Genomic DNA, 568824 nt, shown 5'->3' on the forward strand with positions numbered 1-568824 from the left:
CGACGTTGAGATTGCGGCATCTGATGTGCAGATGGCGCTGATCACCACATATTCATTTGTTGGGTTTGTGCCCGACTGTAAACGTTTCCAGTAAAATTTAACTGTAAATCATCTATGTTTTGTTCATAAGGCACTAATTATTGATTGCAGGTCAAATTTTTTTTTTATCAATTGCTTTGTACCTAACATTGAAGCTAAGGTCAGACTGTTGAGACGTTATTAGCAGGATTCTTTCTTTCACCCGAAATATAAAAGACGAGCGGTTTTTAAGCAACGTTAATTTATTCTTTGAGGCTAAAAATTTAGTCACTTAGCTCGGGGATACGTGAAAGAATGGCTCAAGACCGTAACCTTTGCTGCAACCGGAAATATTCGTGCAAATCGGGACGACTTGGCCCGATCGTTATCTGCAGTTGTCCACACGACTCCACTTCAATAGCGTCCTTTAGCACGATTGGAATCAATCCAGTGCAAAAATACACTGTTTTTGGTACTCGGGTTACAAGTGTTACAAGTGTTTGCTACTCGGGTTACCTACCTTGGGCGAGCGAATACGTAAAGCCAGGCTGTCGTTCATCATGGGACTTCTCGACGGCCGTATTGACTCTCCGTCACTACAGGCTGCCATCAACCTGTACGTTCCTGCCAGGCCGCTCCAGACTCGGGCAATGTTGGTTCTCGATCATCGTAGAACGCAATTTGGCTCCTCTGGCCCCATTCCTACTCATGTGCCGTGCTTTTAACGCCGCCAGCGCTAAATGATCGTGATTCTGGTTGCTAAATTCTGTCCCATAGTGAACATTTTTATGTTTTATGTTAGTTCATCTATTGTAAAATATTGGTAAAATGGTTCGAGAGGGCATTACTGTCCATCGACAGACAAAAAAACATAAACATAAACATTAGAGTCAACGGTTGAACCAACTGTAACAGATTTTGTATTCATTTATAACATTTTCTACCATCGAGCGAGATTTGCGTATCTCATGTTGACGAATGAGAGGAATATTAATCGTAATATTTATAAAATTTGCAATCTCGGGTTGTATATGCAACTGGAGAGTGACCTGTTTTGTCTAAATGTTATCAGCGATTTAAAAAATATGTTGCTTCATTTCAATGCAGATAGGCTCTTCTTCATTTGCTCGACATATTTAAAAGTAAGCCACCGTAGCAGCTTTGACTCAGTATCACTCTCTACTAGCAGAGAGGTTGGGACTTGATCGTCATGACCGCTGAAACAGTTATAGTTCTGTTAATGACGGTGTTATTTTCAATAGCCAAAGTGAGTGGTGTCGACCGAAATGTCCGAGATACAACATTTTCCGGATTTGCGTTTGAGCAGATAATTACTGTTGGATGCATTACAAGCGGGGCACTCAGGTGCGCTCTCCGCGAGAGCGATCTCTCGTCGGCTGACGAGCACGAGTGCCCACCGTCTCGGTACCGATGGAGATCGATCTCTCGGTACCGATCGGCAACGAGAGGGAACGTAGGGAGAGGTCGAGAGAGAGAGAGATTAGAAGACATTATCGCGTATCAATGTAATAGTCGTAATAGGAATAAATATAATATAATACAATAGAACACAAAAGTGGCGACGAGGAAAAGAGTTTGTTTTTTTTATGATTTTAACGAATTTTAACGTGTTACGTGCTTAAGGAACATTTGTATTTTATTTATTTGTTTCCGTATTATCGTGTTCGTATTGTGCGCGTGTTTTATAAAATCGGTTCACCACGTCGAAAACGTCGGAGGATGGAGACTAGTGATATGAACATTGGTGATACATTCTTGTTATAACTCGTGGAAGGAAGACACATGTGTTTCGTTCGTAGTTCAGACACAGAGTGCCGTTTATTCTCACTGACAGCTGTTTGCTACCCAACTAGCAGTTTCTGTCGATGGACAGCTGTCAGACGTATATGACAACTCTCTCCTCCTAACAATATAAAGTGATTACTTGCTAAAGTGTGAAAGACAATTCATATTTATATTCTAAATTAAAGTAATAATCCCTAATCACGGTATCGAATTGGTGGTTGTCGAGTTCTTGTTGATCTCCTAACTTGAGTTTGAGATTCTTCTCCACAAGCTAAATCTTCATTGATATTATCAGATCTAACCATCTCCGTTTCTGAATCATGAGGGAGTTGAAACTCTTCCATCCTATCTGGCAGATAAACTGATTCATCTATCCAAGGTTCTATGTTTTGGTTACTACTATGGTGGATTGATATTTCTTCAGGACCAGATCTCATTTGGTTTATGTGCCTTTTCCACGTCCTTCCATCGTCTAATCGTATTTCGTAATGCAGTTTTCCTAGCTTCTTTGTAATCGTTCCAAATTTCCACTTTTCGGTCTGGGAAAGGAAATCTCTTGCTGCTACTCTTTCGTTTACTGCAAATGATCTTGTCGTTTTGTGTACTACTTCGGGATTGGATTTCTTTTCGATTTTTGGTACCATAACATCAAGCCGAGACCGTATCTGTCTGTTTAACATTAACCGCGAGGGACTTTCCCCTGTGCTTGGATGAGTTGTTTTCCTGTACGCTAGCAGTATGTTTTGTAACTTTTTTGGAATTTCAGATTTATGGCATTGCATAGTTTTAATTTTATCTTTAATTGTTTGTACATATCTTTCTGCCTGACCATTTGTTGCGGGATGGTAAGGAGCTCCTGTTTTATGGGTTATTCCGTTAGATTTTAAGAATGTTTGGAATTTTTCTGACATGAATTGTGTACCTCTATCGGTCACTAAAATTGATGGCAAGCCAAAAGTGGCAAAAATTTCTCGCATTTTGTCTATAGTAGTGTCTGTATTCATATCCGGTGTTATTTTTACTTCAGGCCATTTGCTGTACGCATCTACTAGAATAAGAAAATATATACCCATAAATGGCCCAGCGTAATCCGCATGTACTCTTTCAAAAACTGATTGTGGACGCTTCCATACATGAGTTGGTACTTTAGGAGGATCTTTTCTTACTTTTGCACAAGAAACACAGTTTTTGATAATCTTTCTATGTCGTTATCCATATTTTTCCACCAACAATAAGATCTAGCAAGAGATTTCATGCGTGATATGCCGAAATGGCCTTCATGAAGTTCGTCTAAGACTCGATTTCGTAATTGAGGTGGAACGTAGACCCTAGCGCCTCTCATAAGACATCCCTTTTGAAGAGAAAATTGTGTCTGGTCGATTCCAAAACGATCGTTAATGGATACTGTTTTCCCTGAATTTAATCCGTCTATTAGTAATTGAACATTTATGTCTTTGCTAGTCTCTTTACTAAGTTCTTCTACTGATACGGGAAGATTTTCTATTTGATTTAGTTCAATTTCATCGGGTTCTTCTGTATCCTCCAGCTGAATGTCTCGGATTGGCAATCGTGACATTCCGTCAGCATTTCCGTGTTCTTTTGATGGTCGATATCTAATCTCAAAATTGAATGATTCTAGAAATACAGCGTAATGTTGCATGCGAGTTGCTGATAGCGTTGGCAAACCTTTCTGTGGTGATAGAATTTGAGAAACTGGCTTGTTATCGGTTATTAAGATAAATTTTCTTCCATAAAGATATCGGTAAAACTTTTTAACTCCGAAAATAATCGCATATGCTTCTTTATCCACCTGAGTATATCTTTGTTGGGTTGGTGATAGTGTTTGAGATGCGTATTGAATTGGATATTCTTTGCCATCTGGATAGATGTGACTTAAAACGGCGCCAACTCCGTAGGGCGAAGCATCTACTGCTAGAGCTATTGGTAAGCTAGGATCGTAGTGTACCAAGATCCGTTCAGATTGCATTTCCTTTTGATCCATTCAAATGCGTCCTGGCAACCTTCATGCCATTCGAAAGGAATTTCGTTTTTAAGTAAATTATTTATGGGATAGATCTTTTCACTTAAATTTGGGATAAATCTCGCGTAATAATTCACAAGGCCTACAAAAGCTCTTACCTCATCTTTGTTCCTTGGTTTTGGCATTAGTTGAATGGCAGTAATTTTCTCCTTCATTTTGTGAATACCGTACTTGTCGATCCTGTATCCACAGTATTCTATGCAATCTGCAAGGAAATTACATTTGCTTTCATTCACTCTCATATTATGGTCTTGAAATCGTTTTAAAACAGTGCGCAGTCTTTCCACATGGGTCTTGTCATCAGGAGCTGTTATTTTGACATCATCTAAAAATACAGAAACGCCTGGAATTCCTTGGAGAATCTGTGTGATTTCTCTTTGGAATATGGCTGGGGCAGAAGCAACCCCGTACATTAACCGTGTTGGTCTGAATAGTCCCATGTGAGTGTTCAGTGTTAAAAATTCCTGATGTTCAGGTTTAACTGTCATCTGTAAATATGCCTGCGCTAAATCTATTTTCGAGAATTTTTCTCCCCCAGCCATGTTAGCAAAAAGCTCCTCTATTGTGGGCAAAGGAAACTCGTCTATTACCAAGTTTTTGTTCACCGTTAATTTATAATCTCCACACAATCGTACACGGTTTCCTGATTTTTTTACGGGTACTATTGGTGTAGCCCATTCACTGCGATTGACTTTTATTAAAATTCCTTGATTTACTAAATCGTTAATTTCTTTCTCGACACTTTCTTTTAATGCAAATGGTATAGTACGATTTTTTAGAAATATTGGCAACGCATTTTCTTTTAGGGTAAGAGATGCTTGAATATTTGAAATCTCTCCTAATGACTTACGAAAGACTACCTCGAATTCTTCTTTTAATTTTTTTATCACTTCTTGATTAGTATTAGAATGGGTGACAATTTGATTTACGTACGAGTTCCCCTTACTTAATAATTTGTTCCAATCAAATTTCAAATCTCGCATCCATGTTCTTCCTACAATAGGTCCTCTTTTAGACTCTACCACAAATAGTGTTAATTTTGTTTTAGCATTTTCCACTATAACACTAATTGTACCAAATAACTTTATAGATCCTCCACAATAGCTTTGTAATTTTATATCTGATTCTCTAATAGGGATATCTTTAAACCATCTTTGTTTGTCGTTCATACTGATAATAGAAAACGGGGATCCTGAATCTACTTCAAATTGAATTTTAGTATTATTGACTTTTAGTGTTATGTATATTTTTGCGGTATGGTTTGCATTTTGGTATAAATTGTTGATCAAAATTGAGTTTACCTCTTCGTTCTCCTCGCTGTCTTGATGTTGTTCATCAATTAACCTCACACTTTTGCTTCTATTGTTCGTGCGACAGACGCGCTGCAAATGTCCAATTTTCCCGCACTTTTTGCAGACGGTTCTTTTGTGCTTGCATACATATGCAAAATGTGATTCTCCACATCTATAACACTCGACGTTTTTCTTCGTTGTGTTGCTCACGATGTTTACTTCTTTCACTTCAGCACCTCTGCTATTCAGCACTTCAGCACTTCTGCTATTCAGCACTTCAGCGCCATCTCCGGCGGCTTCCATGGCTAAAGCAATTTGCTTAGCTTTTTCCAGTGTTAGATTTCTTTCTTCAATCAGCCGGTTGCGTATTCTTGGATTCCGTACACCAAAAACTAGCTGGTTCCTGAGCGCCTTTGTCAAATATTGCCCGAAATCACAATTAGCCGCCACTTTTTGCAAAGCCGTGATGAACTCCGTTACAGTTTCGCCTTCAGTCTGAAGTCGTTGACGAAACTTCCATAGTTCCACCATTTCGAGGGGTTTCGGGTCGAACAGCTCATCCAAACACTTCACTATTTGTTCGTATGTTTTGTCTTCTGGTTCTTCCGGAGAAATATGATCACACAATAAATTGTATGATTCAACACCCATGTAATGCAGAAGCATGGCTTTTTTATTATTCGATTTAACCTCAAATACCGACATTGCTCCTTCGAAGCGTTTTCACCCAGCGGGCCCATTGCATGAGCCCTTTGTTAAAAGGTTCCATATCGAATTTTGCCATTGTGGTGCGTTGTTCACTCTGTGCGATGTTCTGCTTTGTACCACTGCTTGTTGGTTTCTCTTCGATCATGACACTGTCTCCACTTATACCCGATTGTTTCAGCTTTTCTTTAACTGCGTAGCGCTAGCGTTCCAGGGTTCTCAGAATTTGTCACTCGTGGCTTGGTGTTATAACTCGTGGAAGGAAGACACATGTGTTTCGTTCGTAGTTCAGACACAGAGTGCCGTTTATTCTCTCGTAATATTACAGAATTCCGGTACGAGAAAGATGCAGGAATCACATTTAAACAATGGTATTCGAGGTATGCGGACTTGTTTCAGAACGACGCAGCAAGAATCGATGACCCTGCCAAAGTTCGACTGATGTTGCGGAAACTGGGTACGGCCGAGCACGATCGTTTTTATCTTTTATCCTGCCCCGTCGTCCGTCCGATTTTTCATTCAATGAAACGGTAGAGAAGCTATCAGCGCTTTTCGACGACCAGGAGACACTGCTCAGCAAACGCTTTAAATGCCTTCAGATGACCAAGAAGCGGACAGAGGATCACTTGGTCTACGCATGCCGCATCAACAAATCTTCAGTGGATTTCGAGCTTGGCAAGCTCAGCGAAGAAGATTTTAAATGCTTGTTGTTTGTGTGCGGCCTGAGGGACGAGGACGAAGCTGATCTGAGAACGCGACTCCTGGCTCGTATTGAAGATCGAACCTGCACAACCCTTCAGCAGCTGTCCACCGAGTGTCACCGTTTAGAGAATCTAAAGAGGGATAGCGCGATGATCGAGGGTCCTTTGCCGGAGCGAGTATTAACTGTCAACACTAAAGCGGATCGCCAACTACAGAGTTTTTCCGGCACAGGCATTCCTAAGAATCCATGTTGGCTATGCGGAGACCGTCACTGGATGCGAGAATGTACCTACCACACACACCGATGTGAAATGTGCTCGCGAATCGGTCATAAAGAGGGTCATTGCAAAACAGCAGTCCGTCGCACGCCAAATAAGCGTTTCATCCAGCACGTAAGAACGCAAATGATCTCAGTAAACGTCCGTAATGTACAGCAACGGCGTAAATTCGTGCCAGTTGTGATAAACGGCACTCCAATCCAACTGCAGCTTGACACGGCATCAGACATCACAATGATCGACCGGAAAACTTGGCAGCACGTAGGTAGTCCTAAACTAATACCCTCGCCGATGATTACTCACACAGCATCGGGGGCTAACCTAACACTGGACGGGTATTTTATGGGTAGCGTTAGTGTTGCCGACCAAACCAAGATTGTCCAGATTTTCGTCACTTCAGCATGCCTGCTTCTTCTTGGTTTGGATCTGATAGACATTTTTTCACTATGGTCATCTCCCATTGATACATTCTGCTCCCAGCCCGAAGACGTATGTACCACAAATTTTGGCAATATAGATCCACCGTCACGTCTGAAACACACGCACGCCAAGCCAGCAAAAATTGCGTGATCGCAAGCTCGGAAACAGACGTCAAGTCAATAATGGTCAATACGCAAGAGATAATGCTTATTAATTTTGCGGAGGTAAAAGGGAAACAGAAAAGGATCCGTTACTACAGATGGTCGAACATTACATTCGCAAAGGATGGCCTGAAAACAGAACGTATACAGGCGAACTGGCACGATATTATGATAGAAAAGATCGCTTGTCAATCGGCGGTGGATGTCTTCTTTTCAGCGGAAGGATGGTAGTGCCCAGAGCACTGCAACAACGCTGTCTTCAACAATTGCATAATGCACACTCAGACATCATCAGCATAAAGGCCTTAGCTCGCAGTTATTTCTATTGGCCATCCCTAGATGTAGACATCGATAACTGGGTAAAAACATGTTGTACATTCCAAGGAGCTGCCAAACCGCCGCTTTCAAAAGATACTGCTGTGTGTACAGCCAACCGCCTGAGACAGTTTTGTTCATCTGATCCGGTTTTCGCTAAACAATACACGCGCAATGGGTGGATCTGGGTAGCTGGCACAATGGTCAAACGCATCGGGACTGTTATGTACACCGTCAAGACGTTTGAAAAGAGGATTACACGCAGCCACGTTAATCAGTTGCGCGATCGTCGCAACCGTCAGCAACATCACCAACATCCTGTTAAACCGGTTAATACAAATTTCCCTCTTAATGTACTTATAGATACGGCACCAAACTGCACTCCTGGGTTACCGTCTAGCCCGCTACTGCAAATACCAGCATTGGTCAGCAATACCGATGACGCCACAACCGAGCCTAGTCGCGCTCCTGGCTTATCGTCTGATCATCAATCGCAGACTTCGGTATCAGTCAGCAGCCCGGATACCGCCACAGCCAAGCCTAGCCGCACTCCTGGCCTATCGTCTGACCATCTACTGCAAACTTCAGTATCGGTCATTAATCCGGATGCCACCTCCAGCCGTGGCGCTGCCGCTTCATACGTTGCGAATCCAGCAATCCTGGTGCAATTTTAAGACAGGAACCACACCGGTCTTCTAGTCTTAGAAGACCGCTCAGTAGGTTCAGTGTTTATAGATGTTGTTCATAAAGAAGGGGAGATGTTGGATGCATTACAAGCGGGGCACTCAGGTGCGCTCTCCGCGAGAGCGATCTCTCGTCGGCTGACGAGCACGAGTGCCCACCGTCTCGGTACCGATGGAGATCGATCTCTCGGTACCGATCGGCAACGAGAGGGAACGTAGGGAGAGGTCGAGAGAGAGATTAGAAGACATTAGGGGGCATTCGGGTCCGCGACGCGTTCGGAGCAACAGCTCACCATCCTCCCGCGTATCAATGTAATAGTCGTAATAGGAATAAATATAATATAATACAATAGAACACAAAAATTACGAAGCTAGAACATTTGCAAGACAAGTTGAACGAAATGGAAGCTGCCATGAAGCATAATCGAGAAAAGCAATTCTGGCTTGGGCTGGAGTATTTGCATCACGTGACGTCAGCACGAAAGCACGAGTTGCTGGTGGAGCTGAAGGACTTCGATGGCAACTACATTTGCGCACGGTATGATGAGTTCGCGATCGGGAGTGAGGAGGATCAATATGCGTTAACGAAGCTGGGATCGTACACAGGAACGGCCAATGACTCCTTGATAGCCCACAAGGGCATGAAGTTCTCGGCGAAGGATCGGGACAATGATATATGGCCAGTTGGAAACTGTGCTATCAATTATAAAGGAGCATGGTGGCACAAACGATGCTACGATTCAAATCTTAATGGTCTCTTTAGGAATAGTGTGAATGCGGAAAATATTGTTTGGGCCAAGTACATACTAAGATTAGGATGGGCATTCTCAAGAATGTCGATTCGCGAGACATAATGATAGATCATTTTCATCAAATTTAAAAAAAGAGGGTGGAGGGGGGGGGATATGTGGTACAATTGCGAACTCGCACAACATTGCGACTTTCCCAAACTAGATCAAAGCGGTTGTCAAAAATTACACAAAAAGAAGGGTTTCTCGGATTTTTTTAGCATATTTTGCCATATTGTTCACACTAGTGAGCATGACACTCATGAATTTAATTAAAGCAAGTGTTGTATCTTAGCAAAATCGAATATCGTATCTGTTCTAACTATCCGGTGGAACTCAATAAGCCTCTGCGGTGATCGTTACGTCATTAAGAAGGAGAAGAAAAAATGAAACACAAAAACCAACTCCAAGGACAAATAATTTTACACCAGGGAACGGCAAACTTTGCGACCAAAAGCCAATTTCTACAAAAATGGAATGTAGAATTCCATGTGAAGAGCTAAATAGAGAAGCCAAGAATAAAAATGTGTGAAATTTCTATGAAATATATAAAGCGTAATCTTCCTGTCAAAAGATTATAAGTTTGTATGGCTGAAATGCAGTTTACGCTTCGTGTGACTTCCACGTCACACATAATTAGTGTGACATTAGAGTGATTTTGTCACACATAGTTGTGATTATTACATTAGAGCAATAATAAGTGTCTGACTTGCATTAATTTCCCTGGCATTCGTTTTCAACAACGTTGTCGGTTGTTTCGTTATGAGCGCAAAGACAATTTTTGTTCATCATTGGTAGCTAATGTAAGATTGACAAATGGCACGGCGATACGATGGCATATTTCCCATTACTATATACACTGCAACACTTGCTTGATCGTGTACGTTCTGCATGGGAGTGATAAGCTCTAACGACCGAGAGAGAAACGGTCATTGATCTAAGACAGGGGTCTCCAAACTTTTCAGTTTGCGGGCCGCATTGCTTCACAAATAACATTGTTAAGGACCATTTTGACGTTAACTTCAGAACGATTGTAAGTTCAAATCTTGTTTTGTTTAGAAAATACGAACAGAATAAATCAAATTTATACAGTTGAATCTTTTATTGAATCTTGATATTTGTCTTTCTGTAAGTAAAAAAATAAGTTTCATTAATTGGTAACAAAAGCTACTTATTTGAACCTTTACTAAGTCATCGCGGGCTGCATTACAGGCTCTTGAAGGCCGCATGCGGCAGGTGGTCCTTAGTTTGGAGATCCCTGATCCCTGATATCCACTAGTTCAACATGCATAACTCGAAAGTGTTCGTGTTTTTTTGTGTTCGCCTTCCTTACCATAACGGAAGTCAGTGGTATTGAAGAAGAAATTTCAGATACAACTATCGTCGTTATTGTGTTTGATGTGATAATAACGCAGCTCGAATTACTGGAGTACAAGCTGATCGAGATGGATTTAACACGAACTAATACAGTGCTGGGTATTCGAAATAGGTCACTTCTATTTCGATGGCTCTTCCTACCATGAAGGATTTCATCATTTTCTCCGTTATTTTCATGTAAAAGTTTATGTTGGATGCTTATTTCACATTCCATTTCAGTTCAGAAATAACAATTCAATACAAAAAAAATGCGTACTGAGGAGGATATTTGAAATAACGGTTATCAAAGCATATTGTCATAACAAAAAAAAACGTTATAATTCATGGCACATTTCAAATATTCTGATTGGAAAACATGAAGTTGTAAAACCTCGAATTTTACCAATTTGAATTAAACGTTCAAGTTATAACAAAGGCACAAAATCGCAAAGTAGAAGAATAAACAGAAGGCTGAAGGTGTTGTCAGTACAACGATCCGTAAACGAATGATCTTTATTTTGACATTCAGATTATCGCACAGTTGTCACGGTGATGGTCATATTCTGATCCGGCATATTGGGCACTATGGTCTTATCAGGGGTCAAATCTCCAGGATATTACAAAGTTAAATTATATTAACTGACTAGTGTATAATAAAACATTATAGAAAAATTCATGAAAAAACAGGAATTTGTGATTAAATATTGACTCATCATTCGTGTTATCCGGGTCCAGTCCCGATGAGCCAGGATAAACGGCGCTCCACTATAGAGAAATTTCACATCGGAATTCATCTAAAATTAGCCAGAATTTCGCCATTCGTCTAATTTGCGTTATGCTTTGCGTTGATTGCGTTTCGAAACCAGCAGATAACAAGCTAAACAAAGAAGTCTGAAAAGAGTGTGGAATTCTTTCGCAAAAAGATTGCACATGCATCGTGCTCCTTTCCTCGAATAGGTCAAACTTTAATTGCGACAGGCCACTGATACGTCTGCTACCAGCTGACGTTTTTTATGGTTATTGGAGGGCTTTGCTGGTTTGTTTTGATTTATAATTTTACGCAAGCGATAGGTAACATGAATGGAAACGGCAAAATTTCGAATTACGAGTAACATTATTGACCTTTAGCATAGGGAATTCCATAAACAATCACGAAAAGAAAGGTTGTTTATTAAACCCAAGCATCTGTATCAAGTTCAACTTGTTACAGTACTAAGGGTCATTATCAGTACTCGTTTGACTAATCCTCCTTTTTTATACAGCCAAAAATTTGCCATTTTGTTGAACAAAAAGGCTGTCAATGGGGATCGGCTGGGGTTGAATTCCTGTATGATTTTGTTTAAGGATTTTTTCTTTTATGTTGATGCGAGGTACAATACTGATAAACACTTCTTTCCATGATTTGTTTTCTTGTTTTGCTGCCTTTCTTGGACAGTATAAAAAGAAGCTGAATCAACTGTTGGCCAGAGTCATTCTATAGTAATCGTAGCGATAGGGGCTTGAGCAAAATGTACGTTTTGAAGGTTATTGTACCGTTACTGCTGATGTTGTTTCTTTCGCATACAGGCCGAAGCGACGATCATCATAACGCCATAGATAGGTTCCTCCCAGGGTTTGCATACGAGATGATTGCAAACAAATTGGAGTACATGCAGGACAAACTGAACGAAATGGAATCCACTATAAAGGAGGATCGGAAGCTCATCGATCAGCAAACTGACGCAATTCACGCAAATCACGCACAGATGAAGGAGGACATGCAATTGCTTGTTCGGAAGTTCATCGATGCGCAAACTCAGTCCAACAAAGCGCTCATTGAGGCAGCCAACGCTAACCAAGCAAAGATGAAGGAGGAGATTCAACTGCTCGCTCGCAAGTATATTGATCAACAGACTGAGACATTTGAAACTAATAACGCACAGATGCGGGAGGAGATTCAGCAGCTCGCTTCAAAGAAAGATCTTGCACGATTTATGACCATTTCCGGCTTGAACCTTCACAGTATTTCGTTTGAATCATGCAAAGAAAATATATTGAAGCGATCAGGTCAATATCTAATACAACCTACTGAGAACAATAAACCATTTCGAGGATATTGTGAGCAGACTGCTTTCGGAGGAGGTTGGTTAGTGTTCCAGTATCGTTACGATGGATCGGTGGACTTTTACCGCAACTGGGCCGAGTATCGGAATGGGTTTGGCAGCATGGATGGAGAGTTCTGGCTAGGGTTGGAGCATTTACATCGCATAACATCGGCACGAAAGCACGAGCTGCTGGTAGAACTGAAAGACTTTGAAGGAAACTACATGTACGCACGGTATGATGAGTTCGAGATCGGGAGTGAAGAGGAGCAATATCCGTTAGCAAAGCTCGGATCGTACACAGGAACGGCAGGAGACTCATTGTATGGCCACAAGGGCATGAAGTTTACGACGAAGGATCGGGACAACGACTTGGCAAGATCAAACTGCGCTAGTAACTGGAAGGGAGCATGGTGGTACAACGCATGTCACGGTGCAAATCTTAACGGACTGTACAGGAACAGTGTGAACGGAGAAAATATTGTTTGGAATGCTTACAAAAGGTACTGGGGTTTGGCATACTCAAGAATAATGATTCGCGAGATCTAACGAGTACTTTAATTTTAATAAATAAAAATTAATTCAGCACAATCGTTTAGTTCTTGATCATAGGGATTGGATCAGGTATTGACGTATCACATAAGATCGACATAGCCCAATTGCATCTGACAACAGTTTACAGTTGTTGCTGCTAAATGCTACTTTTGAATAATTTCTAGTAATTTTTATCGGTAATTCATTAATTCAGCCGGTCTCGTAGTACAGTCGTCAACTCGTACGACTTAACAACATGCCCGTCATGGGTTCAATCCCCAAATAGACCGAGCCGCCATACGTAGGACTGACTATCCTGCTATGGGGGGAATCAATTAGTCACTGAAAGCTAAACCCACAAGTGGGTACAGGCAGGCCTTGACCGACATCGGTTGTTGAGCCAAAGAAGAAGAAGAAGAATTCATTAATTCATACTCATTATGTATTAGTGTAGAACAGCATTTTTAACCGGTGTGGTATAAACATAACAAGTCAATAAACATTTAACCATAACCTGGTTGTTACAGGTGGAACGGGTACAGCGGGTGAAATGTAATTCGTATCAACCTAAAAAATAAAAACAAAATAGACAACAAAAATAGACAAACGTCTATATATAAGTGCGAGGGTTTCATACGGCGGGTTCCATTTTGCTTGACAAGACCATTTTGTGATAATAAAAGTTTATTTGGTTTTTGAAGCTCACGTATAACAGTCGTATCATCCAGCTAGGCGTGAATGATATATTACAATACAATTAAGATTTGTATTTTGGCTCGAGTTGGTTACAATGTATTGTATAGTGAAGTGTGATACAAAAACAGGCAAGCAGTACTTACTGCTGTAGATTATTTCATCCAAAGTAACGGTATTAGCCTCATTCTTATCTCCCCCTAGACAAATTACTCAAATTCTGATTTAGCAAGTTAGTAGATTTGATTTTGATGATTCACAATTTTCATTGTCTTCCAAAATTGATAGATTTTAGCTTTCTTACTGATAATCGTTACATAAACATTTATGAAGATTCCCTAACTAGCTGAACTTAAATATTTTTTGCAGTGGCAACGACTTTTCTAATGAAAATAATGCACTACCGAAAATTAATTTAGTTAAAATACACGATCTCATATCGATTCTTCGACGACTGTTTTGACTTACATCTTGATTTGGGACATTTACAAATACAGTCATATCTCGGGAAGTGTTTAGCGTGTATAACGATCTCCTTGATGAATTATTCAATATTTTTGAAAAAAGGGGGTTTGTTTTTTATTTCACAAAATTCTCAAACAACTTTGGTCATGTTACCAATCTGTTTCAAATGAAATTAAGTTGTTTGTGTTTCTAATACAAGCAAGTTATTAATTAACGTTCGTTTTCATGAGGTATTTTATTAAATTTAGTTTTTGATCTCATACTTTTATGGTTCTTTTTTTATTACCTTTAATCATCTATTCAAAGAACCAGTGAGATCAACTGATTTCTCAAGTTTCAAACCTCATTCATTTTCCTTTTGTTTTTCCTTAGCAATTGAATTCGCATCTCAGGAGTACGAAAAAGTTGCTATCCGTGTAAAACGATCCCCTAAATTGGATTTTGATAATTTTTCCTGAATGGGTGTCTTTAGGTTAATTTTCTCTGTCAATTGCAACAGTGTTGGGAGTTTTGTGGACTTATGTAGCGCAGAAAGTAAAGTATACACATATATAGCTTAAAGTATACACATTAAGCGAATGATATTATAGACCAGAAACCGCACAGAGCGGGACAATTTATCTTCTTTGGTTGGAATTCAACACGCAAATACCGTGCAAAGTAAGATCGCAAAAAATAGTTCTGGTGCTTGCAGATCGAACCGCACAATAATTGATGGTGTAGGCGTGTTTCTGCTTTGCTGGGCCACTATAAAAGCAAGCTGCATCAGCAGAATGAGCTCACTATTATTCTGTGCAAACATTCACGCTATTTCTGGATAATGATGTACGATACCAAAGTGATTGTAGGTATGGTGTTAGCGTTGTCTGCAGTATTGAGCAAAATATATCAGTTTTATCGTTTGCTGGATCCGCGTTGGAAATGGTAACAAATAAGATGGTATATCTGCAGCATAAAAACTTAGAATCTGCGGTACAGGAGCATCGAAATGTACATCGGTCGAAATCTGCCACACATCTGCCACAAAACTTCGATGGAGAGTTAATCGATTCGAAACTGTCTGAGGATATTGGGGTCATAAACCTGTTTGGGTAAACGCTGACAACACGCTGCAAACTTGGCTGGGTTAAATGCTTAATAAGCAAACAGCAAACAATGCATTCGAACAGATGGGGAAGGAAACGATAACAGAAACGAGAACCATGTATATATGTAATGTAATGTTTGTAGCCGAATTCATTTCAAGAAGGCCACTTGCGGTCCATTAAATTTGTATCAATAAATCAGTCGTGCCGGCGAACTCGTTCGATTAGAAACATTCGTCGCTCGTGAGTGGACAGGGTTGTACCACTAGGTTGGCCAGTACAAAATCTATACGGTTTTTTAATTTTTATCTAGAGGGCTATGAAATGAGTGAAAATGAGCGTCGCGGCGAACGTTCCGAGGAACGAACGAGTTCGCCGGTATGGCTGAATAACAAATAACAAATTTCAAAACCTATTTAATGACGATCACACCCTGTTCAAGGTAAATCTATTCTTATATTTTCGCAGTATCTCGTTTCTATTGTGCAAGGAAAATCCATCGAATCGCACAGGAGAGTTCCTGAGTTCCTACCTAAAATGATGAACCTATTCTATTCTTCGGATATTGTAGCAAGCCGCCTTTGGAGGAGTATGGCTAATGATCCAGTATCGTTACGACGGATCGGGGGACTTTATCACAACTGGATGGAGTATCGGAATGGGTTTGGCAGCATGAACGAATAGTTTTGGCTCGAGCTGGAGCACTTATGTTACATCGGTTGACATCATTGCGAAAGTACAAGCTGCTGATGGAGCTGACATTGATGGAAACTACAAGTACGCACGGTATGATGAGATTGCGATCGGCAGTGAGGAGCATCGATATTGACTCACAAAGTTGGAATCGTACACAGGAACAGCAGGTGATTCATTGAGCCTCCATAAAGGCATGATGTTTACGACGAAGGATCGGGACAATGTCAGGTGGAAACTGTGCTATGTTCTATCAGGATGCATGGTGGTACAGCAAATACCAGGATGCAAATCTGAACGGACTGTATAGGAACAATGTGAATGCCGAATATATAGTCAAATATATACCAAAGTTAGGATTGGCATACACAAGAATGATACGCGAGACATAAGGTCTGTTGCTCTGCAATTTGTTAGTAATATTCGAAGAAATACAAATAAATGCATTAGTAACAGATGTGAAGTAAAGACCAAGCTTTTTTTTCGGAATTCCAGGGAATGCTGCACACTGCACTGCATTTATCATTGTGAATTTTTATTTCAGCATTTTTTGCACAATCCCCATGATCTGCTTCATAATGTTCTCGTTTAATACTTTTTTTTCCATATTATCGCTTATGCCTTGTTAACTAATAACAGTATGTTTTCTTTTTTTTTGCTCAAATTTCCTTTTCTTATTTTTCATGTGTTCCTCTCTCTCTCTCTCTCTCTCTCTCTCTCTCTCTCTCTCTTTCTCTCTCTCTTTCTCTCTCTCTCTCTTTCTCGCTTTATCTCTCTTTTACTTTCTCTCTATGAGTTTTGTTCTTTTTTTTACGCATATTTTCGTCTTCTTGTCCCTCATTATGGGTCTTTTAATATCATTTGTGTGTCGTTTCTGTCAGCCAAATTAGACGAATGTATTGGAGTGATTAAACACCCCTTCTTGTTTAGCACTTTCATCTTCATCTGATTAGCATTTGCACGTCTTAAAATGCAGATCAAGAATATTATCTTTACAGAGCAGAAGAAGCATCATCGTTTCGGTTTGTCGTTTCTTCTACTGTAACCTGTAACACATGGCATCGCGCACCGTCGCAAAAAGGATATACACTGTTCAGCTTGGGGAAGATTAGGAATGCTCCGCAAAATGACCCTCTCCTGGTTGAGGTTAGGTGTACAGATTATCAGCGCGAACCTTAAGCGAACGGGCTACGGCTTAGCTTATTATAGTATTGGGTTTTTTTTTTACTATTTTGTTTGTCTCTAGCATCAGAAGGAAAAACTTAACAAACATGACCGCTCGGTGTGGCCCTCTTCGATCGTACTCACTTTGGCCATTACGCAAAGTTGCATTATTTTTACAGTTTTTTTTGCTGGCTGCTTTAGTTCTATCGGTTTTTACTTCTCTTCCCCGTCTTATAGCGATTTGTATGCGTTCGCTTCATCTGTTACTGCTTTGGTTGGTTTATTCGTTACACGTTTTGCATATTACTTACTGGTTGGTTGACCACATTTTATGAAGCATTCTAACCATTGACTGGAGCTCATTTCGGTTTTAGCTTTGTATCGTTTTTTTTTACTTCGGTTGCGTTTACTAATTATGATTTTTTGGTTTTATCGTTCCATTACCGTACGATGTGAAGCTCTTGTGTTTCCTTCGTAAAAACACAATTATATCAACAAGCAGTTTATCTTCATTTTGTTACATTTTTAATAAGAGCTATCAAATGAAACCGAGAGAAAAAGAGAAAGAGAGAGAGAGGGAGAGAGCTTGCAAAACTTCCACAAGTGTTTAAAAAAATGAAAAAAAAAACATCTATTGCTATTATTCGAAAAGGAAAAACATAACATGATAATACGGTAAAACAAAAAAGAGAGAAATGCTAAGTTTTACTTGCTTCTTGCGTCACCTTCCCTTACCATGAAAGCGCTTTGTATATCCGGGCAAATACTTGGTAGCTTGGTTTATCTTGCTTTATGTTCGTCGTATTCACTTCTTTGCTATTTAGCTTTTCCCGTCTCTTTGTTATAATATCAATAGTTTTACATGAGTATATGCAATATATTTATATATGTTTGTGTGTGTGTGTGTTTAGTGAGTGAGTGCTTGCAGTTTTTTCTGTTTCCGCTTCGTTTTACTCTTCGTTTTCCCTTTTCACTTTCGCGTACAGTTCGGTAAAAGGTTTTTTTAAATAAGTTTTTGTCTACTTTAGCTTTTACGTAGCGTTTGTTTGTTCTTTTCATTTGTCTTGAATGAGTTTCTTTTCTTTTTCTTGAATATTTAACAATGACAGCTCGGTTTCTAGGTGGTTTTGTGTGAGTGTATTTTTTTCACTAGTTTTAATGCCATGTTTTGTTACGAGTATGATGCGTTTTTGTTGAATGATTCAGTTTTCTTTCGTTCTGCTTAGCCTTCTTTTCTGGAGATAGCTATCGTTTGTCATTTTTAAGTGATATTTTTTTTTTTAATCTTTACATAGAATGTTGTTTTATACACAAAACATACGACACTGTCTCTGTTGGTTCAAAGCACCACGGCTCGGCAATGGCGCAACTTTGTATGAGTAAGAGCGATGCTTTCGTTTGGGTAATATTAGTTATACGCATGATTATACGGAAACAGCCAGACGATTGCGCACACGTATGATAAGGATGATGAAGGGTTGCGTGGCTTCTGCTTAGCCCAGATTGATTGCTTCTCTTATTACCAAAGCAAAGTGCTTTTCATCTTACTTTAAGATTTTCATCCTTTCATCCTTTGGCTTACCATTCCCAATCCTTAACGCCAACAATCAGCAGCAAACGTTTAAACCGTTGGGCTTTTTTGACCTTTTTTGAAAAGGAAAGTTTTAGAGAAGATGCTACAAATATAGGGGTGGTTTTAGGTTCACTTCTTGTTTGAATATGTGTTGATTACGAGTGTGCTGTTGTTGTTGTGGGTTTACCGTTTTCGACACACCACTTACCACAGACCGGTTTGCCGGTGATTTTCGGTGTGACTTGTTATGTTTCTGTATTTGATTATGGTATGGTGGTGATGTTGGGTTTTTACACTTTTCTTTTCATGTTTTGTGTTTTCAAAGTTGTGTGTTTCTGTTTTCAAAGTCTGAAAATAGCTGTCTCTTATTTGCCACTGATTGCGCTCCTGCTTTTCGGCACGGTTGTACCATGCTTCATTACTCTATCGTTCTTTCCGCTTTCTTGTCACACACGTTCGTGTTCGGTTTTGTCGTACTTGATTTGTTGTGTTGTACAGCGATTAATAAATAGGTATAAATAATGATCAACGATTATGTACATCGTAAGAAGCGTTTGCCTCACTGTTCACTGTGGGCTTACACAGCACTGTCATCGAAGTGCTGCTTGCGTTTGCTAGTTAGTTTGTGTACTTTTACACTCACTGCTTTCCACACATCCATTTCTCATTCTTCTTTTGTTGCTTTCTACAATTTGCCTCTTCGCCTTCTTTCATTTAATTTGCATCTATGAAGCTTTCTGTTTTATCTTTCGCTCGTTTTTAAATATGTATATATATATAGGACTGTATATAATCTTCTTTTTTTCCTTACATTTTCCGCTCGTCTCATAAGACTTTCATTGCAGAGTGCGTTGTCCCGTATGGTTTAAACTGCAAGCGAGCAGTGCTTGCCAATTGTCGACTGGCGTGGACGCAGCTCGGTTCAAAGTGATGCAAAGCAGCCTCAAAACGAAGTCAATACAGTCTGCATCCATGCATGAAATAACGTTCGACCATTCCATTGATTCGTCGTGCTTGTTTCGTGGGCTCATTTAGCAGATTAGTGTTATCTTTCCGATTCGGACGACACGATTACCGTGCAGCGTGGCGGGAAGTGTTTATGTGCGAAGGAATTGCAAAGATGCCCCTTCCGAACCCAGCCGAGGGACCTAGTACTTCAAATAAATCGAAACATATCGCCCGCTTTGCTATCACGCGTTTTGCTCAGTTCTTAAGAAGCGAAGCTCTCGTTCCTATCCATGCTACTTAAACGTGGCCAAGTACCAAGGGACTATTTGCGCCACGCTTTAACACTGAAGCTGAAGACATCTAAGTTAAACGGTTCCACTAAAGGGTAAAACAATTTGCGTAACAAAGTGCCTCAAACAGACTATACCAAACGGTGAGTGGTTCAATTTGTCTGTTTGAGGAATATGATCACTTTTGTTCAAGCAACTCCGATTGCTGCTCCGATTTCCCGTCGGGCGATCGCTACCATCTCCTTATCACTCATCAGTCGAGATTTTACCGTTTCGCTGTGTACCTTTTTACTATTTCTTTCCTATTTTTTGCTGATTGAATGGGTACAACGCTATAACAACGGGTTTCTTCCTATCGCTTTTGCTACGCATCTGGTTTCTTTTGTACACAGCATTTACAACCACTCCCCGAAAGATAAAAAAAGTAAAATGGCACTAAAATACAAATGTTTTCCCCCCCCTTTTTTGCTAGCAAAGCTTCTACTCCCGATCGTTATAGATCGTTTATAGATTAAAATAAAACATGTTCACTAAACAAACAGCCAATCGTGTGGACGCAGTACCGTACTACGGCAAGCAGATACGTGTGCTAGACGATCTAATTTCAGCTAAGTTTGACCGAAAGCTGCGCAGTAAAAAGCTCTAGCAATAATTGTACACTACTTTATGATTTCAATATCTGTTTACTTCTTCTGTCTGCAATGAAGTTTTCTAAACACATTATCATCTTCTGTTTTTTACTCACTCACTCACTCATTTGCCCGAATTCTACCGACGTATCGCACGAACGTTCTGCCAATTGTTAACTAATTTTTGTGTGTTTTTTTCTTTTACTTTTGTTTTAGTTGTAAAATTTAAGATTTCTTGTAACAATTTTAACAGCCCATTTTGTTTGTTTGTTCATCTGCTTAAGTTTTGTTTGACCCAATGAAATGGCTAGCGATGGATAATGCGTTTTATGGTTTTGTTTTGTTCGATTTAAATGTGTTCATTTGTTTCTTTAACTCTGTAATTTCTAAATTGCAAGTACTTTTTTTTCTTTCCAAGTACTCTTTTTTTGTTTTCTGTTTCTTGAGTTACACTTACAAACAGACATACAGTTTCGGGGTGTAGTTTTCAAGGGTGTACCTTCCAGCATTAATGTTTTTTAGACTCATACCATTTTCTTTTGCGTCGAAAGAACAACAATGACATTTCGTATGCATGTGTTGGGTGTGTTTTGGGATGTGATTTGTTTTGCAGTAAAAGTGTGTGAACATTTTTGTGTCTGAGATTTGTTGTGAGGTGACGTGTGCAACCGTGTGTGTATGTGTGTGTAGTGAAGTGTGTGTGTGTGATTTCTTGAGAGTGTATTTGTGTGTAGGTGAGTTGGTACTGTGAAAGCATTCGGGTGACATTGATAGCAGCAGTGGGAGCGATTTGGGGTTTGGTACTCCGGGCCATTTTTTTTCTTGTATGTATTGCATTCTACCTTGGCGTCTTAACCACACTAGACAGACAAAATCTACATCGCATTTTGCTGATTGTACAACAACAATAAGCACCATTTGAGATTTTGCTAGCTTACTGATCGAAAGCCATCCTCTGCAACATAGACACTCGCATACACACATATACGGATACAGAATGGCGGACATGCGGCATGGGGAGTATGAATGATGGCGCCATGTGTTGTACTAAAACTGGAACCCGTTGGGAGGGATGAAATGACAAGGAAGGGGTGGTGGGGTTGGTGTGTTTTTTATCTGTTTTTTTTCGGGGAGATGGTGGAATAGCATCAATCCAGTTATCTTTGGCACTCAGGTCAAGACCGGGTCCATTTCGGGTCTGAAGGCTCAGTAAATAGTGCGACATGGACGCTTGGTATCGATTTAGTACACATCCAGCTATTACACAGTTTGCAAAGCGCTGAGTTCAAAGCAAAAGTATCGGTCAGCTTAAAAAAGAAGGACGTGAGTAGTTATTTGACATCATTCCCTTGAAAATCGGTTTCCTTGACTTCAAGAGATGCCTCTGCTGTACTCTTTTTCGACCTTTTACTACGACTAAGATCGTGTTGTAAATGCAAGTCACCGCGTTGCGTTTATAATGCGTGTTTGTGTGGTTGATTACACCTACATTTTCGTAACCCTCCTGCAATGTCTCTCCGCGATGCCTTTTTTGTGGAATCGTACAAGACAACTGTTTGCTGCTCGAGCAAGAAACTGCTGGCTATGGTTTTCTGCTCCAGCAGTGGTAGTTGTAGTAGTAGTTGTTGGTATTAAGTAGTATGGGTAGTAGTTTATGCTTGCATTATTATTGATCAACTTCAATTCATCGTTTCATCCCTGACGGCTAGAATATCTCTGAATTACCGCGAATAAAGAACGTTGTTTCTCTTTCTCCTTTCCTTTGCTGATTAGAATCTCCTTTTATCATTGTTCGATGCATTTGTGTGCATATATGTGAGTGTGAGTGCTTTTGATTTTCGTGTTTCGCTAGTAAATGCGAGCAGAAGGTTTCACTGAGGGGCAGCAGAGAAAAGAGAAAAGAAAGGATGAAGCGTTCGGAGGTGCGCTAGAGTCGCTACGCAAACAAAACTAAAACATATTAGCAGCAAGATATTTTGCAATCTAATAAACATAAAAAAATAACATACAACCCTAAACGAGAACGGGGAACATATCTTATCATGCGAGCGTAACTTTAGTCAGTTCGGGTACGTCTAGCGTAGAAATTGCGGTGAGGGCTTGCGATAGCGGGCAAACAAATCGCATCTATAATTGTAGCTGGCAGTGAACTGTTGTAACCTAAGCAGGATAACAAACTCTACAAGCATTGTGTAGCAAAGAAACAGACAGTGTGAACGAAACTGAAGCTGAACTACTGCAAGTATCCCTGACAGAGGAGTTGGCTGGAGCTGAGTGAAACGGACCATTTCAGTGCGTGGACTTGGTGGGTCGTCTGATTTGTCTTAAAGCTCAGTGCGGATTCTTCAAAATGTTGTAAATAAAATAGTTAAATAATGAGTAAAAAGCATAGTAAAATTATGACCGTGCGGGAAAGCTTAGTAGACCCAGCGTCCACTTTATAGCTGCTGTCAAACGGAATAAAATAGAACAAGCGCCTTGGGCAAGCGTGACAAAGGGAGTGTCAAAGCCTTGCAGAACAGCGTGCAGGTAGTATGGTGGAAGCAGACGTTGGTATTGGTGGTGATGATTGGTGATGGTTGTGAAAAAACGGACGTTTCAAAAAGGAGACAATCCAATTTTGGAAACGGAAGAAACGAAAACGTATGATATGCGAGATCGTCTTCACTTCAGCTTATCAGCGGTAAGGTCGATCCCTTTTTCTGGTACTTCAGAATTATCCGGATCGCTAGCCGGCAGGGAAAGCAAATGCTATGCTTCTAAAAATATTAATGCTGTTGGTTTCGGCTCTAGGTTTGATTTCTTTGCTTCCACTACTAGAAAGGTGATGTCGTTCTTGTCGCGCGCCGCAAAACACTCCGCTATCAGTCGAGCGACGTCCTGAAACGATCGCCAAAGGGGAAAAGAGGAAATTTTGATTTAGTAATTCCAACGTTGGCTGGAAAGATGATGAGACCTACCTGATGATGCATTCCCTCCACCTTATTCCCGTCGACCTCCAGGATCAGCTGGCCTACCTCCAGTCCACCGGCATCGTACGCTGCTCCATGTTCCTGTAAGACGGAGAGGGCAGAAGGTTTGGGTTTTGAGAGCAAGCTTATCAACAACCACAGTATAAGGAGCCTTCACGTACGTGGATGTTAATGATGCGTGGTAGCGGATGTTTCGTATTTGCGCCGCCCTCGATGGCGATGCCGAGGATTGGCTTCGACTTTTTAACGGTTATATGAAGATTTCCTCTATGATCAGGTACTATATGTGGTGGTTGATCTTGATTCTGTTCCAGCGACGATCCGTTCTGGTCCAAAGGCAGCCGTTGCATTGACTGGATACCGTTGTAGGCGAATTTGGCAAAGGAAGGTTGGAACGGGAGGTGAGGAATAAAATTAAATTAAAACAATTTATTACGAAAAAAAAACACGAAAAGGACATATAAACATTTGTGCCAAAATTGCATCGATATGGATTATGGAGTACGATAAGCGGATGGACATGAGGAGTGACAGGGTTTCTCCCCGTGCCAGAGAGTAACCAGCTCGTTTCGAATAAATACACTTAAATGTTGTAAGAAGGTTATAAATATATGAAATGCGGTATAGAACAAACAATAATACTCCAGAACGTTATCATACGTTATCATTATGAATCGTGCTTTATATTTACTTAAGGAAATTAGATAATAAGAGTGAGATATTGTTGTTTAGTACATAAAAATGTTATTACTAATAATAAAGAAGTTATTTAAACTTGACAAAAAACAAGAATTAGAATTATAGTATTTTTCAAATTGTTGCTACTGCGATGAAGCACTAGAAATGGTGTTCTTTAGTACGGGAATGCTACTATCAGTCACTACTTTAGTACGCATACAAGTTCTAAAAGCCGAGTAGATGGACTTTGTGGGAAGTGTTATACCCGTTCTTCTACAGTTCTTTTAGGTATATGTGGTGAAATAGCCTTGAAGCGCAATTATAATTCTATGAGTGTTTGTATACTTTTAGAAGACAGTTTATTACGATTGCATTTTCTGCAATGTGTACGGTTTTTAAATTTAAAGGATAGCAATGCTACAGCTCAACGGTATGAAAGCACAATGTTTGTACTAATATCTACTTGTTATACATTTTAGTAAAGCACTACTACAGGACTACAGTAAGCCGTATCTGGTGATTTGTAGCCTTTGTGTTGATGTCTGTCACTGGGCGTGTATGTGAGTGTGTGTTTGTATGTATGTTTGGTTTCTGTGTTAACTTGTGGTTTTCTTATTTCCACCGTCGATTTTTTCATAGTAGCGTTATCAACAAATGCTGCTACCGAGGTCATTGCTTAGCGAAGGACTAGAGTTAGCGATCGAATGAGCAACGTTTCACATCCTAGCAGAACTGACAAACACGCACACATCGAAATACAGCCACACTAAAGACCTAATAGTAGCAACAGGAATATAACTTTCTATCTGCCTCGGTGAACAACTGACACAGCTAATGCCTGTTCGGCTACGCGCAACATGAACGAAACATACACGAGTACAACAAGGTGCAAACATGATCGGTAGTTGTAGACTGCTGGGATAGCTACCCAGGGCTACGATTAACGTTTACGACTTCTATAGTGGTGAGTGAAAGAAGAGTGTATGGTTGTGTGGAAAATAGTTTTCCATTCGCTTGGGTAACGTAGCATCATTTTCGCAGCATTTACGCTACGAAGCGTCGGTAAGGCACGTACGTACGGAGGTCGGCACAATAACGGCACACAGTACAGCAAGACACACAGATCTATTTACCTGATGCCGTCTGACACCCGGATCGGTTCCTAACAGTGTTCCTGCGCCTGCTCCGTCCTCATCATTCAAATCAAAACTTCTAGACAACTTTATCGACAATTCCTGGAGCGACGTGTGTGTTTGTTGTTGTTGTGTGTTTGGTTTAGACCGCCGGACGGCATTTGTTTGATTCGTTTTATTATTTCAGGAAAAAAGTTGGAAAGAAAGGAAAAAAGAAAAGAATTGCACAAAAATGAAAAACAACTGTTCGTGTACGGAGGTAAATAGTAAAACGCAACACAAAGCAGTGACGGCTTTTTTCTTTAAAAAATCATATTTTAAGAACAAAATAGCGATGAAAACTATAAATATAAAACTCTGCTCTCGGACAACTGTAAAGCATAGGCAAACTAGAAGCATATAATGAACAACAAATGAACAAAGAACCAACAAACGACGATCCGAAACAAATGAACATTCAACCTGTCACATACAAAAACAAAAGCAGAGAGCAGAACATGAAATAAAAGATGAAAAACAATGATAAACAAAATTAAATAAAAGCAAAACAGAAGAAACAACACTGTAACATAATGGTAAACAAATACAATAAAAAAATATACTAGACAGTAACAAACGATAAGCAAACTACACTAATTTGCGATTGACTCATGGAGAGGGACGTTACGAGTCTTATGGCTATTAGTTTTAATACTGGTATATTTCTTTATTGGTTTGTTGTTTCGTTCTCCAATGTCTAGAATAGTTCATTTAGAAAAAATAATCCTCTTTGTGCTTTTCCTTCTTTAATTACTTCATACTCTACTGAACTAATGTTTCATGGTGTCAATGTTTTCTGTTGGTGTATTTGTACAGAATATACACTATCAGCGGATTGATAGTATAAATACTTAGCAGTTTTCTTCATTGGAATGTGATTAGTTTTCCTTTGCTTGGTTTCGTTTCAATCCTTGATACTATGAGAAAGGTGCCCCATGCTTGCAATGTAGTGCAGAAAAGAATACACTTGAATACAATGGTGGTAGCAAGTGGGAAAGTTGGCCATATTAGGTAATCGAGTTGAAAGGGAAGTAAGAAGAAACCAAAAACAAAAAAAGACGGTGTATAAATATAAAGATGGTGTTTTGGGATGACGATTTTGACTCACGATTGCTCGTCATGAAAGTGTCCATTTATATAAATATAGAATTTTTTTCTTATTACAGATTTCGATTGAGATTGCTTCTGTGCAATTTGGTTGCAGCATAATTCAATACAGCTTTTCAAACAATGCTACGCAGTGAAAGTAATTCAAAACATTGAACGAAACGCATGCAGTGTGCGATAAAAAAGAGAGAAAATCTATGCTCTAGCTAACTACACATCGAACTCGAGAGGCCACTTCATTCCTACGGCGAATAAGTTAGTATAGAAATAAAAAAAAAAGAAAACTGTGAATGTGAAAATCAAAGATACAAATCAACTACAAAGTAGTATAATAGAGTTAAATCAATGAATTAAATAATGTATAAGATGTGGTAAGTGTTTCTTTAGTACTTTTATAAGAAAACTGTCGAAGAAAATACGAATAAAAACGGGAACGGCAAATCAACCGATAGGCAGATTCGTATAACAACATAGAAAACTGTCATACATACTTATAAAAATGGACACAATTCGTGCTTCGTAATACTGATTTATGAAGGTGCATCTAAGGAATGCAACCGTTAGAGGCGCAAATTAAACGCAAGATGAAACACACATAACAGTACAGAAGGGAGGTGAAAATGGTTGGATTTAGTTGTTGTGGTTTTGATTATTCAAACTTTTGAAATTGATAGTGCTTTTATTTCGATCATTGCAGTAATGACAGTTAAAACTGGTTAATGCGATAGTCAAATAATATAGAAACAATCAATTTTTCAATCCACTGAGTATTTAGAAACATAATTATCGTGGAAAATAACAAATGGGTAGTTAAGAGAATATGAAAGTGAAACAAAACATTATACATAACTAAAAAAGTGATATAATTGCAAGAGAAAGACAAACAAGACGAACAACTTTGATCGAAATAGAGCAATATTTGTGATTTTGAAGTGATTCAAAGAGGTCGAGAGAATCAATCAAAAATGAGACAATAAAAACAACAAAACAAAAGAACACAACCAGTTCTCAAAGAGGGGATCCCAGGACCCAGGAAAGAAAAAAAGAAAATCAACGCAAGAAATGTAACAGGAGATTTAGAAGTTTAAAGTATGTTAGAGGTTGCACTTACGAGAGGTCTTCCCCAGTACCAAGATTTGACTCGTTGCGTTAAACCACCTAAATGTGATCGTATTCCATCTAAGTAGCTTCCCTGTAAGTTGGCGGGCGAATTTATTAAAAATAAATCATGTCCATACCATGAGGCTACCACAGAACGGATGTGACCGGCGACAAATGGCGAAACGGACGGCGAAACTGCACTTTGTTTGTTTTGATTAAGATTCCCTTTTTGCAAACTGATTTCATCTGACCAATCAATCAATCTTGTTTTTTATATAAAGATATGTTGTGTTGAACGACAATCAAATGAATGAAAAAATCTACAAGATTCTTACGTACTAATCGATTCTATCGAAGAAATGTAAAGAAAGTACCCGTGGAAATGAGTTTACTATAGATTTTGAGCTAATTATTGGTAAAAAAAGACTATCATACCTTAACAGTTATAATAATACTAGGTTATAAATTTAGAAACGTTCTAGCTGATGTATACATATTGCGTCTGGATTCTTACACCACGAGCCTATGTTGTGATCGCTAATTACTTAACGTACTTTAACGTTAAGAAAAGCCTAATTAATAAAAGTGTTCAAATTTTGACGAAAAAGGTAACTATGGTTTCGATCTACAACGTATGAACTCTCTAAATATGTCTCGGATGTATAAAGGAAAAGGTACGCTGAGTTTGGTTTTATATTAACAACACATTTGAATGATGAGAGGTATATATAGAGAGAGAAAGAAGATGGCACCAGTACACAACGTAAAACGGCAAACGGAAAAGGATGCGGGGGGACGAAACTTACCTGATCCTATGCGGATGCATTGCAGGTTGAAATAGAAGTTAATAATTACATTGCACAAGTTTAGATCGTTCGATCCACACTTACCGAGTCGTAATCTGCCCTAGATAGCTGAGTCTCGCTTCCTCTCCTGGGTCGTGTAGGATCATTGTAGTCCTGCTCGGTTGTAAGCACAGCGGTCATCGGTACACCAAAGCGTACAAGAAGAGAAACACAAAAGAAAAGACATCGTTTTATCAGTAAACTGGTGAACAATGTTCCAATACGGTCATTCATACTGCAAGAGACACACCGTCCCGGCAGTGTGAGAAGCGCATGAGTGATAAAGACAACGAGAAAAAAAAAAGAAATCCGTGTAGACAATAACTCAACAAGTGATGTGAAAATTGATTGTGAAGGCGACATATTTGGATCACAGACTTTGCAAAACAAAACGATTTGCCGAAGAGAGAGACAGAGAGAGAGATAGAAAGAGAGAAATACATAGATAAGAAAAGGGTGTCGTGACGTGTCATGTCGGGTGTCAACAATGATTCACAGACATCGCCGATCAGATGCATAAACGGGACGTACGGCAAGGGACGATAACGATGGCGAGAAATGGCTAGTGTATGGGCTAGTGTTGTTTTCTATTGGTGTGTTGTTGGCGTGTTGTTTGTTGGTTTACGTTTCGGCAGATTGTTTTGTTGTAGAGATTTTTGTTGTTTGTTTGATAAATTGTTAGCTACAGACACACTTAGAGTCGCTACACTAGAGTTATAATTATTTGATTAGATCATTTAGAGAGCGTTTCTATAAACTAGTACTGGTACGGGAGGAAAGTAAGGTATAACGTACAGCTCTGACGTCATTGGTGAGCTAGAAAACAGGGACACTGAGAGCTCTGGGAATGTGTTTTTGTGTGTGGGAAGATAATCGATACTTGTGAAATAGTAGACTTGTATAACATAATTTGGAATAGTTTGCAAATTGTTGTAAGTTTTGAGAACAAATTAAAAATTCAAATTACTTGATTGAAAAAAAAAACTAGAAAGCATAAGAAAACAATGAAAAGTTTATAAATGAGAGTAAACTGAGGTAGAAGAATAGAGAGAAAAACTAACAATATGGAAAAATCAGTTCCTACCCTTCCCTGACAGAGTGCATATCGAAATTCAGATGGAACGCAAACAAAACCGAAAAAGGGCTAACTAAAACGAGTAGTTAAACGAAAGAAGAGAGAAAGAGAGAGAAAGAGAGAAAAAAAGAAGAACAAATGCAATTAAAAGAACAACACAATCACCTTATTCTTCAACTGTTTAACGACGTCGCTAGACGAGGAGGATATTTTGTGGCGGTTCAGATGATGCAGGCCACCGAGGGCCGCCGACGGGCCGCCGGCAAAGTTCAGCCGGTTGGGCGTGACCGTGAGAGGATTATGCGGAATGTCGGCCAACGATGCGTTCAAGTGACGGGACGAGGCGTGATGGTGTAGGATCGGTCCTGCCGACATCGGCCGGTACGGTAGCGGCGCGGGCGGGCTGTATGCAAAAACCCCGCAAAAACCCCGTGTCATACGCCCCCAAGAGATATTGGAATGAGCCCCATCCCACCCCGCCACCCCGGCCCAAGACATTTGCATTTCAATGTGTCCGAGTGTGGGTTTCCGAAATGAAAAGAAACACGCGTGTGTTTGGAGTTAAAAATGAGGTGGGGGGGGGGGGGGAATAGAGAGAAATCAAAACAAAACAAAAAAAAAGAAAACAGTAGAATCACAAACATACACGCACACCCATACCCGCACGCCATTGAAATGCATCAAGTTGAGGGAATGAAGGGAAAAAGAGAAAAGAAAGAAAGAAAGAAGAACACGCGTTAAGTTACTGCGGATATGCTGGAACCCCCCCACACCATCATCACCACCACCGCCGCAATGGTTCCATTTCAAAATCGTGATCGTGTGTGTACCGATTGCGAATGTCCGGCATCGTCGATGCCAATCCGAGGCCAGAGTCTTCTGCGGGACTGCGACCGGTCGCTTCTATTACTTCCAGATCCGTTTCAGACACCTGGAAAAGTGGGGCGATTGGATGGAAAGGATGGGGACATTCGTTCACTTAAGTGGTTACGTACGTACGCGAGGACGCGTTAAAGTGTTGGCTCTGTTTTTTTTCAATGCAAATACTATTACCCGTCCACCCCGTTCTGTTGGAGGTGGACGTTCGGTTATGAGGATAGCAAAGATGTCTAGCACTACTACTTGGTACAGGCTACGAGCGGCAGGCGCGCAAGTGTATCTTAACTGTGTACTAACGAGCGAGCGAGCGAGCGAGCAAGAGATATGTATATAGAGAGAAGAATAGAGATAGTGTACATGTGTGTATGAGTGTGATTCTACGCTAGAATTAAAAGTGACTGTTTTAATTCTAGGATTGGCTAGAGATAAATAAACAAGAGAACCTTCAAACTGCAAACTGACAGCTACTTCTATCTGGCTAGTAGAAGTGGAATGAAAAGAAAAAAAAGCAGACTAGTAAACAAGAGCAGCTAACTACGAGAGGTTTTTCAAGAAAGGAACAAGCAAGAGGCGTAAGAAATATGGTACAATATGGAGGGCAAATCTATGAGGCTTTAGAGAAAAAGAAAAAAAAAATCATCCACTAATTGCTACGGCGATCAAGGACTGTGTCGCAGGGGTGGAGTGTATGCGTCAGAACAGGCCTGTTCTGATAAAGGTGTTAGAGGAGAAAAATTATACGGAGAAAATAGTACTAAGGGAAATTATGAGCTAAGTGTTGAGGGACGATACCACAAGTGGGACGATTGTACTGTGTTAACCGTCATGTGTACGACCGCCTACTCGGGTATGTTTCGCATCTTTATTCCAAAATAACTTTGGATTAAGAAGTTGTATCGACTTCAAATTTAAAAAATGCCTCAGAAAAGACGTTTTAAAACCATGTGCAAACAATACAAAAATATCAAAAATGTTTTTTTTTTAAATTATTTAAGTTTATATACCCTTCACAAGTAAAACCGGCTACCCGGGTACTCCGTACATTTTGTATGGAAGAATGATGTTTTTCGTTCTAAGCGTATATCTTTTGAATTACTTGTTAGATTTGAATGAAAACTGTCTTATAGGTTCATAATAATGCTTTATAACATATCGTAGATTTTATAACATAGATTTTTAAAAATCCAATCAATATTTTTTTCAATAAAAATGTGCTGTAACTCCGACACTCCAACCGGCCTTGCCGCATGTTTTGGTGGATGCTTAAGTCTTTTTCTTTTCTTTCAAATGTTGCATTGCAGTTACATTTTATTGCTTGTTGTGTAACAATACATTGAAAATAACACTGAATTCATCTTGTTTAAAAAGATACCAACCACTATAAGCAAACGAAATAGAATTCGCTGGCTGACAGTTAACACACACATTCATACTTTTGTTATAAAGTTACTGCCGAATAGTGCTGGGCGTTTCGGAGCGCACCAATGGTTCCGAAGCTGGCTCCACACACACGGCTCCGGAGCCGGATCCGCACCAACAGCCCCGGAACCGGCGGTGAATATACGGCTCCGGACCAACGGTTCTGGACTAACGTTTCAATAGAGACGGCATTGTATGATAGCGTAAAAAACGAATCTATCTTCTCGCAAGTGTAGAAGCTAACACCGGATGTGATAGTGTGATTGTTGAACAATGTTCAAAACTTATCGATTTTTTCATGTATAGATTCTTTTCAACATTATTTACTCAGCTATTTATGGATCTTCCCGATTGAAACTTTATTGAAAAGGATTTTTTGGTGCAATCTGTTCAAACCGGCTCCGTTGGTGCGACGCTGGAGTGGAGTCAGCTTTGGAGCCGTGGGTGCGGAGCCGAAATTGTCTAGAGCCGGTCGGAGCCGGTTTTTTTTTTAAATATGATAAGCATATTTTATAGATCGTCAACATATATTTTCATTCAAATCTAACAAATGTTTCAAAAGATATACGCTTTTAACCACGAAAAACATCATTCTTCCATACAAAATGCATGGCGTACCCGGGTAGGCGGTTGTACGGTTACGTAAAGTTTTTTGGTCGTACACAAGACGGTTAAAGGGGAGCATTGGTTTCGAGACAATAAATGATCTGAAGTCGTATAAGATTTAGAAGAAAGTGAAAATCAAAATTGTGAATGATTTTTAAAGAGTTCTCCCAAATAAATTCATATCAGAAAAACTGAGATAGTAGCGTCCTCTATCGGCGAGTAGCGTAATCCTCAATATGAAATATTTCACCGATTTGTTTGATTTTGTCATGCGTCTTTTTTTCCACAAAAAATCATCAAATTTAATAGAAAATATTTCAAAAGAATTCACGAGATCCAAAACCACGATATGACGTTCATTAAATAATAGTATTAGCTATACTCTTGAAGATATACAACAACCGTCCATAAATAGAAAGCCTTACGAGTGTTGACCGATCGTCCAATTATCAAAATTTTCCATGACTCACACAATGACCCAGGGCATTGCACCAAACAAAACTGCTCTGGTCATTTTGCCATGTCAATAAACTTCTGAGCGATCGAAACATCTAAATACCGCTCAGTTTAATTTAACTTTTAATGTAGGCGCACAACATGATTGATTTCACATACAAGCAGGCCCAGCTCGTCAGCGTCGCGTCAATATTATCAAGAAAACATTATCAAAAAATCAACCACCCCGAACGGTGTCATCAGCCCACGGTCCACGGCCCATCGGGAACAAACACGCAGCCGCCCATTCTGTGCGCCCATCACTGTTGGATGTTGTTTTTTCCCTTCCCGATTGGCCACTGGGACGCGCCATTTGCTTTGTTTCGTTGCGGCCCGTAGAATGCGATAAGCGATCGGTGTTGTTGTTTTTGGGATGGATGCATCATCTACCGCCGGCCGACCGACCCATAAGCGCCGTTGATAAGTACAACTTGTTCGAGCATGTGCATGTGCATCCGGAAGGGATGCGGCGTCGAGCCCCGAAACATGGTGGGTACTGGCGCCACCAACGCTACATGACGGTGGCCGCCGGTACCGCCTGCCAGTCCGAGCGAGAGATTACAAGTAATCCTTCCATAAATAATCGCTCAGCAAATAAAGCGCGATGCGCGCTGCGTCGGGACCCGGGTGCAACACGTTGCCCGTGGGTGGTGTAATTTATGGTACAGGACCGCGCCTTCGGCTGTTTGAATATTGATGAGCATTATCGGACGGCGTGTGGATGGCGTGAGTGTGTGTGAGGGGTGGGTTTTTATGTTCATATTGAGATTTAAATTGAAAGAAAGTATGTGACGCATAAAGTTGCATTTGGTGTACTAAAGAGCTAATCAATGGCATGATTTATATCAGTTTACATAAAACGTATTAAATATATAAATATATATATATATATATTTATATATTTAATATATATTATATATATATATATAATATAATAATATAATATATATATATATATATATATATATACAAATACATAAAGAACCTATATTATCTATATAATGTGTACGATATTTGATCGATCTTTGAATTATTGAATTAACTTTGATCTACCAAAACACAATTCCAACATCACAAAGAAAAGACGTGAATTGCACCATTGTGATAAATTTAACAAATTCTAGCTCCGCCATTTTCTTCTATACAATCCACCCCTTCCCTTACTACACGCTGCTTCAGGGGTGATAAAAAACTACCACAAAAAAACTTCCTTTTCAAAGCAGAGGGGAACCGAACCTCTCCAAAAGCAAACGGCACCTTCTCATTCGACGAAACTTTCTCCCAATCCACATCGAGAGAATTCATGTTTTTTTTCCCTTTGTTTACCTTTTTGTTAGAAAAGGGGAACTACTGGCTGCGGTAGATTTTTTATGTTTACGCTTACGCAATCGGGCCAATGCGTGCGCGTTTACGTTTCCATGGAGTACATAAAGCCTGAAAAAAATGCTCAACTTCTCCTCCTTGACTACAGGCAACAGCAGCAGGGCAGCAGCATCAGTCGGGCACGCTTCCTGGCAACGATTCAAACTCACGGCAACGAGCCCCGCTTACTATGTATAAAAGTAAAAAAAGAACTGCTTCTCCGACCCTTCTCCATCCCGATAGCAGCTCGCACGTGGAAAGGGGCGCCGTACACACACTCACACACCGTAGCACCAAAACACTGGAAGGATAATGTGCGACCATAAATAAATGTAGATGGTTGGTAGTGTTGGGGTGTGTATTTTTTTTTCTTCTGTGGGTTCGTTCCATCCATCCATTTCGTTCTGTTCTGCGCTACTCCCTTCCAGAACCGACGCACGGCTGCGAGTGCGTACAGATGTCCCCTTTTTCGGATGGCGATTGAAGCGCTCACACGAAGGGCTGCTGTAGGGGAAGCAAGGGGCAACCGTTTCTACCGACCGTGTGCGATACAGTACGTGTGCGTGTGTTTTTTGTGCCTAGTTTTGTTCGTTCATTTCCTCCTTTTTTCGTACTCTCATCGCTTATTTATTCCGCCTCCTTCCCGAACGCGCCATTGCGTGCGCCTGTGTCTATTCTATCCCCCGTTGGCGCGCCGTGCTCCAGTTTGTTTGTGGCGAGAGATTGCGCGAGAGAGAAAGCGAGAGAGCGCAACCGATAATGGCGGCCGCTAGCGAGGTGCGCCGCCATGAGGGGGAGCTTTTTTTCTCGTAACAACCTCCCTCCCAACGCAACCAAACAAAAATAGCAAATGGCGCCATTCGGCAAACAGTGCGGACTCCATCATAAAATTGAGGGGAGCCTAGAATTTTCGCACGGGAAAGGGAAGTTACTTTTTCTGAGTTCTTTTCGAATCTTTTTCTTTTTCATTGATTGGATTATTTTATGTCGAGTTTTAGCTTTATTTTTCCTTTGCTTTGTATGTTTATATTGTTGGCGATAAATAACGCATAAATGAAATAAATAATGCATCACCATGGCGACAGGAATAGAGAGTGGAAACGTGTTATGAAGGAAGCACATGGTTTTGAACCAGAATACGAAGATATGTTATAATTTTATGTTGTTTACTGATAATTATTAAATTGAATCATTTCAAGGCATTATTTAAGATTGTTGGTTAAAAAAATCGGTGATAATAGTCGTTGATCTAGGGGTTAGTTTGAATGTTAATAATAAAATAGTTTAATAAAATGTCGTAGCACAAATATACAAGCTAATTGTATATAAATAAATAAATAAATAAATAAAATTTCTTTCCTATTAAACACAAATCTAACATTATCACATAAAATTACACTTGATTCTAGCATTAAATTCTACCTAAAGCCAAAGAAAACTGCTCTGTTCCCCATGCCTTCGGTTATTCGCCCAGCCTAACAATGGGGGAGGAAAAAAACCGCTTCCTTACGGGTCGTTTACTCCGTCGAAGACTATCCCCAGAATTTTGCTGATTGCTCCGGCTTGGTTAGACGATTTCCTTTCTGGATTTTCTCTGCTTCTTTTGCTACCACTAGCGGGGTATGAGTTTTCCCTTGACGCAAGTGTGCAATGTGCGAAGAAAATAAAAAGCCCCGAGGGAGTATTCTGTGGCGGCGGTTACGAGTGGCGAGGCAAATGTCTATCCACTCTTCTTTTCACGGGTACAGCACACAAAAACAAGGAAGAAAAAGGCCCACTGGGTGGTTAGTGGGATGGGGGCGCACTTTGATGCTGTTTTTTTTCTTTCATGCAGCCAAAATATTCTCTCCATTTTTCCGTTGATCATAGCGATATGTATTAAAGCACGTGTGTTAGTGTATGTGAAAGTTGTTTACTTTCATTTCCCATTTCTTTGACTATTTCCTCATTCTTCTTTGCTTCCGAACGCTCCGCTGCAGTGCGTTATCTGCGTTTGTTTAATCGGGTTTGATTACAGTGAAATGAAGCTGACCAGCTTCCAGCTATTGGGAAGGGCCTAATAGCCAACACCACTGCGAGGGTGAAATTATGAGTGTAAATAATCCACACATCTCCCACAAACACACACTCACGCGTGTTTCTGATCGGAAACCATCATCATCGTCAACATCATCATGAGAAAAAAAGCATCAGTTTCGTACGGGAAAGCACGTAAAATCGTGCCCCATCACGACAGCTACGGGACTCACAAATGCCGGCCACTTTAAAAACCGGGATTGTAGTGCTGCCACACAAGTGTGTTGTTTTTACACGCTGACAAAATATATTTATTTTCATTAATTTGTCTCTCGCCGGGCTCGCTAGGCGCGGCAAAGCCCGTAATGCGCCTCCTAAAAACCATCCGGGTGTCCAGGGCGGTGTCGTTAAAGTGCATTTTAAAAGCAATTAAAGCCCAGTAGCCGCAGGCGCACTTTTGCGTAGAGCAGCTGGGTCCGAACAATAACAAGCGGACCTTAGCGACACAGACACACGCACCCGGTCGGGCGGGCACCCGGGCCCGTTGGACGTGCGCGTCACACATTGGTTTTTTTCGGGCGAGACTTACACGGCGATCGAAATGAGCAATCGCTTTAGCGAATAATTATGTCTTTAGGAAGTGTGAGCATTTGCATGAGGCTGATTATGCTAATAATGATCGTAAACATTCTTAAAAGTGAATGATGTTGTTTGTGACGGAATTGGTTTAATACAAAAATGATTATTTATCAAGTGTGTCCGGCATTTGCTGTTGCTGGTAATGTCTTTAAAAGTGTTTAAAATGAGCACTTGGAAGGAAATTTATTTTGTTTTATTTATTTTTAAGCTGACGTACATTAATGTCTAATCGGAAAATTTATACAGGTATTCCTCGATATAAGAGCTATTACTGCGGACCGGAGGCAATAGCATATCTCGAATATTAGCGTAAGTCGAATTTCGAGGTTTTCAGTCAAATTATAGTTAAGTTTCGTGTAATTTTGTTTGAAGTGGTAGGTTTTAGCCACTAAATTAGTTATTTGATCTGATTTCAACTGAAGATTACAATTGTTTACCTTTTAAAATGATTTTTAAAATTCGAAATAAAGATAATTTTTTTTGCATTTTTCATATGATACGTCAAATCAGTTCAAATTGCCCAAAGAACTGTCAAATTAAGAAAATAGCGTATAGCGTAATTGCGTATATAGAATAAGACGCATATCGTAGAATATCTGTATCTAATTAATGGAGCACATATTCAGGACTTAAACATGAAATATGACGCATTAATTATTAAATGAAAAAAATAAATATTAAATTTGACTTGCAATTTGGCGCAAGCAAGGCGATTCGTCAATTAATTGTCATCCTTTTAAAAACATATGTTGTAGACAAAAATCCTAGCATGGCACCAATAATGCTGTTCAATTGGCTTTTAATAGACACGTTGACACGTGTTCACGTATGTATAGTACTTCCAGTGTATTAAGGATTTATCAAATATTTGATCGTTAATTATTAATACGGTGAACCTTTTCATTATTTTATTATCACTATATAGTTATTTTTGCTTTTTAACGTTATAGAAAGCATTGATAGTATGGTTTGCGTCTTCGTTAGAACAATCTGATAATATTGCACGCATAACATGAAAGTAAGCGATGAAATACTTTATTCAAATAAAAGTTTCATGTTAAGCTTTCATTAATACTTCATTGTGTTAAGAAACACGAAACAGACAAACATACATTATTTCCTTGCAAAATACTTTTAGAAGAAAATAAAAACTTAATTCATATTTCATATTACTTATTTCATAAGACAGGAAAAAAAAGACATATCAATAGCTGCCAAATAGCAGATAAATGAATAAAGCAATATGAATGTATCAAAATAGCAGAGCAATTAAGCTAATATTTAGGGCAGCAATGCTTCTAGTTGAAAACATGCTGCTTTATTGTTTTGCAATAAAACAATCATCAATATTCACTTAAAATTCATCCATCGCATTTGCCGCTTGCTAGACACTTAATGCTTCATAAAGTACGTAACTCGTTCCTCGAGTTGCTTACGAAATCGAACCGGCTAAACCACCGAAACGGAGAAAGTTGCCACCTTGCCTATAGAGAGAAGAGCAGCAGCGTCCATCCAACCCTCAACCACCCAAAACCACGGTAAGTGATTAGGAGGTGGCGTACGCAGAAAGGTGAAAAACGGGAACAGGGTTAGTGCACACAAACACGGACGAAACAAAAAAAAGCATAAGCCCTGAATCAGTATCACGGTAGCACCAAGTGCACCCCTTTGCCCCATATGTTGTCTTGCTAGACGCACTTTCGATTTCAAATACACACACACATACTTTTCCACGGAAGACAAAAATCAATTTTCCTTCTTGTGACCTTCCCTGGGCAAGACATGCTTCTTGGGTCGTTCTCCGTTCACGCCGAATCGTTCCCCCGTGCTCAGTCTGTCTCGCTTCACTTCCGAAACTTTACCTCTGGAAAAGCCCTACCCAGGCCCTGCCCGACCCAAGGACGGTTACTATGGACACGGCGAGAGCCACGGAAGCGAGAGATAGAAATAGATCAACGTAGGGCACGAGACAGAGAGAGTGAGAGCGAACGGCAGAGCTCAGCAACTTGCGAGCAGGCGTGAAAGAGAGCGCGTTGGAATAGGGAAGAGGAAAAAAAAAGGTTCTGTTTTCTTCTGTTTCACCCTCACGCAGTGCGTTGTAGCTACCCCTAGGGATGCATGGGATGGTTGGTAGTACTGGCAGGTCCCAAAAAATCTCAGATCAGTTTTTAAATCGCCAGTGTGCAGTGTGGTAGTCCTTCTGGAAAGCCTGCTGGTCCCGAACGGAGTTTTGTCAAGTCGTAAGCGTATGTGTTTTGTACGAGTTCGAGTGTACGTACGCGGAACGTTTTCGGAGCAGAGCAGCAATACATTGCAGGCCAAAAGTCCCGGTTGTTACGAAAGTGTTCAGTTGCAGGAGTCGTTTAAAGACGGTGAAACGTTACACTGTTGTGCTTGTGATTGAAATATGCTACAAATCGAATCGAAGAAAGATTGTGTTTAACAAAGTCAAACATCTTCCTGGAATGTTTAAGTGATTTGCAAAGTGTTGTAAAAAAAAGAAACTGAAAGTGAAGAGACACAAAAACGAGAGACACAATTTCGTCACGGACCCGTCCCCGTCCCCGTGATGCTGTAGTCGGCCTGTGGTCAGCAGCAGGACATTGTCGAACCTTTTGGTCTACATTTTCTTCGCCACATTTGCATCGTGCAACCATTCAGGTAAGAATGTCACACAGAACACACAGAAACCCAATCGGTTGGAGGTCGAATCTCACTTTTACAACACAAACTCATGCCGGCACAAACGTACGAGCCCGAAAGATGATTGACCTACTTCCACGCCCCCCCGTCCCTGCATCCTTTGGCATTCGAAGGACAACTCTTTTGTCCTTAAGATTTTACAGCGCAACATTGGGCCCCCGCAGTACGGTGGGATGGTGCAATTAGGAATTGGCAAACTTTATGATGGCTTCCCAAACTTTGACTTTTCAAAGCTTTCCTCTCCATTGGCACTCTCCTGTTGTTGGGTAGGTAGGTGACTCAGGGACATCGTCGAGTCTACCCGTTCGTACATGGTCTGAGAAAGTACCCTCGGTACTTTGGGTGAGGCGTATACAAATCGGGGGCGGTTCTTTGGCCAACCGAACGGAGTGGGAAAGTCAAATTCGGGGGTCAGCTTTCGTTTCGGGGTCTCGTTTGCTTTCGGCCCGAGGGTACGGCTGTAAAATCGATTCAAATTTAGAGAGGGAAAAAGGGGAAGCTTGTAAAAAAATAAAACTTAAAAATAACACATCTCCAGCATCCCATGGTGATTTTGGGAACGTGGACTTGTGCTTGGGACGGTTACAATGCTTGCGAGGGAAAGTGCATTGTTGTCACAATTGTTGCCATCGACCTTACCCTTTACACCGAAACGGGGCGCACCATTTGGGGCGATGGCAAAAGGGTCGCAAAGGTTCGCTCTTCGTTCTTGCTACGATCGTAAAGTCGAATGTTTGTTTACGAGCCGTGAGGAAAGTGTTTAGATTTTCGGGATATTTGTGACGTGGGTGACGCATAGAATGGGAAACAATCGCTTCCTCTACGCGTATTTTCAAAGAACGAAAGGGCACATGTGGAAATGGCTGGAACGGGGAAATGAAATGGCCGTTTGTTGCATTGTAAAAACCGACAAAAACGGGGTAGAACCCAGTGTTGTATAGGGTGTAATTGAAATTTTAATGTTAAAAACAGACGATAATGTTTGGGAATTATTAAAACTGCAAAGCCTCACATGAAAATGCTTCAAGTTAACAAAAAGTTATTTTTTTGTTGAAAATATGCAATGTTTCATCATAGTATTTAAATAATTGAATACATTTCATTGGAATAGCTTGAGAATATTCTTAGAATACAGTAAATTAATTCCATTTTTCCTTGAAGTATACACTCATTATGTGATGCTTCTCGGCGACGGTACATAATGAAAAGGCTCCCCCTCAAAATATAACGACAAACAATAGAACGTTATAACGTTCTGTGGAGGAGGATGAGGCAAAAAAAAGCTAAAACCACAAAGAAATATTCTGGATTACGAGAACCCTCCCAAATAAACAGAAAAGAGAAGAAGGAAGAAAAAAAACGAACACACAAACCTTCTTCTGTCGCAACACACAAAACGCAACTTTCCTGCCATGCCGGGTGGGTTATCGATTTTCCAAACCCACCAACCATGCATTGAGCGTTGTGAGAGGAGGCAAAAAACGGCAGGAAAAAAAGGAATAAAAGATTTCGCAAAAATCCTCCAAGACAAAGGACGAACGTACGCATTTTCCACCCCAACGAAGGAGAAGGTAAAAGGGGGAAGGGTGGTGTAGGAGTAGAAGAAAGAAGAAAAACTCCTTCACGCAAGAGAGGACAAACAAAGCCGGCAAAATGGGAAAAATGCTGCTCGGTTGTTGTGTTTTGGTTTCGGTTTCCATTTCAAGGGAAATTGTTCGTCGCTAATGGAAGAAGAGGAAGAAGTAGCCCCCAAAAAAACTCTCTACTCTCGTACTAAACGAGCACAGATACATTCTTGCAAGCAACACACACACATACTCAAACACTAGGAGAAGCCGGAAAATAGTAAAACACACAGCGCGTTCAATTATCGTTTTTCGGGATAGAATAGGGGGGAGGCTTGTGGGAGAGATCGTTCCCAAATGCAGGGAAATAAAAAGCTGCGATGAAAATAAAAATAATCACCCACACACATACATGCGCATGAGTGTGAGCAGCAGCACATTTTGCCCCCTTTTTGTCTTCTCGGGACATTTAATTTGGCTGTGGGGAGGACTTCTCACCCTCGCAAACACATATACTTTTCACCGACCCTCTATCTCTATGTGTGTGTGCGTGTTTATATACCGAGGGTGTAGCAACAAAAAACCCTGTGTGGCATCGGTGTGTGAGTGAATCGCACTCGTGAGGGGAGAAAGTGAAACACACAACCATCCATTACGGTTACTAAAGGGCTTGCCTACTCACACAAATACGTACACCGTTTTAAGGGGAGGATAAAACGAAAAAAACATGAACACAGCATGGCATGTTTTACTGATGGTTTTGTTTCTTTTATCCTTTCGGTCTGTTTTGCAGAATGCAGAACTTTGACTCCGTAATGGCGATGGCGGCAGCAACACAACAACAGTCACAGCAGCAGCAGCAGCAGCAAACAGCAGATCAACAGCAGCAAACGGCAACGCCGAACGGTTGGTTCGATTTAACGATCAAATCCGAACCACTCGACTACCATCCGCATCATCATCATCCGCTGCAGCAGCATCACCATCATCACCTGCACCATCATCGCCCGGGCGGAGTGCAGCAGGACACGACGACGCACCTCGCGAGCGATTCACACTCCAACCCAACCTCCCCGCAGAGCGTGGACAGTATGGATTCGCTCAGTGGCAAGAGTGGATTTTTTGAGGCAAAGGGAGCGAACAGTCTCATGTCGGGCGGCTACAACCCGCTCGGCTTTAATCCACTCACACCGCCAGGCTATTCGGGGCTGTTGATTCCACCACCGCCGGCACAGCTCGCCGCTCAGCAGCAGCAGCAGCACCAACAGCACCAGCAACGCCTAGCAACACCCAACCGAATGTACGGCAATGGTACGGGCAAGGTGGAGCTGCCAACCTCCCTAACGCCGACCCACACCCCACCGATGGACGTGACGCCACCAAAGTCCCCCAAGGAGTCGCTCGAAACACCCACCAAAGAGGAGGACGCCGGCTCGGACTGTGAGGATGGCTCGTACGATGGCAGCGAGGACGAGGACGGCATCCGCAAGCCGAAGGTGAACTCGCACGGTCAGGTGAAGAAGTTCCGCTGCAAGCAGTGCGAGTTTGTCGCGGTAACGAAGCTCAGCTTCTGGGAGCATACGCGCAGCCACATCAAGCCGGAAAAGATGCTCACCTGCCCAAAGTGTCCGTTCGTGACGGAGTACAAGCACCATCTCGAGTACCATCTGCGCAACCACCAGCGCTCCAAGCCGTTCCAGTGTCCGAAGTGTAGCTACAGCTGCGTCAACAAATCGATGCTGAACTCGCACATGAAGTCGCACTCGAACGTGTTCCAGTACCGGTGTGCGGATTGTAACTACGCCACCAAGTACTGCCACTCGCTCAAGCTGCATCTGCGCAAGTACGCGCACAAGCCGGACGTGGTGCTGAACCTGGACGGTACACCGAACCCGCTACCGATCATCGATGTGTACGGGACGCGTCGTGGACCGAAAGCGAAACCGCAGAAGAACGCCGATAAGCATCTGCTCAAGCAAGAACAGGCTCAGCAGGAGCAGCAATCTCAACCACTCAAACAGCAAGAATTGATCAACTCCGGAGATCAATCGCCCGCCCCACTAACGCCACTAAGTCAGCAGGGCATGGCAACGGCACCGACGACTCCGTTCACCCCTCCCGGAAGTGGCCAAACGAATGGGCTGATGCGCAACCTCTTCCCGCACCAGCTCTTCCCGAACCCGCTCGCGCACATGTTCAAGAGTGCGGCGGCCAACGGCAGTCTGCCACTGTTCCCGTACCTGAACCTCAACTTCCAGATGTTTGCCGACCAGCAGGCCGGTTTGCAGCAGCAGCAGCAGCAGCAACTCTCCCCCCGCACCTTCCAGCAGAACCTGATGAACCAGCTGGCGGGCGAAAAGCTGAACGGCAGTGCAACGAGCAGCGGCTCCGACCAGGACAACGATCTTTCGGTGCGGACCAGCTCCAGCGGCTCCACACTGGGCGAGGAGCTGCTGAAGCACATTACGGCGGCGGCGGCTGACAGTTCGGCAGCGGTGGGGCGCAATGCGCTCCCTCAGGAGGACAGTGAGTCGGAGACGACCCAGGCTGCACCGCTGCAGGCATCATTCGATGAGTTCCCGGCATCGGTATCGTCCAATCCGCGGACACCTTCGACCACCGGTAAGGGTGAACGGAGTCGCCGTAAGGGACGTGCCTTTAAGCTGGAGCGGCTTACAGAACCGGCCACTTCGTCGGGTGGCTCAAACGAAATGGACACTCACTACGAGCACGCTGAGGAAGCGGCGGTCAGTACACCGGTGACAGTAGCTGTCGCTCGTGAATCCCCTGCGCCGCCCAAGGAACGTTCACTCGAGTGCAAGTACTGCGACATTGCGTTCCGGGACGATGTGCTGTACACGATCCACATGGGCTATCACGGGTACGACGACGTGTTCAAGTGCAACATGTGCGGCGAGAAGAGTGACGATCGCATCGGCTTCTTCCTGCACATTGCCCGCAAGGCGCACTGATCCGCTGATAGGGGACGCCCGAGATGGTGGCGGCGTACCGAATCGGGGATGAATGCGCATGCGGGACACACTACCTGATAAGTATTTATTTATTGTAAGAGGGACAGGCGAAGACAACGTGTTGGTTGACTCTTATTTCCCGATGAGTTTGTATATGCATACATAAATAATTTCGCAATGGCAGAAGCTAGTCGGCAGAGAACGTTTGCAGAACGTTTGTGGGAAGAAGAGACAGTTTGGGTTTTAGTGGTTTGTCTGTAAAAAAGCAACGCAATTTGGTCCATTTACACACAAACTAAAGCACCCGAAAACAATCCAAAGACTGAGCAGAGGAAAAAGGAAGGCAAAATGCATGTAGAAAGCAAGAAGATAGAGAAAGAGACAGTAATGCAGGAAGTAAAAAGTTACTATAGTAAGTAAGACGGCACAGTACGAGCAAAAGAATCAAAGATATTCGTAGGATGAGATGGTTCGTTCGAAGCTCCTCGGATTTTTGCCCACCCCGTTTTTTGCCTCGCTAGTGGTTAAGAGATTGTTACGAACTTCTTAGCGCGTAGAACATTAGGATTATTTATACTGGTTGACGGTGCACACAATAAAGAACACTAAATTCATCTAAATTTTCGGGCCTTATGTTTTCTTTTTGAAAATAAACTTTTGGTATAACTTTCTCCATCACACAGAAAGCTACAGCTTTTTCTCAGTTTTCTGTAGTTGAATCCAAGGAGACATTGCAAAAGCTTTTGTTAAGTTGTTCGTTAAATTTTACTTCCACTCCTCTTCAAGAAAAAAGCATCCATTAAAAAAAACTGAAAATTGAAATCATTTTCCTCATTTCCATTAATTCCTGTAAAGATCTTTAACGTCCTTTAAAGTTCCTAGTATGTTTCGTAAGGTTAGTTGCTCTAAAAACGATCTTTACAGCGATCTTTACAGCTAATTAGCACCACGCTCAAGTAGAACGCTTATGATGTCAATCGGGGTGTCTTCCGATTGGGATCATCATTCTTCACCTTTCTGCTCGTCATTCTTCACCTTCACCCCGAAAAGATCCTTCGACCTTTCGGGCCCCCTTCAAATTGGAATCGATTTCATCGCAATACAAGGGCACCTCTTAAGAAACGGTCCGCCACGTGCCCTTGGTTCCTAACCGCAAGATAACATCTAGGAGTTCCCTTCCGATCTTACGATCATCCACAAGCTCAAGACAGCAGGGCATGAAGCAGTGTTCGAGAGCTACGGTAAGGTCCTGGTGCTAAGGGTGCCTAGGGTCTTGGCCGGAAGTTTGCTAGTTTCGTTCCCTTCTGAAACTGAAAAAAAACACACATTCCTTCCCTTGCGTATGATTCCCGGCACGTGCGGTGGAATGTTTCGGTGGATAAATCTTAACCGAGAATGGGGGAACGCTTTCCGGGGAAGTTAATTGAAATTTTTCCGTAAATTTAAATGCCAATCTGCGCAAGATGTGGAAAGTGAAGAAATTGTGCTGCCTAGGATGTAGATTAGGCTAATGGTGGTGCTGCGCACGCGGTGGTGCAAAACAGACGGTCTAACGAGGGTCATGACAGGACGCGGATGATTGATCAATCGATTGCATTGCTGTGCTGTACTGTGCTGTGTATTCCCTGTGCTCTTCTACAACGGTTGGGGGATCATTCAAATTGAATTCTAAATTATAGCGCGTGCGCTCTGTCAGCTCCGATAGCCGGAGTCGTTAATATTCGTCGGTATGGCACTAGGGGGAGCGATAGAGAGAAATGAGAATACTTCTTTCCACTTAAGTTTTTGATTTTCTTTTATCTTTTTAGGAAGATATTTCATTTAGGGAGTCACAGAATCCGGTTCGAAGGACCAAATGGAGGACGCTTTAAACGGGAAGGCAAACGAAAATTCTAATTTCTCGCTCATTACTTATCCAGATCAGGCCGATATGCTGCAGCCCGCTGACAGAGTTTGACAGTTTTTTTAATGACCTACAAGGACACGTATCGAATCACGCTACTGTTGAGACGTGAATTTCGCACTCTTATTGGGTTGCCAAACAAAAATACACACAACATGAAAAAATTACCAAAAAATAGTGTACGTCTCAATTCCAATGGAGAGTGGACGACAATAGGTGGAAAAATGGTGTCGCCGAATGCGTAATGCGATTACTGCCGAGTGCAGCGAATAGGATTAAGCCCGACCCGGTCTTCAGTGGCACGTTCGAGAAGAGCTAAAGCTTCGCCCTTCGGGTTCGTGGATTGCCCTTTGGCCTCTTTCGGCTAGAGCCACGGCAGCAGCGACGACGGCAGCTTGCCACACAAGTCCGCACTCGGCACGCAACGTAACTGACCCTTAACGGGGACGGCTTGTCGAGCCAAATGGGAGAAAATGTGTAAAGGAACACAGGAAAAAAACACAACAATCTTGAAGTATGGCATGAACACATTTGCGTTGCAACGAGCGTATCGGAAGGATAATGAGCACCGAAGACAACCCCCAAACAGACGCAAGATTAAGTTGCGAGTGGCAGCGGAGCAGAGCATAAAAAAGAACACACCACAAGGTACCGCGCAAGATGGACGATAAATCTTTACTTCGCGCTTGCCGGTTACCGCTAGAGGGTCAGCTGGAACCACTAGGAAGTACTGAATGTAACCGAACGTAACACGTGCCTAATCCTATTAACGCCGATCGTGGATCGCAAGAGATCTAAATAGGCGTGGAGAAATGATCCTTGTTTATGCCAAACGAAGCCAAAAAAACAGCACGCTCCGCGATCTTCTAGCTTGAACGTCATAACTCATTTATCTGTTGCTGTGTTTATCGAATGGTTTATTTCACGTTTTGTTTTGGCATGCGCGTACAAATCCAACATTCTCTCTTTGGGGAAAGGAAGCTAATGTGCCAGTAAAGAGCTGACCGGTGGCAGTACTTCAAAAGAGGATTGATTAAAAAGGGCAAAAGGACGCAGCCTCAAACCGCACAGCTGACGGTGGCGCTTTCCTGTTTTGTTTTTTCTTCGGGGAAATGAATCAATTGTTGGCTAGGGATGGCTGCCTCAGTCCAACCCACATCTTTTTTGCGGTAAAACCGAACATGAAAAACCGACCCTCAGAGATCAGTCGATCGATCCGAACGTTGTGGGTGAGTGAATATTTTACTGTACACATTCCTTCTCCTGTCTCCTGTTCGAATGAGAAATGATTGCAACGTCCCATCTGTTGAGGACACAGCATTCTGCACTCTTTTCGGTGGTGCGTTTGGGTTTCACGTTTTAACACACAATTGCTCTGTGGACTGTTTTTCGCTTTTCTGTAACATAAAAGGGTGCAACAGTACGAGTGACCTCACCAGCATGAATAAATAAATATGATCGATGATGCCTGAACGAATCTGCGAGTGCGGGAGCAATCGAAACCAATCAACACCTTCAGGTTCACAAACCAACGACACAAAAAAGGCAAAAGGGTTCATTACAAAAGGGTTTTAGGATGTTTGCTCAACAGCAACAGCGCACCATTTGCACCGTAACGAGTGAAACGGTTGGAAGAGTTTTTCGAAAAAGGATGGCTGGCTTTTGCACCGTGCATGTGCAAAGGGGCTTGATTACTGGGCCACTGCGCTCAAGTACAGGAAAAATGGTTACTTTTTGCACCTTTCGAGGTTTTTTTTTTCAGTTCAGCTCTCGTGAAGATGCATCTGCAAAACGCACAGTTGAGTGTCATGCTGGTGCTTGCAACTGTTGTTGAGGGTGAAGAATGTGTGCAAAAGGTGTTTCGGTTCTTTCAAAATACTTGCATATGTTCATATTTTTATGACATTCCTTGATTTTGTGTATCGCACTAAAGGATTTTCAAAGTGAAAAACGCTGTGACAGAGATTGGAGATAATTATTGCTCTTTTGGTACGCAGACGACGAACCTGAAGCGTTGGATGAACGGTTAGAAAGCGAGTTAAATAAAAAACACGTAAAAGAGGACTACAGCAATGAAGAAAAACATATTTTACTTAAATACTTAAACTGTAAAAAATCCCATAAAAAGTAATCGCTATCGAAAAAAATCTGATATAACATTCTTTCCGTATTGCCTATACAAAGTAATAAAAGACTAAGAGAAGTAATACAATATGCTATACGATGTTTGTTCCTTATTTTACCTAAAAGGCCTATTTTAAAAGTTCCATTTCCAAATATAATTTCGCTTAGGAAACATAATTAACACACACATCCCAATGTCCTAGCCAGTATGATACAGCTACATCGCTGGTCAAGCATTTGTCGTCATAATGTCCTAAAATCCCTTGCTTGAGCTCTACAGCTCTACAATGTACAATGTCCATTTTACAGCTCTGTCGAAAGCGAAATCGTTGGAGAGCGAAAAACAAGCGCAAAACAGAACCGAACATCGGTACGTTTGTTTGCGACGTAAACGAGGCGCGCCGTTATAAAAATCCCAACCACCGCCAGCTGTCCGTTGGCTTTGGGACCGTTCCAAGGGTGAGGATGGACGTCCGGGAGGTGTGGTGTAGAGAACGAGTGAGCAAGAATGGAAACGAAAATCGGACACCCGATCGGATGTGTTGCTGCTGGTGGCTGTCGCTGCCATGACCAGGATCCTTTCGCTGCTGTCTCTTCCGTTCTCCCGTCCCTCACGCGATCGTACCGTGCACGAGCGCAACCACAGGCCAGGACGACACGGTGGCCACAGCCGAAGAGCCGTTGGACTTGGGAGATTCTCTTTTTAGGTACGGATGCTTCCAGCGAGCTCCAGCGTTCTTCTCGCTTTTGCCCTTTTAATAACGCATTTATTATTATTTTTTTTCTCTCTCCGGTGCCGCGCACCCTCCAGGGAGACGGGGAAGCTGCACGCAGCAAAACGATCGTCCAGGACCGGCGCACACACACGCGGCAGGAAAAAAAGAAGTAGAAAAAGGTATTTTTTCCTCTCCTCTCGGGTGACACATATTTTGTGCGGCGTTGTGCACCGATGCACATTGGATGGGTATGTTTGTGTGTATGCGCTTCATGCACATGTGCCACTATTCATCGCTAAACCGCTGCCAGCCTGCAAGGCACTTCCCTTGCACGGTGTGCCGCGTGCCATCGTTTTTATTTATAGAAAAACTGTATATGTACGGAAAACCGCCTGCACGGAATCAGTTGCAAGAAAGCAAAAACGAACAAACAAAAAAAGGGAAGGAAAACACAAAGTATTTCCCTATAGGGACACACGCTTTTCCGGCCGCCGAAGACGCCGTCGTCGCCGTAGGGACGACTGTTTCGCTCATTAAACCCAATAACTGAAGTCAATGAGGTCCGGGCGGGTGATGAGTCCCAGTTCCACCGCGCACCAGTTCCAAAGGACGATCTTCGGAGACGATCGACGGAGTCGAGTGTGAAATTAGTTTCGACATTTCCTTATTATTTTTTCCCACTTCCTAGGAAAAACCCCGTTTGCGCGTCGCGCCGCGACGATCCTTTTCGTCTTGAGGATGCGTATTTGTTCATCTGGCGCGTGCACACGTACATCCCAGACAGAATGTATATGGCTTTGCCTAATGAGGTGAAGTGTAAGGATTTGTCGAAAGATCGACCAGATGGACGGTAGATGCACCACGGAAAAGGCTGCGAACGCGTGTGGGATTGAATTACCACTCGTGAAGGGTACGCGAACGGTTTGCTTCTGTAAGATACAGCTTCGACATCATCGATCATGGCTCGTCTCGATGAAATGCTCATTTGCCAGTTACACCGTACCGATCTGTTTCGTCTGGCGTGTGTATAATGGTTTTACACTCACTACCAGTGCACCATGAAAACAAATTCATTACCTTCAAACAATCAATTAAAGTAAACCATCTACCTTTTCTGGTGGTTGAAAGTTTTGAAATCGTTCAACTCAAAAATCAACTTTCTGTACACGCCCCCAGAAAGTGACGCCATTTTGCGCTCACTGTCAGACCCCATCGTTTACCCTTCTGCGATAAACAGAACGGGGTACAGAAGGGGTTCCTTCTCCTATTAAAAAGGGGCTACCTGTGCGTCATGAGTCAACCTGCTGCGAACAATAAAACATGGTTTAACTTGTTGATTTCTGTTCCACGTAACGCCCCAATTTAATTCTACGAAATAAGAGAAAGAGCCCAAAAAAAACAGGACTTAACAAATTGCCTGGAGGGTAGGAGAAGTTAATAAAAACGCTATATTGAAAGCATCAAAAGTCAAAATCGTGTTAACAGAGGGGGAAAATGAAAAAAAGGGAGAGAACAAAAAACCTCTACCCTTACCAAAAAAATTAAAACACTCAATAACAAATCAACAGCGGTGCGAAGCACTTCATCGTGTTAGCTCATATTACCGAAACCCCACTTTTTTCACGTGATCACGCTGAGTGCGTGTATAAAAAAAGGGTCTCACGCATTCCCCTCTAAGTATGACTTTACACAAACCGACCCCGGTACCTAATGAAAATCAATCTAAAACTAAAAAAAAAAAACTACCTTATTAACCCACACTTGATCTATTATGACCTCCCAGGGTGGTTGATGTGTGTCTCGTGGCACTCTTTTTTTTAGCGCTATCGATCGCAGGATCAATGCGTAACGCCCCGTTAAAGCGATGACACGGAAAAACAAACAACACACGCAACACCAGGAGGGGTTGTTTTTTATACTCGCGAGATGAAATTTACCTATAAAAAATCAAGCACAAATCACCAACAAGACGGTAAGTGGTGTGGAATTGAGGTTTTCTGAGGTTAAACCGCCATAGCTTTGCTGCCCCTGTAGCTAGAGGGATCAGATGCATTTTTTGTATGGTATGGTTTTGTTCCCTTTTTTGGTTTCATTCGTTTTTTCTCCCCCTTGTATGTCTCTCGTTCGGGAGGATTACTTCCGATGCACATGCACACACGCCTCACGGATTACGGATATGGGCGTTTGAGGAGGGTGTTTTTCGCGTTTTTAAGGTACTTTTTCTCTCTTTTGTGGTTTTCGGTCCAAGGGGAAAAAAAGAAATTGGATCGTTTTTTTTTGCCTTGTTCCTTGGTCCCTGGTATTGCTTATGCTGAATGAGTATTGTGTTGAGGTGGTGTGTGGTTTGGTTTCTATGATTCGGTTTGAACGATCCTTTGACAAGGCAATGGAATCGATGAAGATGCACTGCACAACAATGGTGGCTGAAAATTGAGATGCACATGTGCAACGGAAGAAAGGTGCACTAATGAGGTGAAAGAGATCTGCTAGAGGTGTTCTTTTGCAATGGAAAGGTATCGATCGAAATGTAAGATAGCTTTACAGTTTGTGGAATTTATTTATATACAGCACCTACCACAACTATATGGACAGTCGTTTTTTTCGCGATTACAATAACAACAGTGAAGGTATGAGTTGTGCAGAATACTATTTCATATCTTCGTATATTTTTTAAAATTTTTAAAAACATTTTTACACAACTTATTACGAAAAAACAATCTTATGGTCGTTTCAAAAGTATAAAGACATTTCGAAAATCAGGTTTTTTGTGCGTTTGAAATCGTTTAAAAATATCAATAACAATTTCAAGGAAGGTTTTGCAAAAAATATTTTTTTATGATTTTTGAATATTGTTTTATAACTTTTTTTAGTTTTTTTGAGTATAATTATTAAAATATAGTTTTTAAAAATATGAAAAATAATTTAAAAAAAAAGTTGTGTCTGTAATGCTTGTAATGATTTTGATTATGCACACCAAAGTATGGAGGATAACTGTACTAGTATTGGGCAGGTTAGTGCAGCAGTTTCACAGAAACTGCGCGTACACTTACAATTTTTATTATTTTTCATGAAAATGACGTTATTTTGAGCGATAAACTATCGTTTTATGTTGTGCTTTTTCTTATTTTCCGATTTAAATGTATTATTTAGAGATTTCGGCATATTTTCGGCAGCATTTAAAGTGAATAATTACTAGTTTTTCGTGATTCTAAAATTCCAAACGGGCTAGAATAAATTCGGCAACCATATCATATTTCATGAAAACCATAGTTTCATTATTTTACTGCTCAAGTAAAGGCAAAATCTCTATTTAAAAAAATATGTGACGAGACAATTTTCTACGCGTTTTTACATGATTTCATGATTTTAGTAACTCTGCCGAAAACAGGTACACTGCCAAAAGCTGGTACAGTTACTCTATAAAGATTTTCAAAAATGATTTTTAAATTGCCATGGGAACCTTATCAATTTAGTGAATAACAGCTCAAAACTGATTCGATCAAACAAAACCGACACAAAAAGCTCAACAACAGGTTTTTAGCAAACCTCAAATGTTTGCTGCTGTTACATAGATAGTTAAGGAATGTAATCCTAACCTGATATTGTTTTCCTTCCATCACCCACTTCACCATCGATGTTCTCTTCGACCGCTACAAAGACGCCCGTAAATGATGTGGAGGAAGTGCAGACAAATACGATATTGATTCGAAATGAGCCTTCCGTAATACTCTTTCCACATAGTACTAAACCGTTTAAGTCTCGAAAGCTTGTATAAGCCGGTATGTCCGCGTAGGACGTTACGCCAAGGAAGTTACAACAAGCAACAAAATCATTTCTGATGTACAAAAGCGAATTGATGGTTGCCGTGGAATTGAGTTGAGAGTCTCAAAATTAGTTAACAAATCAGATGATTTTATCAAATCCCTTATTACCAGCACACTTTTCGAAAGCACACTCTTGGAAATGCTATTAACCAAATTACACTGCAATTATGGCTAGAATTTCCTTTGTCTCAAAGTATGCGCCAACAATTTGATTCCAAGAATCACTTAGTATTTAACCACTTAGAACCACACAGGCACCATGCTGTCATTTGATGTCTCTAAACCACTAATGGTGCGGTCCCGTGGTACAGAGGTCACAGAGATCGACTCAATAACATGTCCGTCATGGGTTCAAGCCTGGAATGGATCGTCCCACCGAAGCAAGGATTGAATATCCGGCTGCGTGGTAATGGATTAAGTCTCGAATGCTTGTATAGACCGGAGTATCCGCGTAAGACGTTACGCGAAATAGAAGAAGAGGAGGAAGAAGAAGAAGGTACCAATACATGACTGTGATAGATTTTGAAACTGTTCAAAATAGGTGCATTAAACAGGAGCTGTTAATTTATAAAAAATAAATTTGTTGATATGTATGAGTTGCCTAATGAAGGTCATACGTCGTTTGAAACTTATAAACCAACAGTCACCAATAGAACTCTAAAATGACATACAACACCTAAGCCTAGTTATGCATCAAAGTCTTCTAGATATATATGCCATATTTCATTTAAAAAAACATATTTCATTAAAAAACCTGAACAGGAAGCATAGTGACCCAAACACTGTGCCATCCTACAAAGCGGATTGGGTGTGTTTTGTACGAAACTGCTCAAGTCCTATCACACTATAGTTCAATAAAAAGGTTCATTTTATAGCACCTACATGCGGATTACAGCAATCATTTTTTCCCCCTAGTTATGCCATGATCTATGCCTCCAAAATAATCATGACCATTGATCGCACGATCACGATCGTTAAAGCGAAGGATTTCTCGTGTTAATTTCCGGTATCAGTTACCACCATCATCGAAAGGACGTGCCATTTACAGTGTCTTGACCGATTTCCAAGGACAACAAAAAGAGAGAGAGAAAAAAACTTCTCACTTTTCTACCAGTGTTCCATCTGTGTGTTTTATTACCATTCTCCCCCTGAGCTGTTGTTTGTATTTCCTGCACAAAAAGTGTGCACTGTAAAAAATAGAAAAGGCTATGTTGGGCACCTTAACCCGACACACAAAAGATGCGGCAAAGATGTTTTTGGAAGGAAGTTTTGCAGCTCTTTTTCCTTCTTTTTTTCTCTCTCTAGAATGTACAATTATGGGTCTGATTGTGGCAACGATTTTATCAGATGTGTTTTTTTTCTCTCCTGTATCTATCCACACACTGTTCCTCTACCTTTTATTGTTCATTGGACATTGTTTCCCCGAAACTCCTTTCCCGAACATTGCCAACCAGTTTTAGCAATAAATTGAGAAGGAAAAGAGAAAGAAACAAAAAAAATGCAATCCACAATTAGGTGGAAGTAAGCTGGAAAGATGATCTATAAATAATCGAGCCATCTTCAGGGCTTACAAGCTTGACCTTCCCGCTTCAACTCGGCCCGGTCTGGTCAATCTGGCGCAAGCTGAATCAACGCACTGTGCATTTTTCTCCCTTTTCCCTCACTGCCGTATTCTATTGGAAAAGATCCTTTTTTTTGTTGCTTCTTCGATGGACAGAGTTTGCACCGGGCGCAAGCAAAACCGTACAGCACACAACAGGACATCAGGACATCCCCTCGGGTCATCGATTGTCTCATCGGCGCGTTTAAAGAGCAGAATGTCCCAGCCGTCTGGACGCACCTCAATCGGAACTGCATCGGGCACCGTTGCACCGAAACGAAATGTACAGCTTTCAGCTGCTGACCGTTGGCGCGCGGATGGCTGCATATGTTTGTGTCTCTGCACGCACGGGGACGGATTGAAAACAAAAAAGGGACTGTCCAGCACTCTGTCTGGGCTGTCTGATAATTGTCCTCGAGTTGTCGCAGAAATTCTGTCGTTTTTTTTACCTCAGTCACACTCAAAACCCCGTTCGTTCGATTTTCGTACCCCCACGGGCATGGAGATCGATGGTGCCATTAATTGCACATCTCTGTTGCGAGACTCCGGGCATAAAGTTAAAGACCAAAAAAACAAATGATCAGACAACGCTAATCCTTTCATGCAGACAGGCCGAGCTTAAAGATGACCCGGGAGTCTCAAACCGATGGGCGTTATATCACAACAAATCCAAGGCCAGATGACAACGATACCATTGCCAGCTACTGGACAGTGAGTGTGTGTTAAAAATGTCAAATTAAAAGTTATTCTGACTCAGGTCAGTGAGAGAAAGAACAAAACCAAAAAAGAAGGGAAGCCCTCAAAGCTTGGTGTACGATTTTTACGATCTTTACCTTGAGAAAAGGCAATCCTTTTTCCGCCCTAATCCCACCCTAATCACCGAAACCGTGCAATGCTGCAAAAGGATGCTGCAGGCAAATTCCGTCCGCCGGTTAACCCCTCGTGAAACCTGGGATCTCCCCCGGCATCGGTTCTCAAAATCGCACCAATCGACCGACGCAGGGGTAAAACAAGAAAATAAATAAATACATAAAATAAAACAGTTAATTCTTTCGGCACCAATTCAATGCACTCCCTTTTTTCACCATACGCTAATGCCGTTAAGGGATGGGCTCCGCAAGTCTCCGGAAGGCTTCGGAGACCGTTAACGAACGACATCCAAAGGTGTCGCTGTCTCGCCAGTGTCGGAAAACAAACACACACTAACACCCTGACGGGTCGCAGCAAGGTAAGAGATAACAATGCAAGACAACAATTAACAGGGGCAGTAAAACAAAAATCACATCACCTATCGCCTGCCAACGGGTAGTACGGGGCACACGTTGCTTTTACCTACTGATAATGAGCATACACATCAAATCAATCGAACAAACGGGAAAGTGGTACCTGTTTTTTTCAACTTTTGCAGAGAGATTTTTTCCTCGTCACAGCCTCAAAACCTAACCTGCTCGAACAGCCCCCAAAAACGGTGACTTTTGTTGCTGCTGTTAATTGCCAACGCCGTTTGGTTACATTGTTTTATTGGACTAGTTGTTGACTTTTCAGAATTCGTGACGGAATGACTTTACTAGGGTAGGGAGGGTGGCGGGTGCAGGGAAATTAAGGAAAGAGTTTCAAAGGGCGTAGTTTGGGCGGGTTTGATGAAAGGAAAAGGTTACCTAGAAGCGTCCATTGAATCTATTCTATTGGGGTTTTATTGGAGTTTTTTGTGCTATGCATTTGAGAAGAGTGACTTCAGTGCTGCATAGGACGGTTGCTTGAGAATTAGTAAATTTCTTTGGGAAAGACATTATTTTTGTGGAAAACAAAATCCTTGAAAAGTGTATTGAAAAGGGAAAGTGATTTTATTTTAAAATGATTGGGTTCAATAAAAATCTTTGCATGTTAAGAAGGCTCGTTGCTTACGGAGAGACAATTTATGGTTAAAGACTTCCTAAGATCCTCTTTTGCCTTATTTTACTTATTGTAAGCCATAATTCAAACCAAAATTACCAAAAAAGCTAAACATAGCTTCTCTTATGCCCAGATGCTATTGAAAACCTTATTCCATTCCACATCTCTTTCCGTTCCTAGCAAACATTTTGTCGGAAGACAATGCTCTTGAGTTAAATGTCAACCAAACGAGACGACACTACCTTAGACAAGTATTCACTTCTACCGGACCACCGGAACTCCGATTTCACCCACTAGAACATGTGATCGTGTCCAGCTGTGTTTACGTTATCCTTTCACGGTTCATTCTCGACACTCTCACACACACACACACGCGCTCCACAACCCCTTCCACAAACAAAGCGGCCATATTTGATGCAAACACGCGCCTCTGTTTGGACTGCTGCAAACTGAAGGAGAACGATTGCTACGTCTGTAGGTCCTCGAACCGGGAAAAAGTTTTCCACCACATCCAAACCAGAAAGGCCGGCTGAAAGGTTTCACGCGAACGGCGGTTGACGAGCGCGTGCGCTTGCGTTTGGTTTAGCGTTTCAGCCAAAAAGCGCGAAGAAATCATCCTCAGAGCAGTAAAGGCAAGTAATTTGAGCCGAATATACATCGAATGGTTGGCAGCTTTTGGGTCGGTCCGATCGGAAGCAGGGTTTAAATTTTACATTCAACCGTATTTTCTCGTTCCTAAGCATCGTTCCGAATGTGACGCATAAACAAGGCACATTGAGGGTGGCTCGAAGTCTTGGTTCCTGTACATTTCTCTATTGCTTCTATGCATCTCCTTTCTCTTCCGTTGTTACTTCCGCAAAGAAACACGAACGGTGATTGTTTTGTGCCCGTTTGTACGCGAGCCCAGCGATTGTTGCTAGCGAAATAATGAGGGATGGATGAGTTTTTGTTCCTGGGCCTCCTCCTTCTCAAGAGCAAGCCGTCTTTCTAATGCCAATTCATTGATTCAGTACTAACAAAAAAAAAGGAAATAATTGTCAATGCAACGAGAAGAGAGAGAGAGAGAGAGAGAATAACCACTGTAGAATTGTCCAGACATTCAATGCAAGCTTTTTTTTGCATTTCTTTGCACTTTTTTCAGGTTTGGCGCTGGCTGTACGAAATCTGCAACAATGTATACATTATTATGACGTTTATGCTTCTTGCATTGCACAAAAACGAAGAGACGGATCACAAACCTACTGGATCCGCTGGATTTTCTTTCGAGCGGAAGAAAAAACCCAAATCTCCGAATGAAAGAGTCCTTCAACACGAGCCAAAAAGAAGCATGGTAGACGAGACAGCCGGGCCGATCGCCCGGGAGCACCCGCAGCGATCCGGAGAGGACTTTGGGTCAGCTTAGTAACCAAAGATGCTCAATTTCAAAGACATTATGACCCCGGTCACCTTTCACTTCAGCGGTTCAGGGGGGAGATCAGACCCCGAGTAAAGATCATTACTCTTCGGTGACGCTGCGCAAAGAAGGAATTGCGCAAAAGACAGCTTAGGTAGGACCGGGGTCGGAGCAAAAGGTGCGCAAATGCAGTTTTGCGCACGAGTCACTCTTGAACCGAGGGAAGGAATGGATGATGTTTTTTCTTTTTCTTTTTGTGCCCGAGCCCGCCTTTTTGGTTGGCAGGATTGATGGTTTTTTTGTTTGGCTTGCGCAAGACCAGGGCCACCAAGACGAGCGATCCTGAGCGGGCCCAATCTTGATCGAACAATCGACCGCCTCGACAATAGCGATCTAATTTATCGAATCAGTGTCTCGTGGCTGACTTTTTGATAGCGATACGGTATGTATGTGCGTGTGTTGATTTTTTTTTGTTGTTGTCCGTTGTTGCCCGTTGTTAGCTCGAGTTAGTCTCGAGAGCTTTTTAGCCACGGTTGCCGCCACCGTTTTATGATTAATGATCGCGACCAGTTGCCGTTTGTTTGTTTTGTAGAACGATCCAAGAGCATGCGGGAGTTGAGAGCAGGAAGAAGGTTTTTTTTATCTTTTTTTCTGCTTCGAATTTGAGTTTGGCTAATTGAAACTACGCAGTTTGTGCGGTTTTGGTGTGCTAGGAAAAATCGAAAATTCATGACAGGCACTGTTTCCTGCTTTACTGGTGCCATGTGTTGGCTCTCGGCGGTGCCTACAGTAAAGGACGTATATTTGTTGCATATTTGTCATGGCGGTGGTGGAGGCTGGCGTATCGAAACGATGACTTGCACCGGCATGACTCATCTGAAAGCTTCTCGAGGCCGTTTTGCTAGTTAAATAGTGTTTAAATGGTGCTCAGAGATGAGGGCATATGTTACGACGTTGCGAGACCAATGATAAACAACAATAATAAATATTTGTTTTAAAATCATTTTTAATTCGTTTCATGTTGTTTAAATCGAAACTCTAGGATCAATACAAAAGCTTAAACATTTTGTTAGTCAAACAAGATATTATGTAGTGTTTTTAATAAAGTTTTTTTTAACTATTTGCAAAACACTTTTAAGTAATTCCTTTTAAAATAACGTTTTGCATAGAAAACGAATTAAATAAACGCATATTTTTGAAGACAGAATTGCAGAAAACATTCTTCAATGTTTATCACATTAAAGTAAGCATGAAAAAATAATTCTGGTATCGTCAAAATTACCGACTACACTATGTGCAGTACGAATAAAACAATAAATAATCTAGCTCGTCATTTCCTGGAGGGTAAAAGTTAAGCAAATATGCAAGAAATCATTTTAAACCATGTTCAACTATCTATTCATCTCCACTCTTCTCCGAACGAGATGACCCCTTTTCGCCAGATATGACTACTCAGGCTATTATAACATACTTTTACATCAAAAGAAAGATAAACGTATAACAATGGAGGCCTTATTTTTGTTTAAGAGTCTACAGTCTTAACGAACAGGTTAATACGTCCAAGATACGGGTAACCGACCATACGATGAGTACTGATGTAGCATATCTACTATACAAAACATACCAGAATTAAGAGAAACACGGAACATACAATATAAATTAGAAACCCACTTTCCCAAACACACCAAGAGCATAGCGTAAATTGGAACAGTTTAGGCATCATAACCTAAAGCAGGAACAGTTTATGCATTATAACTCAAAGCAGGAAAGTATATACATCTAAAAACCCAAAACATGAACTTAGTTACAAGAAGTATCGTTCTTGTCAACAAAAGACAACCGGAACTAGCTTAGAGAAATATAAAATAACTTTTAAACATACATCCCGGAATCAAATGTACGAAATCCATAACTTCTATTAAGTATACATATACTCAATATATAGTATACCATGGCAAGATTCGTTCGGACTGTCAGGTTAGGACTATACTTTTCCTACATCAATCGACTTCTCATTTAAAGAGTTATGTCCTCCTATCCAAGGTAAGACTTCTAGACTCCACCGTTTCCAGGAAGGGAAATCTCTTAAGAGTTTCTACGATCGCGTGAACGATCAAGTGCCGATAAGTTCGCATCGAAACAGTATCCATCTCAGTTTTGACTATTTCGGCTAGACCATGACCTTCCTTACCGATTATTGAAGGCCACCCTGGCCAGCGCGAGGTCAAAGTTACTACATAGCGACCGTATCCATTATCAAAGTTATGTAGTTAGTAGTATATGGTCTTTGTTATGCACAATGTAAGTTTTGTTAAAACGCCCTATTTTCAACAAGTAATTAGGCTTTCTGGTGCCGGTTTGGCGATACAGTAATCAACTCGTACGACTTAACAATATGTCCGTCATGGGTTCAAGCCCCGAATAGACCGTGCCCCCATAAGTAGGATTGACTATCCTGCTATGTGTAATCAGTAAGTCTCTGAAAGCCAAACCACATTAGTGGAACATACAGGCCCACAATGGTTGTTGAGCCAAAGAAGGAAGAAAAATGAGATATTAAGAGCCATTTCTGGTATATCGGTATATAATTTACCACAATAGGCATATACGTCCAACTGTCCTCTAAAAATATCCAGGCCGAAAACCAAAAACTGGAGTAACACATTTTGTTTAGCAGTGGCATTAATATATATAAGAATTGAATAATTGATTTATGTATCTTTATGTTTTTTTTTTTTATAGCTGCGTTTATTTTTCCTACTTCCTAAATTTGCTCGATACATGTTTTGAAAGTTTTTTCGTGATAGAAAGAAGTGTAAACATTGTGTTTATTTTTTATTGGCTTTAAGTGCTAGTTGAAATGTCTGCCTACTATCGAATAATCTTATTATTTTAAGGTATCAAGTTAAGCACAGCTAGAAAGCTAAGTGGTTTTTTTAACTTTGAAGTTTCTTTAAAAAAAAATCGTAGCATTGATTCAAAATGTATATAGATGGTTATATTTGAAAACAACTGGTACTAATAAAAATATGAAGCAAAGTATAGAAAGAGCTATGCAAATACATGAATATCGAATTATATGAAAATTTCATAAATTCCATGTAGGTCAACCATTAACATCTGCACTTTTGCAAATGTTGTACTTTGCCACAGTGAAAGAAATCACACTCCATGGCTTCTGAATATAATAAAAACCACCGCAATGCTTGTCCACCGCCAATCTTCATCAATGAATGCAATCGTAATTACAAAGCTTAGCGAAGAAAAAAAAAGAAATCGAGCCCAAAATCAGATTACATTCGGCTAACGTGCCGGATTAGTTGACCCTTCGCAATGAATTCGGCCGTTCGATCGAAATGTCTTGCGCGCCATTGCGCACCGCCGTTCGCCATTGGCGCCATTCCCGTCCAGCCGTTACGCACCGCTGACCAATCAATCGCCATTTCACACGCGCGCACCAATAATGCGCGCTGACCATCATTGCGCCAACATTGCAACGCTCGGCATGGGTTCCTCTGTAATCCCCGGGATGCGTGAATGATTGCAATTGTAATAACAAAAATTTTCAAGACGATTCTTTCGCATGCATTCAGGCCGTGCGGAATTGGCCGTGCCCCTTCTTTTCTAGGAACTGTGCGCTGGCCGAAAAATGCATTTCAAGCGACGAACCGTTTTGATAAATGGTTAGCTAAAGTGTTTGGAGGAAAAATGCAACATTTTTCCTAAAGCCGTTTCTACAGCAGCGTCTGACCCCTCGGTTCGGCTGACCGGGTTGGTAATTATTGTGCCCCTGTGATTTTCTTCCGGCAGCGGCAGCGTTTTCTTTTGTTCCGGCTCGCCCAACCGAAATGGTACAGTTAAAAATGGAGCATTTATTTGAGCGATTTTTCAGCGCGCCTAGTCTGCCGAAAAACCCCGAAACTGTCATCGGAAGGTTATTTATTTGCATGTTTTCATTGCGAACTTTGTCACCCCAGTGCCCTTTCGGGGCCGTCCCCGGGCTTAATGGTCCGAGACCGCCCGACCGGGCCTATTGTTTCGCCCTGACCTGACCTGACCCTCTCGCGCGCTGTGGTCGCCCGGGTCGGGTGAAAAACTTTAAAACCATGCCCCGTTCTGTAACGTTTCCCATGGTTAGGGTGGCGATGTACTCTACTCCCTTCCTTCAGGGATGCTGCTGCTGCTCGAAAAACATGGAAAAAAGGCTTTCCCGCTTTAACCTTTAACGGTCAACGAGGGCAATGCGTGAATGCGCTTGACCCCTGCGAGGTTTTTCGCGCTCGTACGCAACCCTGCCAAGCTGGGCAATGGTGCCGTAATTGTGACGAATTCTCCCGGCTTTTCGGAAAAGAATGTCGGTGACCTTTTTTCGGTTTAGCGTGCTGACCCCTGAGGAAGTGTCGCAGCCGACGGGCTGGGAAAAGCTTAGCAACCACAACGGTCAACCGGTGGGCGGGAAGGAAGGGCAGACGGACGGGAAGGAAAAAGGAACGATTTATGATGCACGGAATGAAGAATTTATATTTGCAATTGGCTTTAATTGGATCGTTTGCATCTTTGCCATGCCGTTTCGCTTTTGTGTTTTTGGCGTTTGGCGCCCCGAAACATTACGAATAGTGAGTGAAAAATGAAGGACAATAAACATTTTTACGAGCGAAATATATCATTCGCATTGATTTTGGATACGTAGGGATGAGCTTTAAAATATATCCTTCGTCCTAGATATTCGAATATGATTGCATATTTATAGCGGAAGGACACAATAGAACGTTTCCGTTCATAGAAGGTTGCCAAGACATGTGAAAGCCTGCACTGTAACAAGCAATTGCAGCGTTGTCCGAAGCCAATTCTAATTCTAATTATAATATTTATCTAAAATGATAAAACTGGGAAAAATAATCGCAAAACGTTGCATAAACTCCTCAAAACAAATTTAATAATTCAAAATGATTCTTCTGCTCATTCTCAAACCAGGTCAGCCATGTTGTTTTCTTTGAATTGAAATATTTCACGGTGAAAAGCGTCCTCTAGCGGCAGCTAGTGGTGCTAACAGCATTGATGTGGAGGCACAGTGGGATCTGTGCAGAACAAATAATTATTTGATTTTGAGGCTGTATACATTTTTTAAAATTACTTTCTGAGTGGATAAATTATAAATATATTTTGTAGTTTTTTTTTAATTCAAAACGCAGCTTGTATATAATTTTTTCAAAGTTATTTTAACTTTGGGTGTTTAATTTCCTATTTTGATCATCTTTTAAATACTTTTTAAACAACATTTTAAGATTATTCCCGGAAATTGCAAATTCATCCAGTGAAAAGAGCAATTTCACGTACGCCAAGATGGTTGCCATCATCTTGCATTAAACGACACTCCCTCCACCGGATCGCGAGCTCTTATGGGAACGTGTCGTGCGAAATACCTTCAGAATGGCATTATAACGCAAAAAAAAAACCCCGGCCTAACTTGTCGGTCGGTCGGGAAGTGCTTAATGAAATACTTTCGAACAAGTCGCAACGCCCGTGGGACAAATATGCAGCTTGCCAGATCGGCCTCCACTGCACCGAAGGACTTTGAAGGTGAAGGAAGTGACACAAAGCATCTAAAGAGGAGGGGGAAACGGGATAAAGAAGCTTCACCCATTCATTCAGTACTCGTTCCTCTACCAGCAGTGCAAAGCCCACACGACACCGTTTGCCAAATGCACACTGCACACGTTAAGAAACTTTCAGCCCCGGTTGCATTCTCGTGGCGTTGGGAAAGGGAAGGCAAGCGACAAACCCCCACCCCGTAATAGGATTGGAGCGTGTACAGGACGGTTTGAAGGACGAACGTTACGAAGTTGAGGTAAAGTTTGATCAAAAGTTTCGGCTTGCAAAAGATGTCGTTGTTCCGATTTCGCCTCTTTTGCTTAGTATCCATCTTCCCTCCCAGTCTTTTCTTATGGAAAGAATGTTCTCTTTAAAAGGGAAATGGCTGTCAATTCGCTTCACTGCCGGAAATTTCATCCACCGCAACAGGGAGTGCCATTGAAAACGGCAACCAAATTACAATACTTTTTCACGTGGGGCAAAGATAGGAAATAGGAAAGGCTTACAGTGTCCTTGCCGGGGGAAGTTGTCACTGAAAGCGATCCAAATGGTACATTTCGGGAGTAAATAAATCAGCTCCCATTAAAATGAATTTTCTCCAGTTGTTCACATATGAAAGGGGAAAGAAAAAGTGCTCCTACAAACAGGTCGCTATGGCTAATCTGAGAAGCAACGGCGTACGGGAGCAGCTGCAAACAAAACCATCGAAAATTAGCTGTTTACATTTAAACTGGTAGAACGGCTTTCTAGCTGCATTTGTTCACATAGACACCAGGAGGAGCGAGAAGTAGATCTCCATTCAGAATGTGTTTCCTTTTTGTCTTTGCAAACCACACAAACATGGACAGCGTTAGCTTTTCTATGTTGACTCCTCGCTTTCGGTGAACAGTAGTTGGCTGCAGTTTGTAGCAAAAGTTAGGCGAAGGTGAATTTTTCCAACTCGAAAACAACTTAAGCCATATACATCGTACCACACAGCCCAGGCAGGCAATAAACTTTTTTATCCTCCTTCCGAACATACCGTTCCGTACCGTACGACTCCTTTAATCTATTCAAAGTGAACAGAGGGACAGTTTTTTTGTATTCTTTGGTAACGCTGCATAGAGCCAGCACTATCAGGCGGTGAGCATACTACTGCTGGCGGAGTGGATTATAAGAAAACCAATTACCACCGGATGGTGGGTTTGGTTGGGTTCTTTTTCTTTGCCACTTTTCCATATATTTAAAGGTAACGTGCTCGCTAGGTTGAACAATTCTCGCTGTACGAAATGTATGCCGATTCCCCCTTACCGATTCAGCAGTTTCCGCTGCACTTACCCTGTACACACACAAGCTGGGAAGGAAACGGTGGAAGCAGCCGGCGGCTTTAGCGAGTAATTTGTGATGGTTTAAAAAACACTTCACTCCACCCGGTAGATGGAAACTGGGACAAAGTTCCCAATCCAACAAGACCAACAATCCCGTAACATATTCAGCTTCGGTGGTGGTATGTTGTGTGCAGCTTTTTATCTTCAAGGACACCTCTATTAAGCTGCGCCTTAGATGGTGCCACAGCAGCGAAGAGGAAGGCCACGTGTGTGCAAGGCAAAAAACTTTATCTCACATCGTTACTTAAAGAACACTCCCCCTGCACGGGCATCAGCAACGGGCATCTTGCGGGATGGCATCGCTATCGGTCCGTTGCGATCGGTGCTGGCGTACCAAGACCAACTGGCCCGGAATCTTATTACGAGATACGAGATAATTAGATTAGGATACCTCTCTAAGTAGCATCATTCTGCCGGTGATTGGTGACCGCTACTGGTGTGACACTGCCCTCCGGGGGCCACCAGACCGGCTACTGGTAGCATAATGTTATTTCTTAATATCGCTGGGACGGGCAAGATTTATGCGGGCACTAAGCTGCATCCGCCAGCATATACACGGTGTCGTTTGGAAAGTTCCGAGGAAAGTTGCATTTAGGTTTATAATGCGTATGGGGATGATACTTAAGCACATGAGATGAGTTTTGTTACTCAAGCAGGGCACACACACAAAAAATGCAAAGTTTTCAAACACAAATGGATCAGTGACGCGTGCGTGTCTGTGTTCTGCTGAGTAAAATAAGCTTTAACTGCATTGATGGACAGGATGCACTGATAGTGTCGTGACAAGCATTCGATGTTCTGCTCCACTGATCCATAAGTTCAGAACCAATACGGGTAACAACTGATTGTGATTGTTTCAACAGTTATTTTTTATGAATCAAATGGACAATCAATCAAATTGGACAATTATCATTTACTTATTCAATATGTATATGTAAAATAAAAAAAATTAAAAAAGGATGTAGTTATACAAATTACATGAGAACAAACATGAAAATAGTAGAAGAAATACAAAAAATCATTCGATAATGAACCAAATTTGTTCTCCAATTGGATTATTGCCACATCAGATAAAAAATACTATTCAACCAATATTTGAACAATTTACAGGGTTTTACAAGGCATTTTGTAATGTTACCTGTTATATTTTATCGCTCACTTCGCAGCACTTTTCAAATGCTGATTATTGGTGATTAAAACGAGTTAAAGATCAAATTACTCCATAGGGATGTTAAAATTTAATTTGGGCGGGATAAATTTAACATTGCACCACTCCAAGTACGCACTAGAAGTCAAAGTAAATATTCTGAGCGACAAAATATGCAGCGCACATTGCAAAATGGCTTGTAAAATTCTGTATAACATATTGGCTTTAACTACACAGGACATTGTTCTGAACAGTTATTTCTAAAAATTATGTTTGATTACAGCAACGATGGCATAATGTCAATTGAGTTGTTTTATAATAATTGAACCTTTTTTTCGACTGCAGAATATTTGTCATACTGATATAAACATTATTGTATCATATTTCTTTTATCTTTGGAGTACTTGATGTATACAATTCTATGCATTCTACACGCTGCAGCTAGTTTGCATCGCCAGTCACTAAGTGTTTGCTACGTCTGGAGTGCCTTACGTTGCAATATCTCTAAAAATGGTGTACAAATGTACGTGTACTATCGAAAGTGTATGCAAGTGTCGCTAGAATTGGTTGGGTGTGTGTCTGTGTTGCGTGTGTACTTTAAACCGACGTGAAAGTGTAAAAGCTACTTCCTGTGTGTGTTTATGTGTGAATGTGTAGTAACACGTGTGCAGGTAAAGGTGAAGCTGTCTATCGCTTGTACCCAGTGTGGAATTCGCCGAAATAATCGCAATGCTAATGAACGATCCAAAGCGGTGGCTTAGAATCAGAAACGCACCCCTTTTTCTATTTCTCCAGCATCCTATGATGGGAGAGAGGAGTGTGTATGTGTGAGTGTATACCGAGAGCCGAAAGGATTAAAAGCCAACGTCCAAAGTCAAAATGTTGCCGCTCAACCGGAAACTACCGGAAAGCCCCGGAACATTTGCAAACCGTGCCGCCGCTGCTCGCGCGCGTACGCCTTCCTGTTGAATGCACCGTGTAAGAACAATTTATCTTTTCGATGGCGGTGTCGTATGGATTAAATTTGGAATTTGTCCCCGCTCGAAAACGTTTCGGTAATCGCAGGCGATTAAAATCTTGAAATTCCACAGCTGGCAACAAGTAACGGCGCTGTGTTGGTGAGAGGTGAGTGGTGGAAAGCGTTACTGTCGCCCTTTCTGTTTCATTGAGGCTTCATTGAGGGAAGGAGAGGCGTTTTAGATTTGCTAGCAGAGTAGTAAGTACGGTACAAATGACATAAAGCCGTTGGAAGAAGAAGGAGAACGAACAGAAAGAACGAAATAGAAGTGAAAAGTGACCGAGTGTATGGACAAACAGCCATAAACAAAACGGAAGTGACAAGTGTGCAGAGAAGTGTGCAGTGGCACCGTGTTTAGGTGAGTGTGTGTTTACGTGTTTGTGTGCGCGTGTCTGAGTGAGGCCGTGTGCTAAGATTCATTCTTTACTGTTTCAGCAATTATCACACTGCACTGCGTTTTGGAGGGTTTTTTTGTGACGCCGTAAAAGCTTCAAATCAGAATCGTGTTAGCTGGTGTATCAAATTAAGTATCAAACAGCGCAGCCTCCTATCAATACAGGCTTGAACGAGTTAAGGGCAAAAGCAACATACAGATACAGAAAAAAGGGATAGACAGAGACAGAGAGAGAGCGAGAGAGAGAGAGACAGAGCCGAGAGCAAATATGAATTGTCGCGTAAGCCGATTCACAGTAATTAGTTGCAGTAATTAGTGAAACAGTAAAACTCGTTCGAGTGAGTGGCGCGATAAATCGATAAGTTGATCAAAAAAGAGTAGATGAAAGTAAGGAAGGAAATTAAAGTACTGAGTTTTGTAAAAGAAATAGAGGAAAAAAGGTGTCCCTCTTCTGCACGGACTTACCGGTATATCGTGTGAATGAGGTAAATGATCTCCTTTTCGCTGTGGTGTTGGAAACGGTGTGAGCAGAAACGGTGGAAGTTAGAGCCTCAGGTCGTTTCGAAGGAACGGAGAAACTACTTACCCTATGCCTATCTAGTGGATCACCGTAGACGTCTCTACCTCTCCTATATACAAGTTCATCGTAACGCGTTCTGTCCTCGGGGAAAATTAATTCCCTTATTTCGGTCACTAACGTATGCTGTGTGTGATGAAAAGGTAAGTGGCAACGTGCCGTTGCGATTAGGAGAAGAATGGCCTCCCACCCTGCTTTGCTTGAAGCTTCCGCGACAACACTTACCTTTTCGGGTGTATCTAACATTTCTAATAAAACAGATACGAAGGCCTCTATGGTCATTCCTCTAGCACCATATTCCGCTATATAATATGATAGGTTAGCAAAATGATGACGAGGTAATAAGGATCTGGCTTTTTCTTCAACCATCGCTGACACCGGACATTTCCTGCGCGTTCTGAAAGGAAAGCAGCACACGCAGTGAAGAAGCAGGCGTTCGCCAACCGTTTTGGAAGTTGAAACCAGCGATCTTACCTGACACCGGTCGGGCTGTAGGCGTCCCACGGTTCCGGCTCAACGGTGGTACACGAGTGTGGCACTTTCCCAACGTCACGGACCAGCAGCGACATTCGTTTGTGGAACTTAAATTGACTAACAGCCTCGTCATGGGTAACCTCCATGAATGATTGACCATTCACTTCTAAGATTTGATCGCCGACCTGCGGAGTGGAGAGGAGCAGAGTAGAAGGGTCAAAGAAAACAGTCAAGCTCCGAGAGGGCAGCGGAAACTCACCATCAGTCCTGCCCGGTCGGCAACACTGTCCTTGTCGACGCCGGTAATAAAAATTCCTAACCCGTACTCGACCCCGCCCCGTATCATCAGTCCGAGCGACTGGCCGGGCTCTATCAGTAGGTCGACTCTTCGGACTCTGCAGGCGAGGTTTTCGGTTTTTGTTTTATTTTCATTAGTGCCGATTATTTTACGATCGTGCGCGCCACCGACGATTTCCGATCAAAAGAGCGAAACGGGGCAAGAATGTGGAATAAAAGAGCGAGAGAGAAAGAGAGAGAGATAGAGGGTGAGAGAGAAGGCAGGCGATAAATTTTAATTCCGGTGCGATTGCAGTGGCACGATGCAACAATTCCCTGCCGAGACCGAGAACCTCCCTCATTCCCCCCATACAAACACACACACACACATAAATTCCTTGGGGTCGGAGAGGGATACGGCACACTGTGCTGTGAATAGAAAATTACTTCCTTGGGCGCATAATTCGGAAGGCGGCTAGGGAGTATGTATGACCCACATGGATGGCGCACACTCGGGGCGCTATAAATCGTTCGCACTGACAGGGACATGTAATGTTTAATCTTCTTTTCCGGGGAGCGTTTTTTGGGTGGAAAATTGGAAATAATGCACCCGGAGTGTTTGTGCGACGAATTGAAATTCATTACGAATCCTTGCAATTTGCACGAGGCAAATAAATTCAATTTTAGAATGTTCGTACTTTTTTGCAAGCAAGGCCAGTGAATAGAGGTCACTAGAATGTGGAAATGAAAGGTTGTTTTCTGACACTTTCTAGAAGGTAACTATTATTCTAACAGCAAAGTCAAACATCTCAAAATTGTCTAATCGATTACAAATATTTAAATGGTACAATCTGGTTTAGTGTGCTTTTGGAGCATGTTAAACATGCAATTAACAATGACCAAACTTATAGGCCTGGAGAGAAGGCCTAGGTAGTTGTGCTACAAAATCCTTAAAATGGTATTTATTCATATGAATAAGCTTTAAGCTGACACTTAATGAAGATAAGATACTTTAGTTAATGTATAGAGTATTGTTCTGTCATTTGGTTTCCACATAGTGTTAGTTGGGTAAAGAAGTTGGAATTTGTTTCATTCCAGGTTTACAAGACTAGCAATCAATTTTCCACCTTTGAGAGGAGTTAGTGTTATGCCATGCTATAGGGACCGTTGCCTGTTACTAGGTCCAAACGCATGAACATCGTCGTTTACGCATGAACATCGTCACAAAGTTAATAATTTATTTTTTTGTCAGCAAAATTGTTAAATAATAAATTGAATGTACCATCCGTGCTAGGAAAGCTTAACATTTATACACCTGCTACAATCTTTCCATGCAAACTATATGGAACTAACGATCCTGTATTATCAATAGCAAGACAATGTAGCGACTGGATTGATCATTTTGACTTTAACCTTTCGACAGATTCGTATAAGACGAGCTTTTACTACTTTTAAAGTCGTTGATCTGAGGATTAGTTCGAATTTAATTATAGTATAGTTAAATAAGTTGTCGTAGCGCAGTTTCATAAGCTGGACGAGTGCTTGAATAAATTAAATATAAATTATAGATTATAGACTATTGTTTTTATAAATAAAACATACTTTCATATTTCTATTACGTAAACTTGATTTAACAAATCATTTAAAAAAATAATTAAAAATATTAAAACATACTTTCATATTTCTATTACGTAAACTTGGTTTAAAAAAATATTTAAAAGATTAAAATATACTTGGTAGTTATTCTTCATGATGTTTCCAGTTAAAATTTTTGAAAAGAGCAATGCGAATAGCCTTTGACAGTCAAATGCGACAGTGAAATAAATAATAAACATTCTTTTTTGAGTTACAATTGGGAATAATTATAACGGATTGCTTTGTTGGTTATAGTAGATCTTTACCGATTTTTTACACCTGAACTTATGATTGTGTTTGTACATTTGTTGCAAAAATTAAAGAAAAAATAAATAAAACTGTACATAAAATCATGAATTGTTTCGTGTGCTCTCTATTCGCAGCAAAACAAATGAAAAAGTTTAATTTATATCTTTTAAAAAAATAAACAAAAAAACATACAAACGCTGAATAGAAATGCAATTAATTTACGGAATTTTCCATTCCCCCGAAGAAGGTCGTGTGCTATATCTAAGTTCATGAATTAAAAATTAAACTCAATGCATTCCATGCGCTTCTTAGCGCATCCTTTTTGCCACCAATGCCACCCAATCTATCCTCTCCCACTGCTCTCTATGGGTCAGAAACGAGCAGCCACCATCCGTAATTAGACCACGAACCGCAAGCCGCCCGTAGTCGTAGCGCACTGCTGCCCGATCATAATTCATATTTGATGTTTTTGTCGTCCCCCCCCTTCAAACCCCATCCAACTTACCTATCACGGCGTTCCGGTCGTCGGCCCCCGTACTCGTACGGTGGTGAGGCGGGCCGGCCCTGCCGGTCCATCCAGGAGCAGGTTTGGCGGTTCGGCGGCGGCGGATACATGCCGGGCGGCGGCGGTACAAGATCGCCCGCCACGCGGCTGCCCCCGGGGACGCCCGGAGGTGGCCCGAACCCGTGCAGTGGGGCGGACGAGTTGAGCATCGAGGCGGCGGACGGCGGTGCCCTTACCGTCATGCTGATTTGCCGCGACGATTTCAGAATCTGCACACATCTCTGGTTTGGTGAGAAAAAAAGTATGGCAATAGGAGAGAGACAGACGTCTAGTTGAGAGGAGGAGACTAAGGAAGGAAGTGGAGAGAGGGGGGGGGGGTAATAGCAAGATAACAGAGGTTGGGGGAGGGGGAGGTAGGGTAACAAAGGACACATAGCTAACCCATAGCGGTGAAAAAGAAAAGAGAGACAGTGGAGGAAGCAAGACACATTTCGGGAAAGAAAGCAAGCGGCAAAACATCGATAAACTAGCGTGTGGTGCATGACAAAACGGGGAGGGAGGTAAGAATAAAAATCGAGGAGTGAGTAAAACACACACCCTCATAGACAGTATATATCCTTAAAATGGGAGCAAGTGGTCATTTTTCTCGGAACGTGAATGCACTGGAGAAAATTTTCAATCTTCTCAAAGGGAACTGATGGAGTGGAAAGAGAGCTTTGAATGTAATACATTTTTATGTAACGAGCCACAACAGAGCTGCTACAAGCACAGCGTGTGGGCACTTTGCATAGCCACTGTTGTCGCGCTCAATCGTAAATCTGTCTGGCATTCGTGCTGCGTGACAGGCATATTCCATTTGCTTAACGGCCAGCTACTGGCCACTGAACCAGTTGTCGATCAGTGTTGCACAAGATGCATGTTAAAACAAATAAATGTGGAGGAGGATGTTTTCAAACCAGATCTGCTTGTTTAATACGTGTGAGTGTGTCCAGAACATAGGCGACTTTAGTTTTAAATTACCGTACCTTTAATCATCTGTGGAGATGTTAGAAATTGATTGTAAATGGTTTCAATACCTCGTGTTCTTTTCTAACTTTACCAACGATACTGTAGAAAGTAACAAATTAAATGAACTTAAATGATGAAAAGAGAAAATTGCGCTATAAAATAAGTCTATAGAATTAAAAAGACTTTACGTAATCCATCGATCGTCAAAAGTGATGTTTATGTTGATTGATGTTGTTTTAAGACAGTGCGTAAAATAACTTTACTGTTGATAAGGTTTTATTGCAATGTATCCTCTTCAATTTCATTATTTTGTAATTTTATTTGTTAGTTTTTTTTCCACAATAATTTTACAGCGACAATCCTACATACATAATCCTATTTTTGGCGACAAAAAGGCACAATATGGTTTTATTGCCGAAAAACTAATATTATTACGCACTGTGTTTGAAGTAAATTCTTAATAGACTAAATTGAGTTATAAATATTATTCAAACGAGCAAACAAAACATTTAAAAATGTCATTATTCAATAGCGAAAATTGTACCTATTGTTTCTTCTATCTATTCCGTGAGGTGCTTGTGTCATTTACTCCCTTTTTCTGTGAGCGACCAGGCGTCTCCATCAAGTATGCAAAGTTGGCATCAAATGGTGTGCTGGCGGTGTCTTGGCAAGTCGTATTCGACAAACACAGCTCCTTTTACTTCACTACTACTATTCTATGCAAGAATAACTTTAAAGTTTTTAGGAAAAAGAACATTGAACTAAAAAACAACAAACAAAAAACAACTCTTCAACTCTCAGCTCAATTTCATTTAGCCTGTGCTTAATTAATGATAATTTTTAGTCTAACTGTTTTGCAAATCGTTTTCATCATGCACATAGTTTTGAGAAGAATGCAAAACGCTTCACCGACGGGTGTTTGGCCTCATAAAAACCAATCGAGTCTATCGGCACATCCTGCCGGATTGGGTTTGTCGTTTGGCGTGTGTTTGTCTTTTGCCGCTCAAGATACGCTCAAGTTGGTCAAACGATACTCGGCCACCAATTTGAATTTTATATCACACAATGTACCTCTGCCACTGCTCTTTTTTTTTAACAGCAAACTTTTCTCCAGCAAGCACCCACCACCCTACACTAAAAGTGTAATTTTACACTCCTCCGCTCTCGGGTCTGTCGATTATCCTCCACCCTAAAACCGAACGAATTCGCAAGTCACCCGGGCGTAAGCCGAGTAAAGTTGTAATTTATGCAGCGCTGCAGTGTCACTTTCGCCCTGTCTTTCGGAGCAGCGAGAGCGAGAGGGAGTTTGGCTTTGGTGGGGTTGGAATCATTACTGTCGCTTCTTATATTACAGATTTGTATGACGCGCGCGATGGTATGGCATCGCTTCACCGTGCACTGCTTCACCGTGCGCGTTCGCGGTGGTTTGTTCGTTTTAAAGGGAGGCACAGTTTGTTTTTTTTTTCTTCCTTTTTGTGCAAGCAGAAGTTTGCTACCATTAGCCGGTGATGCCAAGGAGATACTTCTTTGCAGCTTTACGCCATCTCGACAAGCTCATTTTTCACCCGGGCAAACCTCCTTCCTCTGCTCGGTTTGTGCAACTGTTTATCTTTTCCCTCGATGCAAAACAATAATCCACCGCAACATCCACCACGGCTGCTTCCTTGTTGATGGGTGTGAGATTCTACCCATCTCCTTTCCGCCATGGCGGTATTTCCTCCCGAGCGAGAGAGAAAAAAAAAACACAACCAACTGCTTTATGCGCTTCCCTCGAATGGGGATGGGACGAAATTCCACTTTGTGGTCATGCAAACGAAGTTAGCTAATAACTTTCCACGGCACAAAAGAACCGAGCGGGGAGAACAGTGGACTATGGACAAACATTTGTCCAGACCGGACTTTGGCGTTGGAGAGGCGGGCAGAGTGCAGAAATGCAGGAGATTAAAACTTTTTCCAAGTTTTTATCCGAAGCCAGGGCCACGCCGTGGTACATTAGTGCTTGAAGCTTTGGCTTTTTCGGGTGTTTGTAGGTCAACGATGAAGCGCATCATTTATGTAAGAAAACTATTTTCTTCTTTTTGGTGGAGAGTTCATAAAACACTGTTATACCTCATTATCAAAAAAAGTTCGAAAAACCCTGAATTTCTACCCAAAAATTACAGTTAAAAGGAAGATTTTCAAAAGTACAAGTGTAAGCATTACATACAAAACATTCAAAATAAAAGCATACAAAACACCACACAGCTACTGGGAATGGTTCACATTACTCAAAGCAGTAAACACACTTGAAAGCAGGCAGCAAGAAAGTGACAGAGACAGAGACAGAAAGTCTATTGCCAATCTTTTTTTCTTCTTTAAGTTAATCTTTATCATTGTATTTAGTGGTATGGTTTAGATGCGATGTAATGTTTTGAATTGTTTTTGTGAGGTTCGATTTGGAGTTAGATGTGAGGTTTTTAGAATTTTGAATTGAACCTTTTTCCAAATTTAAGACAGCAACATTGCAGGAAATGGCTTTCAAAGCGTCTTTGAAAAGTGAAGAAAAGCGGAGAGTGAATGTGATGTAATACGATTTTTTTTTCAATATTTACAGAAGTAGTCTCGTATTTTTTTCTTTTTCGTTTGGCTCCATTCATATGCAATCAAAGCATAATTCGATTCCTTGGGCGTATTTGTATGTACCCCTTTTTCCACTCTTGCTTACACTCTTTCTCTCCGTAGTTTTCTCTTCACTTTCCAACAGCTTGTGCTGGAATATTTCATACTTCATTCCGAATGGGAAACACAACTTGCATGCTCGACGAAAAAAGGCACCGAATGGGGAGGACCGTTTGCCGCACGGGAAGCGGACCGCTCCATTTTGCCAATAGTAAAACCAATCAATGCGGAACCGAATAATGGGTCGGTAGGATGTGTTGGTGGATGTGAATATTTGTAAGGGAAGAATGTAACGGAAGAGTTGAAAAAAAAAACGAGAAAGAGAGAGAAAAAAAAGGTTCACAACCAAACCATTCCTTACCTTAAGCGCTTCTTCGTGGTTGATGGAGGTGAACGGTGTACCGTTCACCTCGAGTATCGTGTCACCAGGCCTCAGTCCAGCACGTTCCGCGACCGATCCTTCCTCGATTCGGGAAATGTAAACACCGACTCCTGCGGAAGGAAGCAGAGCAGCTGAGAACGTGGGTACTCGCGAATATCGTGTGTGCCGGCCGGGTATTTGGGCATCAAGAAGGTAAATGGAGATGGAGGAAAAAGAAGGAGAGAGTAGAGGGGCGAGAAGCGATAAAAAATATTTCATCCATCCCTGGTACGGTTGTACGTGCTCCTTCTTATGTGTTTACTTTTTATAGCTGAATTGAACGGGCCGGTTGCAAACGGTTGTGCCGGTTTTGGGTGTAGTTGGAAGGCAAAACTAATTTTACGACAGCCCAATTTTGGCCCCCTTTACCGGTTAGTGAAGATGGACGGGTTTAGGGGGGTGCCGTGAGCAGCCCCCGTTTTTACTTTTCATCCTTCCCTGCGATAGGGGAAAACTGCAATTGCAATCGAAGCACTTCCCGAAACGTAGCTCCATTTACCAATGGTTGAGATGGTCCCGCCCGAAGGTGATACGTGCCTTTTACGGACAAAGTTTTTACTGTGTGTGCCTGTGTTTGTCAGCTGGGCCTGTCAGCGTTGGCAAACACAAGCGTACGGTCTGGTGCCAACAGAATCATTACGTACTGCCTAGCACGACATTCAAATGAAACTGAAATTTAATAATCTGACCTTACCCCGCTTGAGCAACAACGGTAGAAAAGGTCTTATTCATTTGCTCGAGGTCAGTGAATTCCTTGCTAAGTGGGACCATGCATGTCGCAGTGTCCGAAAAATATGCTCAAAAACTGAAGCAGTCCCCTCCCCCCCATGGGGCGAGAAATTGTTTCGGTTTCAAATTGGTGCTCTTTGTGGTGGCGATTGACCGGAGCTTTCGTGACTGGCAGCATTTTGTCAGCATCGCAGGCCGATGTATTGATTCACCCTGACCATTACCCTGACCACAGTATCGCAGGTAAAAGGGCGTGTTGGTAGTTGAAGGTTTGCCACTGGAAAGAGAATATGCCGTCCATGCCGCATTGCTAGCCCCGTTTTTGTTTGGCTGCCGTTGTACGTGCAAATTTCGTGTATGCGGAGATATGTTCAATTTCCATTTCGAACAAATGCCTGTTGCTTAAGATTTTACATTTTATGGACACTTGGAATTATTTTACGATGTAATGGTTGTGTAATGTTCAAAACGCCACCTTAAAGAACAACGGAACATTTCAATCTGCGCAATATTACATGAAAACATTAATTTTAAACCATTGATTGCATACTATAAGCGCCTCACTGTTTGACTTTCATTTGGCTGTTCAAACAAAGAGGACGAGAAAATTGCATCCTGCACCACTGTGCGATCATTGTGCGCATCTGTCGTCCATCGCCCATTGGCCCAGAATGAATGGGGCAGCGTTCTGTTCGCTATACTTTGCCCTCAACGAAGCAAAAAAAAACCCCGAGCTTGAAATCTGTATTAAATTGTCAATCATTTTCACACATTCAGGTGAACGTGTCCGTGTTGTCCCATTTTGGTGCGGCACGGTGCGGACGCTGTGCTCGATGCGGACAAATTGAAATTAGATTCACAAAACATGCTTCCTGATGGACTCTATGACTGTGGCTCGATAAGCCATCCGCGGGACTGTTTGGTTGGAAGCGAGAGAGGCTTGCAGAGAAAGTGTAGGGAGCAAAAACAACACAGCGACGTAAATGGAAAAAACCACTGCAACAATGCATGCTGCACGGTGCTGTACACCTGGATGCGGTTTAGCATTCACTGTACGGTTGGACCGGTGCCAAACCGGTCACTGCCTGGTTGTTTGGTTTAGATAGATGTTTTTTACTTATTTTGTTGTTGCTCGCAATCTACATTTTCTCACACACTGGCTTAAACTGGACTGTGACTGTGATACTGAGCTATGGTTTGTTCTTCAGCATTTGACTACTTACCGGAATCTTTACCACCCTTGACGCATATCCCGAACCCATGGCTGCTGTCCGTTTGTTGATCACGTGACATGCTCACGGTTCGGGTTGTAAGCTGATGTATGTTCGGTATGCTACGATCTCGGTCGCGGTCGCGATAAATCTATCGAGAAAGGAGAGGGATTATTTAATTTGTTTTATGTAAAGAGAAAAAGCGTTTACAACCCTTCACGTCAAGGTTTATTCTACTGTGAGGAAAACGGCATTATTTAGAAGAGCAACACTTCATATTGGTTTATAACCACCGTATATACGGATAGGTCCCATGGTGTCACTCGTAGCGCTTGGGCTAATTCGTCCAAGGAAGTATGATCGAATCGCATTCTGACTCGTTCGAAATCAAAATTGTCAGTGATCTTTATCTTTCCTTTCTCGTGGCATGATTTTTATTAAGTACATTAACCTTTACAAGAAGAATTTGAACATGAAAAAACATATTTTTCATTGACCTCCTCCGCAGTGCTGCGTAATGTTATAATAATCACGTGATAACCGAAAAAACAACGAACATACCCGTGGTCCGTGGTAGCTTGATGTTCTGTTCATTGCTGATACTCAATGAAAGTGCGTCATGACAAAACCGTACGCGATTGCTCGAGTCAAAGCTGATACTCTGGCTGACAAGCTGATCATAATCATGATTTTTTTTGGCTGTGAACAGTGCTGCCAAATGCCACTGTTTCAGTCACCAACATTCATGAATGAAACGAAGCTCAAATCAGCTCACGTACACAACTAGATGATCCGAGGTGAGACTGGAACAGTTGGTGCAGCAAGCACATGCTTGGTGATATTTTGTTTAGCACCCAACTCTTGGTCACTCACTTTGTCACGATATTTTCTTTCTGCGATAATCACGACATTCTTGGAATATACTTGGCGTGTGCAACACTGTCGGGTCAAAAAGAGTGAGAAAACATGCTCATTTTGTTGCTTGGAACCACTCTCACGCATCGCATATCTCTCATGACTATCGTGATAATAACCGACAGAAAATTTCGCGACCAAGTGATTGAAGTGTTGCACAAAATCTCACCAAGCATGTGATGGTCGCAACAACTGTTTGAGTCTCACCTTTGATCATCACAGTAGAGCTCGTGACGCTGACATGATTATGTTTCATTCGGAATTTGTCATGACTATGTCAGTGACATTTTACAGAACTGATCACAGCAGAAAAAAGGTTATGAAAAAGTGACTAATCAAGCGTTGATTGCTATAATGTCACCAAGATGATTATCACAATTGAGTACGTTACGCTGACAAAGATTTTGTTTCAGTCAGATTTTTGTATGACATTCACAGTGACATTTTGCAGCACTGCTCTTGCGTGTTACATAACTTTTGTTATTCAACTACTTCCTTTATGTAACACAATTCGGCGCGCCCTAGTTGGAGCTGGCGCGTCTATTTAATAAATCAATTGAAATCAAAGTTAATATTAATACTCATAAAATTTTACGCTCGCGCGCTCACAATCAATAAAACCCGTTCGCGATGCCTGCTGACACGCTTCCTTACCAAACGTCATAAATATGCTAATAGACACTGTCATTAATCTCCAATTCCAATTAAAACACAATTCTTTCTGCTAAATCATGACGCGCCAGTGCTTTGTTCGTCCAACTTTCATCGATAGATCTATTTCTTTATCTATATATCTTTCTCTCTCTTTCGTGAAAGAAACCTTGACAGTGGGTCGTCGTGAACGTGGTCGCACTTGCTACTTACTTGATGGGTGGTGGAAGGCGGACTGCTGGCGGGACTGCGACGGCCTCGGTCACGTGTACCGTTACTATGATAACTAGTAGGAACTGAAGAAGACGAACTAGTTGTATTAAACATTCTTATGACCTGCTCTGGTGATATAGGCCGCTTCTTACCATTATGTCTGGTAGAATTTGGAACTGTGCCTAATTTTGTAAAGGTTGGAAGAAGTTGGAAGTTTTCAAGCAAACAGTACAGAGAGAAAAGACAGAGAGAGAGAGAGACAGCGGGGGGGGGGCACATTGGAAGGAAGGACCAAGACACAAAACGTCCCAGGACGATAGACAGAAAGAGAGAGATAGAGAGAGAGCGATAGACACGAAGGTAGAGAGAGAAAGGTAGATAGAGCGGGAGTGTGTGCTTTTGGGGCGTTTGGGGTTTTAGACAGGAAAATTCAGTCAAGAAAGGGACATAAGAAAACACACAGAGAGAAAGAGAGGGCAATAGAAACGCACACGCTGGGACGGTGAACGGGGACGGAGGGAGAGTTCAAGGTTGCCAAATTAGCCAGCAATGCACACCAGCACAATGGCCGAGCGAGCAGTGGCGTTTCCACGCAGAATTGGAAAACTTTCCGCGCTCGGCCATTTTCTTTACGACCGAACTGGAGGTCAGCATTTCCTGGGTGCGGGTGTAGGGGAGGGCTTAACAAATTTGGACGATATTTACTCACGGGGGAAAAAAAGGTTGGGAAAATACAAACCATGATTTCTACAAACACACATACAGACAGACGCAGACACTTGGTCAACAGAAAAAGCTAGAGCTGATAATGGAAACATACACAGACAGAATGGAAACTTCGACGTCGAAGTCGATCACATGGGAAAATGGAAGGCTCACAGGGAAAACACTAAAATTGAAATGTTTCAAACTGAAGAGGATGAGCGAAAAAACAAGAAAAATGCGGAACTGTTTTCCAAAGAAAACTCGCATCCCATTGTGTAATGTGGGAAAAGCTTAAAAGGAAAATGTAAATGGCGCCATTTTTGGCGTCATTGAAAGAAATGAAAGAATTCTGTCGTCAGTAGTAAACGACGGGGAACACTAATATAACACAGACACATACACTAGACACATACACATTCATAGACAAAACGTAACGTAAAGTGCACACTTAGGAGATTTACTGCGAACGAAAGGATTTCGTGCTTTATCGAGAGCCATCGAAACGCGCTAAGTGTGTGCAAGTTTCCCGCGGAAGGAAAAGAGTGTATGGAGGAAAACTGGGTAAAACATTCAAGGTTCAGGCGCAGAAAAACAACAAAGACACCGGTTGCACCAACGTTGGGGAGAAGTGTTCAAATCGAACCGAAACTGATCAGTGTAGAAAGGGAAGAACGGAGACCTAGTGAATAGTGGTGGCTCTGTGTGGGTGTGTGTTTCTTTGTCTTTCTGTAGTTTGTCGTGGAGAAGGATTTGGTTTAATTTACGAGGTTCATTTGATTTCGTTTCAATTGGCCAGCACAATTGACAGCAAGGAGTAAATACAGGAGAGATCGCTCAGTTGCGTGATTCAGCTCAGAGCTAATGAGTTAGAATGGTGATCTAAATCTTTAATTGAAACTGAAAGAGTTAGCTAAAGCGAAAAATGTATAACCTCTTTCAGCATGATATCTTAAATGAATCCCAACTTCATTAATGAATTGCAAAAGAGTTACTAGTCGGTTGAATCACTCATTAAGATTAAGCTCTCAAATGAATGATTTGGGTCACGAATTTGGGTGAGTTATTTGTTGCTGCGAGTTTAAATATTATTTTTTAATCATCGATACGAGTCATTTGATCTATTTTTAAGAAGGTTGGCTACGAGCATAAAATCTCCTAATGGGTTGTAACTCTCACAAGAGTAACTACATTCTCGGGTTATAAATGAGTTATAGAAAGCTCTCTGTGATGATATAATTCAACTTCTGCCTTGCAAAGATTTAGGTCACTCATTCTACCTCCATATGCTGATTGCCAGTAAGGAGCCAGCCTGAGCCGAAGCTGAGTAGCATGATAGCTTAAAAAGAGAAAGCAGGAAGTCCGGGTGTTGGAAGTGGAAAAAGCGAAAGTAGATAGTAGAAACTGCCAAGCAGTGGGGAGTAGTTCGGGACACAGGGGAAGGCGTAGTGTGTGTTTGAGCTTTGTGTTTCTTCGTTACTGCTTTTGTTCCCTATTTTCTTTGAATGCATTCGGTGATGCACACATTTTTGGCTATCGAAATTATCTCGCTGCGTATAGTCTCGCAGCAATTTACTTCCGGTTGACCCATAGACATAATGGCAAGCAGAAGAACCAGGACCAGGCTGCATCGTATATAATAGTTGTGTTTTATTTCAAAAGGAATGAGCAAAACGATCAACTAGATGGTTGCTGGCTGCTACTGGAGAAAGGAGCGTAACAACTTACTAGACTAGACTAGGGGTGACTAGACTAGATAAGGAGGGAGGGGGGGAGATGATGGCAAACAGCAAACCGGAGCGATACAGGCGGTTCTGCGTCTACTCTACTTGAGCAGAAGTGTTCGAGAATGCAGTGAACGATGAGGCTAGCAGGATACAACGACTACTGATCACACACAACTACGACTAGGTTGGAATAGTAGACAAAGAAGAGTCAATGAAAGATTAAACGAGAAGATAAATAACAGTAGATTTGAGACCGAGTAGAAACAGATGGATGGCATAAAATGTCAAGTTGATCATGCTTTGTGGTGAAGATATACTTAGAGTCTCTCCTTTGGAATAAAAATGAGTAGATAGAACTTTAATCTTAATTCATTCTAGAAACAACTCGATTTTAAGGTGTTTATAGAGAGATGATGGCTCTTCTAGGCATGCCATAAGAAAAAGATAAGATAAATACAAGAGTCAAATAAAGACAGCAAAAGAGAGTAAACGAAGGATTGGAACGAGTGGATTATAATTCGAAACAAGATAAGTTAGCCTGAGCGATGTACTACAGAGAGATAGAGAAAGAGTGAATAACAGAGCAGTTAGGACAACTAATGGCGGACACTACAACACTATCAGCACTACGGTGACATTTGGACGGACTTTGACGGGAGCGTGGACGCTTGATAGCGCAATAGATAGAAAGGGCGGATTCTGTCCAGGGCGGGGCACACTGATTGAAATCTTGGGAGGACTGGTTAGACGGGCGGGGCAGGGTCTGGACAAACTGGGTCTGGGGGTGGATCATAATGGGGTATGAGTGAAGAGTGTGAAGTGGTTTTAGTAGAAGTCGTTTGCTTTACCTGCACCAGTTGAAACACCTAAGCTAGCTGACTCTAAATAACTACTTCTACTTGGCAAAGAACCTCCTTTGGAAGGGACACCGGCCGTGTTATAATAATAATGAGGAGAGTGTGGTCTTTCTCTTTCTACTATTGTATATGAAGTACCGGGTGGTGAATAATATAAACCTGAGCGTCCGCGTAGCGAGCTTGTGCTGTTGCCGATGCGCGTACTGCCGTACGGGCCGATCACGTCCTCGGCCTCGAAGCTGTTGGAGCGTACGTGCCCACCGGCCACCAGACCGCTCGCGTGGCCGCCGGCCCCGTGCCCGACGCCGTGGATGCTGCCGGTCGGGACGCTGCCGACGCTGCCGACACCGAGCGCCGAGCCGGCCGACACGCCACCGACCGCACCGGCCGTCGAGTGGTGGTAGATTGAGTTGACTGGCGGCGAGGCCACTTGCTGGTAGCCGCTCCGGGAGCTCCATCGGGACGGGCCTAGATCGCACAGCTCGGCGTAGTCGTTCCCGGCACCCATTGCTAGGGGGTCTCCGCCACCGGGGGCGCCCCCTAACCGCATTTCCAAACACCTGCCAAAAAGGGAACGAAGCGTGGGGTTAGTATGAGATTGGTACGTGCGTTGGATGGGTATGATTTATGCGATGATCAGGATCATGTTGCAGGCACGGCTGAATCTTGCTCTGTCTTTGGAGATTGAATTTGAGCTTGCTTCTAGAGATTATAAGCCAAGCGTTGGTTTGTTGGAGAAATGTCTTAACCTTTGAACCTCTGGAGAGATGTTGTACGACCAGTTTTGAATCATAAAGAAGTCGTATTTGAGTAAATATATTGTAAATGCAATGCTAAAGTATATGAATACTGGTATCAACAGACTTGATTCATGTTCAAATTAAAATACAAAGAAGTCTCTGATTTTGACGATCCTGTTATTGTACATACATAATTGTGTCCCTTAAACTGATATGTCTTCCTATGACTAATATATCTATGTTGCTTATGCCATACATGTACTTCTTCTTCTTCATTGGCACAACAACCGTTGTCGGTCAAGGCCTGCCTGTACCCACCCACTAGTGAAGTGAGCTTGTCTTTCAGTGACTTATTGTTACCATAGCAGGATGGTCAGTCCTGCGTATGGGGGCATGGTCTATTCGGGACTTGAACCCATGACGGGCATGCTATTGAGTCGTTCGAGTTGACGACTGTACCACGGGACCGCCCATACATGTACAGTTAACAGAAATACAGTCGTTGCCACCTAATTTTGGCTCTAAGTCATCGATTATTGATAGTACGCATAAATTTTTAGCTATTTTTGACAGTGCGCATTTTTGACTCTATCGCACGTATTTTTGTCTGTAAATCATCAATGGGGTCCTTTCCGTTTTAAGTTCGTAGGCTGAAATGTCAGCCTGTCAACTGTTTGTATTGTATAGCAGTTTTCGAGCAGCTATCTAATAATCTAATGGGTATAATATACAGGTGGGCTTATCTCAAGGTGCATGAATTTAGAAGGCTGATTTCACTTCTGCTTCTGAATGAGGATTTTAAGAGTGTTTTTTTTTTGTATTCGTCATGCTTCCAGAAAGTTGGTTTAAACAAAACTTTTCACCCATACTGTCAAAATTGATGTTCAAATTTGGTTATAAAAAAACATACTATGAGACCACCTGGACCACATACATCACCAGATCTCATTAATGCACCTTGGGATAAATGTAAACACCACCTTGTTTTGCCATTATTTTGTAGCAAGTACTCGAATCTAATTCTAGCTTTGAGGCTAGAATAATCTAGACTGAAAATTGAAGGCTAATTTTGTGTGTGGTTTTATATGGAGTATTTACATGATTATTAAAACTTTCAATATTGGCCAAACAAATGTTTTATTTCAAATTCAATCAATGATATTATTAACTACCTAACTTAATTGTAATAGTTTCGGAACACACAGTTTTAGAAATTACATTAAAATTTGTAAATAAGGCGATTGACTCACAGTGTAAAATTGATGTCTTAAAGACAAAAATTGATGCGCACTGTCAAAAATGTATGCCTTTGAGGCAAAAATTGTGACACGCTGTCAAAAATTAGTGCCTTCTAGACAAAAATAGGTGAGTTAGAGTCAAAATTTAGTGGCAACCACTTTAATATATTTTAAAGACAAAGGATCATATTGTTAACACTTGCTTTCTGGATTATTTACCTTAGAATGGTGTTACTGTGTGCAAATATTTTCAGCAAATTTCTTTCCCAATAAAAATCGATACTACTAAATCATCACATTTCGAGAACGTTACACCGACGTGCTGATCAACCTTCAAATCGGTTTTTCTTGTAACTTGATATTTCTAATGCTGCCGACCAGCTCCATTCCTTTTCCTTTTTTGCTTCACCAACAACAGCACAAAAAGAAAAGAAACCCCATCGAAGCCCTGTTTACGCTAGAGGCTTCTTGTGGCTTTAGACTGCTCGCAATACTATTACGGTTAGGCTCACACCCGGTAGGTGGAGACCGTGCCGCACAAGTGCGTAAAACGTGGCAGAGTTTTATTAAAATTACCTAACGCTTTTACGACCACGGTCAACGTAAAGTCGTTTGGCAAGCCGTCGTCTCGTGGCGGTCGTGGTGGTGGATTCGTGTTTTTACGTCTGCCCGAAAATGTATCGCGAAAGACCTGCGCGATTACTCAAACGTGACCAATTCGCCTGTTCGAACAGTAAGGAAGTGGATCAAAACCACACGCCTGCGGAAGCTAGAACAACGAAGCCAATTACATTATTGGAGGGTTTTTTTCCTTTTGCTGCTACTTCTTTTTCGTACGTTCGAGCTCATTTCGCTGTGCTGTACACTTTATTCGTTTCGCACGATATCGAAAGTTTCAGGGAACGGAAAATGGTAAAAAGAAAACCAGTGGGTGTCTTCTTGCATAACGTGCAGGATAAGTGAAGGTATTGGATGACGTTAAAGAAGCATTAAATTGAACCAACCCGAGCACCAAACCGAGCTGATCGATTAATCGTTGCGTGAAGAGACATTACAATTGCTTTGTAAGGACGTGGGTGAGTTAGTTGTCTGGAAAATGGAACTGCTCGAAATGTTTCCGGTCCAGTAAATAAGCTTCATTCCACTCAGGGAAATATGCTACATTTCTAGTGCACAGTACAATAAACCATTTTTCATCAAAGTGAGTAATACCGGGGATAAGCACACTTCCACATTGTGTCGGCAAACAAATAGTACTGGTGCTGCAGCGATGCATGTAATAAGTGCAGCTGGTAGCAGTTCAAGCAAGCTTTATAGTTCATAAATCATTTGCAAAAAGTAAACCATTGCGCAACCGCAAATAAATTCATTTTCCAGAACAATCGTACAGTGTGTCCTGGGCAAGAGACGGGGAAACAACGGTGCGCCGATCGATACGTTGTTTGAATTTGGTGAACGTTTTATCGCGAATGAGCATTGTTTGGGGAAAAGTTCAATTATGGTTCATAAAAAGAGGGCATTTGAAAGTTAATGCGTAGTTCATAAATGGGATAAATCGCAGTTAAAATCATACATTTTGTTTAAAAAAAAGACAAAATATTAATCATCAACAATTGTTCGCATACTTATAGGCACAAAATGTTCAAATATACGTCAAAACTGTATTTATATATTCTTTCCTTCAGTCAGTCAGTCTGTATTATTCAATGACACATAATTATAGGGAATAATGTTATTACAAAAGCTCAATATTTCATGTTTTATGATGCCTTCACGATGCTTTTTTTGTGACAGGCAGCTGTGTCATTGTGGTTTATCAAGAGTTAGGCGATGCGCTGCTAAAGTACACACAAAAAAAAACATGCACAAACATATAGGCAATCAACTGTCAGTGCAAAACCAAACAAAACGCTTCCCGGTCAACATGCGTCAACGTTTGCACAGATTGTACACACTGCACCACGGCACCGCCCCCGGGACAGCTGATCGGGTGCCAAATGGGGTAGAGTGAATTTAATTAATTTTTCATCGTACCATCAATCCCGTACCACGGGTTCGCGTCCCATTCCTGCCCCCGAGTGGAGGGGAAAAACTGGTTCCGGCTAGATTTCGGCGGTTGCCTACCAATGGGCTAGGCTGCCTGCCGGTGATGTGAAATTGGCACATGACATGGCTGCACGCATAATCAATGCGCGATGCTCCCGATGGAGCACCGTACGCTGGGGAGCAATCTGGGCACCCGAGCTGGCCACCGGGTAGTATTCTGTTAGGGAATTAAAGGTCCGCGAGAGGAACGGTTATAAATTATCTAATAAGTGGCCCCGCACAAATGGGAAGCTTAAAGCTGACTTATGTAACTGTATGTAAAAGTATAGGTAAAAGGTATTTTCATTTGAAATTAATTGAGACGAAATTATGCCTCCAGAGGTAACATGAACACGTACACGTGGTAATAATAATTGATCATGTAAATAAAATCTCATGCGAAGTACTAAATACGTTATTCTGTCTAGATGTTTGCATACTTTTAGGCGATTTGTTATATCTTATCTCTTAAGTTTGCATACTTTCAGGCGTTTTCCTTTAACTATCGCCCATAGTTTTTAGTGAAGTTTTTAAAATGCTAACGATGATACTACAGTTTACGTTAAACGACAGCCACTTGCATCTCTCAATAACATAAAGAATCATGGACAATGTGATTTTTTTCTTATTTTCTTCTGGTTCCCTCCCTTCAACGAACCGTAAATTTGACTCTCTCGCACAGCTGCGACCAACAGGTTTTGGTAAAGAGCAAGCATCTTATAGAATTGAGTCACAATCAAAAGAAAGGACGCGGAAAGGATGCATGATAGCTTTCTCCCTTCCGCCCAGTGGACAATCATTTTTTTTTTGTTCGAGTGTATGCGTGCTTGACGACTAAATTACATGCAGCTGTGGCTTTTTCGTCCTCAAGTGCTCTCAGCTATAGCTTTAACTGTGTGCTCAGCACTGTTCAGCGGAAGCTGCTTTTGTTGCTTCCAGACAGTGAGCAATTGGGAGATAGTATGTCGCATGGAGCTGTTGCTTTTTATTGTTAGCCTGGCCTGTTTGTTGCAGAACTGTGCAGGATAACACCAACAAAAAGCGAACTTCAAGCCTTATAGTAAAAGGGGAAACCACAAAGGATTTAAAGAGCTTCGCATACAGAAAGTGCCGTGAGTGTATGTCGAGGATGACAAATGCTTTTTGACTGTTGCGTTTATTAACTGGCAGTTTGCATCGAAAATGAAATTAATCGTACCATCAAAAACAATTTCAATTTCAGTGTAATTCATGTTCTATGTACAAGGAACGGTATGTACTGGGCGTAACACCGAGCAAGGTGCGCTAGAGTTACGAGTAAAAACACAAATATCTCAAATCCATCAATTCAAACAAGTCGATAGGAAACAGGCTCGCTTGATCAATCATCCACCGACGGGTATCATTTATTCAAATTTCTACCATTTATCCTTCAAATCAGCAGACGCCGATCGGTTCGCGCTGCAAGCAAACGGGAAGGGAGGAACAAAAAACGAGCACGAAAACTTTGCACCGGAAATGATGGTAAGCAGCGAGCGGAAATGAGTGTGGAAATTTTCTGCCTGAACGAAATCAATTTATTTGCTCTTTTCCCAGTTCCGTTAAGTTTGCCGCACCAGCTGAGCCGTGCTAATCTACCATCCATCTTGCCTGCATCTTTTGGTGGTTTCTGTTCCATTCAGACTCACACACCCACACACACACACACATGGTCCGATAAAGCAAATGCTTATCAAGCCATCAGTATCGGGGCAGGGTTTTTTTGGCGCAGCAGCACAATTTTCTCACATTGACGTGTGATTTCCCCCTGCCGTACGGTTCCGAGCGCGATTCCGTTTCTTAATCGACAAAAAAGTGGGAAAAGTTGGAACCATTAGCGATGGTGGTTCGAAGTGCAGCGAGGGAAGTGCCGCGGGTTTGACAGCGAGCCAACACAGCCGCGTCGGTAACGAGCGAGCGCTCGATGTACGGTACACACCTGCATGCTCTGCAGTTGCGATTGCATGCATCCATTTCATTTCCTTCATTAATAGTGCACATCGTCGTTTGAAGTTTGTATGTGTGTGTTAGTATTGGCATTTTCACATTACCAGAATGGTGGAAGTGCTTTCGGGGTATATGGGAAGGATGGGTTTCCTTACAAATGCAAACGGGGAATCTGACTATGCTGTGATAAGAGGGCAGTCTTTGGGCTACGTTTGGAGTTGATTGAACATCATGTTGGCGTAGTCTTTTGAATGTGTCTTAATACACTACATCAAATAGGACCTGAATGAAAAAAGCTGGATAAATTTGTTGAAAGTTGAATCATAACATAAGTATGCATGATTATTTTGAATGAGAATGCTAGATTACTAAAGACTTCAGCTAATTTTAGAGATGTTGTCTTAGAATAAAGATGCTCTCTGAACAGAAAAAGCTCTTCAAAATTAAATTTGCTTTTTCAAGAGATTTCAAGTGATGACACTTTACGGTTGAAGATAGTACTTAAAATAAAAGATGATAGACCTGTTCGCCAGTGGCGGATCAAGGGTATCGGGGGCCCTAGGCGGAACGACGAGTTGAGGCCCTCTGTAAATGGTAAATGTTGTTTAGGGGGGGGTAGCGGCACTAAAGTTGCTGTTGGAAGATTGAACAGTAAACTTGAAATGCCGTCGGGGCCCCCTTCGATCATCAGTCGCAAACTCTTCAATTTTTGCTGACGGGGGGGGGGTCCAAATGATTCATCGGGGCCCCCTTCGATCATCAGTCGCAAACTCTAAATTTTTTCCTGACGGGGGGGGGGGGGTGCAAATGATTCGCCAACCTCGGGGCCCCATCGGCCATCCTTCCGGGGGCCCTTGCCGCTAGTACTCTGTCCATACGGCATACTATAGAATGGCGATCTACGGGGCCCCTAAATCGGTGGGGCCCCAGGCGACCGCCTAGTCCGCCTACCGTTAGATCCGCCGCTGCTGTTCGCTTCGAATCTAATCACGTACTACAGGCCGTGAAATAAGCAATTTTCAACACAGACAATGGATTTTGGCATCAAACGAAATGTATTTTATTGACATTTCATTGAAAAATATACAAATAATAATGAAATGTTCATGTACAGATGAATAAAATGACTTAGTAGACAGTTAGCTAGAATCCTTCGATGCCTCACGTAAGATACCGCACATAACTTCCATGCTGTACATAACTTTACCATTTCGACTCTTCCCGACTGTAATGACAGCCGGTTAGTTCTTTACACAGCCACGGGCCCTGGATAGTAGGATCAAAATTCATTTGTGAAGGCATATTATTTTTTTAATTTATTTATTACCAGGACAATCCGATTTGACCGTATTTCTATTCATAAAGGCGTGTGTGAGTTAGTTGTTTCATTGGTAATGCAAGTCCGTGTATTGTGCCTTTACCTGCCAATGATTTTTGATTACTTTAATTTGCCGGCAAATTTATCAGAAAAATAGTAATTATGACATTGGAGATATTGGATCATGCTTTCACAATATGATATGTTTAACCAGAGACCTCAATTTTAAAGAAGTTTCGAATGGTTTCTTCCATGTCGGACTTTCCCAGTATTTGTGCAACTTTTTTATGCAACACTGTAATTTTAACGTTCTAACTATTGAACATAAGCAAGTACATGTAAAAACTGTTGCGATATTGTATAATTTGCTCCAATATTATTATTATTATTATTATTTAATCTTCAACGGGCCGTATGGCCTAATTAATATGTAATAGTTCATTAAAAAAGAAAAAAATACATAACAAAAACAAGTTTTGCATTGCAATTCTCTGCGGCCACAGCAAAAGCCGGAGACGTTCTTTGAAGCACTGAGTCGAGATGTCGAAGTCGAAGCAATCCGAGACAGTATTGATATCTGCACAGTATCTGCACAGGACTTTATTTAATTTCAAATCTTTAGGTGAGGGTAAAAAATCTTTATGTGAGGAAAGGATCTTGTGATAAAAAGAACTATATACGATTAAATAGGCCTTATCAAAATGAAAGGAGCTGTTTGACTGAATTGAAGAAGCTCTTTGAGATTTTAGATGCTTTTTTATTAAATGATTCTTTTCCATGGTGTTCGAGATCATACAGGGTTATGATGTCTTTATCTTTTTCTGAATTATACGTTCTACTCTTACAGCTTATAAAAACTGTTTGCAGTTAAAGATATTTTTCGTGGTAAGTTTGAAGGTGCTCTCGAAGAGCTGATAAGCTATTTGAGTTTATCGTAGCTCTTTCAGATCTAATTTGGATAAAATGCAGGGTTTTCAGAGTCAATTTCCAATGTCTACAACATTTTTCATCGATTGCGAGATGTGTCAATAGCTGTCAAATGTTGTATTTGCATCACAAAAATGTTTTATTTCTTATACATGATTTTCAACACGTCTCAAGCTGAATGGAGTTAAAATACACCATTTGACTGCTGTTGAAAAGCATCTTGGAGGCGGTGAATTCAGGGGTTTTTAAGTCAATTTCGAATGTAAACATTGTTTTTGATCACGTAAAACAAGTTATTCCGCATCACTCTGATATTTCATTGTCATCATAATAATTTTAAATTTTTTCAGCATGATTTTCAACACTTCACCAGTCAACGGGTGTTGAGATTCGACTTCAAGCCTCGATACAAAAACAATGGAAGCATCTTGTAGAAGTGTTGAATATCATGCTGAAGAAATTAGAAATTATTATGATGAAAATAAAATGTCAGAACCATGTGGAACGATGAACATTTTGCACGCGGTAAATCACAATGTTTGTATTCGAAACTGACTTGGAAAACCCTGTAACAGTTGTTGAGGCAGTGCAACGCTTTTTTAATTACAATGTATTATGTGAGCGTACGACTAACAAATATGAACTATGGGAATTATAATGGTCTTCAAGATTCTAGCTCTTTGTGGTGAAAGAAGCTCTATCAAAATCAGGATAGCACTTTATACAACTCTTTCAAATCATAAGACACATAAGATCTTGGTTTGTGTGATGTGTTTATCGTGCAAAATGTTTTTTTTTTTTTGTAATAAATACAGTGAAACATTTTAAGAGGAATGTGAATATGATTAATGCCTGCCGATTCAACCTGCACGATCAAGCAAAACTAATACCATTGCCAAATTGCTCCATACTCAAACTAAAAAAATTAGCTTAACGCATCGCCGAAACCACGACAGAGGGGCCACCAAAGCTCTCTACCACGCATCATCAAAACACGCAATCATACCGGGCCGCGCTCGGAAACTCCTGTCGGAAATGAAACAATCTTTCCCATCCGAAACAGGGAATAACAAAGAAAAACAACCCCGTGCACACAAACACACATGCTGTACATAACAACAGGTTATCGAAAGGCGGTGAGGTTGCAGTTTTGTATTGGTTGGATGGTTCCCGCGAACTAGGGCCGCGAAACCCTGGTGTACACGTTATTGGCACGAGAGCACGAGACTGCTGCAGTTTTGCGAATGTTTCAACTCATCGTCCATTTTTTTCTCAGTCCCGTTGGGTTGGATGGTTGATGTGTGTTTTTTTGTTGTTGTTGTTGCTTCCTTTACTTCACCACCGCACGAGGTGAACCGCGGCTAGAACCCATCATTAGTTGCGGGTGTGCGTGGCAGGCAGTGTGTGGCCGCTGCCGCTTGTTTTATAGCTTTCTTTTTGCCTCAAAGTCCTCGGTCCTCCCTTAGCTGCGGAAAGATGCGGTACTTGTACACTGCAGCGCATTCGTTGTTTTGCGTACCGCATCGTAAAGGGAGGAGAGGATGAGGTAGTACCTGGCGATGGGCGATACTTCTGTTCCACCCCGCCCACACCCGGTCGAGTGCTGCTGGACGCGCGTGTTATTGAATTTCCTTTCCAATTTCCACACATCATAAATTTCAATTAATAGCGTCTGCATAGGGCAGCACATTTTGCCGCAACATCGTTGACCCAGTGTGCGAAGGTGCCTTTTTGTACCCCTCTCTTCAATTCCCCCACCACCCCTCTTGGCCCAGGTGAGACGGTGGGTTGTTGTCGAAAGGACTAATCACCGGAGGGGTCCTTCATTGGCGTGTAAGTGGAGAAGTTCTCGTTACACGCTACAACCTCCCCCGGTTCGTCGCCTGGTGCAGAAACGAGCGGCACGAAGTCTACTTTTTCGCATCGAACAAACGCTTGTTACAGAGAGGGTAGAGCACACACACACACACACACACACACACACACACACACACACACACACACACACACACAAGAGAGTTGCATGAATTCACTAAAGATCGAAACAATGTACATGCTCCGATCAAGAAGATGTCGGTGAGCATCCTGTCGTCGCTAACCTGTATTGAACGGGAACTGCTTACCATGAAGATGAGGGTGGAAAGGATCGAAAAGGCGTCTATGAAACCCAAGGCAGGCCTTACAACTACACCGATCTCGGGGAAGAGAAACAGGAAGGTGAGAACACCAGAGGAAGCAGAGGAGGTAAAACGGGCAAAGAACGATGCCCCAAATTGTAACCAGATAGCCCCAGAACCTATTGAAGAGCAGGAGAAATCAGAGAGTAGCGAGTTATGGAGCACGGTGGTCAGCAAAAAGGCCAAACGTAAGGCTACAATAGATTCGGCCACAGATGTTGGTCAAGGTAGACCTGGTGCACCAAATGGTCCAACTAAACTGACCTCATGGCGACCGAAAACGGAGGCGATCCTGGTCGAGACAAACGAAGTGTCTACACACAAGGACATACTTCGAAAACTGAAGACTGATCCCGAGCTACAGCCGTTTGGCAAACAAGTCGCACGAGTTAGAAGTACCAAAAATGGAGGTTTACTCTTTGAGCTAAAGAAGAACGATGGTACCTACAGTGAAGATTATTCCGAAAAAATCCAAAAGGCCATCGGAGAATCCGGAAAAGTAAAAACCCTTGGGCAAATGGAGACTGTCGAAATTCGCTATATCGATGAAGAGACAGAGGCAGATGATGTCGAACGAGAAGTGCGAAATCAATTTGCCTGCACCGAAGGCTGTAAATTGGAAGTAAGAATGAAATCTTCTTACTCGGGTATGCAGACTGCCATCGTTAAACTTCCAGCAAAGCTAGTGCCGGCGATGACAGCAGCAGGGAAAATACAAATAGGCTGGTCAGTCTGCCCAGTGCGGGTCAGCACTCCGAGCAGAAAATGCTACCGCTGCTGGCAAACGGGCCACATCTCACAGGACTGCAAGGGTCCAGACAGGAGTAAATGCTGCCTGCGCTGCGGAGATGAAGGTCACTTCGCTTCTGCGTGCCAAAAAACTCCTCGATGTGTGTTCTGTCCAGCTGGTTTCAACGCGCATCATTCGAGTGGAGCATTCTGCCCAGTGACGAAAAAAACAACATCATGGAAGTAGTCCAGATAAATCTGAACCACTGTGAAACAGCCCAGGACCTCCTGAGCCAGGTACTGATTGAAGAGGAGGCAGATATTGCTATTATATCAGAGCCTTACAGGGCTCCAATCGGATCTACGAATTGGGTGGCTGATAAAACTGGCGCAGCAGCAATTTGGGCGGTGCGAAGATATCCCATTCAGCGGGTTGTTTCAAAAACGTTCGAGGGCTTCTGCATAGCCGAAGTTAACGGAGTATTCTTTGCCAGCTGCTATGCACCTCCTAGCTGGGAACCAGAAAAATTTAGTGAAATGCTTAACAATCTATGTGCAGCACTGGAGGGATGCAGTCCTTTGGTGATTGCCGGCGACTTTAATGCCTGGGCTGTCGAATGGGGGAGTAAACGGACAAATAACAGAGGAGAGGCAGTGCTCGAAACTTTTGCCCAACTTAATGTAGTTCTGGGAAACGTCGGCTCAACCGCTACCTATAGCAGAAACGAAAGGACATCTATGATAGATATTACGTTCTGTAGCCCATCTCTGGCCTGGCACCTACACTGGCGCGTCAGCGATACTTTTACAGGCAGCGATCATCGTGTGATACGGTATGCTGTCAACAAGGGGCAAATGAGTAAACTAACTTTGGCGACGACAACGGATATAAGAGGTTGGAAAACACAGAGCTTTTGCGAAGACCGGTTTGTAGAGGCCCTGAATTTCGGTGACTTTGGAGACGTTGCAAATCCTTCTCAGCTCGTGTCTGCACTGAGCCGAGCGTGTGACGTCACAATGCCTAGAAGGAAAACACCAATAAACACCAGACCACCGGAATACTGGTGGAATTCTTCGATCAAGAAGCACCGAGCTGAGTGCATTGCTGCTCGTAGGAAACTACAACGCGAGAGTAATCCTTCTAACAGAGAGCTACTGAAAATTATCTACGTCAAGCTAAGATCAGATCTTAAAAGGGAGATAAAGTTGAGCAAAAGAAAAATATTCCTTGAGCTACGCGACGAAATAGCTCGGAAGCCTTGGGGATTGGCTTTTGAAACTCTTATGGACAAAAGAAGACCCAAGGAGCCTGTGGAAAGATGCCCCGTGAAGCTTCTCCAGATAATCCAGCAGCTGTTTCCTACCCATGGCCCTCCGCTACTGAATTCGATTATCGACTCGCCAGAATCCACCTCTGTGCCTATTACGACCACAGAGATTGAAAAACTCGCAGATCGCCTCAAGTGTGGAAAAGCCCCCGGCCCAGATGGTATCCCCGCTGAAGCAGTCAAAGTGGCCATGAGGATGTTCCCTAGGGTGTTCCAAAAAGTTTTCCACAACATACTTACGACAGGACAGTTTCCATCAGTGTGGAAGAAGCAGTTGTTAGTCCTGATACCAAAGCCAGGGAAGACTCCAGGGAATTTATCAGCCCTAAGACCACTGGGACTGATCGACGTACTGGCCAAAGCACTGGAAATGGTAATTCTCGATCGCTTGACACCATATACAGAAGGAGAACACGGCTTATCAGATCGTCAGTTCGGTTTCCGCAAGAAGCGCTCCACGGTTGATGCGATACAGGCGGTACTGGTGAAGGGTGATGCTGCCTTTCAACGGAAGCGATGTGGGGCTCGTTACTGCGCGATCATCACCATCGATGTGAAGAACGCCTTCAACTCTGCTAGCTGGGAGGAAATAGCAAAAGCTCTAGAGCGCATGAAAATCCCCTTGCATTTGTGTCGGCTACTGAGAAGCTATCTCAGCGGGCGCGTTCTACAGTATAGCACGGAAGAGGGAACAAAAATAGCTACCATCTCTGCTGGCGTACCGCAAGGATCAGTACTTGGCCCCACCTTGTGGAACATTATGTACAACGGAGTATTAACCCTGGCCCTACCCACAGGAGCTGAGGTCATCGGGTTTGCAGACGATATTGCACTGACTGTCGTAGGAAATAGTGTAGAGGAGGTCGAGTTGCTGTCTACGGATGCTGTCGGCAGGATTGACTATTGGATGCGAGAAATGAAGTTGGAAATAGCACACGCCAAAACGGAATTTATTCTCATAAGTAGCCACAAGGAGGTTCAAAAAGCGCACATAATGGTAGGCACTAAGCAAATAGAATCTATAAGAAGCCTCAAATACCTTGGAGTTATCATAGATGACAGATTAAAGTTCCGAAAGCACCTTGAGGAAGTTTGCATAAAGGCCACAAAAACTGCAAACGCGTTGGCTAAATTTACACCCAACATAGGTGGTCCAAGCAGCACAATAAGACGCTTACATGCCAACGTAGCCATTTCTAATATAAGGTATGCAGCACCAGTATGGGCACACATACTAAGAAATAAACAGAACCAGTACGCTATAAATAAGGTGCACCGAAAAATGGCCATACGCGTTGCTAGCGCGTACCGTACCATCTCATATGAAGCAGTATGCGTAATTGCGAGTATGATGCCCCTTTGCATCACCCTAGAGGAGGACTCCGTAAATTTCCAGAGCTCACGCGCGGCAGATACTCGTGCTATATCCCCAAAGGAGGCAAATGAGGAGTCCATGCGAAGATGGCAGGCGGCTTGGAATAACGCTTGTAATGGGAGATGGACCTTCACGCTAATCCCCGATGTAGCAATGTGGATAAACCGGAAACATGGTGACGTGGATTATTTTGTCACGCAGATGCTCTCTGGCCACGGGTGTTTCAGGAGCTACCTCCACAAATTCCGGCACGCTTCTTCACCTCGATGCCCAGTATGTAAGGACAATGACGAGACTGCGGAACATGTAATGTTCTACTGTCCACGTTTCCTAGAGGAGCGCCAGCTGCTTGACACGAAGTGCAGAACCGCCGTAAGACAGACCAACCTAGTGCAGCTGATGCTACATAGCGAAGAGTTGTGGGAAGCTGCAACAACATGTATGAGACTGATCCTGACAAGGCTGGACCAGCTGTGGAGAGGAGATCAGGACCTGGGACGCGTGTGAACGTGGTACGGTTTGGAGTGTTTTGTATGTGTGCCCCATGGAGCAGTATGCGAAGTGTGAAGTGCTTGGTGTATTGATTGTGAGCTCTATTGCTGTGTGATGTTTGATAGTACTTTTGATCTGTCTCGCGAACTCTGGTTCATTGTGCAATAGCGAGGATGCAATGCTAATGCATAAGCCCTTCCCCAAGAAGCATACCGAAAGGTGAACCCATGGGGAAGGGTATATGTCCCAAGGAGGGGGTTTACTGGGTAAGAATCCCATGTCAACACCCGTGCGACAACGGGAGTCTTTCGAAAATTCCCCCTCCTTGTAAAAACAAAAAAAAAAAAAAAAAAAAACACACACACACACACACACACACACACACACACACACACACACACACACACACACACACACACACACACACACACACACACACACACACACACGCAAAAAACGGAACCAAAATCGTGTCAAATTGGAAGATTGAGCACTGTGGCTAGAAATGGATGGAGCAGGTGGAGAGAAATTCTTCTAAAAAGTGCCAATAAACTACCCCAAAAAAACCCTTTGGAAGGTGTCGCATTTGTGGCACACCATTCACGTTAACAGTGTCCGATAGACCGCGCACATAACCGAATAGCGCAGTAAAGAGAGCATTCAATCAATTTTATGTCGCAGAGGTAAATAGATTGTGTTCCGTTTCGATAGCACTTACGTTAACTGGAATGCTTGTCAAGCAATCGTTCTATGGGCAACTGGTCTCAATGACTGTCATACCCTAACGATGTCCAAACACATGGTAATACCGAAACCTGATTCAGCATCGAGCAGGGCTTTTGAAGGACACATTATTCAACGAAGAAAAAAATGCAAAATTAAATAAACACTTCAAAACACGTCCCCTCAAATGGACTTCCCTATTCATGGCTCACATTAAATAGGCAAATTAAATCGCTATTGATTATTTATGAACCTTTTTATGCGACACGGCGTCAAGGATGGATTGATCAATACTTTTTCGTTTACACTTGATTGGCTATAATTATTTAAAAAAAAGAAACCAAAACGATGCAGCTAAATCCCCTTGGAGAAGAAAGGAAGAGACAAAAATATATTCTACAACATAGCCAAAATTTGCCAACGTGCAAGTAGTATGACGCCAGCACCGCCAGAACCTCCGTTCGTTTCCCGTTTCTGTCCCAATACCTTGTGGCTCTATAGTGTCGTGAACCTTTCCTGGCTGGCTCACGTGAGGGCTGGAACGTTTCCCACTCCAGCAAAAAGTCATTCCAACAGCCTTAGGTGACTCGACACCTTCCCCAATGTGTATGTGTGTGTGTGTGTGAGTCCAGGTCTATAAACATCCGGACACTATCCGTAGGTCTGTCCCGTGGTTTCGCTCGGCTCTTCTCTCTTTTTTTTGGCACCGAATGCTTCGCATCTCGTGCCACAGGGGCTAGGAATAACCGACAAGGGATATGATAAATTTGTTGGCGGCAGGTGCCCGCGTTTTTGCACAACACGAGCCTGGGTGTTGACACACCTGTCAGTGGAGTGTATTTTATTTCATTTTTTTAGTTGAAACATCAGCTCCAGCCAACCCCTTTTTTTTACGCCACCACTGCGATGCCACGTCCGCCAAATGACGTGACCTAACAGAAGCTCTCGCCCAATCGGAGGGGTGGGGGGGAGGGAGGCGATGGGAATGTTTTGCGGGCCGCGAACATTATCTAGCACAGATAATTTGCAGACATCGGCTCGGATCTGTGTCAACTGTGGCGGTTGTCGTGGGATCGTTTCGATGGCACTGATTTAGAGGAACAACGCCGTCCCTGGTATAAAGCTTTTAGAGAAAACGATTCCGGGCAAACACCATGTGTTTGGAAATAATGCAGAACTTGAGGTGCGTTTTAAATATTTAAACAAGCATTTTTGTGCAAAACTGTTTATTTTTTACTATACTTATTGTCGATTTTTCTAGAGTGAACCCAAATTGGCACTCCTACTTGCGGTTCTACTATTTTTACAATGTTGCCGTGTCTGCGTGTAATAGATAGTGGCCGCAGCATATTGCCCTACCGGCCACTCACACACTCACACCGGTGTACGCCATAAATTGTATTGTGGTTTCTAATTGTCCTACCCTCTCCTTTTTTTGTCCGTAAGGTAAAACACCTTTCGGAAGCCCTACCGGCGGACCGCTTGAAACCCGCATTCGCCTGACCCCAAAACCCCACACAGCCGGCAAAGCTGCTGCGTGCGTGGTACCAAACGCAACGGAACGCAAACGCTACCATGAGTGTGACATATGGCATTAGTGCACGTCTATATTTGCGAAGGCACTCCAAGTACATGCGACAGTATGCAGAGTTGGTTTTAGCACATCGCACCGACCGAAAAAGGGACTCCCATAAACTGGTATGAAATGCTACTGTAGTAGGGTTAAAAAAACTCACACACACACACATACACACACACACACACACACACACTCCAAACTGGGAAGTAAAATAGACAGCCCAGAGTAGCTACACCGGTGCTACAGCTAGACGCAAGAATTTGTATATCTGTGTGTGCGTTTGTGTTACGAAATATTTATGGAAAAATCGATGCTACCAGGCGCTGTGTGCCAGCGTTTGTGTGCGCTTCTGATTCAACATCAACCAAAAAGGAGTTTTTTTTCCGGACGGGCAAAATTACTCCCGCCCGTTACGCAAGAAGTCGGCTGCCAACAGCCACCGAAAACAAAAAAAAAAACAACAAGGCTCCGTGAAAAATCCCCAAACGGCACTACCGACCGCCACTGGCTGCGCTGACGTGCGTAAGCTGATCCGGTGCCGGTGTCGCGTGTGCGTTGAGTGCGATGAGGTTCGTTTTTGCTCCTTTGCGTTTGCCTTTGCGTTTGTGTGTCAGATGTCACCAGTCGATTCCACCGTGGGCGATAATAATATGACTAAGGCTGACGTTTTTTCGTGGGCTGTCGTCTCTACCACAGCTAACAAAACGCGTGACCACATCTCGTTGTGCCTGCAGTTGAAAGTGTGTACACGCAATGGCGGAAAAGTGCCACCTCACCGCGTGCAAAGGTGATGAACGTTTGGGAAACGGAAAGGGAAAAATGACGAGAGGAAGTCGAGCACTTGGCATTGAAGGCCAAATGAGTTCGTTGTGTGAACTGTGTTTTGAAAAGAGCTTACAGTCTCCAAATTCTGAATGTGTCTCCTATTCAATAATTGAATCAATTAATGAACTATGCTTTGGACAGTTTTGAAGCCAACAACGGTTGCTAGATTATTTCATCTATCCTTAGAGATCAGCCCTTATTCTTGAAAAATAGCGACTGCTATAAGACATACAGCTATGAGAATTCAATATCAATTAGATTGAAGAGACAATTAATAAGCTTCTAAAGCTTGTTTGTTTCATTTGTTTTGCTCAACTCATCAATCTTAGAAAAAAGCATGACAAAACATGTGTTTTATTATTCTGCATTGTTTAATTCCTTTGGTGTAGCTTATATTTGATTTTGAAAACAATCAGAACTAGATTATCTAGCAAAGAATAGATAAAAATTGATCATAGTTTTACGAGTAAAGTTACAGCACAGTTCTTTTTATGTAATCTCTTTCACAATGTATTGTTGGGAACGATTTAGCGATTAATGCTATACCGATTCCTACGACTGTCGTCCTTTTATTACTTAAGGTTGACCTAAAACATTAGACCTGATCGCGAATGAAAGTGGATAATTTTTACCCGATTGGATAATATGCTCGAATCTCCGGATAGGATATGTTTTCCACCGTTGGGTAGTTTTCTCTAACGGTGGATAGCTTTTTCCTTTGCAAGTGGCGACTCAGTGGCGAATCAACAAAAGAAATTACCCTAGACAGTATCGAACTGTAGGCTATCTAGGTGGAGCGGGAAAACGGTGGTTACGTGAGCAAGGGTGCCTTTGGTGACCACCAGCCTCAGTTAACATACAATGCAATAAAATTATTACGTGAAAATTATAAAATATGATGTTGACGATAGCAGAGTATTCGAAGTGAATTTGAGTTAATGACCAAAAATAATCATTGTGTGACCCGATTTGCACGAGGCTCAGGTTAGTAACGTGCGAGTCCGGACCTTTCCGGAGCCATCCGCAAGCAACACGGTCTCTTTCAGGTCGGCCAGCAGTAGCTTCTATAGGTGCAACAATTCCGGTAGATGCAAACTTCATTCCTTTCAACTGGCAAACAGAATGGATAGCAAAGATTCCAATTGCAAAAACACAAACAGATCAGTCAGGAATTTTGCTAACCGGGTAATAATTAGCTATACCATCGAATGTTGATTTTTGTTCGCGATCAGGCCCATTACCTCATTTAGCAGAAAAAGTATTGTTTAGTTCAGGACGAACGTCCTTGAAGACCGTATTGGTTAAGGAAAACTCCTTTGGAAGCTCAAACATATTCCAACATAAATCCTGCAGCTTGGGCCCAATTACTACATTTCTTACGAAAATAACGATGAGTTAATCGTAAATTCTGTTTGATGAATTAATTACAATAAAGTACGTTTCCATAAGCCATATTTTTGTTGGCGATTTTTTCCCGAATTTTTCAATCTTTATGCGTTCACACACCACACATCTATTTTGGATAAAATTATCATTATTTTACAAAATAGTTCGAAAAATACGGGTTCTTGTTGCAAGAAATGCACATTAGCTTGGGATTGAGAACAATCGAAAAAATATGTTCAATCACGAAAAACAAGGAACAGGTATTCCCCGTTACACGCTTTTATTGTGGACCGGAGGCAATAGTGTATCTCTAATATAAGCGTATGTCGAATTTCGAGGTTTTCAATACAAACATAGCTTATTTTTGCATAAGTTTGCTTGAGGTGGTTGAATGTAGCTACTAAATTAGTTAATTTATCTGATTTCAACTAAATGTTACAATTTTGTAGGGGAAGGTAGGTAAAGACGGACACGTTAAGGAAAATGGTCAAAATCTAAGGATATATAGTTGCACCTATGAAACCATGAAAATATGCATACATTATCTTACACTCATGTTTTATCAGAAAATGTGTTGAAACTTTTGAGTTTCCATCGATTTTTGCGTTTTTTTCATGAATGAAAAACATGATTTATTTCGTGCAGTTTTGAAATGTTCTGGTAAGACGGACACCTGATATGGGAAAGATGGACACCATGAAGGGTAAGATGGACACCTGTAGAAAAGGTTAGAAAGTGAAGAGTTTTACAGTATTTTAACAAATTCTATCGCTTTCCACGTCCTGGTACGTTTATAAACCAATTCTTGGCCTATTGCAACGACGATTCATTCAGCCGTGAATTTAGGAATTGTTAGCATCGCTTCTAATAGAACGTAGAATGCAGAATCTAAGGCATCTTTTTTTAATATCGGGCACTAACAGTGGAGGTTGCACCAGCTTACAGAACAACAATTTAAAACTTCGCTATAGGAAATTATTCCGTGGAATGTCAGCGACCACAGCATATTTGAGGGACTTGTTAATAGGTCCAGCCATTTCTTACATTGAAGATTGAACTTTTTGTTATCTGTTAACCCATAGAATCTCTCATCTATTCCTGAATGATTTGATATCTGCACTTTATCTTTTTTTTTATAAAGTTGTCCAAGTCGTAACAAAATATTGGATTTCGTGAAGAACCTCATCAGCGTCAAGCGAGTAATATCAGAATGCATGACTGCTATTTTGACCGGTGTTTCCTTTCTTGCTTATTTATTATCTTTTCTAGTTGCGTAATGGTTTATATCTTCAAAATACCCTTATTTAAGGTGTTTGAAGAAATATTTTTTATCACCAATTGATATAAGAAGTAAAATAACTCAACAAATTCGGTGTCCATCTTTCCCTATGACAAAGTGTCCGTCTTTCCCGCTGTGGTGCCAGGATGTTTAAACCATCAGAAAACAAGATTTTGTATTGCTTTCATTCTCGTTCTTTCGCTAGTTTTTTGCTTTACCATCATGACAAATCGTTCATGTAATAAATGCAAGATACAGAGCTAAAGATCCGCAATAATCAAATTAGATCCACAAAGGTGCGCACGATTGAAAATTTGTTTTGTTCTTGAATTTAACCAATTTCGCTTATCTTCTTCTTCTTCTTCTTTGGCTCAACAACCGATGTCGGTCAAGGCCTGCCTGTACCCACTTGTGGGCTTTGGCTTTCAGTGACTAATTGATTCCCTCCCATAGCAGGATAGTCAATCCTACGTATGGCGGCGCGGTCTATTTGGGGATTGAACCCATGACGAGCATGTTGTTAAGTCGTACGAGTTGACGACTGTACTACGAGACCGGCTCAATTCTTATATTACAATTTCGCTTATATTACACGAAAAATGTTCTCAAATGTGTTGTTTTACCTTCAGTTTGGATTCTACATTGTTGAATTACACGAAAATTACCTTTTTCATGCATTTATGAGAAGTGTCCATCTTATCCGCAGTGTCCGTCTTTACCACCTTCCCCTACATTTTAAAATTTTACAGCTCTTTCTGATCAATCAGTTCTACTGATTGAAAAATCAATTATCTTTGCAAAGTAAATTATATAAGTAAGTAAGTAAGTTAAATATGCTCTAAGTCTAGAGATTTTTGTTGTTTGAGAGACCTTATATTATATAAAATCCTTAGCTTCAATCGGAAGACCTCATACAAAAAATAATTGCAACTTTTCGTCCAGTTCCTTGAGTATTGGCTTATGATGGTTGGTTATGTAAGATTAATATCAAACGTTTTAACGATTCAACTATGTTCTAGATACAGCAGCTCGTTGAAGTAAGCTTTTTAATTGCGATAAAGATGATGATGTTTTAATCTCTGCAAGAACAACTCTCCTAATTTTTAAATATTTTCTACGCGAAACAAATAATAATCGTTCTATTACTGAGCAGTAGTGTACGGAAGTTGTTGTGTTCAATGGCAATGTAAAATTTAAAAATGCTGTAAAAAAATCTCCCCATTGACACACATTTGCTTAATTAATTATCTTCTACTCACGCGATAATTACCTTTTCTGTTAACGTTATCCGAAATATGAAGCACAACGGTTGAGTAGAGAATATTCCATCGCTTCACCGCATCAGGTCATGCTTCAAATTGGGGAAGGGGTGTTGTTGTGGGTAAGTAGTGGTGCAGGGGTGGAAGGGAGCCACACTAAGAAGGTTCTGACATCATTGGAAGCTAATTAACAACAACGTACGAGACACGACACTTTATCATTTTTTTCCCGCTGGCTCACACTGATTGCTTGCACCACTTTCACTCACAGCAAACAGAACACAACAACGGAGCTGCTGCTGCCCTTTTTATTTAAATACCTTCACGCTACCCTCTTTTCACCAGCTGCCAATTTTTGCCTTCACGTTCAAATAGCACCACACACAGACACTCTGCACGCTCGACAACAAGGGAAAGGTGCAATCACATTATTTTATTTCCACACACTATCGCACATAGGGTTTTGAGAACCGCTTGACTCTTGCCGCTGGCTAATCGATTTGCAACACCGTACCATTTTGCACTCTCTAGGATAGGATCACATCATAAGCCAGCACACACACACACTACCGCACACGAACTGCCACTTGTTTAGTTTTGCAATATTGCACTGCCATTACATTTCACTATCGCGATCATTCAACACAACATTCACCATTTGTGCGAAACGCGTATCAGCAACTGCACAGAAATGGATGAGATTTATTATCAGTGGGAATGGTGGGAGCCACAATTTAATATCATTCGCGATACGGGCTGACGTCTTCTTCCTGTGCCCCCTCCCTCCTGAAAAGCACACAATTGCACACGTTGAATATTTAAACGAGACGGAGAGCGCAAGGATCCGAGCTGCTGCACGTAACAGCTGACGTAAAATACTGCTCTCCCGGAAAACTCCCCTCGGAAGCTGCAAAGAATTCTGCAATGAAATTCCCCACACAGTGTACGTGACGGTGGTGATGGTGGTGGTTGATGAATAAATAAGGAGTGAAAGGAGTGTTTCCTTGCTGCATTGCACACCCTTGAAAACTGCAACCCTTCGGCACAACATCATCGATGCCGAAGGCGAAAGCGATAGCCTAGAAGATAACGGTGTGCATCCTGTTCACACGAGTGCGCTTATCATCGCAACGAATTCATCGCTTGATTGAAGCGCGGCAACGGAAGCGAAGAAGGAAGTGAAAATAGCAACAGAAAACAGAACAATCGGAGATGTCCGCCCAGCCCACCTCCTTGTAGCAGCGCTGCCTTTCCGTTTTTCTTCTTGCCCGCTCGCTAATCGACGCTGTGTCCTCACGTTTGTTGGGACGTTACGAGTCCGCACAGTTTCTCCCCACAGTCTTGTTTCACTTTCTGGCTCATTGACACAGTTTTTGCACGCTCCCGGGGTATGCAGTTTGCCGTCGTCTGCAAGATTCCGGGGTCTGTTCGTAACCTTCAGCAGAGAAAAACATCTTCCACTCCACACAAAGGCACAAGGCGCGTCAGCAGAAATTCGACGTCCCTGAACCGGATGCTGCTGCTGTTGCTGCCACACCACACCGACACACTGGCTTGACTAACACACACACATACAGACACAAACACAAAAGGATACTGCTCGGTGTTCCTTGCTGCCTGGCCTTGAGATGCATCGCGTTGTCCGAGCGCTGGAAAAACGGTGTCATCCCGCGCACAGCTCTCGCAGCGAAGCGACGACGAAGCAGAACGCCTCCTCCGTGACCTCTAGCACAAACAAGGTGAGCATGGTGCGTGCGTGCGTGCGTGTCTCTGCGTCTAATTATACTATCCAAACCTCCGAAAGGGTGTTAACTGGGTTGGGGAGATCAAAGCGATGGAATCAAAGCGGGTGGTACATCAAACGAAGCTTCCTCACCGGGGCGGAAAATGGTTTGGTTTGGTTGGGTTGAGTTGACGGTCTAAAGATCCCGTGCGCCATTCGGCAGAACATGTGTGTCCCGAGCAATGTGTCACGGACACGTTGTGAGCTTACCAGGACCAAAAGATGGTAAACAAGGCAAGGTAATAATGCGTAATGCGTGAGCCTGGTGTACTGAACTGTGCGTGTACGTCATCGTTTTGCTCCCCCTTTTAACAGGCACGTCATTTGCAAAGCAAGGCAAGGCAAGAAGAGAACCAAAAAAAACACACACACACACAACAAACTCGTTGCTCGCGAACTAATCCGGACGACCCGTGTGCTGACGTTCAACTTTCTACACTAAACATGTCAGTTTTTCATGACGCGTTGCCGTCTCCGAAGACTCCCAAAACGTACGCTCTCACCCACTCTCGGTACCGCTCGCGCTCTCACACTGCTTGCCGCTCGCAAGGATTTGTGTATCTTCTGGCCTGTGTCATCCGTGGGTATTCCCATGTTTCGATAGAGGAACTGCCAGAAAAAAAAATTACTCACACACACGCACAAGACACACGAGAACTGTCAAAAAACCCGTCCCGTTTGAAACGCCTGCGCCCTGTACGTATCGCTCAGCCACCCTCTCTTGCTCCGTTTTGGGGGAGAATGGGGAAAAAACGTACGACCCGTTACGTACGAGCTTTTCCTCTGGTGTTCCACTCGCTGGAAAAAGCCTGCTCCGGAGCGTACTCTTTCGCTCTCCCTTTCTCTTTGATGCTCTCTTCGGGAAAGCTGCGTTTGGACGGCTGCTCATGACGTTTTGGAGCGCTGTGGACCGAGCATGCACGCTGGCATACAGCCAGCCAGGCAGGCAGGTCAGAGTCGGTCCCATCTTAGCGCCCGTGACTGCTTCCTTCACATTAAAGCTTATTAAAGCAAAGCACGATACCGACACACCGAAGGGCATTGTTTGAGACCGAGCTGCAACTGTATCAAAATTTAAGTAATGATTATTGGATCGGTTTAGATTACCGGGCGGGCGCTGGTGCGCGCGTAGGAGGGTTGTATTGTAGGTTTAGCGTGAAAAATCGGTGCAGTAAATCTTGGCCTAATGCTCGCACGTGAAGTCTCAGAGAGAAGGGGAACAACGCGCGAAGCATGTAATCTAAATTAAGCCTCAAAAGGAACCTTGTTCAGCGTGGTTCATGTTACTTTGTGGTGAGAAAGGCTAGGAATACATCTTTACAGGTACAAGGTAGTGAAGTTGAAGCAGTAATATATTACTCGAATCTGTGGTATAAACATGAACCAATTAGGAAGCTCAATAGAAGATTATAAGACGATGTTCTTCAAGATTTGGGCATTAAAGTTTGATTTTATTGAAAGAAGTCTGCTTGAAGATCCAATATGTTGCTATCCAAAGAAATGTAGCAAGTGCACCTCAGATACTCATCATCTCTGTACAATTGATTCTATCGAAAGTTGAGTTCAATAAATAAACTCTTCTTCAAACTAGCCTTTAATGCAATCTTCAGTGTCTTCAAATTCTATAAGACTTAGTTACAGCTAGGGCCTTAATAGCTTAAAAGTCAATCATATGAATCAATAACACAGATCTAAAAGTAATTTGATCTCAAGATTTAGGTATTGTTAGGTCTGAACTATATGACCTAAGATTCTTATGCTATAAAGTAAAATATTCATATATTCTTGCAATCGTATCCTTCGTATTACATTCGATTATTTTATGTCTCCAAAGAGATGATCGAGCAATATTCTGAAATTGTTTAAAATTTCCATAATTCAATAATTACGTCCCAACACATACACTAATTAACTTTAGTACTTCAACCTTTGCACAGCATCTTGGATTTTGTGGATTCCTCAAAATAACTAGAAAGAGTACTGGGTGGAATGTGGCACTGATTTTGGTATTCTGGACGGCAGACGATTTTTATTGAGATTGGTAGAGAGAATTGATTTCTGAACATTTTCGATGATCGGTAGGTCTCACCGACTATCAAACAAAGATTTGGCAGAATACACTTGAACAAAGACCGGCAGTAATTTCTGGAGCTTCGAATCACCTACCTTAGAGGGCTAGATTTTGATCAGAGTGAGAATCAAGACAGTAAATTCAAAGGTGCCCCTATTCTGTTACTAGTTACTCGAGTATAGTTACTCCTATTCTGAAATAGGACAAAATTATTTTATCCCAAAATTCAAACTCCTATTTAGACGGCATACTCTTCCAAAGCTTAAAATCAAAATCATCGAGCTAGAAGGACTTGGTAGCTACTTCAACTCTAGTCACACCATTAGACTCATCGATACGCTGCTGTGTCTCACGAGGAGGACCAATCATTCGCATGGCATATCGAAAAAGCTTGGTACTTAATTTGCTTGATATAATATTACTCTGTCTAAAATTTCATGTCTTCAGTCAAGGCTCTAATAGGACTTTAACTGTCTCAAACATTATAAGCGCGCTATTTCACTACGTAATGTCCTGTTTGAATTAATTTACATGAGATTTTAAAAATCAAAGCTTAAAGATGGTGATTTACTCTACGATTTGAAGAATCCCCGTCCAAGAACCACCAAAGTTGACACATTGAATTCATCAGACGTAGGTAGCTTGCTTGCCTTTGCAAACATGCCTTCGATTGCCTTCACATCCTGGTACTAATCAATTTACACGCCGATAAGTCAAGCGGGTGATGAAAATCGCCCTTTTCCCGCCATATCCTCCGGATCCCTGCATGCAGCTCCACGACACACGACGGGCGAGACAAATGTCTTCCAATCATCGCAGATCGATCGAATAAATAAAGCCAAATTCATGCAAATGCGGCGCGAAAACCGTTCATCACGGCTCGCTGATTTCCGGAACCGGGCAAACGATAACAACAAACATAGCTAGAGGGGCAAAAAGAAGAGAGATAGATAGAGAGAGAGGGAGAGAGCAGGCGTACACATCCTTGATTAAATTTCATCACGTTTTATCACACGGTTGTGCGGTAGCGCTCTGGCCCAACGGAGAAGAGATCACTGTGCACACCCCACGTCGTACAAGGCCGAATTAATCCTTCCGAAATGATGGGGCTCATTTGGGGCCGGCGTGACGCATTGGACCGGCGTTACAATCGCGGAGTTTTGTTTCGTTCGACCCGGCCCTGATCAATCATCGCACGTACATCCGGTAGAACACGTCGCTGCCGGGCGTATGGCTGTGTCTGCCCATTTTCCGGCAGGTTTCCGCTTTCCCTGGCTCCCTGGATAGACATATGGAAAGCGGAACAATTTTCCCATAATGGTGTTCGTTCCGTTTCTCTCTTCCGTCGCCTGATAGGATGGGTAATGGGTGTTGCGGCGCTCGTTCTAGGGAACGGCGGCCTGGGATGGTCCAAGGGGTGAACAGTCCAAAATCGTCCAAACACAACCACGGATGGTCTTTCACTGCACAAGCTTTCAGCACTGTCCCACCACTCCGGCGTTCCCTTGTTGCGGAGGTGATGGTAAAAGTTGTGTGTGTCCTAATTTTGCACAGTTTCTCGCTTCTCGTTCTTGTGCCCGGCGGCCGTTGTAGCGAACGGAAACGGATGTAGCAGCCTATGGACATCTCTCTTCCAGGGTAGATTGGGTGGAAAAGTCACAGAAGCACAAAAAAAGGATTGCAATAGAGGCATTTCAACTCCAAAATGGAAAAAAATGGAAAGAATCCAAAACGTACTGAGATAGGATCGTTGTACCGAAAATGAAAATTCGTATGCAGGGCACGGCTATGATGTTGAACTTTTGTAGGCTCTCAATGCTCCATACGCGAAGCCACATAGCCATAGAGTCCCAGGACTGCTACTCCCACTGGTTTATGTATCGTTCTTCGTTTTTATTTTTCTTGTGAAAAACGATCATTCCCTTCCGTTGCGACCTTGCCAGCAGTTTCCATGCCCAATGGCGGCAGACGACAGCATTTGGCAAAAAAAAAGTTGGTGGTAGAAAAGCGGATGCTTCAGAACGATATCAGTTCTAGAAAAAAAATGGGAGAAAAGATGCATCGAGCAATCTGTAGTGGGACGTGCAGTGGTAGTACTAGTAGTAGTAGTAGTGTGCCACATGCCACAGTACCGTAGCGGTCCCGGAATGGATCGAATCTTCCGACGGTGGCCGCTTTGATTCCGTACTGTATCGTCAGGGCATAAAACCGCGTAAGGAGAGCTAATTTATATGCTCCATCTTTGGGGGCTTTTAGGTCTCTGGTGGTTTTCTAATTTATTTTCGTTTTTTTGTGGACATTGCTGTACGTACGATAGTTTGCATGTTTCTGATTGTTCGGAACGGTGTCCTACAGCTAGCAAAGATCAAAATCCTGTGGGAGTTCCTATCGGAGACTTCGATTGGAGGTTGGTTTTGAAATAGAACTAGAGAAGGAATCTCGGGGCGGTTTGCTAGTTGTGAAATTGGCTAATCGTGGCCATGACAAACATGGCTTTTAGCAAATTTTCATTGCGTTTTGGCACTCTCCATCCCGTACCATTACGAAATGTGATAAGGCATCATTTGAGCGATTCGATTAGGAGCAGGTATTTCCCAGACCCACAAGCTAATTAGTGTTCAATAGTTTTAGTGGCATCAGTTGCAAAACTCTGGATCATTCTGATGCTAAAAGCAGAAGAAGTTCTTTTACCTTATATCCTAAGCACTTAACGAGCCTCACTTATGTTCAAACGAATATAAAAGCTCGAAGCAAGGCTATTCATCATCAGAATCAGATACATGATTAGATATGAAACCAGTGATTTAGTACTCATATACTAAACGTCTGATCTTGTGGTACAGTTGTCAAATCTTACGGCTTAACAACATGCCCGTCATGGGTTCATGCCCCAAATGGTCCGTGCCCCCATATGTAGGACTGACTATCCAACTTTGGGTAAATCAATAAGTCACTGAAAGCCCACTAGTGGGGTACATTCAGGCCTTGATCGTCAACGGTTGTTGTGCCATAAAAGAAGAAGAAGATACTGAGCGTCAAAAATCGTATCCGCAGAGATGGATTTCACTTTTCATACATGTACATACATTTTATAAGAACTATAGGAATTTTTTATCAGCCCCAGTCTTGTATTCAAATCATGATTAAACTGACGCGCAACTAACTATCCACAGGCGAGAGTGATGAAAGGGTTATTCAATCAAACAACAGATAGCCAAGCAGATGTCACTGGCTAAGGCAGGTCTAGACCACATTAGGTTGTTCCGCCAAAGAATAACATTGCGCAGGAGAAGACATTCATGGAAAGCACATCCAATCACTTGCTGATGGAAATAAGATACAAATTGACTATTACGAGCTATGTCAGACTACCGATAAATAATGGGCAATTGGATGTCTCATTGGAGGATGAAATTGAACAAAAGATTTGAGATTCTATTAGAATCCATTTCATTTAAATAAAGGCCGTTTGTAGTTTAATTTGGAATATGATGTTGAACGAAATCTTGAACATGATTAGAAAAATAAGCCATGAATCAACTGGCAGTAGAGTCTAGGATATGTCTTGAGCATCTACAGCCATTGAATATTGCAAAATAATGGCAATAAAAATGTACTAAATTTCACAGGAACCAAGCTTGTCAAGCGAGCTACCTAAGCTTGGATAAATAAATAAGACTGACATGCTTTATTACCTGACTTGTTCAACCATAATAACATCAATAGTGCTTAATTAAGACCTCCCTGTCTCAAACTTCTAGCAAACCTCGCGTTTGAAGCTTTTCGAGTTATTCCAAAACTTCGACTCCCCCCCCCCCCTGTTCCATTACGAATTGTGATGAAATACGAAAAATCAAAATCAACCTTGGAGATTTACAATTCAAAGGAATTGAACTCCACAAGCAACCTTACCATTTTATCAAAACAAAGCCCCGTTCCCTTTTTTGCCACGTGGAAAACATGTACCAGCTAATTAGCCAAATCCCAATTAAGAGCTGCGAAAATGTCTTGTTCCTTTCCAAACGTAATAGTATTCCACCCACACTCGCACAAAGCTTCGGATCAATCGGTTGAAACAGTAGGAGGACAAAGAACAAAAAACACACAAAAAAGCTTCATAAAAATACGCGAAAGAAAATCGATTCCGTTTGTGGAGCCTTCAAGAAAGCAAAGAAAGAAAAAAACAACTACACAGTAAACCATCAAACGTGGTTCTCTCGCACGGCGCACGCAAAGATCCCCGCAACCGGCCGCACGGATAAAAGGTTCACACAATCAACCGGCCAACAACCCTCCGCGGAAGTATGCGGAAGACCGTGGCGGAGAGCGCATTGCCACAATGCGTCCATCCACCCCCCCCCCAACTCCCTCCCCCCCCTTACTAGACCCGGACTACGGCGATTAAAGGTCGGCTTTTCACACCAGGCACCAGTGCAGGCCGTTTCCTCACCGACTTGCCAACGCACACACACGCGCACTGATCCCTTGAATCCACGTGTCCGACAGCACCGTGGCTCGCACTAATTGTCGCGTGGAGCAATTAAATCATGCACGAGAAAAGGGGAAGCACCAGAGTTGAGTCAGTCAGGTGGGTCGGTGGGCTGCTGCAGCAGGTTTACTAAACGGAGCTACTTAGTTTTATTGAGCGCTTTGTGTGTGTGTGTGTCGCTATGTGGGTAAAGAAGACTAGTAATCACCACCAACACTTTCGAAAAGAGACACGTACATTACACACTGAAGCCAGATACATTCACCCTCGCACACATACACATATAAGTGAGCATAGTAAGCAGCGGACCCGTCAGGACATTAGGCGAGAAAAATTGACGGGACAGGAGAGCCTTCCCACGGCTCCAGACATCGGTCGTCGGTGTGTCGAGACTTCGCGGGAACACACACCGCACAACAGTGCGCGCCAGCTCGTCTTCATTCCATTACACACGCACACTCACACACAACAACACACACACATCGTCAGTTGGAACACAGGGAGGCGCCAACGCACACTACCAACCCAGTCACCGTCATCAGTAGTAGGCGCTGGTTTAGTAGACCTCTTCTGCGCTTTCTCTCTCCCTCTCTCCCTCTCTCTCTTTCTCTTGCTCTCTACGTATTCTACCGTATATTCTATCAACACACACAGCCACGATTACACGTAACACATATTCCCTCAAACAGACTCACAAACACATACACTCGTACGCCCTTTACAACGTCACACACCCACAGATGGAACGCGCACCCCTGGAACACCCTGTGTGTACTAGCTACTGCTTCTACTGCTGCTGCTGCCACCTTGCCCTACTTCCTTTTCGCACACACACACACAGGCTAGGTGAAAGCACAATTTTCACTTTTCCTTTTCAGCTGCCAATTTCCAGCCGTTGAATCACACACACACACACACACACACACACACACACACACACACACACAAGGGGCGCCAAACAAAAAATCAAAAAAGCAGCAGCTCGACTTACGATTTTGGCGTGTGGCCCCTTATTTCTTTCCCACGTCGCGATGTTTATGCTGCACGGTTCCTCTGTGCGTGTGTGTGTGTGTGTGGATGGGGCAAAGTCACGGCTTCCAGAACTCCAGGCTCACACCCACATTTTTCAATGCACACACACACACACACACACAGCTCCGTTTTGACAGCGAACAACGTCCGATGTGGCGCCCTTAAAGGGGTGGCAGGTGAAGAGCGAAGGGACATGAGGGGAAGGGAAGAGGTACGTTTCCTTTGTGAGGGCAGCAAAAGGGACACGGCTTTCAAAGTCAAACCCCGTCGAACGCGACGCACGCCTGGGAGAGGGCTGGAAACAGGAAAGCATGCGGGTCGAGCAGGAATTTGTTATGTTACAACCTTTTCACCACACAAGCTCCCGTCATTTGTGTGTGTGTTCTGATCGACCTTATCTATGCTGAGGATGGGATGGGAGGGGAGGAGAATGACGTCCTGTAAGCTGTTCGCCCCATAATCGCCAAGTATCCTGGATCGATTCGTATGGTTCGTGTGCACCTTATCTCAATCCGTTTTGAAGTAACCTTTCTACGGTGCGGGAATGGAAGTCACCCACTCCCTCATTCAAACGCACGCATTCACACACACACACACACACACACACACACACACACACACACACACACACACACACACACACACACACACACGCACACAAATGGACACTATGGCCAGCTCGGACCTTCGCTTGACACGGTCGCACTGAGCTGTGGCACTGATTGGTGGCACTTTAGATTAGCTGCTGGCAGATTTTCACCTTTTACCTCCCGTCCAGGGTTGAAGTCCGCACACACTATCGGAATGCGTGCAAAAGGTTGCAGTGGCAGAGACGGCTTGTAAAGGCCACTTTACCCCGCTCAATTTCACCGTGAAAAAACTGAAACCCTGCGCGAGGGTGTGTACACGCGTATTGAAGCACCAGCAGAACGATAGGAAGGTTATTGCCACCTCATTCACGGCTCCCACTCGGGGTGGTAGCTAGGCATACACTGCTGTTACTACTTCAGCTGCTGCTGCTGCTGCTGCTATCTATGTTTACTACGATTGTTCTGGTCATAGTGCAGGATCCATTTTCCACCTCAACATTATAAACACTTCTTGCTACAACAAACACGGGGTGGAATTGATTTTATTGTCCCTTACACCACTGTGCTGGGCTGTGTAACACAGAAAATAGGGTGAAGGGAGGGTGGGTGGGTGGGTGGTGAAAATGCGTGCGAACCGTACCCGTCGTATGCTTTACTGCGAACGTTTCACCTCGAACTGAAATTCATCATGGCTACTACTGGCCGCTGCGAGTAATGGGGGAGAGTTTTGCGTTCGCCTGTTAGTGTCCGAAGCGCGAGAGAGCCAAAAGAGCGTGTGAGAGAGAGAAAGAGTGCGAGTGAGAGCGCACGCTGGAAAAGCTTTCCCAGCGCAAACTTTTCGGACAGGTTTGCCAGTGTACGCGGCACACGAGGAAAATGTGTGCTTCATTCGTGAGGAGAAAAATCTTCATGTGTGAGAGAGAAGGAGGAAGAAATGGTGAGAAAATGTCAAACTGGAAGGGAAGCTTTCCGCTCCCACGGTGCGAAAGGGATAGCAATTTGATGAGGGATAATTTGATTGGCAGGAGAAAGCTCCTGAAGCGCGCTTTCGCAATGCATGGAGATGAAAAACATCGAAAAGCGTGTTCGAAAGTTTACTTCCGAAAGGGAAAATTCATCGTCATTAATGTCAACGTTGAAGTTTTATTTATAAAAACATCACCAACGAACGTTTTGAAGGACAGCAGACTCAATTTAATTGACTAAATGTTCAGTTGAAGGTTTAAACACATTCTACACCGTCTGTCCTGGTGGAACAATGGTGACTAAAATACTTGAAACTTTAATTATAAATCAATGCTTCAATCACGCCACAAACACTTGAACAGAAAATCAACCGTATCGCAGAACGGAGGATTTGAATAGTCCCGTTTAGCAGCGCAATCTTTTCGCTTGAAATCGATAAACCTGCTCGAGGCTACTGTACTACAGTTTCAATTGTGTGAGGGATTACTCGGTGCTCTTAGCGTGGGATAACCTCCGTAAACAGTTCGGAAGCACGTGCCGCATTGGAGCAATGCAAACGCTGATGTGTTGGGCGCTAAATCATCGTTTGGATATCGTTTTGGAGTTCATTAAATGATTAGTTTTTGATTATTCAATGTTAATTTATAAACGTCTATATCTCAATACAATAGTACGCACAGTGAGTTGAGAAAATTGCAGCAGTTTTAGTATTTGGTCCCGTTGTGTACTAAAACTGGCAACACTGCTGATAAGAGGATTGTTTGCTCTCTTCTTCAAAATCCGTACACTTCAATTGGTTGTGAAGTTAGCTATACCTAGACTGCCTTGGGCTCATTCACTCAGTCGAAGTTTGCAGCTCGAGCCGTTCGTACTCAGCTCAAAGCTTGAAAATGATGCTGCTATCCTTAGCTCTCCCAACCGTGCTGATCTGCTTCCAACTCTTCCACCCATCTAAAGGTAAGCTCTGTTGATGTGAAAGTCTAATATAATGACCCCAAAATTAATATAATTAAACCATAATTGTTACTCCATTCGCTGGATTCCAGCTGCCGTAACGCAATGTTTGGTGTGTGATTCTAGTGCACCGGGCTGTGCCGACGGTTCGATGCAGTACGCCCGTAACTGCACCATGGGAAGTGAGGCTTGCTTTACAAGCGTGACCAACGGTGAGGCAATCTAAAGTGCTTGCAATCTAAAGAGTATTTTATAGCTTGCTTATTAAAAGCTTGTCATATATTACAGGAGTGTTATTACGCGGATGCTTATCACAATTGAGGGAAGAACACTTAAAGTGTAGCGAAAAGGAAGGTGGTACGTGCGTTAGCTGCGTAGGGAATCGGTGCAACACTGTATCCTGGGCACGGTGTGCACACTGTGACGATGCTGGAACGGAAAGTTGTACCGTTAGGCAGCTCGTTAGCTTCTGTCCACGGTTTCGTGCCACGGATAGGTGTTATGAGATAGTGGAAAATGTGCAAGTACCTGTTTCAAGGGCGATTTCTAAAGGTTGTGAGTCAACGTTGTTATATGGCGGTATTTTGTGTAATGAAACAAATAACTGTAGAATCGCAGACAAACACAGTATTAGTTGTGCAGGCCCATCTACTGAAGCTACTACAATTCAGTGTTTAGTCTGTTCGTCAGATGACGATTCTAATCAAGATTGTACAAAAGGTACATTACCCGCTCAGGACTGTCCCCAGGAAGGAGATGTATGTTTTTCAAGACTCAATGGTAAGTTATTAAGTGTATCGAAACATCATCGAACTGTCACTAAAGAATATGAATGTGTTGTTCAGGAAATATCTTAGAGAGAAACTGCCTCTCTACACTCCTTGCGGAAGAACAAGCTATCTGCACTGCAACTGAAGATCGTTCGTGCATTACGTGCAGTGAACCTGGTTGTAATACAGATCACTTACAGCAATGCTTCCAGTGCAAGAAGTCAATCAATGTAGAGTGCATTGATATAGTCATCAGTGGTAAGCTGGAGTCTTCCTTTTGTCCTCAGTTTCTACCCAATGCTCGTTGCTTTGGGCGCATTGTTGAGGATGAGTTTGAGCGTGGATGTAGCGCAGAGTCTGATGATGTTTGTGCGGGAAACAATCGCTGCCTTGCCTGTGCTGAGGATGGATGTAATGTAGAATCAGAGTCGCATCTGAACAATGTGGCTAAATGTTTCCGGTGTACTTCCGTGGAAGGAGCTAATGAAGCATGTGATGAAGGTGCACTCGAAGCGGAGGAATGTGATCAGCTTCAGGATGATTGTTTTACGCGTGTTCAAGGTAATGTTCATCGAATTGAATGTATGAATGGTTTGAAACGACACCTTCTTTTCTAGGTGGTACACTCGAACGAAACTGTTTATCAACTCTTCCAGAGGTAGAGCAGCAAAAGTGTCGCGATGAAGATGATACCACTTGTTACGCTTGTGAAGATCATGACTGTAATCATTTTCCAAGACTTAGATGCTATCGGTGCTCTAGCTTGGAAGATCCTCGCTGTAATAACCAAGCAGAGAGTGATCTTAACTACGAATTCTGCGACACTTACAAACCAGACGATCACTGCTACGCTAGAATAGTAGACGATCATGTTGAGCGAGGCTGCCGAGTTGATTTACAAGACCATGTGGGCGACGTGTGTGCGGGAAATCCGTTCTGTTACGCTTGCTATAGAAGTGGCTGTAACGGTTTGGAGGAGGATACGCTGAAAAACATGGCCCGGTGTCTTACTTGCAGCACAGATCGTGATGGGGAAGAGTGTGGGAAAGCTGCAATGGAGGCAGAGCTGTGTGAACAGTTGGATGACGTTTGCTTCACGAGAGTAAAGGGTAAGTGGTAGCAGTTGGTGAAGGAAGGAAGATTTTCGTAACATTATTTGAGGTTTGTATTTAATAGATAACATTCTTGAAAGAGGATGTCTTACGACCTTGGAAGTAGACGAACAGAATGAGTGTCGTGATGCGTCTAATGGAGCATGTGTTACATGCCAATCACCTGCCTGCAACACTCAAAACTGGCTCAAGTGCTTGTCCTGTAAAAAGTCAGAAAATGTACAATGCACAGATCCAGCAACATCTTCTACAGAAGAACTTGCATCATACTGTTCTAAGTCTGACGCACAAGCGAAATGTTATGCTAGAATTACTGAAAATGATCTTGAAAGAGGTTGTTCTATGGATGTTATTAATCCCCAAGATGTTTGCAAGAGTTTTCTGGCTTGTGAGACTTGCACAACAGATAACTGCAACGCCCAACCAGAAGCATCACTGTTGAGCATTAGTTGCATTCAATGTTCATCGAAAGATACAGACAACGATTGTAACGAAGATCTTCCTGGAGCCCTACAGTGTACAGAAAAGAACGATCAATGTTTTATCCGTGTAAATGGCAAGTAGAAGAATTGAAAGGCGCTTAGTGGAGTTCCGTTTGTGAATTTCGTTCAATTTCAGATGGCATATTGACTAGAAACTGTCTGTCAACACTGGAAGACATTGAGCAGCAAAAGTGCACCAATCCATCAGAGCTCTCTTGTACAGTATGCGAACAGTCGGGATGTAATGGAAATCGCTGGACAAAGTGTCATCAGTGTGATAGCTCCACTTCCCAAACATGTGCAAACGAGCAAAGCGCAAATGATGCAGAGTTTTGTAGGCTATATAATCGGGATGAAAAATGCTATACAAAGATTGGCAAAAATCAGCAGCTCTCCCGTGGATGCCTTTCTGATGTTGGTACTGAGGAGGAACTTTGCGATGGCGCCGAGGTTTGTGTTACATGCCAGGGAGATTCTTGTAATAAGGTACCGGAAGCTTCGTTGGTGCCTAATAAATGCCAACAGTGCACATCAGCCGACGAAGGATGTGTTTCGGGTACGATAGAGAGTACACCGTGTCAACAACAGGAAGATCGGTGCTATACAACCATTAATGCTGGTAAGGTACACAACAAATCCAATAACTTCGTAGAAATTTTCATAAAAGACAACTCATTCCTCAGATAAGCAACTTGAACGTGGATGTCTTTCGTCGTTAAGTGAGGAAATGCAAAGAATTTGCGAGAATGAAACAGATCCATCATGCATCATTTGTGCTGAGGCTGTTTGTCACCAGTTACAGTGGCCTCAATGCTATCGTTGCCAAAGCGCAGATCATGAGGACAACTGCAATCAAACCCCTGGACCTGCCCTGCTGGGTTTCTGTCCAACCTACCATGAACACATATTCTGCTATGCAGCGATCGAGGATGGAATATGTAAAGTCATTTATTTCTCAGAAGAAAATGTCGAAACATGTTAATATTATCGTTATTCTTTCAGTGATACGAGACTGTACTGATGCGCAAGAAAACATCTGCGAGGATCAAAATCGCTGTGTGGTATGTCAAGATGAGGGATGTAATGATATTTCCCGTGACGTGCTCGATACCGTACAAACGTGTTGGCAGTGTCGTTCAGACGTCCAAGATTGTGATCATCCGCAACAATCCCCCTTCGAGTGTAGGGAACGTAATGATCAGTGCTTCACAATGGTAGATAGAGAATTCAATCTCCATCGTGGTTGTGTGTCCGATCTAGACCTGAACGATTGTTTGGATGGCGATCGTTGCATGATCTGTGCGGACAAAAACTGCAATGACGCTCCGTGGGCAAAGTGTTACCAGTGCAGCAATGCTACGAGTGATGAGTGCTCCGGCAAACAGGTTAACAGCGAAGGAGTGAAGTACTGTCAACAGTATGAAGAGAATGGAGGATGTTATGCCAAGCTTGAACAGATGATATGTGAGTAAAAGTGTCTAATCTTTGGCATCTAGTTACATCATTATCACACATATTTTCTCCCTTTTGTACGCTAGTTACACGAGGTTGTACCTCCGAGCTGGAAGAACTACCGTGTGATGATCCTCAGGCTTGCGTTCGCTGCCTCGGAGATGGATGCAACCATGACTCTTTGAAAGGCTACTTCAACCCAGCCGTCTGTTTGCAATGCCACTCGGACATGCACACGGGTTGTACAGATGGAACTGCTCCGGCGGTAGCCTGCGCCAATCCAGACGATCGCTGCTTCTTCCGTCGAGCTTCATCGAAAGCCATTCACCGGGGTTGTTTGTCGGAGCTTGCCGCTACCGATCAGTGGCAGTGTCAGAGTGAAACCAGCATAGCGTGTCATACGTGTGAAGAGACGGGTTGCAACTCCGCAGAGTGGAGGCGTTGTTATAAATGCAGGAATCTCGCCGACGGATCATGTAGTGCGAAGCAAACGGAACAGAACAGTACATTTCTAGAGTTCTGCATGAAGCAGGATGACAGTTGCTTCGAGGATAACAAGGAAGGAGATAGTAAGTGTAATCGGTATCAGTGTGAGATGGAAGAGGAAGTGTACTAGTGTACAATTTCTATGTTTTAGTCTATAGAGGATGTGGCAAACACTTCTGTGCTGACCAGAAAATCTGCCTCGAGTGTACAACGGATGCTTGCAATGGACATTCACAAGCTGAGCTGGAACCTAGCCAATGTTTGGTATGCGATTCGGAAAATCCATTCTGTGCGAATGGTACAGCTCCTAGTTCATATTGCGAGTACCTAGATGAGCCTTGCTATTCAATGGTTCGCGAAAGTAAGTACTTGATTGAAGATATACAGGAATTGATACGATCATTAGCGACATCTTTGACACCTTAACAGATGGCATTCTTGAGCGAGGATGTTTTTCTAATTTAACTGATTCGTACAAAAGCATGTGTATGGATATTGGCAATCGTTCCTGCATGGCGTGTAGCGGCAATTCGTGCAATCGCGATTCCTGGCTACAGTGTGTACAGTGTCGATCACTGGTGGTCGATCATTACTGCTCCAGAGAGATGAGTCCGCTAGAATCACACTTTTGCCCGCGGTTTGAGCCAAACGATCGATGCTATGCAAAAGACGTCCATGGGTTAGGTAAGATAAGTGTCGATGAGAGATCGCGTATTGTATTATCATACAAGTTTTTTGGCACCTTTCTTACAGTGCTCCGAGGGTGTCAGTCAGACTACGACTCTATGGATGATCCATGCAAAGGCTCTGAGGAAAATGATTGCTATACCTGCAGCATTGATCATTGCAATCTGAAGTCTCTCAATGCTGTTGATAGAGTCCGACAACAAGATGTGTTGGTTGTTGTAGTTATAGCAATTGCTCAACAGCTTCTTACATTCTTCTAGATTAGCCAACGTGGATGATCGTTTATTTCTAGCACTTTATTAGCAGTAACTGGATCTAGTCAACTTTATACTCTTTTCATGTGCTTTGAACACCTTTCTCATATCATGTTTGTCATAATCTATATCTAGCAATTTATGAATAAATAGTTTAGATGTCGTGGGAGCAAACAACTGTGTCGCCGTATGTCATATTCTTTTCAATGAAATCTATACACATATATGACTCAAGTACTTCGCTCTCCCGTACGCGTGGATGTAAACAGCTCTGCAAACATAAGCACTAGCTGACGCTTATCAGATAGTGCACTTGACTTTGACCGTCGGCTTTCAATTGGCGTCAAAATATTATATGGATTACCACGATTGCCCTCTCGATGACGCAGGATAAGATGCAACTGTCCAGTATAACCCGGAAACAGTATCAAGTAATATCAGTAGCTGTTCGAAACGTCGTAAGAAGACGACCTCAGAATGATAGTTCTCTTGGTTTTTTTACTCTTCGTCAAGCTTGTTACTTCTGCGGGTAAAACCATACCTTTTGTGTTTACCTTTTTTATTGATTTCTTACATTAAAAATTTAATTCAATGTTTGTTTCTCTTACCAGATGATCGGTTTTTTTGCCACACGTGTGATTCTTCAAACTACAAGGAGTGTGTCTGGACGCCTTCCACCTCTCTCACGAAAGACTGTGAAGTGGGTGATCGTGCTTGCGCAACTGTTATCCTACCCAACGGTCACACCTATCGCGGATGCTCACGGGACGAGCAATGTGTCGCCGCAGGGCAGAAGTGTGTTCTGTGTGACCGTTTCTCTGGCTGCAATGTCGATCGCTATCCATCTGATCGCCTACGGTGCAACATCTGTCAGTCAAGTCTATCAAACTCCTGTAAGCTGTTACCGTATCCGAGACAGTTTGAGAAACCCTGCATTCGGTTCGTGGCAGACGATCGTTGTGTAAGTGTGTTCGATGGTTTCAATGTGTCCTATCGAGATTGTTTGTCAGCGGTGCGCGAGGAGGACTTGCAGAAGTGTACTGAATCCGGCACGTCTGTTGAGTGTGTGGGCTGTGCAGTGGCGGATCTAACGGTAGGCGGACTAGGCGGTCGCCTGGGGCCCCGCCGATTTAGGGGCCCCGCCAATTTAGGGACCCCGTAGATCGCCATTCTATAGTATGCCGTATGGACAGAGAGGCCCCCGGAAGGATGGCCGTTGGGGCCCCGAGGCTGGCGAATCATTTGCACCACCCCCCCTCCCCCCCCCGTCAGCAAAAATTTTAGAACCTATGACTGATGATCGAAGGGGCCTCCGACGACATTTCAAGTTTACTGTTCAATATCCCAACAGCAAGTTTAGTGCCGCCCCCCCACAACCCAACAACATTTACCATTTACATGGGGCCTCAACTCATCTTTCCGCCTAGGGCCCCCGATACCCTTAATCCGCCACTGGGGCTGTGATAGATGGAATTGCAATACCGCCACAGTTCGCCAAGATGATCGATGTTTACAGTGTACCTCCAACATGACACACTGCTCCAGTGGAGCAAGAACAGCAACGGTGTGTGGTAAGCCTTCCGAAGGAAGCTGTTACTCAAGAGTGGACGAGGATGGATATTTAATTCGTGGCTGCTTGTCAGATATTCTGGAGTCAGCGTTGAAAATGAGCTGCGAAAAAGGAAACGGTGATTGTGTTGCTTGCGCTGGACCGAAATGTAATGCGCAGTTTCTTCCGAAGAACACGCTTAGTTGTGTACAGTGTGATTCCCGGGAGCAGCTCAACTGCGCTCAAGAGCAACGGGATGACCGCAGTGCGCAGTATTGCAGGCGGCATGTACAGGACGATCGTTGTTATGTACGAACCCACACCGATGGAAGTCTTCAGCGAGGCTGTCTGTCCGATTTAACGAATCAAACGTTGTGTCATGCAAGCAAAGCTTCTGAGGACTGTGAAACATGCAGTGGTAGTGACTGCAACCGATATGTGTATCCCACAAACAGACTCTCGTGTTATCAATGTAGTAGTGGGAATTCTTTAAACTGCGATGCAGAACAGCAACAGGAAGGGTTGTTGAAGTGTCGATATCATATGGAGAAGAATGGATGTTATGCCCGAGTCTATCAAGATCAAGGTGAGATCGATTCAGTACCCTGTGTGAAGAAATAAGGACCATCTTTTTTTCAGTCGTTAGAGGATGTATTTCGGATCTGGGAAACGATACGACTCCTTGCAAAGGATGGAATAGCTCAGAGTGTCACACCTGCTACAAAGATGGCTGCAACAACCGGTCAAAGCACGCTCTGCGTAACTCTGGTGAAAGTTTGAAGACGAAGAGGAGCATATTCCTTGGGTTTGTAGCACTCCTCTTATTGATAGTCTTCGGATAGGTATCAAAATACAACATTTGGGGTGTTTTTTTGGAATAGTTGTGTGTTTTCAGTTTATTAATATCCTAATAAAATACTTAGTTGCGTGTCAACGGGAGTCAAACTACGCACACGCCTTCCGCTTTCTGTTGTATAGATCCAGAAGTTCAGCTCACGTAGCTCCATTACTTTTATTATACCCTTTTCGTCCCTAAATTACCCTCCCTGGTGAGAATGAAATAGTCTCCAGACTTTTAAGCCCAGTTTTGCAAAATGCAAACCTAAGCTAATAAACACTTCCAAAAAGTCCAACTCTCAAAACGGCACCTGATAGAAGGGAGGAGTTCGTTCCACGGTCTCCTAACCTGTTAGGTAGTTATATGGGGTTTGAAACGGTTTCTACATCTGAGTTTCTTTTAATACCTTTTAGTGTTGCTGTAGCGCCCCTTTCCCACCTGTGTTTATCATCCCTTTGGGTCAATTCCGTATAGCTTACTGTTCTAAACGTTCGACATTCTAGCGCGTCTTACAGAACCTAAGATAAAATAGCCACAAACACACAATGCACATGCTGTATGTCTCTCCGTATGTGTGTGTGTTGTGGTTTGAAGGAATACTCTAACTGGATTACGGTACGGTACGCGATATAGAAAAATGGTATCGTTGGGTTAAAAACAAGCAACAAAACATGTGTCAATTCAATATTCACTAGGCGTAAGATAAATGTACAAAAGCTGCATACCACCGCGCCGACGATAACACATGAGATTCCCATCCCCTACGGACGCCCGGTAGAGCTCGGCACCGAGGAGCCACTGCCCGTCGTGTCCTTCTTCGGTCGCAGGATAAAATTAAGATTGTACGCCGTGTTGACCGCGTAGTACACGTTGGCATTGTTCGGCAGCAGTAGCTCCTTGTCGGGCAGTACCTGCGCCAGCGTGTACCGATCCGGATCACCCTCCAGGCCGAGCTTGAGCATTGCGTTTCGGATGACTTGTGGCGTTCGCTCGTTGTTCGCCAGCATGATGCTCTTGTACAGCACAATCCCATCCAGCTCGACCTGCTCCGTCTCGTACGTCACCTTGATGATGTAGAAATCGGGCGAGCTGCTCTTGAGCGGTGAGTTCTGCACCAGCTGCCCATTGATGATGGGTGCCTCGCTTAGATCGCGACCACCATTGGCACCACGGCTCGCCACAGTCCCGTTGCCTTGGGATCGGTTCGACTGGGGTGTTCGCACACTACCGACACCATTATGATTCGACCGTTGGCTGCCCGAGGTGGTGGAGTCCATTGACAGGGAAGACACACTGCTGGCCGCGGACAAGATCGACGCGTTCGGTGGCGTAGCGTCCCGATCCAGGGAGTTGTTGCGTGAACTGTAGCTGTGTGGCGAGAATCAGAGCAAGATTTAATATAAAGATCCGTTGGAAATTGATTCTCCAAGGCTCAAAAACCATCCTTACCTCGCATTAGATGTGCTGTTAATATCACAGTAAAACTGAGAGCCTGCCCCGCTGCTCGAGTTCGACGCGATCGAGTCACTCTTCTTGTGCCCTGGCGTACCGCCTCCCCCTCCGCCGATACCACCGCCCGGATGCTGGGCTGGTGGTGCTGGCGGTCGCTTCGTCATCTCCGGCGCCGGCTCCAGCGAGCAGCTGAGCGTGTGCGCCTCCCGCTCGTCCAGCACAAGCAGCGACGCAAACCATCGGTCGAACAGTGGATCATCGGGAAGATGGTACGTGTTTGCCGCACCCTGCAGCAGCTTGATCTGGGCCAGCACCTCAAACTCCTTGCGCCGCTTGTCGAAGTTAATCAGCCCGTCCTGCAGCGTGTCCGGGATGGCTGCATGGATCATGGTCAGATCGGTCAGGAACGTGCCGAGGTACGGTATCGTGCCGTGGCTGATGAGCGTGTTCTGCTTCTGGAACACCTTCTGCAGGTGCCGATCATTCTCGCCGACAGTGTCCGCGAACTTGGCCGTGCCCTCGCGCATCAACACCTCTCGCTGGGCCCACGCATTGTTGTCTTCGGAGAATATTCGTGCCAGCTCGTTGTACAGCTCCAACTAAACAGAGGAAATAAAAGCCAAGTTAAGTAACAGCCGTCAAACTGCTTGTCCCGTGCCCAGAGACGTACCTTATCCCTCGGCAGCACGGCCCACGTCTTCGACAATCGGTACACCGCGTTCGACTGCAGCCCCGAAATGATCGCTTTGAGCGAGGAAAAGTTCTTCAACAGTCGCAGCTCCTGCGCAATGTCGATCCAGGTCGAGATGAGCAGGGCCCGTTCCTGGGGCTTTAGCCGCGGCTCGATCAGTATGCTCGAGATGACGCGAAACGAGACGGCATTGAACTGCGTTACCGTGGCCAGCACCGAGCTGCACTCGTGCTTGTCCCGGTTCGACCAGATCGCGCCGAGACACTGGTGCGGTATGAGCCGCTTGAACAGCTCCATGTCCATGCGGGTCAGCTGCTCGGCAAAGTGCTTCACCGGAATGTTGGGAAAGCGGTACGAGTTGAGCAGGTGGGACGGCGGACCGCGGAATGCAGGCGTCAGGCAGAGGCCACCGAACTGGTCGGCGAAATCGTGATAATCGTTGGACCATGGCAGCGGTGGTGGTATTCTACTGTACTTATCTAACCTATGCGTAAACCTTCGGAAAAAAGTTGCAACCACAAGAACAACAACGGTTAGTAACAAGGCACCAACGGAGAGTCCTCTTTGAGTTATTTACCTATTTAAAGCTTTCATATGTATTTCCGATTTTGGCAAACGCTTTGAGGTGAATGCTAGCAATCGTTGCAGATTATCCGTGTCCCAATCCTCGGGGAACCCATCGAGCCACACGTGAAGAACAGAGACTGCCGGGAGAAAGAGGGAGAGCGCATTATAACAACCGAGATATCACAGACCTAATAGAACACCTTACCTAGAGTTTTCTTGTGCTGGTCCGACAGCGATTCGGGCTGCAGGAGGGCCGGCTCGGCGTGCAGCTTCTCGTACCGGTCGAGCAGCAGCTCGAGCACCTTCTCCGGCTGCGCGAAGGTGCGGAAGGTGTTCAGGAACACGTTCACGAACGTGCTCTCGAGCTCGCCGTCGTCGGTCGCGAGGGCATCGACCAGCCGGGACAGCGTGGCCGCCTTGACGAACCGCACGCGCACCGTTTCCCATTCCAGGTGCGATATTTCGTCATCCGAGTCTTGCTGTGTAAATGGATTGGAAATGGGATGAAAGGCGTATAAGAAATTGAGTACTATTATTTAAGCCATAATGGCGTTGGAAATTGTCACAATAAGAATGTTATTGTGCTATTAAAACACAGCAAGATGTGAGCTTTCGCATACAATGTATGGTGATTGCATACATGAAGGCGCAAAAACAACTTACAACAATAAGACATTTGTTCCGAGCCCGACGGCCAAGCCAACCGCGAAGGTTTCGGTCGTTCTGGAGCGCTTGGTAAACCGTCTGCTGCCACGGAACAGAACGTCCCGGGCAAAGGATTTCGGGAGCGTCTACGGTCCAACTCTCCTTCACCAAACTACTTTCAGTATTGGCCTACCAGGCTAGTTACCTCTTTTCCAATGTAAATTGGGAGGTCTATTCCGTGGTAGCACCGCTACTGATTTCGTTAAGCGCTGTCGAGAAGGCAATTGTATTCGCCCAAAACTTCATAAATAGATACTTTTGAACAAATCGGATAGTTTCTTGCAGTGAATAATATTTTCTACTTTACGCAGATAACAAAAACAAAGGCAATTATTTTGCATTTGACAATTGTTGTGTGAAATCAGTTGTTATTGGCTACAACAACTATTAAAATTGCTTCTTATATTTCAATTTGAGTAAAGTCAAAATGTACACAACTCAAAAGCAGAATGTATAAAGATGAGAGTTTTTATAAAATATTTACAGCGATTTCATTCTTTTAGGTGCTTAGAAATTCATGATAATTGTGCTAAGCGCCTAAATGAATGCGAAATTGTGTTTTATGAATTTTACGCACTTATGTTTCAAAAATTTAAAATATTGTGATAAAATATTTTTCATTTCAAAAAACATTAAACAGCTCCTAAGCCAATATCTTAGTTAATCAGAGGTACATGTTTGTTTCTACTGCTATATGTTTGGCACATCCTTTGTCACAATTTAAACCAATTGCAATTATTTCTAAAAAACTTGGATTGTTTATTAACGTCCTCGTTTGCAAAATGAATAAAAAATAATTGAATTATCCCCTATTAAATTCCCCACTTCATAACTTTTAGCAAACTGTTTCGTTCGTTTATGTCCCACGAGACAGTCCCATTCTGGAAAATGGTACAAAGAAGCAAACCATCGTTCGAGCATGACCAGCACAATAAACCATGTTTTGCGGCGTCACAAGAAAAAAAAAACACATACACACACACACGGAGGAAACCCGTCTGACTCATCCAACTCAACTCAATCGTACCCCGAACGGTGATAAATATTTTAAAGTCGTTTTATTGATTTTTGCTTTGACGAACGACGAACCACAAATGTTCTCTTGAACACAGCTTAGAAGCAGCCTCTACCTAACCTCAAAACAGGGGCAGGTGAGCACCGAGTAGTACGGCTACAATCATTTCAATTCTCCCACCCCATAACTGCACACTACAATCGTACTGAAATCAATTTTGTATGCAAATATTGTAGACTTGCAATCGATTTTCCGTTGTCGTCTGGGATGTGGACCGTTTCCGTCGCTTTTTTATCCTTTGCGTGCTATTCTCAAATCATTTCTATTGCTCCACTAATCTTTGCTGGACTGGAATCGTTTCCCCGTAAATGCAATTGCACTGACCGTACTGACCGGAGTGGGTCGCGTGGGCTGTTGCCGACACCGCCCTTCTCCATCCGCTCCACATTTGGTCCCATTTTCCACGTCGTACAAAACGATGTGTCACCCGTAGGGCCCGTTTAAGGGCACCGCTATTCATTCATATTCCACAGGGTACGGTACAACATCAACAACAACAACCAAACAGATGCAAGTTGCTTGTGAACCATTACAACCCATTAGGTAACACAATGTTCCGTTTCGATGTATCGGCCCCTAGGGGCGCAGGTAGTGTCCGAGTTGCATTTTTTTTTGTTGTATTGCCAAAGGGATGGAACGCGCTTATGTAATCGAGGTTTCGGGTTAATGCGAGGGTTCCCACGTTCTCGATAAGTGCAACAAACACAATGGTCAGTTTACCCTATTCGCTAGGTGTTAGGTGTCACTTTGAGGGAGGCGGCCCGGGAACTAATTCGATCGGTGTTTATATCTTAATTGCTGATCGGTGCGGTACGAAAGCCCTTGAGAGTTGTTTTGCCAATAAAGAATGCACTGGAATGGCAATTTGCTAAGCGGTTTCAAAATGGATTAAATTGTTTTTAATTTTTGTTCAATTCATTGGCAAACTTTTATACAAATTTCTTACAGAATTTGTTTTTTATACAGATTACACAAAAGTCATAGCAAAAACACTAATAATTTTCTTTCTCCCAACACACTGAACTTTAAAATGATTTACGGCAAACATTGAACTCGGCTCACCCTTGCTTGCTCACATTGAATTAGCAAAGCAATTTAAATTAACGCCCAAGAGCCGGGCAGAAGCGCCAACGCAAAACATCATTAGCATCCATTAGGGACGTCATCCGCATCCCGAGGGTCCGTGAGGGTCAAAACGCAATTTTCGCTGAGTGGTATCCGATGCTCTGCCCGCCGTCAATCACCATCGGCAGACGAGATTGGCTCGGTTTGCAATTTTTGGAATGCACTTTTCTATGGCAAATGTTCAATAGATGGTTGTGGTTTTTTGCTTCTTGTTCTTTCGCCTTTATTATGTCTCAATTGGAGGTGTGCTTTTGCTGTTGCAGCAGCAGTGCAGCTAATGCAAAAATGGTTGGGATCGATGCAGAGCAAAAGCAGATACACTGCTATGCATTGCAGAGATGCCACAAAAAGGGATGTGCTTCTGGCAAGATAAAGCACAACAACCCCATTTGGGTGTTTTTGGCAGAGCCAACCGTCTCGTTTGAGTCAAGGGAAATTCCAAAATGAAGAAAATGGGATGAAAAAGCATCACACAGCAAAAAACACACACACACTTTATGTCTGGTTGGTTGATTAGCACTCTTGTCGCCCTCAAGACCCTTCTTCCCTTTCTATAAATTTCTAACAAAAGTTTGGAGTTTTTCCCAGAAAAAGAAGTATCTAGAACGGCATCTACTTACGCTGCTGGCACTGGGTGTTGGCCGATGGTACCGGACCTTCTTAAGGTAAACCGTGTAGATGGCGTTCTCCTCGCGTTCTTCGCCCCACAATCGCCAGGTGGGCTGCTGGAAAGAAACGGTTTTGGTTTTGGGAAGAGAAGCAGAAAGAAAAACAGTTTCCATTAAATCGGTGAGTCATTTTTGTTGAAAATGATGGGAATGATATTTTGAAGAGCTGGATAATTGGAATTACATGGTTAAGAACCTACAGCGTAGCTTTTGTTTTTTGAGTATTAGATGAAGATGTTTTTTACCCATTCATTCCACTTTAGAAGATGAATCATCGCCCTTTTGATGTAATTAAAGACACCAAGTTCAAGATCACAACCTCTAATTCCTTCTTTTTTTTCCTCAATTAGAAGCATCTTTGCGATTGGCTGAGACAACGCTTTATACGTTAGCACGAACCAGCTCGCCGAGAGCTGTTAATTGGGATCTTAAAACAATGGTCTACGTGTCCGACAAGAGCACAGCGTGGTTCGCCTCTCGAACAGAGGGAAATACACAGTTCGCAGCCACATTCGACTCTTTTTTTTCTTTTTTGAATCACAATCCGTCACAGTACGTGGGCAAACGCTCATTTTGAATGAGGATGTCGCTGTCGTACCGTCCGCACTGATCCGTCTTCTCTGACAAGAAAATGAGCTAGAACTAGTAGTGAATTTTTATTGCCCTTAAAATAAAACCCTCCCTTCAATAGGAAAAAAAACACGAACAATGAATAAATGCGCGCTAACGAAAAGAAAGGAAAAGCATTTCGGAGCTGAGAAAAAAACGGCTTTAGTTGACACAACTCGCCATCCGGAATCTACGCAGCTTGGGAGCAAGCATTTTGCGCTCTACTGCGCGATGATGATTGCCGCAGCACCAGGCGGGCTCATGAATATGCGCCCGCGCGCGGTTTCAAAACTCACAACCGGCGACACCTTCTACCACGGAGGGGAACCGTCATCTAGCAAGTCACACACGTGTGTTTCTTCGTTTCACGCAAAAGCGATTTGCGTACGCGCGGGCTACCTTCTTCAGGCACATTGATTGTTTCACAGAAAGGGGCACTTCTCGGCGGATGTTGTGCTCGGCGAACCGTGACGCTCGGGTTGAGGGACGGGAGTCCAACCTTCGTAAACGTGTAATTTCTTCCAAAAGCAAGCAGGTCGCTCGAAGCATTGCCAACGAAACGTCCACCCGAACAGGGGAAAATGGAGGACGAACACGAAGAGGGACAGGGGCATACAATTCGTGCTGGAAGAATGAAAAGTCTTTTCTAGCGACGGTTCATTGTGTGTGCAATGTTACGGAGAATTAGCATCAGAAGAGGACAAGTACAGGTTCCACCGCTGGGTCCTAACAAAGGAGAAGGGAGTTAGTTTTTTTTAGAGAGAAAGAGATCTTTTTATGCCAAAAAACGAAAGAAAGGTCAAAAGTTACGGGGATACGTTCTTGAAAGGATGTGAGGATTTAAGTGAGGGCCATGTTCTAAAGAAGTAATGGTCCGTATAGGAAGATATACCTTTCATTTTTCCAAGGCCCTTAACAATAGATGGCGGTAAAAATGGATACTTGTGAGTCAGAATCATCATGAGAATGTAAACAAAGAGCTTCTGACAATCAGCCACAAGTTGAAACAGTCACTTTTTGGTGCTAAACCTTACCAGGGAGGTAACTCTTCATTAACGATTATTTGTTGACATTGCATTTTCTCTTTGTATATATGACACGAGCCTCAGAACGATCTACAATTACATCGATCAGGCAGCGTTTATGCAATATATTGCACACATTACATCACATACCATACCATTAGAACGACACTTCAACGCACACAAAGCCACAAAGTACAACCGAGTGCATTGAATGGTTCTTTAACCCCTTCGGCTATATCGTGCCTATGCTATTATACAATTCGCACCAACGTATCGTACTAACATGTACGTCTGGTTTGTCTGACTGCTTGGATAAAGCAAACAAAAACTCGACATCAACTGCGCCCGATAAGCGCGTTCTGTGCGGCAAGCTACAAAGTCTTTGCGCGTTAAGCAATCGTAGAAGAGTGTAATGCTAGTCGGAGCACCCTTTATTGCGATAGGCGACCCGTCCCAAACGCGGTGAGTCACGGAGTTCCATTTGTTGTCACAAACTCACACACGCGCAACACGCTAAATGTTCGGGGCAAAGGTTCTGCTTCCTGATGCTGGTGCCTGCGAGACTTCCAGTGTTGGATGATGACGAGATAAAGCCGTTCCTAAACGGCTTGACCAGCCAGCTGGGTGTGAAGCAGTGGTTTATTTTTGGATTCAACCCCAAAAATGTTTGTTTTGTTTTTCAGCGTTGCACGATAAGAGAAGTTCTTTGTTCTGAGGTGCCTATTTTACGACCTAAGACGATGTTGATTTATTATGTTATGAGTTGTTTTACAGAGTTTAGCGTTTTATTTGTGGAACGATTATATTGGGAGTTTACGATGTGCACTTGAGACGGTTCGGTTGTTCATTCGGTAATAGAGCAGGCTTATACAACACCGGATGCGATCGATGCTCGTGCGACCTAGGCTGATTTAAGGAAGAATTACTGTTTCGTTACACTTGTTTATGCCTCAAGAACCATAACCAGCCGCCATAAGACTACTGTGTAGGAGTCTCCCAATTTATAGAAAGATGGGTTTCTCACCTTTCCCCAATGGTTCTAGATATGCACACTACGTACAAGAGAGTATTGCCCTGGACTTCTGTCTTCCAGAATATGCTCAGATTCTTAACCTCTATTAATAAAAGTTGCGCACTCGGAGGATGATAGCTCTCAATTACGTCTTTACCAACTCATCCAGTTAATCAAATTAAGCCTTATCAACTCCACCATCTCTCTCTCTCTCTCTCTGCATGCAATGAAATACTTCCCACATTGCCCCCGCCAACAGCTTGCCATCTGTATTACCTTGACATACCACTTGGTGGTACGCTGACTCTGACCCTGCTGTTCCTTGCTGGCGGCGTACTTCCGCCCCATCAGTTTGCTGATCGTTCCCTTGCACGGACAGAAGCACCGCAGCGTCCCACCGCCACCCAGCCCAACCGGCCGTCCTTCGTCCTTCCCGCCCGCCGTACCATCCTTGCACGTGCGCTGCGGATCAACGGCCGGCACTGGCTGATGACCACCTGTTGTTGCTGCCTGTGCTGCTGCACCAGCCGCTCCTCCCCCTCCTGTCGGTGAACTTCCATCGGAGTTGTTGCTGCTGTTGTTGCTATTGTTGCGAATCTGCTGCGTACACTTGTGGGCCAGCAGTTTCGTCTTTTCCGTAATGCTCTGGAGCGTTTCGTTACTTGGGCAAAACATTGGCGCACGACATACCCTCTCCTGGAAGCAGGCGCAAACGCGATATGATCACTTAACCCCTCGCATCCAAAACACACACACAAAAAACCCACACACGCGCGTGGACGCACTTTTAACACACTTTTTTGATTGGACTGTTCCTGGCGCCGAGCGCCCTGCGATCACTTCGATTAAAAGTGTTTAAACTGTCGGGCAAATAAGCGGGTGGGTAGCTGCTGCTGCTGCTGCTGCTGGAAAGAATATGGTTCAGAACCGTTGATCAGCTAAATTGATCACGAGAGCGAAGACGTTGGGGCTTTTATTAAGCCATGTGTGCCAGAAATAGTTTCCTAAAACTCATAGTGGGCAATTGATTTAATTTCACCCAATTCGGGAGAGTTAAGAGTGATGAAATGTTCGAGCAGTTCTTAATTCATCATTCTCAACCCACTGAACAAGCACACAGACACTTGCCACTGTGAACAATGGACGTCACATACCTCGCACAATCGCGTCAGAAACTAAACTCGTGCTTAGAAAAAGGCACGAACCAAAGCCACTACGCTGCTTCCTCACGGATCAATCGATAGAATATTCTCCGGAAACACACAGACACGTGTGTGTGCCACTGCCGTCACCGGCCTCTCAATCACAATGTGCTCGTTTGTGTAGCCATAAACCACGTAAACCGAGAACTGCACGGCAACAACAACATTAAACTCAACGCGTCACATCACTTGCAGGCGTGTAACTCTGCTGGTGCTCATATGTGGTGCTAATAGGTGCGGACTGTTAGCTCATGCTCGTGCCCAAACTGTCCCCAAATGACGATGACTCAGTACGACCATCAAATTGTACCACCATTGCCCAATGCGGCAATACGGAGCAGCGGGATAATATTACCCTAAGAGCCACAAATTAACATTTATCGATCGATGGGAGGGCGACAATTGAGAAATTCTTATGAGTAAGAGCACGCGACACTTTCTCTGTCGGGTTTTATGATGGAGTGTAACGAAATGGGCCCATCCAGCGCTCTGGAACTTCTCAGCTCTCTGGCTGGTGTCGATGATGGCTTTCATAAATATTTAAATTTAATCCGGAAATAGATCGTCCAAACAGATTTCAACACTAAATAGACCTCATTACGGGATGCTGGACTGGTGTTTGTTTACCGTTACCCTTATGCTTGCGCTCCTGACGAACACGAAACACCCATCCAGTCATGGTTGAGGAAGTACAGATTCAGTACAAATTGTTTCAAAGATCTTAATTGCTACGTATTCTATTTCCAAAAGTGGAACTGAAGTAAAATATTAGAACTGGTCTTGCCGATGGTTCGATACATTTAACCTCACTTCATCAAAGTGAGGTTGCACTGTATTTATATTCAAAACACAAATAAATCGTCCAACACCTCCGGACTGGGCTGTTTGTTTATGGAGTAAACACAAATGGGATGAAGTTAGGAAGGGTTTGGCTTTCTTCCGAAGTGTTTAGCCGCTTTGATCTGTAGTTCCGTTTCATGGCAAAGGTTTTGCAAAACGACAATATGGAAAATTTTCAACCCAATCCACCTCTGACAAACTTTTCAATACTTCAATGCTTTAATATTAAACGCTCTTGGATGTTCCTGTATCCTAATCACACACTAACACACTTTATTGCACGAACCCTTCAAGCTAGATGTTATCTCTTTCCATACAGAAAAGGGCACAGGTTCACCAAGAACACCTAAAAACACTCGTTTGCCAAGCAAACGAACCGTCCCTCCCGGAGTCAAACATCACCGTACAGCGCGTCCTAGATTCGTAATTAAATTTTTCAATATCCGCCACGGCATGGTTGTAACAGACAGAATGGCAAGTCCTCTTCTCACTACCAATGCCCCCTCCTCCCCTCACAACACCTAGCTGCATCAATATGGCGTTTCTGTTTATCTCACACTGAACACTGTTTACCGAAACGCATCGAGCACCGGCTTCTAATAGGCAGAGAAAAACACATCCTTTCCCATCGAACGGCAGCAACACGACTGACAAGAGACGGAACCAACCGGCACAGCAACACTGTTGCCGAGGTCTGCATACAGGCACAGACTTAGCTGGGAGTCGTTCAACCGTACGTCTGGTGCACGGGCGATCCTTTGCAGGCAGCCGATGCATGTCAGGCAGGACCCACCGAGTGCACGGTGTGGAGTGGTCATTGTCGGAACGACGACAACAAGATCTACCTCCTCCCCGGTACTGCTTTCTTTGTTAGAAAAAGGAAGGGAATTGGGACGGCGATATGGTAGTGGTGCAGTAAACCGACGTGCTGCAATAACATGGCATTATGCTGCACAGCCCGTCCACCGTACTGTGCCCAGACAGAGAAGATTTATGGTGTGCGGAAGTGAAGTTTGCCAAAACGGACCCCGTACTGTAAAAGCGGGGACTTGTAGTGCCAGAGGGAATGGGTTTGGGAGGTTTGAGTTACCAAAGCAAATACCACCACTTGGCAGTTGGCAGTGCGTATGTTTATTTAATGATTTAGAGTTTTTTGTTGTTGATGTTCTTGTTGTGTTTTGGCAAGTAAACGCTGGAGTTTGCCAATGGATGGCATCTGCCGACATAATAATTCCTTCTGCTTATCTGTGGGTGCAGGGGTGATGTCTAATATGTCTGCCAGGCGAAGGTACATACATAATGTTGTTTGAAACAGAAAATTTATAGAAATTTTGCTTTTGGCGATATAGGCCATTATAGAGCAGGGTTTCTCGCCTTATAAGAAGCATTTGGAAGTTATTCTCAGTGGAACATGAAAGAGTTGCACAATATCTCAAAAAATTAAAACTGCAAATTTACCAATTCCAACACCAGGGATGCTGTAGTACTGTACTCTGAAACTTGTACTCATGAAAGTGCTTTAAAACGCACTAAAGTTTTTCTTCGCAAGTGTAAATAACTAACAGAAGGTAATTCTTTACATATTCCAGCATATTACAATACGCGTTATATTGTCACCAAAAATCTTTTTCAATATTGAGCTTGAGCAGTTTGTTAAAAAAGGTATATTTTTAGTGCAGTATAGTGAGGTAAACACGGAAATTATCGAGAATTGGAGCTTGTTTTTATCATAAAAATAATGAAAAACCATGATTACTTGTATACGTATGAATAAATGAAAAAATGAAAATTTTATAAGTATAAAGTTTCTTATATACTTGTGTTTTAGAATAAACGTTAGTTTTCCACTTAGTTTAATATGGATTTTTTTATCATTTTATGCTAAAGATATGAATATAACATAAATTTATTTTTGAAAATAATGCCAATGGACAACAACAATGACATCATCTTCATCCAAATTGTCCAGTTTAGCAGTAGTAAAAACATGCATTATGTATGTGTATGTAGCTTGGTAATCATTTAAAGCATCAATAACATATTAATTCAATGAATAATACTTTTCTCAGCAATTCAATAAATATTACTTTTTTACATTTTTACAAAATTATGGTTTCTTAATGCAGGGGCGCTTTTTAAACATTAATCTTAAAAAAGCCACAGTTACGGCCTATTACGGCAAATAACATAATTTCTTGCATTTGATCGCAAGTTGACAGTCTGTGCTAGTGACTTTTTTGGCACTACTGTCCTTTCGTACAGCTATCCTACTTAAAAAAAGAACTTGTTACAATCATCAAGCAGTAGTATTTATCCTTTTTGTAAAAGCCCAACTACATTGTATGATACATATTAACTTCTGTCCATGAATTGTCATATGAGTGTAATCCACTTTCGCTTGATTAAAACTATACCAAACAATACAGCGACTACCAACCATCCCAGACGACGACTCTTCTGCCTCGGTTGTGAAGCAACCCAAAAGCGGAACCATCCATTTTTCCACGTGACTTAACCCAACACAAACATCGAAACCGACAACAGCCGGGACCAGCGAGAGACGCACCCACAACCTCACGGGAACACCCAAAACGAAAAAACCTTCGCCCTCGCGGGTTAATCAACCGTCAAAAGCGTCGTGCGAGCGCCGTGGGAGTAATCTGAGACGACGTTTCCAATCAGCACCTATTAGTGCGCTACCGCTAGTAGCTAGCTTACGGGTAAAGGCCATCAAAGTGTTGCTTCCGCTTGCAAACACCCGCACCCGACCTGTGTGTGTGTGCTCGAGTATGTGTCAAGATTAATAATCGTGTTGCGTGCGTGTGTGTGTGTGTGTGTGTGTTGTGGAACCGATGCAGCTCATATGCTGGGGCACATTTCCCACTCGCTGCCAGGCGTTGGGCGGAAAATGTGGTCCATACGCGTCCGTAAGAACACTCAACCGTGGGCGTCCGTTTTCCCACGTGCCAAAACCGGCTTTCAGGTCGATATTTTTGGCAATCGGCCGCGCACATCGGTGGGTTTTTTTTCATCCTTTCATCTCCGATCTGCGCCCTTGTGAATCATTGATTCCCGAACGAACGAACGAACGCGATGATGCTCTATATATAGAGAGCGTCATCCCACCACTGTTCTTCGCTCCCCTTACGGGTAAATGCCCTCCCACTTGTGACAGGAATGTGTTTGTGTGTAAACGATGAAAAATCGTATCGGGAAAAACGCATTCCAATTGTATGACGCTGCTGACGCTGGGGAAGGCAAACAAATCCAATTTTTCCCCCGCACAGAGAACCGATCCGAAACGGTTCTCCGCGTGTGTGTAATAGTCGTTTGGAGAGGGTTTATACCAAAAGCGGAACAGCAATAACATCAAATCGAAACAGGCAAGGGAACGAATCGCAATCCGGCAAGCAACAAATGCTTCCCATAAAGAGCAATGTTGTTACCATCGCCCGTGTCTCATCTGCAACCGAAGTAGTGTTTGGGGCAGCATTTTAACTTGAACAACGCTCCGATGTAACTATGGTTTTGGTGGCAGTGTACCGCCTTGTTACTCTTTGCTTTGAGAGCTGAAACTGCGGGTTCACCGTCTGACGGTTTGCGAAAGGCTCGCTACAGGCGAAATACGGGCGCTAAAATGCAGACAGGAGGACGCACCGACGAAACATATGGCCCCCAGGCTATTAGCCCCAAAGTAGCAAGCCCCTTTTTGTTTGCACCCTCTCAACCCAACCCAGCTCGACTAAAACAACGACAACCAGTTTTGTTGTTGCCTACGTTGCCTCGCGAACCCTAAACCCTTTCCCTTTTTTGTTTGTTATTTTGCTCCACGTGGTTCGGTGTCACGCACGAGTGACAACCGTCGTAGCGGATGTTCTTTGTTTCGACGTCAGTAGCACAGACTTTATATGTGTGCATGCAAAAACCCTCGTTTTTGTTTAGATGTCGAACGAACGTGAGCATGCTTCCTGGTGGTGGGATAATTGCATTTCCAAGTAATCGTATTAGATCATTACTCCTTTTGCAGCGATATATCTTCGTGCGATACTCCTCAACGACCACTTCATTTTGGGAGACGCTCAATCTTCCTTTGACATTTGTCTCTCTGTGCGCTCTGTGTCTTAGCAACTCGTTCGCAATAAAACTGGTTTTTTGGGGAGGTTCGAGTTGGAATTTGATGCTGAAATTCCCTCCTGCTTAAAAGTCCGGTTCGGCGATAATGCGCAAAACACTCCCCGTAAAACCCCCCAGGGGGAGCCATTTTTTGTAGGGAGAAGCGAAAGTCAACCGACCGATTTCGGCTGCTTGAAAACAGGTTTGATTTTGCATATTGCCAACAGGTTGCCAAAAATAAAACGATGGCTCTCTGGATGGAGTTGCCATGTTGTTGCCACGGTGTTTCAGCTTCACCATTCAGTCTAATGAGTTAATTTATTGCTATTATTTTATATATTATCTTAAAAGGTAAAAGAAGTTGAGAAAAAGATGAAATAAAACTTTGGATTTTACGTGAATTCTTGTCTTAATTTATCGTCTGGTTTAACCTTCAAAATCATCGGCACAACTCATGCCTTTTGAGGGTGTAAAACCAAGCATCTTACAAGCACAATGAAAGCCACTCATTGTGGTAGTTACAATAAATTTAAATAATTAACTACAGACAGCACTAAAATAAACACAATCTCAATCCTCCTTTTCGCACTCGATTCATCTTCATATTGATGTCAAACAAAATGAGCATAAATTAAAACGCGTTCGTTTGCGCTAAATTTCCCCGTATTCTTCTCCATCCAGTGCTCTATTCCAGCAGTGCTATTTTCAGCATCCGGATGCAAACATCAACAATGCACTCGGTGTGTTCAGCTCGACGTCCTTCGAGTGCAACGTGGCGGAAAAATGGTTTATATTTATCAAACAACCGCCACGACCTGCCTTCATCTACCGTGGCGCAGCAGTCCAATAAGTGCTTGTGCGAGCGGGATACATGAGAAGCATGATGCAATTGACATAATGGTGGTGGTGGTGGTTGGTGGATGTGGAGGACACAGCATCATCATGGAACGTTGATATGATGTCGGAGATGTTCATGCTGCCGTGCAAAATTGATTGTATGGCCTTTGTGTGAGGGCGAGCCCCCATTTTTAATTGTCCCCGATCGCATGTCAAGGGAAGTAACCAGATACACTTGTGTGATTATAGCACGTACAAGCAGAGAGTGGTTTTGTAAATTCATATTATGATTTTTTCTAGCTATTTTCCACACTGCGCAGTCACAATTGCTTTAATTAATTTAATTTAATTAATTAATAATTTAAATCTCCCAATTGTAGCGTAAGTCAAGAAAAGGGACCAATACAGGCGCTTGTCAAGTTAAGCTCGAAAGCTACCCCAAAAGCAAACAAATACAAACCATTCACGGAATACAAAACACCTAGCTGAAGTATACATATCTACTCCAAAATCGTCAACAAAAGACATCAGCACAAAAGGAAATACAACTACATCTTCTCTGGCTCACGTTTTCACGAGTTCGCACGTGCACAGTCCACCAACCCACTTCGGGGGTACAGCCGGCGTGGCACAAGATTTCATTCAAAACCACACGCCACTCATCGAGGTTGGTTGTGCGAGGACGATAAGGATAAGCACGGGACTAAAGCGCCATCATCAGCATCATCATCATCATCATCGCTGTCCTCGTTCGTATCGTCAATAGCAGCAGCCCTTTGTGGCCGTGTCGCTTTGAGTCGAGAAAAAGGGAATGCTAAATGTATAAAAGATAATAACAGAGGGTATCCCCTGTCTCTTCGCTCCTCTTGTCAAGCGAGAGAGGACACAAAAGCAGCAGAAACAGCGTATCCCGCCACCAGTGACAGCAGTAAACCAACGCGATGTATGAGAGAGTTGGAATTTCCAGGCAGCCACTGTTGCAGGGGCATCACTCACTCAATTTCCGCTGTCAATCACAGTGCGAGAATTTACAGCAAGCAAATTATAACTCCAATCGGCGCTGTAAAATGCAAACCAGCCCAACCCAGCTCACGACAAAACACGGCCACTGGAAGTTTGCTTTCATTAATTATGCAGCCAAATGGAACGAAAGCGAGGCTCGAGCTCGAGCCCTCCGTGCGCACGCACGCGGCAATTGAGTAAGCATTATCGTACGTTAGCCGGATGGATGGACAGCGGCGGCGATTGTAATTGAGCCATAAATGTACGCCTGACTCACAACAGATTGTTTTAATTAATTACTTTGGCTCTTTTCGCTGCTGCTACTAAGCGTGCCAGAATCAGAGATAAGGTATGTAGATGTGTTTTACTTTTTTATCTTTTTTTACATAATTTCTGCAGACAATGTGCATTTTTAGCATACATCATCATTTTTAAATTTATTTTCCCTTTCAAAAGCGCCTAAAAGTATGCAATTTTTTAGCATAATCTTCCCTTTAAGCCTTTGGCAGTGGCTTAAAACTCTCGTTTATGAAATCAAAACCGGAAATCATGCTCAAAAGCACAACTAAAAAAAATCAGGAATGAAAAAAGGAAACCCAATCGTGCTGTGATTAAGATTATATTTTGCTATTTCTGCACACCCAAACCGAGCGATCCTTTAATAACCCTTGTAATCCCGATTGAAGGACGTTTTCTTCGCTCCAGCAATTTTCCCCAGCCCTTTTGTGTGACAGGCAACCCACGCGGCATCGAAACCGCAGCAATGCGATAAGCGCCGGGGGAAAGGAGGAAAAATTCTACCCCAAGCATGGTTCATTTGTACCGATATTGAGGAACCGTCGAAGAATGCTTTTCCTATCCCTTGCCGAACGTCACGAGCGGGGTGGTACGTAAGGAGGTAGAGGTTGTAGGTGTAGCGAAAATTATTTATAGCATAAAATGTGCCCATCAACCCATCGACATCACTCGAATGGTAGACCGATCGAACCGACCATTGATGCTGACCGGGAAATGTGAATTTAGATGAAGCGGCCGAATGCAGTTAGAAACAAATAGAGAGAAAAAACTGATGCGCCTAGTAACGCGGAAGTCGTCGGTGAGGCGAACTACCGACATTTAACCTGTGGCTGTGTGTGTGTGTCTTGGGGCGCCCTCTCATCCCCCCCCCCCATCTTAAATGGCGCCCTTTAACGGCAAGAGCGGCAAGGAAGAAACCCGTGAAATTGGTTACGCGCGGACGTCCTACGCGAACGATAGCACACGCCGCACCGTAATGGGATTTTAATGATAATTGGAAGAGAAAACTGCCACCACACACACACAGACAGCGAACGCCGGCAATGGTGGGTACTTTAATTTTTTTCCAGCCGTTTTTTTTTTCGAGCCTTCGGCTTTGATTTCATTTCATGGTTTCTTGACACTTTGCCCTCCGTTCGTCACACAAAAACACTGCCAGTGGCTTTCCTTTTCACTTGTCACGTGGCTTCCCTGATTGGGCGTTTGATTACTGGTGTCTTTCTGGTTCGTGTTTTCGTTACGAACGTTTTTTTTTTTTGTTATTGTCGTCGTACGAGAAGTTCCATTTCGTCCTCATGACTTCCGCGTTTTGGTGTGCAGGCAGCAAAACGGGCCACAAAAACAGACAAGGTGTGCGCGGTGTGGCTCACGTTCCGATACGTGTCGCATTCGGGTGGCAGACACTTCCTCCGCAAGTGTTGGCTTGCCATACCACAAACGACAACATGCTGCTTGCGGACGAGTCGCGAGCAGCCCACTACGCCACCATACCATAGGGTGGCGTAAAAATAAATCCCATTTGCGGGGTTGGTTTGTTTGCACGCGTTCGTGTATCACGCAAACAAGAGAGAAAGAGAGAGAGAGCGAGACACGGTAGATGCAAAAAGTTAACGCTCGTTCGCGTCTTTCGTCGTTGCCTAGCAACGGGGAAAACGCAGCAAATTGGGAGAAAGAAAGGTGTTGTTATCACGGTCACCGTGGATCTCTGTATCACCTCAACACATGTGTGTGTGTGTGATTGGCAAGGCGGAGATATTTATATAATTACGCCCTTTCTAACGCACAGGAACACCTTTTACAGAATGTTGTTTATTATGATTGGATCCGCTATCGTTTTATTTAGTTTCTTTTTTAGGTTATTCTATGCTCGAGGGTGTTTTGCTTCCCCCGCAGTTCGCAACAGTGAAACCCCTCAGCTGGCCACAATATCATGTACCGACAGCTCCACGCTGCCACAGCAAATCATAACATGCCATTTTCGCTATCGCAATTGCCGTAATCGGCATGAAATCCGAGAGGAAGTACTTATGGCAGCAGTAGCGCGCACGAGAGAGCGAGTGAGCGTGCGAACGAATGAATATTATTTAATCTCTGCCTGCCAAACAACATCCCGCCATGTCCGATAGATGCTGCGGACGTACGGACGCACTGCTTTGGACCATACGATTGCACACTTTCACCGGTATCCGCAACATTTTGCCTCTTCCTTTTGCGCCGAGAGAACAGGCACCACCGTACGTACGCATCACAACGAATACCTTCGCCCGTGCAAAGGTAATATTTAGCGAATGTTTTACACGCTTTCGTATAATTATTTAATTCACTGTGGCATTCGCCTTCCTTGACGATTTATGATTGCACCACACCACTCCTCACGCAAACCGGGTAACGGTGGAAGTTACAAGTCACATGCTAATATATGTATATATCACTAAATGCTTTTAATGTTATATTTTTATGAAAAGCACTGAAATTATTGCTACAAACAAACTCCACACAAAAGCACGAAACGGTTCGGAACTTCGAAAAGGGTTACGATTTCACACACCTCCAGACGCAGAACGCGAAACACGATCCGAACTGTCTCACGGACGACAAGCTTCTGCGCGGTTGTGAGCTGCCTGCCAAGAGCCGTGGGGCCCGAGCGGCCGAGTCGGGATGATTCGGGTTCAAGTTTGTAGCGATGTTTTTTGTTTTGCTAATCGGAATCAGAACAATTCTGCAAAAAGAGTTTATTTCTTAAGATTTTTTTAATTGTAGTGAATTTATACACTAATTTACATTTCAGAACAAAATTAGATTAGTTGATGTAGAGCATTGAAACATATATATACGCCTTTATACGCCATCGTAGATCATTCAAAAACATATTTAAAAGGACGATATTAAGTGAAGAAGTTCATCCAAATTACAAAACTTGTACTTATTTTATTATAACATAATTAGTTAAAATAAAATAATAGATTGTTGTACGTAATTTTAACCACCAACGATGCCAATGTTCAAACAATCACGCTAGTAACTTTACCGTGACGCCATCTAGTGGTGAGTAGCTATATTCACCACAAAAAACTCATCTACGAGTGACGGTCTCTTTCTTACTGCACGTATCGCTCTCTTTGTGATCGCTTTTTCTCCCTCTCTCTTGTTGAAGTAGGCAAGCTCATAGTGAGTCCGCGTCAAATGTCCGCGTGTGAAAGATGAGATGTCAGAGCATATGGTGAGAATGTGCTATATAAAGTGGTGAATAAACAGTTCGTTTTATGTTGACAGAAAAGTACGATTACTTTTATAAATATACAAAATGGAGAAAAACAAAACCAGATAGGAAAACTCTTTGTTTCTTTACTCGAAATCCAATATAAACTAAAAATTAAAAAATAAATGCCTTCATTCCTTAAATATAAATTTTCCAAATGCTTCTGCCATTTGATGCTACTTTTACAAATATTGAAACCAGATTGTATGCTTTATTTCTCCAGTTTTCGTTCACACCAATCAAAGTTTAGCTACTTCTAATAGAGCGAAGAATATTTTTTAATGATTCTTCTTTTCAATAGAAATACTTAAAAATCACTCACCCACCAAGAAGCAAATCAGTTCCGCATCTAATTTATATTTAACGATCCTCACAATCGGACCCCGGGCATGACAGACGGAAGCCCAAAATTATTATCTCCCATATGACATCACGATCTTTTGCCCTCCCCCCCCCCCCCTCACCCGAGCCCGCGTCCTACCAACAATGCCACCAGCGCGGGGTTAATCTACTGTTTTTATATTGTTTTCCAGTGCGCTCACGTGGAACGAATTCCCTCTCTCCCTCACCTCACCCTCCCCTTCTGCGCTGAAAATGCCACGGAAGCAGTCAGCTATGTGAAGGTGAGAAATAGAGAAACGCTACCGCAATACCGGGCCCGAGAAGCGTCTAAAGTCCTGCGCACGCCAAATCAAATAATCAGAATTTAGAAAATCTAACCACAAAAGCCCATCAAAGGTGCGGCCAGCATTTTAGGGCAGATTGGGCTTATACGATCACTAATAAGAAAATATACACAGCGGTGAAGGAAAGGGTCTGCTGGCGCACTGGCTTTGAATCAGCGGAAAACCAACATCGAAAGCCCCACCACAGGGGACATGGACGGTCGATACACTTGTCGCTCATGTTGGACGTTGTGAAGCCATCGTACACACACACACACACTGGGCGTTTATGCTTGACGATGCAGTGACGTCACGGTTAGGTGGGTTTCAATGAAACAGCTCTAACTGTATTGTGCGGCAAATGGGTGCAGCTCAAGCTCTAAGGTGCAGTCTGGCGGGAATGTGCTAGTGTGTGCCCTTTGTCAATGAACCTTTGTTTTTAGTAGTCCATACTTAATGTTATGGAGGGTGAAGATGAGGAAAACAATTCCTTTCTTCGCACGAATGGTTGTAGCAGAAGTGCAGCAAGTGCAGTAGTACAGCAAGGGTAGATGTTCTAATGAAGATAAGTTGAATGTTTTGAGCTTTGAGTGATGTTTCTGTGCATCTAAGGGCGACGTTTTGCGCATGAAATGTGAGGAGACTAATAAACGTAATCTTAATTTGATTACGTGAGAACCGATTTATGGGCATGATCAAACCAGCTACCTTACCAATTAATCCTTATCAGAAAAGGAATGTAATCATCCACAACAAAGTCCACACCAAATGCACCACCCATATGCCTATCCGAATCGGACGATAGAATTGAAATAAGCAAATCTTATGACAAGATCACACCAAATATCAATACGATGGCATTTTATGGGTCGTTTTTTGGTTCAGATATAGGTTAATCTGTTTATAACGACAATGCATTTGATATCGTTATCAATATAACAAATAAACAGCTTAGCACCGAACCGATTCATTCTCCATGCCGTTTAGGTCGTTGAATAGATCAATCCAGAATCTTTGGAAATTAACACTTATCCGAGGGTCTGTATTGTAGATTTATTTCAATGTAGATTGAGATACTGAATACATCATCCAAGCTTTACTGAGCGATCTAGTACAAGATCTGAATGGTTCCGTTGGAGCAAAAGTCTGTAATTGGAGGGAAAGACTATAGCCTATAGACTATATATTGAATCGATTGTCAAATCTCGTAACCTTCGACTTGTCACACAGCGACACTGTCGCCATTCCTTTCAATCTACATTAGCTACACTTTCAACCACTCCAGCCCGCTGTTTCAAAGCTCCGTGTGCAATTAGCTTTGCTGAAATGAAATTTTCCAAAAACAGCTCAACAGCATAATCGAGCGTAGGCAGAGCTAGCTGAATCATTTTCGCTCGAAGCCACAAAGTTTGTCGATCCATTTCAACCTCCTTGGCGGTGCGCGCTGCAAACACATTTCCACTGGATATTTTTGTGACCCAAATTTGGGAGGTGTTCCGATGTTTCGGGACGTTTGGTGGTATATTGAACGCGTGGTATTGTTTCTCAGTTCGGGGTTTGCAGGTGATGAAGAGGGAATGGGCGGAACTGTAATTAGAACGCACCAGCTGTTTCAACAATTACTCATCGATCGCACCGCTCGGCGTGTGGGATGAGTTGCCCCGTGGAGGGATGCTGGCTTTAGCCCAAACAATACCCGCACTGTACCGGTACGGTTTCGTTGTTCGATTTCGGCTGTGGAGTAGTAACTCTCGAATGTCCACAAATTAGCTTCCCGTGTATAGAGAGGTAGTATCAATATAAACACAAATTATAACGATTAGAGATAGAGAGAGAGGGAGAGAGGGAGCCAAATTAGCTCCCCCTCGTGCATCTTGGGAAGTGTAATTGGAGAAGCTTATTTTCGAGTGATGATTAAAATAAGTACCGGTTTGTCGATGGGATTGTTTGTTATTCTTTGGGAAGAGCTGCAGGAAGTCAGTGGGTCAAGTGGTTAATCATACTCATCAGTATAATAATGGCTTTTAAGGCACACTTATTTAATTTCCAACCAATTGTTGTCAATCGTTAATTGTGAACAAAGTTTTAATGCTTTGTACAGATGATCAATTTACACCCAAACAGCTTCCCAATAAGCTCTCTTTGGCTGGGTTGATGGTCGCTAAAATCTTTGATCTTATCCTTTTAAACCTTTAAAGCTAAAATAGTTTTACTTAACGAAACAGTCCATGAACATTGTACCAAAATGTAAGCTGATTTTCTAAACGAGGTATCTGGACAGCAAAAACCTGCATCACGAACTGTGCTTGCCGACCACTGACCGAGGCAATTGACTTCCCCTTGAGGGCAGTACCGAAACTTTCCGCACGCACAAACAAAAACGCGTGCAAACAAACAAACAAAACGCACTTTATCGAAATTTATCTAATCAAATGCTGATTTTAAAAATCATTAGCGAGCCTTCGGCGTTCACGAAATTTGCTAATGGACCTTCTTCTGCTGCTCTCCAGGCTTGGTATCATTTCGATTTTATCGTAAAAATAAGTAGCAAAGCACAATCAGGCGGACTCTACGCAACGCAATGTCTATTACAACGCATGAAGGACGGAACCATTGTGACAGTATCTATGGAACCAATGGTAAACGGAATTCATTCATTCGCGTATTTGAAGTATCACAAGCTAGTGACTCAACTTGCATGTTCAGCCAACCTGAAAGTGACGTGTTCTGTTCTTGGTGTCGACCTTCCAAACGATCGGCAGGGATACACTTTTCAGGCAACTGCATCAATCATTTCGAGTGTGATCCCGTCTGGAGGGCACGTCCAGCATGAGTGTTACTAAAACATGTCGGCACTGGACCTGGGCTAAGTTAACAAGCTCCCAAGACCCGTCAAGCGCTCGGTGTCTATCCACTGGACACGGCGCAACGCGATGATGGATGTGTGCAGCACGGCGTCCACACGCGTGCCGATACAGACCTTATCATACCGGTGCCTTCCCTTGCGATAGCAATAGATATCTGTAGACCGCATTATAAAATCAGTTGACGATCGACTGCCCCGTGCTAGTACCTTTCTAGCAGTGAATCAGGTCGTCTCCACATCATGCAAGGTGGTGTGTATCGCGCCACTCCGGAAATTGGCACAACCCGCTCTTTCTTATCAAAACTCGTATCTTCTCCAGGATCTGTATCTACCGTCTGGATCGCGCTCCTGGCGCTGGGCGTGAGCGCCATCACTGCCGAGCCGACGTGCCGTCCGACCGGCCAGTATCTGACGGCTAATCCACGGGACTGCCGGTCGTACTTCTACTGTTACGACGGCATCGCTTACTACGGTGTCTGCCAGCAGGGTTTCCGGTTCGATGAGAGCCGCCAGTCCTGTCTGCCATCAACGGTGGCCGAGTGTTTCGAGTGCCCGACGATGGGCATGGTCTCGCTGCCCCATCCAACCTCCTGCCAGAAGTTTGTGCTTTGCTTCGAGGGAGTGGCGAATGAGCGATCGTGTCCGACTGGGCTGCTGTTCAATCGCCAAATTCATCAGTGTGATCTGAGCTCTAAAGTGATCTGCTGATCTTCGACGAAAACAAACGAACGGAACCTGTTTCCATCAGCTAGTACAGTGCGCGGGCTAACAACTATGTTCTGATACGACAATAACTTCATTTTTTTCCCTTCCTCAAACACATCAAAGTGCGTTAGAATCAGTGGCCAACCTATAGTCTTTGTGACATTCCCTAACATCCCCAGTGCTCGATGGAGGTTGTTGTTGATGATTGGTGGCGGTGCTATTTAGTGTAACGGGTGCGAAATAAAACCAATAAAGCCATGAGAGAGAAAGAGAGCTTCATGCAAAACTCGGCGCGTCACTCGTAGCGTTACATTTGGTGTGCTTTGCTCGAACCGGATGTGGCGCCACTTTTGCTGGAAGGGGGAGAGGAGTTCGTCCGGCGTCAAAATTAACCACCAAAACCCTCACATCACAAACACATCAGCGCACACACGTCCGAACTTTCCCTTCCAAGCACACGCAAACCGTGTTCATTTTCTCCCGGGACCGGATCTGTGGACGATTTGCGGACCTAAACTGATCGGTACTTTGCTCAGCAGTTGATAATGCGCTTCATGTTTTGAAGCTCACTTGTTGAATTGTGATGGGCATTATTCGCGGTGTGTGTGTGTGTTTGTATGATAAGAAAAATCGTTAGGTCCGTTGGTTTCAACTGATTGGACACAAGCTCACAGTGGAGGGATTAGGAGATTGGATAGAATTCGCTACTCCACCACACGGTACATCCTTCAAAGATATGAGTTTCATGATTCCATGCTCAGATAGCAGGCCTTAACTTTATCGGAAACCCGCTCCAACATAACAAAAGTGGATCGGAGTCGATGGTGGCATGGGTTTTGTTTAATTACTATTTTTACCGGTCGCACGGGTACGTTCCAAGACCCATCCCGTGTAACTTACTTGGGTGAAAGAATTCCGGTGCAGTTACTGTTGGAATTCGGGGGTTTTTGGGAAAGTTTATCGGAACCTGTTTCGGTGCCCGTGTGTGTGTGTGTGTTTGTGCGCGCACGATGGCCTTCACATTCGATGGTACGGCACGGTAGAAAAGGGCATGTTTTGTTATGATGCACGGAGTAATAAATGGGAGGTCGGCTTTGATTAGCTTCGTAAAGGGGAGGAAAGAAATTCCACTTCTTTTACTTCAATCTCTGCGTATAGAGCTGCTGAATGAAGTTTTTATGTTGCTTTTTTCATTTTTGGAAGGTCTTCTTTGCTCCCTTTTCCATCTATTTGATAAAATAGACAACTTTTTTTCTTATGGTCTGATTTATTGCTCAGTTTTGAAACATCTCATACCTTTGCCATAAGGGTTTCTTTGTAAAACTTACCGCAAGGCCAGACGAGGTGAAATGTACAGCGAAATGAACTATTTGACTGGCAAAATATCTGTCAGATAACGCATCACAGCAACCAGCTGAGGTGCAATATAAACAAAACACGTGTACAAAAATCAAACGAAATCCATTAAATAGCTTCAATGTGTTTCGTTAATTTTCAGTAAACAGCTCATCATTTCTTCCCATTTGTAAATGTTTCGCTTAAGAAGATTCTCTTTTTAAGTGACTTTCGAAAGCAGATGTTGTATCTCTCCCAACCCGTTAGATTTACCTGTCAAATATTTTGCTTGTCAAATAGTTAATTTCGGTGTACAGGTGTCCCCTGAGATAAGACTGTATCTGTGACCGAAAAAATGTCTCAAAGCAAGGCGTAAGTTGAAAAAGTCGTATGTCGAATATCTAAAAATATAAAGCTTATAACCGAAGTTGAAGAGTTGGAATCTATGATATCGTGTATTTTATTTAAAATAATGTTCGATTATGTAGTAATTATATTTTAAAAGCCGTAAACAATATAGATATTCAAGATCGGGTAGTTGTGGAATCTTTGGAAACGTGTGTATATCGGTTATCAGCCCAGAAATTAAAAAAAATACATCAATTTCTTGTCAATGACAACTTTTGACTGTCAAAATCAAAATCGTCGTATCTGCGAATAGTCGTAACTCGAGGTGGTGGTAACTCGGGGGACGCCTGTATATTGCACCTCGTCTGGCCTTGCGGTTAGATTTTTGAATATTTTTCACCATTTTTGTTCAAACTTATAGTTCTTTATGGTAGGCATTACGTAGTCTTTCTTGTTTGTTTTAATCAATGTTGTACGTTTTATTATAGTAATAATAATAATAATCGAAATTATTATTATTATTATTTTTATTATTATTTTTATTTAAATTTTAATATTTTTTGTTTCATGGCTGTTATTATTATTATTTTTTACTGTTTTCATTAATTTTTTTTTATTACCACTATTTTTTTGTTCGATTTTTTCTAACTGTTTGTCATTATTCCCTCTGGATTTGTTTTTTAGTTTTCTTTTTTTACAAAATGGCGGTTGCAGTTCATTTATATTCAGTCTTTTTTTCTTTTTTCATCTCAACTGAATATTTTAACCCATATCGCCTCTGAAATATGTTGAACTGAGTTTTCAGTTAAGTTGTTAACTGTTAAGTCATTTCATTTCATTTCATTCTAAGACATTTATATTCTTTATTCGAGGTTCGATCACCTTTCAACGACATTGGCCCAGTAGTTCCCACGAACATCTCCAGCTCATTATGATCCATGCAGCGGTATGCAATTAAAAATTGAAAGCTCGTTTCATTAACGAGCAACCCCGTAGCATACCATTTTGCATAATGAACAACACTTTCCCCCGCGAGCGCGTGGCAAATGTGGCAAAACGTTTAAAGTGCGCCAAATATCAAATATTCATCGTACGGCCAACAAAACTGGCAGCCACCACCTGTTGGACTGGACGTTTGGATAGAGAACACAAAAGTGCGCATAGCGAGCATGGCATGTTTCCTATCACTCTGGCCAAACACTTTCACTGGTCGAATCGAAGGGAAGTACAGGTCCGTGCTGCAGCTACTGCTGCCACCTTACCCAGGGCAGCAGTGTAATCGATTCGACAATTTCGTCTATTCCAATCATGAGCTGTGTGTGTGTGTTTGCGCCCTGGAATGAAAACCGCCCCGGTTGCGGGTGGGGATCGTCAACATTCCAAGGCCATAAATAGGGACTGTATCGGTAGCATTAGAAAGTGAAACGAATGCTACATATACGATGTAGATTAAATTCAGACAACCGAGGCAAAGTGCCCGAGGTCCGAGGTAATGAGTGGTCTTGCGCTGACAAGGGCGTTTTTTAATTCAATTTTTTTCGCTCCTCTAATAAAACTCATATAATCTGGAAGTACGACGCGACTTGTGATGAAATTGAATCGAATAGACTTTTTTCTTTGCACGCACTTGACTTTAAAAAAATAATCGTATCACTCCATGAAGGCTAACAAGTACACGGTGAGGTGTCACCGTAGGGTGAAGCTTTCAGTTTCATTGCAAGAGAGGGCCACAAGCCAAAAAGCCACTACCAACCACTTACTCTCCCTCCCGTTCTACCATTAGCCGCCTACGATTGATGACATTTTGCAATCATTTTTATACAGCGTTTTGTTTTTTGCTTTTTTATTCATTTGCTGGTTCACATTCATCGAATATGAATGGGATTGAGCAAAAGCTGTGTCCCGGGTAATAAATGCAACATTTTGTAAGGTTGCATTCCCACACACACCGATGGGGAAACACACACACACTTAAAGGCAATGAACCCACGGGCAAAACGGTCTTATTAGCTGAGGCGTTTCGATGAAAATGTCACTCCCCGTACCAAAGCTACTCTAATGCAGCGCTTAGGCAGCTTAAAGGTGGCAATGAAGTGCTTAACAGTAATTTCAATCTATTACAGAAGTTTATCGTCTTTTTAATATAGTATTATTTTTATAAATCAAGGCTATATTTTATAGACCTCTACAAATCCAATCACAATATCACCAAGCTTGCGATACTTCAATCTTTTTCGGTTAAGAAGCATCGCCTGAGAACCGGGGCCGCCCCGAAAGACTCTCTCACCTTGACTTTCTTTACGCTTCACCAGCGTTCAGTGGCAATTTTTTGTTGCTGTTGCTCGCTTCCCGATGTAGGTCAGTCGCTGTTGGCCGTTTCGATCGAATGCGAATGCACGGCAAAGGGTGTACGCCGTCGGTGTGCTGGAATGCGGTAACCTCTCGCGCAACACAATCGCACTTCGGCTTCTCGCTTTCGGTTTGTACCGAAAATGAAGACGCACGGTGTGGCACCCCTCGTGCAGAAGGCGCTTTGTGCCAAAGGTACACACCATCGCGGGTGTGCGCCAAATGCCGAAGCGTTCGGTGCCATTTAGAGCGGGTTAGATTCATTTGGATTTACAAAGTATGTTGCAAAAATTCTAAGAAATGTTGGCATTTCAAGGGAAATTGTTAGATAGAAAGCTTTTGCATTCCATTTTTGCTTACTTTGTGGAGAATGGTGCTATGAAACAACGGTTTCTATTCAGTCTTAAGCATTTAATCCGTATCAACAATCAATGATAATTTAGTTCCCAAAATACTTTGAGTTTTTTCAACTGCTTCAAACAATACATTTTGTATCTAAATTCGTTTTGTCCCAAAAGATCAACATAATTTTCAATTCAGTTGCATCTCAAATGCAAACACTTTAAACACTACAAAAAGGGATTGAGCTTTGACTTCTGCACTTTGCGGCAGTAGACCATGGGAAGCATTATTTTAGGCCAGTGCTTGGACAACCTCACGCCATTCACACCGCAGTGGACAATACTGTTGTTCCAAATTTTCGTCACCCTGCTGTTTTTTGTTTTATTTCACGGTGAGAACTGAGCCCGCTCGGTTTCATCTTTTAAACGGATCATTTCTCTACCCATTTCCTCTGCCGCACTTTTCTTTAGCATCTTCATTTTTCATTCCTCCAAAAAAAAAAAAACAACACAAAACTGGCAAACTGGGCCGCCAACCTGGTGAGAGATTACTAACATTTTGCTATCCCCCTGCATCTCTTTTTCCTCTTGATATGTTGTTCCATATCCGTCCCGCGGCAAGCTCCAAAAAAGTAACCACCATTGGGCCCGGACTGGGGCTGATGTGCGACCCCGTTTCGCGTGCGGTCAGACTTTCAGCACCTTTGTCCAAGGAAGGAGGTTCGGGTACACAAAAAAAAGATCTTTAGTAGAAGAAGAAGCAACCCGATCTGCTTTCGATTGGGCATCGTAAAATGTTAAAACGTCTCGCACTCTGCGGAACGCATCTCACGGCGCCAGCAAACGCACAACAATCGGGCCCAAGGTTCACACGGTTGTCGAAAAGGCGCAACGACCCGGAGAGTGACACGTTGATTTGAGAAGGTATTTTTTGGCAGGGGTGGAAGGAGGGGAGGGAGGTCTAAAGCTTAGATAGTAACTGTGTCTAGTTGGGAACGTTGCTTCCCATTTTTCCAAAATCTGCGAGAGAGCGCAAGTGTGCGACAGAACGATCTGCGGTGTAAAATTGGTTCTGGTGGTTGTTGGGTGTCATTTTCATGCTATTATTCAATTTAAAGTAACGTTTTGCATGTCAGAGTCTTTTTGCACATGATTTTTTGGTCCCAGAGCATCTCGCCAGTAATAAAAAATGATTGCATATCACTGTTGAATAACAGCATGTCATTCTTCATGTAAGTATCAAACTTTCGATCATTTTGACCTAAAATTTATATCAAATTACTCTCTGAAACCTCAAAATACAAATAAAAGATCCAAAAATGTTAGTTATAACAAGAAGAAGAAGAATCTCTCGTAATAATTCTCGTATGACACAACAACTGCGCCTGAAATTAGGCAATTGAAAGCTAAACCTTATGACCAGCTTCAATTTTCAAAACTAGTAGCATGTCGAAACAGGTAAAAAAGTCCCAAAAAGTAAACAACATATCATTAACATTCTTCATCTTCATCAATAACCCATGCTACGCTGTTGTTTTCTATCCTTAATTACTAACAAGAACGCTAGAAGGAAACAAGGAAAATCATACCAAACTGTCCGCATCGCCGCCAGTGCCGCTCGCCGCCGTGCCGTTGCTCATTGTATCCGATCGGGTCGACGGCACGGTACGCCGGAACGGCAATCCATACTACGGCCCAGCAGAATGCACGCGCAACCGGTGTGACTGGGTGTGCTGCTATGCTCGAGACCGTTCTTCACCACGCACGACCAAACGCCGAAGGATGTGCACCGTGAGGTTTCGAATTTTGCACCAAAGACCTTCACCGTAAGGTTGTTTTTTCTTCTTTTTTCACCAACACACACATACGGACACAGACACACAAACAAGAGCACTCGTACTTGAAGACTTTAAAGTGATTCGTAATAAATCCAGCACCATAGACGGGGGGCGGCTGCACTTTCACATTTCCTTCACAATGAGATTCGTACGACCGCATCGGTGGCTCATACCGTGGAGCCTGTGTGCATTAACTAATTTTCCTTTTGCACGGCACACCCTGTTACACACACACACACGCGCACTCAGAGACCACAACAATTCGCTTATGAGCACCGAAACTAAGCTTGCCAGTACACACAAGAGCAGCAAAAACTGGTAACAACCATTTGAAGGCAGGCCAACCACTTGCATCCGAGACTGCACAGGCTGCCTGCGCCGGGCGGAACACGATCTTGTACAGCACGCAGTTGTACACCGGACGAGACAGATTCGATATCGAAATTTTCACTTTTCACTGGCACACACTCCGAAAAGCCACACTCACACGCACAAGTGAATAGTTTGCAACGAGCGTCGTCACCAGCGGAACGAAACCGTCGTGAGGATCGAAAATCTCCAACGCTCGATCGGCTTTCGCTGGCTGTTTTGTCGGATGATTTTGTGGCAGCATGTACTTGCGAAGGGGGGTTTTCCCTCGTCTTACATTACTCTCATGTTCTCTCTCCCCGTCCTTCCCTGCGCTCTCCTTTCACTTTAGGGGTAGGGACGGGTGCGTAATATTTTTCTCCTCCTCCTACTCTGGCGAGCGCTTCGTGTGGGGTTTGGGAAAATTTCTCCCAACTGCGCGTAGTACTTGCGGGAATCAAGTGGCGCGGCCAGGGAGCGAGCAGGCGAGATGATTGAACAACAAACTCTCTTTACTGCTGGGTGTATGATGTACGGCTGTGCACGATTTGTTAGCACACGATGAGCGCTGTTTCGGTGATGGTTTTTGTAGCGTAATTGTGGTTTTGCCTATTGATTATGCTGGCATGCTGTTGGCATGCTATTGGCGCTAGACCCAGCCGAAGTGGACGGAGTGGCAGTCTTGGTTATCGTGTCAAGCTTTTTGTCCGTGTTTGTTTACGGCATGAAGCGAGTTAGCACCATCTTGGGCTAAGCAGAAGCGTACACCTGAAACGGGTAGAGAAGATGGTAATGGTGATGAGAAAGTTACGCAAAACATGATACATTATGATAAACATTTTCTCTACTTTTCTTAGTATTCTGAACTTTTTATCATTTTCTTCTTTTCTTTTCTATTCTTCTTTCATGATTTTTTTCTTTCCTTTTTTATTTTTTGTTACTTTTTTAGTGTTTAGGATAAGGTAGTGGTAGGAAAAAACTAATCAATTTAAAATTATTTTCTTTAGTTTAATTTTCAGACTTTCTGTTAAATGTTTTAATCTTATTTACTTATAAGGAATCAAAGGACAAATGCAATTCTTTAACATGACTCTTCATTCGATTTTTATAAGAAACGTTTGCATTAAATAAATGGACAAAAATTGTCGGTTCTTCATGGGTTTGTGTTCCCGCACTAACAAAACGTTAATTTCACTTTCAAAATTAGTATCCTATGAGACACCAGACAAATTTTGACAGCTCTATCAGTCAAACTCTAACCGTGATGGCAAAAAAAGTGAAGCAACTTCGTTCAGAAGTGTGCCCGATCAAAAAATAGCACTCCGTAGCGTCTAAAATGAACTTCGTGTGGTAGTTTGTAGAAATTGTATAAGCCTATTCCAGCATCTACAACATCTTGGCGCTATTAGACAACAATTAAAGCATCAAAAGAAATACATCACATAAAGCCAGATCAGTGTACAAGAGCAGACAGAGTGTCAAACTACGTACAGAGCCATGGACAATAACAATATTCACGACCATTACTGTAACCACGAAGAGAGCAACCATAATCAACAGATATGCAAACGACCAGTAACCTTTTTCTCATTTGACAGGAACAACGACGAACGCGCCAATCATCAAAAGATCTTTTTGTACAAATCAGAGTTCAACAACAATTCGGACACGTACGACGTCATCCATTCGACCAGCTCAACTAGTTCCGTCTTCTTTTTTTTTATTCAATTAATGTTTACGAGTGCTTCGTGAATGAATTTCCGCATTGCAGCGTCTTTACAAAGACGCTTCGCTCGATCGAGCAACAAACAATTGCCAGCAGTAAAGAAAAAAAAAACAAACAAACTTCAAATTGTAGAAATTAAGCTACCCAGACCCGTATCATCTAGCCGCATACAGTGTGTGCCACAACAACACCACCCTCCCCAAACACACCTGGCTGAACGTGCCAAATTGACTACCCAAGTGACATTGTTTTTCCCCCCAGTGGCACGAAGCAACAGCGCCAGATAAGCGGCGGCACGTCACGATCACACTAAAAACCCCCGGCCAAACTCAGTGGGGTGAGGGAGTCAGAAGCATCTTTTAATCCCAGCATGATGTCAACATTTCAATGCATGCAAGTTGGCACTGGCCGGGCGGGTTTAACTCGGTTCGCTTGCTGAATCAAGTTTCGCTTGGAAATGGTAACATCATGATCAAATCATTTCCTAACCCATCTTCGGGGTCCATCTTGCGGGCAAACGATTACAATTGCTCTCTTCCCTCGGGGGGAGGACAGGTTTTAAGACGAACGAAGACCCCGAGGGCAAAACGTTCGATCCGTGGCGGTATTGATGCAACACCCCATCGAACGGCGGGCGGGGAGAGGGTGGTTAATTGCAAGTGACAAACTGCAGTGTGCGAGGGGAGGCCTGGATCAGCAGAAGAACGAACGTTACGTCAGGAGGGCCGCCTGAAGGCACATCCAAAGGGTAGGCACAATATTTCCTAAGCGTGTCGCGCTAGCGCTTGACGTTTAGATGTTGCTTCAAGGTGACGCTTTTTTGACTTGGTAGGGGTATCCAGTGTCGTATAAGTAATTTTATTCGCCTAATAATATTTATAGTTACAAAAAAAACACAAACTCTTCCTAAACATCTTGCTATTTCCCACTCAGCTTGTCACTCGCCTCGTGGCAGCGAGGTTGTCCCCTATCGTCGGACGAAAACGTGCCCCAGTTTGCAAGTTGACAATAAGTTCTCCTCTATAGCGCCACCCCGTCTGCCAGCCTCTACAGTGTGCTGGTGTGTGGAGCAAACGGTTATTAAGCAGCTCGGCCCCATGTGCCGAGAAGCACAATCATATTGAGGTCAGGTGAACACCGACTCCGGTTCGACCCTCCATCCTCCTCATCTCGTGGTGTGTCGTTTTTAGAATGTTTACCTCAATCCGGGCCTGTTCTAACGGGGGTTGAGTCACACTTTTTATCAACTTTTTGCTTTTCTGTTTGTATTGTTCAAAATAAATGTTTCGTTTAACGTGTAAATATTTTTTCCACACAAAAAAGGCAACTTTTTTCATAACTGTTTAAGCAATTATTTAACAAACTTCTAGAACCGTTTTGCAATCAAATCGCTCTTTGCTCGGCTATTTGTTATTTGATTTCCCCCGCTCCATCCTGTGCCGTAAGCGTAAATCGGGTTTCCAGCCGTTGCGACCGTTCAGCTCTTTCTATGCGGGTCTTCTAAACAAAAAAAAACGCCGTGCTTACTGCGCTGTGAACGTGTGGTGCACGGTGCATCGATTCGGCGATGATATAATGAAGAGCCGAAGAGCTCACCGTTGCTGCCTAAGGTCTACCAGCATTGTGGGGTTGTGCATTAGATAATGACTTATTAAACGTCGAACCAGACGGTGCCGAAGAATGCATTTCCTTAAATCAACAGCAAGCAAAAAAAAATCACGTATACACGTGAAGCTAAAGCGCGTATTGATAAAAAATGAAGAACACATACACACACACATTCTGCTGTGGGGAATTGCAAGAGCACGACCGATCATACAAATTATGCGACTTTGAAACAACACCCCGCCCGCGCCGTCTTACACATCGCATGGTGTGTCTGGCGGGGCAGCGCCTTGAACGATTTGCATATTTTCATTCTTTCCAACCCTCGGCAGTGGCAATGCCGTGAAGCACGTCCACACGAATCACAGAGACAGACACACACACACACAAACACACAGAAAACAGTCGCAGCTATAGGCTGAAGGAGAATGGAAATACCAACATAGGACAAGCCTGTTCTGTGGTGCTATTGTTCGCTTCGAGCAGCACCATCACAATTCTGTTGCGTGGAATGGACCATACATTAAACATTATTCTTCGCAGGCGCACACACACAAACACTCGTTTCAGAAAGGAGAGGGTGGTGGCAAAAAATAAACAGCCAATCCCCTTCCCCCTTACAACACAAATCACCGATCGTACGGCCAGCGAACATATTCGTCGCCAATCGCTTTTCTGCCGACGTTAAAAAAGGGAAATTCCTTTCACAAATTTCACATTCTTCAAATCTGCTTCAACACACACAGAGCATAGAAAGGGGGGGATGGTAAAGAAACACCATCGGAACGGCTAGCAACAAAACAACAACACACACCGATCAGCGATCGTGCTCACCTTCGCTCTGTCTCTCACCCACACGAACGGTCGGGGTGGATTTCTGCGACAAAAGGTTGACGTTTCCGCACAAAAAAAAACCTCTACTGAAGGGATTGAGGGTTGCGTTTTGTTTAGGGGGAGGAATGGAAAAGTGCTAACATACATTAAAAATCCACACCACGCACTATTTTCACGTTCATATTTGCTTTGCAAATAACACACACACACTCACACAGTGCGATCTGGCGCGCGTGATCGTTGCTTACTTTGAGCACCGTTGCATCCTCCTTCTGCTCACAAAATCACTTATACACGCTTGAAGTCAGATTTTCACAGTATCGTCATCGGAAATGCACTTACGTGCTGTGCTATTTTAAGGCACACGATCACACATTGAACACATATTTTGAAACAATGACAATCACAACACCTTTCCAGCACCGTATGAAGCACGAGAAGCAGTAGCTCCGGACGCGAGCGAACCGAACACTCGAAACGAAACAAATGATCTCGGACCTGCAGCCGTACGGAGGCACCACGCATCATCCCCGCAGGTCTCGTGGGGTTGTGTGCGAGAGACGTTCGTCGCTTTGGCAAGGGAGTTGAACTTTCTAGGCGCACACAAACGTCCATCCGAAAGGGTAAGTGTGTTGGTATCGCAGGGGTTGATTTCGGGAGCTAACTGAAGATCTGGTTTTTAATGTGGTATTTTTTTTTATTTAAAGGCATAAAATATGCTTTTAAAGGTGGATATGATGAGGTGAGTAAATAATTCGATTTATTTTCATGACATAAACACTGATACTTTTGTTTCTAGCTAGTGCAGATTTTATGGAACAAATCAAGTTAAAATGAAGAAAGACTATAATCCTCGATCAAGCAACGAACCCTGTACAGGTGTACGTGCCTCTACAGGTGTGTAAGTGTAGGTGTGTTTTAAATGATTTGCTGGTTAGAGCGATGATCGCGTTTCATCCGGGGGTACACAGATTAAGGGTAGAAGCACGGATAACCGAGCTGATCTCGATTCTATTTAATACTATCTAATCTAATCGAAATAAAAATTAAGAAAGGGTTATTTTGAAAGACTTAAGGCTGTAATTTATTTTTAAATATTTTTAAGATCATAACTTCCACGGTGAAATGTATGAAAAGCTTTAATATAGTTGATTTTATGAAATTATATCATTCAGTATATCACTTTCAGATCGAATCATACGCCTGAATGTAGGCAATATTGCTTACACCTTGAGTTGTTGAATTCATTGCAACAGAATTAAGGGTTGGTTTTCATGTTATAGGAAGCATTTATGCTCAACCTGTATTTGAATAATTTTTCTTGACATTTTTTCAATTATTTTATAGCTCCAAGTACTTTAATTATCGTATTATTTCAATTTATCATTAATAATGTTTAACTCCTATTAAATATCTTATGAGTGATATTATTTTTAAGGCAATTTAATGCACTCTACAGCGTAAAAACAAAATTAATAACCTTTACCATTGTGCGGTTTCTTTTGAGTTTGACAGATATCTGAAGTGTTCGTTCGGGTTCCTCCCACCACGAAACGAACCCACTGCAATTCACTTTCTTTCGTGCGCGATCGTTGCAGTGTTGGTGCTGTGTTGTTGCTGCTGGCAGCAGATTCAAGCAGCTGAAGAAGCCACCAGAGATCATCATCATCATCAGTTACCAAAACTTCAACGTACAAGCAACCAGTTGCGTAAAGCAGACGAGCAGCTTCACCGTTCGTGTGCTTAAATGTCGTGGCATTTGCTACCCTTGCGTCGTAGCGTAGGGTAATCCACTCCACACGATGGAAACACCAGTGAGTGAAGCTACGGACACGACCACAACCGCAGTGCGTAGTCGTAAGGCACAGAAAAAGGCACAGAAAGCTAGTGAAGAAAGCGCAACCGTGAACGAGCAACGATCGTCCTCGATGGAGACGGCTGTGAACGAAAGACATCACAAGCTGAAAAGCGACGAACCCATCAAACGCTCGCCTGCGGAAGCAATCAGCGAACGGAATGGCGCTTTCGAGGAAGTGGACGATCGTTTCAGCATTTCCATTCGCCTGCAGTTCAATGCTGCTACGGTGGGTCTGTTTTTGCTCTCGTTCCTGACTCGGTTCTATCGCATCACACACCCGCGGGGCGTTGTGTAAGTGTGAAATGTGTTTTCTTACAAGATCGATGATGGTGTGCCTAACAAAGCAATCTGTTTTCCAGCTTCGATGAGATACATTTCGGAAAGTTCGTATCGCTGTACCTCAAAAACATCTTCTACTTCGATCAGCATCCTCCGCTGGGGAAGTTGATGATTGCAGGCGCTGCCGGAGCAGTCGGATATAGTGGAAGCTTCGAGTTTCCAAAGATCGGCAGCGAATATGATGCGGTAAGCATAACGTGGCGTGGAATCATTGGAAAATTCGTCAAGCTTAGCTATGAGAACCAGTTTTGCGACACCGCAACGCACACACAATGGCGACACAAATGAGCAACGCGCGCGCGTCCGTCTGTGGAACTGGTTTGCGGGCTAAAACCATAACCTTCGCTATTCCATCGAAAAAGGGCGCGGTGGGGAGCTTAATCTCATGCTGTTGCTCCTCCTACCTTCTTCAATCAGTGAAGATGAAAGTGAAGACGCATCTCGGGTTACGTGCATACTGTTTACAGTAGATTTTAACAAATCTCGCTCACCTTGCAATGCTTGTGTTTGGTGCGGATAGCAAAGTTTCAGTAATGTTTGATCGAGGCCCGGATGAAAGTTCATTCGAAGTGATGATTGCTTTCGTTCGTTTCTGATGATTGGCTAAATGTCAGTGTCAATGTTTGCAGGACAAAGATCACGATCGTTTGAAGTGTGCGAATATTAGAAAGGAATGGAGAGAATCTCAAGGTCTAAGCAACACCATTAATCATCTTTTCAATCTTCAATAAATCTCTTTTCAGTCCGTTCCTATCCTTGCGCTACGCTTCGTTCCGGCATTATGTGGAAGTCTACTGGCACCGATCGTCTACTCGATTTTACGCCAGGTTAAGCTCGGTCAAGGTGTCAGCATTCTTGGTGGACTTCTTATCATTCTAGGTACTTGAAACGCTGCCAATAAGCAAGATCTTGTGGTTCAGATTTCTCACAAATGATCCTTTCCGTTCCAGACAATGCCCTCTTGACTCACTCTCGCTTTATTCTGATGGAATCGATGCTACTTTTCTTCGCGGCGCTCGGCATCCTGACCGTGCTGAAGTTCCTCCAAGCCGACCCATTCTCCGCCCGCTGGTGGACACTGGGCACGATTGCGTCCGCATCACTAACTGCAGCCGTTTGTGTGAAGTTTGTCGGCTTTTACAGCTACCTGCTGGCGATGTACATCATCGGACGACACGTCTGGATGGAGCTACCCGATCGTCGCCGTTCGAACGCTTCCATCCTGCTGAAAGTGATCACCAAATCCCTGCTCATACTGGGCGTATCGCTCGCCGTGTACATCGGCTGCTTCTATCTGCACTTCGCCACACTGTACAAGGCAGGACCGCACGATAACGTCATGACTAGCGCTTTCCAGGCATCGCTGGAGGGTGGTTTAGCATCGATCACGAAGGGACAGCCACTGCGCGTACAACACGGCTCACAGATCACACTGAAGCACACGCACGGGCGCGTCTGCTGGCTGCACTCGCACACGCACGTCTACCCGATCAAGTATAAGGATGGTCGCGGCTCGAGCCACCAGCAGCAGGTAACGTGCTACGGCTTTAAGGACGTCAACAACTGGTGGATTGTGAAGCGCCCAAACAAGGACAGCCTGATGGTAGACGACGAGCCCGACTACATCGAGCACGGGGATGTGATACAGCTGGTGCATGGTGTTACGAGTCGTGCGCTAAACTCGCACGACGTTGCCTCACCAATGTCCCCACTCTGCCAGGAAGTGTCGTGCTACATCGACTACAACATCTCGATGCCAGCCAACCTGCTGTGGCGCGTAGAGCTACTCAACGGCAAAGAGTCCAAGAACAAGTGGCACGCCATCACCTCCCAGGTGCGGCTGGTACACGTAAACACAACCGCCGCACTCAAGTACACCGGCGAACAGCTCCCAGACTGGGGTTACAATCAGTTTGAGGTGGCGGCCGATCGGCGCCAGCAGACGATCGACACGATCTGGAACGTGGAGGAGCACCGCTACACGCAGCACAAAGACAAGAAGGACGTGCTGAACAAACTGCTCGCCACCGAGATGATACCGACCGAGCCGACGAAGCTGTCGTTCTGGAACAAGTTCTCCGAGCTGCAGCTGAAGATGTTGCTGCACGCGGACAAGCTGGAGAGCCACATGTACTCGTCCGAGCCGCACGAGTGGCCCCTGATGGATAAGGGCATTGCTTACTGGATCGATGGCGACTCGAACGCGCAGGTCCATCTGCTCGGCAACCTTGTCATCTGGTACTCGGCTACGATGGCGATCGTGCTGTACGTGGCGTTCTTGGTGTTTTATCTGATTCGTAGAAGGCGTGAGATATACGACCTGGAACCAGTTGAGTGGGATCGATTCCGACTGGGTGGTGAGATTTTCCTTGCAGGATACCTCATTCACTATCTGCCGTACTTCTTCATGGAGCGCACGCTCTTCCTGTACAACTATCTGCCGGCGCTGCTGTTTAAGGTGATGTTGCTCTGCTTTGTCGTCGATCACTGTCAGCTGGCGTTGAGGAAGTTTGTGAAGCAGTCGACATTGGTGATCGGTATCTTCCGGGCAATAGTTGTAGCCTGGTTTTCCGGTGTGCTGTACTTCTTCCAGCGATATAGTGTGCTGAGCTATGGAACTACCGCTCTTTCGGCAGACGATGTATTGGAGCTGCGTCTGAAAGATACATGGGATTTGATCGTCCACAAGCCTTAGGCTCTTGTTCAACAGTTATAGTACTAATAATACTCCATTTTCGTTGCGAAAATATATTGTTACCCTAGCCGTCTTTTTAACGATCGTGTCTTTGTCTATGTTAACTCTCCCACTAAATATCACAAAACAAGGATTTTTGAAGGGAAATTTGGGAATTGGAACTGTTCGGTTTAGATCATATTGCATTTGTTGATCGGGGAACGGTGACCGTTAGCATTAAACCGTTAGCGTTAGAACCGGTTTGTTCATACCGGTTCTATAGTTACTAGAATAACCACACAACATAGGAGAACAGTTAGACCGACCCGCTAGAAACCAGACTGCAAGCTGGCATTCCACACCGGCTACGAGCAGACGAAGATGTAACGCTACACCGGCCACGAGCGGACAACGGCGACATGCGCAAGTAATGCGACACGCAGACCGATCGTGAGAACGGACCAATGCAGCCAGCAACCAGCGGCTTCGTTAGAACATTAGCTCGTTAGGTTTAGTCAGTCGAAGTCTAGAGTCAGCCAGATATAGATCATAGTTTAGCTTTAGTCAGGAGTAATCCTGTTTGTGTAAAATAAAAATCTTTTTTTTATGGCCAACCGGCCTAGATAAAGATTAACTGGCGCCCGAATAGGGACCTCTAGTGAAGTGAAAATCAAGTGACGAGTAGTGATCGCGAAAGAGCGTAATCACACCGTGCTTAGAACATCTCCCGATCGCAGATTGCAGCCGTGTGTATGAGCACCTAAGTAGCCGGTAGCAGCTAATAACTCGTTGCCGGAGGAAAGGGACAACGCCGACACACCGAGAAGGAAAAAATTCACCGGAGGCCCGAGCAACAGAAACCAACCCCGTCAGAGGAGGCGAAGCAACCAGCCCCGTAAGAAGGGTGAAGCATGAATTTATTAATGAAGTTAACAGAATCGAAATAAGAGACACACATCTTAACCACCAAGAAAAAGAGAAATTACATTTATTTCTTAACAAGTTTCAAGATTTATTCCAGCCACCCGACGAAAAGTTGCCCTTTACAACAAAGGTAGAAGCAACCATAGCCACGAATGATACGGAACCAATTTACTGTAAGTCATACCCATACCCTTTGTCCCTCAAACAGGAAGTGGAAACACAGATAAAAAAATTATTAAATAATGGTATAATTCGACCATCTAGGTCACCATATAATTCACCTGTGTGGATAGTTCCCAAAAAGGTTGACGCATCTAACGAAAAAAATATCGACTTGTGATCGATTACAGAAAAATAAACCTGAAAACTAAAAGCGATAGATATCCCTTTCCCGATACTTCAACAGTACTTGCCAATCTAGGAAATAATAAATATTTTACAACACTCGATCTAGCATCGGGATTTCACCAGATTCGTTTAGCAGAAAAAGATATCGAAAAAACCGCCTTTTCCATCAATAATGGAAAATACGAATTTTTAAGATTACCTTTCGGTCTGAAAAATGCACCTTCGATTTTTCAGAGAGTCATGGACGATGTTCTTAGAGAACATATTGGAAAAATTTGTCACGTATACATAGACGATATAATAGTCTTTGGAAAAACATTCGACGAACATCTGAAAAACTTGGAAATTGTTTTGAATACATTACGAGAAGCCAATTTTAAAATACAGCCAGACAAATCAGAGTTTTTAAGAACAGAAGTTGAATTCTTAGGATTCATTGTTTCAGAATATGGCTTGAAACCAAATGAGAAAAAGATAGAAAGTATCTTAAAATACCCCGAACCTCAAACTATTCGAGAACTAAGATCATTTTTAGGACTGTCTGGATATTACAGAAGATTTGTTAAAAATTATGCAGCTTTAGCAAAACCTTTAACAAAACTTTTAAGAGGGGAGGATGGCCAAGGCCACTGCAAAATTACAAAAAATCAATCTAAAAATTTTCCGATAAAATTAGATGATGATGCCAAACGCGCTTTCAAAACTCTTAAGGAAGTTTTATCATCCGATGATGTTTTAGCATACCCCGATTTTGATCATGATTTTATTTTAACTACCGACGCTTCTGACAAAGCAGTCGGAGCTGTTCTTCCCAGAACGTTAATGGTGTTGAAAAACCAATAACATTCATATCTAGAACACTATCAAAAACAGAAGAGAATTATGCTACAAACGAAAAAGAAATGCTTGCTATAGTTTGGGCTTTACATTCTCTACGTAATTACATTTACGGTGCAAAAATAATAATATTAACAGATCACCAACCTTTAACATATGCAATGTCACCAAAAAATAACAATGCAAAATTAAAGCGATGGAAAGCATTCATAGAGGAACATAACTATGAGCTAAGTTACAAACCTGGAAAAACCAACGTGGTAGCTGATGCTCTTTCACGCATACAAATTAACTCACTAACTCCTACACAACACTCTGCCGAAGAAGATGATCTTTCTTTTATCCCTTCTACCGAAGCTCCAATTAATGTTTTCCGAAACCAATTAATTTTTCAAAAAGGTACTATTAGTTCCTACGAGTTTGTAAACCCCTTTCCTAAGTTTAAAAGGCACACTTTCATAGAACCACAATTTTCAATCGATTTTATAAAAGACAAACTTAAGAGATTCATGATACCTGGTATAATAAATGGCATATTCACTGATGAGCCAACCATGGGGATCATTCAAGAAACCTTTAAAAATCTATTCAATATATCAACCATGAAAGCAAGATTTTCACAAACTCAAGTTCAAGACATTTGTGATCAAGAACAACAGATAGAAGAAATTCGTAAAATACATAACTTTGCTCATAGAAACGCTAAGGAAAATTCATTACAAGCTATAAAAAAATTTTATTTCCCTTCCATGAGAAACAAGATAGAACAATATGTTAAAAACTGCGAAACTTGCAAAGTAGAAAAATACGAAAGAAGACCCCCTGAATACATACCAGTTAAAACACCAATCCCAAAATATCCAGGAGAAATTGTTCATGTTGATATATTTGCGTATAATGCAAATTTTTTATTCATCTCGTCAATGGACAAATTTTCGAAATATTTGAAATTAAAACCAATTAAATCAAAATCCATAGCAGACGTTAAGGAAGTACTGCTACAATTATTATACGATTGGAATTTGCCTAGACAAATTATATTTGATAACGAATGTACATTTGTATCGAACGTCATAGAGCAGTCCATACTAAATTTAGGTGTATCAATTTTTAAGACACCAGTGAATAGATCAGAGTCAAATGGACAAGTGGAACGTTGTCACTCCACGATCAGAGAAATCGCAAGATGTACAAAAGGTTTGAATCCAGACATGAGCTTAATTACCTTAATACAACAAGCCGTGTATAAGTATAATAATACTATTCATTCTTTTACAAAAGAGACTCCCAGAAAAGTATATATTGGAGAGCAATCAGAAGAACTTTCATTTAGAGATAGATCAAAATTAAAAGAAAAAATTGAGAGTAAAATTATAAAAATATTTGAAGAAAAAAATGAAAAGATTAAAGATGATAAGTACCAAGATTACGAACCGAATCAATTTGCGTATGAAAAAAATAAAACTATGAATAAGCGTGACAGTCGTTATAAGACAGTGGTAGTTAAGGAAAATCATCCAACGTATATAATAGATTCGAACAATCGAAAAATCCACAAAATAAATTTAAGAAAAAATTAATGATATAATTATGATTTAATTAATTTTCTATTACAGAATCGCGTTTTTCACCCTATATGGTGTTCTACAAGCTAGCATAAACATTTTCGACATAACAAACAACCCATTGGCTATTGTTCCGTTAGGACAAGCAAAAATTAGGATCGGATACTTGAGGACGATTCATCCAATTGATCTTACCGAGCTAGAAGAGATAATTTCTAGAGTTTTTGAAAATAGCACAAACAGTACAGGAAAATCCCCATTGCAAAGTTTAATTAATTTGAAGCTCGAAAAACTTAACGCCACAATTTCTAAGATTAGGCCACGTAGACTTCGAACGAAAAGATGGAACAGTATAGGTACCGCCTGGAAGTGGATAGCTGGCAGTCCCGACGCAGAAGATCTAACGATAATCAACACCACCCTGAATTCGCTCATCCTACAAAACAACGAGCAGCTATTAATCAATAATGGTCTCAGCAGAAGATTCCAAGAAACAACCAATATTGCTAATCATGTTATCGACCTTCAGAATAGGATCCAAAGGGAACATCAAACTGAGATACAACAGATCATTAAGATAACAAACCTAGACGCATTACAAGCCCATATAAAAACACTCCAAGAAGCCATACTAGCCGCTAAGCATGGGATACCGAATAGCGAGCTACTATCAATAGAAGACTTAAACACCGTTGCAGAATTTCTGGCACAAAATGGCATTTACTATACATCAGTTGAAGAAATGTTAACACAAGCCACAGCACAAGTTACCATGAATTCAACACACGTGATATTTATGCTAAAGTTTCCACGTCTATCCTATGAAACTTATGAGTACAACTATATCGACTCTATCATACAAAATGATAAGAGAATCTTAATCAAGCATAACTACATAATCCGGAATCTAACCCATATGTTCGAATTACCGCAGCCCTGTATCGATCAGAGCAGCCACCAGCTTTGCGAAAGTAAAGATCTGGAAGAGCCTTCACGCTGCATACGACAACTCGTACAAGGGGAGCATACAGAATGTATGTACGAAAAGGTGTATTCAACGGGATTAGTTAAACACATTAACAATGCGAATATTCTATTGAATGATGCCACTGCCGAAATTTCATCCAACTGCAGCAATATAAACCACATTCTTAATGGATCATATCTCATACAATTTCACAACTGCAATATCTTTATTAACGGAGAACTCTTTCCCAGCACAGAAGTTTCGATAACCGGTAAACCATATATATCAACTCTTGGCCTCATCGCTAAAGAAGACGGCATCAGAGACGAACCTTCAATTGAACATCTTCGAAACATAACATTGCAGCACAGAGAGAAACTACATACCATCAGCCTGGTTAATAATTCCCTCACATGGAAACTTCATATCTTTGGGTCAATTGGGCTAACGACAATTGTTCTGATAACAATAGCAATTTTATATTTCATTACCAGTATAAGAAGAACGAAAATAAGCCTCAACATTCCAACGAACAACACCAACCGACAGGATGTCCACCACATAGAAACCTTCGTGAAAAAACCCACAACATTCCATGCTCTCGGCAGACTTTGAGGGCAAAGTCATCTAAGAAGGGAGGAGTTAGACCGACCCGCTAGAAACCAGACTGCAAGCTGGCATTCCACACCGGCTACGAGCAGACGAAGATGTAACGCTACACCGGCCACGAGCGGACAACGGCGACATGCGCAAGTAATGCGACACGCAGACCGATCGTGAGAACGGACCAATGCAGCCAGCAACCAGCGGCTTCGTTAGAACATTAGCTCGTTAGGTTTAGTCAGTCGAAGTCTAGAGTCAGCCAGATATAGATCATAGTTTAGCTTTAGTCAGGAGTAATCCTGTTTGTGTAAAATAAAAATCTTTTTTTTATGGCCAACCGGCCTAGATAAAGATTAACTGAACTTCAACCCAATGAGACATTTTGGACCTAGCTTGAACAAAAACTCGGCTGTCTTGATCTATTTTCTATACTGCACCTGCTTGCACTCATTCGCGAGCGTTGAAATATACCCTCCCGATTTCATGTTCTCGCGAATTGCCTGCTGCTGTAAGCAGCGGTGGATCTAACGGTAGGCGGACTAGGCGGTCGCCTGGGGCCCCGCCGATTTAGGGGCCCCGTAGATCGCCATTCTATAGTATGCCGTATGGACAGAGTACTAGCGACAAGGGCCCCCGGAAGGATGGCCGATGGGGCCCCGAGGTTGGCGAAACATTTGCAACCCTCCCCCCGTCAGCAAAAATTTTAGAGTTTGCGACAGATGATTTGTGAAGGACTTGATTTGCGAAGGGGGCCCCGCTGAATCAATTGCACCCCCCACCCCCGTCAGCAAAAATTGAAGAGTTTGCGACTGATGATCGAAGAGGGCCCCGACGGCTACCCCCCCCCACAACAACATTTACCTTTTACTGAGGGCCTCATCTCGTCGTTCCGCCTAGGGCCCCCGATACCCTTGATCCGCCACTGGAACGAGGGGTTAGAAGAGAAAGCACAGAGAAAAACGCTGCACATTCACGCACACATGCTTACAGCCAGTGGCGGATCAAGGGTATCGGGGGCCCTAGGTGGAACTACGAGTTGAGGCCCTCAGTAAATGGTAAATGTTGGGGGAGCCGTCGGGCCTTCGATCATCAGTCGCAAACTCTTCAATTTTTGCTGACGGGGGGTTGATTGATTCAGCGGGGCCCCCTTCGCAAATCAAATCCTTCACAAATCATCTGTCGCAAACTCTAAAATTTTTGCTGACGGGGGGTGCAAATGATTCGCCAACCTCGGGGCCCCATCGGCCATCCTTCCGGGGGCCCTTGTCGCTAGTACTCTGTCCATACGGCATACTATAGAATGGCGATCTACGGGGCCCCTAAATCGGCGGGGCCCCAGGCGACCGCCTAGTCCTCCTACCGTTAGATCCACCGCTGCCTCGTTCGTACTCCCTTCTTCCATCGATTCGATGCGCGATTCCTGATTCAACCGCGCAGTAACATTTTTAAGGTTCCGTGACAATGAGATACTGTACGAAAATATACACAACATTTTCATTTAGCATCCGTGGTCCACACAGAACGCCGATACCTCAAAAACCACCGGCAAATATCAAATGCTCCATATTGGCGGTGGTGTGATGGTGATGGTGAATGTGTCCCGCCCCCCTCTCCTCATCTTTAAACAATTATATTCAATTCACTTGCTACATCTCCTCCCTTTTCTCTTCTCCTAGAACTCATACAAATGAAATTCGAGAGAGAAGTGGGAGAGAAGGAGGAGCATCAGCTTTTTTTGCTCTCTCTCAAAAAATAAGTCCAAAATGGTCTGCCTTTGGGTACCAGTATGGGTACTGAGATAGGACCCCATCTCAGGTCCATAGTTTTACCCTTTCATCGCGTTTTGGTCGTTTGGGGAGAGGCGTACGGACCGACACGAAAGTTTTACCAAGCGATAGCAGGTCACCGAAACAACGTTGTACCTAAGGTTACCTGCTGTCGCAACAAGGATGGAGATCTGGTTAGTAACCAGCCAGAGGTCCTCTCGCGGTGGGCTCAGTACTTTGATGAATTACTCAACGACCAGTTAAACGAACAGCTAGAAGCGCCACTAGCAGATAGTGTCATGCTACTGCCACCTAGCATAGAAGAAACACGAAAGGCTATCCGTCGGCTGAAAAATAACAAGGCACCCGGAACCGACGGAATTGCGGCCGAACTGGTCAAGAATGGAGGTGCACGACTAGAAAACGAGATTCATCAAATTGTTACTGAGGTGTGGGATAGCGAATCGATGCCTTGTGATTGGAATCTCGACATCATCTACCCCGTATACAAGAAGGGAGACAGGTTGGACTGCAACAACTACAGGGGTATTACGGTGTTGAATACCGCCTATAAAACATTCTCCCTGATCCTTCAGGATCGCCTTGTCCCGCACGTCGAAGAGATAGTAGCAAACTATCAAAGAGGATTCCGAAACGGAAAATCAACCACTGATCAGATCTTCACCATGCGGCAGATCTTGGAGAAGATGACTGAATACAGACACGACACATACCATCTCTTCATTGACTTCAAAGCCGCATATGATAGTATAGCCAGGATAAAACTGTATGACGCTATGAGCTCTTTTGGAATCCCGGCCAAACTGAAAAGGCTAGTTAGAATGACTATGACCAACGTCACATGCCAGGTGAGGGTGGATGGAAAACTCTCAGGACCTTTTGCTACCACCAAGGGTCTGCGCCAGGGGGACGGGCTTGCCTGTCTCCTATTCAACTTGGCGCTAGAGAGGGCCATCCGCGACTCGAGGGTGGAGACTACGGGAACCATCTTCTATAAGTCAACCCAGATCCTGGCATATGCTGATGATATAGACATCATTGGTCTGCGGCTCTCCTGTGTAGCAGAAGCCTACCAAGGGATCGAGCAGGCGGCAGAGAGCCTCGGATTGCAGATAAACGAGGCAAAGACCAAACTAATGGTGGCAACATCAGCGGGCCTACCAACAAACAATCAGAATCTACGTAGGCGTGACGTGCAGATAGGTGAACGCACTTTTGAAGTCGTCCCACAATTCACCCATCTTAGGTCAAAGGTCAGCAACGACAACAGTATGGAAGCTGAGTTGCGCGAGGATGCTGGATGCCAACCGGTCATTCTACCGGAGCCTGAAAAATCTGTTCACCTCAAAGAACCTGACGCGACGGACGAAGCTGGGAATATATAGTACCTATATAGTACCAGTACTCACATACGCCTCTGAGACATGGACACTGTCCAAATCTGACGAAACCCTCTTAGCCGCGTTCGAGAGGAAGATGCTCAGAAGGATACTTGGCCCCGTATGTGTGGAAGGACAATGAAGGAGCCGCTATAATGACGAGCTATACGAGATGTACGGCGACCTCACTGTCGTACAGCGTATAAAGCCCGTTGAGTTTTTTTAGGCCGTCCACAAGGACAGAGGAGGCGTGGTAGGCCCAAATTGAGGTGGCAAGATGGAGTAGAGGCGTTCGCAATTAAGGCCGGGATAACGGACTGGCAGATGAAGGACTGTGAGCAATTTCGGACACTCCTGAGGCAGGCCAAGACCGCAAAGCGGTTGTAGCGCCGGATAAGTAAGTAAGTAAGTGTAATTTAATCCATACGAAATTTAAAAAAGCCAATTAAACTTGTAAGCTTTTTGATTTTGCATCAATATTTCATATGCTTTGCAACATATTTCTGATTTACTTCTTTATTTAGAAGTATAAAAAGGGAAAAATGATTAATTTTAGTAAAAACAAAAACAACAAAATGCCTTAACCTATTAATGAAAAAGGAACTGTATAGCGGGCTACTTAAGTTAAGCGTTTATATTTTAGTAGAAGAATAGTTTTACACATTCAGTAAATTGTTATTTAGTTTTGTTTTAATTGATCGAGATTCAGTCGAGATTCAGGTGCACTCATTGTTCTGGTAAGCATCATACTTTAATGCATGGTAATTTAAAGCTGGAACAGAGCGTTCAGCCACAAGGTCGACGTTTCGATAGACATCACGAGGTAACCAATTTGACGGCTATTAGTATTCCGGTAGCAAAAGCGAATCAAGTGTTGCTATCTACGGCAATTATAAAGGTTAAATCAGTAAACGGGCAATGGATTTTTTGTGAAAGCCCTATTAGATAATGGTGCACAACTCAATTTGATGACAGAAGCCCTCTGTGAACGACTTGGTTTGGCGAAAAACATAAATAGCGTACGGCTGTTTGGTGTTGGTAGGCGGAATGTTTCTACCTCGAGATCCGTATCCACATCAATTGCTGCTCGATAAGTGGAGATGGATGCAGCAGATGGATTTTGTGTTGATGCCGAGGATCACTGGATATCAACCAATTGTAGACGTAACAGCAATAAGAACCAACTTACCTAGAGATTTCGAGTTTGCCAATTTTATTTTTGATAAAATGCAAGACATAGAATTGCTATTGAGATCGGAATTTTTTGTCGATTTTTTGTCAGTCGAAGGAAACCGACCTTATATTAGAAAGGCCAAAGGACCACTACCAGCTTTAGTCAAAACTGTCTTTGGTTGGATCACCATGGGTAAAATACAGTGCATCCCTCGATGTAATATACCTGAAGCTAGCGTGTGGACTGTCAGCGATGAGTACTATTTGGCCAAACAGATAGAACGCTTTTGGGTAGTTGACGAGTTACCAGTATCAACTAAACAATCTCAAGAAGAACGTGATTGTGAGGAGCATTTTAGGCAGTATCACAAAAGAGACATAGAGGGTAGTCACTCTCATTGTGTAGCGGATTGTTAATCCAACCACATTTTAGGAATAGACTGAAATTTGGAAGCAGGACGCACTCTCAGCTGCTCAAATAGAAACAAAAGGGCCCCAATGGGAACCAAGAACCACATGGGAAACCACGGATCGGCTGGAAGTTACGCGATCTTCAAGGTGAAGTGTATGAAACGAACCAAAGAATCGTTGACACTGTGCCGAAGAATGCTTCAACGGTCACTTGACTTTCCGGTATGTGATGTGGGGCCGGATTTGCTGCTGACAGTGATGGAGCTGATGAAAACAAAAAAACAAAAAACAAAAAAAGCCCCCAAAAACATTGCCCTCTGACTTCAGACCAGTGGTATGCGCCCTCCTCCACCGGAGAGGTTTGTTTGTGTTGGCATGAGTCTCTAGTGGCTGCGTTGATCGTTGGCTTGTAAACACTTACCCCCATGTGGCGGTGGTCGTAGTGTGAGATTCAGCTCATCGTTGGCCAAGTAAGTTGTCGAAGATCAGTTTACCGGCAAATGGCGCTGAAGTGCTCGGCATGATTCGGAGAGGCTCTAGCCGCTTTCGTGCTGCATGCGTCATGCTTCTAGCGTGATTGGTACTAATCAACCACCGTCCACGTGATTCTTCGTACGCCAAACCTAAAAAAATCATACCCAATGAGGTATGATACTGCCCAAGTGCTACTGATCTTCAGGGAGGATCGGTTTAGGTAGCGCAAAGTCCATGCGATGGAGCAGGAACAACACAAACGACGAAGAAGCAAAAAAACGCATTTCTACAATTCCGCCAAAACAAAAAAAAAAAACAATGTAAATAAACTTAACTCTTGGGGGATTTGGAATGAAGTAGATGTGCGTGTTCAAAGATGACTCAGAGAACAATAAAAGCACCGTTCGCTGGCACAAGAACTTTCATTCGCTTGTGAACGGTACTCGCGAGAGGATCCTACCTCGAACTGGTACTGAGAGATGGGTGATTTAAGTGCCCTGCAGGAAGTGCTAACCAGTGGTGAAAGGATGAACTGTGTGCAAGAGTTTTATCGCGACGCTACCATCCTGATCACCGGCGGCACCGGGTTCATTGGCAAAGTGTTGCTGGAGAAGTTGTTACGCTGTTTCGGGGTGAAGACAGTGTTTTTGCTTGTCAGGGAAAAGTGCAACAAAACGGTCGATGAGCGATTGGATGAGGTGTTCGAAGATGTGGTTAGTGTAGTGTTATGTAGTACGCGCTTTGAAATTGTGATTTCAACTTGATCTTTTAATCGTTTGCCAGATATTCGACGCAATCAAATCTTCCCCACACAACGGGAAGCCTCTGTTCGCGAAAGTGATCCCGATCGAGGTAAACTTCCAATCGGATCAGGTTATCTCTTCGTCCGATCACCAGCGTTTGCTGGCGGCCCAAGTGGAGGTTAGTGGTGTGATCGTGCAATCTTCTAGAATTGTTAACTGAATTTATCTACACACTGCTCACTTTTTCTTCACAAGATTGTGTTTAATGTGATGGCATCGGTCAAGTTCAACGAAGACATCGAAACGGCTCTCGACACGAATGTGCTGTCGTCGCGCAAGTTGTTTCTGCTAGCTCAGCAGCTTCCCCACATCCGCTCGATCGTACACGTATCCACATTCTACTCCAACTGTCACCGATCGCACATCGAAGAACGCATCTACGAGGAGCTACCGTTCGGTGGGTTTGAAAACATTCTGGCCCTCTTTCGCCATCTAACGCCGAAGGAAAAAGATCAGCTGAAACCGATCATCCTTGGTCCGATGCCCAACAGCTACACGTTCAGCAAGCGCTGTGCTGAGGTGATGATACAGCAGCAGTTCAGTGGCTTACCGATCGCCATCTTCCGGCCACCGATCGTTTCTTCCGCGTACAATGAACCAACGCCCGGGTGGGTAAACAACTTTAATGGACCGGCGGGTATGGTAGTACCCGTTATACGTGGCCAAGTGTACTGGTGCTACGGTGCGGATGATGCTGCAGTGCACATGGTTCCGGTGGACTACTGTGTCAATGCGCTGCTGGCTGTTGGATGGGAGAATGGACAGCGGTAAGACCGGGTGACAATTGTAGACGCAGAATCGAACATTGATCGATGCTGGTTTTCTAGGAAGCGGATGCAGGAGTCTACCATGAGCAAGGTTGTGCCAGTGTACAACTATGCGTTTCGGGACAATGTAGTCCGCAATCGAGATATTGGAGCGTTGCTTGCGCTTGGAATTGATTCCACCTTGGGCAGGATATTTGGGTGAGTGAACAAACTCTTTCTATCAAGTTCCTTCGCACTATTATGTCATTGAGTCGATTTTTTGCAATCTCTGCATTTGTAGACGTTACACCATCCACGTGACATCATCCCTCTTCATGAGACAGCTGTTTATAAATTGGCTGCTAATTCAGGCCTACGTTTCGGACACCTTCAACAAGCTAACAGGCAAAAAGGCAAAGTAAGAACGAACAGCTCCTCTTGTCCTTCGTCTTCTTTAACCGTAATCCTCTATTCTGCTTCCATTTCAGAAACTACGACCTTATCAAACGAGTGGTAGCGCTGGAAGATTCTACCAGCTACTTCCGCTGCAACTCGTGGACTACGGAGAATGACAACATCCGCCAGTTGTGGGATCGACTGTCGGAGGACGAAAAGCGACTTCTACCCTTCGACGTGGAAACGCTCGACTGGAAGTATTACTTTCACCATTTTGTGAAAGGTGTTGCCGATGCACTGAACCGACATTGCCTAGCAAGACATCGTGCTTGTAGTCCAAAGCCTTGCTGCTGAGGAAAATGCCACCAACAGCATTAACAGTGGGAGATCTACTTTATTAGCTTTTGAATTAAGCATTTTAAAGCATTCCGCAGGACGCTACACAAGATTTTGTTACCTTCCACCCCGGAAGCACATTATTAAAGCTATGAAGCTACAATTCCTCTATCAGTGGAGTCCGTCTTGGAGGTGGTTTGGGGAACAGTGTCATCTCTTCCGGCTCCTGTTTGGTTTGCGCCTGTGCCTGCTGTTGTATCAAGCTGACTGTATCCTTCTTCAGCTGTTTGATCGCATCCGGCAGCTTGTCCTTGATAACCTTCTTCGGGCGGATCAGCTCCCGGAAGTCAATTTCCGGTACATCATTGCCCACCTCTTCGATCGTCAGACGAACAGCATTCGGTGGCGGTAGATCGGGTAGTTGACGACGCAAAGCAGATGTGCTGGTCTGTGCGACTGCATTCGTTGGTTCTATACGGAGGACATCACAGTATACCTTGTAAGCCTAGGATGTATAAAAATGTAAGATTTAAAGGACAAAAAAAAACATTGGTCGAGAAGAATCAAGCCCAAGTACCTCGCTTCGTTTGTCGGTGGAAGTTAATGCTTGCGCTTTTCTTAGAAGTGCCTTAACATTCTGCGGCTCGAAAGCCAAACATTGGTTGCAGTCAGCAATTGCCTGATCGTAGCGTTGCAATTTAATATCTAAAATAAAACCAGACAAGCGATTATAAACATCAAGGATGTTGTACGACACTTACTACAGTACAAACTAACACTACTTCAAAGTTAAGGCACTCTCAGGGATAAACCTAAACGGGTAATAAGACAAAAATACAAACGTAAGTCTCACTTACTTGCCATCGCTCTATTATTGAAGCAAGCTGCGCTCGGAAACAAATCCAAACTCTTGCCGTACTCCTCAACCGCTTCCTTAAACTCCTTGGCGCGGAAGTAATCGTTCCCCTTCTCTCGCAGCTTTCCCGCAATCACCTGCTTTTCCTGCTGTGACAGCTTCACCTCCGGCGGAAGCTCAACAATTTTCGGGTGCTCGCTGTTTTTCTGGTTGTTTAGCCGTACCATCTCACGGTGCCGCTCCTCGTCCAGATCGATCTTGAGCATTTCCGTGTCGGCATCGAACTTGTCCCACTTGTCGTAATCACAGTACTTAATCACCTTCGATTGAGGTACCTTTTCCGGTTCCCCCTCCTTAGCGAAGGGGTCAAACGTCCCTCTAATCCTTGGTACGGTAGTATCATCCGACTCGACCTGTGCCGAGCGTAACTCATCCGTCAGCGTTTTCATCCTGTACTCCCAGTCGTGCAGGTTGTTGGAGATTTCCCGCCATTGCTCCTCCGGCAGCGTGTGCTTTGTCGCTAGTGGTTGCTCCTTTCGAAGCAACCTGCTCTCGGGACGAAGCGATTTCAGACGTTCCTCGGCAAATGCGGTAAGCTGAGGGAAGTAGCCTTCCTCACCGGAGCGCAACACTTTTACGATATTTTCCACCTCCCGCCCGTTGGTGCATTGGCGAATGTACTCAAAGTCCAGATGTTCCAATAGCAGGTCGTACTTCTGCAACAGTCTTGCCGGTTTGTTCGACATTCTGGTGCGTTTGAACGTTTGAACTAAACTGAGCGTGCGAACACGGAGGAACGGCCCGAGAACGTACGGGGGCAGCTGATATGCAATGTAAGCCGTTGCCATGGCAACTTATAGCATTGGTGTACGTGTTTGTTTGGAACAAACGCGTGGTTCCTTCGTTATTGTTTGGTCGATATCAAGGCCATACACATTCGAAACGATTATTATTTTTATTTTTTCACACATAATAAACTATGTAAAACACATTAAAAATAAAATAATCCTTTTGGGTAGAAGTTTATACTTTATTCACCTACATTAAACTTGAAGCACATTTTACGACATCAAAATTATGTAAAAAATAATAACTAATGTTAGTGTTTGATACGCACTGTACTACTCCCCTTCCTCACTCCTCATCGCTACTGATAACGGCTGCTCGTCGACGCACTTTCTGAGATTTCGTTCGATTTTCTGGGCTCTGCCCTTCTGCGAGTAGCTCCGACGCGGAGGATGCGCCACCAGTTGTTTGTTGCTTGGGGGAAGCTTCCGTCTCCGAGTCATCGTCCGAGATTACAAGCCGTGTTTGCTTTGGTGCTATTGTTTCCCCCATATCGTCCCCCTGCGAGGATACACCGCCGGTTGCTTGCTTAGAGGTAGTCTCCATGTCCGATTCATCATCCGAAATAACAAGCCGCGTTTGCTTTGGCGATATTATTTTCACCTCATCGTCCGACTCAGCGAGCTGCGAAGCAGACGTTCGCTGCTTTGAAGACCTAGCTGTGCTCTGTGACTTTACGCGCTTGTTCTTTTTGCGCCGCTGTACTAGCGACACTTCCGACGTTGCATCGGACGAATCTGATCGGTTCCGTTTGGAGGTTGCAGCTGTCGGGTTTGCCGGACGATCTTCATCTGCATGATCATCTTCCGACACGATCAGCGGTGACATCGATCGCCGTTCCTCTTCGTAGTGATTGTTTTTATCCATTTCATCTTCTGAAGCAGCTGAAGGCGAAACAACGCTTCGATCTCCCACTTCCTCGTCTTCATCCGCTGCTGTCGGTGCTTCACAGAAAGCAGTTAATATTTCCATGCGCTTTTTCAACTCTTCCGGCGTCAGTTGAAACGGTATCCGATGGTAGACGAACTGGAAAGAAAGAGATCATGTTGTAAAAACCTATTATGTCAGAGATTCCCTTCATTCTCACCTGTCGGCCAGTGTCCATCACACCAAGCGACCGTAGCAAACGCTTGAATTCCGGTTTCTTCAGGGCAGCGGTTTGGTACGGTGCAATCGGAATCATCGGAACCCCTCCCTCGGTGTCTTCCGATGGATCCGAGTCTTCGTACAGACTGCGAACCTCTTCGAAGCATTCGACGATCCACCGTACGGCTTGCTTCATATCGTCGCCACGGAGTGTTTTCAGGTTTTTCTTCACGAGCGGCTCATTCAGCTGCTTGTTGATGCTTTGATTGAATTCCTCCTCCTTCTCCTCTTCCTCCTCTTCATCGGAGGAATTGCTATTCCTTTCGTCGTCCTGCGACGAACCATCGCTACCGCTCGCTCGCCGTTCCTTGTTGGCACGCCGCTTCGATGGCATTATTTCGGCCACGTCCGCAATCAATCCCAGGTAAACCATGCGCCGAGCGATGGCCGGACGGGTAAACTTCTTGTCGAACGCTTCAGCAATGCTCTTGAGCGGGTTTTTGTCCAGCCGCAGCTCCTCGTACAGCACACCGAGCTTGCCGTCTTCGTCGGCCGTCCAAGCGTTAGCCTTTTGCTGCCGGTTTGCGTTGCTCTTTTTGGTCGGCGCCTTAAAGGTAAGGCCCATCTCCTTCAGCTTTTTCATCACGCCACGCCGGGTGCGCGTTTGATCGATCAGATTTTCAAGCAGCCAGTCGATAACGTCTAAAAACAGAGCACAACAATCAATCCAAGTCCGGTAAGGAAAGTAAACAAAGGGGAGAGAATTGCCTACCCTGATCTGTTTGTGGATTTTCTTGATTTTCCATAAACAAGCGATGCAGCTCTTGTTCCTGCTCTTCGGTCCATGCTTTTTGGGAGGCTGTGCTTTTCCTGAAATCGTATCCAAAACGCATCGTAAAATTTAACTCAAAACGTTCATCGATTGGTACATACCTTCCATTGTCGTTGAACACCTCATCGTAGCCTATTTCCAGTGCGCACGCAATTCGCGACGTTTTGGCAAACAGCAGCTCGGCAAACAGCAGTCCACCATCATCCTCGGCCCCAGTCAGCACCTTCTGCTGCAGCTGACGCACGGTGTAAATCGCAAGCCGGCGAAGTTCGCGCGAATGCTCATCCTCGATCGCGTTCAGTACAGCTTGAAATATGCGTAAAAGTGACACCTGAAGGTAAAATAGCATTAGATATAGCACTTCGACAATTAAGAAAGCATTTCCTCACCTGAAACAGCATTGAGGGCATCTTATGCTCGACACAAATGCGGTAAAGCAGTGTCACGGCTGCCTTCAGACATGTGGTCTTGATCTTTTCCCAATCCGTTAGCACCGTCGTACAGGCATAAACCACGCGATGGTCTACTAGGCTGTATGAAATAGGATTTTAATTGAATTTAAGGAACATAAATTAAGGAAGAAGGTTCATCGCTACATACCGTTTGGAAAATTCTTCAAATTTAAAATCCTTTTCCTCATGCTTAACGATTTCTGTAACGTACACAATAGGAATATATAAATATTTCAGAACCAAATTCTTCCAGACACTGCTTACCTTCCTCCTCCAGTTCATCTTCTTCTTCTGAATCTTCTTGCACCTCACCATCATTATCGTCCGCATCAGTCGCTAGAAAAAGGAAAAAAACAAAAACCATTACTCAACACTATTGCAATCGATTACGGAGCGAAAAGCCTTTACCAGAAGACAAATTGGCGGCGAAAATGTCTTGAAGCGTGATCAGATCCTCATCCGGGGTGGCAGTCTCGCTGCCAAAGCAGCTGCTCGTCGTCCAAACCGATCTGTGGAGGGTGAGTTTTAAATATTAACAACATTAAACCATTGTGCAAGAAAGGAATAGAATATTTAAGAGCGTACCTTGCAGCATACAACATTTTGATTGCCTGTTCGTAGTTCTTTTTCCTCAGCAACGAATGGATACTCTTCAAACAATCTCCTCTGGAGGATGGAGAAGAAGTAAGAAAGGGAAGAGTAAATAAGTAAGAGGGGAAGAATGTTAGAAGGCATTTCATGATGGTCTAAGGGAAAAGAAATATATTTAAATATATTTATTACTTTTGCTCCTCAACAGGAACGGAAGAGGCCGAATCGAACGGCGTGGGTAGCTCCTGCTGCTTAAGTTCACCATTTTCCAGCAACGAGGCAATGGTAGGTGCTTCCTGCAGCCAGCGATTTTCGATATTTTCCTGGAAATTGGAATATTAACGAAATAATGAATTGAATTTTGGGGAAAAAGGACAATGTTGAATTACCTCTTCCTCTTCGGTTGTTTTCTTACGGGGTTGCTTTTTAGCCTTCTTGCGCTTTGCTTTCACCCGCTCCTGTACGCGCACCGTGCCCTTACAGAATCGCTGCAACATGCTAAAGAACAGATGCGCCACTTCGATGACATCTCTTAGATAAGCTCTAAAGCATATGGAAAAAAACAAATAAGCAAACTAATCGCTCATTCAGTCCTTTAACACTCACTTTGTATGTAATGCTTCCTTGAAACTCGTCAACAGGTGAAGGGTCGTTTCACGATACTCTACGACGTAGAAGATGTTGTTCTGCAGTACCGAGAGAAGCTCGGAAGCCACTGTATCCTTAATCTTTTCCAGCGCATGCATATTGTTTAGTAGCTCCCGGTAAGTCTGACGATGAAACACGAAAAACATACAAATAATACATCTTTCTTTAACGTTGCTCGGAATTTACCTGTATAGTTAGATGCAAACGCCTTGCCCAGACCGCTTTGCGTGTTTTATCCGTAGTGATGTTCTCGGTGTACGTGTCCATGCGTGTTACCGTCCAATGAAACGTGTCGATGTTTAAAGATTCACTGGAAAATGAAGTATCACGTGTTACTAAAACATTATCACAGAAAGCAACCCTACCAACCATACCTCACTAGTTCGATTTTAAACCCACTGTGCCGGTTAAACTCGAGAAAGAACCGTATGGCCCACAGCAGGTACGAATCGTCATGAAACTCCGAAACCGACGTCCCGTGCTGGCTCAGGTAGCGCCGTGCCTGGCGCACCATATTGTTGTACACGCGCAGAATCTCCATGCAGTACTCGCGCAAAAACAAGCGCACCGAAAATATGCTCTTCCGTTCGAACGTTTCCGTTTCCTTCGCGTTCCGGAACGACACCTTCTGGCGATGCTTTTCCGAGCTAAAGTCCATGCGCATTATCTTGCCCAACGACTGGTGGCAAACGGCATCACTGTCCGAGATGGATTTCACATTGTTGAACGTGTACGTGCCACGAAACCGCGAATGACGCCCAGCGGGCGGTTTCCCCAAGGCTGCTGGTGTCGTTGCTGTTGCTGCTGCTGCCGTCGGTTGACGCGCCTTTATCAGCAGCAGCTCGTCCGTCTTCTTCTCGGTGTTCGTACGCTGCAGCGTTGCATCCGCCAGATGGACGGCCGACTGTTCCCGGTAGGCAAGGCTCAGGATTTCGAGCGTGTGTATGAGGAATCGGTTTTCGTGCGGCGAACCGAGTATGTATAGTATGATGTCCAAAATGCCAGCCTGGTGCAGCGCCCACAGCAAACAGTCGTGCTGGCTGGCATCGTTGTCGAAACGCTTCTCTCTTTCCACGTTCGCCGGTACCTGCAGTACGTTCCGGATCAGCACGAGAATACGTTCGATGATGAGACCGTCCGCTTCGCTGCGCAAGGCCCAATCCTGGAAAGAGGAGAAACAAACCGTAAGAACAAGAACACCATTCATCCACGACAACACTAATCATACCGTGTGTAGAATCTTCTCGAGCCGATCGCCCAACACCGACCAGAAACTTTTCAGCGAGAACGCTTCCTTGTACTCCTCGCAGATCTCCATCAGCCGGATGAACTTCCGCTGCTCGGCCGCATCCTTGGGATAGTTGCCGTTGTACAGCAGCAGCGTGGGAAAGGATAGATTCACCAGCAGCCGGAGCAACACATCGACCACGTCCGGCTTGTCGAAGTTGCTGATGACCATCGGTATCAGATCGGTCTGCACGATACGCTTGCCGCCGATGTAGCGACGGCATTCGTGCGCCGGGCGGTCCTGCTTCAGAATCCAGATCAGGTGCTTCAGCCCCTGTACCGCTTCCGGATCCATCTTGTACACCTCGCCGTCCATCCAGCCGAGCGAGGAGCAGACGGCATCGATGTCCGCAAAGTAAGCACTCATCGCGGGAGAGTGAATAAAAGCGAATTTTCACGCTAAATGTACATAAACACAAACAATCAACACACGCACTGCACTGCACAATCGCAAGTTGGGTCGAGTTTTGTTTGAAATGCGCGGGTTTTTCATCCGGCACTGACGTTTGACGAGCTAGCGGAGCGTTTGACAGTTGTGACAGCAGGAAAAAGAACATTACGGTACGTATACACCTACCGCGAGATATATACGCCAACAATGCGCGAAATAATAACACGTTATTTTTCTTCTGTACTCTTTCTTCTTTAATTTATCATTTCTCTTCCAATTCTTCTTTTACATATTTTACTTCTTTTTCACTTACATTTTATTCCTTATCTTGTAGTTGTTATTCTTCTTATGTTTCTGGTATTGTCAGCGTTATTATAGCTCGGTTATTATGGCTATAAAATGGCTATAAATTTACCCGTCTTTGTTGGTTGGCGAATTTGTTGGTTATCAAATCGAACATGTCAAATCCCATATATTTTTCATGTTCGATTGCTGCTGGAGCGCTGCCTTAGCCAGTCTGTTAGTACAATCGACAACTCGTACGACTTAACAACATTCCCACCATGGGTTCAAGCCCCGAATGGAACGTGCCCCATACCTAGGACTCACTATCCTGCTATGGTAATAAATAAATCTCTGAAAGTCGAGCCCAATAATAATACTGACAAGCCTTGACCGACAACGGTTGTTGTGCCAAAGAAGAAGAAGAAGATAAATGACTGGTTTAGTCGATTAATTGCAGAAGAGTCGGTACAATGAATACGAAATAGTACAAGTACAACGAATTGGTCCCCAAGTGCCACAAATCCACGTTTAGAAACGGAGTCTAATAAACGGCCCAATCTCTCACCCTTACAGCAATATAGAAAGACTTCGTTTAGCAGATGATAAACGACTGATGCATTCTATAAAAAAAGCAAGAAGCTGGTGGCAACATCTGTTCCACAGTGAAGCTGTCCTCGCTTTGAGAGTTTTTTCCTTCCCTCAATATTGAAGTTACAGGGTTTCTCAAGCCAGCTCAACATCGTAACACTATTTTTCGAACACGTTAAACGATTGTCAATATCGTACATACAATTCGAATCCGTAAACTCTTTTCGATTTGGTAACACTAGGTTTTGAACGCGTAAAATCCCAACTTGAATCTGGGAAATGTATTATGGGTGACAAGACAGCCAACATACATTTTCCAGATTCGAGTTGGGATTTTACGCGTTCAAACCTAGTGTTACCAAATCTAAAAGAGTTTACGGATTCGAATTGATAGACAATCGTTAACGTGTTCGAAAAATAGTGTTACGATGTTGAGCTGGCTTGTTCTATGATGGATCGCTAGGACTGGAACGGCGATACGATTGTTTAAATTAGTGATGTGCTCGTTGGAGCGCACCCACGAGTTCGATCCGACCCCGGCTATTGTCATTTCGATTCCGACTCCGTCAAAATCCGAACCACTAGTTCCGTCCGGAGTCGCCAGGAGTCGTCCGGATTCATTCGCAGTATTCATTACGGACGACTCCAAACAACTCCGAACGACTTCGGATGACTCGGACTTCCAACGACTCCGAAGGACTTTGAACGACTCCGGACGACTCCGGACGACTCCGGACGACTCCGGAAGGCTCAGACTTCGAATGACTCCGGACGACTCCGTGCGATTCGGGACGATTCCGAACGACTTCGGATAACGCTGGGCGGACCTACTTTCCGGAGTCAATGCCGTAATTATCAGAGTCGGATTGGAGTTTACTCTGGATTTTGCCAACATTACCCATCACTAGTTTAAAGACTAAACTTCAGCGTATGGTCGTGTGGTCAGGACCATTCTTACAGGGTTTCTCAAGCCAGCTCAACATCGTAACACTATTTTTCGAACACGTTAAACGATTGTCAACATCGTACATACAATTCGAATCCGTAAACTCTTTTCGATTTGGTAACACAAGGTTTTGAACGCGTAAAATAACAACTTGAATCTGGAAAATGTATAATGGGTGACAAGACAGCCAACATACATTTTCCAGATTCGAGTTGGGATTTTACGCGTTCAAAACCTAGTGTTACCAAATCTAAAAGAGTTTACGGATTCGAATTGTATGTACGATATTGACAATCGTTTAACGTGTTCGAAAAATAGTGTTACGATGTTGAGCTGGCTTGAGAAACCCTGTATGATGGATCGCTAGGACTGGAACGGCGATACGATTGTTTAAATTAGTGATGTGCTCGTTGGAGCGCACCCACGAGTTCGATCCGACCCCGGCTATTGTCATTTCGATTCCGACTCCGTCAAAATCCGAACCACTAGTTCCGTCCGGAGTCGCCAGGAGTCGTCCGGATTCATTCGCAGTATTCATTACGGACGACTCCAAACAACTCCGAACGACTTCGGATGACTCGGACTTCCAACGACTCCGAAGGACTTTGAACGACTCCGGACGACTCCGGACGACTCCGGACGACTCCGGAAGGCTCAGACTTCGAATGACTCCGGACGACTCCGTGCGATTCGGGACGATTCCGAACGACTTCGGATAACGCTGGGCGGACCTACTTTCCGGAGTCAATGCCGTAATTATCAGAGTCGGATTGGAGTTTACTCTGGATTTTGCCAACATTACCCATCACTAGTTTAAAGACTAAACTTCAATGTAAATTATCATAACTGAGATTTGAGTAACAGTCGATGGTGTTAGCTCATGCTACCAGCGTATGGTCGTGTGGTCAGGACCATTCTTACAGGGTTTCTCAAGCCAGCTCAACATCGTAACACTATTTTTCGAACACGTTAAACGATTGTCAACATCGTACATACAATTCGAATCCGTAAACTCTTTTCGATTTGGCAACACTAGGTTTTGAACGCGTAAAATAACAACTTGAATCTGGAAAATGTATAATGGGTGACAAGACAGCCAACATACATTTTCCAGATTCGAGTTGGGATTTTACGCGTTCAAAACCTTGTGTTACCAAATCGAAAAGAGTTTACGGATTCGAATTGTAGCGTAAGTACGATGTTGAGCTGGCTTGAGAACCCCAGGATTTTGCTCAGCAAGTTATAATGATGTATCGGCGATGAATAGATTAAATAATAACGAATAGATAAAATAATAATAAAATAATAAATAATAGATAATAACGTGTCATAAAACGCCATCTATTGTGTAAACCATTGAAGCTATGGAGCTTTCGTTTTTTTCTATGGATATTTCATTTTCCAGTTGTTTAAGCTTAATCTGTGGCACTTTGGTATAGACCAGTGTTTTTCAATCTTTATTCAGCTTTCCTCCACATATAATTTAATTTACTTATCCGGCGCTTTAAGCCGATCTCGTAGTACAGTCGTCAACTCGTACGACGTAATAACATGCCCGTCATGGGTTCAATCCCCAAATAGACCGCGCCGCCATACGTAGGACTGACTATCCTGCTATGGGGGGGAATCAATTAGTCACTGAAAGCCAAGCCCACTAGTGGGTACAGGCAGGACTTGACCGACATCGGTTGTTGAGCCAAAGAAGAAGAAAAAGACTTATCCGGCGCTACAACCGCTTTGCGGTCTTCCACAACCGCTCACGGTCTCGCGCCTTCGTCTTCCAGTTCGTTATTCCGGCCTTAATGGCGGATGCCTCTACTCCATCTTGTCACTTCAATTTGGGCCTACCACGCCTCCTCTGTCCTTGTGGACGGCCTAAAAAGACTTTACGGGGCCAAGTATCCTTCTGAGCATCTTCCTCTCGAACGCGGCTAAGAGGGTTTCGTCAGGCACCTATACAGGTGCTATATAGTCCCAGCTTCGTCCGTCGCGACAGGTTCTTTGAGGTGAACGGATTTTTCAGGCTGTAGAATAACCGGTTCACAGCCAGCATCCTTGCGCGTAATTCTGCTTCCATGCTATGTCGTTGCTGACCTTTGACCCAAGATAGGTGAATTGTGGGACGACTTCAATAGTGCGTGAACCTATCTGTACCTCCCATACGTGGCAGGGACTGATTAGGCTGCAATGTACAAAAAGTTGTCCCAAACTGGCTTGAACCCATAATAAGCATTTAATTATTTTTTCATCTTATTGCTCTCCTTCTTACAGGGTTTCCCACGATTTATTGATTGGTTCCCATCAATTTTTGGTGCGTTCCCACGATTTTTTGGCCGTTTCCCAGAATTTTTTGGTCCATTTGTATTGATATCCAATCGGAAAATACCAATAAATTATGGGAACGAACCAAAAATCTATGGGATACGATCAAAAAATCGTGGGAACGCACCAAAAATCATGGGAACTGACCAATAAATCGTGGGAAACCCTGTATTGGCTTTTATATTAATTTTATTCTTCCCCATCCACTGCTCATTCAATTTTTATCATTTTGTTCTCTATATTTGTCATGTTTCCCTTCGTATCCTTCTTATTGGCGTTCTTCTTCATCTTCTTATTCCCTTTCTACTTCTTCTTGTTTTCTGTTTAATTTCTCTGATATCAAATTCCGCTGTACATATTTTATAAATGGTTGCTATACAATACTACTACTTAGAAATACTACTATAGAATGATTACCTCCAAGCTATTTAGACAAAAATGGCAACGGAATCAATTATGGCATTCAGGTAGGTAGCGTAACAGGAGATGTTTTCTATTCGATATGATTCTGAGTGTTTCAGAGCTATCTTGGATTCGGGAAGTTCTTGGGTCGGTATGGGACCGGTTTCAGGACGTCTGATATGAGTCAGGAACGGTATGTTGTTGGGATCAGTTTCTGGAATGGTATGGGTTCGGGATCAGCTCCAGGAACAATGAAAGTTTGAGATCAGTTGAAGTCCTAGAGCGTCTGATTATGTGTTCGAGGTCACTTCCAAAGCCAATAAAGGTAGAAATGATACAGATTGAATTACTCACTAGTGATGGGTCATACGACTCCACAAACGGATCGACCCGGAGTCGAGTGCGGCTTAGCCGGAATCGATTCCGACCCATGGGTGCAAAGAATTCAATAGGTTCTTACGACTTCAATAGACTCAGTAGGTTCAGCAAAGCATATGCGACTTCAACCCGTGGGTGCAATGAGTTCGGTAGGTTCATACGAGTTCAATAGGTTCATACGAGTTCAGTGGGTTTAGTAGGTTTAGTGGGCTCAAGCGAGTTCAGTTGATTCATACCAGTTCAGTAGGATTGAAAATGAAACTGCTAAAATGTTGCTTCATTTCGTTAAAAAACGTAAACTTTTCTAATTGTAAATATATTCCTCTTCTTTGGCACAATAACAATTGTCCCTCAAGGCCTGTCTGAATTCCTAGAGGGATTGGCTTTGAGTGACTGATTGATTACCCGTCGCAAAATAGTCAGTCCTACGTATTGGGGAGCACGGTCCTTTCGGGGCTGGAAGCCATGGATTCAAAATTACGACCCGCAGCGCTCCGGGTCGCATGAGGATGGCTTCGACGCGGTAGGTTCGGGTCGACCCGCCCATCACTATTACTTACCGGGAATCAATTATTGTCAATTTCTCTTTTTTTCAACCTCATATGTCTTATGACGTCATCATTCACCAGAAAGCCACCAAGAGATGCTATGCGGAAAAACCCATTGATATCTTCAATGATAACCACGACACACACACACACACACACACACTGTGATACACTCCATAGCGCAGACTTCGCAAATCAAAGCAAACCAAACCCGAAACCGGATACAAAAAAGCCTACAAAATGTTTATTTTATTCATTAATTAATTTAATCGTTATCATTTGTTGGAAAAAATCTCTGTCACTGAACTTCAGGTATCCTTAGCTCTACGTAGCTAGTGGCAAAGTTGTTTTTTGTTGGTTTTCTTATTTTTTTTGTTCTTGTTTTTGTTTTGCTTGTAATTATTATTCTATACTTTAAATGATGTTGTTGTCTTGTTGATGTTGTTGTTCCGTGTTGTTTGATGTTTTCCGTTACCGTTATGTTTGTTTGTTTGTTTGCTTGCATTACTTTTATAATTCTTTCTTTCGCGTTTATGCATGTTGTTTTTTGTTGTTGTTGCTTGATTACTATGCGTTTTAGTAAATAGTTGCTGCTTGCCCGCTGGCTGGCTCGTTTGCTGGTTGCGCAAGCGCATTTGCGGCGACGTGAATTTGCGACGTGTCTTTTATTGGCAGGACCTCTATACTTCTGCGCCATTTGCCTTATTACCTACTACCCCTATTTATCAGCATGTACTTGTGATTGCAGCTTGTATGTGTGTGTGTGTCTTTATGTGTATGTGTGGGTTTGTGTGTTCGTGTCCCATTTTCCGTCTTAAATTGAACCCTAAATAAATTGGAAGCGTACTTGGAGTTGGAAAGTTCTTCACACCTTGTTGAAGAGGTTTTTGAATATCTTCAGCGCAATAATAAACACGGAGCTCCACAGCAGGTAGAACAGGCCGCTGTTGAGCTTTTTCGTTTCCCGCACCTTCGACTCCTTCAGCTTCCGCTCCGCGATGCTGGGACTGCGCGGGCTGCGCGGCTGCACCGCGTACTTGATCACGCCCGGCACGAAGTTCCGGTAGTACTCGGTCCAGTCGATCTTCCTGATGTCGAGCGGGAACATCTCCGCCTCGAGCGGGGACATCTCGTCGCTGATCCGGCGGATGTTGTCGTTCGTCATCTTCCAGTCGTTCAGGCAGAAGAAGCGCAACACTTCGCTCAGCGTCACCATCTTGGAGAACAATCGTTGCATACTGTGCGCAGAGAGAGAGAGAGAGAGAGAGAGAGAGAGAGAGAGAGAAAGATAGAGATTAGCAAACATAGTTCCAAGGGTCAAGGGATCTTGTGCAAAAAGGCGTACATGCAAAAGGGAGGGAAGGTCACAATCATCAAACATTAAAGCACTGCACCGAGAGAGCAAATTAAATAATTGCATCTTGTAAGAGCTCTTGTAGCCCAGGCAGTTTGAGGTCTTCGCGAACAGTGTTGTTCGCTTTGGACAAACCGAAAGTAAAGATATTCAACAACAAACAAATACAACAACAGCCTTCACGCATCAGACGGCTGACATAACTTGAACCGCAGCCCATTTTTAATGCGAACGCGATGTGTGTGCTATGTAATAGGTATGTCGCGAGATATCGTGCTCCCAAAAATTAGCATCCTCGGGCGAGCGCGGGCGCGCGCGGGTCTAGCGCATTTGCCAAAACCGGATTGAACCCCCGGCAGTGATGTGTGGGGCTATGATGATTCGGCCACTAGGCCACACTACGTATCGGGACCTTCCCGGGTGGGTACACACTGTCTTTTTCTGATTTTGGGTCAAAGTGTGTTACATCATCGTAACAACGCGTCTCGGTCAGGGGCGCACGGGGGCTCAAACGGATTGCGGAGGATCGGTGTGGTGCCTTATGGACTTCCCGCGCAGATTAGAAAGAGGTCAAACGGTTGTGTGTGGCTGTTGCTTAGCCATCCATCCCGGTAAGGGTGAAATCGTAAACCTTCACAGTTATTGGTTATTGGAAAAAAATGTGGGATTGACATCATATGAGGTTAGTTAATACGTTTTTATGATGTAGGCGACGGGAATATGCGCTGTTAAAAGAGCTTAAGATCTCTTGAGAAATTGAAACACTTCAAGAGATTTCAACCAGTGTTTCCTAACCGTCCCATTCCACCGCTCAGAGACAACGTTGCGTTGCAGAGAGTAGCTAATTTCATCTCGGGTCGCCTTTAGAAAAGCAATCATAAGCCCTTCTTGTTACGTATCATTGCCCCAATCGGTTTTACTCGGAACCGGTAAAAGAACGCTGCAAGGGACGAACCTTTTCCATTGCCGCCCCTAAGCGTCAATTGCTTGGTGTTTTGCAATCGCAAACCCTACCCGGTGCAGTTCTTGAGCAGTGTGTATGGACGGTTCATCGGCACCATAGATCGGCGCTAATTATGCAATCGATTCTCCTGCAGCAGCAACAGCAGCAGCAATGCAACTCTCCCGGCTCGATTGCCTTGGGAGCACCGTGTCCGAATTTGGTGACATGGTCGTCCACCATTCACCTCGCAGCGCAACTCCAATGTGTCCGAGCAGCATATGAGTCCGAGGGCATCGTAGTCATCGTCATCATCATCAGCATCAACTCTCAAACCCTCAAGAATCTTGTCTATTGCGGTGCATTTAGTGCAAGGCGGCTCATGCAAACGCCAAACATGGTTCAATACACCGCAAATCGGGAAAGCGGTTGACCCTGGAACGGCTTGTTCTTGCCGCGCTAAGACACGATTTGTTGCGATTTGTCGCGATCGTATTACGCCAGTGTCGTGCCGAATGCCAACCCTTTCCAGCATTTAGCGGTTAGTACAAGCACCAATTTACTCATTACCTCGATCCGGTTGCCGTTGCTCAACAGCTGACAACCCGCCACACATACTGCAAACGATCGACCGATCGCAGATTGAACTTCACAAAACATTGTGCGCGTTCCCAGACTGTGACGCAAAAGGAAAGCATCAAAACAAAACTATAAATAATCTTCGTCTGAAAGTCTTTGGACCCCTTCTTGTTCTTGCATTATGTTACGAAATACTGTGCCTGTGCGTTCTGGAAGCCAGCCTCCAGACAGCTCGAGAGTCGAGCCTTCTCGTCCCGCGAAGCGAAAACAAAATACCAAACCAATTCGATCCTTTCTCGGGCCAGCCAGCATCTCGGGTTGGGTTCGCTTCATTTTTAATGAGCTTAAATGTTGCACAAACAGCGCCGGACAGTGACAAGTTGTTTGGGGATGTTGGAGGGTTCGTTGCCCTGTCAACGAGCTGCACGTGGATGAATTTTGTATCGAATCAGATTCTCCTTACAGAGATCGATCGATCCTGCAGGACAGCAAATAGGGAGGTGCCGAGGTGCTGGACCATAAAGCAGCCCATCTAACTCCGCTGGGAGTATGCAAATGAGCCGTGTGTGTGAAGCAATTTTTGTGTGTTGTGCTGTGTTGCTGTTTGTTTATTCATTTGTTGCGTTCGGAACCGTTTTTATTCCCTGTTTCGTTGCGGATTTTCTGGAACGTTTCTATTCCTGCTTGCTTCCCGTATTGCGAAACATTCTAAGCGCCTGCGAGGTATGCAATGCGATGCGTTATTCTCGAAGCAGGCAGTGGCTCTTAATCGGTTAGCGTTATTCAGGGGTATATTTTTTTGCATTATATGAATTGTTCACCACGTGGTTGGTACTGGTTAGTAGTAAAGCAGTAAGATTCATTGCAAAAAAACGGGGGGAAATAATAGCAAAGCGTCTGCACATGGTACAGATGGTGCAAATAATTTCCTTCGTAACAGAGATATTTTTTAAGTAGAGAGTAATTTGCTGAATTACCCTCTACTCCAGCTGCATTACCCAGGGGGCAAAATGCGTAATGATGGAGGTGCAGAAAAGAAATATAATAATGATGATTTGCGAAGAAACAGTTGCAATTAGCCAAACAGTGATGATAGTTTTTCTTTTCAATTTCCTTCAAGTTTCTTTTCTCGAGTGAAAATGTTTCGGATTTTAGAAGATGAAGCCTTCTGATTAGAGAATTTCAGTAATTACTCAGCAACGGTATCTCTTATCTTGTGTGTTGAAGTATACACACATAATATTATTAAGACATCTGTGCCTATTTCTATACGCTTCATTGCTTGCTGATGAAGGCCACACTCTGGCCGTAATTAACACTTTTCAATAATGAACTGTTTTTACACCTCACCAGCTTTGTTGTTCTCTTTTCCCCACTGGCAAACGTCATCATGCATAAATATGTTATCGGATCATTAAATAATCTTATAATTGGTACAAATCAAAACAGCCCAAACAGAGCAACAACAACAAAATACCTCCAAAAAATCAAGAAATGTCGGTTACGTACGCCGCAACACCCTGTGTCTCGGGCAGGCTTTTCTGTGTCAACGAAATGAAAACTCATCACCCAGATGGACTCCAAAAATTAAAAACAAAGAAGGTAAAAACGTAAAACCAAACAAAAAAGCGACGCACACACACAACCATCTACGTGCTATACGCTTGCACAAGAAGAAAGAGAAGAAAAACGGTTCGAATTGATTTAACAATCGTGAAGCCCATTTTTCTTGCTTTCTCTCTCTCTCTCGCCTTCCCTTCACCTAATAAAGCGCGTATCTTTGGCTTACGCGGCCACGAAGATGCTTCAAAAGCGGTGGCATGAAAAGCCTCAACACCGCTCCACCCGCTGAGCGTACGGAAAAATTGCAACCCCTGCAGATCTTTAGCGCTCCTTTTCTCCTCCGCCCTTGCCGATGAGTCACTCGCGAAACGGGATCGAGTTCATCGATCGCACACAGGCGCGCGCGTGCCCGTTTGATCGTTCGGTGAAAGCTTTATGAAACCCGGTGTGCAATTTGCATTACGAGCGGAATCCAACGGCGAAATGAAGAGTGGCGGCGAGGTACGCGTGTGTGTGTGCGGGCGAAACAACACAACACAACCGTTCCATTTCTCGATTTCGTTCGATGGCCTCTTCGGCGTCGAGTCTTAACCTTCCCAGTGCGAGCGTTTTGGATTATCATTCGGTACAAGTTTCCCCACCCCCGCAGGCTCCGCAGGCCGACGTCGTCCTCCGCTCGATGGTATTAATTTATGGTACACTGCGTCGAATTTTCCTTTGCCTGGCCCGTAAAACTTCTCCCCCTACCCATCCAGAGTGAGAGAGAGAGAGAAGGGGGCTCGGTTGCGTGGCGCTACTACAATCCGCTCTATTTTTGCTCTGCGCTCTGTTGCGCCGTTCCCGCATCCAACTCGAGGGGCCGCAATGTTTGCCGGCTAACCCAGTTTTGCCATTGATTAAACACAGCGAAAACCCTTCCTCAGCGCCCCTTTGCTCGCGAACAAAACCAGGAGACCACCGAAGCCAAACCGGAGCAACAAACTCTCTAGCGCGAATTTTGCGCGAAACCTTTCCAGTGTAAGTGCGGGGGGACGCACGAGCGGTGATTGTGTGCGAGGGAAAGATACAGTGGGGATCAGTTAAAGGAGGTAGGTAGGTCCGGCACACACCAGCGGGGTTGGTGTGTGCCATTTCCCCCCTCCTCCCTATTTTTGCTGCTGTACGCCATCCATCCATCACAGACAGGCCCCTTATCCTACCGGAGAGCTGGGAAGAAGAGCTGGAGAAAATAAAACCTAAAGCTCCCAAGTGTGGAGTTCCCGTTATCGCGGTGGTTATAGCGTGCCTCGGAAGCGGGAAGACCGCAGACCACAAACTGGCTGACGAGGCTTTCCCTCGGATTCCCCGCGAGCCGTCCCATAGGTGCCCCGTTATGTTGCGCTTTTCTTGCTTCAAACCTGTCAGTGCATCACAGGCACAAAACAAAACTATGTCAGGACCACTAGACCCTTGGACCAGACCTTGGCGGGGGGAATGGAAAAGCTAAGGTGCAAACTACTTACATTTTTTCCTTTCCACTGAATGTGCGGATCAGATCCAAACAGAAGGCCTGGAACATCATGATTCGCTTGCAGATTGCGTACCGCACCGGGTTGACCGTGATTGTGCCGGTGAAGTATTTTCTGGTGAGATAAGAATGAAAGAGAGAAAGAAGAGAGAGACAGTTCAACGTTGGTTCAATTCCCAGGGGGCATTTTCTTCGTTTTTTGTTTTACAAAACACTTACGCCACTAGTTTCCGGATTGGTCCGAGTCCGCTGAAGAATCCGTTGATCACCTGGTCCCAGGTCCAGAGGTTGCAGTCGTCGGTGTAGTTGTACACGGGAATGCTCTTGGTGACGCTCGACTTGCTCACGTCGTGCGCGCACACCAGCAGCGCATTGACGCAGAAGTCGACCGGTACGATGAACGGCTTCTTTTTGGGATCGAGCAGGGCGGCACTGTACAGCCCCTGGGACAGTGGCACCACCATGCCGCTCGGACCGTTGAAGTTATCGACCCATCCAGGTACGGGCTCCCGGTAGCTGGAGGTCACTGAGAGATAGAGAGAGATAGAGAGACATAGCGCCGGTCAATAATGTCGAATGTTCGTGCTTGGAAAGGTGGTTGTTAATCGGGCGCGTGAATTGAACCGCAAGGCAATGGAGAACACAATGTCCTTCACTATCAAAGACACGCGGTAGTGCCTCGTGCTGTAAAGCCACGTGAGAAGGCTGGAAAGTTACTGAATCACTTGCTTTTCATTAATCCAGTTCGAACCGACCGGTGTGGATCGCTAATTAAAGGGAAAAGCTAGTACAATGATAGTGATAAGATGTGTATCGTTCTATGCAGACTGCAGATCGCGAAAAATGGATCGGAGGAGCGTGATGCGTGTAAAACGGCTGATATTTGCGTGTTTTATCGTGTTTCGAATTAGCATATCCACATTGATCAGTAGCGTGTCGTCTTAACTAATCGTTTGTCTGAAGGAAATTGATAGCATCCTATTGTTTTGAACTGGACGAGACACCGCTTTACAATTCTAATTAGATTGTCTGGCATGTTATTATTAGTAAGGCTGACCTGATTTCCCTCTTGATTGTACGTTTTATCAATGCTACTTCTCAGCTAAATCGATAAAAAAATGATAAAGCGTGTTTTTCAATTGCTTCTCCGATCAACAATTGTTATTATGCAGATCTGTATCTTGTTCTCTTCCGTTCATTTTTCCTCATCAAACACTGCCCCCCTCCCCCCCCACAGTACCTACCTATCGGTGGCCGAAAGATGCCCACCGGCAGATGGCCGAACTTGTCGCGCACCACCACCTCGGCGCACTTTTTGCTGAACGTGTACGAGTTCGGGAAGGTGCCGAGCACGACCGGCGACAGGAACTGTTTGTGATCGTCCTGCAGCTTCGCGAACGTGCTCTTGATGTTGTCGTACCCGCCGAACCCGATGTCGTCGTAGATCTTCTCCTCGATCAGCGTCCGGTTGCAGTTCGAGTAGAACGTCGACACGTGGATGACGGACTTGATGCGCCGGGCGCCGCTGAGCAGGTTGAGCACGCGCCGCGTACACTCGACGTTCGTTTCCAGCGCCTGGTCGAGCGCCTCGTTAAAGTTGACCGAGGCGAGCAGATTGAACGCGACCTCCACCTCCTGCCGGAGCCGATCGCGCAGCGCCGGCTCCAGCCCGAGATCGTCCCGCTCGAAGTTTACCTCGACCGCCTCGATCTTGTCAAACAGGGCCTTCGCTGCCTTGGTCTCGTTCCGAACACGGTCGAATAACTGTAGGCAATAAGAGACGGGGGAAAGAACGAGAAATGAGTAAACACAGCAAGATGCCCAGATATTGGGAAAGTGATGCGATGCGGAGAAGGAACGGTGTTTGGTAGAAAAAAAAACCAAGAGGTTCTTAATGGAAAATGAGACCAAAACCTAGCGGTAGGGATTGCAGATTGCGCACAGGAGTGAGGAGCGAAACAGCATTATCTCAAGTAGAGTTTTCTGAGCTGGAGTGCCAAACTACGCGGCCCAGATTCGGGCGAGGATCGCAATGCCGCGGCCCGCGTGTTGAGCAGCGCGAGTGCGCAATAACGAAATTTTTGCTTAATTAAGCATAACGGCTCCACGGTACGCCGGCCAGGCCTAGTCACTTGTGCGCACAAACTGCTTCCCGTCGCTCATTTGCCCCACTTAACCACATCCGCGGGCGCGTGGACGCGCGTGGCCGACATCATCATCTACGTTCGCTCCTCCACTTACCATCGACTTAAGAATCTGCTCCAGCCGCATCTGTGCACTGTAGTCGCGCTTCCGGCGTATCAGCACGTATATCTTGCGCGCCTCCAGACAGCGGAGCAGCTTCTCGAGCAGCACCTTGCCGAGGAAGCCGCTCGCGCCGGTGATCAGCACGACCGAGTCCTGGTAGAACTCGATCACCTTCGAGCCGCAGGTGTCACTCATCTTCGTGCCGTTGCCGTGGCCGTTGTGAAGATGCGTCCGAACCGCTGCACCTGGCTCCTGGCGCTGCACCCTGATAGGCCCTATGGTGACGGGGTTATGGTTTTGATGTGTGCGTCGGTGTGCGGTTGGCGCTCGATCGCTCGCTCGCTCTTTGCCGGCGCGACGGCTCGTTGCTAACGAGGGACTAATGAGGCGCGAAATAGCTCACTGCCGAGCGTAATGGTGCGACAGCTGGGTTTGGAGCGGTTTGTCGCACACACTCAATCACACTGGCACACACACACACACAAACGCGCGTGCGTTCACAACCAAAGAATATTGCACATAGGGAAGGACGGGAATCACAGGGCAGGGCGTTGTATTATCCAACGATTATCATTGATAATACCGTAGGTAATAATGCACACACACGCACAAGCAACTCACACTATCTCACACACACAACCACTATTTCTTCACGGTGAAAAAGGCCTGTGAACCTGGATTCGAACCACATCAAGCACGGGGTTTGTTGTTGTTCCGCACTCGGGACACACTCACACACACTCTGCGGGACACAAAACTTGGGAAACACTGACCTGCGGTAAAGAATTCCTGTAAACAAACACAACATTTAGAATCGCAAGCGAAGGATTTCCTGCAAAAAATTAGCACACACAACAAAAAAACAGCGCCCACGGCCATCTTCACGCTTCTTATCTACTTATCGTTGTCACCCTTGGAATGAGGGGGAGAGAGGGTAATTCCCCCGTTACGCCACAAGTGTCAGGGTGTGGGCCCGCTTGGAACAGCGAAAAAGCGGAAGATTTCAATCAACATTGCTTGAACACCTCGCACCACCATCACCACCAGCAGTATAGTCCGCTCCGCTGCATCAACAGGGATGTACGGGACGTAAGTGCATCGACATGTAAACAAATGCTGCCCTTGCAACTGCCGCCCTCCTTTGATTTAGACGACGCTGCAATGGACCCGACCCGCGAGAAAGCTGCCTCAAACTGAGTGAGTGAATGAGAGAGAAGGAGAGAGTATGTGTCCAAGTGAAAGAGGTCTTCCCTGTGATTGTGTGGACCCACCCCCCTCTTACAGGGGCAACAAATCAGGCGACAACATGTCCCTTCTCCAGGGACGACTTGGGGGGCTTTATTACTCGTGACCAGGGGCACACGCTCGCACCTCTCTCTCTCTCTCTCCTCTTCTTCAAATTCTTCTGTGCACTTCTGCCCCGGTACCACATGTAGATTAATCAATTTACACCGTTTCCGTTTTTCTCCTGGCACAGGCACGCTGCGAGCTGTCAAACCGCGGAAAAGCACGTGCACGGCAGTGTGTGCGCATGTGTACCGCCGTGGCTATTTATAAGGAAGGCGAGGGAGGGGAGGGGAGGTCAATTGGTACGCCAGCACCGAAGACTGACTGGGTTGGACGGTGCCCCTAAATTGCATCAGGCATTTGAAGCTTCAAGCGGAATCAAGCGCGTTTTAAAGGGGGAGGGGGGGAGCGCGAAGGGAAGCCGCCAAGAGAATTAGCGACGACGACGAGGACGTGGTCGTGTCACACAACGCCGCATTTGTGTCGTATCAGCAGAAGAAGAAGAAGAGGAAAAAGTATAGCACACACACACACACTCCATGCGGAATGATAGCTCACATACACGCACAATCACACACACACACACCCGCGACACGGTATGACTTTCGCTGTCGCCTGCCGCGCGTCGTCGTCCGGATAAGAGATTCGCGGCGGAGCCGGAGGGAAGATAATTTTCCCTTGTTGCCTAACTTCCTGCTCCGTTCCCTGTGGGCTGGGCAGTATCGGAACGGGGACAGGCGCGGCCAGCTTCTTTCGGTCAGCCGTTTCGCTCTGTGTTTGGCTGGAGTGGCGAGTTTTGCCCATCCAACAAATCCAATCGAAGGTCCTAAAACTCAAAAGCAAAATCCAAGCAGCAAAAGCCCCGTCAAACCCATTGGACATGGTGTTCCCCCTGTTCCTGGTCATTGAAGCCCCATTCACGGAAAGACACAGGCACTCGCACAAACACACACACACACGCAGGAGTACTTTTCTTTCGTCGCCCCTTTCTTTTTTGTGCGCACACTCGGGGCCGGGCGGTCGCCCAACCTTCTCTCTGTCCCGCCATCTGGCGCTCCGCAATCGAAAACCCGCACGGACGAACTGTCACGTCGTTGCCCTTTTTTGCAGCTTTAAGGCATATACTTGCACGACATCATTCCGGGCTCCAGAAGGAGGAATGATTTTTTTGGATTGCGTTGATTGGCAAAGAGCCTGTTCCTGCATAAACGAGGCACTACCGCGTTTAGAGTTACAAACGGGAGCACGTGCTGCGTTCTGTGCCGTGACTCCGCAGGCAGACGTCGTTACTGCCTAATCTGCCTGGTTAAGGTCGTTTCGACCCTTAAACACACTCAGACACACACACACGCACGCACGGAGAGTTCCATTTAATGTCCTGATGGGCTCCCTGGCGACATACCCCTTGGTGCTGGTGATTTGCACCTCTGTCTGTCCGTTTTTTTCCGAGACCAATTTACTACCTACTCCCGTTACATCCCAACCGCCTCCTTACGCACGCGGGTGTCGTGTTCGCAGGTACTGATGGAAAGTCACGCTCTACAGTGCAGCCCAGCTGCTACGGTGGCTCGTGATGGCATAGGCCAGCGCACGACAACTACCTCCTGTGATTAGAACGATATGCACACACGTAGACACACAATCACAGCGACAGGTTCGAACTGTCTCTGGTCTCTCAGACGTCAGGTAGACCCTGATTGAGGGTTAGACAGGATAGCTTTGCCCGATCTTCCCGACTGGTTCGCTGCTCGAAGACTGCTGACCAACTGACCGACCTAAGAGCGGTCGCCCGCGAACATCCATAACATCACTGGCAGCAGGTGTGCACCACATCACCAAACCTCTCGTTTAGACTCAACAGACACGCACACACATACACAGCAGCACGCACACGCCTTCCAAACCCCTTCGCTAATGCCCGGTTTTGGCTAAACTAACTGCATCTAAACGCTCTCTATCAACGGCCGAAACCCCGTTGATTTCCCGTACTAACGGGAGATTATGCTGCTACTGCTGCTCCTCCTCCCGCAATACACACACACTGGCACGCACGCTCTCACCCTCCCTTATTATGCGCACTGCTACGCCTAGACTCTAGACATACGCCACGCCAGAATGGTGTAATTGGTAAATCACGCGAACGATTATTACTTTTGCCAGACTTGGTTGGTTGGTTTTTTCTGTGTGTGGTTCAGAATCACCTTACAGGCAACTGTTTTTTTTTTTCTATTTCCCCCGGGGTTGAACTGCACGCACGCACGCACGTCCGTACTGTTTCGCGCTACGAGTCGGAATGAACCAGCCGGACGAACCCTCTCGCGCTAGGGATGCGGCGCGCGCGAACTGCTGCTGCTAGTTTCTCAGAATGCGCAGTTGCGCCTGCACTATGAGCGAGCGTACCGATCGGGTGCACGTGGTGCTGCCGGTGGTGGTAAAATTGAAAGCGACTGGATTGAAGGGTGGTCGCATCAATCGAGCACGATAGGGCAGTAATGTGGGATAGGTTATTGCGTTAGCGATATTAGCCATGATATGATAAGATACAGAGTTTTGCGTTTTGGACTACAGTTTGGGGAGGTTTTTTGAATGCACTAAATATATTCAATTTATATGCATATTTTTTAAAACATCATATTTGTTATAATCAGTCTCAAATATATATTTATAATATTCTGTTTCATCCTTTTTTACCTCAAAATTCGTGTGTCCGGTTTCAAATTTACACACTTACGCTCGATTTCGCTCATGGATCGCTCTGGCGCTCTGACTCCCGTGCTCCCGTGTGAGATGAGACTCACCGCCCGCCGCCAAAGGGGGAGAGAAATAGGTGAGCTGAACGAAAACTTTCACCGTGAGATTCGTCCTACTTTCGCTGCGGCTATGTGTTTCCTCTCTCTCTCACACACACACACTCTCTTTCTCTTTATCTCTATTGCACTCTTTCGCCCTCTCTCTGGCGCGTTTGTCCGATTCTTCAGGTGCAATTTCTGAATCCCGTCGTCGGACCACGCGCTCACATTGTTTTCCTTCCAATGGGGTTTGCAATCGCTGAAATTGCCCTATGGAGCGAGTGGGGCGAGAGGGTTGGAGTAAGCAAGCGGAGTAGCAAGGCACATTCCACTTCGCTCCCCTTTTCCGCCGCGTGTGCGTGTGGTGATTTAAATGTCATACCGTTCGACGGTAGGCTGTCAAAAATCATCTGACACTTCCGTTATCCTTGCAGTAGGCACGCTTTATCGCACCAACACATGCAAAAAAAAAAACAAATAAATAACTGTTATTTTTTTCGTGTCCGCACAACGCCATTCATTGCGAGGTGCGTACTTGTGTGCATAATCCATAAGCATAAGCATTGGCTAATGCTGCCTGAAGGTTAAAAGCCATACCGTCAACACGACAAGTGAGACCCTACGCACGACATAGCAGGGACGTTGAACCGTAACGCGAGCGTTTGTGTGTGTGTGTGTGCATTATGCGGTTCCCCCTTCCCGTCCACCCAATTACGGCGACCCTACGGCGATGGTACGCTGGCCTGTAACTGTCCCTTTCATAGCGAATGGCTTTTAAAGAATTAAAGGGACCCATACGGTTGTTTGTCTGCTTTCCGGGTGCGTTTTGTTCTGATTGTGTGTACGATGTGCGCCCTTTCGGGAACCGAGATTTGATTAATTCAATCAGCATGCTTACCATTACAGAACGAAGCGTTTTGGGAGTAAACAGGGCACATACACACACACACACGCACGAGGCGGGCCAGTACGTCGATAGCATTAAGCAGCGAGCGCACGGGCACTAGAACTATGCCAGGAATGCATAGATGCAGTGGCGGCAGAGACGAAATTAAAACCACAACACTCAGAAATAAACAAAACGAGGAGTGCACGAAAAATACAACAAAAACAACCTTCCCCAACGCGGGAGAAAGTGAATGGAATATGAAGAGAAGATAAACAAACGAACTGGTCGATCTGGAGGCCGAATAAAAAAAGGGTTGAAAGGGAAAGGGTTGCGGCCATGAAAAACAGTCAGGCGACACGGAGCGCCTCGCTACCCTCCCATCCACCCCTGGGCAACAAGCGGCGAACCGGGTTTCGAATGCGTGTGTACGTGAGTGAGCGTCGGCGGTTCGGTAGGTCGGCTGCCCTTATCCGCTACTTGAGTCACTTCTCTCACCGCAGCAGGGGACAGAGAAAGAACGATTTCGGGCGCCTTCTCAGCGTACGCTCTTTTCCGTGTGCAGCATCACACATTAACCGTGTTGTGCCGCCCAGGGAATGTGTTCACTGCCGCCGAAATTTGGCCCACGGATGTATTATGAAATATCTACCTCCTCCCTGCTTCCTCTTCTTGCTCCTTTTTTCCCATACTCTCTTACTCTCTCTCTCTCTCTCTCTCTCTTTAATACTATCTTCCCACTTCTGCTTCTGAGCGAAAGAGAAAGGCTGCAAACACGATGTAAAGCATGGACCCCATGGAAACGCTATATACGCACAATTTACAACCCCCCCGGCCGAGGCCGAGACATTCGAGCCAAAAGGCAGGCCTGAATGCTGGAAGCTGGAAGTCGACAAAAAAAAAAAACACTCACACTCACAAACATGCATATGATCTATGCTTATGAAAACTGTGCTGTGTGTGTGGTTTTTTGGTGATGGTTTTGGCTTCTTTCACTGTTTGTTTTGGAGTTATACGCACGCCTACGCACAAAAATACAAAACGGCGATTAGGACCTTTTTTTCTCTCTCTTTTACCCCACGATGAGTACGTGCAATGGGGGGTTTGTTTTTATGCTTCAGCTGGAGGAGGGATTAAGGATATCAAATTTCCCCCACTGGTTCCCCCATCCTGCAAAAGATGTAAGCTACAGTGCTGTGCATTGTTTGTGTGTATGTGGTCATTTAGCACAATAAATATAATTTAAAATCAATTTACATTTTATTTTATTTATAATTATTCAATGAACAAGATAGATTTGATTTTTTGTGCTTGGTTCAGATAGAATATGATCAGTTTGGTATTTCGGTAGATTGGAGCTTATATTAGAGTTTTGCGTTACATGTCTAGTGACTACTTGATGGTGCAGTGAGAAGCGCTATGTCTCAGATGTCACAGGTCATGAGTTCAAATCATATTTGGATCAACATTTATAATCATCATCCCAGTGGGAGATATTGTGTTACAAAAAAAGGAATGTTAGCGCCAACTTTTAATGATGATAATGATGGTAGGCTAAATTATCAAAACTTGAGCAGATTTTGGTGTGTTGTCGCAGGTCTAAATTTGGTCCAGATATAACTGGATTAAATTTATTTATTTGCAGACACGTTCTTCCTTTATGTTCATTCATGTGATTAAACATTTAAACATTTTTAAACATATTTGTGCAAATTGATAGCTTTTTATTCATATTCCACTCAACTATTTAAGGTTCGCTCTATTTTATCCTTAATGTGAAATAATCACCCGCCAACCATTTGGAACACTAAAGGAGCCATTCCTTTTCCTTTGCCATACCCACTGAACACAACATCTCCCACCCAAGGTAGATAAAATTTGAATGAAACACTCTAGATGCATCTTTTTCGGGTGGCTCTCCGGGCAAACGGTCCATCGTCCCGGACTGACCCGTGGCGTGACTCCGTAGCGCGCCCACAAGCCCCCCTGAATCGATGAATTAATCGCATGAATGAAGTAACCGAATCGCACCGGCCCCATCGCTCTCTCCATCGGTGCCATCGGAAGATTCAGGTCAGCGGTCACTTTCGTAGCACTTCGGTGGCCCGGGCCGTTACTGTTACGGCACCGAATATGTGAGCGCGCGCTCGCGTTTGTGTGGGGATGCTTTGCGACCGTGGTAGAGGGTGGGTGCGGGACCGTGCGTGTGTGTGTGTAAATATATTTTTGGGCAGATTTTCGGACCAGCTGAACCGCGACCGCGAATCGTACGCTTTGGGGTTGGCGTACGCAAGGGGAGCATTAGAATTTACGTAACACCCGTCCGCGTCATGCCTGGCGTTGCGCTTCTCCCTGGCGCACTGCGGTCGACACGGGTACACACTTGGCTTGTGGGGTTTTTCCTTTTTGTTTTCTTTTCTATGCTGTTGTTGGCGGCGGGTCATTTATTATTATTATTTTGTGTGTGAGTGTTGTGGTAGAGTTCGGCTTTGGCGGGTTTTCAGCTTCACACGCAGTGCGGCTCAGGTTACGAAGAGATAGATTGAGCGATATGGGGACGAAATGGGACGAGCAAGAACCAGGAAGTGTACGGTAAGCATGACACAAAGATGTATTAATACATGAAGCATAGGGGGAATGAAATGAATTCAAAAAAATTAAAGCCTAAGAACTTCTGCGTTGTTCGTGCTTCGCGTTTGCGACAATCTTTACCCAATCGCAAAAGATACCGGATCATTTTTTCCCGGCCCATGTCCTTCGCTTTCCGGTATGCGGCATGATGACGTAACGGAAACGTCACGCGTCTGCCGGTTGCTGGGTGCTGGGCGGACAGAAACGGCGCGTCTGCGCGTGGCCTCCAGATGCGTTCGGCAACTTCCGTCACACACGTTGTGTGTCAATTGATGCCGGATCTTGCCGGCTGCCGGTCGATTTTGGCCAGAACTCGCCAGCATTCGCTGACCGGCCATTTAGCGCATTTCGAGTCGGGGCTGGCTGCGTGACGGCGTGGCAAAGGTGTGAACGAATGGGAGAAAGAATATGTTTTGTTTTTTCGACATTGTTTTCAGTCGTGACAGGGGTTTTGGTCCCCCGCCCGTAGTTCGTTTTGTTTGGTGATAATGGGAGGATAACGGTTCCCGAGCACAGAACGCTAAACGTACCATAATGAAAATGTTCTATTTTTCATGGTTTTTTGAGTTTGGAAATAACATCCAGCCGATTAGATAATACCTTTACCGCGCTCCATGTGTGTGGCTTGAAACGTATGAAAGGAAAACACTGACGAAGCAGCATTTGATTGAAGGCGTGTGGAGAGCCTCAAAATTAGCATTTAAATTTTAAATACGTTGAAGGTTGCTGTGCCGATGCCGAGGAATGGCGACAACCATTGGGAAAGGGTGTCCGAAATGCGACAACAGAAAACCGCTTCAACAATAACAATTGTAATGAGCCGGGTCGTAAGGTTCTGTTTGAGGCCGAACCGTGCATAACTCATCAGCCGAACGTAACGTGGCGCTCGAGCAATTGTGCGTTGACAAATGTCGTAAGGGGTCAGCCATACATTACGTACCACAAAATGAGAATATTTTAATGCAGATGCTATTATTGCCAAATGTAACGTTTTAACGCTATTTATTAATCATATAACGGTTTGGTGTAGGCCTCTCAGCATTCCTTATTTATCGGGCCATTATCAATCGATTTCTGGGGTACTACAGTTATTATTAAGCTGAATTTATAAAACAAAAATCTACTTCTAGGAATGGATCAGACCCCTAGTATTGATGTCCGTTACTGGATTGGAACAGATACTTGATCACTGAATCGGGAATGGTTCGAGATTCGTTCTTTGACCAAGACAGGTTTAACTACAGTTTTGAATTGGAAAAAAGTTGAGTATCCGACATAAAACCAGTATGTTGTTGGTATAGTTTAGTAGGTTTTAGCTCCAATGAAGTTCTTTCGCATCTAATAAAATCAGTATAGTCTGGGGTTTCCAGGATCTGTATGGCCTCACTTGCTGTTTAAGGAACGGTATATATTTTTTTCTTTTTTTTATAGAGGCTTTGAGCCAATTGGCCTCATTCGCCTCTTTAGGAACGGTATAAGTTAGGATCAATTCCAGGACTTGTATCAGTTCAAGATCAGTTCCCAGGCTAATATCGCTTGGAAATCAGTGTCAGGTTTTAGGTTCGGCACCAGTTTCAGAACTACATGGTTTGGGGATCCATTACAGTACTTGTGTAGGTTCAGATCCAATGAGATCTATTTTGATCAGCTGTAGTACCAGTATTCGTTCTGTAAAAGTTCCAAAATCAATATAGGAACAGTTTTAAAACCGATTGAAAGTAACCATTTATTAAACTCTATTAATCATAATACATAATAACGCATAAATCTATCATCATGGGTTTTCTACCAGGACTCGATTCAACTTATACCCAAAGTGAAATTTTTGAAGCATCTTGATGTTCAAGAAATCGTAACGCTGCAAGGCACCCTGTCATTTTGTACGGTTGCGTAATGTTTGGATGAGCCCCGAGTATGTCACACTATTAACAGGAAGAAAAATCACCTTTTTCTCTGTTTCTTTCTATCTCCTTGTAGTACTTGAAAATGTGAATGATCACATCTGGCAAGAGCGATAAAAATAAAGTGTAGATGGACTGGGCTGGGTGAGGTATTAGAACTTTTACGCAATGTCACGCCAAAATAAACGTAAGTATCCTGGCACACACGTCGATTGTGTGCAGTGACGCAGCTGGGGCGGGATGGTGGGTACCATGGCCATGGAAGAATTGATTGGTAGTAGTTTGCATTAATAATTTGTTAATTTATCATTGATCATTCTTGATCATTGCCGACCCGGTGACGTAAGACCTGGTGAAGAACAATGTGGGATAAGGTTATGATTTGGGGTTTTCTGAATTCTGGACCTAATGGACAGGAATTACTTGCCGAATTTCGTCCCCTGTTGATGGGTCCTATATGTGCGTAACGCTATAACTGCTCATTTGAGCTTCGCCGTTTCGCATTGATCTTCGTGCATCATATCTGGTTGAAATAAAACATACACACACACAAATTACACAATTCGCTAGCTCGCCAGGCAAATCCCATTTGTGACGGCGATGGCACATCCCTCACAGAAGCAGCCTTTGTCACAGGCCACCGCCGGTTGTTTACCGTTGCTCTGCCGGCATTGGAATGTTTCCCTCCTTTACATAGCGCCCGCTTGGTGGGTGGGAAGAAAATCCTGCTCGTGTCCTACAAAACGTTTCGCCGAATCGTGGCCGCTCACCGTCGATCTTGCAATTGACACCGACCTGACACTGATTCGTCTCGGTGTTGGCCTCCATAACCGCGCGCACACTAGCGCACCAATCAGTGGATCCCTCGCACCTCTTACACAAACTCCTCCTTCCCCATTCTGCTTGAAAACTCGATCGGATGATCGCGCAAATGATGATGCCTCCTCCCTGCCAAAGGGGTTATAGGGTGGTTTGTGTGTTGGGAGAGGGGTGGACGATTTCTTTTCATCTTTCATCCCCGCTGCAAAGCCCCGAAACTATAGCCAGCCCAGACCGGCCAGTTATGCAAGGCTGTATGGGGCGCGATTGTTGCGAATTTTTGGGGCCGCTCTCCCATGCTGGGTGTGCTTGTGTGTTTACATGCGCGCGTGTGTGTGCGTTTTCTTTTACATCTTACATTACTTATAATGATGGTTTTGTTTTATTTCTTTATCACCTTTTGGCGCTGTTGGTTTCACTTTCGCGCAAAAACCGTTTGGCCTACAATCCCTCAATGCGGTATCTTTGCTACCTTTTTCTCTCTATCTCATTAACTCTCAAACTCTATCTCCTTTTCTCACCATTTTGGGGCTGGTGTATAAAGGCTGGTGTATACATACCTTGTCGGGTCATCCGCGGCGGTTGCGTATGACGCACGTGTGCCGCCACCCGTCCAGCTTCGGCACATGTTTGCTCTCCTTTTTTTTGGTCGTGGTTATGCGTGGTACATAAATAAACACGTCACCTACAATCAGCTGCGAAGGTGCTGTGAACGAGGTGCCCCTCTCGGTCGTACCCAGAAATAGATGCGGCGAAGAAATGCGACGACGAAGCAACAACGGTGGACGAACCTAGTGCGGGATGTTTATTGTTTCGCACCAATTAATGCCTGTAACTCCGGTTCCCATCGAGAGTCGATAGTTTTCTGGCGCAAAGTGATCTTCAATTGTTTGTAGAATGCACCGAAAGTAGCGTTAATAATTAGTTTCACTTTATTTTTAACAATCTGCGCTTTTTACCGAGCGAATGCTGTAATCGATAAGGCAGTCGCTGTACTTAAGCGGATTGCTTGATTAAGTAATCCTAAGATGAGTGCTTAAAGTGAGAAATTTGCTGACGAAACAATTGATTTTTGAAGAAAAATTATTTGAACGGTCCTGGATGCGGAGAGTCACAGCTGATTGCATACATTTAGGCGCCTTTGATGAAATTGGCTGTAAATAGAGTATTTTTGCTTAACAAAAACAGATTTTTTGCTTTCCTTTTTAAAACTTACATCATAATGCGCTTCTTTCCTTGGGCAAGATGCACCGGAAGCATTCGGAACCATTAATACACGCTCGAATCAAACAAACATCGGAACCATTTTTTATCTTATCGCGTGCGATGCATTGGTCAACAGATAGGCTTACAAGCGCTGCTCGGTTACCAGTTTTGTCACGACCGTTTTTTGATGGATGGATTAGTCATTAGTCGTTTGGAAATACACGCCCGTTATCAGTGGAAGCCCTCTAAATCTATATCTAAAGAACTGTACTAGGAGGCGGACGGTTCATCGCACCTTTGGTATGATATAATGTGCCGAAATGATGTCACTGGGTCTTTAGAGTGTTGAGTTACACCTTCCACGTGCTTATCATTACCTGGGACACTCCCTCGTTAGGAGGCTTTGAAAGTATTTCGGATACACGATACAGGAAAGGAAGAGCAAGAAAAACACGTGACGCGGTATGGGCAACACTTTGAAGGTCATTTGAGTTAGCGAATAAATTATTCTACTGTTGGAATAGAGTAGTAAGTGCAGAGGCGAATTTATTCATCTCGGGGTCTTACGCGGCGCGACTAATGATTGCCAAAATGTATGCAAAGTAACGTGGTGTTTGTGACTTGATTTCTTGTTTGTTGGTAATTTTAAGATTCTCTTTACTTGGAATTATCGATAGTAACAGTTTTTTTTACATTTAATGTGGATGATTTTCTAAACAAAGACGCATTTGGTCTTTTGTTGAATGCCTCAAATATTTAGTTGAATGCAATCCTCGTTTAAATAATTCTAAACTTACCGTAACTAAGCTTTGCTACATAAACGCTAAATGAGGTGATAACTGAAATTTCTACAAAAAGTAGAGTTATAGCTCCAATTCGATTCCTCGGCAGAAAGCTCAAAATTGTTAGATTTATACATTAGTATTTTAAACACAAAACAAATCAAAAAAGAAAAAAGACAAAGTTGGAGATTGATCAGTGCCTGAGATCGAAGTGTCCCACTTAATACGAAATATGTATGATCTGTTTGTAATTTTTGTCTCATCATCAGCGGTATTGAAACATTCAGATACTTGAGATTTTTGTAAAGAAATGTCCCCACGAGGAAAACCTTCATGCTTTCATGCTCACGAGAGATATGATTGATGCTAAGTAGTGTAAGAAAACATGATGATTCTATCTAGACCTGAGAAAACTGTCTCCCGTTACGACTTTTTGTATACATATGTCAAAAAAAAAGAAGAACAAATTATAACATATATGCTATTCGCAAACAGAAGTGAACTAACAGTTGAGCTTCGACCTTGGGAGAATACAATATGTAAACTGTAAACTAGACTATAATATATTACTAGCTGTATTCAATAGTAGTAAATAAATATAAAAAAAGTCCAGGTATTGTCGAACAATGAAAAATAGACACCACAAAAGTGTCATATTGCATACCTTGTAGGCGCAACCCATCTTGGCGAAAATAATGTCGACGTAATGTTTTTTTATTTTTTCTACCCAGACTTTGCGTCTCCTGACGCCATACGCCTTTTTCAATGTAATAACAGTCTGACAATCTTCTTTTTAATGTATCCATCCTATTCAATATAAATACATGTTAATTATTCTTAATACTAAAAGCCTAATCCGTCGTATTGGCTTAACATTCAAGCTTCTTTTTCTGTATTCGCTGAAGCTCTTTTCTCTTCAGAAGATCAAACAGCCCGGCCGTATAATGTTTGTAGTACTCTACCAGGTCAATTCGATCGACATCAAACTCGAGCAATGCTTCATCCACCCTGGAAAGTAATTGCCTCATGCGCTTGACGTTATCGTTTCGTGCTGTCCACGTGTGGCAGCGAAAGTGTTCGGAGACGTCGGCCAGCGTTTTCAGACCCGTCGCCATTCTAACATTACTGCGGAAAAATCCGGATCAAACCGTAAGATATCCTATGAGCTTGAAGCGAGATCTATACGTACCATTTTGGCTTTTTCACAATTGTTAGGAAAAAGTCCGCAATGTAGGCTAGAAGGTACATCCACCAGAACGTAATGAGCGACAGAATTCGACAACGGGTTATCCGCATACGAACATTTCTAAAAATAGTTTCAATTAAACAGTTATTCTGATAATTCTTTAAAGAAAACATTCTTACCTAAACAGTCGACCACTATAGGTCGGAAGACTCGCCCCAACAAGTCCAATAAACTGCTGCCAGGAGATGAACTGCTTGTCGAAGTAAAAGTTGTACACCGGTGGCTCAGCACCCTGTCGATCGAACGATTCCAGCACACGCTTTTCCTCCTGCCGATGGCTCACGTCACAGGCGGCAGTGATCAGGCCGGCAATGCAGTAGTCCACCGGTGCCAATGCCGGACACGCAGCAGGATCCCCGTAGTACCAAAGCAGCCGTTGTTTCAGTATCGGAATGCACAATGCTGTCACACTTTGCAGGCTATCGACCCAACCGGGCATGGGCTCTCGGTAGCCGGGCGTCACAATCGGTGGGCGGAAGATACCGATCGGTAGGTCGGAGAAACGCTTCTGTATCATCACTTCCGCACACTTCTTGCTAAACGTGTAGTTGTTGGGCAGTGGGGCAATGATCGAGGGCATCAGTTTGGCCTTTTCCGCCTCCGTCAGCGGTTCCAGGATGCGTCGAATGTGGTCCCAGCCGCCGTACCGTATATCATCGTACACGCACTCTTCGATGTGGGCTCGGTCGCAGTTCGAGTAGAAGGTGGAGACGTGTACGATCGCCTTCAGAAGGCGCGCTTGCCGTAAGAAGGTGTACAACCGTACGGCACTGGTTACATTGGTGTCCAAAACGGTTTGAAACGACATGTCAAACCTTACCGTAGCCATGACATGGAAAACAATCTTGAAAGGAAAACCATTGGTAAGCAGTTCTTTAAAATCTGGAAGAAATGCTGATCATCTAACCTGTGTCTCGTTGAGTAGATCCGTTTTGTAAGGTTCCTTTACGAACTCATCCGTCGTAAAATCAGTCTCAACGGCGTCCAGCTTTGCGAACACTTTGCTGGGATGCACTTCAGACTCTCGTATCTTATCGAATATCTGCAGAACAAGAACACATCAAAGCAAATATAAGAACCAAAATGTCACAACACCGACACGAAACACATTGTAATTAATATTTTCCATTGCCATTTCGTCATGCGACAAGCGCGAGATTGCCCTTCGCTTTTCTAGCTGCAGTTAGACGCACTTCCTTTTCACTTATGCAATGAAATCTGCTCAAGGACAACGTGGCTTCAAACCGCTCAAGTCGACCGCCCATTAACTGTAAACCTGTTTGCCGTATCCTTGCCTTATCGGGTGAGGCGTACGCTTTGCGCTATTTGCGGTCAATGAACCACCACCTGTCCATTGATGGAACCGTGCAGGCTATAATTTACCGACGAAAGCAATCAGTTTTAGACACAATCGAAGCTTGTTGAAATCCCACACGACCCAACACTAATCACTGGCAATCATGGAAACGGTGGATACTAACTGGATCGGAAATCAGCTGACGCAATCGCTCGGGTACGCTGGTGCCACGCTTTTCCCGCACAAGCAGCACCACCTTCTTGACGGCCATGCTTCGGAGCAGCTTTTCCACCAGCACTTTGCCGAGAAATCCGGTACCGCCGGTAACGAGCACCACGGCGTCGCGGTAAAACTCCAAAACGTTTAACTGTTTGCTGGATTCTGTGAGAGTACTCCCTGGGATATCCATGTTGGGGTGTTTTTGTGTGGGTTAAATCACGTTAATTTTGATGTCACTCTCAGCTTGTTAGCACAAACACACAAACGGAATATAAAGCGAAGAGTTCTGAAACGCAACTGGAGAACAGTTTCCTGTGTTTCGCTTCTATATAGCTGTACGACGATATCCTTGATCGTTCTATAAGGCGCTGTTAGGTGAGACGCTAGATGCTAGATTAGCTTCCGTTTACTTCCGTCCGTTATGTTCTCGATGTCGCCAAGAGTTTCTCAATGTAAACTGGTAGAAATTCAATCAAGACAGCCCAGTGTACTCTCGCAGCCCAGCTCGAACTTGGCACATTTATCGCACGACGAAACATCTGTGCAAATGTAAACGGAAAATTTTGATAGTACACGTACGACAATGTACGTCTCGTCACACGAGTATAAATACAGTTGTGCAATAGGAATATTTAGCAAACAAAACGCCTAGTGGATTATTTTGAAAGGGAATTATAACAACAATAAACATTCGTTGTTACAAATGTAGCACAAAGCTTTATTAACTTTGTAGATTTATTGTCGTGATGTAAACAAATAGAATGTAAGAAAAAATTATAATGAATAAATATAAAAAAATAATCAAACATTATTAACCTATCATAAACAAAACATGCACAAAGACGCTCAAGCTCTGTTCGCCGCCATCGACGACTTCCGGCGATCGTTCTTCCTCATCAGCTCCATTGCAATGCCCTTGGCGTACGATTTGTGGTAGTCTCGCCAGTCGATCTGCTCGCCATCAAAGTCCAACCTCTTGGCATCGTCTCGGGATAGCAGTGACAGCATCCGCTTCACGTTGCTGTTGTCCATGGTCCACATGTGACAGCGGAAGTACTCGACCGCGTTGGAGAGTGTCGTAATGGCGGACACAATTTTCACGTTGCTAGATCGTACGGGAAGAAGAAATACGTTATTTTGGAGTTAATGCTCATTGGAATCAAAGAGACGGCTCTTACCTGCCCCGCTTGCCAAACCAGGCCAGAATTTCATCGGCAATGCGGGCCTGGAGCGTCATCAGCCAGAGCAGCATTTGGGGAAATATTTTCCAAGGACTGATGCGGCATTTGATGCGACTGTGGATCAATAGAGAGAAAGACATATTATTTTGAGAAGAAACGTATACACTCGTTAAGAGTTCGATCGTACCTTAGCCATCGATCGAGCACGTTCGGCAAACCAGAGCAGACCAGCTCCACCATATCGCCGTAAGCGAACCGGTTCTTCTCGAACGTAAAGTTATACACCGGGACCGGCTTTTCCACAGGCAGAATGGTGCACTGTCGGCGGTAGATGTCGCACGCCGCCGCCAACATCCCCGACACCGTATGATCGACCGGCGACATGAACGGCTTTACCTCCGGCTTCCCATAGTACCACATCGTCTTGCCCAGGACGACCGGCACGCACAACCCGGTGGCACCGTGGAAACAGTCCACCCAGCCCGGTTCCGGCTCCCGGTAGCTCGAGATCACGATCGGCGGCCGGAAGATCCCAATCGGCAGATGGCCAAACTCGCGGCCAACCATGGCCTCCGCACACTTTTTGCTAAACACGTACGAGTTGGGCATATTACCCAGCACCACCCGCGTCATGCGTTCCTTCTCCTCCACGCTGAGGCTCTTGAAGAATAGCTGGATGTGCTCGAGCCCTCCGTACGGTACGTCGTCGTAGATGCGCTCCTCGATGTAGGGCCGATCGCAGTTCGCGTAGAACGTCGACACGTGCACGATCGAGCGCAGTTCCGCCATCGAGCTGGCGAGGGCGTACAGCCGCTGCGCTGAGGTGACGTTGATCGCGATCGCTTCGTCCAGCACCTCGTTGAACCGGATCGAGGCCATCACGTGGAAAACGATCTGTGGTTATTAGGAGCAGGATTGAGCATGGTTAAGAATTAAACGGATTGGAAATTACACACCCACACACACACACACACACACACACACACACACACACACACACACACACACACACACACACACACACACACACACACCTGCACTTCATTACAAAGTTTCGTCTTGTCGACGTCATCCACAATGTCCTCGCGATCGAATGCGGCATCCACTGCTACGACCTTCGCGAAGCGCTCCTTCGCATCCGGTGCCGTGCTACGGATTGTGTCGAAAATCTGCAAAAAAAACGGAAAACCGATCACGCTCACGATTCACTAAAACATTTACTAAAAACTAGAACAAAGCAGGATCACACACTAACCGGTCCTTCCAACATCTGCTGGAGACGATCCGTCGCACTGACGTTCGCTTTGCGCCGGATCAGGAGAAAGATCTTCTTCACCTCAAAGCAACGCAGCAGCTTCTCGACCAACACTTTGCCGATAAAGCCGGTGCCACCGGTAACCAGCACGGTCGCGTCACGATAGAACTCGGCCACATTCAACGCACCCTCCAACACTGGTCCCGTATCGATCGTTTCCGTATTCATCGTACTGCACTTTTCACAACTGCTGTACAACCACTATTCAGGATTCTTCCCTAAAACCACAGTACAAACTTTCGAAATCTACCGATCACCGGAAGGCTGCAAAAGCACTGATCGGAGCCTCCGTTCTGGAGCGAGCCTTTATACTACCACGCACAATACGGAAATAAAGGTACGCATTGGCGCAACGCACAATCCCGCGCGCGACCCAGTCCGGCTAGTGGGTCTGTGGGGCGCAGCAACACGTTTTGTTGTTGATCGATCGGCTCCTGGGCAGAAGAATTGGCGAGATCTGTTGCAAGCGGGAGAAGCGCGGTTGCTGATTCTCACGCCCGGCATTGTTATCCCACCACGGGCTGCCCCAACGTTGCACAGCGTGTCCGCGGGTGGATCTGCGTGTGAAAAAGAGGAATTATTATTGTTTTGTTCATCGGCAGGTTGTTCCGAATGTGGTTTGCTTTGATCAGTATTCGCGAGACGTCGGTCTGATGACATTATTAGTATGGTCATGCGATCCAGCAGTTTTTAGTGTCATGGTTTGAAATCTCGTATAGAAACTTAATCTAGTCAAAATCTAGTCAGAACTATCAGCAAGGTGTTAACATCAATGAAATTTCTAGTGAAAATCTAAATCTAATAGCCAACTAATAAGTGTAGGAAAGGTTAAGTAGAAAATGTCCGTATATTATATTCACAAAGAACTTGGATCCACTGAATTGATTCGCTTCTTTAAACTATCTTGAATCTATTTTTTTTAATCAAATCTCCTTTCAATGGCAACTCTTCTTAGTAGTTATCACATCTTGGACATTCCTAGTTCAATATAAATTAACTATTATATTATGATTGGCTTGCTTGACACCTTAAGTGTCATGGATTCCTATATGATAGCTAGTTATGATTCCTAAGCGGGCATTCTTCTACTTTTTGGCTCAACAACCGTTGTCGGTCAAGGCCTGCCTGTACCATTTGTGGGCTTGGCTTTCAGTGACTTACTGATTTTCTCCCATAGCAGGATAGTCAGTCCAACGTATGGCGACACGGTCCTTTCGAGGCTTGAACCCATGACGGGCATGTTTTTAAGTCGACGACAGTCGAATTGACGACTGTATCACGAAGCGGGCATTACTGATTTCAAATATTTATTTATTGGTAAGCTAAGAAGTATGTTTATGATATTATTAAAAAAAAACGAATTATGATAAGCTCATTTTTCCATGATTGTTATATATTGAAAATATAAATTGAAAACAAGTATTCTTTCGAATATAGGGTAAATGTACCAGTATTGGGCAGGTTAGAGCAGCAGTATCACTAAAACAGCTCGTACACTTACAATGTTTATTTTTTTTTTTGAAAGTGACATTATTATGGACGATAAATTATCGTATTATGTTGTGCTATTTTTTATTTCCCGTTTCAAATGCATTTTCTAGCAATATTCAAGAAAATCTATCATAAAAACCACACATTCATTGTTTAAGTGCTTTATTTCTCTTAATAATGAAACCTGCCGATCTATTGGCTAACAGCAAATCTGCCGAAACATGTTGAACTCTGCACATTTTGTTTGATATTTTGAAAAATATGCATGGAAATGATGTGAAACTTCGTATATGAATAACGAAAACAAATGAGCATAATGTAAAAAATATGTGTTGAGACAATTTTCAACGCGTCTTTGCGTAATTATACGTTTTTAGCTACCCTGCCGAAAACAGGTACACTGCCGAATACTGGTACATTTACCATATTGAATCCACAGATACTCATACTCAGATACTTAGATATATTCTCATTATATTACCATTAATGGATATTGCCGCCCCATAGCTTACATTACGAATATTCAAACCAACCAAGGAATAGCTCATATCGCTACGAATATCCACTAAATGTTAGAATATGCTTTTCACATGATCGCCATTGTGTTTTAAGCTAGTTTTTATTGTTGAGACTGTTAGCACATTGTCCAATTTAGTTGGTTTATATATTCAATTATTCCGGCACATATTTTGACATATCACTTCGTTAGCACCTTGAAATAAAAATAAATAAACAAATGAATAAATCTTAAGTAAAAATGTAATATTCCAATCAGATTGAACAGATCACTGACCAGACTAACCTATGAGGTCCTTTTGATTTTGTTTTCTTTTGCATTTGTTTAGTAAACCTTTTAACTATTTAACAAACATGCTAATCAAAATCATTCAGCAAAGCCGTTTTAAATGCATCACAGTTACAAAAAAACGAGGAACAACATTAAAACAATAATATGTCCTACTGAGAGGCATGTGTTGTACCATTGTGATGCAATCACGCATGTTCCCTCGGTGTATCTTTAAGGGCGATGGGCGGCACAAACTAAGTGGCATAATTTATGGCCCTCCCCACTAAATACCGTCCACCGACTGGGGACCGTCCAACCAGTTATTTCCTGTACCTGTTGAACCAGTTTATCTGTTATTGCAAAACAAAATGTTTTTTGTTTTTAGCTTTTAAATAAATTTTATATTTTCAATTACATTTTTTGACACATTCTGGTTGACGCGTAACGCCTTTCTGTCGCCTTTAACTGATAAACGATAAGATCGTGATCAATCACTGACCTCCTCAATCGATGTACAGGTCACCCCGGGCATGATCAGTGTCGTCCATAGCTCCTCCGCATGCATACAGGACTTGCCCGCTGCTGCCTCGTGACACAATGGCCCGATTTGCTGTGCTGCTCTTGATCGTGTTCGCTTTTGATTTTGCTCGATCGAGCGGTAAGTATGAGGGCTTATTTCGGTTGCTTTTTTCCGCCTCAGTAAAAACCCGACCCACTCTCATATCCCGTGGATAGATTTGGTGGAGCTGACGTGCGAAACCGACCAGGACTGTGAGCCGTTTCGCAGCGCGACTGTTAACTCCACGTGCATCGAGGAGCACTGCCGGTGCACTGACCTGTCCCAGAACGGCAATGCCACCGAGTGCCGGCCGCTGGTAAGTAGCGTGACCTTGCTACTCGTATCCCTCTCGTTTATTCCCAATCAAACACCGGCTGATGCCTAGGTTTGCTGATCGATCGTACGATCTCTCCCTCTCTCTCTCTCTCCCTCTGCGTGTATCCCATTTTTCGCCCTCGCGTGAAGGTTAACCGAGTGTCGAACCACATCGGTGGTCAATGTCCGTGCCAGGTAGCGAATTCGTTCTGCCACGAGCAAACGCGCCGGTGCATCTGCAAGGACGGGTTTCTCCCGAGCCGGGAGGACAGGAAGTGCGTCTACAGTAAGTCCCGCCGGCGTACGCGTGCCACACACGCGCGCTTGGGGATGTCCCTAACCTTACTTATCGCTTGCTTTTTTCATTGGTTGTCTCGTTTCATTCGGATGCCCTTGCTTTCCTGTGCACGTCACCAGAATCGGTACAGCTGGGTGGCGAGTGCGAGAATAACGAGCAGTGCTCGAACCACGACCACTTTGCCGACTGCCGGGAACAGGTTTGCCAGTGTCAGGAACACTTTGTGCTTCACGAGGGTGCCTGCCGCTCTATCATAGGTGCGTGTAACAGTGTGATGCCACAGATCGATCAACGTCTCTTCATCTCTGCACGTGTATTGTTATTGTTTTTTGTCTTTCCTCCCCTCCTCTCTCCCAGCGGTTGCTAACCTCACGAAGCCTTGCGCAGCGGATGACGAGTGTGCGAACGGGACGGCCAACTCGGTGTGCCACGCCGGACAATGCCTGTGCGGCGTCGACTTTGTGGCAGATGCGACCAACAGTAGCTGCCTGGCGGTGGCCGCACTCGATCAACCTTGCACCGACACGAACCAGTGCATTGCCTCGCTCGGGGTCGGCTCGATCTGCTATCGGGAGCGATGCGGCTGCGATAGCAATCACTTCCAGTTCCCGCTCCCGGTGACGAACGCCACCACCGGCCAGCAGACGGTACAGAATGTTTGCGAGCGAAAAATCGGTAGGTACAAGGGGGCAAGGTGGTCATTACAGATGGTGGATGCGGGAAGAGAGAAAATGCGCTTTTTCATCAAAGTTTTAGAGATCGCTAAATCTAAGAGATGAGCTAAGGGGCGATTAATTTGTGAAGTAATAACACACTCCTACATGTGGATCTGAAATTGACGGCTGTTCTGACGCAATGTTTTGACGGTGCTGTGAAGTAATCGCTCGCTTTGTTGAAGCGATTAAAATTACATCAAACATTATCAGATGGAAGGTTTATCTGATTTCCTTTCCTTAAATTTACATTTCAGTACACGGAGACAGCTGCAATGACGACCAAAACTGCTACCAATTCCACGTCGGACCGCACGAACAGTCGATGGAATGTTACATGAACGCGTGCGTCTGTTTGACCGGATTCGTGGAAAAGAACAACATCTGCTACAAGGCTAGTAAGTAGATTACAGACATTCAAATAAGATTGTTACACAATGTTAACCCCTTTTCAGATACCGGAGTAATCATCGTACCATCAACGCTGTTATTTGTCGTCATCGGTGTCTTTTTGCGCGCAATGTCATAAAAAAGAGAGATCTTGCTGTTCTTGATGTGATATTTGTATTCTCTATTTCTTTATATTTATCTTCGTTTCATAGTTTGTTTTTCCTCAAACATTACTCCTTTAATGTCCTGGTTCACGGTCGAGTGCGGAAATAATACCACTCCGTTGCCTAGGGAAACCCAATGGAACCACCTGTTGTTTACCGCCAACAACCCCCGAAAGCCGTTCGTAAACAAAGGTCCTGAACTTCCTTCCCATGTCCACACCCTCCTTCAGGGATTTAATTTCCGTGTTGCCGTTCCGGGGACACCAGTCACTATGGTAACCGGCGAGGGACAACAAAGGCGCTTTTCTTCACAGTACCTGTCAATTGCTGAATGCAAGAACGTTACGCTGCCGAAAAAGTGTCCTAATTACGTGAAATAAATGTACAAATTACACCAAAAAAATGTCCAATCGATATAAATTCATCTACAACGCTTGTGGTAAGTGGCGGCGTGTGTGATACTTTGTGGGAAATAGCGCTTTTATCATGCCAATCCCGTGTTGCTTTCCGCCTGCAGTTGAGTTCTTCGGTGTGACGACACTGGAGAACGGTGACGTCATTAACGAGTTCCTTGACAACGAGGATGTTACCGTGCTGGCGGCCGTCACCGTGGATGGGGAGGTGCTGCTGCAGAACAGCGTCCCCGTGGAGAACCAGTACGGGTTGCTGTTTTACAAAATTCCCAACCTAGACTTTAGTGGTCACACTGGAGCGGCCAAAATTGGTCTGCTAACATTGGAGGGTGGACTGGCCAAGTCCATTTACAACTCGCTGCAGCGTGTCTTTTCGCCCTACATCCTTAAGAAGTGTGAATATCCGGCAGAGATACGGACGCTGCTGCAGAACCTGCACTCCAGCCTGGGACTTTCGCTGGGCCTGACCGAGTCGGGCATCCTTTCGCTGCACGATGAGGTTAGCTTTTGGATACACAAAACGAAGATGCTACCGACGAAATCGGATCGGGAAGCGGCCCGATCGTTCGCCACTATTTTGGAGCGCATAAGCGAACAGTTTGGGTACGAAGCGGAGAACTTTCCTGTGGACAAGAATTTTCATGAGCTTTTCATTTGATGTATTGAATTCCAGTGAAAGTGAGGCGATGAGTTTGAGCAAGCTGGACGAAATGATCGATGTGTGTCAGTCGGCGTTGGACGAGATATGGCGCCTGCCACACCATTACCCACAGAACCGGATGTGTAGTATCTTCGATATGATCTGTAGGTTTGCATGTTTTGGTGGGCATGGCAAGAGCTTCCAACGATTGTGCTTTATATTTTCAGCCGTTCGTGTCGTTACCTCCTGTACGGAACATTTGACCGAGTTGGATATGTGGGACATTGGGACGGTTTCGCTGGACGATGCGATAGGTCACGTGAAGGAAACGCTCGAATCCTGGATACAAACTTTCGATTCCTTGACACGCCTGTTCTGGCCCAACTATGAGCCCCATCCCTGGTTGGGGGAACCGTATCGTTCGAAGCTGTTGACCAAATTTCAAACAAGATACAAAGAGGTACGTACAGTGAGAAGCGTTCCTGGATTGCTCCAGTAATGATGCGACGTATGGTTTATTTCCTACAGATTTTGGATATTCGCCACGTGAAGGATCTACTGTACGCATTGTTCTTTGAAAGTGAAAAATACTTCCCGTTGGCCAATGAAGTGGCATTACCTTTTCATGGTAACAAACCTTCCCAAACTTCCTATTAGAATCAATTAAAATTCCTGGATCTTCATTTCCAGGAATAAACATCTACGATCTTACCCCGCTCGGCAACAAGCGGTGGGAAACGGCAAAAGCGAAAATGGAGCACGCCCTCGCCAAGATAGACGAAAGTGCGGCCTTCATACTGCAACAGAAGATACTGGAAACCGGTGGCAATCCCCGCCACACGGTGATGGTTTTTAATCGCTACAAAGAAATTCTAACCCGTCCCCTGATCCTGGAAACGCTCGCAGCCGAGCGCAATCAAGTGTTCCGCAGCATCGATACGATGATACGGGAGCTGCGGGAGCTGCTCACCACCACAAACTTCACAGAAAGCAACGTGACACCGATCGTGGCCGAAACGCGCTGCTACCGGGTGGTGGAGGATGAGCTGCAGCAGCTCGAATCGATCGTTGCGGCCCTGTGTCGCGATCGGGATGGGTACGCGGAAGCGCTGAAGCGCATCGGCGAGTTCAAGGAGGAAATGCGCGCCCTCGTCCGGGGTAACTTTGAAACGTGGACCGAGAACTCCATGATGGCCATACGCGATGGTGTGCTGAGGTGGGTAACACACCTTTTCTTTCTCTCTCGGATTGATGGGTAATCATTAATCAAAAAGCTTCCGCGCCCTTTGAAATTTCTCCCCCAGCTTGCGAGAAAACCAACCGGTGGTCGTGTTCGACAAATCGGACAATCAGCTCATGAAGGTTACGTTCGGGCCGAAACTGGTCACCTTCATCGATGAGGCGCGCCATTTGCAGAATCTCGGATTGAAACACACGCCGGAGATTCAGCGCAATGTATCGCATTCGATGCGGTTTGTGGCGCATGCCCGGCGGTTGCAGCAAGTGGCCACCTTTCACAACACGATCGGTGGCTTGATGGTGCCCTGCATCAGGCCGATCATGCTGAAGAATGCGATGGACTTTTCGAAGCTAGTCAAGAGCGAGTCGGTTTGCTGGAGTGAGGAAGAATCGGTCGAGCGGTACATCGACGCACTGCAGGAATCGGTCAAGCGGTTGCTGAAGGACAACAATCAGCTCACCGGACATCACGAGCAGGCACGGAAAGCGATCCTGAAGCTGATGGACACGGATCTCATCCGACAAGCGAATGTTTGGAAGGAGGAAATGCGCAACCTACGCGAGATCGTTACGAGCATGGAGCGACAGGGATATGGCAATCTGAACCCTTTCAAGCTGCACTGGGACCACCAACTGTACAAGGTGCTCGAATACCAGTACATTGTAGGTCTGCTGGATGTGCACCAGAAGCTGCCGGAGATACACGTCGATCTGATCTTTCGCCAGCAGCGCATCCAGTTCCGCCCGTCGCTGGAAGAGATTCGCTCCAAGTACTACTCGCAGGTACGCCGGTTCGTCGAAAAGCCGGTCAACTTTAAGGGCCTTTCCGAGCAGGGTGGCGCACTGTTCAAAACGATGATCGATCGCAACTATCAGCACTTCGGTGTGCTGTACGAGAAGGCAGAAATTGTGTTCCGGCAGCTGGTGGAGTTCCGGGACAGCTGGCTACCGTTTGTGGCGCTCGGGATGGTGGATCTGGAGCAGCTCTGCACGGTGCACTGTACGAGCTGGCAGCACTGGGATAACAATTTCCGTGCCTGTAAGCGGTTCAGCCAGCAGTTGGCACGGATACAGGAGCGCGAGAAGGAGATTGATTGTTTGGTGGTGAGCTATGCGCCGCTGTGCAGTGATATTGATGCGCTTAGTCGGCGGTACTGGGAAGCGTTGGCGGGGAGCTTGCGGACGTCGATTCTGGACAGCATTGCGGAAATACAGGAGTACCTGGCGTACTCGTTCGGTGTGCTGCAGAATATACCACAGGATGAGCTGGGTATTGCTGAATCGAGCGCAAAGTACGAGAAGATCGTTCACGAGCTGCCGAAGATGAGCGAGCTGATGAAGGCGCTGCAGGGAAAGGATTCTTGCTTGGCAGGATGGTGCAAGGAGCGAGTGTCGGCACTGGGCGGAATTTTGTTGCAGTGGAACCAGCTGCAGCCACTGATTGACAATCATCAGACGTTGCTGCAAGGCCGGTTGGACATTATTAAGGAGAATATATTGAGACAGATCAACGAGCTGAACGATGAGGCGGAAAAGTTCTCGATCCGGTGGGAGTCTACTATCAGAGATTTGGAGGTAAGATTAGTTGGTTAGTTTTTACGAACTGGGTGCTCCAATTTCCAATTCTGTCCGGTGCTCCAATAACTTACAGACAAACGAAAATGCTGACATGTCGCTTTTCCGTGAGCGTCAAACACAATGGAAACAGATACTCACCAAACGGGAAACGCTCAAGTAAGTTCGAGAGTTGAGATATTGAAGATTTGTTTTCTGATCATCCTCTTTCTTTCATGACAGCAAACAAACGGAAAAGTTCAACATAACCGTTCCCAAGGAGTTTAATGAGATATTTGCTAAGCTGGAACAAGACATTACGGAGCAGGGCAAGAATTGGGACATTTTCAACGAATTCCTCAACGACTACGACACCGTCGCAAACGAAGAGTGGACAATCTATCGTCGACGACCCCATCTGTTGACCGATTTTCTCGGTCGATGGGAAAAACCAACTGCTGGACAGGTTGCTGGTAGTGTGGCTAGTGCTCGCATTAACACAACTATAGAGCGCTACAAGGGTGCATTGCCGGTACTGACCACACTGCAATCGGACGCGTTAATCGAAAAGCACTGGGCCAAGCTATGCATGATGCTGTCGATCGATTCCAAATCCCAACACGACCTCTGCCTGGGTGATGTCCTGGGAGCAAGTGAAAAGTTGCAGGATCTAGCCTCCGAAATACAGGCGATCGTACGCGGTGCTGCCTCGGAGCACGTCATCCGGCAGGCCATTGTGGAGTTGGAGCAGTGGAGTGCCACAGCCATGCTCAAACTGATCGACTATACTGACTCCAAGGGTGCTGCTCTGAAGCTGATTAAAGATTACGTGGAAACGCTGAACAAAATAGGCGACAATCAGTTCCTACTTCAGTCGGCCAAGAATTCGGCCTCGTTCGAGTCATTCTCCGACCAGGCGGACGTATGGGAGGAGAAGCTGAACAATCTCGACTACATCGTGACGCACCTGAACCAGATCCAGAAGCGCTGGATCTACTTGGAGCCGATCTTTGGCGTAGGGACGCTAAAGAAGGAGGAAGCCGTGTTTCGAAGCATCGACAAAAACTTTCGCTATATCATGAAGGAGATTGCGGACGATCCGCGGGTTGTGTCGGTGAACAAGATCAACAATGTGCTGTCGATCATTGAAACGCTGCAGGGACAGATCGCACGCTGTCAGAATGCGCTGAGTGCGTACATCAAAGCGAAGCGGAATGCATTTTCGCGGTTTTACTTCTTGTCGGACGATGATCTGCTGGAGCTGCTAGGGCAGTCATCGAAGGAGAGCATCGTGCAGAAGCATATCAGGAAACTGTTTCCCGGGATATACAGGTTGGTGCTGGATGAGAGCTCTTCAAGGGTGATTGGTTTCGCTAGCGAGGAAGGAGACGAACTGCGGCTGGAGGATTCAATCACGATCCAGGGAGTTCCCGTTGAGGATTGGTTGAATGTATTGGTGGAGAAAATCAAGGACACACTAAAGACATTCCTCGCGCAATGTCTACAGCTAACCGATTCGCTTGATTCTGCCACGATCGAACGCTACCCTATGCAGATCATTTGCCTGGCCAACTCGATCTCATTCACCAAACGCACCGAAAAGGCAATCATTGGAATGCAGCTAGCGAACCTCAAGCAGCACGTGCAGAACGAAATATCCAAGTACTCGACGATGCTACAGCAGTGCGAAAATCCACTCACAGGCATCAAGCTACGATCACTTCTAATAGATCTTGTGTACCAGCAGACCACGGTCGACTACCTCCTGGCGCACAATGTAACAAACGTGAGCGACTGGTATTGGCTGCAGCAGCTCAAGTTCTATGCTGATGGCAAAGCGAACGTTACCGTTCGTATGGTGTACGCTGAGTTCCGCTATTCGTACGAATTCTTGGGGAATTACGCCAAGCTGGTGTACACATCGCTCGCTCACAACTGTTACCTCATCCTGACGCAAGCAATGCAACTCGGACTGGGTGGCAACCCATTCGGACCTGCCGGTACAGGTAAGACAGAGTGCGTCAAGTCGCTCGGTGCCATGCTCGGCCGGTTGGTACTGGTGTTTAACTGCGACGAAAACATCGATACGGCCGCCATGGCACTCATCCTTTCCGGGCTGGCACGGTGCGGTGCTTGGGGCTGTTTCGACGAGTTTAATCGACTTCAGGAAGCAACGCTATCCTCCATTTCGATGCTTATCCAACCCCTCCAACGTGCCCTGAAAGACAAGCAAGCGGAAGTGACAATGGGCGGTGAAACGCTCCCACTGGATCAACACTGTTGCGTGTTTGTGACGCTCAATCCGGCCGGGGAGGAGTACGGTGGTCGACAACAGCTCCCACTCAATCTTCAGGCACTGTTTCGCCCGATCGCTATGCAAGCTCCGAGGCCACAGCAAATCGCACGCGTCACACTGTTCGTTGAGGGTTTCAAGCATGCCGATCGCCTCGGAGTACAGATTGTGGAGTTGTTTGAGCTATCGCAGAAGATTCTCTCCCGCCAGCGGCACTACGATTGGGGACTGCGTGAGCTTAAAGCAGTACTGTTGGCCTGTGGTCGGGCATTGAAATCCATCGACGGGGAGTCACGCGAATATGCCCAAGAGGCAGCGGTAGTGGTGAACGTGATTCGAGCGAACCTTATGTGCCGACTTACAATATTCGACGCAAAACGATTCGATGTGCTGCTCACCAACGTGTTCCCGGGCGTTCCGATTGAACCGAGCGCAAACGCGGAGTTGCGGGCGAAAATTCTGGACGCATTCTCGACACTCGGCCACCAGCAGAACGACCGCCAGGTGGAGAAGTGTCTGGAGCTTCAGGCTCAACTGCAAAAACGCATGGGAGTGGTCGTGATTGGACCGCCCCAATCAGGCAAAACGACCATCATCGCGCTGCTGAAGGAGGCACTGATTGCACAAGGACAGATCATACGCATCCACACGATCTCACCGAAGTCAATGAGCCGAGTGCAGCTGCTCGGACGGCTCGATCCGGACACACGCCAGTGGACGGACGGTGTACTGACTTCGATGGCGGTGGCAGTTAATGCGGAAAGTCGTAACGTTACCTCGTGGATCATCTGCGACGGTGATGTCGATCCGGAGTGGATCGAGGCACTCAACTCGGTGCTGGACGACAATCGTCTCCTAACACTACCCTCTGGCTGGCGCATCCAGTTCGGCAGTAACGTTAACTTCATCTTTGAAACGCACGATCTTTCGACGGCATCACCGGCAACAATATCTCGCATGGGTATTATTAATCTGAACGCAGAAGATCTTCCTTATCAATTGATCGTATCAGGTTGGTTGGCAAGAAATCCACAGGGTGATCTCCTGAAGTCTTACTTCGATCAACAACTTTACCGTGCGATCGACTGGATTGAGGAGCATCACGAACGACCTGCCGGTTACTCGTTGGTTAGTCTCGCCCAGTCAGTGCTTGTTGCGATCGAAGGCATTAAAAACACGGATCAGTTCTGTGCTGATCTACTTTGCGGCTTGAATGGTGTGCTCAGCATGGCCGCAAAGAATACCCTCTCCAACCAGGTGTACGCTTGGGCAGATATTGCAATTACCGACAGTGCCGTGGCGGAGTATCACTATTACAACAGCTTCCGGGACATGATCGAGCTGTACAGTACGGATGATATAACGGGAGCGTCGATCGAAAATGGGACCTACGTCAACGTGCTCGTCCGAACTCCGCTGATGAAGCTGAACAGTGATTTGCTGAAGCATATCATCGCTTCGAAAGAACGTTACGTGGCGCTACTGGTCGGTCCGAGTGGTAATGGCAAGAGCCTGCTACTACAGACGATCGTGAGCGAGTTCAGTGGCTATCAGCTCGTTACGATCAACTGTAGCGCACAGCTAACCACTGCCAACATTCTCTACACGCTCAAGCAAAACTCACTGATCGTAACGACCGTTAAGGGAAAGGAATATCGTCCCAACTTTTCCCGCATCGTGCTGTACTTGAAGAATATCGATCTCTGCACAGTGGATGCGTGGGGTACCTGTGAAGTGGTGGAGTTGCTGTTGCAGCTTATCCATCGTCACGGGTTCTACTCCGATGGTGTGGAGTGGATAAGTGTGAGCGGTGTGCAAGTGTGTGCCTCGGTGACGGACCTTGAGAAGATCACACTCTCTCCAAGGTTCCTCTCGATCTGTCGTTTGGTGCGATTTGGACAACCAAACGAGCAGGATATGGAAAGCATCGTGCGAAGCATTCTACTCCCCGTTTATAATCAGCTGGTGAAAGGAACAACACGTCTAAAGCTACACGATCTAGTACGATCCATCATCAACGTGTACGTCAAGATCAATCAGCAATTTCCGCCCGGTGAGGCGACGCACTACCGCTTCACGCCGAAGCTTATCGAGAAGTGGATATCGGGCCTACTGTTCTACACGGAGGAAAACTTTGGAAAAGCACTGCTCTACGAGTGCTGCCGCATCTTCCGCGACCGTTTAGTTACGGCGGAGGATAGGGAGCAGTTTGAGGACATTATTCGCGATGAGTTCCGCATGCTGGAACGGCTGGAGCAAGGTGAGCTGTTTGTTCCGAAAGAAGGTGCTCAGCGAAGAGGCGATATGCAGATGATATCTGCCGAACAATGGCATAGTATGGTCGATCATAGCATTACTATTTGTAGTAAGTATTTCGCTGGTGTTGTATTTCAAGAAAAGCTGTTATCATAATTATAATCGTCTCTTCTTTAGATGCTGAAAATGTTCTCATTGACGTACCGATGAGTGTCGCCTTTTGTGAAACGATCGCCTCAATAGCTCGAGCCTTATCACGCCCGTACGCGAACCTTGTCATGATTGGACGTGCAGGTTCTGGACGTCTCCAAGCGCTCTACACGGCCTGCACCATGCTCAATGTACGGGTAGCATTCCCTCAAATGTCACGCCACTATTCTATGGGCGAGTTTATTGCAGCTCCACTGAAGCCACAAGCTGCTCTAGAGTCGTTCCAGATGTCTCTCTCGGCTTATTTCATACAGCGGCTGCGATCAAACTTTCATCTGGTGGTGATCCTGGAGTCAGAGTCACCCACCGTCCGATCGCTGTTTGAAAGCTATCCAGCATTACACCAGAAATCTGAAATGGTTTGGATACTGTCGGAAGCCGTTTCCAGGGCGGACGATCTCCGTACCTATCTGACCACCATTGGAGGAGTCGGAGATACGGTGCAAAAATCCCACCAAGAACCCAACTCACTTCTCACTCCTCTGCCCGTGTACTTTAACGATCTGATCGATGTAGACATCTCCAGCTGGAGCCGTTCCCCTCTACGGCGTATCCATTTAATCCGTTCCTATTTCCATCTGTACGGCCAGGAGAAGGCTAAAAAAGAACAGTACAAAGCAAAGATCCAGATTGGCGTGGACAAACTCTCAGAAACGCACCGAGTGGTGGAGCAGCTGAAAATCGTAGCCCAAGAAAAACAGCAAGCATTGGCAGAGAAGCGCAAACTTGCAAACCAATCGCTGGATATGATCTCCAACACGATGAGCTCGGCAAACGACAAGAAAACGGAATTGCTCGAGCTGCAGCGTCAGGCGCAAGAGAGCAGCGAAAAGCTGATTGAGCGAAAGCGTGCCATCGAGGAGGAACTCAGCCTGGTGGAGCCAACGTTGCGCGAGGCCAGCGCTGCTGTGGGTCAGATCAAAACAGAGGCCTTATCAGAAATACGTTCACTTCGAGCGCCGCCCGAGATTGTTCGCGACATACTGGAGGGTGTGCTGCGGCTGATGGGCATCCGGGATACGTCCTGGAATAGCATGAAAACGTTTCTGGCCAAGCGTGGGGTAAAGGAGGACATCCGGTCACTCGATCCTTCCCGCATCAGTCCGGAAAACTGCGCGTCCGTCGAGAAACTACTGCAGGCAAAGGCGGACTCATACGAACAGCGCAATGCCAAGCGTGCGTCGGCTGCGGCAGCTCCCCTTGCGGCGTGGGTCATAGCGAATGTAAAGTACGCGAAGGTGATGCAGAGCATTAAACCACTGGAGCGGGAGCAGAACCTGTTGAAAGAGAACCTAGACCAGGCCGAGGCGGACATGCAATCATTGTCCAGTGGGTTGGACAATGTGAACGATACCGTCCGCAGCTTGTCGGAGCAGTTGAACGTGTACACGCAAGAAGCAGCTATGCTAGAGATAAAGCTGGAGGAAGCAAAGTAGGACGTGAACATTCGATTGAATCTTGCATGTTTTTATAGCCACACAAATCTTCTCGTTACAGAAACACACTCCATACGGCCGAAATACTGGTACAAAACCTCAACAGCGAGTACACCAGCTGGAGTAGGGAGCTGGATGACTTGAACGATGCGATCACTCACCTCGATGGGCGATGCTTTATGACTGCGCTGAACATAACTCAGCTTTCGCAGATGAGTCTCGAGGAGCGAAGGTAAGCCGTTCGAACTTAATTAAGATTTGACGTTGGAAATTTAACTTCCTGTTTCTTCCTTTAAGATCCTGCATGACAAAGCTATCCGACGTAACGAACTTGCCCCCGTTCAGCTTGGACCAGCAACTGATCACCAACCAGGACAAGATCATCTGGGAAAGCATGGGCCTAACGGCAGACCAGCAGTATCGCGAAAACGCAGCAATGCTAGTTAAATTCCTCTCCCTTTCCTACTTTTCCACCCCAACCCCACTACTAATTGATCCATCCGAGTACGGTCAGCAATGGCTAACGAACTATCTCACCTATCTGAACCGTACGTACGAGCTAACGAGCCAAGGAGCGGACCGGTTCGCCTACAGTCTAGAGCTGGCAGTACGTTTCGGCAAGGTGCTGATCGTAAAAAACGTTAACGCCATCCAGGCGCCACTGCTGTCACTGTTCTGCACCGCGGTACAGAGCCACTTCAATAAGAAGCTGCTCCACGTGGGCAACAAGACGGTGGATCTGCACGACGACTTTAAGCTGATACTGATTACACAAAACGAAACGCTTGCGCTGGATGAAGAGCTGAGTGCCCAGCTGATGACACTCAGGTTTACCACGACGACCGCGGGGTTGACGGACGTGCTGACGTACAGATGGGTACAGACAAAGCAGCCTGAAATTGAGCGCAAACGTACCGAGTTGCTACAGGAGGAGGGTAAGCTCATGAAGGAGAAGCTCAACCTGCAGGATAAACTACTGCAGGAGCTTTCCTCCGCTCAGGGCGATATTTTGAAGAATGAACCACTGCTGAATACTCTGAATAGCATTAAGGGCAGTGCGGCTGCGATTGAGAAGGCTCTGGAGGAGTTTACGCACGTCCGAGACACAATCATGGAGCACTACACGCAGCGAACGGCGCTGAGTGAGCTGGCCGCTACACTTTACATGGGACTACGCCGCTTCTATGCCATGAACGTTGGGAAGTATGTTTCAATATTTCTGAGCGTGATTGATAATGACAAGCATGCGGCACAGGACGAACTGTACAAGATCCTCGTACGGAGAGTGTTTTCGCTTCTGAGTCGAAGCATCCCCAAGGACGAACAGATCATTCTAGGGCTGAATGTGTGCAAGCAAGCCTTTCCGGAGTTGCTCCCCGAGCGGGAATGGGAGTCGTTTGTGCACAACTTCACCAACCTGGACGCATCATCCAACCACGATGGACAGAGTCCCCGATGGATTAGATCTGAGCTTGCTGGTAAGGTAGTAGCCCTGCAAGCGTTACATCCAGACCTTTTTGCTCGTCTTGAGCTAGAAAATGAACCAGCCTGGAGAAAGTACACCGAAGCGGACGAAGCCATCGCCCCTGTTTCGTTGACTGAGTTCCAGCAGATACTGATCGCGCAAGTACTGCGGCCCGATTTGCTCACCAAAACCATCCACCGATCCGTGCGCAATATGCTAGGCGTGAAGAGTCTGTACAGTACCCGTCCGTCAATAAAAATTCTTGCGGAGGAGTCGACCCCAGCGGAACCTCTGCTACTGGTTACTGCCTCCGGGATGGATCCTTCGGAGGAAATCCGTGACCATGCCCGCCAATGTCCCGGCGTCGGTTTGACGAAGTACGGTGAGTTCTCGATCGGCAAGGGGCAGGAAATGGAAGCGCTCAAGATGGTGAAAGATGCAGCCAACACGGGTAGCTGGATCTGCATCAAGAACGTACATACAGTGCCACAGTTTCTGTCCACCACGTTGGATGATGCGCTGAAAACGATTTCCCTGGCAGATGGGTTCCGGCTTTGGTTAACGTCGGAATCGGATCAACACATTGGTGAGACGTTCCAGAAGAAATGCAATAAGGTGTTGTATGAACCTCCCGCCGGACTGAAGTACAAGTTAAAGCTATTGCTCGAGCAGCACTCGCAAAGCATCACCACAAAGAAGCGAGACTATAAAACGATCAAGCTGTACGTCGGGCTTTTCCTGCTGCATTCTATTATCCAGGAGAGGCGATCGTATATTCCGCAGGGTGAGTAAGGTTGTATCTTAACATCTTAACTAACTTTAATGCTTCTCTCTCTCTGCAGGTTGGAGCAAACGGTATGACTTCTCCGATGCGGATCTTCGCACCGCCATGGACATGATACAGTACGTGGAAGCAGCCGGCACGGGAAGCACGCAAAAAATTCCCTGGCCACTGGTGCAAGGGCTAAGCGAGAAGCTTAGCTACGGCGGTAGAATAGACAATGATCAGGACTTTAATCGGTTGGAATGTCTCATCAGAGAGTTCATTGATGAGAAGATCATGACCAGCCGCTGGCAGCCCATGTTCCTTAACATAACCGTGCCCAACTCCAGCCATGTGGAGGTTAGTAACGTCTGTCACGTTGGCGTACAGTATTTTACTCAACGTATCTTTCCATTTAACAGGATTATGTGAAAGCTTTCGACCAACTCCCGGATACGGACAGCCCAACACTGTACGGCATACCGGCTTCAACGAACGCTTCGCGCGATCTCATCTTTTGCCGCAATACGTTGAAAATACTGCGCTCCCAGTACTTCTCCTCGGGCACCGTTCATAACTATGACAAACGTTTACGACCCATCGTTAGTCTGTGGAACAAACTGCTGTCCACGACGAACAGCTCTTCCGCTGGCTTTATTGCCAAGCTGAACTCACTCATCGAGCGATCGCGGGACAGCACTGATCCTTGGATGATCTTTGTCGTTTCGGAGCTGACGGTGGCACGGAACCTGCACACTACCATCAACGACTGTTTCCAGGCACTGAAGATAGCGCTGAAAGATGCAGGTCTACTGAGCAGCAAGGATCGCTCACTGCTCACAACGATCTGCGACAATCAGGTGCCGATACAGTGGCGTCGCATATGGAGTGGACCAAAAACGGTTATCGAGTATCTGCGAGCGGTTTCTTTCAAAACTAACAATACAGAGCGTATGTATGGCTCGTTGCTGGAACGGCAGGCCGTGCAACAGATCGATTTTAACCATCTGTTCAACGTGGAAGCCATGCTGACGGCATTGAAGCTGAGCAGATCGAAACAGTCCACCATTTCCACTACGGAGTTGCATTTATGTGCCACATTTGGGGCGGCTGGTGCCGCAAAGAAGGGAGTAATGGTGGCTTCACTGCTGGTGAGTTACTGTTTGAAATGTTTCTCGAATTGAATTGTTATCACTTTCTTCCCTCTAAACCATGTTTTAGATTGATGGTGGCACAATGAAGCAGAACAAACTGGCCATCCAACAGTCAGCCTTACAGCAAGGGCCCGACATCAACGCAACAGGTTCGTTTGAGCTGAATTATGTACCTCGTGGGTCGGCTACCGCTAGCAAGGGGGGTACGCGAGACGACCTTCTGTCCGTACCGCTGTACAACAACATTTCGCGCGATGTGCTGCTGTGTACGATCGGGATGGAAATTGCACCGGGATTTAGCAGCACGCAACTGATATCAGCTGGTATAGCTCTTATTGTCCCCGAAAACTATCAGTAGTAATGTTTAAGTTTAGAAATTGATTTAAAAAAGGGTTATTGAAGTTCACCAAAGACAGTGTTGTAGATGCAATGCAAGGGGAAAAGGTACAGAAGGTGATTGCACCGTGAGTTTTTCAAACAGTTTAGCAGTTAGTTTCGAACTTGATTCTTACAATATGTACACTTTTTATTGCCTAGTTTCGATACTCTTGTTCTTACCTACGGCAGTACGACTTCTTTTCCCGTTTCACAGTTTGACCGCACCAAGTAAAGATTAACTTTTCACATCCTCCACCCCGCTGGTCGTCGGGTTTGTTGTTGCGCCGGCTGTGGCACCTGCTGCACCTGGCCGATCGAGATTCCGAATCATGGCAGTGGCCGGACCTTGCAGTACCTTTCGCGATAGGCGCATGTACCCGGACACGGGATCACGGCCAAAGTATTTCACCTGAATTTCTGCACCCACCTGCAATCCAAGCGCTGAGGGATGAGCAATCTGAAATGAACCAAAAAAATAGAATTAAAAGAGTTGAACGGATCATGCTGAAACGTCCGCAAGCTACCTTTCGCTGATCGAGCTGCGAGTTGTGGAGTAGTGTCGGTGGCATAGAAGGATACAGCGTCACCATCACACCCGTATCGCGCAGCTCCACTATCCGAGCCGTGTAGATGGCACCAAACTCCAGGTCCGGTATCTTTTCCGCCTTCAGCAGATTCTCCAGGTACTCCTTCGCCTCGTGCATGGCCGCTTCGGATGGGGCAAATATCCGGAAGCTCGTTTCGTCGTCCGGAGTAAGCTGTACGCCCGTTTCGAGATACAACCTCCTAAGGTTTGTGCCACCCGGTCCGAGCAGTTTCGCCCGCTGATGTGCCTCGATCACCAGCCGATCCGTTACGGGCCAACAATCTTTCCGCACGGTGCGCGACGCACCGATCGTTTCGTCCATCAGGTCGAGTATTTTAAAGCGAGCTTCCATCGATTTCTGCAGCGCTTCCATCACCACCTTCAGCGGTATGCCGGGCACCTTTATATCCGCCTGTATTGCCGTCATGCCGCGCCTCGTACCTGCCACCTTCATGTCCATATCGCCCATGTAGTCCTCGATGCCGAGCAGATCGGTCAGTATGCAGTAGTCTTGCAGGTGTTTCGTGTCGTTGTTTTCATACTTCGTTATCAACCCGATCGCTACACCGGCGGCCGCTTCCTGTACCGGCACGCCCGCATCCATCAGCGCCATCGAGCCGGCACACACGGTCGCCATCGAGCTGGACCCGTTCGATTCCAGCACCTCCGAAGTAAGCCGCACCGTGAATGGATGCTCGTTCGGGATGATCGGCACGAGCCCCTTCTCCGCCAGCGCACCGTGCCCAATCTCGCGGCGCCCGATCGGCCCAATCTTGCCCGTCTCACCCGTCGCGTACGGGGGGAACTCGTAGTGCAGGAAGAAGTTTTTCGACCGCATCCCACTGTCGAGCGAAGCGATCGGATCGAGCCGCAAAGCACTCTCGGGCGAATCGAGTGCGACGGTGCAGAATACTTGCGTCTGGCCGCGCTGAAACAGCGCCGACCCGTGCAGTGGTTTGTGCAGGTTAACCGAGCAGCTGATTTTGCGCAAATCGTCCAGCCCCCGCCCGTCGCAACGGCGCTTTTCCTCTAACAGCATCTCACGGAACACACCCTTCACGAACTTGTTGAACGTTTCCGAAATTACACCGGGGTCGGCGGCCGGGAAGCTCGACCACACTTTGTCGATCGTATCGGTGCGCGTTTTGCTGACCGCCTGGTCGCGGCTGAACTTGTCGTGCGAATAGTCACGGAAGATTTCCCTCAACCGCATCTCCGACATCGTTTGGACGGCGTTTTGAATCTCTTCGTCCACCGCCGGAAGTGGTTCCAGTGCTCGCTTGGGCTTGCCGTACATCTTTTGCAGCCGCTCGATGCCGTTGATGATCAGCTGAGCCTCCTTCGTGCCCTTCTTGATCGCCATTCGGAGTTCGTTTTCGTTCACCACGTTCCCTCGACCTTCCAGCATGACGACCAGATTCTGCCGGGTGGCCGTTACCACCAGATCCAGCGAGCTGAGCTGCATCTCTTTGCGGGTGGGGTTAATGATCGCTTCGTTGTCCACCAAACCGACACGAACGGCACCAACGGGACCGTTCCAGGGGATGTCGCTCAGCGCCAGCGCTGCCGACGCACCATTGATCGCCTGCACGTCCGGCGGGTTGGCCGAATCGATCGCAAGCATATTGCACACGATCTGTGTGTCGTAGCGAAACTCGGCGGGAAAGAGTGGCCGTATCGAGCGGTCCACCAGCCGAGCGGACAGGATTTCCTTTTCAGAGGGGCCAAGCTCACGGCGCAGAAAGTTGGTCGGGATGCGACCGGCGGCTGCCGACTTTTGCCGATAATCGACCACCAGCGGCAGGAAGGAGGCATTCTGTGATTTCTGTTTCGCCACCGCCGTCACCATAACGGCCGTATCGCCGATCGTTACGACTGAACATCCGTCCGCGAAGCGTGCATACTTCCCTGATGAGATCTTTAGTATTCTCCTGCAAAAAGTGATACGCCATTCGATTAACATGTTAGCTCAATTCCGTGCAAAATGCTGTGCTTACCCCGTGCTTAAAGCTACATCGACTTCGGGACTTTCGAGGGCGGACGTACTGAGCTGCCTCCGGGTGGCGCATCGCACGTGCGGCAGGATGTGAAACACTTTCCTTCGATACCGGCAAAGTTTTGCAATATTGTGTAACATTTTAATCGCTTCCAGCGGCCAAACGAACGTGTATAAACAAATAAAATCCCGTAACGAAATTATCTGTGCGGCGCCGCACACGGTTTTGCGAAAGCCGGCGAGGAAGCTGTCAACACGCGGATGTAAATATTATTCTTTCAAACGTCTTACGGCATCCTCCTGTCAACGCGATCAGACGTTTGAAAATGGCATTGTGATTTTTTTTATTTTTAGGAGAAAATAATGATTAAAAATTTGTATTGCCCAATTAAAAACATATTTATGCAATCATCCCGTTATAAAAAGCATATAATTTTCCATTTTTATTTTATTTCTTTCCACTGTCAGCTCGTCAAACGTCACCAGAGCACGGTGACATTTTGACAGCTGGGGGAAGATTGCAAGTTTTCTTCCCAACAAAAAACACAGCAGGGAAGGATTCCGAAACGAAAGAAGTGACTCGAGAGGCACCGTAAATTCGGTTTTTCGTCCCGAAAATGGCATCTCTGATCCTGGTCAATGGGGTGCAGCTGGCAAGTAAGTGCAGGGCGATGATGTTCCAACCGATCTGGCCGCGGGCTGGATCGATTCCGGGACACAATCCGTCGGTTTGTTATGTAATTTGTTTGACCAGGGTGGCTAATCGTATCTGCATCCTTTCACCGACACAGAACAACAAACCGGGCTGCTCGGTATCGTGTGCCTGAAGGCGAACTACAGCAGCGATGCACCACGCAAGCTGAAGACGACCAGCCTGGCGGCGATGAAGCGCGGCACGGGCGGCCGCTCGAGCTTCAACGGCATCGTCGCGACCGTGTTCGGCAGCACCGGGTTCCTCGGGCGCTACGTGTGCAACAAGCTGGGCAAAATTGGCAGTCAGGTCATCATCCCGTACCGGGCGGATCACTACGAGGCGATGCGGCTGAAGCTGGTCGGCGATCTCGGCCAGGTGCTGTTCCATCCGTACGATCTGCGCGACGAGGAAGCGATCTACAAGGCGGTGAAGTACTCGAACGTCGTCATCAATCTGGTCGGGCGCGACTGGGAGACGAAGAACTTCACGTTCAAGGATGTGCACGTGGACGGGGCCCGTCGGTTGGCCCGAATTGCGCGCGAAGCCGGCGTGGAGAAGTTTGTGCACGTGTCGAGCCTGAACGCGACGCCGAACCCGCAGCCGTTCTTCACTAAGGAGGGCAGCAAGTTCCTGGCGAGCAAGTACTACGGCGAGCTGGCGGTGCGGGAGGAGTTCCCCGATGCGATCGTGTTCCGCCCGTCGGACATCTACGGGCAGGAGGATCGGTTCCTGCGCTACTACGCGCACATCTGGCGCCGGCAGTTCCGCGCGATGCCGCTGTGGTACAAGGGCGAGCGCACGATCAAGCAGCCGGTGTACTGTTCCGATCTGGCGCAGGGTATCGTGAACGCGATCAAGGACTCGGACAGCCAGGGCCAGACGTACCAGGCGGTGGGGCCGCGCCGGTACAAGCTGTCCGCGCTGGTCGACTGGTTCCACCAGGTGATGCGCAAGGACGAGAAGTGGTGGGGATACTATCGGTACGATCTGCGCTACGATCCGACCTTCCGCATGAAGGTGCTGCTGACCGAGCTGGTGTCGCCGTCGTTCCCGATCGGCGACGTGCACACGGAGCGGGTCGAGCGGGAGTACGTGAGCGATGAGGTGGAGAAGGGCGTACCGACGCTGGAAGATTTGGGCGTTAATCTGACGTACATGGAGGATCAGGTAAATGTGGTTTAATTGGAAATTGAGTTAAAGAGCAATATTTACAGCCTTTTTGTTTCCTATGCTCGTTTTTTAGGTTCCGTGGGAACTGAGACCGTACCGTGCCGCCCTGTACTACGACGCTGAGCTGGATGAGTTCGAAAAGCCAACGCCACCACAGTACATCCAGTAGTAAGAGAAAGCTTTTGCTTCCTCTCTCTCTCCCTCCTTCTCGTCCCGGCGCTGCCCGGAAAAACGAACGATCCGAGCGCGTTTGTGCTTAGTTGTAGAGCGAGCGAACTTGTGCGCGAGTTGTGGTGCGAATTGGAGACCTTCGCCTTACCACAAGTGTAAAAAAAATCGTTAAAAAAACTAATTCAAAAATAAAGTAACAAAAAAATATATCGCCCGATTAAATTAAAAACCCACTGCCTTGAAGCGTTCCTCTTAGCGTCGTCACGTAAGTTATAAGATATTGGTTTTTTTTATTATTGGCTGAAGTTGGCTGGAGATCCATGGTTCGATATAAATACAACAGTCTCTACAAACAACATTCAGGAGTTACGAAACAGTAGTAAACAACTAAAACGAGAACTTCCGGAACCCGATGGGCCCGGAAACACAACTGCAGAGATAAACAACATCGAATGGTCAGCGTTGGCATATAATAGTATTAGTAATAGTAGTAGTAATAGTAGCGGAAATTCGCTCGTGATGTCAATGTGGAATAAGGATATCCGAAATATCCCGCGGGAAGGTATGGTGCAGTTGCTTGAGCAGCAATGTTAACGTTTAATGAGCGCCGTATACCTTCTTCTACTGCTTCAATATTGATCGCAACGTTTGATTGTTTTTCGTCATCCTTTGCCCTTTACTTTGGATTGCTTTTACACAAGCGATCGATTAAAACGTTTTCCCCCTCTTTTTGCGCGACGGAAGCAGTTACATATTTAAAACTATCAATTCATAATGGCTTTTGTCTCCGTTATGCTTGGGGCACGACACACACACGCACGAGTCAATAAAATACCGGCAAACAATACAACGAAAAACGGAACGGAACGTAACGTGGGGAGGGGGGGGGGGGAGGACCATTAACTCTACGCGTAAATCTATTTAAACCGGTAACCCGATTTTCGAATGTTAGTTTTGGCAATGGGCGCGGGGCGACAATGCGCCGGTACGCGTTCGGCGGGATCGCAGGTGCCTGTGCCTTGTCCGCGTGCCGGGTGCGGCGATGAATGGGTTTGAGCTAAATAGTGTGTTTTTTTTTGGCATCACATCATAGCCGTACGCTCACGCTAGCGCCCTTTTGCCAGCCCCGAGGACGAACACTTGCTGCCTTGTTTGCGCTTGAAACCGTTTGAACCGGCAAAAATATGCTGCAAACGACTAGGGGAGGGGGAAGGTGTGCAAAAACGGGTCCCTTACGGCGGTTTTCCGGCATCTATGTCTTTCGCTTATGATCCCGCTGCTGCTCCGGTATTTCCTCCTGCAGCTCCATTATGTGATCGACGGCGTGCGGCTTCCCGTCCTCGCCGATCTTGCACGGCTGTATCAACCCCTGCCGCTGCAGCTTATCCATCAGCTTCACCAGCTCCATCGCTTCGTACTCTTTCTGCTCCTCCGACATACCCTCCAGTGGGTTCGGTTTCGGTGGCTCGTAGCACCCAATCACCGGATTGATCGCGTGCTGTATCTGTTTGTACTCCTCCGTATCGCTATCCTCGCTGTCCGACGAGTACTGCTCGCCACCGTTGCCGGTGCGACCACCCAGCAGTCCCCGGTTAGCAAACAGACCCGCCGCATTACCGTACCCCGTGTACTTTATCATCCGGCCGACGTTCTCCTTGCACAGCACAAACAGCAACTCCGCCGACAGGTCAGCGATCTGGGTGCAGGGGCTGGTCAGCAGGGAGCAGAGATGGTTGCGCAGCTCTTTGCCCACCTCCGGACGGTCGCGCACATCACGCAACGGTGGCAGAATGATCGACCTTACGTACCGGCGATGAACGCCATCGGCCCGCACCGCCTTGATCAGCACGGTCAGTATGGGCGACAGCAGCTCGTACTGGTCCGATTTCTTTTCCGCCTTCTGGAAGTTTTTGCGCAGAAACTCTACCAGCACGTGCAGGACGTACACGTTGTTGGCCTCGAACGGGACGACGGTGGATGGGTCGGGTCCATCGCTGCCGGGGGTGGAAGCGCTGTCGAGCTTGGAGTGCAGCGACGATACCAGCTCGACGTAGCAGCTTACCGGGACGCTCGTGAGCAGGTTGACGATGTTGGAGTGTAGCAGCACAATCTTGTCCCTGTTCAGCGTGCGGTAGAAGAACAGATCGTGCAGTACGGTCACGAGCCGATGGAACTGCGTCGCTTCCTCCTCCTCCGGGACGAGATTGTCCGTCGAGCGTACTGTTAGGTTGAACAGCACCTTCAGCACCTCGTTGATTAGATCAAGATCTTTGTCCTAAAATGTGATTTAAGTAACGGAAATAGATCAAAAATCGTCGTCACAATAAATCACCGGGTAATATTTACGCTGAATTCCTTAAATATTGCCGCCTGACTCATGAACAGATCCAGCGTTTCCACCAGATACACCAGCCCGTGCAGCTGATCGCGTACTTTGGCCCGAATATCACAATTGATCGCTGTCAGCAGAAACAGTAGCTTCATGTCGAAATACTTGATATCGTACCCGTACGGTGCTTCCCTAAAATGTATTTAAATTAATTAAACTTCCTCCATTACACCTTCCATTGCATTCGTACGCACTTGTACATCTTGACGCGCCGGATGATGCCCTCGGTGGATGCATTGGTGAGACACATTTCCTGGCACTTGGTGCTTTGGAATATCATATTGCTGAGACATTTGAGGGCTTCCACCTGTACCTCCTCGCTGGCCGGCGCGTCACACCCTTCCGGCCTTCCGATGCCGGCCAGCTGCAGCAGCCCATCCAGCTGCTCCCCGCTAACCGTCTCGTTCAGGTAGGTTTTGTCGCGGGCCAGCACTTTGATTGCCATCAAACAGTCTACCCGGTGGGGCATGGCCGGGTCCGCCAGGTACTCGAACAGCTTGTTCCAGATCACCACCCACTGGCCCGTGCTGGTGAAGTGCATAAAGTTAAACACCTGGGAATTCTGTAAGACCCATGAGAGGGAAGGGAAGCATTAACGTTAGTACCGATTACGTCGCCCACAGCGTCCAGGGGGAATTGCGTGCAATGTGGCCGGGGATGACCTACCTGTTTGTTGAATTTCACCAGTGCTTCCTTCACCCGCCCGTAGTCACCGCTCAGCAGGCAGCTTAAGCTTTCCGCATCCATCGCTATTGCTTGTTGCACACGCGCACGCACTATTCTAAGTTAACTTACGACCACGTCCTGCTCGAGCCACGGTCCGTACCGGTTTGAAATGGTTAAATTGGATTATATCTACACGACGATTCCGAGGGTGCAGTACAAATTTGGGGGTGCTTCTGAACAAATCGATCGCAATCAAAACAAAAAAGCAAAACAATCTACAACGGGCTGTCAAAATCAGTGTGGCCAGATTATTTTGGCGGTTTTCGGTAGGCGCATCAAAATTTTATCGGTAGTTTTTGGTAGGTTAAAACTCGAAACTTAACTGAGTTAAAAGAAGTGAAAGCGAAAGAAGTGTTAAGCTAATGCGCAAAATGAAAGTTCCATCTCACGAGAATATGCATCCTTTATCTAGGATATGGATTATATTTGGTTCAGCGGTTACACAAATGAAGGACTTTCTAAAGTGTCGATCTGAAAATTGTATTACGCCAGGACTCCACAGAGCATAACACGGAGCGCAACATAACAACTGACAGCTGCCAAACGCTTCAGAAAACGCTTGGGAAAGGAGGCAAAGCGTTTAAATACCTGTCGGTCATCGCAGTAAGTTGGTAGTTTTTCTACGAGCAATGAGCGGCCTACTAAGGACATTCAAAACTTGTTACCATTAAAGAAGCGTTTTCTGAAGCGTTTGGCAGCTGTCAGTTGTTATGTTGCGCTCCGTGTTATGCTCTGTGGAGTCCTGGCGTTAGGAATTCTAAGCCAAATAAGGACTTAGATGCACATTTTCTTCTCAATGGGTGCAAGTTCATTTTCTCGGGGCTCCACGCGACCGCTTAGGGCCACAGCAATTCTTCATTGGATACGATTTTATTGTTGCAAACGCGACACCTTTATTTTCTGAATTTCATTTAATTCAATTTCTCTTTACGAGCGATCGCCACGACGATCACATTTTTAAACTTAACCGATCGTATATTCAAATTTAAAATGAGTAAACCGAACATTTAAACATTTTTAATTTTCAGCCCAAAACAACGGACTTCGGATCCGATCTTGGGCCGGACCCCCACCGTATGTTTCTACCTACCCTTCGCCTGAAAAATTCATTCTCTTTGTCGGTCGGGTAAGCTTTAACCACCGACAAACCGACGTGACACTTGCGTTACAAATCCACAAATCACAAATCACAAATCCACTAAACGACCACTAAACGGGTTCTAAACGACTCAAGCACTCAACCTAAACGAAATATAGAAAGACTTCGTTTAGCAGACGGCAAACGACTCATGCTTTCTGAAAATAGCAAAAAGCTGGTGGCACTATTTGTTTGTAGGATTACCTAACCAGGTGAGCTTCCTCGCTTGGAGGAGAGCTTTCTCATTTCTTCTGTACTGTTGTATGGTTTCGCATTGAAGTTATGCATCGCTAGAACTAGAACGGCGATACGATTGTTTAAATACTGAACTCCAATGGAAACCACCAGAACTGAAGCAAGTGAGATTTGAGTAATGGTCGTTAGTGTTGATACCCACGTATCTGCGGCGGTTGGGAACCCAAGTGCCACAAATCCACTAAACGACCACTAGACGGCTTCTAAACGACTCAAGTTCTCTACCTAAACAGAATATAGAAAGACTTCGTTTAGCAGACGGCAAACGACTCATGCATTCTAAAAATAGCGAAAAAGCTGGTGGCGCTCTCTGTTGGTGGGATACCCCAACCAGATGAGCTTCATCGCTTGGAGGAGAGCTTTCTCATTTCCTCTGTACTATTGTATGGTTTCGCATTGAAGTTATGCATCGCTAGAACTAGAACGGCGATACAATTGTTTAAATACTAAACTCCAACGGAAACCACCAGCACTGAAGCAAGTGAGATTTGAGTAATGGTCGTTGGTGTTGATACCCACGTATCTGACCACACGACCATTTATATAGATTTTTGCTCAGAAAGTTAGGAGGTCATGATAAGATGAAACTTGTCGAAATACATCGCAAGAAAAGGATAGCAATATAATGATGAGTTGTAATACGCCATCTACGGATCAAACCAATGAAGCTGTGGAGCTTTCATTTTTTTTTCTATGGATATTCAATTTTCCAGTCGTTTAAGCTTAATCTGTGGCGGTTGGGAAATGATGTGAAAAGTGGAGAAAATATTCTTCGTTGGAAGTTGGGGAGAAAAACAAAAAGGGCTTTTAGCAGTTACTCTTTTTGTCAGTGTAGTAAGTGAATCATTATAGAGATGGCGCTAGTGTTTAACGTATTTTCATTTGAAATAATTAGACAACTTTTGAAGCTCATTTTGTTTGAAGTCACGTCGGTTTGTCGGTGACAGCATCCTAATTGCCACAGATTAAGCTTAAACAACTGAAAAATCAAATATCTGTGATTTTCGGTAGGATAATTTGAATATCGGTAGTTTTAGGGCGGTCATCTGTGAATCGGTAGGCGTATAAAAAATCGGTAGAAATACAGATAAATCGGTATTTCTGGTCATTCTGGTCAAAACAATGTCAGTCTCGGGAGAAAGTGGTCAAATGTCAAACGCTTTGGTCAGGGGTGGCGAACATCACCAAGGAAAAAGTGGGGTATTAATAAAATGCTTTATCGGTAAAAATATGAGCCAAAATTGTAAAACAAGTTAAAACGGGGGATGCTCTAATGTATGCCAACCACAATGTAGCTTTTTGAGTCAATTTTTAGGAAATGTACATTGCAAGACAAATTTCGACTGTTGATGCAGGGGTCGTGTACCATTAATGGAGGGGGAGTTTGGCCAAACAAGCTTTTTTAAAGGAATAAATTTAAATTAATTTTACTTTCTACTGTAAGACTACTTTCAATACTCAGAACGACCATGAACTAATTAAAATATTCATTTATAGGGGAAAAGTATTGCTGGGGAATGGGAAATTGCTTAATCAATCGCTGTAAAAATCCTGCCCATGTCAAATAACAAGAAACAAAAAATCGATTAATCGTTACGATAACCACACATTGGTTTTAAATGCGCTAAACCACCCTCGGATCAACTTCCATCGGAATCCTGCAATCTTGCAATGACGTCATACGCAACAAGTTCTTCTTCAAAAAGTTCTCAAAAGTGTCTGCATCTATTACCGGGAACAGGTTCTGCAGGCTTTGGCTGTACGCAGCATGCGTCAATGAGAGAACGAGTTTTGATTTTGTTTTGCTATAGCTGTTCATGCGTATTTTACGACACTCAATACAGTGATAGAAAGAGAAGATAAGGCATAATTTCATCTATCATGCATAACAGGCTAGAGCATGTCGAGAAAGATAAGAGAGAAACCCTTTTTGCCAAGATCTTCACTCCCGCATGAATCAGCCCAATGCTTATCCTTTCCCTTTGACCATCCCTTTACAGCTGTGTGAAGAGCAGCAATATCCTACCTCACACATACATCGATACAACCTATGCGATCATAAATTCCTGTAAAAGATAAACATAAAGCACACACAACGAATGCTACGCAAAGGAGGACGCAAAAGGAGGCTTGCATAAACGGACGAAACAATTGTAGCAGAGCAGTCAGAAGTGATCGTTTGGTGTAACAACAGTACAAATAGGCTGACAAACTATTTTGGATAGCGAAATAGCAGTTCGAAAGAAGCACCATAATCTAGAAGATCAAGTATATTGAAGGTAATTCAGGTATGTTGTAATGATCATATGCCACAATTGGATAGATTAGAATCGAAGAAACTCCTGGCTTATGACGCTCTAAGAAGTTTTAGAACATCGTTTTGATGGTAGCAAAAGTCATTACTCTGAGATAATCTCATCTTAACGGTTCCGTTGCGCGATCGCCACGTGGTTGGAAACGCGCTCAAGGTACTTTAACACCCAATCGCCCGTAGATGTACTATTTTTACCTCTTTCTTGTCATAGAATCATTATTAGAAACCGGTTCAATGTTCACAAACATATCATGCATCCTTTTACAATGCATCGGTGTGTCATACCTCTGGGATAAGCGTGTAGTCATACACTTGTAGAATATGGAAATTACATAGACATCGAAATGTAACTGCGGGATCACGATTGAGGGGATGAAAGATCGCTTTTTCTAGTGCTATTTCTGGAAGCATTGTGGGAGCATCAACCATCCGCAGAATTCATTATTGAGTTTGAGTGTGTCTCTACGCATTTGTCATCTTCGTCCCAGAAAAGCCAGCGCATTAATTATGCTAAGCAAAACAAGGTGAAACACGGACAACATGGGAAGATGCTATGGTGCTATGGAAGATACTGTACAAGTGACAATGTGTGCGTGTGCCTGTGTTGGTCCGTCCTCGACATCAGCTGTATTATGTTTAGCGCAGATAGTTCCGCTTGCTCATGTGCGTGCGATGCTGCGTTCTACGAGAGCCGCCCGTGGGGTTGCCGTTATCTACTGTCGCCCCTCTTTTGCAGTAGTCTTGGCGTGTGTGTGTGTTTTTTTATAATGAGCAGATTTTTTTTTACTTCTATCGTGGTGTGCAAAGTGTTTTCGTTTTGTTGTTGTGTTTTCCTTTTCATTGAACTAGCAGCTGTAAAGCTGGAGCGAGGTGCTGCAGCAGGAAAAGTCATGTAATCGTTCGCAGTAGGAAACGCAAGAAAACTTGAGTGTGATGTATATGTGAGGTGATAGTACATGTGGAGTTAAAATGTCGGACAGCACATAATATTTTGAGAAGAACGGTAAACTGTGGCACTGAAGTAAACAGCAAACATAATGAATACCGTAGGTACAAATGGACATTTGACAAAAGGCATTTAATAGACTCACATCAATTCGATGTCTGTAAAAAAAAATAATTTGAAAAAATAATAAAAGTAATGTTCACAATGCCGGTCTCGTGATACAGTCTTCAACGCGTACAACATCACAATATGCCCGTGCCTCCATACGTAGGACTGATTATCCTGCTATGGTTAAATTAATAAGTCACTGAAAGCCAAGCTCACTAGGGGGCATAGACAGGCCTTGGCCGAAAAACGGTACAAAAGAAGAAGAAGAAGAGGAAGAAGAAAAAGAAGAAGAAGAAGAAGAAGAAGGTCCAAATGAAAAAAACATGAAAAGTAGAAATAGAGGAGAACAGAGAAAAAATACAGACGGAAAAAAGCAAAGAAAGAGCTGAAGAGAATTAAGAAAAAGAAGAAAAAAGAAGAAGAAGAAGAAGAAGAAGAAGAAGCATAAGAAGAAGAAAAACAGCAAAGCGTTAAATTTTCCATTTTTGGGTTCATTTAATTACTACATAAAAAAAACAGTCAAGAACAAGAAGAAAGTTCAAAAGGAATAAAAATCGTGAAAAGTAGAAATAGAGGAAGACAAGGACAAAGAGAAAAGGGAAAAGGACAAAGAAAGAGCGAAAAAGAATGTAAAAAAGGAATAAGCAAAATAAGAAGAAGAATAAGAAGAAAAACAACAAAGCCGTATTATTTCTATATGGTTCATTTTACAAATACCTAACAAAAAACAGTCAAAATATACTTTTTTGCATTATTACTTCTTCATCTTCTTTTGGCTCAACAACCGTTGTCGGTCAAGGCCAGCCTGTACCACTTGTGGGGTTTGGCTTTCAATGACTGTTGTTTTGTTATTAAAGTGTTTAAACTTTACAAAATTACCACCACAAACCATATGACAATGTGATCATTCTTTCCAGCCCCATCGGCCATTCGGCTCCTGGGGGGATTCGGTATCTGTATCGGAAATCAAAAATTCCTCCACACACTACTCCCAACAACCCTCCCAGCAGCGGCCCCGATTTTTTTTCCCTCGCGGGAAGGGAAGGGAAAGAAGCAGCCACCCCGTAGGGTGGGGTACAAAAAGCGCATTAGTGTGTGCGCGAAGCAGCCGCGCGCTTCACACGCGGTTCGAGCCGTCGTTGGCGATAACGGCCGCACCGAAACCGGCCGCCAGCCGGGCGATTCAGTTCGCATTCAACAAGTGACGGAAGCGGATGATCAGTGACCGGCACCGGCACCAATAGATCGGTCGCACATACACGACCACGGCATCGAACCAATAAAGCATCCCCCTAAATAACAAAAAATAAAATAGAAACAACCCCCAAAACGCGTGGGCTTGTTTCCCTGTCCCTTGTGCAAGTGTGGTTGTGTTGTGTTTTGGTTTCGAATTTAGTGTGTGCTGTAGGGTTTGTTCAGTGTGTGCCTGTGTTCCATCGAAAGCGAGTGTTAGTATTTTTAGAATCAAATGCTTATTTGTGGGGTGAAAATAAACGGTGTTGTGAAAATGATTTTTGTGCAATGTTGCCATTGGGAGGAGAATGAACCCGACGGACTGTCCAAACGTTATGGTTTATTTTAATTTCTATTAAAAACGTGTTAAGGGGTTGTACATGGATCTCAATAGTAGTCAAAATATTTTAAAAAAATCATCGGTTAAAATTTGTGTTTGGAATGAAAGAGAAGTTTACTAATTCATGATTTAAAAAATACCAATAATAGTGACAGAAAAGTGAACCAAGATTAGCACCAAAAATCGAACTTTCAATCAAATGCTCCTGTTGTGATGGGTTTTGCTGTTTCATATTCAAAAACAACAAAAACATCATTCAGAACGTCGAGAATAATACGCAATCCCATCATAATCCCGAACACTCTACCCACCTTCCCAGTTTGTATGCTTCACTGTCTCCGTGCGTCTCTCCGATAGGCCGGAGAAGGAACAGCAAACCAAAAAAAACCCTCTTACAAGTGGTTGCCTTAATCTAAAATATCGCTCCGAAGGTCTCTCGCATCTATCATAAGTTTAGCACCGGGCCTCCACTTTTTGATAAGGGCCCGCTGCCTAACAGTTGTTAAATGCGAAAAGATTGTTTATCGTGCATTGAATCGTAGGGAGTTGGAGATTCAATAGATCGGGGTTGGAAGTGGTGCAGAGAGGTGAGACTTTTAAGGGAGGTTGCAATTTATTACCGAGCACGCCCCAAACTCTTGTTACGCTGTACCGTGAAGGATGTTTTGTGATTGGAATGCAGCTCGAGCTGTGGTTAAATGGTATGAGGGCGATTGTGTTCAATTAAACTGTTACAAATCGGAAGTAGAGACTTTGGGTTTGGAGTGGGCAGGGATTGAGGTGGAAAAAAGTCTTTAATTTACAGAATTTTTAAAGAGCTTCATTGAATATTCATGGCAGTAAATGAACCTTTAGTCATTTAGTAATGCTATTTTACTTACAAAACATCAACAATTATTTGAAACAATTAATACTCTCATTAAAAGTCACTCTCCATATCATACCAAAATCACACTTCACTGAAAGAGTTAAAACGCCCTGCAAATGCGTCTCCGTTCTGCAAGAATAATCACCACGTGGTAATAAATGCGATTTTGAGTGCCAAATTTTCGGCACGTGCAATGGCCCCCAACAACCACCACCAACGCCAGATTGTTGACCGCAAAACCGGTGGCACAGAACATATTGCCCCAGTGCCTACCAGATACTTTGGTGGCCGGTGTGGGTTGGAAAAGCGTGCACACACAAGTGCCAACATTATCGCAATTACGATCGCGGGACAGCTTTGTTCCACGCTCCAACTAAACCAGAGTCCAGAGCCCGTGGGAGGATTGCGGTCGGGCAGTGCGGGAACCTACGGTCGCTTATCTAACTATCCCACGGCTCGCTATCGCGCACCGCGGTCTGGGGGTTTGATTTCCCTATCAACAGGTTAATGTATGTATGCCAGACCGGGGAAGATAAATCATCGTCGCTAATTGAGTTGCGAGTTTAGCGACTGACCGTGCGTGCGGTTTAGCGGTTTGCAATGGATTATCTGATTTGGGAGGAGGAATCTAACACGGAAGTTCGTGGCCCGAGGAAATTGAGGATACAAATGATGTGTTAAAATTATTAATTGATAAAATATTGTTGGCTAGAATTCATTGCTCCAGCAACAAGTGAAGACATCTGTGGGGATTATCTTCCTCCACCGGGGTAGCATTGTTGATTTTTAATCACGCCCTAATGCGGCTGGAGTGTCAGTTTACCGTCAATCACACTTGAAAAAACTTGTTTGAGTAACGAAAAAAACGTGTAGGAGTCGCGAAGGCGAAGGCGTGCATGGAGGCCTGTCCAAAATGTGGCCATCAACGAAATCAGGGTCCCAACTGTATTGGATAATTTATGGAAATCCGAACAGTTCCAACCTGGCAAGATTCCTCTTGGAACTGACGACTTCTTGCAGACGTGCAGCCAGGCAAGTGAAAAGAAGATGATATTCCAAAGTAAACACGATCCTCGTAGAAGACCTCCAAAAAAGTGCTTCACCTTGACCTCGTCTCTCTCTCCCCCTCTGTAGTCAGTGCTGTGTTGCATACGAGATTTCCTATCAGTGACGTGTTGTTTGATGTCTAATCGTGTTATGGGGAGAGCGTCGTTGCTTTGCGCCCGGGTGACGTGACGTGGGGCGGAGCTCAGCATTAACGATCGATAGGCGCATATGGAGTAAAAGTCATTGACACTGCTCCAATCGGTTTGAGGGGTGTAAGTTTCCAGTTTTATGCTCGGTTGGGATGGATGCCCCTGTACGTGTATGTCCCCTTTTTTGGGAATGACAATGACGCCATATGCACACCGATATGCGTGCGTAACCTTGGGTTGGCTTTTAAATTATGCCAACAGGCTACAGTATCGAACGTGATCGGGCGACCATCTTCGATTGACCTGATTCTTCGTTGGTGGATGGCTACTTATCGTAACAAAAGGCGAAAGTGTGCACGTATCATTTCACTTACGACCTTGCCGTGTGCGTGCTGCGACTGCAAGTAACTACTATGATGCTGTTGAGGTAATAAGCGACGACTGCGCATTAGTTGAATTAAGGACGAGGAGGTTTGCTGCCAACAGCCAACTATGGAGATTAGATGTAATTTACAATAGAATGTTTGTGAGCGAAGAGAAGAAATTAATTACCAGGCGAAGACGATGCAGACCATTTAAATCCAACAATAAAACTCAATGTCACAAGACAACTTTGTATGGAAGTCATATGCAAGTGTGTCAAGTAGCAACAACTTCCAGATTGCGTACTTAAGGCGGAAACAAAGAGAAAGTGTGTTTTTGCCATGATTTTTTTTTAAAGTAAGCTCCTATGAACAAAGAACACAGTCATTTATAATTTAAATAACAAAAACTCAAGCATTTTGGAGAAAAATATGTAATTGTTTTGTATTATTACTCATTTTTATGCACAAACTCACCTTCAAACACCAGCTGAAAGTGAAGGTATTTAGTATCAGCAGTTCAATTACCTACACTACCTTTCCAGCTCAGTAAACGGTGCTAATTTTTTCCTTTAAAATTATCATTTGTAACCAGCTGCTGCCGCGCGACTTCATTTGAATAAACATTTTAAACCCCTGGAGCGTACGCACGAGCCTCGTTGCCTGGAGCGATTCAAAATTTAGCATTCGCTTGTATTTTAAAATATTCTATTGCAAGAGGAAGTGAGTGGTTGTTGTTTTGTTGTGGTTGATCGTCATCTCCATCAATCGATCTACAATGGTAAACGATCGTTGGGAGAGTACAGCAAAAAAAAAAAAACGAACTAATATCATTGAACTCACGAGTAATCGAGATCACCATTAAAGCTAGCATGCTATTAAAGGGGGATGTTGGGGCAAATTGGTTCTTTCACTATCGAGCTATTATACACTTGATGGTGGATGCGACCGTGTGGCATCATTACTCGATTTTAGGGTCAAGTTGAGGCACAACGCTGCATCACTGGGCGGGGAGCCACACAACGTTTGATTGTCACATGAATTTAGGTGTTGGATGGTGTCGCTGTGTGCACGCTTGCCGGTACGATTGCTCTATAAAACGTGGCCTGAGTTTGATGAATCGTGCAGACGAAGGGGGATTGTAGCTGTTGCAGAATTTTAAACCACGAAGTGAAGTGATCCTTTTGTATGCGCGTTCGATGTGATTGTGTAATTTGTATTGATGGTGCATGAATAATGAAGCAGAAAGAATTGGGTTACAATAATCAAACGACGATCAGGATAGTTTTAACTCGGTCATGATTGAACGGTTTTCCAATCAAGTGCGTCCATGGTATCGTGACAAATGCTTGATTTATCACATACAGGTAATGTGATCGATTCCAGTGTCTAGCACGTTAACGATCTGTGTCGGTTGGGCATAATATTAGTAAATACACCCAACAAACGATTCTCCTTATCTTCCTTCCATCACGTCATCTGTGTTCTCTCCAGCTATATCTATTACAAGGGTGGTGCCTATTTGAGTAACAAGTGGCCCTCTACCTCAGTTCTCAATCTCAGCCTTTTAAAAAAATAAGATCAGTAATCGATTTGTTTCCGCAAATCCAACGGGTTTACAAAATATGTTTCTTTGCTTTTTTGCACCATTCAGCACAATGCTAGTAGCGTCTTATCAACCAAGACTTTCCCTACTTAGCGCACCGATTGGCCCGTGAGAGATTCATGTGCTCGACAGACAACAACGCGCAGTACGCTTGCTGTTGTTTTCTTTAACATTTTCACTCGTACACAAAATCTCCCGCAAACAGTTTGCTACAGAATTTTACCAGAGTCTATGCGATCGTTTGCATTGCCACCCTTGCGCCTCGCGGTTTATATTATTTCTATCTGCGAGAGTAAACATAGCGCACGACACAACAGTGATGTGAGCAGACGAGCCGAGAGACAAATCTGCTTGTCTGGCGTGATAGTGGCAGCTTCTGCTGTACCATCGCATGTGGCTCATTGTGCCTGATAAGGGTTGTATTGTGCCTTCCTGCTCCTCCTTCTGCTGGTACCACCAGCATTTGGTTTTCGGTCATAAATTAATCCACCGCGCCACAGTTACAATGATAACGGCAGGCGCAAAGACTATATTGATGGTAATTTGTTGGCAGTAAGGCTGACAGAGCCGACATGTGCTGGGCCAAGGTTCTAGATGTTGCTAATGCCAAGAGGCCGAGTGTGGGTAAAGGTGTGCGAGCCTATTGGAGCAGGTAGAAGAAGCAGTGATAAAAACAGTAGTACAGTGTGTAACGTTTACACAGTGTCTGGTGTGGTGGAGATTTTAATAACACATGCTTCTTGCCACCGCATGGCTACAGATGCATCAAGTTGGAATGAAAATTGCCTATTCACCATCACCTACCCATTCAGATGTGGCAAATACGTCTTGAAATGCTGCCTGCTACCCGCCGTCCGTTATCATATTGTCGCCGTTCACGCTCCAGCGAGCATGTCGCACACGATTAACGTAAGTGGATTGCACTCAATGGTTACGGAGAGGGGTTGGTGGGTTCCCTATCAGAGTACGTCTTCTTCTATGCCCTTTTCCCACCGCCAACAATAGGGGAAGCATTTATTCAATTGAGCTATTGTGCGAGTTCGGTTTTGCCCGCTCGCACACGACGCAGCGCCCCATTTACTGTCGATAATCGAGGCGCGCAACCCGCTAACGACCGGTATCCGTTTTGCGAGCTCGTCAAAAAATATTGCCCCATCGGTTTCCTGCACGCAAGTCACGCCGTGGTTGCCGTGTTACTGGTGGGACAAGGTTAGAAGTCGTCTGCTAAAGTCTGCTTCATTAGGCACTTACACTTGGTGAAGAATTTTTGGGGGGCGTTTTTTGGTGTGGAAAAGTTATAGCGGTGGATAATTTGTTTGTTCAGCAGTTTGGCAGTGAAAACACAGTTTTGCCAAAAACACCTCTAAAATTGATTGATAATCAACTTTGAAGTATGGCTATGCCTGATGAGCATGTATGTTTACTGCATTGTGCTGTTGTTTGTTAGGTCTATGTATTATTTGGTGTATTGCATTTAATGCTTTTTTATTCAGAAGAAAAGGCCGAGTTGAATTACTATGCAATGTTACTTAATTGGAGGTAAAGAGTATAGAAAATGGAATTGTGCAATCAGTTGTAGTGTCATTGTTTATCATGTTTTCGAGTTTTGTTTTGAATAAACGATGCTAATTGAGCAGATATTTTTGTATACTTTCTTACATCGTTATCTTCTGTCTTTTTTATGGAGTCTTGTTTCTAAAATAAAGTACAATTTGTATGGTTTTCATAGGATTGGCCAGCCTTTTTGAAGAAACGAATACTGTCAAAATGTGTTAAGTTCTTTCTAATAAAACAAGCAAGAAGTATCTATAAAAAAAGAATAAACCTTCTGGGAACGTGCAAAAAAAGTATAAAAAAGGTTTAAAATCAAACGAAAAAGAGAAGAAAAAATTATCAAATTTCAAACTGGTTTTTGGAACGCAAGTCAAACCATACAAAACTGCAAAAAAAAATCCCATCAGGAACCCTGCTGGGAAGGGCTTTTAATTTCTGCGAATGTAATCCTAAGATTTATGCAAGCTTCTCCTCACTCGTTCGATCTCAAACGGCGAAAGATGATTAAAGGGACTTTTCCACGTGAGCCTGTTGTATTACGTTTCGTTTGAATTTGGGAGAATATTTTCGGTTTTGCATGAAACGCCTTGCAACTGATCGCATGAAATCGAATTTATTAACATTCTAAGAAAAGAATAAATTTACAAAAGTAATAATGTGACTCAATGTTTTCCCCCTCTCCATCAGAATCTAATGAAGTGCCACCGGAACGGGAATATTACGTAGATCGTGTCGGTAGTTAAGCTCATAAGGTAGTGCTTAACCGAAGTGCACCACTGCCCAAAATGCCTATGAAGGAGTGGATCTACCGGTTGCAGCCCGTCCAGCTGTACATCGTGCTGGCCCTGTCGTCCGTCTACTTTCTGGTGCAGCTGTTCCTGAGCCACGTTTCCCACTCGCTGGTACTGCTGGTTGCGTCCTATCACATGCTTTGCAACATCATTGCGCTCACCGGTTGCATTCTAACGATAAAGGTGAGTTGTTTGATGCGGTCGTTATCTCGTCTTGTCAGGATAATTAGATTGTTTTAAATTGCAAAGTAAATGCGAATGCCTAAAGTTCGTTATGACATTATTGACACATTCACTTACCAGTCAAAATTTACGATGCTCAACTCCGATTCGATAACGCACCGGCACATTCCCTGTGTGTATGTGTGTGTGTGGTTGAGAAGAACGTATCAGCAATCAACGCAAAAGCCAGGCGATGGGTGGAATAATTGATGTGGTCCAATAGGCAAACCACCCGGTACCACCCGGGGCTGGTTTGGCATTTACAAGCACTGCGTTTTGCGTACACGAGGTCCGGGGGAGGGATGGCCTCACTATAATCACAATGTTAATCACAAGAAACTGCTTGAGCGATGTTTACCCCTTGAAATACGCAAAAAACGGTTAGTACATACAAACACACTTCTAACCGTGCGACTAAATTGCAGTGTGCACTCGGGAGGCATCCGTGCTCGGTGGGTTTTGCACGCTGCGCGCTTCATCCAGGCCCGCCCGCGACTTTCGCTTTCATAGCCCGCACCGCAGTGAGTGTGCAGTTTGCATGGCCGAGATGGGTTGGTGCGGGCGCGTGGCATTTGTTTGCGTTTGTCGACTCATAATTAAACGCATCGTAGCTGCGGCGTATGGCAATCATGTTCCACTCGCCGTACTACAGCAGTAAAGCTCGCGGTGCAGCGGCACAGGAAGTGGCATGTAGAAGCTGCTGCTCATCTGCACTATCCCGACGATGTTCGTATTAGCCGAAGCGATAGCGAAACTATGCACACCCCCTCCGTCCCTATTATCAGCGGACTGTCTTTGTGCAGCTTCTCATTTACGCAAGCCCTACCACGTGTTCGTCAGGGAAAGCGTGGCAAATTAGTGAGCAAGGGATGGCAAGCAAGACACGTTTTTTTGGTCCGCATCCGTATAGTACGATGAAAGATGGATTGCCATTTGCACGTTGCATAACTCACGGGCGCAGGGAATGCTTTACAATGGGCGGGAAAACTCCGCAGCTGCTCATTTATTTTGCTTTAGTTTAAATGATAATCTTTTCTTTTGCGGGTTTATTCATGCTTCACCGTTGTTTTACATTGATTGCAGCTTGTAGCTCCTCTATTCAGCTGTGACGGTGTAAAAGAGCAATCGTCTCTTTTGTTTAACGAAGCCTTGGATAGCAATCGATTGATTCGGTTTGCATTAGGGAGTTGCACTATTTCTGTCAGCTTTTTTGTATTAAATTTCAGATGAACAAGCTGAAATTACGTCAACACTTCATACAGTTCATGTATGATTGAAATGTTTCATTAATTCGTTCCAAAGACATCAGAGTAACTTGAATATTCTCGTAAGAAGAATTTACGATTTAAAGAGAAAATTTATTGTTAGTTTTATACACTACATTCATTTGATTTTTTAAATAGAAAATACGCATATATTTATCCTTCTTTTCTATTTAAAACACCGGCAATAAAGCAATATATTTTGTAGCTTACAATTGATTTGTCAAGACCGTTCTCTCCGGATTGTCCATGAATTACGTCACTCGGGAATAAACTTTATTCCATTGAAATAGAAAATTTGAAACCCTAATATTGGTGAAATATAATTGTCATAATTTAACAGTCAATTAGGTAAAGAAAACTTTTTGTTTCTAATTTAACACCCAAAACATGCAAAGTGTTCAACACGTGATTGATTAAGACAGCGATTGGTTTTCCCCATATAGGTTGCTAAACGAATATCGAAGGTCCCCTCCAAATAGTTAAGTGCCACACTTCAGCTGGCGCTTCCACACTCTCTTTGATGGTCGATTGGATCTTGATAGGCACCGCTTATCAGGAGTATGGCTATCGCTCGATAGATATAATGCTAGACAGTGTGATCGAAGCTTACGCAATGTAGATTGCGATCCCGATTACAGCATAGCAACATAGCTCCTCGACAAGCGAATATTAATTGTCTATTGTTTACCTATATACGTGCTATCCGCGATAATAGTGCTTTACGCGTTGCGTACTGTCTGGAGTGTGTTGGTTAATTGCTTTGTGTGTTTCCCTACCTTTTTTCATTCCCCAATTATTATAGAAAAGTGCCTTGCCGTCTGCACGGGAAGACGGTGCATTGAAGCAGGAGGCACGCTCCGTCTCCCAACAGCTGACGGCGGGTGATGGGAAGTTTGCGGAAGTTCCACTAGCCAGCCAAGAGTCGACCGATGACGCCAGCAAAGGTAGCTCAGAGGATGCCGGCAAGGTTGAACAGTCGGCCCTGGAGATCAAGCAGAATGTGAAGGTGAAAGCGCGACAGGCGCGCGAAAGCTCGCTGAAGAACACGTTCGGCTGGACGCGCATCGACATCCTCACGATGCTAGTGGTGTGCATTTTCATGGCGTCGTTCTGCTTTTCCACAATCATCGAGGCGCTGCAGACGCTGTCTCACATCCATCATCAGGATGCGATGCACTTCCCGGCCCACATTCTCGTGCTGGGCGCGATGGGTTTGATACTGAACGGGTTCTGCTATCTGCTGATCGGTGGATACACGTACCATCAGGGCAGCTTCCTGTACATCACGGCTAGCGGAAATGTGATCCTAGATCACGTCATCACCGGGGACGGTGTGCGAAAGGGTGATCGACGGCTTTCTGGATCACGCAAACAGGTGTCTCCTTCGCAGATGCGCGAACAATCGAAGCGACAGAGTGTTCGGGAGCTGATGAGGGATATTTGCAGTAAGTTACTGTTTGCAGAGGATCTATTAATTCAACCCATTAACTCAATGGTTTATTCTTACAGGTACTGTGATCGTCATTATCTGCTCGGTGATCGTGTACTATACTACTGAGGAAACATCCAAGTTTGTGGATCCAGCTCTTTCGATAGTGTCCTGCATCATTTTGCTCACCCTAAGCTACCCTTACAGTAAGTTCTTTTCCAAAATCATAAGAAAAATCAATACTTCTTCTAATCAAAATGTTTCACTACCTCCACCCAATAGTGAAAGAATCGGGCATGATTCTGCTGCAAACCATCCCCGATACGATCGATATAGAAATCTTCAAGAAGACGCTGCTTGATGGCTTCAAGGATATTGTCAGTGTGCATGATCTTCATATTTGGCAGCTAAGCGGAAACCAGTACGTCTCAACGGTGCACATCATCTTTGACAACCCAAAGGTAGGCTGCGTCGATCTTTTTAGGAACTACAATGTTTTTTTCTTCAAACTTGATTCTCTCTATTTGATTGCAGGTGTACTTAAAGATCCACAGTGATGTGATAGAGTTCTTCCACGAGCAGGGCATCAATCAGGTTACCATTCAGCCGGAGTTTAAGGTGACGGACGAAAAGCGTACCCTAGGCAGTGGTACGGAGTGCTGCTTGATCCAGTGCCGAACGATTGCCCAGTGCGCTAGCCGTACGTGCTGTGATACGCTGTCCCAGGAGGCGGCGGCCAAGCAGGCCTTGCTGACGGAAGTTGTCGATTTGCCGCGGGAAGAGTGTAAAGTTGAGTCGGAAGGCAAGGAGGATATACAGATGAGTTCAATGTCGGCAGTGCAATCATCCAGTGAGGTTAGTACCTCCGGCCAAGTGGCTCCAGAGCCCAACAAGTCAATGACCTGTGAAGAGAGTGAAATAACGCTGGACGATACCGCTCAAGCCACTCCAGATGATAGTCCATTAGACAATACCGCTCAAACAAAAGCTGAGAAGAGCACCGTCTCAGCCACAGTACAAATAAGCCCAGTTAAGACTGAATGCGAGCAGGTGGCGCAGGTAGACGGTGATAAGAGCACATGAAGAGGTATAGTACATACGCGCGGGAATTACAGTAGAAAAGAAGGCCAGTATACACTTGACGGTAATCTCGTCAAGAACAGTTCAATCGTATTTTAATTTGAAAACGTTTAGTAGGGTAAGTTGGCGAGTGTAGAGAGCGGAGTGTGCGAAACGTTTTGCACCAAACCGTCCGCTCATTGATCGAGCGGACTGCCATATCGCTTACTACGCTTGGTAAAGTGAGCAAAGATGTCGAATTGGTTGTGCCTTGTGAATGTATTTTAGCTGCATTTTACTTTGTTAGCGTTAAGATACATCAATACATACTGATAAATGTAGCAAAACACAAACAACGGGTACGATGAGCTTTATCTCCGGAGAAAGAAAGAAGTATATTTACAGCGGTACCGTACCGCAACCGCATTCGAGCTGTTATTGAAACATTCGAGCAATATCGTTGTGCTGCGCATTGCATACTTCCCGCTGCGCAAATTCGAGCAGTTTCCAGCGCAGAAAATGCACCAAAATCTGCGCTGGCCAGCGCAGATTTGGCTTGGTCTCCCGCGCTGTTCTTCAGCGATTTCTGCGCTGGGTCGCGCACTTCCGGCAGTTCGGACAGTTCGGACAGTTCGGGCGGCGGCGGAGCAAAAAAAAAAAAACGGTCAAAAAATTTAAAAAAATAATGGCGCCCATTTTTTCGTCCGCTTCTTCCTCTCCTCTCCCTCCTTCACCCTGGCTTGCCTTACTTGAGCTTCAGCCCGTGCCTTCCGCCGCCAGCTGATTGGGTGTTGTGGTGTATGCGTTGATACTTATATGTGCATTGCGGTTATGTATTGTTATTGGTGGGTGTTAGCATTTATTAATTAGTGTGTGACCTTGGGACGATGCGGGAGAAGCTGGATTGGGATTTAAAGTGTTATCGGTGTATTGATGGTTTATTTTATTTCGTGCCGCTGCTGATGAGACCATTCGATGCCCGTGCCAGTTGAGGGTGAAGAAGCCTATTTAAAACAAGCGTAGGAGAACGTCTAACACTAATCTAATATTTTTTAATTTGAACATGTTTGATGCTTCAACGACCTTCTAAGCATCATGTAGCACAGTGTATAGTGGCTATAATTTTTTTTAATGTGCCGAAATCTGTCTCGAGTTTTTGGGTCTCGTCACACACATGCACACAGCGCGGGGAAAGTGACCGTTCATTCTATCATCTCGCGATCCCCCACCCCACCCGGCGCTTTGAATGAGGATGCTACAAGAAAGCTGAACCAACCGTTCTACCGATAAGGTAGCCGTAATCGATCATGCGTGGAGGGGGGGGGGGGTTGGCCTAGTGGGGGGGGGAAGTGCGTGCTTGCGCGACTTCGGGGTGCGTGCTCGCGAGCGCGCTTTCGTGGGTGCGTGCTCGCGAGCGCGCTTTCGTGGGTGCGTGCTGGCGTGCGCGCTTTCATGCTAGCGGGCGCGCGTGCGTGCGTGTGTGTGCGTGCGTGCGTGCTGGCGTGCGCGCGTTCATGCATGTGTGCGCGCGCGTGTGTGTGTGTGTGTGTGTGTGTCTGTGTGTGAGTGTGTGTGTGTGTGTGTGTGTGTGTGTGTGTGTGTGTGTGTGTGTGTGTGTGTGTGTGTGCGAGTTTGCGCGCGCGTGTTTGTGTGTGTGCGTGCGTTTGGAAACCCCAAAACTATTTGATTCTGATGCGTACATTTTCTTCCGCTGCGGCTACAAAGTCCATGCATTTTCGATCTCGCTACCTGAGAGACTACACAACAATTGGCATTGGCATCTTTGCGATCGGCTCTGCTGTTGGCGGTATTAAAAAAACACGTGATCTAAGCAAACGTGCGTGTGATTTGTTGCACATTTGTTTCTAATTCCGCTAGCGGACGCAAGTGGAAACAACATTTTGAATTGAATCCATACAAAAGAGGATTCTGGATTTGTTTATTACGGTGCGCGTATGGTGCTGCACCTGTCCGTCCAGAATCTGATGGCATGTTGGTTTGGAGTAGTTATCATGACGCCGATTGACCGGCAATGCCTTGGAATGGGTTCGGATCGGTAGGTTCATGTTTTGGTCGAGAGCATTCCGTGCATTTGTCGCGCCACAGCAGTAGACCCGGCAGCACCAAAGTCAAAACAAAAACCTTCCCCGAGTGTGGACTGCCATGCTAAGTTCTTCTTATTTTTATAATTATTATTATTGGCGTACTAGCCAACGCGATCATGCCGGCCTTTTCAGGACTTGACTACCACGTAGCCGGATAGTCACCTCTTGCTACGGCGGACGGTTCATACGCGGTTAGAACCCACGACGGGAGTACTGCCACACTGTCTCCTGCTCGATGTATACGCTGCAGGCAGGGGGAAGGATGGACCTCCACGATGAAAAAAAAACACCATCATGAACCAGCGGCGGACCTAACGGTAGGCGGACTAGGCGGTCGCCGATGATCTCTACAAGTGGACAGAGTATTATGAACAAGGGCCCCCGGAAAGATGGTCGTTGGGGCTCCGTGGCTGGAGAACCATTTGCACCTCCCCCTCCCCCCATGGCGACAACAATTTTAGGGCCTGTGACTAATGATCGTAGGGGTCCCATGGCCACCCCCCGCCCCCCCCCATCCAGGATGCTGGTTTCACAATCAGGTAGCGTTCTTGATGCTGGTGGAACGGAAAGTTGATGAAAATCAGCGCCGGGCTGAACGTGTCAATGCGAATTAGAGTTCAGCGACTTGCACAGCAAACCCTCCAGCGTAAACTAGCGATTCCTTAGTCATTTTTACATTGCAGCAATTGAACTTATTGCGCTTTTTTGGTTTGATTTGTGAAAATGCAACTTCATCGCCGCAATATTTGTTAACGGCATTTTTAGGCGCCACAACAGCTCGCGAGCATTGACCACACGCGAGAAAGAGATATCGCTATGGAGGGAAAAAGCACGGACGACGACTGACAGCGATTGGCCGTCTAACACACCAACACATCCAAACCTTCGACAGGGTGCTCAGGCGAGGGGTATGAGGCGGAGCCAGGGACGGGTAGCTCGACGAGCTGCTCGACAAATTTGCCGTTGGAGAGAAAAGGAAGACATGATGAAATTCTCAGAACTCCATGATTTCTTCCGTCGCTTTGCGCAGCGGGTTTGAGGCGTTCACGGTGCATGTTTTAAAACTAGAGATTTTGCTACCAAAATTTATCCGTCGGTTTGAAGTTAAAAGTGTGAATTGCTTTTCGCGTAAAGCATCGCTAGAACGAGTGTACGGTGCATTAAAATTAATGTTTCATTGTGCAGCTGGCTGCCAACTGGCCCAAGCTGGGGGTGGAATTTATTCTACCGTTGTCTCGGTTCGGTACACAGCTACCGTCAAAAGCACTGCAAACCATGCCCAACCACTTTTCCCGGTTTGGCTGCATAATGAGCTGACTGAGCTTCTGCCGCAGACTTGATCAATTTCGTGTGTGTGTTTGTGTGTGTGTGTGTGTTTGTGTGTGTGTGTGTGAGAGAGAGAGAGAGAGAGAGAGAGAGAGAGAGAGAGAGAGGGAATAAAACTTTCCTCCAGATGCTCCACCCAGCATGTTCTGAGCGGGCGCTGGTCTAATTGCTCAATTATGTAGCGCAAAGGGCTTTTTTTACGGAAAGGGTAATTGAAAGCTTACCTTTTCGGTGCGGTATGGGTGCGCTGCGGTGATTGGAAAACATCCCGCCAACGGGCTAGAATCACCCACGGGGTGGAAAAACATGGTTTCGCTTTCGGTTTTCTACGTACGGATGGGCTGCGGCTGGGCCATATTGGGCGCTACCGTGAGGTTATTGAAGTGCCGGGCTAGCTCTGGCAGCGAGAAAACAGTCGGGTCTATAAATTGCTACCCGCTTCCACTTCACCGACGGCAGACGTGTTCTTATTTGGTGCATTTGGTGGGTGGCGGTAGAGTTTAGAACGATAGCGAAAAAGAACGCCCGGGGCTAGTGCACACGAATGCACACGCGAAGAAGCGGTGAACCCGTTAACGGTTATTGCGCTGTTTTTCGCCATCCGAAGGCAGACCGAGTGAACCCAGCTGAAAGTTGGGTGGAAGTTTATTTTTTCTCCTTGTGATGCTGTTCACCAAAAACTTCCCAAATACACCAGACAGCACAGACATACACACACGTGGTTTGACTTTTGACGCTATTGCAGCATGGACGTTCGAGATGTGATCGTTTGATGGGATGCAATTTCGCCGTCCCCCACAAACTGCAGGTGCATATGGTTTTGCCAGTGCACGTCGATTGCTTGCGATGCTGTCGGCGCCACGTTCACGGGTCACAGTGGGTACGAAGGTTCACAAACGATAGCCCATTTATGGTAACGGGGATATTAAAATAAGCTTTTATGGGTAGTGATACAGTTTGCTTTAAGCATTGCGTTGCGTTTAACCTGAACGTTGACATTTTAAAGAGCATTAGATGAACGGGATTGATAGTTGGGGTGGAGTTAATAGTCAGATGATTCGTATTTAATATAACGATGCTGTGTGACTATGGTTTGAGCATAACGCTACAGATCGGGTTTAATCAATGTGCATGGCGTAACCATACTACTATAAACTGAAAGCTTTCCCTAGAACTAAGCAAATACTAAACACAGCACTTTCTATTTGACCTACGCACAACACAGTATAGTATTAATTTACGAGCATTATTGCACTGCTGAAATGGTATAGTTCGTGGAAAACTTAATAAATCATACGTATCTGCATCAATCGGTACGCATGAATTCGAGGAAGTACATTTTCAACAGGTATGATTGAAGTATAATGCAAACAGACAGCATTCCTGCTCAACGTATCATCACAACAGAATAATTTAAATTGTGTATTGCTGTTTGTTAATGTTTGTGCGATAATATTCAACACGATTGTACGCCGCTACAATAAACAAAATCCATAGAAAAGTGATAAATTATAGACGAACCAAATGGATTAGCACGGCCAACAATAATTAACGCAACTATTCACATAAAAAATGATAAGAGGAGGACAATTTCCAACATGAAGCAACGCACAAATCGAACGTTTCTCGCACCCGTGATGATCAATTATTGCTATGAATATTCTATTGCTATTTCTCTTACACTACATTAAACACAGTGACGCACCGATATTGCACAAACGTCGATTGTATCGCAATCAATACTCAACCACAGGCTTGATGTTGAAAAAGGTAAAGGGAAAAACGATCAAAATGCTGAGCAGAATATTAAACGAACACAACAAAAAAATCCCAAATAGAAGCAAGCAGACAAAGATTAGCAAACATTACCCGCCTACCCGCACAGCAGCAACAGCATCTGCCGGATGGCAAGTCGATGAAAAGTTTAATCGAGCACTAAATTGACACCTGTATTGATCGTTCGGGGAGGGGAAGAGATCGTTAAATGGCTGCGAAACTTTTCGTGCCATTTTTGTCTCGCTGTTTTTCGCTTTTTTCCAAAGGCGGTTTTGCCTCGGTTTGCTGTGAGAAAAAAAACAGGCCAGCGCTACAGAGGCATCAGTACAATGCTGCTAAACGGTGAAAGTGAATATCGTTTCCATTTTCCCAACAAACCCCAACAAAAAAAAGAGCGCTCTCAACTCTCGTCCCTTTCCATAACCGAACTTGCGGTGTATTAATTATTCACGTCAATTTTCTCTCCAACAGTAGGCGCGCGCGCGTACCGTGGTTCTGTGTGTTGTGAGTCTGTGAGTGTGAACAGATGAAAGAAAAGCGTAGCGCGTAGTTGGGAAATTGCGCACCCGGGATGTGGACACAGGCGGCCGTTTTTCGACCATACAATCGGGGCAGGACTGACGGGCTATCCAGGCTTTCGTCCCGGGTTTGAGGATGAGATTTAATCAATTTTTCGGGGATTTCAAAAACAGTGGGGGATTTTAGCCAGGATTGGATTGCAAATTGGTGGGTGTATCGGGAGGGGGGGATTGCGTTTAAGGTTCGCGGTGATGGCGATGAAAGATCAATTAAATCGGTTCTATATAGGCCGCTTTTTTTTGGGAAAGAGAAAGGTCTGTTTCAGATGTAGCAGGTTTTAATAAATTTGTGATTTATTTTTCAGAGCTAAAACTCAATCAAGGTGAAAATTAGGGATTTATATCCTTAGGGAAGAGTTAAACAGCTAAATTAGAGTATAAGAAACAATCTAGGCATACTCCAACTCGATTGATTTAATAAATTTACTGTTACATCGAAGATCAAATTCACGGGACGTTCGCTTTGAAGAGTCTCCAGACACTCTGGCACTGATTCGATTGCGCGTTCCGGTGCAGAAATCACGGCCCAGTGACAATCAACGCCTTAATGCGATTGAAGTGAAGATCGGAACACACATCAAAACCTATCCAACCTGTCAGAAAACGGATGAAGGTGCCCAACAGGGAACATCAATCTGGGATTGGCTGTGCACACACACGCACACGGTGGCGCCTGCGTGGGCTCGCAACGAACGTGAAACGCGAAGGATTGTGAGGATTTGTTGCAGTGAGCCTTATATCACGGTAAACAGATCACGTACGACAGTTATTGTTACAGCACGGTGCCTTTACCACGGTGGTTGGAAAGACAGCCCCGATTGATTGGTTGTTGGGTAGTAATCATCCTCTCCTGCTCTCGGTGGAGTACGTACCTTCGATTCGATGAAGCACAAGTTTATGACTGCTCGTTTGTGTCAAGCTTACAATCGTGCTTAGATGTACGGAGAAGTTTAGTCCGACTTGCGGTAATGTGTAGTGGCGTATAAATGCTGCAAGATCCATCACTGATAAGCATCGGCAGCAGGTTCGGGGGTGGATTTTGTACGTCCAAAGCCACCTTCTCCCGCAGAGAAATTAGAGCACAATTGGGGTGCATAACTCAACTGCTGCCTTCCCGTACCGGCTCTGGTGGGGGAGCATTGTGTCTTTAGGCACACATTAGACGGTACAGCCATCGAGGTCCCTGTGACCTTTTGCAAGTGTCCTCGTGTAAGCTCTCCCCCTCAGGGGAGAAATTCAAATTGTTTCAGTCGATTGAAAATTTACACCGCAAAACTGGAAATGTGTTCGATTCCTGGGATTACTTGCCTGCTGGGCGTAGTACAAGAATTGCGCTCGACGTACCGACGCACCTTGAGTATACACTCCCGCACGTCGTTGAGGAATAAATAAAAGAAAAGCCCTCCCATTCCCATCGGAATCGGATTACGTATTCATGAAAACAGTCATTCGTTTTACTTTAGCTTCAAAGAAAATCCAATAAGCAGGGACAGGACCGGCAGCACTTCCAGGGACATTTGTTTTACAAGAATAACATTCACGAAACCTTACATGATTCCTTGCCGTCTGTTACTTCTATCAAACACTCTCTGTAAGCTCTTGTACGCACTCTTTAAAGCAGCCGGCCAGCTTCATCAGCTTCGTTCATTATCGTTAAGTCACCGGGCAATAAGTGACAGGGGCACGCAAAAAGAAAAACGAAGTTGAGCTGCTTTTCCGATAATTAAAAGCACGCACCAGCACAGCTTTGGTATAGGGCCCGTCAACGACAAGCTTAATGAGTGCTGCTCGGTCGAAGCTGAACGTCCTTGGACGCCTTGTGACGCGAAATTGCTGCAGAAAATCCATCACCGGTGCGAGAGTGGCGAAGAAGCAGGCGAAAAATTGAACCATAAAATGAACCGTCTTAAAACGTTTACCTATCGAAATTGGATTATTCTCTTCGTTTCTTTCGTGCGCCATTTTCAGACCAAATAACAAACGCCGGTTTTCACTTAAATTAAGGAAACAATTTCCGATTAAAGATGTATTTTGTCGGAATTATTTCGGAAACAGCTGCAATTTGTCGATGGGTGTGAAATGTGCCTATTACGATCGGGCAATGCGTTCCTTTTGCGCCATGCGTGACCTCGTTAGTGTCCCAGGGGGAAAAGAGGTGGGTGTTTCTCTCGAATAACAATAAAACACGCAAACAACCAGAATAGCATCCAGCCTAGCAGCCCATCAATAATGATAATGAACATGGAGGATTAAGGAAATATTGAGCACGCCAGATTTACCCGCATTCTGCGTGATTTTTCGCCACCCCTCGCCAGCGAAGAGAGAGAGAGAGAGAGAGAGATGCAGCGGGTTTTGTTGGGAAAACAAATTAATAATCATAGCTTTTCCGGCTCCGGGCGGTGTACGTCGAGGCTTTGGAGCTGCTTAATGAAAAAAATCAACCCGTAATTGGAAGATAATTGGCTGTTTTAGTTGAATTTGCTGTGCGCCTACCGCTGGAAGGTCGTTGATTGAAGCGGAACTTTTTTCCCGGGCGCGTTGGCGTTGAAGCTTCGAACGCGTCTTCGAATGGTGGATCAGGTCGAAACGGCACGGAACAAAATGCTTTAATGTGCTGGGAAGTGGAAGTGGTGATGGTAGTGTAATTAAGCTTTCGGTAAAGTCCTCCGGAAGGAAGCCGGAAAGCTGCTTAGTTAAGTGCTTTAATGCGGGTGGCGGTGTTTATTGAAGTGTTACGGGCGATGGGAGAAGGTAAACGATTAGCTTATTGAATCGCCTTTCATGGCGGATTAGTGTGAATGGTTTGCTTAGAAAATACTGCGCTAAATGGAATGTGTAAATTGTGTTTCAAGTGAGTCTAAGGATGGACCAATAGTCGGCCAAATTCAATCAGCAAACAGTAACAATTGCTTAACAATGCAATGATGTGTTGCGTTTTGCGGTACTATGAGAACATATGCTGTATAGATTGCATACATTTAGGCGAAATAGAAAAACAACGCCCACAGTGTATGCAAACCGCATCACAGCATGTTCTTCCTTTCTTTATTGAGAGCTTAAATAGTATCATGAAACAATGGCGAGTCCTCAGCGTGTTATGAGCGTGGAAGGATCTTCTCCCATTCTTTGTTTTGTTGTCCTAGCACCTGACAAAAACCAACAATCCTAAATAAATATTTAAAATATCTCCTTTTGTATCCAGTTCCCCTACTACCCAATTGCAGCACCCAATTGCAGCAATTCCAAATGTTCTAATATCGATTATCCTTCTATTGGAAACTCTCTCTAACACGCCGTTATCGTACCTGCAGCCACTTTAGGTTTCGATGCCTGCAACTTAAAACTTTCTCTTCCGAGCTGCGGTCAAGCTTTGCTTTTGCCCCTTTGCTCTGCCCCTCCTGCTGGGTGGTGTGGGCTTTTTTGGTTAGGTTTTGCGATGTTGTTCTACTTTTCAACACTCTCCGGACGCAACGAAGAAACCATCCCGCAAAGCAACTAAATTCTATAGAGAAACTCCTTTGTGCAAGTTGGTGATTTTTTTATTTTTATTTTTCGGGAGGGAGGAGGTGTAAAAAAACCGCAGCTAAAATAGAACCGGAGCGGCAAAACCGAACGGATATTGGATCGAGTTCCGGTTTCGATAAACTACCGGGACGACGCTCGGGGTTTTGACGGTGCTGGCGCCGGTTTGCGGTGGTGCGGGTTTTGTGTGAGCCAAAGTGTTCTTGTTTTTTGGGTGAGTTTGGAAAATCCACATACACGTACGTACACCCGCATCGCTGGCTTTACGCCTCTCGCCTATCGGAGCGCCTCGATAGCGTGGCTTATAATGGCATTCACTTTATGCTGTGCGCTTTGCACGGTTGGAAGAATGCACGGTGGGGTTAAAGGGGAAGTTTCCGTAATCCGAGCATGAAGTTTCTTCCCAAACGGTGTGAAGGTGTGTTGCGAACTGCCGGAGAGGCTTACCTGCTGGGCGAAATGGTGTTGAAAATTCGCTGTCAATACTTTGGCCGGGAAGCTGCATCTTGTTCTCGATTAATCCTTTACTTGCGGACAGCCTTGTTTGGGATTTTGAGGTGTTTTATGGACATGGAGATACTTTGTTCGTTATCTACGGACACATCAAAATATATTGGACAGCTTTCGGAGTGCATTAGTCACTTGTTTTGGCGTTGTTATTGAAGATTATTCTCTAAAAAAAAGCTTTCGAATGTTCATAGTCAGAAGTACGAAGCATCAAACTCAACTAAAAGCATTCTTCAATAATCTATAATGAGCATTTCTTTTGTACATTTTACCGATCTGTTTCAAGAAATATAGTGATCATTCGGAGAACTATATCCACTCGGTTATATCGCCTACAAAACCCGGATAAAACTATTTATAATCTGCCTCTAGACGCTCGTCGTTCAATACACGAATGGAAACAAAGAATGATCAAGCTTACCTCACTTGCATATGACTTTTCCAATAGCCGGCAGGACCTGAACAGTCCGTCTGACAACCAAACTGACAGACACTGGGGCTGGGCTGAAAGATTTTCCATTTTGTGATAAGGGTTCGATCGCCGGGTGGAACGATCGGTGGCAGCAGCAAACTTTTTAATAACTTTCTTCGGACTTCATCTCGTTGATGTGCCATTGTGTTCGATGCAGCATTGTTGCATCGATGCATGGAAAAGAGCAAACTGGATAAAGGAAACCACCGCCTGTGTGAAGGAGTGTGTGGCGTGGTAAAAACTTTCTGACTACTCGGGAAATCACCGGAAGTCACAGTGCCACTCTGGTCATTGTGGGAGCTGCGGCAGAAAGAAGTTCCACACTCTGTCCAGAAGTGGTTGCCCTTTCGTAAGTTGATCCCCCTTGTCATCGAGTCAGGACATGGAGTCAGTTTGCCGGGGCTTTTCGATTGAAAGAATGTCGATAAAACAAGTTTCAAGCTGCTGGATCCAACTTTGACGCCCTCGATGCACTTTTACTTCACCGTGCTCGGGTTGGTGGCGTACGTGCTGTACGGTTCATTTAAACTTGATGAACCGTACAGGGCAGGGCTCGGCATAAATTTGCTCCCTCTTTTCGGATGCGGATTTCGCAATCAGGTGATTTCATCCGATTGATTAAATAAGCAATACAAACAAATTATTCCCGCACTCGATGTTGCGCACAATAATTTAAAAGAAACACAGATAATTTGCAAGGAAGGCCGAAATGACATGACCATGTGAGGTAAGCGAGGTAAAATTAATTATCACCAATCGACACTGGTACCAGAGCCAACGTTTGCGAGCAGAGTGGTAGGTCAGGTGTTTGTGTTTTTCGATTATATTTGCCGATATGATGCTGCCGCTGCTGCACAGCTGCGGTTGTTGGACAATTTTCATGATTGTGATTGTAATATCATTAAAAAAAAACAACAACACCAAAAACATCAACCGCAAACCAATGCCGTTTGCTGAACGGTGCACAAAATGCAATTTGATGGCACATCGACGCGGGTCGGTTTCATGTTCAATTTCATTTGAAAGGGAGCTCGATATCGCTGTCACTGCAAAGGGAACGAAACGTATGCCACACCATAAACCATCCAACGGTGGCGGTGTATGATTGAGAAGTATTGATGCGTTATTTCGTGTGGAAAATTTATTGCAACCAAACGATGGTCTATAGCGGTGTACAGGAGCGAGTGAATGTGTGCGAATGTCACAGGATATTTGGTTTTTGTGGGTTAAAAAAAAATGGCTGAATATAATTTTAAACAGTAAAGATAGAGCGAACATATAGTATTCATTTCAGTGATGAGCGGCTTTGTTCTGGATGTTGTGCGTTGAGGGCTCAATATTAACGGCGTGACATTTGCTGTTGTTTTTTGTACCTCATGTTGGTGTGTGTGTCGCAAGTGGAACAATAATTCGTGTGATTTAATTATGGTAGCGATATTGATGTTCCGTGCTGATTTATGTGGTATGTTGTTATTAAATTGAACCTGTTCAAGCGATAATGAAAGGTTGCTGGAGAGCGCTTCAATGGATTTGTTATGAGCGTTCGGGATACTCGTGCACTGGAGACGAACCTGTAGCGCTATTACGCTGCTCAACGATGAAGTAGTTGTATGGTGTATTGGTAAGTACGTGGACGGTAACACCGTAGGTAGCGGGATCAAACCCAACAAAGAAAGGATCTCTTTGTTCTCCGAAAAGGATCTTCAAAAAGCTTTTCTCAATAGTTGTGTGTTCCCAAGTAAGAAGACGGAAAGAAAAATAATTTGAACCGAAAATGAAATGTGATGAAAAACAAATTTACGTGATTTATGAGTTAATTATTATTTACTCATCCCCAGTTACTTCTGTTTGGCGCTACCACGCTCTAACTCTCTCTGTATTATTCTACGAATAGGAATGAGCTCATTATTACCAACCCTTTTCTTGCACGCTAAAACTCTCCCACTCTGCCCCGTCATCCGCGCTAATCCGTTTTGGCAACAAATTATGCAGAATCAGTCAAGATTAAGAAACGCAGCTAATTACTCCTGTGGGAGCACTAATGAGCGGTAAGAGAAAGAGAGAGAGAGTGCGATGAAGTCCGATTATGATGCTGGCTTCCACCTGATGAGTGTCGGTGGCACCACATCGTTCTTGCCCCCTTTCGCTAGAAGTCATTCACTGCCGTTGACTGCCCATGAGTGTACTGTGCGGTGTCTGTCTGCGGCGGCTGATGGATAAAATTCAATTTTGACTTTCATCGCTGACGGCGTTGAGTTCATGTGCGAGCTTGGAACAAACTGCACCCCGGTGGGCAATTTGTGAGTGATTTAAGTTTATTTCCCATTCTCCCTCGCGCCTCAAACTTTTCGGTATCAGTCGCGCAGTTTTTGTCTACGAACTGTTCTACGGTAAGCTATCTCTAGCTTTGTTCTAACTTTTTTTCCTTCCCATCTCGTTCCAACTGGTTGGACAGTTTAGTTCCATATTTTTTTTGCTATTCCCTTTTACTCAGACCCAACTCAGTTTTAACTAGTTCTACAATTCGTGGTTTTTTGCTGAGCTGTTAAACTTTTTTCTCCTTACTAATATGTTTTCCCTATCGGTAGCGTGGCGTTTTCCCTGGTTGTTCCCACTTTTTCATTGTAATTTCATTCGATCCTACCCTCCAGCGGAACACCACCATCTAATGGATTTGGTCAGCGATAGAAGTGAGGTGAGGGGGATTTAAAAGTTTTTTTCACAGAACACATTCCCTAGAACTCAGAAAAAGCACAAACGAGCACAAACGTACGGCCATACCATAAAACACTACTAACTAGCTGGCTTTCCCCCAACGAGTTCAATCACGTGTTGGCTTTATTCTCGGGCAGAATCAGTTGTGAAACAGACATACACAAAAATTAAACATTCATAAGTGTTAATGACAAACCTTCTAAAGGGTGATTGGGGCTCTCGGTTGAGTATATATTTTTTTTCGTAGGCTTCGTTTTTCATTTTCCAACAATTTCAACTTGTTGCCTGTGTCTGACTGTTGCCACCGCTAGGGCTTTATCGATTGTGAAAAAGTGGTTTAAAAATTAATGACGAGTTAATGGGAGGCTATGGCAGGGTTTTTTGCTGTTTGCTGCTTGCTGTTTCGATTTTAAACTACTGCCTCTATCCCTCCTGTCTATCCTGTTTTTAACGATGCTATTGATAGATAAAAGTCAATAGACTGGGAGCAAAAAAATGAACTTCCATTCTACCCACACATAAAAAAAACCCATCGTTTGCTGATTGAGAAAATGGAGTCAGAAATGGGGTGAAAAAACATGGCTTAATTGCTGGATAATGTTCCGTGTACATAAAACTGGATCGATTTTAATGCTTCAATCGGGATTGCTTAAAATAGCGAAGCTTAACGCTTATCATTATTGTGAGCAAATACGGACGTTTCAGGTAGAGACTGTGCAATTTTAAGCTCTACTTGTTTATTTACTCATCAGAGTTTAAGTAGTCCAATGATTTAAGCTTCTTTGTTGTTTAATTTTGTACAATTAATACTCGTTAAGCTTTTTAATGCAAACAGACAGCAGTACAACTTCGTGTGGCACGAGTTTAAAGGGCGTATGAATAATTACTTCCCATCAGACGATCATCATCCACGCATGATGTGTGCCTCCCAGAAGGTTTGCTGGCAAATATTAGCTCGACTTCAACTCTCTTGCCCTAACAAACAGCAAATACACGCGAGAGCTAATCGTGCGTGTTGAATTAAATTACTTCAAACATAACGCTGAACCTGGATCGCTCGCAGCACGCAACGTTGCCGAGGTTCGATTAGGTTCATGTCAGAATTATGCTGTGCACTCGGGAGAACAATCGATTTCGGTACATTGTTGAGCGAACCAGCAAACGTTAATCGGCACGCTTCCGCAATATGTTATGATTTCCATTTCCACCCAAGGGTCCGGGCAGGAAGCAACGATCGCAACTACACCGGCTCATCATTGTCTGGGAGCAATTAATGGCAAACACAGCAAAAAAAGAAACCCCCGCTTGACAACAAACCACTCCACCACAGTTTCGGAAGTTGGATGGCTCACTTGGATGGAGCAGTGGTGGTGGTTCACAGGTAAGCAACAGGATGGGGATGACGATGGTTACGAAAATCAATCACACATCCCTAATGCTCACATTGTTGAAGGTGAACGTGCCAGAATTAATAATAACCCTTAGCCTACGGACCGTTTTCATCCACTGGAGTAGGGGGCTTTGTGGGAATGATGGAAGGCCGCCACTCCCCCTCCCTTCTTTACTAATGTCTGCCATGTCATGCGAGCCGGAACTCGATATGTTAAAGAATGGCCGTAGGTGGATTTGCCGCGCTCCTGTGTGCAGTGGGAATACGATTACGGGCTTGGAGTCGTTGGAAGGAGAGGGTAAGGGAAAGGGTAGAAAATTAAATAAAACTCGTACAAACATCGCATCCCTGCTGGCAGTTAAAGGACCAAATTAAGCAAAAAAGGCAAACCATGGGACGCGCTGGATCTAGCGATGGAGTCGTCTCCGTACAGTGTGCCTGACGAGTGTTGCAGTTGAGGTAGGCCTTGGTATAGAACTCAAACCCATTAATGACTATTAATCAAGTGCTTTCTGTAAGATATAATATTTGCAGGTTATATACTTAATTTCAGTGATTTAAATTACATATTACAAAAGATTTCCAACTCCATCATTTCAGTGAAATAAATGCCTAACAAGGGTTTTTCTTTTCCCTTTTCGTTTTGTCCCACGTTCCGTCCGACACTGTACTGCTTTCCTTTTGTTCTCTGCCGAAACAAAGTCGTTAGACGGTGCTACTTGACCATAACTCGTGATACTTTATTTGGCAATGTGACACATGTGACGAATCATTCCCGGGGCCACATCTAAGCAAACAGAAAAAAGAACACACACACACATTCCATACCAAAAACGCTAGCCGAATGATAAATGCTTCCCGGGATAGCCGCGGTGACACGTGATGCATGTTCCAGCAGTGTCAAGATACACATCAGCCCAGCGTGTCCGTGTAGTTTGTCTGGAAAAGCCGAAAAAGCCGACCTCGGCGTACGGAATGAAACATTCCCACCCATTCCCGGTTTGTGCGGAGGGATCATAAAAAACAATGCCTTTATGCAGCATGAAAAGAACTCGTCGCTGTAGCTACCGGGTCTTTTTGCAGCAAGAAAGACGCCTCCCTGAAACGCGGGTGCCTTTGCGCGGAATGTGTACGTAAGCGAATGCAATCGGCACATGGTTGCTATTATTTTTACGTCCTGCACAAGTTTGTGTGTTTGCGTTCGGTGGCATATTAAGGCCTTTGCGTAACACGGAAGTTGGCCTTTAATTTTCCGCCATCGTAGATAAAATAATCTCCTACTGTGGGTGGGCTATGGATGACTCCGTGTTTGAGGTATTTATGTTTGCTGCTAGTGCAGTTTTTCGCGAATAAAACTGGAACTGAAGAGGAATAAAGGGGAACAAGGGGAAGCGGAATAAGCATCGGACTCTTGCAGATGTTGCAGCATTGCTGCCCTGTAGTTGTAGTTGCCTTCAAGTGTAAGAAAAACATAGGAAAAATGGTAGTACTACAATTTCAATCTTTTTTCCTCTAAGGCAGTGGTCTCTAAGCTTTTTAGGATTACGTACCATTTCTCTTTGGCAAAAACTCTTATATTGAGGGCTAATATTTTGTAGACTTAGTTAAAAGCTTTTTGCTCAAAAATATGTTTAAAACTTTTTCTAGACATTCAAGTTGCCAAAATGTAATCTTGTTGTGGATAAAAAATTGCACGATATATTTTGTGATAATCGACAATAAGGCCGTTATAATAAACTTAATAAATGTATTGTATTAAGCTTTTCTTCGCAAATATCATTTTTTTCTTGGACCCCTTCTTTTAACACTAGGCCACACTACCACAATGCTGTGCATAAATTTGTACAGATTGAAGAGCACTGCTATAAGGAACAAATTTATGACAATGTGCATTAAATGCATCTTGAATAGAACAGTTACAATTTTAATACATTTTCATAAAAAATCGGTGTGATTTTTTGATAAAGTTTGTTATTACCTTTATCATTGATCGATCGTTTATTAAGAATCGTCATTGTTCCGTTTACACGACAGGGGCGTGAAACCCTGTTTCTGCTGCATGGGCGACATACGTTAAGGCCCGGGGACATTGTCCAATTTTTTACTCTCTAGCGCATCTGGTGCATCGGCTGACCGATAAATTTTTCGAGACAATTTGTAGCTGCTTCATAAATTTTGTTATTTTTCCATGTTCCTAATTTATATTGGACTGAAAAAGCTGTTTAATTGATAAATAAATATGTTGTGCAAGTATTTTGGCCATTTTTGCATTAAAAAACGATGAAAAAACTGCTAAAATTTGAAATCCGGTTTGACCATTCCCTCGCTAATCGAAAAAAGCTCCAATCAGCCGCCGCCAGATGCGTTAGCGAAAATCAAAATTACACTAGCGAGTACGGGCAATGTCCCCCGGCCTTTAGAATAAGATTTGTTAATGTATTAATTAAAGCGAGTGCCACGATGGAGAACTAACAGTCACTTTAGATTAAAATATTCATAATGAGCCTACCGTTTTCATTTTTAGGTTTTTTAAAGTTTCAGAAATTAGAAGTCAAATTGAATACTTACTTACACATTTGTACTTTGATTTTATTCTCAAATTGTTTTACAAGTCTTCCAAGATGCAGCACGTATGCTTTATAAGTTATTTTTACGTATACTTCCTATGTTGGGTCTTCACTTTCTTGCTGTATTTATAATACACTGTAGTAGTGTTTTCTATTAGTAGAAGAAGGGGTTTTGGTTTAACCTAATAATCCTATCTTAACCTATTTTTTAACATCTTCCTCTTCTTTTGGCTCAACAACCGTTGTCGGTCAAGGCCTGCCTGTACCACTTGTGGGCTTGGCTTTCAGTGACTTATTGATTTCCCCCCATAGCAGGATAGTCAATCCTACGTATGGCGGCACGGTTTATTTGGGGATTGAACCCATGACGGGCATGTTGTTAAGTCGTACGAGTTGACGACTGTACTACGAGACCGGCGAATTTTTTAACATAAATTACCCTAAACCTTAATTTATATTGAGGCGATTTGACGTACTGCCCTGTGTGTAGAATCTCTACATTTTTCGATTAGCTGGTCATTTGCTGCGGTATGTGATTATCGAGAGGAGCTACTCCGAAAATGGCCTAAAGATCTGAATTCCTAGAGAATCGATCCTAATTTGCTATCATACGAAAATTTATAAATAAATCGATTGCCATTTTAATATTCGAATTTATGCATTACATACCAAAATTAATGACAACAATGCAAAACATTGACACAAAAATTGAGAACACTAATCAAAAGAGAAGAGAATCAAACAATAAGAGAAGATAAGATACGATTAAAAAAAATTGGTATTCTAGAAACAACATTCAACAGTAAAGACACAGTGAAACAAAAAAGTTATTTTTGGTCCTTTTTTCAATTCTGAGTCTGTTTCAAATCATCAATTATGTCTTGGCGCGTGTTTTAGTGAGATAAAGGTAAAATTATGATCCTCATAAACCCATCGAAGTGTGAGAAATATAATAGAATCGATAAATTACACCCGATTGAAGCTCGATCGTACTGAACGAACGATTGTTTGCGGACAAGCAGTATTTGCCAATTGAACACTCATAATTTTCTCTGTCTGAGTACCTTATTAGTGGACTCCGCCCGGTTATTCCGCCTTTCCATTCCATCTTCACCTTTTCATCGTTTGCAAATCAAGAACTTACCACGCGAAAAAAACGCACTTCCTCAGCACGCTCCAATGGCAATCGTTCATCACTGTCATTTTCATCGTTCCCGTTCAGCGAACGAGCAGTTCTTTGGAAAATGAGGGGGGAAAACCGACACGAAACATTCTCCGAAAAAAACCGGCACCGGCTAGAGCAATGGGGTTGGGGAGGCAGGCATGCTCAGATAGGAATAGTATTTCGAGCATAAATAATGGCGCACTGGCGAAGATTCGACATAGTTTTCTTTGGCAGTTCCCCCACAGCGAAGATGGGGGTTTGTGGTTTTCTTGGGCGGAAAAGTTTTTCCCTTGCACGCCCCTTCCCCTAGCGAACCACCACCACAAACTGCTTGAGTGACAACAAACATCACGCCATTGTGATGGTATAATTAATTAGGTGAAAATTAGATATGCTCTGGTCATCTGTCGTGTGCAAAACCGACTGTGCGTAATACTCCGGTCACAGTAATGTCTTGACGGCTCCCGGAAGGACGTCCCCGACAGATTCCTCGGTGATTGTGAGTGACAGGTGGTTTGTTTTTTCACCATGTACGTGTGTGCATGTGTGTGTGTTGTTTCTTCTATCAGGAGCACGAGCATGCGGAAGCAAGTCCATCTTGCTGTCCATACTGTACTAGGCGGCGTGTATGGTTTGCCTCATCTTTTTGGTGGCTGACATTACAAGGCCACATCGTTGCGGTTGTCTACGGTGTATTTTCCTTTTTTCCCCTCAGCTCAGTCTAGGTTGTCGAGCAACAATGGCGTAATTTGTTAAGCTTCTTTGACGCCAGTCCATTGGGCAAAGCTACATTTTCGTATGCTTCGTTATCATTCATCGCTCATCGTGTCTCTCTCTCTTTTTATTTTCGCTGAAAGCTATCGTACGCATCAGTCCAGCAAAAGCTGCCAAAAAGAAGGAACAAAAAGTGAAGCAAACCTGTAAGCAATTCTAGGAATCACTATCCTGTTATCATCGTACACATACAGCAGATTCTTTTTGTTGTACTTTACAACAAACACTTGTGCATTTGTCTTTGAACAGACTGGACGGTGATGAATGGAGAGCTTTGGAAAGTTTCTCCGAACGCATCATCCTTCGAGCGGGAAATAATCCTATTAATAAATGGGACGTCATCGAGCCGTGATGTTGGTGATATTGATAGGAGGAATACAAGCGATTTATATCGTTAGCAGGATGTCGTCCAGATAATGGTACAATGCGCTTAGTTTTAATGAATTACATGTCGTGAGTTTGAATCCGTAGTCTGTATTATAATCCTTTACAAGATTTTCAAACAGTTTACACACGCATAATTTAAAATTAAACGCTTCCTAATTAAGTAGCATTGTAAAGGCATGTACACTCATTCCCCCACCCAAGCATTAATATTTTAATCAAGAAATGTTGTATACATTTATTTGAAGTATTTTAAGCATAACAGATTCTTATTTTTGGAAACGAAATTAGCTTTCCAGGATTCTCAGCAAAAACCTTTTTTCAATTTTAAAGCATCCCAATACAGTTTTCTATGTTCGATCTCACCTCCGATCTCACCCTGGCGAATGGTAGGCAGGGTGTTCAGATTTCCGAAAAATGTGTTATCGATGACGGTAAATTTTAAGCATAATTTCGACTACACACTGCCTCCCAAGCTTCACTTTAGGCAGGCCGGCGATTGTCTTTCTCCCACAGCCAGCACTACCTTTGGGAAATTGTAATTTAAAATTAATCACGCTCCCGATGGCCCGGGGGTGTTCTAGGGCTTTCACGGTCTCGCTTGAAAATTCTATTAAATGTCGATTTTTTTTATTTTACAGCAAAATGGAAAGCCGTGCTCCGAGACTCCAAGCCTGAACACGCCGCGGCGCAAAACGGAAAGCCTCTTGAAGCGCTCATGAATAATGTTCAATCACTGCACGCCCAATCTCGGCTGATAATATAGAATCAATAATGAGCAGAGTATGTACGTGTGTGTGTGTGTTTGTCCTCTATTCCTTTCCAATGTTTTTGAAGCGATTTTACATAGAATAATGTTTGGAAATTATCACAAGCACTGGAACGTTATGGAAGCCGGTCTCGTAGTACAGTCGTCAACTCGTACGACTTAACAACATGCCCGTCATGGGTTCAATCCCCTAATAGACCGCGCCGCCATACGTAGGACTGACTATCCTGCTATGGGGGGGAATCAATTAGTCACTGAAAGCCAAGGCCACTAGTGGGTACAGGCAGGCCTTGACCGACATCGGTTGTTGAGCCAAAGAAGAAGAAGAAGACTGGAACGTTATAGCGTCGTGCTAGTGGGCGACAGACAGAGGACAACCACCGTGGGATGGCGAGGGAATGCCGGCATTTCGGGCAGACTGGCATCAGTGCCATCGGCAGATGATGAATAATTTACCCGTGCAAATCCAGTCCTGTCCTGACGGGGAGCAAAGTTTTACAACGGCCACGCCATGCACCGATGCGATCCAGTGCGGATATAATTGATTTGATTTATTTATTTTCCACTTCGTCTTGTTGCTTCGGTACTCTACTTGTTGTGCTTTGGATCTGATTGGTTGTTTAATAATTATTTTTATTATTAGCATTTCTTCTATTTATGGGTTTTTATTGCTTTAAGTTATAAAATCGTCTTTGAAATGTTTAAATAGGTAAAACATATGCATCATATAAATGATCAACGATAAGAAAGGCTAATAAAATAATCGTTCACAATCAGTGATTCGATGATTTATTAGTTTGAAAAACACCTTTTTTAAAACAACTTGAAACTGCCTCTTGTTTTATTAATTTAATTAATTTGATAATATATTTCTTATAAATTGTTTATCTTATTGTACATTGTTTAGCAAAACAGCTTGTCAATATTACCTTGGCATCATTTCCACAACATTCAATTATCTTCTTCGTGTCTCAATTTAATGAACTCCATCCCATCGCTTCCCTGCACGGCTAAAATAAAGTATTTATTTATTAACTGACACTTCTACCGCATAATTCCACAACCACAAGTGCATTGCTTTCGAAAAGTTTCGCTGTTTCCCGTTTCTCTTACCTTGCCGAATCTGAATCTGTGCCCACTGTGTTTAGGCGATGCGACAGCCGAACGACTCCACGCAAAGCATTCTCGTCAATACACTCACACATACACTCACACAAAATGCGACACTCGAATGCGAAGAAGCGTCTACTCAATTCTAATTATGCTAATGCGTCTGGTGTGTCCCTCCATTATGAATTACAAGCACTCCCGCGTTCGAGTGCATCGAAGCTTTCGGGCCGATACCTGGGAAGATCCCCGCAGCTAGACAACCGTGACGAATGCACTCAATGCGAAGCGGGGCTGCTTTCTAGCTTGGTACTGGTTACGATTTACTGGGAGTAAGTGCAGAGCACTTGCAGCAAGTTATTTAAATTCAAAATGCTAGTAAATATTGCTCTTCCTTTCCGTCTGGCGATAATTAATTATCAGGTAATGGTTGAATCGGTTCACTATATCGACACGAAACCCATCGATATATTTAACAAATCTCAATTTGAAACCTTCGCTCCTTCCTTCATCCTGTGCTGTTTCGGTATCAAATTATTGTGCAAGGTCATCATCACATCCATCTCGGTTGCAGCCAGATCGGTTCGGCCCCGAATGCAAGCTGTTGCAGCACGGTGCAACCGTCGGAAGGATCAGGTGGTCATTGCCGATAGATACAGATCTGATCTGAAGCGTCCAATTTTCCGTTCAGCTTCCCCCTTCCTTAAGCCTTCATTCCACGAAATCCATCGGTGCATTCCAATGCACAGAAATTCTAGCAGTGTACAGCATGGTATTGGGTGTTGTGCACTTGTGCTTTGTGCTCTTCCTTCTCTTCTAGCTTTACTTTTGACCTTTGTTTCTGCGTCGGACAGATCCAGGACGAAGGTTTTAGCTGCACCGCAATCGTTCGATCGGAGGGATCGATATGGTAGGAATGCTTTAAAACAAAACGACACAATCGCCTGCATTTCGTACCTCTTCACCTGCATCAGCACCACCATCACCACCACCACTACCACCTATCGAACAGTTGGTATCTCTTTACTTAATAATAATTTATCGATTCCGTGCATCTTCGTCTGAGGGAACGAAATCTGTGCGATTGTTTCTACACATTTCAGGTTGTTTTTTGCTGCGGCTTCTGCTGCTTACGGCACACATAAAATCGGTCGTCGTCGATTGTGGGTCTCATCCTTGAATCTTCTTCTCTTCCAATCTCTTTCAAAAGGAATTTTATGTGTGTGTGTGTTTTTTCGCCGCTTGTCTGCTATTTTTTGTTTAGTTGATTTTGGTTTTTTCCTTCCTCGATTTGAGATCGCCGCAGCAAAATGCCTCAGAGCTACGGCCTGTCCCAGACGGTCTTGTGTCTGGTTTTATGACTTATCGGGAATTATAGCATCGCTCACACCCACTCAAAACCGTTTCCGTAATTAACGCAGCAGCAGCAGCAACAGCAGCAGGATGATGCGGGAGGGAACGGATTTTCGTGTCTTGTTTCTTTTAATTTGCTACACACGATACACGGGGATGATTGAAAATGATGCCAAAGAAGAGTTATTATTTCGATAAAAAAATGCATCTTTGAAGCGGAGAACACTCCTCCGAGATCAATGCGCCCTTGACATCGTTCGTTTTTTTAAGAAGATTGTGGATGATGCAACTAGTGATTATTCATTTTGTCGGCAAGGAAGTTGTTTATTTACTCAAACAAGATTTTGCTTTTATTTAAAAAAAAATATCTGTTGTTGTTAAACTCCAAAATGGCTTAAAAGTCCTGTATTGCAATTTGTGAAATATGATATAAACTTGCATAACTCTGGGCGTAGTGCTAATTTTATAGCGAAACGCAGATTGTCCTCCTTTCCACAGCACATGTTTTGTATTGTGTAATCGTACATAAATCTTTCATTTATTTTTATTTGCCAAAAAGCTCGTCAACTCCACCCATGTACACACAAAACCAATATAATCCATTAATTAAAACATAAATCAGCACCTGTCATTCTGGGTAGCCGGACAACGATTCTGTTTCAATTTGCATAAATGATCTACGCGTGCACCATCGGGACGATCGATATCAATCAAATAACTGTCGAAATACTCTCATTCGGACGATTATTCATTCGCCAATTGAGGGTAGCAGTTTCCATCAGTTTCTGCTGTCCAACGTTCGGTCGCTTCGTGCCGTGTGGCGCTTGCTGTCGATGCGGTGCGTGTGCTAAATGGTGAGTTTGACGTTTGTTATTTTTTATCGCTCCTCCCATCAATACCGTTTACGGTTTTCTTTTAAATTAAAAGAACGAACAGGAGATGAGAGGACGAGATGTTTGCACTTGGTGTATTTGTGTCCGTACTTCATTGCGCAAAAATCCTGAAGAGAAACTTTTTCTTTCCAAGATTTCCTCCCTCGCATGCGTACGACACTGTGTACCGAGAGGTTGGGGGTTTTTCTGCTTGGATGCCATTAGTCTTAAGGCGGGTGGATTTTACATTTCTTGTTGTTGTTGTTGATGTTTGAAAGTCGCGCTTTTTTAACCTTCTTTTAGCGTACGCCCTGCGTCTTGAGCACTTTGTACGCTTGTTCGCCCTGCAGCAAGGTACGGGCAGCCGCGTCTGCTTCAATCGAACAGAGAAACAAAGCGGTCCTGCCCGCCTACCGACTGGTGGTGGTGCTGCTGCTGCTGCTGCTGCTGACAACCGCGAACCCACCGCCGTTCAACGCGAATCAAATTGATTTTAGATTTATTGACTTTTGCTTGCATGTTCTAGCACTCATGCCACAACGCAAAGCAACAGAGGTGGGCTTCGCTCTCGCTCTCGCACAGCTTTTATTGCAAACTTTTTATTTCCACTCTCACATCTTCTGCCAGCGTTATCCGGCTCGAAGGACCATGTTTGGTGGCGTCTGGCTCTGTGCCTTGTGCTGTGGTGTTTTTTATTATTATTTTCTCGCACAACCATTCCGTGTAGGTAGTTGGTACATCGGTTGGCAATCGTAAAACGTTGCGCAAAATTTACAGGCCACACATTACAACGCCGCAGGAATCCGTCACCTGGGAGGAGCCCGGCCCTTCGCGAGCGGTTTGGTTTTATACCCATCTTTTAAACTCACGTACGTAACTCGATACTACGCGTGATCGCCATCATCATCATCATCATCGTTTTCGCCAACGTCGTCGTCGTCGTTCTGCGAAAGGTGATGAAAGTGAATTGCAGTTTGATGGAGCATAAAGAACGCCGCCAGCACCAGCTAAAGTGTTGCGAGCGCGCGTTAGGATAATTTTCGATAGAGGAAAGAGGACGCATTGGGAAGACTGGCCAGCAGGTTAGCAAGGGGATTGGGGGCATACGCACGCATACGCCGGCGAAAAAAGATGGAACGTGTTGATAAACCGAATCGAAACGCGTTGCGCTGATACTTTTCGCACTTTGGCGTTTTAGAACGTTATTAGTATTCCGAATCATTCGGTGCGGTGGGTTCGGCCTGCGAATGTGCCGCAGGTCACAGCTGGTTGTTAGATTTTGATCGTGTGATGGTTGTTTTGGTTGAATGTCGTATACCGCGTTAGATTACAATCAAACTTGGTGGAAAGAAGCAGCGAAAATCGTAACGTTTGAACGGTTTCGCCTTTTGTTGGGTGCTTTTGTTTCTCTTACAATGCTTTTATACAATGCAGCAGAGCATGAATGGAAAGTATACATACATGGTATTGGTCCTGTTAGATCGGATAGGGTTCTGGTTAAAGTGTCGCACTTTTATTATGTTTTGTTTTTTTTTGTATGAGCATTTTCACCCTCCGCTGCCATAATGAATACTGCAGGAAAAAGAACAAATGTCATTATCGATCGCTATAGTACAATAAATTCAATTAAGACCTCATATGAGCTTGTTAGCAGAATGAAAGTTCATAGTTCGAAGAATGAGAAATGAATTTATGATAGCGAATGTGATTTTCAGCTTTAAAAGGCACATGTTGTCAAATTATTCTGGAAATTGCATGGGATTTTTGAGGTTATCTACACTGCTCCTCTTTAATTTAAAGCATTAATTCTAATGGGTCAAAGTATATATTTTATTTCTAACTCCTGAAGTTTTTTGTTAGAATTTTTAATATTTTTTGGTAAAACCTAACCAGTTTTGAATAACTTCATGATTTTTAAATAAAAATACTTGAAATTTACCAAGAATTTTTTTATACGACAATGTCCTCTGATAACGGGTTTTCAAATATCGTCCTCAGCACGCCATGTCATCTTTGTATTGAACTGTCGTTTCTCAACTGGTGTTAGCTACACTGTTACATCAATGGTTTCCAACCTATGGTCCGCGGACCACTTTTGATTCTTGTCTGTGAAATAAGAACAATTTGTTTCAATAGCTCTCAAATTAAATAAAAAAAGATCTTGAGATAACTCAGAAACGGATAGGAATACATAAAGGCTAGTTTAGTTTTTCAGTTAAGTTGTTTTATCAAGAAAGATTCAAATATTATTAGTAACATATTTTAAAATGCATTAAAAATGCCATAGCTTGTGCATAAACTATTAAAAAAACAAAGAAATGATCACATACGTCTGTTACTTTTAGGACTGATAGCGCTTGAAAACAGACGCTAAAACTCACAAGAAAGCTTCATTGCAGTTTTAGTGTTAGGAACAAAACGCTTTTCCGTTCCACGTTTTCCGGCAACCTAGAATACTCTACGAATCGAGACGTAACAAACAATATGGTGCAAATGTCCCCATGAGCATTATGACGAGGAGATTTAATGTCACATGCAGAATTATTTGACTAAGAATTATTTGACTATCACCTAAGCGAGACAACATTTAGAAACAAATTAAGAAATTAATACTAAAATAGGCTCTCGTTGAACCTTGGTGGCGGACGGGTCATTTTTCAAAACAAAAAACATTACAAAATAAATGACATGGCCTTTCAACATCCGGTACAGCACAGCTGTCAACTGGTGGCCTACGATACAATCCAGCTTCAAATAGTTGTTGCAATATTTGCTTGACAGAAGCATGCTGAAAATGTTAATATTCTAACTTGAATGGTTAAACAAGCCATTCATATGCCTTATTGCACATTTGCATACCTTCAGGCGCTATTCTCGTAAAAGGAGAAGTTCTCTTCTCATTCGTCTAAAAAGGCCAGTTTTCTAGGTACAAAAATACAGACATTTGAACGCATACTTTGTAAATAATCCCTTTTAATAGGCAAGCACTAACGTCGCTCCACGCTTAATTGCAATCCTTTCCCCTTGGTTTCGTTCCGTGGAACGCAATCGTAACGTATCCTCCCCCATCGCGCTCGCTGACGGAATGCGTTTCTGCTCTAAGTAACTCGATGGAAAATTCTGAAGATGCCAAACGCGTTTGCAAAACTTTTACCGTAGCATAATTGCTTGCGCAGCGAGAGCTCCCAGTGTCGCTGTGCCCTAACCTAGCTGGGGCGTATGTGCGCTCGCCTGCTTGTATGTTCGCGTAATCGTTGAAAATCCCACGCTTCGTTCCCATTTTTTCGCGCTCGTGTGGCGCAAGAATTTTGAGGCAAGCTTTCTGCGCCGTGTAGGAGGATGGACTGGTGGAGAATTCATCATCATCGGCGGCAAGCCGAGCGACGCTTTTGCAACAACACCAGGGACGCCCGACCACCTGCCACCTCACATAAATGGGCGGAAATGAGTGAAAAGTAATCACATCCTTTGTATGGCGGGCGTGTATCAACCGTTGGATAATGTTCGCGATGTTCACTTCCTTTTTTCCGCTGCTGCTGCTGCTTTGAAATGTTTTATATTGCTTCCCGCTAGGCAGGCAAGACAAGCGAGTAGAGTACGGTGTGGCCACGACCACCCCAACATCCGGCAGCTCGCTGTGTGCATCGGGACGTTTTCTATGTCTTCCCGTTTTTGCTTGCTTCCGAGTGCGCGAGTCTCGCTCTCAACTCAACGGTAGAAATAATAACAAAAACTCCCTGAAACCCACACCCGTAGCCACCCACCGCGAAACGGGTGCGTACGCTCCGTGCCGAGGGAGGGTACCCGGGGTGCCCAATGAAAGGAATTTCATCGCGGAAGATATTTGCTTTGGTGAAAACGTAAATAAAAGATGGTTTTGAATAGCCGAGCGGGAGCAAACATTTGCTCAAACAAGCGACAGCGAGGCAGGGCCGAGCGGCACGGCTGGCTCAAGCCCTTCCCTTGTACGTATTTGTGTGAGTGTGTGTACAGGTGCAACCACGCAATGAAAAAAGTTAAGCCTATGCGAGGAAACCATCACACATACCTTCATTCCTGATGTTTTAGTTTCATTCCCATCGGGCCCTTGCTTGGTCGGTGTAGGGCGAACTAGGACAGCGGTGACAGTAGCAAACCAGTCAGCCCCTACCAAAACAAAAAAAAAAGCGCAACCACCAAAATGACGCATCGTCCCATCGCACAACCCGCCCGCGGTTTGTACCTTTTTCCCGCAACGACATGGAATGAAGGAAAAGTTTTCGGGCGCACGCGGACGACGACGTGGACACGTGGGAAAAGTTTCACCATTGCAGTTTTGTTAATTAAGCACTAACTCTTCGGCACGCTGTCTCAGCAAAGCAAACTCTCCCCAAAGTGATCTGTTTGATAATGCAAACTTCGTCATTGCTCGATGCAGGGAGGAGATGCCCATTTCACCGCTTACGGCCGGGAAGGAAAACTTGGACGATAATGCCTGTTGCAAGATAAATACTGCAACAAAGCGGTGGAAAAGTTTATCAATCGCAGCGCTCCCGAGTGGGTCGAAACAAACGATCAAAGTGGTGAGCAACAAGTGATTCCGGGATGTCCTTTCGAGTGAAACGTGACCGGGCATCCGGGCGGTTGCTATCAATAACAGTTGTAATTGTTTTTGTCGTTTTGGATTTAAGGTTTCGCTTTGGTTTTTACGTGTTTTGGTATTGTTTCAAATAAATTCTTAGGGTGTTGCACCAGGCTGTACATACCTGTTTGTATGCTTCAAAATGTAGGGGAACTGGGGGTAGTTTCGACACCTTAAGGTTTTCCCCTGATTGCAATACTTTTGCCAATGTACACTTACTAGTAGACATCGAAAAAGCTTTTTTGATGTATTATGTACCATCTTACGAGAAACTACGGTTCCTGGATTGATTTTGATAACATTTTGATAAAAATAAAAAACTGTCTTTTTCGATACCATGATGGGGTAAAATCGACACCTTGGGGGTGATTTCGACACATTGGTTTCAGCTTTTAAAATAACAAACTCTGATGGCCTGTAGTTTTCATTGCAGTTCAATAAAGTATTTCGTACCAATTTTATGAAAATTTAACACAAAACGTTTTTGAAATATGCGAAAGAAATGAAGTTACAAGCAAGAACAAAAATTTCATTACAAATAGCATCGGGCCAGACACCATATAGTAGAAGCTGCGGCGATAGCATCTGGTTTACGGAATGATTGGTTAAGATTCCTTTAAAATTTAACCTGGCAGCCATCTTCCAGTAATCTTCTTCTTTTTTTATAAAATCGAAAAGTGTTCAATTTTATTTTTCTCTTTTTATGTGATTTCAAACCAGCGACTATTTTTTTTTTCTTCAGTTGAGTAATTTTCATAAGCCTTAACCATATATAAAGAACATGTTTTTAGTCCGAGTTTGGCGAACGTTCTGTGATAGAATAATAGCTGAATTCCATAATTATAACTTCCTTGGTTTGTTGACATCTTGCGTGTTTGTTCAGCTTGATTATTATGTTTGTCGTACATCGTTAAGGGACATCTGTATAAAATACAGGTAATTTCAAATTACGGTATAAAAAAAGTTAACATGCTACAAATAAGCATTACACTACTACCAAGTGGGGTGTCGATTTTACCCCCATAGGTCGCACAAGTTTTAGTGACATTTTATATTATATAGTTTAATATAAAAATTACGCCCTATGATACAGAACTAATCAATAGCGTTTATAAAGCAATACTATTAACACGGGAACTATAATTTTGTTGAAATAACGCCACAATTCCACAAGTCCCAGAAGTAAAAACTTACATCGGCTGTCAATCAGAACCACCATGTATTTATGTTGTTGTTTTTTGACAATTGACAGGTTTCTGATCAGTGAAATGTGGCTTACATATTCGAAACAGTTGACTTAAATAATATGTACTAGTTTTTTTTCTTCAAAAAGTTCTATATATACAAAAACGGCAAGGTGTCGAACTTACTCGCAGTGTCGAACCAACCCTGACTTCCCCTATGATTTATGTTTAAGTAATAATCCATCAAATTGATTCAAAACATTTCAAAATAAGTCCTCGTAAAACTGAAATGATAAAAAGTCCATTCAATGAATTGCGTTGGAAGTAAAGTAAAACGTGTAATATAGTTCTTATCTATAGACAATCGATTATCATAAAAACATAGAAATTTTCCTCCAAAACCCTTCCCTTGACTAATACTCATAGACGTCAACTTGAATAAAGCTAAAGTAATGATTAACCTTTCAATGAACTTTGCCTCCCATCAGCCTGGGAGTGGCCGTTGTGTCACACTTTTCAGTATATTTTAAACAAATAGCTATTACTTTCATACCCTCTTCAAACCCATCTTGACAGTCTCAAACGCGTGTGCTAGAGAAGATTGCTGGACAAATTGGTTATCGATAGCCGCATCCATAATTAGCCACACCTCACTTGTGCACCACCACTCCGATCCGTCCGAACACTTTCACTCATTAACATTTAAATGTGGTGCCCAAAAGCCGATGTCAAAACGATCAAACCCTGGCCACCTTGTGACAGTGGAATGGCCACGGACGAGCACTAATTATGCAAAGGTGGCGCGGCGTGCGTCATTAGCGTCATGCTCGAATCGATCGAAGCGCATCAAACGCACAACAAATCACAACCCCACCCTCGCTCCCTATGAAGAAGCTCCAAGATTCATACCATTCAATTTCCCGTCAGCATCCACTCCATCTCCATTCGATCGGTTGCGCATCGTGACGCATAAATTAAACACGAGTGATCTTCGTCCAGTGTCAAGTGTGTTTGTGCGTGTCGAAAGGGATGGTTCTTCGAACGGTGGATGGTTTTTGGCAAAGCAACACGTAATTAGCATAATCGAATCATCTAAATGCATAAGCCGAACGGTGTGGGTGGTTCGGAAAACGAGCTGCTAAGCTGCTGATAGTAGTTGTCGGGGTGTGGGTGTGTGTAGTTCATCAAAATAACGGGCATCACCAATGCCATTCCCGGAAGCCATTTCGACGAGCCTGTTTTTGGCTTAATTGAATGAAACGAGCCGCTAATGGGGTTATTGTTTTTATTGTGTGTAGACTAATCTTTATCAATGTCGCACGATGCTTAGTTCTTCTTCTATTTCTTCTTCTTCTTTGGCACAACAACCGTTGTCGATCAAGGCTTGTCTGTACTATTAGTGAGTGGGCTTGGCTTTCAATGGCATATTGATTACCCATAGCAGGACTAAATGTCCTACGTATGGGGGAAAGTTCATTCGGGGTTTGAACCAATGACGGGCATGTTGTGACGTTACCTTTTGCTAATGGGAATGATAATATTATTTAGATAGCAACTACTTAGTGATTATTTAATAATTATAAATCCTTCTATTATTTTCACCAATAACTAGTAATTTTTTTTGTTAAAATTGCACAATAATATACTATTTATATAATCTTTTATAAAATCATCGCGGGTCGCATTATATGCTCTTGAATTTTGCAGCAAGAAAAGATGGTCTAAAATCTGGTTCGTAGCATGCTGCAAAGCACAAGGGTCGGTGTCAGCCGGAGTCGGAGTTGTCTGAAGTCGGAGTCGTTCGTAGATGGAGTCGGAGTCATTCGGAGACGTCCGAAATTGGCTAAAGTAGGTCTAAATCGAAATCAAACTTGAATAAGAATTGCCTGAAGTCGGCCAGTGCCGGACTGGCATTTTATTTCGTTTAATTTGTTTTTCGTCTGTTGCATTGCGCGTGAACTTCTGTCCATAAACCGCCCATCGCCGGCTCTGACACTGACTGACTCTGACCGATTCCAACTTCCATCGCCCATGGTCGATTCCGACTCTTGCTGACTTCGATCGATTCCGATTCCAGCCAATTCTGACTGCGGTTGATTCCGATTTCTTCTAATTCTAAATACGGTGCCTCTGACTCGGACTACGAACGACTCATGAAGAATCCGACTCCATCTTTGCACAACTCAAGTCGGCTGTGCACGATTCCAGATGACTCCTAATAATTTTGGTCGAACTTATCCGTATAATGCTGGTCGGAGTCGACTCCAGATTTTTGCCAACTTTCTTCTTCTTCTATTATAGTATTATACACACAATTTTGAAATCCGCCATTGTATTGACACAATTGTCCATTGTACTAATCAAAAATTGGGAAACACAAATGTTAATTACGTATGTAAAATATAACCTAGATGACGGGCACCAGCACGGGCACGGGACCATGGTTTGTCTAATTTAATTTGTAATATTTGCCAATCGTAACAACGAATCTTCCGAACATGGGAACATAATTTACTGTTTATAAGCAACGAGGATCTGACCGATCTTCTCACGCGACAAATGTATACTTAAAAAGCATGTATTTCCTGGTGAAAGTTGGAAAAAGTTTTGAAAAGGCTACCGGTCATTTCTATACACCATTCCAAGATATCTTGTACAAATTGTCCACCTTCGGTGTACCATCAATTCCATTAGGCACTGTATTTTGTAGACGATCCTGTCCAATCATTTTCGGATGCTGGCTTAGAACTATAGCACACAAAAAAAAACACAAACACAGCAAGTACTTTTTTTCTCCTATTTTTAATAAATACTTCAGTTTCTTATTATAACCGGCTTAATGGCATATAAAAATAGTCTAATAAAATACTATTTACAGTTAAGTAGATGTTCATTTTGCTTGCTTTTTGCATCGATTTAAACGGGTTGGGAAGAGGGAAAGGGGAATCATTATACCATGGCCTGCCTTACGGGTGGTTTCTTACAAGTGTTTTGCTTTAAGTAATTGAAATTGAAAGATTTAAAGAATAAACTAAAACACGCACACACAAACAAGTAGCTGTGTGAGTGGACACGTGAGCGGGAACAGATAAACAAAGGTCTACGCAGCTTTGTCAACCGTTCACCCCTCTCCGGTAAACGTGGAACACACTCATCTGCCCACGCGTTGGCCCATTTTAGGGGTCGCCTTATGCTCACGGAGTTTCCCATTTTCCCTTTTCCGAGTGCTACGAGTAAAAGTACACACGTGGCCGTGGCACACGATCCGTTTTTTAAGTAAGACTGTATAAGTGTGTGCTTTTCCTGGTTATTCGTTAGTGTTAATCTTAAGAAACGGGTTTGCTTCCGCCCTTTGCCCTTTGAAGGAGGAGCAGTGAAGCTGTGGGTGTAGAGTGTGGCCGTTTGTGCCTGTGTGTTGGTAGAGAGAAGTACAATTTACTTAATCGTGTTAGTATCTACGCCTATACGTCCGAACTTTCCAATTTGCGCTGGGTGTTGTGAGTGTTTGTGTTTATTTTTGCTATTGCTTTAGTGCTCGGAAAGAGGGGATTGGCTGGAGGGGAAATAAAAATAAAGGACAATTTGTATACGAATAAAAAAAACACATACATCCGAGTGTTTCTGTCGAGTGCCGAGATAAGCTTTGGGCTGGATCACAGGGTAAAGGTGATATGCGGATATGCCAACCCGTCAAAACAAAGCGGCTTTAGTGATCCAGGGAGCTTTTCCAGGGGGGGTGGAAGACGGTTTTCGGAGAAGGAGGAAGGAGGGGAGGGATATTAAAGAAAAGTAGATAACGCACACAAACACAAGGACCCACACGCGCACACACTTAGACGAAAATGAACTGAGCGTCGCTGGAGGGACACTTCTTCGGCTGGCCCACGGTCAGGCGCATCCACTTGCCCCGGCAGGCCGGCAGGGCCAGCGTGGTGAAGCGGGTGTTCCGTCCGGTCAGCCCGTCGCCCCGGCAGCGGTACTTGGGCGTGTCCGGCTCCTCGTCGTCCTGCACCGAGTTGCTCGCGAGCGTGTCGACCGTCTTGTCCTCGTGCAGCGCCTCCAGGTCGCAGCGCACGATCACCCGCTCGCCCTCGGCCAGCCCGCGGTACACGTTGTCCTTGTGGCATGCCTTGGTCGCCTTGATTACCTCGAACTCCACGCAGTACCTGGAAAAAATAACAGGGAAAGACGAGATTGTAGCGTTAGCTGACACCAACAGGATATTGAATTGGCCCATTTCTGGGCGCCGATATGATGGAGGCAATATCGGCTGAGGAAAAAAAATTGAATCATCCAAAGCACCCTCAGGCTCTGGTGTGTATGTGACGAGCAGATAAAGTTTCATCATCGATTTGCGTAGTAATCCACAAAACGGGAAGAGGGATAGAAGTTGGGAGCAAAATATTACACTCCATATCCTCGAATAACATCCGCCGCCTGCGGTCAATGAACGAAATGGGGCCCTTTGGTACGGTCTCGCAAGAACCTCGCATCTCGCATTTCAGTTCGCAGATTCCGCTTCTCCTCCTCCTAGTGCCTTGTAGCTGACGTCAGAGCTACACGCCGCACACAAAACGTGACCGCGAGTTGGACCGTACACGATACCATATACGGCAAACGGGGCACATTCCAGCCCTCGAGGGCTACGACCTCGACTAGTAAGGGCACCGAAACTGGGAACCTCATCGTCTCTAGCTTTGGTAACGGGGGTTTTACAACGCCGGTACGCACCTTTCGCATCGCAATGTAATCGGAGAAGCTCGGAGCCTTCGGAGCTTGATGTTGTTGACGGATCACGGTCAAACAGGGCGGACAATGGTTGTGCACGGTGCCGAATCTTCACTACCCGTTCTGGAAAACACAACGTTTTTGTGCATTCGTACCGTGAGGAAGCTATCCGGTTTCTTTGATGGTTCCGTGATGGAGAGTTTGATTTGATCCGAAGTGTGGATGGTTTGAACCATTTGATCCAACGGCATTCGTTCATTCCAGGGCCGATCGTTCGACATTCAAGTACTTGAAAGCTTTTCGAACCTAGGGAATATGGCATGTTAGGTGATGGTGTGCGCATGTAGCTTCGAGCAATGGGTTTAGATTTAGATGGGCTGTTTACAACTAGCAGTTAGTATTTCGCTCGACAAGTGAATGAATGAACTTGTGTGAATTGATCGGTTTATACTTCTTTTGGGAAATCCCATTGAAAGGGGTTTTCAAAAATGGTTTCAAAAACCTTTCACATGCTTGAAACCAACAACATTCGTAGCAAAAAACCGTCGTTGCAGTGCCAATCCTAAGTATTATAGAGTGTATTATAGAGAGTATTTCTATGATTTGGTGAGTCAAGCGTGAATATTCAAGAGTTTCGATTCTTTTCATGTCGTTATCTCTATTAAATTTTTATGAACCTTGAGGCAGTATGGCTTCAATTACTGCTGTTTTGATCATGAATCACTATGCATTGCGTATTCAATATTTGAATAATATTTGAATGATTTTTTTTATTTATATGCACACTTTGTGTCTATCTGGCTTTGATATTTCCATGAATTAATTATCATTCTGGATTGTACAGTTAAAGGAACCACTTGTTTCAATTTCATGATTTTAAATGAAACCAAACGTAGCACAAACCGGTAATTCTACCTTTTTGCTCAGAAATATGTAACTAATAGGCCTCTTATTTCAACAAACTATAAATTAATGACAGCATTTCACAAACATACCCACAAATCCAATGAGCAAATTATCCAAAATGATACTGAAACGAGTTGCTGAGTTCGATCCACCACCGCCACCTTCGCCACCATCATCCAGATGGCGCTATAATTCCCACACGCAGAGCTGCGTTGAGAAAAAAGTTACCCACGTTAACCATTCCCCACTACATTCAAACTATCGGTCTGGCCCAGACACATCTCATTGCTCGCAAATCGATTAGTTCCCGCAAGAGCATCGATTAGCGAATCGGTGCAGCACCATCTCGGGAGCGCTTTCGCTCCCGTGTGGCGACGCAAATCAAGCGAACACGGTTACGGTTACTGTGCATTCTACTATAAATCGATACGGACCGCGCACACACACACGTAGAGGTTGCATTTCCCGCAAGTTTCATTTCCAGCTGAGATTGGGAAAAGCGCGCGACTCGGTTTTTCACCTGCACAAGCCACCGGTTTTGCGATAATACTTACTCATTTCCTCGGTTGTGCTTGAATGCGTTCTTGTAGCGCAATCGTAGATTTCGCCGAATGTCGCTGGTATCGTTCTCGTGGCGGCTCTTGGACAGGGCGGCTGGCAGCAGCAGTGCCGTTTCTGCAAATTTGAAACACAGAGAGAACGAGAGTGAGTGAGTGAGAGGGAGTAATGGATGGGGAAAAACATCATCATCAGACGGTGGAAATCGATCGGGTTTGTAGGAAGATGAAAATTCACAGTGGGAAGCGAACGACTACTAGCCGTCGCTGGGCTGGGCAAAATCCAATCCGGACCATGTTCGGGGGCGTCATCACGTCATTGGCATTGGCGCACGTGGCAACCTGGGTACCGACCGACCACCAACACCCTTGTACCATTAGCAGCATTGCAATCAGGCTCCACTCAAGCAAAGTTTTTGATTATTTTAGCTGGCTGAAAGCTCGCCCCGGACCAACCCGAGGACGGCGAAAAGCAGTTTCCCAATCGTCACTCGGACGGTCGGTCTGCGCTGGTTGCCAGAATGCGCGCTTCTCGGTACAGTTCAGCCGGTGAAGTACAGTTCCGTTGCACCATTAAATCAGGCTTGCGGTAAACTGTTTTCGCCTATGAATGGGCCGAGAGGCATGTTTTGGTGTGTTCTGGTGGGTCTGGGATGAACCATGCCGGGCAAGTGTTGCACGACGGATTTTATGGCGCATTTCGGGTTCCGGTGAATGTTATGCCCGCAAGCATGGTGTAAGCAGTGTCCAGTCTGGGATAGAGCACCGTGAATCTACTCAAATATGGATTTGTGGTTCCGTGGTTGATGGCCACGGTGGTTACAGCAATGGACGATGAGTGTAGCGTAATGGAGCAATGTATGAGCTCCGAACATGAACTCCGGCATGTAGATGGGTAAGTTTATTGACGCTGATTCACTCACTAGCTCGTGATTTTTCAGGGACATTAAGAATAAAAGCATAACTGATTTTAATAATTTAAACTCCAAGCAACGTACCAAATATTCTGTTGATTTTCTTCCACTGTAATTGGAATTTCATTGGCTGCTTTGTAAATATACACGAACACGTTGGGCTTTGATCAATTCAATCCCTTTGGACAGCTGTTCAACAGGTTTATCGCACCAACACACCAATACGGTCTTTATGAAAGCTTACCAACCGTTTCAATCCCTTCTTGCACACGACCGACCGAACCGAACGGGCACGATCGCACAAGGGCAGCAGCAAAAAAACAGAGATTGGAATGTTATAATCGCTCAAAGCACTTCCATGCAGCCCAGCTGATCAAACAACTTTATTACACACCCAGCAACACGCTGTCCGGTTGCCCGCTTGGAAGCCTATTAAAATGTAAATCACTGTCTTATGTATCATCGCATGCAGAATCTGTTTTTTTTTTAAATATTATTAAGCGTTTTATTTTCGTGTGTCTCATCCACCCAAAAAAAAGAAGAGGAAACAAATTTTAATCACTGTCCTGTGGTCGATAAAACTCTGCTTCATGTTGTCGGTGGTGATGGGAAATATAATTTACTGCAAAGGGTTGTACACCCAGAACGGGTTAAACTTCGTCCCGAGGATCCATCACACAGGTAGCATAAATGTCCCAAGCACAAAACCAGAAAAGGGCTCTAAGCTAGATATCGTTCTACCAGCACCACCACCAGTAGGACAGAATCTCTCGTGTAACAAACGGTTTCGCGAGTCGTTTCGGAATCCCTTCGCCGGCAGAGCACCGTTTGGGAGGAGCAGCACAACTTTGACACCGACTGCGGCCATCAATCATTGTAAGCGGACCGAAAACGCTTTATGCGTGCAAAAAAACGCCATACATGGAATAACAAGCCCCACAAAAGCGCCCTAAGTTTGTCTGTAACCGTGCTTCTTCCCCGTCGAGCCGCACCGGCAGACGTACGAAACGAAACGAACGAGCGCCACTGACAGCTATTGATTGTCAGTGAGTGATAAAATGTTCAATTTCAAATTTGGCCAACAAGGGCCGTACGACTTGCCAGGGAGGTTTTTTTTTCCTCTCTCTCTCTACTCCCCGCTAGCTTTTTTCGTGCTTAAATTCCCAGGAATGCAGACAACATGCGGGATCAGACGATGTAAAAAGTCGAAAAAAGAACGGGCCAAACATACAGAACAATTTAAACGATGTGTAAGGACTGCCCCCCGCCTTTAAATGGGTTGAATGTTGAACAGAAGCGAGATACGCGTTCTGGGCGTAGCGCATGCCACAGACGACGAAGCTTGACAGTTACATGCGGCCGAGTAATTTCTAGTACGAATCGAAACACAGAACACAACACAGAACCTTTCACACACCGGAAGCAATAACCATTTCAAAAAAAAAAAATAACCCAAGCAATGAAGAGAATTCAAGGAAAGAGAGCGAAAAAACAAAGCGTCCAAAAATCATCAATCGACAGTAGCCAGTGCTGCCAGCCGTCTGTTTGTAGTGCGAAATTGAAACAGTGCGCCATAAGTCATGCAATCCGCACAGCAGCAAAGGACTTGCGTCGCTGCATCGGGGGGGTTATAAAGCCAAAGCGTCAAGTATGTTGCGCCCATCACAAAAAAAAGGAATTTCTGCATGCTGTTAGGGAATTCCAAAACGGGAAGCACATGGCACACAAACGGGGAAATGATACTGCGTTTTTGTTATTGCAAAATGCCGAAGTGCATACCAATAACAGTTGGGTGGGAAACATGCAGCAAACAGCTGCAATTGCGTTTGGACGTAGTTGTGTTCTGTGACAAAAAAAAAAAACAACCAAAAAGCATTACAAAAATAATAGCGAAACTCATTCCAATTTCTGTGAACCATACTGGACAGACCGCAAAGCCCGGGGCACCAGTTGTAAGTGGTTTGTGCCGAGTGTGTATGGTCTCGATGGCTCTCCACCACACATGGCGGCGTTTTTGTTGTTGTTTGGCTACGTTTCATCTACCGAAACTTACCTCGCAGTGCCTTCCGGTCGTGATGGTTGTGACATTTCAGGCCCTGGCAGCCCCGCTTCTGCACCAGCGAAGGGCAGTGTTTGCCACCGTTCTGCGGTTTCTGCTCGATGATGCGAGTGCGCGACATCATACCGTTGCCGCAGGCCGTGTCACATTCGCTCCATTGGCCCCATTCACTGACGATGCAGTCGATCACTGGAAATAAAGAGAGAAAGAGAGATCAGTAACATTGAATTGATAATGCAGCTGCACTGCTACGGGTACGAAAGGGTGCATATTTGAATTATGATTTCAAATGAGGGATGGCAACAGCGGCTGAACGGTTTGTCCGACACACACCACGGCACGCCGTGGTTTTGCAAATCGATCTCGAGGCCTGTTGCTTCTCATTTCCGTTGACCTTTTTGCCGGAACGCGGGCTTGTGTGTGAAGCAAATCGTTCATCAATGTATGCAGGGATCTGTTAGAATTTATTGATGCTTTGTGAGGTGGAAATTGAATGCCTAAGCGATCCTTTTGCATCTTGCATTTCTTGACGCTTCCAATCAAGCACGGAAAATAAAAGGCTTTGCTTATTTGTGCAGTTGAGAGCGTTTAAGAAGATAAATACATTATTGTCAATGTTATTACAGACATCCAAAGATACTAAAGCTTGATTACGGAGTAGATTTCCGAGAACCGATCAGATCCCTCCACGAGGCAACTCCAATAGCATTGCCCTATTGGCTTTATAGACTGAATGTCTTTTCATCGCAACTCCCGGTTCCAGCAAATCAATGTTTTCCATCAATCCACCAGACCTAATAAACCATCTCAATAGAACCACAGAGCGGCCGACAGTTCGCATAAAGCATAATATCACAAGCGCTGGAGATGGAATCGCTTCCGTTTCCAAGGAACAATCAATGCGGCGTACATTGAAGAACACAATCTTTCTCCTTTCCGGACACCGTTCGGCAGGGGAGTTCGTGTGGACAAATATTTTTCAATTTACATTCAATTTTATTAATCAACTTGTGTGAAGAGAGCTCGGCACACAGCGTGTGCACTTCCGTACAGAAACAGCAGCACACCACAAACAAGCCATAACAAACGTGGACCATTGGTTGATGGAACCAGCAGCAGGTTGGTAATAAGTTTTGATTTGTTCGGAAATCCCGCTTCCATCTTTGGCTTTGGTTGGAATGGTACCGGGGTTTACCATCACCACCACCACCACCATCTCCGCCAGGACCGGGACATTCGAGAGATCAATAAAAAGTCCGACTGTGCACGGCAGGACACTTACCCCCGTCTGCAGTTTTATGTAATGGCAGCAATGTTAGCCTATTATGGTGAGGACAGCAACATCGCGTCAAGGAGGACCTCACCGTGATGTCGTGAGGGTATGAAAGGCACACAAACCCGAGTAGCGCCAGCGGAACAACTTGCGCCCGGTAGTTTGTGCTGTGTGCGCCAGTGAAACCTAGAACTGGAGTGGTTCGGCATCTCAAGGAGCGCATCGGAAAGATGTGCCCTTGATCGGGTCTGTTGTTGTTTTTCTCCCCCAGAAGACGGAAACAACCCGCCAGCAATTTGCTATTGTTCTGCGGGTTTTATTATTTATGTAATGTTTTGTTTGTGTGCGCGTGTGCTAGTGGAATGAACCAGGCACCGGAACCCAGATAAGGCAGATCTTTCCAGGCCAATCGAACTGTCCTAAAAGGCAGCTCCGGGCCGGACCGGAAGCCACTTACGAAGCTTCATTCCGAACGCACTGCCGCAATGCTCTACAATGTCTTGCCCTGTCTGTGTGAGCTCAGACTTCTCAGACTTGATGATCTTGGAACGCTGGAACAAGAGCTGGGGCTGCTGGCTTGTTTGCCCTACCGTGCGCGTTGTACAAACAAATACCTCTTGCATCGTGTGACTCCCAACTTCCAGCACCGTCGTGAAGTTATTGTGCTATTTACGTACTTACAGACATTCGCTCTCGTGCTGCAGAAGTACATTTAGGGCTTGCTCCCCACGGTAATATGGTTGAGATCGTAAATTCCCATCTCGAGCGTGTCCACGGGCACGGACAAGAAGGGCACAAAACGGATTTCCAACCGAAGCACCTAACCTTCTTCGGCCGGTATAGGAGCTACTGCAGATGCAGATGCTGATTGTGATGAACAATAATCGACACTTAGTTCACCATTGGACGCTCCCCGTTGGTGCTTGTACCTCATGTATTTCACAAAAAGAGAAGCAGAAGCTAAATAAAGCAGCAACAGCGCACGACGGCAGTGGACACTGGAGCTAGTTGGTACCACACCTCGGACTGATGGCTAGCAATGACAGATATAAACTTTTATGACAGCTGCCCGGTGGTGATGTTGGTGCAAACCGGAGTCGGGGGGTTCTCGTAAGCGTTTTAGGCAAATCTGCATCGTTTGCTAGCAAGAGTCTGTTGTGCTTCGTGTGCTGAGGGTGTTACACACCCTCTCTTACTCCTATGCTCCAATCGGCTCTCCCCCACTTCTGATGTGTTGCGAAAGCAGACTGAGGAAGCTTTTACATTTTACAAGGCATGAAATATTATTACGCTCATCGTGGACCATAAGCTCAAGCGTACTACGAACCGGGCGGTACGCGCCCGAAGGGCTGAAGTCGCTTTATTATGATTAGCATGGCGTGCACAGGGAGCACCTCATCAACCCACACACACACATGCTCACACGGGCGAGTTCTACTGCGTGTTGCATGCAATCAGGTGATTGACCCGAAAGCGAAGATTGAATCCTGGCGCGTACTTTCCTACCGACGATACTCGAGCGTGTTAATACCGTGTGCTGATGGGCCGTTACCGTAAGATTACAGTTGATTTGGGTGGGGTTCTCCCCCTCCCAGTGGGGGTGCCTTGTTTCTGAGCTGTTTGTATACACGCGCACATACAATACAGTGAGGTCACGTTTTGGCACGCTCAGTCACGCCAACGCGAGTGACAGGATCATCTGCACAATTTGCGATTCAATTTCGATAGTGCTCGGGCGGGGAGCCTTCGGCGGCCTCATGATGATGATGCGCCTTCTGCTCATACCTGGACTGGAGAATGTTTTTAATCCTATCGATCGAGCTACTCGTAGACTGTGAACGTGTGTGTGTTTGAGCCTGGAGTTGGCATGATGCAGCACGATGTGTCCGGGTGCAGTGTGGATGGTGATAATTGCATGGTAAGCAGGGTGCGAGAAGCTTTTTGCACCAGAACCAGCCGATGCAGAGCAGTTCGATGTAATGAGGGCTTTGTAGGCGATGCCTTTCTGGGAATGAAAACCCTTCGAAAATGTGTTTCTATCAGGTTTATTAATTTCTAGAAAGGGTTTACGCTTGGAATGCACATTCGCACATTGCATCGAACGGGTGCTTAGAATTTTGCAATGAACATATGACATGAATATGAATATTTTGCTGGCATCTCGCACACTGACTGAGCTCGCATTGCATCGTTTCAGTTCCCCCACAGCGATTACAGAGAAAACGTTGTAAGAAGCTTTTTCTATACAAAACCTCCATTCCTTCAAGACATTATTCAGCACTTCGGGCGAGAAAGTTACCATCTGCTTATGGTCTAAGACTTTGATTGAAGTATACATTTTCAATGAACTCTTCCCTTGCAACCGTTCAACCGTAGGGAGAAAAACAAAACCACAGTAAAGCCGCCAAAATAAATCGCAGTTTTTTTTTTGTTCACCCCAAAAACACTTTCCAGACAGTTTTTGCCAGCCCCTTAGCCCGCTCCAAAACGCGCACACTCAACGACGCGATAAAATTGGCAATGGCAACCCGGGCCATCTGGGTTTGCTTTGATGCTGGGCCCGTTTTGATCAGTGGCCTCGTTCTGGCGGCGGTGATGATGATGGGACGAACGCGTTTCTGTATGTTATGCCGGGTGCGAGATGAAACGAACGGCTCAGCTTTAAGCTGCCTCCGGGAGCCAGATTGCGCCAAGGTTAGGGGAAGTGTTTTAGCTTTACCCGGGTGCGGTGCTGGTACTGTGTTGTGTGAGAAGCTTTAATGTTGTTCCTGTCGTTTTTTTTACTTGAGATGCGCTATTTTGTGTCGTTATGACACGGTGGTAGGATTGCCTACGTATCCTACGGTGGTAGGATTTGCTGTAAGCGCAGATAAATGTTTTAGAAAATTGTGGCTCGTGTTAGCTAAATCCTCATTTTTGAAGACATATTATTTGCACCAATTGTAGCTGATGTGGGAAATAACTTCGTCAAACTCCTCTATAATTTTTTTTATCCTCAAAACATGCATTGAAAGGAACTCTTTTAATATTTCACCTAACGGCTTGTTAATTTTTCCCTGTTTCTTAAAATTTGGCATCCAGAAGTTAACTATAAGCTAAATCATATCAAACTGTAACAAAAAAAAGCGGTTGCCCCTAAAACAACTTCTGTCACTGTAATAAAAATCGTTTGTGTTTCTGCGGTTTAAGCAGAACGAGCGAACCAGCTTTCCGTCCAGTGTCTGCTAAGCTTGTCTAACGATGTAATATTATTTCCACCTTATAATGTCATGGTAACGAGGAAAAACTACGGCGTGTGTGCCTTTAGTACGGTGGTCGCACTATAATCCCACCACCGCGCTATACCGCTTGAGCAGAAAGAAAAAATATTAAGCTGAATGTTGCATATGTAAAACCACACGGAACCAGGGCAACCAACGGGCAAAACACTGATCACATTCGTCGTGGTGGACGCTGCATTGCTGTCACATACCAAAAAAAATATATTACACTATTTTGCACTTCATTTGAAAAGGGTTACAGGGTTATAGCGTTTTTTGTTGTGTCCTTTTCTCATTCACTTTGTCGGTCTCTTGCTGTGGCAAATGTTTACACAGCACAGTTTTACACAGTACGACCGGAAGCAGAACCCTGCAGGGAGTTTCCCAGAGGGGCTAATTAAGGTAGCACTGAATAGAAAGCAGGGCGCCCAACGAAATGGCGTGATGTACGAGTGCGATGGGTACCACAGTGGCACTCGTACATTCATTTAAGTGCCTAAATTCTATTGGAAAAAATGAGAAGAAACCTAGTAAAATGGTTTGTTTGTAATGGAGCTAGCTTTCACTTAAAATTAGATGACGATAGCGCATTTTCGCGGAAAACTCTCTGGTCGCTTTTTGCTCGAACAGGACATGCTCTAATTTACAGCAGAAGCTGTTCGAGGAATTACGTATCTTAGCAGTGCGAGTGAGCGTCTGTCTTATTTCTATGAAAATCCTTAAAAAATGCTGAACGATTTAAAAAAGCTAAACACTTTGGGAGAGGTTTGGAGCAAATGTAGGAACGGGGCAAGCGTGTCTTACAGGTAGGGGAAAAGTTGTACTTGTACTGTAGCTTTCAGAGAAAGCTTTTACTAAATTGAAGGCACTTTTCTCAAGACCGGGTAGAAAAATGCTTTTCGTTGAATCGAAAGGGTATTAAATATGGCTTTCTATAATGATTTGAAAAACAATTTTCAAATTGAACAAAAATTAAAAATCCCAATCTGAAAAGTTTTGACAGGAGGCTTATGTAAGGGCTTCTAATATATTGAACGCCCAGGCAAACACAGGCTCGGGCTCGTTCTTTTGGAAGCGATTGTGTTAAAAAGTTTTCACCACAAGCAGTGCCAACGAATCATCCAGTGGTGCTTCCCGGTACCCCGGATAGCTCGTTAGAGTCAAGAGGTTTATCAAACTTCTGCGGCTTAGAAGGCGTAGTGTCGGGGGCCGCACTAGAGCTTGTAAGACGCGCCTGCACACATTCATACATAATTCAACGTGCAGCGGAGGTGAAGATGAGCCTGTCCGTAAGCCCGCTGGCTCATTCTTCGCATGCCGTGGAGGCGCATCGCCTACGAGCGAGAAACAACAAACGTACCCACCCTTAACCCCTCCCCGACAAAGAAAAGCCTGCGTAGGCTTCACCGGCAGACGAATGCAGCCAATAGTCGCATATTAAGCAATCTCCGCCAACTTACACGAATTGCAAATGAGCACAAGCGCGCACCATGGGCTCCCATTTTTGTGTGGCTTACTTTTGTGCCCAGCGGAGGTGCGGGTGTGCGCAAGAAGTGTTTTTTGTTTTAGTTAGTCTCATCCGGAGGAAGTAGTAGGAGGCTTCTGGCTACAAATCAGCCAGAGTGTGTTAGGGCTTTTCCTTTTGTCGAAGAAAAAACCACTCCCAAATGTAGATTGAGGAGCACGAGAAAAAAAAACACCAAACAATTTCACAGAAACAGAACGCGCCACACAATTCGCGCTCTGCACTACCGAAAATTATGTTTTGGGTAATTTGCTTCCCTCCGCAGCTTTGAGGCGCATCGAACGTTAGAAGATGCGACGACGGCAGACGATCGACACTGACAAGAAATTACCATTCGTGGCGAGTAGCGAACAGCAGCAGCAGCAGCAGCAGCAGCTGCAGACGTAAATTATTTACAGCGCTGCCAGAACAAAGTGTAATTTAGATGTTAAATATGCTATTTCCTTTTGCCCTTTTCCCTGTCCCCCGGAATCCCCATTCCCCAGCAGCCAGAAAAGGTTAAGCTGCTCAACACAAGCAGGAACTTTTACCGCTTCCCAACTTGGCTGCTCCGGACACGGCCAGATGGAGCACGTTTCTTTAGACAAGGATGGAGCAGCCTTTGGTACGATGGTGCCAATACTCGATGAACTTTTACACCATCGCAAGCACCCGTTTTCCTCATTCCCTTTCCCTACATCAAACGGGTGAGAAAAACAATCTTCATTATCTTGGAGTTAAACTGTTTGCCTAACAAATTTTCCCCACCGCCCGGAACGGGGAAGGCAGGAAGTTCTGTTATTTGTTTCCTGTCTGTCTGGTTGACCCGAGCACAAGCGGAAGCAACAGCGGAGCCGTTGGCGGTTGAATTAGTGCAATATTGAATTTATTATTATTCTTGTCATGCCAGCCTCCTTCCAACAGGCTGCCAAAGCTGGCGGCACGTCAAACGCTATGCGCATTGTGTATAACTTGCATGCGGTCACGAGGAGGGCTGTGTGCGTCGGTTGCACTCCCAGACAATCGCTCTCATCATCAAATCATCAAATGCTCGTTTTAGAATGTTCTTCCAGTCATTATCAGGCCTCCCCTCCCACCCCCATCAACCTTTTAACTTTCAAAGAAAAGCGGAGAAGAGTTGGATTCGTTAAGCATTTCGTGCACGTATCTCGGTTGCATCTTGGGGGCTCTGCATTTCTCTAACGCCCGCTCTTGCTTGCGACTGACTGACCGCTGAAGAACGCTGATCCCCGATTGCCCGTTGGAGCGAGTGCTTTGGTAGATGAATTATGGAAAATTTGCATTTTCTTTCCGTCGGCCGAAGCGTGGGAAAGGAGTAACGAAAGTTAGAAGGCATGTCGTCAAGCAATGTTGAATAGGGATTGATCATACCAGAGAAATGTCTGGAGCTCCTGTTGCGTTAAATATGCAGCACCGAAAATGCATTATGCATTAAGAAAGGTTGCTTCAAAACTCTTTTCCACATAGAAAAAAAAATGGAATTCGTAATGGGAATTGTTCCAATGATTTGAACAGAAACCTTTGCAGAAGCACAAGTGATTCTGAAAGTGATGAGTTTTCATTTCAATTCTGCTACACTAACACTACCTTATTTACAGAATAATTAAAAAAGTTCTGTTACTCCCTGCTCGCCCCCTCCGGAAGGAAGCTCAAAACATCAACTTTCGGGACTTTTGCATCTTTTGGTGCTCTGCTACCCCGAGCAAAACGAAACAAGCGTACAACATCATCTGTCGCAATGGTAGAAATTTCCATATCCTTCACGGAAGAAAACCCCACACCTTATCCCTTTTTTCCAACAGGTGAACCTGTCCGGACCGTCCAGAGCCGGCAAACATTTGTAATGAAAAATGAAATAAATATAAACAGAAAAATATTCCACCATCACCACCACCACCGTTACAAAGGTTGTTTCTGTTTTTCTTTCGTCAAAAACTAAATAAAACCATCACCCTCCCCGGGAAAAAACAGTCCTCGCAGTGAAAGTTTCAGTTTCCGTCAGTTCACCCCAAAATGGGCAGCGATGGCAATACGAAGACGAACGGCGACGAAGCACTTCAACACAGAAAAAGAGTGAGTTGGTGTGCTTTTGTTTCACAACGCACCTTTCTCTACACTTCCCTTTTCCTGCCACCTATCCGTGTGCTGCCAAACTGGCCATTAGCATTTTCATTTATATTCGAGGTTTTTCATATAGTTATATTTTTTACTTCCCCGTACCCATTTTTCGACAGTCGGTCGGTTCAATCTCGGTGTATAAAAGTTTACTATAGTGACGCGGAAACGAAACGGGATGCAACGGTCGGAGTCTGGATGGATTTTTCCATGAATTTCATTTCCCTCTCTCCCCAGCATTCACCCCGGAATGGTCCTTCGGATGACAACGATGGGCACGACGACGACGACGGCTGACGTTACCGAGTTGATGGTTGAACGGTAACGATCTCCGTAAACCTCCGTAAACCAACCATTCGCCTCGAACTGGCCCAACCCTCGCGCCAAATCGCTTCTTCCACCGATCGACACAAAAAAGGAAGTTAGTTAGGACCGGAAATGGTTATTTTACGGTGCGGTTTGTTTGCATTTTTTATTTTATATTATTATGAGTAGAAGTTTTCTTCTTTCCGTGGTGGTGTTGGGCGAAGTGGGCAAATTTTGCAGCCCGAGCCGAGGTTCAGTGTGTTTTGGGCGTTGTTAGTTTTTGTATTCTTATTTAAGGTACGTGGCGGGTGGGTGGAGGGAGTTAAAAATATCAACATATTCATAAACTATGACACCGAGGTACGGTTGGCGTTCCTGGCTGGTTTGAAGCAAAATTTCCGTCGAAACTTTCCAGCCCTCCAATCATCATCGACGCCCCTGTATGTATGTGGGTGTATGTGTGTGACAGTGTGTTTGAGATGCTCATTCATTTTTGCCTCACTTTGAAAGGCAAATATGTTTGACGAAATTGCATCCCGATGCAAATCTCGTTGCATGTCGGCAGGCCGGGAAATTGCCGTCCGGCGCACACGCTTTTGAAAAGGTGGTTTTGGTGGTGAAAATTTCCATAAATAATGTGGGATAATGTTGGAGGCACGGTGGGACGAGCACGCTAACGTCGTGATGCGTGCTCCATTCACACACAAACACGCCCCAGTGGAGCGGCTTTTCATGAGCAAAGGGACGAATGAAAGGCGAATATTCGCCCGTTGCAACGGATTATTTTCGGTGCCGCATAGATGCACGGTGGAGGTAGATGAGAAAAGAGTGGAAAAAAACGCCTCTAAATTTGGTGCTGTTGCAATAGACAACCCGGCTAAACGTATAGCAGAGCCACGCGAACCACGACCCGCGCGGCCAGGCAATCAATCGACGCGCCGTTGTGCGACTGGCTGCAAACGGGCTCGAAATAGCAACCAAAAAAACGCGGGAAGGGGATTTACTAAAAATAATCTAAAGAGCCGGCCCAACCAACCGGTCCACCCGGGTGAGTGCTTGATTTATGATCTTTCCGTTGCGGTAGCGTTCCGCGCCGTGATTCATAGCACAGCATAACGATTAATTATGCAATCATTGCGTAGTGCGGATTGGGTATGAAAAAACAAGCAACCGACGCGGGAGGCTGGATGCAAAGGTTGGCAACATTGTAAATTGCAACAGCAGACCAATGGCAACACAAAAAAAAAATCTCCCATTACGCCACTCATCCAAGCGCGGCAAGGATCGATCAAGGAAGAAAAATGTTTTGCAACGCGCCCTAATCCTTTTTTGTGGGTGTATGTGTGTGCGTGTGCTTGCCACTGCTAGCAATCCCACTTTCCAATTACTTTCTTCAACCAACCATAGAGCTAAAAGGGTAAAGGGCCAAAGGGCTCCGAGAATTAATGGATCGGATCGAAGGCAGCAGTGGCAACAACAACGGAACAAAAAAATCGCGAATCAATGACCAATAAATGGATGGTTTGTTGCTGGATGGAAATGGACTTTCCACGCCGTTTTGGGACCCGACCGGTGGTGGTTTATCATTTTGGCACAAATCTGTTTCGTCGCTAATGCGCCAGCTACCTCAATCGACCGGAATGGACACTGGCATTAGGCGGAAAAGTGGAGCACAGTAGCAAACAGTGCAGTGGATGGTGGTTTTGTTCAGGTAATGTGCAATCGTTGATTAATTGTAAAGCTGCAGTGATGGATGGACGAGCATTTACGCTTGGACAGGTTGTTAATCTATTCGATTAATCACTATCCGGAGGGGAATAATGTTTTTGTTTTGCAGGTTGTAGTTAATTAATTTTGGCGTTTATCGTCAAACACTGCTGATTGACTAGAATTCAGAGCGTTTTTAAGAAAATATAGAAATATAATATAGAAAATAAATATAGAAATATAGAAAATAGTAAAAATATTAGTTTAAATAGTACTTTTGACGTATGTGTAGATATTATTGTTTTAAAGTTTTGTCTTCAAATAAGCATAATATAACTGTTGTTACGTCTAGTAATAATCTGTTTATTTGAGTAGCGTTTTCGATATTCTTAGAACTGGCGCTCTCGTAGTATAAGTTTTCGCCAAACAGTTTTAAAATTGGTCTGTTTTCTTTCGCTTATCTTTTGCTACTACTTTCTTCTTTATAATTTTCTAGATGGCGCCTATTCTTCATCAGCTGGTCTTGACCCCGCTTGACCCTGTTTTGCGACTGCTGCCGAGCTTTCTAATTGGCCCTATTTTTGGATCAGCTAGTTGTTTCGCACATGGGGATATTGTTTCGTCCATTTCTCCTTTTCTAACGCTATCTGCTGTATCTATTCGATGTTAAACCCATCGAAAACTGTTGTTTTGATAATCATTTTGACAATCTCCAGCTAACCTGCGTTAAGATTATATCGTACCAACAATAACAAAAAAAAAAATCAATTCTAAAGGCCGGAGTATATTGACCGACCTTAAGGGCTTTAGTGTGCCCTTTAGTAGTGTTATTTAAAATCAGTTTTAAGTTTGCATCGAAAATTTGAATGACAGAAAAACATACATTTACCTCAATGTTAGGCCAAAAAGATGTTTTCATCAAAATGATTGCCAAAACAATTCAGAATATGATTAATATTTCAGCTTCTAAATGTTGAAATATGAAAGAATTCTCCTTCTTGCTTCTTTAGAGTAATTACAAAATATCTACAAATCTATCATGACAAATTTCCCCACAATGGGTAAATTTACCCCAAACAAGATACTTGGTTAAAGAAACATAGTCATTTAAAGCAATACTTTGACAATGACTAGTTGTATCTATGTTGTATCTCTATTTTCTATTGTGTCTAGAAAGTGTACCAATTTGTCCAGTTTTAATCAATGCAATGTGAAGCAATCGATTGGTTTTGTGGTTAGTGTCGTTAGTTCTTACAAGGCAGGCTTACGTTCAATTCTCGAAATTCAGATAAATTCTCAGCAAGCATGTAAACTATGCAGAACATTTTATAATCTATTCATCTATTTAGTATGAATAATTATATATCAAGTATTCAACGCTAGAATGAATAAGAATAAGGTAAAGAACAATTAAATTAAGAACAATTTGCTTATTCTACCAATTTATAAACTATTAAAAAACAATTGAGTAAAATATATTGTTCTCTATCAAGCTAGAAGTTCATAACGGGACGCTATAGTAATGTTTTGCAGTACCGATGATAATCAGCAAAAGAATACTCAATAGTGGAATTCTCCCTTAAAACTATCGCCCTACTTTTTCACATTTATTACCAACTATATAATCATTTCAAATTTCTGGCAACGCTCACCAAGCTCTCCGTCCCATCTGCACACAGAACTCTGCACTTTGGTCTGCACTTACTATAGCCACAAGAAACTCTTACAAATTACCAAATCACATTAAACACTTCAATCCGTTTAAATTGTGTCTCTCTCGCTTTCTCCCTCTCGCGCACACATCACCATACCCGAGCCAAATGGGAAAATGCTGACCGCGTGAACAGCAGCAGCAGCAGCAGCCGGGAGAGTCGTGTCTTCCCGCATGTTGCAATATAATCTCCGCAGGGTTTGAAAAAGTACTCTCCAACCACCCCGTGTCTCCCCATCGCATCGACCTCCTTCACTTACCTCCACAGTGCGATTTGAAGTCGTCGCAGCAGTCGCCCAGCTTGAGGCAGGCGTGATCACAGTAGCACGGCTTATCGTTCAGGTCCTCGATGATCGCGTTCAGCGGTGCCTTCTGCACCACGCACGACGAATCGCGCCCGTTGCAGCAGAGGGTGGCCTCCCGGCAGGAACCACCGTACGCGCCCCCGATCAGGGCACTCAGCGGCACCAGCAACACCGCAAACAGCACGTACTGCTGTACGCCCATCGTGTGGTGGTGGTGATGTGTGATGGTTTCGATTACTTCTGGACACACACACACGCACGGCGATCCCGCGGAGGATGCGTCGCTTCTTCGTCGGCTGTTTGCTGTCTGCTCGCGCTCGCTCAGTAGCACATCCGAAGCGAACAGGCTCGCGCTCGCGCTTCACTCCGCGCTCTGATGCAATTTCCGTGCTTTTCACGCTGCACTGCAACCCGTCCGTCGGCGAACGCACGTACCACCCGGCCCGTTGCCCCAAGCAAGCGGGACTAGCTTTCCCGGCAAACGCGTTACAACAAAATCGCCACCGGAACGAGTGTGTACACCCTGCGGAAAGAAATAGAGAAGAAACGAAAAATGGAACGACATCAGTAACGCTCGTCTTCAACCAGCGGGATCGGGGACGGAATGCTGCAAAAAGATAATAAATTGCTTTCGATTTCAGCCATTCGCGAGGTTTATAATTGCACACGCAGAGGGAGAAACAAAATTGGAAGCATGGAATGGCCCGGTCCTGTGCATTAAATCAAGCGTAATTGGGTGGTGGAGCAGCAAACCGCGCGCGAGATGAAAAGGATTAAGTTACTTCTGTCTTTTCTGTTCGCTTGTTATGGAGCGTTTGCTTCGTCTTATTTTTTGCTCATTCGGTGGTTTTTGGCAAACGTTTTAAAGACACCGGCCGGGTTGAGAAGGATGTCAAAACACAATCTTACCGACTGCCGCCCTAAATTTTCGTGAAAGGATCGAATTTTGGTGCGGAGAACATTTTTCAGTTTGACTTTTGGACTGCTTGCGGATTGAAAATGAATGCCAAACAGACTGAGGGAATGTTTTAAAGGCATTTTCTCTGAAGGGAAGAGTAAAGGCAGAACGAGCCCCAGATCGTGTCGGGAAGTAAACGAGCTGGGATATAAATTATTATGAATTTTCAGTGCACTTTGTGTACGAGCGCATAAATAAACGGAGATGGCTGATGAATGGAAGCTATTTATGACATTATTTAATTTTTTGAAAATTAATAGTGAACGTGCTGGATTACTTTAAAATTGAATTTTAATTTAATTTATATGACCAAAACCATAAAATATACATCAAAGAATGTGCCTTTGCCCTGTTCATTCGCGCAATTATCATTACGAATAATTTGCCTCATCATCAGCGAGCTTAAACGATATACTGACTGACGTACCTGGTACCTGCTTTGCAGCACCGGTAACGCTCATTCACAAAACCAGTAGCTGCAAGCAATAATTTTAAGCTTGTTAACCGTTCCCCTCCACCGCCTCTTAACGAGCTCAATTTGCCACCGGATGAAAACCTGGTACACCCTCCTCCGAAAAAATCCTTCCACACTGACGAGCTCTCGTGAGAAGCGTAAAGCATGAGATGTCTTGATCCTACGAACGAACGATTGAATTATGAATGGCTTGCAAAACCTCTTGCCCCGATCTCTTGTGCTGCTATCTATGTATGTGGTTGTGTATAGTATTCATAACGCTCCAAAGCACCACCCCAAAAACCCCTGGTGCAGGTGTTGAAACGCCCTAAATGCCGAACAAAACCGCCACTAATCCAGCAGAACGAACTTCACGACTCGAAGACGGTGTTACGGTCGTTCCTAAGAAAAGTCTATCTAATCTACCGCTTAGGGGGCGGTTCGAGCGACGAAACCAGAGGTCACTGGAACACTTGCGAGCGGCTACAGCAGCCTTAACAAGCGTCAGCAGAAGATAGAGTAGCCCATTAACGAGTTGGCTGTCGGTGGAACACGACACCGTACCGTACGCACACACAATCGCGCTAATGCTTCCCAAAATCTGCACAAACGAATTACTTCTGCCAGGGAGTCGCTCTATCTACGCTTCACCATCTGCTGGAGCTAATTTATACGCCGGGACCAACCGGGTTTGCCTCAATTTTTCTCCCGCCAGAAGGAGGTCGAGGGTGGGGCCGAAAAAGGGAGAGCAGCAGCACATCCGTGTGTCATGTGTCGGTGGAATGTGGTGAACAGGCGGACCTAAATAATGAAGGTAGAAAGTCATCCGACCGACAAGCGCCCGCCAAAGATAACTAACTTTAATTTGGCCCATTCGTCTGGGAGAGACCAAGCTGGTGCGTGGGCCACACCGTAGAGAGATTTGTCCCTGTCCAGCCTGTCCCAGCCCCAAAGCAGAGCGCGGTCTTATCTTGCCGTGACAGTTTCGATAGCTTCAATACAGGAACCAAGGTACGGCAGCCCAGCGAGCAACAGCAGCAGCAGCAACCAGCGTCCAGCGTCATCTAGGTCTAATGGGTCTTGGGGTGTAGGAAATCTGACCAGCTGTCAAGATTGGGCTAATCGGTATTCTGTTCAGCAGTCCCTCTCCCTCTTCCCAGCGTAACTTCCTGTCGATGTTTGAGTCTTGTTGCTACACCGAACACACCATTTACGGTAGGGTTTGCTCCCAAATACAGCGCTTGCCGAAAGGTCAACAGGATAAAATCCCAGTCTACAGCTTAGGCTCTTCCGAGTCTTCCAACACACGGACATAAAGGTTCGTGAGGTCCACGATGCGTGGGTGATGGTTATCAGCGGAACGGAGAAAGAATCCTACCCCCAGTAGGAAGTGAAAGCGTCCAGAAGACGAACCCGGTTATGGAAACCGAACGCGATGACATTTGCACCCATACTTGGAACCGGGGCGATTGTTTTTAGAGCATTCCACCATTCACCAGTGTCACCTGGCAGGCTGGCTGGCTGGACGATTTATCGCTTGTCGCCGGAAGCTTAAGACCAAGAGAGAGGCAGAGAGACCAAAAAACCAAAAACTTTCGCCGAAAACAATCGTCAGACCATCGTCCATCATGCTGGATTTCGGAAAGCGTTACAGAAATGATGGTCTTCCCACACACACACACCTTTCACACATGCTGGTACGTGCACGTTCGGTGGTTGTGGTTTAATCCTCCAACAGCGCAAACGTACCACCCCGTAAATACCCCTTGATCGGGAGTCGCTCGGTGGAGCGATTTGAAGGATGAGAATTTGATGAGTGACGTGAGTTTGATACCGATTGTAACAAAAACGGGAAGGGAATAAAGTCAAACCTTTGTCTTGATAGCTACCCCTAGTAAAGGATTACAATTCAAAATCCGATTTTGATGGGCAATGTGCTTTGCATGTATGTGTGTGTGCGTGTAAAGGTTCCTCTTGGTACTTGGTGCTACCCTGCTAGTTGGAAATTTATTGAGTGTGTTGGAGAGGACTGATATCAAAGCGTCTTTTCATTAGGCGAAGGGATAACGAGCTTCTAATGGAGTTTGGCGTATTCGCTTGGAAGTCTTTAATTTTGATGATCAGAGCAATTTATTAAACAGTATTTTTACCTGGATTGATATCTTCATTGTGTGCGTTTAATATAAAAAAAGAAAATAATGACTTTTGCTAATGACATTCATCAACTCGGAATGTGGAAAAGCCCTTTTTTCATTATTTATAATCCTCGTTTCGAATAAAAAGTCTCCCAAAATCTTGAAGCTTCATCATCGAATGAATGCAAAAATGACGCATTTTAAACTTCCCTCAAAAGCGGTCCAAAAACGAAAAACATGTACATTCAAACTCGAAACCCATTTCACGGTTGACAGCAGTAGCAGCAGTTGCACGGGAGAGCGGGAGAAGCTTTCCGTATAATAAGCTTTCCCAGGAAAAACAAACCACTTACCAACGGTACGGTACAATAACTATCTTTCCCTCCTATTTTTTTTTTTTGTTTTCTTGGCTAGCCAGAGTTATCATGAAACCCAACCAGCTCGTTGCATTGCACAGTATCAAGTCAAAAGGTTCTCGCTTCTTTTACATGTTTCGCTTCGCCGTCACTGGTATCAGGCACTGTATCAGCAGATTCTGTGACAGCAGCAAACTGGCTGCACTTTAGGACGGGTCCGTCGTCTGATACAGGTGTCAGATAGGTTCAACTGAGTGCAGGGGGGCACAGTAACGAGAAGGGCACACCCCGGAAGCGTTTCGGGTGTATGCAGTGACATAAATCATGGGCCAACTTTTGCTGTCCCGGGCAGGCAGGCACGCTGAGGGCTTGTGAATGTTTTATAATTTTCCTGAGCAATCACTTCCGGAGTTTGTTGCTCATGCTATCACTCCACAACGATGATGCTCTAACCGCTCTCGCTCTTAGATGATAACCTCATGCTTAATCCTGCCCTGTCTATTGCTATGCTGTGCATGCTTTCCATACGTGTGGCGAAGTTATTTGACGCCATTTTGAGCCATACCCCCAGGGGTGGGAATGTTTTCCACGTACCGTGTAGCATTTCTTGCAAAGTGTGCTGCAAGTACAATGGTGGTGAATTTTCATCGCAAAACAGAAAATAAAAGGACAGGGAAGAACAAAAGCTTATGCATTTTCAATGCACTTTTACAGTGATGGAACACACACACAAATTTCTCCGCAAAAGTAAAGCTTCGGTTGACTGTCTTTCCCTTCCGGAAGCGACACATTTTTTTTGTCTCGATGGAAAATAAACAACCTTTGAAAGAAAGGCTGAAAGCGCCATCCAAGCGGAAAAGGAAAACATCTCACCGGTCACAGTGAGTTTTCCGATCCAATTTCGGGAAAAGAGTTGCACATCGAATATGCACCGGAACCAGGACGGGGTAGACAGGGCCAGTTTGTACTTATTTTCGCATCACCGGATCGTTATCAGTGAAGGGAAAAGGCGAGCTTTTCCTTTGTGTGCAATTCAAAACCTCCTTGCATCCCTCCGAGAGGAGCAAAACGTCCCCAAAGAGAAAGGGGCTGTCTTTTGCAGACCTGAATGCCTGGCTCGTTTAAGAAGGATAGTGTTTCGTTTTTTTTGTAGCTTTTATTATTTCACCTTCCTTACTGTACAACATATGATACCTCACAAACAGCACATTTCTTACGTGCCATGTTTCAGAGTCGAGCAGAAGTTGTTGCAAAAGTGTTTGCCCTGGGCCAGGGAAGCGGCTCAAGCGCATGGGAGGTCAGAAGGCTTTGACGGGTTAAGTGCTTCAACTCACAGCACGGCACGCCATCAAACACGTTCGCACGTTTTATGACAGATCGAACTGACAGCGATACCTTCGATGTGTGGATTGTTGGAGCTTTTTTTGTTTTCTGCAGTTCGATTTCACACGAAGAGCCTGCCGGGGAGGTTGTGAGGGCTTGCGAGGGTCCTCTGGATAGTTTTTTTTTCTCTCTAAAGGACACTATCGCCCGTCCGACATAGCATTCCGACCAGCGAAAGGGAACCGGTTAGCCAGGGCGGCTGTAAATGTTATTATATCATCTCCGATGCTTGAGCGGCCGCTGTTTGACTTATTGATGCAGTTGATTGACACATTCGTTAGCGCGCGCATTGAAATGGAATCTCACCCGACCAAGATGTCGATCAGCCCGTGGAGGGACGGAGCAGGAGCGGAGAGCAAACAGCTTACCCGCCCGAAAATGCCGAACATGATTCAACTGTTTTTTTTATCTCATCTCTCAAATGGTGGTAGCCTTTCTTGTTTGTCGTCAATGAAGGCTTTCTGAGCGAGCCTCTCCCCCTATTAGGAACGGGGATTAGGATGCAGAGGTGCATTAGGGAGGTACCGGGGAACACGGTGCACTGGCAAACGTGGCAAACCAGACAGGCGTAACCGTACCAGACTACGCCACATTTTGCCCGTAATTGGTCACAGCCGATTGTGAAACGTTCCTTCGCTGACGTTCGATGACGTTCGGAGCGACGTGACATGAATGACCACGTAAAACGGCACGTTTAGGGATCACAGAAGGAGGTGTGAGTGATTATAAAGTGCCACACAAGGAAGGCATGACGTATTGCGAGGCTTTGTGGTTGAAGCTCATAATGTGCCTACACTGTTCGTGTTGATGGATCGAGGTTAAAGGTCGCGAGATAGAAAAGGCTTTTTGGAATTGCGCACGACCTTGGAGCAGAGGAGGGTCTAAAAAAAGGGAAAGCAGACAAGACACGGTGGACGTAGTTAATTAATCAGTGCACATTTCGGGTGTCTTGGGCGAAAAGGTGCTAATAGGTGCCGGCTATAAAGGTTCGTTTATCAGTTGTTCACACAGTAGCGCAACGAGCGACGGCGAGCCCGGTGTTTGAAGTGTTCCCGCAGCAAAAAGGGAGAATGTTTGTTTAACTGTCAAAACGTGATTATTATGCAACAACGCTACAGCCACAGGGTTGGAAGGAATGCGAGTGGTCTAACTGCTGAATTACAGCAGAGCATGGCGGGAATGTGAGCACTTTTAGTTTTAGTTTTCCTTTCGACTAACTCAGACATTTAGAAGATACGACATGGAGAATATGATATCCGTAAACAATAAGGCTTGCATTCCCTAAGGAATGCAATTCGTTATAGGTTTGTGAATTACCGTTAGGTCTTCTTCTTCTAAATTCTAAATTCTTAACCAAATTATTCACAGGCCTATGTCCCCTTAAGCAGGTCCAAACAATCAAGATTTATTATTTAAAAAGGAAATAAAATAAATCATACTTTTTTGTGATAGCACTAGAAAAATATACAGAGAATATTAGGTGATCAAATTGATCTACACCTAGATGTTCTAATTTTATCATATAAACTATGAAAACAAACTAAAAAATGTGGTATAAAGACAATTCTACTTAAACCAGTGAAATAAGACAGTGCTTTCCAACATTTGTAGGATCGCGGACCACTTGGATTTGAAAATACACTAACTTAGTGGCTAAATCTTAAGATTTTCAGTAAAATTGCCCGAAAATGCGTTATAATTTACCTGTAAATCTAGAAAATCAAAAAAAGGCTTGATATTTCAACACACTGACAGTCTAAATTAAAAAGATGTCCCAGGCAAAACAATAAATCACACATTTTTAATCAACTGCTGATACTTTCACCTTTAAAATGGCATTACTCTACCGCCTACCGCCTAAGACTCTTCAAAGGAAGCCATAATTTAAAGCACAAAATATGATTCTCTTCCACACACTCACCCATAAACCATAAAGCAAATGATTCATGCCTGCAATCGTTCCGACAGGTTTTTTTTATGTCTTCATCAATAAACTCCCAACGACTGTGGGGCGGTAAAAGTCCAACCGTTTACTTCGGCCTTCCTGTCATAAACCTTCGCACGGTGCGGGGTTCGCACAGCGCGCGCTCATTACTAATAATTTACTGAACGGCCAGCAGCCGGCCAGCAGTAAGTTGAGAATAAAACTACACCCGCAACCCGAAAAGCACGTAAATTTGCACCCCATACGACTTTTATGCTTGCGAACCCCATCCCATCCACTACATGCCAGCCGCCGGCAGCATGTGCTAGGGCGTTCGCGCTCAAAGTTTAAATTTAATATCAATCCACGCGGCTTCGATCGATAATTTATTCAAAGCACATTTTATTCCTCATTTCCGGGGACCGTCCCCCTGCCGGGAATCAATTAATTAATCGTGGCCGTGGCGCGACTCGTCGATATAGAGGATAGCGATCTTATACCGCACCTCTCAACGTATCGCAAGCTAATGGAGCTGTACGAAAGGAAGCAGCGTGGTGGAACATTACGGATTCGCTTTTAATTAAATCCACGCGAATTTGCACATGTTAATGATGGCTGCTGGCACTCCTCCACGGTTCAGGATTTTCTACCGATTGGTCGTTTGTTTTAATAAATCGAAGTGCGTAAGAGCTTAACAAAATTCTAAACCCTTTAATAGACATTCAGACACACACACACTTGAAATATTGTGAGAAACAAACAAGAGCTAATAAATGATCTCCTTGTCCACGAGACTTCTCTAGCCCATTTATGACGGGTTATAAATTCCGAACGAAGGGACACGATCTTCTTCTTAAGGGCTCACGGGCTCTGGGTAATCTCAGCAGGTGTCGGTATACGGTTTCTCATCGGATTATTGCTCAACGATTATCTCCCCTTTGCTGTCCAACAGTGAAGGTAGAAAAGGGAGCTCATAAAAAACGGACCCACACCAAACGAAACAAAAAAAAAACCTCTCCAAACGCCTCTCGCGAGGCTCAGAAAGGCGTGCGCGAGCGTCACCATTAATAAATTTGAAACCAATTTGATCCTGCGCTGTTGCGTGTGATTATGAATGAACATGGTGCGCATTAACGGGCCGGGTGTCCGCTTCCAGTTGATGCATGGTCGGTAAGAAATCATCCAAGGGCAGACCCAAGTTCAGGTTTTGGTTTCTCCCTTTTACAGCTCAAACTACGGGGCTTGTTGTCCTCCCAGTTCCTCGGAGTTAAGTTTCGAGCTTGTCATGTTTTTCTTTGGCTCTTCACTTTCTTCCCACGCGGGCACGTTGGGAAGGGAGGTGCAGGAAAGCTTAATTTCTTCTAGCTCTACTGGTACTGGAAACAGATCGCCACTAATGCTATCAAAGCAACACAGGCGGTATGGCGCTGCCTCGATACGGAATCCGATGCCTTTTGGAACAAGTTTTTAATTTGATAACAACTCCGCCGAACACAGAAAGCACAGAAAGAAAGCCTTATAACCAGCACACGAAACAAAAAATAAAACCTCGGCAAACAGACAGACTCTCACACATTCAAAGAGGTTTCCCAACCAGGTCGTTGGACATGGTTTGAGGTTTGGGGTGGCAAAAAAAACCACGATCCCTTGGGAAAAAGGGAGCATTTTCTGTTCAATCTCCCACAGCTTGAAGCTCCACCATTGAGAGGTTGAGCATCTTGCCGTATTCCTAGCTGCACCCAACCGGCCGGTGGTATTTCATGCCGTTTCGGTACAAAAAGGGACTCGGTTGCTGTGTCTGTCTATCTTGCCCCACAACTACATTATGCTTATGACTTCGGTTCTAATTTCGTTTGCTGCTCTAGCACCGGCACAACCTGCAGTGTTGGTTTGTAGCCTACACTCAGGTTTTAATAACGATGGAGACGACGATGAGGACGACGATGATGATGATGATGATGAAACAATTGAGCCATGTAATAGACGAAGGTCTCGGGACTCGAGTGTCTAGGTTGTGAAAAAGGAAAAACCTGCAACCTGGACAGAGATCGAGAGCGCCGTGCTCGTACTCAAACGGTTTTCTTAATTTTTCCAGATACCAATTTATTTTCCCCGACTCGAATTTGTCTTGGGGAAGGGAATATAAGGAACAGAAATTATATTCTGGACCACTACGCACTACTCGCAGCATTACTGTGGAGCAAAAGTATCAAACAAAGACAAGTTACATTGCAGAGAAAATGAGGTTATCGTGTTTTGCTCGCCCGGCCCCGGCAGAAAACAGCGAAAGGTAATTTGAAGGTAATTTTATTTTGCAAACAACAAACGAATCATGAAATGCACAAAGCGTCAGCGGTTTTGCATCTCGCTGCCCGTTTCGGTGTGAGTTACAGTCCTTGACCCTTTTCTGTTGCCGGTGGTGGGACGTTAGAATAACGCAGCTTGGAAGCAAAAGTAAACTGACCACGTTTTAGCACCTTCCCTTGAATGTGTCGAACGCGCAACGAGAATTTAATTCAAAACAAAAAAGCGTCCTCGCTCTGGTTTTACAATTTGTGTGTTATGATTTTCTAAAAATAAGCGTGCGTTCGTGCTCATATTGTGTGAGAGGGACTCATTAGATTTCAATTTTATGCCACTGCAAATTGGCACTTTGTTTCGAAAATTCTCATTACAGGAAGCCGCGTCGAAGGGTGCGCTGGGAGTTTACCTTCGTTAAATTCCATAATTTTACCTTCGTTTGACAAAAAACAACACACGTAAAAACCCAAACCCAACGCTTGACATAAAATGTTTAGCATTATTAGATTGGGAAAGGTGCTCGTTCGATGGCATGCCGGGTTTTGCTTCGTATGAGGTGGAAGCATTTCATTTCCTTCCCCCGTCAAGGCTCATGAGCCGAGGTGTGTCGCAACCAAATTACGTTTTCTTTTAATGAATGCACCCCATCAGATCGCTTTTATCAAATCCAATTTAAAGTCAGACTCCCCGTCGTGCCTGTCGGAGGGGTTGCAAGAAAGAACAACCATCAGACCTTGATTTTGGACCCAAAGACGGATAAAAAAAATCGAAGAAAAGTGTGTCCACACTGGATCCTTGGTGAGGGAAACACGCGGTGGCAACACGCATGAGACTTTTTTGTTGTTGCTGTTGTTGTTTGATATCCTGATGCCAATCTCGGGTAGGGGGGAGGGGGAGTCCCATTTCCGGAGCAACCTTCACAAAATGTGATATCAAAACCTCACAAATGAGTCGTATAAAAGAAATTATTTTTCTTCTGCTTATCGCGACCAGCGAATCCGGCCCAGGCCAGGCCAGGGGTTTTGTTGATCCATCACTGAAGTTCTGAGCTTGTTGTTGCTGTTGTTGGGATTCTTTGTCCCTGTGCTGTGTGATTCTTTCCAGCGGAGCGTTAGGTTGTTTAATTTGTTCTTCATTTTCCACCCCTCGCCCACCCGTCACTCCGTGGCCTTCCCGCAGGATGTGAGCATTCCACGGGCAGAAGAAATCGAGCCTGACATTCCTCGAAAATTTTTGATGGTCGTTTCAATTTGGACGTTTCCTTTTTTGTTGTTGTCTTGATTCCATCTCTCGCGCCCATTCCGGAATGCTTAAGCCGTTTTGAGGCTGACGATGGAGGCAAGATTGAAGTGAGGCAATAACATCGTCCGCACAGACCGAAGGCATAAAGAACGGACGGTTCGCTCCCGTGCTCTCCCACCCTCATGACCTTGTTCTTGTGACGGGGCTGCCTGTGCTTGAGGTCAGTCATCCACCTCATCCTCATGCCTCGGAATCGGCCAACTGGACTGCGGTTTTAGTACACATTCATCAACAAGTTGCCCTCGGAGGGGTGAACAGAGCAAGAAGCAGAAAAAAACCTACTGTAAAAGGATCGGGTACGGGTAAGGTACGCGCTGGAAGCGATTTTTATTCATTCGCCATCAGCATTAAAGGGTTTTGCCGAATTAATTATAGGCTTCTCGTTTTATTACGATCATTCCTTCTTACGTTGGTGTTGTTTTTTTCATTTCGTTTTTGTCGGAAGCTTTCCATTGGTTTCTTGCTGGACCGGCTCTCTCGCATTTTGAACAAAAGGATAAAGAGTTGAAAGGAGTAGGAGTAATAGGAAAAATAAAACAAGGTGAATTTGTGTGAAGCAATTAAAAAAGGCAACCAAAGTCAGTTCCGAAACACGGGGATCATCCCGGATGCCCGGACTTTTGAGTAATCACCACTAATGGAGGTGGAATAAATTAAGGAAGTATAAGGCAAGCCACCGGGCAACCGGCCAAGGAGCTGCAGGCCGTCTAAAAAAAAAAAGGGTCAATCAGCTTGTTGCTGGCCAGTGCTGCTGGCCTGGTTGTATGCTAATTCTGGGTGGCTGAAAAGGATCCTGGTGTTGCTACACACCTTCTTGTTTGTTGCTAACTACTTCCGCTGAGGTGTGCCTTCGGAACGGGTTATGGTGCTAAGAGTATATTTCGATATAGACCCTTTGCGTACTGAAGTCGAACCGATTAACACGTCAATTTTTGTTTTGCAATGTTCATTAGGGTTCAACACCTGTGGGGGAAAGGGTTGAATATCCATGTGGCATAATGTGTGGCACGGACATTTCATTACGTGGCACGTGGGCTTAACAAGACAAGGATGAGGTGATTGAAGGGATATGACGTGTTTTTTTTACTGCATTTTAGCTGGAAAAGCTAAACATCTTACTGAAATTATTTTGCTTTTATTTTTGGGTTTGTAGAAATTTATAAATTAGGTGCTCAAACGTCAATCTCTGACAGTTGAGAGTGAAGCGAAGTGATGCAACCCGATGACAGTTGTTATGTTAAATCGTATAAATAAACCGGTTCAATTGCCACTTGAAAACAGAAAAAGCAAAACGTGTTTTCGTTGTGCAAAGTGTGAAGTGAGATTTAGCTACGTTTACAGGTTTTAAGTTTTAAGTTGATTGTCTCATCGCACCGGACAAGCAAACCATAATTATTTGGCATAATGGAAAAGTCGCCGGTCTCGTAGTACAGTCGTCAACTCGTACGACTTAACAACATGCCCGTCATGGGTTCAATCCCCAAATAGACCGCGCCGTCATACGTAGGACTGACTATCCTGCTATGGGGGGGAATCAATTAGTCACTGAAAGCCAAGCCCACAAGTGGGTACAGGCAGGCCTTGACCGACATCGGTTGTTGAGCCAAAGAAGAAGAAGAGAATGGAAAAGTAAATTGATTAAAGCAAACTTTTGAAAAAAGTTCCTGAATATATAACGAAACAAAACAAAAAATCATACCAAGTGCAAAAATAAATCAATTATTAAATTTTTGAAACTTTCAAAGACTTTCGGTAAAATGTGTACCCACTTTATGAATAGGACATAATTTTGATTCCCACAAAATACTAGGAATCAACCTTCTACCAAGAAAGAAACCTTCCAAACGCTTCCTTCCATTCATTCCCTCCCTCCGTAACCTACAATCGTTTCCAGCACAACGAAAGAGGATGATGGTGATGATGGAAAATCTCCAGAGTAAATAAACACTGGGACAATTTACGACATGAGCCTCTCGAGTGCGTCCCCTTGCGCCTCCCCGGCCCAAATCGTGACATCATTCCACACCGTACACACATCATTCCACACCGCGTGCGTGCGTGCGTGCGTGTGGTGTTTAATTATTACGCTCCACCACAAGACACACCAGCAGACACTTCCCAGGGCAAACATAGTAGTAAACCTTTCCCGACACCAAACGCAACAACCGCAAGCGTCGATTTTTCACGGAAAAAAAGGAAACATTGACTTTGAGACGCGGTGTGTTTTGCTTCACGATGGTGGTTTGTAAGGAAAACTCAATTTGGGGTTCTTCATCACACGCACACACGAAATGATATCAAAATCGATCTAATCCACCGACGAGAGACAGAGAAGGACAGAAAGATAAGATCGCACAAAAAAGAAGGTGTAAGTTTTACAGCGTGTGTTTACCTTCGGGATTTTTCCTTTGCTTCCTTGGGCGGGAGCGCGTGCGGCTAGGCCGTCGTTGGCACCGATGCGAAAGCGAAGTCTGCGAAAAACAAAAACCTCTCAAACCGAGAGGCAGCCGGATGGGTGTGGGATGAGGCAATGGCAACCGGAAAAGCTCACACTTCACTTTTCACGAAAGCAATAAACACCGAGCACAACGAGCACTTTTACACAAAGAAACAAACACGCACACACATACACACACTTCCTTTATCGAAAAACGCGCCGCGCGTAATCCTTTCAAATGCGTTTTTTGCCGCTGTTGTTGTTGTTAATGCTGCTACTCCTGTTGTTGGTAGAATGGCACACTAGATCATTATTTATTTACGCACGCTTTTCCATTCCCTTCGGCAAGGCGAAAGCAAACAACGGGGTTGGAGGTTAGTAGAATTCGATCATTCAATTCGCACTGAATGTGGAAGATTGTACGTCTGTGTGTCTGTATATGAGTCTGGGTGTGGGTGTGTTTTATTACATCTGTATTCCAACCGCTTGGCGGGGATGCTGCCGCGGACACTGCACACTACCAACGCACTGTTACGGTCGAGAATATGTATTAAACAAACTCGGTACGCGCTGCCGCGAGCTTTGAAGTACGTTTTTCCAGGGCTTTTGGTTGAAATACACACACACACAAAACCGGCACACGAAGCGCGAAATCGATCAATACGACGCCGGGCAAAGGTTTAAAATGGGAAAATTTGACGGAAAACTGCAAATAAAACGACTGAAGAATGCACGGTCCCTACTCGAGAGCTTACGAGACGGTGAGAGGTTTGGTTTAGAAACAAACAAGACGAAGGAAAGGGAACTACCTTTCCGCAGGGAACGCGTTAAATCAATACGCTCACGTCAAAGGACCGCTTGCGGAAGCGGATCGGAAATTCGCGACTTCCACGTGTCGTACAAGTGACAAGGGTAAGCGCAGTAAATCAACGGAAGAAATACTTTCAAAAAAAGGGATGAATATGAGTATTATTTAATTTTAAATGTTTTTGCTGCTCTTCACACTTTACACAAAATCCAACTTGAAGCCAATTTATTTAATTTCCTATAAAGCTATAGGAACACTTTGCACCAACTCCTGAAAACCCTTCGCGACTGGACTTGGAGCACCAACAAACCTGGTTCGCAAGACACACAATCGTACCACCTGGTACCACAACCGCACCGGACGACGCACGAGAGTGAAATGAACGCGCGATGAACGGCGATGCTTGGGTATGCTGCGAGCAGCATAAACTTCTGCGAGCATGCCGGTAGTGATCGTGTGCCTGGCGTAAGCGTGCGGCTTTTTTGTGTCTTGGCCGCTTGCTTCGGGTCACTCAGTACGTCGGGTCGGGTTTCCATCAGGGAGAGCGCGCGAGAGAGCTTGTACCGGTAGAAGTTTTTGGTGTTTTTTACGTGTGTTTCGTACACGTAACTCACGCGATGGTGTTTTATGCGTATTCTTGTTGGAGGAATAACATTTCCAAAGCGTCTGCACACAAGCTGTTTTGATTTCAATTTTAATTTTAATATAGAACATTTCGTAGTTAATGTGCAATTTTAGAAAAAAATATCAATAAAAAATTGATGAATTTTCAATAATCATCAACTCAATAATAAATAAATAAAATTAAATAAGTAAAAAAATAAATAAATATGTAAAGAAGCAAATAAATAAATGAATAAAATAAAAATAAATAAATAAATAAGTAACTAAATACATAAACAATGAAATAGATGAATAAATAAATTGCAATACAATGAAAACATTTGATTTTTATACTTGTTACAACTAGTATTCAAAACCAAATTAATATACGAACAGTCAGGATAAAATGAATAAAATAAAAATAAATAAATAAATAAGTAACTAAATACATAAACAATGAAATAGATGAATAAATAAATTGCAATACAATGAAAACATTTGATTTTTATACTTGTTACAACTAGTATTCAAAACCAAATTAATATATGAACAGTCAGGATACTAATACACTAGATTTGTTCTTTTTTGCATACATTCAGGCGTTTAACCAATTTAATTCATTTTAGGGCTATTTACTCAATAAAGCATTAATTAAACTTCAATAATACCCAGAAGCCTTGTTATCGCCTACTCCTTGTTTTCGCGAGGATATTGGGATGGTTCAGAGAAAAAGTCAAGTTTGGATTTAAGTAATTCTCTCAGAACTGGCTAAGCATTTAATTTTCATGAAACCGTTTCAAAGGAATGAAAGAATTTTAAGAAATCTCTGTGCAGTTTTAATTCAAATTAAATATAATTCCTCAATTTCCCTGAAGCTTACATGGAACACCTATAATAACAACATCCTTAAATTTCATCACTCCCCTCACACTTGTTCTTTTAATTACAATTTAACCATAGAGTCTTTCCATAGAGGGAATCTCTGTTGAATAGCAATACCCCTGGGCGGTTTGTTATTACTGTTGGATTACACCGTTCTTTATCATCCCACAACTGGTGGCGGTGGCATTTAATATACATTCGATACGAGTGAGCCCCCCCCCCCCCCGATCATAATCCGAGGTCGAGTGTTTTCACTCCGAGAACGTTTGCGGTTTTGTTTTTCGGCAAGTTTTTATTCGTTGTGGCAGTGTAGTGCCTTGAAGCGCACCAGAAACAAACAAACTCCCCGAAGTCGTGGGAAGCAAGAAATATTTCAAAAAAGCGACTTTAACAGCAGCATAAGAGTAACGAGCCAACATACAGACGGAAAATGAAATTCCACTTAACTTACCCCGGGTGCCATTAATCATTAGCTTTTTCCTCGCGTTGCATGCATACCTGCCGGGTGGAAGCCCGACTGCTCGTAAGGGCCGGTTCCTGTCTGGGTATCGACAGAAGCGCCATCCAAAAGGGAGGATGCAAAGTGTTTCAAACAAACACACACACGCACACATACACACAGTCGCACACTGCACCGACTCCTACGAATGCGAGAGATTAAGGAAGCGCAAGCTTACCGGCAACCGACAACGCGGTAGACAAAAGCGAAAGGATGAACCGACTCCGGCTTGCAAAAGGGGGCTCGGAGCTCGGAGTTTCTCTCGTGGCCGAAGGCTGCATACGCCGCGCAACTGTTCTAAAGTGGAAAGCAGGCTACGAACCAAGAAGCGAAGGTACCTAAGTGAGAAAATGAAACGCAAAGCGCTCCAAAACGGACAGCTAACGAGTCATAGAATAGAAGACCGCAGGCATCTCGCCGGACGCGATTGGAATTACAACGCGTCTAATGTAAACGAGCGAAGAAAACGAAAGGAAGGAAGCAACGGCGCAACGGCACAAAATAACAGAAAAGATAGGTAGAGCGAGAAAAAAAAAACAAACGGTAAGACAAAACTCCGATCTCTTTAGCTGTGCTCACTGCCGGGTCGGGCGTGTGCGGCATGGGCCCATGGTAATGCTAAATTTAGTTCCCGTCCCGAGCCGCACGTTGGGCTAGCGTTGTGCTGGGAGGTGGTCGAACAATGGGATGCTTCAGAGAAGAATATAAGATTCTTAGAAGGTAAAGAATGGTTATTTTTTAAATGCTAAGAATGGAGTTAATGAAGTATCTTTTGTAAAATGTTAAAGAGATACAAAAGAGAGAGGAATTAGACAAAAACATGACATTTCAATAAAAAGAAGAAATAATCTTCATTTTGATTATTATTATTATGAGAAGTAGAAAAGTAAAGTTAAAAAAAATACAAAAGAACTTTAGAAACAATAAAAGAAATGGTGTACCCTTACACTAATTTTCAAAACCAACAAATGGAATTGAAAAGGACAAAACATATAAAGAAAAAACGAGAATAAGAAAAATGGTAAACTGGAACTAACAAAACACAAGAAAATAAGAAAGAATAAAATAGAACGATAAAACATAAACACGAAACGTAAATAAATAAAACTACAGCTGATTTGTAACATACAAGATGTATAATAACACAACAAACTAATCTATAAATAACCTTACAAAAGAAAAAGAAATTCATACGAAGGCAAACTTTTTGTGCGCAAAAAACGACCCAACACGCAATTTATTTGAACCTCGCCACGGTGCCAAATCTCCACGACCCCAAGGTGCAGCACACAAAACCTGATTCGTTTTCTCCGTTCTGCACCGCTGCCAAGCACGCTGCCCCAAACAGCACGCCGTGTCGGCATGCTGCGCCGAGGACAAAGACTCGGACCCAGGCATTCTGTAACAAAATATGCCTTTCCTTGGTATGTATCGCCGTGTAGTGACCGTTGGAGCACCACCATGCACCTACCTTTCCCCTATTGTATCCTCTCTACAATCCCCCAAACTCTCTTTCTTTCTCTTTCATGCTCCCGTACATACCAAAGAGCCGGTGGCGCGAGAGCACGATTCGCAAGACGAGCTGGATTGGAGCATCTTCCTACCGATGATTTCACCCAGCTTAGTGTCTGCCGCGTGTCTGGTGTACGGCTGCCATGCCGCGAGAGTCCAACGGCCCCAGAAGATCCCGAAAACCGTGGGGCCCCGGCGGCTGATACACATTGTCGTTTCGGTTGCATACACGTTCGCGGCATGTCTGCTGCTGCTGCTTTTCTGCCCATTTCGTAAGCCGAAGCTCGACAGCTACCGGTTGCTCGTTGCACCGTGACCAAGATGCAAAACGCGCCCTGGGTAAGGTATCGATTTTTAATCCGCTCCTGGCAACGGGAACGACGGGGCGCATGATTTCGGATGTCGGTCTCGAAAATGGAAACGGTCGTTTCCTGTCCCCCCCTTTTCCTTGTGCCGTCCCAAGAGAATGTACCCCGAAGCTCTTCAGCTCGGTGTATGTGAGCAAGTGTCATGCGATGGGACAGAGATTTATGTTAAGCGCATTCGGGTTCGATTTCCGCAGCTCTCGTTTTGCGGGCGGTGCGGGAGATTTCGGGGTTTTCCCCATTCCCGTCCGAACGGGGGTGTCTCGTCGGGGGAGCAGGCATCAGGGCTAATTTAGGAAGCAGCATCCAAATGCAACCAATCTCGAGTGTCATTCGCTCGGACAGCGGTGAATCCCTACCCCCGAGTTTGGGGCAGTAAATTCGAGTGGAAACAACATGTATGCATGTTTATGCGTCTCCCTTTTCCCACCGAACTGAAGAACTTCTAATTTTGGTGGGAATAAGCGTTTGCTCCCTGAACGGTAGCGGTCTTCATTACAACGGCCCGGAAGGCGCAGACGGAAAATTGGGTAATTAGGTAGAATAGAGTTTCATCACACCAATTTCGGTTGATTAGCGGCTGGGAGAGCTCACCCTCGTGGAAGACTCACGTCCCAAGACGGATATAGCACGGCGAGGGCGAGCGTTGTTAATTCATTCTAAAATTATCATAAATAATCGAAACTACTGGCCCCAATGTTACGGAATGATAGGGAAGAAGCTCCCCAGCAAGGGTCTTGGCACGAATGTGCATCCACGCAGTTCACTTTAAATATTGTGTTTTGTTTTATTCCCACCTTCTAAAGCCGTCATCATTGTCATTCGCATGACTTAGGCTTCGAGGGAAGAGATATAAATCTTCATAATGCAAAGGACTGCCGACGCAAAACCACTCCGAACAGGCAGCGCACAACCATGAAAGCCTATTAGCCTACCCGTCGGAGCAATGGACGGAAATCTAATTCCAACCAAGCCGCAGCCACACGCACGAACACTTTTTCCCTTCTCCCCACCCAAACCAACTGTTCCCAGAGCCGGTACTGTTCTGGCGTTCCGGCCAATTAGACCGTTCAATTAAAACACTCCACACTGAGAGCCATCCAACACTCCGAACGGTTTTGCGGCGAATGAGTTTGCGTTCCCAGTGACAAATTGATTAATTGCAATCTTCATAATTGTTCCGATGAGTGTCCACCGGGCCGAGGGCGTCCTGTTTGGCCTCCGGAGATAGCTCCGAGACATGGGCCGGTTCGTTGAACTGCCTGGCCGGGTGAGCCCTGACGTCCCACTTCCTGGCTTCCCCCAATGAAAAGGGGAATGAGTTTTATGGCCGTTTCGCCATCACCGACAGATGCGTCCAGTTGCGTCCAGCGAATGTGTGCGTTTCCTCATTAACCCAAAGCCCCCAAAGAGTGCGTCGATTCCGAGGTAACCGGAGATGACCCTACAGCGCTGCACTGCACTGCAGGAAGCGTTGCATTTAACGAGTACTGTCCATCGAGCGTACATGTCACTAGTTCGTCATTAAACTTTACTCTTACGACCTCGGCTGAATGATGGAACAATTGCACCACCATTGCCGCAGTCATCAATCATGGCCACCCGAGGCCACACTCCCGCTCCCTTCTCGAGACGAGTCTTCAAGGTAAATGGCAAAATAATCTTTCCGGAACAGCAGAGTGTCCCCAGAGGCCCCCCTGTGGGAATGCGTTCTTTGGGGCTATTATTTTTCGGGAACCATGGGGGATGGCCTTAATTGGTGCTTTCGGATTATCTTGTACAGCTTTCACCGGAGGCTGCAAGCCACCGGCCATCGGGCACTGTTGTTGCCTGGGTAACAACAATACATAGCCGCTTCCTTCTCGGCAGGATGTGTCTAGAGCAGTTTGAGTTTAAGCGGGCGTGACGGTTCTATTAAGCTCTCCAAGGATTTCCCCATCCCCGATATCTCCCTCGTAGGCTCCACTTCACTGCCACAACGAACCGTTGTCTACTTTCAATTCTATGCCATGTATTCCATCATCATCATCGTCATCTTCAGGCAACGGAAAAAGAAAGCCGTCGGGGATATGATGCCGATACCCGTAAGTGGTTAATGTACCCGACTTCAACGACGCCCTTATCTTCCAAACGTGAATGCATGATAAACGATGCTCTCTGCCGACGGTAATCGACGATCCTGAAACGGATGTCGCTTTCGCTCGTAGTCAATGTAGCAAAATCCTTCCGGCGCGCTGCACGGTTCTAAAGTGCTTTGAAGCAGGCTCGGTAGCTTTACAGGAGCACGGCTACTCCTGGAACTCAGCTCAGACTCGGTCGTGGGAGCCTTCCAGTCCCGAAAAGCCTCCCCCGTTGAGGTCCAGAACTAGGGAAAGGATTTTTCCCGTACGGAACGAGTAAATTAGTGCATTAAATCAACGTGAGAGCTGCAACCGCTCTTTTGCAACAATCCTTTGCATCCTCTACGCACAGGTAGAAGTAGTAAGCAAGCAGGGCCGACGCTGGTTGGGTGAAACATCGTGTCGAGATCAAAGCGTGAATAGGTGGCGACGGTGGCGGCGATAGTTCTTCCGTAAGGATAAAGTGAGCCGACGGGCTGTGGGACATTAGCAGGAGACTCTATTTGGTAGACACAAAGCGGATGGAGGGGACAGATAGCCTGCTTGTGTGCCTGCCCTATCAGCTTTTGGCCAATTAAAATCTTCACCGAAAACAGAGACATTGTTCCTGGTTGGTGGAAGGATTGAATCCCGGTACTGCGAATTCGCTACAAACTGGACTACAGTGGCGTCGGTTAGCAAATGGGAGTTGCCTCCCAAGCTGTAAAACACTTCAAACGAACCCAGACAGCTCAAGATGGCCCTGTTATGTTGGGAAGAGTAGCTGGGTGGTACCTTATGCCTTGTTTGATAGAAGTAGGCTAAATCTCTAAATCCAAAGAATTGTTTCGCAATTAGTCAACAACATCAAAGCTTTTGAAGCATTTTTTCAGTGAAATATATTTTACTGTTTCGTTTTCCACAACAACTGTTCCACTTTACTTTGATAGTTCTTGATATTGTATTGCCTGTGCTGTTATTGCGCCACGATACAGATTGTTGGTCCTATTCGAACCACTTCAGGTAATGGAATACCTATGCAGTTACGCCGCAGCGTTATCCACTTTTCTGTGCACAGTATGCCATTCCTGCCGTGGTTCGGAGAAATTTTAAGCCAGCTCGTTTTATCCCGTGCTGTAACTCGTTCGGTGGCAAGGTAGCACTTATGTTTCGAGAATTGCTTGCAAAGTCCTCCAACAGTTCGCAGAAAAGCAATGGGAATCATGTTATCTTACTGTCGTTTCATGCCGAACCAACGTGAGTTTGAGTGATACGGGAGCAACCATTATCGTTTCATCTGCGTGTGATGTTATAGGTTGCGTTCCGAGAAGAGCGTTTATTTTTAATATTTGCCGCAGCTTTGGTATGATATCTAATGATAGTTATTGATAGTTTGCAATACGAGTGACATAATTTTAACGCAAACCACTGAAGTAGCTCCTGATAGATCCTAGCGAACTGCCAGGAAACTCGACTGAATGGCATGCACGTAGCGACTACCGTGTACTGCTTCATCAACGTTATCGATTGACATGCACTTGTGGTGCATCGCGTTGCATCGTGCTTTCCACATCAAAGTCGTTCGAGTCCCGGTGCGCTCTAGACAACAAACAAATCGCACAAATAACTCCAACAGCAACTCACCTCTGCTGCACCGTTGCGTAAGTTACCCGTCGAAGCGAATCACTCGCTTGGTCCAAACGTCGGATGCGTGATTTATACAAGGATTACATCTCATCGATTGCAAACACACATACGCACATACACGGGCAGCATCGAATTGGGAATAGTTGTATTTCCAACTTCCATACTGCACGCAGATTAATAGTTTTCCCTCACCCAACCATACTACAATCAGGCTAAAAGCTCGCTATCTCGTTCTCGGCAACTCGGGCAGCCAACTCAGCTAAGGTCATTTGTTTTGTGAACTTGAGCAAAGGAGCGTACTTTGGCCTCTCAGGGCTCAGCGCTCCTGCTATTGAGGATGACGTGCGGGGGAAAAACAATGGATCGTTAATCTTCATGCAGTGCAACATGGCTGGTGTAGAATAAATTTCAACTCTGCCCCACCAAATCTTTGTCGGTGAGCAAGCGGAGCTTTATAGATTCATTCCTTTGCAACCGGTATCGGTATGCTGTTTGTGGGTGCGGTGGTAGATATATTAATCGGGCTCTTTCGCCCTTTTTCTGCCAACCATTGCCATAATATTGTATCTAAGTTTTGTTAAAGTTTATCTCCTGGGTGATGAATGCCAATGGAAGTAAAATGAACGGTGAACGGTTGGGATCATGCTAATGGGAGAACGAAACACTTCTATTTCTCAATTAAAAAGCTAGACAAAATGCTCGAGGGTTCTAGATCACATTTTGGCTTCTACAACTTAGCTAGGTGTTCCTTACTTAGGTAAGGCTGATTTCGATTTTTATAACACAAACGGGGTATGTCTCTTGGAGACCCCCCGTCAGCAAAAATTTTAGAGCCTGTGACTGATGATCGTAAGGGCCCCCGACGGCATTTCAAGTTTACTTCCGCTAACCCCCCCCCTCCCCCTCAATTTTCCATTTACAGGGGGCTTCAACTCGTCTGTCCGCCTAGGGCCCCCGATACCCTTAATCCGCCACTGCTCCGAATAGCTAGTTCTTTCACAGTTCTAGTGGGTTCCCCCATTGGCCTGGTTTACAGACTGCATTAAATAAATTACCACCTAAGCTTGCTGATTGTTATGTTCCGCTTTCCGGGCTATTACACCTTAAGCTAATACATGCCCGGGAGTACAGTGTCCACTAACCTGCAGTACCACCGTTCCCATACACCATACACCCAGGCGTGTTGGTTTTTGCACTTCAACCACGATGTGCGAGTGCATACTTGACCCCCGACCAGGCGCAGCTCAAGAAGCACTTTTTGGAAGCACCTTTTGTCGACCTGCCCCAAGGAGGGGGTGGCAGTAAGTGCAGTAAGCCCTTGCGCGAACATGAAACGCGGTGCGACATGAAGAGCGGCGGCGGCAAAGGATTTAATGTGCCGCGCTTTCATGTTTCCGGCCAACACCGGCTTTTGGAGTTGCTTTTGTATTCGAAGCGGTGCTTGGGAGGATTTTTTTTTACACAACGCGTTTGGCTTTTTTGCGATACGTGGAAGTTATGTGTGGAAATAACTTGTTTTACTTTTCGTTTTTGGTTATGATATGATTCAGTTTGCTTTACAAGTTTCACCGGCAACATGTCGTCTGGTTGGGAGTTTTATGGTTCTTTAAGAACTTTTAACAACAGTACAAGTTTGTTCTGATGGCATGCGTTTTTTTTTCTTTTGCGGCTGTTGTGCCCACTCATCACGTTGGATGTCGTGAGCGATTGGTGCCGTCTAGCCGTCCGAAGCACGTGTATCGCCCAACGGGCACGCTGCATTGGACCAGACAAGCGTGTTTGCGTGAACACTAATGTTTATTCGCTCGAATTAATGTGCAACCAATGTCGTAAACCATGGCCAACGTATCGTATCAAATTAGCAGTCCAAATCAAAACGTTAGCCAAACGACGTGTATTTTGCAACTTTACAAAGAGAGCTGTGGTTGTTAGAGTTTAAAATGTAAATAAAAAGATATTGAAAGTTATTGCTCTCGTCTTTGCTCTCTTCAAAACACCCTAAATGCACTGTGCTTCGGTGTACTAACGTGTGCTGGTGGAGGAAAACTTGGACGAAATGGTTAAAAGTTTGCTGAATGGTGGTGAGTGGTGCAAGCATACATGTATGCGTATAATATTATATTCCCGACATGGCTACACCACATCCGGCAGCTTCGGCTGCCACAGTAAACAAGGGAACTAGTTCGACTTGCAAAGTAAACCCATAAATGCGATGTTTGCCCGCACTGACGCAGCTTTACTATGAAGCATGTGTTCCGTGGAAAACAGTTTAAATTAGTGAACGCACAGTGCACAGTGGAAGCAGATCGCAAAGAATGCTTTAATGCCGGTAGTATATTTGATTTTAAGTAGATACCATTACATCCAAAGCCAGTGGATTGGAAAGAAAAAAAATGTCAACCTTGGTGCACCGTAAAGTAAAATGATATTTACTTTAATTATTAAATTTTTATGAAAGTTATGGGTTATGGTTATGGAAAGTTATAACAAGAAAACTTCAAATAAATAAAATGTTTGTCTTCAACATGGTAAAAATCATAGAGTTTAGAATATTTATGTATTCCCTAGTACTACACATTGTAGAATGACTTGTTATAAAGATAGTGTTCAAAAATCAAGATGCCTTTTTTCGCAACTTTAGAAGTTACATCATATTTTGTAAATATCAGTGTGTAAGAAGTATAGGCCATATTACTTCTTCTTATAGTATTATTTTATAAGGTATAATAAAGAACAAAGTTAATTTAAAAAGCAGGCATTTGAATTACGAGTTTTGAGAACTGCAATGCATATTTATAGGATGGTGAAAATATATTTGAGCAAATTTTCAATAATATAAATCTCTATACAAAGAGTATAAAATATAAATTTTAGCTGGGATGTTAACATTATTTTGAAGCTTTTTCATAGATGTAAATATTGAAACAATAATATTATTTACATCTATGAAAAAGCTTCAAAATAATGTTAACATTCGTAGGTAATGTTTAAGATAAGTTTTGATCGTAAGTAAAGCAGGACCTGTCATAAATCGTTAAATACTTGTGTTACTGCTTTAATTTTATTAACTTTGTTCGTTTTTAAAGTAGTACGACTTTATTTTTTATGGTTTGATTTTACATATAATTTTGTTTGCGACTAATTTTTAAGACATATTAGTATTTGCAAGGCCTTACAACATGTACATAACTATATAAATTCACTCTCTTATGATTTTTTAATGGATGATACTTAACATTTCTGTCGTAATGTACGTATAGAGCAGCTAATTTCTATACCAGCACAAGGAAGCTTTTAGAAAAGCATTGAGCTATTGAAATGAAGCTAATTATGTAAAATTTTAATTTTACGGTTTTAAAGGTAAAATAGAATATAACATCCTTGTTTAATACAAAATATCCAGATCTACCAACAACATATTTTTATCCCGGTGTTTGTATGGGCTGTCTCCACTTAGCAGGGGGATCTTTAAATTTGAAAATATATGTATGCTCTTTTATCCATTAAAAGTTTTAAGAAAGTCGAATAAAAATCAGCAAACACCCTTCATCTTAAAGCATCTTCAGTTGAAGCAACTCGAACTCGTTTGTCAGCAAAAATTGCATTCGAAGATAGAGATCTCCTCCTTATCTCGGCTATTCCGTGTGAGCTTCAAGTACAACTGCAGCAAAACCCCCGATGACAAGAAAGGCACGTTTCGCTCATCTTCAATTGCATCACTGCAACGGCAGCAGCAATCTCCAGCCTTGCAGTCCTCAACCAGAACCAAGTGTTTTTTGTTTTGCTTTCAAAACAGCGAGACAGCAGCGAGATGGATTCCAAAAATAAAACACAATGCACAACAGCATTGATCATCGATCCGTTTGCAGCCGACACGTCACACAAAACGCGGTAATGAGTGTAAATTGGGAGGCCATCATCCAGGCCCACTACAACCTTCCTCCGCAAGCATCACGAGCCGAGCCGTAATTGAAACATAATATAATCAAACAACCAGTTTGCGAATGCCAAACTTGATCTTGGATGTGTTTGTGTGTGTTGGCATTGGGCCAGCTTAATGGAATTATACGAATATAGTTCTCCTGCCGGCACCAAAGGATGCCGTTCCAATAAGACGATTGATTTTGGCAGGTATTTGCGAAATGCGATGGCCAAATAAACACACACACACACAAACCAATCCGTTCGTGTTTGACGTGTGTCTGGCTGGAAGGACGAAGCGAAGGTTGTGATTGCTTGCGAAGCAAACAGATGGGCAATTCGTTACCGTACCCGAATGGTCTTTGGGCACATCATTCATCAATGTTTCTACCAAGAAAATTGTCACAAACGTCATACTCACAGGCAGCAAAAACCTTCAGCAATTTCGCTCGTGCCACTCTTGTGCTAACAATAGCAATGCCATGAAATGTCACGCTGAGCGGCCCTGTTTTTGTGCCCGGAATTATCTTAATGTGCGCCCGAATTCATTCACCGCCAACAGCCGACACGAAAGCCGACACTTTTAACACCTTCCATATGTGGTGAGGAGGAAAGTGAGTTTAGAAGAAGGATCGTGCACATAAATCATGCTCCAGCTCCAAAGGCAGGGCAGCATATCAGTGTACACCGGGCCCAAAACGGTAGAAAGCATTCGCTAAAACTTCAACACCACCCCCAACACGTGGTTTGTTCAGCGAAAAAAGGGGGCAGCCCACTCGACCCAGCTCAGAGGGAAACATTGTAATTCCCATGAGGTTTCGCCCGCCGACGGAGTGCCACGGAGATATGCTTGCAATGTGGCGTTAACCACGGCGGATCATGAATAAACATCATTCTTAATTCACACGAAGGTGGCGAAAAGTCAACCATTCCTTCGAGGTGCGCGCGGGTGTGGGGGTTCCAATTCAGGGGCCCGAGCAAGTGAAAGATACATGCATATTTAAGGAAGCCATCGGGAAGCAGGGAGTGCAACATGTTTCACGGTATTTGCCAAGATGATTGTCACCGTCAACGGGTGAAGAAAGGTATGCCGCCTCGACCCTACCAACGAGGGACCCCGAACGGACGGACAGGCGGCAAAAACAGCTAGCGCAACACAATAAACATGACCAACCTGGTCCTTTCGTTGGCTCTTCCCTGGTTGGAAGAAGCAGCAGCAGCCTCAGCAGCATCTACAGGGCTGGTTGTGTGTATGTCATCGCTTTCAATTCGACACCGTTTGAATGGTAAACAGAGCAAACGGGGCGCGAAAAGAGCCAGCAAGACAGTGAGACAGCATCCCTTGGCAGAAGCAGCAGCAGCGGCGGTGTTGATTTGGCAAACAGCTTTTACCCGTGTTCCGAGCAACCAGAGGACAGCCAAAGGCGGGCGCGTAAGTTGACACCTTTCGTGCTGCGATGGTGAAAAGTTGCAAAACGCAGCCATCAGGCGATCAGAGTGCGCAGTGTCAATGGGAGGCAATGGGAAGGGACGGCAACATAAACAATAGGGAACAAATTGTTTAAACGCACTACGCAATGTGTGTTGAGTGTTTGCACCGCAACCTGCATAAAAGGTGCGGCAGGTAAGTGCATAGGAAAGTGGCCATTTAAAGAAGGAGAAATTAATTGTAAGCAAACAACTGGCGTTTTATGTTTTTTTTCTTCGAATGTTTAATGAATATTGATAGTTTTTCATTATTTTTTATGTGTTACTGTATATTTTGTGTTTTTTGTTGTTAATTCCACGAATGCACTTTCAAGTTACTTTCTTTTATCAGTTTTTTTTTGAGTATTATGGGGAATTTAGGATGTTCCTTGATTCCTTTTTATTAGTTTCTTTTTTAATGTTTTATTTTTTAGGTTTTCTTCTTTTTTCTTCTTTTATATTTGTATTTCTTCTATTTTATTTGTACTGTTCTCATGCACTACATACGTATTTTACACCCTTTAATTTCGGCTTTCATTATTTCTATATTTTTGACAACATAAATAACTGATTTATATAATTTTTTATCGTTCTTATTTCTTCAAATATCTCAAGACTTTCAAAGAATGCATCAGCAGTCATAAAAAGCTTCGTTCTAAATTAAGTTTCCAGCTAGAATTGATTATTTCCAACAAAGGAATGTGGCTCTAGCGAAACTGCAGTCTGCACGTGTGCACTGCTCTATGTGCAAATGTTGGCTGATTTGGGCGACAGAATCAGCCGTAGAGTCGGTACCGTTTCCTCAGCCACCGGACGTCTTCAACACCTCGCCGGAATGTTCGTTCGTTACAATATTTACGCTTTCAATCAAACGTACCACATCGTGCCCGGAATCGTATTACCCGTGGTGCGTTCGATTCGGGTGCGAAATTCGGGTATCAAGCTCGGCGGGTGATGACGCCCCGATGACAATATGTAAAATTCTCCAGCTGCAAGCTCTCTTGGGCTGTCAAACGTGCATGTTGCTACTGCAGCGCATAGCAAATGTTACCCGAGCCGTTTGAAATTGCATTTGACTGATGGCGCGTGGGGCGGGAAGGAAGCAAGTCTTTGCAAGTACGATAACGCTTCAATATCCTTTCATTCCATACGGGTGGTTGGTGAGATTGATGCAAACGATGAGGGGGAGCAGTACTTTGGTGAGGCGGGACGAGCGTTTGATTGTGCTGGAGATGGTGAACGCGCCCAGATCTGCATGTAATTTACGATGGAAGGAAACGTTTCGGTATGAAGTGAGCGGCTGAAATGTGTTTCCTTACACTTAGGCGGTTTGTTTAAGGCTGTCTGGTTCAAGAGAATGTGGAGCTTATCGTACGACAGCAGAAGCCTCGATTGTAAGCTCCAACTGCTAATCGGTGTTAAGCTACCTTCAAACTTTGTTTGGAAATTGTAAGAATAAAAAGGTAGTAAAAATGCTTTAAAATCACTGTAGTAAAAGAGTAGGTCACTAGTTTCATCAGCTACCATGCCATCATAATTAATAAAAATTAAAAAATAATAGAAAAACTTCGTTACTTAATTCAGAGAGAAGATTCGACAAACTTGATGACTAAAATGTGAACCTTTTTGGTACACCTGTTATTTTTACCTTGTAATTTTGCTTTTCTTTCTATGATTATGGATATGTTGTGCACTGTACTACTGGTTTGGAATATCATCACAGAGTTTTGAATATATCTATTGTAAAACAGACATACAAATTCGATGCAACATGGCTTTTGAACATTAGTGAAATTCAAAAAGAGGCTAACAAATTTCAAAATATTAAAATATTTTCAAAAACACTTGGAGCTGTCTAAATTAGAGGAACCGCGAATTTGCGCATATCGTGTATCCCGTACTCCAGATGATTGCTGTAATATCAATTTAAATATATAGCAATACGGCATTTTCGGAACGTTCCTCCTGAATAAAAAAAAATTAAATATAATGCATCAAACTATCAAACATGATTGAAAAAAATGTGTCTGTCAAAACAAACATGGTTGTTCAAGAAAATTTGTAATAAATCTCAATGAAAGTTACTGTTTAATTAGTATTAAACCAACTCTTAGTCAGAAAATGTCTCTTTTTCTTAGAAAAGTACATTGGAAATAAGAGTTCACTGCAATCACTTGCAATATTTGAATGCCTTTCTACTATTTTGACATGATCATAACCCACACAAGCCTCTTTTGTACGAAAGTTCAACACAGTGTCCATTCACACACGTGTGCTCCCATCTCAAGAGGCAACTATAAAACCGCGAGGCCACCCAAGCGAAACACCACTCCACTCACCATCGGTCCCATATGCGGTTGACACCGGAGACAGCTGATCGATGGCTTCGGCCCATGTCGAAGACGCGTCCAAGAAAGCATTTCGCATCCGAACGTGCGAACTGTACTGGTGTGTCCTGCTTTTTATGAGCCATTTGATTAATGTCCCCTTGTCCCCAACACTGACCACCCATTCAGCAAATTGCTTCGGTCGCAGTTGACCAGTGGCCACCTTCGAGTGGTGCAGCAAACAAGACCAAAACCACTTCCTTGTGGGATCCATACCGAACGATCGGTTACCAACAGGCAAGTCAGGGCAGGCCCATGGTAGCCCTAGCTAATTTATGACGGTGTCCTCCTACACGTGTTTAGTGCGATGTTCTCATTTTTCGCACCCTGTCCGAAGCCTAAACCTGGGGTAGAAGCCATGAGTTCCATTTCTCATGAGTTCGCTTTGGCTTACCGCATTTTTTTTTATTTGGTGTTGCCCCTTGTTGTGCCTTAACGGCTTGACGGCTAATGGACGGAGCAGAGAAAAATGGTCATCCAACCCTCGAAGCTACCGTTGTGTAGCAAAACCATCATCATCGTCACACACACACACCCTTCAGCAGATCACATCAAACCGATCCATTCTCTGTCATAAGCCGTTTGAATGGGGGGGGAGGGTTTCCGATGTGCAGCACGCCATCACTGCACCACTCTAGGCAGCGTTGCGGTTTTCGGTTGCCGAGCTCGTGTGCCGTGCAATCGACGGCCCTTGAAAATCCCCCAAACCCCGGAAGCCATGCCGAAGAATTGCGATCTGGCGCATCGCAACATCATCCACGGACATTCGATACGCCGGACATTCCTGCCAAACAAGCGTGCAGCATAGTAAAAGGCAAACAAAAAAAGAAACGAGATAGTCGAATTGCAAACCCAACCCGAAGCAAGTACCTTTGAAGGAGGTCGAAAAAAGGATTCGATGGCCTGTGGATGGTTGCAGTTTGGTTGAGGAATTGCAGAGCTCCCTTTTTTGCTGGTTGGTTGTTGATCTCTCTTTAGTCGCTTTTTAGATCAATTCGTTTCAGCAGGAAATCATGGCACACACGGGACCGGCAAAAGACTGGTATCGTCAAAAGAAGCACACCCGGAACAGGCAGTTTTTTTGTCTGGACAAGGGAGCGTTCAGCTTTCGCCTCATCGGTCACCCGTTTTGTGCGGTGCGGTTGAGTAAATTGTTCAACCTTAAGCCGGTCGGATCTGTTCACCTTCCGGGCGTGCTGTTTGCGTTTTCGGTGTGATGTTGCTGCATGTTCGGTCCAGTTAATCCGTCCCAAAATGCGCTATTTGGAAGCATTACACGGAAAATCCATCGTGCAGATCAGTCAACCATTGCCGGTGCGGCTAGACGTAAGGCGAAAAACAAACCTTTTCTTTCTTATGAGGACTTTTTTTTTCAAGTGAAGGTTAAGCTTTTGCCTTTGTTCCTTTGAACAAAGAATTCTTTTTTTTTGTGGTTCTGCAGAATCCTTCAACAAATAAATCTAAAACTTCCTTAAGAAAAAATAAGATGGAAGAATATTTATGACTCGCTCTCCATCGATTCTCGATGTCATTTTTCCAATTTATAACACAACAACCACTGAAAAGCCGGCAGCGAAATCATACCGAAATTAAATCACCACACAAATACCGCACAAATCTGTTTCAATCACGGGTGACATCCCGTCATTCGTCGTCCCGTTTTTGCTAATCCGGCCGACAAAACAGTAACTCAATTACCGTCATAAAATTCACGATCCTGTTATCGAGCGAACGCGAGAGCAAGCGCACCCGCGTGGTCGTTGGGGGATTTATTGTAGTCGGAAAACGTTAACACCGCCCGAGCTCAAAACATCGTTCGAAACCCTAATCGTTCCGTCACGGAGCTGCCAAGGATGCACACAGCCGACAGAGATGTCTAAGTACAGAGCTTTCCGGGGGATGGGCGATAAGCATCTTAAGGTGTTGTCGTCAGTCGTTAAAAGGTGTCTGAGTAATTGAATAATAATGAGCTGCTAGAAGTGGTGATAACTCACGCTGACGTTTTTGGGTGAGGGTTGACACACAGTGGCTTCTAAACATGACTAAGATGTGGATCGATAGCGATGATAAACTCTTGCTTTGTTGGTAGCTTCTTGCTAAAGATCCAGACAGCTTTGAGGTGATAGCATAGGCGATGTATTTTAGACAACGCATTATCTGCCTTAGCTTTCAAACAATGTCTTATTAAAGCTTATTCATTGAGCGCTTATTAAAACCTGCAGAAAGTTCTACACGCTCTAAATCACCATTTCACCGAAAAACACAAACAAATCCACTCACACTTCTAGCCCCACCGCTTGAAAATTATATTAATTTCCATCCTCACGCGACAACTCCCTGGACAATTATCACAACAGGTCCCGCGTGCTAATGTTCCCCTCTCAAGAGATTTCATTAATACATACCGAGTGGAACCGCAGCACCACGCAACGCGTGAATGATTTCATTTTACATCTGTATCCAACCCAACGGACGGTAGGAAAACTGGTGGAAACAACAACTTCCCGGACACGTGTCGGGGATGCAATAAGCACTGGAAGTCACTGGTAGCGTGAACGTTGGACGTGGTGGAGAACGGAGGATAACATCGATGTTAGCTTAATAATGAATTGCTCGTCGTTATCGAAAACCCCAAAACCCTCGGTGAATCATTCGAGTTGGCTGGCCCTGCACAGTAACGAACTCCGTCTGCTCGACTTTGCAAGGAATGAAATATGCACATTATTTATAGCAGCAGTCGCATCGGGACGGAACGCACCGGGCACCCCGCCCCGAACACACACCGACACTCATTGGCTTTGGCTGGTGGTACAAATTTCTTAAGAATTTAATTTTCTGCTGTGCGTTTTCCGGATGATACGTTCTTAGTCGTTGTTGCCGTTGCCGAGCAGCAGCGGACTCCTTGCGGTGCGATGAGTCGTTCCGCCGTGCCTTCGCTTAGCCAATGGAGCATGGTGACTGATTGCTAAATAGCGGGTGAATAAACTGTACGAGACACTCCGGCACGGCCAAGTATCTCGCTTACCGGGAACGGGACGGGGCGGAAGAATGGTTTACATTCATTAATATGACATAAAAATGAACAACATTCACAGAGCGCACGGTAGACTCGGGGTTTCGAAATAAACTTCAACGCGCACTGGGGGCGAAATTGTCTCGAAATTTATAGCCCTTGGTAAAAGTAGCACCAACCACGGATGCGTAGACGGAAATGGTTTGACATGAACGATGAAGTGGTAAACCCTTCGCACTCGCTACGTTTATTGTCCTGCCCCGGGAGGATCTTGGCAGGGTGATACTGCATACAGCAAACCTTGGCCGGTGTGCTACAAAGTTATCTAATTCTCCGGAGCGCTTTATTGCATTCTTCTCCGGTGTGCGGCGGAGTTGTGCTGCGCTGGCAAACTGGCACAGGACCAGTCAGTCGTTTCGTCTTTTCTCCATGCCGCAAAGGGTAAGATTTATGTTATGGTGCGATTTGCAAATGATGCTTTTCTGCAGTTCATTGCTGTGCAGCACAACCGCCATTCTCCCACCGGTAAGTGATTGTAAACTGCCGAGGCAAATGGTCGCTATTCAGAAAAGGGGAGGTTCGTAAAATGTGCCGGAGTACTGAAGTCAAAGTTCTGCATAACGATTGCGGGATTAAACTGGAATTGGTGAGCTTTTTCGGAGCGCTCATAGCTCTGATATGACGTTGAGACATTTTTGAAGGCATGTGAATTTGTGGCCCTGCTTGAAAATGTGGTTTGCCTATTTTGTGCCAATTTGAAATGTAAAATTTACTGCACAGGAACAAAGCGTACGAATGTAATAAGAGCTTGACTTTTCGGTAGCAATGGGAATACATCAAGAAAGGTTTTGTGGGATCTCAGCATCATCAAAGTATAAATTATTCAATTAGAACAATCATAGCAATCTGCTCAATACGCCTAAAAGTATGCAATACGAAACACAAAACGAGCATCCGTTTCAACCCCCATTCACCTCTACATCCATTCTATGACCCCTTTCAGCAGTTCATTTTGTTCTTTATCTGGCTATTGTGTTTTTTTTTATTAAACTATTGCTCGCTCCTTTCCACGCTGCATATCAAAGTCCATATCTGTTCTTGCATAAATTTCAATTCTCAAACGACCCTGAAAATCATGTCGAGTCTATATTCGTCCTGGAACTGAATCGGAATCTAAATCGGTCCTGAAATTGACTTCAAAATCATATCGTAACAGGTACTGATTCCAAACCCATAGTGGTCCTAGAACTGACTCCGAACCCATATCGTTCCTCCAACAGAAATGAACTTTATAACAGTCTTTCAACTAAACATGAACCAATATCTATTCTGGAACTGATTGGGATAGGAAACAGATCCTGAAACTGACATCAAATTTATATAGGTCCTGGAACTAATTAAAAATGCATAGCATTCATGGAACTTTGATCCCATAGCGATGCAGGAACTGATTCATAACAGTCATAGAACTGTCCCAGAGCTCAATCTTTCCAGGATCTGATTCCAGGATCTGATTCCCATATCAGTTTCCGAACTGATTCCGAACCCATACCACTCTTGGAACTATAAACAAACCCATAGCGATTCTGGGACAGATTGTAACCACATATCGTTCCTGAAACTAATGCAAACCCCATAGCATTCCAAGAACTGATTCAAAACTCATTGCGGCCCTGGAACTGAAACCGACTTCTTGCTACGAATCTATCGATTCTGGAACTGATTGCGAACCCATACAAATCATCGAGCTGACAATGAATCTATAACGGTCCTGGAACTAATTTCAAACGCATTTTTTGTTCAGGTCCAATAATATATGTACACTAAAAGTAATATACTCTAGAGTCTAGACGTAGACGCATGTGTGGAGTAGATGTAAAGATAATATAAGAAATTATCAAGAAATATGTCTGCTGAAGATAAAAGATAGCACAGAAATGTTCTCAACGCATGTTTTCTCGAAATCCAACAACGCCACGTGATCTTTTGAAATGTTTGTTTCACACACCAACACAAAATTCAAACTCCAAACACCACTCTACGTACCTCGGTAATAGCATATCCAACGGTTTAAACCCATTCATCGTTTGCACGGTTTGTATTTTGTCACCCTTACACGTTTGTCGCACCATTTTCTTTTTATCCACCAGCACCACCAAGACGACACAACACGGGCTGTAGGGTGGCTTGCATCTTCCGCCAATGTTTCGCACATTTACCCATCAATCTTACACTCGTTAGCGACGCGCAAGAGATATATCCGCTGCGACAACTCCCCGGTGTCACGACCCAGCGAGCGCACACACCGTGCAAGCACGTGCAGGCGTGTTCTATTTTCACCGATTTCCCGGTGGAGACGCTAAAATGTAACACGATAGTTCATCAAACCGACGCAAATGTTTTGTTTGATTTTTCCGCGAGGTTGGAAATTCCACGTCCCCTGTGGGCCGCTGGGTGTGATACATCCACACACAGTACCACCACCACACGGCTCGATTCACATGTGGCCAACATGATCGATGTCAACGATGTGATCTTCACGCGTGGTTGTGGTGTTCCACGATTTTTCCTCCTTGGCTAGGAAAAATCACTTCTCCACCCCGTCGATAAAAGTCGGTGTTGTTTGGCACCGGGAAGAGGGCAGCGCAAGCAATAGAGGACGGAGGTGTGTAATTAATTTTGTGCTAAACTGGTTGTCTCGCATGTATCTGCTGCGGATGCTCCGAAGCAAATTTCGCTATCTTCCAGCGTTTAGCAAAGAAAATCGTCCACTCCATTCGTTTAGTTTTCCTTCGCTGCTGTCCCATTTTACACAGTCTCCTAGCAGCGGTGGTAGTTCGGGCTGGCCGCACCAAGAATCGGTGAGTCAGCAGGTTTTGTCGTAGCTGACGGAATGCGATGGCCACAGGGTATGCCTGTTACCGCACAAAACCGTGCAGAACCCATGCAGCTGCAACACATTTGGCTGCACCAAAAACTCACGTGCCCGGACCCCGGACCGTACCGTGGTAGACGTCGAAAAATTCCAGCGATTTGTTCGACGGAATGAATCATGCGACAGATTTAAGACGCAACCCAGGCAACGGAGCACAATTTATGGCGCCGGGTGGAGGGAGGACCTTCCTCGGTGGGTGAGTTTGTGTGTCGGAAACATGTGTCCGAAGGGTGTAGTGGGAAGAATGTGTGTTTGCTTCCATTGCCATCACAGCCACACGCTTTACAGGAACTATGAAAAATGTGGTTTTCTGTTGCTTCATAGTTTTGGGGCGATTTTTGTCAAACAAAACTCACCACCCCTCACCACAAACTACCCAGCAACTGATGGCATGAAGTTGATTGACGGTCTCTACTACACGAGAGGGGCAAGCATTCGTAGCAATCGTGTTATACGAATCGGTGTTATTTTTTACCCCAGTCATACGCACCCAAGTGTTGTAACTTGCGCAAGAAAACGGTTCACACGCTACGGAGCCAAAGTATGCTGCAAGCAATGCAAAATTCGATTTTCAAGCGCACAAGAAAAACAATTTCCTCTTGTCGATTTCTGCTGCCACCTTTGGGGAAGCGTTAAAGGCATGGAAAACCGCCCGTTTCATAAGCATATGATCGACTTCGCTGGAGGTAAAAGTGAAGAAAAAAGGCAACTCCCTGTAGTTTGTGCATGGAAAGTATGGAGCGTGAGCGTATTTTTTCAAGCTATTCTACAACCTTCATCGAAAAGTGCACAATGCGCTTTCAAAATGCAGAAACGGGGTTCTTTTTTGTGTAAGATTTTGTTGAGTGAAAAAAACACACTCAAAAGCTTACAACGAAAATGAAAAGCACACTTTTGGCTTTTTTTTCCTTTTCTCAATTTCCTAAAGGCAAAAGAGAGGATACTTGTGTGCATCTATCGGGGTTTGATCTGCAAGTAGATAAAATTGGCTTTTGGTGGGGACTCTTTTTTTGTTAAGGTACAAAATCCCGTTGGGAGTTTTCATGGAAGTCAAGCGAGCAAAGAAGACGGTAAGTATTTGCGTTGCCGAAGGAGGAATAAAATATTGAACGATTTCACCGTGGACGGAAATTGTACCCACCGGAACAATTCGTTCATGGTTCGTGTCTGGCTCGCGGTTACTTTTTGCTTGTGTCTTGCTTGCCAACTTTTGAAGGCGATGTTTTATTCAGCGCCGGATCGCAGAATCTTTGGATCTTTAATGAATGAATTGGGAAGGAAATTCGTTGAAGCAAGCGCAGGAAATTGTCATTTTGAGTAATTTGTGTTAATACAGCTATATTTGCGAATTACGCCTAAATGTAGGCAACACACATTCCAAATATGCACTAAAACGGTATAATGAAAGAACTTTTTACAAAAAAAGAAAACCATTCAGGTTCGTTATAATCTCACCCAATCGTTATGCTATTTTTCCTCTACATTGATGAAGGACAGCTTATCCCTGCTTTTGTCTTACCCTTAACGCAAAATGGGACGAAATCAAATCCCGACAGGATGCGACTTTCTGACGCTTTATCAAGCTTCGCTCCAAAAACGCCGGTATCCCAACCATTACGGTCAATCAAAACTGTCCCGTATCACATGCTGCTAGCAGCCGGTACCCTATCCTAACGACTCACAGACACATGAGCACATATAGAAAGGACCCCCTTATTACGGCAAATCAAGTGTCCGTTTTCTCTTTAAATGAACCACACCGTCACGTAGAAGAAGAGGAGAAAAAAATAACAAGGACATCCTACCGGTTCGATAATGAACTGTGTTTCACTCGATGCGACGTAATAACATTACTCTTCCCAACGGCCCCGAAAAATACCCCCCACTCGATCGTTCGGTTGTGGGGGGAAAGTTTTCTGAAGGGACGAAAAAAGGACGAACGTGCAAAAGACATGACGCCTGATACGGTGAATTCAATTTTTGCTGAGCCACAGAGTCCGCAGCTCTATGCGTTCGTTCGATTTAACTCCTGCCCGCCCCGAGTAGGATGGGAGCGCTACCTTTTCAACCGTAGCGTTGTCTGCTCGGCCCGTTTGCTCGGCGATCGGCGGCAAAAAGGTCACAATTGTCATGGTGTGTTCAATCTTATTGATTAATACACTTCCCATCGAAGCACGACCACAGTTGGGGTAAGGTAGAAAAGCAACATACAAAAACCCCTCATGGGTCACTTCAGCAAGCCGACCGGAAAAAAATGTAGGGACCAAAGGGAGGTATTCACATAACCTTTTTTTGGAGCTATGGCGATTCAGTTTGCGTGCGTGTGCGTATGGATGATATGCGGCGAGATATTATTATGGGTTCGTGGCGAGTGAATAGAATTTACCCGCTTTTGCGTATCTTTGGCTTGCAGGCGAGAAACGAAAATAGTTTTACTTGCAAGTTTATAAACACGCATGACGAGAAAGGAGGTACAATGCGTGATATGCGGTTTTGAAAGCTAAAGTAAAATGTGATCATTTATTTGTAAGTCAGATGCAGATTACTACTGTGATTTTTTTTTCCTGTCTTCAGTGACATGAATCAATGGTGAAATTGGGGGGTTTTACGAAATAAATTAGAATACAGGCGACCCCCGAGATACGACTGTACATGGGACTAAAAAAGTGTCATAAGCAAGGCGTAAGTCGAAATAGTCCTACGTCGAATATCTGTGAATAAACAATTTATAACCGAAGTTGAATAGTTAAAATCTATCATATTGTCTATTTTATTTAAAACAATGTTAGATAATGTATTAATTTGACTCCAAAAGCCGTTTACACCATATAGATATTCAAGATCGGGTCGTTGTAAATGTGAATGTAACGGTTATCAGAGGGAAATTTAAAAAAAATACATCAACTTCTTCTCAATGACAACTTTTAACTAATATGCAAATCGTCGTAACTGGTGGGGGTGGCAACTCGAGGGATGCTTGTAATGAAATTTTAAAATCGACCAGCGTCAGTGAATCATTTATTGTCTGGGTAGTATTTTGCATAATTTGCTGCCATTTAAACAGCATCATTAAATTTGACCATTGTGTTCAGTCTAAACTCACTAACTTAACTGCTATAATAAGCACTACCAAAAATTTGCAAGTTTTCTTCAGATGAGATGTCATTATTTTCTTTCAAAAATGATTTTTATACAAAAGTGTGTTGTCCGTAGACATAACGAATAAGAATTTGCTTACAATTGTTCTGCATCGCTTATCGTAACTATTTGGTCTAGTGATGTTCTGTATGGAGCGCACCCACGACTCCGATCCGACTCCGACTATTGTTAGTCCTATTGTCCGACTCCGGCAAAATGGAACCACTAGATCCGCCCGGAGTCGGAGTCGTTTGGAGTCGTCCGGAGTCGACTCCGAACGACTCCGGACGACTCCGGACGACTACGAACGACTCCAAACGACTCCGAACGACTTCGACGACTCCGAACGACTCCGACGACTTCGAACGACTCCAGGTGACTCCGAATCTGGGCGACTCCGAATCCGGGTGACTCCGGACGACTCCGGACGACTCCGAACGACTCCGAACGACTCCGGATGACTCCGACTCCGGGCGACTCCGGGCGACTCCGGGCGACTCCGTACGGCTCCGGACGATTCCGAACGACTCCGGATATTGCAGCGCGAACCTACCTTCCGAAGTCGATTCCGAATTTATCGGAGTCGGATCGGAGTCGACTCCGGATTTTAGCCAACTTTACCCATCACTAATTTGGACAGTAGTTTTTAGTAGTACGAGTGGATAGCGGAAAGAGTTGTATTTGTTGTACAAATTTACATGTTGGTCAAATCATACAGGAAATATATGATTGGTACTAATGCAATTTTTACATCTTTGTATATTTTTTTCAAACGTTTCAAAACAAAATAAGAGTCATAACCTTATTACAAAGACATTTAATAAAATAGATATTTTGTGCTAACTAATACATTTAAAAATAATCCAAACATAGAAATAACACATTTAAGGAGGGATTTACAGATATACAATTCTAAACGATTTTTTAGCGTGGAAAGGGTATTGTGATGGGCCAGTAGAATTTAAACATGAAATTTGTCCTAACTTCGTCCAAATAACTAACAGGCGCCTTTGTAGCAGTCGTAGAGAACATCGATGGTGATGTAGTTGCTGGGAGGAAAAAATAACCCGGTTTTATTACATTCCTTAACTATGTATTTAGCTACAGCAAACAATTGAGCTCTACAAAAAAACGTTTCTGTGTCGCTTTTGTTTGATCGGATCAGTTTTTATACCGTTATGCATTAAATTGGCACTTAATAAAAAATATTTTTTATACATCTTCTTACATATTTGGATTTATATTTACAAAACATTAATAACCCGTGAAAATTATTCTTTAATTTTTTAAAATTGTTAAAAATTACAGTTTGAAAATTTGGCTTATAAAACTCATAAAACCTTAAAAACATTAAGAGAAACACCATTTCAATATCTTACAAACATGATTTTTATATAGCTCTTCTAACATCATATTGTTTTTTTAACCATTTTTAAATTCATTAGTTCGTATAACAAATTTATTTTGCCAAGTGCCTATATAGTATAAAAAAAAAAAACAAGATGGCGTGGAGACGTCCGCCATTAAGGACGGGATAACAGACTGGCAGACGAAGGCGCGAGACCGTGAGCGGTTTCGGACACTCCTGAGGCAGGCCAAGACCGCAAAGCGGTTGTAGCGCCGGATAAGTAAGCCTATATAGTTATGCTATAACCTTTAATTCTATTTTTTTTGTAATATATGGTTTATTAATGGTTTAAGCAATATGAAAAAATGTACAAAAGTTTAGAACAGTGTTTTGCACAATCCATACATTTACTGTTTTTATCTATCACTTCCAGATTTTCCACAAGTCTTGAAAAACGACTGTCCATATAGTTTTGGTAAGCAGTGTACTTACGGTTAGAAGCGGATAAAGCACTACGCACTAGTGATGGACAAAACGGCCCTAAAGCCGAAGCCGGCTCCAAACGGTTCCAAACAATTTCGGAGCCGGATCCGAACCAAACGGCTCCGGAGCCGGGTGGTTTTACAGATATTTTCTAGAAGAATATGCTGCCTTAAAAAGCGGCTATTCTATTTTACATAACATGTGGCTTAATATGTAATGCATGATTTACAAATTATGAACAAAATCGGAACTATTTGCAGGAGTTTCGACTGCATCCACGTCTCCGGAGCCGGTTTTAACACAGCGGACCAAAAAAACTTTTCATGAGCTTTCAATCGAGAAAGTCCGTAAATATCCGAGTAAGTTAATAGGAAAATGTTTAAAGGAATTTATTAAAAAAAAACAATTATAAGTTTTGAACATTGTTCAGAAATACGGGACAAACGAATGCTACGCAACGTCATGCATGTCAATATTGCAAACACATCGGGTGTTAGCATCCATACTTGCGGAAAGATATATTCGTTTTTTACGCTTTCATACAAAGCCGTCTTTATTGACCGGTTAGTCCAGAGACGTTGGTCCGATGCCGTTGATTCGTCGCCGGCTCCGGAGCCGTTGGTGCGCCCCTACGTCTCGAGGAGACCTCAAGAAAAGGAACCCACCCTCCCGCTCACAAGTAAATTTGCTACTCAATCTTTCTCTGGTTTAGGATATCACTTACAATTTTTTGCTCAACATTTCAGAAAGGCTTACATTCGTGTGACTGCATTAGTGTTAATCCGCCACTGGTTACGGTAGGCGGTGTATCTGAAAAATGCTAATTTTTCGCGTGAATTTCTTTCAAATGTGGTCATATTTCAGTTTCCTATATCTAAAATCAATTAAAAAAAACAATTTTCTTATCTTGGATAGTACAGAGGATGAAATGTAATGAACATGTCAAAAATGATCTCTTTTCCAAAAAAGGAAAATTTATATATAACAGACAGTTTACTCTAGCTGGAATTGTGAATCTGTCTATTGACAGAACATTAAATTTTGAGCAATTTTCTGTTTTCATCAACGTACCTTACGTATCCATTATGTTCTGTAAATGTTCTCCATTAAGTTGCATCCGTCCAATGTTTACGTTTTACTGTCCACCAATTACTACAACTTTGCTCCAATCTAAATAATCATTCTCTTTACGAGCCACCTGATCACTTGTTTCGTTTACATTCAGCCCGATCCCCGTAATCCCAGACCAACTTTATACAACCAAGCAGCAGCAGCAGCAGCAACATAAAACAAACCGTTAGCATAGCCGCGTGTCATAATAAAATGCGCACAATTTCCAAGCACTCCCAGAGCACGGTGCGATTTATGTGCCACCAGATGTGTGCGTGCTACTCCCAACTGCACAGCCTGAAGGTCTGCGAGCACCCCCAAAAATAGAGTTTCTCGCGAGTGGTCGCGAACACTACCGGTCGCGCTACTAATTAAAAATGCTCCCTGTTGCCTTTACCCTACTCCTTCTGGCAAGCAAATTAGCTAATTTACAACCGTGCACAGCAAAAGGGCTACTAGCCAATGCCTACTGCCCCTAAACTAGTCCTTTGCTGCTCGTTGACAGTTGGTTCGTCAAGCGCAAAGCATCGCTGACAGCAGGTGCCGGGCATGATGATAGCAAACGCTGACACTAGACCGCCGTGACAAATGAACCGAGCTACGCCAGCATCCTCTCTCAAACACACACACACACAAGCACACAATTAAGCCTGCCCGAAACGATCGTCCCGGGCGTGATAAATTTCCCAAATAAAACTATCCACCTAACCTTGCGCGCGAAGGTGACTTCTGCCGGCAGATCATCAAAGTCGCGGTCGGTTGTTTCCGATTACGATTGTCCGAGAGGGTTTGGGAATGGATGCAGCGCACACTCAACGTGTTGCTGTTGTTGTTGTTGTTGTTGACCGGTTTATGTTGACGTTGTTTATGCGCGGGGTGTGCGCACTTTGGTGGTGTCCCTATTGCGTGTCGAATAAACATACTGGCATACTAGGGGGACCAGCATCTCGGTCGAACGCGATACGATACGGAAGGTGGCAATGGTGATGATGATTGTGTTTACAGCGCGGCCTTACACGTTACACGGCACAACGCGAGCTGAGTAGATTATCCACCAATCATGAAGTGTTTACGCCGAGTGTCGATTCTGGAAGCATAAATTAGTTGTGATGTCGGCCGGTTTGTGATTCGATAATTACGCGCTGTACATGTTGTACGGGAGAAATGGGATGCTACTCTTAAGTGCTTCCAAGAGAGTTAGGTTGATGATACTTAGTTTGATTCGTATTTCTTTGTGTTTTTGATTATTTTTAATTCAAAACGCAGACCACGCGAAGTGGTTGATAGTGTTTTCAGTCAAAAGGTGGCGCTACTTTGTTAAGCAAGTTTATAATATAGGTTCAGTGGCGTGCCGTTTATACGGGCTCATCGGGACACGACCTCGCCCGGATACTGAAATAACACGGTTAATGAGTCAAAGTATATATTTTATTACAAATTCTTTAAGATTGTCATATTTTGGTAAAACGCAGCCAGTTTTTACCAACCAATTTTATTTTTCATTGGGAATATTTGAAATTTTCCTTGAATTTATTTTTTTTTTGTTATGGACATGCGCTGATATCGGTTTTTTTTTAATATCCCTCTCAGCACACAATGCTACTTTTGTAATAAACTGTCATTTTTCAACAGCACGGTTAAACTTAAAGCCGGATAAGAGGTGCCTGAAACAACGGCGATCCACTGTATTTCCATTGATTTAAAAATGATATAGTTGTTGTTAAATAAATCGTTTATAACTTCTTAATAATTCATCAAAAAGGGCTTTACGGAAAACCAGTTACATTGGAGCGCCGTTTATACCAGTTACAACCAGTTTATACGGAAAACCAGTTACATTGGAGCGCCGGGCTCACCGGGACTCGACCTCGCCCGGATATGCGAATAAAACGGATAATGAGTCAAAGGATATATTTAATCAAAAATTCTTGATTTTTTTTTGAAATTGATATTATGTTTGGACGAAAATTACCTAGTTTTTTATTAACTTCACGGGTTCCAATGAGAATTGTTTGAAATTTGCCATGACTTATAGTACTTTTTGTTGTGTCAATGTGCTCTGATAACCTTTTTTTTTCAAATATCCTCCTCAGAAACGCAATGTCACCTTTGTATTGAAATGCCTTTTCTAACAGCACGGATAAACCGACTGCCGGATAAAAGGAACCCGTATAAACGCCGCCGCCGCGCCAACTTTTACAGCTTACTGATGAAGAAACAGGTTAGAACAATTGAAAAAATCATAATCAATCAAAGCATAAAGATACTATAATAATCCTGATCTAGTAATAATACCTTTAATTTTTTTTACTTTTCTGAATGTTTGTTTTTGAAAAGCAGTTATCTAAAAAACCACCAATTTTTGTCGATTCAATTTGTTCCATCAGCAACTAACAAACTACCCAACATTGGAATAAAAAAAATCACGTATGGAGGCTACAACATCAGGTTATCCAGTCCCGGCTAAGCCATAGAACCGTAAGCTTACGTAGAAAAGCTGTTATGGCAAAGTTCATTCGCATACCAAACTCCAGCTCCTACGCTATGTTTTCCCTACCCCGTCATACTCTTCGACCATAGGCACAAAGTTCAAAGCTGCCCCGGGAACTTTTAGCATCCCTCCCGTTGGTCCATCGCCCTGCGCGAGCTGCAGACACAAGAACTTTTCCCCCAACAAACGATTGACGTAATTTATCTGCAGGTTTATCGCTTAACGAACCCATCAATGTACCTTTTCTGCACATTCGCCACGTTGCACCAGCACGGGACGGTTTTTTGTGTCTATATGTGTGCCACCATTAGCCTACCTTAGCCCGGTTGAAAGAGGAAAACAGCGAACTAAAAAAGATCCTCCATTCCGAGGGGAGAGCGAGCAAAACAAAAAAAAGGCAACTCTAGACCACGCGCCCGTCCGTGTCGATATCGCACAATCTGGCATTTGGACGCCCACCACCGGCCCGCTATCGACCAGACGTCGGCGTCGGCGGCGGTGGTGGTGGTGCTGGCTGTGTGTTCTATCGCACATTTCCTCACCTTTACTGAACCGCGTCACGGATGAATATTCTATCGTTGCCCGTGTCTTTTCCCTCGGTTTTTCTAACCCACCTACGCGCTAAACGCTTCGATTCTTTTATTTCCAAGTGAATCTTCGCTTGTACGCGTACGCGTATCAGCATGCCTGGAAGGTATCGAAGGTACGACGTGCTGAAGCAACAAACACAGTGAAATCCAAAGTCTGTAACCACAACCAAGCACAAGCCGTGTAAAGTGGCTTTAGCACCAGCCACCAGGCAGCATGCCAGCGAACAACACGGCACCACGGCTACGGCCAAAACCGTTGAAAGATTTAGAAGACTTGAAGCCGTAACCGAAAAACACTGCCCGAAAACTAACCTCAGGAACATCGACCGCAGCCTGACGTGCCCTGTCTCCAGTGCGTCTCACGGGACCTGGCGCACCGTGGCTGCAGCGCATAATGAGCATAGCTCGTCTGTGCTGGCTGGTTTGCATTGCGTCACTCAGCACCAAAACAACGGGGAAGCCGCATGGCGTGCCCGGTGGAATTTGTGCCCCGATCACTGCCGCTTTCCACGGTTGGCGTTGCGGTTTTGTTCTTTATTTTGAAAACGCCCCGCAGGTTCATTGCCCACGGATCGCGCGTTGGAAGTGTGGAGCTCAACCAGGTCGTGGAAGGAGTTTCGGAACCCGCTGAGAGTGAGTGACTTATCAAGGAACTCATCTCAGCGAGCGAGAGAGAGAGTGTGGGAATGAACGCAGCATCCCTCACAGAATGAACGTTCACGAGAACGAATGGACATGGACAAATCTGTCTCGATTTGTTTCATTACTTTTAATGCACTTCTTTTAATTATTGTTTGTGAACAGTTTGCAGTCAGTTTCATTATTGGTTTCACATTTTGCTTAGTTTTTCCTTCCCGTCAGTTAAAAGTTTTTCATGAAAGAAAGTGATTTTTATTGCCCTTATCAACTTCAATTTGAAGTGAGCGTTACTAAGGCAGTGCGGGTAGCATACTTTCAGGGGTTTAAGTGTGGGACTCATCGGACCGATTGCAAACATTAAATTTCTTTCCTTTTTTTACTTTATTAGTTACGTCGATAGTTTTCTCATCAATTTTTATTAACCCATCCTGTCTTTAAGTGGTCAACCGTCATTCAACAGCCACGGGAAAACAAAGATTCTCTCTCACCTGTCCCAAGCTAGAACAACGATGTCTTTTACACTCCCTTCTTCTCTCCGTACCAACAAGAAAACAAAATTCAATTCCCATTTGCACGTTCTCCGTTGCCCAGACCTGAAGCGGAGTAAACAGTGAAACAACGTCGAAACAATCGTGGCAACACGAAGCGACCGACCACCGCCAAGATCGGATGCGCCGGGCTAGTAATTAACTGGTCGATTAGCTTTCTTCCAAGTGGACTGCAAATTGTTTTCTGGCTCAGTGACAAATTGGTTAATCAAACTGATAACCATTAAACGGAGCGGTACCCAGTGGATAAAAAGCAACTTGCTGCTGCTGAGTTTATTAACGGCAGAAGTGCCCTCGATTGATTTCATCAGCGGAGAGAGGCAAATCAATGGTTCGGAAAATGCCCGCACTTCAGCAGGTCGATGAAAAGCGGGGAGTGAGTTTTATAATAAATTAAATCGCTTGTGCCATGTGCCTTACTGTGAAGCTTTAAATAAACTTCATGAAGCCGTGTGTTGATTGTGTAGGAAAGTTCATTTTCTAACAAAGCACAGCTTGCTGCCCCCGTGCACACCCGTCTGTTTACTTTGGCTCGTTTGATAATCATAACGCCGACGGCCGCATTCGATCGAAGCTAATTGATCAAACGAGATAGATGGAAATGAAATTACAACAACATTATCGTCGCTCACCGTCCCCCGGCTGTCGTCCTGCACGTGATTGACGTTGCTTTTGTGTGTGTGTGTGTGTGTGTGTGTGTGTGTGTGTGTGTGTGTGTGTGTGTGTGTGTGTGTGTGTGTGTGTGTGTGTGTGTGTGTGTGTGTGTGTGTGTGTGTGTGTGTGTGTGTGTGTGTGTGTGTGTGTGTGTGTGTGTGTGTGTGTGTGTGTGTGTGTGTGTGTGTGTGTGTGTGTGTGTGTGTGTGTGTGTGTGTGTGTGTGTGTGTGTGTGTGTGGGTTTGTGTCTTTGTCGACTTCAGAAGGTTGAGATTCTTTTGATATCGCTCGTCCGTTTGAACATGGGGCACTTTACAAGAAGCTGTCGTCTAATCTGCACCATATTGAAAATTATACTTCGTGTTATGTCGCTTTACCTTGCCACGTAATATTCACGAAAGTCGTAGCTATGTCAGTGCGCTATAACATTTTCCATTTCAACCTATTCTGCGTGAAGCAATCGATTTTGCACTTCTTTGATGCTTTCAACATCCCACAAGCTGCAGTTGCACGACATTGAAGACAAACAGTTGTGAACAAACAAAAGCATCGAATGAAGAAAACTCGTACACTCGCTGCTCCTCCATTAAGATTGCTTCAAACTTTTCCCTCTATCAACATAATTGTACCTCCACCCAAAAACCTGTAGCACCACCGTTCCTTTTTCACCCTGCCCAAACATCATACTAAACCCTCCCGGCAGAGCAACTATGCAAAACTTTAAAGTTATTGATACCCATCTGTTCGCCAGTAAGTCTCGGGTGCTTCGATGCACTACGAGGAAGGATCGTCGGGCCCTGCCAGCCACTAACTTTACCGTCGCTGTGCATTTATGCAGTGCATCCCTTAAGAGCTGCTGCCCCCGCAGTCTTTCTCGCCTTCTATCTCTATAGCACTAGACCGTTTCGTTCGACTGTAATTAATTAAAATTCATTGCTCATGAAGTAGTTGAGCTGCGAAGTGTTTAAGTCGGCGTCGGGCCGGCTTTCGTCACGCAAGAACCAGAGAGCCCAGATGGGTGGGAGGGGGAATTGAATTGGATTATTGTTTGTCGGTTGTTCTTCAGGGCGCTGCACACAAAACCCGGTACACTGCCGGAGCAAGATTTATGGCACGCTGGAGGAGTTTTATTACTTTTCATAAACACTTTAATCATAATAAACCGTTTTGCTTTTGCGCTGCACGTTTGCGTGCAATTTTAAATAATAAAAAAATCTAATTTTTAATTAAATTAAACACCGAACCACACCGCCGTTTGCTACGCGCATTCCATCATTTTAATTGTGGCTTTCGGTGTGGCCCCACCCCTTTACTAGATTCGTGAGCTTAAAGCATTTGTCGCTACCTTTTTTACGCCTGCTCGCCTCTTTTGCAAAGACGCAAAGTTCATCCCCCGTATCTCGGTTGAAGGTGGAAACGGAAAACTTTAATAATTACATTAAGTTCGTGATAAACTTAGACCCGTGGCGGGTGTTGGGTGCGTTCGTGGACGCGGGCAGTGCAACAACCGTTTCCTGTCCTGCGGGCCACTGTTCCGTTCGAAAACTCCCACCAAAGGGGGAGGGCAGGAAGGCTAGTGGCCATTCGCGTTCTCGTGGTCTCATTTGCATGCACATTCGCTACGGGCACGAGAAGCTGCATCCATCCTGTGTCATAGAGGCACGGAAACGGGAACGGTTGTCTACCGTTTCGATCACCCGAGACCCAGGGCCGCTTCCCACCGCTGCTGGTTCGTGCACATTAATCATAATTTTGAAACTTACAGCGCCTTTTGATCGATGGGCTTGTGCACGGCATCATTAGAATGGTTCGCGCAACGCTTGCTGGTGGGGTTGTGGTGTGTGTGTGTGCATCTGCGTGCTTCTAAACTTTGGTTGCCGTGTAAGGAAGGGCTGAAAGGGATACGGGAGAGGAAGACTGCATCATTTATGCATTATGCAGTTTTGTTTTATCGTGCACACGTGAGTGGGATTTAATGTTATTAAACTGCATTTAAAAGCACAAAAGTAAGGTGAGGTGGTTGTCGTGCTGTGCGATGAAATGTCGCTTTTGTATAATTAACACTTTTATTATTATTTTTTATTATTATAGTCGTTATCTCTTTACATAATCAAATCATGCAATTAACACATAATCAGCAGAAAAAGAGTAAATCAGCCATTGCACCCTTTATAGCTGTGATATACGCCTGTGGTATGCAATTTCAATGGAATATGTCTTTTTTAACGCTCCACATGTTACGGGCTAGTGTACCGTACCATTCATTTTGGTATGGATAGTTTGACAGTACGGTACGCTACAGGAGCCCGGTGCGTGTGAAGTCCCTGTAATATGTCAATATACTTTATCGCTTATTTATTACAAACTGTATTACATTTTTACTTAAATTCGTATTGAAAACATAAAATATGACTATTTACAAAGGGAAAAGAACTTTATATACATTTTTCGCATTGAAACAAAACAATATTTGGCGGTACAGTATGACAGGACGCAAGTCGGACGCAAACATTACATGGGGTTTTGTATTTTTCCCATACACATAAAGTTTTAATCAAGTAAGTACACATTCTAACACAGCTATGCTGTTTAAATATTCCTAATTATTGAGGAAAGCACTATAGCGAACCCAATATGAAGAAGATATATAGTAAGATCTATAGTATACTTTTTCTTCACTATAGCTTAGATTATTATGCTTTATACTTCTTCTTCTTCTTCTTTTGGCTCAACATACGTAGTCGGTCAAGACCTCTGCCTGTACCACTCCACTTGTGGGCTTGGCTTTCAGTGACTTATAGATCCCCCCATAGCAGGATAGTCAGTCCTACATATGGCGGCACGGTCCCTTTGGGGCTTGAACCCATGAGGGGCATGATGTTAAGTCATACGAGTTGACGACTATACTACGAGACGGGCCCAAGCTTCATACAACGATGACAAATATGTTTGTTTTAACATCGTTATATGCTTTAGTAACTCATTGTATCTTTTTCTAGAATCGCATGCTATCCTGTCCAGGATCGGTTTGTTAACATATTTCCATATTCACAATCCATTTGTACACTAACGGTGTATTATAATGCCATAGATCCATGGATCCGAAATAATCTTCTCTTCTCATTGGTTTATTTCGTTTTTGTAGCTTTTGGCTGATTGCTCTCTGCATTACGTAGCTTTTACAGCTAGCGAAGAAGTAACAAAAGGGGAAAGGTGTTTGGAAAAAAAGAAATGTGTTTGACCAACAACGTTGATGTGCCGAAAAGAAGAAGAAGAAGAAGTATTATGTATGCTAAACATTTCAAAACATTTACCTCATTGTAAATCAAACTAAAGACACTAAAATGTCTACTATGAAATCAAGTAAAGTCATCGCTTCGCCTGCAACCCTACGCACTGCCTGATCTGATTGGAATCGGAGATTAAATATCGATCCACCGGGCCCAGAAACCCTTTCTGCACAACCGTTCTGCACAACAACATCGTGAAGCTGCGCCCCGCACACCTGCATTGGGTCAAAACTTTACACACAAAGCCGCAGCTCGCCTGGAACACTGGAGCCCATTTCCTGGAGGTGCTAAATAATCGATGCTGGCAAACGACAGCAACCCCATGGGAGTGGGCGACCATAAAAAAGCGGCATCGATGACCTGTTTTTGGTCGCCGCTTTCCCATGCTAACGGGCGTGTTGCGATTCATCTTGGCTTACTTGGTTGATTAGAAAGATAATCGACCGAATGGTGGGATGAGGAAGGGAAAATCGTGCCCAACGTCCGACGGTTTACTTTGATCTTATTATTCGACCGCCGTGTAAAGAGGTAAGTCACTGGGCAAGTCTTTGGGTCCTGTGGTCGAGTGAATAAATAATCGTTTTGGATCGTAACTAAAAACGCTTTAATCGGCTTTATAAAGTTAAGAGAGTGAGAGAAAATGAATTTCCTCAGCCGTTGTCAGGATAAAGTGTAGAGAGTTGAAAATTTAATGCTTTAACAGTATGCTGCACGAAGCATTGTGCCTTTATTTTATTTTATTTACATTGCATTCCCCAATAAGCTTATGTTTTGTTATAAAAAAAAGGTTAGACAAAAAGCGGAACATGTTTCTATTTCCTGCTAGAACACACACACACCACAGACAGATGCATAACAAAACAAATAGACACATTGCACGAACGTTCTAACCATAGACGAACCAACCATGACAAGGAGAGCAAAAAATGTCAACACTTTGTTGATTTTTCCACTCTTGCACTCATTGTGGCGTTTCGGATGGGGAAAAAAACACCGCCAAACCTAGCACTAGAAAAACATCAACTCATGATCCTTTTCGGTGTGTTTGCGTACCTCCAACCGGACAGCCGTTCCGGGGAAAGCTAACTCATTCTCACCGTCCACCAATCCGTGTTTTTTCCTGCTTCGCACCACCCCTTCAATCGAGAATATTAATTTTTGTATCCAATTTTGCGCTGCTACACGTTTTATTTATGTTTACTCATCCGCTCTAGTGTCGCTAGAGTGTTTTATTTTGCTTCTCTTTTTTTAGTGTGCCTTTTATCCGTTTCATACTTAGCTCACTTGCCCTCCGATGGTTTAAAATGCAAAACACTATGCAAATACGCGGGCACAAAGTGTACACGCTGTTGCTTCGGCGCTCTTAGAATCGATCGATTTTTTATGTACATTTTGTTATTGTAGTTGTGCAAAAAAGTGGCGGGTATATTTTATATGCGCTCTTTATAGCTCCGTTGTTGAGAGGGACGGATGTGTTACAATTTCATGCGATTCGGTACGATAAAATTGAGTTGTTAAAACACTTCCGTTAACGATATACTTATGCGGTTTCGGTCAAAATGATGATGTGTAGAGCATTTTTCGGATTTAAAATTCTGCGAAAAGCTATTTCCCTTGCTTACCAATTTCTACGAAAAACCCCTGCTTTTCCTTTGTCCGTAATATATTGCTAACAAATTAACTGGCTCGGGAACAAAAACCATCAAAAATTATATACATCACACGCTGCAGTGGTTGTATAGCTTACCTATCGCACCAAATAATCTCTAACACACGTTGAAAAACCGAACGGCTTGTAAGCTGTCAGCATTACCGCATACACTGCACGTTTTGATCTTTTCCCTATAATGGTGCGAACGGCTAAACAACAACGGTTTGCATGCCCGTGAAGCGGATGCATGCTGACGGCAGCATGTACTATTTTGCGCAGCATCAGCAGCATAACACTGTCGGCATGTTTTATCGCCCATCGAACAATGTGTAGCGAACAATAATCTCCTGTTATGCTCGTGTGTTTGTGTGTGTACGCGTGCGTTGCTGCTGTGAGTTAATTTAGCAAATGACATTAGAAGGGCAGGTTTTGGCCGGTGCATAGAATTTTACACAACAACCAACGTATTGACCGCGTTTAATCGGAACAGCATTTTCTCATTAGCGCATTATTTCGATGAAATTATGATAATGGATGATTTTTCTTTTTTTTTTGGCACGATCACGAAATTAATGCTGCTTCGGGGAAGGCAAAACTCAACAAGGTAATTTACGTACTGAATTTCATTATCGATTGGAGAAGCGTTAGCATACCCGGTAAGCAATTACATCATAATCATTGACGTCCTGTTCGATAATGCTAACTAGGGTCAATTAGGAACAATGTGAAAGTAGATTAACAAAAATCCTACCTTCTAGAAATTGAAATTTAATGCTTTTATTCACATTTGGCTTATTGCTATGTTACGTGTTTTGGTGTCACAATTGTTTCCGACCGAATTCAACCAACGACATGATCGCCTATCGTGTCACCATTAGCACAAAACTTTGGCATCCCGGTTTTGCGTGCATCTTTACAGAAAAAAGTAATTTAATTTAGGCTCATTTACGACTTGCGCTCACGTTTCTTTGAAGGCACGCGAGTAGCATTTTACCGTGCGTACGTAACGTAACGGCAAAGACGTAACTCATCGTTGTACTAAAAACACCCCGAAACGAAACAACTGCAACGAACGAGAAGCAGTAGCATAAGTACTCCAAAAGGATAATAAAATTATGAAACTCGCGTGAGCAGTGTCGCGCGCTTTTTCCGCCGGGATAAAATAACACACGGAGGTTGCCTTTTCTTTTTCGCAGCAAATACGACGATTTCGGGGAAAACAAATTTGTCAAAATGAGTGTATGTAACAGGGGCAAAGTGATGTGTGAAGGAGAAGGACATAAAAAAGGGAAGTTTTCCTCTTTCGGTATCAGCCCTTAACTTGATTACAGCTTCGTTCGGTGTTGGTGAGGATTTAATTTGCATGTTTTTTGCAGACGACGAGCAGAAGAAAGCAAGAAGCACCCGGTAGGTACTCGCCTATCAATTACATGAAACCTTTTTTATCCCATTCTTTGCTTTGAAGCTTTTAAATTGCTGTCTTATAGAAAATAGATAGGTATTGTTTGAACGTTTGAGGCATAGTTAATCACACATAGCTTCTCTTTATTAGATGTATTTTCTTCGTTTATTGTGGATTATATATCACCTTGCTTCAACTTCACCTTCCGACAGTTGAAGTTATAAATCTTTTCTCCCCACCCGTAACATATCGTTTCCTACGCAAATTGAACTAAATCCTACGCGTGATTTTATTCAACAGCACAGAAAACAGACCCTTAAGCGCATTCCTACGCGCCGAGCGAACAGGCTGCGTTGTGGCATGCTTTTACCGATTTTTTTAAATACAAAACAAAAAACGAGTTTGAAATTATTTTTAACATCCAGCCCTTCTCCGAAACAGCGGCACACACACACGTACACATTGCGATAAGCCTTGAGCTTGCGTTGGGAACTTACACACATGTCATTACGGTAGACGCCGGAGTGATACCAGTGTGTGCGTGCGTGCGTGTGGCCACGGGCGAAAGGTTCGGATTTTATTTTCGGTACCGTATGCCCTTTACGCAAACTTTACTGAATTTTTAAAGCAAAAGCAGCGGAATGGTGTATGTGCGTCTCGTTTTGAGAAGGAAAACAACGATGCCAAACGATGATGGATTGATAGACGGTACTGGGCTGGGGGACCATGAAATATGTAGAATGTTTTTTTCGGGTATCTGATACTACCGTCGGTACTTCCCTGGTTCATGTGGTTGGAAAGAGACAATTCAAGGTTTAATGAAACAAATTCATCCATTTTAGAACACTTCATCAAACGAATCATCTCATACCTTTCTACAAAATAAATATAAATGGCTTCCTTACCCATCGTTTAGACGAATATTTCCCTGCTTTAGTATGGAATTAAATACTTTAAAAATGGTTACGTTTATGGCCATTTTGTTAATATACCATGTGAGTTTTTATTGCAAATTGGAAATCTATCCCAACACACATCCACAAAAACGTGAGAAACGCATTTAAAGGGTAACTAAAGAAAAACCTACTTCACAGCACCACGTGCTCTTGATCGCCACCATCATGGAGCAGCCCAGTACTTCACTAGCGCAGCAGGCTCTGGGGCGAAAATGAAACGCCATGCCATAGAAAACCATCACAATCACCAACACAACACCCATCACTCGCGTATCAATTGTTTTGCTCGATGCTGGATCACTCAACGATCGTGTTACCTTTCCCATTCAGCAGTGGTTTGATTTGAAAAAGCAAAACAAAAAAAAAGTCGTTGTGATAAAAATGCTGGCTAGATTTCCTGTTTTTCCTCCAGCTACCGACACACACACTCACACGCAAGCAGCAAATAGATTTCTTAAACCTTCTGGAAATCCTAACCTTAGCAGCGTGGAACTTAAATGTAAAGCACTGGAACCATTCCTTCACAAATCCAATCCATCCCTCCCCCCCTCATCTGTTGAAAGAAAGTGGCCATCCACACCCCTTCCCGCTGACCCGGTGTCAACGCGAGCTGCAATATAATGCTTTCGCTCAAGGATAACGTTTCCCGGGGCGCGCACGATTGCTGCTGTTGTTGCTGCTGCTGCCGTAGCTTTGCAGATGTTTTCACACATCCCGTGCCCGAAACGTGACTGGCGTTACCGATCCGGGTGAAGCGGAAGTGATTGAACGCGCGAATAAAAGGGGGGGGGGGAAGCGAAAGCAAGAAGAAATGCGAACGTGACGGTGGTCCAAACGGTCTCCAATCGGCGTCCAATTTTTGCGCTTTAAATTGATAGATTTCAATTTGGGCGAAGTATTAAAGCGTGGTTAGTGGCGTTATCATGATGGGGTTACATTTACTTCAATTACTTCGGTTGGTGGGATTGTTAAACGGGCGAGTAGTGTAATGCAGTTTATTATTGCACTGGTATAAAATGAAACTAGTTATTCATAGCACATCATCAAAGGTAATCATATTTCATCAACAGTTTTGTATTGCTGTTTGTGGTAGATGTTTATACAATAACCATACCTTTCAGCGTTTTAAACGACATGAAACGACCGAACGTATATAATGTAAATAATGCCTACGCCACTCACAATGTAATGGAAACTATGCATTTGATGTGTTGTGCGTACATCAAACAATGTAACTATCCAATCTAATTGAAGGGTTCAATCGAGATGAAAGCAACGAGGTAAACAATTGCCAAAGCCATTGCAGCCCCCTTGCACCTACTCGTTGAACTTTGTAACTTGAAAGCACGATACGACTGTTGCTAGCGATATCAAATTTGAGGTCAATTTTTCCTTTGTACTACTTCAACTCGCTTTGCCTCGTTTGCGGTATACCTCATGCTACCGATCAGGCTGAATAAAACATGAAGCAAAACATGTACCGCTTTCATTCAATTTGATCAACAATTATATTGTGATAGCATTAAACATTTGTTTAAATTTTCTAAACAGTGGGAGTTTTTCATGTCATTTGTTATGTGAACGAAGAAATTGCGCCTAAAGGTATGCAATGGCATTCATTGTTTAAATTAACCAATGAGCATAACCCCGTAGCGCGAATTAACTCAGAGTTGATTATTTAGAAGCGGGTTTAGTACGTAGGGCCCGTGTGAGGCGAGGGTTACAATCGCGGGGTCTATTCGAGTGCGGGGCACCCCTCAAGACATTACTCTACCTACTGCTATATATGCTAACCGAACGATCCACGGGGCCTCCGGGTAAGCGAAGCCCCTGATTTTTTTCGGGATTGCGTAAAGTTAATCATTTAGTTTCGATTAGTATTCATCAAAAAATGAGTGTTCCCAATAAATAAGCGAACTTGAAGATATTTTGTTCGTCAGACTACTAGCATTGGACTGAATTTAGAACGAAAACAGGGACAACAAATAATAAAGTAGAGGTGAAGACGGTTCATAGATCTTTTTAACATATACTGTAGTTGGCAGAATAATAAAAAAAAATCCAAAATTCAATTAAAAGATTTTTTTCAAAATTCCGAGCATGAACAAGGTTCAACTAAAGATAAGTGAATAATCCATATCAAAGCTTTGTATCAGTGTACAATGGTTTACATGATAATTAATATAAATTGTAGGTGTATGAGCAGTTTTTATGAGACTGCCGAAAACTGGTACAATTACCCTAAACGATTCTTGTTAGTATGCTAAATTATTTTAAATTCGTAAAGGGTATTTTTCTAACAAAAAAGACTGTGAAATGCAAGAAATGTCCGAAAATGAGCTAAAATACTTGAAATTATCTAGATTAAACAGCTTGAGACCTAGAAACAGTTAATCGTCGTTACAATCATGCATTGTATTACTTTAGGCTTGATTTGTGACAAACATACTGTAATTCTCAAGTGATCAACATGCTGTCCAGCTCTGATACTCGATGGAAAATCCATTCATTACCCTTGTTTGTTGTTTATTTATGAAAATAGATGTATACAAACAGGCAAGGCATGCTAAAATCTCTTGTTAGTGAACATTGGAAACTAATTTGTAATCATTTTCGTGTATTTTCATTCTTACAATGTTCATTATAGATTTAAAATAAATATGCTACTTTGATTTCACACCTGTTTTGAGGAATACTTCAGCATAATTGAGAAATTTTACATCAATATGTAATAGTAATGTATTTGAAAGATGTAAACAAGGTTATTTAACATTCTAAACTAAAGAAAATTAATTGATGTTGTAATTCCACTATTGCAAGAAACTTAACAGAAATTGATGTACTAGTGCAAGAAACGTGGTGGTAATATTTTAATTTCGCGCAGTGTATTGAAAGAATAACATTGCTCTATTTTCTAAACGTTTATTATATGAACTGCATAAACTTTTTATTATATGCACTGCGAGTGAATGACTAATCTCATTCATAATTGAGATTTAAATCACTCTTCGAGAGTTAATATCGAAAGAGGCACTAAACTTACGTATGATGAATCATTTTATGGGTACTTGTATCATCTTTAAAGAGTTACATCACAATTGTGACAAACAATCAAAATTTAGTTCCGTTTACTCTCTGCAAATTCTCTTTGAATGACTCGCTCAAGCTAAATTAAAAAAGTTACGTGTTATGTTCAATTCATTTACCTCGTTCTTCATAGAAATACAAGGGCATTTTTTTAAAATATTTTTATTCCTTCACTGCTTCTATATTGCTAGTTTTAAACTAAAGCCAACCAACATCAAACAAACTAATCCATCACAACAACCACCATCGAAGCCATTTACCAGTGTACAAACTCTATTGCAAAACTCAAACGCAGACAAAGAAATGAAATTAAATAATTCATTACGTTCCTTTCCTTCCACGAGCACAGGCAAAAGCTCCTGGGGGACCGGACAGATACACGAGAGAGTTTGCTCATTTTTTGTTGGTACGCGCTGGGCACAAGGGTCTGCTCATTGATCCATCACCAACTCCTCCACCAACTTGGGCGCCCGATGCTCATTGCTCGATCAGTGCTCGACGGTAAGCGGCAGTGACTTCCACTGACAGAATTCCAAAGAGGAGAGTGGAAATAAAAACAGAACCCATAAAAATCCAAAACTACTCTGGCTTGGGAAAAAACTAAACTAAGTAAAATTTTAATGCGAATCGACTTGTGGAGGACTGAGGATTTTCAGAAGTTCATATGTTTAGAGCTTGCGTGTCGTGTGGCAAAAATCCTAAACTAACGAGCTCGTGCTCCACTTTTCCGGGAAGAGAGTATTCGATTGTTCTAAACCCCGGGTTGGGATGTGAATGTCCCTTCATTACAACTGTGGTGCGCTGTTTTGTTTCCTCTTTCACCCGAAAGCTTTCCACTTTGTGTGTACATAACACTTTTTCCTTCAATAATATTCAGATAAACCATCGTTCGGTATTTTACTGCTTACATCCCACACTCAGCCAGTGCGAAACACCGAACCGAAAGAAAGTTTTGCGTGATGTTTTACTCCAACAGCAACCAAAAAAAAATACGACGACTGAAACCGAAATGCTTGTGGCTTTCAGTTTATGTGTTGGCATTCAACAGACACCCTCCTTTGTACGCCGAGTGGGGTCCACCCTGTTTGCTATCCCGTAACTGGTGGAAAACTCAATCAACACTGACTCAACTCAACCAAACTAAACTGAACTGTTACACACAAGTGTGTGTGTGTGTGTGTGTGTGTGTGTGTGTGTGTGTGTGTGTGTGTGTGTGTGTGTGTGTGTGTGTGTGTGTGTGTGTGTGTGTGTGTGTGTGTGTGTGTGTGTGTGTGTGTGTGTGTGTGTGTGTGTGTGTGTGTGTGTGTGTGTGTGTGTGTGTGTGTGTGTGTGTGTGTGTGTGTGTGTGTGTGTGTGTGTGTGTGTGTGTGTGTGTGTGTGTGTGTGTGTGTGTGTGTGTGTGTGTGTGTGTGTGTGTGTGTGTGTGTGTGTGTGTGTGTGTGTGTGTGTGTGTGTGTGTGTGTGTGTGTGTGTGTGTGTGTTTCTTTTTGTAACCTTTTCAGTGTTGGCCTTTTGACCAATAAGAGAAAGGGGAAAGCCCTTTTTGGGACATTGATTCAACGAACGATTTGAACGGCCTGTTCGACGTAGATGAAGTCAACACACAGATTGATTGCAATACATTATTTAATGGGTCGAATTGTGGCAAAACCATCGACACAGAATGTAGTTTGCGGATTCATTTATTTAATTTTTAATGTTGCTGTTCAATTGAATTGTTTCATTCGAAGAAGAAAAATTGTGTAGTTTGTCTAAATGTTTTGCTATTTTCCACTTAAACAACTCTCAATGAAATAGTAGTCGTTTAATCAAGGACTGTAGTGTATTCTAGGAAATAAGTCTTTTGAATTAGAAACACTTTACACGGAACTTCAAAGCGATTTTCCTTCCAATTTCATGAATCGATCCCATTCCCGCTCGTACTCCGTCATCCATTTGTAACAGAATGATTGAGGAAAGGCATTACAGAAAAGCTCACACTTCTTTCCGTCACCGTGCAAATACAGGCAGTTTGTTTTTCACTGTGGAAAGGCGTGAAAATTGACCCCGTCGGCAGCGTTGACGGAGCGCAATGGCAATCTGGAGTGCTGAGCGCACTGTTATTGCTTTGTTCTTGCGCCAGCTACACCAAGGCAAGCAATCACGCTGCTGCCATCTGCAACTAGCACTGCCTCCAGGCTGCTTCTCCAAACCCTGCCAGACCCAGGATGGGTGGAAAACTGAAATTAGCATTTTTTTATTTGATTGACGAGCGCGAAAACCGTGCCAGGCAGTGTGAGCCGCCAAAGCTTTCATGTTGTTTTGCTTCTAGTTCCATTGGTTGGTAAAAAAAGCTTCACTGAACGTTTCGTTTTGCTAAAAAGTAGGGCAACAAAGCAGTGTGTTTCGGTGAGTTCAGGAACAAATGGAAAAGAAAAAAATAATACAATGGACAGCTTTTAAGTATTTACTGCGCTTTCGAAGGAGGAGTAGGAGTTCCCTCCGGTCTCGGATGACGACTACACCGAATGACAGATGATTGATTTTCATGGCATTTATGGAAATGAATAGACAGCGCACCAGGCTATTTAAAGTCAGTCTTTAAAGTCTGCTAGAACTTGTTCCGGCATTGATAAAAGGTCAAATTGATGGAAAAGCATTGGACTTGAAGTGATTACTTTTGATACTTAAATGTTTATGTTTTACAAATACTTTACCTTTTTCCACAAGCTTTTAAAGACAAAGGAAGAGAAATAACAAGCTTCAATTCAATTCAATTCAGTAACGAATCATTTTGCTTCCAATTGTTCTGCCTTCTTGACAATGATAAGCTTTGTTATGAGCACACACGATAGTCGGTTGCGTTTCCTGTTCATTCTCTTCTTCTGATCGTTATCGACAGGAAGTTAATGATGTAGAAAGACACCGCAATCTATAGGTCGCTTTTTCAGATTGCTCACCTTCGACCTTTTAATTGCTCTCAAAGTGTCTTTTCTGTCATCATTCCATTCTCTTGAAGTGGCAATTATTACACCAACAAATCAAACCACATGAAAGCTTCTAACGAAAGCTATTAAAAGCAAGGAAATCATGCAGTAAATGTTAACTGTCTGGTGGAAAAATCATTGAAACCTCCTTTCTGTCACGCATATTGCATACATTTAGGAGTTTTTTTCTCTCATTACTTTTATCGTTGCACGCTGTGCTACGTCGTGCTTCCATTAACGAGCTCATTTAAGGTAAGCAAAACAAATCAATTACTTTAAAACCCATTCACGCGAACGATGGCATCAGTGCAGAAAGCCAACCGTCCCACCCTGCAATTCTAATACCTTCTCGTTTCGATCGTGTATCACAATTTACAAAACTTTTTGCCATAAAAGTATGAATATTAAGCTAGACCGGGTTGGCTAAGGCTCACCACGCAAAGAACAGCTCTCGCTGGCCGTGTAATTCATCGAGCAGTAAGTAAGCAATACGGCCATTAAAACTTTTGCCAAACATGGCCGGCTCTAAACTGCCGGTACGTGACGGCCTGCTGGGGTGCATGGTACGCCCCTTGTTGTTATCAGCACTGACACTCTTTGAACAACAGTTTATTACAGCGTTCGATAAGCGGCAGTAATTTGCTGCAAGCCCATCTCTGGGAATATGGGTTTCAAATTGCGGGCAAAAGTTGTACCGAACCGGTTTGAACTCCTTTGATGATGCTAACGGATGATGCATAAATTGTTGCCAATTGCTTGGAAGCTTAAATTCAAACTGCAAACCAACCTTCCAGCCTACATTTCTCTATTTCCCATTTCCCTCTACAAAACAGCCTAAACCACCCAGAACATGGCAGTTAAAATGGAGTCCCGTTTTTTTACCGGTAAGCTGCTCGGTACGTCATGTTTCTGATTCTGATGCAATTCGGAAGAGATTAATGTTTGCCCCCTTTCCAGGGGGTCTTTGGAAAACATTGATGCAGCTGTAGGCTAGCTCGAAATATCGGTAATGCTGTACCTCGTGTTGCATGCACTACATGCACGGGGCTTTGAGTGCTTATTTCGAAAGACACGTGTACCACCGCCGGACACAATCGAACCGACGCAATCGAGTTCGTTTGTGTATGCATTTATAAAATCCCTCCGGACTTTGCTCGAAACCGGTCCCGGCTCGTACCAGTGGCTCGGAATTCTGTGTCTTTAAATATTCACCAAACATTTCCGCCTCTGGGGAGCGCAACCGTAAACCATACCGTGCACGTGCACAAGCCTCCTCTTTTGCCTGATCAGATGATGGCAATGAAGTTGTCGAATTGTATCGTTTTTGCTACATAGAGAAACTATTCAGCTTCAGGATCAGAGCAATCGAAATGGAATTTCAAACGTTCGATGTTGTGCATGCAGAACAAAGCAATGAAGCTCTTTCCACAATTGCCAATAACGAGGAAAACCCCTCAATTAGCGTACTTAAATGTTAAGCATTCCGTACAACCGAGGACCACGAACCGTACCTTAACAGTGCGCAGAACCAAAACAAAATCTGTCTTTTGCAAAAAAAAACACTCAATTAACAAAAATTACACCACCAAAATTGCGCTTGCCTGCAACGGTACGCGCGGTGTGAAATTAATTAATGAAATTAGCCCCCGAAAAAGAACCCGGTTTCTGTGGAAATAAGGAAAAACCTCATGCCCTCGAGGCAGCTTAAACAACAGTGGAGGGTGTAAACAGTGCCCAGCAAAAGTTGTATCGTTTTTGTAGACCGCCGCGAAGCATTTTTGGCAGTTTTCTTTGGAAATTTGTATCACTCTACGCTGGCGTGATGGGATTTACCGAAAGTTTAACTAATTGCAGTCGCTCAAGTTTACTGTTTTTTGTACTCTTCATCTCCTTTTATTGCTCTCCCTCTTTTTCAAACACACACACAGACACACAGCTAAAGATTGTCGTTTGTTTGTGGTTGAAGATTGGTGTATTAGATTTTGCTCCTTCCTGTGAAAACGGCAAGCTTTCAGTTTAATTTGAATTTTGGAGCGTGTATGGACAATTGCATACTGTTAGGCGCTTACGTTTGGTTTGAAAGCATCCGTTGACGGTTGCACCGTCTTTGAAAGCTTTCGGAAAATTTAACAAAACGCACGTTTTGAATAACCGTTAAAAATAAAAAATATATACATATATATTACCTTTTTTTATTTACATAAACTCATTATTAAACACCAGTATGGTTCCGAATCCACTCACGGCCCTCGGCAATGCTGCTGTAAACGCCGTATTTGTTCGGCTGCGCGCATCCAATCGCCCACGAAATGACTCCCGCTTGTATGCCCCGGCAAATCAGCGGTCCTCCAGAATCTCCCTAATTAAACAAAAACGTATTCTGATCCAACAACAACCAAAGCAAATGCAACTACTTCCCTCACTTACATCACACGCATCGCGCATCCCTTCCGGGTAGCCCGCGCACAGCATCCGCGCCGTAATCTCGTCCGTCCCTTCGTACGCCTTTCGGCACACCGCCTGCGACACGATCGGCATCACAACCTCCCGCAGCTGCTCCCTCGACTCGCGGCCCAACGTTTCACCCCAGCCCATCGCCGTGCACCGTTCGGCCGGTGGAAAGCGTCTACGCCGCTCCGGCAACTTAACGAACGTTCCACGCCGATAGCGTTGCTTTAGCTTCAGCAGCCCAAAATCGTAGTCCCCGGTGGCGTATGAAAACCGCTCGTGCTTGATCACCTTCTCGACCCGATGCAGCTTGCCGCCGCGGTTAAAAAACGACGAGTTGGCGCGCACCATTACCGTCGTCGGGGAGATCTTGCTGGATGAGGTGAGAGAATAAGTAAACATATGCAAACAATCTCAACAAACACCAGGGAGCGCTTTACTCTGCACAGTGAGCCGCCGTTAGAATCCAACTTTCGCTGATCAGTGTGCCACCGCAGATGTGTTGCTTCACCCTTGGCGTCCATCGCTGAATCGACACCACGTACGGGTAGGACACTATGGTTGCTTCCGTTCCATTGACAATGCGAAAGCTCATTTTTTGCTTTGCGCTTACTTCACTCATTACAGCTAATGAAAGGGTTAAATAACTTCTAGATGAATAAAGCAACAAACAACACACTGATTTGATTACCGCAATAAAACAGTGACCACAAAACGGCAACAATCATGAACGCTAACCGCATGTTCAGCGAGCTTTTTCAAACCGTACTGAGCGTGCTCTTTCTGCTCAACCTGCGCTAATGTGCAAAGCGTTGTAAAACTGGAACAGAAGTTTATTGAATTAGCTTTTAATGTTGTTATTTTGCCCATTATTTCTAGATAACCGTCAAGGTCGCACACTTAATGGTGGTCGGTAATTGGCAAAGGGATTTTGAAAGCGGCTCACACTCCCGCGTGCTTCCGTATCCAGTCGCGCTGATTCGCAACATTTGCGTAAAATCCGTACCGGTTCGCTTTGGCACAGCCCACACCCCACGAGGTAATCCCAGCCTGGATGCCACGGCACAGCAACGGTCCGCCAGAATCGCCCTTGAAAGGACAGGAAAGAAGCGATTATAACGAAAGACTTAAATGCTATTAAAGCGTGTGCGATCTTGCTTGCGATCTTCTCGTACCTCGCAAGCATCTTGACCACCGGCCGCATACCCGGCACAGATCATGCGTCTCGTGATTGTCTCCCAGCCCTCATAAATCTCCTTGCACACCTCCTGCCGCACAATCGGCAGCCGCACCATACGGAGCTGCTCCCGGTCGCCCGTTTTCTTCGTCATGCCCCAGCCAACGACCGTGCAGAGTTCACCCGGCGGAAAGCGTCTGTAGGGCGCCACCAGACGCACTGGTACGGCTCGTTCGAATCGTGCCACCAACTTAATCAACCCATAATCGTAATCTATCCCTGGGCTACCGTAGTCAAAGCTGTCGTGCAGTACCGTACGCTCGATCGGGAGAAAGATGCCACCGGAAGCGTGGAAGGATGACTCTACCCGCACGATGCCACCTTGGCGGAACTCGGGGTCGCTGCAACAAAAAAGACAACGAAATTTGAATGGTCTTTTCCCATTCCCACCTAGCTACTTACTCAACGCAATGCCCTGCGGTCAGTATCCACTGATCGCTCACGAACGTTCCACCGCAGATGTGCGAGCCTTCGTTTTTACTCCATCGCTGAACCGACACCAGAAACGGGTAATCGTCGATGACTGCGTACGTCCCATTGACGATGCGGTACGACGACCCCTGCTGGCGGCGGCTACACACCTTTAATCCTACAATTAATCGGTAGAAGATCGTCGTATTTCGACGTATTAGACGGGTGAGCGCATTTTGATGGATCACCGAATTGCTTGCCGAGCGTTTGTGCTGCCACGATCATCAACACCAACCAGACGGGGTTCATCGCGTACGGACCGTTGTTTACGCACTGGATGGGCTGTATTGCGGGCTTGTTTAAAGCTCATCTATTGCCAGTGGCGTACAGTACAATGGATGGTTTATTGCGCCTCGTGGAGTAAAACAATTTGTTGAATTGTATTGAAGCGAGTAAAACACATTAGTGGGTAGAAATAAAAGAGAATCTGAAGCGTTATTATTCGGAAGACACAATTGCTTTTGGGGGATTTTATAGTACAGATGTTATGGGTTTTATTTGAGTAACAATCTGATGAAAATGGGATTTGATTTATTGCATGCTCCGCCTGTGATTGGAAGCGAATGGGAAGTGGCACATTCGTTGATTATCTTTGGGAATATGTTCGAGCATGGCGTGTAGTGTTGTACGACGATTGACGAGCTCTCTAGGAAGATATTCCACACTAACCTTCAGATTCCGCACTAGGCACATAGAAGAGCGCGATAATTCGTTGTCTTGATCAGACAAAACAGACCTTGACAGGAACACCAGACATCTTTGTTCTATATTTTATGTTTATTTGTTTTCTATGTCCGTCCTATAAATTACATGGTTTTGCTTGAACCTCAGAGCAATAATATAGGATAGACAGGTTAGATATTCAACGAACATTTACTTGTACACTATTCTATCGTCTTCCATGGTCGTGTAGTGTTTCTTACAACGTTTTCCATGATTTATTGGTTGGTTCGTAATTTGTTGGACTGGTCTCACGATTTATTAATCATTTCCCATCATTTCCCCGTTCCGACGATTAAGTGATATCGTCCAATTGTAAATCAATACAATTGATCCAAAAAAAATCTGGGAACCACCCAAAAAATCGTGGGAAAAAGATCAAAAAGATATGAGAACCAACCAAACAATTTTGGAGAAACAACAAAAAAACATTGGGAAACCCTGTATCTTGAATCTTGTATATTGAACTACGTAGAGCTTATTAATGTCTATTTTTTAAAAAAGTTATAAATTAATTTGTGCTTCCATTCAAGCACCTACTCCTTCTCTCTTCTATAAATTTTAAAGCTCTTTTTTAATCTCTTAGTCTGAGGTTCTAAAGACGCAATGTCCAGTAAGATTAGGTCTCATACCGCTTTAGGCAATAGGAATGATTCTATTATTTTCTTACAATAATTGAAAGCTATTTTACAAAGCACCTTTTGATAACCATCAATCAGTTTTTAGACAGGAGCCAAATGACTGAATAAATAAATAAATACGAACACGAACACAAGTTCGAAATCTATTATTGTAGTAGCTATTCATCAATCTCTGGGTCGGTCTCATGATACAGTCGTCAACTCGTACGACTTAACAACATGTCCGTCACGGGTTCAAGCCCCGAATGGACCGTGCTCAAATATGTAGGAGTGACTATCCTGCTATGGTAATCAATAAGTCACTGAAACCAAGCCCCACTAGTGGTACAGGCAGGCCTTGACCTGACCACAACGGTTGTTGTGCCAAAGAAGAAGAAGAAGAAGATGCATCGACCTCCACTATCATCTCTATAAGCAATCTTAATATTACAATGATTGAATATCAATACATGACATAGCCTGATAGTTTCCAACTCTTAATCTTGTCGAAAATGTGTGAAAATTGTTATTTTTGAAAAGACTTTTAAATTCAGAAGTGAAAAGATGAAAAATTTATTATATGAACCGATGAAAGTTGTTTAAAATCTAGAAATTATTTAATGATATTCCAAAGAAAGACTGAGATTTTGGATCACCTTCTTGAAAGGTTATATTTTTATTATCAACAACATTTTTATATGCTATCCAACATGCAATCGATTTCAAAATCATCCGATGTTAACAAACTGTCACAAACTGAAAAAATCCTAGGTGAAACCGTCATTAAAAAAAAGTTGTGTACCCTATGGCAACGTTAGCATAGCTTATGCAACAATCTTGAACAACGGAGCGAAAACATCTTCCTAGTAGGCGATGCTTCAGTCTGGCCTTTACTTCCTCCTGCAACTGTTCGACCGCGAAAATTTGCAATGGCAGCAAACACCACGCCGCCGACCTGTTCCGAGCTGCTGGCCGAAGCGTTTGGCGATCCCGAACCCGGAAGCTTGAACTTTACCTCCCTACAGCAATTGCTGCAGGCACTACTTACCCGGCTGAACCTGCAAAATGTACCGGTTGATCAAGTTGGGCGTGACCTACCAAAACCAACAGCAGCAGCGGCAGCAGAACAAACAGACCCCGTCGAATCCCCCATATCGGAAGTACCCTCAGCACAAAAACCAACCGACGAAGAGGATCGATTACCGGCCCTTGAGCAGGCGGCACTCGAGCCGATCGTCCGCTTTGAAGATACCGAAGCTTACCATCAGTTGCTTGCAGCGATAGAGCAGCTTCAAGCCGAGCACGCCGTCTTGAAAGGTCAGCTGCACGAGCAGACCAAAGTAAACAAAGCCATCTTGCCGAGCGCAGAACAGTTGGAAGAGTTTAGCCGTAGCAGAATCTCATGCCTTCAGTCCACCGCCGATATCCCGCTCGACTTCCTAACGCTAGCCGCACGCCTCGACAAGATTGACGAATCGATCGGCAAGCTGACGGCGCTGGCCAACGACACCGTGCTGGAGTACGCACGACTTGAAAAGTCCGTCTTGCCGTACCTGGACGGCGGTGAGCTAATCGTGATGCGCGCCCAGCTGGACAACATTAATCAACTGCTGAAGGCACACTATCCGAGCTTTCGGGCGCACTGCAGCACGGTTAGCATTCTTCAACGGGCGCGCCCCGTCAGTCTGGACGCGGCCGTGCCGATTGACTTTTATCAACATTCGGTGCCGAGTACGGTTAAATCGCTTGTGCCGCGCCGTAGTACGATCAAGCACCAGCCGGGTCCGGATTTGGAGAAAGAGCTGGACGCTATTCGAGGTGTGCTAACGAGTCTGGTGGCGAGGTTACCACTGCCGGAGCAAGAATCATGCTCAGATGTGTCACACCCTCTATCGAGCACATCGCTCGAGCTGTCGGCAGACAATCTGCGCGCTATTTGGCCGCGAGAGTTGGACGAACTTCTGCGATCCTGTAACGAGCGAATAGAGGTTCTTGAAAAGACGTCCCAACAGCAGGCTCAACAGCTAGACAGCATAGCAACGGATTGCACTGCCGCCTCCGAAGCACACGATGATTTGAGGGTGATGTTTGAAAACTTCCGCGAATCGATTTCCAGCGACGTGCGCAGCCTGGAGCTAGAATTTACCGAAAAGTTTCTGTCCCTCGTAGACCGGCTGCGCGTGGAGCAGGCGGAAACAAGCGATCGGCTGGACCTGCTAGACCAGCAGATGGAAAACCGCGTTGAGTACGAACACTTCCGCACGCGCCTATCCAAAGAAACGTTTGCCAAAACGATCGGAGAGCTGCAGGGTCAAATCGATACAAGGGTGGAGCATTTCTCCAACGAGCTCGAACGTCTCACCAACCATCTGAAGTACGTTAGCACTGGAATGCTGAGCAAGCCGGACAAAGCCGAGCTAGAGCGGCTCGAGTCGCGAATGCGCCATCGGCTGAACTTTATCCACTTGGTGCTGGGCAACATTAGAAGCACTCTGCGGAACAATGTTGAAGCCGCAGGAGCAAAGATACGGCTCGGACCGGAACCGCTGCGATGCGTTTCCTGCAACCACGAGACAACGATGCGTGCCCTGGAGGAGCTTATCCCAACCGGGAAGTCATTGCGCTGTGCCGAAAAGCAACACCAGCAGCGCGTCAGACTGCTAAACAAGATGGCACTGCGAATTGCGGGGGATCATGCGGCCAAGCATCCTAAGCCGGCACCGAAACCGAAGCAAGGAACGACGGCCAAAGCCAACATGCAGAAACCTGAAGAGCTTGCTTATAAGGTACACAAGTAGGGAGTTCTTCCTTTCTCCAAAATGTTGGGACAACTTGATGTAATTATTCAAAATCGTTAAAATAATTTCAAATCATCTTAGACATTAAAAGCAACTTTTATGGCATGTGTCTAATAGCTCAAAATGTATAGATTCCTCCAGAAGTAACAATGAGCTCTTCAGACAAACAAAATTATTCAAGCAAACATACGAATTTCTCTCCTTTCTTTTAATTGCGCACAGTTAATGGACATTGGGGTTAAATATTTGTCAAATTCCATCATCCTTCTATCATCCAAGCTGGCTTTGCTTTTTCAATTCACACATTCGATCGGATTTAATGAGGTCCATCCAAGTCCCATGTACGTCGTATCTTGACTTGTTTTTCTCAGCCAGAAAGCTCCAAAAACAAAATCCCCCAAAAAACAAACCCTATATCATGTTGCACAATCGGGCGACCCTATTGTATTAAGGTTATTGTTATTTCACCTGCACTAAACACGCCCTAAGCTCACCTTCAAACACACGCAATCTAAAATCGATTCAAATGCACGGAAAAATAGATATGCATTCCAGTTTAGGTAGGTGCTATCGTCTGTGTGTGTTGCCCAACCAACAGTCGCGCGCCGTCCCGCTCGTTATCTAGCCCGTTTCCACATGGCGTGAGTGTCACATTTTGGAGAATTATGCAACTGCAACACGACGACGTCTGATGATGCATTTCGTGCTACGCGTACGCTCCCAACAAACAAAACGAGGAAAAAACTGGTTCCCGCCCTTCAAGTTATGCTTCCCGCTTCTCGCGATCGGACGACAGATTGCAGGGAATTGCTTGCGGAGCGTTAGGTTTTTTTCCACACTTTTCCATGCATTTCATGCCACAAAGGTCCGTATTTGTAAAAGACATTTTAAAGCCAAATACACACGCACAAACAATCTGTTTTTTATTCGCTTAATGTTCTTCATCTAATGCTTTTAAGTTCCGCTCACACGGCGCAAGATTTATGGAGATTCGTCCATTAACTCCCTTCCTTCGTTCCTTTTGCGCATAGTATGTGCACGTGGCCGAAGCTTAATGTTGCGCGCTTCACACACCCTGATATGCCTACTAGGATGTGATGAAATTTGTATTTACCCGATGTGTACTTCGCGTCCACGGTCAACATCTTCGGTCACACAAATTGCACAATACCTGCGGGAGTAATGGTCATCGTGTCTGCGGCACTTGGTCAATAATTACTTCGCCGAACATTATTTACCCACCCCGAACCGGGTCCATTCATCTTCGAATGCAGCATCACGAGCAGGCCACAGGGACCTTGAATGATTGTTGTCAATTCCAACGGTGTCATGACGGGGCATGATCGAATCTCTCGAATCCCTACCTTAAAACCCACTTGTAGGATGACCTCAAGATTGGTTCCAATTCGAGGTGAACGTCTCATTTCTCGTTTCGGACGACAACAACCGGCTTTTGTCGCTCTTTGGGCTCTTTAGCTTCGGGAGGCTTCATTCAGGGCCGTTGGACTCTCGGGCGCGCGCGCTCGCGTGCCTGTGTGTTTGTGTTGTTATTTCAAGCCAACGGGCGAAAACCGTTACTGGGCCTGGGCTGCAGTTGCTGTTGCAGTTTTTCCCACTCTCCAATATCTGCAGCCGGTGGTGGTGGTGGTGCGTGTAGGAGCAGCCGTTGAGAAATAGCGGGCTTTGCACAAGCCCGTTGAAGTTGAAAGAACGGCCTCCCCCCCGCACACAAGACTGTTGCGCAGTCGGAGAGAGAGAGAACGGCATGGCCTATTGACGCACAATGGGTTTGTGGTGGTGGTAAAGGTTAGATAGAAAAAAAATAGTTAACTAAATTAGTCATAAAATTTTGCACATCCAATTAAGAGACTAGAACAGGTGCTCTCGCTATTTTTTACCCCAAAACCGGCTCTTCTCTTCTTCGGAGCATTTAAGTCTTTTGAAAGCATGTTAATCTAGCGATGTTTTTTTGTTCGTTTAATGAATAATTAAACTCTCAGTTTTTACGTGTCTTCTCGTCTAATAAGATATTCTTTCCTGAAGATCGTTATTTTTTGTTAGTTGCTGTGCCTTTTTTGACCGCCTTATACCACTTTGCGAACGGCAGTAAACCATGGTTGGTGCCATGGTTACGGCTTTGCGCAATTTTCTTGAGGGCGATAGGTCTTCTGAAATGCGCAATACAACCCGCGTGTTTGGCCCCCTTTTTCAGATTTGGAATGTACCCCTTCTTGAGCAGAGAACACAGACGAAGAGATAGACAGAGTGACCGAGAGAGAGATAGAGATCGAGTAGGTGTTGGAGCGCTCTACCAGCAATAAACCGCAAGATCACTTGATTTTGCAGCAACGGAGTGCTGTGCGCCCTAGGGCGTCACTGCTTCCGAATAAATGGTGCAAATTATTGCCACAAACGCTCACCTTCCTCCCCCAAAAACACATACACACACATTCGTGTGAAGAGTGAAAGTGAAAGCAACTCTGCTGAAGCACTAACTCGGCTGATACTCATCATGGATTACACCGAAAAAAAAACACAAAAATTAACAATTTTGGAAGCCAAAAAGGCATTGCAAGTCATGCGGTGCGGCGAGGCTCACCTCGCTTTTGAAGCGAATGAATGATGAATAATGCTAACAAACAACCGAAGCACCGATCTCCACACCAGGTGACGTCGAAGAGGTTGTTGTCTTGTTTTTTTTTGGCTTGCTGTTTGGCGATGGAAGACGATTCGTTACGAAGCCACGGAAACCTTACCGACTTATTATTGTGCATTTGTGTCTCATTTTTTTTTTATTGTTGCTAACCTAACCAAGCGAAGCGACCGCAAAGATCAAACCTGAAAGATGGATGAGAAGGCCTGCTGTTTTGATTGGAAGTCTTCGTGAAGCCGACCTGAAAGAGAAGCCTACAGATCCCTCTCCACTTTACCTCCCTGCTAAAGAACTGACTGCAAGTTGGTGGCTCCCCTACGAAGCATTAGACGGCCACCACCGGACCATCTGGGTGGAAAATAGAGCGAGATAGAGCGAAAAAGAAAGAGAGCGAGAGGCGTGAGCTTTTCAGCCAAAGCCGCGAGAGACGAATCCAAACGAACCCCGCGCGCCGGGCTGCATCTGGACTCAGCGCTCAGCGAGCCGTAAAGCACATGGTGGTGGTGATGATGGTGACTTGATGATGGTGGGGAGTTCGTGAGGTTCGCGATCATGATCTATGCCAGCGCGGGCACACACCGTTGTGGCGCAAGAAGGTGTCCGGTTCGAGAGCGCGAGCGCTTTTCGTTTGGTTGTTGTAAGCTTTGCTTCGGCTATTTCTGCAAATATCGAGCCAATTTTTGCCTCCGTCCATCAGTCTATCTGTCTGTCAAGATGCAGCTGCTGCAACGGAAAAAGACTGACCCAAGCTTCGTGATCAGCATCGAGAGCGGTGTCGAGGAGGTGCGGGAACCTAAGGTGAGTCTGTACCAAGTGCCGATCCTCGTGCTAGCGAAGATCGTGACCGGATCTTCCTAACATTCTAAACTGCATGCTTCCATTAATTAATGATCGTGTACATGATCGCAACAGGTACACGAGGAATGTGACTTTCTGGTGGATGTGCTCACCGGCAAGCGGTCGGTGTCGCCCGATTTCTGCTGCAAGATGCTGTACATGATCTTCTGCACCTGCTTCACGAGCGATGGCGGCGCGAGCCAGCGACCGAAGCTAGCGGCGGCCAGTGTGGCAGCGGCCGCACCGCAAACCAGCAATACACAGCGACCCCTAACCTACCAAACGATCTGAGCGTGGGACGGGCGAGAGTGTTTGTTCGGGGAGTGTGTTTGTGTGAACCAAAAACGAAACGTAAAAAAGATCATTATTTTTAAGGCAATTTTTGAGATACAGATCAAGCCGCCTCGCCAAGCTCCCAAAAAAGGCATTGGAGAGACCCTCATTGCGGCTTGGCGTGCGTGTGTCAGTGCGTAAGTGTGCGTAAGATTGAGTTTTTCCGAGTGAATTACGTGATGTGTATGTGAGAGAAGATTCAACTTCAAACGTCTGAAATTCGTTCCTGAAGATCGGTTTCAGTGCAACAAAAATCATACCTTTTTCGCCCGATAAGTCAGTGTCTATATCTAAGTTAGTTTCGCCCCGATGCCAATGCGTCCTCAGGAACTCAAACCTGAGAAAATGGCGTTTCGTAATACCTCTAATTCTACGATCAGTGTTGCAATAGGGGAAAACCAAGAGAGGTTACGTTGAGGAGCGACGTCACTTTTCTGAAATATAATGATGGTAGAAGATTAATAACCGCTGTGTGTTGTGTTGTTCTGTTCTGTTCTGTTCTGTGCCGCCGCTGTGATGGTGATGCGCGTACTGCCATGCGCGTAACAATGTCGCAAAATGTCGGGAGATCAAGGGGCTATTGTGCATGTTGATCAGTGCATTCAGTGCAATGAGTGAGCAATTTTTCCACTCCAACTGTCGCTTGGTTAATGAGCTCTCGCGACGCGGAGGTTTGTTTCGTAAGATTTTCACCCAACCGCGGTCGTTACGATTCGACAACCGGCATTGTTCCGGCTCGATGGAGCCATCTTCGTTGAGTGGAAGTTTTCCATAAAGGGCAAACAAAAAAAAAACACACATACATCTGGTTTGTGGTTTGCCAAAAGCAGCAGCAAAAAAGAACCCCGAAAACCTGTCCTAATGCTCGTTTGGCAAATTATGCCAAAAGCTGGCGGGTCCGCCGGGGAAGCGAAATTAATATATTCCTGCTCAGATGGGGGAGGGGAGGGAGGTGCGTTTGCGGTTTTTGGCAAACCAGTTTCAATATCAACTGTAACACGTTCCGATTGAACTTGACTTCTTGGGTCAGTCGGGCTCGGTGCATTTCGCGGGCGCGAGCCCGCCTAGTTGCTATTCAAGCTTTTTCGACTGTCCGTGGCATAATTATGTGAAGGATTTTTCAATCCCTTTGCTCGCTTACTAGCGAAAGTTGCGTTACGCACAGATCGCCGGCAGGTACGGCGTTGGCGTTCTATTTGCATGAAGCCGGTTAGTTGCCGAGGACGAGCAGCCGTGAGGATTGGCTTTGTGTCTGACTTCATCCGTTTTTCTTCAAAATGTATACTTCGTTTGTTGGGAAGAGCTTTCCGAAAGCGGATGGGGTGGGGTGGTTATTCGCATCTTCATTTTGTGCAGATTCTGGCGATTCTTTATATCGATACATAATGATATCGGATGGTATACATTTTAAACTTTGTGCTACGTCTTAGATGGTTCGGCGGTTGTTGTAGCATCATGCTGTAAAATAATAAATTGCAAACAGGTTTTGAATTTGGAATAATGTCCAAAACGGCATGACTTTCACAATCTTAAACTACTACCATATCTGGCTTTAGAATCGTTCTGCTTTCTAAATCTGCGTTAGGATTATGCAGAATAGCGCTTGATGTGCCTTCATTTTGGTTCCACACATAAGCTTTTTGCGATCATCCTTTGGCAGTTATTTGAATGAAACTGGAGTAGATTGTAGGTTACGAGAGAGGAAAAATGGGTTTATTAATTTTTATTCACTGAGAAAAAAGATGTCAACACTCAGCCTTAATAGTTCGAAGTTTAAAGTAAGTTACTCACAGTGGCTGTTTTTGGGAAGGTATCCTCGAAGATGGCATGTAGCAAGTGTTTTAGTTTTTGTTTGCTGGCGGCTCCTCAAAGTGGGACTCATATTTTCCCATATTTTCGTCCATTTTCTGACTTTGAGGCTTTCTGGAAAATTCGGAAACCATGTATACCATTCGGAATACCACTTTCTTCGCTTAATTGATGTGGGTAATCTTTAGCTAGATTTCAGAAAAAATACCTTTAAAAATCTTGAAAACTCAAGCACTTCAAAATGGCGTGAATTGTACGAAGCTTATTAGAAGTTGGTAGTTTCTTTTCCTTAAAAAAAGGCCACATAGCTTGCGAATATTTGCCGATATAGTGCTATAATTATGAGTTATCATTATTCGTGATTAGCGTTGTCAAAATGCAACATTTGTTCATCGTGTGTCGATATGTTGAGGTGATATACGAGGTTTAAAAAACTGTCCAGACAGTCTCATTTGGTTGGCATATATCTGGGACATTGCATAAGAATGATAAAAATTTCTGAGTTAGGCTGACCGCCGCTAAAGTTAAGTATGAGTAATTGTAAACTGCTTTACGTACTATATTTGTTTTTTTCATATTTCTTAGTTCTACGATTCTAGATATGATTCTAGGCAAAAGAAAAATCCTTAATGATTTTCGCTGATCGAAAGCACCATGTGGTATAGAAGTAGGTGACGGAGAAAACAAAACCTGGACCAAATACTTTCAAATATTTAAATGATTTATTTTGGTATAAAATGGTAGAATTTTATTCATCACATAATCTTCCCCCTTCCCCTCCCCTCACCTAACTAACAGCGCTCAATTGCGGCCCGCGACCCAAAACGAGTTTGACATCACTGATCTAGAGGATAGATCATTGGACAAACGCCTTAGGTACAGGATGCGTCTTTAGCGAGTAAATGGTGTTACATATGTTATATAGGTACTAGTCTTGGGTCATACGATTCATTTCACGACCCGACCCAGAGTCGGGTGCGAGCCAGCCGGAATCGATTCCGACCCGTGGGTGCAGCGGGTGCGCTAGGTCGGAGTCGGAATCAAAACCGACCCGCGGGTGCAATGAGTTCGAGTCGACCCGATAGATCAGTAGGTGCGAGAAAGCATAAGCGACTCCGACCCGTTGGTGCAGCGAGTTCGGGTCGGGTCGAGTCAAGGTAGGTTCAATACCCGACCCGAACGACTCCGGGTCGCTTACGGATGGCTCCGACCCCATAGGTTCGGGTCGACACGCCCATCACTAATAGGTACGTTACGTTATCACAGCTTAGGTGTACGGAGTAACACTTCCACGAGCTAGTACTCCTCGAGCTGGACTGTTGGCGCTCCATGACTACGAAACATCCATAAACGAAGTGAAGAGTATTTACCCTGTCTTTTTAAAAACTATTGAAAAAAAGACAATTCGCCTTAATATCTTAGGGGTTTTGACTTACGTGTTAGTCACATAGAAAAACTATCGACCAATGAATCTCTTTTGAATAAAAACGGCATATCAAGGAGGATCCTTCCTGAAAACTATCAAGGACATACCATCCAATATGGATCCGTCTGTGGAACTCATATAGTATGTTGTTGTAATAAATAATACAGGCATCCCGATGATCAATAAGAGAGTTTTGCGAACAGGAAGTTTCACAGACAACCAACCTGCATTCTGACCATCTCAGATAAACCCTGTAAGGCCACAGGAATACCTTACTGCACCATCAACCTTTCAACAACGTTAGATACGGGAAGCAGATGAAAACCAATTTGATTCAAACTTCGGTTACTATTTCTTCTCTTGTTGAGAGTACTTGTTGGATTGGTACGCCGTTCACCAACCAGGATGCGATTGTTTTTAAAGCAATATATTTGAAGAATCTGTAGTTGCATTTTCGTTGTGTTTCGAATTCAGACTTATCCGGATTCGCCCGGAATTGACCGAACTCGTCCGGAGGCGTTCGGATTCAGTACAGAGTCAAATCCGGTTTTGATTCGGATTTTATGCACCAGCTCGACTTTCAGATTATCCATCATTACCGTGCCCTGTGCTTAGCATTGGACTGATAAGCTAGGTACGAAGATGTCACAGATAACTTTCTATAACTACTTCTTTAAGGCTGTTGATACCGTTTGATACCCTTAGAACTTAAAGGAATGATGTTTTCGATATGATTCAGTTCGTCTTGATGTATCTCCCAACGCCCTAGACAAATGGCGCGAATGAATGTACGCAACAACCATCAATCATCGACTGTTGTAATCATTCACACAGATTCAAATCATCAAAATTTCCCTATAATTCACCGAGCGTGTGTCTGAGTATGAACGAACCGTACAATAAGCGCAAAACAAAACTAGGCTCTGGGCTCATTAAAATTACGTTAAGCTTAGAGTGTGCGTACAACGACCTTACGCAGGATATGTTTTCATACGATCAGAGCAAACATTTCGTTTTAGTGTTCTTTTAAACATCACAACTAGATGACATGAGAGGCTGGTGGTAAGCTGCGTCACCTTCCTGTTTGTTCAATGTGGTTCATCAAACATTTGCTCGCTTTTGCACAGTGTAATCGGCCTTCTACTTGCCTCAAACATTAACTCAAACATCACCATTTCGCATAAGTTTTACTGTAACGGTGTAACATGCATGCTGGAAACCCTGCACCTCTACGAAGAGTACATATTCGCGTTTTCCTATTCCTAAACTCCTCGCGTAAGCACTATCGAAACGCCGATCAACACGTTCATTATAGTGATATGCTCTCTGAAGCGCACCTACGACTCCGAACCGACTCCGGCTATTGTTAGTTCGATTCCGACTCCGGCAAAATCTGAACCACAAGTTCCACCCGGGGTGGAACTCAGAGACCGGAGTCGGAATCTTTTGAAGTCGTCCACAGTTCATCGGAGTCGACCGAAATAGGAGTTGGTTCGTGTCAACTGGAGTCAAAAACTTGTGTCTATCACTTCGCGCATGCACTTCGTATACACGCCCTTGTTTCGAAGGCAACTCTACCGACTCGAACTCCAACCGATTCCGGACGACTCTGGATGACTTCGACTCCAAACGACTCCGGGCGATTACGGACGGCTCCAGACGATTCCGAAGGACTCTGGATAATGCTGGGCGAACCTACCATCCGGAATCGATTCCGAAATTATCGAAGACGAATAGGATTCGACTTCGGATTTTTGCCAACTTTACAAATCACTAATTCATTCTGCACGGAAACCGCAATCTGCTTCCGCAACTGTCTTTACCCATTCGCTGCATATCGCACTAGAACTGGAGTTGTTGCTAAATTTACGGTACGTTAGCTTCTACTATAACAATATCCCGGTGATCCATGCCACTCCCGGCGTTCCTTGTTGAGAGCGAATTTTGTCACTTGATATGCAAAACAATCGGCTAGAAGGGTTCGACTTTGGTTGTGCTATCGTACATGAGATGATTGCAGAGAGTGACGCTAAGAGCGACCCGTATCCATACAATAGAGAACGAGGCGCCGAGCAAGGTATCGGGAAGAATTGAGATGCAGTCCTGCTCGGAACATGACGGGATGTCGGAGGATTTGAGGATTGTTCTTTAAATACGATCGATCTCAACAGCAACTCAACATGATGGCGCTAGTGCTCAGCAAGAATCAGCCCACGAACGTGATCGTCCCTGGCGGTCAGCTGCTGAAGCGGTTGGAAAGCATCAATTTGAGCTTCAACTGGTTGGTAAATGCTGACTTTAGACCGTTGTTGTCGATAAAGTCCGTGAACATGGGTGACAATTGGTAAGGTTGGGAGTTCAATGTCTTCTTTCGTCATGTCTTTAAACAAAACTATGCCGTAGTTGTACATTTAAATCCTGTCGCTTTCATCGTTTATTAGAATACATTTAATTCGTCCGCAAAACTAGGCCGGCCGTTCTAACCGCCCACCCACTAGTTCCTCCACTAGCAAATCTTCATGTGTGGGACACATTGTCATAGGAGAGAAAGAAAAAAAACAACATAAAAATGTTATGAAAATAAGAGAAAAAACGCGTATCTGTTGCTTCCTAGCTGTGGCCTATGCTTAATTTAATCGTAATTGTGTTCATTTTCCAGGTGGTGCATTGGGGGGGCTGATTAGGGGAAAGGGAAACGTTTCCCTTATTTTAGGGGACAGTGTTCCTCCTCCCCTTTCGTCACATCTCCGTCCTCTTATACTGGAATGGGTTTTACGGAGTCTGTGTATATGTAGTACCTGTCTATGTGTGTGGTGCCTGCGGCGCATTTACCCAAACATCAAACTGTTCTCTCTTATCGTGTAGCTCTCGGGAGATTGGGATGGATCGGCGGAAAGTGGATGATTGTGATCGTGCGGTGATGAAACGGGGTTGTTTTAGTAGTCCATAGTAAGGGGTGTCGTGAGGGGGGAACGGGATAGGAGATTTATGATATCTTGGTGCGCTTCCGGGCGATCGCTTCCTCGACGGCGCGCAGCTGCTTCAGCAGTTCTTCCCGACGAGATGACTTTTTCGACGCGGCCGCATTCGCCTTCTCCATCGCCGCACTCGAGGGCGGTATCACCTGCGCACCGCCACCCTTGCCCTCGCTGTGCTTCTTTGAATCTGCAAAGGAACGGGCAACACAAGTGAGCATACAGTCATTCCGGATACAATGGTTCCGCTAATTCGCTTACCCTTCTTTCCCATGCTGGCTGATTTGGAGGATTTTTCCGACGCGCGAACCTTTGCCGTTCTTCCCTTGCCAGCGCCCCGCGACGAGCTGGAGGAGCTGGAGGAGTACGAGCTTTCCGAGCCGGAATCGCTCGAATCGGACGAACCGGAGCCGGAGCTGCTCGAGTGTCGCCTGTGTTTGGCCGCGGATGCTTTGTGCATCGGAGGGGACTGAAATGAAACGAAACGGAAACAGCATTAAGTGAGCGTTACACAGCAGACAGTCTTCATTTTGTCACAAATTACCATCTTTCGCTTGGAGGTGACCACCTTCTCTACCATGCGCTTCTCTACCACCGGCGATGGTCCCCGTTTGTCCATTCGTTTGACCGGCACGGGAGATCCTTTGCGCCCTGCAAAACAAACAAACAAACAAACAGTTCCAAATGAGAACGGACTTTAGCTTTTCCCCATAATCCACTCAAGATTGCTTACCACGCCGAGGGCTAACGCTTGGCGAGCGGGTGCGTATCACCTTGCGCACGTGCGTTGTGCTCGCGTGACGCTCGCCATCCTTCGACCGGTGGCTGTCGTAGCGGTTGCGCCGGGTCGTGGTCGGGCTGGGCGAACGGCTCGAATCCGAGCTCGAACCGGACCGGGAGCTGCTGCTGGAGCTGCTGTACGAGGAGCTGTTGCTGTAACTTCGTCGGTCGGCACCACCGCCACCTCCGCCACCACCACCACCACCACGTCTTCCTCCACGTTTGTCCCGACCCGGAGATTTCGAGCGCATCCACGGGTCGTTCCACTCGTCCGCACGCTGCAAAATCACCTCCCGAGTGGCACGCGGATGGCGGCGCTTTGACAGATCGTCATCCTCGTACTGGGGCATGCGGTGCGACGGCAGCTCCCGGTAGCGATGGGTCCGGCCGAACGCATCCTCCTCGAACGGGGGTGCACCGGGACCGGCCGCACCACTGCCAGCGCCGCCCCGCGGGTACTTTGACGTTGGGGCAGGATAATCGTAACCGGGCGGTACCGCTGCAGGGGGTCTTCCAGGGTAGGCAGGTGTAATCTAAAACAAAAGAAAGGGGGAAAACCGTAAGAGTAACCGTTGCAAGCGAATGAAAATTGTGCTCCCACTTACATCCGACGGTGACGCACGATCCCGCGTGTAGTAGTTGTCCTTCTCCAGCTCGTCCTGCGTCAGCGTCAGGTTCATCTTTTTGTCGTCGAAATCGATATCCTGCTCCTTGCGCTTGTTCGCCTTGCGCATCATCTCCTTGGCCGTGCGCAGCCCCCGCTCCCAGGCACTTTCAGCGACGACCGGCTCGACGGGTCGCACCGGCGGGGGCAGCCCGACCGTGGCCGGGTACGGTGCCACTACTGCGACCGGATGGTGCGCCAGATGATGCAGCGGCGGCCGCTCGTGGCGATAGTCGGGCGGGTAGAGCGGGGCCGCCGGGTGGCCCCCGTAACCGGGCGGCTGATGCGTCACCGGCACGGGCCGCACCATGTCGAACATTGTGTAGTTGCCCTTGTCGGTGACGCCCGGGTGCAGGAAGCGGCAGCTCATGCCCCACGTGCACTGGCCGCGCGTGTAGAACCGGCAGACCGGTTTTGGTTCCGACTCTTCCGGTCGCTTCTCGTCCTCATCCGTCACTTCGCCCTCCTCCAGCTCTTCGCCTTCCTCCAGCTCATCGTCGCCACCGGCCGCTGCTGCTCCTTCCTTCGCTTCCTCTTTTTTGCCCTTTTCTGTGGCATCATCCGCCTTCTTCTCCGGCTCCTTCGGTGCATCGTTGCATTCGCCCTCCTCCGCCTCAAAGTCGAGCGCATCCTCATCGTTCTTGCTGTCCATCAGGTTGCCCTCGTGCAGCAGTTTGTCGTGGTTTCGTGCCACCGCAGCACTGCCGCCATTTGCCCCACTGGCTCCTCCTACTCCTCCTCCTCCACCGTTGATCGTGTGCTTGTCCGCGTCCATATTGCGCAGCTGGTTCTTGCGCTCTTCCAGCTTCTGCCGCAGGTCGGTAATTTTCGGCCGCTCGTCCCGTTGCTGCTGCTGTTCGCCTGCCTCACTGCCGTCCCGCTCCGACGCGGACACGGTCGAGGTGGCCGGGCCCCGGCTGTGCTCATCATCCTCCTCGCCCTCTTCCTGTTCCTCGTCCGTTCCGTCGTGCTCTTTCCGCCCGCCGGCGTGCCGCTTCACGCTCTCCCGCTCACTGTCCCGATCGTCCTCTTCCTCACCGTCCTCCTCCTCCTCCTCATCCTCTCCCGCCCGGCCCGGCTCGTTGTCACTCTCCAGGCTCACGTCGCTCAGATCTTCGTGGCTCATGTTGAGCGCGCTGTTCTTCGCGCCCGGCCCACCATCGCTGCCTGCCACCGCTCCATCCTCCACACCCCGCTCACCGCCTCCCGCTTCCGGCGATGCGGGCGCTTTGTCCTCCCGGTCCGATTCCTCCTCCATCTCGCAGTCCGAAATCTCCTCGCCCTTCAGCTTTTCGCTCAGATTGGACGTGGTCGAGTTGCGGGACAGTGAGCGGTGCTGGCGGTTCGAGCTGCTCGCACTGCCCCCTCGCCGCCGGTGATGGTGACTTCCGCCCTTGCTCGAGCTGTTGTCCGAGTGGTTCGATTCCTTCGACAGCGAGCGCGACCGATCGTACCGCCGCTCGCCCTGCGACCCCCCGCTCGGGCTGCGGCTCGATCGATTGTGGGCCGAGGACGAGGCGGGCGATTTGGGATGCGACTGGGGCGAGTTTTCCGCACTCAGGTACGAGGGCGAATTGACGGCATCGAACGTTTTGGCCGGGCTGGACAGCGAGTCCTGCTTGCCCGCATCGTACGACAAGCTGCCCGGGGAGTTGGAGCGCGACTGGGACCGAGAGCGGGACCGGGACGGTCGGTTGCTTTCCCGTCCACCATCGTTCGGTTCACCACCATCATCGTCGCCGCCGTCACCACCTCCGAGCACGTCTCCCGCGTTCGATGCTGGCGACGGTGAACGTGACGGCGAACCGGAACCATCGGAATGATCGTCTTCCTGCTGCTCCTTTCCACCGCCCGGGCTCGCAGCCTGCTCCGAATCGGAGCTGTTCGATGCCGACGAGCCCGGTCTCGAATCATCGCTGTCCATCTCGCTCTAGCGGGCGTGGGGCGGGGATTGCTCCCGTGCGATGCTTTCCCTGTACCGCGTGTGTCACTCTTGCTCCGTACCGTGGTAGTGTGGGTGGTGCCGCTGCAAGTAAACAAAGAGTTAGTTTCGTTTTTTGGCACCTTTTTCCTACAAAGACCCCAATATCAGTAAGAAAATAAACAAATTAGCTCAGTTTGTTCTCGTCCAAATTCGCTCAGATCACTAAAGGCGGGCTTAAACCGTTCTTGCGCTGTGTGCTGTTTTCAGAAGTTGTGACCATCATCCTCGTCCATTTTGGCTTTGCTCGAGGTGCCTTACTTACAAAAAACACACGGTAAAGTAATCAGAGCACCGGAAACCATCTTCCATCTCCTCCATGTCCTCCAACGCAAGTCTCCGTGACTGTGTGACTTGATTGCTCTTCTCCCTTTGCATTCCATTTTCACACCATACAGACGCCGTCGCCGCCGCCACATCATCTTTGGAGCGCGGCATGGCCCACTCGATCCCCCACCGTTGTTTACACATTCATACATACACACACACACACTCTCAAACAAGCATACCAACCAACGCACACACACAGGAGAGAGCGAGAAAGGCAATTCAATTCTGTGATCTGGTTCTGCAAAAAAATCGCATCACTGGGTTGTGTTGGGTGGGGAGAGAGAGAGAGAGCGGTTGGCTCGTTTGCTGTTTTCTCTTACCTTAAAAGCGTACCGGAAGGGGAAGAAGTTTCGATTTTTTTAGGTTGATTTGTTTTACAAAAGGTTTGAACTGAACACAAGAGACTTTTGGGGTTTGAACTTGAACAACTGAACACACGGCAAAAAAACGGACGGGCTTCATTATAAGACAATTCCAGCCCACGCGCGGATGAGAAGCATCAACTACTACTACCCTGGGAGGGATTTTTTTTGTTGTTGTTTTGTTTGTAATACTTTTGAGGGACAGTTCTTAGCTTACCGGCGATAGCCTTTCGCTTACATGAACTTGTTTTTTTTTGTATACTGCACTTTTACGTTATAAACTGACTCTTATACTTAGAACACCACCAGTGTCGGCTCAGGTGACACCACCACTATCCGGATGATTCCGACGCCGGAACCCACCGTACATTGTCCTGCGATTTCCACCACAAAAACGACGACAACAACTACCACCACCGATCGAACTTCGCCAATTTGGCAAACCGTCAACAAGCGCACACGGCAGCAGCATCAGCAGTTCTTCGCATTCGACATTTAGCATACTTTGGATGTTCATGGCTTCCTTAGCTCTTGCGCGCTTTATACTAGCGTTTACTGAACGGAACTGAAACTGAAACTGATACTGATTTTCCCACGTACGTGCCGGGCCGAACCCCTTACAGGGAAATGGACCGCCGTAATTTCACTGCAACAACTGTAAAACAACAATCGCAAAGAAAGGGCCCATCATCACCACCATCTTGTTTCTCGCCTGTCGGCAGCAGCCTGCTGCGGCGTCACCGTATGTTGACAGGGGTCGGCGACGAATGCGACGAGGGCGCTGGTGGCGATGAAGGAAAACGAAAATTACTGTTTCTAAACATTCACTGTCTTGCACTTTCCGCTATCCATTTCCGGAATTAACCCCGGAAGGAGGAGAACCGGGGACGGCACTGGACGCGCACCACGATACGTGTGTGTGTGCGCGTGTGTGTCTGTGTGAGTGACCCTTGGTTGTTTACTCGGAAGATTTCACTATCAATTGCGTTCGCGTTCACTTTTGTCTTACTAAAGGGCCAGAAAGAGGGGGCTAATAACACGGGTATGGAGGGATGTGTAACGATTTGTCCCCACCAGTCGGTGCTTACCTTCACAGTGAAAGAAATAAGGGGGGGAGTGAAACGCAACAACGGGCGTAGCAGCGGCGGACAGCAGCAGCAGCGGCAGCAGGAGCGCTAGGGTTGTATTGGGGGCAGCCGTCCGAAACTGCTTGCTCACCCGGCTCGAGTTCGGGAATGCCCTTTCTGCCCGCAATCCGGAACACCGTCGATGCGTTTGCGAGGCCGTTGGGAAAGCACCGAGTTTCCGAAACCGCTGCACGTCGCTTGCCGGGGAAAAATCGATATTTTTCCGATAGAAAACCGCTCCCGTCCTAGTTTGCCCTGCGACCACGCTAAGGATGAAAAATGAACGCAAAAAATGCCTCCGCATTTGACAGCGTTGACGTTTTGGCTGTGGCGCACGGTGGGTGCTCGACTGGTCGAATGAGAAATTAATTTTGAGGAATTAATTTTAATGAACCAAAACGAATGATAAATAATTAAATAAAAAATTAAAAAGCAGATTTCAGACATTTTAACATTTTTCACATCTCTTTTTGCTTTTCGTTTGAAAATTATAAAGTCGAGTTTTTCTTCATTCGAGCACACTGCTCGAGTCCACTGTGCCGTCATCGCTCAAATGTCAACACACAAAAAAAGTAAATAAAAAAACGGGATCGAAAATTGGACCAGACAGGCACACAGGCAGAGCAGAGTGGAGCTGATAAAAAGTAGCGATAAAAATATCCTCCGCAGCCATGGTGGGAAATGAGCGCTTTTCCTTCCAAAAAACCGTCCAGTGTTTGGCCCGTGTACTGGCCATGATAAAGCCCACGCCATGGGAAAAGGTATGTAGCAAGCTGTGTGCGTGTGTGTCCCACCGAATCGCTGGAGCCCCTGAGTCATTGTGTATTTTTTGCTGCTGTTGGTGTCTTTTCGCAGGTGCAAACACTGTTCAAGTACTGCCCGCAGGAAAATGCGGCCGGAGTGTTCTGTCTCGATGCCCGGGCCCAGGATGCGGTCATCGCCCTCGGGCTGTACTTCCTGGAGAGTGGCTATCAGTATCCGAAGGAAATCATCCCCTACCTGCTGCGGCTCGCCAAAGCACTCCCGAAGGCCGTATGGATCGATGACGTCAAGCCCAACAAAATCGATAGTGAGTGTTAAATCCTGCCCTGCCACCCTCCCGGAAGCAATTCCCTTGGCGGTGCTGGTGGTGATTTAATTAACTTTACGCAATGTGTATCACGTTACGCGCCTTGTTACAGAAATACCTACGGCGGAAAAGTTTGCCTTCTGCCTGAACAGCCTGCTGTCCGACATTGCCGTCGGATGTCCGGAGCATCGCGATGAGATCATCCTCATCCAGGTGGAGGTGCTGACAGTCCTAACGAACATGATCAAGGGCAGCAAGGAGAGCAGCACGCTGCCCCCGATCATCCTATGCAAAGCGACCGTTCCGCTGCTGCTCGGGCTGAGCCGCTCGATGGGCCGTTATGCCGCCTGTGACCCGCCCCTACTCTGCCGCCTCTTTCCAAAGGATGAAATACTCGTCATAAAGTCGGCCGAAACGCCCCTTTCCACGGACGCAAAGGACAGCACAAGCGTGAGCCAGTTCCGCTCGATCATACCGCGATCGATGTCGGGCAGCCTGTCCGTCGATGCGGGCGAGACGGAAAAGTCAATCCACAGCAGCCGGAAGAAGCTCAGCTCGTTCTACTCCGTGCCGTACGATCCGACGACGTACTTTTTCGCAAAGTATGGCTCCAGCTTTAACCAGTTCCCGAACATGCGTTTCTGCGACTCGATGGAGAAGAACGATCGGCTCCAGTTTCCGATCAACCATCTGCAGACGATCTTTGCGCTGGCGAAGAAGCTGCTGACGAAGGAGACGCTCGAACATCTGGACGAACAGGCGGGCGATATATACGCGCTGAATCAGATCAAACCGTACGGGTATAAGAGCTTCTCGGAAACGATCAATCTGGTGATGGTGACGTTGCTGCGCGAGATACTGCAAAATCAAACAGGTGAGAGGGGTTTGAGGCGAACGGATTAGAAGAATCGATTACTAATACTGCTTTCCATTAAATTGTAGACTTACCAACACCCTTCACGAAGGATGTACAGGAGTTTGTTAAGCGCCTGTTCCTAATCGGCCAAACCGAGCTGCAAAACAAACAGCACGATGCCATCGATCGTGTGCGCGATCCTAGCAACATCGTCGTCAACAAGTACAAGATCAACGTGATGGCCAATGCGGCGTGCGTCGATTTGCTCGTCTGGGCGATCGGCGATGAAACAGGTACGGTTTGAGCTTAACCCGGACATCCAAACACAATCTCACACCGTAACACACACCCACATTACACTGCTCATTGTATTTACCTAAAACATGGTACAATCGGCCGAACACTCCTTTCCGCACTCTGACCACCCATGTTCTATCGGTTCCAGTCGACAACTTGTGCGACCTGCTAACGTATCTGCAAGAAAGTTTATCATTCACGATGGGTTTAGGTGATTTTGGTGGTTTGGTTTCTTTCGTTTTCTTTTTTTGTTTGATTTGCGTTACCGAGTTTGATTTCTTTTGATTTTATTTCTGATTGATTGATTGATTGATTGTGTTGCTGCTCTGTGTCCTGTTCATATATATGTATATGTTGCCTTATTTCCTTCTTATTTTTTTTCTGTTTCTTTTACTTGCCTTCATTGCGTTGTTTTATACATAATGCCCGTGTTTCATGTTGCTACAGTTTTGTCGGGGGATTTCGCTTTGGACAGGTGGAAGGGTATGTTTTTTTGTACAAATGAACAAAGAAAAAAAACAACGAAAAAATGAACTCACAACACGCAAAGCAATGCGGTTGCTGTCTGGTTGTGTTGAAGTTGATCCTCTCAACCTGCTTCTGTCCGATTTGATTGCGCAACGCTCTGCTCGGATGAGAGTTGATAGCATATTTTGGAGTTCGGAAATCATCTAATCGGAACCCTTTCTCCCACATACAGAGGCCGATAAGCTGTGCAGTCGGCTGTACCAGAAGCTCAACTCGGTGCTCGGCCACAAGGTGGTGATGGATCATATGCCGCTGCTAATGGTTTGCTTGGAGGTAATGTTTTCCCTTTTAATGTAAATTTTCAATTTTAAAATTGACCATGTGTTTGTGTGTGTTTGCAGGGATTGGGCAAGCTGGCGCAAAAGTTCCCCAATATTGCGGGCACCTCGATATCCTACCTGCGGGACTTCCTGGTCGATCCGAGCCCAATCTTAACGAAGCTTCACGTGCAATCGCAAGCACAAACGAAGAAGGACAAAGAGAACGCTCCTTTCCGAATCGTGGGTAAGTAGCATTGAGCTGGGCATTTAAACTAGAGTTGGGTTTTATGAATCTTTCGTTGAGATTCATTTATATTAATGAGTGATTCTAATCTCGTATCGAATCTCTAAAGATGCATGAATCTCTCTTGTCTAAAGAAGAATAATGAATCTCTATGAGGATTTATGAATTTCGAAAGATTCCCGAATCTTTTAAGATCAATACATCTCCAGGGTTTTATGAATCATTAAACATGTATGATTTCCAAAATATTGTAGTTGCGCGATCCTATGGTACAGTGGTTAACTCGCACGACTTAACAACCATGCCCGTCGTAACAAAACAAACCTGTACAAACAACAATATTGTTACGTTCATAAGAAGCTCAAGCTCTATCAATCTTTGAAGATTATGAGTCCCTTGAGACTCATGAATCCCTGGAGATTTCTGAATCTTGCCAACCGAGATTCAGATTCATTGAATTGAATCATTGATAATTTCAAAGATTCATTCAGATTCCACGAATCTGAATCAGATTTACCCAACACTAATTGAAGTCCCTTCTTTCCCCAAACAAACAATCTAACAATGCTCTCCCCATTTCTCTGCTTTATACAGTACAAGGCTCCGATTTCAAAGCGTTCGATCACGCCACCAAACCGAAAGGACTGACCAAGTCCGCCCAGGAAGCGTTCGAAGCGTTGCGCGATGCAGCGATCGAAAATCTGAGCATCGCGCTACGGGCAGCACACGCCCTCGACCAGTACTGTGTGCCGGCCCTCGTGGCGAACGTGTCCAATCGCCTATTTACCGCCGAAAAGCAGGAAAGCGAATCGAGCCTAGTGTCGCTCAACATTATCGTAATGCTGGGGCACGTGGCGGTCGCGCTCAAAGACACGCCGAAAACGACCAACAACATATTGCAGTTTTTCATCCAACGCTTTTGCAAGGTACCATCGGAGCAGAATGTGCTGATCGTCGATCAGCTCGGTTGCATGATCATCTCCAAGTGTGAGCCGCAGGTGTTTGAGGAGATTATGAAAATGTTCTCGCGCGTCACCGTGCAGGCCGCGTCGCTCGCTTACTCGACCAATCCGGAGCAAAGGTAATGTGTGCGAGGAGGCGAATAGGCGTTTCTTCAGGAAGAATGCTTCAGAAGCTTCCCTCTTTCAATCATTCATTCTATTTCCATTCTGCGTGTGTGTGTGTGCTCTAATTGGAATTCATTTTCGATCTTTCACTGGTTTCGTTAGCATCATGCATCTCGTTTCATTTTATGTAAAAAAATCCTCTTTTTTATTTTGTCTCCACAAATCATTTGTTGCAAACTAATCGTAACTATCTTACCTGCCGAATCTTCCCCTAAAAATGATATGATTAAGTATCTCAAGACATTTCAGATTACATCCTCTTCCCTTTCTCCGTTTCGTTGATCTTCTGTTGCATGCTACGTACTCTTTCTATCTTCTGCCTGCGTCTGTGTCTGTGTCTACTTTCTTCTCCATCTCCGTACACCCGAGTGACTGACCCGGCTTGTTGGTGTGGTTGTTTGACTCACCCCGGAAATGGAACTCATCCCTCACTAGTGCGTCAAGAGAAGCGTAACAACACAGACCACTCGGTGGTCAAGATTTTGCATTTTGTTGTCGTTTGCCCTATTTTTTGTTTTTGTCACTCTCTTTGTCATCTGTGTTTCGTCTGAATCAGTCATTTAAAATTTTCAAAATTTTTGCTTCCGCCACGGTACACCACCACGACCACCACCATCACCTACACCTACACTTCCGTGCTGCTGTGCTGCTCGTTGTGTCGGTGTTTAAAAAAAACGAAACAGTGTTTACAGGAAATCGTACCACCACGTGTCGGATGCGGTCGTCAATGCGCTCGCGAACATTGCCGCCAACATACAGGGCGAGCTGGAGATGCTGGACCTGCTCGGGAAGCTGCTGGAGCTGTTCGTGCAGATCGGGCTGGAGGCGGAACGGTCCTCGGACAGTACGTCCGGTGCGCAGAAGGCTAGCTCGAGTGCGGGCAACCTCGGCATGCTGATTCCAGTGATTGCGGTAAGAGGAATGCTTCCATTTATCCTCTTCCTTTCAAAACATTAACCGTTTGTTTCCTTCCTCAGGTCTTGGTGCGACGACTTCCACCGATCAAAAACCCAAAGCAGCGCCTGCACAAGCTGTTCAAAGACTTCTGGCTGTACTGCGTGGTGATGGGCTTCACCAATTCGCGCCTCTGGCCGTCCGACTGGTACCAGGGCGTGCAGCAGATAGCGGCCAAATCGCCCCTGCTCATCTCCCAGACTGCGCACCGGTCGGAGATGCGCGAGCTAAACTACACCTCCGCCATCCGGTCCGGCAGCGTTAGCTTGATGGAGCTGCGCAACCAAATACTGCTGCTGCTCGACCACCCGCCCGCGGACATCACGGCCTGCATCAACAAGCTCACGTTCGCGCAGTGCGCCTACCTGCTGAGCGTGTACTGGCTGGAGATATTGCGGGTGGAGAACGCGTCTGAGCCGAGCCTGGAACCGATCCTGAGCTACCTGTGCGATAATGCGCTGCTGAAGGACAAGTACGGCATGTGGCAGTGTGTGCGCTGCATTGGCGATCAGGTGTTCGAGAAGTTCCGCAGCGTGCTGCTGGCGCAGGACTCGGTGCGCGAGAAGGTGCTCGAATCGCAGGCGATGCTGCTGCTCGTCTACTTCAACCACATCCACAAGCAAATTCAGCTGGTGGCGGACCAGTACCTGTCCCAGCTGGTCGACAAGTTCCCGCACCTGCTCTGGAACCGGAAGGTGCTGTGGTGCATGCTGGACGTGCTGCAGCTGCTAGCGTTCTCGCTCACGCTCGACCCGAACGAGGAGACGCCGACGCTGCGTGTCAACTCGACGCCCTACACGCTGCAGCTGATGGATAGTTTGCCGGCGCGGGAAAGCCGCGTGAAGGATTTCGCCGACCGGTGCCAGGGCATCGTGAATGAGGCGATGAAATGGGCACCGAAATCAACGCGCAGCCATCTGCAGGAGTACCCGAATCAGGTGCCATCGACGAGCCTTTCGAACCACAGCGGCTTGGCGCTGGCCGTTGATTCGATTTTGCACACGTGGGTAGCGAACGCAACGATTCCGACGGCGACAAAGCGACCGCACTGCGTTAACAGTGACACTTCGAAGTTTGTGTCGGTGCTTTGCTTGCGCAGCAAGTACGCGGGTGAGATTTCCGGCCTGCTGTCCGTGCTGGAGGATGAGGAGAAGAAGGGACTGGCCGATCGGCTCGTGCGGGATGTGTGGGACGCTTGTGCGGAGAAGAGCGACCCGAAGCATCGTGGAGCGTTGTGGCGCGCGACCGCCTACTTGATACTGTGCTCGAGCGCTAACCGGAAGCTGCTGCACGCGATCTCCTCCTCGCAGGTGCAGCTGTTCACCGAGAGCGCGATGGAGACGGCGGTCGAGTGCTGGCAGTGGATTCTGACCGCCCGGCAGGATCTGGAGCTGTGCTTCATACAGGAGATGGTGACCGCGTGGCAGACGACGTTCGACAAGCGCATGGGGCTGTTTTCGGAGGAGCACGATGTGACGAGTCCGCTCGCTGCGTACGAAGGCTGTCGGTTGGTGCCGAAGCCAATCGTCGTTGCGCCGCATCTGATCTGGCTGCAGCTGCTATCGGAGATGGTCGACACGGCCAAGTACTGCAACCGGGACAAGGTGGAAATGTTTTGTATGCTGCTTCACCGCTGTCTACCGTTCAGCAGGGATTTCAAGCAAAATCGGCACATCTCCACCGTGGGGTGCCGGTTCAAGCTGCTCCAGTGTGGACTGTCGCTGCTGCAGGGCAACACCATTCCCAAATCGCTTGCGCGCAACATACTGCGCGAGCGGATCTACGCTAACGCGCTCGATTACTTCTGCGGGCCGCAGCTCTGCCCGAGCCAGCCACGCGAGGCGCTGCTCGAGGACATTGCGATACTGCTCAAGTTCTGGCAGACGATGCGCAGCGAGAAGAAGCATCTCGTCGCGTCGGAGGTGAGCGATTACGAGCTGCACACGGCGTCGGTCAATCTGTCCGTGCAGAAGGTGTCGCTGGATACGGTTTCGCTGGCCGGTAGTGAGGTGGCCCGTTCGACGAGCAGCGGTAATGCCGGCTGGTACAACACGATCCCGCACTCGACGTCGACGCTTTCGAAGCGATCGGCACGCATCAAGCGTCCACCGTACCCGAAGGATGCGTACGATAAGGATTACATGAAGAAGCGCAATTTGATTCTGGAGCTGCTGGCCGTTGAGATTGAGTTTATGCTGATTTGGGCCAATCCACTCGCCCTGCCCGAGCTGCAAATCCCGGGCGAAGAGTCCGTGGCGGAGTGGAGGGCACGTCCGATGAAGCTGAACGTTTGGCGTGACTTCACGCGGTTGGCTTGGTCGTACAATCCGGCGCTGGCGGTGTTTTTGCCTCAGCGCATCCGCAATGCGGAAACGATCGAGGACGAGGTGACCCGGTTGGTCTGTTCGGACCCGATGGCAGCGGTGCACATTCCCGAGGCGCTCAAGTATCTCGTCACCACCAAGACGGTGCTGAACGAAGCGCCCGAGCTGGTGTACATGCTGACGTGGGCGCGGGTGAACCCGATACAGGCGCTGTCGTACTTTTCACGCCAGTATCCGACCCATCCGCTGACGGCGCAGTACGCGGTGAAGACGCTCAATTCGTACCCGGCCGAAGCGGTCCTGCCGTACATTCCGCAGCTGGTGCAAGCGTTACGACACGATACGGTAAGCCGTTAGAGGGACATTCTTGGTTAGGAGTATTAGAAAAACGATTAATTTGTTCGTTTTTTGCCCTCTTCCAGATGGGTTATGTGACGGAGCTGATCAAGCACATCTCCAAACGGTCGCAAATTGTGGCCCACCAGCTCGTTTGGAACATGCAGACCAACATGTACATCGACGAGGAGATGCACCATCGTGACTGTAAGGAAAAGCACATCACTTTCCTTTTACTTCTTTTTACTCTTTTCATTATTTTCTCTCATTTCCCCTCCAGCACTTTACGACGCACTGGAATCGCTCTCGCAAAACATCATCTCGTCCCTGTCCGGCCCGGCCAAGCGGTTCTACGAGCGGGAGTTTGATTTCTTCGGCAAAATTACCGCCGTCAGCGGCGAGATTCGCTCGTTCCCGAAGGGCCAGGCGCGCAAGAAGGCCTGCCTGGAGGCGCTCAGCCGCATCAAGGTCCAGTCGGGCTGCTACCTTCCCTCGAACCCGGAAGCGATGGTGCTCGACATCGACTACAACAGCGGCACACCGATGCAGAGTGCGGCGAAGGCGCCGTACCTTGCCCGGTTCCGCGTGCAGCGCTGCGGCATCACCGAGCTGGAAACGATGGCGATGGAGGTGTCGAACAATCCGGACTCGCAGATCGACGGGCCGCGCCTCAACTCGCTTGGGCCGGAAGCGTGGCAGGCGGCCATCTTTAAGGTCGGTGACGATGTGCGGCAGGACATGTTGGCGCTGCAAGTGATTTCGATCTTCAAGAACGTGTTCCAGCAGGTTGGGCTGGAGCTGTACCTGTTCCCGTACCGTGTCGTCGCCACAGCGCCCGGGGTAAGTGGAGCGGAAATTGGTGTGATATCGTTTGAATTTGTCTATTAATACTCTTTTGTTTCGCTCCTTCCCCCACCCCAGTGTGGTGTGATCGAGTGTGTGCCGAACGCGAAATCACGCGACCAGCTGGGCCGGCAGACCGATTTTGGGTTGTACGAGTACTTTCTGCACCAGTACGGGGACGAAACGTCCAAAGAGTTCCAGTCGGCCCGCAGCAACTTTGTCAAATCGATGGCCGCCTACTCGGTGATCGGGTACCTGCTGCAGATAAAGGATCGCCACAACGGCAACATCATGATCGACAAGGATGGCCATATTATTCATATCGGTAATATATTCTCTCGCTCTCGAAAACATCTCCACTTTATTGGTACATTTGGAACGAAACTTTTATTCAATTTGTTTTCCCTCTTTTTAGACTTTGGCTTCATGTTTGAATCGTCCCCGGGTGGCAACATTGGCTTCGAGCCGGATCTTAAGCTCACGGACGAGATGGTGATGGTGATGGGGGGCAAGATGGAGGCGGCCCCGTTCAAATGGTTCTGCGATCTGTGCGTCCAGTCGTTCCTCGCGATTCGCCCGTACCAGGACGCGATCGTGACGCTGGTGTCGCTGATGCTCGACACCGGGCTGCCCTGCTTCCGAGGGCAAACGATCACGCTGCTGAAGCAGCGGTTCGTGCCGACCAAGAACAGCAAGGAGGCGGCCGCCCACATGCTCGGCGTGATACGCAACTCGTACCAAAACTTCCGCACGCGCACGTACGACATGATCCAGTATTATCAGAATCAAATTCCATACTAGAAAGTGGGACGGCGGGGGATGGTAGGATAAGGGGAAGAAAATTGCCGTATAAATTAATCCATTCGTGTTGGGCTTGTAGGGTAGGGTGCTGGGAGGAGGGGTTCTACGTTTATATGTTGTATCGTTACCAAAGGTATGTGTTGGGGAAGGCGGGGGTGGGCCATTGCGTAGGCAAAAACAATGACAAGACCGCACACCGTGCGCGTGTCACTATAGATCAAATCTGTTTAATAGTGTGATTTAGCCAATTGTCGGTGTGGTAGACATGTATTACTCTTGTTACTATTTTCTCGCTCTCATTGTTGAAACGAAGGATAACGAAATCCTTAAAATACACGGAACATAATCCTTCACAATTTGTGGGGTTTGTGGCGTCTGCTAAATGCTCGTCATACATTCGAAAAACAACTTAATAATACTCTATTTCCTTACACACTACTGCTGCTGTTGTGCGCCTTCCTTGGAAGCTATCATTTTTTCCCATCGTAAGGCACACCGAACTGCTTCTCGAACGCGTGCTTCTGCGCCTTCGCTATCAGGTCGTGTATTTGGATGCGCAGCTTCCGCTTCGTCTTGGCCGAGAACTGTTTCAGCAGCAGCGCCACACTGTGCCCGTATATCTCGTCCTCGTCCTGTGTGTGCAGTATATTGCACCCGCGCACCTCGCCCGGGGTCGGTGACGGCGAGCGCGACCGTGGTTCCGCCTTGACCGCAACAAATTCCGGTGCCATGCTGTAGCGCGGCTTGGCCATCAGCTTGGACTGCTTCACTGGCCTAATCAGTGCGGGGGGTGGTGCCTATTTATTTGGGGAGTAATGGTGAGTAAAATGAAAACTTTCTATCAGTGCTGCAAAATGTCACCATCGATGTCATAAAAAAATCTGACTGAAAAAAATCCATGTCAGCGCCACGTACTGAATTGTGAAAAACGCAGGTGATACTCAAAATGATTGGCGAGACATTTTTGCGACCATTGCTTGGTCAGTCACTATATTATGACTTTTTTATACTGTGATCAGTTCTGCAAAATGTCACAGTCATAGCGTCACGAGTGATGATTCTACTGTGATGATCAGAGGTGAGACTCAAACTGTTGGTGCGACCATCACATGCTTGGTGACAGTTTGTGCAACCAACTCATGGTCAGTCACTTGGTCGCGACATTTTCTGTCGGTGATCATCACGATCATCATGGGGGATATGCGGTGCTTGCGAGTGGTCCCAAGCAACAAAATGAGCATGTTTTCTCGCACTGTTTGACCCGACAGACAATCAAAGCAGACGAGACGAGAAAGCATGCTCATTTTGCTTGGGATCACACGCCCAGTATATTCCAAGATTGATTATCACCGACAGAAAATGTCGTGACCAAGTGAGTGACCAAGAGTTGGGTGCTAAGCAAAATGTCATCAAACATGTGATTGGTCCACTCAGTGTTTGAGTCTCACCTCTGATCATCTCAGTTGTGTACGTGAGCTGATTTGAGCTTCGTTTCAGTCTGTTCAAAGACAGAAAAAATATCATAATTATGCTTGCACCGGCATTACAGGGTTTTACAGGGCTTCTCAAGGTTGTGAGACACTTCCCTGACACTTTCTTATGCGAAGTGAACTACATACGATCGAAATTGGACTCTGGGCACCCCTTATGAACAGGCTCCTTGGAAATTCCTATTGGATTTGTCCAACAAAGATGCTATAGAGTCCAATTCCCATTACAATAAGATAATTTCACTAAAGAAAGAGTCAATAACGTGTCCCACAGGTATGAGAGCTCCTTGAAAATGTAAGATCAGCTTGTCACAGTTAGAGAATCGCGTTGGACACAAGCATTCGCAAGTCGCGTTCGGCATGTCATGACTAGTGATGGGTCAAGTACCACTTTTCACTGTGTGGTACTGTGGTAGCACACACAGTCTACTGTGCCTACTTAATGTGTGGTCGCACAGTAGCTGTGTTCCCTCACAGTTTTTGTGCACGCACACAGCTACTGTGCGACCGCACAATTACTGTGTTATCGCACAGTTACTGTGTTCGGAGTCTGTGTGCGGAGCACATAAACTGTGCGAAGTGTGGCACCACAATTTTATAAAATGTGCAATTGTGCTCGCACATGGTGATGGTATTGACATTTTACAGCACTACTTTCTGTACGGAAACTGTATTCCTTTTTTAGGGTTGGTCGCAGAGTACTTACTCGTTTAATCACTAGATCGCCCACTTCTTGCGTTGTTGTGGAGCTTGTGGGCAGCTTGAAAAAAAAGGAAACAAACAAAACGTTGTTAATATGATTGTGTTGAATACAGTAATCATTCATTTGCAATCTAACTTCTTCTGAATTCGACTCCTCCATGCATGCGTCCTCCAGTTTCGTCCGTTTCGATGGACTTGCTTCGCCTTCATCCTGGTCTGCTCGCGGTAGCCGGATCCTTGTCGGTGGCTGAAATTGTATTTACGACACGACTAGAGAGTTTGCAACAACAGCAAAACGCCGGCACACTTACCGCTATCATAGGACTGTCTTCTAAACCTTCCAGCTCTTCGCTTACCGTAAACAGCATGGCCGAAAAGTAGGGCCACTTGATGAACGGCAGCCGGGTGTCAACTGGGAAAGGGGGGAAAAAAACGCAAAAACCCTTTTTAGCAAAACGCCAATGGAAAACTAACCGCAGTGACCGCTTCGCACTTACTGCCAGCCGCATTCCTTTTCCGTATCGTGCATCGGTACTGGCGCATCGAGGAGCGTAGGGAGGCCCATTTTTCCACCAGATCGTCCGCACTGTAGCCCAGCTTGACGGAAAGCTCGCCCCACGCCGTGTCACGCACATGCTTATCCTTGTGGCCCTCGTCGTTGCGATCCCACAGACAATGGTACTTTTTCAGCTCCTCGATGAAGTAGAGCGTCTCTTCCCGTGTCATTTCTATGCTCTGGAAAACAAAACAAAAACAGGGAAAGAGTGTTCAACATGGTTCTGCAATTTGTTTGAGCGAGCGAACTTTGCACTCACTTTTTTCTTGCGCGGTTTCACTGTTCTGTTCATTTTGAATTAGTTTTTTATCACTTTTTGTTAGAATTCCGGCGTTAATTTTTGAATGCGTGCAAAATAATTCGCCCGAAACCAGCAGAAGGAGAAAAGCGATGACAACAAAGCGTCCGTAGTGGATGTAAACATTGTCCTGACGACAGCTCAGAGCAAGACCAAGGTTATGAGTGAAAGATGTGTCGATCAAGGTGTGTATGAATGCGAATGGGACATAGCAAAATGAATCGGTTTGAGTTGTTGAAAAGTTTTATTTTCATTTGTTATTCAATTATTTTCATCTTAATTCCATCTTCATTCCATATCTGTCACGAGCTGTGTTTCCTTTCCATATTTTCAGAGTTCAATCAATTAAAATAAGTCATGTCATTCGCGTATCATCTGCTTGTACTTGTTTGCCGTTAGTCAAATGAATCTCCGAACTGTTGCTCGTACTGCCGCTTCTGCGCCTTTACGATCAGGTCGTGAATTTCAATCTGAAGCTTTCGTTTCACTGGAGCCGGAAACTGTTTCAGTAAGTACGCTACGCCTTGTACGTAGAAAAAATCTTCATCCTGTTCGCCGACGGCATGCGGTTGAATACTGATCGAATGGTGCGTTTGGTTGCGAGGAATCTGTTTCGGTTCGGGAGGGCGAGCTGAACATTCTTCCAATCTCTCAACCTCATTGTGAGCGGCAGCGAAATCGGGTGGCGGTGCTGGTGGAGATGGTGAATCCATTGCCGGTTCATTCTTTACTACACCATCGACGGGTGGCTCGGGTTGATTCAATGCCGTGGGAGGGTTGTCTTGCATCGGTTGTCGTTGTGTGACGCTGTTTGGAAATAGGTTCTGTGGAAATATTCGAAATAGAAGCGTATGTTAAAGCACACAACGATCGAAAGAAATGTTATAAATAGTACCCTTCGCATTTTTAGCTTCAATTTGCGCACTGGATTAATATTGTTGGGACCTTTGCACACCACACGCATCTTTCGAGGCTGCAATAGTGAGAGAGAATTTATAGCGAAATGTTGTCATAATCAACTGGTGCTTTCGTTACTGGTCCCGCTTGCTTTTACTTACATTTATACTGCTCTGTTCGTTTGGTCCATCCAGGAATTTCATGGCTGGAAAGTACACCCAGGTTACCGAGTCGGGTCCAACAGTTCCTAAAATTAAGCACGGCACATCACAAAACATGCCCAATCCATATGTAGCACCCGCGAAGAAGCCTTACTGCAACGCATTTTGCATTTCCTGTACGAGGACTGCAGAGATCGCCACTTTTCCATCAGGTCGTATGCGCTGCAGCCCACGGTTTGCGAGACGGTCTCCCACGCTTCTTCCCGGCTCGGCTGCTGGTTGTTGATCCGGTACGTCCGGTCCCACAGGCACCGATGCTCCCGTATGACCGAGATGAGATTCAACGTTTCGTCCTCGGTCATCCAGATCGTCTGCAAAGCGCGGCACAGGTCCAATGGTGAGAAGAATGGGTAAAACTGAAGTGCACCGGCCCCACCTACCTTCTTCCGTGATCTCTTCATTGTCTCGTTCATTGCCGGGTTTTTGGCAAACTATTGACTAATGGAGTAGAAATATAGCCAGAAATAGCTGGAAAACAAGTGCGTCCGAAATAATCGTTTTGTACGGGTAGGGAGCAATTGTTTGGTTCAGTATGCAATGTAAACAAACGAAGCATTCGGCCTTTGACGTTTCTTGGTGTGCCAAGGTTTATGGAGAGAAGATGTTTTAGCTGGCTCAAAATTAAGATTTTTATAATTGTCTTTAAATTCTTAAGAGTGTATTCATGGTATTGGGTGTTATAAAAAACCATTAAAAACCGTTTACCATAAATTTGGGAATGAAAACAATAACCGTGGGAATTTGGGCATAATTTTAAATAAAAATAAAACAATTGCTAAAAATTACTTCAACTAAATTTAAGTTGAAATTACCCCGTGTGCTTCACTACCAATCATTGGCTGCTCACAGTAGGATGAAGCGAGACAAAAAGCACCCTAGTATGTGACACCTCACTCTCGCACATTGTAGAAGCCGCCTCTTCTCCAGCATCTTTCGATTCCTCTCAACATCGCTGTCTTTCTCTCTTTCTCACACACAGTTTTTCGTGTACCCTCTCTCACCAAAACCAGCACCGCAGCACTATGGGAAGGCACGCGCAAATCGGTCACAATTCGAGAGAGCGTAGAGCGTTGCAGAAAAAACAAATTCCGATTCTGTCGTATTTCTGCTCTCGCCTCGTACGCGTCCGGTTCGTAGTTGTAGCGTGCTTCGCCGTGTTCAAACAGAAAAAGTAAAGTTCTCTAATGTGTGTGTGTGTGTGTGTTTTTTCCTCTTACAGCGGGAAATTAATCGCATTTCGTAGCATTACTTTGAGCGGGAAGGGGAAAGAAAACAGTAAACGTTTCTTACATTTTACAAGGTGCACTTGAGGGGGGAAATTTTGTGGAGGTTTGGTGGCTTGTGGGGTGTTATTTTTCCAGTGCGTAAAAACGGTGATTTTGGAAGTGTGTGTGGTGACAGTTTTTTTTTTTTGAAAATGAAACAAATTAAATTGCAAACCCCCAAAATCCTTGCAATTCAGGTTGTATGTGTGTGTGTGTGAGTGTGCGTGCAATGCAATAAAGTGCAACCTATCAAGTGCATACAGATCGCAAGCGATGCATGGTGGCGTTGAGAGCGAATATCAGCAGCAGCAGAAGCAGCGCCACCAGAGTAACCCGTTTACGACCATATTTAGTAGGTTGGTACAGTGTATTAATCCAATTGCATACATTTTCCACCAGCCCCACTTTTCGCAAATATTTCCCCATATCCTTCCCTCCTCCATCTCTCGCCCATTTTTGCTGCATCGTCGTCCGGTCCGGAAATGCAACCGCGTGCATCAACGAAAACGTGAATGCGTTTGCCGTTTTTTGTTTCTTCTGTTGCTTTCTGTTTGTTGCTGCGTTGCCTACTTTGGGTCGGTTATTGTTGTTGCTAGTTGCTGGTGCGCATCGTATCACCTTTCCCTTGGCCCTCGCTGGCGATGGTGGTGGTTGCGAGTTGCGAGGGAGGAAGCTGCGTGTGGTTGTGCGTTTTGTTGCGCTTCGTTTCGCTAAGTGCATTTTGTGCTGCACTTGAAATGGAAGAGACGGAAGGCAAGGAAATATCGAAAAAGGGAGAAAGATGTGCTTTTGTGCCTGTCTGTGTGTGTGTGTGTGTGTTAGTTGGTCAAATGGTTGCATGGTGTGCATGTGCAGTTGCTGCACGGGATGGAATGGGAAACGGGAAGAAAAACTCAAGGCCCAAGAAACCAAGATGCATCACGCGCTCTCTCTGGACGGTGGCTGTGCACTGTGCATGTCCGTGTTTGTGTGTGTCTGTGTTGAAAGAATCATATGGCATCCGGGATGGGTAAAGTGAGTGGATTTTTGTATCTTCCAAGACCCCTGTGAAGGCTGTGGGCTGCAGGAACCAGAGGAGAAAAAAACGATAAGAAAAAGGAAACCAAAGTGTAGAACGTCTTACCCGACCGAACAACAGACCCCCAACAAAGTTTGTCGTCAAAGTGGCCGTAAAGGAGTGAGAGATGAGACAGCAAAGGCATGTGCAAGGCGGCTCTTGATCAAAGTGTGCGGCGATGGCGACAATGATGATGATGGTGTGTGCGATAGTACATGAGCACACCGACAAACGGTGCCTGAATTCGATAATTAAAGTGTCAGCAAAAAATGCAGCAGACGACAGCAAGAACTTCATACCTCTTATTCCTCCTCCAACCAAGAACAACAATTAGCGCATATTGCAAAACGATGTTCAACGAGGCGCACATGTTCTTTTCGCACACGCAGTTCCTGCTCCCTGAGATAATTATTGATAAGAAAGTTGCCAAATTACGAAACAAAAACAAACCACAAGAGAAAACGCACAAAAAGAGCACTCGAACTCGGCAGATAGTAATCGAGAGGAAAAGTTGCTCCAATCGTGACCTTTTTGCGCTTAGAAAATGACGTCTGTTTTTCCTAGCTAACGATGGGGCAAAACAAGCAGGAAATCTTTCATCATCAGTTTATTATTTTAATCGAACGAAACCATTCCTATTATTTGCTCTTTCTCTCTCTCTCTCTCTCTCCCATTCGATCCCTCAATGGCATGGCCAAGGACGAGTTTATTTGTTTTACACTTATTTTTCCCCCGTTCCCATGTCGTTTGATCTTTGCTAATGACCGGGGATAAGCAGTCCATGCGTGGTAGGAAGGTATGGAAAACCCCATACAGCATTTTTCATACAACCGAGGGGTAAAAAGTAACACGCATATTATGACTTTATGTTGTTTTTTTTTGGGTTTTTTGTTGGGAGAGAAAAACACTATCCAAACGCAGCACAGCATCCGAGGGGAATTTGCTGCCAGCTTCTCTCCAATTTGCTCGTGGAATTTCTTTGTGGCAACAGCACGCACAAACAAAACGGCCAGTGTGTGTGTGTGTGTGTGTGTGTGTGTTGCACCCCAACTCGATCCAAGCAAGCCACCCCGGTTGGGGGTCGTTTTTTTGCTACGGCGACTGCCTGTGTTCCAGCGCGTGTTCCAGGTTTGCGTCTCTCTGCTAAGTTCAAGGTCAGAGTTGGCTAGGGTGAGATGAGATGCTGCGAGATGCTGCCGTGAGAATGAGAGATAACGCGCAACGCAAGGAGAGAGAGAGCGAGTACGAGCGTAGAGTTGTTGAGCCAGAGCAAGTGGAAAATGCGTAGCATAGGTTAGGGGTGTTTCAATAGAATGTCGCCTCCGGGTGGGGAACGACAACACCGAGACTTCCTGTTCTGATCCTGTTTGTTTGTTTTTTTCCTTCTTTTTCTCCCCTGGTACCGTGGGAAATGCCAACTCCTGTGAATGAACTAGCGAGTGCGAAAGGGGGACTCAAAACTCAATTATAGGCAAATCTTGTTATACGGATCCAATCAACCGCTTGCAAAAAAAGCTTTTACAATCCTCACACTTTGGGGAAGAAATTGCGAGAAAAGGGTGTGCATGTGATTCATCCATTGGAAAATTGGAATCAATCACCAATTTCCACGGGGCCCTGTGGGATGGAAATTTGCTATTCAACGTGTCATCGATACCAACAAACCCTGAACCCTTGGAGCTAATGTGTTTCGTCCGCAACGGAGCGCGAAAGAGACAGGGAGAGAGAGAGAGGGCTCAGTTTTTGGGGGCTCCAAGTTTTCCAAAGATTTTTGTTTTGGGTCTAACTTTTGATGGAATTCTTCCGCGAGGGAAAGTTTTCACTTGGCACAACACAAATACCACCACCATCTCCTACAGTGACCTTAACGCTGGGACGGTACTGGGAAGTTCGACGGTACGTAATCGATACGTGGGTTTGCTATTTGTTCGCGAAAATCGTCTCTCTGGAAGGGTCTAGTTAAACCTAGCGAAAGAGAAAGGGAAGGAGCAAGAGAGAAAGCGAGAAAAAGAGAACTAGGGAGAGTGAGAAGCATGGAAAAAAGTTGGTCCCCAATTCTGGAATGCGACGCACTTCTAGGGTTTCGGATGTGAAAAAAAAGTTAGAGGCGGACGATGGGATTGTGGGGAAACCGGTGTGTTGTTATTTTACAGTGTCAGAGCGTAAGCGAAGGAGCGCGTAACTTTTCGAGGGAAGATTTTTTTTTGGGCCAGAGAGTATTATTTGAGAAGGATGAATATACAAGTAGCTACGAGAGTATCCTGTATTTACATTTTAATAGAGAAAGGAAAAACAAGTGCTTATTAATGAGATAAGAGATCTTCTCTAATAATTTTCTCCTAATTTGCTGTCATAACCTCGTTGTTATCTCATCTTCTTATATTTTTTTAATTTACGTACCCCCACCCCTTTTTGATTTTCAATATTCTCCTGTTAGTTAGATAAATTTGTTACATTTAACTCACTCAATACCTTATTTCACTTGAAAAATTCATCCCAAGTCTTTCCCGGATAATAAATCCAGATTGGAATTGAACACACGACCTGCTGTACGCGGAACCATCCATTAGCCAATGACACTAAATGAGCGCTTGTTATTGTTGTCGTTTAACATGAATATGAATGCATGACCAATCGCTTGCTTTACCTGTGCCTTGACTTCTAATTGGCTCTGCAGGGACTAGAAGTACTGCAAAAAAATCATTTTTGATAATTTTATTTAATATAGTACTTTTTATATCGCACTCCATTTTAATCCTGTAATGAAATTAGATAACACTTTATTTATATTTAATAAAAACAATTACGACTTAAGCGTAATCGACATCTCTATTGAATTAAGACCATAATCACACGAATAAACTCCTCATTATCGATGCAAATGGCGACGCTACACGCTGCAGCCCGTCATTCCTCAGCGCAGTATTGCGCTCGTTCGCTTATAAATTGCCACTTACAGAGGGTGCTCTTTGTTTATGCTGTTTTTACTTACTGCTACGCAGCGTTCTAACTTCGTAAGTCGTGCTTAAATTGTGAAGCAGTAGCATCCAATGATTGACTGACGATCATCGGCCAGCATTCGATTCTAAGAATCACCCTGCTAGCTGACTCACTACTTACACGCGCTCTCAGAAGCTCGCTTTGTGTTATGGGGCCGATCAGAACGGCTGTAAGCGTACAATTTGCGTGTCGCGCCGCTAGGCGTTTGCGGCGACGAGGACCGTATCGGATCGTGGCCAAGCGATCGTCAAGTTTGCTTCATTTGCTGTAGGGGAAAGCGGGGCAAAATGGGCATGTGGGGCAAAATGGGCACCCTCTATTTAAGCATTATTTGACTACAAAGATACTTTCCAATGCTCAAAATGTATTCATTAGAGTGTTCTATGAACACCATGTAAGTTTCATAACCCTTACATAACAAATAACCAAGAAAAGTGCAAAATTAGGTTTAGTAGCATATTGATGTTATTTTTGCCACTTCGAAAATAAGCTTAAACCAGTGTCACAGGGATGCGTTGAAGTTGTACATGATATATTCTTAAAGATATGATTTTTCTATATAATTTGCCTGAAGAAAGCAAGGCGATTGAATGCGTATTTTTACTAATATAACAAAAAATACAAAAATGCTTCACGTGGGGCAAAATGGGCAGTTACGCTTGGGGCAAAATGGGCAGATGCTTTTGACATACGGCGCTTGGTGAGGCTATGGTGTTGTATTTGTCGCCTCAATAATGATATCAGGCACAGATTAAAAACATTCGATTTTGTAGATTTAAACGTGTAAAAACTGTTTTAATTTTGATAACATATTTTTGGAAGAATTTTAAGGGCTTTTCTGCTCAGCAAAACAAAAGATAGAACGAAAATACATTTCACGAAACGTGCGCAAAAGCATAGACCATTACCTAAGCGCAGTTGTTGTGGCCCATTTTGCCCCAGTGTTTTGACGTTTCACAGTTTGTTTACATATGCCCATTTTGCCCCAGGGCTATGCCCATTTTACCCCGCGTGTCAAAAACGCTTCTCGTAAAACATCATTTTTTATTTTACATTATTTTCATGTTTTTAAGTTGTTTTTATTCTAGGTGGCAATTTAAATCCATAGATAAATGGTGGAGGCATGCAATAATGAAAGAAAAATTGTGTTTTGTGGCATATTCCAAGGAATATCCAGTAAACTGCTTAACATGCCCATTTTGCCCCGCTTTCCCCTAACTGTGTTCGAGACATTTGTGCGCTAGCAGCTGGCATCCAAAGATGGAGCGAAAACATCTCGCGAATGAGCAGTTTTTTTAAATTTTATCATTGGCGGTGCCGTTTTGGGCTTGAGTGTTTTGCATGGTGGTCAGTTTCTCGACTAGCCAATCGTGAGTCATGTAGATGTTTGCTGTTCTTGGCAACCTTGATCGATGAACAGCTGGTTCTATAAAGCTGGCAGCGAGTTTTGAATGCAGCTGATGCATGCATGAGGTCCAATGAATGAGATGAGGATTAGTTAATATCATCCATTTTTGGGATGCCTCAACCAAGTCGATGACATACAATATGAAACAATAAGTTCGTGTTTTATTCTAATCCAATTCCCTGCAACACTGGCACACGTTACTTCAAACAACAGTGTCTATTAGATAACAAACTCCACTTTCTTCCTATTCCGAACAATAAACCATTACACCATCTTTCCCTGGTGCCCTCGTGAAGCACCAGATAAGCCTCATTTGCGAAAATAATGCGTACTTTCGATGGGATTTGTATCTACCCTCCCTCCAAAAACCCCTCGATACTTCGGTGTAACTAACACCGACGGCGGGTGCGACAGGTCATCTGCTTTTGTAGCTTACCCTGTGTAGCCTAGTAAGTCGGTTCCGGTGCTGCCAAAAAAAAATCCACCTTTGCCATCCCCGTTCAGCAGGATGTGGCAGCGTAACGTGATAGCCGATCGTCCGTTACCGTTGCTTGTAGCATAATTTATTTACCTTTTTTATTGTCAATACACTGTAGCAATTGGATATGGGCCCTGGCGTGTGGCTCCAATCGATTCTGCTGCGCCGATGACAAACACACACAAACACTGCCGACACAGCATGAGTCTTCTTCTGCATTTGGCGGACGGCGCTTGGCTCGCCGCATGACGTGCCGGGACATCGTTTTAATTGAATTTCGCTCACACTTCTCCCAAGAACTCGGCGCCAGTATGTGTTTGTGTGTGTGTGGGTGGGTTTTTCTTTGGTGTGAAATTTTCCCTTCCCAGGAACGGTCAGGAAAAGTGTTTTGGATAAAATTCAGCAACACGTTCAGCTTCTTGATACATGCAGAACGATGAAGTAAGAGAAAAAAAAGCACACACATTCCTGGAATGTGAGTAAGCAGCAGCTCGTTAGCACGATCTGTCATCAACCGTGAAGTGCGTGCGCCCCTCCCTCCGCCAAGATGATGGGGAAAAAAAAAGAGGCAGCAAAGTAATGTCGAGAGCGCGTTCGAGATGAAAAATCCACCGAAAAGCGGTTTCTCGGGGATTGGATTGTTCCATCCTCGAGCTGTGTTTGGCGCGTTTGACAGTCGTGTGCTTCGTCGTTTGTTTTCGGGAAAGAAAACCGCTTCGTGTGAAAATCCATTACAAGAAGTGTGTGTGTGTGTTGTTGGAGCATCTTATGCCAAATGAAAATTTGGTGGAGGTGTGGTTCCTTTCCCTTCTCAAAGTGAAGAGGCAAAAAAGTAAAAATGGTTTGCAGCTTGTTTGACTTTGGCGGCCCTTAATTTTCGATGATTCATCCCAATTGCAAAAGGGAGTGAGCGAGCTAGATGTTTGTTTATTGCTACAGCAGCACAAACTCACACACACAGACAAAAATGTTGATTAATATTTGAAACCAAAACATGGAAAACCATTCCCCATAGTGATGGGAAAAGAAGTGGTTTGGGCGTGGGTTTTTTGACAAAATTGTTGGGAAATAACACATTCCCGCTTGTTGACAGTCTAACAATATCGTGTGTTATCGTGATCTTTTAGCGCTGGCTATAAAATAACAAGATTGATAATTATGGCGATAAATTATGTAAATAATTGCCTCGAGGTGAGGACTGGTGAACGCATCCCAATTCAATTGTTTCGGTAACGATTTATCTGTTGGAAGTGTGGTATGGTTTCAGTTGCTTCTTGCACTTTGGTTTATGCAATTGTCATTAAAATGTTTGAATTTTTTATACAATCAGTTCAGCTTTTATTTCTAAAAAGTTTATGTATTCAAATAGATTTTAAAACAAATAGACAAACAGACAAGAACACTTATTTCATTTGATAGAAAACTACAATTTATGACTGTTTTTAGTTGTGTGATCGAACGAGATACATTATTTTCTTCATCTAAACATAAAAACGAGAAAAAAATAAATAAACAAATGTGATTAGTTTCAAGCTTTTCTCAATGAATTAGTCTTAAAATATTAAAATGATACAATTGCTTTTATTATTGTTAATTACATTAAAATAAGATTATTGAATAGTTTAAACAGATTTAAATACTATAATACCGTTATAATACTTTAATTTGTCAAACTTTGTTCAATACTGTCAAATTTAAACACGAAACGTTTGTTTTCCCGTTTAATAGTCCACTTCTACTGCTTCCGTTCAGCTTCCGGCTTGACTATTTCCTGACTCTTGTACACTGTCAAATTGTGCCTCACCGGGTAATGATTTACAACCCAACCTACAAAGCTCGTCTCAAGGAGCACGGAAAATTGTACGGAAAACCCGGTGCAAGATATCTTCCAGCAACTACCGGACATCGAGCTGCGGATTCGGAAGATTTCGCCCGCGCATTACGTTTGGTACACGACGACACGCACGCGTTTGTATGTGTTTACTCTTTCCGCTACTTATTGGTGGTGCTATTAATTTTTACTGCCCGCCCGACGGTGTGTGGGTTTTTGTGGTCCAGTTTTTCTTCCAATCGTGTACAATTTTGCCGTTTCATCCGCGAGTCGAGCTCCCTCGCGTGCTGTGCGAAGTGTCCCCCGCTGCGAAGTGAAAAGCAGCGACTTGTTTGTTTTGTGGTTTCAAAATTTCCCTACGCCTGATTAGCGCCCGCACCTTCGGTAGAAAGTGAACCCGCGCTGATCGACAAAAGGGCACGAAAAATGGAAATTTGTTTAGGGAAGCCAGGGCAGCGGCGCCCGGTTGTCAGCGAGCTCTTGATTGCCGATCGAGCCCGCCCTGAATCTATTGTACAATTAAGCTCGTTCGTTATTGGCGGCTTTATTGGAAGCCCAGCCAATAAATTTAACAGCCAGCAGCCCGGGAAAAGGTTGTACTAAAAATCGATCAATCGATCACACGGTGGTGTGGCGAATCTCGTCGTTGCTGGTTTCGTTGCGTTTGTGACGAGATGAGACTGTACTTTCGAATGGACAAAACAAAAAGGGGTACACCTCACGAGTGGGCAGAAATCATTCGGCGACAGTCAGACACACGATACGATGAGAGCGGGGCAGGGCACGAGTAATGAGCGATTTGGCTGCCACTGGCAGCCCAGGCCCAGCGTTAGAAAGTGATCGTAAACGGTTCGAACGACGATCGGTGTGCAATATTGGTGAAAATGGGTCTCCCAGTGGGGTAGTGAGACGGTTTCTAGTTAATAAATACGTTTTTGCCCCTCCTAAAGAGCTTTAATCAGTGTACAGAGGTTGCCGATTGCCGTTTCGTGGTTTGAAAGTTCAATTGTGGAAGTAATGCGATGTAGGAATGGTGCAATTGACCAAATATTAGGCTTTGAATTGGCTCTTTAACTTGAAGTGCATTTTGAAGTAGACAAAATATCAATCAAAAGTCATTTGCATATTTTTAGGCACCAAAAGTTCGTTGTGGTTATATTCTAGAACAAATTATGTTTAAATTATGTTTAACATGACATTTTCTATTTTTAATTTGGCCGTTTGCAGCTCTGTACTCTTCTTAGTCGTTGTATGTATTTGTCATTTTCATGGCAATCTGAAAAAGGTATAACAAATAAGAGATAATCTTCTTTATATCAAAATTCTTCTCAACACCAAACGTGACCATCTCCAACAAATCCCAATCCAATTGCCTATTCCGGAAGGGCTTGCCGCGATACCTTTCAGTTTACCAACTTTTAGCAACGATCACCCCATAATCACTCCCTCGCGAACGTGACCAGCTTTTCATGGATACACGACAAAAAAAAACCGTAATCTTATTACCCAGCCAGCTTCTTCCATGTTGTACAGCGTTTCGTGTCGATTTTTTGTTGCCAAAGCTCTGCCAAAGTTGCCCGAATTTATGTAAGCAACACAGATCGTTCCCAGTGTGAAGTAGTGAAACGCGGGCAAGATTTACAACATAAACAGAGGAAAGGGAAAAAAATCAGACAAGAAAACAAACAAGCCTCGCGCAACGATGCTGGCGCAGGGCAAACAGAACACTTCACGAATCAATCATGCTTCAATTTAACTTACCCGCTCCGCACACACCCTTCGTGTTCGGCTTTTTTGCCTTTTGGGAAAGCTTTCCTTTGATTGGACGGATTTTTCCAACCAACACTTTCAATTTTCATCCGCGTTACATAAACATAAACACATAAATCGTGATCCTTCACGATCGCGATGGGCTTGATTGCAAAATTCGTCTACGATCGAGACACGATCCGTACCCCGATAGCGAAACTGATGTGACTGTGTGTGTGTGTGATGGGTGGAAAAGGCGAAAAGCTAATTACGCCCCGAAAAACGTTTTGTGGAAAAAATAATCACCCTCAAGTGACTCATCCGGTTCGATGTTCGTGTGATCGTTTTCTGCATTTTTGAGGGATCGTCATGGTTTTTCCACCGTCTCATCTCCATCGCCATCGATCGTGATTTGAATTGGTTTATCCACACACGCTCCACCGGAAGTATTTAAAGGTTTGCCCTGCCGGAGGGGCTTGCCCATACCCCACAACTCAGTTGGGTGGTTGCAAAAATTGCGTAAACTTGCGTGCTGTAATACTTTGGCATCATCGCTATTGGATTGAGCACTTTTTTCTGTACAAAGGCCGAGGAAAGAAAAAGGGTATTACCATCGGGGGGAGGAACAAAACGGCTAGCTCCAATACTTCAATTCGCTTCGCCCAATCGAACTTTAATTAATTCGAGTTTGATGTTGCATCGCCGACTTTCGCTCCACCACCAAGGGAAAAGTGAACCCTCCGACCAACCACAAGCTGGAATCAAGTTGGGTCAGCTTGGAACGGTTTGGTTGGTAGTAATTATTTATGTTTTTTTTTCTGTTCGTCTTAAACAGTTTAACAACAAACATTAGTAACTTTATCGTAACACGGATTACAGGAGCGATTAATTGCATATGATTAATGATAGCTTACGTTTACAGAATAACAATCGTAACAGATTTTCGAGTTAGTTCCACCTGTTACAGATTAAACGATGGAATATTAAACTCTTGTTGCTACTTGTTAAATCTTGAAAATAATTTAAAATAATGGTGCGTTATATTCTGTAATTAAAACCATAAGATATCAATCACTATTTTATTGTTTTGACAAACGAGTAAAGACCATTAGACCAAAAATAAAATAAATTAATTAAAACAAACGCAGACCAGGTTTATTACCAAAATGTTAAAAAAGTAAAAATTGACAAGAATCTAGAATTAGTAACCCCAAACATATCAACCCAAACTAGACGTCAAACGAATGATTCACACAGTAACAGTGTACTAAACATAAATACAATAAATGACTCTTTTTCCTTTTTTAAGTGATTTTTGTAAATAAACCAGTAAACCTCTTTCCTTCGTTATTCTGCTTAAACTTAAACTCTTCTTGTCGTACGATGAACCCTCTCCATCTCATTTAGATCCCTTCTGCAATCAAATTATCGACAGCTGGGAAAACAACATCAGCAAGCGTAAGAAAAACATAAACAATCATCTCGAGCGTTAGCTTTTCTCCTCCCTCACATTCTCTCCTTTTATCTCTCCCTTTCTCTCTCTCTCTCCCTCTCTCTCTATCTTCCTCTTGTTCGTAAAAATTGTTCATAGAACTTACTTCCATTCAGACACGTTTGCCTGTGTCACTTCCTTCGTCAAACGATTAACTGAAGTGATACGAAGCAAGTAGTAGCCGAAGAAAAGCGTACTAAGGAAATTATTCTGCATCACTGACCGGAGCTGCATCACACAGCTCCAGCTCCCGGAAGAGATACAAAAGAAGCAAAAGAAGAGAAGGCTGCTTGTGTCGAGCAGTCGGTTGGAAGCCAAGGTTCTATAGAATTTTTGTCCGGAAGGTTTGCTTTTGCCTCGTAACGAGATATTGCACCGTGGCGCTATAAAAGATGAAGAGCACTAGGAAGAAGTAACTTATGCTAGCTTCAACATCGCACGTCACTCCAGCCCCAGCCTCGATGTGATAAGCGAATGTGAAAGGCATTAGAACGAACGCGAGGGACAAACCCTTTGGACGAAGAAGGCAAATAAAAGCACTGGTGATGGGTGATAAAAGAACTCGGAAGTAAACGGTATGCATTTTTCATGCGACGCTCTCCAGCGGCCAACGTTCTGTGCGGGAGCTGGAAGTGTGATAGCGTGCCGGCCATCAGTGTGCCGACGTTAAGCTTCGCTGCCCAATTGCATCGTGTATGAGCTGCTTTTTTAGGTTAGACAGTTGGTTGGGAAGTGTATGCTTTTTTTCTTTCTATTTCTGTGTGCTCGCTAAACGGGCATTGTTGCGTCCGGGTATGTATTGCGGACAGGTGAGTGAGGAAGATAGTGGAAGGAAAAGGTGCACACGAGATGAGATGTGCAAACACACAAACACACATGCCGTTGGAAGCATGCATTTTATCACGAGTGCCTGCACCAACGCTGTGCGGTGATAGCGTGGGTATATGATGGCAAAAGATGGTCTGTAGATTGGAATGGTGGCAAGGTGAAGCTGTAGAAACTCTGCTGGTGGAGCAAAAGGTAGCACAGCTTTGTGATAATATGCAAAGATAACGTGCACGGATGAACTGTACGGGCATATTCCGAGCCAATTTCGCTACACTTCTTTCCATTGTGTCAAAATGTCCGAGAAGATGCTGTGCTCAGTGTATGGCGTGTTGTCAGAGCACTTTGCCAGTGTTTAACCATTTTGTCACGTGCTCGTATCTCTGGCTGTACAGGGGACTAGGGTGAGGGATTTGCGGAGGAAGCGATACTCCGTCAAGTTGGCGTAGATTGTATGTGTCCGTTTGGAATAGATAACTGATTATGAGAACTTCAATTCAAGTGCTTGTTTGGTATTTTAGTTTGATGGATTTGAAGATATACAGCATTTTGGAATAGAAACATATACATACTATGGCTGTTATGAATACATCTTCTTTGTTCTATGTTTTCAGTAGGCATGAAAGTTCCTATAGGAGCTAAATAGTTCTAAAAGTACTGAATAGAATATCAATAATTCCATCAGTTTCCTATGTCTCTAAGCCTTAATTTGAAAATTAGGGACTTTTAGAACTGGAGAAGAGTACAAGATTATCGAATAAATTTAATAGAAATTGGGATTATCTAACTATTTGTAATGCTTTTACCCACATATGTTCTTGATCCCACTTGACTCAATATTGAGTATGTTTAGTTCCTGTATCTGAATATGTGTTTCAGCCAAGGTCGTCGTCCAGAACTGCCGATGATGATAGATTTCAGACTCAGAATAATCATTCAGAATCAGAATTAGAAGCAATACTACAACACTAGTACTATGGGCTGTTTGAAGTTTGGAGAACATAGAATCTACACATCGATTTGACTCTTTATCAGTGCTAAAGTGTTTCTGAATGTCTGTGGCGAGGAAACGTCAATGAAAATACACTTGACATTCCAGACAGTAATGTTATTTTAGATATTTCTTGCAAGAAGTAAGATAGATCTAAGATCCATGGAGAGATATTTCTGAATTTCCAAAATGATCAGTCTAGTAGATCTCAATAGACCACTCCCATCGCTAGTAAATCTCATCTGGCACACGCTTCTCATCGTTGATCAATATTCAACACTGTCCTTGTGTTTTGATTGTGCCTTTAATTGATTCAATCTCATTCCGCAACCTCTAGCTGCTCCACTTGAACAACATCTTTTTGGACCATTTTCACAATGCCACTGGCTGCGAAAGTGGCTGCTTTGCTCACTCGCGGACTTTTCCGGCAGGAATTGCAAAAACGACGACCCACACACCACCCACTAAAGACAACATCTCACTCAGTACAGAAGAGCGCGCAGGTTTATGCAACATCATTCCGCATGTTCGGTGCAAAACACATCATGGCCAAACTTTCAATTATCGCACTGGTAAACCGTTGCCACCTAGACAGCGGGTTGGTTAAGATGTGCGGATCCGTGCTACTTGAAGCTTTAAAGTGAAATTGATCCATACACAGACAAACACACACATCTACCACTTAACAACATTTTTCGTCGTTCGGAGGTTGTACAAGCTGTTACATTTTCTCGCGTCTTGCCAACACGTCTTGAGTCAGTGGAGAGAAGATTTGGTGAAAATTACCTCGCGACCACTGCAAGCGCTACCTCAAGGCATGGGGGCTTTATGGTAGCAAGACAGCGTGTTTCGTGTGCATATGCGTCCACGCATCTCTGTACGATTTTTCATCTCACCCTCCTTGAAGCGATTAGCGAACAGAGCTCGTATGGTGGAAACAATCTGCGTTTTCCAATACGGATCTACTGAAGCTACCAGATCGCTTACCGGTTAATGAATTGCATTGTTCGCAGCGCCAGAGCGGCTCCGCTTATCACGTACGGTAGCTAAACAAGTGCATGCTGCATGTACGCGCGAGCTCCATGCTCCATGGTTGCAGGGCAGATGGAAACGTTTATGATTTCACCGCCCCGCCATCACCACGCCCGCGTGTGCTTAGGGTACACGCGGCTCGCGAGTGCCATCCGCACACGTTCGTGGCAAGATGTTTCCAGCTCGGTGCGTTTGCGATAGCGTGGTGATGGTGATGTGCGCACTGTCGGGAAAAGGGCAGGCAGGAGACCATCCGGTCGAATGCGCACTGCACTGTCCCGATCCGGTGGATGGATATTCCACCCACAACCCTACAGCACACCGTACAGCACTGTTCGAACATTATCGAACGGTTAATGTGCAGCATGTGTGCTATCGTTTGAGAGGTTTTTTCCTCCACTGTTCGTTTTGTTTCGTTACTGGCGCGGTTGCAATTTTCGTCGTGCCGATAGAGAGCTCACAGCTTAGGGTCTCGGGGAGAGGATGATGCTGGGAGGTTGGAAAAGGGAGTTCATTATGTGCAAGATTGCATGCCTGATGGGAGACCATATTTTGCTTCACTAAAGAGTAGCAGCAACAGCAGCAGCAGTTCGTTTTAATGGGATGAGTAACAGGCCGCCGAGTTGTTGCCGTGCAGTATGAGCATTGTGCCATTGAGACGGAAGGGCGTAAGGCGGAAGGTTTGTTTGCCTTTTCGGCTCACCCGGTTTTTCTTCGGCTCGACACACGTCAAACACTCGAAACACGTAATTGTTTTCCGAACGAGGGTGTGTTTGTGAGTGTTTTGTTTCCGCAAAGAATGGAGAGGTGCGATGTTCTGCACTTGAACTGGATGTGGGACGATTAAAGTGTAAATAAACCATAAGTGTTTCATAATCATCATTTGGAGGGTGTTCATTAACGTGTTTAAGCCCTTTTCAAATGACAAAACAGTACGATTAATACTCTAACACGCTGAAATATCACGTTTTTATTGGAAATTAAAACATAACATGCAAGTGACAGTGAGCTTAAAAATACATTTAACAGCTCCGCAATAACAACGACCGTGTGGTGTCGCGCCATGTGCTGATGCCGTTACAATGTAGACCGTGCGATCGAATCTAGTTTGGGAACGGTAGGGAGGAAGGTGTTTTTCACCGTTACTAAAACACACTACTCTTGTCGTCAATTGCCATATAAATGTCACACATTTTCACCCAACTATTAAAAGTATGTTACTTTGCCCCCGTAAAACACCATCATCTTGTTGTCAGCAGAAGAAGAGGGGCGTGCGAACACGTTTGACCACTTTATATGGCCAGGAGAAATGGAATTGAGTCTGCTTTATTATATGTGGTACGGCTTTTTTTGCTTCAGCTGTAAGATACTAATCGATACAAGTTATTCAAGCTCTGATGATGGTGTACGGTGGTATCTCTTATCGCTGTCAAAATGTTCACCATTTGCTTGCTATCGTACCATCCCCATCCCCACGTACAAACATGCACCTTCGATTAGCAATTACGTTTTATTGCCGCTAGTTTGCAATTTGCATTGGCATGGAAATAGAAAGAAGCTGTAAAGACGGCTAATGAAATAGGGAAATAAATGCAAACAGTAAACTGTTGCGAACGGAACGCTCATCAACACCTCACGAGGGTAGGTTCGGGCTGCAAGTTGCACTGTTCCAACGGCACTTGAGAAGCTAACTGCTGTTGAAATGTGCAAAACTTCACCACACACTATTGAACATCTATTCACAAGAGCCTTGGCTTAATATGGCTGACCAAAATGGTGCCAATTTAACCTTTTAGCTTCATCTCTTTGAAACTCTCGAACGTTGCACGAAAGGATGCTACTTTTCCAGTACTGGTACTGTTGTTTTCCCAACCCCAAGAGGGCGCACTTGCATTGAACCATCAGTCTAAGGCCCATCAAACTGTTCGGTTGAAGAATGCGCCGGGCTTGAAGCCGTGCGCGAGGGAAGTGATTGTCATGATAATTGGCATCGCGAACGCTTAGTAAGTGAAGATTGTGCCTGTGTGTTGTTTCGAGACACATTGTTGCCCGTTGAGGAAAATTTACATTCCCGATCGTGCACTTATCGATGTTTACTAGCTTCTTCCGGGTGAGGAGCACAAAAAAAACTCCTCTCTCGTTACAGTATGCAACCATTGTGAGAGTCATTGAACGCTTAAATTGGCTGAATCGGCTGCAAAAGGGTTAACATGTGTGTGTGTGTGTTTATTTGGTGAGCTGGCAGGGAGGAATGCTGAACTGTGGCGTACGCTTTTTCTACGGCTTCACGTTTGGTAAACAAATGAAACATTCTATCGCATTGTTGGCTTAAGTTGGGCCGTAAGAATGAGCGGCTTATGGGCATGCTGGGCAGGATTTAAAGAGTGTTTGCAGTATACAAACATGCTCCAATGGTTGATTTTGAGAATGTTGCTTTCAATAAACTCTTAACCGTATGGCACAACATAATTCAAGCGAAGAATGAATGATTTTTAAAAAATTGTCTAGACAATGTAATTAAGTTGTTTAACAAATTGGAATAAAGAGCTAGCAACAAAATAGCAAACCTAGGACAAAAACAGGCACCCAAACCCTTCGGCTTGTCATTCATGATTCCCGGTGACATTCGCCACACAAGGGCAGGAAGCGACGCTTTTAAAGGCATAAAACTATATAACCCAAGCACCTGCCGAAAAGCAGAGGTTCAACAATATAAATCTCATAAATCAGGCAGCAAAAAACGGAACCCCTTCAAACCCTTTCTGCTGCTCCGAGTGTGTTCAACCTTCACAACGCCTGTGCTCAACCTGCTGTGCCGGCATTTATCGATATTTTCCTGCGCTTTCCACCTGCCCCCGGAGTTCTCATTCTCATTCATGCTCTCAGCATAATTCCATCGGCAGGTACCGTACGCGTCCCACACCTCAGTTCCCAAAAGCAAACCCAAAACACCATCGAGTCGGACCCCTTTTCCGTACGGGTTGCTACGGGTGTTTGTTTACACTTTGCCCTTCGCCTAGGCAACGCCGCAGTGCACGCAGGGGTAAGGTTATGTGTCCCGTAACGCCACAAATCCCCTTCCGCCACAGCCTGGGTTGTGTTGAAGTTCTGTTGGCTTTTGCGGACCTTTGGCGTTGACTGCGGAATGTTGTATTCACCAGCTTTTTTCCTTCTAATGAACGTCTTCTTTTTGTCCCATAGTAAATGAAAGGACAGCTAATCCGCGTTCAGGTGAAAAAGCATTATAGAAAATGCCCGCGGTGTGTGGTACGTGTGGTGTTTTTTCCCCTCTTATTTCTAGGGCTTGTCTCCGGTTTCCGCCTCAGGCCTGGAACTTGTTTGGAACTCTGACACTAAAACCCACGGCGATGACGTACCCCGCCACTGTACCGTGTGTGCAAAATCGAAGTCGCAAAGCCTCGAGCAGATGCTCCGCCGCATATCAACCTTTGGGTGCCTTTAATACGCTTATAAATCCAGTTCAATAACCTGCAGCCAGAGCCCCTATGGGGTGGGCCGCTCTGAGCTAGGTACGAGTAAAGGGAAAAAGGGGGAAAACAAAACTGTAATGCGGGAGACTTTCTTGGGTCTCTGGTTTGGGTGAAAACTTGCTCGAAGCAGCAACAGCAGCAGCAACAGCGTCCACCAAAACCGGTTATGGGCAAGAAGTCGCCTCCAGGTTTTGCTGGTTCCATTTGCAAAGCGCTCTCATCGTCGTTTCGGATGGGGGCAGCTCAGACGCTTTTGGAGAGAATCGCGGTCCAGAGATTGCTCTGTGAGGTTCTGGAGGTCTTGCTTACGTTTGCCGAGTGCCGTTTTGCTGCTTTTACTTGTGTCTGGGGCGTTTTAGGGGTGGCTTTGGGGTATAGTTGGAATTACACCTTCGAATGGCAAACGTTGTGTTCTTCTGCCACGGGAACCTTTGGTGCTTTGAAGCCAGTTCTTTCACACTCACACACACACGAAGAAGACGGTAGAAGACGCTTCAATGCCGCCCACGTTCTCGTCAGTGACCCACTTTTCCGGGCGGACCAGTGTTTCTCTCCGGTCGATGAATGAAGGTAGTACATTCGAATTTAAACGTTTTGTGTCCCGGTGGATGCGTCGAGTGGCGCGAGGCTTCGTGGCTCTGATCCAGGAATCGATGGCCAACACCTCTACGGTGTTAATGCGCTGCCATCGTAAATGTCATGAAGAAAATGGTGGTAGTAGTGGGATGTTGTAACTAGCGGTACTGTGGATGAGTCTTCAAAGCGGCTGAAGTTGAAATAAAGTCGTAGGAGTAATTGAACGGATTTTACCTCTGACGCCTCTCGCTGGCTCCGGTGGTTAAGGTTGTTTCTGGTTTGTGGCGCCTCCAACGCGTTTTCAATGAACTAGTTTTGTGATGGTTGGTGATGTATTACATTTCTTGAAGTGGGATATCTTCTTCCGATTGATTGATGTAGACCTACATTTGACTGCTCTACTTCATTGCTGCAATAAAATGGCAAATATTGATTATCAAATCGCCGACACTAACAGTAACTGTTTGTAAATTTGATAAACTAAACAAATGTTATATAAATAATTTCAAAACATACATCAAGCAGCAGCCTTTTCATCATGCATTGGTAGCTTTCGATACCCATTTCGCCGCATAGTTTATGACTAACGATAGCAATTGCACGATACTTAACCCTCCGTGTAAGACTGTGGTTTTGGGGTTTTGACTCATCCCATCGCACGACGCCATTTTTGTGGTCGCCGACAAAGTGTATCGTTTACTCACGCAAACTCCAAGGTCCCATTCAGTTTGAAAGATACCTTTTAAGCATCAAGCAGTGATCGGGCCTATGCTACATTAAATGGGGAGCACACTGGCGGGCCCCGCAAAGCGTAAAGATGCACTCTGGATCGTTGTTGGAGCGGAACCATCAGAAAAAGAATGGAGCCCCGTCGGGGATGGCCCGTAGAAGTTGGCCCGCTGTACTGCCGGCAGAAGAAGTAGCAAAGGCAGGCAAGAAGAGACCGTTCGATTTATGTTGTGTTTGTGTGTGGTTTTTTTTTTGCAGCCAAAGCAATGGTACAGTTGAAGCGTACACCACTTTTCTAGCAGGGAAATGAGGTGAAACTGAGTCTGGGCAATCGCCATTTTGTTGGAGCGTTCTTGCGTGTTGAAATGAAGCGAACGGAAGAATGAAGATCTTAATCAACCCGCGAGTTCTTGGGTCTGTAGCGCCGGTGTTGAAAGTGCCGGGAGCATTCATCCTCCTCCAACTGTAGTAATGAGCCAAGAATTGTGGTTCTTTTCTTACTGCTTTGCTAGCTAAAGAAAGCCTAGGAACCACGATCGCACACGATCTTTTATGTCGTAGAACTGAACTTTGTGAAGCTAGTTTGAAAGTATTCAGTCTGATCGTGTCGTCTTAACGATCACGTTGGATCAGATGGTAAAATGGAGAGAGACATGCTAGGATGTCGTCTATAACTCGGTTCTCGTGATTCGGAGTTGCTGTTCAAGATGTACAAAATATCTAATCTCAATAATGAAATTTAAATCTTGGAAATACTTGATCATATTGAAAAATTTATAACCTTTAGTTTGTAAATAAAAAAATCCTGAAATTCCGCTCATATATCTTCCGACTCCAACAGGTACGGGAAGTTACTCACTGTTTAATCCCACAAGACTAGACTCATTTCATCAATTCATGTTACTCCTCGAACAGTCTGTATACACAGATGAAAAATCGATCATTCTCAAGTGGGTACCGTGTCGTGTTGAAATTTATCCAATCTATTACCACAACAACTCTCCTCCTCCCGCCCCCTAAAACAACCCGCTTTGTGTCTAATTTTCGCCATCTACAAGCTAGCTAATCGCGAGAATGCGCTCTCTAAAACAAATAAAACCATATACCACACGACACACGACAGTGGCGACAAATGGCTTGGCAGTTCCGTTTTCGCTACGCGTTTGGTCCTATCGATCAAACCGGTCGGTCGGCGTTCAGTCGTCACGCAAACTTCCAGCGCCTCATCGGCCAGACAGACTTGATGTCGCGGGTTGTTGAGATAGCACGCTATCGCACGTTTATCGTATCGGAAGAGGGGTGGTAGTCCACTCAAGCTGGCATAACAAATCGCTTGCGAACATGATGTTCAGGAGAGGCAATCTCTGATTTATGCTGCGGCTATTAATGAATTGTCATTTATAAACAACTTAAGCAAAACAGTGCTTAACGAGTACAGTGCTGCAGCAGCTATCGACGATGATAGGTGAAATATAAGGCAACGATACCGCACTGTGAGCACACAAACACGCTCACGCCATCAGCCATATTTTCATGGTCGCGGTCGCGATCGGGGCCAAAACTTGCCGATGAAGCATGTTTGCTATGCTACAAAAAGCGTGCCACAGTTTGACGCACACATCAGAGCAGCGCAGTGGCAGCAGTACCACTTGAAACAGTTCCAACTCCAAACTCCCCCCATCCAGACGATGCGTTGTTTCTCTAACACACGAGCCCCGCGGCATGCCACACCGCTTTGCGATCGTGTGTGGCGGGAAGAAACCGCGGTCGCAGCGGTAGGTCAATGAGTTAAAACGAGCAGTTATTAGCAGCTGGCAGGTTGACGGACCGCGGACCGCACGCTGACGTACAGCACACGACTTTGGGTGGAAAATTTCTCCTGACGTAGCTTGTTTTTCATCGTGATCATTCGCTTTTCGGTTTGTTGGCAAGACGCACAAAAAGTGTGCGTTTTATAAACGATGCTTTAACGTTTTGCTCGAGAGCTTTGTGCGGCGGGCGGAGAAGAGGGCCGCCGAAGTCGAACACAGAAAGGAAAACATAATAAAATTTTAACATTTTTTTGTGTGCTGTTGGTCGACTAACACAACTGCTCGTGAGGCACTGTTGCTACTGGACATGCAACGAACATGGTTTGCGTTTGTGAGTTTTTGGCCATTATTAGGTATGCGAAACCGAATGAAATCGGTTCCTCTAGCGAGGAGTTTTGCGTTTTAGTCGCCATTAATCGGGTGCACGGTGGCTTTCTAATGAGCTACGGTGGTCACGGGATGATCAGTTGGGCCGGAAAGTTAGATTTGTGTGCCGAAATCATCCGGTAGCCCTGGGAAGAAGATGCAACCTTTGTGTGTGTGTGTGTGCGGTTGCATAACCTGTGGGCATAATTTTGCGTCTGCGATTATATCGAGATGGATGGGGTTTGGGGATGGTTGATAATTTAAAATTGAATTAACTGTTGAAAGCGAAAAGAGTTACGAGTGGGCAACATGATTAATGAATCATCATGGTTCGGTGCGTTAATGTCTTGGGAAGATTAAAACTAAATGTAAGATCTCCTGTACCCAAATGAAGCTTTGGCTAGGCTTAAACACAATTCCAAGATCTCTTGAACGCGCTACACACATCTTGAATCTCTCCACAAAAATGTTTGTACTAATGTTTGTTTGTTTTTCTCCCTTTGCTTCTTCCACAGAACCTGCAGCGAATTCGAAATGGAATGATATCTTCGAGCGAGAACAACACATACATCAGCATAAATTGATTTACAACACGTCCAATAAAATTTCGAACCTAGTTTCTCACCCCCGAAACCCTCTCCCGGCGCCAAAACGTACACCCTTATGCGTATTTGCATGCCAATAACAGTAAAAAACAGCAACATCAACAGCTCCATCCAACGCAATCATGCATTAAAGCCACTAGCGTTCGCGCGTACGAATAGAAATGTGTATGTATGTTGTTGCTAATTAAATTTCAATTCGCATCAATTTTTGCGCGATACGCGGGCGCCGCTTAGATTAAAATCAAAATAATAATAAAGGGAAAAGCGTCGGTAAGAAAGTGTTGATGTTGGTGCTGTGTTGTGTGTACTGATGCCGTTTGTTGGTGCTGCTGCTGCTCTTGCTGCTGTTGCTGATTCGCCCATATGAACCCTCCTTCGCGCGAATGACGTTAGTTGTGTTTCTTGGAAGATTTCAGTGCACACAAATGTAACAAAAAAGTGCCCAGCAAAAAAACCGTGCTGCTCCCACTCACACCCACACTCATCAAACCTCGCGGTGAGGGTCGGGTGGTAACATTTAATTCCTAAAAAAAATCACTGTTATTTTGAAAAGTGAATCAGTTTGCCATTCCCCCTGGCGAACCCCGGCTTGTAACCCAGATTTCCCCACCACGTGCACGTGTGCTTTCGGTGTTTTGTTGTTTTGCTCTTTCTTCTGGCCAAAGCCCAGCTACGGTAAAGGTTCCTTTCGCAGGCACTCTTTCCTACAGCGCAGGGGCAGTGTGTCTGTCGGTGTGGTTCCGGTTCGCCGGTGACGTCTTCATTGCCGGCTAGTTTGCAAAAGGGCTTGAGCTTGATGGAAGGCAACAGGCAAAGCATAAAACCCTCGAATTGATTCTCTTTAGCTTCGGTTGAACGTGCGATCGTCTCGTTCTGTGGTGAATCCCTCCAGGGAAAGAAGAACTGCTGTAGAACGGTGGAAGAAGTGGCTTCTTCACGGCGCCTGGTTTTTAGACCAAGCAAAATCTTCACCAGTTTATGGGGTTTTTCCTTCCACACCGAACCACAACGCTACGATGGTTTTTCATTTATTCTTTTTTTTATTCCTCGTTGGTTACACTACAGAAGACTAAACAGTGCAGCGACGAGAGAGCAGTAGTAGTGGTGGTAGTGCCGGGTTGTGTAGTTGGTAGTGTTTTGTGGCCACCTGGCAGATGCAGGCCTGTCGAGCCCGTACCTAGCCCCGCACGGATCAATAGCGGTGAAGTGTGAAATATCGGAATCGGCCGAATGGAAAACGCACCACCAGCCGACGACGGTTGTGCCAACCTGCGCTCCAATCGAGGCCAACGGGAGTTTTAAGAGTGTGTGCAGGTGTGTGTGCGGCATATAGGAGTGTTCGTTCGAGTCCGTGGTTACGTTGGGGGTGCGTTTTTGCCACTTGGGTTGGGCCGTGAAGAGCCTGCACCAATAGTGCTCAAGTACGTGTATACGTGTATTGTGATTGTGAGGTGTGCATGGAAAAATACAAAGTGTAATTGATAAATGTAGGCTTGGGCTCCACCCTCCTTCGCCTCTTTCCCCTAGTGTAGTGTGGAAAAACGCCCAAATGAAAAACCACCCAGAATAGTGCAGGGCAGTAGTAGTGGTGGGCGTACGTGTGTGTGTGCACGTGTATTTTATTCTTCTCTTCTGTTTTGTGTAATTTCCCAACCGTGTTCTGCATGCGTTAGATTGTTCCAGTGTGTGAAGGCGGAGTGTTTTTTTTTTTTTTTAATTTTTTTTGGCTTAATTTGGTATAATTTTCCACCCACCCTCTCGACCGTGGGTGGTGCAATTTAAAGCGGCTCTGAAGAACTGTGAAAGAATCGGTGTGTTTGTGTGGCCCAAATCGGCTGCGAGCGGAAACATTCTCCCGGACGGAAAACGGAAACTTCATCAAACCGCCAAGGTAAGAATACATATTTTCTCTCGTTTTGCATTTATTATAAGCTCAATTGCATGGTGTATGTTCAGGCTCTCTATTCCAAGCTCAGTTTTAATGATGAAAAATCCGTCCAAATGTTTTAACGACGCTGGTGCAAGCTAATTGATTGGACGGTCTCGGACCTACCTTTCGCGCCAGGCGTAACGTTACGTAGCGCTGCACCCACGAAGGTCCAAAAAGAGTATATATTTTTGTTATAATTAACCGTTCGATTTGCTTTGATGATTATCGAACAGCTGCAGAGAGACAGAGAAAGAGAGAGAGAGGAGAAAAACAGTAAGTTTTCCCCCATTTGCGCGTTACCTCATAGGAGGTGTGAGTAGGGAAAATGATTAAAACTTTTCATTAGATTACATCAATCAGAGGACGGAGAGAAGGAGCGATCATGTTTTGGGTTGTGTTGGTTGACACAGAAACTGGGAAGAAATTGTGCAATTATATCTTTGTGCTCCTTTTGTTACTTAACCGCTTTATAATTGTTGAAACTGTCAATTAATCAATCAATTGATTGGAATTGAGGATTGCTATTTTTAAAATTTTTGCAGCTTATAATACAATGATGCAAGTTCTCTATTAATGTTGATTAAACTTTAACTGTCCATACAAAATTTAATCAACTTATGTTGTGCCCGCATGTTCGATCGTCTCCCTTGCATGATCATTTGAACAGAATGTGGTGTAAAAGTTTTATTGTCCCGCGCGTTTAGAGCCGTATTGAATGCTCCCACCCTGATGGGTGTGGCCTTTTTCCCCAACGCTTCGGAACGTTCGATGAGCAATCCGACATTCATCACGATTCATAACAAGCCCCTTCATGCCCTTCCCACGCACACACCCATGTCTGTTGCACTGTTCAACCCTCTGCCTCGCTGAATGTGACAATCGATGGTATGTGCGCCGGTGCGGTTAAGTCCATTTGTTGTACGGCATTGTGTAGTGATCATTTCCTCCGTCTCTACATCGAAGCCAAAGGAGGGCGCGGGGAGAAATGTCATGTTACGCCGATGCACAGCTTTGTCCCTCGCGAATGCACTCGCGCGGGAGGAACACGTCGATGAAACTGTACCGAAGCCTTGTTTATCTTCTGTGTTGCAAAATGAGACAGCGGAAGGTTTCGTGCACTGTACACTGGAGGGGTGCGGTCACACTGTGTTCTGCCATGTTGATTGATTGTCCGTAGGGCGTAGCGGTGTGGGGTAAGATGTTCTTGATATGTACAAAAGCTTAACAGAGCTGTGGGTGCTCGGGTGCATGATACTAATAATCATGGGGCAACAAACACACCACCAAGCAGCGAAGAAGAAGTAGTAGTGATTGAAGTTGATCAGCATCAATTTGCCGGGGCAGTGTGTTGTTGTAGGGTCGTTCTGAATCTGGTCAACCTGGCATTCGGCTGAAGGTCAAACTAAATGGGTGAGAAGGAGAGCAGCGACTGGTCGTGGCATCGGTCAATGTGTGTTCAAGTGGGCGCAGTGTAGTAGCCATGTTCACACAATCCACTCACTAGCATATGTGTGGGGGATGTGGAATCAATCAATGTAGTAGAGATCGGCCGACGGTGGTTTCGCTACCGTGGTTTACTATAATGGAGCATGATCTTATCGAACCCTAAATGGAATCACGGATGCATGTTGTGACCGAGGAGATTCATTATACATGCGGTCTATTGGTGGATATTCTGAAAATTGAGATATATATTTCGATTTGCAAAACTGGGCGTAATATGAACAATCAATTCCGTTCATAAAGATTGTTATTCTAACAACACGAATCCAACACGAATCCTACACAGTAGAATAGGAATAAGTTTGTTTTTTTTCAATATAATTCAAGTATCCAGACTAGATTAGAACCCACAACCTCCAGTCAAGAAGAACAAGAACTTAACCACTGATCTATTGCGATGCATTTAATTTCAGCCGTGTATTTTGCCATTTAAACTTTTGCCTCACAAAACTCTTAATTCAATACTTCAATCCTCAACAAAGACTAACCAAGACTTCCTGCTGATGTTTTTCAACTAAAAACAAATTTTATAGAGCGTGAACACCTTTCAACAAACAGCATACTTATGCAAATTGTGTCCTGCATTATCTGCCTCACTGTATCAGCGGTCTCTTTGCTCCACCAATGGGTAGGGCACCACCGTGAAGGTCAAACCAAAAACAAGTGGTGAGAAGCACGCAGACCCCTCCTGTTGTGTGCAAAATGGTCAAACCGGTTGAAAAATCGCCACCGAGCGCCTCAGGGCCATCCGATGGGTGTCCGGCCGGGCCGGGAACAATTGCCCCGAAAGATGTGCAACCGGAGGAAGGCTATACCGGTCAGCGATGCTTACGAAAGCTTCGAACCAGCCCCCTCTCCGTTTTGCTTGCAGTTTTGGAATGCCGGTTTTCAACACCCGGGTGTCTCGGTGAATTGGCTCGAGGTCAACTTGAGTGTGGTGATGTGTTGCTTCGGTGGTGCTGAACTGTTGCCCCGCTTCAGCAGGTTGGCTCTTTCCGGCTCCCCACCGGTCTGGTGCATAATTTTGCTCTTCTTTTCGTCAAAAGTGGTGCGCAGTGATGGTGGGAGCCAGGGAGAGATAAAGCCTTTTTTCGTTTGTTTTGTTTGCAACTGCGTCATTTGGTGTGAGTGGACTAGCAAGGTAAAGTGAACTTTTCTGTAAAGGCGATTGGACATGTTGGTAATTTCATATTGTATTTAACCAACGCCCCAGAACTCTTGTCGTATACAAAATTAAGACATAAATTCCCCAACGAACAAACCGGAAACATTCTATATAATATGACAGAAAGAAAACACGCACCAAAGTTCATCCAACTTTACCCACCCTATGTGTCCAGCACACTCACACGACTGCAAACTCTCTGGGCCGGTTGGTGATGATCATTAAAATGTTTCTCACTTGCCTTGAATTTTGAGCACTTAACTGCACCGGTGTGTGCAACACTTCGCACCGTTCTGTGTTGACTGTGTTCACGTGTGCAGCCCGACAGAAGCAACACCATTGAAAATCTGCATCCCATTAGCATCATTGCGCGAAAGTCGTCCCGACCTCGGAGAACGATGGCACCAGTACGCAGTATACACGGTGGTCGTGTAATGGTGGCATGGGGGGATGGGTATGGGTATATGTTTGTTAATTTTGACGATTGCACCCTCGGATCGGGCTGGTTTGCAGTGGTAGTAGGTCAAGTTGGTGAACGAGTTCTTGCAACGAGATGACGGTTGTCGGCTTTGTTTCGAATCGTAAAATGACGTATTGCTTGCTCATTAGAAATGGCAGAAGCTGTTCTTGTTTCTGGGGGGGAAATTAGGGATACAGACTGTCTCCGTTTGCAGTTCAGTGCGGGTTTTAATGTAGGCCAACAGTAACGAGAACACAGAACTTGGACGAGAACTGTTTCTAGTTGAAAGTAGCTCATATAATGCCTTTTCTATGCGGGAGTACTTGATGGACATTCTGTGAAGCTGGAAGTATGTAGAGCAGTCGTAGTTTCTGTACTGACGGACCTTTGCGCGATTTAAATGGTATTATGAACTAACTAGTATCCATGAATAAAAATTTCTTTAAATACTTAGTGATTTTTTTTTACAATCCACTTGTCACAGTAACAATTCATGTGTAATATGTTTAATCTAGTTGGATTCGATCGATTGTAGTCTGTTTAATTTATGATTAGTAATACCAAAGGAATTACCTTATAACATGTGCTTATTGTCATTTTAAACTGATCAGACAATCGATCAGATCTTTGCTCTTTTATTGAATTACAGCTAGGGGAGTCCCTATATGATTTCAGAACACTTTCAATTTAGTTCAAGGCGATTCAACTTCAACATGTAAGGATCACACGCAATTACCTCGGATACAAATGTTCTTTTAATCGGTTACAATAAAGTCAACAAAATTGAAATTTCCTTAATTTAAACTTTACTGTCACATGCCACACATATGTCACACTTTAAAATCGATTTAAATCTCGTTAGGTCAGTTATTATAAAGTAGAGGCGAGGATATGATCCATAGCTATAAACAAAATAAGGTTCAGTCTTCTTTGACGTAGTTTCATAGGCAGCGTAATATAATACTCGTTTCCAATGGCGCTGATAACTTCCCATGTGAACAGGTTTGCAATATTCCCCGTTTGATTCTCAAATTCATCAACTACACTTTAAAATATATTTGCAGTTTACTGTCTGTGCTCTTAGTTGTGCAATGTGTCTATTCCGTGCGTCTGGTTTGCAGTAAAGAAATTGTATGCGATATTGAAGATATTCAATCGATCGATGATTTTTTTGTGAACCAATACATCCCAAGCGACGTGAAAAGCGTGCGGTATCAAAATGTTTTGCTCGAGAAAGTGGAAGGTTACTTCTTTCACGCCATTCGCAGACACGTCAAAAACGTGGACATAATCCAATCACCTGTATTAAGGTGGATCAGCATTCCGGGGCAGATGAACGTTTCCAGCTATTCTGTTATACAAACCAGTGTAAGAAGCATCCAGATAGATGCACGCAATGCAATCACAGTGTTTAGCGTGAGTGATTCTAAGCTTGTCATGATTCCCGAATCGATAAGCAATTTAAGAGCGTCGGTAAACATTGCAGTGGAACGTTGCCTGGTGGATGCATTAGATATGTCTAAGTTTTGCGATCTTTCTCAGCTGCAAGTGTTAAATTTCGCCGCCAACCGAATACGCTTTATTATTAACAGTTCAACGAAACGGTGTAGCGTTTATGATTCCTTGCAAATTTTAGCATTACCGAATAATTTACTGACAACACTCAACATGGAGATTTTTAATCATTTTGGTAAAATTCAAATGTTGGAAGTTAAACAGAATAGAATAGAAGCAGTGTTGGGTAGATTTGAATCAACGGCATCATTACAGCTGCTTTTATCGAAAAATAAACTAACATCGATTGACTTTTGTGGATGGAATGTGCCAAATATGACTTCATTAGAGATGGACTACAATGAGTTAACCACAGTGCCAGCCTGTTTGGATAATGTAAATAGTTTAACTCTTCTCAGCATAAGAACAAATCGGATTCAAAACGTAGCCATAGACAGCTTTGCAAAATTGAAAAGGTTAGTTACGCTGGACGTGTCCTTCAACAACTTAACAACGATAATGCTTAATAGTCCACATTACCCCACAAGCTTAAGAGATCTGTGGATAACAGGTAATAATCTCTCACAGCTGGATTTATCGTTAGTCTCAGTTCCATCCCTTGATCTTGACGTGAGAATGAATTGTATTTCAAGTATGGATGTGGATAGCATCTCATCGAACATTACAAAGCTTAACATGGCAGCAAATCCAATCGATTGTTCGTGGAAAACTGTGGCAGACAGAATTAATGTGACCTGTGTTGATGATGTACAAAGCAAGACAAGATGTACATAGTTATGCCTTTTTTACTCCGAGATTCTTTCCATATTAAGTTTTCTTATTGTCTGTAGTGTTTTAACTAGCCTTAACTACTCACGGGAGTCCATCGATATTAATAAATCCGTCGGATCTTCCAAACCTGATATTGGTTTGATTATCAGTCATATTGTTCCGTATCCAAACTATTGTGAAGACCATCATAAAATATTCTGAATCATAACTTCAGGGTTTTAAGACCTAAAGGTATTTCTTAAATTGCAGAGGTCAACACAGGCTTTAGCATTATTGAAAAATTGAAAGATAGCGCACGCTGTCTTCGGAATCTTGAGAAACATAAAGATGATTCACCTCCAATCTTGCAGAACAATCAAAATATCAAGATAAAATTGTTCAATTGTACAACTGTACCAGATTGTTTCATCTTTTTTCCAATACTCAGAACAGACTTACTGCAACAAACGTAAAAAGCAACGAAGAAGATTACATCGCAGCTGCAGCTCTATGACTCATAAGCGATGTAAATTGCTATGTGCGTAATGAAGTCAATCATTCCACGTTTACTCGGCGACGCCCTGCAGCCTTCCGTCCTCCGTCCTGCAGGCGTAAAGTCAATAGCAATCAACAATAGATTACACGATCATTGTTTCAGACACACACACACACTCGCGAGCAAGAGAAGAAAGAAACCCAATCGTCGTCAGATTTGTAGTGCAGTGGGCCAGCTCCATGTGCGTGCGTCTAAAACAGTCTGGACCTTCTTAGCATGTTCTCACGGAACACATTGTCGATAATCGCTATGTGTGGTAGAGTACAAGACGCCACCTTCCTCCCACGCACGACACTATACAACTGTTGGAGAAACTGTACCGCCAAGTCACATGTTGCTGTGCCCCGTATGCGTACAGCTGTCTGGGACGCATATCTCGAGTCGGGCCGATGTGGAATGTGAGCTTAAGACAAAAGGTATCATGTGCCTGCCAGGCCGTGTTCCATTGGGGAGTGGGCTATGTATGCTGCATTATCATGCGTCGGTTGTGCAATGACGTTCGGACGTGGAACGAACAGGCTTCGACGACGGTTGGAAATTGCACCTTGAAACGATGACGGAGTGACAGAGCAATTATTCGATCATTATTTCCTGGGTTGGCAATTTACCCACCGGCTTTGGAGCGGGCCGACTTCCCACCCCAGTTGGCTTATGCTACGCGGTCACTGGTCGATTTATTTCGTCATGGTCGATCGTGATCGTGTGTGTGCGCGCGTGTGTTGGAAAGAGAACTGGAACCACTTTTCCATTCCCATCCGCGTTTTGGGCCGTCGTGTGTCGGCGGAAAAAGCACTTCAAGGTCGTTCCGCCTTGATGGTGGGGTTTCGTGTTCGGGCCGGTTCGGTGCCGGGAAATGGGTACGTTGTACTCTTTGGCGCAATAAAGCCAACCCAATGGCTGTGTGTTTGTGTATGAGTGTGTTACATGAAAAGAACAGCGAAACGATTAAAGCAAAAAGGAACACAAGCGGTGGGGTAGAACAAAACAAAAAAGAACACACATTTCAGACCAAACTACTACTACGAGAGCACAAACAACTGCGGAGGAAAACTGAAATCAACTCCCCAAAAAAAAAGGCCAAATGGGCTCCAATCTGGTGGGTCGGAATGTTTTTCCGCTTCAGTTTTATTGTTGGCTTGATGGTGGCACTGATTCTGTTTCCCATTCTGGTTCTGTTGTTCCTTTTTTTTTTCTTTGATTAATCATTTTTTTTTTCGTAGTTTGGTTGCCTGTTGTTGGCTCGATTCTCCATCCAACCGTACAGCGCAATCTGTGTGCAATTGTTATGGTGCGATTAAAAGTGGCATGAAAGAGAAGAAAAAAGGTAGTACGTTTGAATCCGTCAAGGAAGTGTCCGATTGGGTAGAATATTATTTTTCGATTTTCAACCGTACCCGTGCACCGCGCAGGGTGGCGAAATGGGCCGGTAAATGGTGGTGCTGCCGCTCTCGTAAACGGAAGTGTGTCGCAGAATTTCGGTACACGCAGGTGTGTGTTGGTACAATATAGAAGAGTGGTTCAGCTCTGCCGGATGTTGCTGGTGTTTGAGTTAGAAGGGTTTTGTCTGTTCGTCCGGTTGACTAAAACCGCGGTCTCTTAATGAAAAGGTACATGACAGGGATGGAATGGCATTGTCAAAATTGGAAGGATGAGAAGAGCATCGCATACACCCAACACCTACAACGCAAAGTCGGTGATGACTTTCGATTTCGTGCATGGTAGAAAAATTACAGGATTGCCCCGGCAACAGGTATTTCACGAACGAAAGAAGAAAGCCTTTTTTCTGGGAAGCATTTTACGAATTTATGTTGCGTCATTTTTACGAAGAAAAGATATTAATTTGTAAAATTTAATACGAAACATCCGATTTCTAGACCTTTCCATTCGAAAAATCGCTTACTTTGCCATTTCTCTGGAGCATTAATTAAAAATCGCATTTACAGTGGCACACGAAATTTATGGTACAGTTGCAATGGAATTCTAAAACTTTTGTTTTCTATGTTAATTTAAAGATTCAGTCAAGTTAATGTGTTAATGATTCAGTCAAGTTAATGAATAGCTTCGGTCGTATTGTTCAAGAAGCAAAGATACTGTACAACAAAATGCTTCAAGGGCTTAATATTTGATAAATTCTTTTTTTCACAATTTGTCCATGAATTAGTTCCTTTTTGAAATTTGGTCAGGATGAATGTCTTTGGTCAATTTACCTTTACATCCTTTGAGTAACATTTTTATGACTTTTATGGAATCCATCGACCAATACAGACTTGTTTCATTATATTTAGTCTGAGAAAGTCTTACATGTGATAACTGTAAGTATGATATATATCAGCAAATTTTATGAAGTACTACTCAAATTCGTAATTAAAAATGTTTGATGAATAATATTTTCGTTAGAGACATTGCAAATAATCCAGATAACAAATGTGATATAAAATAAAAGATTATAAAAATATTTAAGCCTGCCATTGCTTGTCTTTTTTTGTTATAATGCTCTTTCCAGAATAGATGTATCTTGAATCAATATTTATTTTAAATTATATTGTTTTTGTTGTTATATTGTTAATTAATTATATTGTTTTTAAATAATTTTGGTTAGTAAACTAAACAACTACAAAAAAAGATAATAATAATAGATCCACGTATATTTGATACTCTGATCCATCGATCAAATGGTTTCATAACATTGTACATTGAGTAGAAAATAGTTCAGAAAATCATTCAGAATCAATTTCATCCTGTGCTATCAGTTGCGTAAACCACTGTATATTAAGCCATTTGATGGCCTTTCTTCTGACATACTGTTATCCGCTCTTCAAATTACCTTTTTCACCAAATAGCAATCTCCCACATCGTTTTATCCTCTTTCGTCACTTTACGCTTTACGCTCTATTTCCTGCCGTTTACTCGAAGCGGTGGTGTCAATAAATTCGGACACCTTCCCGAAGGCACTGCCGCCTGGGGAAGCCAGTAACCCGTGACAAATTTTCTGCAATCACACACTCAATCAGCTTAAATCGATCGCCGTCGCACCCCGTTTTCGATGCACAGCATCGTTCCTGTTGTTTGTGCAGCGCTCTTTTCTTCACGAAAGCATCATCTTCCACTGTTTCGCTCCAGGCGTCCTCGATTTGCAATGACGTGCGAGCCTCATTTGCTGTAACTATCTTAATCCAGCGATCATTCAGCAGTTGCTGATGAAGGCATTGGGTGCCCGCGCGTATGATGATGCACGCTGATCATTATGGATGATGGAGTGAAGGTGTGTGAGCTTCTGGTGGGTTTTTGGCTTCCTTCTATTCGTGTATTTTTGGGGAGGCATTAGTTTGGGCGTTTAAACGAAATTTCACGGCTTTCTATGCGGTTTGCGATATTCGATTGTGCGAACCTTTTTCTCTCCATCGAGCTTTGCTGACTCAAGCAGATCCAGTACCACGTTCGCGTAGGATGCGTTTGGGGTTTTTGCTCTCTACACGCTCAGTACACGATAATATCAATGCGGAGCGATAATTTACTCGGACCGGCCCAGACCCGTGTTTACTTTCCTTAATTTGGTTAGCCTTATCGGTGCGATGTTGATTATTTAAAATATACTGTACACACACGCACACTTTTGCGAGAGAGGAAGTAAGATCAAAGAAGCACAGCACAACGCACAGCAGTACACGCGTAGGTAAATAAAATTTGTTCAGCTCGCAATTATCGGCGGAAAATTATGCCACAGCCAATGAAAGTTATGAGTTTGATTTGGAGTGAGGGCCTTTTTTGGGCAGCGAATAATAAAATCAAAACAGGAGGATGGGGCAGCGTTTGTCAAAATGTTGTTATGATTTTTTTAAGTGAAAACATCGCGATAGGGAGCATAATTTTGATAGTGGATCGGAGGAAAAGCGCACCAATATTTGCATTAACAACAGTGATGAAAGTGGTTTTTACTCTGAGGATGAGGTTTTAATTATGGCTCAATGCTGAGGTTGATTGTTAGATAAATCAATATTGATAATTTTATTTTTGTTATACACTCAAGCGTATCAGCATTTTAATGCAAATAGGTGTCTAGACGTTGTGTATATATTGCATACATTTGAAGACAGTGGCATGTTTATTCTATGAAGTTAGAAACATATTTTTTACCCTTCGTCTGTCAAACATGTATTATCATTTACCAACTCTGTGTTGACACATGGATGTCAAAAGAGAAGACCAAACATATCGGATTTTGAAAATATAAACAATCATGTGTCTCCACATCATTTCAGAGAATTTACGAATGCCGAATTTATTCCTAGAAATGGTTTAAACCGTAAAAACCAATCTTGGAAAAAAGCTTCAATATTTCTCAGTGATGTGATAAATTAAACGAGAAAACGCTTACTTTTGAGTAGATTCGTACCCATTATCGCACTGTGTATTTACCAATGACACCATACAGCGGTATGTATGATGGCTCGTTAAAATGGAAATTTAAAGCAATTAACTAATATCACTCGACGAATGAAGAATGAATGAATGTCCTAATGAGTAGATATACTCAATATAGTACATTGATTTATAGTTTTATTTTCAATAAAAACAATATGTTTAATTTTCCCGCCCCGTTTGACCGCAACATAAATAGAATTTAATATCTCTTTCCCACCGCTTCAAACTTGTTCTATCCCGGGTTTGTCGCGAAAAACCGGTTACCATTTCGCTACACGCGGTCGTTCATCACCGTTAATCGCCCCGGCGCGCTTTCACCGTTTGTGGCACAGTCGCGGCCGTACCGAGCGGTGTAACGCATCCAAAGCCATCCACGTGCAGGTCAAGAAGCGATGGGCAGCTCAGCTGATTGGAAAGCGGAGGAGGTAAGGGAGGTGGGGTAGGTAGTGCGTGTGCAAGATGCATTCGTTCGATAGCCGTAAAGTAGATTTCCCTTCGTTTGCCGGGAGACCTATTGGAAGAAGCCTTGCTGGATGGGGCGACCGATGGGGCGGTCTAGACCGCTTAATTGGCGCCATCTGCCGCCCAGACTGCCTGCAAGCGTGTGTGTGAGTGTGTTCAGTGTGGACGCTCTGGATCGAGTTTTCGAGTAGCATTTGCAAAGACAAAAGCCAGACTGGAGAATGTAAAAAGGAAGAAAAACGCCATGGCTTAGGCCTTGTGGTGTTGTTGCACAGCAGTAGCAAAGATGGAAGTAATAACGCGGCTTGCAGCAGTAAGGGACTGGTGGCATTCATCCAAATGCGAATCAGTCACGTCCAATAATTTGAACTCGAGCAGTGCGAGGGGCGAACCATGGCGGTGGGTTCCTTTTGGTCAGCTGTGGAGTTTTGGGAAAGCAGCAGCACCAAGGTTATTGGGGGCTAAAGAAGAAGAAAGGGTCCACAGAGGAGGTGATGGTGTATGATCTGTATCAAAGTTCAGCTACGGCCGACGGTGAGGAGAAGCGGGCATGCTGCAAAGTGAAAGCCAGCCACCCTGCCGATGGGGAGATGTACTTCTCGTTTCTCGGGCAGCCACACAAAGCGCAATCGATTGATCGCGAAACTGTCGATGAAGGAAAAGCAGTCAAACACACACACACACGTACGGACGGATGGATGGGCCAAACGGCGGTCCAGGCGGAACTGGCCAGCCCCGCTTCTATTGCGAGTTTTATTAATTGACCTAATTTAATCAAAAAACTTCGCCACGGGTCAATGGGATGGCGATGATGTGGTGGTGGTGTGAGTGTGTGTACGTGCTCGCGTAAATTGGACGAGAATTTTGCCCGGACGAAATGAATCGAACATTAATACGCAGCAGGGGCAAAGGGGCGAGAGGGACGCAAGCCTTCCAAAAAGAAAGAAAACGAAGGTTTGCGGTGAATGTGTGTTTTTGTTTTGGGTTAACTGGTTCGTCCCGGAGGACCATGGTTTGAAGCGGTCACTGTGAGTGAGTGTAATTTTTGGACGTCGCTTACAGCTCAGCTTTTGTGGGTCATTTGGGAGTCGCTTAACGTTTGGGCAATGGAAAGGAAGAGCCAAAACTTGTATGACATCATTTCAAGCCGGCTTAAAAACGGGTTTGCAGACACCATTTAAGGATAGTGAATGAGTTAATGATTTATATAAATTTCAATACACCATGCATAACATACCGTTTCCTTGCAGGAGTAAGCGATACTTGCCAGGTTTTTTGTTTGCTTCTCAAAATTATTGCTTAATCAATTAATAAAAATAGGTTGTTTGTTTGCTCACGCGTAACGGTTTTTTAAAGCATAAAACCTTACTTAAACTGTCTTGCTTGATAAGTAGTCAAATTGATATGTATGTAAATATTGGCCTCAAAAGTCATTCCTTAATTAGGGTTTGATCGCGCGACCTTCAGTGTATCAAACTAAGCGCTTAACACGACACCACGGGGGCGTTCTCTACACTATTTGCTAATAGGCCTTCTGCATGTTCTACGGTCATTAATTAACACAAGTTTTTGCCAAAATCGTGTCTTCCAATCAATGTTAAGCATATTAGCGTGAGCAAAATAACTCACCTCTCAAGCGTCAAACGTTAATCAACAGCGCTAAATACGCCCACGGCACCATTTCATTCAAAATGCTCACATCGGCATCGCTCTAAGCTTAGATGGCTCGCCAGATTTTGCGATTGCTTTGCTCCACTGCATCGAAATCTTCATTGCATCAACTGCTGCGTTGCCGCTGCGCGATTTCCTCACGAACTATCAAAAGACGATCACATGCATCACGATCACCGTTGCGCGCGATCGTTTTCGAAGAGGCTGCGGGGCTGGGTAAATTCACCCACACTTGGCACATACCGAAAAGTCTCTCGCCACCCACATGCACCCATTGGCAGCATTTTTGATTTCGTGCATCGTGCACCTTTAGAAATTTCGCAGCACCTCTAAATGAAACCTTCATGCGCGCGTTTCAGCAAAGTTTCGCTGGTAACGACAAAGCGCGCTGATCGCTGTAAATTGGAATTCATAATCGCCTGGTGCAATCAAGCGAACAAACAGTGATCGAGATTGGATGGATTGGTGTACAGGCGTGTTCCGACATTCTTCTAGGGTCTAGCAAGTGAACCTATTGCTTGGTCCTCTAGCTTGTTGTTCGTTGAGATTTACTGAATTTCCATCATGCGATCATTAAGAGATGTCTTGACAATTGCTGGACAGCTGAACGTATGATAGGAACGTTGGGGATGGTTGATGTTATTTTGCACTCAATTGTGGGACAAACCTGCAAGTCTTAGAGGTTTTAATAATTTTTCCTTGCAAACATAGTTCAAAACTCCAATTTAATACCTTATTTTCTATTTTGATTTTGCTGTAAACTCAATACCATACAAATGGTAGCATTTTTTTTGCAAACAAGTCAACGTCATTCGTTTATCAAATTAACAAACAAAAATCAAATCCACCAAATATTGACCGTTTCGTAAATGTTTTGCAATAAAAAACGACACCAAATCCTCTTACCATCTATCGCAAGTGTTGCCATTTCGTTAACCATAACTGCTGCGATTGTGCAATCACGCTTTACCTAATCTTTTAATAGGATACTATGGGTTGCTCCTTAGCAGGAGCGGGGAGAGGGGGAGGGGCAAAAAGGAACCAGATTATCATAACTTTTGCGTCAACCTTATGGAACCACTTTTCGTAGTTGACAAGTTATTAGACCTCCACTCGCCGCTACCCTGCGTCAGAGCGCTTTGCATTCACTAGCACACAAAACGCCACCACCACCGTAGTTTGTTCGGCTTCCCGGTTTTAGATCAAGCACGGCGAGCACCTCCCTTGCCGGTTGTTTTCGTCGCAAACGTTACTCTAACGCCCCGTGTAACGTGGCTGCGGGGGACGCCTGCAATAAATAATGGTGGTACTCTACACTCCGGGCCTGAAGCTTCGCTCGCTGCGCTACTACACCTGATCGAATAGGAAGAACTGCTGTGTGAATCATACCACTCCCCATATCAGGTCCTCACTGCCCGCTCATGCTGGCCCTTCCAATTAGATCGGAGGCACTACATGCGGACGGTGCAATTCGCATCAACGTCCACCGGCGGCAACCCACGGCAGCAACGGCACTAAATCCTCATCGCACGCCGCTTGCTGCGATTCTCAGCGTGGAGCAGTGGAGGGCGCGGGCTTTAGTCTCCTAGACTTTCCGATCGCGCGAGGGCGATTTTTGCGTAATAGCTGAGAGCGCCGCCACTGTCAGGCCATTTCCCTTTTTGCAATCGCGTTCTTCCGCATTTTCAACGTGTGCACTATTACGGCGCTTTTCCCGAGGGGGCCTGCATTTTACCTGCTCTGCATGGTGCAAGATAACATGGGAGGAAACCCGTTCATCGCCGCCCCGTCGGAGCATCGGAACACGGATAGTTTCGGAAAAGAAAACGACACGGAGAAGGCGAAAGAAAAGAAGGCGCGCGACCGAAGCTCAAGTATTGGAACGGGATTAGCATGTTTTTATTACATCTTGCTGGTTTGCCAGGGTAGGCGCGAACCTGGTAAAAACTCGTTTGCTTCGGGTGCACTTTCGATTTTGAATATTTTTGAACGATAAAATGTGCTGTTTGTTCGCCGCAGGGGGGGGGGGGGGAGGGAGGAATGTTTAATGTAAGCTGTTAACTTGGACACAGAGTGAAAGCTTATTCTAGTGGTATGATTTATTATCGAGCTGAATCGCGCTTGTTAGGGTTAGTTAAGGAAGTATTGTTAAGACTTGTTTTTTTAATGGTGTTCACTGATGTTCGTTACACTTTCGGTTTTATCTTGTATTTTCTCTTCTGGAGTTTTGTAAGTAAGAGTAAATAATCTTTTCTTTTTTGTAACATTTGTATGCGTCATTGAAGGAGCATCATCCATGTTTTTTTTAAATGTTTTTTTTTACATGATTTTCTAATATATCATACCTTTGCCAAGAAAGTTAGCTATTTAAATGTTGACGTTACGCAACCACACAAACGGCGACGCTCATGTATCTGCCCCGTGTTTTCCTTCGCCCACGACACACGAGCATTACCCAACAGCGCCTAACTGAAGCACGAAAGATCAATAAATGGCGCTTCCTTATTTGAAATATCATTCCCGGCCACACAGACACAGAATGACAAAAACGGTTTGTGTATTTCCTCCCGAGCGCTCGATGGCGTCAAATGGCGCTTTTGTATGTACCCCTCCAGCCGGACGATGCCTTGGGATGTCCTGCGGCAAGAAGCAACAAAAATAGGTTTATTTTTCTATTTTTGAACGGTACACACCAAAGAAAACAGAAACTAAACGGTTAAACGAAAGAGAAACGCCGTTCGAAGGCATACATTACACAATGTGCGCGCCATCGATCCCGTTAGAGCACGTGAAGTGGGGGACGAGCAGCCCTTGGGGAGGAATCGCGCGAAATGGAGTAGTTGTAGCACCCGCCGGAGCTTTCTGTATAGGAGATCCGCGACGGGTCGACGGCCATCCCCAACAACATGGTCGACGGTTTGGCGCTATGGAAGTAAAGGTTAATTTCATTACTCGAGCGAAACACCCCCTGCAATCGGTGTGTGTACGGTATGGCAAGATTTCTCGAGACTCTGAAGGTGTATAAGTGTTTGTGGTGGTGGCATGATGTCCCTACTATGCGAGGACTGCAAACGGGGGATGATAAATTACCTCCCCGCGCACAAAGTAGTGCATGGCCAAAGCGATGGTGATGGGTGACGAGGGAGAGAAGTTTGCTAACGCTCTGACCAGGTGAGGGATAGAAGTGCAACAGAAGTGCATAACCGGTAGATGGGAGCCCGGAGTGGGAATAGCGCCCGATTGGAGGGTGTGAGGACTTAGAGACATTGGCGCCAGTATGTCTTAGTGAAAGGTCAGCGAGATGTAATAGCTGTGTTTCGCAAATTGATTAAAGTGGGAGAAGAATTCCGCACCGACGGAAATGGGGTGCTGCTGCTAATCTACAATCAAGCTTTGAGATAGATACGAATAGTAATACTTTCATCGGTTGAATTGCGGTGTTTAATAAGGCGGTAAATGGAGAGGGGCTGGCTGTGGGATGTTATTTTATATTCTTTTTTCATTTATCAATTGATTTCACGTAAGAGATATGTCATGATGGATAAAACACACATTTCCCATTAAGAAGTTATCGTTAAATGGCATTATGAGTGTTTTAAAAGTAGTGGACCACATACATATGATGATGTTTCAGAAACATAAATTTACCTCATATATTTCTTGTTTTTGTGATTGAGTCGAGAACTTCACCCATTACCTGTCGTGTGCTAGTTTGACTGCATGCGTCCGGCACCATCCAGCTCATGTCCGCATGGGCAGGATATATTCTATAAAAGTCATGGTGGATTAAACACATTTAAGTTAACGTTTCTTAATGCAATTTCAAATAGATGTTTAGAGTCAATTAGAACTATTATAAATCCAATTTTAATATCTAGGATATTCTTATCTGTAAGTCATAAGCTTTTTGCACTTATCTTGCCGCAGATAGACTGAAAATGCTTCAAACATAAGTAGTTTTAATTTAATTATTCGTTTATACCTTGCACAACGCTTTCCTCGCTCAATATCGCTCCATAATAACCAACAATTTTGGATTGTTCAGAAGCTCTTTTAATATGTTATGAATTTTAATGTACTCATTACACGTTTTTCCATATGTTTGCAACTCATTTTTGATACCATTAGAGCATTGTTATGTTTGCATATTTTCAACCCACACATACGCCCCCCGTGTACATCTTTCTTTCTGTTCGTCCTCTCTTTTGTGATTTTCTTTCCCTGGATGCCTTGCGCTCTCCAAAATGCTGCAGCCACCGTGCACAAAAATGAAAAAAAAAAACAGTTGATAAGATTTGCCATTTTCCAACAATTAAATGTAATGGCGATAGCCGTTGTTAAGGCTCAGTTAGCAATCGGATTAATTTAAATCATCACACCAGATTGGCACCACCATGATGATGAGTGAGCGCACGCGAATCGCGCGTTGGTGGAACGGGGATACCTGATGCGCACAATTTTGCCATCCTTACCCTCGCTTTGCCGTGCGCGTCGTTGGTTAGCCTTGGAAAAGGCCCCACACGACCGCACGAATGGTGTCGGTTTCACTCTTTTAAGCAGGCAACACATACAGCGCAAACCAACTAAAAAAAAACAACAACAACATCATCTATTTCATAGCTCTCAAATTCATAGCTTTGCTGGGGCTTGGGTTTGTTGCTTGGTGCAAAAAAAAGATATATGCGCGAGACGCGAGCAGTATTACTACCCCTCTTCAGTGCAATACCAAAATAGGCTCCGTCTTTCTCTCTCTCCCCTCGACTTACGGTGCAAACTGGAGCGGAAAACCATCGTTACCTACTGATCTACCACCACACCTTCTGGTCTGATTGGTGGCTCATTTCACTGTCAATTGTTGTGCCGCTTTCCCAGCCCGATCTGAGACGCCTTTTTTATTATTTACTGACGCCCTCTGTCTGTCTGTCGGAAGATGACGGATGCTTACGATATTAGCTCATTTTTCCCATATCTCTTCCGATCGCTGCGGAAGCGGTTTTGCGATCAAAGGTACAAGGTTGTCATATGTTTAGCATTTATTAATACACGAACGTTATACATTACATATTAATTGTTTTGTTTGGTTTCTCTTTTTTTGCAGGTAATATTTTTCATCTACAAATTGATCACGTGAGATCACGTGTGCGGCGAGGATACGTGAAACTGAATCGAAGGAAGGATCTGCAAAATGGTTGACATACTACAAAACACGAACATTTATTCACCTGTTTCCTCTCCATTTTCCACCCACTGTTTAATGTACACAATGTTTTTTCTCCCACTGTACTACCCTTTTTCTTCCTCACCGAGTGTTTCCACCGATTCACCTTCCCCGATTGGCGTGTATGAGTGATAACCTAGTTATTGTGTGTATTTTATCCCTCTCTTATTCTCTTCCTCTCTAACGCTCTCTTTACATGCTTCTGTGTTTAAAACTCGATGCGTGAGTACATTTAACAAATCAAGCGTTTTGAATCTAATTCAAGTTCAAGTTTTTTCGATGTTTATTTGATGCTTCTTTTTGTTTGTTAGAGTTTTAAATGATTAGAAATATAAACTATTTTTTTGATAAAATTTTTCTTTCTGATTTCATATTGGCTTTTCTACGTTCAAGTAATATAATTTTTCATACTCAAAGCATGTTTTATTTAATATTTTCATATCGATGATTACCTTATTTACAAAATTTTCAAATATTGCCGTTTATTCGTAACATCAAATGTACAAATAAAAACCATAAATTAAAGTACCAAATTGTAATAAAAATCTTCAACATGTTGCATACCGTAGAACGTTTTGTTATGTTTCGAAAAAGAATCTATTATTTATCAGTCATACACTGATAGCCTCTAAGTCTGCGACGTGCATTATCCCATTGCTTATCAGCTACATTTTCCTTCCATCCTCCTTTCTATGCTTCATTGATGTCTGTCACAAATGTCTGACTTGCTCAAAACAAAGCACTGCATTCCACAGACCCAATCGCTATCGCAGTTTTGCATTTCCTCGTTCCGTTTGCAGCGATGTCACTGCGCATTTACGGTCACAAACCGGCATCGCCATGAATCAACTGCGCCGCAAGGTTCTTTCCGTTGGGTTTCTTTGGCCTGCCCGCCTAGTCACGCTGCATGAGCATTAACTTTCTCATATCAATAAACTGCATACGTTCGAGTGCGTCTCGCTTGGAATTGTTTTACCCTTCGCGGCGAAGAGAACCTTGCCGCGGTTGACCGTCCGGAGCATCACCCCTAGAATGGATTTGTTCTAAATTGACCTTATCAATCAAACACTCCGACTAGCATGGTATTCCACTTAGCTGTCGCTTTGATACCGCATGATATCACCCAAACACACACAGGAACACGCACAATCACACCCGTTTCTTGCTTTTTTTTACGATTCGGGATAACTTAGAAATTTACACACGCGCGTCGTTTAGAGCGTTGCCGGCCGACAGCCCCAAGCGTTCGCAGTTCTGATCGTTCCGTTTTGTTCCTTTCCACAGATGTCAGCGGGTTTGATGTCGTGTGTGCGGGAAAACTCGCCACCACTGGAAAGCGCTCCCGCACAAGTGCCAGACATACCGATCACGATCACCACACCGGAAACAGCAGGTAAGTTTAAACTAAAATATAATTAAGCTTGCATTTACAAAACACGCTGCTGCGCGAGTAAATCTTCTCTCATATTGATAGAAGATTTAAAACTTTTAAATATCATAAGTCCTACGGACTTGCCACTGTGCAAGCTGGCTTTTGTTGTCGACGCCACCTGGTGGTGAGGGACTGAACTGTCCGTTGTTTTCTACTCAAAAGCTACAGCCAAGCGAAGGCTACGCAGGCGGAATAGTGTACTGCGGAATGCATAACCTCAGGGGTTTAAGTTTGCAGCCTGGGTGTAGGCAAACGACTAAACTGAAACTCTGTTTGCGAACTTCACGTTGCGTAGTTTAATAAAATTGGATTTTCAGCTACTTAATTGATTTAACAAATAAAATTGATCAATGATTTAAAAGAAAACACCATTTGGTGTTTTTATTAGCAAATTTTTGGTATACAGTGAAATAATTTAAAACAAAATAATAAAGATTCAGGCGACGAACCCACTTATTTGCTAGGGAATTGATTTTTTGTTAACTTTACCTAGTTGAACATTTATTGTCACATAAATTGTAGCTCAAAGATGTACTGTATGATTATTCATTATGTTTAATTCATACAACTAGTGACGATTAACCAAATAAGACAAATTAGCTTGTAATTTTAACCGAAAAATTAAATAAATCGAATAATAAACATTCAGCGCCCTCATACCAATTGCAAAACTACGCAATTCCAAGCTCCACTGCTCCTTACAAATCATCCAACTCTCTCAACCTCACTCTCTACGTTTTTGCTCGCTTACTCATCCGTAACCTTTTTCAACACCCATGTTTTCCAAAGTGCGCACTGTTGAGCACTGCTCGGCACGGCAAAACCAGTGCAAATGTGAAATATCAATTTTTCTATCATGTCCTTGCGGCCTTCGAAATGCCCCAGTCCAGTGAAGAACGCCCTCCCCGAAATGAAGCCGTACCGAAGCTACACAGTTTCGCACAGCGCCTTTACGCATGTACAGTGTTTTCGTCATACATAAAAGAGCAGTGCTTGCAATGGGGATGAGGAGGAGGTGGTACGAAAAACGGCTACACCTTACCGGCAGCAGCATACACCTTTATGGGGCGCCGTACATGGTAGGCACACATGAGGGGCACACTAAACAGTAACACAATGACGGAGCAGCCGCTGAAGCAATGGGCGGGAGTGGAAAACGTGCACTAAAATTAATCAGCACGTGCACTGGCAAGCGAGCGCTCCAAGCCTGAAGTGGAGCAGTTTTCAATTGAACAAATCCCAAAAATCATGTACCCAATGTGAGGTTACCACTGCCAGCGCATCACGGCATAAAACCCAACCCCAATGAAGGTAGCGTTTCTTCTACTTTTGGAGAAGCTAAAAGCACCACCCAAATGAGCTAGCCGAAGAAAAGGGTTTAAAACACATGGTGCTCCCTGTTTCAGTGTGTTGTTTTTTCTTTTTCGGGCGTGTGTATGGAGAACTCCGGTTACAAGACCGATGTTAAACGGTCGATTTCGAGCACTGACGCGCGCCTCCGGTGCCAAACTGCCGCAATCCGTCTAACGGGGCTCGTCGGGAGGGTCGCGTTTACGAACGAGCTTTAACGATAGTCTTTAAGACGGAATAGTGGTTTGTTATTGTTTTTTTTTTGTCCGTTCCCTTTTCTTACCTCATTTTGTCTGGCTCCATGCGGGAGCAGTTTCAGCTGTTTTGCCTAGAGACGAGGTCATGGATTTTAGGGAAGTTGTACAACTCTCCAGACGACGGACATGTTGGGCGGTGGAAGGAATTTTGGCATACGAGTTGAGCAAAACAAGAAACTGGAAATAAAAATGAGTGATGGGTGGATAGAGAAATAGAGAAATACACGACACAAGCAAAGCAAAACGACTCCAAACAGTCAACAAAGTAGAGCGAAGCTTTATACTTTTATTGGACACTGTTCGGGGGGAAGTGAAAAAAGCAACACGGAGTGATTAGCAAATGTGGAGCAAAAGGTGATAACCGAGGGGCAAAAAGTTACAGTGGACAGGTTTTGTAGTTGACAGTTGGTCAGTCGGACAGGGAACATAGTAGCAAGAGGTCAAAGAAGCTGTAAAACCATACGGCAGGAAAGCGTTCATCGGTCACATCCGGTTTGTCCGGAGATGTTGTGGTAAGCAGCAGCATAATAATCCTTGCCGTGTCATGTTCACTCATGCCCGATTACGTCAGCACGCAGCATAATCGCGCACATCACGCGTTAAACGGACACGGAAGCAATGCGTCTGAGCGTGCGTGCGTGTGATAAGACTTTCCCAGCCACCGAACGCCGGTGAACGCTTTCCCCGACGCTGATGCGCATCGAACTTTGATTTCGATTTCGAACGCCACCAAACTTGTCGATAATGAAGAATCGAACCTGACCGGAGCAGCCGTTTTTAGTGTGAACGTCCGCCAAAAACGTGTGGCATTTGGATGGTGTGTTGAACATTGGAGCAGCTCACACAATATGACGTTGATGAGTAAAGAAGAGGATGGATAAATAAGAGTTTTTTTCTTTGAGTGGAAAACCATCCACATTGATTGAGCGCACGATCTCACCCCGCGGGAGCGGGAGATGACTCCTTAAATGAGGTATAATTATTTGGAATCTAATGGGCAGTCAGTGGTGGTGCGTTGCTTTCTTTTTCGGTGGTTGGGATGATGGCCCAAGATGCAGCTAGAAAGATGCAAGTACAAAACACATTGCGCTGTCTTGTCGCTGTATTTGCCTATCACCGGGTGAATCCGTTTCGTTATCATTCGATCGATTCGACGCGATCGACACCCGAACCAATCAACCCTATCGCTACCTACCTTGGTCAGCGTTAACTCAGTCTCTGTCTGTGCATGCATTTCGCACCCACAGACAAAGCCACGTGTGAAAGCAGCTCCATCCGCGGCTGTCCAATTTTCCTCAGCTCGGCATCATGAAAAAACCAACCCACTCTTTGTAGCCTTTTTGTGCAGACGTCAAATTTGTTTTTTAATGCACTGAAAGAAGCTGCTTTCCGATGTATGAAGCAGGTAATGCATTTTGCCTTCGATTTCCGCCACCGGAAAAGGTCAATCGAGGTGAAGGCCCCCCCACCTCCCGCCAATTTGGACAAGTGAGGATGTGGATTTTAATTTTTCGCGCCAATTGACGTGCGAAAAAAGATGCACTTTCGAGGCTTGTATTTGATGTTGTTTTTTTTCTTATGTGTGCAATTTTTTTGGGATGTGGTGTGAGTGAAAGTGAAGTATTGTTCAGGGTGTAGAATTAGTGGTAGATGGAGTTTTTTTGGTAGAAATTGATTTTTAATTTCAATGTATGAGATCTCAGAGACGAAAAATAAATCAAATTAAAACGAAAGTTGAGAATGGTTATTATTTTTATGTATTTTCCATGTGTTTCTATCTGTGTAGAACTAAGTTTATTTTATACATGAAAGATAATAAAGTCTGTTTTGACTTTGACGTACTTTTGATTTTTATTTAGTATTGAAAAGATAATTTCAATTTCAAAGAATTCAATTGATCTTAGGATTTTTCCAAACATCCTACGATAGATTTGAACTCGCCATCTGTGGTGTACAATAACTTGTGTATAGCCGCAGCACCATGAGGTACTCACCACTTTGGTGAGTTTAATTCGGATAGTTAAACGTAAAGGTTATGTGATGTGATGAATTCGTTTGATTGGGCTTGTAAATGGTCATAATGTGATAAAAAAAAACATAAAATATCCCTTATTCACTATTTTCAATCGTAAAAACTTTAAATTGAATTAATTTCTATATTTGCACAAACGATTAATAACAATAATGAAAAAATGACTTATAAGTTGAATAAATGAAAAGAAATGAGCATCAAGCAAATTTAATGAGCATCAAAAACAAGCTAAAACTTATCCATTAATACCGCTATAATAAACCAGGTTCAAGTTGCGAGCAAACAAGAATGCTTTTTAGATGCGATTCGCGATTTGCGATATGCGTGCATGAGCTCGTGCTCAATCAATTTGTTTGCATTAGCGATTTGCATCCGAAAGTGCAAAGCAATAAACGACGTAAAAACATCACGCACACACACGCGCGGCACCCACTAAAAGCCACCCCAGCCAGCGCACTTGTAAATACACTAACCGTTGCCTTTAAAGTCGAAGATGATCTCACTGTGCGCTGTGTGGAAACTAAAGCTTGCCAACGAAAACCACCCCCATAACTACCCCATCTAACGAACTTCCACCTACGAACTTCGGAAGGCGCTTGGGTTGGAACACGTTCAGCCGCCCGATCTCGACCCACTGCACGCGGTGCTTACCCACGAACAGCGCGCGCCTGTTTACGCGAGAACGCCCGAGGTTGAGGGAGAAAAGGTTGCGGCGCGTGCACCATTGGCGGTTCGCGTGTTTGGCCGTCGCGGGCACCCCATTCATTGCTGTTTGACTACTTGCTTACAGCGGACGTGTGTGAGCAGTGCGGGCCGTGTTGCTGCCGTCACCGACCATCGAACAAGACGGTAGGGTACGCGCGCGTGGGGAGTTTGAGTTTTTCGTACTCCAAGTTACTCCAAAAAGAGTCGTGATCGCGATCTCAAGGCTAGTCCTAAACCTCGATAGCTCCATTCACGGCTCAGTGTCTGTGTGTCCGTGTCCTAGTGTGTGTGTATGTGTGAAAAGGTATCCATCGTTCGATCCGAATCAGTGCCGTAGTAGTATTGTTGTAAGGGTTTATGGGCTTCAAATCGTTTCCAAGCGGCGATAGCTCCGATAGCTCACTCTCCTTTTGACAGCTGTCAAACGTTAGTGATCTGTGGTGGATTTTTTGTTCGCTCACATCTCTCCCCTGATTAGTTGTGGTTGACGGAATTCAATTTGTGGTCTTGTGTGTATGGTTCTGCAGGCGTTGGGACGGGATAGCGTGCACCGTTTCCCATTCGATGAAGCATAACTGAGGCTCCTTTTTTGTGGAGTGTGTGCTTTCCTTTCCAAACGGCTGTGCAGTGTGTGGTTGTGGTGTATGTCTATTTGTGGCTGATGCGGGTGGTTCGTTCAAGGTGATTTGCCCAAGCCCTTAAAATACGGTGTGATGTGGGGTGTAGGGGGAAATATATGTTAGAAAACCATAACTATGTACGTGATGCCAGTGAAGGTTCTGTTTTGAATGTGTCCTTGGTGTTGAAATGTAGGCTTTATCGATTGCCTGCGTCATGGGTGATAAAAATAGGTGCCTTTATGTGATGTCTTTATATCTTTAAAGTAAAGCAAAAGACGTACTCCTCCTGATCGCACATTTGAAAGTGTCGGCCCACAGCCCATTTCGAGCGACGCAGTTTCCCGTGAAAATCTCCAACAAAGTCATGCCTTTCTTTGTACATTTTAGAATACGATTTAAAAAAAGAAACTACCATTTGTTACGCAGTCAAAGTGATTGTCGTGTTCCCTTTTTACACCGGCACAGGGTGAAGTTAAAAACGTCACACCGAACACAACAGCATATGAAAAAAAAACGAAGGAAAAACAGCTCCAAGCAGCACCAAGAGGTACACCATGCAAAATGTGCGAAGAAAATGAATAAAATTCCCGTGCACGAATCCCGAACGGTGTATGTGTGTGTGTGGGAAAGTGTGCCATCCGGCCATCATTCAATGATAATGATGTGAAAAGTTCCCAAAATGCTCGATCGTGGATTTTGTTGCTTCTCACGAACAGTGCGCCGGAGGAAGAAAAGTGCGAGTGAGCAGAATCTGATTTGGCGCAGAAGGGCGAACCGTGTCTATGATTATGTGTGTGGGGGTGTGTGTTTGTGAGTGAAGAAGGTGACGGGATGAGTGTGGGTTGGACCAGGGGAAACAGGGGCAACGGTAGTACAACTGACGCTAATTGTGCCCACAGCTGTGTCCCACCCCCGCAGCTAGGCTTTGGAGAAGGAATTAAATTAATTTTTTGTTGATTGTGATACCGCACAGTGCGATCGTGGCCCCACAGACAAACAGACATTAAAGAAGCTGATAAGCAAGGCCCCACTCTTTCCCCCTCTCTTTCTTCCAAACGACAGCATCCCTCTAAAGCTTGCTCCTCGTGAAGGGGGAAATTCCGGAGAAACCCCGAAACAAATCTTAACGTTTTTTTTTTTTAACAGGCACACGGTGTTTTGTTTTCTTCCCTTCTTCATGGGGATGCTGCCGTAAAAGCTGCTCGAATTGTACTCGAAAATAGTTGTACAAAGTAGCAAGCGGGTAGATAACGATAACCTCGAAAGAAAAAGGCCCCCCAAAACACCACTGCTCCGGAACGATTTAGCAAAATGATTAATGTGCACCCACGGTTTCTGCTCCCCCGTTTGGCTGCTCTCGCGCTTTTGGCCGCATATTTAACGAAAAGTGGGAAGAAACCGGCACCATTTGGGGTGGATGCACAAGCCTTCCGGGGTTGGGGAGTGAATTTGAGTTACGGTACGGGGAGGGCAGAAGAGAGGGTACGCTAATGGCAAATAGGACCGGTAGCCGCCGATTCGGGTGCTGCTGAACTACTGCCGGCAGCGCCTCCTAAACATGCTAAGGTTAAGGTTGCGCTTTCTTGTCTCATTTACTTATTTCTTCTTTCTTTTTGCGGGTTTTGCTCCCTTTTTCTCTGCGGGGTAGCGATTGTTGCAAAGTGTTTTGGCAAAACTCTACTCACCACAAATTCGTTCGTGAATACGAACTGTTTCCCCTTTTCTTTCTCTGCTCTTGTTTTTTTGGCTCTAGCGGTGGCCACCTTTTGGGCTGAATTTTTTGGGTGGAACCACCACCTCACTCACCTGGACCTGATTTATCACAAATCTCGGTTTAACGCCCCCTGGCTCAGTGTGTGTGTTAGTGTGTTTGTGGAAGGAAAATAATCATATAAAAAAACGTGTAAACACATAAACAAAGTGAAGTGCGGCGGATCCAACGATCGGAACACGATCACCTGTCCGTTTCGGTTTCGGACGCAATTCGGTTGGTGTTTTTGTGGCTTATCATCTTCCTTCTTTGCCTCCTCTGAAGGCAGTAGCTGAAGGAAGGAACTAACCAAAATTTATATAGAAAGGTACTAGTGAATCAGCCCACTTTCCAGTGCTAATAATCGTGCGTTATACTTTTTATTTGGGGTAGGAGCGGACCATGCCTAACTTTTGATGGTTTGTGATGGCGCTAATGCGTTGTGCGTCAAGGTCGCAGGGCTTTGCCCGCGGTGCTCGATTGATTGGTCGATTGATGGGTGGGTGAGTTTGGAAAATTTGAAATTTGATTGAGAAAGACAAATAAACACGCAATAACACAGCTCTCGGTGGGATGGAAGTGGTGCTCTTCAATTGTGCGAATCGATAAATAGAATCGAGCCTGAAACACTTGAATGGGCAGTAAGTGTTTACGCAGAGTGACAGAATGTTGTCAAGCACAAAGTGGTGCGAGAAATTGAGCTCTTATGTGATTTTATTGCGTTTTTGGGAACTTCTTACCTTTTTTTGGGGGAGTTGGAGATCATGGGGGTGAAATGGAAATCTTAAGAATATTGTTATAGTTCGGTTGGAAAAGAATACTTCACATTGTTGTTTTGACTCCGTATTTATAAAGTACAAGATACAGAAGGCTTTTTGGCTACAGATTAAGATCCAAAAATTGTGAAAAAATATTTCAAAATTATATGCAACATTATTGGTGCAAATTAAGGGACAAAATGGTCCACAAAATGAATGAGAAGGCTCTTAGGTCTCAACTAAATCCACTAGAAAGGCTGCTAGTTGACTAGCTCTAAAATTACGATCGGAGAATGGGAGGTGTAGATGAAGAGGATCTATATTTAAAAACATTGAAACATATTGAAATGCTTCTTTTGTACAAAAAACTACCATATATCAGGTTGTAAAAGGATTTAAAGTATTATTTCAGGCTTCAATTTAATTATTGATTTTACTAAAAATTGCGTGTATTGCAAGTTATTTCATAACGTTTTTCAAACTGTTTTTGGGGAGCATTTTGCCCCACATTGCCTTATAGAACAACCTGTTATTTGTCAAACATCAACAATCGATTTTCCTTCCTAAGAAGCACGTTTTTGATTTTTTGCAGCCATCCTCGGCTTCTACGAGAATTGCAACACTTACAAACCATGCCCAGTTATATCCCAAGGTGTCGATTGCACTTGTAAGCCCTCCCGGCTTAGCGCAAAACAAAAACAAAAGAAACCTTCCATCCTTCCCTGTGTGTAAGCCGGAAGGGAGCAGCTACTTTCGAATTTATGGTCCACACTTTTGACGGGCTGGTGTGGCGCCTCAGAAATTGAACGCATTCGCCACTTACGCGAAGGGTGGCCTCGTGCCCTTTACAAATCGCGCACGTGCACGTGATGATAGCCGGAGATGCATTTACACCACGCAAGGCAGGATCAGATAACGCGACATCTAATCAGAGTTTCTTTCCTCCCTTCGAACGCGCGTGTGTGTGTGTTGACGCAATTCGGCACGACTACGGTGAGAAGATGAGGATTATGTTTTATTATATTTTGCAAAAGTATAAACTGTCACCGCGTGCCGCTTGGGTTTATGGCCCGTAAACAAACTGGACACACAGGTGTTGGATGCTACAGGGCAAGAGACACACCATCGTTTTGGAATTTAAAATTCGCACAAACCTATAAACGGTTTGAAAAACAACGTGTTTTTGTTGCTTCTTACGAGGATTGCATTGCGATTAAGCGTATTGCAAATGGATGCGGTTTTTGGGCAAAATAAAACCTACTATCTCGCCTAGGTGTCAACTGTCATCCGTGACCGTTGTGTTTAATTATTTATCTTACTCGAACTGCTATCAAATTGTGTCTCCTTTATAGTTGCGGACCGTTTTATAAGTGACAACGTCTTGAATTATTGTTTCAGATGTGTCCCGTATCGTACAGATAGCGACGATAAGCACGCCAAAGCTACTTCCACCTTGTTGCCATGCGCTCATCCTCGATAAGATGAGCTTTCTTCCTTTGCTTTTTAATACGTTAATTGTTGTTTTATATAATTTAGCTATGATTGCGAAACCATTTGTTTTTGCGAATAGATGCCCCAATATCGCCCCAATCATCATCATGAGTGAATCCTATCATGGGGTTGTTTTTCTATAATTTTGTATATTTTTTTCAATCTCTCTCACTCTATGTCTCTACGTCTGTGCGCCGGTCTAGGGCACGCACGTGGCGCTTCGCATTTGAATGTTGGCAGCAAGCCATGGGTAATAGTTTTTTTTTGCAAACAAAATGGAACCAAAAAATATAATAAAAAAAACCTTAAAGAAAAGCGTACGCACGCCATTGGAAAATTGGACAATTGGACAATAGCTCCCCTTTAATAGTGGAGAGACCTAGAGCCACCCAGTGTAGCATCAAAGTTTCACCCGCCTCGACGGCTGCACGGGTAATGGTGGATTAATTTTGTTCCGAATCGCATCATTATCCATCGTGCACAGCCGCTGGTACTACGGTCGATATCATAAGCACAATAATAAAGAAAGAGCAACAGCAAAAAAAGAAGAGGAAATTGATAAAAAAAAGCTTTGGCCCCGGCGGTTGTCGGTCACTGCCTTCAGCACAAAAGGTAATAATCTTAATCACAATAATGTAAATAATTAACTTCCGCACAACCTTCGGCTCTTTTTTATCGCTTTCTGGGGCTCGCGGGTAGTGCGCAAACACAGTAGGTTATGTAGACACCGTCCTCACGTGTGGCACTCCAAGATGAGTGTGAGCCTTTGTTAGGATACTGTGGAGAAGCAGTTTTTGGTACATTAAATCGAAAAAGCTGCAGCAATAACTGCGACATTGCCTCCCAAAAAAACAAAAACACTAGCCCTGCTCCAGCTGAGTGCACACCGACCGTCTGTGGGTGGTTGTCTTTGCATAATTATAGCCTCACCACGCGTGCGTGTTCGCGGCACGGAGGTCAGAGTGTAAGCCAGAGTGTGGTAAAGTTGATGTACTTACCACTCTGTAGCGAACACCGTAGTTGGTAAGCCGTTTCGTCCGATCGGAAAAAGAGATATCCGTACCGTGCTACAGTAGTGCCGACAATATGGCAATGGTACCGAATTTCGGCGGTCTTGCCCCGTAATAGTGTGATGGACTGACTGCCTCTGCCGGTTTGCTCATCAACCTACATCGTAAAATGTGGAATATGAATGAACTGCTCTTGCGCTCGAAGAGGGTAAGCTGTATATAATGGTGCGTGTCTCGCGGAACTACTTCACTGCTGCAATCCACTGGTGTGTGACGACTGGCAGGGGGTGCCGACAAAGAGCTGACCAATGTGTTTGGCTGGCCGGAGGGTTTCGTTGGCGTTAATGACGATCATCCTGCCCGATCGGTAGGCGATTTATATTGACCATAGTTTTAACACCCACCAGTAGTAGCATGGAATGGGAAAATATTTATTGTTTGTCCGCGGTGTCCGGTTGCCATTCGCGGTGCGACATATTAAGGTGTGTGCACCGCCGATCACCGCCGATGACATGCACACTCTGTTTGGGTGACAGCTGATGTCACCCCCGTGATGTCGATGTTAGAAGGCAAACGGTGTTAAAAGGCTAGTGAGTAAATGCGCACTGGCGCAGATGATTCGAAGTGATGATGATGATGGTGATGTGATTCTGTTTACACGTTCTTCCTCCTTGCGAGTGGGAGTGGATGGGCTAGCATTTATGGTGATGAAGGTGTTGTTTTGAAGAATAGTCGGCCCTTCGTTGAAGGGTTCATTATGGTGTGGTGATTTGTTTTTGGCATTTTGTGGATAAATATTGATGCTATTTCGTAAAGAGAGTCATCAACGTAATTGCTTTACTCTCCTTGCAAGTGTTTTGCCTGGGAGGAAGGACGTAAGCTTGCGAATAAACATTCAATCAAAATAAAAAAAACGCTGTCAAACGATACTTCTTCTTCTCCTTAACAACTTCAAGGTTTCTGAGATAATACGAAGTTTTCCCCTTCCATGGTAGAATAATTATCTATTTGTCGTCGTATTGTTCCGGTCGATATGAGATTTGATCCCAAGAGCAGTATATTGTTTGTACAGTCACAAAACGCCCACACCACGGCACTCTTACAGCATCTCGACGTTAATAGCCCTATTTCAATGCCACTATCACAATCATAATACTACGCGAGCTTCTGTGTGGTTTAATTCTTATTTGCCAATAGCTCTACACTGCGAACTTTTACGTGAGCTCTGTGCAAATATTGCAGCTCAGCTGTGCCTTCTGTATTTGTGGGTGGAATACAAGCTCACCTCCTGACGTCATCCGTTTGTATTCAGCAAACAGACTTTGTTGGCATTGAATCGAATCGACAGCACCTAATTGGAGTGGCCGTCTACACAGAACGATCAGACTAGCCTCATACCTCATTGTTGATAACACGCACGGATATGTGTAGGCCATTGTAAAGATTGCACTATCACATATACACAGAAAGCGCCGATCTGCCGACGTTGTCTGATATATTAATGAGCCGTGCGCCGATAGGTAAACAATAGGGCAGGGCGGGAGAGAGAAAATATGCTTTATCTCTGCTGTAGATTGGTGCCGTACGGCGTTGAAGTTCCCACACGGAGCGCATCTACAATGATTTGAACCTTACCTCTCGTGCGCCACCCTTGTAGAAGAACAGTTGAGTACCATCCACACCGATAAACGGTGTATTGAATTTTGCAAACATTCATCTACCTCTTCAACCAATCGTGACTGGAGCGGTGAGCGAAACAATTACCTTAAAAGGCAGTGCTAACGTGCGCGCGCGTGCTCGTCTTATCTCATACTGGCACATACACAAACACACAGTGTTCCTGCTCCATTCTGTGCCCCTGGGACTATGGTTACCTCTCCACGACCTATCAGCCGACTCAGTTTATTGTGCACAATTTGATTTGTTTCTTATTTTGCTTTCCCTTGCGTCTTTCCACTCCACAGTACCCGCCACCAGCAGCAGCACCAACAGCGACACTACCAAGCGGAAACGGTTCCATCCACTGCGCAACCTACGGCGAATCTTCCGACGCCGCACCGTATCGGCAGCGGACCGTGCACCCGGCCAGCTCGGTGCGAAAGCCGCCGGCCCAACCCACATCCACTTCGCTACGCCCGGGTGTTCCACGACCGATGCGACGCTACCGCGCACCGGTTACCCGATCACGATTCGCAACGAGTCCGGCACGGCACCGGGTACTTCCCAGGGCGGGCCCGGTGGGTACTTCAAGCGCGAAACCTACCGGCTGCGCAACTCCGATGATCTAGACAAGGAGATGTCCGATTACCAGCGCAGCCTAAGCGAAGGTCGACTTGTGGATAGGTAAGTGATAAGCGTGGGGTACTCCAGAAGAACCGCGTGGTTATCTTGCGATTGTACCTCGGGGCCCCCGTGGATATCTTATCGCAGCAGTGACAGTCACAGAATCGGCAATCGGTGGGCTTTCAAGAGGACTCTGAATGTTGTCCCACTAGCTAAGCCAGTCTAGTGCCGTAGTCTATTGAGACAAGTAGTTGATAGCGTACTCGGGCGCGCGCCCGCCTGTTTCACGGTTTTTTACTTAGTGTTATCGTAAAACAATCACAACAACCGGGATTGATTTGTACGAGCAATCGAACGGGCCTTAAATGATCCAACTCGATAGAGCGCCGACCGTAGCGCTTCGGTATCGAACGCTGATAAACGGTGCCATAAAGTAAGTTTTGGAGCGTAGTTGTCTCCTCTAGTCCGTGGAGTGGAATTTGAAAGCTGATTGTTGGAGATTAGACTGTATTTGTTACCCGTGTTATGATTGTTAGTTGCACCGTTATCAGTATTGCTAATCGAACGTTTTCTGGTCCCTCCACATTGCAGTGACATAAGTCGCGATGGACTTTCACAGTCGCACGATAGCGTGTTCTCTGAATCGGCCGGTACGGCAAGCAGTCTATCGATCACGCTAAAGGTAAGATCTAATTAAAACTCCAGAAGAAGAGATAAGAAGGCATAAAAATCACATCTCTTTGCGTATATAAATTACAGAACGAGCTAGCAGACGTACTGCGTAAGCGAAGGAAAGACCGGCAGGGTGAAGTATCGGACGAAGATCTCGGCCTGCCGTTGAGCCCCATCACGCCCCAGCGCAAGGATCGCGGCATGAACAAGAGCGAAGGTTCGCTCAGCATACTGAGCATGACGAGCTCGGACCTGGACGACGACCGGTCCGCTTCGAACGCTAGCGGCCACAACCTGTTGCACCTGGATTCGTCCACCTCTGGCTCGATCAGTATGAATCGTTCAGAACATATGGATGAAAGTGGTAAGTAGTACAACCCCCACTAGGGTTATGTATGATACGAAAGGCCATACCTGAATGAATGTGTGTTCTCTACTTTCTCAACAGGTGACTCATCTAAGTTGAGCCATTCTGCCGCCAAACACAAACTTGCCGTACGACCAAAGAAAAAGGGCCCTACCCGTGCACGAACTCGCCCAAGAGAGGTAAGATAGAATAAGAGGGACAGTTTATGTCTGTAACAACTGATAACACATTCCCTGCCAATTTTCCAGTCAACCCTGTTGCCAGCGACGCCCGAAGTGAACGAGGAATCGTTGAAGTTGTCCTCCACCAACATCGCTTCCAGCTTTTCACCCACGAAGGAAGCGAACGAGAAGGCCCATTCGCTACCGTACGGCATTGTGCCACCGGGCACATCGACTCCACTCGCACCGAAATCGTCACCCGCCAAAGAGATTAGCACCTCGAAGCTATCGGTCGGCGATGCACCGGCGGTGACGGGCTCATCCATCTACGTCAATCGCAACATTTCCAAGAGCCATGAGTTTGAGCGTTCCGTCGATCATCATCATCTGACGGTGGAGGGTTCGGCTGTGCCGGTAGCCTCGCGCAAGGAAGACGATGGCTTCTTCAAGCGCATCCTGAACTACAGCTTCAAGAAGAAGAAGCACGAATCGGGCGCGAAAGAAGAGTCATCGCACTCGGTGACGGCTTCCCCACGCAAGGAAGACAACACGAGCAGCGTGTACATTAGCTCGGCCGATCCAGCTACTGTCGATTGTGTGCCAACGGAGCAGATCATGAAGCTATCGCTGGTTGTCGGTGAGCCGGAGCTGGGTGAGCTGAGCGGGTATAAGAAGATAAAGTCGGGTCCGGCCGCACGACAGCGCGTCTTCCCGAAAGATATCTTTACGGCTGAGGAGCAACAACTTCAGCAGCAGCAACAGCAGCAGCAGCATCAACAGCATACACAGCGCTACTCCTCTAATGTGGAGGTAAACAGACAGTCGGTTGCTTCGTCCGGCAGTGGCCATTCACTTACAGTCGGCGAAGCCAAGATGCCACTGCACAAGAGCGAAGAGTATCTCGTGTCCAAGACGCGCAAGTTCTCCGAGCGTAGTGTAGACGGTGGCGAAGGAGATGACGAAGAAAGCGATGGCCGCAAGTACGTTAGTCACGGCGAGCGGCTCAAAAGCCCGAAGGTGTACGGGTTGAGCTCGTACCAGCAAAAGCTGGCGAAAATCTCCATCTCGTCCCAACCGGCGGCGACGCCGGACGCGGCTAAGGATAGTCCAAGCAAGCGCGCCAAGTCGGTGGAAAAATCGAAAAGCTTCCGCACGTACACGACGGACGGTGTGTCGAATCAGCTGCAGGCGGGTGGCCACCAGGTGCCGAGCCTGCCGAACCTGAGCGCCTCGCTGTCGGTGGGAAACTTCTCGAGCAACAACTTCCTCGAGACGGAGCACAAGTTCTTCAGCATGACGGAGAACATGAACACGGGCAAGCAGCGGGTGTTTAAGGACTACATCAGCAATGCGGATGATGACGGTGAATCACGACACCTTTCGTCTAGTGCGTCGCTGCAAAAGTTTGAGATCAATGATAATAATCTGCTGAACCCGCGCGAAGAGTACTACGACCATCAGCCGAAGAGCATCGTGCTGACCACAAACACGCTGACGCCGCCGGAACCGACCAGCATACTGAACAAATCAAACCAGAACATCTCGCAGATTGAAGAGAACATTGACAAGCTAGTATCGTCGCAGTTTGTGAGCATCATCCGCAGCTCGGACGAGGGCAGCAGCAATGAGCGGCTGGATGATATCGGCGTCGGTGCCAATGTGCCCGAGTTCATGAAGATCCAGCTGAAGAACCGTGTGGAGGGTACGGGTCGACCGGCCAAGACGAGCAGCATCGTGTTGACGACCTCGCCAACTCCGGCTCCACCCACCTCACCCGCAATCGCTAGTCCCACTGCCAGTGCCGGGCAGTACCCCCAGCAGCCAGACGATGCCATAAAGCTGCAGCGACGGTTCAGCAACGAGAACATTGAGATTACAGAGTCGAAACCACCACTACCACCATCCGTGGTAGGACGCACCAGCCTGGAGCTGGGTATACCGAAGAGCCCGCCCGCCTTCCGCAAACAGGGCTCGGGTGGTGGTGCAGCTGTCGGAGATTTGGCCGGCAGCAAACGCAACTCGATGAATCTCTCGCAGGACCTGAGCGACGACCGGAAGGTAATACTGCAGCGCCGCACGTCCGTGACGGAGGAGAAGATCAAGTACGAGCGGCGGATATCGTCCTCGTCGGAGGACATTAAGTTCGAGAAGAAAAAGTCCACCTCGGAGGAGCTGCTGGAGAAGCGCAACAGCACCGGAAGCAATGGGACGGGCAATTCCAACTACAACAGTGGCTCGAGCAGTGGCGATGAGTTGGTGGTACTGCGGAAGAAGTTTATCGGTGGTGAGCGCGAAGGTGGAAAGGATAAGGATGGTACGCCTGAGTTGATGAAGGTGTTTGCACGGAGATCGCTGAAGTTGCGGTCGGATGATGACTACAAGGTGACGGAGAGTGGCAAACCGCTGTCGAGCATTGACAGTGACAAGGAGAATCAGTCGAGTGAGGAGAAGTTGGATAAGATCGGTCTGCAGCAGACAAAGCAGCAACAGCAGCAACAGCAGCAGCAACATGTCCAGCAACAGCCAGCCGAGCACATCTCCACCACACTCGTGCAGTCGGTGGCAATTGGAGCGCCCGTCACGAATGGATCACTGAAGAATGGAAGCAGCGTAGTAGAGCCTGCCGTACTGAAGAATGCTTCCAACGAGAATGGACCTGCAGCACCTGCCTCGGGAGAGCCTATCCTGCGGAAGAGTATCACCAGCAAACCGTTTGGCGTGCCGAACCGATTCGGCAATGCACCGAACGGTGGACAACCCCGCAATGCGACTTCCTTTGTGGAGGTGCGCAAGACCCTGCTGCCCAGTGCGACGGTCACTGTTGGGGTACCCGTCATCACCAACAACAACTTCGTCAAGTCATCGACCGCACAGGCACAGGGTGATGCGTGCGAGTCCACCACCGTCAGCAACAACAACACCATCAACACGAACCGCCATACGATCGCGTCACTGAACCAGCTCAACAGCGCCAACGGTGTCGGTGCCATCAACAACAACGCGGCGAATACGGCCACCATCATCGAGTCGGACGGTGGCAGCGGTGGCAACAATGGGGAGATTAACGAGTTCAAGGGCATCCTGCAGCGTCGGGCCGAGTGGGAAAAGCGAGCAAAGGAAGGCTTCAAGTAGGCCGGATTCATTACCAACCCTGTGTTATCAGCCCCCTCCCCCCACCGAGGAAGATGTGTGTCGCCCTTCCGGAAATTACCAGATCAGAGTTTGCGGTAGGTGAGTGATTGTTTTCGTAGGACCAAAATGCTTCTAGCCCAGTTCGTGTACTAGAGGTGGCAAGCTGCAGACACTAGAGTAGAGCACCTTCGCTGTTGTAGGATAGGAAGACGTAGGCAGAGGACGACATCGCAAAAGAAGCAGCGGGAATTTCATTTCCCCACTCGTCCAGTGATTTTCAATTTCGGCTTAGCTTACTTCACTTCCACATGTGTGTGTGTAGGAGCGCAATTACCGTAGATAAAAAAACGAAACACCACCATCATTGTTAGGATCTGAGGAGACAGCTTACGATTACATAGGACGCCTTGTTATGTCACGTTGAAGTTCTGTTGAAGTTCTGTTGATGTCGTTGAGATTTGAGAGAGGCTTTCAGAAGGTTCCAGCTCATTTTTTTGTGAGTAAGAATTTATGCGGGAGATGTGTTTGTGTGTATAGTCGTGGATCGGGTAGTCCGTACAAGAGTCGAGCAGAGCAGAACGCAGAGATTGTGGATTCCAAATTGTGATAGAAAACAAGTGTTGTATGTTAATTAAAGAAGAAGTTACACGGAATTGGAACATTTAGAGGAGAGGACTTGTTGGAAAGCATCCTATCAAGGGAAATGCTTCTGTACTTCTGTTTTTAAGCAGACGCAGATATGTTTCGTTTTTTACAGAGATTAACAACAAAGATGGCTCCATCTATATATATCGTAGCACTTAAGTATCGCATGATCTGTTCCGATCTGCTCGCAGAGAATGATATCCCGTTGCAATTACCTGTTTGAAGAGTTTAAACTAATTGGAATACGCTTTTGTTTTTTCTTTGTATATACAAATCGTTGATCTTCCTGAAGAATGAAGTCGGTCGGTGGAGTGGAGTCGTTTCTTCAAAAAATTTGCACTACTTTCGCTTAGAGAGTTAGTAACAAATAATCAGTGACAGGCACACTGTTCCCGATTTCCCTGAGCTTGGTTTGGTCCACTACGTGTCACCTATATGTGTATTTGTTAGCAGGTTTAGTAGTTAAGAATTCACATATATACACACGCATACACATTAAGCACGTTACTGTAGCCTAGAAGGATGAAAAAAAAACAAAACAGAAACCATAAAATATATAATATACTCTACGCTTTTACGACAATTATTAATGCTGCAGCAAAACAAATACAAAAAAAACCCCCAAACTACCACTAATTACCACCACTAGCCGTGGAATCGCGGAGTGTCCGTGTGTTAGTTAGGACGTTCGATAAGTTACAAGTGTAGCTGGAGTGTGTGCTGGGGGGAAACAAAACAGCAGCGGCTCAGTGCTCAATGAAACCGAAATCAAAAAAATATTATATTTCTTCAGATTAAGAAACAACCGAAACGAGTTTAGTAGAACACACATACACACTAGACACCCAGAGCGTTAGAGAAAAAATCGTTAGTACTTTCCACCTGAACGATATATTTTTATAGGTGTACGAGGCGAAGATAGCAAAATGGAAGAAACAAAGTACGGATATTTTTCTGTCACCGCTATCGCTCCTTCTTTGTTACTATTTTTTTACATTGTTAAGCAAACAACCCGCAGACGCGTACAATTGCGCGAAGGTTGACTACTCGCAGTGTACTACCATAAGCGTCGTAAAGTTTACTATTTGCATTGCGCGAAACAAATCAAAACCATCAAAACCCGTTTTTTCGATATCGATGTATATGTTTAGGCACTATAAAATAATAAAAAAACGAGAAATAAATGCAACTTCCTGAACGTAAATTCAGTAACATTAACCAAGTTGTTTGTGTTTTGCATCTGTTTGCAGTTACTACTCCACAATGGCTATTCTATGTAGTAGTTAGTGGGACTCGTATCATTCAACGCAACTATCGTTAGTCGCATATGTTGGCGTACTGTCACCGATGTCCGCAAACATGACAAACCACTTATGTTGAACGCGCGCATTAGGCGTTACATTCCAGTACTGCGAGCCCCATATGCATCGGCACATGGTTGTCCACATACCGCACCACTAATGGAAATCTCACTGATGTCACTGAACCGCCCTGGCTGGCCGGCCGGCTAAAAATACAAATGCTGGCCCGAATATACTCACCCTTCTTCCCGTATGACATTTTTCCTCGCTGCCCCGATGACATGTCCGCATGGTAATTAGTGCGTAACGCTTGTCCGCTTACACCAGCTCCCCTGGCCCCATCGCAAGATCGCATCGCGCAAACGGGCAAAAGTGGAAACGCAGCGCCTTGTATATTCTTGAGAAAATATGACCCACTGACAACATTTATTCGCGCGACACATTCGCACGATGACGTACGCGCGCCGTTGACTCATCGATGAAAGGGGCCTTAGGCTAGGGGGTTAGAATTTTGCCAATCGTACAGTACAAGCAGGACACTATTTGTGGAGGGTGAGTTCATTTCCTTTCCTCGTCTTTCCAGACGACTCGAGCCATTGGGACAAGCTTAATTTTTCGCGCTACTACCAATGAGTTAACGCAAATCGACCGTTCGAGCGTAATTAAGAGGAACCATATGGTGACGATTAGAATGCGGTTTGTCACCTGCATGGGTGGGGTGGGATTAAACTTCCACGAATCGGGGAAAAGGGAAGCTTATTCAAACCTTTAAATATGAGTGAAAATATCGTGTGGAAAATGTCTCACGCTTTCCAAATAAACGATGACACACCAACTACAAAGCGTGTCGCCCAGCGTCTTGTAACGCGTTGATGTTTTTTTGTTGCTATTTTTGCTGCAGTCTTTGTTTTTCCATTTCAATTTCGTGCAAGTGGTAAAAGTGTGCTTTCCCTCCACCTTTGGCCGCTGCAGATGACAGCCGTTTTATCGATGAGACAAAGTTTGCGCGCCACCGTACAAGAAGGATCCATTTCATGTTGGATCGCTGCCAGGGTACGGCTCTGGATGAAACGTTTGTTTTTTGCAATTTTACATTTGCGAAGGTTTTTACTTTTCTTGCCAGCAAAGGCAGATGAAAAGGGTTGATATTATTAACATGTTTGAATGTTAAATTTATCTATTTTTAAATGCTTTTTTTAACGCAACCCATTGAATCAGTAGCACCAAGTTTTAACGTCTTTGGGTATGTAATTATAGTAGAAATTCATCGGTCCCTACCATTTTAATAAGATCTGAGTTAATTCGTGATAATTAATCAAGTAGAATGATGTTTGTGATTTTCGAAATAAATGGCTTAATTTTGTACAACCATTTGATGTAATGCAATCAGTTTAGAACACGTTAGCGTTACAAATTGCATACCTTCGGGCTAATAACTGTTCATGACCAGTTACATCGTTGGCTGGGTTGCTAACGTATTTTTGTATATGCTGGTGTACATTTGCACCAGCAGAGAGTTTTTACACGTTTTGTGAGAACGTTTTAACCGCAATCAAGTTGTATCAAGTAACTAAAACAGAGCAAAAATATATTATATTCTCTGATGAATCAATACACTAGCGTTTGAACGGACAACGGCGAACAGTTACAATTACATTACATACATTCAGGGGTTGAGCTGTAGTGTTACTGATCACGTTATTGGTTACGTTGTTACCGTGTGAAGCGGGTTTAATACACTGATTAACACTTTAGAAACACTATAACCATGTTCAGTCTGCTAAGAAAATATAATCTTTTTTTAAAGTATATTTACCAATTATTTTAACATAAAAATAGAAAATTGAGTATGAAATCAATAGAGAGCAGACTTGTTGTAGCTGTTGTTATTTGTTGAAATATTTCTCCTGTTTTCCTGTTCCGTCTTCGCAGTAGAACTACACCCTTGCTGTAACTACGGCAACCGCATTTGCTCCCTTATTCTTTCCTACCTGAAGAGCAGCGAAACGAAATTCGCGACCAACACGGCAGCTGAGCGCCAGCCATCGTTTCGATCCGATCTTTCCTGTCTTCCACCTTCCACAAGACACCACACCACGAGACAACCCCTTCGTTTCCTGGAAGAGGGTTCTCCTTCTTTTTTTCCCATAACCCATTCGCGTTCAAAAATTCAAACCTGCATGAAGGGTCTTAACAGACACGACCGTGCCCGTGCGATTCTTTGTCGTCGGATGCATGCCGGACGGGGGGACGCAAGGACTAATGCGCGTTGTAGCCCCGTACGCGCGTGCGAACGAGAAAGCCTGCTTCCATTGCGTCACCATCGTCTTCTTCTCATCTCGGGCGTTCGGGCGCTCGGTAGCGCGTGTTCACGCGCGCGCTCCCATCACCAATTCGGCCACACTAGTTAACGGCTGACCGGCACGGTGGAAGGAACGAACCGTCCGTCTCTCTGTTGGGCCCACTTCTGTTTCTTTTTGTTTTTAAGTTTCGGTAGGGTTTGCTCACCTTTCTCCCTTTACTTTTTTTTGGCGTCACTCGCGTGTTGGAAAGTGAAATCGAACCCGCCGGTGGATGCTGCGCGTGTGTGTGTGTGTTTGTGGACGTCGTGCACAGTTTGCAAGCGCACGGAAAGTGCAAGTGGAGTTCAATTTCAATAGCAATTGTATTCATGTGAGCTGGAAATGCGGTAGCTTCCATAATCGGCCTTTCCTGTAGTGTGTTTGTGTAGGTTTGATTTGATCGACAACGACAGATACAGCGCGCTCAACCCGGCAGAGCAATCGAACGCGCAACCAAAACAAAACGATCGCCATAAACAGTGCTTGCCGTAATTGTAGCTCCAGTGTGCCCTTAATTATGTGTGCCTTATCTGCACCGCCGTTGGCAGATGTGACTCATGCGGTAGATGCAAGTTTACAAAGATAGGAATAGTTATGTGACCTTTATTGGCTATTCTGAGTTTCCGTGTGGTGGATGTGATAATACAAATACGTTAATTACAATAGGTGACTGATCACTCGCACCGATATGCTTTGATGCGTTTGCCGTGATTGCGGTGACGTTTGAGACGTGTTTTTTAGCTTTCAACCTTTTCTATCTGTTAAAAGATACTATATTTTTTTTAATAATTCAGCAAATTTATATCTAATTCGTTTCGTTTTGTTCTAATTCAATTGTGAAGTAGTTAAGATCATGCTGTACTGTAGAGAAACAAATGTTGTGTTTAATGACAACCACAAGCTCGCCATACAAGATTACAAAAACACGTTTCAAATCTGTCTAAGCACACCAACTTTGTAACGAAATCGTTGTAACGAATTATTCATAATTTCTGTTACAAGAACAACAAGCAAACAAGGCAGATGAGCAAACACAAAAACACAAATCAAACACATTCAGAACAGAACAGAGCAAACGGTAAACATATGCCACACAACATCGTGTTTTGTAAACAGAACGATTAGCTGAATAGTAAATATTTTCCAAAACCCCCATTTTTACATGATCATTTGGACCTTAATCATAAAAAAAACAATTTTAAAAACGATCACCTCTAAAACGATGAACGAATTATCTATTCCCACACAAACACACACACATACACATTTTATGAGGACATGAACTTCGACACAGTAGAGTAAGCAAAAGGAAAAAAATACAAATTTCTTCACAAACGCCGTTGCAATATGAGTGATTCAAAGGATATATTAATAACTCGTGCAGGGAGGGAAAAATAAATGCTTAAGAACATGAAACACATGAAAACAGGAAAAAAAAATTAACAGAGAGAAGAAAAGAGAGTGTTGTGTGTTCGATAATAAATTCCCATTAACCCACGCGTTACAGGGAAACGTTATTTGACAGTTGCGTTAATTGTACACGCATTCCACACGGTGCTAGCTTGCGGGAGATGTTGTGTTGAAGAACGCACCACTTTCGGTGCATTTTCCACCCTCAAAGAGTGGACCGGTGTGTGCGTGTGCGTCCCAGGAGAAGGAGTTTTCTCTTCCCACGCGTTGCTTTTTCCGCTCGTTAATGAAAAACACTCACGTGTAGGAGAGAGGTCGGCGCGATCGTTACGCGAGACCGCGATCATTATTGATAGATAGTGGGCAAGTGTTGGCCGTGTGCTTTGGGGCCTCGGGGACAACAACACCAAAGGAGAAAAAAAAGCCGGTGACCCCAACTGTCCCTTTAAATATAGACCCGCGGTTTGCGTTTGGAGGTGATCACAGCACCGAGACACATCAATTTTCATTTTTCCCCTTTTATTTTCGTTTTGCCAGTCTGTGTCTGTGTGACCTGAAAATGTCGCTGGAGTGCCAAGAGGATGCTTTCGGCAAGCTGGCCGTCGGCCGACGGTGGAAAACCCGCGCTATGTGCACGTCGTGCTAGGGAAAAGTGTTGTTGTGTTGTCCCTAGCAGAAAATGGGGAAATGTGTTTTTGGTGGCAAGAAGCGAAGGGAACAAAATTAAGTGAAAGTCGTAAAACAAAACAAACCAAAAAAGAAAACGAGTGTTGAGTGATAATTTTAGAAAGCATCGCAATATTTCGGGGGCATCTGTGAGCGACACAAAACGTTTGAAGATTGTTTTTTGAAGAAGTAGACTTTGCGTGAGTGAGGTGAGAAGAATACGTTTTGCTGTGTGTTGCGTAGTGTACGAAAAAAGACGAATAAGTAAGTGTCCCGCTGCGTCACAGCCGGATTGTTGTACTATTATCATGACACAGGCGACCGACTCACGTACGCCACCGGCACCGAACGCTGCTGGAACCCGGCCCCGGATTAATCTCACAATGCCGCCAGTCTACGTGGCGCCACCATCGGTCCAGGCGCAGCACACGCCGGCCAAATACTCCCCGGCACACTACTTCCAGCAGCTGCACCAGCAACAGCAACAGCAAGCGGCCCAAATGCTCCACAACCCGCTCTACCAACCGGGTGTCCCGGTAACGCCCGGCTCACCGACCAGGATCTCGCTCGGTACCGACGGTGGCCTGGGGGCCGGTGGTGAGCAGCCCGACTACACCGACTACTACTCGATGTATCCGGCCAAGGCGGGCGAGTTTATGTTCAAGCAGTTCGAGGGCTTCCGGGACTTTACGCTCAACACGGCCAAATCGGGCCTCGGCGTGGGGGAGAAGTCCGTCTTCTGGATGTACACCAAGATCACGAAATGGTCGCGGAAATGGTTTACGCACTTTTTCCTCTTCCTGATACTGTTCCTGTACTCGGTGGCTGGTGCTGCGCTGTTCGTTGCGGTGGAAGGTATGTATCGTGTGGGGCAAGCAGGGGGGTGAAGTGTTTTAATTTAATGCTTTCCATACCACACGACGGGGGCTTTTTTCATTGCTTTAAAACATTTGAAAGGAGTGAGGTAGATGTGGAAGATGCCAAATTTGAATTGGCATATTCTAGTCCTGATTTTGATATTTTGCTAAGTATCTCACCACCCTTTCTGGGTGAGTTTGTGTACAGAGTTTGTATACAATCAAAAACACACTTCTTCTTACATAAATAAAGGCCACATTTTGTACTCTTTTACCTTCTGATATCTACAGCACATTTAATGTAAGATGAAATTATATGTTGAAACTGAAAAATGGTCTTATGAGCTCATTAAATACATTAAATACATTCAGCGGGTTTAAGCACAGTGACTAATGGTGATCCAAACCATTTAAGAATTCAAACAAAAATACCCACTTGTTATCGGGCATAACCTACTACTGGGTTAGAATGACTAAATACCCGGAAAAATAAATTACTCATAGTGAATAATCTGAGTCATTTATATTGGATATAATTTGAATCACTCTGAGTGAAATGTTAGTAACTAGCAAGGATGCTATAAGAGACCAGGTGGTGGAATACGTTCATTTTTCATCAATTTAGGTTTTAATAATAATTATTAAATTATTTTTCTTACCCTACTTTATCGCTTGTTTCATAATCACACAACATTATTTAATACCGACTTAAAAACTGTATGGAATTCGACATAGCGACTCACGCTGAATTATGAACCCGCACGTCAACAGGCAGTTTGTTAAACTGCGCTATATTCCATAGCTTATAACATCATTGGTTGGTACAGAGAGTTTATCGACTCACGACTATTGAGTTCCAAACACTGCGAGTGGATCATTTGGCACTACAACAATGAAATCTTATATTATCCTACATCCTAATTCGACTCATACATTGCTTATATTTCACACAATCAAACATCCTAAATCAGTCTACTCATCACTTATTTGAATATCTCTCAGAAGAGCTCACCAAATACAAGTAGTAACTGTCAAGTACTAAAAAGCAAACGACTTCACACGTCTAATGAATTCAAACGAATATCATGACTTGGAACAGATACGGTACTAATATGCCTTATAGTCCTGAGATAATCAATTTGGCATAGAACCTGAGGCTAAAACAACATATTCAATTGAATATTAGAGAATTATTCAAATTTTTAGCCATAATATTCTTAGTACAAAGGAAAAAAGACACACAAAAATCAATATTTTTTACTTACTTAGGAAATCGAATGGTATATTTATGTTGAGATTCATAAATCATTCAAATTCGATTTATGCACTCCCAATCACAGGTCCCTATTGTCACGTATATGATGAGACATATTCGATTTAGCACGTACTGCTGCTGTCAAACGACTGGAACCTGACAACAGAAAATAATTGTTTCTGTTTTATTTGCCAGTAATCATGCATATCGGCCAATATTTAACACAAAATAAAAACAATTTTAAATGTCTCAAATATTTCCTAAAAAATATGCCACCTAAAACTGTCTTGCTTAAAAAAAAAAACAAAACTTTGACCCCTACATCTAGCACGTCTGGTCTCTCCTTTACTACTTTTACATTTAACGACCTTAGAGAGATTTTTATTGAGCACGTACCGATGTGTTTGTGTGTGTGTACATGTGTCTCTGGTTTGGTTTTTCTTTTTGCTCAACGCACCAAAGACACATAAAATGATCTGATTTTCACCTCGAACCCCAACCACCCCTCACGGTGTGCAACCGAATTTGCTCTCTAAGTCCAAATATTTTAAACAAATCCGTGACGACACATACGCACCATGCCATCATTAGATGTGACATTCAGACACCATCATCGGGCATTATCCTCATCAGCCACCGCAGTAAGCAGCAGTGGGCAGCGGACAGCAAAAGCTCTTACCCTTGCCTTACCCTGCGTATTATGTTTTATTTAGTCGTTGTTGTACTGTTGCGATTCACCACTGGGATGTTTTTTTGTTGTTGTTGAGGATGCATGGGTCAGCCAAACCCAGATGGTACCGCAGCAACACAGACACAGGTCGTCACGGAATCGACCCGTCCGCATGCTGCACGCGGTGGTCGGTCACATTCATTTATTTATTTTTATTTTGCCTAATATTTTTCCGTTAATCATCTGCTAAAATTATCTCCCGAGAATACAGTCACACATTCTCTCACACCGAAGTAAAATTTTCCAACGAAACACGGTCAGTCCATTGCGTTTCGATTTCAATACCTTGCTCCGGAGGTGCGGAGGACACACTGCGGCTGTTGGTTGGTATGAGACTCTGTTTGCCTTCCTGCGAAAAACCAAGCACAGAGTTCATTTTCCATCCCATTTGCAACTCACTGGTTCGGAGAGAGGGTCGATGTGACCCCCTTTTTTCACCCCCTTTGAATTTTCTGGGAAGATGTCAACGCTGTCGAATGTCATCATTGGCGCGGGCGAACCGGCGCTGATGGATGAGAACTGGTGACAAACGATCGCGTGACAGACAGGTGTTGTTTTTCTTTTGCTCCCGATCACTGGTTGGAACAATGTTATGGCAACGAGTTATGAGCTAGTTTTTCTAGTTTATGATCCAATTTTCGGGTTTGACAGTGAACAGGAACACTGTAACCGATGTTACATTCAAGAGAGGCTTAACACATGGATTATGCTTCAAGGTGCAACGGCGCGTTGCAATGAAAAATAGATAGAAACATTGACAAGCCTTTTCTTGCATCATCTGACAAGGAGACACTAATTTAAAGTGCTGTTTAACTCGTGTGATCTTGTAAATCTTGTGTTGGACACGTGTGAACATGTTTAATCCTGAGTGGCATTGGTTTGCTTACCAAAAATCTCGTCAGGAACATTCGAGTAATCGTTGCAAAAGTTCAAATAAAATGGAATATTAAAACTGATGGTGAAATATTGATGACCTCACAAAAACAAAGATACTCTCCGAATAATTACAACATTTTCTTCAATAAAATGTTTGTTTGAACAATTTTTTTGCAATTTTCCTCGCTCACATACAAATTACACTAGGTTGACGTAGCAATAACTGTTGTGATGCAAAATAAACGTGAATTATGACACATTGTTTAATGTAATTGTATTTAAATAGTTGAGGAAGGCCATATTATTTTATTACGTACACAATATACCATATTTAGATAATAAATATGAGGAATATAATTCGAAAAATGAAAATTGCACAATCAACTTTAATGGAACACTAAACGGGCCCTTAATTAGTAGTAATAACTACAATAAAATGTACTAAAATCACTCACACCCATGCTATAACATTGCGCCTAAATGTATGCAATTGCGCAATACAAAAAAGCAGCAAAGATAGCTAATAGAGAAGAGAAGATGAATTACTAAGCTGAATAAGTTGATATGAGCTATAGAAGAACCGTAACTCATCCAAAGTTACCTAAGCATCTGTTAAATAAACCATTACGCTCATCACAAAACTGCACTCAATGCTAAATAATGCCACGCGCGAATTAATTGCCATTTTAAATCAGTTTTTATCACCACAAATCATCACTTCCGAGCGGCTTTCGTGGCTTTCTCCTAACGCAAAATGCATGACGACCTCCAGTGCTTTCTTCCTCACAAGCAACTCCAAAATCCAAATCCGCGCTTATTTAATTTAACCTATCAATCGCAGACAGTTTAATTGCTTGCTCGTTAACCTCACCGTGCCGAGTTACGACATCATCTTCACGCCCATTTCCCATTCCTCCCCACGCTTAAGTGAGGTCAAGAATGACGCGTGCGATTACACTGCCAGGCGCGCGAGCGCGCGCTCGTGTTGTGCACTTTAGCTGAATTTTCATCCAAACACACACTGGCCGCCACTGCACGTACTGACTGACTTGTATCATAATAATAATGCCGTCTGGCTTAGGTGAGGCCGATAATCCGCCGGAAGTAGATGTTGCTAGCAATGGTTTCAACGAAACTGCAGCCATCGCCGCCAGCGCCGCCGCTACTGCTGCTGCTGCTGCTCCTACTAATGCCAGCTTTATGGCGCTCGAGCCGACGACTAGTGTCTTTGGTAAGTGTATCACACCCACGTCCTTCCCAACTGCCCTGTGTTTTCCCTTCCCCGTGGTGGTGTTGGAAAACGTTTGCCCAATGTTTATCAATCGTTAATCGAAGCGCACCCTGCCGCACGATCAACGCTGGCAAATCGAACCGGAAGCCTGCCTCGAACCCAGCGCTGAGACGGTGATCGTGATCGACTGTATAGCTTTATTTTTATTAACTCGCGCTTTTCCACGTTGCTTCTACTAACCCGAACACGGTGTAGCAGCCGGCTGTACTATCGGCCGTCTGCCAGTTGCCCAAATTATTACTTATTTACCCACTAGGTCACGAATCTTGAATCACAGACCATTTCCCTTCCTCGATGGTGAAGGTGAGGGAAAATCAACGCATTTCGTGGTGGAAATCGCGCTTCGGCAATAATCTGCTTCCCTCCGCGCGTTCGGAAAATTCAAACCACCTGCTCCTGCTCGCTCTCGTTCACTCGCTCACCTCCCAGCTCGAGGCATCGAATTTCAACGCGATGATCGCGGTCGGATGGTTTTTTGATTTGTTTACGGGGTGGCAATGGCTTAAAAATAAATCTCGACTGCCTCCCCTTACTCTCCCCGTTTCTCGTTAGGTCGTGCGGGAGAAAAATGACTTCACCATACGTCATCAATGCGTTCGCCATCAAGGGGGGAAGATGGGTGGTGATGTGTTTTTCATTATCTGCCAGAGACCAGAGACCAGACAAAACGGTTTTAGCCGGCAGAAGAGCGAGAAAGATCGCTTGGTGGTTGTGTTGAGTGTGTGTGTGTGTGTGTGTGTGTGTGTATTTATTGCCATCTTGCTTAGAACAGTTTGGTTGTTTTCTTAAAGTTAGGCGTGTTTGGTTTTCCCCGGGGGAGAAGGAACAATTTTCCCAGCGCGCTAAGACAGCTGATGGAAGAGAGAACAAAAACGGTTGACGGTTTCAGCCTTGTGTTTTCCTCGTTTTTTTGTGTGTGGCCGGCTTCTAACCGTTTCCTTACGTCATAATGCGTCGGTGGAGTTTGATTGCTTTCCACGAGTTTACGAGCTAGGCCGGTTTATTGTTAAACAAATAGTACAAAGTCGTACTGACCACTGGGTTTTTGGGCGTAAAGGAAAACGATCAACGAGCGCTCCCTAAACGACCCACGATCGGCACACTGATCGAGTAACGGGGAGGAGCAAAAAATGATCGATTCAAATTTCAGAAGAAGTTTACTCGAAGTCGGTACACCCACGAAAAAAAAAACAAAACACCGACCGATTAGAAACTGTTTATTTACGCCAAATCGGCTCCGTGTGTGCGGAAATATTAATCCAATTCAATCTCCTGTTTTTTATTGTTTCCCTCCGGTTTCATCCTTTTTATGTTGGTTTTTTGTGTGTAATTTAATGAACATCGAATACCATCATCTCCTTGCTGCTGTCTGGTCCCTCCGCGTGAGAGCAGGAACGCACGAGAAAAAGATGGAAACCAACGTGAACCACGCGAAACGGATGCTAGCGAAAAACCTACGCATACTGGCGCTGGATCGCGAGAAGCTGGAGGTATGTTTGTCTTTCGCAAACTGGATAATCAATAAAATAATATTTTCCCTTGTTTTGTTTTTTTGTGTGTTTAACGACCCTTTCAGAATCCCGATCCGGACATCTGGGAGGGACGGGCGATCAATCTGGTCGAGGAGTACAGTGCCGTCCTGTACCAGTCGTACAAGGAGGGGTCGTTTGAGAACAAGCAGAACAAAAAGACCTGGTCCTTCTGGAATGCGGTGTTCTACTGTGGCACGATCTACACTACCATTGGTGAGTATGAACTCTTCCCTTTTTAAATCTGTCAAAAACATTGGATAAATGCAGGACGAACCATTGCAAAAAGGAAGTTCTCTTAGGAGTGTTTTTTGTTCCATCTTGAACTCGAATTTGACAGTTTTTTGCTGGAACTCCTCCATATTTGCTGGTTATATTATTTATATGATCAGCTTTAGACGTGCGTTACTCTTAACCCCTTGAACACGCTGGAAAAATGTGATGCGTTTGTTATTGTCGCCAGCAAATGTGATGCTTAGCACCTGCATACCATCGGGAACTATAACACGCTGCACTTTTAATATCTCAAAGTTTCTCAGCTCATGAGAACCGCATGCCAATGAGATAATTTTTGAATGAAACCCGAGACCGCGAGCGTCGAATGGTTGATGTTTGCTCGCTATGATGTAATCTATAAACTACGTAACGCTTACAACAACATCTTCTACCATCAACCGTAGTGCACACGTTGTACACAAAATACACGTTGTTCTACGACCGCCTACCCCGGTAGGACCATACATTATGTATGGGAGATTGCAGTTTTGCGGGTCCAAAAGCTTTTGATATGCTCGTTATATTTGCATGGATTTTTTTTTTATCAAAGCTGCATCTTTTTGCCGTTTAACTAAAAACATTCATCTGCGGATGCGTGGTACCTAACAAGTCTCTAAAGCCTGTATATGCCAGAATGACCACGCAAGTCGTTCGGAAAACCGAAGTAGAACGAATTGATTTTTAAAAATTCACATTAAAAAATTACCTTATTCGTTAGATAACAAAAAAAAGATGGTTAGAACGATAATTATAAGCTTTGCAATCCGCAAAACTACAATATATTATACAAAATGTATGGCCCTACCCGGGTAGGCGGTATTAAAAATATGGTGTAATTTTTTTGCGAGTAATAGTTAAATAGAAAAACAATTATAATATTTCTCCAGGCATTTTATGAATTTCAAGTCTGCACGACTTTTCTATCAAAAGATGTTAAGAAATACAAGTGAAAAAACTACCCAGGTAGGTCGTCATTGACACTAGGGTGGAGATTTGCTACTAAAATTGAAAGAGATTATGTGACCTGGTTGACCGGTCTGGTAGTATAGTCGTCAACTCGTACGACGTAACAACATACCCGTCATGGGTCTTCTTCTATTTGGTCTAATGTACTACGCGGACATGCCGGCCTGTACAGGCTTTCGAGATTTGATTTAGGACCACGCAGTCGAATAGTCAATCCTTGTTACGGAGGGACGGTCCATTGTAGGCTTGAACCCGTGACGGGCATGTCATTGAGTCTTTCGAGTTGACGACTGTACAACGGGACCGCTCGTCATGGGTTCAATGGACCGTGCTCCCATACGGAGGACTGACTATCCTGCTATGGTAATAAATAAGTCACTGAAAGCTAAGCCCACTTGTGGTAGCGGAATTTGGGGCATGTGTGCCCTCTTAAGCATTTCATATTATAACTCACTAAAAGGTGTTTGTCAAGAGCCGATTTAAATCTCATAACCATTTTACATCTCTTTGCTCACTTATAAATTAGTTTCGTTTGAAAAAAGTACAAACAAAGCTGTTTTGAAGCATTTTAAAAGGTGTTGTTTTTTGGGCTATAGGGCAAGAGAGTGTTACTCGTATGGGACGGCAAGACGGCCATCTGATTAAAATAAACGTATTTCTTAGATAATTGAAAATTGTTACATTTGTGGCACTAGTATATGTATTCCTACATGTTTTGAGTCACAAATGAACCTTTTTTCATAACAAACTATATCGGAATATGGTTTGTTGCTGGTCTGTTTTTTCGGAGTGGATTCCGCTCGTAATAGCGCTCCATACTGCAGCACGTTACAATAATGTTTACATTTTTCACAGTTCTCGCCTATGAAAGATGGTGGCACAATTGCTCCAAATAGAAGTGGCTCTTTTGCCCCAAAAATTGTATTTTTTTAAATTGGATTTTTAAGTGACAAAAAGACAGTTTTTTTTCAACTAACAAAAAGTTTCAACTTTACGGTGGTGTAAATATTTTCTCGGTTGATTGTTCCCATGATTTTTGAGAGCTTATTTGGTTTGATTAAAAAACTATAATATTCTGCTCAATTATAATATCAATCTCAACATAAATCAGTTCGAAACAATGAGAAAAATCGATTGATCTGTATGAAATTCGGCACAATTGTCGATATACACAATTGATCATTTAACTAAAGTTTTTATGGAAAAAATGCTTGGTGGCACTCTTGCCCCTATGACACTTACTTACATGTAGCCTTGTAGCCCCTATGACACACTTGCCTCAAATCTAAAAGCAGTCCTTGACGGTCCTTGACCGCCGACGGTGCCAAAGAAAGAATAAAAAGTGTCCTCAAACGTTTGATATAAACTAAAACGTCTTATTGCGTTCTGGCTAAGACTACAAGGAGGAAAAAACGTTAACGTTCGATACAACTCTATGAATAAGTGTCAAATGAGCAATCATAGTGCACGGACCAGCTTCATTTATAAGTGATAAATAGCTAAATTCATTTTTAAACCTCTATTTGTAGATTATAATCGTAAAATCAATTAACTAATGCAATGACAAAACAAATGAACTAAATAGACAAGGTTGCAGTATCATCCATACAATCTATATTTCAGTACTCATTCAATGTCGATCTACCTACAATTTTGAAAGCCCCTGTATTCATAAAATATAAACATAACGGTACTAGTACAGCCAATTCTGCAACGCACTGTGAATTGAGGTAACATTTTGAGCAGCACTGTAAAACCTGTTGCAATACGATTTTCCCGCGAGACAAGAGACGTCGTGTAGCGTCGCATCGGTTTGTTTTCTTTTTTTACTGGCACCCGAACCATTGCGGACGATTTTCCGAAGCAATGTAACGCTTCGTAACGCGTTCGCCGCATACTGCATCGGTCGGACATGGCTACCGCATCACAAACAGAACCAGTTCGGAGTGTTATTTTGGAATTGAAGTGCACAAAATAGTGTTGGAATGTTTTACATTAATTGTGAAATGTTTAATCAAAATGTTTAATGCAACATATGGTGATAGACACTAATGGATGCGAAACAGTTTGAAGGCCAAATACGCCGCCACTGCATCCAAACCGATTTGCTGCAGTTTTGCGTTGATGCGTCTTTTTCCAGCGATGCGCATTACGGCCAACGTGTTGCAGTGATGACGGATTCAATTTACCTTCGGCATTCATTCGAAGGCAGTCACACTACAATCAGTCTACTAATGTGTCACACAAAACCACGATTTAGCACACCAACTGCAGTTCAAGTGCAGCGCACGATCAACAACAGCTGATTCCCGTGTCGTCATCACAAAAACATTCACTTACAGTGTTTTTTCCCTCGAGTAAAGAGCACATGTTGCGGGCACAGGCAGAATGGAAAACTGAACAAAAAAAAAAAAGCTGAGAGCGAGACCAAATCCCACTTTGCGTACGTTCACACAGAGAAACGAAAAAAAATAGACGAACGCAACCCGGTGTGCCGTTTTTCGGGTACGGTTTCGCTTATTTTTAGCCCCATTCCGACCGCAGAACACTTCGAGCGGTCGTCCTGAGCGGTTCCCGCGCTGAGCGTTTGTCTGCCGCGCCAAGTGACGTTAGTGGGAGAGAATTTTCTATCCGAAATTGAGACATCGGTCGTCTCAACGTTTGCCCAATTGTTCGATAATTGGGTGGAAAAGTGGTCGCGATAATTAATACCCACGGCTTTGTTTGGTAGGGGCGAGCATATAAAATGTCCAACGTTTGGTTGCAAAACTCGGTCAAATTACTGGTGCAGTGAGGTGTGAAAATTTGGGGAAGAAATCCCTAACCGTACGTGAGAGCGTGTGCGTGTGAGTGTGGAAAATTATTTTTACCCCACAGTCCCCAGTCCGTGTCCGTGTCGCGGTGGAAGCCAATAACCGTTTTGGGGGAAGAAAAAAACACACACACGCACCCAGTGAGCAGTGAGTGGTGAGTGAAATAAAATCGTTTGAACGGACGGTGAAACATGGATGCGTCTAGCAGTGGGAGTGCGGTGCCGGTGGTGGCCCGCAGGCGTCGCCGGGCGGCCAGACAGCTGCGTGAATCGACGCCCGATCCGGCCCGCGACGGAAGCGTCGGCAGCCAGTCGAACTCGTGCGACGATCAGAGCGGATCCGAGTCCCGCGGCCGCAGCACCGTGGAAAGCAGTCCATCCTCCTCGAAGAAGAGTTTGATCGAGCGGGCGATCGATTATGGAAACTCGCATCGGAATAAAATTCTCGCCCGCAAGGAGAAGAAGCTGTCCAGCGCGGTCGCACCGAGGAGTCGATCGGTGCCGCGCGACGAGGGCGATGTACCGAGCAGTCCGGAAATATTCTCACTACTAAGGCGGGCCAAGCGAAGTCTGTCCGGTGCACGGTAAGTGTTTGGCAGGTGGTTTTAGGTTTTGTTTTAAGAATTTGGATTGCTAGCCAGATTTTCGAGGGAAAATATTGGCCCAGCTGTTGATTGATGCCCGTTAGCCGAGCGTTAAGGGGAGCGTTACCCCGAAGCGACGGTTTAAAAATAGTTTCACAATACCGTCCATCGAAAAGCGGGGATCAAATGAAGCCAAAAATAAGTGACGAATTGATTTCATTTCTGGCATATGAGCGGTAACAATTGTAGTTTTAGATACTAACATTCAAACCCCTTTGCAGCAAACCCAAAACGGACGACTCGAGCGATGGTGGCCGCATCTCCGACACGGAGGTACGCAAGCGGCGCGAACGCATCGAACGCTTCCAGACCGAACGATCGCGCGAAAGCTCGGAAGGCAAAGCGGCCAACCCACTGCAAGCCAATCTGCAGCGCTTCAACGAAGAGCGGCGCAAATTCGAGCTGGAAAAGTTAAAGTTCTTGCAGGAGAAGCGTGAGCTCGATCGGATGCGACTGCGACGGTTCGAGAAGTATCGGGAGGAAATGCTGGAAGAGCAAAGCCGCAAGCTGAAGGCAAAGCTGCAGGAAGAGCGTGCCAAGAGCATCGAAGCTACTCCGATGCCTCCGCTGGCACCATCCGTTGCTCATCGAGCTCGTACTCCAACACGTCCAACGGACAGCCTGTCGCCAACCGTTGCGAAGAAGAAGATACTGATCGTACCGAAGGCACGCTCATCTAGCCGATCGGCCTCGACAAGCGAAGATGAGGGTCGTTTGTCGTCCGATGAGGAGAAGAAGCAGACAGTTAGGCGTCGCTTTTCGCCGCGGAAGCCGAAGAGGACGCGTTCTTCCAAGCTGGAGTCGATGGCGAGACGCACCCATCCGCGGACGGATGGGATCACTTCGCCCGAATCGGAGCTACCGTCAGACTATCAACCGGAAGAACCGGAGCCGGTGGTTCGGAATGATGCTCCGGAGGAGGCAAAACCGGATCCGGAAATGGTGCTCACACACCGACGAGTAGCTGGACAGGAGGGTGCAAAAGAGGAGCAGCAGTTGCTTGTGGAGGAACCGAAGAAGCAAACGCTTGAGGAGGAACCAAAACCTCAAGAAGAAAAGGAAACGAATGAGAAGGATATTGAAGCAGTCAAAGAGCTTACCCCTCAAGAAGACGGGCTTAAGATACGACAGCGACGCAGGCCACTCGTGCTGTACGTTGAGCAGCCCGGGGAGATCTTCAGCTGGCGACAGATCACGCAAGAGTGGTACGACATGTGGCAGGATTTCCTGGACGATCACCCGGAGGAGCTCGTCCGGATGAAGGTGCAGGTGAACCACTGCCTGTTTTACTTCGCAGTGATGGTATTGCTGTGTGGCGTAGGTGGCATTGCGTTCCGGCTGACCGAGGGTACGTTCGAGTCGCAGTACAAGTGTGGCGTGAAGCGCGTCAAGCGCGAGTTCATCGATCAGCTTTGGCTTTCCAGTCACAATCAGAGGTAAGAGAGGGGCTCCAAATTTTCAAGCGATCTTTTTGTATTCTAAGATTCACTAACTGCTTGTTGTACGAAATTACACAGGGAAGAGGACTGGAAGCTATCGGCACGCAACCGGTTGCGCAAGTTTGAGGAGGAGCTGCAGATCGCGTTCGAGGCGGGAATGAAAACGTACAGCGGCAACACGGCCTGGAACTTTGTGAACGGCGTCATCTACTCGCTTACGGTGGTGTCAACGATTGGTAATGGGAAATTCCAGAAGAATTGCTTCCGAATTGTAAACTACAAATAAACATCTAAGAACTTCTACTGTTTACGATGTTTCATTTTTGAATCAATAATTCATATCTGAGTCACTCTATTTCTAATCACACAATGTCTCTTCTTGAATCTCTCTCTCCCTTAACAGGATATGGACATATTTCACCGTCTACGACGACCGGCCGGGCGCTGACGATTCTGTACGCGATCATCGGCATACCGATCTTTCTGATCGTGTTGGCCGACTTTGGCAAGCTCTTCACGAGAGGTATCAAGTTCATGTGGGCCTACGTGCGACGGTTGTACTATACGGGCTCGGTTAAAAAGGTTCGCAAGACTGCACAAGTCCAGGTGAGCATAAAGACATTTAAAGAAAATCCCCATGAGATATTTACTAATGCATCTATTCTTGCTTCATTTTAGGAGGTAATGAAGGGCCTCAATGTCGTCTACGATATGGTCAGGCGACCGAGTGCCGATAACGAACTGCAGGGAGCAACAACCACGACAACCGTGGCCGCCCAACAACCCCAACAATCCACACCGCCCCCACCCGTCCAAAGACCTCCGTCGGAAGCTCCAACGGCAGCCGCTTCCGGTACCGGCATCGAAGCCATCCCCGTGCCGGACACCCCAACTACCCCGGTGCCCGAAACGTTCGAAATCGACGACGAGTTCAATCTGCCCATCTCGGTCGCGATCGTCATACTGGTCGCGTACATGCTGTTCGGGGCCCAGATCTACTGCACGTGGGAAAACTGGAGCTTCTTCGAGGCGTTTTACTTTGTGTTCATCTCGATCTCCACGATCGGGTTCGGCGATTACGTGCCCCAGCACCCGATCTACATGATGTGCAGCATACTGTATCTGATCTTCGGCCTGGCCCTTACCTCCATGTGCATCAACGTGGTGCAGCTGAAGCTGAGCGACAGCTTCCGGCAGGCCAGTGCAAAGATCGGCGCAACGATTGGGCTGCAGATGGCGGAAGCGGCCTCCCAGCATCAGCACTCACCGGTACACACACCGATCGAGCTGGCCGCAGTACACACCTCCACACCTACCAGTGCGGTGAACGTGAGCCTGAAGGACACACCGACCTTACCGGCCCGACCGTCCAGCTCCGTACCAAAGCCAGACAAGAAGGAGTAGTGTGGGAGAGCGGGTTATCTGTTACATGAAAACAGTACGCACAAGTACAATGCACCAAGAAATGGCACGGGATGAGGATCGAAGCGCAGAGGAGGGGGAGCGGGTATGATCGACGGAAACGCTCTTATTTATATTAGCTAGGACTATATAAACAAATAAAAAAGAAAAGAAAACTGCATTATTAAGTCAAACGGACGCGGGACCGATACGGGAACCTGCCGCGCAGTGAAGATTGTTATTTAATGTTAAGCTTAAGGACGAACGTTAACAAGACGGACATTGTGTGCCCGGGTTTTTTTTTGGGGATGTAGAGGGTTGGGGTTGAATTTGAAAAGCGAAAGCCAAACAAAGAAGCAAAAAAAAAAAATAATAAAAGATAAAAGATATACGCTACAAGCAAGGGGAGCTTCCAGCTTTGCTAGTTAAGCGCGTGTTTTAATTGCTCGGAATGATCGAAATAAATGCTACTCCATATTTTGAAAATTACAATAGCAAAAGGGTTTTTGAAAGTAAGAATAGATGATTTTTAACTCGAAATAAAACATTTGCAGGGTGTGTCTTGTACTTCTAATTGTATGGGTATGCCAGCCTATATTGGCTTCCGAGACTATTCCGTACCACGGAACCGTCCCGTGTTTTAACGTTTGCATTAAAAATGGATAGAAACTGTCGCTTTTCCTTGGGTTTATCTTCACCGACACTAACGAAACGTTGATTGCCCTTTCAATAATTGTATTCCATGAGTCAACAGACAAAATTTGTCACCTCTATCAGTCGAACTCTAACCGTAATGGCCAAACAAGTGAAACAACTGAAGTTCAGGAGCGTCCGCGATAAAAAAGAACGGCTCCCCGTAGCGTCTAAAACGGACTTCGTGGGGCAGTTTGTGGACGTATTATAAGCCTATTTCGACATCTACAACATCTATTCGATAACAGTCAGAGCATCGAAAGAAAGCTCAGATTCGAATGGTTGATGACCTTGAGCGACCAAATGATGCTGAAAATGAAAACCGAGGAAAAAGTAGCTACATCGCTGAGGCTCCATGCGTTTATTTCGAGCGAATTTCGGCGAAATTTCGACATGACACCAAAATCCGCGAATCGGTCCAACATCCCCTAACCGCGTCACATAATGCAAAAGCTCTATTCCAACAATTTTGCAAAATCTGAGGAGGAATTGATAAAAATCGAAGATAGACCATAAAACATGCCTACACGCAAGTCTTCGGCCGACATGGTGAAAATTCTGGATAACTGATAACGGGAAGTTTAAATAATTACCATTCAAAGGATGTTCATGGAAAGAAATTATCTCGCTTAGTTTTTTTATTCTTCAGCCAGCCGAAAAAAAGTCAATTTTACAATGCAAACGTTACGTAATTGGAAACATTTTCCTTCAAATTTTCGTATCGAAACAAAGATCAAACGTGCAACTTCTAGTTAAAGCCACTCGAGAAAGTGCAAAAAAGCTCCTAAAAGGGAGGATCAGAAATGTTGCTTTTCAAGGAGTATTCACGTTTGTAAAAAATATATAACATTTTCTCCACTCTTAGAAAAATAATATCGGCATTGAAAGGATTCTTAAAATAAACTTACAAGTGATCCATTACCTACTTACTTATCCGGCGCTACTTCCGTTTTCCGGTCTTGCCTGCTTCAGTAATGTCCGAATCCGCGCACGGCCTACATGTCGGTCGCGACAGGTTCTTTGAGGTGAACTGATTGACCGGTTGAATGACCGGTTGGCAGCTAGCATCCTTGCGCGCAACTCAGCTACAATGCTATTGTCATTGCTGACCTTTGACCCAAGATAGGTGAATTATGGGACGAATTCAAAAGTGCGTTTATCTGCAATCCAAGGCTCTCTGCCGCCTGCTCGATCCCTTGGTAGGCTTCTGCTTCATAGGAGAGCCGCAGACCAATAATGTCTATATCATCTGCCTATGCCAGGATCTGGGTTGACTTATAGAAGATGGTTCCTGAAGTTCTCACCCTCGAGTCACGGATGGTCCTTGCTAGTGCCAGATTGAATAGCAGACAGGCAAGCACATCCCAAGCTGGCGCAGAGCTTTGGTGGTAGTAACAGGTCCTGAGAGTTTTCCATCCACCCTCACCTGGCAAGGGACGTTGGTCATAGTCATTCTAACTAGCCTTATCAGTTTGCCCGGGATTCCAAAAGAGCTGATAGCGTCATACAATTTTATCCTGGATATGCTATCATATGCGGCTTTGAAGTCAATGAAGAGATGGTATGTGTCGTGTCTCTATTCAGCCATCTTCTCCAAGATCTGCCGCATGGTGAAGATCTGATCAGTGGTTGATTTTCCATTTCGGAATCCTCTTTCATATTTTCCGACTGTTGTGGGCAGCCGTGCCGACCCCTGGACTTACCGTAGTAGTTGTGCTACCACTGGTCAATGTCCAGGGGACGACAGTGTGTCACGCACACTGTCGTACGCACACTAAGCGCGTTCCGCTTAGTGTGTGTCGTGCGCTCGAACAAGCAGGTGTTGCGAGCAGCCGGTCGAGCAGGGCTCCCGGCAGGGCACGGTACGGCTGGTGCGGCCGAATATTTTAATGTGTAATTGTGCTTGTGAGTTAATATTTATTATGTCTACTATTTATATGTAGTGTTTAATAAAGTACCTGAGCTCAAGCCAAAAGACACAACACCGACTATCTCTTCGACGTGCGGGACAAGACGATCCTGAAGAATGAGGGAGAATATTTTATAGGCGGTATTCAACACCGCAATACCCCTGTAGTTGTTGCAGTCCAACCTGTCTCCCTTCTTGTATATGGGATAGATGAGTGCTTCATTACATAAAAGTATTCGGGTAAATGTGCCAACTATTTGATATTAAAAGATAATGCCTGTATTTTGCATTTACAATCTTTCTTATTAAGTGTTAATGTAGCGGATGGTAAGTGTTGTGGACAGACCGCTGCCTCATCCTGAGGGCTCGCCGTTGACAGCAGGGCTGTCATCCGGTGACGTCCTCAGAGAGGATCGCGGCGCGAGAAGGACCAGCCGTCCTCTCCCCGCATTGCGTGTTATTGTGTGGTATTATTTATTATTGTAAACGGTTGAACATATACCAAAGATAGTGATAAAATATACATATTCTGTTTGTGCCGTATACATCGTCTATGTTCATTTGTGCGGACACAACAGTAAGTCAAGTGGTTTAAAAGGAATTTTCACTTCATAGTTGATAGATATCACACAACCTCATGCCAGGGAGATATAGTTTTTCTTTAATAATTTGTCTGAAATAAGGCATTAATGTATTATACAATATTGTATTATAGGTACTCGAGAAATTGTCTCAACTTTCTGGCTTAAAGTGAATCATCTTTGAGCTTACCAGTTTTTACCTTTTATTCCAATAGTGAGGTGGTGAGTAAGTTGATTTGAAACAAGGTAAGTTGATTTGAAATGATTTTCACCTCCTCTCAAACAAATACCACACATTCTCGAGTCAAAGACAAGATAAATATGTTTAACATTATATTAACTTCATTCGAGAAAGAGTGTCTACTGCTTGAGATAAAGTAGAAAGTCATTTATTTCGTATTTTCCAGTTTAAAAGTTTACTTAACCGACTGAATTGCGTATTTTTACAAGAAATGTGCATTTGACCTGTAATTCCATATCATAAAAAAGGTAATTAAATTAAAAGGGAATATTTTAATCAAAACCCGTGTAACCCACAGATTTCACGTGAAAACGATTCAAACGGATATCTCTCCTTCCTTCCAGTGGCACAGTTAACCACTTGTTTGTACAATAACGGCGCCTCCATCGAACTTCCTGCCCGTCGCATCCTACCACCTACAAACAGGGGGATGCGAACAAACATTTTCCACGACCACCGTCCACCGAGTGGCCAATCCATTCTCTTGGAAATCGTAACGCATTACCCCCGCTGCAAAAGGAACCAACAACAGAAACAAAAAGAGAGAGAAACGGATAAGGATAAGACAGCCAACGGGCGCACATGCGCACCGCGTGGAAAACAACCGCACACGCACACGCACAGCCGCGGCATGGGGAAAATTTGTTGTGATTTTTTACAATCGCTCTCGCTCTCGGCCCATCACACGACGGCCCCCTTCAGTCAAACGTCGGCGCTGCCAACCGAGCGGCAGCAAAAATCGATACCTTTGATGTATTGTGTGTGCGTGGTGGAAAACTAAAAACGGGAGTACAGCGTTGTTCGTGCTTCGTGGGGCTGCTGAAACCGTGTCTGCTGCAAACGACATAACATTTGGACCCGATTTGCCCAGCACCCGTCGAAGTTGTGGTCAGTTGTGTGGTCCAAGGTACGGTGCAGCGCAAAAAAAAGCGAAATGAAGAACGGGTATGTGAGGCCGTAAGCCGTGGGGGATGCGCTTGTTCGCAAGTACGCAAAAAGGACCTTTCCGTTTTTGGATGGGCGTGTGTGAAACGATGGCAGGTCCGTGTGCGTGCGTGCGTGTCCGTGTGTGAAGGATTTTTCTGCTCCATCACTAGGCCCAACTCGGGCTGGAGTAGCAGGTCGTGCACGCGCATACACAAAAAAAAAATTGGGAACCAAGGATAATATGGATCCCGACCGTCGTCCAGCAGCCGTGCCGTGCCCAACCATGTTCACCGTGTGTCGCCCGTGCCCGTTTGGGGTGTGTGTTTATTTTAGCAAACTCAGCCATTTTGGAATGTAATTAGCCGTCGCTAAACGCACAGAGGGAGGGAGAGGCTGCCTACTACGATCGCACATTTGAACGGGACGAAAAAGTGTTTTGTGTGTGCGGTGAGCAGCAGGGTGTGTGTGTGTGTGTGAAAATCCCCCAAGCCTTGATGGAGGCACTGCCTACTAGAATGCCGCAGGCGGCCAGCCAGGACGGCAGACGATAATGGGTAGTGTGGGGTAGGTGTCGGTGTGGGTGATGTCGTCAGGTGGTGTTTAGTGAAATTTTTCGTTAGCCAAATTTTGCGGTAACTTACCGTCGTCGTCGTCGCTTTAGGGTAGCATAATTTACACGCCAGCTGTAGCGGGGGATCGATTTTTGTCGAACGCTTGTCTGCACAGCTGGCCATCCTCGAGCGTAAGCTGAAAAAAAGAGAAAGAAACGATATTAGAGCGACGAAACGATAATAGAAGAAGGAGCAGGATCCTCCGTTCGCCAAGAAATCGCCCGTGATTGATACAAACCCGCTCAGAACCGGCAGCCACCAGGAGGAATTGATGCGCAAAAACAGGCACGAGGGACTGGCGAATCACACGGGCAAGGGATGAGCCGTAGCCGGCGGTCTTCGTTTGGCCACCAGCACTACCAGCAGCAGCAGCAGCAGCAGCAGTTTAGCATCACCTCCACCATCAACTATGACGATGGGCTGTGCGATGGCGGGAGCGGCCCGGGGCTGGTCCCATCCGGCGGCACCGCGTCCTCGCCGTCGCGGTTTAGCGAGTCGTCCTACTCGAACCTGGGATCCCGCCTGACCGCGTACGTCGCCCAGGCTCCCCTCCACAGCTCCACCGTCGCTCCGTCATCGTCCTCCGGTTCCTCGCTGCCCCAGCCCATCCATCCGGGCTCGTCCGCCTCTTCGGTTTCGTCCGTGGCCGATCGGTACGGGCCCGGGGAGGAGTCGCTGCGGCCGTGCTGCATCTCACCGGCTGCACCACCATCATCCGCCAATGACCGTTACTCGACCAGCTCGGCCCCAAACTCCATCATGTATCCGGAAACGCGCAACGGACCGCACCATCGTTCGATGTCTCCGGGATCGAGGTGAGACGTTTGCCTGCACAAAAAAAAATACAATATGAAAGATAAATTAACGTTTACTTTTTTCCCCTCATTCCCCCTCTCCTTCCAGAACACGTTACCCCGTGCCGGAGCGGTTCCGGGATCCACCGGCGTCAGCGCCTCCGCAGCAAAGCACCACCCAGCCCAAGCTGGACCAGTACGGCAACTATCTGATCGGCAACAATGCGCCACTAATGACGAGCTCGGAAAGCTACAACTATCTCACCTCGACCGTGCACACGCCGGTGAAGCGATACATTCCGACGCCGCCGCCCGCGGAGAACTTCTCGCACTGTGAGCCGGTCGGAGGTGGCGCCGGTGGTCTCGGTGCGAGCCTAATGGCCGGTCTGATGGCGTCCGGCGGGGGCATCAACATCATCAACGCTGCGCAAGCCGGTGCAGGTGGATCGCTGCTCAAATCGCTGCCGTACCGGTTGAAGGTGCCGAAATCGGCGGACCCGGTCGGTCTGGGGGAAGACGCGACGGATCATTACGCGACGCCACCGCGTGCCCGGCCCGTCGGGGGCAAGTGTCCGCAGCAGCCGATCTGTACGTTCGCCGGCCAGCCGGTGGTTGGTGGGACGCTCGGACGGCAATCGCTGCAGCCGGATTATGCGTTGCTCCGGGCGGCCACACCGGTTAGCATTATGAGCGAACCGATGGTGCTGGGCCATGCACCTTCGTCGGACGAGGAGCAGTGCTATCAGTGTAACAGCTTGCGGCAAGCGACCGGCGTCCACCAGACGACGCAAACATCCGGCCCGATCAGTCCGCAGCCACTGTCGATCTCGTCCGTGTCGATGTCGGACATGGAGCGGCAATCGCCCCTCAGCCCACCGTCGCTCGTATCGCATGCTTCGTACCCACACCATCATCATCATCATCATCATCACCATCATCACCATCAGCAGCAGCAACAGCATCAGCAGCAGCATCAGCAGCAACACTACACTTTGACAACACCGGGAGATGACGGCCGGAACGCACAGCAGTCGCTAATCATCGCACAATCGCACACACTGAACAGCTCGTGCAGCAACCCGTCGATCATTATCCAGTATCAGCATCAGCAACACATACAAGCGCATCAGCAGATCCAGCAGCAGCCGCTTTATCAGCAGCTGCAGCAGCTCCAGCAGCAACACGCTCAGCAGCAGCAGCAACAGCAGCAGCAGCATCATCACCAGCTACAGCTACAACACCAACAAGCACAGCAGCAAGCGCACCAGCAACAGGTTCAGCAGCAGCAGCAACAGCAACAGCATCAACATCAGCAACAGCTGCAACACATGCACCTGCCCCGGCTGCAGCCCGACTCCACCCCGTCAACACTGCAGCGGAACGTGCAGGCGATCCGGCAGCAGCGGCTCACCCACAAGCAACGCATCAAGGAGTATCTGCGCCGCAGCACGTCCCAGTTTTTCGGCGTCGACCAGCTGCACGATGACTACGAGCAGCAGAAGTGGGAGGACCGGCAGAAGCGGTTCGCCATCCGGCGCTTCGGCTCGCTCAAGGACGAGCTGCCACCGAACGGGCGCGGACCGTCCGAGCCGAGCGCGGACGTCATGCACGACCACCTGACGCACAGCGACCGGCCGGACGTGCTGCCGGCCCAGAGCCAGGACGAGCCGGAAACGGAGCAGAACCGGCGGCAGCGCTTCAACCCGTACTACAGGCACGAGGGCGGCGAAGAGTTTCTGGTCGAGCGGAAACCGTCCGTGTCGCGCATGATGCTCAGCGGGCTGGTGTTTGTGGTGCAGAGCCTGCGGAACAGGGTGCCGCGCCGGCAGAAGCAGTGGTCCCGCAGCTTCGCCCCGGCGCACGTCGCCCTCAACAATGACGATAACGATATCTACGATGGGCTAACGCCGGTGCAGGAGGATGAGATGTTTTTCGATGTGCCGGCGGGTGGTGGTCAGAATGGTGCGGGCGGTGGTGTCCCGCCGGCCCAGCAGGAGCAAGATCTGGCCGGTGCGCCAGTGGCGGACAATTCGCACCAGATCTACATGCTCGAGACGGACCGGGCGCTCGTGAGCAGCGGATGGCGGACGCGCACGGCCGAAGAGCAGCTGCATCTGCAGGACGTTGCGGCCGGGCGCAACAACGCCATGTTTCAGTTCTTCTACGGCCAGCGCATACCGGGCACGATACTGGAGAGCGTGCTGGACAACTCGAGACGTCCGCCGCGCCACTGCATCAAGCTGCTGCGGCCGAACGCGCTGGACGACCGGTACGACTACCGGCCGTACTTTACGTACTGGATCAACACGACGCAGATACTGGTGCTGTTGCTGACGCTACTGTGCTACGGGGTCGGCCCGATCGGCATTGGGTTCGAGCAGAAGAGCAGCCAGGTGCTGGTCACTAGTCTGAGCTTGCAAACGGTACGTGTGATGGGCGATTTGGGTTTGGGATGTGTGTTGTAGTGATGTGCTCTTTAGAGCGCATCCACAACTCCGATTCCGACTCTGACGATTGCTGGTCCGATTCCGACTCTGGCAAAATCTGAACCACTAGTTCCACCCGGAGTCGGAGTCGTCTGGAGTCGTCCAAAGTAACCCGGAGTCGCTTGGAGTCGTTCGGTATGGGAGTCTTCCGGAATCGGAGTCGTCCGGAGTCGTCCGGAGTCGTCCGGAGTCGCCCGGAGTCGTTCGAAACCGTGGTTCGAAATCGATCGGAATCAGCAGGAGCCGTGCGGGTTGTGTTTAATGTGCTTGTGATCAGGCATTTCATTTTGTTGTGTTTTTCGCGTGTTCTTCGTATACAGTCCTTTGTTTCGAAGGCCGACTCCGGTCGACTCCGGACGACTTCGACTCCAACTGCTTCCGGCCGATTGAACACCTTTGAGCTACTCCGAACGACTCCGAATGACTCCAAGTCCCAATAACTCTGGATGACTCCGGACGACACTGGACGACTTTGAACGACTCCGGACGACTCTTGACAACTCCGAACGACACTGGACGACTCCGGGTTATTCCGAACGACTCCAAACAACTCCGGATAATGCAGGACAGACCTACCTTCCGGAGAGTCGATTCTGAATTTATCGGAGTCAGATCGCAGTCGACTCCGGATTTTTGCCAACTTCACCCATCACTAGTGTATTGTTTGCTGATGCGCCTCTTCTCTTCTCAGGTTCAACACTACGAGCCACGAAACATTTGGATTGGGCCGCGCAGGGACGACCTGGTACATCTCGGGTCGAAGTACGCGCCCTGCATGCGCAGGGACGGCCGAATCATGGATCTCATATCGAAAACGCGCAAGCAGGAGCGCGAAACGGCCTGCTGCATACGCAACGATGATTCCGGCTGTGTGCAGAGCTCCCAGGCCGACTGCTCCGTGCGTGGACTGTGGCCTACGGTAAGACCCTGTGCCATTATTTGATTCACTCATTTCTTCATTCAAAACTTCTCCCCCTCTCCCTTTTCGGCAGACCATTTCAACGTGGAAAAAGTGGTCGCCGGGCGATTCCGGCCCTGGGGGGCGCATTTCCGGCAGCGTGTGCGGTCTCGACCCGAAGTACTGCGATGCGCCGGCCTCGATTGCACCGCACGAGTGGCCGGACGACATCACCAAGTGGCCTATCTGTCGGAAGAACAATCAGTTTACGCAACGCTTCCGCTTCAAGGATCACACTGCCGAGCACATGGTGTGCGAGGTGATCGGCCACCCGTGCTGCATGGGCATCTCGGGCGAGTGCCGCATCACGACGCGCGAGTACTGCGACTTTGTCCGGGGCTACTTTCACGACGAGGCGTCCCTCTGTTCACAGGTAGTTAAGGAGATAGCATCGGCGTCGGTGGCGGTTACAATTTGTCATATTAACTGGATTGTTTTCTTTTTTGTTCGGTAGGTTTCCTGCTTGAACGATGTGTGCGGCATGTTTCCGTTCATCGTGACGGACCTGCCCGACCAGTTCTATCGGCTGTTCACGTCACTCTACATCCACGCCGGTATCGTTCATCTCATAATCACTGTTGCCTTTCAACACATTCTCCTCGCGGATCTGGAGCGTCTGTTGGGATCACTGCGAACGGCGATAGTTTACATCGGCTCGGGCATCGTCGGCAACCTGACCAGTGCCATCTTCGTGCCCTACAAGGCGGAGGTAATGCGGTCTTGGAAACGCTGTTGATTTTATTGATGGGGGCTGGGAATCGGACCTACCTGATACCGATGCCGTGTTCGGAACCAATTTCAGAGCCGATACCAATGCAGAAATCGATTCCGATTTCGGTGCCGATTCCGGTGCCAATTCCGGAGCTGATTTTGATGCCGGAATCTATTTTGATTCCGGTGCCGATTCCGGTGCCAATTCCGGAGCTGATTCTGATGCTGTAATCTATTCCGATTCCGGAATCGATTGCGGAACCGATTCCGAAGTTGACTCAAGAATCTATTCCAGTATCGAATCCGGAACTAATTCCGATGCTGGAGTCGATCCCGGAGCCGATTCCGGAGTTAATTCCGGAGTCCATTCCGGAATCAGAATCGGCTTCGGAATCGAAATCGATCTGGGAATCACTCTTTGCTCCAGTAACGGGAGTAGGATTGACTCCAGGAATGGAATTAGCTCCGGAATGAGATTCAGTTTTTGACCTGAAATAAGAAGTATTAGAAGCGAAATCAGTCCGGGAATCTACATGAGAATAGATCGTTTACAAGTAGATTTTGATTCTTTGCTGCCATCAATACATAGCATCATTAGACCCAAAACGCCTATTCTAGTACGGATATGCCAAAACCAACTCCAATTTCGGAGCTGATTTTGATTTCGGAGCCAAATCCTATTCTGGGGCCAATTTTGATTCCGGATCCGAAAACGGAGCCAATTCCTGATGTCGATTCTGGAACCAAAATCAGAAGCCGATCCCAGAACCAATTCCGAAGCCGACTCCAATTCCGGAACCGATTTCGAATTCCGAAGCTGATTCCTCAATCGATTCTGGAAACTGATTCCGGACCTACTATCCGGAATTTATTCCAGAAAACTTCGGAGCTAGCCAGAATCGATTCCGACAAAAACTTCATTTTTCCCATCACCCTTCACTCACTCATCGGAACCAATTCCGGAGCCGGATTGATTGATTCTGGAAACTGATTCCGGACCTACTATCCGGAATCGATTCCGACGAAAACTTCATTTTCCCATCACTAGTTGTTTCATTATGCTCACCCTGTTTTTTTTCTTCTTTCACCAATATACCCCCTGGGTTGGTGGTCGCAGGTCGGTCCTTTACCATCACTGGCGGGCACGCTTTCCTCGCTGCTCGTGCTGCTCATACTCTGCCATTGGCGCAATCTAAAGAAACCACAGTACGCCATGCTGAAGATACTCTTCCTCGGCTGCCTGCTGTTCGGTATGGGCACGTTACCATGGCAGCAAAACTTTACCGGCCTACTATCGGGGCTGCTGTTCGGTACCACCTTCACGCTTGCGCTCACCCCATACCTCAGCTTCGCCAAGTACAGCCGAAAGGGCAAGGTAAAGTGCAAACCGATATCCCTTAAAAGCTTGAAGCACATACCAAACTGACCCATTTGTCGGCATACTTATTTGTCTTCCAGATCAAGCTAGTGTGGAGCTGCTTCGCGCTGCATTTCGTGCTGTATGCGCTCATCTTTCTCGTGTTCTACCTGTTTCCGACCATCTTCTCGCTCAACTTCCTCGAGGGCAATCAGATCTCGAGCATCAACGACAACAACGGCATGCACGATCACTTCAATCCGTACGATACGTTCAACTACTTTAACGGTAAGCATGGGCTGGACGGTGGCGGCTCCTCGCACGGCGGCATGCTGCCGGGCGAGGGCGGCCGGGCCGGGGGCGATGTCGGCGGCGGTGGCGGACGCATTAAGGATTACGATCGCGGCGGAGGGAATCGATACGGCGGCAAGGACGGTGGTGGCGGAGGCGGTGGTGCTATTAGCATGTCGGGCGGCACGATCAAAGCCATTAATCCCAAATACAATAATATAAATAGTAACGGTAATCTTAACGCTAAATCCAATATGCATAGTTATAAGATGGTAGCTATATGTGAGAAGGGACAGTGCAATCCGCGTCCGAACGCATGACGTCGATGTGTTTTACCCACGGCGTACGGCCGCTCATCAATACGATTGATTTCCATTTTATTCATCCGTATCACACTTATTGTACCGTTATTTACCGAAAGGAAAAAAAGGCAAAAAGGATAACAACACGCATATATACCGATATACTCCATATACCCTCCCTCCCCATAGTACACGCGAAGAGCAGTCAGTGAAAAGGAAAGCGAAAGGAAGTGACAGGGAGCGGAACGCAAAAAAGGAAACGCATAAAAAAACCCCGGAAATGTTTAGGAAAAATCGTCTCGCGGAGAAAACAGGGCATACGAGCAGATCACCAATATGTATTGTGCAATCTTGTCAGTGGAGCGCGGTGTAACGAGCAAGGCGGATGGTTGCGTAAAACGTGCAGTACTGAGGGACTGAGTAGTGTACACGTGCGTGGTGAAGCTGACATGCATCTAAGTAAAACAAAAACACACACACACACAAAGTAACGAAAATTGAATGAAATATATAATGAAAAACGCATGGTGTTTCATTTCCATAGAAATGGTTTAGTTTAGTGGTCGTTTCAGCGATGATTTGGCTGCAAAATGTGAAAGAAAATATCTTAACAGTGAATTTAAACACATGTTTCGTGTAAAATATTGTTTGTGGGGCTTTTGAGGATTTTTTTTTGTCAATTTTTCCATGCAGCAGAACATTTGTTCTTGAATGTCATTTGCAACGGAACATTTGAATTTGCAGTACCAGCACGGTAGCTGGCTGCGTGCTCTCTCCCCCGTTCGAGACAGTACGCAGCTTAAACGGGGAGTCATATGATACCTGTCAAATGCGCCGGCAAATGCGGTTTGTTGTGATTAGATTGTTATTGTGCAAGCAAACGGTGTTCGTTGCAAGCGTGTGCTGAAACGAAATTGCTGTTTTAGTTGAATTCAATATTACTTTACAGTATGGAAGTAAAAGTGAACAAAAAGAGTAAATCCTGCACTGAGGATGAATTGCTTTCCCTGTCCAAAGAGGTAAATAGATGTGGCTTTCCCATGCTGCAGTTAGTGGATGCTGCAAAAAGCACCTTGTTTCGAGGGAGCTTCATTGGAATTGGGCGATAAGTGAACATTCGGCTACATAATTCCTACACGCTTTTTGTGGGAATGTTCTTGCCTGGGAATCCCACCTCCTTGTTGACGAATCGGTCTTTAATTGCTATGCTAATCGTAAGATTGATAATGCTCAATGTGTGCTAATCATCATCATGAGCGAAACAGTAACAAAAACAGGCGCACAAACTCTCCAAACAATTAGTCTCATTATAATTCTGATAAGCTTTATTTACACGCCACGGGTTGACTATAAAAGAAGATTGGCATTGTCCGTTGTGGCACAGTATCATTCTGCAGTACCAAAGCGATCGGTTCTAGCGCACCATGCTTGTTTACAAAATAATCCTGTGCTGTGTGTTGTTTGCATCAAGAAAAATCGCCTGCAACGAACGCAATGTAACAGCACCGCTTTTAAACGGGCTGGCGTTTGAATTGCTTGCAACAAAGCTAGAATATCTTCAGGACAAGTTGATCGAGATAGAATCTGCGGCGAAGAACGCCGATCAGCAGCTTTCCGAGGCAATCGATGAGCTGAGCAGGACGGTGCAGAATCATTTCAACAGAACGGAGCATACAGCAAACGCCAACCACGAACAGATGGGGCAAAAGATCCAGGCGTTTGCAACGAAAGCAGACCTTGCGTGGTTGAAGATCGATTCGGGCTTGTATCTTCGAAACTTCTCGCTTCGTTCGTGCAAAGAGGAACCATCAAAGCAATCGGGAAAGTACATCATGCAGGCCACCATATACGATACACCGTTCCTGGGATATTGCGAACAGAGCAGCTTCGGAGGCGGATGGCTGGTGGTGCAGTACCGGTACGACGGAGCGTTGGACTTTTACCGCGACTGGGCAGAGTATCGCAATGGGTTCGGAAGCACGGATGGAGAGTTCTGGCTCGGGTTGGAGCATCTGCATCAGCTGACGGCGACACGAAAGCATGAGCTGGTGGTAGAACTAAAAGACTTCGATGGAAACTACGTGTATGCACGGTACGATGAGTTCGCGATCGACAGTGAGACGGGTCAATATCGGCTTATGAAGCTGGGATCGTACACAGGAACGGCGGGAGACGGGTTGAACTACCAAAGCGGCATGAAGTTTACGACAAAGGATCGGAAAAATGATCTTCACCCATTTCTAAACTGTGCTGCCCATCATGCGGGTGGTTGGTGGTATAGGGACTGCGCTAAATCCAACCTTAACGGAGGCTACATAAAAGGAGAGACGCCGAAGGGAATGTTTTGGGTTACGTACAAACCGTCCGGTCTAGCGTACTCAAGAATGTTAATTCGCGAAATATAACACCACTGCTGTGCGCTGTATCAATAAAAGATGAGCCAAAGAGTCAATTTCAAGACGGATGCATAGATCTTCACGCAAAATGTGCAAATTTGTCATGTGAAAAAGGAAAGAAAGGAAGCAATCCCATTGGGGTACAATATTCCCGATCTCAAATACCAATAATGTTTAATTTTTTAACGTATTATCTCCTTTATTACAGGAATTAATTGATAAAATCAAACAGCTGGAAGCACACAACACGCAGCTGAAAAGCATTGTGCAGAAAAATCTTCAATCACGCGACGAGACCGCCAATGGCAAAGCGAAGAAGAAACACCGTCCGTTCGATTTCGCCAAATGCTTTAAACGACACATTCTCCTGCGCTTTTACTACCTCGGCTGGGACTATCAGGGGTTTGCTTCGCAGGAAGATTCGATCGAAACGATAGGTAAGTAATTTCTCTAAAAACATTTCCGTATATTTAGTCAAATGTATATTTTATTTTATTTTTGTAGAGCATCACATGTTTGCTGCACTGAAAAAGGTTTGTCTGATCGAGAGCCGGGAAACCTCCAACTACAATCGCTGCGGCCGCACCGACAAAGGTGTGAGTGCGTTCCATCAGGTCATTAGTCTGGACGTTCGGTCGAAGTTTGCGCCCGAGCTGCAGCTAGACGCGAACAACCTAACGAACGAGCTGGATTACTGTGCCATGCTGAACCGGGTGCTGCCGGAGGAAATACGCTGCCTCGCCTGGATGCCGATGGTAAATCCCGCCTACAGCGCACGGTTCGACTGTCGCTCCCGTACGTATCGGTATTTCTTTCCCCGGGGCGATCTAAACATTACCGCAATGGAAGAAAGCGCTCGCTATCTGGTGGGTGCGCATGATTTTCGCAACCTTTGCAAAATGGACGTTGGCAATGGGGTGGTTAGCTTTGTGCGAAGCATCGACGCAATCAGTATAAAACCATCGCAGCGGGATAGTGAGCGTGATGGTAGTAGCTACGATATGATGTACCTGGAGCTGCGGGGGAAAGCATTCCTGTGGCATCAGGTCCGTTGCATAATGGCGGTGCTGTTGCTGGTTGGACAGGGCAGGGAAGAGCCATCGGTGGTGAAAGATTTGCTCGATGTAGAACAGAATCCCTGCAAACCGCAGTACAGTATGGCGAGTGATGTGCCGCTCAATTTGTACGATTGTCAGTTCAATGAAAAGAGTGGCGAATCGAATGGAGAGGAGTCGATGGGTGGAGAACATGATTTGAGCGATTGGATCTACAAAGAGGAAGATCTGCGACGAACGATTTCGGATTTACAGGGATTTTGGATGAAGCACAGCGTGAAGTATGTCGAGGACAGCAATGTAGCTGCAATTTTTCTTTATTAATTCGTCAATTTTCTTTTTCGCAAGAACCACAATGGTACGGGAAATGCTGACAACGTTACACAGCATACTGGAAGATCGCTTTGCAGGGGCTCCCCCAATCCGCGACCAATCGGTGCTGTTGACGCAGGGAGTGCGAAGTAAAGAGTACTGCCCGCTGCTTAAACGCCAGCGCTGTGGTAAGTGCGTGGGAAATTGTTTTACGATTTGATTTGCATTTTTGCACTAAATACCAAGGATTTTTCTTTCCTTCTCTCTGCTTTTCGCACTACAGAAAGTCTTGAGAACCGGATCGAACACTACGCCAAGAAGCGACGCATCGAGGTTAGCGTTAAATCAAACGACTGCAGCGCAAGCGGAAGCGACGAACCGGCAGCCGAGCACGTACGCGCTGGCACCGATCGTAACAGCAATGTAGATCACGGCGTGTTGGGAATGGACAATTAACACACAAGTGTTAGCGTGTGTGTGTGTTATGAATGATTTTATTAACTTTACGAGGGATATATTTATGGGACCTTTTTTTTGTACAACCCAGCGTGGAGTGAAGAAATGAAATGAAAAAACCTTCCTTAATCTATCTATTTCTACCGTGATTATTGTCTATCTCACTCTCGCTCTCTCTCTATCTCTCTTTCTCTCTCTCTCTCTCTCTTCTAACACAAAACTCTGGTCCGATTCGGAGCAATTCGTTCCATCGTGTGAGACACGCAACACACGCACGCACGCGGCAGCACTTGTCGGCGGCTTGCGATCCGCCGCGCCAAAATAGCGGCCAAGTGGGGGGCTGTACGTGCAAAATCAGTATGCCGTTCGTATGATCGTATGCGATCGGTGTGTGTGTGTGTGTGTGTATGCGTTGTTGCGTAGGTTGAAATCTTAAAGATATGGTGGCCATCATGCACTCACTTTTAAAACAAGAAAAGAAAAAAAACGTTGCCTTCGCCGCCGCAGCAGCAGCACGGTCACACCAAGCACACTATACAAGAACAGGTGACTAGAATTGAAGTGGTCCGTGGGTGGAATAAATAAATAGACAGGCCCTGGTCCTGGTGTCGCTTTACACAGGCGCGGCATTTTGCTGCTCCCCTCTCCTCATTGAGCCTTGCAAACGCATTTTGCATTTGTTTTTTTTTTGGTTGGGAGTTGTGAGACGCGCTCCGTTGTGTGAGGGAAACAGCGTGCGATGAAATCTTCAGGTTCAGTTCGGTAGATTATCCACTGACTTGGCCCGGTGGTATCTAAGAAAAAGAAAAAAAAGAGAAATAGGAGGAATTAGGAAATCGATTTGAAGGTATTGAGGGTCGTCAAACGCCTTCTTACCTTCTTCGGGCCAGCTTGAGCACTACCGGTCCTTCCTTGACGTTTTTGAACAGTGCGATCGTCTCGCAGTGGCTCATACCCTGCACGGCGGCATCGTTGATGGACAGAATTTCATCTCCTGTGAAGCGAAACAACCAACCAATTGATGAAGGACAAACCCGTCAGGGAGTTGATTTGAGCCCGCCTCTTACCCGCCATTAACGTTCCATCGAGTGCGGCCTGCCCGCTGGGGAAGACGGTCTTCACGTAGATGCCCATATTGCCGCGCGGTGAATCCCGACCGCCGACAATGCTGAAGCCGAGCGATTTCATTCCGGTTCCTTTGTAGAATGTGACCGTTAGATAGGTGCACTTGTGTATTCCTATAGGATAGAAAAAAAACGCATTAGAATAAGAGGAAATCAATAGGGACTCTTCCCTACACTTACCCTCGATGTAAGACGATCCCTCCTCGTTGATCAGTATCCGTACGCCCGCCTCAAACTTTGTACCATCGAGCGTGCAGTCGAGCTCGTCGCGCGCCCCACTCACATTGCTCTCCGTCTTGGACCGCTGCAGTGGCACGCTTGCCTCCGCCTTACTCTCCACCACACCGTCATCCGACTTTAGCCGGATGCGCTGCACCGATCGCGGGATGTCTTCCTCACTCTTTAGTGCCTTCGCACCGCGATACGCCGATCCGATCGGTACGTTCCGCCGTATCGTGTCGGAAATCACCTGCACCAGCACGGTCGGAGCGTGTCCTTCGGCGATGGACGCACGGGAACTGGCATTCCCATCGTTCGCCTCACCACTTGCCGTCAGGTGACGTATCGATTGATTAATGCTGCCGTGCGAAACGGGCCTGTACAGTGAGTAAAGCCCCGTCTCGTTCGAATCGATCCGATGCTTCGGCTGCCCGTGATCACCACCGTTCGGCAACAGCTCCTCATCACTGTCCTTTATCAGCCGCTTTGACCCGAGTATCTGAGAGTAGCCGTTCTTCACCAGCGCCTCACACCGCTGCTTGCTAATCATTTGCCACTTTTCATCGTCACAGATCGTGTTCGAGATCGAGATGCGGTTCGCGTACACCGGCACATAGTCGGCCGGTGCGTAGATCGGTGTCAGCGGGAATGGTTTGGCTGGGCCGGCGGTGTTGCTGGGAGTGCTGGTGACGGCCAGCCCTTTGGATGACCGTGTCGGTGAGGACGACGATGATGAGGATGACGAAGAAGCTCCGGAGGAGGAGGAGCTGCCACCGATCGTGATCGCACCGGACGTGGCCGGCCGGGAATCGATCTTGATCTTTCGGTTGGCGTCAGAGTTGAACGTAGTTAACTCGTCATGTGCAATGACAAGGTCTACGACATTGTTGACAAATGTCGACAGGATACGCTGGACAGTGCTGGGAGACTGCAGGCCACGTAAATGATGCCCGTTTACGTTCACAATCTCGTCGCCGATGCGCAATCGGCCATCCCTGCGAAAGGGCGATAGGGGGAAAAGAGGGAAATGAGTAACGAAACAAAAGCGTGACATTATGGGCGAAGTATTTGGTTTACGCATAACGATCGTTTAATATGCAATGGCAACGATCACGTTTTGTGAGCTCCATTTTTGTCAGGATGCGAGGATGTGTTTGTGAGTTGCAATATATGGCAAGTTTTGGAGGAATTCGTTTGCTGGAAGCTTTAAATGGTTGATTAATTACGGTCATCTTCAGTGTACTGAATTAGTGATGTACGTACTGAGTCCAAATAAGTGAGCGAGTTAATTCATTGCAGTGCATGAATTAAATAATTCGTGAGTTGCATAACTGTTTCGAGAGTTAAACATCGCTGAGTGACTGCACTCTCTGCGCTGATCTGTAGCTTACCCACTGCAAGTCAAATCATTCGTGAGTAAAACGACTTTATGAGTAAACGATAGAACGAGTTTTGTTCTATCTTTTCTCTATGTATGTGTGTACAAAAAATGGTAAAATTCTAACTATTCGAGTTCAAAGTTCAAAACTGTTCGAGTTATAGAACAAAAACCAAAAATGTGTATTTTGCTGAAATCGATCATTGAACTCCAGACTAGTGATGGGCAAAACGGCTACGAAGCCGGAGCCGGCTCCGACCAGCTCCAGACAATTTCGGAGCCGGCTCCGGAGCCGGATAAGTTTTTCAATGAAGTTTCAATCGAGAAAATCCGTAAATAGCGGAGTAGGTCATGTTTGAAAGAATTTATCAAAAAAAAAACATCGATGACTTTTGAATATTGTTAAGAAAGGCGAGACCAACGAATGCTACACAACGTCATGCATGTCAATACTGCAATCACATCGTGTATTGGTATCCACACGTGCGAGAAGATATATTCGTTTTTTTATTACGCTATCATACAATGATGTCTCTATTGAACCGTTAGTTCGGAGCCGTTGGTCTGGAGCCGTTGATTCGTCGCCGGCCCCGGAACGGTGGGCCTGAAGCTGGCTCCGCAGCCGTTGGAACGGAGTACAGAGCCGTTAGTCCGGAGCCGGCTACGGAGCCGTTGGTGCGGAGCCGGCTCCGGAGCCGTCGGAACAGAGCAGGCTCCGGAGCCGTTGGTGCGGAGCCGGCTCTGGAGCCGTCGGTGCGGAGCCGGCTCTGGAGCCGTCGGTGCGGAGCCGGCTCCGGAGCCGTCGGAGCGGAGCCGTGTCCGGGAAAAAGTCGGAGCCGGCTCCGAAGCCGTTAGTCCGAAGCCGGCTCCGCAGCCGTTGGTACGCTCCGAAACGCCCATCACTACTCCAGACACATTCAGGCGAATTCTATTCTGAACTCGATTCGATTCGAGTCGAAAAAATGAATTCGAAAGTGATATTTTACATACAAATGAACACACAAAATTCATCAACTCGACGTCAAAACGACTCGATTATACTATAAGAATAGAATACGCCTGATTGTTTTTGTTTAGTGTTAACGGTTACAAAAATATTGAAAATTATTTTTATCTTATTATCCGTTTACGTTTATACATTACCTTTAGCTTCAAACTCATCAAAAATCGTAAATTTTAAAGATTACTTTTTTTTATTTGAAGCAACCAATCAGGGTACTTGGTGACCAAAAGAGTAATATCTGTAAGAAAAACTCTTCGAAAAATTAACAAAATTCCTCGCCCAATGGGAATAAAAACCGCAAGCTCATATTGTTTTCGGAAAAGTGTCAGATCGAACCCCTCTTTCGGCACGGTTGCTGCTTAGAACATTATACCTGCTTCTGCAAAACGTTTAGAAATTAGCTGAAATCGAGATTGCTGCACAAAGCACGAGTTTAAAGCACGAGTTAGATGCTACAAACGATTTCAAGCTTTCCATTAAGCAGCAGTGAATAGACTAGACTGTAGGTGAGCAAATAGTTCTGATTTTAGTCGCCATAATAAAAGGGGATTTCTATGGAGATTGGCACACATTTTGAAAATATCAGAGGCCTATGTCCAAATGAAAATAATCTCCTACAAACCATATAATAGTCACGCCATATAATAGTCACTGTTGATGGTTTTTCCCTTCTCAAGATAATCGATAAAAATTATTCCATGCGCATCCCAAAAAACAGAGGCCATTACTTTGCCAGCGGACTTTTGAGTCTTTCCACGCTTCGGAGCCGGTTCACCGGTCGCTGTCCACTGAGCCGACTGTCGATTGGACTCAGGAGTGTAGTGATGGAGCCAGGTTTCACCCATTGTCACATATCGACGCAAAAACTCGGGTGTATTACGAGTTAACAGCTGCAAACACCGCTCAGAATCATCAACACGTTGGTGTTTTTGGTCAAATGTGAGCTCGCGCGGTACCCATTTTGCACAGTTCCTTTGATATCTTTAAGGCCTCTGCTATCTCGATCAACTTCATTTTACGGTCATTCAAAATCATTTTGTGATTTTTTTATGTTTTCGTCGGTAACCACCTCTTTGGGGCGTCCACTGCGTTCACCGTCCTCTGTGCTCATTTCACCACGCTTGAATTTTGCATACCAATCAATTATTGTTGATTTCCCTGGGGCAGAGTCCGGAAACTCATTATCAAGCCAAGTTTTTGCTTCCACTGTATTTTTTCCCTTCAGAAAACAGTATTTTATCAAAACACGAAATTCCTTTTTTTCCATTTTTTTCACAATAACAAAAGTTGCTTGACAAAAGACGCTCTGTCTCGCAAACTAATTGACATACAGACGTCAAATTTTGACACGAATCATTTAATACTAGCGGAGCCATCTATGTGTCAGGCCGGGGACTTATCAGCCAACCTGTTAGCATTTTGGCCCGCGGGTTCGAATCAGTTTGACTTTGCTTATTTAAATAAATTGAGCAACTCTTTGAAAGTAAAACCTCGGTGAGTGATTAAGTTCTCAGTAGCTCACACACAGCGAATTAACTCTCTTGTAAGTTCGCTCTGAACGACCAGTAAATGATCCACGGTGAATTAAGTAATTCGTGATTTAAATAACTCTTTAGAGAGTTTATTCTCTCTTAAATGAATTAATTTATTTGTGAGTTGAATAACTCTGTCGAGAGCTGAATCATTAAATTAACTCATCGTGCCAATCATTAGTTAGCATCTAAAACTAAACAATTCTAAAAAAGAAGATAAATAAGCTGATAGGTGATTTAGATATTTGTAGTTACTAACAACTCGCTCACAGTAAACGATATCATTGTTGAGTTGAAAAACTCTTTCGCGAACATTTAGAGCGATCACCAATAACTAAAACACTAAAATAACTCTTATGAGAGTTGAATCTTGTTGAGTTGAAACTAACTCTACAGTAGTTTGCCATGATTCTCAACTCTTAAACTCATAAAGAGTGAGTTAAAGATTTAACTCGTCCTCTTGACTCATATTCTTTTTTAAGAGACCTTGATTCTACTGGCTTCAATTGCATATTAAAAGTCATGTAATCTGAAATTTAATGATCGCACGCAATAACTCACTTGTAAGCAATTCCTTCCGGATCGATCTCGGTGACCAGATAGCGCGTCTCGCACTCGCCCTCATCCAGCCCGATAGTTTGCGGCGTCAGCTCGATGCCGATCGTGTCGTCTCCCTGCTGCTTCGCCAGCTTGATCTGCCGGAACCGACGCCGGATCGTACCGCAATCGAAGCCACCATTGGTGGCCGCAACGCCGGAAACGATCGACGACGAGGAGGAGGACAGCCGTCTCCGGCTACCGAACACGTACGATTGGTCCTTCGAACGGATCGCATCCACATACGCATCACCTCCATTAAAGGACGCTCCCGACAGCTGCTGTTGCTGCTGCTGGTGATGATGGTGAGACAAGCTAACGCTACTGCTCAGCGACGTATTGCTCGCATCATCGATCTTATCCTCTGCGTGTCGGCCATCACTATCATACCCTGACTCGTTACTGCTCAGACAACTGCTCAGTCGCTGATAGTTCAGCACAAAGCTGTGCTCCGTGTCGGTGAGCGTTTTGATGGAGTTGTTGCGTGACATGATGCCAACGTCACTGTTCGCACCGATCGATTTGCTATCGGTTGCGGAGGGGAGAAACACATCGCTACCACTCTCGCCAGAGATGTTGAGCTGCGAGTCGGTGATGGACACACTGTCGAGATCCGATCGAAGACTCACAATTGAACCACGGTTCCCGGTACGGAGCAAGTTCTCCTTGATACGGCTGTAGTTGATTACCGAGCCACCGTTCTCTTCCGGCAGTACCGAAAGCTTGGAGCGCAGGAACGCGTACGGGAAGTGATTCTTCTTGGAAAGCGAACCTTCCGGTGGGGTTGTCTGCTGACCGACACGTGCAATGTCGTCACAGCTGGAAGATTTGGTTGCTGTCGAGCTGGATGGGGAAGCGGAGGACGTCTCGGAGTTGGATGCACCATTACCAGCCGCTCCGTTTGTCTGTTCGCCACGCAACCCCGTGAGATGGAGCTGTGAGGAAGAGGACGAACTTCCGACGGATGATTTCGTGTGTCCATTTGCTAGATTGACACCGTCGGTAGGATCATCACACTTCACGTAGGATGACGTATTGAGCTGACTCGTCGAACTGCTGCGGTACAGCATCTGTTGGTGTTCTATTTTGCTCAGGTCGGCCTGCGTTTGGGCCAGCGACATGTGATGCAGCAGTTGATGTGGTTGTTGGGAGTGTTGGGCCTGTTGTTGAGTTTGCTGCTGCTGCAAGAATTGTTGCTTCTGATATTGGTTCGACTTGTGGTTAAGCATACCGGTCGAACCCATGCGGTAGAAGAAATTTCGGAACGTACCGGACGATCGTTCCGAGTTAAGCTTGACCAGCGGGTCGTGCCCATTCGTAGCTGGACCACCATTCGCGGAACGATGACTTTGGTATGCTTTTAGCGGGACGGTGGATTTTCCCTTCCGGCCACTCTCCTGATCGGCACCACATATCGTACTGATGCACGGTTCCGACGAGGAGGCGATCGATGTGGCGGCCGCACTGATCGGCGACATGGAGAAGGTGGAGCTGGTGGCCGGCGGTGGCACTACCGGTGGGGCTACGGTGACAAGCGCAACGCTACCGGGGACGGCCAGCTTGTGGGCGTCGCTGCCACGACGAAGTAGATCGAACTTTTTGCCCATCTTGCGGCCCCATGTGAACACTGGATAGCGGGAAAAAGAGAAACATAAAAGAGATTTGTTAGTGATTATTTCAAAAAAGTAATGTATATTATTTCGAGCTGTAACATTTCTTTACGAAATTGAGATTAAATGAAACTTTTTTTTTCTTAGATTGATACTCCATGCAGATATATTGTCAGCATTTTAATGTAATTTGCTAGGAAAAGCACATTAAAGAAAACTGTGTTTCATTATTTCAATATTCGTTATGATTTCAAAGTAAAGAAGTAAAGAAGTAAAGAAGTAAAGAAGTAAAGAAGTAAAGAAGTAAAGAAGTAAAAAGAAGTAAAAGTAAAGAAGTAAAGAAGTAAAGAAGTAAAGAAGTAAAGAAGTAAAGAAGTAAAGAAGTAAAGAAGTAAAGAAGTAAAGAAGTAAAGAAGTAAAGAAGTAAAGAAGTAAAGAAGTAAAGAAGTAAAGAAGTAAAGAAGTAAAGAAGTAAAGAAGTAAAGAAGTAAAGAAGTAAAGAAGTAAAGAAGTAAAGAAGTAAAGAAGTAAATAATTTTAAAAAGGAAAAAAAGGACTACAGAACGAAATAACTAAAATAGTAAAGAATTAAAGAACTGAAAGAATTAAAGAATTTAAAGAATTAAACGCACATAAGTTGACAATAAATTTTATCATACAAGTGTTTTTTTTTCAAAACTGTAAAGCAATCCGAAAAAAGGCAGTAATAAACATGAAATGGTCCACACAAAAGTATAATAAAAAGGGCGTATTGAACGGGAATTGTAAGCAAAACAACAATGGTTGCATTTTTTGCATTCACGTATGCACATTCCAGCATCAAAAACACATGGCAGCAAAGCAAACGATCCCAGTTTTGTTTCACAGCCGCCGCTGGATTCCCTTCCGGGATGAGATAAAAGCTCTATTGTGTCGAAAAAAAAACTCTCCCTCCCACCCGCGCGGCATCACATTGTGTGCTTTATGCTCGCGAGCTATTCCAGCCGTCCTGCCGTGGGGCAATCATTTGTCGATTTGTGATTTAAAGCTCTGCCCAGGGTTTCGATGCAGCTCTACAAAACGGCTCACCAGTGGTGTAAGAAGAATGGGAAAAAAGGTGGAACAGTGAAAAATCCGGATTCTCCCCCCAGGGCGGGCATAGGGTGATATTGTTTGTGCGCGCGACTGCACAAAGACGTCCGCGCGAACGGCAAACTGCAGCAAACGGCTTGTGCTGCATCATCGGTCTCGGCACGCGGACCTTGAACCAGCCCGCAACGGCAATGATGCATTTAATGATCGGGAAGATTATTGGCGCATGCAGATGGATGCTGGGTGTTTGTGTGTTGTTGTAACTCTATATTCCCCGGGCGCCATTTGGCAGACTGGGTGCCGGAGCAGGCTCTCTTTGCTGGCAATACATTGGAGCCAGGCCGACGCAGCTGAACGGTGGACGTCGAAATGGGTGACTGCATTTGCGCAGGAACGACGACGACGACCGGTGGCGTGCGGCCCGACTGCATTGTAAGGTGTCGAGTTCCTAATGCGCCCAGACATGCGGAAAAATGTTTCGCTTTATTTTATTTCGCCCGGGTTTTGGAACGGGGCGACCTGAAGACGATCATATTTCGTGCCCTTTTCCCTGCCTTACGGTGGTGTGGCAAGGGCAGTCACAGAATGGGAAGAAAATTGAGAACTCATGCAACAATGAAAACATACTGGCGGCATATGGGCAAGGGAGGTTGCAATCCTGCAGCGGCTAAGGGTTGATTATGGTTCCAATAAAGGAGCTGTGAGCAATTGCAAACTGTTACTGTTCTTTGGCAGAAAGGAGGGAGCACTGGCAAAAACCGGGTACCGGAGCCGCAGAGTAACGTGAGATCAATTTTGTAGGTATACAGGATGGCTTTCAAGGACGATGATTTTTTACTTCCTTTGTTGTAAACTCTTTTTTTTAAACGAGAAAATGATGAAGAGTTCGATTTGAAACAGGTGAATTTGGAGCAATATTCAAAACCTTTTGTCTAAACTGTACAAACTTCAGTAGCGAAAACGTCGAACTTGCCTAAAAAACGAGTTCGAAGTTCGATGGGTTTGATGGATTAGTTTCGAATCTCTTACCAGTATCAAGTAGGTCAGAATCGAAAGAAGTTAATATACACATTGATATATAAAGGAAATTATTAACTAACCAAGTGCTCAAGAATAGAACTAACGAACACAATAATTAATGGCCTTATTAACTTTAAACCTAAAGAACTAGATAACGAAAAGCTATAAAACAAAGTTGACTAAATAAGTAAAAAACTAAAGCCGTGTATTAAGTAATCAAATAATGTACTAATGAACATCACAACACAGAGACTGCTGAACTGAAGGCGTAGAAAAGAAGCTAAAATAAAAAAAATGATCTAGAAGTTTACAACACAAATGCTGTAAATAACTCCCGATCGAAGGAATTGATGGACGGAAGAACTGAAAAACTTGAAATTAGACTAACTAAGGAATTTATGGACTAATACAACACAATGAAATTCTGAACTGACGGACAAAAGATGACAAGAACTGAAGGCATTGACAAGAAGATAATAGACATTTATTAGGAACTAAATAACTAAGGATCTAATAAAAGCATAGAACAAATTATGATAAATAATAGCAGAATGAAGGAACCGATTGACTAAAGAAAAAAAGAGCTGAAAAATTGAGGAATTGAAGAAGAGAAAATTGAAAGAGCTTAGTTTATACAGAACTAAATAATTAAACAAGCACGAATCAACACAAATGAATTCACGAGCTGAAGTATGGAAATATGGAAGAACTGAATAACTCACGATTTTAAGCACAAAAAATCTAAACAACTCATAAACTCCTTTGAAAAGAAAAAAAAAGGAAATCATCCCATTTCCCCATTAGAAAATGATGAACAACTTGTTGAATTTAAAACCTCCCCCAGTTCAATGTCTGAGGTTGGTATAGCTAATGCGAATAACCTACATGGACGATCAGCTCCTTTCAATACAAGTTTCGTCGTTCGTGAGCCATCTCGCTTGCAGCTTAAACGATCTTGACAATTCCCATTCGCAATTAGATCATTGCCCAGCCATAAATGTAGCCCAAGGTATAACTGTTCAACCGACCACCACACAACAGCCGCGAGAGTTGGCCATGTGGACCTTACCGGTTGGTGAAATGGATCACGCTGAAGAACAACATCTCGTACCCATATGCCGTCCCTCCTATTTAGAGCTAATAGGTGCAGGCAGGCTTGATGGATAAGGAGCCTGATAGCTTGATCTGCTCGATCTTGCCGCAAAACGAGAGCTCTCAGACCCCAGATACCAGATTCCTAGAAACGCATTTGACGGGCTGGTCAACCGCAAGCACCGTTAGCGGTATACCCTCCTCTCCGGCCATCTGCCTTATATGGGAGGACTGCCGTAGGAAGCTGTAGGATGGAACTCGATGCGTTCCAATAAATCATTGCCAGGTGAAAGAGAGGGTAGAGACAACGAACGGCAGGAGAGTTCTATTCCTTCATTCCCGTTCAACTTTGTGCGCTTAGACATGAGCCGGCCGGACGATCGTACGACGAAAAACGATCGGATGACAAATTTTTTGTCCCAACTGCGAGGATCTCTGGGGCTCCAGTAGGGAAATGTTCCAGCTGAATGCGTAACAGAGTGTGCATGGCACACACACTCACACCGAAGGTTAATGATCCTGTCAAAATAGTATCACGCACCCTGGGAGGAACTTGCCGTGATAAAGCGAACACGGAAAGTAAAATCTGTTAACGATCTGTTGCGGGGTGCGACATCCCGCTGGGTTCAGCTGCTGCCAGCTCCCGGCATCGCATCGCAAGGAAGGGAGGACCGGTTTTTGGCTGATTGCCAAGAATAGAATAATTATTATTTCCCTCCCGCCGCGCCAGACCAAGTGGATTGGAACGCGCGCGGCCACGCGCACACACACGCACACACACACGGTTTCGATTTATGGCTCCCGTTGCTGGACGATGGATGTTCAACGCCGCCGGATCGGTTGCGTCCGACGTCTGTACGCCAGCACAAACCGAGTAGGATACGTTAAGTGCAATTAGGCGATTGATTTTATTGGAGATGCTGGGTTTAATTATGATTTAGGTCGCAGCGGGTGAAATGTGGACGGACCGGATCCGGACGACAACAACACCCGATGGATGGATCGATGGGCCAGTTCGGTTGCGTTCGGTTTTGCTTGCGTTGGCTTACTTTGTGAAAACGGTTGCAATGCAATCAAAATTGCACTAGCTTGGAATGAGGTAGCTATTCTATGTCAGGCTTGAATCGCTCAATGCTAAAAGACCTATTTGTTTCATATTAATAGGGTTTTTGTGGAGCATTTGATCAGTAGCACAGCACATTTAATAGCCCATAATTAGATGGAACTTGGAACGGGGGTTTTATGTTACATTGTAAAAATATGAGATTATAAACTGTTGTGGGCAATGTTTGTATAGATTCATGTGCGGCATTGTGTGTCGTGTTGTTTACTGGGTCAATACGTAGAATGAATTACAGGACATTCCTCTTCAAACTGTGAGTTCTGAGCTGTACTTCTATACCTACATGCTCTACATAGTATACAAGAAATTTAATACAAATTTGCAAAAAATATTAAATCTATCAACAGAGTTGTGTTGTCATTAAGTACAATCGAAAATAGATAATGCTATGCAAAGCGGTCAGAAACGGGTAGGATTATGTTGAGAAAATGGAGCTTTATAGGGGGTTAATTCGATCTGCGAATTAATTCGGCTTTCGATCTGCGAAAATACTTAAAGATTTATTCTTGGACCTAGATTCTTATCTTATATACATGTTTTCGTAGACTTCAAAGAGGCGATTCATGACAAGTTGCCTACCATACATCTTTGATTGTATAGAAATAAGGGAACATGGAAATAACATTATAATAATAAAAGTAGATCATGAAATTTACTCATGCTTTACTGGTGGTCACCATTACTCAGAAATTTTATTGGACCTAGACATTTCTTTAAACCTTGTATATCGCTTTCACACACGACGACATACGAAGTATAAATGCTAAATTTTCACATCGCTGATGACTAATAACGTTAACTCAAAATTTTAGCTCTACATCGGCAAATGTTTGCTAGTTATAAGGCCATTTTGTTAAGGAAAAGAGATTTTTATATTACAATCGAGCTCATACAATTCACGCCTTTTTCAAGTGCTTGGTTTTTTGGGATTTTCGCAGAACCATAGCTAAAGAGTACCCAATTAAATCAATTAAATGAAAAAGTGGTATTCCAATACATGGTTTCCAAACTTCCCAGAAAGCCTCAAAGTCAGAAAATTGGTGAAAATGTGGGGAAACGGACTTTAGGGTGAAGTCATTAAACAACTACTAAAACACATGCTACATGTCGAGAATACCTTCCCAAACAGGCAACAATCTGTAACTTACTTTACACTTCTTTAATCGAACTATGAAGACCGAATATTGAAACCTTCTTCCTCAGTGTATAAATACTAATACATCCGTTTTTCTTATCTTATAATCTACAACCTATTTCTGCTACATTCAAATAACTGCCAAATATCTTCGCGGGCCGGATTGAGAGCGGCCCATCACGGGCCGTATCTCTGACATGTGTGAACTACACGAAGCGTTCAAAATCAATTTTAAAGGCTGTGGTACATTGTCCGTACTCGCTAATGTAATTTCAATTTTCACTAGCGCATTTGGCGGCGGCTGATTTTTTTAGCCAGGTTTATCTTTTTTTGGTCATCGAAGGAATGGCCTTGCCGTATCTCAAATTCAAGCAGTTTCTTCACCGTTTTTTATGCAAATATGGCTGAAATACTTGCACAACATATTTGATTATTATATACAAAGCTTTTCCAGTGTAGTTTAAGTAAAAAACATGGAAAAATAACCTATTTTCTGAAGCGACTTCAAATTGTTTGGCAAAATGCTTCGGTAAGCCGCCGATAGATGCGCTAGTGAAAATCAAAATTACACTAACGAGTATGGACAATGTACCCCTGCCTTAATGTAAATTTCACTCGTTTCCGTTCATGTGGCTCCTCACCACAACCCTTCTGATCACTTCAACACAAATTAAAAGGCGTTTCTATTCGTATAACTGTCAGCGCTTAGACGTCAACGTAACGATGTTGACTAACGGTCGGCTTCGCAGGACAGAAACTGCACTTTGTGATGCGATTGAACTGACTTATTGTAGAACATAAAGTTTCAAACGCAGAATAATAAAAAAAAATTACATAAAAACCCCAGGGCATTATTTGTTTAACCTGCAAGATGTTCCAACTTCCGTGGTAAAGCTGAACTGAGCGTGAATAATCGAAAGCACCACTGAACGCAACACTTATTCTACTAGGTGGGTACTAGCAAACCTTGAAAGCTTCAATTAAATCACAACTCTATTGCAAAATCTCTTACCACTTCCTGTAACATGGTTGCCCTTTTACTTTCACGGTATGTAAAGGACGTAGAAACTCAATACCACATACAGGCATACAGCCCAGGCAAGAACAAAAGCATTCTCAATCGCATCAGAAAAGGGCCATCAAAATGCATTTCCACCCATACAAAAAGGGAAGGCCACCCTTTTTTGCTCGGCTTCAGTGGTGCCCCCCCTGAGGGTGGTGAAACGATTGCAACTCACCATCAACGCTTTTTTTTTCTAGCTCACCGAATCAACGTACAGCGGATGTGCGGCTACGGAAAACACAACACACCTCCGGACGGCTTCGGGAAAGTCAGCACGTTTTGCATTCTTTGCGTATGAGTTCTTGTTTTTTTTTTTTGGGGAGGGTTGTTTAGTACCCACTGTGTTATTACAACGCGTCACGCGTTTACGTCCGATCGAAATACCGATGGAAGTTGTTGGATGTTTGGAAAAAAGACCCATCGACCAGTCGCTCTATCGGTTGTGTGCCATCAAGCGATGTTTCGCGTTATACTTTTGGTGTCCACTGTACCGAATCGAATTGTACATCATCAGCGTCCCCTTCCCGCTTCACCATCATCTCTTTGGAGCAAAAAACCACTCCAAATGGCAGCCGTCGCTCGCCTCGAAAATGTGTCATGTCGAAATGTGTGAACAGAGGTTAAAAACCGGAAACTGCTGACGAAACGAGCCACCGTCACCACCAGCATTCCGGATAGTGATCGACAGAGAGCGAGAGGGGTAACGCGTTTTTGTAGAACGGTAGCCCTGGTTAGAAACAACGGCCGAACCGGATCTAACCTTTTCCGGTCCGACGTCCGATGTCTGCGCCCGAAATGCACCGGTTTGGCAGTTGGGGAATTCGTGTGGGAGGGAATTTTGGACCGCCAACGAGTGCACATTTTGGGTGAGACGAGTCAAGAGTGTTGTTATTGTTCTGCCCTTTTGTGTTACATTCAATCGAACTCAGGTTTGGTTTTAGTTTTCTACCTCTCCCCCGGGGTGGAAAAAAACGGGGTGGAGTGAAAATTCGGTCCGGTTCATTAGCTTTCACTAACAAAACTTCGTTCGGGGACGAGCGTCCAACCTTTCGTCCAACTCAGCAGCCACGCTAGGGATCACTTTGGAGAGGGGTCTACTACAACTGCACCGAATTATGCTCATGGTAGGTTGGATTGTAGCAGACATTCCCTAAGAGGATTTTTTGCTGGCCACCGTACCGACTAAAGCGCAAAGGTCTTATGGTTCGTGAACTGATGCGCTTTAACACTGGAGCTGCGGGTGAGTGTTTTGTTACGCACCTTCCCGGCTGACTTCAGCACTGACTACGTAGTGGTTGTGTGTGGGCCTAAACCATGTTTTCGAAGTGCTTTTAATGCTACCATCCACTAGATGGCGTCGACCCCACAACGAGTGAGCACTGTTAGGACAACTCCCATCAGCAACAGCAACACATCATAAACACGGCGTGCTGTTCAAGGTCTCGCCCGTTTGCCCACTCGACAACAGGCAACGGGAGTAGTTTAATTGATAATTAGGAAGCGAATTGTTTCGGCTACATACAAATGACCATTATTGTCGATCGACCAGCACGAATGGAGAGGGAAGACCTGGCGCCAAACCATCACCGATCTGTTGCAATTAGATGGGGAATTGTGTGCTCCGCGAGCATGCCTTTCCCCCGCTTGTGTCCCAAGCATCTTTGCATCGCTGTGTGTGTGTGTGTGCTTCCCGCGGGTGCGTTAAACGCTAGATTGGTTGCCAGTCGAGCCGGATGCTTTCTTTTGATGCGGCTAATTGATGTGTTTTCCGGAATGTTTGATGCTCAAGTGTAGCCGTCGCCGCCAGTAGTGCCAGTGTGCTGGCTTCCGTCCTTTTGCAACGTGTGCTACTGCAATGTGTCTGTAAACGCGCGCCCGCGCGAAGATTAGAGAAGGATTGGGAGACGGAAAAGGCCAGGGTAGGCAGATCCCGAGGGAATGGACAGAGGTGCACGTAAGTGCACGTTTGAAAGCGATGCTGCTGGGGCGAAATAATAATTTCCACCCGGTGCGGGCACGAGCCCACTGGCACGGAGGAAGCAAAGCACACCGAAAGGAGGGAACATCGAGTGGGTCATTAATTGCACTGCACTGCATGGTATGCATCTTCTCCAATGCATTCCACCGTTTGGTGGGGCCAGACTGCAGGGGGGCATGATGGTGCGCTTTTGTTTCTTGCTCTTGCTGCCAAAGAAAAATGTGCACCACGCTATAGGCGATGCACATTCTGCAGAAAGCGCGTGTGTTGTTTTGATGGCTGCAGGGGCTGGGGGGACGAAAGGACGGCATCATTGGAGAGCCCTGGATGGTACGAATAATGTTGCAAATGTTTGGGGCCCTCTAATGTAATTAGCACTTCGTGTGGCGGTCCGATGGTGTATCAGTAATTTTGCCTTTGGGCGTAATGTTGATGCTACACGTGTGAGGTAGCTTCGGGGGTATTAATGTTTACGTTTTGTTCGTTCACACTGCGCCATTAGAGGCGGTGTGCGGTTCACGTGTGTACTGAGGGACTTTTTCGGCGAACAAATGTTGTGTTATCGCATTAGCATGATCAACTCTTGGTAATCACAAACAGGGTATATAAGCTAATGTTTTAGGTTTGAGGAATAGTGCAGCACACGTTAAGGTTCAGATCTAACATACGTTGTCCAGCTTTAGGAATTACATCAAGTCAACATCATAGTGTACATACTAAATTCATAGAATAACCCAAACAACGAACAAACTAGGGGTTATCCATAAATCACGTAACCGAGCTTCATATTGAATTCATATATTCATATATTCATATTCATATTGTTAAATCATGAAAGTTTTCGGGCGTTTGGCTACACAATGCCAAATGAGATTGGTAAAAGTTTTTGTAAAAGATATGCCAACATGTGACAGCGAATGTCAGCTTTGGTTTAATTTTTTACCCTATCTTCAGAATAGTTTGAATTATACATGTGACTGTATAAGTTGCAGAACTTTGTGAGGCCTTTGTTAGGGACAAAGTAAATTATGGAATCCTTTTCAATATAAATGCACACCCTTTTTTATATTTTATTTTTGTTCAACTACAACAACAACAACAACAACTACTACTAGTACTACTACTACTACAGTGTTCCCCAAGTTACGCGAATAATGCGTTCTGGAGACATTCGCGTCACCAGGATTTTCGCGTATGTCGAATATTAATCTTTTTTAGTAGGTAGGTTTTAGTAGTTTTAGTAGGTGATAAATAGAGTTTTTAGACCAAATTTAGTACTTATGCGCACTTTATTTTTTTAAAATAGATTTCATGGAGAAGATTTTGTTGTTTCCATATTTTCAGCGATATTAAACTTTAAGCACAAATTAAATTTATTTTAAAGAATTTAATTCATTAATTGTTGGAGAAAACTGTACCGATTAGACATATGAACTGTCAAAATAAAAATTCGCGTAGCTCGGGGAAATACTGTACTACTTATTACTACTACTGCAACTACCTTCTATATTCTTCTTTCTTCTTATTCTTGACGACTCTTTGTTTTCACCTTTATATTCATCTTCATATCACTCTTCTTATTTAGTATCACAATTGGAGTGGAGTATTATTTGCTGAAAGTTTCGAGCCATATCACATTTGAACTCATGATGTCGTTAGGTCATATGACTTTGCTACTGTACTACGCAACAAAATCGCAGGTTTCATCATTGTTTAAACAGGGAAAAAACTGTGACTTGTACTGTCTACTGTCAAATATAAGTGTCGATTATCTGATTTAAACGGAACAGTGTCAAACAAAACCGTTGTATAGGAATGGAAACAACATCGGTATTGTATAAGCTTGTTAGAAACTTCTTTCGTTGACTCGAGACATTGCTGCCAAAAAGATCTGAAATGGCTGCAATGCGAAACACTTCCTGCGTTTACATCGTACAATGTTGATAACTATTTCTACGCATGGCATATTATTTAAATGTTGTTGGCGATGACATTCAAAGTAGCACTGCATAGTAGTGTGTTTCCCTAATTTCTGTGTAGTTTGTTATTTTGTACACATCTTACAGTAAATTATTAATTTAAATAATTTAATTAATTTAATTGAAAATCATTCTGAATGCAATTACATGCAATTCCTATGGTTAATAACTTTCAGTTAGTAGTAAAGCGGTAAAACAAAACGTTTTCCGTAGCTTTAACCTGACGGAATGCTATTAGATTTAAAAAAACGGTCTCCGCTTGAGTCAGGTAATGCAAATGGCCTTCGATCAGTTAGGTGTATCAAACCATCGAGTTGTCTAACACGGATCATAATAGAAAATCAGCAATTTGTATATTTATTTCGCACTTTTCCTCAAACACGCGAGTCACATAATTGGCCCCATAATCTCATCATAAATGACCATGCAAACAATTAACAACAATTATACCTGTTTAACGTGACGTAGTTTATGAACGGCCCCATCAAAAACCCCAAATATGCTATTTTTATTTGTTAAACAATAGAATTGTAGCCAAACGATATTAAAAGCATCTTTCCTAGACCATCATACAATCGTGCACAAATTCATTCCAACGAATGGATGTTCATTGTATGGCTGTGGTCCCACAAACAACAAATATTTGTAAACTAAACAAAAACTTTTTGGCCAAAAAAACCAAAAAATGCCTCAAATTCTTGCCCGACATTCTCCCGCACTTATCACCGTCCGAAAACACTCGTGTATGTAATGTTTACATTCTTTTTCCTTCTTCCTTCAAACCCTTTGTTCATCACCCCCGTAAGCCTAATGTAATGCTCACGGGAGAGACCATATACTGTCACTTATCCGAAAAGTTAGTATCTCCTCCCTAGACCAAACTTTTTTCTTCTGTTTTTCGTTTTTTTCGGACAGTCAGTTTTGTCACCGAGGCCACAGACGCGTACGTGCCATTATGGATGGGCACGTTCATCGATTCGGCTCCATTTGTTTGGTGTGGGGGACACCCCAGCACCGTGCGTTAGATCCGCGCCGCACTGCATCTTTATCCCGGGTCACATGCGCGGCACGCACACGCGACCCGCGTTCTGGAAAAAGTTGAAGGCAAACGTTAAGCCGCGTGCCGCTGGGGATGGCATTTGGGTGATTTGGGGTGCAAACTTGACCTCGGCGCTCGACGTCAGTGGTACTGGAATAGATGGCGTACAGTGCGTGTGTGTATGCGGTCGCGCGCGTGGACACTAATTGGATCCGGCTATTTGGGGTGATAATTGGTTTCGATGCTCGAGTGCTGCAGGAAAAGCTCATCAGAAGTTGCGATGATACTTTTGGAATGTTTGCGTGTGCGAGACCTTCGGGACTGACCCCTGCGGTAGTAGTCTAATAGTATGCTCTCTTAAGCAGACGAACCTTTTCGACTGGCAGCAGCAGCACTGGGAACATCTCACCGAGCTGGTGACGCCACCGAGCTTCGGCACCCAATTTCGGTGACCATACCCGGAGGATATTGGAGCATTGACACTACCAACTGTAGCACTAGCACTGGCGCAGCTACCACGCGTTGAGTTAATCGGATTTGTTTCGGCACACACTATCACATCGCCCAGCGATCCACAATCACACCATGCAACAAAGGGAAATGAACACTTTCGCGACGGTCCACTCGGGCGCTTCTTCCCGCGGAAACACTTTGCGCGCGCGATGGTCACTTGCGCGCCGATTACCATTAGTCGCGCCAATCTTTTGCGCTTCTTCCCTTGTTCACCTGTGCAGCAAGATTCATTCGCGCTTTGGCAAATGGCAATCAAATGGGGAAAGAAAACAAAACAAAGCACAAACGCACACCGAAACGCGTACCCGGGCCCGCGGAAATCTTAATCGAACGGTGTGCGGCCACAGACTGCCCGGCAGACACCACTCTGGGCCGGACCGAAACGGATCGAATTGCACCGCGTGCTTGCACAGACACACACACACACCAACACACTACGAAACCGATGCGAAAGTTCCGCTTAACGGAACGGTCCAGGGCGAAAGAAAAACCGGACTGACCATCGGGCCATGTCCGCACCAAAAACCCCGGTGGACGGAGTGGGGTGGCATTTTTGCCGTAATGTTGTGGTTTTGGAATGTTAATCAAGTTCTGCGTACAGCGAGCCGGGCCACATCGATATGGAAATCGGCCTCCAAAGTCGACCACAACCACCACCACCGTCCGTTTTCCCTTTTCTGTTGCCACTCGCCACCCCTTCCCGTCGTTGTGTCTGAATATGTTGTAAGCTGTCGGTGTGGTGCAAGTGCACCGCATCGAACACACAAGTGCACTGGTGCATGGTCGATGCATCTAATGCACTGGGTGCTGCTTGGTGTGTGCGATCGATTTGGTCTCGGCGTCCCTCGGCCGTTGTTAGACGCGCGGGAGAAAAGTGAAATTATTGAAATGCAATCGTGTGGTGTGGGAGGAGCAGGTGGAGCAGTGAAGGTGGGTGGTAAATGCATCTCGCTGCTGACAGCGAGCAAGAAAGTGCAGCCGTAGTGAATGTACGGAAAGCAATCGGAGGGGAAAAAAGCCAGTGATTAGCATGAGGATGGTAAATGTGCATTAGTGCTCGCGCGCCAAACATGGTCCGCTTGCGTTGAAATTGTTCTGCAAAACATCCATGAATGTTTGAGGATACTTTGCTGTAGTGAAATGTGGGGCAAGTGTGACACCTTAAGCATTTCATATTATAACTCACTAAAACCTGTTCATCAAAAGGCAATTGAAATCAAATAGCCTGTTTCTGAGTTTCAGTGGATAAAAGTACAAACAACTATTTTTGAAGCGTCCAAAAACACGAGATTTTTCGGGCTACGGGGCAAGAGTGCCACTCGTATGCGACAAGACTAGATAATTGGACATTTCGACCTAGCACTAGTGTATGTGTTCCCATCTGCCTTAAGCTTCAAATGTGTCCTTTTTGGCTACGAACTGTACCGCACTATCTCAGCTACTGGCCAGCTTTTTCGGGGCGGAATCTGCGCACATATGCGCACCATACCGCTGCACACTACAACAATTTTTAATGAAAATTGGATTTTTCAGTGATAAAATATAGTTTTTTCAACTCACCCCGAAAATTTATATTTATATTTATATTCAATTTATATTACAGTCGTTGTCACCCAATATTAGCTCTGAGGAATCAATTTTTTACAATGCGCTCCAATTTTTGCCTCTAAGCCATCAATTTTCGACAATCGTGAGTTAGAGTCAAAATTTCACGGCAACGACAGTATGTTAAAATGATAAAAAAAGGTTTCTGCTCAATCTTGACACTCAACATAAAACAGTTGGAAACAACGATAACAATTGGTTAATCTGTATATTAAATTAGGTACATTTTACCTAGTCATTAGAAAGCTCTCTCAGGCGTCTCAGACGAAAGCTCAGATTTAGTTTAGTTTAGATCATCATTCATGCTATTCATAAGTTTTAATTTTTCGTTATTTAGCATTCATGGCGAATAATGTATTATATAAGTAAAATAAATGAAATAAATTAAATAAATAAATAAATAAATAGTTAAAATTACTGTCACAAAATCTGCTAATTATCTTATTTTGTTATAACGTTTTCGTTGCATTTTGGTTTGATTTCTTAATCGATTTTTACTAACAAACCTCTTCTATTTTAAACAATTTATCCCAGTTTTGACGGATGAGAGATATATCTGTGTTTTTTTTCAGAGGGTTCAGTGATAAACATGAAATATGTAACACAACTAGTAGTCATTTTAGGTTCCAAAGAATGTAAATTTTTTTTAAACAGTACAGAAAGAATTCAGGATTTAAAAGGGAAATATTTAATGTTTGAATGAGTAAGATTTATTCAATTTTTGACATGTTTGAACATTATTTTGTTTTAACTTTCCTGAAACGTTGTGTAACATGGTTGATTGGATAGGAAATAATTTGTTCTAAATTTATTAGTTGTCGCCTAAGGCTACTCAAATTATAAATTTCTGACAGCGGGTTTCAGTTTTTATCTCTCAGGCTCCAAACATAGCCTTGTTTTTATCTCTAAGGCACCAATGATCGCCTAAAAGAACTCTAATACAGCCAAACATGAAAAAGCATCTGTAGGCATACTAGGTAGATTGAAAAATATAATAAATAAATCATCATAGAACTTGAGCACTGCATACCATCTATAATTCAACATTTTATACATATTATTGGCATTTAAAACCATAATTAAAACCAATTTAAGTGTCCTAAAGCAATGAAATGTTATTGAACCCTCTGTAGAGCTGTACTTTCTGTTAAGTTTTGAGAAATAAACTTTTTTGTTCATATGTTTTGTTAATTTTCTGCGACATGACAAAAATATGAGCAATGAGGTTCAAAAACTCGCTCAAACATCAACCCATTTAAATGAAGCTGTGAGCAAACGCACTCATGCGTAGCATTGTGCAACAATGGTTGCATTGTTAGCATGTGCCGTGCGCGTGTGTCTGTGCTGGTGACCAGGCCGGTGCAGCAGACGGGGCGAGGAAAAGGGGACTGCAATTATATTTCGAAGCAGATCGAATGCAAACGCAACCGGTTCAGGAAACTAGCTGAACGACATCAACAGTGCCATGAAGTGGGCATGAATATAAACACAGCCACACACACACACTCATACACACGAACGTTAGAGTCCAATTAGGAGCCCACCTCCGGAATTGCTGTGGTGTGTAGAGCCTTCTCTGTATCTTCTCCCATCGTCGGCATCTAGCTGGTGAAAGGCCTAATCATTGCTTGATTTGAGACTATGCAGATTGATCAGTGATGCGGTCAATTATTAAAAGATTGGCATGCCTTTCGGTACTGGGGGGGTTTACACCATTTTTCTTCGGTCTCATCGCCCGGTGGAAAGCCACGGTTTCTCTCGGTAAAGCCACTTTCCTGCCTGACTGCTGCCGAATAGAGTTGTGCAATCTGTACCGAAACCACCTGTGCGCCTGTGTTGTTGATTAGTCAGTGATTAGAAAGCGTCCCTTGGAGAGAGACGGAAGGGGTACACACACGTACACACGCGGGGAGGTGAGTGGGGAAAAATAACAAAAACTAGTTTACCATCGATAGGATTATGCTGATTAGCGTATCGAAGGTGCAGCAGGTTGCATCCGAGTGCATTCCCAGGACGGAAGCACCGGTTGTTCGCGCGGTGCAATCGGGTGGAAAATAATATTTCGTCGTTTGACGTTTATTTTCCTACAACCCTCCATGTTGTTGTTGTTGTTGTTGTTAGCACTGAAAGCGTGACGCCATCGGAATGCCACCCCTGGGCAGCGTGTGGCCGTGTGTATGCACAGGTGCAACGCCAAAGGGCATTTGGGCTTAATAATGGACACTCGATACACGATTATGTTTGTCACAGACCTCCCTCCCGGCTCCGAGGCCGAGCTGTTTGCATGTTTGTTTAGCCGTCATATTTAGCAACAATTGAACAAAAACGAATGCCCGCCACAGTCCCCAGTGTTTGTGTATTGAATGGTGGCGGAGAAAATGGGAAAACTGGCTCCTCACTTTTTTTTGTATTTGCTTCTTCTCCTCTCCAAACCGAGCACAGACGCAAAGCAAATAATCGTTTTACTTTCACCCCCGAGGCGAGATGTGTTAAATGATGGTCTTTTTCGCAACAGACGGGGCTCGGGCCGTCCGTTTTCCGTCCACCCAAGGGAACGCTGTTTGGATTGGGATATTTTAATAAAAAGGTAGTATCAATCGGGGCCTCGTTTTGAAGTGTTTCGTTTAACCAATTATTAAAAACATAAATCGCTCGCCTCACCTTGATGACTGTATTAAACGGGGAGGGTGTGTGTTTTTAAACACGTTTTGATTGGTTATTTGCATATCAAAAGCAGAAGAGCTTCGATTCGTTTGATTTAAAGAGTTGTTTTTTTGTGTGTGGAGCGACGGGATTTCACTTTCATTTCGTTTGTTTTAATGAGCTTGGGTAACGTTTAACATGTAAATGCATATAAATACAACTCATTGGTTAAAAATACCACAGCAACCAGATCGATGGTTTTTGGTTTGATTCGTAATAAAAATACAATGAAATATTTATCATTTATGATAATATTAAGTAAGACGATTATGCTGCAATTTATATGTTAAGAACACTTAAAGCTTCTTACTGCCCGAAAATCCAGCCCTGCTAAATGTTTTAATATGTAACTACCAGTCATTTTATACCTTGGTAATCACAGATTTAAATACATACTTCGCTGGTGCCGTGACCAGGATTACATTTGACCGTAATTACTCATGCAGTTTTGATACAGTTTTTTCAGCATTAAACAAACTCAAACAATTTTATAGTGATTTAATACCGTTTGAAACGTTAATTTGCCCACATGAAGAATTGAATTTAAATGTTTAATTGATGCCGTGACCAGGATGTGTGTTCTATTTATTACAGTTTTTAGCCTACAATTAGAGTTATTCATTCAGTTTTCCTCCATAAAACAAACCCAAAATTTATTTAGGCGATATTGTTTAGATTCGAGTGTTAGTGCATTGCAATAAAGCCATTAATTTACTAATGCCGTGTGTTCGATGCCTTCTTTCTTTGTTACATTTAGTTGTTAAAATCGCATAATAATCAAAGAGTTTCAGCATTGGATGTAAACAAAAATTGAATTGATGTACAAAAAGTGATTCCTACAGTGAATAAACAGTTGATTTTAATGACCCGATCATTTAAAATTTTAATAACCTGTTGGTGCCGTGACTAGGATGTGCCATTTCTCTTTTACTTATTGCATCGAAGAAACCGTGTAATTTCCGCCATTTTTTCACATTTAAAGAATGCAATCAATTTTTACACACCAATCCGTGAGAATCCGGCGAGGAGAAACTGCTGACACCTACAAACCAGCAAACCTACCACCCCACAATTACTGCCACTCCTCGTGAGAAAGCGCTTGCGACGACGTTCTTCGCTGCGCGGCAAAACTTTCCTCCCCTGTCTTCCATACATTCATAAAACCATAAATTATCCCAATCTATTCCCGACAATTCCCGATGCCGCCCCCTACACCGACACGTTGCATAAGCACCAGCACCACCAAGTTCTGCAACTTTTCGGGGAGAAAGTAAAGTCTGGGCTCTTACGTGCCACCGGTGCGGGAATCTAAGATCTTTCGATCGTTAGAGCACTCGAGGTGCTTTAACGTTACATACACACTAACACATACACACACACATCCACACACCGAAAAAGACCGACACAGACAGAAAATTTCGCCTCCCGTTCGGGGAAATCGAAAGTAACGCGTATTACAAAATAGCTGTTATTACTTTCATTTTCATGCATGCCTGCATGCTTGCACGGTGTAAACCGCGCGCGAACCTTTCGAGCGATCATTTCCTCTTTCGCCGGGGCTGCTCCGACATCATCATAATCATCACCGCTTTGGCACCGGGAAAAAAAGGGTGCTAACGGGTGTTATGGGTGTGTTTGGTTGTAACGATGTAGCAACAGCAAACAAGCAACACTGTTGTAGTGTTGTGTTGTGTAATTGTATACAGGAATATTCTTCCCTCCGAGTCATACATCGGTCCAAGGCACCCGTGCTGAAGGTTATCGTGCTTTTGTTTTCACCTTTCAAATATATTTTACGAGATAGCGGAAGTTGAGTTGTTAACCACTATTTCTTCATACACAATCGATCGCTCGAGTTTACTTGATCGTACGACCGGATGTGTGTACTTGGCGTTGGAGCTATGCCTACGCTTGAAGACACCTTCGCAAATCAAAATCGAGGCCAACATACTTTACCGAAGGTTGACACAACACATTCCAGGTTGATATTTGGCACGCAGTCTGCACTCAGCAGTCCGGAAGACAGGCGTCGGTGCCGGTGCCAAACCTGATCGCGTGACAAATTCCTCAAGAGATTTCGACGCTCGACGCTCTTCATCATGCAAATCAGCCGTACCTCCAAATTTGTCTTCCGTTGTGTGTGCTTATTTTCAAACTCCATTCCTTTTCTCTCTCTCTCTCTCTCTCTCGCATTCTCCCACACGTAATCAATCAACTCAAACCTCCACCAGGTTGGTGGCAAAGTAATTAAGACGTTAAATGGCCCGCAATGGCTCGACATCTAAGCAAGCAAATCCCAACCGACCGTGGGATGTCCGGGAATGAGCGCCATGCAAAACAAAGCGTGAGTGTGTGTGTGTGTGTCGGTGGCAATCATTCGAAGGTCAACAGCGCTACTACCAAAGCAACGGTACAGGCGGCAGGTTTGGTGCGCTCATTTTAATTGGCAAATGGGAAGCGGCGGGGGCCTCGCGAACTGCAAAATGCCACCACGTGGGCTGGTGCCGGTTTAGCCGGCTTATTAGTTTTCCTTCATTTTCTAAGCTCTTGATCACGTTTCTTTTTTTTCCTTCTGGCTGGTTGGCTAGTCTTAGATGAAGCTCAGTTGCATGTGTGTGAGTGCTCGGGGTTTTACAAATTGCCTGCAAAAGGTCGATGATGTCAAAGTGTGTTGCCTCAAAAGCCTACGCGTCGGTGGGTCTAGAATTAGCCAACGGTGGAATGTGTTTAAAGCTTACGCTTTAGCTGCAACTTTTTCCCGTCCGCCATATATGTCTCGCTTTCATTGGGATTGATGTGTAATTAAATAAAGGGGATCTAAATTTAGACCGTGCGGGCATGATAATTACATCTGCGGGTCGGGAACGTGGGCATGACGTCCAGCGAATGGTGTAGGATTAGCAACACCAAAAATGGCTACAAAACAATATCACGTTTCACTGGCCGTTTCGTGCCTAGAACGATTTTACATGGGCCAGCGCTGCAGCCTGTGAAACATTCTCCTGTTGTTCAATACATGCAATTGGGAAAACGGGCACCATCATCTGGAAGGCTCGCCTGGGAAGGTTTCAGAACAAAAGAGGCCATCAGATATTATCGCTGATAAGAGAAACGGTCCAATAGTGTGATGGACGGTAACCGACAAGTGAGTGGGTTGGGCTTTATTTAAAATGTTTCTCCTTCCGTTTCGATCATGATTTCATTATGTTAGATTGTAGAATTTTACACACGCACAGAGAGAGAGAGAGAGAGAGCGAGACTCATGCTTGAAACGGATGCAAGCTGGTGAACATTGGTGAACCGAGTGCATCTGCCGTCCAAGCACTCAACCCAGCCTCGATCGATCGAAGAGCCTTTTGTCGTCGGTTCGAGTGTAGGTTTGCGGTATTTCATCTCTCGACACGGTCCAGTTGCCTGCCGTTGGCGTATGTAAATGTTGAAGGTGAGGTGGTCCTCCCCCTCCCGATTCCGCACGATGCCGTGCACGAGTGCAACCATGATTATGCAAGCATGAACATAGCAATTCGGACGTTTTGCTTCGGATATAGATCTTGGAAATATTGTCACAAGATGCCTAGGCACTGCAGGGTGCGCCAATATCAGCATGTGGCGTTTCTGTGTGTTACGGAATCTGAACCGTTGCCGCAAACGGTATCCTGCTCTGACCACTGGAATATCGATCCCCGGACACAAGTGGCAGGAAGATGGTGGTAGGTTGCATCATTTTCATTATCCTATCTCGGGTAATCGGAAATCATTTTTAACTTGTGTTTGATTGTAGTCCGGCCAGCAGTTCCGGGGCGGCTTGGGAGCATGATTCTCGTACCATCTGGTGCCAGACACTGTTGACAATGATAGAAACGCCTTAGGGCTGAACGATATTGCAAGGTTAGAAGGTAGGAGAGTCTTCTACCGCTTTTCTTTGATTGTTTGAGTGTCTTTTATTAAATGATATTGCATGTATGGTCGGATAGCAAGCGTGGATGGAGAAATTTAAATTCATATGATTAGTTTAAACACTTACAAACTGATTATAAAATAAATTAATGGAAAACAAACGAACGAAACTATTCAATTTATTAACAAGATCTATCCTTTCATTTGAATATAGAATTTCAATATCAATTGACGTTAAAATCACGATCTAATGGAAACTTTTTGAAAACTCAATAAAAAGAACATTTAATAGAAAATAAAACATTTTTACGTTCAAAATCCGATATCAAAAACACATCTTCGTTTAGTTCTTAATAATCCATTCATTAGATTTAACACATCCAATTTGACGGCCTCATATCAAAAGCGGATTAACTCGTTGCAGTCATACCCTCTCCGAAATAAACAAGATTATACCCATTATGGTATTTTATGATGCAAATTAGGCGACCGTAAAAGGTAATTACGCCTGTCAGTTTGGCGGTCGAACTTGACCTAAATGTGTCACAATGGTTTGGATGGTTCAGAGCAGTAGAATTAACGCTTGTTCGTTAGAAAAAAAGCGACGATAAAGCTCGTTCAGATTAATCAGATTTTATCGATCGCGACGGACACAAAACCACACACCGGCCACACATTACGGCTGCTCGAAAGGGCTCACAATGAACAAAAAAGGTTTGAAGTTTTAAAGTTTCATTGGTTTGTAGTTTACAGGCAATCGAACCAAGCGATACAATTCACTAAACCGCATTGGACTTGAAGATCTGCTTCGAAATAAAACAAGGAACATTAATTCAGTGCCAACAGCCATTCAATTCATGCCACCTTGCAACCTGTTTGACATTTTAACTCTACTAGTGTTGGGTAAAAAGCCGATCATCCGAATCGTTTGCCCGCGTAAGGACGCCCAAGCCGGCCTGTTTTTGCTGCTGCGAGTTGAGAAATTTAAAGTGCCTTGAGAGATTAAAGTATAATGATCGTGTTTGCCCAAGTTAACCGTAGTGCTGCTTGTTACAGAAAGAATAAAACTGATCGCCCCAAAACCGGAATAAACAATGTGATACAAAGAGTGTGCGTGTGCAAGGGTGGAAATGTGGCTGTAGGCCCTTCCCCGCTCGAGGGCATCGGTTCCGACCGTCTGGTGTTGGATCCGTCCAGGCGCAACCGAACCGACATTCCGATCGATCGCAATCGGATGAAACCGGTCCGGCTACTGCTCGCTAGGATTTGATTTCGAAAAGATTCGTAAAAAACACGCGCGCCCCTCGGACGGGATGGATTCACCAGTTCGGCCTTGGGATGCTTTTTTTCCTCTTCTTTTCGGGGCTTCCGTACTTACCGTTCTTGCTCTCCTTGGCCGTCCTTGGCAGGGGCGGTTCGTCCTCGAGCACCAGCGCCGGTACCGCGGTCACCATCCGAAAGCCCGCGAGCGTACCTAGGAGAGTGGGGCGAGGCGTGAAACGAAGCGAAGTGAGGTGAGCGCCAGAAGTGCATCGAAGGGACAGGTGTGTGAGTGAGTATGTGTGTGTGTTTGAATACTTGTACAAACTAACATCGTACAGGGTTGCAGCGATGGAAATGGAAAGGCACAACATACACACACACAGTTGAAGGTTCTACAGTGGTAGTTAGCGATTATTGGTAGCTACGAAAGCTTATTTTAAAACAAACTACTTCTACTGATGGTTTGGTGTTAAGGGGAAGAAGGACAGAGAGATGATGGGGGGAAAGGAAGTTGCATAATCTCCCTCGGCTTGGAAGTGGCCGGCGGAGGTGGATTTTTGCCGACAAGTGCTTATGCACAGATGCCGGTACAGATGGAGCCCGCCGATGTCCAAACCCAATGCGCGTGCTTGTGCTAGCTCGTTGTTGGTGGAGGGCCTTTATTGCCTTGTTTATATTGCAAGAGGTGCTTTAAACGCTGGTGCAGCTACAAAGTTAAGTGAAAACGTTTGATCTTTAAAAACGATATTTTACCCGAGTGGAGAACCAGTTCTCTGCACTGGTGACGTTTATATTGCCTCTTTTGCCTGTTGACGTAGAGCAGGATGAATGGTATAGTTGGGAAAGCGTAGGATTGCAGCAAACTTGTATATGGATCAACTCTCAACACTCAAACTAGTTATGATTTGCATAAAATTGTAATGATTAATCAATGCTGTATAGTTGAACTAAATATTACTTAAACAAATCGATTGAAGAAGATGCATTTATCAAAAAATGATATTTAAACTCAAAAATAGATTATTTGTATGCCTTGATTGGTTGCAGATAGCAATATATAGGAAAAATAAAAGCTTCAAACAGTACGAACTGGATAAATTTTGAAAGTGATTGTCTCTTTGAAAATTTTCATTATTTATTCTACCGGACTTGTTTCTGTTCGATTTTATGTGGATCATATTTCCAAATTACTCGCAAATGCTTTGCTTAAATTATTTGTAACGTTTACTTATGAGTGTAATGAAGCTTTAATTGATTAAATGTGTTCCTCTATTTTATTGCATTTTGAAAAGGATTGTGTTTTTTATTGTTCCTGAAAATAAATATTGCCCCAATCATTGGGTCATTTGGGTTACATTTTCAGTAAAGGATGTCCTATGTCCTATGTCCTATCAACTTTTTTCAAAATGTAGTAAATTTGGTCGAAAATAGCGACTAGTAAAATTATCGAAAGAAGCTGCATTATCTATTGCTTGAGTTTATGTAGATTATTAAAAAATACCATTTTTTTAGGTAAATCAAACAACCAGACTAGAACATGTCTTTGCATAAATTTCTTGTTTTAGCCTTTTTACGTTTAAAGTTTCCAGCATATGTGTTATGAAAACATAATTGTACTATATGTATAACCAATCTCTCTACATATTATCGCAATCGTCCAAAAGACAACAGCTCAAAACAATTCAATTTATCACGGCCATTGAGAGCTTGTACACGCTTCACGGCCCAACGGTCCAACAAGTCGGAACATGGCGATACCACGATACAGTGATCAGGCTAACGATCGCGTGTGTTTGACGTGATCGAGAGCTTGCGATTAAAATCGTGCATCGGCAGCAAAACACCACCTCAGAAAGCAAGAAACAAAGTGCCATTCCATCGATCTCCGATTTCCTTTTCAACTGTCTGGACTGGCTCGGCAGTTGGCTCGGAAAGAAGGAAAAGAAATGGAAAGTGGCACCGGTGGTCGGTGATACTTTCCAGGCCTCACCCGCCTTCATTTGTCTTTCAAGTCCAAGTTCAATCGGAATAGGCTTACGAGGCGCCTGTCGAGCTGTTTTCTATATTATTTTAGCACACACACAGCTTAAGTACCTAAAAAAGGTAAAATCACACGATGAAAAGCAACATGGCAGTGTAAAATATGATCCCATTCATCTTGGTGCTTTGCATGGTGGAGAAAATTACCAGCCCGCCCGAAATGAGGCACAAAAGCGAGCAAACAGAGCAAGTGAAAAGTGAGAAAGGTTGGAAAATTGTCCACAGTCCACAAGAAGAAGAAAATGAGGAGGAAGCAAACAATTGTGCACACCACTTGGCACGGTCGGTGTCAATGAGCGGCTTGTTTAGTTTTACACTTTGGCGCAGCCTTTTCTTCCACTCTTTTTTTCTCTCTCTCTCTCTCTCTCTCTCTCTCTCTCTTGTTTTCGCTCTTTGCCAATTTTCTGACTGACTGACCGACTCCCGACGGACCAAACGGACGACGACCCTTGTGGGGCTTGGTGGTTGGAAAGAGGAATGGTGTGTGTGTGTAATAAATGGTCGCAAATCATCATCGCAGATGCAGCGGGAAAAGTGGCCGTGCCTGATCGGGGGGAAACCATATCTCCGGTCGATCGTCGGCTGCCGATAATAGTAATGAGCAGCCCCCGACAACGACCATGATAATGATGATGATGATGATGATGATGAGGATGGCGATAATAATGCTACTTCAGCTGCCTTTGGTGACGACCATCGATGTAGATGGGGAAGTGGTGGCCAATCGGAATTGGAAATCGACCCCTCCCTGGTGTGCATCGAACCGGTGCACCGGTGCCGATTGCAAGGATGCTTTTGCGTTGGGAAAGTAAATCATCCACGGTCCCCTAGCATATCGCACCCTATTTGGGCTTGATTTCAGACCACAGGAAATCGTTTGCGCTGGTAAGACTCTGTTTGACGTTGCTGTACTGTTTGAAACGCATAATGTGTGTACTCTTCCGGCCTCTGTTTACCGCTCAAAGCTTACAAGCAACGTTTTTTTTCCACGTGCGTAGATGTGTTAATGCGCCCCCAGGATGATGGTCGCTTTTAGTAGCTCCCTCCACACCGTTGAATTTTGCGCCACATTAGCGATGAGCCGCACCAGTAGCATCGGTTCCGTGATGTAATTTCTTTTTTTTACAACGGTGTGATTTAGTGAGTGAGTGAGAGCAACAAAAAAAAAAAACCCTAAGTTGAATTAAATAAACACAACCTTACGCTGCTTCGGCCATGCAATAGGTCGGGGTAGGGGTTTCTCAATTTATTCGATAATCGATTGTGAAACCGGTGAAACGGAAAATGAACAACTTTATTCGCTCATCAAACAGTCACATTGGATGGGTAAATGAAACATTTGAAAATGAAATAAAAAGCCATCAAAAACTGTAGTAAAATATTGCACTTCAAAAAAATAGTTTAAGTATTTGTCTTCTGGAACGACGTCGCAATAACATTTATAACCCCAAAAGCAACTGCGAACAGCTTACTTTACAATGTGCACTTTAAGCGCAAGTCAAATTACTTCTCTCTCTCTCTCACCTTTGTTTATGAGCAATTGATTGGATTATCGTGCATTTCCAGGATAGTTATATTTGCGGATTATATTTGTATATTTTTTTAAAATATATTTCCTAGCTTAGTGTACCTTTGCTGTCGTTCAAGAATCGGTTAAGGATTAGAATTTGTTTAAAATGACAGCAAATGAAACAGTTTTCTACTTGATTGATTTTGCATCAAAGAAGAATATTCATATTTTAAACGCTTTAGTGCCCACACCTTGCCTTATTCGCAGCACTTTCAACACAAGCCAAATTACTCCTCTCTTCCACCGTTTGCCATGAACAATCGAATGGATTATTCCGCATATACAGTTTAGTAACGTTGGGTGAGATTTGTTCCAAATCAACCTTTGAAATGCAGTTCGTTTGAACGTCAACCTCAAGCGATGGAACAGTAACAACGGATAGGTTGAGCTCGGTGAGATTAGCGTTTATAAGCCAGATACATTTGAAACTGGCTGGATATTGGGAACTGTTGAGCATAATTGTTGTTAAGTTGTTGTACGAAAGATCTAGTCCTTCCAACAGGCTCATTCGCGCAAAGCTCTGTATTGTTACATGTTGTATCTGATTGCGTGATAAGGATAGCAGAGTAACACTGGGCAGATTCTCCAGACAGGTCGGTATCGTGGTTAAGTTATTGTAGTCAAGCTCCAAGTACACCATGTTGGGCACATGCCATCTGCACAGATCTAATGCTTTTAATTGGTTTTTTGACAAACATAAGTGCAAATGTGCTCCAGAGTTGAAGTCACCCCGCACCGATACCATTCCATTATGTTTCGCATTCAGCCGCTGCAGTTTCGCTAAATTATTGAAAGGGTCCAGGTTGAACTGTTTCAACATATTCTGGGATATAGAGAGTGTTTGCAACGAATCATACAAGCTGCAATGTGTTGGGGCAGTGTTAACTATGTTACGTATACGGTTTGCTTCTAAATTTAATATTTGCAGCTTGGAAAGGTCACAAAACATCTCAATGTTGAGTGTCTCGATAGGACAATTTGTGATGGCAATCGTGAGGGCTGCTTTTAAATTGCCTATCGATTGTGGAATGGTGGCCAGCTTCGAAACACTCACAGTAAGCTCTGCGATCGTATTATTGTCATCGATCACAAGTTTGTTCACTTCATTATCAGCTAAAATTAGCTTGGAAATGTTGGTTCCTCCTGGGACACTGATTGATTTCAATAAGGTCGATTGCCCAATGTGTAAACTAGTGATATGTGCGGGAATGGTCTGGAAAAACTCACTATCCACCTTATCGAATAATAGATTGAAATATTTGAGGCCTTGCACATCAGCTGGAATGTATCGGTACATGAAAATGTCCTCCACCTTTGAGTCCATATTTTCGATATCACACTCTTGAAATTGACTGCAAACCAAACGCACCGCATGAACGTATTCCAAAACTACAACAAACGCAGTGAGTGAACTATAAAGATGAAAACAATTTTGATTAGCTGCTGAATTTGTACATGAAATATAAATTTCAAACCTGATCATTGTATGCACTGTAAGTTCCATAGCAAATATGTTATCGATTTACTTCGACAAAAAAGATAGAAAGGTACTGCTTTATATCTATCAACAGCTCATCAAGAAAGAAGGGGAGTATGTGAACTGAAATGCTTTCAGTGCTCGTTACGTTTAGTGCTCGTTAATTCTTGGATAATATACGCAATATGTGTAAATATACCCAAATTGATAAAAAAAACTCCCAAGAAACTTCAATCATTGTTGTTGAAGCTAATGCGATTTAAATTGATAGAAAAGTGTCATATTTATTTCATTCAAGCAATTAGTTTTTTTCCTCTATTCCTAAATTTGATATTTATTACTACAGATTGCAAGTTGCCAAAAACACTATAATACGGAATACGGTTATCTGCCATTATAGTGAATACCATAATGATATGAATATTCGTTTTTTGCTTTATTTATTATTCTTACTAGTTAAGGCCCGGTAAAATCTACCGGATGTCCTCAAATTTCGAATTATTTTCAAACTCTCCACGTTCAGTGGCAACAACCATAACTCAAACACCTACAGTAGAGCGTCGATTATCCGGGCAGCTCGGGACCGGACGGTTGCCGGTTAATCGATTTGCACGGATAATGGTCCAAGAAATGTCAAACGCATATAAAACATATGAAATTCACTAGTTTTATTATTAATTCACCTAGAATCAAACGATTAATCGTTAGTAGAATATTATTTTAATCAATAACTGTAGGTTTAACAACTGTTCATGAACAAAAATGAATTTCGAAAATACCCCTAGACACTACACAGCTGCACAAGAAACTGGTTACCCAATTGACTATCGCTGCAAACTTTTGCCGCACGTATGAACAGCTGTCAGATTTATGCGCACGGTTAAGCCGCCCGCCGGTTAATCCGTCTCCGGATATTCGACGTTCTACTGTATTTGTTCTTATGCGTTACACCGCGAATGTGTTAACCTTGTAACTTCCTGGACAGTTCTTACTGTACTTTGCAGAACCGGTAAATATCGATGAGGCTACTTTTGAGCCAAGTCATGCAATTTTGTATTTTTCAAACTGATCATTTGGCATTTGTTCAGTACGTTCAGAGGCATTTGTTGACATAAATGTATATTTTTTGGATTATCATTTTTTAGTTATCGGCGTGATTTTATGGAAAGCATAGCTAAGTAGTAACCTCAACAACGTGTTCATTGAATAACGTATTGATTTGCAGTGGATTAAAAAATTAGGGTGCCGCTAATACACATACAACATGTTTAGATCCAATCCCAATTGCGTACTTAAAAACATACAATTTTTGAAATGCTCACTTTTGCTTCAATCCATTTTGTGTTTTTTGTGCCCATAAATGTAAGATTGAACTATAAAAATATGATATCGCACATGGTTCGAATTCCATTTCTACTCTTTTTTTCGACTTATGTTTCATACGTTAGATAATAAGTAATAGATGCTTAGAACATTTTCAATGTAAATTTTCTGGGTCTTCAATTTTATGAGGGTCATTTCCAAAACGCCATCAAAATTTTATTTTATTATCCTGAAACTGGTTTTGAAGTATTAAATGGAATTGGTATTTGTGTATGAGACAATTGTTATTGTTGTGCCAAATATCAAATTTCAACAGTGAACATATCCCCTCATATAACCATTCCAAATGTGTAGTTCTAATATTCCGATCTATACTGTTATAGAAAAGAATGGTTCAATACTGTTACAGCCTTCCCAGCAGTGGCGTATTTAACGGTAAGCAAAGTAAGCAATTGTGGGGGGCTCCGTCAATGAGGGGCCCCGGAATCTTTAGTCCATTATCCATAACAGTTAATAGAATATGGCACTGTATTAGCAAGGAGGACCCCGTGGGTGATGGACGTTGGGGCCCCGCGCTAGACGAACCCTAAGCACCCTCCCCCGGCAGCAACCAAATTTAAGTTGAAATGTTACATAATCAAAGACGGATGCCCAGTACCCCCCAGTAATCATGTACAAAGGGGCCTCAACACTTCTTACTGCTTAGGGCCCCCGACACTGTAAACCCGCTGCTGCTTCCCAGATCAATTAACTCACGTTTACTTCCAAACTACTTTATGTACTCTTGCCACCCCACATCTTTCAGATTTTGCTTCTAATTTGACATGTCCTTAATGTTATGGGCCAACCTGATGGTAGCAAATCGTTTACAAGTTATATATAATAAACAAGGACTTTCCAAACAACATCGTTTTGAAGGAAGTAACGCGTTAACGTTTCTTAGCGTTCTTCGAAAGAAAACGAAAATATAACACTTAATTATAACGTGGTTGTTCTTAATCAACACCATAGTACGGTGATAGCATCATATGGTAGATATCGCCATCACTCTTGATAGATACAGTCAGAATCTTTTCAGCCCTCTTGGGCACGCTACAGTAAGCATAGTTTCATTGTGGATCGTTCTGCAGTTGATGCTGATCCGGCTAAATGCAGTGCGCACGGTTGTCTCACCTAACGCGCAGTATGTTGCAGCCATGTTGCGCAATTAATCATCTCTCCCTTTAGTGCTTTGTTTCGGAAGGACATCCTGAAATAAGTAGTTCTTCCCGCCCGCGAGCAAATCGTTACAAATTCAATTTTAACTTTCAAGCCATCAACATCCGCCGCTTTCTTCCTCGGAATTTCAGCAAGGCTTTTTAGCATATGGCCGCTTAGGGTCTTTCGGCTACATCCACCTCTTATTGTCATGCGTTTTCCTGGTCCCGACTCAACCAATATTGCGGAGTAGTAGATTTGGGGCGGTCTCGTCGTACGTGGTCGTCAACTCGAACGACTCAATAACATACCCGTCATGGGTTCAAGCCCATGGACCGTCCCCCCGTAGCAAGGATTGACTATCCGTCTACGTGGTAATGAATTAAGTCTCAAAAGCCTATGCAGGCCGGCATGTCCGCATAGGACGTTACGCCAAATAGAAGAAGATTTGAGGGAGTGTACATGTTCGACGTCCTGGGTATAGCAACCCGTGTTACAGGTTATTCTGTACCACACTTATCTGCCGATGACGACGGTGTATGTAGTATTCGAGGTGATTAAGCACCAATATTGAGTATGGTTGGCTTTATGAATGATTGAATGAATTGGAATATCAACCATTTCACAATTAAGCTATTTTGCATAGTTTTCAAACATGTTTTTTTTAAATATTGCCTTGAATATCTTGATTTATAATGGGAAGGGGTATGAGATGGGACACATTATCATCAGGTGGCTAATTTGCAACTTTAAATATTTAAAAAAATCATTATATCCAATGGCATGTGATTTCGAACCGGTTTGTGTAAACAAAAAGTCTAAGTAACCATTGCCCTTATCATCCGCGGGCTAGCAATGGTGCTTGGAACAAGTCCTTTCGCAGCAACGCGCGTTGCTAAGAGAGCTCTGCTCTCACCGCTTTCTTTCTCTCTCGCTGAATGTTTACTCTCACGTCATTGCGGCGATTTTCGATTTTATATATAGTGAGATTAAACGGTTTACAATTAAGAATGAATAGTAGGTAAGGTTAATCAATGTCCGAATTGAATATCCAAATAATTTGACATATATTGTATTGTCCTGAAGTAGTATTTTCATTTTTGCAGGTTCTTTACTTGTAGTTATCAACGATGTACTGACGGATATTACACATTTCATCTTGTTTTCAATTTCATCATATTTCGATTTCATATTTGAACATCCTGAATGCAGTCGTACATCGAAAGTCTCCTTAATTTCATTTCAATTTTTTACACAGCATTTTTGAAGATATGGTTACATGTTTTTATCGATATGATTATTAAAATAATATCATTTTTTTAAAACTCCCTTCCTTGTTTGTTACCTTTTTATATTATTTTGTTGGTGTTCGCTAGAGTCTAGTTTTCCAGATGTTGCAAGATGAATAAGTTTTTGGCTATTCTTTTAATAATAAGAACATATAAATGTAGCGTTTGGTTAGCATAAGGAACAATATTGAAGCAAATAAGCTGTAAGTTATTTATTGTATAGACGTTGTGTCAAATCATTCTAAACAAACATATAAATATAGTAATGAAACAACTACGTGCAGCTTTGCTTAATCGCTGCATTTTCATCGCAAGCCAAATTACTCCTCTGTTCCGCCGTTTGCCATGAGCAATCGGTTGGATTGCGCCACATCATAAGCTTGGTAACGTTTGGTAAAGATGCGATCCATATCAACCCTTGAAATGCAGTTTCCTTTAACGTAAACCTGGAGCGATGGACCAGGAACAAACGACAAATCAAGCTCGGTAAGATTATTGCTCTCCAATTCGATAGTTTCCAGACTGGCTGGATATTCGGAACTGTTGAGCGTAAATGTGGTTAAGTTGTTGAACGATAGTACTAATTCTCTTAAACGCTTTATTTGCGAGAATTTTTGTATGGTTGCATGCGTTACTTGATTGTGTGCTAAGTTTAGCACAGTTACATTGACTAGACTTTCCAAACAGGTCGGTATCGTGGTTAAGTTATTGTAGTCTAACTTTAATATTATCATGTTGGGTACGTTCCATTTGCATAGATCTAACGTTTTTAGTTTGTTTTTCGTTAAAGCTAAACTCAAATATGCTACTGAGTTGAATCCGTCTCGCACCGACACCATTCCATTGTGTATAACATCTAGCTGTTGCAGGCTGCCAAAAGGGTTGAACAGGTCCAGGTGAAATTGTTTAATTAAGTTCCTAGATATGGAGAACATTTGCAACGAATCATACAGAGCGCAACGTTTTGTCGCACTGTTAAATAGCCTATGTATGCGGTTTTCATTGAAATTTAGCACACGCAGCTTGGACAGGTCGCAAAACATCTCTAGGTTCAGTACCTCGATAGGGCAATTCGTGAAGGCGATCTTGAGCGCTGCCTTTAAATTGCCTATCGATTGTGGAATGGCGGCCAACTTGGAAACAGTCACTGACAGCTCAGTGATCGTGTTAGTCTCATCGATCTCAAGTTTATGCAGTTCATTCAAATCGCTTAAAATTAACTCAGATAGATTGGTTCGTCCCGGCACACTGATCGATTTCAGTATAAACGATTGCGAAATGTGCAAGATGGTGATATGAGCGGGAACGGTTCGAAAGAACTCACTATCCACCTTAGCGACCACCAGATTACGATATCTTAGGCTTTGTACATGGCCAGGAATATATTGGTGCATGAAAACGTCCTGCGTAAAGTACATATCTTCTATTAAACACTCTTGGAATTGACTGCAAACCAAACGCACTGCTTAAACATATTCCACAGCAACAAAACAAGCGACGAGTAGACTATAAAAGCAGCAGGGAGTATAGGATTTACTACTGGATGTGTGACATTTGACAAACTTTGCAAACCGGATCATTTTGTGCACTGTCAGTAAATGTGTCGTTGTTTTTGTTTGAATATAACAGAAACGAAAAATACTGCATTACTTCTACCAACTGCACACTAAGGAAGACTGTGAGTTTGTGAACTGAAATGCTTCTCGTTAACTGCTCGTAAATTTGTATGTAATATACGCAAAGGGAAACAGTTTTACTAATACAAATTAAATCATTGTTGTTGGAGTTAATGCGATTTAAATCGATAGTAATTCACTCACATTCATGATTCACGATTCCTGGAAACTAAAACATGCAATGCATGTATCTTGTGAACGTATGATGTAATAAAATAAATGCATTTTCGAAAAATAGGTTAGTTAACGTACACTTTATACACTTTATTCGCCCTTCCACTTGTGTTTATCAACGTTGTATTAACAGATATTCGACGGACACGACTAATTCATCATGCTCCGGTACATTTTCTCCGTTCTGAATGCAATCGTATATCGAGAGTCTCCGGACATTTCGATTCTTTCACAGCGTGTTTGGAAAAATGTTTACATATCCATAGGATAATAAAAATTGTAACATAAAATTTTGTTTACCTCCTGTTCTTGCTGGTTTCCTTTTCATATTACTTTGTTGGTGCTGGCTAGAGTCTTGTATAGATCATAAATGTACCAATGCAATAACTACGTGCAGCTTTGCTTAATCGATGCATTTTCAACGCAAGTAAAATTACTCCTCTGTTCAGCCGTTTGCCACGAGCAATCGGTTGGATTGAGCCACATGAAAAGCTTGGTAACGTTTGGTGAGATGCGTTCCACATCAACCCTTGAAATGCAATTTCTTGCAACGTAAACATCGAGCGATGGACCGGGAACGAGGGACAAATCAAGCTCGGTAAGATTATTGTTCACCAATTCGATAGTTTCCAGACTGGCTGGATACTCGGAACTGTTGAGCGTAAATGTGGTTAAGTTGTTGAACGACAGTACTAATTCTCTTAAACGCTTCATTTGTGAGAATTTTTGTATGGTTGCATGCGTTACTTGATTGTGTGCTAAGTTTAGCACTGTTACATTGACCAGACTATCCAAACAGGTCGGTATCGTGGTTAAGTTATTGTAGTCTAATTTTAATATTACCATGTTGGGTACGTTCCATCTGCATAGATCTAACGTTTTTAGTTTGTTTTTCGTTAAAACTAGCGTTAAATATGCCACCGAGTTGAAGCTACCGCGTATCGACATTATTGCATTGTGTTTAGCCTCTAGCAGCTGTAGGCTGCCGAAAGGGTTGAACAAGTCCAGGTGGAACTGTTTCATCAAGTTTTTAGATATGGACAATGTCTGCAACGTATCATAAAACCTGCAATGTTTTGTTGCACTATTGGATAGCCTATGTATACGGTTTTCATTGAAATTTAGTACTCGAAGCTTGGACAGGTCGCAAAACATCTCTAGGTTCAGTACCTCGATAGGGCAATTCGTGAAGGCGATCTTGAGCGCTGCCTTTAAATTTCCTATCGTTTCCGGAATGGCAGCCAGCTTCGAAACACTCACTAAAAGCTGTGTGATCGTATTATTTTCATCGATCTCGAGCTTGTGCAGGTCGTTTAAATCAGTTAAAGTAAGCTCAGATAGATTGGTTCGTTCTAGCACACGGATCGATTTCAGTATGGTCGATTGCACAATCTGCAAACTGGTGATATGAGCGGGAACAGTCCGAAAAAACTCACTATTCACTTTATCGAACAGCAGATTACGATACCTTAGGCTTTGTACATTGCCTGGAATGTATTGGTGCACGAAAATGTCCTCTTGTGTGAAATGCATATCTTCCAAAACACACACTTGGAATTGATTGCAAACCAAACGCACTGCATGAGCATATTCCACAGCTGCAATAAACACAGTGAGTGAACTACAGAAAGCAAAAGGAAGTATAGGATTAGCTATTTGAGTTGGACTTCAAGTGAAGTGTACAAACCTGATAATTATGCACGCCATCAATTTTATGGTAAAATCGTTGTCTTTTTTATGATAAATAATTGAAGGATGTAGCCGTACTTCTGTCCACTGCTCGTTTTCAGATGGAATGTTTCTCTTTTACTGCTCAATCACTTATATATGAACTACGTAAAGGGGAAGAGTAATACTAATATAGCTGAGGTCACTATTGTTGATGCTAATGCGATTTAGATCTATAATAAAATGGAACATTAATTTCACTAACGCAACTTACCATATTGCTTCTATTAGTTAAATTGATATGAATCAAAGTTTGAAGCATTATTGATTCCAAGTTGAAAACTTTGAAATCCAAAAATAGGAATTAAGAATTAAAACTAAAATGAAGTTTCCAGCGAAAACTGTGCCAACTGCTAAATGCGCTAATGTAGGTGAAATTATCAGGGAGTAACAATAGAGATCGTTGAGAGCGATTCAATTAACAAAAACAGTGTTCGCATCGATTGGACAATCCAGCTATCTTTCGTTTAATGTTACATCATTAAAACACCCGTAGCAATTCAACATTCAAAACAAATTACAATTGGCAATTGACCAGAGTGTCTATAAACAATCCGCAGTCGGCCCAATCCAATCGACCTCTGTTACATATTGATCGTCAGTAACGCCTCTTTAGTGAACCACATCAGGACCGATTGAAACAGTAAACATCCTTCCGTACGAGCAAAACCGATAGCAAGGCCGCTTTTGGTGAGTTATACAGTCTTTGACAATGGCCCAACGCCGACCGCCCAATCTCTCCAAAAGCTCTCGGGAGCTCATTCCTTCCCGCAAAATAATTGGATTTTCTTCCTTTCGCATAACCCAATACGGTTCTTCCGGTAAGCATCTCACCACCGATTATGCAACACGTTCGTCCCATCCGCTTGGATTGTGCACCCGAACGGAACGGTTATCGGAACGAATGAATCAACGCTTGCCTCTTCGCCTCATCTTAATGGTACCATGGCTTTGGCACTGATACCATTGCAAGCGGATGCGTGCGAATGATCATATTCTGACAGCGTGATATAATGTGCTTACACACACACAAACATGCACACCCTCACAAACTTATATGTGAGTGCCGATGGGCATGATAAGATTGATCTTGGTATCATCATCGTTAAAAGTACCGCTACCAGGTGCGTCCGATAGAAACCGTACCGGGGGGGCCACCGTAAACCGTAGCAGGAACCCCACCCCCCCACCATGGAGGATGGTGATGAGTTGGGCGTTGAGACTGTGCCGTTTCTGGTCGGGCCTTTCCTTCCATAATTGGTGTGTCTTTGAACGCTTGCCATTCCCTTCCCATGCCCGAACACCGACTCAAGCTGGACGGGGCTTGGGTATAATCGTTCCTTAATTAGAACGTACATGAGATTCGCCGATCACGCCCCTTGGGTTCAGGCTGCAGCGGAACGAGCTGCCCCGCCTTCCGAGCACCCCCCTTGGTGAGGTGTGCTAGATGTGATTGCGGATTAATTTGTACACATATTTGCTAACGTTGGCTCACGCCATCTTTAGGTGTGTGTGTGTCTGTGTCTGTGGCGCTTTGTCCAGCACGACATGGTCAGCTAATCGTTAGTTCTTCCCTGACAGCTTCTTAAGACAAAGTGTCGGTAGAAGCCCCTTGGAGAGCTTTTCTTGCGAGCGATCTAAGAAAGATAGAGCGTGTGCGTGCGTGTGTGTGTAAGGTTGGAAAAATAATGCCCGTGAACATTATTAGGACATTGATTGGACTCAATCTATCGAATCGTGTTGCTGTTAATTAATCCCTGCCACGATTGGTATCTGTCTTCACCCGAACACACACACGAAGGGCCGATTGCTGCATTCAAACCGCATTTGTTTGTACATTTTTAGCTGGTCTGGGTTTAATGGGATTTGATAGCAAATTAAACTGGAGCCACTTGGTGGAGTGTGTTGTTGCGTTTTGATTGGTTTTCCAGTAACAATCAAGGAGGATCCTTGGATGCATATAAAACGCTAATTATATTATTGAGCACAGTAATTGCCTGCAAAATAGTGCGTACATGGTATCGAAGCGAAAAGGATTTTTCCTGGTACTTTATGAGTGCGAGGTTATGAGTCGGACTAATTATATATTAAATGTTCCTAGAATGCAGTCCTTTCTTCTTTTGTCCTGATGATCGTTGAAATAAAATCTATTCAACTATAATTTGTTCCCCATTCATTCATATTTCATCGTTGAAATGAAGTCATTCTCTGGGTTTGTCGGGTTCGGCTGCCATGTCGATAGGTCACAATGTAATTATGTATTATAATTATTATATCAGCAATGAAATAAACCTAATTTATGACATGTAATTTTTATTTTGAATTGACGTGGTTTTTACACTTGCATGTGCAGGTTTTGACGTCATGGTATGTGCGAGATACTGTATTGACCTTAATGTCCGAAATCTTTAAGAAGCACTTAAGAGCGCATCTTTAGTTTGCCGAAAGTCTTTTCACAATAAATAAACATTTAATACAAACATAACCTTATTAAGACGTTTGGTACGGTCCCATGATACAGTCCTCAACTCGAACCACTCAATAACATGCCCGTCATGTGTTCAAGCCTAGAATGGACCGTCCCTCCGTTACAAGTATTGATTTTTCGGCTGCGTGGTGCTGAATCAAATATCGAAATCCTGTATAGACCGGCATGTCCGCGTGGGACGCTCGAAGAATAAGACCTCAGGATCCATATAAATACCAATATTGTGAAATGTACTAACAATGAAACTTGTTTAAAACGTGTCAAAATAAACGTAACTCTCCAACGTTGAGAAGTGGTTATAAGAATTAGAATATTTTAGTATCCTCCTTCGAGATTTTTACCATTAATCAAATCCTGAATGGCGATCTACTTATTTGTGATTCAATTTACTATGAGTATGTCGGCATGAAGACTATTTGAGTTTAATGGCAAACGAGTCATACAAACTATTCGTGTATAGTTGAATCCGACCTTCACTAGGCCAAGTTTGATACCCATCTTTAATATAGGAAACAAAGATAAATATTAGGCGGTGAGTAGAACACAAATATTATGAAGATACTTGTCAATGCGGCACATGTCCTAAATGTAATCTTTCTGCAATATAGGCCAGAATGAATTTCTCTCGTTCTGGCCTTCCACGATTGAAAGGACACAATGTCTATAAATGGGAACTTCTAAACGTCATGCCCGAAGAGACTTAATTGGTATGTCTCGCATCTGCCTTCTAGATCATCAACAGAGACGGCATTGGAAGGTCCATATGTATACTATATTTCGCGTACGGGTTTGGGAACAGTTTTGAGTTTGTGAGTCTATTTTAAAATCAAATTACGACGACAACAGGGATAAGGCACAGGTTAGTGAGCAGGGGGTATCAGGGAGGGAAAGGATGTTTACAAAACAGCAACACAACTAAAAGCCTTCAACAATCTGTGTTGTGTGTACTTACCGATACCATTCCGGCCGATCGTTGCCGTCGGTTGACCGTGCTGACCGGTGTCAGGTGGTGAGGGTGTCCTAGGCCGCCGCTGATCCCGCATCAGCCTCGTCTCGACACCTTGATTGCGTACGTGCGGTGACTCCGCTGATGAGGCGTTATTAATACTGCAAACGTTATCGGTCGCCATGCTCGCTACGGGAGCCATCGGGTCGGCCGGTGGGAGCGTTTGATTGCAGTCGGGCGTATCGAGCTGCCCACTGCCCGGTGCATCCGGCGCGGGTGTATCGGCGACACTGGTTGCAGGACTGTTGCAGCCACCGATCACCTCGACCACCTCGCTCAGCAGCGAAGGGAGCTCGGAGTCAAATTTCGAGTTCGCTGGAGCTGCCGAACCGGGCAGTACGAGAATGTCATTATAGGCGGACGCGTTGGCAGGCTCGATCGGCGAAAGGGCCGGCGCTGCCGGTGATGCACTACTACCGCGTGCCAGCACTTGCGGTCCTTCGAGTAGCTTTTTTGCCTTAAACAAGCGCATATTTCGAGCGCGGCTGTGAGTGTTTTTACTGTCGAAGTTGCCTTCCGTTCCGTTCCGTCTTCTACCGTCTAGCGGGATGTGGCCCCGTGGGCGATAAAATCACTCTAATCGGATCGGTCTGCGAGGCCATCGGGTAGGAAATCTGCAAACAAAGAGCGAGAGAAAATGGCCACTGATTAGTATGACTGCCCCCGTCTAACGGATAGTGAAAAGGAATTAATAGCCTCCGAAGGACACCTGGCTCGGGGTGCGATACGTTAACCGGCATGGTCCCCCACAGAGCGGTTTGGCTACGCATGCTACGAAGTGTGATCGCATCACAGCTCACGCCCAGCGAACTGTGAAGCCGGTGCTACAACGCCCCGGAAGATGCTACATCCGCTCCGCGTATAATTTCGCGCGCACACACACACATACCGTAGCTTTTCCACTCCGGGAGCCTTGAGCGCGAAGGAAAAACCTAACGAGCTGGATCGAAATTATGAACAATCGTGTGCGCCTTTTGATTTCTCGGCTGGATTAAGCAAAAAAAAAAAAAGAAAAGAAACTCAACCCGCTTGTGGTGTTTTGGCACCTTGGAAACTTTGCTGCAGATGTGTCACGTTACGTCAATTTCCCATTCGATTTAAGTCTACTTTGCGGGCGCAAAAAAATAAACATGCACGTCATAACATAAACCGCTTTACGCGGCGCCTACTTTGTTAGGTTCCGCGTTCAAAGTCACGCAGAATAGCGCCTCAACAAACATCGCCACAAACGGTTGCGTCTTGCGAATTGTTTTACGGTTCGGGTGCTTTGAATGCTTTATTGTTTGGTGTGCGACACCGCCCGGTGACGGCACACGCAGCCACAGTTTCGGAAAAGCCTTTGATTTGGGGGTGATAATTTTGTCACCTCTGGGGGGCATGTAAAGGGGGAAGCATCTCATGGCCACAGCGTGAAGATTTGAAGGGATTCTAGTTATACAGGGAAGTTATTTTGATTCGGGGCAAGATGAGACTCTCAAATCGATTTATGATATTTTTTTAACTAAAGTTTGTCAAACATGCTGCTTTATTTAACTTATAAGACTTATAACTTCCTGTTATAACGTTTCGTTCCAAGGCAATGACGCTGGCTCGTGAAACAGGTAAATAAGCAATTTTAAATTTAATGGATCATCCATCCTTTGTTTGTTTGCATTCGTTTGAAGTTGCGCGTGGTGGCGTGACACACCCCGTTCGCTGTCCGGCGAGTGGCGAGGAACAAAATGGCATAAATAAATCAAATTTTACCATTTTAGATGCAATCGCATGTTGAAACGTGTTTTAAATTAATGTTACAGTCATCAGGTGAAGCTGTTTATTATTATTTTTACGTAGAATGTTAATGGAGTCTTTAAGAGCTTGTCTTATCGTTTTGAAGTTTTTTGTATGGTTTAATCTTGTTTAGTACCTCTTGTTGATTCAGTACGTATGTGATTCTATTCTTGCACCTTTAAAAATTCAAATCTTAAAATCATAGTTTCGATAAAAAATTGTTGAAAGAATCAGATTTAATCAACTAAACAGTCTTATGGTCAGGATTTTGTTTATTATTAATGAAATTGTAACAGATCTGAAATTATAAAAAAATTCTTGCTGAATTTAAGGCAAAACTTCATATATTGCATCTAATGTTCAATGTATTATATGTGCAACACAAATGCGTTCGTTACATTTAATTTAAATGTTTGTGTTTCAATTTTAAAATAAAAGAAAAAGGAGATCAATGTCACTGAATTAGACAGTTGCATTGGATTTTTACGTTTTTAAAAAAACATATTTTCTAATCCTTCTCTATTGATCCAGACCTTTACATTCCTCGGATTTAGGATTCGATTTCCTAAAGCTGCCACCTGAATATTATAGGCCATACTTTACCGACTTAGACTTTGCTCTTAGTGAGTTTCTCCATCAATTGAAATAAAGCTCACATTAAGAAATAAGAGTCTCACTTATTAGCACAACCACATTACTGGTACATTACTGCTGAAAGCTTACAGCATTGAAGTCAGAAACGCTCACAGCACCTACAACACCATAAATATCATACAAAGCGGCAACATCTCGTCAAGTGCAGCTCGTTAAACCATTCACGCGGCCAATAGTTTACCAGGCAAAGTGGTACAAACTCTCGACTTTTAAATTCCATCTTGGCTGGCTGATTAGTCCGGTTTCGATGAAATATATACGAAATGCCGTTTGCTAATTGAAATGAGTGGTGCTCATAGAGGAGAATAGCACTAACATTTGGATAGGAGATCACGAATATGCATTAGAGAAGAGACTGTTTTTGTGTAAATTTTATGGAAAACGCAAAGTATCTACGTTGCATATTAGACGGCAAACCCACCCGAACAAACGCCGCAAATCAACCGCGCAAGTCAAAAAGCAGCAATCCACGTGGGGTTTTTATGCCGCCTGCTTGGTCTCACCACATGTTGTGCGATGTGTCGTGATCTATAATTTTCTTTCCGGTTCAGTGGCCGGTTCTGCTTTCTCTGCCCGCCCAAAGCGAAGGCACAAAGGGGCAAAGGGATCTGGGTGCAGCAGCAGCAGCAACAAAAAAAAAGGGAGTCTCCATGTGCGCACGTGATCGTGATGCGGTCCGGGGATTATATAAAGTATATAATTTCTCCGCAAATGTCATGTCTCATTTCCGGTAAGGTAAGGCATTAGGTACGGTTCACACGAACGGCTGGCAGAATTATCTTTGGCAATTAATTTAAGCCTATTAGAGATGCACAAATTGGTCTCCGGTGCACGGAGACGGAGACAAGTGGCAGCCTCCCAGAGAGCACAAAAAAGGCACAACATGGGAGGGCTTTGCCAATGTTTCTGCGTTGGGTGCGCTTGGTAAGTACATGCCAAAGCAAAAGCACATCTGTAAGCGGTTTGCTAACAAGCAGTGGCGTTAATAAATTATTTTAAATCCACCGTTTGACGTGAAAAGAAAAAAGGACACGCGCTTCGTCCCTTCTCAACTTCTTAAAGAACAAAGACATTCCCACTGCCTTTTTTTATTTCTTCCCCAAAACCACTTTGCTCATCCCATCACACCGCTTGTTCAGGCGCGAAAGGCGCTTTGTTTGGGTGAACATTATGCAGAAGCAAACAGCCAACCACAGGTTGCTGGCTGACTGGCTGGCTGGATGGTGTTGTTAAAGCGATTAAAGTAAAGTTTCCCCTCGCGAACACCGGTGGCTCTCCAGGTCAGCCGAATTACAGCCGCTTTCGGTGACCCTAATGAGCGGCAGGGCCTTCTAAAGCCGGCTGGTACACTACCGAACGACGTCCTGGAGGTTATTTTTTGCTTCTTCTGTCCCTCTCTTTAGTCCAACCCGTCCATTTGCAAACTTAACCCCTTTCCAGCCCGCAACCTATTAGCTGCGCTAATGGTGCTCGATCAATGCCGAAATCATGATGGCGAACGATCTGGCCCGGCTGATGGCTGAAGTTATCGTTAAATATTTTGCTTGCAGCTCAGCCGCTCCGGCTCGTCAGGACTGTCCGGCCGTGTTTAAGGTGCACTTGATGAGTACGCACACGACAGGCAGGGAGCGGGGGAGGCTTCACACGGGGGCTCATGAGTTGAGTGACTAGTTATGAACCACTTCTACCGTTATTATTATTATTATGATGAAGTTGATGATGTTGAGCCAACGTTTACCCTGGCGCGGGATACCCTACTCCCTAGAGGCCGGCCGATTTCGTCGGAGGATAGAGTTTTGATGCCTTCGATACCAGGAATCATGATGATGATGATGCGAGCAGCGAGAATCTACAGCAGCAGTGCTGTAGGAAGAGAAAGTGCTTTCAAAACATTCAAAACGTTCTCATTGGCAGCTCAAGTTTGCTTCGGGCGGGGAGTGTTCTGTACCAGGACGAGGATTTTGGAGCATCGGATTTGAGGAGTGCTTTGGTAGTACTAATGACTTGATATTTCAGTTACATAAATTTCTGGAAAGAAGCACTTCTGAAATTAAATTTAAATAGAACGCAAACACTATCAAACTAAACCATTTCCAACAATGCATTTCGTGCTACTGCATTAATAACAATCAACATAATTTCTTAAACTCTAGCATTACATCATAGCCTAACGCTGCCCATGCATCGTTTTTATAATTTGGATTATTAACTAGACAAATTTCAATACCTTTTCCACCGCTCCTGCGCATCATCAACCCATCATCAGCCGGAACTACCGTTAGGGCTGCCGGCTTGCCTTCATTACCCATCTTCGGGCCATCCAAAACGAAATTGAACTGACAAGTAAGTAGTAGCTGTAGTGCTTCGAGGCTCCAACAACCGAGTGAAATAATGGCATATGAGTATGATGATAATGGCAGGCCCTGGTCGTGTATGGGGTAGTAGTAGTAGCTGTTACGAAATGCGGCTCTGATCGATGCGCACCATCAGCGCACCAAAATAAACGGGCGTACTTTCGATTTCCGTTAACATCTTTAACCCTTTTGTCGGCTTTGGCAGGGAAGGTTGTTTGATGCAACGGAATGTTGGGATGCGAAGGCAAGGTGGGTTTGTTTGAAAAATAAGACAAATGCACATGTTTAGCACCTGCACTCGGGACTGCGCGCACTTACTCATTACCTGTTGAGACACTAAACGATTGTTGCGTATGTGCAATGTGGTTTTAGTTTTCATGAGCACAGACCACAATTTGTCTTGGATGTTCGTTGGTGGGTAATTTCTCAACGTCAAAGTGAATTAAAGGGAACACAAAGAAAGGAGCGGGGCTTGAAAAGTGTGAAAATTGATGTGAAATGTCAAACCCTATTACGAGTCTAATTGCTGAGATGTACGCGAGCAGCTAGCGCAAATATTGAACCGAACAGCGGGAAGGCCAGCGGGCTAAATCGCTGGCTTCACGTTCGTGTGAACATTTTTCTTGCCCCGTGCATCGATCATAAATCAAAGCGATTTGTGTGTCTGTGTGGTTTTTTGTTTCTCTTCTCTTTTCAGCTCTTCTAAGTTGGTTTTTGGGAGTGCGATGATGATGATCATCCACAAGCGAGTGGTTTTAGTGCCGGTTGAATGTTTTTTTGACTTAACCAAGTTCTGTGAGGAATTTTGGACTTTGCGGTTTTAAGGGTGCACTATACTTGGAAGGAAGGTTAGCAGGTTATGGTTCATTTTTTAAACTAAATGAAATCGTTATTTTAATAATTTTTTTTGGTCGTGTTTGTTTTCTTTCATGTAAGATCACTCGTTCAATTTATAATATTGTTTCAGTATAATTACAGTTAAAGCATGTAGTTTAACATTAAATACATTTAAATGAGATAAAAAAACACCTGCTGATTTTATTTCTGTAAAAATCAAATAATGAATGATTTTTAAAATTTTCAATTTATTTTCTATTTAATCAGTATTGCAATCGATGACGCTCTTTTTCTTAACTTTTTTAAGTTACTTCATGGTTTCATATATTTTGCTCACTCAATGCCTATTATTATCAATGATAGTAATAAGTTAAGGCTTGTTAAACAATACATAGCTTAGTATATGATAAAAGTACAACTGATTCAAATAAATAATTACAATTTTAATGATAATAAAATGCAATACATAACATATAATCTCAGCTGGTCAAGGCATGGGCGTTTCCGAAGACAGCCCTAAAGCATTTCCACTGTGTTTCAAAGCAAACAAAATAAACCATAATATTATATCATACCTTTAATCCAATCAATGCCTTACGAAATTACCTTCATCTCATTTCCAAACATTATTGTCCTCCTTAACTGCTCCCTTGTTTACCATTCCGCATGCCGGTAATATCCCATTCCCTTGTGCCAACAATTCCGTTGCAATGTTTGCACACAAACACACACATTATTCGGTTACGATAATCGGATTTCGACCGGATGAGCACCGATCATCCGCGCAGTAGATCACCGCCTTTTAATCCGCCGATGATTCAAAACAACCCGACCCGACTGGCCCGACGCCATTAGGACTGGGCAAACCGGGTCCCACCAGGGGCGGCAACTTTTTTGGGTTGCTGCCGCTGCTGCCACCGCTGATTACGGGTAACAGGTTTTCGGTGTTTCGTAATTTTACTCCGCCAAAAACCCGCTGCGATAATATGGATGCGGTTGTCTGTGTGTGTGCGTATGTGTGTTTATGTTTCTTTTAAATTTGTTTCACCTTCCTCCGATCTTTTCCCAGCGCCTTGAGAAGGAAGCCGGTTGCTAGCGCTTTTGCTGCTCCGCGAGCGTTCGTGCGATCGCCTTGGCATCCGATCAGGCTCGATGATGTCATACCGCGACAATCTGCGCCTGAAGGAATCGCAAAAGTTTCCTTTTTTCCCCCTTCACGTACCAATCGTTTTCATTGCGCCCGCAGATGGCGGGTGCAATCAAATTTCGATGGAGCACTTTTAGCGCAATGTTCTCGGGGCGCCTTAAGGGCGGTCAGGAATTCTCCTGCGATTCGAAAGTAATAGTCCATTTATTTGCTAAAAGCTTAACACCCACCGCTCACTGGACGGACTGGTGCGGACAATTGATATTCGGTGCACACACGCACACTTGTGGCGGGCTGTGTCGGATAATGAGTGGGTACCGGCGACTGAGCGTCAACTCCTCCCTGCCGAATGGGGCAAATAGCTCTCGCTGAAACTTGCCCGATGGGAGCGATTTTCCTTAAGGACACAACTTTTGCTGCGCATAATTAGGTACCATAAAAGACAATGGCACACAGTGTGCGGGTAGGGAAGGGGGGGGGGGGAAGCGCATCGGGCACACAAAACTGTCGCCAGTTGAACGGTACAGGGTAACCACCGGCTGGTAATCGTAATAATTATAGCACTAATTATAATCATCATAATGGCAACTATTACGAACGAGAGCATCTTGTTGTCGCTTTCGGTACGTCGCACGGTTGATTATCGACATGGCATGGGAGGTTCCTGGTGCTAGTGGCGAGGGGGTAAGACTAAGAAGAAGCCTGAATAGAAGCCAAAGCAGTTAGAGAGCAGCGCATTTATTTAGCGCTATTTTGCTAAAAAAATCTTCAGTTTCACTAATCTTCACGGGTGGAAACAACAAGACGTCAAGGAGATATTCCCTTCGGTTAGCTAGCGAGCAAAAGCTTCCGAAGCTCGCTTCTCCCTTTTGGTGGAATCTTGAAGTCATCGCGCGTCCGTCCATTGCAGCTGACGATGACGAGCCAGAACTTGGGATCGTTTCCATTCCATTCGCGGATTAAGTGACCGAACGTGGAAGACACTTGTTGGTGGAGAAGCGCAGGAAGAAGAAATGCCGGCACAAGAGAGACATAGAGAGAGATAGGGAGAGAGTGGAAGAACAGGAACTCAACACAGAGGATCGTTAGCATAATTTTCTGTCACATTCTTTGACGAACGGATGGGATGAACATGGGCCAAGCAACACTCTAGTGGTGGTGCAATTTGCAATTGATGGTGTGTTTTTTTTCTGCACTTCTCTCTATACTGTCTCTATCTTACAAATGCTGAACCTTTTTTGCACTACTATTCCAGCTTCAATTTAGCGAAGAAGGCTCTTTTTTTCGCTCGCGCTCACCACCCACAATCATTAGTGTGTCTTTTTCTTGATTGCTTTGGAGCGATGTAGCTTGCAGCAGCAGAAGAGAAGAGTGAGCTACAGAAACATACCCCGTCTCCAGAATGCTACAGTTTGGTAGGCCGAATGGTTGTAAAATTCCATTATCATACTGCCATCACGGGCAAGCCAGCACGGGTCGGACAGCACGGAAAACCCGGCTAGATGCGGCAAAAAACCACCCAACCAGCCACGGGGGTTACGGGGCGAGCAATTTTGATTAAACATTGATGACTTTCAATTCAACGTGCTGATGGTGCTGGGGTTGAGGTTATACAGGGTTTCCCACGATTTATTGGTCAGTTCCCATGATTTATTGGTGCGTTCCCACGATTTTTTGGTCGTATCCCATAGATTTTTGGTTCGTTCCCATAATTTATTGGTATTTTCCAATTGGATATCAATACAATTGGACCAACAAATTCTGGGAAACGACCAAAAAATCGTGGGAACGCACCAAAAAAATATGGGAACCCACCAAAAATTGATGGGAACCAACCAATAAATCGTGGGAAACCCTGTAAGAAGCTGGAGACGCTGGGACCGGTAGAATCCAATGGGTCGAACCGGTTTTTTGTTGCTTCAAAAGTGGCAAGAAACTGCGAACGCCACGAGCCGGTGGACGCGTATCGTAAGACGGCATGTCGGTTCGCAGCAGTAACCACCATAACCATCACGGTTGTCCTATGGCTTATCTAAAGCTTTTTCTAGGCTTGTTGTTGTTCTGCTGCTTTGTTTTTTCCACTTGCTCCGTGGGCGACTGAAGCTTAATTTGTTGGGCTTGTGTTTTTTGGTTTGTTCGTCCGTTTACATGACGCTGTTCCTTTTGAGGCTCTCGGGTTTTTGCTTTATTATTCGCGTATAATAGATAAGACACAAATTTGTTAGGTTAAGTGAAGTTAAGCGATACAATGATGGCATTTGATGTAGAATATGAAACAAAGAACAAAAATAGAAAACTTTGTTCAACAAAGCAAGAAGAACATTAATAATAAGATAGAAAAAATATAAAGCAAATGTAAAACGGAAACAAACGAAGAACATAGATATTATATGTCAAATTAAAAGAAAACAGAAAAGAATAATAACGAAGAGGTTTTCCAAAATTAAAGAAACAATAATCTGACTACAAATTAGCATATTCAACAGAAATGAAAGTAAACAAAACAAAAAAAGAAAGTGAAATGATCAAGAGACAAACAACTGAAGCGGACATACAAAGAAGAACACTTTCCCTTCTTGTGTACACACATTCTGGGTGAGTTCTTCATGCAATTTAAAGTTAAAACTAAGCTGCCAATTCGTTAATGTAATGGAGCTGATGCCGAGTTTATCGCTTGCCCTCATCTTCGCGGTAAGCCACCAAACGAAGAAACCGCGAGAGAGTGAAAACTCCATCTTCAAATTAACACATCATTCTCGGAAAGCGAATTTTCACCCGACGGTTTCGCTTGTTGTTCGTGATAAAATGCACCTACAGCTTTAACGCTCAACCCGGTCCGCTGAGCTCTCCCTCGCTCACCACACAACTCACCACATGCTTGAGAAGCTTTCCTTCGGTGCTGCGAATTCTGGTGAAATTTAAGTAATTTCTCTCTCTCTCTCTTCGTGCTCCTCGTTGGACAGGTTTCACCCCTGCTTCGTAAATACTTCCACACCGCACGACCGGCTCACGGGCTGACCTTGACGTGGTCCGTTGTGGTGTGTTTATGCGTGCGATGCACGGTGAAAGAAGAACCCGCTTTCGCTGCATCGCTCTGGGGCGGGCAGGGCAGTAAGCATACATTTCCACCTATAGCGATGCTCGTTTCACCATTTGATGTGCTTTTCTCCCAGTGCACATACATACATACGCGCACACACAAGCGTCACGTGATAAGCTCAACCGGGTGTTGCCTCGTCTCTAACCAATCAATCGCTGAACGCCGTTGGCCGGTGTCTGCTCCAGCTTCCAATCTGTTCCGTTCCAGCCAGCCACTCGGTGATCTTTTTTCACCCTCTTCGTCTTCTTTCCTGTTCAGGCTCCCCTCTCGTACCGGTTGGCTGCGAGCGTACGAGCATAAGCACGGGCGCATATCGTACGTGCGTGGTGCATTTCCATGTCGAACGGAACGGCTAATTGAATTGTTTTCACTTTTCAGCGTCAATTTGCGGGCAGCAGCGTACAGGCGGCGGCGAGTGCCGTTGATTGGTACACAATCAGTCACCGCGGGCACCGGACATTCCCGGAGCCGGATGCGCCGCGTACAGTATATGTTTGTGTTTTGTGTGGCAACACTAGCGCGTGTGATTAAACATTCGCCATTTGCAGGGCGAGCGATAGAGCAAATTGGCATTGGGAACAGGATAGAGAGAGAGAGAGAGAGAGATGCCATGGAAAATCGTCCGCTCGGTATGCGTATGTGTGTGCAAAATTTTTGCAAGGAAAACAAATCAATCAACGGCGGTAGCCTTTCTTCTACTTTTTTGGGCTTTCTTTGAGCTTATGGAAACGAGTGATGATGATGATCCTGATGTGCTGGCGATGATTTTCCAACGCCGAAAAGAACATCTGTTGAAAACGGGGTGCTTTCGTTTGCGAGTTGATTGATAGCTTTGTGATAGAGGGTTTGTTCTTTTTTGCTGTTGTTTGCTAGACGGACACATTTTAAAGCAGATGTCGAACGACTTCACATCACGTAGCCGTTTGTAGGTTGGTCGGAGATCGAAGGCACTCATATCGTGGGGAGAGTTTGGACTAACAAGTGATAATGACTTTACCGTCGTTAGGTGTTGATTTGTACCATTAGCCATCGCCTGCCGGCGTGTAGCGTGATGTGATTATGAATCGGTACGTGGTGCCTTAATTATATTTTAATGCATTATGTATCGAGTGCGTAGAAGCTGAAAGTGATGTTTGGCTGCGTTGCATCATTGCTTTTGTTTTGTTTTGGTTTATTAATATTTCATTCAATATGACAAATATCTTACTATTGTCAATATATACGTTTGAAGGATTTTTTTTTAATTAAATCCATTTTATTATCATTTATACTGTAAGTAGTTTTGAAGGATGTCTTTTAACAAAATCGCTTTAGGCGGATTTTAGACAATTTTGCAAATACAGTGCACTAAAAACTGGGTTTTCAATTGTTTGAAATATTTTGGCACACAATATAGAGACATTCGGCCCAATAACAAGGCCGAGCAAGGGAATCATTGCGCCATACTCTGTTGGTCTTCATACTCTAAGTCTTTATATTTGAGAAGCAGTGTATTGGTTTTAATAATAAAAGGCTTAACCACCAAAAAGTAAAAATAAATAAACCAAGTAATTGAAAATAATTAGATATCATTGATTTTCCAAGTGCTAGCATAGCACCCTATATTAGACTCTTCGTTATTTCGTAAGAAAATAACAATTTAGGCATTTGATATATCATCCATAACGCTGAAATCTTCCGCGTTACAAAAAAAAAGGTTTACGGTTTATAGATATGTTGTAAAAAATGTATACACAAAATACTGCGTTTTTATTAAAGTACTAAATCCTCGAACACGCCGGAATGGCAAGTACAGAGCGTTCTGTTCTTTGTACGGTAGTGCAGGTGAACGATTTTTGTATGGTGCACCATGCAAAGGCGTGCGCTTCGAATATGTTTGAATGCATTTTTTCACATTTGAGGTTAAATTATAAGTCTGCATTTTCGACAACATGTTTAAGACATGTTAATTAAGGTTTGGTGAAGAAATGAGGATATACAAAAGTATATTTTTTTTAATTCATCACCAATGTTTAATAATTTTGTTTTTAGTACGATTTTTTCAGTTAGTAATAAAAAAGGTACAAGAAAGGAATATTTTTGTAAAAATTTTCATTAAAAGTGAATAAATTTTACTTTCCAATGATATATTATTCGTCCACCTACACCACAAATCTCATCATGTAAAAAAGGACAAATTTTTGGGGGACAAATTTGTTCGGAAAGATTTTTAGATGAAATGATAGAGTTTTGATGTTACATATTTTTCTTAATTATTTATTTAGCTTTGTAATAAACATTCTGCTGCTATGCGGCTGTTCGTTTATCCGTGCTATTGCGTAATGACAGTTCAAAACAAGGAAAACTTTGCGCGCTGAGGAGGATATATGAAAAAAAAAACAAAAACAATTATCAGAGTCCCGATGAGCCCAGATAAACGGCGCTGCAATGTAATTTCAAATCGCAGGCTTGTTCTATGGTGACGAGTAGGCAATATTGCTTGTGAGAATTCATAATAACAGTATTTGACTTTTTGCTGCAATAACTACACTTTAAAACATATTGTTTGTTATTTATCGTTATTCAAACAGTTTTTAAAGAGCAGATAATGAAATGAGATTGAAATGCCATATAATGCACTTTAATTTCAAGAAAAAATACTAAATTAAACATGACACCGAAGAGAAGGTCGAATAGAGTAATGGTGAGCTGGTCAGACTTACACTTAATTCATTACCACGCAGCCGGATAGTCATTCCTTGCTACAGGGGAGCGATCAATTTTAGGTTTGAGCACATGACGGGCATGTTATTAAAATGTACGGCTTTGTTCAATTTTTCTTGTTTCAAAACTCATGAAAACCATTTTCAAACCCTTTCACAAAGTTCATCAAACGATTAAAATGTAGCATTTCATCACTAGCTTTGATTTTGAATCACAAAATACATGCTCGACTCTACACACTAGCAAAAAGACTGCAAAACAGTAGGAGCTAAAAGCATCCGAACTGGTTGAACAAAATGTAGGAAATCGATCAAAACTTGTTGCTCGCTACTACTCTGCAGTGAGTGCGGAGGATAAAAAAAAAACACAGACAGCATTAATGTTTAATACCGAAACAACACGAGGAAGAGAAATAGTAGAAAACTCCCCAGACACTCGCTCGCTTCCATACGCATAGACAGACATACGCACTTTCCACCAGCACTAATAAACCGGAAAATGTTTCACACTCGACCTATCGTTTTGGTTGGCGAGGCTGTTTTTTGCCGTTTGCTATTCGAGCGTGCACCAAAGCGAACAGGGATCGAACACCAATTTCTCACGCCCCGCCAGTGCTTCGATTCGGGGTGTAAAAGGTGATCTGTCACCGGGCACAGGAAGTACAGCGTCCGAGCAACATTTCAGCACGTACCAAAATGGTTTGTGTGGTCGTGGTTTTTCCTTCGCGGAGCGGTGTGTCACTTGCGGATCAATAAGGAAAGGGTGCTTGGAGTTGGCATGAAGCAGAGGAAAACCAAAAACCATCCACGGATGATGGCATAGTGTAGCAGCATCGAACGTGCACGGCCTGTGTGGATGGTACTGATGATAGTGGTGAAAGAAATCGGTTCGTTAACCGTAATTAGAAAGTGTCTATCGATTTCATCAGGGCCGACGAGGGCCACCCTGCTACATGGGTGAGGCGTGTTAAGCTTTTCCTCTGCGTTTGCCTGCATATGTTAAAGCGGGGGGTGGCAGGGAGGCATACCGAAGCGGGGGGAGGAGTGTGTCGGTCGATACGGAAAAGTTCACTTTTGATGAATGATGATAATGAATATCGGTTGGCACTGGAGAGGTCCGCTGGGTTGTGGTCGAGTTCGATGGACTCACTTAATTATGTCATAATTTATTCATTGCCACTTCGTACTTCCGTTCGAGGAGCCGGAAAAAGGGTTAGAGGCGAAAACGGGTGTACATCTCCTTGCACAAGCTCCTAGTGACATCCGGTGGGCATGGTTTCGAGCCCCGTTCGAGTGCAAAGTTGATGCTTTTGCGCCTTAATTGAGCAATTGAGCTCCCACTGCCGGACGGCAAATAATGATCGATTGAGGGTGAGAGGCGCCTCAGGGATAAAAGAGGGTGAACGAAATGGGTTCTTAAAAGTTGCCGACGACACCCACAACACTTTGCACAAATGACCAATAAATAATTGCTGCACATTAATGCGGTACGGGAGACAGTGCGAGCATCGAATGCCGTTTATGAGAAGATCACTTTATGGAGTTTGGGGGCGATGGGAAGAGGACAATGAAACGATTTTAGCATGGAAAGCCTCGGGACGACTACATCGGAAACTGTTAAATTATTGCCCACTCAAACACACACACATAGGAACAGAAACGGAACACAGGATAGTGAATTGGGTGCAATCAACAGCACAAAAAGCGAGCCCAAACCACCGAACGGACGAACTCATCGGTACGGTACGCAATTTAATAGCGTCCGGAGAGTACTTGGGGGCAGTTTAAAAAAGAAAGGGAGGAGCGTCGTGTGGTTTTGTCGCTTGCGTTGGGGTAAAATATATTGCAATAACCCTCAAGCGATGTCTGCGATACGAGGAGCGAGGAAAAAGCAATCGCCGGGGTGTAAAAATTGGGAAATCGTTCTCGTTTTCCGTATCGAGTGGGTCCCTGTGTGAGAGCATCGAAGCATTAGGGAAGGTATTAATCTCGTTACAACTCGGTTACGGTGCACTTACTTCCAGTCGGAAGGCTTCGAGAGAAGAGCAGTTAGGGCAGTTACATAAATCATACCTTCGATACAGTCAACCGCTTAATCGAGAATACAGTACTGGTTGGTGGTGAATATCCCTGGAGGACACTCTCACGGAGGTAGGTGGGCGATTCCTTTTTACCGATTCTACCATTAGTACCCGCAAGCATGATAATTCCGATGGTCAAATGATCGTAACCGTGTGCTACCCCTAGTGGTCGGTCCAATTTCTTTCACTAAATCATCAATCTCTGCCGAAAGCCAAGCCCTTTCGGGCTGGATTGCCAGTGCTCATTGCCGCTATCGGACGCCACTGTAACAAGAGACCGAGATGGCACGAGAAGCGGCGTGTGCATTATTGGTCTCCGTCGTCGGCCACCGGTTCTGGACTAATTGGATTAGTCGTGCTCGTCGACTGCATTTGTTGTTCGCTTTTCCGCCGACCGCTCAGCCTTGAGCGTCAGCCGTGCCGCATGGGGGTTTAGTGCAGTGACGTCTCTGCCAAATCCAAAACCCACTGATGGCAGGCGATGGTGTGTGCAGGCTCGTGATAAAATGCATGTTGCAACACTGCAACCTCTTCCTGTGGTGTCTCTCTCTCCCACAAACACATAGACACACTGTGAGTGAGAATAATCGGACAAACGGTTGGCCACAGTGGCGTGTGTTTGGCATTTGGCGGATTTGTGCCTATCCCTAGGACTAATTCGCACTGCCAATGGTTCGCTTCTGCAAAAGCAGCAACATACCGAACCGTTCCAGCTGACCTAGAAGCCGACGTCTTACCGCATTGCCGTAAGACAGGGCAGTAAGACGGATTTCGGACCTAACTGAAACCGTTGTTCGGGCCAGTGCGGTCAAACGGGCGCGCAGCAAATGGGTATAATATAATCGAATGTGCTCGGCCCCGGCTAGAAGTTCGTCCCGGGCCTGGGAGTCATAAAAGATAAACCCGTTTTTACCCCACTAATTATCACATTTGTAACTGTAGCCTCATGGCGGGATGCTTTCGGTCTGTGTGTGTGTGTGTGAGAGAGAGAGAGAAATGGAAAAAGGGGAAAGATACGTAAATCATCTCAGCGCTCGCCGGTTTTTGGGGTGTATCGCACCCCGACAGTTGTTCAACTGTTTGATTTGTTACGCCGGTAGAGTAGCTTCCACCGACCCATTCTTACGATCTTGCTGCCTGAACCGCTTCTTGGGAAGCGGAAAAGAGTAAAAGCGATCGAGCTTCTTTAGATGATACGGTTTGGGGTAGAAGTTTTCAACAGTTGATTAGGTTTGATGATGAGGTGATTGCCTAGTGAATACAGTGGGATCAGAAGAGTATGAAGGGATGTGAGGAGGGCAACCCTAGCATTATCCTACCAACCGTCGCGGTTTGGAGTTTGATGATTGACGACCGAGAGAAGAGGATGATCGTTTAAAGCTCGTTGCGTGAGAATGTTAAGCAATTAATTTGATAGCCATCTTGTTAGATTGAGGACAAGGGCGAGATTTATATGAATTTAATTCGCTTTTGAAGAGCTTTCCAGTTACTTTCTATTCTAATTTCTTAGAATTCTAAATCTTCTGATTTTTCTTTAGTTTTGTTTAACAATGAAACGCTTGAATTCTTGTTTGAGGTGATTCCTTAATTAAATAAATTAAATTCGTTTGAAAAACATAAAAATACATTTAAATTAACTGATAATAGCAAAGCTTTAAAATTTATCATTAACGGTTTTTCATCATTACGTATTGTTCTTTTTAATTGATCTGATTTTTCTTATATTTTCTAATATAATTTCAGTTTTTTAAAAGAATGATTTAATTCTTTTGTGGTCGCAATAAAATTGTAACAATCGATTTGATTTTTCACACGAGGAAACAATAAAATTTGGAACTTAAACTATTCCTCGTTTCGGAAAAAATCGCTCCCAAAATGACCAATATCGGCGCGGTAATAAAACGTTACTTCCAAAAACCTTCGCATTTTCGGCACAATCAATTCTTTCGAAAACAAAACCCCCTTCCGTCAGTGCCGGTCCGAACGAAACCGAGGCCTGCGTACGAGCATTATTTAATTTTAATTTATTTCTACTTATTGCCCGGTAACTGTGCCTCCCGGCGAGGCGCCGTAAACGATTCCCGTTTCGAGATCATGAAAATTCATCACAGTTTATCGCACGCCGGTGGGTGGGGGTACAACGAACCGATAGATCGGTTTCAAAACCCCCGACAAAAGCGCAATTTTTACGCCCCCACAAACCTTTGCCGGACGTGAAAAAAACAAGTGGAAAAGATGGAACTGTGAGTATAAATTGGAGATCTACGCAGAGAGAAAAAAACCGATTAAATTTCCATCCACAAGTGTGCGACTTATCGGTTACGTGCTTGTGTGTGTGCAGGTTTTTTTGGGCGATTGGGACACTCCAAGAAGTACCAAAAAAGTATGTTAAATTGCTGACAAAAAAAACACCTCAGCCAAAGCTTACGGTTTGATGGATAGAGCGCTTCACGCCGGCCGTAGCAGAGACAGAATTGGTGGTGGGCCATAAACCATGCCGAAATGGAGCATGCTTGGCTCGCTGTGCATGTGCGTGTGTGTGTGTTTGGGAATGTTAGGCAAGAGACTCCCAGAGGCGTTTGCAAGAAAACACCGCTAAGCCGAGGTGAAACCAGCAAAGCGCGAACTCAAGCACTCGCGGTGCGTATATTCGAACGCCCTGTGCCCTCCCAGCGGGTGTGCGTATTGGCGCGATTTATTTAATGTGGTTTTCTGTTGTTGTTGTTGTTGTTTTTGTTTTGCCAGCCTGCTAAAAGGTAAATCAATCTAATACTGAAATCGTCAAACGCGCTGCTGAGATTGCTGAGCATTCTTGCAGCACATTAGCACCGGCAAATCGATTAGTTCATGCAGTTTCGCAGCTCTTTCGTAGCGCCAGGGTGCCTTCTACTGTATGAACCTGTCCATGGTGCCGGTTTTTTTTTATATATTACAAATAGCAGCCTAGGAAAGGTATTTTCCCGCTCGGCGAGTAGCAAAAGGGGTAGCGCCAACGAATGTTTGATCTGATTTCTTTTATTGCTTTACAGTCGAGCTTTATTTCAGGCATTGACTAGCTGGAGCTTGAATTGGAAGTAGGAGTAAAAACTACATAAAAACCTCTCGAGGCCAAAGAAAGCAAAATGTGAACAAGAAAACTTCCACAAAGTTTGCGCCAACGAAAGCACTCCGTTAGGTAGGCTGAAAAAAGAGGTGTTTATAGCCGTTGATGTTGCTGCTGTTGCTACTTTTTCTACTTCCAACCCACCCATGGCATGCGTTCGGTTTCGGTATTAGTTTGTTTCACAGACGACATAAAATGTGCCAATTTATGCGCCCGCGTGTGTATGCGCAGGATTCAATCAACGATGCGTCCCATAAATGTATTTACGGATGCAAAAAAAAGTCCTAACAAAAAATCTCTTCCCGGGACCTGGGTTTTTCCCTCTCCCTACATTTCACAAATCAATTCATGTGTCATTCCACAATGGAACTTCGTTGCGCTTCGTTTGATTGAGAAAATAATGAAGTTTTCGATGGAATTTTCATTTATTGCGCTGCGAATGAGCATCGATGCTGGGATGCGGCTCGGTCACAGCCATTTGATGGGCCAATGTTGGGGAAGGTTGTCAATATAAAATGGTGGAAAAAAGGGGTTGTCGCTGAGTAAGCAATTCGATGGTTTTTAATTAACAAAATCTGATGAACGGTATTGATTTTAAAAGGGTCAAAACATTGAAACGGGGTCGATTTATTTGCGTACCGGGCAGTTTTATCAACAGAATTAAATTAATGTACGAGACTAAGTTTATGAAACGTTCTGTGAAAATGGATTTGACCCCTCCTCATGCAAAAAATCGCATTCGACGAAATTAATGCAATAAATAATTCATTCGCAATTCACTCACTTTTCCCCGAATGTGTAGATCATGCATTGTAATCTCAACCTACCTTAGCGTGTTATAGCAGCGATGAAAATTCACCCGGCAGGGGTTGCCCGCACTGGTAGAATCGTTATTTTTCCAGGAAAAACTGCTATCAACGTGTTGCGTTGACAAAAAAAAAACTTTTATAAATTTTCTCTTTTTTTAGCACCACCACACCCGCGAGAGAGCGATTCTTCCGGACAGAATATTTTGTTCACTCGTGCACCTAATCCTGCCACGCGTTAAGCCCGTTCGCCCGAATAAGCCTTGTGCGTACGGAGACGAGGATCAATTTTCACACCCCGTTTCTAATCACACTCACCTCACTAACGCACACAAAACGCATCTCGGGCTCGAACGCCCAAACCTTCGCCCTCACGCACGTGTTTCGGTGGAAAATCACGCGACTTTTTTTTTGCACGCCTCACACCGCAAAACCCGTATCGCAAATTCACGCGGTAAACTTTTGATGCCGGGGCTTAGATTCGCGCTCGTGCCAACGACACACACCCTCCCGCGCGCGCCGTAACGTGATCGAGCAGACTGTAGCACTCTAGAAACACGCACGCCAACACTGGACGCACAAAGACAGAATAGAAGGAAAACAAAAACGCACTCACACCCGAACCCAACCACGCAAAAATAGTTAAAATACCAACGGTCGTCTTAACGTCACCCCAGACACCCCCAGGGCTCACTGAAAGCGCGTGATTTTCCTTCGCAGACTGATTATGGGTATCGCAGTACGTACGTACAATAACAACAGCACCGCACCACACAACATCAACAGCACTCACGCGCACTAATGCTAATTCGGTCTGCAAGCTTCGGTCGAGGTTTGGGCTTAATTCTTCGACACTCGTTTTTTCCTTCGTTCGTACCGCGTTGTACCAGCAAAGGGCGAAATGCGTGTTTGAAAGTGTGCTTGTGTGTGTGTGGGGTTGGTTTTGTGTTTTCTGTGTGTTGTTCCTCCCAGCCCGTGGTGGTTCGTTGTTCGATTTTTTTATGTTATGTTTCGCTTGCTCAGCTTTTCTCTCTCTACCGCAACGGGACCGACGGGACCGACCGTGCAGGTGATGTTTGCCTTCGAAGGCACAGCCGAAGACTGAGGTGCGTTTCGCGCGGACGAACTGCGAGTAGCCGCGAGTAGAAGATCGCTCGTGTCGCCCCTTTTCCTCTCCTGCCTTCAACCGCCAGCAAAGGGGGAATCGATCGGTGCTGATCTGCCATGATCACGGAGCCAGAGAGGGTTTCCGATCGGTGCTCGCAACTCTGATGCTGCGCTGATTGGTTTTAGGTGGATTTAAAGAACAATATGTTTTAATTTTATTGGGAAAGTAAATAACAAAGAATTATCGCATAACACGTACTAAATCAACATATAATATACAATATTTTAAAAATAAACTTCCACAATAATTGAAAAGTTTGCGTTACAATAGTCTGCCTCTTAATTGCATGGAGATAACTTGTTTATTATCTTTGCATATTTGTATAAATAAGTTTTTTTTTTAATTTCATGTATGTATATTTTTATGAATTTTGGTAAAATTCTAATGAAATTTTCAAAAATTATGTATGTCCAACGCTTCCTACACTATGACACTGAACGTACTGCCCCGGTCTCTGCTGCTCCTCGTCGGGTCCACTACACGCGTGCTTTTGGGTGGCTTCGTGATTCGTTCTCTCGGCCGGTGGAGCGAAGATGGAGAGAATGAAGGAAAGCGAGCAAAACAACCAACACCCTCAAACCCCCCTCAGACCAAGCAAAAGCACGCGGAATGCGATGTCAATGTGCTCTACAAAGGGCTCAGGCTCCTCCGGGTTGTGCACGTGTGTCGTTGTGTGCGTGTGCTCCGCCTGGTGGTTCAGCTTACGCGGGCGTAGCGAATCAAGTATGGCTCTCCAAGGGCGAAATAGAGAGTAAGTGGGTGGTTGTGGTGGCAGTGTTTAGGCTAAAGCCATCCCGTGCCATTCTGACCAAGCACGTTTAGGCAGGGGTTTCACCTCGCATGGTGATCTGTCGTTATTTGTTATTTATTAATAAAAATTTAACGGACAGCGAGTGGCCCTCTTGAAGCGAATTCGCTAACATACATTACATTAAAGTCATATTTTAGTCATCGTTTTGGCACGTTTAGTCTTCAGATATAATAGTTAACACTTAAAAAGTCGCACGGCACGAATATTTGATAATGCGGCGCGCGATATGTCAGGTTGATGACGATCACAAATGACATTAAACTCGCACAAATGACACATACGGATAAAGGGATCACAGGAGCCAAAGCGAGTGCGGCGTTCCTCCACGTCAAGTAACGATCTCGCTCGGAGCGAGCTCGGCGGGACGTACATGTTGAGCTTCGAAAGAAGCGCCGGTGAGTCGGTTCGATTGTCAAAAAATCCTACGACAAACAGCCTCTGAGCGTTGCAGTTTCGTTGCTTCAATGTCTCGATGCCAAGCCAATAATAGATGAAAACGAACGCACAGTTAAACATAAATTAACATAAAAATACGTAAATAAGAAATTAATCAATTACTGTGAAATATTGAAATCAATTTTGTAAAAAGATAAAACGTTTCATTTGAATGTAGAACCACGTTATCTGTTTCGTTTTTCTTCTGCTTCTTCTATGTGGCATAACGTCCTACGCGGACATGCCGGGCTATGCTAAAGTGGGAAGCGATCCCTGTTATTCAAGCTTTTGTAGCGTGAATCCATAAAGCTGCGAATGAACAAGCCAAATGAACCGATCATGACAAAGCTTGCGGGTGAAAAGCTTTGTAAAATGAACTTCGTCGTTTAGCGATCGAGGTTCATTTGACGTCATTATAGCAAAGCGAATGTGACGATACGATGAAATTAGAAAAATTATTTCTAAATGCTGCAAAGTAATATAATAAAGCAAGTGAATTATCAGTATAATACCATTTCTCAAATTCAGCATGAGCATTCTCCAAATAATAACGATTCATACTCAATCTGTACCCAATTCCATCAAAGCAGTTCAGTATCTCAATAATAATTATGCTAAATTTCATTGCGAATTTCTTGCACAAGTGACTGTCAGCGCCACATTCAAGCGCCACCCAAGCGACACCCAAAGACGTTACACACAAGCACAGGCGGCGTGTAATAACAGTATCATTAGTTCGATTTATTACGACATATTTGCACTTCGGTTCGAGGTATCTCGTTAACTACAGCCCTAACAGCAGCTTCCTACCGATATCGTTGTTCTCTGCTCTTAATCTTAATCACCTACAGCACATTCCATCCCCTCTCCCCTCATTTGTTCAGTAATCTTGCGCATCACCATCCGCCTCGCTGGCGTACTCGTACTGCCGATCGTCCTCTCCCTTTTCCGAACCGTCCGATTCTTCGTCCTCGTCATCGTAATCATCTCCCCGATACTTGTCCTGGCTGGCTCCATCGTCGTCATCATCTCCCTCGTCTCCCTCATCGTAGTCGTCTTCCCCCTTCTTCCCAGCCTGCCGACCACCGTTCTCCTCCTCCACTCCGTCCTCCTCGTCCTCCTCACTACCAA

At 44.4% G+C, this 568824-nt stretch overlaps 36 protein-coding genes and 4 long non-coding RNA genes across 77 annotated transcripts in view; 19 read left to right on the plus strand and 21 right to left on the minus strand.

Annotated features, from left to right (window-relative positions):
- The first annotated feature begins 1197 nt into the window (after nt 1-1197).
- Nucleotides 1198-10290, plus strand: LOC120903922 (fibrinogen C domain-containing protein 1-like). The gene is made up of 2 exons (XM_040313595.1): nt 1198-1348; nt 8784-10290. The coding sequence occupies exons 1-2, from the start codon at nt 1229-1231 to the stop codon at nt 9273-9275; spliced, it is 612 nt and encodes a 203-aa protein (XP_040169529.1). The 5' UTR covers nt 1198-1228; the 3' UTR covers nt 9276-10290.
- LOC120903921 lies at nt 3829-5818 on the minus strand. Its single transcript, XM_040313594.1, has 2 exons — nt 5167-5818; nt 3829-4070 (listed from the first exon to the last, which is right to left on the minus strand). The coding sequence occupies exons 1-2, from the start codon at nt 5806-5808 to the stop codon at nt 4062-4064; spliced, it is 651 nt and encodes a 216-aa protein (XP_040169528.1). The 5' UTR covers nt 5809-5818; the 3' UTR covers nt 3829-4061.
- Nucleotides 10291-12049: 1759 nt separating the features above from the next.
- LOC120901645 (fibrinogen-like protein 1) lies at nt 12050-13237 on the plus strand. Its single transcript, XM_040309764.1, has one exon. It carries the CDS (start codon nt 12074-12076, stop codon nt 13193-13195), a length of 1122 nt encoding a protein of 373 aa, XP_040165698.1. The 5' UTR covers nt 12050-12073; the 3' UTR covers nt 13196-13237.
- Nucleotides 13238-16630: 3393 nt separating this feature from the next.
- LOC120900409 (whirlin) lies at nt 16631-114180 on the minus strand. Of its 6 annotated transcripts, XM_040307368.1 has the most exons (21): nt 114136-114180; nt 103542-104211; nt 82097-82665; nt 78820-79001; nt 77053-77191; nt 75041-75192; nt 71014-71294; nt 68608-68743; nt 68349-68533; nt 68100-68271; nt 67884-68000; nt 67763-67801; nt 30501-30601; nt 29836-30073; nt 28641-28709; nt 28557-28562; nt 27761-27841; nt 25504-25605; nt 23854-24045; nt 23681-23773; nt 16631-23600 (listed from the first exon to the last, which is right to left on the minus strand). In XM_040307368.1, exons 3-21 carry the CDS (start codon nt 82653-82655, stop codon nt 23472-23474), a joined length of 2973 nt encoding a protein of 990 aa, XP_040163302.1. In that variant the 5' UTR covers nt 82656-82665; nt 103542-104211; nt 114136-114180; the 3' UTR covers nt 16631-23471. The 6 variants fall into 6 exon arrangements, with proteins under 6 accessions (XP_040163302.1, XP_040163303.1, XP_040163308.1 ...); XM_040307369.1 differs by lacking the exon at nt 25504-25605; XM_040307374.1 differs by lacking the exon at nt 25504-25605 and having other exon boundaries at nt 71014-71282; nt 75041-75171; nt 103542-104316; nt 114136-114162.
- A 1133-nt stretch (nt 114181-115313) lies between these two features.
- LOC120900157 lies at nt 115314-120832 on the plus strand. 2 transcript variants are annotated; one of them, XM_040306793.1, is made up of 13 exons: nt 115314-115418; nt 115508-115627; nt 115704-116195; nt 116261-116746; nt 116803-117294; nt 117362-117853; nt 117916-118398; nt 118463-118717; nt 118782-119243; nt 119318-119800; nt 119869-120078; nt 120147-120401; nt 120471-120832. In XM_040306793.1, the coding sequence occupies exons 1-13, from the start codon at nt 115352-115354 to the stop codon at nt 120662-120664; spliced, it is 4491 nt and encodes a 1496-aa protein (XP_040162727.1). In that variant the 5' UTR covers nt 115314-115351; the 3' UTR covers nt 120665-120832. The 2 variants fall into 2 exon arrangements, with proteins under 2 accessions (XP_040162727.1, XP_040162728.1); XM_040306794.1 differs by lacking the exon at nt 117362-117853.
- A 119-nt stretch (nt 120833-120951) lies between these two features.
- Nucleotides 120952-123155, plus strand: LOC120900160. Of its 2 annotated transcripts, XM_040306802.1 has the most exons (4): nt 120952-121187; nt 121270-121726; nt 122114-122793; nt 122847-123155. In XM_040306802.1, exons 1-4 carry the CDS (start codon nt 121136-121138, stop codon nt 123047-123049), a joined length of 1392 nt encoding a protein of 463 aa, XP_040162736.1. In that variant the 5' UTR covers nt 120952-121135; the 3' UTR covers nt 123050-123155. The 2 variants fall into 2 exon arrangements, with proteins under 2 accessions (XP_040162736.1, XP_040162737.1); XM_040306803.1 differs by lacking the exons at nt 122114-122793; nt 122847-123155 and having other exon boundaries at nt 121270-121834.
- On the minus strand, nt 123088-159027 carry LOC120900158 (ral guanine nucleotide dissociation stimulator-like 1). Of its 7 annotated transcripts, none has more exons than XM_040306800.1 (8): nt 158733-159027; nt 153723-155087; nt 129281-129382; nt 125961-126234; nt 125766-125892; nt 125168-125684; nt 124495-125096; nt 123088-124413 (listed from the first exon to the last, which is right to left on the minus strand). In XM_040306800.1, exons 2-8 carry the CDS (start codon nt 153771-153773, stop codon nt 123807-123809), a joined length of 2280 nt encoding a protein of 759 aa, XP_040162734.1. In that variant the 5' UTR covers nt 153774-155087; nt 158733-159027; the 3' UTR covers nt 123088-123806. The 7 variants fall into 7 exon arrangements, with proteins under 7 accessions (XP_040162734.1, XP_040162735.1, XP_040162733.1 ...); XM_040306801.1 differs by having other exon boundaries at nt 158699-159027; XM_040306799.1 differs by having other exon boundaries at nt 158485-159027.
- On the plus strand, nt 147227-148046 carry LOC120900161 (protein obstructor-E-like). Of its 2 annotated transcripts, none has more exons than XM_040306805.1 (2): nt 147227-147305; nt 147375-148046. In XM_040306805.1, exons 1-2 carry the CDS (start codon nt 147296-147298, stop codon nt 147761-147763), a joined length of 399 nt encoding a protein of 132 aa, XP_040162739.1. In that variant the 5' UTR covers nt 147227-147295; the 3' UTR covers nt 147764-148046. The 2 variants fall into 2 exon arrangements, with proteins under 2 accessions (XP_040162739.1, XP_040162740.1); XM_040306806.1 differs by having other exon boundaries at nt 147239-147302.
- Nucleotides 159028-160046: 1019 nt separating the features above from the next.
- LOC120903473 (protein O-mannosyltransferase 1) lies at nt 160047-163459 on the plus strand. Its single transcript, XM_040312917.1, has 4 exons — nt 160047-160633; nt 160702-160867; nt 161425-161560; nt 161632-163459. Exons 1-4 carry the CDS (start codon nt 160287-160289, stop codon nt 163374-163376), a joined length of 2394 nt encoding a protein of 797 aa, XP_040168851.1. The 5' UTR covers nt 160047-160286; the 3' UTR covers nt 163377-163459.
- An 847-nt stretch (nt 163460-164306) lies between these two features.
- LOC120904159 lies at nt 164307-168956 on the plus strand. The gene is made up of 2 exons (XR_005739709.1): nt 164307-164452; nt 167081-168956. It is a non-coding gene; the product is annotated as an uncharacterized LOC120904159 (long non-coding RNA).
- A 5346-nt stretch (nt 168957-174302) lies between these two features.
- On the plus strand, nt 174303-176122 carry LOC120901144 (fatty acyl-CoA reductase wat-like). Its single transcript, XM_040308852.1, has 6 exons — nt 174303-174536; nt 174607-174744; nt 174822-175393; nt 175454-175591; nt 175674-175790; nt 175861-176122. The coding sequence occupies exons 1-6, from the start codon at nt 174303-174305 to the stop codon at nt 176120-176122; spliced, it is 1461 nt and encodes a 486-aa protein (XP_040164786.1).
- Nucleotides 176123-176142: 20 nt separating this feature from the next.
- Nucleotides 176143-177761, minus strand: LOC120904228 (sperm-associated antigen 1). Its single transcript, XM_040314056.1, has 3 exons — nt 176962-177761; nt 176682-176809; nt 176143-176609 (listed from the first exon to the last, which is right to left on the minus strand). The coding sequence occupies exons 1-3, from the start codon at nt 177704-177706 to the stop codon at nt 176262-176264; spliced, it is 1221 nt and encodes a 406-aa protein (XP_040169990.1). The 5' UTR covers nt 177707-177761; the 3' UTR covers nt 176143-176261.
- Nucleotides 177762-177958: 197 nt separating this feature from the next.
- On the minus strand, nt 177959-183197 carry LOC120903608 (protein timeless homolog). The gene is made up of 15 exons (XM_040313138.1): nt 182644-183197; nt 181790-182577; nt 181602-181725; nt 181374-181537; nt 181157-181310; nt 180960-181090; nt 180762-180842; nt 180585-180685; nt 180441-180512; nt 180325-180376; nt 180114-180255; nt 179826-180055; nt 179665-179762; nt 178894-179594; nt 177959-178832 (listed from the first exon to the last, which is right to left on the minus strand). Exons 1-15 carry the CDS (start codon nt 183067-183069, stop codon nt 178095-178097), a joined length of 4002 nt encoding a protein of 1333 aa, XP_040169072.1. The 5' UTR covers nt 183070-183197; the 3' UTR covers nt 177959-178094.
- Nucleotides 179977-181054, plus strand: LOC120903609. The gene is made up of 4 exons (XR_005739620.1): nt 179977-180061; nt 180430-180694; nt 180798-180883; nt 180976-181054. It is a non-coding gene; the product is annotated as an uncharacterized LOC120903609 (long non-coding RNA).
- A 5587-nt stretch (nt 183198-188784) lies between the features above and the next one.
- LOC120902502 (fatty acyl-CoA reductase wat-like) lies at nt 188785-200369 on the minus strand. 7 transcript variants are annotated; one of them, XM_040311299.1, is made up of 6 exons: nt 200246-200369; nt 196747-197541; nt 195750-196269; nt 194725-195031; nt 194501-194620; nt 188785-189800 (listed from the first exon to the last, which is right to left on the minus strand). In XM_040311299.1, exons 2-6 carry the CDS (start codon nt 196945-196947, stop codon nt 189428-189430), a joined length of 1521 nt encoding a protein of 506 aa, XP_040167233.1. In that variant the 5' UTR covers nt 196948-197541; nt 200246-200369; the 3' UTR covers nt 188785-189427. The 7 variants fall into 7 exon arrangements, with proteins under 7 accessions (XP_040167233.1, XP_040167234.1, XP_040167232.1 ...); XM_040311300.1 differs by having other exon boundaries at nt 200241-200360; XM_040311298.1 differs by having other exon boundaries at nt 200191-200360.
- An 8450-nt stretch (nt 200370-208819) lies between these two features.
- LOC120904077 (fatty acyl-CoA reductase wat-like) lies at nt 208820-212101 on the minus strand. The gene is made up of 5 exons (XM_040313820.1): nt 211781-212101; nt 211207-211341; nt 210419-211143; nt 210243-210359; nt 208820-210178 (listed from the first exon to the last, which is right to left on the minus strand). The coding sequence occupies exons 1-5, from the start codon at nt 212003-212005 to the stop codon at nt 209923-209925; spliced, it is 1458 nt and encodes a 485-aa protein (XP_040169754.1). The 5' UTR covers nt 212006-212101; the 3' UTR covers nt 208820-209922.
- Nucleotides 212102-212505: 404 nt separating this feature from the next.
- LOC120904078 (fatty acyl-CoA reductase wat-like) lies at nt 212506-214826 on the minus strand. Its single transcript, XM_040313821.1, has 5 exons — nt 214252-214826; nt 214031-214165; nt 213184-213890; nt 212994-213110; nt 212506-212920 (listed from the first exon to the last, which is right to left on the minus strand). Exons 1-5 carry the CDS (start codon nt 214477-214479, stop codon nt 212662-212664), a joined length of 1446 nt encoding a protein of 481 aa, XP_040169755.1. The 5' UTR covers nt 214480-214826; the 3' UTR covers nt 212506-212661.
- A 2275-nt stretch (nt 214827-217101) lies between these two features.
- LOC120900477 (multiple epidermal growth factor-like domains protein 10) lies at nt 217102-219046 on the plus strand. The gene is made up of 7 exons (XM_040307525.1): nt 217102-217247; nt 217325-217464; nt 217614-217749; nt 217881-218018; nt 218119-218436; nt 218732-218872; nt 218930-219046. The coding sequence occupies exons 1-7, from the start codon at nt 217187-217189 to the stop codon at nt 219001-219003; spliced, it is 1008 nt and encodes a 335-aa protein (XP_040163459.1). The 5' UTR covers nt 217102-217186; the 3' UTR covers nt 219004-219046.
- LOC120900473 (cytoplasmic dynein 2 heavy chain 1) lies at nt 219008-233084 on the plus strand. Its single transcript, XM_040307521.1, has 15 exons — nt 219008-219467; nt 219546-220044; nt 220115-220245; nt 220309-220541; nt 220610-220709; nt 220772-221297; nt 221386-222895; nt 222972-223054; nt 223118-227532; nt 227601-229065; nt 229131-229301; nt 229367-231318; nt 231377-231657; nt 231720-232448; nt 232519-233084. The coding sequence occupies exons 1-15, from the start codon at nt 219431-219433 to the stop codon at nt 232807-232809; spliced, it is 12423 nt and encodes a 4140-aa protein (XP_040163455.1). The 5' UTR covers nt 219008-219430; the 3' UTR covers nt 232810-233084.
- Nucleotides 232941-235655, minus strand: LOC120900474 (polyribonucleotide nucleotidyltransferase 1, mitochondrial). The gene is made up of 3 exons (XM_040307522.1): nt 235413-235655; nt 233354-235346; nt 232941-233286 (listed from the first exon to the last, which is right to left on the minus strand). The coding sequence occupies exons 1-3, from the start codon at nt 235550-235552 to the stop codon at nt 233065-233067; spliced, it is 2355 nt and encodes a 784-aa protein (XP_040163456.1). The 5' UTR covers nt 235553-235655; the 3' UTR covers nt 232941-233064.
- Nucleotides 235656-235903: 248 nt separating this feature from the next.
- LOC120900476 (NADH dehydrogenase [ubiquinone] 1 alpha subcomplex subunit 9, mitochondrial) lies at nt 235904-237675 on the plus strand. The gene is made up of 3 exons (XM_040307524.1): nt 235904-236068; nt 236203-237272; nt 237349-237675. The coding sequence occupies exons 1-3, from the start codon at nt 236029-236031 to the stop codon at nt 237442-237444; spliced, it is 1206 nt and encodes a 401-aa protein (XP_040163458.1). The 5' UTR covers nt 235904-236028; the 3' UTR covers nt 237445-237675.
- Nucleotides 237676-237698: 23 nt separating this feature from the next.
- On the minus strand, nt 237699-240767 carry LOC120900475 (synembryn). Its single transcript, XM_040307523.1, has 4 exons — nt 240502-240767; nt 240030-240397; nt 239793-239967; nt 237699-239721 (listed from the first exon to the last, which is right to left on the minus strand). The coding sequence occupies exons 1-4, from the start codon at nt 240580-240582 to the stop codon at nt 238699-238701; spliced, it is 1647 nt and encodes a 548-aa protein (XP_040163457.1). The 5' UTR covers nt 240583-240767; the 3' UTR covers nt 237699-238698.
- A 5714-nt stretch (nt 240768-246481) lies between these two features.
- Nucleotides 246482-257600, plus strand: LOC120902487 (zinc transporter 10). Of its 3 annotated transcripts, none has more exons than XM_040311273.1 (6): nt 246482-246770; nt 253169-253455; nt 255562-256204; nt 256269-256394; nt 256471-256649; nt 256723-257600. In XM_040311273.1, exons 2-6 carry the CDS (start codon nt 253267-253269, stop codon nt 257269-257271), a joined length of 1686 nt encoding a protein of 561 aa, XP_040167207.1. In that variant the 5' UTR covers nt 246482-246770; nt 253169-253266; the 3' UTR covers nt 257272-257600. The 3 variants fall into 3 exon arrangements, with proteins under 3 accessions (XP_040167207.1, XP_040167208.1, XP_040167209.1); XM_040311274.1 differs by lacking the exon at nt 246482-246770 and adding an exon at nt 251688-251836; XM_040311275.1 differs by lacking the exon at nt 246482-246770 and adding an exon at nt 252021-252136.
- On the minus strand, nt 253076-254001 carry LOC120902488. Its single transcript, XR_005739421.1, has 2 exons — nt 253573-254001; nt 253076-253485 (listed from the first exon to the last, which is right to left on the minus strand). It is a non-coding gene; the product is annotated as an uncharacterized LOC120902488 (long non-coding RNA).
- A 31617-nt stretch (nt 257601-289217) lies between the features above and the next one.
- On the minus strand, nt 289218-322284 carry LOC120902751 (somatomedin-B and thrombospondin type-1 domain-containing protein). 3 transcript variants are annotated; one of them, XM_040311743.1, is made up of 6 exons: nt 322169-322284; nt 321006-321330; nt 307756-308323; nt 295593-295787; nt 292623-292743; nt 289218-290600 (listed from the first exon to the last, which is right to left on the minus strand). In XM_040311743.1, the coding sequence occupies exons 3-6, from the start codon at nt 308000-308002 to the stop codon at nt 290267-290269; spliced, it is 897 nt and encodes a 298-aa protein (XP_040167677.1). In that variant the 5' UTR covers nt 308003-308323; nt 321006-321330; nt 322169-322284; the 3' UTR covers nt 289218-290266. The 3 variants fall into 3 exon arrangements, with proteins under 3 accessions (XP_040167677.1, XP_040167679.1, XP_040167680.1); XM_040311745.1 differs by having other exon boundaries at nt 321006-321389; nt 322169-322270; XM_040311746.1 differs by having other exon boundaries at nt 321006-321352; nt 322169-322262.
- Nucleotides 322285-369753: 47469 nt separating this feature from the next.
- Nucleotides 369754-371915, minus strand: LOC120901145 (transmembrane protease serine 9-like; the record flags this gene model as incomplete). Its single annotated transcript, XM_040308853.1, is given in 6 exon segments — nt 369754-369900; nt 369969-370362; nt 370409-370606; nt 370936-371078; nt 371165-371567; nt 371629-371915. Coding segments are annotated over 6 exon segments (1572 nt in total), but the record flags the coding sequence as incomplete, so codon positions are not given.
- A 13381-nt stretch (nt 371916-385296) lies between these two features.
- Nucleotides 385297-391405, minus strand: LOC120901496 (zinc finger CCCH domain-containing protein 18-like). 4 transcript variants are annotated; one of them, XM_040309485.1, is made up of 7 exons: nt 391074-391405; nt 389944-390051; nt 387254-389338; nt 386602-387181; nt 386413-386519; nt 386130-386337; nt 385297-386058 (listed from the first exon to the last, which is right to left on the minus strand). In XM_040309485.1, the coding sequence occupies exons 3-7, from the start codon at nt 389234-389236 to the stop codon at nt 385880-385882; spliced, it is 3057 nt and encodes a 1018-aa protein (XP_040165419.1). In that variant the 5' UTR covers nt 389237-389338; nt 389944-390051; nt 391074-391405; the 3' UTR covers nt 385297-385879. The 4 variants fall into 4 exon arrangements, with proteins under 4 accessions (XP_040165419.1, XP_040165418.1, XP_040165417.1 ...); XM_040309484.1 differs by having other exon boundaries at nt 389944-390640; XM_040309483.1 differs by lacking the exon at nt 389944-390051.
- A 268-nt stretch (nt 391406-391673) lies between these two features.
- On the plus strand, nt 391674-401107 carry LOC120900410 (phosphatidylinositol 4-kinase alpha). Of its 4 annotated transcripts, none has more exons than XM_040307375.1 (14): nt 391674-391873; nt 391968-392181; nt 392294-393055; nt 393124-393330; nt 393782-393817; nt 394035-394135; nt 394204-394366; nt 394961-395447; nt 396177-396405; nt 396471-399116; nt 399194-399314; nt 399388-399947; nt 400029-400275; nt 400366-401107. In XM_040307375.1, the coding sequence occupies exons 1-14, from the start codon at nt 391784-391786 to the stop codon at nt 400749-400751; spliced, it is 6249 nt and encodes a 2082-aa protein (XP_040163309.1). In that variant the 5' UTR covers nt 391674-391783; the 3' UTR covers nt 400752-401107. The 4 variants fall into 4 exon arrangements, with proteins under 4 accessions (XP_040163309.1, XP_040163310.1, XP_040163311.1 ...); XM_040307376.1 differs by having other exon boundaries at nt 396186-396405; XM_040307377.1 differs by lacking the exon at nt 393782-393817.
- On the minus strand, nt 400295-403919 carry LOC120900411. The gene is made up of 6 exons (XM_040307379.1): nt 403759-403919; nt 403441-403678; nt 403255-403355; nt 403080-403190; nt 402948-403001; nt 400295-401548 (listed from the first exon to the last, which is right to left on the minus strand). Exons 1-6 carry the CDS (start codon nt 403789-403791, stop codon nt 401222-401224), a joined length of 864 nt encoding a protein of 287 aa, XP_040163313.1. The 5' UTR covers nt 403792-403919; the 3' UTR covers nt 400295-401221.
- Nucleotides 403920-404018: 99 nt separating this feature from the next.
- LOC120901460 lies at nt 404019-405473 on the minus strand. The gene is made up of 5 exons (XM_040309429.1): nt 405296-405473; nt 405010-405226; nt 404856-404941; nt 404693-404770; nt 404019-404621 (listed from the first exon to the last, which is right to left on the minus strand). Exons 1-5 carry the CDS (start codon nt 405326-405328, stop codon nt 404193-404195), a joined length of 843 nt encoding a protein of 280 aa, XP_040165363.1. The 5' UTR covers nt 405329-405473; the 3' UTR covers nt 404019-404192.
- Nucleotides 405474-406017: 544 nt separating this feature from the next.
- On the plus strand, nt 406018-467156 carry LOC120899761 (serine-rich adhesin for platelets). Of its 2 annotated transcripts, XM_040305954.1 has the most exons (8): nt 406018-406086; nt 428687-429512; nt 448558-448666; nt 460643-461021; nt 461553-461643; nt 461721-461997; nt 462082-462179; nt 462249-467156. In XM_040305954.1, the coding sequence occupies exons 3-8, from the start codon at nt 448558-448560 to the stop codon at nt 465291-465293; spliced, it is 3999 nt and encodes a 1332-aa protein (XP_040161888.1). In that variant the 5' UTR covers nt 406018-406086; nt 428687-429512; the 3' UTR covers nt 465294-467156. The 2 variants fall into 2 exon arrangements, with proteins under 2 accessions (XP_040161888.1, XP_040161890.1); XM_040305956.1 differs by lacking the exons at nt 406018-406086; nt 428687-429512; nt 448558-448666; nt 460643-461021 and adding an exon at nt 461105-461394.
- LOC120899762 lies at nt 449211-460421 on the minus strand. Of its 2 annotated transcripts, none has more exons than XR_005739096.1 (3): nt 460314-460421; nt 450339-450489; nt 449211-450280 (listed from the first exon to the last, which is right to left on the minus strand). It is a non-coding gene; the product is annotated as an uncharacterized LOC120899762 (long non-coding RNA). The 2 variants fall into 2 exon arrangements; XR_005739095.1 differs by lacking the exon at nt 460314-460421 and adding an exon at nt 452818-453123.
- A 2476-nt stretch (nt 467157-469632) lies between the features above and the next one.
- On the plus strand, nt 469633-486300 carry LOC120902336. 2 transcript variants are annotated; one of them, XM_040311015.1, is made up of 7 exons: nt 469633-469732; nt 471529-472512; nt 476457-476606; nt 478059-478156; nt 478243-478411; nt 484736-484938; nt 485011-486300. In XM_040311015.1, the coding sequence occupies exons 2-7, from the start codon at nt 471966-471968 to the stop codon at nt 485734-485736; spliced, it is 1893 nt and encodes a 630-aa protein (XP_040166949.1). In that variant the 5' UTR covers nt 469633-469732; nt 471529-471965; the 3' UTR covers nt 485737-486300. The 2 variants fall into 2 exon arrangements, with proteins under 2 accessions (XP_040166949.1, XP_040166948.1); XM_040311014.1 differs by lacking the exons at nt 469633-469732; nt 471529-472512; nt 476457-476606; nt 478059-478156; nt 478243-478411 and adding exons at nt 481226-482833; nt 483115-484329; nt 484411-484568.
- Nucleotides 486301-489773: 3473 nt separating this feature from the next.
- Nucleotides 489774-498119, plus strand: LOC120899775 (inactive rhomboid protein 1-like). Its single transcript, XM_040305987.1, has 7 exons — nt 489774-491510; nt 491599-493912; nt 494667-494894; nt 494968-495306; nt 495388-495642; nt 496762-497019; nt 497103-498119. The coding sequence occupies exons 1-7, from the start codon at nt 491014-491016 to the stop codon at nt 497610-497612; spliced, it is 4401 nt and encodes a 1466-aa protein (XP_040161921.1). The 5' UTR covers nt 489774-491013; the 3' UTR covers nt 497613-498119.
- A 334-nt stretch (nt 498120-498453) lies between these two features.
- On the plus strand, nt 498454-501950 carry LOC120899778 (tRNA pseudouridine(38/39) synthase). The gene is made up of 5 exons (XM_040305993.1): nt 498454-498613; nt 500199-500427; nt 500495-501326; nt 501394-501545; nt 501641-501950. Exons 1-5 carry the CDS (start codon nt 498545-498547, stop codon nt 501811-501813), a joined length of 1455 nt encoding a protein of 484 aa, XP_040161927.1. The 5' UTR covers nt 498454-498544; the 3' UTR covers nt 501814-501950.
- LOC120899780 (microfibril-associated glycoprotein 4-like) lies at nt 498623-500113 on the plus strand. The gene has a single exon (XM_040305995.1). It carries the CDS (start codon nt 499019-499021, stop codon nt 499997-499999), a length of 981 nt encoding a protein of 326 aa, XP_040161929.1. The 5' UTR covers nt 498623-499018; the 3' UTR covers nt 500000-500113.
- On the minus strand, nt 501332-566390 carry LOC120899776 (serine-rich adhesin for platelets). Of its 5 annotated transcripts, none has more exons than XM_040305988.1 (8): nt 565301-566390; nt 546672-547339; nt 530873-530968; nt 507631-509293; nt 503118-504151; nt 502881-503051; nt 502690-502807; nt 501332-502607 (listed from the first exon to the last, which is right to left on the minus strand). In XM_040305988.1, exons 2-8 carry the CDS (start codon nt 547195-547197, stop codon nt 502568-502570), a joined length of 3648 nt encoding a protein of 1215 aa, XP_040161922.1. In that variant the 5' UTR covers nt 547198-547339; nt 565301-566390; the 3' UTR covers nt 501332-502567. The 5 variants fall into 5 exon arrangements, with proteins under 5 accessions (XP_040161922.1, XP_040161924.1, XP_040161923.1 ...); XM_040305990.1 differs by lacking the exon at nt 565301-566390 and adding an exon at nt 547772-547819; XM_040305989.1 differs by lacking the exon at nt 565301-566390 and adding an exon at nt 547615-547765.
- LOC120899779 (toll-like receptor 6) lies at nt 534546-536467 on the minus strand. Its single transcript, XM_040305994.1, has one exon. It carries the CDS (start codon nt 535869-535871, stop codon nt 534546-534548), a length of 1326 nt encoding a protein of 441 aa, XP_040161928.1. The 5' UTR covers nt 535872-536467.
- LOC120899781 (carboxypeptidase N subunit 2-like) lies at nt 541565-543038 on the minus strand. Its single transcript, XM_040305997.1, has 2 exons — nt 542972-543038; nt 541565-542895 (listed from the first exon to the last, which is right to left on the minus strand). The coding sequence occupies exon 2, from the start codon at nt 542656-542658 to the stop codon at nt 541891-541893; it is 768 nt and encodes a 255-aa protein (XP_040161931.1). The 5' UTR covers nt 542659-542895; nt 542972-543038; the 3' UTR covers nt 541565-541890.
- A 2020-nt stretch (nt 566391-568410) lies between the features above and the next one.
- Nucleotides 568411-568824, minus strand: part of LOC120902264 (mitotic apparatus protein p62-like) — a 1631-nt gene continuing 1217 nt past the window's right edge. The window contains exon 2 of the mRNA XM_040310855.1: nt 568411-568824. This exon is cut by the window's right edge and continues 389 nt beyond it. Coding sequence (XP_040166789.1) covers nt 568574-568824 — 251 coding nt within the window. The 3' untranslated portion in view covers nt 568411-568573.

Source organism: Anopheles arabiensis, chromosome 3 (genome assembly GCF_016920715.1).
Source record: "Anopheles arabiensis isolate DONGOLA chromosome 3, AaraD3, whole genome shotgun sequence".
Classification (NCBI taxonomy): domain Eukaryota; kingdom Metazoa; phylum Arthropoda; class Insecta; order Diptera; family Culicidae; genus Anopheles; species Anopheles arabiensis.

What these genes read in the sequence shown, in the direction of transcription:
- LOC120899775 (XM_040305987.1), top strand. Translation starts at nt 491,014, where the DNA reads ATGAGCCGTAGCCGGCGGTCTTCGTTTGGCCACCAGCACTACCAGCAG. An exon ending in TCGATGTCTCCGGGATCGAG is followed by an intron (nt 491,511 to 491,598) that starts GTGAGACGTTTG and finishes CTCTCCTTCCAG; the next exon opens with AACACGTTACCCCGTGCCGG. An exon ending in AGGCGTCCCTCTGTTCACAG is followed by an intron (nt 495,307 to 495,387) that starts GTAGTTAAGGAG and finishes TTTGTTCGGTAG; the next exon opens with GTTTCCTGCTTGAACGATGT.
- LOC120899778 (XM_040305993.1), top strand. Translation starts at nt 498,545, where the DNA reads ATGGAAGTAAAAGTGAACAAAAAGAGTAAATCCTGCACTGAGGATGAA. An exon ending in AGATTCGATCGAAACGATAG is followed by an intron (nt 500,428 to 500,494) that starts GTAAGTAATTTC and finishes TTATTTTTGTAG; the next exon opens with AGCATCACATGTTTGCTGCA. An exon ending in GCTTAAACGCCAGCGCTGTG is followed by an intron (nt 501,546 to 501,640) that starts GTAAGTGCGTGG and finishes TTCGCACTACAG; the next exon opens with AAAGTCTTGAGAACCGGATC.
- LOC120899781 (XM_040305997.1), bottom strand. Translation starts at nt 542,658, where the DNA reads ATGTTTTGCGACCTGTCCAAGCTTCGAGTACTAAATTTCAATGAAAAC.
- LOC120900409 (XM_040307368.1), bottom strand. Translation starts at nt 82,655, where the DNA reads ATGCGGTTAGGGGGCGCCCCCGGTGGCGGAGACCCCCTAGCAATGGGT. An exon ending in TGTTAGATACACCCGAAAAG is followed by an intron (nt 68,001 to 68,099) that starts GTAAGTGTTGTC and finishes CATCACACACAG; the next exon opens with CATACGTTAGTGACCGAAAT. An exon ending in CACGCATCATTAACATCCAC is followed by an intron (nt 23,774 to 23,853) that starts GTACGTGAAGGC and finishes TCCGTCTTACAG; the next exon opens with GAACATGGAGCAGCGTACGA.
- LOC120902502 (XM_040311299.1), bottom strand. Translation starts at nt 196,947, where the DNA reads ATGAGTGACACCTGCGGCTCGAAGGTGATCGAGTTCTACCAGGACTCG. An exon ending in AGCAGATTCTTAAGTCGATG is followed by an intron (nt 196,270 to 196,746) that starts GTAAGTGGAGGA and finishes TATTGCCTACAG; the next exon opens with TTATTCGACCGTGTTCGGAA. An exon ending in CCAATCCGGAAACTAGTGGC is followed by an intron (nt 194,621 to 194,724) that starts GTAAGTGTTTTG and finishes TTATCTCACCAG; the next exon opens with AAAATACTTCACCGGCACAA.
- LOC120904077 (XM_040313820.1), bottom strand. Translation starts at nt 212,005, where the DNA reads ATGGATATCCCAGGGAGTACTCTCACAGAATCCAGCAAACAGTTAAAC. An exon ending in GTCAGCTGATTTCCGATCCA is followed by an intron (nt 211,342 to 211,780) that starts GTTAGTATCCAC and finishes CTTGTTCTGCAG; the next exon opens with ATATTCGATAAGATACGAGA. An exon ending in TATAGTGGTCGACTGTTTAG is followed by an intron (nt 210,360 to 210,418) that starts GTAAGAATGTTT and finishes AACTATTTTTAG; the next exon opens with AAATGTTCGTATGCGGATAA.
- LOC120901645 (XM_040309764.1), top strand. Translation starts at nt 12,074, where the DNA reads ATGTACGTTTTGAAGGTTATTGTACCGTTACTGCTGATGTTGTTTCTT.
- LOC120903473 (XM_040312917.1), top strand. Translation starts at nt 160,287, where the DNA reads ATGGAAACACCAGTGAGTGAAGCTACGGACACGACCACAACCGCAGTG. An exon ending in TCGGCAGCGAATATGATGCG is followed by an intron (nt 160,868 to 161,424) that starts GTAAGCATAACG and finishes ATCTCTTTTCAG; the next exon opens with TCCGTTCCTATCCTTGCGCT. An exon ending in TGGACTTCTTATCATTCTAG is followed by an intron (nt 161,561 to 161,631) that starts GTACTTGAAACG and finishes TTTCCGTTCCAG; the next exon opens with ACAATGCCCTCTTGACTCAC.
- LOC120900474 (XM_040307522.1), bottom strand. Translation starts at nt 235,552, where the DNA reads ATGTTACACAATATTGCAAAACTTTGCCGGTATCGAAGGAAAGTGTTT. An exon ending in GATGTAGCTTTAAGCACGGG is followed by an intron (nt 235,347 to 235,412) that starts GTAAGCACAGCA and finishes CACTTTTTGCAG; the next exon opens with GAGAATACTAAAGATCTCAT. An exon ending in CGCAGCTCGATCAGCGAAAG is followed by an intron (nt 233,287 to 233,353) that starts GTAGCTTGCGGA and finishes GGTTCATTTCAG; the next exon opens with ATTGCTCATCCCTCAGCGCT.
- LOC120899779 (XM_040305994.1), bottom strand. Translation starts at nt 535,871, where the DNA reads ATGGAACTTACAGTGCATACAATGATCAGGTTTGAAATTTATATTTCA.
- LOC120899776 (XM_040305988.1), bottom strand. Translation starts at nt 547,197, where the DNA reads ATGCGCTTGTTTAAGGCAAAAAAGCTACTCGAAGGACCGCAAGTGCTG. An exon ending in CCGGAAGGAATTGCTTACAA is followed by an intron (nt 504,152 to 507,630) that starts GTGAGTTATTGC and finishes GCCCTTTCGCAG; the next exon opens with GGATGGCCGATTGCGCATCG. An exon ending in CTCAAGCTGGCCCGAAGAAG is followed by an intron (nt 502,608 to 502,689) that starts GTAAGAAGGCGT and finishes TCTTTTTCTTAG; the next exon opens with ATACCACCGGGCCAAGTCAG.
- LOC120901496 (XM_040309483.1), bottom strand. Translation starts at nt 389,236, where the DNA reads ATGGACAGCGATGATTCGAGACCGGGCTCGTCGGCATCGAACAGCTCC. An exon ending in ATCGTGCGTCACCGTCGGAT is followed by an intron (nt 387,182 to 387,253) that starts GTAAGTGGGAGC and finishes CTTTTGTTTTAG; the next exon opens with ATTACACCTGCCTACCCTGG. An exon ending in TCACCTCCAAGCGAAAGATG is followed by an intron (nt 386,338 to 386,412) that starts GTAATTTGTGAC and finishes GTTTCATTTCAG; the next exon opens with TCCCCTCCGATGCACAAAGC.
- LOC120900160 (XM_040306802.1), top strand. Translation starts at nt 121,136, where the DNA reads ATGATAGTTCTCTTGGTTTTTTTACTCTTCGTCAAGCTTGTTACTTCT. An exon ending in CAAGCTTGTTACTTCTGCGG is followed by an intron (nt 121,188 to 121,269) that starts GTAAAACCATAC and finishes TTCTCTTACCAG; the next exon opens with ATGATCGGTTTTTTTGCCAC. An exon ending in CCGAGTCTATCAAGATCAAG is followed by an intron (nt 122,794 to 122,846) that starts GTGAGATCGATT and finishes TCTTTTTTTCAG; the next exon opens with TCGTTAGAGGATGTATTTCG.
- LOC120903922 (XM_040313595.1), top strand. Translation starts at nt 1,229, where the DNA reads ATGACCGCTGAAACAGTTATAGTTCTGTTAATGACGGTGTTATTTTCA. An exon ending in GATTTGCGTTTGAGCAGATA is followed by an intron (nt 1,349 to 8,783) that starts ATTACTGTTGGA and finishes TAGAACACAAAA; the next exon opens with ATTACGAAGCTAGAACATTT.
- LOC120901144 (XM_040308852.1), top strand. Translation starts at nt 174,303, where the DNA reads ATGGGTGATTTAAGTGCCCTGCAGGAAGTGCTAACCAGTGGTGAAAGG. An exon ending in ATGAGGTGTTCGAAGATGTG is followed by an intron (nt 174,537 to 174,606) that starts GTTAGTGTAGTG and finishes ATCGTTTGCCAG; the next exon opens with ATATTCGACGCAATCAAATC. An exon ending in CTAACAGGCAAAAAGGCAAA is followed by an intron (nt 175,791 to 175,860) that starts GTAAGAACGAAC and finishes CTTCCATTTCAG; the next exon opens with AAACTACGACCTTATCAAAC.
- LOC120899761 (XM_040305954.1), top strand. Translation starts at nt 448,558, where the DNA reads ATGTCAGCGGGTTTGATGTCGTGTGTGCGGGAAAACTCGCCACCACTG. An exon ending in GAAGGTCGACTTGTGGATAG is followed by an intron (nt 461,022 to 461,552) that starts GTAAGTGATAAG and finishes TCCACATTGCAG; the next exon opens with TGACATAAGTCGCGATGGAC. An exon ending in AGAACATATGGATGAAAGTG is followed by an intron (nt 461,998 to 462,081) that starts GTAAGTAGTACA and finishes CTTTCTCAACAG; the next exon opens with GTGACTCATCTAAGTTGAGC.
- LOC120903608 (XM_040313138.1), bottom strand. Translation starts at nt 183,069, where the DNA reads ATGAGTGCTTACTTTGCGGACATCGATGCCGTCTGCTCCTCGCTCGGC. An exon ending in AAACAACCGAAGAGGAAGAG is followed by an intron (nt 181,091 to 181,156) that starts GTAATTCAACAT and finishes TCCAATTTCCAG; the next exon opens with GAAAATATCGAAAATCGCTG. An exon ending in GTGTTCAACGACAATGGAAG is followed by an intron (nt 179,763 to 179,825) that starts GTATGTACCAAT and finishes ATACGATTTCAG; the next exon opens with GAAAAGCACAGCCTCCCAAA.
- LOC120902336 (XM_040311014.1), top strand. Translation starts at nt 482,442, where the DNA reads ATGGATGCGTCTAGCAGTGGGAGTGCGGTGCCGGTGGTGGCCCGCAGG. An exon ending in CGAAGTCTGTCCGGTGCACG is followed by an intron (nt 482,834 to 483,114) that starts GTAAGTGTTTGG and finishes ACCCCTTTGCAG; the next exon opens with CAAACCCAAAACGGACGACT. An exon ending in CTTTCCAGTCACAATCAGAG is followed by an intron (nt 484,330 to 484,410) that starts GTAAGAGAGGGG and finishes GAAATTACACAG; the next exon opens with GGAAGAGGACTGGAAGCTAT.
- LOC120900477 (XM_040307525.1), top strand. Translation starts at nt 217,187, where the DNA reads ATGGCCCGATTTGCTGTGCTGCTCTTGATCGTGTTCGCTTTTGATTTT. An exon ending in CCACCGAGTGCCGGCCGCTG is followed by an intron (nt 217,465 to 217,613) that starts GTAAGTAGCGTG and finishes CCTCGCGTGAAG; the next exon opens with GTTAACCGAGTGTCGAACCA. An exon ending in TGCCTGCCGCTCTATCATAG is followed by an intron (nt 218,019 to 218,118) that starts GTGCGTGTAACA and finishes CCTCTCTCCCAG; the next exon opens with CGGTTGCTAACCTCACGAAG.
- LOC120900475 (XM_040307523.1), bottom strand. Translation starts at nt 240,582, where the DNA reads ATGGATGCGGAAAGCTTAAGCTGCCTGCTGAGCGGTGACTACGGGCGG. An exon ending in CGGCGCGTCAAGATGTACAA is followed by an intron (nt 239,968 to 240,029) that starts GTGCGTACGAAT and finishes AATACATTTTAG; the next exon opens with GGAAGCACCGTACGGGTACG. An exon ending in CAATATTTAAGGAATTCAGC is followed by an intron (nt 239,722 to 239,792) that starts GTAAATATTACC and finishes ATCACATTTTAG; the next exon opens with GACAAAGATCTTGATCTAAT.
- LOC120900473 (XM_040307521.1), top strand. Translation starts at nt 219,431, where the DNA reads ATGTCCAATCGATATAAATTCATCTACAACGCTTGTG. An exon ending in ATACGCGATGGTGTGCTGAG is followed by an intron (nt 221,298 to 221,385) that starts GTGGGTAACACA and finishes TTTCTCCCCCAG; the next exon opens with CTTGCGAGAAAACCAACCGG. An exon ending in ATGAGTCTCGAGGAGCGAAG is followed by an intron (nt 229,302 to 229,366) that starts GTAAGCCGTTCG and finishes TCTTCCTTTAAG; the next exon opens with ATCCTGCATGACAAAGCTAT.
- LOC120899780 (XM_040305995.1), top strand. Translation starts at nt 499,019, where the DNA reads ATGCTTGTTTACAAAATAATCCTGTGCTGTGTGTTGTTTGCATCAAGA.
- LOC120900476 (XM_040307524.1), top strand. Translation starts at nt 236,029, where the DNA reads ATGGCATCTCTGATCCTGGTCAATGGGGTGCAGCTGGCAA. An exon ending in CAATGGGGTGCAGCTGGCAA is followed by an intron (nt 236,069 to 236,202) that starts GTAAGTGCAGGG and finishes TCACCGACACAG; the next exon opens with AACAACAAACCGGGCTGCTC. An exon ending in TGACGTACATGGAGGATCAG is followed by an intron (nt 237,273 to 237,348) that starts GTAAATGTGGTT and finishes CTCGTTTTTTAG; the next exon opens with GTTCCGTGGGAACTGAGACC.
- LOC120900411 (XM_040307379.1), bottom strand. Translation starts at nt 403,791, where the DNA reads ATGAACAGAACAGTGAAACCGCGCAAGAAAAAA. An exon ending in GAAAAGGAATGCGGCTGGCA is followed by an intron (nt 403,356 to 403,440) that starts GTAAGTGCGAAG and finishes CCCCTTTCCCAG; the next exon opens with TTGACACCCGGCTGCCGTTC. An exon ending in AGGAGTCGAATTCAGAAGAA is followed by an intron (nt 403,002 to 403,079) that starts GTTAGATTGCAA and finishes TTTTTTTTCAAG; the next exon opens with CTGCCCACAAGCTCCACAAC.
- LOC120901460 (XM_040309429.1), bottom strand. Translation starts at nt 405,328, where the DNA reads ATGAACGAGACAATGAAGAGATCACGGAAGAAG. An exon ending in GAAATGCAAAATGCGTTGCA is followed by an intron (nt 404,942 to 405,009) that starts GTAAGGCTTCTT and finishes GCTTAATTTTAG; the next exon opens with GAACTGTTGGACCCGACTCG. An exon ending in TGAAGCTAAAAATGCGAAGG is followed by an intron (nt 404,622 to 404,692) that starts GTACTATTTATA and finishes ATATTTCCACAG; the next exon opens with AACCTATTTCCAAACAGCGT.
- LOC120904078 (XM_040313821.1), bottom strand. Translation starts at nt 214,479, where the DNA reads ATGAATACGGAAACGATCGATACGGGACCAGTGTTGGAGGGTGCGTTG. An exon ending in AACTTTGTAATGAAGTGCAG is followed by an intron (nt 213,891 to 214,030) that starts GTGTGTGTGTGT and finishes TAATAACCACAG; the next exon opens with ATCGTTTTCCACGTGATGGC. An exon ending in TGGTTTGGCAAGCGGGGCAG is followed by an intron (nt 212,921 to 212,993) that starts GTAAGAGCCGTC and finishes CGTACGATCTAG; the next exon opens with CAACGTGAAAATTGTGTCCG.
- LOC120904228 (XM_040314056.1), bottom strand. Translation starts at nt 177,706, where the DNA reads ATGTCGAACAAACCGGCAAGACTGTTGCAGAAGTACGACCTGCTATTG. An exon ending in CAATAATAGAGCGATGGCAA is followed by an intron (nt 176,810 to 176,961) that starts GTAAGTGAGACT and finishes GTTTTATTTTAG; the next exon opens with ATATTAAATTGCAACGCTAC. An exon ending in CCACCGACAAACGAAGCGAG is followed by an intron (nt 176,610 to 176,681) that starts GTACTTGGGCTT and finishes TATACATCCTAG; the next exon opens with GCTTACAAGGTATACTGTGA.
- LOC120902751 (XM_040311743.1), bottom strand. Translation starts at nt 308,002, where the DNA reads ATGGGCGTACAGCAGTACGTGCTGTTTGCGGTGTTGCTGGTGCCGCTG. An exon ending in CTTCAAATCGCACTGTGGAG is followed by an intron (nt 295,788 to 307,755) that starts GTAAGTGAAGGA and finishes CTTTATTTCCAG; the next exon opens with TGATCGACTGCATCGTCAGT. An exon ending in CGACCGGAAGGCACTGCGAG is followed by an intron (nt 292,744 to 295,592) that starts GTAAGTTTCGGT and finishes TCAAATTTGCAG; the next exon opens with AAACGGCACTGCTGCTGCCA.
- LOC120902487 (XM_040311273.1), top strand. Translation starts at nt 253,267, where the DNA reads ATGCCTATGAAGGAGTGGATCTACCGGTTGCAGCCCGTCCAGCTGTAC. An exon ending in CACCCTAAGCTACCCTTACA is followed by an intron (nt 256,395 to 256,470) that starts GTAAGTTCTTTT and finishes TCCACCCAATAG; the next exon opens with TGAAAGAATCGGGCATGATT. An exon ending in TCATCTTTGACAACCCAAAG is followed by an intron (nt 256,650 to 256,722) that starts GTAGGCTGCGTC and finishes ATTTGATTGCAG; the next exon opens with GTGTACTTAAAGATCCACAG.
- LOC120900158 (XM_040306796.1), bottom strand. Translation starts at nt 132,649, where the DNA reads ATGTTTTGCCCAAGTAACGAAACGCTCCAGAGCATTACGGAAAAGACG. An exon ending in CCAGCACAAGAAAACTCTAG is followed by an intron (nt 125,893 to 125,960) that starts GTAAGGTGTTCT and finishes TTCTCCCGGCAG; the next exon opens with TCTCTGTTCTTCACGTGTGG. An exon ending in CATATGAAAGCTTTAAATAG is followed by an intron (nt 125,685 to 125,765) that starts GTAAATAACTCA and finishes TTTTTTCCGAAG; the next exon opens with GTTTACGCATAGGTTAGATA.
- LOC120900410 (XM_040307375.1), top strand. Translation starts at nt 391,784, where the DNA reads ATGGTGGGAAATGAGCGCTTTTCCTTCCAAAAAACCGTCCAGTGTTTG. An exon ending in GGCGATCGGCGATGAAACAG is followed by an intron (nt 393,331 to 393,781) that starts GTACGGTTTGAG and finishes ATGTTGCTACAG; the next exon opens with TTTTGTCGGGGGATTTCGCT. An exon ending in TGCTAATGGTTTGCTTGGAG is followed by an intron (nt 394,136 to 394,203) that starts GTAATGTTTTCC and finishes GTGTGTTTGCAG; the next exon opens with GGATTGGGCAAGCTGGCGCA.
- LOC120903921 (XM_040313594.1), bottom strand. Translation starts at nt 5,808, where the DNA reads ATGGGTGTTGAATCATACAATTTATTGTGTGATCATATTTCTCCGGAA.
- LOC120900157 (XM_040306793.1), top strand. Translation starts at nt 115,352, where the DNA reads ATGATGCTGCTATCCTTAGCTCTCCCAACCGTGCTGATCTGCTTCCAA. An exon ending in TTGCTTCACGAGAGTAAAGG is followed by an intron (nt 117,295 to 117,361) that starts GTAAGTGGTAGC and finishes TGTATTTAATAG; the next exon opens with ATAACATTCTTGAAAGAGGA. An exon ending in CTATTCAATGGTTCGCGAAA is followed by an intron (nt 120,079 to 120,146) that starts GTAAGTACTTGA and finishes ACACCTTAACAG; the next exon opens with ATGGCATTCTTGAGCGAGGA.